General features: G+C 41.0%; 4 protein-coding genes, 1 non-coding gene and 1 pseudogene across 5 annotated transcripts; 2 read left to right on the top strand and 4 right to left on the bottom strand.

The window, feature by feature from the left end:
• The first annotated feature begins 133,277 nt into the window (after positions 1-133,277).
• TPK1 (thiamin pyrophosphokinase 1) lies at positions 133,278-474,755 on the top strand. The gene is made up of 9 exons (XM_044246793.1): positions 133,278-133,360; positions 133,762-133,820; positions 209,636-209,707; positions 270,977-271,046; positions 299,570-299,642; positions 320,919-321,014; positions 345,179-345,325; positions 385,834-385,945; positions 473,303-474,755. Exons 2-9 carry the CDS (start codon positions 133,778-133,780, stop codon positions 473,419-473,421), a joined length of 732 nt encoding a protein of 243 aa, XP_044102728.1. The 5' UTR covers positions 133,278-133,360; positions 133,762-133,777; the 3' UTR covers positions 473,422-474,755.
• LOC122905800 lies at positions 136,964-137,088 on the bottom strand. Its single transcript, XR_006384473.1, has one exon. It is a non-coding gene; the product is annotated as a U6atac minor spliceosomal RNA (small nuclear RNA).
• A 34,919-nt stretch (positions 474,756-509,674) lies between the features above and the next one.
• Positions 509,675-514,328, top strand: NOBOX (NOBOX oogenesis homeobox). The gene is made up of 8 exons (XM_044247039.1): positions 509,675-509,711; positions 510,545-511,090; positions 511,339-511,445; positions 511,785-511,897; positions 512,137-512,261; positions 512,478-512,709; positions 513,005-513,309; positions 514,015-514,328. Exons 1-8 carry the CDS (start codon positions 509,675-509,677, stop codon positions 514,326-514,328), a joined length of 1,779 nt encoding a protein of 592 aa, XP_044102974.1.
• Positions 514,329-527,067: 12,739 nt separating this feature from the next.
• ARHGEF5 (Rho guanine nucleotide exchange factor 5) lies at positions 527,068-550,590 on the bottom strand. The gene is made up of 15 exons (XM_044246792.1): positions 550,527-550,590; positions 540,531-543,672; positions 539,905-539,962; positions 539,417-539,481; positions 538,962-539,215; positions 535,889-536,049; positions 535,264-535,416; positions 534,886-535,015; positions 534,545-534,619; positions 533,990-534,079; positions 532,488-532,645; positions 531,725-531,886; positions 530,217-530,287; positions 528,512-528,616; positions 527,068-527,798 (listed from the first exon to the last, which is right to left on the bottom strand). Exons 2-15 carry the CDS (start codon positions 543,658-543,660, stop codon positions 527,641-527,643), a joined length of 4,770 nt encoding a protein of 1,589 aa, XP_044102727.1. The 5' UTR covers positions 543,661-543,672; positions 550,527-550,590; the 3' UTR covers positions 527,068-527,640.
• Positions 550,591-565,651: 15,061 nt separating this feature from the next.
• LOC122905472 lies at positions 565,652-567,105 on the bottom strand (annotated as a pseudogene).
• Positions 567,106-567,856: 751 nt separating this feature from the next.
• Positions 567,857-568,798, bottom strand: LOC122904166 (olfactory receptor 2A1/2A42). The gene has a single exon (XM_044244641.1). The coding sequence runs from the start codon at positions 568,796-568,798 to the stop codon at positions 567,857-567,859; it is 942 nt and encodes a 313-aa protein (XP_044100576.1).
• Positions 568,799-576,716: the final 7,918 nt, after the last annotated feature.

Below are 576,716 nucleotides of genomic sequence, written 5' to 3'. Positions count from 1 at the left end.
CCCATCCATATATTACACAAAAGCTAAACAAACTTCAGCTTCATAGCTTTAAACCCACCAGGTGTGGAAGGAAAAGCATACTCACTACCAGGCATAAAACCTCTCTATTTCAGTCTCCACTATCCCACACAAAATATCCATTTTTCAACAAAAATCATGAGGTATATAAAAAGGCAACAAGGAACAACGGATTGCCAAATGACAAAGCAATTAACACAACCATACTCAGGTATGGCACTGGTATTGGGACTACCTGACAGGGAATTAAAAATAACTCATGGGGGTGCCTGGGTGGCTCAGTGGGTTAAAGCTTCTGCCTTCAGCTCGGGTCATGATCCCGGGGTCCTGGGATCGAGCCCCGTGTCGGGCTCTCTGCTCAGCAGGGAGCCTGCTTCCTCCTCTCTCTCTGCCTGCCTCTCTGCCTACTTGTGATCTCCGTCTGTCAAATAAATGAATAAAATCTTGAAAATTAAAAAAAAAAAAAAACCTCTGTCACTGCCTCCAAAACATTCTTAAGAATTCAAGATCAAATGGCAAATGTCACCCAAGAGATGAAGGAAGGAAGGAGGGAAGGAAGGATGGATGGACAGGCGGGCAGAAAAAGGAAGAGGGATGAAGTGGGGAGAGAGAGAGAAAAAAAACAGTAATGGCAGAGAAAAATGACTTTGTAGACATGTTACAGCTGTGAATAGTCAGTAAACTTGAAGATAAATCAATAAAAAGTCCTTACCAGGACTTAGCTATCAAAACTCAACAGTAAGAAAGCAAACAATGCGATAAAAAATGTGCCAAAGAGTTGACTATTGCACCCAAGAAGATCTATAGATGGCAAATAAGTAGAAAAAGATGCTCAGTATCCTCAGTGTAAAACAAAACCACAATGAGATACCATCAAGCACTTTTTAGAATAGCAAAAAAAAATTTTTTTAGTTGTTAATACCCTGTACTTACAAAGATGAGGAGCATGGAATTCTCATACATTAGAAATATGAAATTCTATGGCTTCTTTAGAGAATACCTGGACATTTTCTTTTTTTTTTTCTTTTTTTTTTTAAGATTTTATTTATTTATTCAACAGAGAGAGATCACAAGTAGGCAGAGAAGCAGGCAGAGAGAGGAGGAAGCAATCTTCCCACCAAGGAGAGAGCCCAATGTGGGGCTCGATCCCAGGACCCTGGGATCATGACCTGAGCCAAAGGCAGAGGCTTTAACCCTCTGAGCCACCCAGGCGCCCAGAATACATGGACATTTTCTTAAAGCTAAGCATGTACTTACATTGTGACCCAGCAGTCCCAGTTCTAGTGTTTCCTAAGAAAACTGGAAACAATGTTCATGCGAATACCTTTACATAAATATTCATAGTTTTGGTTTCGGTTTTGGGTTTTTTGGCTTTTAAGGTTATTTTTTTAATATTTTATTTATTTATTTGACAGACAAGAGATCACAAGTAGGCAGAGAGGCAGGCAGAGAGAGAAAGTGGGAAAAGCAGACTCCCCGCTGAGCAAGAGCCCGATGCAGGACTTGATCCCAAGATCCTGGGATCATGACCTGAGCCGAAGGCAGAGGCTTTAACTCACTGAGCCGCCCAGGCGCCCTAGTTTTTTTGTTTATGTTTTGTTTTGTTTTTTTAGAGAGAGAGCCTGTGCTCATGCAAGGAGGGTTCAGGAAAAGGGTGGGGAGAGGGAGAGAGAGAATCCCAAGCAGGCTCCATGCCTGGCTTAGAGCCCAATGCATGGCTTGATCTCAAGACCTGAAATCATGACCTGAGCCAAAATCTGATTGAGCCACCCAGGTGCCCTTCATCATTCTTATTTTTAAACTCCAAAAACTGGGGGCGCCTGGGTGGCTCAGTCATTAAGTGTCTGCCTTCAGCTTAGGTCATGATCCCAGGGTCCTGGTATCGAGCCCTGCGTGGAGCTCCCTGCTCAGTGGGAAGCCTGCTTCTCTGTCTCCCACTCCCCCTGCTTGTGTTCCCTCTCTCACTGTCTCTCTGTCAAATAAATAAATAATTTTTTTTTAAATTCTTTAAAAATAAACTCCAAAACCTGCAGGTAACTCAGATATTCTTCAGATGGTAAATTGTATTTTATTTGTCCTCAAGCACCCACTTCCAGAGTTCAGTTATGAACAAGTCCAGGTTCAGACAAAATTATAACCCAAACCTGTGGTTTAAGGCTATTGTAGAGATTTTTGATCTGGCTTAATACCTCTTTTAAAATTTTATAAATTAATTAATAATCCACCTTATTCTTGAAATATTGTGATTACATACAAGCATAAAGAATTCTTTCTTTTTATATGGTCAAGTGTTGCCTGGAAGAAAAGTGGAGGAAGTAGATCAGAAGATTTAAAACTATGGCTTTTGGATTCAGCCACTCATTTAACAAATACGTATCAATGCTTATTATCTGCCAGAGATTTTTCTGTGAATGAGACACTCCCCTGCCTTCATGGAGTCTGTATTTTAGAAATGGGGACAGTTAACAATAAAAAATTTAAAAATGATGAAGCAAACAGGGATATTTCAAATTCTGATCGTTGTTGTAATTAGGCCAGGTGATGTGGCAGAGGAAGAGTAAATGAGAAGAATTTGTTTTGAGAGGTTCAGTGTTAAGGCTTTCTGAGGGTTGGCCGCAAAGTTGCAATGTGAAGGGGAAGAAGGAACCAACCCAGTTAAGACCTGGGGGGCAGATGTTGCAGGAGTTGGACACCAAGTGCAATAGCATGAAATGGGAGAGAGGGACGCGGGGCCGGACCCGTGAGAGCACTGAGTGGGGATGGAGCCGAGGCAGAAGAGGTGAGGCACAGCCACAGGGCGTGGAAACCCACTTCCGTTTGCAGAGCCTACCAGAAAGTTGTTTGCTTGTTGCGTTTTACTCTCTATATAGCGAAAGATACTCTTGATGACATACAGTCCTATGGATTTTGGCACAGGCATGACATCATGCACTGACCACACACTCACGAAGCAGACGCCTTCTCACGCCTCAGGTGGCTCCCATGGCCCATCTGTTGTCAACTGTGTCCTCTCTGTCCCTACCTGTGGTTTTGCCCTTTACGGGATACCGTGTAGCCGGAGGCATGCAACAGGTAGTCTTTTGGAATAGATTACTCTCTATCTGAAAAAAATATATTGTAAATCTCGTTGTGAAAAACATGAGAGCAGAAACTATTTTGTTTTGCCCGTCCTAATATTTCAGATGTTCAGCACAGACCCATACCACACCGGCCGCGCAGTCAGTGTTTGATGTATGCAGTAAATAATTAATCCACACAATTCCTCGATAGACGGACCCGGTGTACAAGTGCGAAGCGTGGTGTAAAGATGCTGTGGGTTCTGCTGTCGGCTCTGCAGCTAATTAGTGCTGTGACCTTCACCTTTCTGATCCTGTTTCCATGGAAGGAAGGAGCTCAGTTAGATGAGTCCTCGGGTCCTTTCCGAATCCCTTGGATTTTCCCCTAGGCTGTATTCAGAAATTCACTGTAAGACAGTTTTTAGAACTGGAAAGGTTTTTCCTGCAGAGTCAGTGTTTCCAAATGAAGGAAAATCTCTCAACTGTCCCAAGAAAACCTGGTCTATCCTGAATTTGATGTATTGCAAGAAACCAAAGTGTGTGTGTGTGTGTGTGTGGGTGTGGGTGTATGTGTGTGTGTGAGAGAGAGAGAGAGAGAGAAAGAGAAGCCAAGGAATATAACAATACAACACTGGAAATTGAATAAAACTGAAAAAGAATAAAATTGAACATAGCTTATCTAACCAAACATAGTTTATCTTGGAAGCAGCTCCTTGAGGCAAAGCAGTTTTAATTAGTGGAGAATGAGCTGGTAGATGGAAACTATTTTAGGAATTCTGAAAATGTTCTGAGCATTCTCAAGGCCTTTTATGTCCCAATGACACTGTTTTGCTTATTATTATTACATCTAATATTTCTAAATGTATGACTTTTCTTTTTCTTGTTATAATATATCTCTCTGTCATAATTTTTATGCTTAACAGTGGTGCTAAATTGTTCTTTGACCTCAACTGAAAAAAGAAGGGTGAAGGTGATTATAGATTGTCCCAAGGCTGGGAGGGGGCCAGGCAGAAGACAATTAACAACAGTAACATTTCGTATTGGTGGTGTAAGAAAGTAACTGTGAACAAGGAATTAACCAGGCTTGTGGCTATAAAAGAAATAGGCCGTGGGATTGGTGGGATTCCTGAAGACAAAGAGAAGGTAGGAAGGAGGGGCTGAGTCTAACCATCTCCACCCTGGGCCACATCAGTTGAAGACGCCATGTGTGTGTTCTGAGGCAACCCAGAAGGAAAGGTAGAGCTTCTTCAGGACAAGGGATTGGAAACAGTTTTCCGTTTCTTGTTCTTCAAGTCTTTCCACTGGTTCCTTATAGAATTGGCCTTCCTATCTTCTTGTGCTGTTCTTGTGGTCTACTTACTACCACAAGGAATCATAATGGTGCTATCTACTATATCTATATATCTATATCTATATATGAATGATCGTACATAGTCAACTTTCAGAGTCACATGGTATTCTTGTTAACATTTGAAAATTTTCCAAGTCTTGAGTCTTCTGCCTGTAATGTATTGTAACGTAAGTAGACAATGTCTACTTATAACATATCATTATAACTGTAGAGTTGTAAGGGCACTGTACATTTTGAGGAAAAAAACCTAAATGGGCTAAATGACAACCCTGTTGTTGACAAAGTAGCTTCTGATGATATGGAAAAAATAGCCATAAGGCAAGTATCACATACTTCACTTGGAAATTTCTTCTATATGGAAATAGAAACAGGTCTACGTATTCCAGTAAAAACCAGAAGACATCTAAATTTTATCAGCTCACTTCCCCTTTGTTGAATGGGTCTCATGTGATGTTTCTCAAAGTGTGGTCCCCAAATCTTCCTGCATCACAGTCGCCAGTGTGCTTGTTAAAAAGCAGATGCCTGAAATCTACCCTGAGTCTTTGGGGATGAGCCTGATATGCCGAATTTCAGCCAGTTTTCTATATTACATTTATGTTTGCTAAAATCTCAGCATCTCCAGTGAAATGCAGGATCCTGTTGTGTCAGAGCAGGCACCACGCCAGCGCTTGGCAGAGAGTTTACCAACCACAAAGTAAACTGCCCTTCCTCTCTCCCTGCAACCCCCTGCGGTGCTCCCAGACTCTTCTTGCCGATGACATAGATTAGATGCTTCCAAGCACTCAAAAGCCCAAAGGTTAATGAGGCATCTCATTCATATTTCATGATTGCTGTTTGCCCTTCTCTGCCTTTGGGACACACAATGGAAAAGTGCAATCAATAGAATAATATCAGGGGCACCAGACAATTAGAAGATACCAGAAATAATCCATAGACTCCTACTGTATTTAAAAGCAAATGCCCTGAATTAATAAATTATCAGCAGAGATCATTATTTTCTCAGAATTTCTCAATGTGTGAAAAAAAAACAACTAAGTATATCAAACTCTCAAAATAAATAGCACCTACAATTTCTTTGTTCAACATCCCATCCTCACATGGCTGTTTTCGTAATGTCTGCTCTATTCCTTGTCGTTGGGGCCATCGTTCTACAACTTTGTTCTTTGTGCTGACAGACTAAGTAGAGCTCTTTACTCTCAAGCTAATACCCTCACAGAGGGGACCATGATGGACAGGACAAGAGGAACTCACTATGTGTGGAAGACGAATTCCTCTAACATTCACTTTCTAAATTCTCTAAATCTCCACTACATTTTAAAGTTCATTTCTTGGGTAAGGTTTTTCTTAAAACCTTCTGGGAAAAGGCTACTTTATTAATTACTATTCATTGCATCCCTGCTTCTCTGGAGCCCTTTAGCTCTCCTATACAGTCCTTTGTTTCTTATTTAAAAGTTGATTTAGAATAATAATAAAAACCATTATTGAGTATTTAAAATATCCCAGAACTTTCGTATGCCTCATTTTTAAATCTTAAACAAGCATTTGCCCAGAAGATGGTTCTCACAACTCAAGTCCTCCAAAATGTTCTTTACAAAGAATAGAATTTGGGGATTAGGTAATTTAGGAACTGTTTCACACGGTGTCTTGACTTCCCAATTCCCCAAACACCTCCACATATTAAATCATCTGAGGAAATCTACAATGAAAACAAAACAATGCAAAAACTTTTTTCCCAGAGTTGCTCAAGTTGACTTGATCATGGAACTTTAAGGTTTAAGTGAAATCACTTTAGAAAATGCTGCCTTAAGCCAGATTTGAAAATAAGTTATATTATTATTAATATTATTGTTGCTATTACTCTTGCATTATGTTTAGAACACTAAGGCAGTGGAAAAATGATGACTTGCACAGAGCCATACCACCAATGGGCAGCAGAACCGAAATTGGGACTCAGAAATCCACTTTGTTCTCAGTATTTCCACTGTAGGCTTTCTTCTCCAAAACATTTCTGAAGTTCTGTACATTCAAAGAAACTCACATCTGCCCATGGATATTGTATGTTCAAGACAGAAATCCTCATTTATGAATTCTTCATAATTCTCCTGGGGGAAATAAATCATTGGATCTTGCTTATCTAATAATGAAGTATAAAGAATTAGCACACAACACTGGTTTGCCCTGTAACCATTGCTTAACATGAAATTTGAAGACAAAAGTTTTGAAGCAGTGATCCATCCCAGGGCAATTTTTAAAGAGTTGGAGACCCTGAGGCCAAATTGAGCAAGAAAGCATAGTTCAGAGCAGAGCATCAGGGAGAAACCTTCACAAGGGAAAGGAGGGTTGAAAAGAGGGAGGCAGAGAAAGAAGAAAAAGAAGAGGAAAAATAATTAAATTTGAGATGAGTGAGATGGCGAGAATAGGATCTGGAGTTCATGAGATCGAAGGACACGACACCTCCCTTCCAGGAAAATGTTCTGCATAGATGTCTGCATAGGGAAGTCAAAGTAGCATAAACAAAGTGTTCATTACAGCGTTGTTTATAAGAAGAAAATGGGAACAGCTTAGGTCCAAAAATAAGGAAGTGTTTAAATAAGTTACGATACAGAATATGGAGTAAGGTTTATATGAACAAATAGGAAACAACTACAAGGTATGTTTTGTTCTATTAAGACAAGGTCCCAGAATAGTATGCGTGGCACGATCCAATTTGTGAAGGGAGGTGGGAAGGCTGAGATGAAGGAGGTTGTGCAAGGCACCTTGCTTGCACACCTGTGTTGGTTACTGTTTGTGTTTAATAGCAACAGGCATGTAGTCCTGGATTACTTTTCTTATTTAAAAATAATTTTAAGAGATCGAGTGGAGATCTCTTAATGCAGACAGAATATTCTAGTGAACTAAACATCAACTGTATCCAGACAACCTGAACTAAACTGCAGTTCTGCATCCTGTGATCTGGGGAACTGAGCTTTTCTTAAACTTATCCAAGTCTTCACTTTACCAGCATAAAATAGGGATAATTAATACGTGTCTTTCAGGATTCCAAGACTTCTAAAACTTATATGATGTATATGGAGGTGCCCAGTATATGGTATTCAGCATTAATAATAGCAAATCACTTTGGAGAATTAACAATATATCACATATTTTGCTGTGTGTTGTATCTTTTTTTTCCTTTATCTGCTCCTGGGATGCAAGTCCCTTAATGACTTGGCTGCTCATAATATTAAATCTCGGTCTCTTCTGCCATATTTACTTACCACTACCTGGTAATATCTTAGGATATTGCAGATTGGGGAAATAAGGTAGAATTATGCAAATTTTGGGCTGGAATATATCTTCCAGTTTACCTAGTCTGATTTCCAATTTTACTACAAAGAGAACAATTGCTTATCATGCTACTAGTCCATTAAATTTGTCAGATTTATAGTGTGTATCCCAAGGTTCTTTGTCTTAATGCTAACTCGGGTCTGTCCTCCTAGGAGATCTTCCCACTTAATTCATACCATTGAGCTTCATTTCCTGGTAAAGAGATAAGTTTATTTTAATTTTTTTTAGAGGCAAGGGAAAGTTCTTTATTAGGAAATGTATCAAAATCCCAGCCCCCTAAATCAGGTCCGGAGAGGAAGCTACTCCAGCCCTGGCAGAAGGTACCCAGGGAGGGCACTGGACCAGACATCGTTCCTCAGAACCATAAATAGAATAAATATTCACAGAGGTCCCAGGAAAAGTCAGACCACTCTTCTCTCCATGAAGTGGAAGGGTGTTGGGGTCCAGCCCTGCCTTACCCCAAGGACTGCGGACTCCCAAGAGGCATCACGTAAAATCATGACATTAAGGATTCAGAGTCATAAGCCTTAGCAGGTGATCTGAGGAAGTGGGACCCCCAGGTCTGAAGGAGCCCAGCTGTGGTCTAGCAGTGAGGGGAGGCCCCTACAGCACTGGGCTGGTTCAGCTCCCCCCCATAAAGGGGTGATACATTTAGAACATGGAATGTTGGAAAGCATGCAAGTTGAGAACCATCACTGTGTAAACCTTGAGAAGGCTGAGATTGACTGTCGTAGAGAGGGAGAAAATAAGAACATGGGTTTGAGAGACACACTTCTCCTGTTCGGCCAGTCTTTAAATTCACTTGCATCATGTCACTTACACACAGTGTCGTGTTTACTTTGGTCCCTATGTGTGTCGGACAGCTGTGCTATTCAAGCAATACAAGTAAGGAGAGGCACACTGACAAGACATCCCCTCTTTGCCCTCCTTGTATCGAAGGTGATAGAGACCACTGGAATATGACAGGATACTTTTAGTAGTGATATTTCAGAGTCCCATTTTCAAATTTTGGGCATTTCATTACAGATAAAAATGACCCCTTGGGGGGAGGGGGGTTGGGAGAGGGTGGTGGGATTATGGATATTGGGGAGGGTGTGTGCTATGGTGAGTGCTGTGAAGTGTGTAAACCCGGCGATTCACAGACCTGTACCCCTGGGGATAAAAATACATTATATGTTTATTTAAAAATTTTTTTTAATTAATGAAAAAAAAATGACCCCTGAGGTAAATATTCCAACAAAGTAGGTCTTCCATGTTTCAGGGCCAGAGGAGAAACTCCTTGTGAAGCAAATACTTCTACTTGGGGCATCATGTACTATAGGAATAATAGCCTAAAAGAGATTTTTTTTTCCCCTATTTTGAAATATTTTCAGACACAGAACAGGAACAAAAAATGAACAAGCAAAATATTACAGATCTAAACGTTGTACCTCTGATCGCTACCCTGCTTTGGCATTATTCATTCCTTGAATGAAGCTTTGACTATAAAGTAAGTATCCTTAAACTATATGGTATTGTTTACAAGTATCCAAACTCCATGTAAATTATATCATTCTTTATCTGGCCTTACACAGCTTGCTTTATTTGCTTCAGCTTTTGTTTTTGAGATTTATACATACTGATACACGTAGTTCTGGTTTATTTAGGCTGCTTTTGGTATTATTCACAAGAATATATGATGACTTATTCTCATAATCATGAGTGTTTATGTTGTTTCTGGATGAATTGCAAACAGCATGGTAATAATGTTCTGGAATCAGTACGTCTCTACATCTGGCTATCTCTACATCTCCTTCAGCTCATGGACCTGAATTACATAATCGCTGGTCAGAGGGCATAGTTGCTAGATGCTGCCAAATTATTCTTCAAGCCCATTTGCCAATTTATACTCCTACTCACACCTACATAAAAGATTTTCTGAGGTTCGAAAATCCTCACCAATACATGGTAGGGTCCAACTTTCTAATTTTAAAGGAGCTAGTTTTCCCTTTCTTTAAGTTTGCATTATGGTAATGAAATGTAGTTTGTTTTTTATACTACTAGACTCTGCAGATAGCAGAAAAAAGAGATGAAAAGGGGAATTGGACATAATTGGGATAAAATAAAAAATAATAATGATAAAACTTTGAAAGACATCTAAATATAAAAAATGAGGAAATACTAAACATCCATTTCAAGAACTTTGTCATAAGTGGCATTATAAATTCCCTTTGCAAGTCAAAGGGATGCTCCAAGGTAAAATCTTTTAATGTGTATGTGTGCTTTGTGGATCATATACACTTCCAATGACAATTATAAGTCTCAATACGTAACATAAGACAGAGCAATTAAGTATGGTAAAAGTGATATATTCTTGTGTTCACTATTTAGAAAACATATTAGAACTTAATATTTTGATACATTTGGAGTTTTATTCTGAACATTTTTTTGTCTTCTAATTTTCAGTAGCTTTCTAGAGGGTTCTTAAATTTCTCATTTTGATCCTTTCTTTCTTGTTTACCAAGTTACAAAACTCTTCTAATGGTCTAGGATCTAAAGAAGGTCAAGAATCAGTATTCCTTTCACTGGACAATTAGAGGTCCATGACTGTGAACTCGCTGTTGAATGCCAGACTTCATTCAGGATGTTTTCACTTGGGCTTTTCACAGGCTGGTATTGATTTCCCTCGTCAGTGCAATATCTTTTCATGTCGTAGTGCCTTGAGCAGAGCAGAGATCCAAGAAGAATTTGAATTTTTATCTGCTGAATACTTATTTTCAAAACTTTTACATATATTGTCCTCTTCCCTTCATATCAGTTGAGCAGGGCTAAACCATTTTCCCTCAGAATCATATTTCATATTATACGTTTAGAATTTCAAATAGGTAAGGGATTGTGTCAACCATCACAATAACTTAGAGGGAGAGGAGTTGAATAAGCTAAGGAAAGCTCCCCTCCTGACTCCCAAGTGGTTTATAAGGCTTCAAACTCCTAAATAGTTTGCTATAGCCCGCGTTCCTGCAGGTTGATGGTGTTGATTTGTCGGCGCAAAGATGGGGGCAGTGCCATTAACCAAGCTTACAAAAGTAACATATAAAATAAGAACATCAATTTATTGATTTACAGTGCGAAAAATGACTACAGAGGGAACCCATCACTCAAATCCTTTGGTCCTTGTACTTTTCCCTGCAGCCATGCCACAAGAGAAGTCAAGTTGTCAGGGTCTATGGTGAACCTGGAAACCCTATCCTTAAATTAATATAGTAAGTGTAGAAATACAAAAACAAAACAGAACAAAAAGAAAAAAGATAAAGGTGCTCATGCTTGACCAGAACAAAAATGTCAGCGTTAAGAAGTCATCTTAAGAATCCTAATCATTTTCCCACAGACACAAGTTTCAAGATACTCTATCTATTGAAGAAATTAGAGTTAAAGTCCTTCCCATAAGTAAAACTCCAGATTCAGATAGTGTCACTAATGAATAGTACCAGACATTTAAAGAAGATGTAAGTCCAAGCCTACATATACTCTTCTCTTTTTTTAATTAAATTTTATTTTTTATTAACATAATGTATCATTTGTTTCAGGGGTACAGGTCTATGATTCATCAGTCTTACACAACTCACAGTGCTCACCACAACACATACCCTCCCCAATTTTCATCATCCAGCAACCCCATCCCTCCCACCCTACCCCCACTCCCGCAACCCTCAGTTTGCTGAGATTAAGAGTCTCTTATGGTTTGTCTCTCTCTCTGATTTCATCTGTTTCATTTTTTCCTCTCTTCCCCATGATCTCCTGCCTTGTTTCTCAAATTCCACATATCAGCAAGATCATATGATAAATGTCTTTCTTTGATTGACTTACTTTGCTTAGCATAATACCCTCTGGTTCCATCCATGACTTTGCAAATGGCAAGATTTCATTTTTGATGGCTGCATAATATTCGTGTGTGTGTGTGTGTGTGCGCGCGCGCACGCGTGCGTGCACACGTGTGTATCACATCTCTTTTATCCATTCATCTGTTGATGGACATCTAGGTTCTTTCCGTAGTTTGGCTATTGTGGACATTGCTGCTATAAACATTCGGGTGCACGTGCCCCTCTGGATCACTACGTTTGTATCTTTACAGTAAATACCCAGTAGTACAGGTGCTGGGTTGAAGGGTAGCTCTAATTTCAACTTTCTGAGAAACCTCTACACTGTTTTCCAGAGTAGCTGCACCAACAGTGTAGGAGAGTTCCCCTCTCTCCGCATCCTTGCCAACACCTGTCATTTCCTGACTTGTTAATTTTAGCCATTCTGATCAAAACTACGTATATTCTTCTTGAAAAGTGCAGATGAGGGAACATTTCCTGACTTATCTTATGAGATGAGCATTATCATGATACCAAAACTGCACATAAACATGACAAGAAAGGAAAACTGAAGACTATTATCCCTCATGGCATAGATGGAAAAATCAAATCAAGCAATATGTAAGAAGGGTAATATATCCTGACCCAGCACTTTTATTCCAGGAAGGCAAAGTTGGTTTATGTTCAAAGATCCATCAACGTATCAGCAGACACACAGTAAATGGAACATGGTATATCCATACAGTGGACTACTTGGCAGTAAGAAATAGAAATGAACTATATGCTACCATGTGGATGAAACTTAAAAATATTTTGCTTAGTGAAATTATCCAATTACAAAAACCATATATTATGAAATTCCATGTATATGAAAGACCCAGAATAGACAAAGACAGAAACACAGAAAAGTAATCAGTAGTTGCATGGGGCTGGGGAGAGGGAGAGAGGAAATTGGCACGGAATGGAGAGTGACTGCTATTAGGCATAGGATTTCTTTTTGGAGTGGTAAAAATTATCTAAAATTGGTAATGGCTGCAGAACTCTGTGAAAGTAAAAACCATTAAATTGAATTATATGATACATAAGTAAAGCTATTAAAAAAATAATCAGTGTAATTTACCATATTAGCAAACCAAAAAAAGAAGATCATACAGTCATCTCAATAGAGGCAGAAAAGCATTTTCCAAGATCTAAAATCTATTCCTTAAAAATCTTCAGCAAACGAGGAAATGAAAGGAATGTCCTCACTTGATAGAAAGTATCTAGGGCAAACTTAGGGTCAAACATCATGTGTTTTTTCCCCCTACTTGTATCAGAGATACACATCAGTGATAGGAAAGCTCATTCAGGAGACACAGGTTGTCTGCTTAGGATCTTGATCCCACTGGATGTAATTGCATAATGAATTTTGAAAAGATGAAAGTGGATTTCTACTTCAAAAATAGACTCTGATATAAACATTTGAGCAGTAACAAACATTTATAATCTGCAAGTAACATTCTCCTATCCAATAAATTAAGCAGTCTACATTGCCCAACTGAGTATATGTTTCCCACCACTGTGCATGATAAGACTAGTTTCAATATGAATGAAAATCTGTGCTGTGTAAAATTCACAGTTTGGGGGAAAGTCTGTATTGGCGTTGGAAAGGAAGGCGGTGCTCACAACGACCGCATGTTTGGCACTCGTCCTGTATGGAAGAAGAACTGAAGAATAAAATTTGGCATGGACTTAGAAATAAATGATTTTCACCAGACAATTCGCGAGTTGTTAGTGAACACCTTTTTGTAAATTGTTGTTCCTCTTTTTTGACTTCTATTTTCTATTATTTGTGACGCCAGGAAAGTTGTGCTTTTTCTGAGCAGTTGGGGATTTTTTGTTTGTTTGTTTCATTTTTTGTTTTTTTTTGTTGTTGTTGTTCTTTCTTCTTAATCTCACAGACACTATGAACTGTGTGTCATCCATTATATTCCCTTTTGGGTTGGTTACTTTTAGTATATATGCATAATCTTGCTTCCAGATTTTGTGTAGTTAATACACTCAACCTCGTTTTATTTAATTTTTTTCCCTCCAATTTTCACTCTGTTTCCTCAACAATTTATTTTTGATGTTGTTTTATCTTGTCAGGGCATGTTTTTTTTTTAATATTTTATTTATTTATGTGAGCGAGAGAGAGAGGGAGAGAGAGCACAAGTCAGGGGAGAGGCAGAGGAAGAGAGAGAAGCAGGCTCCCTGCTGAACAGAGAGTCTGACATGGGGCTCTATCCCAGGACCCTAAGATCATGACCTGAGCCAAAGGCAGATGCTTACCTGACTGAGCCACCCAGGCGCCCCAAAGCATATATTTTTCAGCTGATGACAGCTGACATCATCCTGTCACGTAAGTTCCATATGCTGTTATCACTGAACCCAACCCAGCCGGCTCTGGGAAACAATGTCTTCCACCCTTTCCAGATGTTGGAGAATGGGGAAAAAGATGTGGATATATATACAGAATCTTCCATTTCCTTAAGACAAGAATGCTTCCCAATTTCTGTTTCTGGCCAATTAATTCAGTGTATAGATCATCTTGCTTTCTTGTAGTGCTGACACTTTCTACACAGCCATACTGAATGTAGGGCAGCACTCTGATTTTTTTTTTATTGCTTCAAAATACCACTGACATAAGGCTATTATTGTGGTAGACAATTACTTCTCTAAAGAAAAGGGTGCTCCCTGTGGAGGCAGATTAGACCAGAGTAAATACTTCTCTATTTCATGCCATTTTGTAAATTGCTTTAATTCCTTATCAAAATAAAGCAAGCGTATGAACATGCAGTTAAAAATCTATCTCTGTTTCTGTTGCTAATGTACAAATCTGTACAAAAGTGTTTAAAGAAAAAAAGCCAGAAAGACTTTCTTCCTCAATTGCTTTTTCGGGGAAAAAGAAAGTAGGCATGAAAACAAAGATGTCATCATACTGGCATAAATTTAATAATCTGGGAATACAAAGTATTAGTGAGAAAATGGAGATATGTGATTCCAGACATCACTGTTGGAAGTGTAAATTGGCAGATACATTTCAGAAAACAATTAAAAGCTATCTTGTAAAGTCAAGCATTCACATACCCTGTGACTTGAAATTCTGTTCGTAAGGATAGAGACTGAGTTGAACTAACTGCCCAATATAGGAGCCATCAGCCACCATGGATATAACATTATGAATGTTGAATAAATAGAATAAAATGCCCAGTAGTAAGGAGAAGGCCTGGGGTCCAGATCGTGGTCTCCAGTACTATTTTCCAACAAAGGGAGCCAGTACTCCTTGAAAATGACTGATTCTAGAATCAGGGCAGGAAGTACACAAGATGAGCCTGGAACACACACTCTCTCTCTTTCCGGTGGGGGTGTGTCCAAGAGACACAGGAAGCAACTGAAAAAGCTCCTGATGGCCAAAGCTGGGATCACCTGAGCAATACACTAAATTCAATTTTTCCCAAAGTAGAGAAGAAGTATCTGTATGAGTTCATACTGTATATACTATTGAATACAAGAGTATGTGGAAGAAAAAAGACGAATCTCCCTTATAGAAGAATTCCAAAGGATTCCCACTCCTCGTGTGTGGGCTACACATAGCAACTCTATTCCAAAAAGTACAGCGTGGAAAGGTAGCACAGGGAAGGGGGGTAAAGGGTAAATGTTACAGAGGAGAAACCTGACAGATGCCACCTCAGCCCAGTGATCAAGGTCAGCCACAGCAGTGAGTGCTAAGGCGTGTTCACAGTATTCATAGTTTGTACCCTCGATAGGACATGATGAAAACGGCACTCTCCTTCTGTCATCTTCTTCCGCAAAACCCACGACTCCAGTTTCATTATGAGGAGAACACCAGAAAATCCCAGTAGGGGGACACTATACAAAATACGTGACCAGGACTCCTAAAATTGCCAAGGTCATCAGAAACCAGGAGAGTCCCTGAAACTGCCACAGTCACAGAGTGCTAAGGAAACACGATGACTGAATTTAATGTGGTTTCCTGGATGGTATCCTAGCACAGAAAAAGGACTTTAAAACTATCACAAACAAATTGTAATATAAGTGAATCTTAATAAGGCATGGACTTCAGTTAATTATAATGTATCAGGAAACAAACTGAGGGATGCTGGGGGGTCGGGGAGTAGAGATAGTTATGGACATTGGGGAGGGTGTGTGCTATGTGTAAGCCTGATGACTCACAGACCTGTACCCCAGGGCAAATAATACAGTATATGTTAATAAAAAATGTATCAATATTGGTTCAGTAATTGTTAGAAATGCACAGTACTGATGTAAGGTATTTAAAATAGGACACATGGGGTGAGGGACATATGGGAACTCTCTGTGCTACCTTTATAATGTTTCTGTAAATCTAAAACTGTTCTAAAAACTGCAGGGTTTTTTTAAGAAGAGATCTGATCAGAGAAACAAAATACCACTTATAATATATGAGGAAACTCTTAAAGGCATGTACTGTCCTCTTTTCCCACTAATCTTTACATCAAAATAAATTTATTTCAATACTCCATGGATTGATCTTTCTTGGAAATTAAAGGAAGAAAATCAATTTTATAAAAATTTTAAATTAAATAAAAAATTCAATTTCTCAGTCACATCAGCCATATGAAGCCAAGAACTTGAAAGCCCCTTGTGGGTATTGGCAGTGATACTGGATACTGTAGATGGAACAGTTCCCGTCATTGCAGAAAATCTGGCTAGATGTTGCTGCTCTGTAGAAACTCTACCTAATCTGTGCACTGATATACATAAGCATGTTGGCAGCATTTTTTATGGTATTTTTTTAAATTGTAAAAAACAAAACAAAACAAAATAATTCCCATCAACAGAAGAATGAATAAATAAATTATGACCGATTCATAATGTGGAATCCTACCCAACAGTGCAAATGAATGGATTGTAAATTTGTACATCAGCATGTGTGAATCTTTTAAATGTTGAGTGAAGGGCACCTGGGTGGCTCAGTGGGTCAATCCTCTGCCTTCAGCTCAGGTCATGGTCTCAGGGTCCTGGGATCGAGCCCCGCATCGGGCTCCCTACTTAGCGGGGAGCCTGCTTCTCTCTCTCTCTCTCTCTGCCTGCTTGTGATCTCTCTCTCTCTCTGTGTCTGTCTGTCAAATAAATAAATAAAATCTTTTTCAAAAAATTAAAATAAAATATCAAGTGAAAGAGGCAATTTTAAAAGTCACATATATTCTGAAATCATTTTTAAAATTCAGAAACAATAGCACGAAATAATGTGTTGCTTACAGATACTTGTGCATCTGGTAAAATTATAAGGAGAAGCAAGAAAATGATAATCACAAGATTCAGTCTGGTTTGGAGGACAAAGGAGACTTAATTGGGAGGAATATTTGGAATTTCAGTGGCACTGGTGAGAATGTTTTTGCCGAGGTCGGGTGGTGGTTCCAGATATGTCTGTTCTGTTACTATGCTTCACAGTCTTCATTTTTAGTTCATAAGATATCTTGACCATATCCTCTCTCTGTCAGAGCCTTATCTGATTTCTCCTTTTCTATGTAGCATTTACCCATTTTCTCTAATAGGGATTACTCATTCCCATTATCAAGTGTTGCTCTACTAGAACAGTTGAAATGAACACTTGCTGGCTATCATGGGTTTTACTGTTTGTCTCCTGACCCTGTAAATGGTTTTAATGCTTCCAGATTTGCATTACTACAGTTTAGTCTGGGTTTGTAGCCTAATTTAGCACTTCAAAACTCAAAATGAATATTAATCTATGCTTCTCAATTCAGGGGGCATTATCTTGCAAGTCAAATGAGGAAGGCCAATTCAGACAATCTATTGTTTAATCTTGTGTCATCCAAATATTGACTGTTCTCATAATGGAGCATCATTACCTAGAAGAATCAACAGCACTTGAAATGCACAAAATGTTTCTGAACTCACTTAGTAAGACTTTATTAATATTCCCTACAAAATGCTGTTGATGCTGTTTCATTCATATTTTAAAATCCTCTACTTGAATTACTTAACTAAATCTCTACCCACTATTTCCAGTGCTGTATTAATTACTAACTTCCTTCTATATCCTGCTAGGGTTTCAAAAAATAATAGTCAGGTGGGAAAGCCTATTTGGAATTATGTTCTTAGTTACTTCCCATGCTGGTTTTCTGAATTACTATTTTTCTCATACTCATATTTTAAAACAAATCATGTATTTAACCACAACAGATGGATATTCTGGTTATTTTTAATGATACGTAAATTTTTGAATGAGCTACCCCATTTTATTTTTGATTATAATGTTTAAAAGTGCCCTACTATTCAGAAATTAAATGTGAGGAGAAACCAAATCAGGTTAATAGAAAAATAAGCAGTCTTTTCTGGTTTAGCTAAGCATTTCTCACAAATGTAAATTAGAGAGAAAAGAAACTCCGTAGTCTAAAGATGTAACCAAAGCTTTCCACTGTGATCGTTGTTCCGTTGTCTATTTGTGTATGATCTAAGGTATATGCTGACTCTTCAGTAAAAATAGTAAATATCTATCTTTTAAAAAAAAAGTAAATATTTTGGTCCAGAAATTATAGTACAGTTGACCCTTGAACAAAGTGAGGGCTAAGGATCCCACCCCACCCCACCCCCAGAGGCAGTCAGAAGTCCACATATAACCTTTCACTCCCTAACAATTTAACTACTAAAAACCTACCATGCACTGGAAGTCTTACCAACAGCATAAACAGCTGGTTAACATATATTTTGTATTTCATACATATTATATACTATATTCTTACCGTCAAGCAAGCTAGAGAAAAGAAATGTGATTAAGAAAATCTTAAGGAAGAGGGGCTCAGTGGGTTAAAGCCTCTGCCTTGGGCTCAGGTCATGATCCCAGGGCCCTGGGATCGAGCCCCATATCGGGCTCTCTGCTCAGCAGGGAGCCTGCTTCCCCCTCTCTCTCTGCCTGCCTCTCTGCCTACCTGTGATCTCTGTCTGTCAAATAAATAAATAAAATCTTTAAAAAACAAAAATCTTAAGGGAGAGAAGTACATTTACAGTACTTACGGTATTCTTGGAAAAAAGAAAATCCACATAGACCCACACAGTTCAAGTCCCTGCTATTCCACGGTCCCCTGTAACCCATACCCACTTTTTTTTTTTTAAAGATTATTCCATTATTTGTTTATTTGAGAGAGAGTGAGAGAGAGCACACAGAAAGAACAAGAGCAGATTGCCTATTGAGCAGGGAGCCCAATGTGGGGCTCGATCCCAGGACCCTGGGATCCTGACCTGAGACAAAGGCAGATAAGATGCTTAACCGACTGAGCCACCCAGAAGCTCCTGTGCCCACATTCCAAACTGCTCATGTTAGGGACCGAAACCAGCTTCATTTCCACTTTGACAACGTTAAGAAAATAGAAAGGTGAATACTTACACTCTTGTAAATAAGTAGTAAAAGTTAACTAAATCTGTAATAAATCTCCCTCAAAGACAAGGCCAACAGAACTGGACAGGACATCTGTAAGACATCTCTGCCAAGCCCAGACCCACCTGAAAATAGACAGAAATATTCTTCTGTCATTGCCTTTGTCTAGGCCTAGAAGCAACGAGAAGATGGTTCCAAATCCTGCAAAGATCTGAGGTTGCCTAAGACCTACTTTGACCCGCTGGTAATTCATTCCATATATCAGGTTAGAAACTCCAAATTCCAACTAACACATAGGCAGAAAGTGGAGGGAATGGGCAGAGCTGCGATTTCTGCAGGTCGGGGTCAGGGGACGGTGGGCAGTCTAGAAGCAAGGGCCTTAGCAGCCGTGTTTATTGAGAACAGAACTTTCAGTCTTCCAATTTCTTTATATTTGTAAAGAGCCAAGTGTTTTGATAGACGTGTCCACATCAGTTGAAAGCAAATACGCTTCTAATAAAACGGACCACCTAGACAGCCTTGCGTGCCCCCAACCTCCAGCCCAGCCCCAGCCTGGCACCAACAGCATACACTGCTCCCAGGACCATTTGGCTCCCCTGATCCGCATGGTAACAGTGACTCTGATACTATATGACGCCAGCCCATGGGCCACAGCCGACTGGACCGTGGGTGGAAAGTAGCTGGGCCAGTAAACTTCTTCCCCAGGTAATGTGGACTTGGGAATACAACGTCAGATCAGTCAGGTTAGTTTCACCACAGGAGAGCTAATGACAGCTGTTTGGGACCATCCCAGCTTCCCCAGCAAACTGCGCGTCTGCAGAGAGGCTAGCCTGGAAGGGAAGAGGAGGAGGGAGGAAATATAGGAAGGAGGGAGAGGAAGAGGAGGGGAAGGGGAGGGAAAACAGGATGGGGAGGAGCTGGAGGAGGAACAGGAGAGTTGGCGGGAGAGGGAGGAGGAGGAAGGGGAGGAGGAGGAGGGGAGATGGAAAGCAAAGGCAAGAGCAGAGAGACGCAGAGTCCCAGGGGCATTTCTTCCCTGGCCTTCCAGTTCCTGTTGCTCATTGGATTCCAGCTGCCTCTCTGGATCTTCATAGTAAACTTTGTTTGCTTTAACGTAAGCGACCAAAGTGAATTTATGCTATTTAAATCGAATACAGTTCTAGGAGATGTGCGGAGCTTGTTATGCGGAGAGAATTTAATTATTCTTGACACCTCAACTTGCCCAGGTGCTGCAAATGTGCAAAGGAGCCTTAGCTACTCCTCAACGTACAAATATTCTCATTTCAAAACGGAGTGCGCTGCTCACAGCTGTGGGGGTGGGGAGGACTGTCCCCTCAGTGTTGTCTTCAAAGTCACCTTCAAATGCGGCTGTCACGCAGCTGCCATCCATTTCCACCTCTCACACCCGTACCCCACTGACCCCTTCACAAACCAAACTTGGGCTCGTTCCTCCTTCTGCCTCCAGTGACACCAGACCTGCCCTGTGCCCATGGGAGAGGGCCGGGAAAGGGCTGGGTGTTCCTGGGGCAAGTGTCTGGGAGAAATTTTTCAGCTTACTCCTGTCCTCTGGCCCTTTCCGGACTCTGTTCGGGGTGTTCCTTTCCCATCTTGTGATCTGCCCCCGCTGGGCCGGCCAGGCGTTTGGACTCTTCTGGTCCCATGGCGGCTCACAATGAACGTTCTAGATACAGAGCCGCTTGATGTCACGTGACCAAGTGTTTGGTCTCTGTCAAGGCCCAGTAACAGGCCAGGAACTCTCTCTCAAGCGACATAACTCTTCGCTGCGGTTGGCAGGGACTTGCTTCCAATTCCAGGGTCTGGGTTACTGTTTTCTCACTGGGCTTGCCCTGAAATTCACTTTGAGTCTTTCCCACCACTAACACCCGTAGTATCAGAGGGTCTGTCGGATCACGAGACCCAAATGCCAGGACACCTCAACCTTGCACTGCGCCCTTTCCTGTTACGGGGCCACTCAGTGCTGACAGCCGCCATGCCATGCGGTGTCCGAGGAGGAGCGACATTCCTGGGATTCTTACGTCTCCTACCAAGAGGAGACCCCATCTTCTGGGGGTCCTCAGTGAAGTACTAAATACATGTTCCAAGAAAGAACCACTAAGCAAATGGTGTTAGCTATTGAGTTCTACATTCTGGCCCCCTTTTCACACCCTTGGGCTGATAGGCAATATCTTGTTAAGTGGCAAAGAGATTCAGTGACATGATTTCAAGGAGGTCTGTGGCGGTCTTTCATTTCCCCACCTCACTCCATAGTGTGCAAATCATTTGTCACGGAGTGTGCTCTACACTTCATGATTATGTCTCTACTCAGGGCTTCCTTAAATGTGGATGATTCTGAACTCTGAATTTCTTTTTTTTTTTTTTTTAATTTATTTATTTGACAGAGAGAGATCACAAGTAGGCAGAGAGAGAGAGAGGGAAGCAGGCTCCCCGCTGAGCAGAGAGCCCGATGCGGGGCTCGATCCCAGGACCCTGAGATCATGACCTGAGCCGAAGGCAGTGGCTTAACCCACTGAGCCACCCAGGTGCCCCCTGAACTCTGAATTTCTGGACTCAGTCTTGTCCAGGGTAAACCCACTGCCCCCTCCACTTTCCCTCCTATTCTAGTACTTTCCCCCAACCTAGTCTTTCTTCTTGGGGCGGGAACATCACACAGAAGGCATATCGGAAATACCAGCAGAAATCACAAAAAGCCTTCAGCAATGTGAGACGACATTTGAGGCTAGCCTCGATGAATGAGTGCGTCAAATTTCTATAACCAGAGAACGGAGTAAAGTAGGCAGCGGCAAGAAAAACAGGAAAGCTCCAGAAGGATGATGAGATGTGGCTTGTTTGAGGGAGAGCCGTGATCCAGTGTAATGCGACGAGCTTATCATTGTCCGATTAGGTGGGTTATTTGTGTTGTATTTGTAAAACTATCCTAGAGCCATTTCAAGGAACACAAACTAAGAGCCATCGAAAAACTGAATATTGTGTTTTATATTTGGACTCATCGTCATGGGGTAAAAAAAAAAAAAAGACTGTTACTCTCCCAGATCTTCGATACAACAGGTCAGTTGATTTCTCACAGGACATGCAACCTTGTTTGCAGCATGTTACTGTTCATCCACATCAAATTCATTGAGGACTATGACCTTAGTCTTTCTGCCCCACATTTGTAGCTCCAACACTATAATTTTCTGGCTTTCACTTCTTTTTTATTTCCTTTTCTTCATATTCCATCTTTCCCTAGTGAATTACTTCCCATTTATCTTGATTAAACCTCACTCTATTGATTTCTATCCTTTTCTGTAACTTCTCAGAAACCTGCTGTATATTAACTCTGTTTTCTGTGATATTAGATAGCCCTCCTGGCTCTGGGTAACATTTAGGGGAGCTCTAAAATCCAACAACATAGAGTAACCTCCCTTTCAAATTTTGGATACTATAATTCTAGCAGGATGAGAAAACATGTGTGTGCATATTTTATGTGAGGATGGTATTGTTCCAATAATTAGCTCTTGCTTCACTGTATAAAGTTATAATATTTAGGAGTAATCTACTAAAAAGCCAAATTTTAATATATGCATTCCTTTGCAATGGGAGAAAATAAAGACAAAAGTTCACATTCTAATATCAAGCTGTATTTACTATTTGAGCATTATGATATGAATGTATAATTACTTTTGATTTTATTTTTCTGTGTGTCAAACATTCTACATTCATCCATTCACGTAATTTTCACGAGAGCACTAAGAATGCACACTTCAGTAATTTATTCAGTGTATGCGGCATGGTGGGATTTGAACCCACATATTTCCGACTCTTCCTACTGTGTAAAATGCTCCACTTTTAATTTATTCAGGCAACTGAATAATTATTTTTTGAGAGTCTCCTATTTTCCACTCACACTGCTGGATGCTGGAGATATAGTGATAAACAGACAAATTATCAGCTCTCATAGATCTGGTCTGTGATGAAGACAAGTGTCTCACTTAGTTTCATCCATACACTTTTCTTTACTGCACAGAAAAACCACCAGACACAAGCTCCTTCAACAGACCTCCATGGGCCTCAAAATGTATCGATACCTCCCCATCTTGACTTCTCTCCATTTCACTTCAGAGCGAGAAATGTCCATCCTCTTTTCTTAGACCCACTGTCAGTAGCCAAAGCCATGGTTTTGATCCCATGCCCTTCCGACATTTCTGCAAATTGTTTTCCCTTAGTTATCACAAGCCTCTATCTCATCTTCGATATCTCCCTCTCAACCGATTGTTCCCTTTGTCGGCATTCTCCACCCAAAAGATTAATATTTTTTTGTCTTGTATATTTCTCAAGCAACGGCTTTCGCGCTTGTCCTCAGCAATAGCTTTAACAGCTTTTAGACTTGTTTTGACACTTCCACGCATCCCATTATCTCTTCAAACCAATACGATGTGACTTTTGCCTCCCCCTCTTCCCACTTGAAAGCAAAGGGAGATAAATACAGAGTGCCCAGTCTCTCCCTCCACCATGTGCTCCTTCTGAGGAATGTACTTCGCTTGGCTTTGCAGGGTGTCCCTGGGAGATGTGGCCATAGTCACACATACTGATGGCATCCATCACCTGTCACTTGCCGTTCCCCTGCCAGCACATCTGTACTTCGCCCACCGAGGGCCTTGTCTCAGGTCTGCTCAGAGAACTCAAATTAAGAAAAGATTCCAATGGATTCTTGTCGATTCCAATTCTTTACTCTCTCCCCAAATCTTTCTTCCCACGCCCTCTGTTCCTCTTTTAAACCTCATGTCTGGCTCCTGTGCTGACTCGCCTTGCTGCTTCCACCACCTTCCCCCTCTCCACCATCCTTACGGCACGGAGTACAATTTTTTCTAAAATGTGTACCTGCTCACGTCACTCTTCTGCTTAAAATCTGCTGATGCCTTTCTTATTGCCCCCAGAATGAAGTTGATGCCGTTGATGTGGACTGTTGAGCCCTTCCTAAATTCACACCAGCCTACATTTTTGGTCTTATACCCTGCCATACTTCCCATGGTCCAGCCACATCAAATTAATTATACTTTCCCTAAACACACATCATTTATCTTCTTAACCCTTGTCTTTGCACACAGTTTCCTCTTCTTAGAGTGCCCTTCTGTCTTTCCCTCCTTCCCTTGCCCAGAAAGTCATTTGTTCTTCAAGACTCTATCCAGATGCATCTAGAAAACATTTCATAATTTCCCTACATGTGGCTCTACATCTAAAGGGATGGTGTCGCACTCTGCTCAGATCTCTGTCCTGCGACTTACGTTTTATTGAAATCTGTGTTCACACACCTGTCTGTTTCACTAGCTGGTGGAGTCTTCCAGGACTAGCCCAACGCTTACCGATCTTGTTCCTGAACACTGGCAATGATACCTGGCTGTAAGTATCTGGATAAATGAAGGAATGGTAGAAATTACAGTTAACTGACATGAAAGGAAAGAAGCAAGTGGGATGACTCTAGGTTTCTTGCTATCCCATTCCCTCCATCCTCCTCCTCCAACACCACCACCCCGTATAAACTGGAATTATAAAATTACTGAGGTATATTTAATTTTAAAGCAGTCTCAGGTACAGCACAAATTTTGAAACAAGGCCATTCCAACATCTCTCAGACTACCTCTCCAATGCATGAAAAGCTTTCATTAAAGACACAGACCTTTCATTTCAACACTAGGGGAAGAAATGCTGAAGTTCAAATGACTTGGGAGTTAACACATTTATGCAGATCAGTTTTATTGCTAAAGTAAATTGTATCAAATTTTAATATGAGGAGAGGACTAAAACCCAAGAAGACAATGGATCTCTGAAGCAATGGGGCTACTGGTGTCCTGAATCCATTCCTTTGTACTGAGACAAATGAAATTTATGCAAAGAAGTTTTATATTGTATATTTCCACACATTCTAAGTTTCAGATTCTTTCTTCTTCTACACCAGAATTTGTCGAATAATGTCCCATCGCCTTAGGACCCTGCTCTGCACTTCTCCATATGGCAAATATATGACCTCTTTTATAGTATTTCATTTAACTCAAATATTTACTGAGTGTTGTTTATATGCTGAGTATACAAGGATAATATATCTAACATTTCCCAGTATATTCAAGCCCACTTTTTCCAAACCCAAAGTGGGCATTTATTGCCTCCAGGGCAAGTTGTTATGGTCAAACCAGTTTAAGAGAGCCACCCCGAGCTTCCATAGAATATGAAAATGATTTGAAAGAATGTGTCATTTAACAGAGAGGATATTTCCCTTCCCTTAACCTTTACCCACCCTCCTTTCCTTTTTTTAAGGTGATTTTATTTATTTATTTGAGAGAGTGGGCAAGAGTGAGAGTGTGTGTGTTTGCACACACACAAGTGGGGGAGTGCAGAGGGAGAGGAAGAAGCTGACTCCCCACTGGGCAGGGAGATGGATGAGCAGGAGGACCAACCTGGATCCTGGGGACTCCAGGATCATGAGCTGACCCAAAGGCAGATGCTAACTGACTGAGCTGCCCATGCACCCACCCAGCCTCCTTGCCTTAGACCACAAAGCCTCTGTACTGAGGATGAAGAGGAGAAAGTGATAGAACACCCAAATAAGTTTAAATATTCAAGAGAAGAGGGCTTGAAAGAAAGAAGATCCAAAGTCTCCCCCTGTTCTCAACAACCCCAGGCACGTATATGCGTTCCTGTAGTGTTAAGGGTTGTTAGAGAAAAATAGCAGCATGGCCAGAAACAGACCCAGGGCTCCCCCCAACCTGACCTGGTATAGAGTAGGAAAAAAGAACACATTTTCCGAGTCCTAGAGAATATTAAGGAATTATCAGACAGTGAGCCACACCTGAGAACGTCCTGACCACTGCATGACATAGCCCCATGACAACCTATGCGGTGCAAGAAGATGGGTCAGAGCCAGCCGGAGCCGGTGGGAACCGGTTTTCACACTCATCAGTCTCCCGAGATTTGTGGGCAGCCTCAGGAAGGGGATGCCCCGAACTGAGGACATCTTCAGTTAACTGAGGTCAGAGTTCTACCCGACAGAAGAATGAAGGCAAAGATAAAATAAGTTTGATTCACGGCAAATGAAAGATACATTTCTTGTAAAACTGAGTTTGTGATCTAGTATTTATGCCGGTAACTTCTTCACTTACCTAAAGTCGTGGGTGACTCTAACAACACAGCAGATTATAGGGTCCCTTCCTGAAAAGGGGTCTGTGGAAAGAGAACAGCCGTTAGACCCAGCCAGGGTGAGTCCTGTGTGTCCCCCTCGTGCTGTGTGTTCACGGTTACTGTGGCCCAGAGATACTTCCGGTGTCTCTAAAATGAGGATGGGGTTTTAGAATTCAATGAGGGGTAGAAGTTAAAATCCTGGATATGGGTTACAAGCTCAGGAAATGTCTTTCCCTTTATTTCTACAAAAAGGTTTTTTTTCCTTAATTTAGAGACCATATTTATGTAAAAAAAAAAAAAAAAAAAAAAGAATCACACCTAGGTGTAATGATAGCTCCTCTAACTGCTCAAAGAGTATGACTAAATTTGTCACTAGGACTCTGGGAGAAGACGGTCCTGTTCTACTGATTGTGTGAGGACAGCTCGGCCCCTCCCACCCAATTTCAGAATGCTACCCATTTCACCCTTTTCCCAAATGTCTTAGATGTTTGAGTCAGAGTTTAAGCTGAATCACTCTGGTTGCAGCGGCCACTGGAGCTCATCTGGAAACTCAGGGTGTGGTTCTGATCACAGTATAATAGAGGGAAGCTTTTTATTTTTGCTCAGAGTGGTAAGATTTTGTGCAACCAAATTTGAATCGTAAAGTCCGTTTCAGGCCCACCCGTTTTAAGCACTGGTCTCTGCAGATGAAAGAAGTAAAATGAGATTTCTAATTTACAGCGAGCGTTATGATGCACAAGGTAGCCATAGCTTTTGGGGAAGGAAAGTGAGGATTTGACACAGCGATTTAGGATTTTTATAGTTAGTGTCATCTTCTTGTTAGTGGGTCCACTGGCAATCATAATATTAGGCCATAAAAGTTGGTGTTAACTTTACTTTGCTCTTCCCAAATTTTTACCTTATTTTTTTTTCTTGTTCAAACAATCACTGACAATGATAGCATAAGTGGTTTGTAGAGATCAGGCAACCCAGGGACAGCAGCGTGGCCGTTTCTAGGCAGAAGTCCGTGGACAGGTGGTTTTATTTTCTCCCCACAAAAATGTCTACTCTGCCTTTTCTTTCTTTTCCCCTTCATTTCTTGTTACAGTTTGTTTCCATTTTTCTTTTTTTAATCAAGGTACGACTTAGATCCAGGAAAGTGCCCAAATCTAAAGTAAATTTTTGTATCTGTATACAGGTGTGTAAATCGCATCCCAGTCAAGATACTGAACAATTCCCAATTTCTTTATAGCCCTCTTCAGTAACTGCAACCATCCAAAATCGCCACCATTCTGATATTTATTCCCGCAGATGAGTTTTGTTTGCTTAATTTTAAACCTAGCATAGATGGAATCATACAGTATACCATCTTTTGTGTGCAGGAACACAGCTGCTGTGAATGGTCTTGTACATGTCTTTTGGCAGACGTATGCACCCATTTGCGTGTGTTTATCCAGCAATTAAATCACTAGGTCACAGGCTATAAATACTTTATAGATATATCTACATCTGCCAGTTTTCTGAAATAATCATTTTATATACTCAGCAGCAGTGCATGAGTTCTACTTGTTCCAAATCCTCACCAAGACTTGGTAAAAATGTTTTCAGTGAATTTTAATTTGAATATATCTAAGGTCTGTGGGAATGTTCTTCGGTCCATATACCTGCCCCTTGTCCTCTATCTAGCCATTTCATATCCAGAGTTTCAGTTCATGGCTGAAACTCATCTCATCCAGTTTCTTATTGATCAGATTAAGAAAACTGGTCCCGGAAAATCTAACTAGCTAACCCAGCATCGCATAACTAGTAACAAATCTTGAAATAGATCTCAGACTGGACTTTAGCCCAAGCCTCTTTCCACGGGATGGCAATGCCCCCCCCATTGACACTCAGCCTCCCCTTTTAACTCTTCTCCATACCTGCTAAATCCCTCTTCAGAAAATCTTTTGAAAGACAAGGCACCCTTCAATCATGGGCCTCACTTGGAACCATATTGATGGCCTGTATCACAAAACTTCCTGTGCTTCTTTTTTTGAATAATAAATGGAAAGCATAATTTCAATTCTGTGTTGCAGACAAGGCAACATGCTGCAGATTAAAAAAAAAAGGGGGGGGGAGCCTGGAATGGGAATCAGCTGACCACCTGCTAGTTTTCACAGTCTTATTGAAGGAGAGAGGAGCCTCCTGATAATGGGAATGGGTCATTTTCATTCTGCCTCCAGGGCTATGTTGCCGCATTCGCAAAATCTCGTGGAAAAGTATAGTGGTTTCCTGGCAAGTATTTCTTCCTAGTCTCCACCTAATTCATATGTTATAACCATTTGCTAAAAAACAGGGAGGGGTGTCAACAATGTTATGTGAATAAATATGATATGATTTGAAATAGGCGAAGACTATTAAAAAAGGTTGAAATGTAACCAAAGATACAGTGACTGACATCTATTGTTTTCCTCAGTTTCTTTTGATATGAAATGAGGAGTCGGCTGAATTATTTTTAAGATTGCCTCCAGCTTGGTAGTTCTATGAATGGATTAACCATAAACATAATTTATATGATGGAGGGAAAACATAAAGCAAACCCAGAGTTTATTTATGAGGATCTAGTTTGAGAAACAGACTTAATTATGTAAACTGGAGACAACTGTCATCGGAGGAGCTGGCATTTCCATTAATTGGTCATTGACATGAACTTGTCTCATTATTATGTCATCATCCATCATTCTCCTTCTCCCGCCTCACCTGCCTTCCAACTGTACTTGATTAAACAAATTTATGTTTAGTATTTGACAAAGAAATACTTTCTTTTCTTATGGAGTTGCACTGTATCAAAGTGATATATTCCTTACTGGTTTATCTGAGAAATATGGGATCAATTATTATGCTATACAAGAACAAAAATCTGAAAGCAATAAATCTATCTCAAATGAACAATATAAAATTGTATTTATAGAATCCGAAATGAAATTAACATTAGTCATCTTTTCACACAATGATCTGAGGCATGCTTCTTTTTCTAAAATGGTCTGAAGCAATAGGGTAAAAACTCGGGAAGAACTTTTGAGATTTCTCATGCCTAAGAAAAAAAATTTAAAGACCTGTAAAAAAGCTAGATTAAAATTACCAGGGAGTGTTTTGATTTGTTTTGTCAGTTTGGGCACTCCAGTGATAAGACATTCAGTACCTTACTTAGGAATCACCTTTTCCCCTTGTCATACGAGGATTCATGTTTTCTTTAATTAGAAATTGATTAGAAGCCTAATAAAGCTTGATGAGTGGGTAGCAAAATCCTTTTGCAAAAGGCTGAACTCTATCTACTCACACAGTTTCTTTCCTTGTGGTCACTCCATGTCCCCAGTCCATGTCTGAAAGAGGCTGGAGAGAAATTCAAGGTATTGTTCTTTGTACAGTTTCTCACTAAATTTTTAATTACTAGGAGCCGTTCTAATGAGTAGATCAGAGTAACCGAAAAAGTGTAAATAATCTTTTTTTGTACAGAGTGAATAAATTTGAAGGTTGACTTGAGAAAGTTTCTAGAGATTTACAGAAATGGAGGCACACAGGCTTTGTTGAGAGAAATGCTTTAGTTTACACCAACAGGAGTCGTAGTTTGTGATTCACTAAAACCAAAATCTTCAACCCTCCCCTTAGGGACAAATACCTGCTTAAAAAGTCAGAAATGAAGATTGTGTGAATCAGTAAAACAGTATAAAAATCTCTCAGCAAAGGCTGTTGAGTAGAGTTCACAGTCTAACCGTTCCACATGGGGGTGTAAGTGATGGTACTGGGTCACCTTTTTCTCGTCGTCAGGCTTGGGATTTATCAGGGGTGATTTTGAGGGAGATCTAGAGAGAGAGCTAGAGGGAAAACTTCGGTGATAATGAGCAAACAAGAGATGTTACTTTTCTTTATCAGAGAAATCAAAACTTATGTGGAAAAAATATTTTTTTCCACAGAAAAAATATTTCTGTGGAAAAAAATTTTTCATTTTTCAAATGAAAAAGTTCGACTGTGAAGTAAAGCAAGCAAGAGCTCAGTAAAACACAGCGCAAATGAGATACAGAGCAGTGCCCCCCCGGAAGGGCCTGTTTGGGTTCAGTGAGGGACACACTCAGCGTTGGGTACCACCATATTAGTTCCGTGAGGAACAGACAGGGATTGGGGTCATGATCAGGTGTCAGAGCAAGTGAGCAGAGGTAACAGGCAGGAGTGGGGTCGCATACAAGCCTCAAGAAGCTGAGTAGAACAGAAACACTCAGGGGGGACCAGAGGGATTAAAGTCAAGGAAGTAAGAACAGCAAAATGTATTGGGGAAGACATCAGAATTTGATCTTTCCACAAATTTTTATTGTTCCATGGTTCAGTGCGGTAGCTGATTTATCTGAGGAAATGACAGGCATCCCCTTGCTGGTCATTCTTCCTTACTAGAAGGATCTGAGACCCAGAGGAGTGGTTATATTTTCACCTAAATAAACTTTTTCTAAGTCAATACTGAACTCTAGTCACCCTAGACAATCCAGAGCCTTATCCAAGAAGCCAGTTGAGGTAGAATTCTTTGAATCTCCTAAAAATTTTATTGTTCACTTCTTCCCCAAGATAAGAGTTCCAATCTAATAGCAATGTTCTTACCTGAGATCCTCATGTAAACCAGAAAAACATTCAGAGAGTCATACAGGCTCCATGCTCTGTGTGGGGTTGGCTTGAGATCCTCTCTTCCTCTCCCCCTCCTGCTCATGCTCTCTTTCTCTCTAAAATAAAAAAATAAATAAATCTTCAGAATCATAGAAGCTAGAGATAGCAAAACATGCAGCTCTAGGGAAAATAAAAATAACCAGTTGACTACTGTGTGTCAGCTTGAGGGTCCAGTGGAAATTTGAACCTTGATCCAGGAGGAGTCTCAGTGAAGCTAGCTAGAAAGAATGAAAACATTTCTTAAATGTCCTAGGAGGGTAAAGTAAAAGCCATGAGGCCGTGTACAGGCCAGGTTTGGGGGGCAGACCAGAAGGATTTGCTATAACTTTCAGTGATTGTATACTAGAAAGAATTTATACTTTTAAAAATCTGCAGTTTCTGTTTCAAAATATCCTTCCTAACCACATGAAGGGATTAGGGAAGAAAAGAACGAATTCATGTGAATTTTTAAAGCAGTAATCTTAACTGGATATTTTTAGGCTCAAGACTAAAGGAACTCTCCACGAGCACTGTGCCCTCGTCAGTAACCTTGTTTCTCACGGCGCATGGCTGGCAATCGTGAATATACTTAAGTATATTCTAATGTTGAACAAATAAGTGAATAGTTCATAGATAATGAAAGCCATGAAGAAGTGGCAAAGAGAGAAAGGAAAAGACTAGAATGGATTGTGCACTAGATCAGGGTTGGCGGCATTGGCATGAACTCATGGCCTTTAGATGACGTAGGAAGAGACAAGATCTTCTCGTGTGCATAGTTGGTATTGATTCATGATTGCCTAATGCTGTCTGCTGGGAACACCAGAAGCAAGAACACCCAGTAGAAATGAACACATCTTAGCACCACATCTTGGTTTAGATACACTGTTCTTCAGTAAAAGGAAACATTTAGAGAAGTGGTTAATTCCAGGTCTGGGGCAGAGAAAGCACCAGATGAGCCTGGAGAATCCTGATAGGCTGTAAACTAAGGATTGCTCCAAAAAGAATAGGAGTCATGATGAGACAACCCAGGAGCCCCCCAGAGGCTGCGAATAGCCCAAATTGGAACATTCTGGAATGGATGGTTGGATGGATGGATGGATGGGTGGATGGGTGGGTGGATGGATGGATGAGGTTATAGCACATAGAATAAAATAAGTATGAATTAGTAAATGTGGGAGAAGAAACAGCTCTTACAGCAGAATTTTTTTAAAGATTTATTTATTTATCTGACAGAAAGATAAAGAGCACAAGTAGGCAGAGAGGAAGGCAGAGGGAGAGGGAGAAGCAGCCTCCCCACCAGTTAGGGAGCCCGACTCAGGACCCGATCCCAGGACCCCGGGATCATGACGCGAGCAGAGGGCTGCCGCCCAACCGACTGAGCCACCCAGGTGTCCCCTACAGCAGAATTATTTTAAGTATATGTGGAAGAAATGAGGAAAGTAGACCATTACAACACCACAATAGTTGTGCAGGCAAGATCCAGCCATGGTTGCTAAAATTAGTGGGTGAAATTTTGAGAAGCTCTAATTTCTCAAACTATCTCCCCAAGATATTTATTAATTAAAAAAGCAAGCTAGTTACCTCAGAGCGGAGAACCCAGCAGACACCACCCTCACTTGGGATAATAAGGCAGAGTCATCATGCACTCCCCGAGAAAGTGTGCTGGGGAGGGGACACGGCTTCTGTCACTTTCTTGCCAAAATATGCATGACCTCAGGATACTCTGGAGAAAACAGGGGAGGAAGGCAAATTGAGGGACATCTATAAAACAACAGGCATCTTCAAAAATGTCCACCTATTGTCATATCTGAGTAACTGTCACAGAATTTGGGGGACTAAGGAAACATGACAAATGAATGCGGCTTGTGCATTGGATCTTAGAACAAAGAGAGGACTTTAGGGGAAAAGCTGGTGAGATCCAAATAAAATCTGTAGTTCGTTTCATAGTATCGTGCCAGGGTGAATTTCTTGGTGTTGATAATTATATGGCCGGTATGTTGTCTTAACTTTGGACGGAATTTGGTGAAAGGTAGACACTCTTTGTACTATTTTTGCCACTTTTATGTAAGTCTAAAATTATTTCAAAATGAAGGTTAAAAAATTATTTTACTTAATTATGTCTGCCGTCTTCTCCCTAAAATTGGATCAAATTGCATTGAAATGAATTAAACTCCAAGAATCTCAAAAGACAGGGGAGGGAATGATACGAGGAGAAAAAAGTAAGACGGCTGTCTGTCCTCAGGACGGAAGCCACTGGGAAGGACAAGGGGTGGTGTGAGGCAGTGTCAGGGATGGGGGCCCAGCTTCAGCCTGAAGCTAAAGAGCTTCTGATTCTGGGCTGTGGAGTGATGTCCCCCAGAAGAAAATTTACATCAGGGACTGAGGAGAGTCTGGAAAAGAACGTATTCAAAGGCAGGTTTCTCAAGCTTCAGTAACTTTGCGTATCATTTACGCAATACTTGTTAACTCTTATGCCTCCTGAATGATTGTTCAATCATTTTTATAACATTGATCTTGAAATGACTCACTTTTTAAACTTGCTGTCATCTCTTTGCTACTTAAAATCATCTTTGGGCCCGTGACTGATGCAGCTGGTTGAGCATCCGCCCTCTGGTTTCAGCTCGGGTCATGATGTCAGGGTTGTGAGATCAAGCCCCGTATCAGGCTCCACATTCAACCAGGTGTCTGCTTGAGATTCTCTCCCCCTCTCCCTCTGCCCCTCCTGCTTGTTCTTGCTCTCTCAAAATAAATAAATAAATTATTAAATCATCTGGCATGTCACCAGTGGCTCACAGAATGTGATAGAGGGGCAGCTGAACTTTCAAGGCTGTGTAGGAAGCCTGCAGGTAATGCAGAACCTAAGGGGACTCTTTTCCATATGACACATCACACACACACACTCACACACACACACACACACACACACACACACATCACTGTCTCTGCAGAAGGAAACCTGGAAGAGGAGCCAGGCATCCTTGTAGCTTTGGCATGGGAGCTGCTGGACTTTGGGACATTGAGGGATCCAGCAAACATAAGTTAGCTCTAGAACCTCTAGCACGTAGACTATCATGAGAGGGAGTGATGGGTTCCTGGTGTGGCAGAGACAGCAGGAGGGGGGTGTGGTGTTGGCACTTGGCCAGTGGAGGAAGGCAGAACAGAGGTGGGAGCCTCTATAAGAGGCTGTAAGGCCCTCTCAGGTGGTGGGGTGTCCTGAAAACCACACTGAACAGGCTGGCACAGGAATGAGGCAAATGACTGTGTCACAAAGTGGCAGAACGAACGTGCATCATGAGTAAATGTACAATACCTCCAAGAACTCAAAAGTAACTGGGGGCCGACGTGTGTGACTTCATGGGCTTGCAGGTACTGCACCAGAACTCAGGATGGAAAGCAGGGAGAACTAACCTCACAAGTAGAAGCTGTGATACACAGTTACGAGAGTGTAAATGGATAAAATCATTCTACGCACATCTTGGCAATACTGAGTGAGAAAGTGTGGGTACATCTTATGATCCCTTCTTATGAGAAAAATTCCTACGTGGTCTTAAAAGAGGAAATGTTCAGTACAGCTCGAGTTGTAATAACACTAATTTGAAAGCAATTGAGGCGTTCATTATCAGATTATTGGATACATATAGTAGGGGCATACCATGGAACACTAAGCAGCAGTCAGAAAAGGGAATTACATGTGTGTAACAGCAGAGTTAAAGACAGAGTTGAGAGAAAATACAAAACAAAAAAAAATCATGTAATAGCTAACACTTACATAACATATATTATGTGTCAGGTACTGTTCTAGGCCCTGTACACGTAGGAGCTCACTTGCTCCTTGCACAAAGCAATGAGGTAGGTACTGTCCTTGTCCCCGGACTCTTATGTGAGGAAATTCAGATACATAGAGATTAAATATTTAATTATTTGTGCAAGATCAAATAGTTAATAAGTAGTAAAATAATAATAATAATAATAGATATATTCAGACCCAGGCCACCTGCCTTGAAAATCCATGCTAACTATAGTCGTCATAGTGTACATTAACCACTACACGATACTGGTACTCTCTATCAATAAAAACAAGAAGCAACTTTGAGCTAAATGAACAGTTACAATTTAAAAAAACAGGTACATCCCCAAATTAGAGTACACATATACAAAGATACATACATTTCTACGAGCATGTAACAAGAAAGAGTAAAATGAATGCATCTCGTTAGACAGGTAAGGGTGAGTGAAGAATACGGTAGAAAGGGGAAAATAAACCAAATGAATGAAATAATGTAAAATAAACTACATAAAGTATGAGTAAGTCTTAGAACTGAGGAGACAGGCAGGGGGGTTCTAAGAAAAAGCAAGGAGGCCTTTGCTGGGAGTGTCTATTCAGCAGTGTCCAGTCTGAGAGAGAAACATGCAAAGCCTGAAGCTGATGGTCTACCACATGAATCAGGAGGCACTCAGTCAGCGAAGGAACATTACTCTAGGATAGAGACTCTTCTTGCGTTCGGATGTACTACATAATATTCATTAAATTACTGGTCCTTTTATTCACCCAAGAAGAATATTTGTAGAGTTGAGGTTTAATGGACATACAACAATATATTAGTTTTAGATGTACAACGTGATAGTTTCGTATATGTATTTGTTGCACATGGATTGCCATAATAAATTCAGTTACCGTCCATCACCATACATTGTTACAAACATGTTTTTTCTTGTGATGAGAACGTGGAGGGTCTGCTCTCTTAGCAACTTCCAGTTGGACACTAGACTACTGTTAACTTAGCCACCATCCCTTCCATTACATCCGCAGGACTTACTTGTCTTAAAACTAGAAGTTTGGATATTGTGACCACCTTCATTCACCCTTTGCCCACTCCACCTCCCCATCTTCCTCCTCTGGTAACCACCAGTCTGTTCTCTGTATCTCTGAGTTTGGGGGTTTCTGTTGTGTGTTTTTTTCTTTTTCTTTTTCTTTTTTGTAGTTCCACATGCAAGTGAGATCATAGAGTGTTTGTCTTTTTTTTTGTCTGACTTATTTCACTTGGCTTAATGCCCTCAAGTTCCATCCATGCTGTTGCAAATGGCAGGATTTTCTTCCTTTTTGTAGCTGAATAATATTCCCTTGTATATATATACCACATCTCCATTATCCATTGATCTGTTGATGGACACTTAGGTTGTTTCCATGTCTTGGCTCTTGTGAATACTGTTGCAATGAGCATGGGTGTATATAGCTTTTCAAGACTGTGATTTCACTTCCTTTGGAAAAATACCCAGAACTGCAACTGTTGTATCATAGGGCAGATCTATTTTTAATTTTTGAAGTAGTCTCTGTATAATTTTCCATAGTGCCTACACCAATTTACATTTCCACCAACTGTGCATAAGTGCTCCCTTTTATCCACAGCCTAACAACACTTATTATTTCTTGTCTTTTGATAAAAGTCATTCTAACAAATGTAAGATGATATCTAACTGTGGTTTGGATTTGTATTTCCCTGATGATGAGGGATGTTGAGCATCTTTTCATGTACCTTTCGACCATCTGTATGTCTTTTTTGGGAAAATGTCTGTGCAGTTACTCTGCTCATTTTTAACCAAATTGTTTGGTTTAGACTTTTTTTTCTTTTGAGTTATGTGCATTCTTTATGTATTTTGGTTATTAGTTCCTTCTCAGATACATGATTTGCAAATACTTTCTCCCATTTAGTATGTTGCCTTTCCATTTGATTGACAGTTTCACTTACTGTACAGAAGTTAGTTTGATATAGTCTCACTTGTTGATTTTTGCTTTTGTTTTTACTTTTGGTGTCAAATCCAAAAACTCCATGCCAAGACCCATGTCAGGGAGTTTTCCCCCTTTGTTTTCTTCTAGAGGTTCTATAGTTTCAGCCTTATATAAAGCAGGGTAGTTTGACCCCAAAATTTTATCACCATATGCTTCATATTCTATACCTTTGACCTATTAATTCTTTGTTCTTTCTATCAAGAATTAAATAGTAGGTATTAATCTTACATCTGATTCATAATGAATCTTTCCAGTGGCAATAATCACTATAGAATAAAACAGATGACTAAAGTTATGCACTTAATATTTAATAATGACTCCAAAGTGTTGGAAATATCAAACATTTCTTGCAAAAATAGATCTCAAAATTTGGCTCAAGAAAATTGGGTGCCTTTTGCCCACAGGAAATAGTAGACACAAAAGAAAATGGCAGTAGTGGAAATTTTAATCTCTAGTATTGGACTAATGGATGGATTTAATCTTTGTTGTAAAATTTATGCAGAAAATTGTTTTCAACATACTTTCATTAAAATAAAAATAGAACAGAAGAAAATTTTTAATGACTTTTACCCTTGCTGTATAAAAAGTGATTAAGTAATTTAATTATAGTTAGCTCCAGGAAATTCTGAAAATTCATCCATGATGGTAAAATATACATTTAACATATCTGTAGTAATAGGAAACCAACCCTTCTTAGGGTCACAACCAGGGAGAACATCAGGTTCTCACAAACTTCAGGGCAATACCAGACACCACGGTTATTTTGACACAGGGTAGGGCAGACAAGCCCATCCAATTATATGTAAAAGTGCTGGAAAATTTAATTAAAAGTTTTAGATTTCAGAGCAAATACTGTTGGCTAGGGAGCGGGAAATGTTTTCTGATCTGAGCCTTACATGATGAATAAGATTTTAATGGGTGTAGAGCATGGGTCAGAGGAATAGGAACCTTCTGAGACAGTTAATGAAATAAGAAAAATATAAGACACGATCAAAAGTCAAAGGGCAACCTGTTTGGCTTTATCATAGGTTTTATGTAGGGAAATATGTGGAGATGTAGTGGAAAAAGTAGGCGTATGCCAGACTTCAAGGAATCTTGAAAACCAATCTGCATAGTAAGGATGCTAATAGAAAAATCATTGAATAGCCTAAAATTTTTGTCTGTTTAATAAGCAAACATTGATTTTTTTTAAAAAAAGGAAACCCTCAAAATCTAAGATGCTTTAGAAAAAATATTAGAAATTATGCCCTAAAAGATAGGATCCAATGATGTAATTTTGTACTTTCACAAGTCCTAGGAAAATACCACACTAGCAAAAAGAGAATCCTCATAAGGGCCTTGTTTGGAGAATTGTCTCTCTCCCCCAGCAAATGGAATAAATTTACTACTCAGAATCTCTCCTACTTTTTGACTCAGCTCCAACCCAGCAGCAACTCTGCCTTCGGTGCAACCTTCCAAGGACTTGGGACTTCTGTCTCTCGCCGTCACATCCTGCTCAGGCTCTTCCTCTCTTCTGCCGAACCCAGACAGCTGGGGTTGTCGTGGGAAGAAGCCCGAAACCGAGGACAGTGTTCACTTCCCAGCTTGGCCACTCTAGAGCTTTGTAACACAGGTAACTGCCTTCCCCACACTGAGCCTCATTATCTTTCCCTGCAAGGTGAAGGACCTGACCTGGGATGACCTCGCAGTTTCCTCAAGGTCTGACTTTTCATGTCTCAAAGACGTTCCTTTAATAAGCTACCCCGGCGTTTCCAGAGCCACTTCCTGTGGTGTGACACGGAAAGTTCTTTTTTTTTTTTTTTTTTTTTTTTTAAGATTTTATTTATTTATTTGACAGAGAGAGATTACAAGTAGGCAGAGAGGCAGGCAGAGAGAGAGGAGGAAGCAGGCTCCCTGCTGAGCAGAGAACCTGATGCGGGACTCGATCCCAGGACCCTGAGATCATGACCTGAGCCGAAGGCAGCGGCTTAACCCACTGAGCCACCCAGGCGCCCCGACACGGAAAGTTCTTAAAAACGTGTTAAGAGATCAGCGATCAGGACAAAATTATAAGTATGTTAAGCCAAAGTAGCTCTTTCTATATGCAGTTTAAAATACAGACCTCAAGAATTTGCCTTGTTTCCATATCCCTTTAAGTAAAATACAGCTGAGCTACCTGGGCACAGCCTAGAGGTGCTGCAGCATCATTCTGCAGCACAGATTAGAAAGCAAATGAATAAATATCTAATTCCATTCTATTCTTTTCAGTCTACTTTTGATACTAATCATGGCAGAAATAAACATGGTGATCAATAATATAGAGATTAGGACCAGAAAACACATGTGTTTGACTATTATCACGACCACTTACTTTTTTTTTTTTTTTCCAATTTATTTATTTTCAGAAAAACAGTATTCATTATTTTTTCACCACACCCAGTGCTCCATGCAAGCTGTGCCCTCTATAATACCCACCACCTGGTATCCCAACCTCCCACCCCCCCGCCACTTCAAACCCCTCAGATTGTTTTTCAGAGTCCATAGTCTCTCATGGTTCATCTCCCCTTCCAATTTACCCAAAAGCACATACCCTCCCCAATGTCCATAACCCTACCCCCCTTCTCCCAGCCCCCCTCCTCCCAGCAACCCACAGTTTGTTTCGTGAGATTAAGAGTCACTTATGGTTTGTCTCCCTCCCTATCCCATCTTGTTTCATGGATTCTTCTCCTACCCACTTAAGCCCCCATGTTGCATCACCACTCCCTCATATCAGGGAGATCATATGATAGTTGTCTTTCTCCGCTTGACTTATTTCGCTAAGCATGATACGCTCTAGTTCCATCCATGTTGTCGCAAATGGCAAGATTTCGTTTCTTTTGATGGCTGCATAGTATTCCATTGTGTATATATACCACATCTTCTTGATCCATTCATCTGTTGATGGACATCTAGGTTCTTTCCATAGTTTGGCTATTGTGGACATTGCTGCTATAAACATTCGGGTGCACGTGCCCCTTTGGATCACTACGTTTGTATCTTTAGGGTAAATTCCCAGTAGTGCAATTGCTGGGTCATAGGGCAGTTCTATTTTCAACATTTTGAGGAACCTCCATGCTGTTTTCCAGAGTGGTTGCACCAGCTTGCATTCCCACCAACAGTGTAAGAGGGTTCCCCTTTCTCCACGACCACTTACTTTGTTACTCTGATCAAGTTAGTTAATTTCCCTAAGCCCCAGTTTCCACATTTATAAAGTGATGTTTTGTGAGGATTTAACAAGATAATGTAAATAAAGTCTTGACATATAATAAGAGCTCAGTAAACAGAATGGAATAACAATGTAAAACATGCAAAACAAAATAGCGACTCCCAGCAAGGAATGGCTTTTAACATAGCAGCTTCCCCTTAAAAAAGTGTCTGACCTGAAAAAAGTTACCTGCTGACATTTGCTGTTGTCTAATTAAGTGGTTCTCAATATTGACTTCATGGTAGAAACATTGGGAAGTTTTCAAAACTACCAATTCCCAAGTCCAGCGCCACACAGTAAATCAGAATATCTGGCTCACTTAGGTGAGGAGGAGATGGGCTGGAAAAATGGGCTACTCAGTTTGGAGCTCTCAGATGTCAAGATCTAGACATAATTTAAACTTAGAGACTCAAATCTAATTGGGTTGCATCCTCCCATAAATACCTGAAATTTATAGACCTGGACTAGTTTATAGGAGAACTCATGCTCTGTTTTATACAGTGAAAATCCCCTGCAGAAAGGCAGCGATTTTCCCCCAAACCTGGAATTCTTCTATATTCTGTATATTCTGGGAGAATTTCCTTTTCAAATATGCTAATGAATGTCTAAATACGGAGTTTGGAATCAGTTGTCTGTCATCTAGCTCAGACCTAAAAGCTGGAAGCAGACCTGAATGGTATATGATGGCAAGATTAATATCACAAATCATACTGGTCAGTTTTAGCATGCGTGCTGGTTGGTGTACTAGTATGTCATCTGGTAATAGGATGGAGTAACCTAGAGAGAAAAAAGCTTAAAGGTTTTTACTCTCAGTATAAAATGTTTTCATGTATTCTCAGTATAAAATGTTTCTTTTTTCCCCAATTCGATAAAGATATTTTGCACTTTGGAGTTTTGTTTTTTAAAAATACATATTGGGGGGCTGCCTGGCTGGCTCTGTGGTTAGAACATGCAGGTCTTGATCTCAGGGTTGTGAGTTCCAGCCCCATGTTAGGTGTTACGATTACTTAAAAATAAAAGAATCTTTAAAAAAATAAATAAATTTTTAGGAGCAGTAAGGGCCCCATAACTAAATTAGAAAAAATAAAGATAAAAATGTTAACACTTCACGTGACTGTTTCCATTTCAGTTTTGAAAGCATACTAGTATTTTGGTGATGAACTTTTGTAGGCCGCATGCTTTCAGGCATCAGGAGCCACTCCTGCTCTGATGGAGAGATAAGATGACTACACCATTTTTCCAGTGAAATTGCCACTGCGCAAAATATTGAACTTCTGTATATCATTATCTATATTTAGAAATGACACATGGTACTAAATAATATTATCACTTCTCTGCAAAACAGGTGATACTCTTTAGGAATTAACTTGCAGATTTGCCTTTGGGGTTCCTAGACTCTGCCTTCTCTAGCACATCTTGAAGTAAATTGGCATAGCTAAATATATCACTATCAATCAGCAAAATGTCATATCTTGATAAATTTTTCAAAATATAGTACCTTTGGAGATGAAGCAGTTTGCATCATAAATAAAGATATCTTTCACTAAAATAATAGCAAATGTAAGTAACATCCTGTGATTATCACAATGGAGATTAATTTAAAAGATTCCCTAAAAACAACAACAAAAAAACCGAGGACAGGGAGTAGAAACAGTACTAGTCAGAGCTAGCCCCTGATCTTCGTCTAATTAATAATGTGACTCTGGAGAGATTACTTAAATTATCTGGGCTTCCATTTTCTCCCTCTATCTCTCAAATCCTTTCAAGCTTCAATATTCTTTAATTCTTTAATTATATGTGCTGTCATGTTTATAATCAAGAGAACCGAAATCTCATTTCCGTGATATGCGAAGTGAGTGAGTTTCTCCTTGGTTATGTGCTGATCTTCAACGTGATAATTCTGGTCTGCTAGGAACTGCTGTGTCTCCATTAAAATGAATAAACTTACTTCCTAGCCTAAGTTACTGTTCTGTGATTTGGGACAGCTCTATTATTTAAGGAAAAGGTTAAGCTTCTGTAATAAGGAGGCCCCAGAATACAATGGCCTAAATAAGAGAGAAGTTTATTTCTCTTTCATATACCATTCCAGGGGACCTGAGGCGGTGGGGAGAAAGGCTCTTTTTCATGAGATCATTCTGGCATCCAATTTCTTTCCCTTATGGTACTCTAGTCCTCCAGGGTATTGTCCTCATCCTAATTTGGGAGTTGAAAATTTCCTTAGTAAAAAAAGGTCTGGTTTTCAAACCTCAGTTTTCAGTGAAGAGAAATACATGGAGAGGAAGTGATTGATCCAGCCAGAGCTGGATCAGTCAGATCTGGATGCCGTCAGATCCAGAAGACAGCCAGTCGGGGTTAGCATTAACCGCACACTTACCACCTTCAGCAACCTGTCTCTTCCATCACCTCCGGCACAAAGCAGCCACTACTTAAGTACAATGGAAACATCAGTGGCTTTAGAGTAAGCAAGCATTTCTTTCTTGAGCAAACAATATAATGCTGCATCCTAATAAAATGGAGATGATTCTTATTTCATGGAGAAGTGGTATGAATCACATAATGCAGGAGTGCCTGGGTGGCTCAGTGGGTTGAGCGCTCAGCTCTTGGTTTCGGCTCAGGTCATGATCGTGGCTTCCGGGATTTGAACCCCTCTTCCAGCTCTGTGTTCAGTAGGGAGTCCGCTGGAAGAGTTCCACCCTCTGCCCCTCCCCCCACTCAGGAGCTGGCAGTCTCTCTTAAATGAGCAAAATTTTTAAATTTTTTTTTTATGATTTTATTTATTTACTTGACAGAGATCACATGTAGGCAGAGAGGCAGGCAGAGAGAGAGGAAGGGAAGCAGGCTCCGCACTGAGCATAGAGCCCGATGTGGGGCTTGATCCCAGGACCCTGGGATCATGGCCTGAGCTGAAGGCAGAGGCTTTAACCCACTGAGCCAGCCCGGTGCCCCTCAAATTTTTTTTTTAAAAATGAGGTCACATAATGTAAATAAACTCACTTACCGTGGAACTAGACACATAGTAAATGCTACATAATGCCCCTCACCCTTCCTCACACAGTTATGGAAGAAAGTATTTTTCCATGCTCAACGACTGCATTGTAGTAGCAAGATATTCTACCTCAAACATCTCTTAAATGACCAGCCTTCTGAGCAATACAGTGTTTCACATTCACACAGTGCTCTGCAGTTATCAAACCACATGTGCATACCTTATCTCATTGGCTATCACCCCCAGAGGCAGGTAGTGCTGGAAAAATCTCTCTCCTTTCACAACCATGTGCAAACCACTGCATCACACTTTGCGTTTCCAAAACCTCCAATATACATTACACTGTTTGATGAGCACAACTTCATGAAGAAGGAAGAGTAGATGTCATTGTCATCATTGTATATGTAAGAAAACTGAGTTTGGGAGAAGTCATTAGTTCAATTTTTTTTTTTTTTTAAATCAGAGTAAGGAGCTAAATTTATATATGGTCAGTTCTCAAAAACTGTTTTTTAAATAAAAAAAGCAAAGGGATAAATCTGACTCCTGATTTCAAAACCTATTTTAATCTTGAAGTCTCAGAGAAAACTATATCCCCCAGTTCAGACATGATCCTGAATTTAAAAAAAAAAATTATGTACATACTCATATATATGTATGTATGTATGTATATATATGTGTGTATATATATATATGTATATGTATATATAGATAGATAGATAGATGGACCAGTATATTTTGCACCTCACTGTACCAGAAGGTACCTGAGACATTATCTGAAGTATTAGAGCCCCAGAAATCAAGGGTTATCCTCAGCATTTCTCTCTGAAAAGACAGAGATGGCCACGTCTGTAACAGTGGAGTCTGCCTGACTGTTGTTACTACTCTCCTCTCCTGCTACCCCAGAAGGCTGTCAGTCAACAGGATGGGCCCCAGGAGCTGGAGGTACTGATCCACCACAGTAGCGAGGTGGTGTCCCTGGGCCAGCAAGGGATGTCTCTCCCCCTAGTGCTGCAGACTCTGGAAACTCCACCTCCAGGAGCTCACTCCTTTGCAACCAGGAATGCTTTGAGCTGCAGGGATCTATTGTTATCAACTAGGGGTCTATTTAAAAGACAATATGAGGTGGTCACTCTTCTTGGTCCAGTGGCTCTGTGATAGCAGCTATGATACCTCCATGGTCTTCCTGGCCTTTGGCGGGTCCATCTCCTTGCATCTGCACTGCAGTCCTCACATGCCTTTCAAGACAACGTGAGGTTGGACACCTGCAAACATCTGCTTGACTGTATCTCCCTGGCCAGAATTCTATCATGTGGCCACTCTTACCTACAAGAAAGCTAACCACCTATGCTAGAATAGTAAATACTTTCCCTAATCTCAGGGGAATGATGTTTGGATGTTTGGGTCATGGGGAACTAGCTTTCTTCTGATTTCTTCCTACTATCTTTTTCTTTCCAAAGTAAACAGGAAAAAAAAATTACTAACTTCTGATCATTGTTTAAATTGGTGAATAAATATGTACAAATACAGAAGAAGTTCAAAAATATTTTGTACATACACACATTCAATGCCTAGAAGATAGTCTGGAAACATATATACCAAACTTCTGACAGTCATAACTTTGGGGAGAAACATTAACTCCACTTATTTTATTTAGTTTTTAAAAACATATCCAAGTGTCACTTGCAGGTATCTTTTTTTTTTTAAGACTTTTTATTTATTTGTTTGACAGAGAGAGATCACAAGTAGGCATAGAGGCAGGCAGAGAGAGCTAGAGGAGGAAGCAGGCTCCCTGCTGAGCAGAGTGCCCGATGCAGGACTCGATCCCAGGACCCTGAGATCATGACCTGAGCCGAAGGCAGTGGCTTAACCCACTGAGCCACCCAGGTGCTTTTGCAGGTATCTTTTAAAGAAGATACCCACCAAAGAATTCTTGGAAACCAAGTTCTTGTTTTAATTGTCACCCATCTTCTTTGTGAATATTTTCTCTCTATAGAAAAGATGCTTCCATAGAGGCCATCTATATGTTTAGACTCTATCCGAGTGATTTTAATGAGATTGATTTCCTTAAAAAATCTTTGTCCTCTGTACTCTTGAATATTTAAAACCATAATCTAAGTAGAACAAAACAAACTTAGTTATGCCATGAACTCCTTACATTAATTTCGTCTCCCTAGAAATAACATATAAGGCACTAATAAGATTTACTCTATGATGTTTAGTCAAACTAATAATATAACACATTTAAGTGCCACATGTACTACAGGAAAGAGAATAATTATGTGTAATGAATCTATAAATTACACAAAACCAGTGGGCTGCAGTTGAGCTTATTAGTGATAAAGAAATGGCATAATAAGCTCAACAATGGAATGATGTTCCATATGGGATTATTAAAGCAGCAATTTTTAAAAGAGTATAAATGGAAAACTAAAAGTACAATTAGTTGCAGAAAAATATTGATTGCACCCTGTAGTTTTATAAAGAAATGACAAAACAAAAACATGTAGTTCTGTGATTGGCTATTAAAATATGATGCAGATGACATTTATAAGCCAAATGTCATTATGCTTAAGAGAATATCACCAATGGGAACAATGTGTGCCTCATCAGTACCTATAAATCACATCAAATTCTTCCAGTTGGATGCCTTGCAGCTTGTTCCCTTTGAAGAATGAAAAAGAATTTGTTCAAAAGCAAAAAAAAAAAAAAAAAGTATATATACATTAAGAATTGGAATATTTGGGCAGTTTGATATAGCCTGCTTCTAGACCAATGTTGGCAAATAGGAGGCACACAATAGCTATTGTTGAATAGATTACTAGATTGAAATACACACTCAAAAATGTTATCTTAGGGAAATGGGATTCAAAGGCATGTTCATTTTTCTTTCTTTATTTTTTTCTACATCTCAGATTTTTAATGATTATACATTTCCTTGTCATCAGATAAAATAAATGATAAAGCAATCTTTAAAACAAAGCAACTTAATTAAGGCAAGAACCATTTGAAAACCTACTGGGTCAGGTTACAGGGTCAGGCAGTTAGGAATAAATCATACTTGGGGTTATCTGAGGGAGACACTAAAGAGGTGAGGACAACAGCAAAGAGAGACCTGGATATAGGTCTTACAGGTTCAGGTTTTATGCATGTTTTCACTTAGAAAGCCAATATCCAGGAACATGTTGTCCTTCTCTGAATATAAACCTGAATATCTCCTCACTATCCTGGGATTATGGTCATGAATGAGCCAGTAGCCTTAGGTCCTGGGGAAAAGGAAAAACAAAAAAAACAGTTAACATGAAAGACAGATTGAAATGCCAAGTTTGTGCTATATATGCCTATATGGTCTGAATTCGGGCTCTCCACAAAGAATACATCCTCCCAAAACAGTAATGTAAAATTGACTTAAAGGGGGAAAACTACATGAGTCAGTACCTTAGTGCAACTTCATGGCTGTCCTTACCTGTGAACCGCTAAAGAATGATACTTTCAGGTGATGAGTATGGATAAGGATTACAAAACATGTGAAGAAATACAAAGACTAATTAGGCAAGGCAAAAAAAAAAAAATACGAATGGGATAACTCATAAGAAGGTGCTCAAATAGAATAAAACAAACTGGAAAAGAAAAACTTTACAACAGGATTATTAAAGAGTGCAAACAGACGCCATGCAGAAGAGTACCTTTCAGCAGAAACAAACAGTTACAAAACAAGGAAAGGAGAAAATGTAAAAGAGCCAAGATAGGAATCCTGGGTTTGAAACATGAAGTCACTGAAATAAAAGTAAAATACGTAGTATACTAGTAATAGTAGAATAGATACAGTTGAAAAGAGAATTAGTACATTGGAAAGACAAAGTACATCTCCCTGAATATAGCACAAAGAAATAAACTTGAAAGGCTTAGAGAACAATGAGAATGAGAAACTCCAGCATCTGTGTAAGGGAAGTTCCAGAAAAAGAGGAGAGACCATGACTGAGAGAAGATATATAATACAACAATGGCTGGCAGTTTTCTGGAAATTAGTCAAGAGATAAGCCCTTGGTCCAAACAGAGCTAAGTAAAATTTTTAAATCTATACCCAGATACATGTAGGGAAAGTCAGATCATCAGAGATGGAATCAAAACTATTTAAAGCCACTGGAGACAAGAGAACAATTTTTCTATCAAAGAACTAAAATCAGACAAGTAGATAACCATATCAATGAAAACAGACACCAGACTGTAGGGGAGAAACATTTTCAAAGTACTAAAGTTAAGTGATTTTGAATCTGAAATTTTTAAGTAACCAAATTATTATTTTAAAGAAAGTATAAAAAAGACATTGCAGAAATGCAATGTAAGGTAATAGATGAAAGGTAATAGAAATTCACAGGCCACAGAACTACTAAATATGTTTCTGCCTTGTTCAGTTGGTGGCCAAGTGCTATATCAAATCTCTGTCATTTAAAAACTTCAGAGAGTAAAAAACAAAGGAAAGCTATCCAATGCATCTTATGAATCAATTATTAACATGATACTCCAAAGAAAACCATTACTGGAGAAGAAAACTATAACATATTTTATTTATATTTTCATAGTAAAATTTCTTTACAAAATACCAGTAAATTAAATCCAAAGGTACATAAAAAAGTATGTCATGATGAAGTAGAATTTTTCCCAGGAATACAAAGATGTTTTGACATTAAAAACTGTTAATGTTTCTAACATATTAGAGACGAAAGGATCTCTAAACAGGATCTCTGTCTCTTAAATAGTCATCTAAACAGAGAAAAATTATTTGAAGAAATCAGTAATCATTTATTGTTTTTAAAATGCTTAATAAAATATGAATGTAAGGAGAGTTATTTACATAATAAGATGAATCTGGCCAAAACCTAAAACAAATTTCACACTTACTGATGAAACTTTAGAAAATGTTATTACTGCTGGAAACAGGACAGTAAAGCCTCCTATTACTTAGTCAGTGTTCTTTGGGAAATAATAATCAATACGATAAAATGAGAAAAAAGGAAATAAGAGAATTATGGCAATTTAGGGATAGAAAGTGAAAATAAGTATGGGTCTTGCCCTGTCACTTTATGAAATTCTAACACTGGACAAACGCTGGAATAAAACAAGTGGTTCCAAGAATTGGACAACAGATGTGAATGGAGTAGTCCTTGAAAGAAAGAAATAACAAACTAAGCCCTATTTTCCAAACTGTGACAGAGCACATGAAACCAAACAGGAGCAATGGCTTGTTGGACTACGAAAACCAATTGGAAGTTGGGTTTTGAGGGAGCTGGAATTTGTGGGCAGGGGAACAGGAGAGCAGAAGTCCTGGACATCACTAGAAAGTTCCATTTTGTTCTTAACCCAGTCCCGTGCTGTGCATACACAGAGCAAATGTCCTTGAGGCCTGGCTGTAAAGAGCTACAGGAGATGAGAATGGGGCTCTGAGCTAAGCAGAGATTCTGTGAATAAGGCCTTTGTGGAAAAATTATATAACTTTACTAAAAGAAAGAAAACAATTATGAACGTATGAAGACATATACCATGTTTGCCAGGAGAACATACTAAATACATTTATTCTCTTCTACTTAATCCATAAATTCAATTTCATTTCAATAAAAATTTCTCCTAAACTTAAACATGGAAAAAATAAAGGTGTATACAAACCCAAACAACTTTTTTAGAAATGAAACCCAGAGGGGTTGTGAACCTTGGGGTAGAGAAGATAATAAAGACCACCCATCAAAAACATAAAGCAAAATTTTGATGAGTTTTTCTCTATCACAGTTCGAAATTTCTGTAAGGCTTAAGGAGCTATAACAGTAATAAAAATCAAGGAAATACCAGAAAAAGTACTATCCAGAATATGAAAAGATAGTAAAATGGTTAAAGTAGGAAACGTTAGAAAAAGACAATGGGTAGAAGAGGGAATCCTAATGGAAAGTAAATTCAAAAAGTTGCTCAACCTCAACGATAACCAAGGAACCACTGACCGGAACATAGATACCATTCTTCTTCCCTCAAGTCAAACGTAAATAAGTCTCCTTGCATAAAGTGCTAGTGAAGATATGAGGAAAAGAAGTTCTCATACACTGCAGGAGGGAGTGAAATCTAGTAGGGACCCTTCAGAGGATAAATAAGCAGACTGTAATAACATTGGCTACGCTCCTAACTTTGAACCGTGCCATTTCATTTCTGGACATATAACCTCTTCCCACAGAATCCTTGCCCCCATCCCCACCCCCAAAAAGCTTATATATTCGCACAAGGAAACACATTCAAAGATGTCTTTTGTGGTGTATTTTTAATAACAAAGGGGAGATTAATGTAATTGTAGGTAAACGTGAGGTTGAACAAATAGCAGTATCCTTGTGATAAAAGACTTTGTAGCAATTAAAAAGAGTAACTATATTTATATATATTAATATAGTTTGAGAGCAGCATCATGGCAGATTATAGAAGGCAAATACAGAATAAGATACATATATATGCATATATATACACACACAGACTTCTATACATAAAACACAATATGGAGTATATGTTTATGTATGTATTTTGCTTGTTTGTTTTTAAGGAATGGTAGAGCCAACAACATAGAATTTACTCCCAAGTTCAGAATTAAGAGTGGCTTAGTTAAATCCCTAATGTTTTACCTAAGAAAAAAAATACTAAAAGAAATTTGTGATAAAATATCAACATCTGTCACTTTCGGGGGGGAGTAATTGTGTATTATTCTTTTTTTTTTTAAGATTTTATTTATTTATTTGACAGACAGAGATCACAATTAAGCAGAGAGGCAGGCAGAGAGAGAGGAAGGGAAGTAGGCTCTCTGCTCAGCAGAGAGCACGATGCGGGTCTTGATCCCAGGACACTGGGATCATGACCTGAGCTGAAGGCAGAGGCTTTAACCCACTGAGCCACCCAGGTGCCCCAATGTATTATTCTTAATCCTCTATTTTTTTAAATATCCTGAAACTTAAAGAAACTCATCATTTGTTATACAAATGATGTCAGAAATTTGTGGTGGTGAAAACTAATTGAGAAAATCTAGGATCATGCAAATACTGTCACAGGTCTTTTGGGGGAATCTTATCTTGCTTGTCAGATAGGCTTTGAGATCTCTAGGTTTTCTTTTTTTATTGAAGAGATAAATTAGAATGGCTTAAGCTTCAAAAAGAAACTTTTTGTTAGTTTACCTTAAATAACTCCCATCTGAAATATTTGTTGGTTGCACATAAGCTTGGAAGAATTCTTTTGTTCCCTGTTCTCAGGCAGTGAAGCTTTCCCTAAGAACATTTTGAAGCAAAAACCAGACTCAAGGCCATGCTCTAACGGCACCATTAAATTGTTCAGTGCTTGGTCTGGTACTTACAGTAATACTTAAAGCATTCCCCCAAGACCCATCAGAATAGAGCTGAGATATTATGTTCATTCAAACAAATGTCTTGCAATTTACACCTAATGAAATTTTCTCTAACATTGTTTCCTCCACTCCTCCCTCGTTAATCAATTAAGAAGGAGTAGAATTAAAATACCAACTGTAGCATAATGCAAAAAACTTTTCCAGCATTCCATAACTGGGGAGTAAGCAATACATGTTGTTGTTGTTTTTTTTAAATGTGTACAATATATCAGAAGTGGACAGAGGACACTAATGTGAACTTGGGAGAAATAATACAGCTAATATTGTTCAGTAGCAGATCTTAGATTTGTTTTTCTCTTTGATTTTGAAATTATTGGATACTTTTATGGACTTTGCCAGTAAAATAATTCCAGTTTTATTGCTATCCATATCCTGTGGTTTTATTTCCTAATAAAAAGATGTGTAGTGTTAGTGTTGTCCTGAAATGTAATTGATTTCTGAGTGGTATAATTTGCTATCTGGGAAATGGTCTTGTGAATTTCTATAAAATAGTACATGGATGAATGAGATGCTGAGAAAGACTGCTGTGCCAAAGAGTAATAATGGAGATAAAAATTATTTTTCATTATTTCAGTATTGGGTAGCTTTGAGTTTAATTTACTGAGCTTTTTAAAGCTTTTATCAAAATTGCATATTTCAACAGAAACCTTCAAAAATCCGTTTTGATGTCGTGAAATTTTTTCATTCCTCAAATCATTATGCTCTCAGTAATTTTATTTATTTTTTTTTTAAGATTTTTTTTATTTTATTTATTTGAGAGAGAGAGACAGTGAGAGAGAGCATGAGCGAGGAGAAGGTCAGAGGGAGAAGCAGACTCCCCATGGAGCTGGGAGCCTGATGTGGGACTCGATCCCGGGACTCCAGGATCACGCCCTGAGCCGGAGGCAGTCGTTTAACCAACTGCGCCACCCAGGCGTCCCATTATGCTCTCAGTAATTTTAAACAGAGCCCACCTTTTTCTCCCACCAGAAATGCAGAGAGATTTACTTGGGATAAAATCAATGATCACAAGAAATTTCATGGGGCAGTCCTTAAATATGACAATTTCTGATTTGTTTAGGGTCTAGCCACAGGAACCTGTGAAACATCCCAAGGAATTTATAATATTTAGTGCAGGCCCATATGTAGGACACATGCTAAGCATTACGGGAGGCATGAACACACAAGGTCTAACTGGGAGGGAAGCTTGTATCAGCTCCTATTGTAGCCCAGTTCCCAAAGACAGAAGGAGTCCGCTCATCTCCCATACCTGCCCGCAGAGCCCAGCCCCAGCCATCAAACCATTCAACAGCCTAGCAAGGCCACTGTGCTCTGCTGGGGCGTCATTTCCTTAAGTCCCAGTTTGGGAGGAGCTCTAGAGAGAGAGCTGACTCTGTGTGCTTGCTTTCTCTCCACTGTCACACCTGCACTTCCGTGGTCAAATTGCAGAAAACAGTTGCTTTGAGTATCTTTTGCCGTGCTATAGTTGTTCATGCTCTTCATGCCCGCTTCCTGGTCAGGACTGGAAGTCTGTTCTCTCTTCATAGCCCTGTAACTCTTAGATCTTTTTTCCTTCTCCTCCCACACGAGGGCCCGAGCGACCCAAGGGCCGGACTTACATATTTGCCTATGATATAGACCGAGGGCCCAGTGAGATGTACATTGAAAGAAACTAAAGGGACCAAAAATTTACATAGGATGGATGGCTCAAAGGTTTTTCCAATCCTGTTTTCCTTATTTCCTCTGTACAAAGATGATTTGCGTTTGGATTTCTCTTGAGAATAAGAATAAAATGATCAGAGGTAACAGTCTCTGTGTGCAGATACACAATCCTCTGTCCACTATTCTGAAAACCACCAAAACTCAATTTTTTTCCCAATTTTGTGCCAAAACTCATTGGGTAGACAAACCAGACCAGAAGTGGCACAGGTAGTCAGCTACGTGTCCGTGTCCCAGCCACGTGCACTAGTAATGATTATTGATTTTTGTTATCTTATAAATTTTGGGTTAACTGAACAATGAAAATGCCAAGGGAGTTAGAATTTGGGTGACATTGAAAAGAAAAGGAAGCATCTGTCATTATCAGCAGCACCGAAAATGGAGTTAATGGGCAACTATAAAGCATCTTCCTGAAGAAAATAATGTGGCAGCTGCCACCATCGATAATTTAGAGGAAGGTGAAGACAAGATGCTGAAACTTTATGGTGACAGTGATGACAAGAACCACTGAAAACAGGGAGATTTTTTTAGAAGGGAGCAAGTACATAGCTGTGGGTTGATTAAAGAGTTCTGACTACAAAAAAAAAAAATTTTGTAAGCATAACATTGATCAGTTTGCCAGACAAGCCACCAACCATGAAACATAGAGATCATTTTCCAAAGTATGCTTATCAAATGTTCTGCCTAAGCAAATCATACATATTTTCCTTTCCGTTCTTCAAAACAATAGACTATTAGGAAAATGGGACCTCATCAAAATTCCCACACAATGCTGATGTTTCAGTCTTCAGCACTGTTGTTCTCCTGGAGAAAGGCCAAACAATGCCATTCTGGGACTTGACTTCTAGAATTAGGCTAGCCAGAACTCTCCACTAGCATTCCAAAATTTTATGTTTAATGCATGTAAGTTAGTGAAAATAATTTTTAAAAAAAGATACCGTGCAGGCCCATATCATATCAAATAATAATATGTGCATTTAGACATGTTTGTATTTACTATATCTTAAAAGTAATTATGTTGTTACTAGAAGTGAGTTTTAGGAGATACCTGGGTGGCTCAGTCAGTTAAGTGTCAGCCTTCAGCTCAGATTGTGATCCCAGTGTCCTGGGACTGAGTCCCACATCAGGCTCCCTGCTCAGTGGGGAGCCTGCTTCTCCCTCTGCCTGCTGTATGCTCTCTCTGACAAATAAATAAATAAAATCTTAAAAAAAAAAAAGAAAAGAAAGAAAAGTGGGCCTTGGGGGGTAGGGTTTGTAAGTCTATGAGTAATTCCCTTCTACTTTTCTAACTTTCTTATTGGGTCAGCCTGTTTCACAGACAACACAGGAGAAACATGGTACAGAGAGAAGAGAAAGGACAGAGGTAGGATTTTTTTGGTTAATTAGACTATAGTACTATGAAGCCAAATTGTAATGCTCTAACGTTCTTGTGAATTCCTTTCGGAAGAGATGTGGATAAGAACTGCGGAAATTCTGATTTATTCACCCATATGAAAACTGGTCTTTTTCATTCCCCATCTTTTTTATTTATACCATTAATTATGTCTAACATTATTGGAGTGAGATCATAGCAAGTAGGGCATTCTTAATCATTTTTCTGCACCGTATTGGATTTAAGGAAATTATCTGATTTTCACTTGTTTTTATATAATTTCATTTGTATAGATGTAGCCACCAAATGGATTTTTTTTCTGCTTTCTTGAATTTAAAGCCAATTTAATAAACCCTGTCTTGATCCAAATTGCCATTTGGAAACCTAGATACTATGGATTTATTATTTTGGTTTCCATAGTATAAACACAACTCTGGAAAATCTGCCTAATTCCATGGATGGTTTTCTAGGTAAATGAAACCTTTCCTTTTATACCTAACGAGTTAATGAAATGTATGTAAATAAATTTCCTCTTTCTCTAATACATGTTTTAAAAACCTAGAAAGTATATATTCAAACATAAACAAGATTCTTGTCAGTTGTGTAGATACAATTCCAAATGATAAAAAAAAAAAACACTGAATGCCTTCTCCACTGACTGAAAAAAATAGATTATAAAAGCTGTTAACAAAACATGAAATGATCTTATCCTAGACAATAATAAAAGACATCCAGAGCTCAGCAAACTTGAGATCTCATCACTTTTACCTTACTTACTACATTAGCAAAAGAAATTCTAATTTTAAATTTACCTTTATCGAAGGTGTGTAAAACTGATATACTCCTGTACTGTTACAAGTTATCTTGGAAAGCAGTAAATAGATATTGGATCATAAGAATGTTCATATATCAATTATTTAAAATAATGCCTGTGAAAAGAATAGTCTCATAAAACTTAGTTAGTATCCAACGTGAAATGACAATATCACATAATAAATGTTCACTATAATTGCAACTGTCAGTAAAAATCCAAAATCTTGCTCTGACACAGAGATTTAAGAGAAAGCTAGAGCCTTATTTAGCAAAAATAATCAAAATATTACCTGTGGATTTTCTCTTCGTTTTTTAAAAAAATGGCAAAAAGGAAATTATTTTCAGACTCTAGAGCCACATGTAACTATTGAGCCCTTAAAAAGTGACTAGTCCAAACAGAGACATGCTATAAACATAAGATATACTCTGGATTTGAAAAATTTAGTATAAAAAAGAATGCAAAATATATCACTAAGATAATTGTTATATTGATTGCATGTTTAGATTATAGTATTTAGCTACATTGGGTTAAATAGTATATTGTTAAGTTAAATTAACGTGGCCTGTTTTTACGTGACTAAGTCATTAAGCATGATCCTGAACTAAAGAAAGCCCCTAGGCAAAGAATTGCAGATTCCTGCGAAGGGTGTCTACAAAGAAACAGGGGCGGGTACAGTGGACCAGGACTCTACGGGCAGGGCACCTTCTGCTGTGAGAATGTTTGATTGGATCCATCAGTATTACTGAGACTGCTTCTGATTGCAAGCAGAAAATTCAATTCCAGCTATATTAAGTAATAAACAGAATGTATTATTCTATGGAACTCAGAAGTGCACAGGCAGTCCAGGTAACTTCTGATGCCATAATTCCCCAATTCAACAATGTCACAAAAATCCAGTGTCCTCCTGTATGCAAAGTCGGATTCATCCTAACAAGAGCCCCTTGTGGCAGTACGATGGTAGCCAAATGATCATGGAGAGCGCTGCTTAAATTGCCCACTTTAAGACCAGCCAGTGAAAGAGAATGTGTCCTTTTCTTTTTTTTCTTTCCCCCCCCCTTTTTTTTTTTGGTTGCTCTCCTGGAATGAAAAGGAAGTTTCTTTCCCAAAAGAGGCTAATAAATACCTCTCATTAGCCTTAATTGCAGCCCAGTTTCATCTCTAAACCAATCGCTGTTGCCAAGTGTTAAGACGAGCTGAATGACTTAAGGCAGTCAGGGATCACCAACTGTATTTGAGAGCTCCAGGCTAGGGGTCAGTCCTGCCCAAACTGTGCAGTTGGGAAATTCAGAGTTGTTTAGAAAAGGATAAAAAGTAAAATGGATGCTAGGGATGGATCCAACAAATAAGCACTCTGCAACCTCAGGCATAAACACAGAGGCAGGAATTCTGATGGGAGTTTTAATTAACATCTTAGCATGAGAAAAAAATACCCACGAGGGAAAATGAATATATAAACTTTGTTAGACTTTTTAGGAAACTTTGTACTATCTCCAGGTTCTTTGCTATCTTTGCTATCTATCTCGGTTTTGTTGTTGTTGTTTTTTTTTTTCCTCATAGTCTAAACAATATAACCCTTAAACTTAAGAGGCCTAAGTATTTCTTTTTTTTCTTCATGAACAAAGGAACTCGTGAGGGGATATTGAGCTAAAAAGCTAGGAGAATGACACAAACCAAAGGAAAGTATTAAGAGTTTGGAAGGACAAACATTAATCTCTCACTCCATACTTCTGCTTATCTGTCCATGTCTTAACTAGATTTATCCAAGGGAAGTAGGATTAAAATTCTCATTTGTGAGTGGTTATGACTTGGTCTGCCTGCATCACTACCAGCTGGGAAATTTGGTTTGTATATATTAAATGACTAGAGTTGCCCATATGCTTCCTTTATTCATAAATACTTCCTTTATTCATAATAAAAAGTAAGGTGGTAAGGTATTCCTACCCCTAATTCTATTTCTGTTATTTATCTTATGGATTTTCTTTCTTTCTTTTTTTTTAAAGATTTTATTTATTTATTTGACAGCGAGAGAAGTGAAAGCAGAATGTCTCTAAATTTATAGCATATTTTTCCCATGGCTAGGATTTTTACCCTGAACACTGAAAAATCTGGGAATGTTTTATTTCCGCACTCTTAAATATCCAACAGAAATCTGTGTGCATGTTTACCGAAGACACATTCGAGAATGTTCATTGCAGCATTATTCTCAAGAGCCCCAATTCAGAAACCACTCAAATATCTATCAACGGTAGAATGAATAATTTCCTATCACAGTTGATTTATACCATAGAATTCAACATAGCAATTAAAAATGAGGGACGCCTGGGTGGCTCAATGGGTTAAAGCCCCTGCCTTCGGCTCAGGTCATGATCTCGGGGTCCTGGGATCGAGCCCCACATCAGGCTCCCTGCTCAGCAGGGAACCTGCTTCCTCCTCTCTCTCTGCCTGCCTCTCTGTCTACTTGTGATCTCTCTCTTTCTGTCAAATAAATAAATAAAATCTTTAAAAAAAAAAAAAACTTTTAAAAATGAATGAAACTTGGGGTGCCTGGATGGCTCAGTCGGTTAAGCAACCAACTCTTGGTTTCAACTCAGGTCATGATCTCAGGGTCATGAGATCAAGTGCCGTGTCTGGCTCCACATTCAGGGAAGTGTCGGCTTGAGATTCTCTCCCACTCCCTCACATTCCCCTTCTGCTCCTCCCCTTGTTCGTGTGCTCTGTCTCTCTCAAATTAAAAAACATAAACAAAACAAACCTTAAAAAAAAAAAAGAACATTTGCTATATAGAGCAACACAGATGATTCTCATACAAATAGCTTTAAGCAAATGAAGATGACATAGAAGAATTCATGCTTTATGATTCCGTTGAAATAAAATTTGAAAATAAGCAAAACTGATCTATGATGTTAGAAGTCAGGATAATGCTTACCTCTGGCAAAAAAAAAAAAAAAAAATTGGGGACAGCATGTGGGAGGGAAGTAAAACAGGGACTTCTGAGTAATATTCTTTGTGTTGATTGAGCAGTGGTTATACAGGTGTGTTTATTTCATAAAACTCAGGATGTTCAGTTATGATTTGTACTTTTCTATACCTAAGTTACAGTCAAAATTTAAAAGGGGGGCATTTTTCATAACGGCTCAGCAGTTCTGACAGAATTTAAGGTCAGCAGACATTCTGTCCTCTGGAAATGCTAGAACAGAGGCAAGGAAGCAACATAACCCCAGCGTTCCCTTTCTCTGCGTCTCCTCCCTGCTTCTCACCATTCCTCTCTCGCTCTCTCTCCTTCCTCTCAAGTCCACTTGCCAGAGTAAGACAAATGAAGTAGTAAGAGTAGTTAATAGTGTGGTTAATATCATTTATTCCTATAGGGTTTTCTTCATGGAAAATGTACAGGGTTTGAAGTTCTCTTGTTGGTTTTATTCCCAGTAGGGATTAGAACAGAGCTGATATTTTTAGCCTCTGTCTACAGGCAGGGTAAGCACTTATTCTGATTGGTGTTGGCCATTCCAGATTCTTATTAAATAGCTTGAAAATGACCTCTGGCTTGTTTTTTTTTTTTCTTTTTTTTTTTTTTTTTAATAAAATGGGAAAGAAACCCTTCATGTCAAAGCAAATAGACACTAATTATAAATTTAAACTTTAAAATTTTCTGTAATGAAAAAACTTTGATCGCTGAAAGAATAAAATAAAGCAATCTGACAGTTTTCTACGCCAAAGGGACTACAGGTGATAGCTAGTAAATTGAGAGATATCTCTAATGTTCCAAAGCAATTTTCTAACGCCGGAATCATTCCTTCACACACCTGCGAAAGATTCAGAAGCCCGTGGGGAAGTAAACATTTATTTCAAAAATAAACTCTAAAGTTTGGAAATAAAAACAGACAAGCCGTTTTCGTCTATAAGAAAATGTGGCTCTATGCTACCAGAGGTACTGTAATCAGAATTTCAAAGAGCGGAAATAACAGGTGACAACTTACTCAGAGACACTCCAACCAAGTAAACTGCAGAACAGGTGTCATTTACATCCATTACACACAAGATGAGCAGAGAAAACTAGAATAAGGAGGCAGGGGGTCTCACTCCAGGTTGCCCCAGACTCTGAATTTTCTCCTCTGTAAAATGGGAACAAGCACACATGCTCTATCTTGAGAAACAAATGATCGAGGTGTAAATTCTCCTGAAGGAAGGAACTCACAACTTGTATTTGTAGTTATTATTAAAATCTTCTGAGGTCTCTTTCTCCTTTTCCTGTGCCTCCTCGTTTTCTTCCCCCTTTACATTTTTTTCTCCTTCTCTTTTCCTCTTTCCTCCTTATCTTTACGTTTTTCTTTCTTGGTTTTTTTTTTTTTTCTTTTTTAAGATTTTATTTTTTACAACACATTAAAAAGATTATCCACCATGATCAGGTGGGATTCATCCCTGGGCTACAAGGATGGTTCAACATTCGTAAATCAATCAATGTGATACAACAAATTAATAGGAGAAGAGAGAAGAACCACATGGTCCTCTCAATTGATGCAGAAAAAGCATTTGACAAAATCCAACATCCGTTCCTGATTAAAACGCTTCAAAGTATAGGGATAGAGGGAACATTCCTGAACCTCATCAAATCTATCTATGAAAGACCCACAGCAAATATCATCCTCAATGGGAAAAAGCTTGCAGCCTTCCCGTTGAGATCAGGAACAAGACAAGGATGCCCACTTTCACCACTCTTATTCAACATAGTATTAGAAGTCCTAGCAACAGCAATCAGAAAACAGAGAGAAATAAAATGTATCCAAATTGGTAATGAAGAAGTCAAACTCTCTCTCTTAGCAGATGACATGATTCTTTATATGGAAAACCCAAAAGACTCCACCCCCAAACTACTAGAACTCATACAGCAATTCAGCAGCGTGGCAGGATACAAAGTCAATGTGCAGAAATCAGTGGCTTTCTTATACACTAACAATGAAAATACAGAAAGGGAAATTAGAGAATCGATTCCATTTACTATAGCACCAAGAACCATAAGATACCTGGGAATAAACCTAACTAAAGAGGTAAAGGATCTATACTTGAGGAACTATAGAACACTCATGAAAGAAATTGAAGAAGACACAAAAAGATGGAAGACCATTCCATGCTCTTGGATCAGAAGAATAAACATTGTTAAAATGTCTATACTGCCTAGAGCAATCTATACTTTTAATGCCATTCCGATCAAAATTCCACTGGCATTCTTCAAAGAGCTGGAGCAAATAATCCTAAAATTTGTATGGAATCAGAAGAGACCCCGAATCGCTAAGGAAATGTTGAAAAGCAAAAATAAAGCTGGCGGCATCACCTTACCTGATTTCAAGCTTTATTACAAAGCTGTGATCACCAAGACAGCATGGTACTGGCATAAAAACAGACACATAGACCAGTGGAACAGAGTAGAGAGCCCTGATATGTACCCTCAACTCTATGGTCAATTAATCTTCGACAAAACAGGAAAAAATATACAGTGGAAAAAAGACAGTCTCTTCAATAAATGGTGCTGGGAAAACTGGACAGCTATATGTAGAAGAATGAAACTCGACCATTCTCTTACACCGTACACAAAGATCAACTCAAAATGGATAAAAGACCTCAACGTGAGACAGGAATCTATCAGAATCTTAGAGGAGAACATAGGCAGTAATCTCTTCGATATCAGCCACAGCAACTTCTTTCAAGATACGTCTCCAAAGGCAAAGGACACAAAAGCGAAAATAAACTTCTGGGACTTCATCAAAATCAAAAGCTTCTGCACAGCAAAGGAAACAGTCAAAAAAACAAAGAGGCAACCCACGGAATGGGAGAAGATATTTGCAAATGACAGTACAGACAAAAGGTTGATATCCAGGATCTATAATGAACTCCTCAAACTCAACCCACACGAAACAGACAAACACATCAAAAAATGGGCAGAAGATATGAACAGACACTTCTCCAATCAAGAAATACAAATGGCTATCAGACACATGAAAAAATGCTCATCATCATTAGCCCTCAGGGAGATTCAAATTAAAACCACATTGAGATATCACCTTACACCAGTTAGAATGGCCAAAATTAACCAAACAGGAAACAACATGTGTTGGAGAGGATGTGGAGAAAGGGGAACCCTCTTACACTGTTGGTGGGAATGCAAGTTGGTGCAGCCTCTTTGGAGAACAGTGTGGAGATTCCTCAAGAAATTAAAAATAGAGCTTCCCTACGACCCTGCAATTGCACTCCTGGGTATTTACCCCAAAGATACAGATGTCGTGAAAAGAAGGGCCATCTGTACCCCAATGTTTATAGCAGCAATGGCCACAGTCGCCAAACTATGGAAAGAACCAAGATGCCCTTCAACGGATGAATGGATAAGGAAGATGTGGTCCATATACACTATGGAGTATTATGCCTCCATCAGAAAGGACGAATATCCAACTTTTGTAGCAACATGGACGGGACTGGAAGAGATTATGCTGAGTGAAATCAGTCAAGCAGAGAGAGTCAATTATCATATGGTTTCACTCATTTGTGGAGCATAACCAATAGCATGGAGGACAAGGGGCGTTAGAGAGGAGTAGGGAATTTGGGTAAATTGGAAGGGGAGGTGAACCATGAGAGACTATGGACTCTGAAAAACAGTCTGAGGGGTTTGAAGTGGCGGGGGGGTGGGAGGTTGGGGTACCAGGTGGTGGGTATTATAGAGGGCACAGCTTGCATGGAGCACTGGGTGTGGTGAAAAAATAATACTGTTTTTCTGAAAATAAATAAATTGAGAGAAAAAAAAAAAAGAAATAGCTATACTCACCCCAACTTTCAGCAACCACCACTTTAATTAGGCAGCAGCCATCAACATCAAGGCAAGACCTTCTATCAACCAGAAGATTATGACTCGCTAAAAAGTTCAAATGCTGGTCATCATTTTTTTTTAGCAATAAAGTATTTTTAAAAAAAAAAAAAAAGATTTTATTTTTTAAATAATCTCTACACCCAGTGTGACACTCCAACTCACAACTCTGAGATCAAGGTCACACATTCCACCCACTGAGCCACGCAGGCACCGCTACCCTTTTCTTTCCTCTCTCCCTTCTCTGTCAGGGACACAACTATCCATAGCATGTTATTTTGATGAACCATATGGTATATATGTATTTGTATTTCCCTCTTAAAAATCAACTAAACTGTTATTTTTACTTGTTTGCAACCCCAAATTAATTTTTAGTTTCAACAGGTGATTGGTTTATAAAAGAAAAACAAAAAACTTTCTTTACCCTAATCTAAAAGAATCATCCTTGGGTTTATTGAAATTAAAAGATTTCGTTTGTCAGTGAACAATATTTCAGGGTCACAAGGAGCCAACCTATTAGTGATTTTCCTTTCGGGGACATTGAACCAAACACCACCTCATTTCCTTTGGCTGCCCTGTATCCGACCCTTGGGTGAGTATGTATCTAGCCTGCCTCCCTCCTCTGTCCACTTCCTGAATGTTAAATGAGATCCCAGGATCTCTGATCAATGTTAATCAATCAATAAACACTTTCTTAGCATTCATAGCTTGTGTTAGATCTTTGGGAAAGTAGAGTTAAAAGACATGGGTTTCTGACTTCAAATATCTTGCTACACATTTATCCTGGGAAACAGTATAAATGTAGTCGTTTAAATAAGAATAGATGCATTAGGTCTCATTCTCTCTTTCAATGAACATAGAACCCTCTGCTGGGTACTATCGGCCTGGTGAAGATACAAGAAAATTAGGAGAGGATCACAAAGTGGAGGCATGTGCCATCTAAAAGGAAAAAAAGGCAAACAAATAAATGTAATAAATGTAATAACTATCTACTAGCAGATCTGGAGGAAGGACTGACTCTACCTGAGGGAGTCAAGACTTCACCACAGAGAAAGCATCCAGCTGAGGAGAAGGAAGCTCATGTGGGGCAGGAGAGAAGAACAGGCAGATGGAGTGTGTCTTGTCATGTGTTGGCTTCTCTTCCTCTGTCCACTTCTCAAATGCTGGTGTCCTTCAGAGTTCTCTAGAAGGTCCTCATCACTTCCTCTTCTGAATACCCTGTTCGAGTGCTTTTGTGCCACTCATAACTTCGATGCCAGGACTCCAGAACCTGCCATCTTCAGCCTAGAAACCGCCTGTCTAGAAACCGTCTGTCTAGAAACCATCTGTCTAGAAACCATCTAGAAACCGTCTGTCTCTTCATTGTTCCACTCTTGTCCACTCTCAGTACTAGAGATGCTATGATATTTCTTAGATAGGAATTTACTCTTGACATTTTCTCTTTGAAACTTTTCAAGTGTTTCCATTGGTTTTAGAAATAAGTCCAACATTTTTTCCCCTAATGAGACGCTGAACTGGCCGTTGTTTACCCCGCCAGAGATCTTTCTTGTTCCCAGGCCTCCTCATACTATATCCTAGCAATACTGAGTCTCCTTTAATTCCTCAGATCAAACATCATTTGGGGGCTTCCCTGCTTGTGTGCTTTCTACCTTCAACACAGTCTTCTCCTGTACTTTGCCCAGGGTCAGGTCTTCTCATTCTCCAGAGGTTGGATTAACGGTTTCTGACCCCACAGTGCAGGCTGGCTCCCATCCCGTAGGGTCCCCTCCACGGCAAGACCTCAGGGGGTGAATATGTCAGTCCTGAATAATGTTCTACCACTTGGCATGTTGGTTCTCAACATGTGCAAGGAAATGCAGAGCTGGTGAAAATAAAGTCAGAGTGACAGAGAAAAAAGGAAGAAGAGAGCAGTTTAAGACCACGCCAGGTACCTGTAAACCACACGAAGGAAAGCTCTCCTAGACAGAGGGCACGTGGTATGAAGTCCAGGGAACAAGGGCATAGAAACTGCTGAGTTGGTTGAAGAGAAGGTTCACAAGTTTGTATCAAAGGGACTGGCCAAGGCACCACCCATGTCGCAGCTAAATCCAATTCTTATCTTTCAGACACTCCTTTGAAGAGTGGGATTTCAGTCTCCTAAGTTATTGCTGAAGATTCTTGACTGTTTGCCGCTCCCGAACAATCTTTTGTTCGGTTCCCTAGCTCCCACTGAACTCCTGGTGGGCTTGAACCACCACCCAGAGTCTACACAACAGTACGGGCTGCCGCAGCGTGCTTCCTGGTTTATAGTAAGACGTTTGTTCAAATAATGTTCCCATCCTAATGAGTTGATTATTTTTTAAGATATCACATATTTAGTTAAATAAATACTTAATGTATCTCACTGGACTTGTTCATGTAAATCTCTGAAGAGTCATTGGATCTTCTCTTCCATCTTGCTCTCTTTGGAAATCAGCTGACATGTGAGGACAGAGCAGGGCTTTAACAGCTATAAAAGGCTTACCTAATCATCACTTCTTCCATAGACAGCGTTACTCAAACAGGTGTCCTTCTGGAGAGTGGCATGGAGCGGTCCTAGAATTGTCTCTAAAACTAAATAGTTAAATTACTGAAATATGCTAACGTAAAATAAACAGGGTATTTCTTCCCTTTTTTTTTTTTTCTTTTCTAAGTTCTGCAGTGTTCGGGAGATCAATTTCATATGTTTCTGTCGATGGATTTGTGGTATGTCAATAACTGAGAAAATGATGAAAGCTCAATACTCAAAGCCAAATAGCTTTTCAGCCTGTAGCCAGGGAAAGCAAACAGCTTGGGACCCACTTACTAGAAAGGTCCCAGCCAGATGAGGGGGCATGTTATTATTCCATTTCATGAGGAGATGATCCTTCTGGGAATGGAGGACGTGTGGATCAACACAGGACACTGAGGGAAGAATCCAGTTCCAGGATCTAGGGAACAGGGAGGGCCTAAGCAGAGCTTCTTTGTGGGGATAACAGGCTTCAGGTAAGCCTCGGTCACTTAAAAAACATGAACTGAACCCATTTCCTTACTCTCAGTTTCTGTGTTCTGCCTTCTTAATGTAGGTTTTGTTTTTGATAGGCTGTGATCTTGAGATCCTGAAGTAGCTTCCACATCTCACTGAGCTACACACACAGTTCAAGTTGTAACTTTCAAGAAAGTTTGTGACATGGAGAGTTCAAACAAAAGTCCTGCCTTTGAATCTCATTGTACTTTTTTGGCCAACTTGAGACAAATGTCTTCACCAACCATTGTGACCAAGGGGATGGGATCTATTGATTGGCTTAGCCAGTTGGGTTTTAACTTAGGAATTGACAATCGGTTTCCTCTCATCTGACTCATTCGGCTGAAGATGTAGGATATTGTTAGGAAAGGAGCAAAGAAGGCTGCATTCTAGGAAAGCATTCAAAAAATATCCTGCTCATATCACTTCAGTGACATCACTTATTGTTTACATAGAATATGCCTGGCACTGTACTAGGTGCTGGGCTGGGGGAAGATTTGGAATGAGATGAAGGGAATGTGCAAATTATAAAGATGAGTATGACATAGTTACTGACTATGGGAACCCAACCCTCTGCTTGGGGAGATAAACACGGTAATGATTTTCTTGGCAAATCATGGCAGGAGTTGGCAAAAATGGGTTCTTCATACAGTCACACTGGAGACACCTGCAGGACAAACTGGCAATGGATCTGGGTCCCCTTCCTGCCTTCATGTCCATGGTTCCCACATCCTATGTACTAAGGTCCGTCCGTCTATGGTGGCATATTTTGACAACGCGGAAAACATCCAGATTATTGTGAGATTGTTGTAAATGGATGGGGAAGGAAGCAAAGATTTTCATTTTAAATTTTCAAAGACTTTATGAAACCACTGACTGCCTAGGATAACAGCACTCATTTATTTAAATCACCCTCTATGTTTTCTTTCATAGTTTACTTTAAATTTAATTTAAACAGTAATTATTCTTTCCCCAGCATTATGTCTTGCCTGTCTCCCCTCCTGCTGATGGTGTTTTTAAATAATGACAAAATGACATAAAAAATTCAATCAAAATGGCGATTCTTTCATCACTATTCAACTAGAATTATGTATTAACTGTGAAAAATGGCCTTTTTCTCAGCATGAGGAGCATTACTAGAATCTATCGCCAAGATTCACAGGGTTTCTCTTAAAATACCAAGTCTTGCTTGTGTTTTATAAAGTCACATTTTCTGTGCCTGGACCATAACCTAAGCATGTGGTTAGCCCACGCATTGCCCAAAATTTTGCAGCACTCTGTCAGGATTTGTTGTGACTCGTTATAAAATATCTGCTATAGGAAACCTGGTTGGTTAGAGGACTCAAGTTAGAGGAGACAGGAGCTTCTTTACTGCCCCCTGGCACCACTGTTCAGGACGGAACGAGCGACCACAGGAACAGGTAAAGCCCTTTTAGACAGGAAAATAGAGAAGAAATAAGCTTGTAAGGATAGGCATAAGCATCCTAAGAAATCCCTCTAAAGAAGAGAAGGAGGGGTGCCTGGATGGCGCAGTTGCTGTAAGTGGCCGACTCTTGATTTGGGCTCCGGTTGCGATCTCATAGTGTGGGATCAAGCCCCACGTCGGGCTACCAGCTCAGCAGAGAGTCTGCTTGGAACTCTCTCTCCCTCCTCCCTCCCACTCATTTTCCTCTCCCTCTCAAATAAATAATCTTTTAAAAAAGAAGAAGAAAGGGAGGAGGAGGAAGAGCGGGAAGGCTAGCTGAGGCATGCCAACCCAAAAACATAGGTGCTAACAGCCCTGTTAGAGAAGAAGTACAGAATGAGAGAACATAGGTTGGGGGGGGCGGTGTGAGAGAACTTGGGTGTGCACTGGAAGGGAAGGAAGGACTCATGGGTCCCCTGGAGCCCCAGGGGAGCACCCTCAGCAGGGAGTGGAACAAGGGTTTCTCCTTTGTGCGTCCCAATCTGGGTCCTAGCATGCATATGGTTTAGCTTGATGGATGCCAACCACCCCCTTCTACCCGCATCCAGCCCCACAAGCTAATCCCTACAAACTCAGTCTGGAAACTCTGGAATTCGTATATGGCCGTGTCCGTAGGAGGGTTGCTGCTATGGAAGAACAGCAAAGTTGTCAATGGAACACCCCGTCCCCTTTCGTCCTCTTAACTCTGAAATGCAGACAATTACATAACTCTGTCTCACTCCCCAGTTGTTTTGTTTGGGCTCAGAGTCAGTAATAATAGGGCCACTACATTTTCCTTCTCATCTGTAACCGAAAGTACTTGGCATCTCCTCCTAGCAGGGATGCCTGTCTTACATGGCTACCTTCACCTCTAGGTTCCAGGAAATGTCCAAATATCCCTGATGTTGTGCAGAGAAGTTCTGCTGAGGCTAAAGTCTATGTGTCTCGTGTGGAATTTTCTCCTGTTTTTGCCCTGAGAGTGAACTCCGTCTGTCATCCTTCCTTATTATCTCTAAGTTTTGGGTGAGTCCCCCATCCTCTAACCAGAGAATGTAAGTAGGCTTCTGTGTTTTGACAGACTGGCCAGGTTGGTAGATTATTTGGAGTTATGTATGTCAGTAACCAAAAACATTTTAATAATTTTTCTAGATATATACATATAAAATTTTAACAGAACTCTTTATTATTTTATCAGAAAGTATTATCAGGGAATCTCAAAAGAAGAGCCTTTCAGTATCCCCCACATAAACCATGGCTGCCCATCTTATGTACAGGGTCTCTTTTCCCACCAACCCTCCCAGAATCCTTCATATTTTCTCCTTAAGTGTCCGCATGTTAATTTTATACCTACGAGCCTATTTGATGTTTGATTATTGGTCTTTCTGCATTTGAAATCCACATGCCTCAGTGATGCACTGAATTTCTTAAATTGTAGCTTACTAGAGGAGACGGTATCTGCCTAATTCTACCTAATACAGCATCATATTTGGGTAAATGAATTTAGTAAGTGCTTTTCATAGTTTAAAAAAAAATGCAGGGACATTTGGGTGTCTCAGTCAGTTAAGTGTCGAGCTCTTGTTTACAGCTCAGGTCATCATCTCGGGGTCATTGTGAGATCAAGTCCCGTGTCGGGCTCCATCCTGGCCGTGGCTTAATATTCTCTCTCCCTCTCCCTCTGCCTCTTACCCCACTCATTCACTCACTGTCTCTAAAAAATAAATAAATAAAAAATATACATGCAATATTATGTTCACAGAATTTTTTCTTCCCAGTATCTATTAGGGCATCTACTATTCACCTGCCTTTACACTGAACTTTTCAAAACCTCTCTTAATAGTGTTCCCAGCATAGAGGGCAAGAAGCAGCAGTCCTTTAAAACGGTGGGAAAAAAAGAGCACACAGGGCCCCCTCGTCTCTGGATGTGTCCCTGGTCACAGAATGAGTTTCGTTTCTCCAGTATGCAATGCAGATCACATAGTTTTATAAGACACACATTTCCCCTGAGAATTTAAGATGACAGCTTTCCACTCAAGCCACCAACTTCCACATCTCTGTATGTCAAAAATGCATCTCTTCTTTTTTTAATCTCTTATTTTACAAATGAGGGAATCGAGATCTTTAGAGGTTAAATGGCTTGTTCATGGGGACACAGCTAATTAGCAGACTTGCGGACATCATTCATCAACCTTAAAATGTCCTTTCAGTACGTTACCAAGTATAACCTATTATGTTAAGAAAGCTCCTTTCCTACGAGCTAGGAGTTCCATCAATACTGCCCACCTTCCTTTGTAATTAACTTTTGTTTAATCTCTCTTAATAGAGTCCATAAAATAGAGGACAAACAGCAGTAGGTATTTTTAACCTGTTATAGTTTCTGTATGTTATTAGACCAACTTTAAAACAACATAAAATATTTAAGAAGCAGCCATAGAGGCACCTGGCTGGCTCAGTCCGTTAAGTACCTCCCTTCGGCTCAGGTCATGATCTCGGGGTCCTGGGATCAATCCCCACATTGGGCTCCCTGCCTGGCAGGGAGCCTGCTCCACCCTTTCCCTCTGTTCCTCCACTCTGCTCTCGATCTCTTTCAAATATATAAATAAAACCTTTAAAAAAAAAAAAGAAAAGAAAAAGCAGCCATAGTCTCCCCAACATCGTAATACCACAAGTAATTGATATAAGGCTCCTTCCCAAACTTTTTTTTCTTTTCCTTTCAAATGTATTTTAATTTTAATGGACTCTCTTGCAAACATTGAAGATCTTCTTGATCTGAAGAAATTACATTAAAATGAATGAACATTGGCATCTGTACTTTTTTTTAATTTATTTTTTTATTTTTTTAATTAACATATAATGTATTATTAACCCAGGGGTACAGGTCTGTGAATCGCCAGGTTTACACACTTCACAGCACTCACCATAGCACATGCCCTCCCCAATGTCAATAACCCAGCACTTTCTCCCTACCCCCCAAACTTTTTTTTAATCTAGCAATGTGTACTTTTTAGAATATGTAGAGTATTGGTTATATGTGAATTTATGTGTATTATTGTTCTCTTTTTGCTCTTAACATTGTCTTGTTCCTTTTTCTGTTCTGCTACAAAACAGTACAAACATTCCTACAAAATGACTGCCTGATCATGATGCAAGAGGATAATTTACATAACCTTTCCCCTGTTCTTGGACACATTGGGTATTTCTGGTTTGCTGCCATTGTGAGTAATGCAGGAGAGAACACACTTATGCAAGTAGAAGCACAGCACACAGGGACAAATATCCTCATGCCAAGTGAAAAATCTGGTTCAGATTTACCTTCTGTGAAGAACAACAGCCAAATATTGATCGTTGTTTTGACACAGAATATGTTTGCTTTGCCATGACAGGGCTGGGGATAGAATGAACTTCTCTTCGAAACAAATGTTTTTCTTGGATGGTGGACTTCTTTATTGAACTGTAAGCTCTGAATGGGTAAACAGTCTCCTTTTCTTCAATTTAGACAAGGATAGGCAGTTATAAATGATACTATTTTATACATACTATTGGCCAAGTCCTTAATCTATGTTATCTAGAACCTTCCCAGAAACTCTATAAGGCAGGTGCTGTTACTCTGTTTTATAAATTTACAAAAGAGGAACTTGAGGCTCAGAGAGCTTTAGCAACAGCAGGAGCCAGCTGCCAGGCAGTTGACTTCGAGCCCACATTCTTGACGTTGGACTATCTCGTGTCACGCCCCAGCTGAGCAAAGATGAGAGGGAACGATACCCAGTTGTTTTATTTGCACAGATTTGTTGAGATGTAATCCACATGCTATATGATTCACTCTGTTCAAGTGTGCAATTCAACTTTTTTATTAACATATAATGTATTATTTGTTTCAGGGGTACAGGTCCACAGTGCATCAGTCTTACAGATTCACAGATACGTCCAACCACACACCATCTATTTTAGAACATTTTCATCACCTCAAAGAGAAACCCCCTACCCTTCAGCTATCACCCTTTCTAATCCTCTGACACCCAACCCTAAGCAATAATTAATCCACTTTCTGTCCCTGTGGATTTCCCCATCTGAACTTGCCTATCTTTGTACTCACACAACACATAGACTTTTGTGTTTCTGGCTTCTCTCACTTTGCATAACATCTTCAAGTTTCAGTCACGTTGTAGTATATATCAGTACTTCTTTCCTTTTCGTGGTTGAGTAATATTCCATTGCATGGATCTGCCACATTTGGGTTGTATAGTAGTCCACTGATGGACATTTGGGTTATTTCTACCCTTTGGCTATTATTAATGATACCACAACAAACATTTATATACAAGTTTTATGAGGGCATATGTCTTTATTTTTCTTGGCTATATATCTTAGAATGGAATCACAAGGTCATATGGTGATTCTGATTAATTATTTTAGGAGGTACCAGACATTTCAAAGTGGCTGTACCAAAATGCTACATTTTTTTTGTACATTTCTACCAGCAGTGTATGAGGGTTTTAATTTCTCCACATCCTGACCAACACTTCTTAAAATCTGGCTTTTTGATTCTAACCATTCTAGTGGGTGTTTGGCCTCCTAGAGAGGCCAGAACTATATTCAGGTGGATGTAAAGACTTATGTCATTGTCTCTCAACTCTACCTTTGGGGATAAAGCAGATCTGACCAATCACAGAAAAAGCTCAAAGCCAAGGAAAAACTCAAAAGCAAGGCAACTCAAAACTGCATTTTGTGTTTGTCAGATACATAAGGCTTAAGAGTAAGGAATATTTACACAATTCACGTATCCACACATCATTATTTATCACTATGAACCTTATGAACTTATTTCAGTTGCAAAAGGGTAGTTATGCTTCTTTACCTCTATCCACCCTCACCTTCATGTCCTACCCCTTCATCCAAAGTCACCTGTGGATTTAAGAACATCAATTCTCTAATATCTCATGCTATGTACTTTTCAGGATTACTAGGCAATTTATTCAACATGAATACAGTTACGGATCATCTCCTATAGCCAAACCCTGACTATGGAAGGTGTTTGAGCTCCAGTTGTGAATATAAACTGGATAAAATCCTTGCCACCTTGGGACTTACCGTATAGTAAGGAAGAAGTTATCGATCAAAAAAATCACACAAATTACTATAAGTCCACACCTGTGCTAAGTGCCACAGGGACAGGTACTTAATTTGTGCAGGGGATGTGGGGAATCAGGTTGGCAGAGCTACTTTATGGCAGGGAATGTTTGTGACAGTGAGATGTTGAATTTATGGCAATGTGTTAATAGTGTCACTTGATTTCAATTTTTCTCAAACCACACTAATAAACAGCTTCTAGTGAGGCTTCTGGGAGCTCAGATTAAAGCAAAAGGTATTTTTTCCATACAGTAAATAAAAATAATATTACTAATATGAAAGCTCCTGTTCTTTTTATTTTTTTCTTAAGATTTTATTTATCTATTTGTCAGAGAGAGAGTGCACACAAGCAGGGGGAGCAGGAGAGGGAGAAACAAGGATCCTGACACGGGCCTTGATCCCAGGACCCTGGGATCATGACCTGAGCCAAAGGCAGATGCTTCAGTGACTGAGCCACGTAGGTACCCCAAAAACTCAAGTTATGATAGACATGTGTATTAGCCTCACTACTAAGATACCTTAAAAATTCAAATGTATTTCCATGGACCTGATCACACAAAATCTATTTTCTTTATGTTTATTTATTTTTATTTCTTTTCCTTTGTTTCAAATTCCACTTGTTCTTTCAGATGTTTGTTATTTCAGTATTTGTTTTACTATTAAATATTTATTTCACATACTGTCTCTTTTTTTTTGAGCGTTTGAAGTTTTATCTGCTGTTTTATCTACAAATGGATTGAAGTTTATTTTCAAAACAAGACAATTTCTCAGAGATTTCTAATTGGTATAAGGAGAAATGGCCTTGATCTTTTCTAAGTTTCTATCAAAGCTGAACTAGGGGTGCCTGGGTGGTTCAGTTGGTTAAGCATCTGCCTTTGGCTCAGGACATGATCTAAGGGTCCTGGAGTCAAGCCCCGCATTGGGCTCCTTGTTTGGTGAGGAATCTGCTTCTCCCTCTGCCCCTGCCTGCTTTAGCTCTCTCTCTGTGTCAAATAAATTAGTAAAATCTTCATATTTAAAAAAAAAAAAAAAAGCGCTGAACTAGACCTCTAATCTACATATCTATTATTCCCTGTTGTTTTAACACTGTTCTTTGGAGGACTGGGATTCCAAACAAGTGGACTTTTTCTGGATTTCCCCTGGCTTTCCTACATCTTAATGCCTGATGCTGTTCAGCTGAGGTAGGCTCTGAGGTCAGATCTGAGCCCGAGTCCAGATTCCCTTATCTACCACGGATGTGATCTTCAATGGCCTGTGGGACCTCCCTGAACCTCCGTGTGTTCATGAAAAAAAAAAAAAAAAAATGGAATACCTCTTCAGGGTTTTAAACATTTAACAATAGAATTTATATAAAATGTGTTGTACATTTGGCAAAAAAAAAAAAATACTATAGAAGAGTAACCTATTGAATAATTACATTGTTTTGTATTTTCCACTGCTGTAGATTCATCTGGAATAGAGGAGAGCTTCCTGCCTGCCTGCCAGGAGAGTTACCAAGTGTTTCGTTTCCACATGCTAATTGCTTTTGACCAAGGAGAAAGGTAAGCAAGCTCTTTGGGTTAGTAGGGTCTAAAACCTGGCTTCTTCAGAAATCAAACCTCAGGGGCGCCTGGGTGGCTCTGCCTCTGCCTAGTTAAGCCTCTGCCTTTGGCTCAGATCATGATCCCCGAGGTCCTGGGATAGAGCCCTGCATCGGGCTCTCTGCTCAGCGGGGAGTCTGCCTACCCCCACCCCCGCCTGACTCTCTGCCTGCTTGTGATCTCTGTCTCTCTGTCAAATAAATAAATAAAATCTTTTAAAAAAAAAAGAACTCAAACCCCAGCTGACTAGCAATATTGGTGAGGGAGAAATGGGTATGATGAATTGCAGTGTCGTATTTTATTTTATGGGAGGAAGGGATTCGAGAGGTAAAGTCAGCCAGTCCTCACTTGGGTCCCTGAAGTCTGAAGGAGGGCTGTAGCGACATAGTGGGTGGTGCCCGGAGCCTGCTGTGATGAATACTTTGGAGCCAGAAGGGTCCCCAGATGACGCTGGGGATGCCCCTAAGTGTGGGGGGGCTGCTCAGGGAGGCTGTGGCTGCCCCCACCCTCTGCTTCACTGTGTGGACAGAACCTGCTGACCTGCTGGGTGCAGAGTTGGCAGTGGTCCTCAGCAGCAGTCAGGGGGTGACGGAGGCGACCAACCCCTCCCTGCCCACAGTAGCTCTGAAAGCATCATAGCAGTGGTGGCAGCCAAGAGCTCCTCCCTACTGAGAAGTCAGAAAGACAACAGAGCTCTTTAAGTATCTGGGAATTCTTGAAAAATTCCCAGATACTTAAAAATTTTTTTTAAAATTTTTAAAAAATTCTTGAAAAATTCCCAGAGGACAAAAGATCACCACCAAAACTACTAAGGGACATCCCGCTAATTGTGTGTGTGTGTGTGTTTGCACTGGAGGACGGGATGGGAGCATTCTGGGCTTTTTGCAGCTAAAGCGGAAAAAGAAAAATGTGGCATTATTTACGCTCTGAGTGATGGGAGGCAGTTCCTAGGCACTGCATGTGTCTACAGAAGGACTAAGTATCAATCACTTGATAATGAGAAAAGCCCCTATGTTATTTTGGCAACAACATTGAAATAATAAATGCTTAGGGCTCCTGGGTGGCTCAGTCGTTAAGCATCTGCCTTCAGTTCAGGTCATGATCCCAGGATCCTGGGGTGGAGCCCCCCACATCAGGCTCCCTGCTCGGTGGGGAGCCTGCTTCTCCCTCTCTCACTCCCCCTGCTTGTGTTCCCTCTCTCGCTGTCTCTCTCTGACAAATAAATAAGGTCTTTAAAAAAAAAAAAAGAAGAAGAAGAGGAAGAAAGAAAAGGAATAACAAATACTGGGATGCCTGGGTGGCTCAGTTGGTTAAGCATCTGCCTTCAGCTCAAGTCATGATCCTGGGGTCCTGGGATCGGGTCCTACATCAGGCTCCCTGCTCAGCGGAGAGTCTGCTTCTTCCTCAGCCTGCCTCTCTCTCTCTGACAAATAAATAAACAAAATCTTTCAAAAAAAAAAAAGGGGGGGGGAGAAAGAAAGAAAGAGATGCCTATATGATATTTTATTATTTTGCCTTTGTGAGTCCTTTTCTCAGATAAAACCCCGTGCTTTTGAAAACAGGCATAAAACCATAGGAAGTCTGGCTCTCCTGGTCTGTCACCCCCCCCACCCCCCCAAACCCCCCACCCCCCGTCCTTGCCTTGCCCCTTTCTCTCTCTCTGTTTCTGTCTCTCCTTCACCTGTTCAGTTCCTCTTTCTCTTTCCTTTCTTTTCCTCCACATTCTAGCTGTTTCTTGATCTCTCCCCTCTCTCCATTTCCCGTTTTACCTTCCATCCCTTCCCAACCCCTTCCCCCTGACCCCTCCTTCCTCCCTGCCACTCACCTCTTCCTCCCTGCATTGTACTTGCCATTAATCCCACTCCTTCCCCCCACCTTGCATTGACTTCTTCAAAATAGAATTTTCTTTAAATAGAATCTGCGATGTAGATCTATATTCCCTCCTTTCATCCACGAGGGAAAACTCACTTCAAACCATCAAGAGCAGGAAGTTTCCAGGGTTAGCACTGGAGCGTCTTACATTCTGGACAATGATCCTGAAATCTGCCTCTGTCTGTGAAGGAAACTTGATATTTCAATAAAAAGTGCCTAACATTATCTACGTAAACTTTTTTAAATAGTTTATCTTTCGGGTAAAACAAAACAAAACAGACATGGTCACTGGTAACAGAAAGGGTTCTTTGGGGCTGATGAAAATAGGGACATATTCTGATAAAATATCTGGTAAGGTAAAAACCATAACACCTTAGTGTAATAAGATTCTGTTTTTAAATAGCTGAAGTAGAAAAAAGTATATGTAATATTCCGCCTACCTAAGTAATTATGACTTACAATATCTCTCACTGCTGTAGCTTCAAGGCCTGACCTTGTTTACCCTTGGAACTTCTGTTCTAGAGGCAGAAAGAGCCCTGTGTGGGCTGAGGAGAGACAGCAGGAGGCCTGACTCTTACAATGGTGTTGATTTGAATAGATGGACCAGGTGTTTCTTTTCGCTCTTTTAAGAACTGGTATTTTTTCCAAGAGGCTAATCAACCAAAACAGTAGAGTCCGTGTGCATGCCGGGGACTTTTTGCCTCAAGACCTTTTCAACAAATGCCTGACAGGACCTTAAAAACATTTCCTAATATTTTAAGTGAGTCCCCTGTGAACAGAAAGTTCCCAGTGAAGAGAGCCAATACAAACACGGGAGGGAAATGTGAAAGAGGAAGGCTTTCACATTCTTATTAATTACTGCCCATTTATAAAACGAGGAATTTTATCACGACAGCCTCATGATTAGGTAAAGAGGATGCAGTCTCCGAAATTGTAGAACTTTAAGGGCTTCTCGACATCCAGAATGTTGCCCATCCTTGCCTGCCTGATGTTTCACAATGAGAAAGTAATTCCTTTGGAGAAGTCTTCCTGTCTCCTATTAACTGAATATATTATGTCAGAATGGCTTAATCAGTAAAGAGGAACTGAAGATATTTTTCTAAGAGCAGATTCTGTATCAGTGCTGTCTAGTAAAAACACAGCATGAGTCATATATGTAGTTTTAACTTCTCTATGAACCGCGTTAAAGAAGTAAAATTAAACAGAAGCAAGTAAAATTAATTTTAATAATATATTTTATTGAACCCAGCACAGAGTATTGTCAGTTAAACACGAAAAAAAATAGTAATGCATTATTTCACATTGGGCCAAACAGGAAAGGACAAATCTTATATGATTCCACATACATGAAGTATCTAGAGCAGAGAAATTCATAGGCAAAGAAAGTAGAATAGTGGTTCCCGTGGGTTTAGGACTGAGGAATGGGGAGTTGTTTATTAGTTACAGAGTTTAGTTTGGGATTATGGGAAAATTCTAGAAATGGATGGTGATGGTGATTGCAAAAGATTGTGAGTTATTTAACGCCACTAATTATATACTTAAAAATGGTTAAAACAGTGGATGTTATTTTATGTGTATTTTACCACAATTAAAAAAAAGAAAATTTACTGCTATAACTCCCTGTTGATAATATTCAGCCTTTTAGAACGCCTGGGTGCCTCAGTCGGTTAAGTATCTGCCTTTAGCTCAGGTCACGATCCCAAGGTCCTGGGATCTTAGAACTTCTTGCTCAGCGGGGAGCCTGCTTCTCCTTCTGCCTGCCACTCCCCCTGCTTCTTCTCTCTCTCTCTCTGACAAATAAAATAAAATTTTTAATAATAATAATAATATTCAGCCTTTCAGCTCTGAAGTTATCGACTTTGGGAAGATGAGCTTCTCCATGTTGTTTGATGATCATAGTTTAGGAAGTGTTCAATTATATTATTAATGGCAAAATTACACCTTTTTTCCTATATGGTGGAGTATTGGGTGGATTATGCAACAGCGAGTGGGTTCAACTTTCGGTTGCAATCAGGGACTCTGGGGCCAACTGAGACTCAAACACGGTGCTGGAAACCTGGACTCCTGCTATGGAGTCAAGTGTGCTTGAAAGAAAAGCAGTTCAGTTCAGCGGAAGAGCTGTTATTTTAAAAATACAATACGTGAAATTCTGGCTCTTGATGAGACATAAAAAGTGCATTATAATTAGTAAATGGACAAAAAGAATTGCCGGGTTTTTCTTTCTTTCTTTCTTTTTTCTTCCATAATGACTCCCACCAGGGCTGTACTCAGCCTGTCAAGAGGTGTGGGCATTTTTCTAACTTAAAAGTCAATTAACTAGTACATAAGTACTGAGCTTTAGGATAACCTCATCTTGAAAATCAGAGCAAGGAGCAACCTTCCATTATGAGAGAGCAAGCTCCCAGGTTCCCTGTCACTGCGTGTGTCCTGCCCACGGGAGAGCTGTGATGCTGGAAAGCCTGTGCTCAGCTGTTAGAGAGGCCTGTGTTCAAGCCCCAGCACCGGCATTATTACCTGTAAACTATTAAGTTAGTTACACACTTTGAATGTCTTTCTCACCTGTCAGATGAGGAAATACTTACTCCTCAGAATTGCCCTGAGGATTCAAGGTAATTTACATGACGTGTCTGACGTCATTAAATGAACCCTATTATTATTCTCCTTTTGGAAGTTAGCTTAGGACTTACTCAACTTCTGGACCTACTTTTACTTGGAGGAGAGTAAAAACTTTATTTGTGCCTGTACTTTGTAGCATAATTACAACAGTAATTAAATAATTGTTTGTTTAATCCCTGGCTAAATGACTCTTTCCCCTGCAACACTTTTTCTCTATAACACTTTTTGTAAACTTCATGAAGTCAGGGGCCATCTGTTTCCTTCTCCAGTTTATTCTCCGATCCTTGGAAAATCATGCAAATGATAAAGAGACAGGGAGAGAAGAGAATCCTCTGGCTGGGTTTGTACCCGAGGACCGTAACTGTATGTCTGAGAGTAAGAGCTTCATGTTCTACCAGACCCAGTTAGACTGGGCTACTAAACACAGAAATGTGGGTTCCAGCCCCTTCTGAAATGATATCTTTGCCCCGCCACCTTCTTCACATGGTTTATAATCTACATATGACTTACCAAGGTGCGTAAGCTTGGTGCCTACCACAGGGCCCAACACATAAAAGGTATTCAACAGATACCTTTTTTTTTTTTTAAGATTTTATTTGACAGACAGAGATCACAAGTAGGCAGAGAGGCAGACAGAGAGACAGGAGGAAGCAGGCTCCCTGCTGAGCAGAGAGCCTGATGCGGGGCTCGATCCCAGGACCCTGGGACCATGACCTGAGCCAAAAGCAGAGGCTTTAACCCACTGAGCCACCCAGGTGCCCCAGATACCTTTGTTGTTTTTTTTTTTTTCATATTTTATTTCTTTATTTGACAGAGAGAGAGATCACAAGTAGGCAGAGCAGCACACAGAGAGAGGGGGGAGCAGGCTCCCGACTGAGCAGAGAGCCCGATGTGGGGCTCAATCCCAGGACCTGAGATCTTGACCTGAGCTGAAGGCAGAGGCTTTAACCCACTGAGCCACCCAGGCGCCCCTCAACAGATGCTTTTGATAAACCAGTATAAGTCAACCTTCTTCATGTACCAATGTGAAGGGTGCCCCTGACTTTGTAAACTGTAATTGGACTGTTCATAGAGTCTATTACATTTTAACCTAAACAGCCATGGGAACATCAATATCTTCGCATAGGTGCCAGCGTAGAAACAACACCGGGTCAGGTTTTGGAAAATGTGGCTTTTAAAGCACTTTAACTTTGGTTTGCCCATCTCCAAAATAAGAAAGTTGGAATAAATGAACTCTAGTTTCCTTCCAGATATGCCATTATTGATTTTTAAATATGAATACTTAAGGAGAAAATAGTAAAAGATAATAATTAAAACGGTGAGGAATTTTTAGTGATTTAAAGCAGTGTCATAGCTTCTGGTCACCACAGTGTTCTGAGCAATGTATTTATATCTACCAAGTCTTAATTAACTATTTAAATCAACGTTGAAGATACTGGTCCTAATCACTCTGGTGTCAAGTGAGAACTCGGGCAACTTGTCCGTATTGTTTCCCGTGGATGGGAGGCTCCTTGAACCTGAGCAAGGATTCCTTTGTCTACTGTGTTGACAGTTTAGGCACTGGAAAATAGAGCTTTTGGAGAGCAGGACCGTAAATCTATCCGCCCCACCATTCAACTTTTTATTGACTCATAAGAGCCAACTGTCCACATAGATATTTGGGTGCCTATGTCTCCATCCAGTATCATCTAACATAAACCAGGAGTACATGTCATTGCACCTCTAAGAAGTAAGCAGAAAGTTATCTTTCTTGCTTGCATCAGTCCTCTCTGGAGTGTTGTTTGGCTTTGTAGATCTTTCTTTCTACTCCCATTCTCATGGGCACTGATCCATGGAAAGAGATGTAACCAAGACCTAATAGCAGCCATCTATTCGATAAGGTATTGTCCATCACCAGCAGACCTTGCAAAGAGATGGGGGTCTCTTCCCTCAAGCTGACCTTCTGTCTTTCCTTTCTGTTGCATCAGAATCCCCAAGATTAGGTCATTAGTATGTATATGGATAATAGAGTGATAATCAAGATATTTAGCAACTGGCTCTGCAGAGCATGAATCTATAAGAAAGGATGAGAGTATTTATTGCTATGTAGGGTCCTAGAGGTTCCCTGATATGCCAGCAGTTAACCATTTACTTGCTTGAGGAGGTCAGTGTTCCTAGGGACGAGTCTGGCTGGATTGATAGGCAAAGGAACATTTAGAGGACCTCAGGGAAGTATAATAAGCAGGAAGAACTTAGATATTTTAACAATTAGTATAACCATTACATTGTATGCTGATGGAGTATCAGCCTTGAGTATATGTGATTGCTCTACTAAAGAGTTCAGACAATTTCAAGAGTGAATTACAATAGAAAGGAGAAGGTTAGAGCTCTAGGTAATTGGACTTCTCCTCACAGCTTCATACTAAAGGCAGGTACACTGTAAATCCTAATCTCCAGATTCCAAGTACCCACCTCCTCCCATCCTTGGGATTGCGTCACCTTTCCCAAGTAGCTCTTTAATCTTTCTTTTTGAATTTCCAAACATTTTCCCTTGGGGAAGCCTTTGCCTCTGACTACCAAACGAAACCTCTTCTTGTGAATCATTCTTCCCTTTGTCCAATGCCTTGCCCAAGAGTGAACTGAGCAGGCCGGGAGGGTAACGATGCCCGCCGGCTTTAAGCAACCAGGGTGAGAGAGGCCTCCGATACTACTGGAAAGCAAGGGTGGGATCCTCTAGTCTGAGCTTCTTTTTAATATTCTTACCAATGTGATCTATAGGTCTCCCACTTTTTAAATTTTATTACATACTCCTTAAAGTAAGAACATCTAGTTTTAAGTAGATCATCTTTTATCTATCTTTTATCTATCTTAACTCTCATTAACCATTTTCATACCATTTTCACACTGCATAATTGCTGAGAACCGAATTATGCCCCTCAAAGACTCATATGTTGAAGCCTAACCCTCAGTGAGACTATATTTGGAGTAAGGAAGTTATTCAGGTTACAAGAAATCATCTGGGTAGAGCTAGGGCCCAAAACTAATAGGAGACACCAGGAATCTCTCTCTCTCTTTGCCATGTGAGGTCACATCAAGAAGGTGGCCATCGGCAAACCAGAAAGAGAGCCCTCACCAGAAGCCACATTGGCCTGCACATTGATCTTGGACCTCCCATTTCCCTATGGCATTTTATTACGGCAATCTATCTTTTTTTTTTTTTAAAGATTTTATTTATTTATTTGACAGAGAAAGATCACAAGTAGGCAGAGAGGCAGTCAGAGAGAGAGAGAGAGGAGGAAGCAGGCTCCCTGCTGAGCAGAGAGCCTGATGTGGGACTCGATCCTAGGACTCTGAGATCATGACCTGAGCCGAAGGCAGCGGCTTAACCCACTGAGCCACCCAGGCACCCCGCTTATTACGGCAATCTAAATGGAATAAGACAATAGTCCAATCCCATAGTGAGAAAAAAAAATTTTTTTTCTCAATTTGCATGGGACTACCATAACCTTTGTACTAAATGTTCTCCTTTATTCTGCAAAGGCACTGCTTTGTTTTCTTTTGTTGGGAGATTTTTATCTCTGACCTAGTAGCCTATTTCACGTCTATGTTTAAAAAAATGCGAATGTTTGGGGCTCCTGGGTGGCTCAGAGGGTTGAGCCGCTGCCTTCGGCTCAGGTCATGATCTCACGGTCCTGGGATCGAGTCCCGCGTCGGGATATCTGCTCAGCAGAGAGCCTGCCTCCTTCTCTCTCTGCCTGCCTCTCCGTCTACTTGTGATTTCTCTCTGTCAAATAAATAAATAAAATCTTTTAAAAAAAATGCGAATGTTAGTTTTAATGGTTGTTTTCTAAGCTTCTGAAAAGAGCCTTGAAAAGGACCTTCTGACGAGGGGGATGGGGCTCCAGGAGGTGTTTCTCTGCTCATCCTATGGGCCGCACTCATATACTTCCCTCTAAATCTACCTAGCTACTTCCCGCTCCCAAAGAGCTCTCTCTTGAGTTGTCAGAACTCTAGGACACAAAGAACTTTGTTTCATTTCAAAGCTGTGAAAATTGAGTCTCAGAACAATTAAGAAATTTGCCCCCAAATCCCAACAGAATAGTATATGATGCATATACTAAACTAAGTGCTCTTTCTTTGGGTCTAACACTTTTTCCACTCTGCTATTCCCAACAAAAGAAAACACAGCAGTGCTTTGGTGGAATGAAGTAGAACATTAGCACAAAGTCTATGGCAGTCCCATGCGAATTGAGAAAAAAAATTTTTTTTTCTCACTCTGGGATTGGACTATTTGACATCCAGGAAATCAAAATAAGTCTCCGCTTGGAAGCTAAAGACTGAAAGTTCATTGTTGGGAGGCTAATAGTAAGGATAAGTTACCCTCCACCCATCCTCAGTGGAGCGCTAATGAAGCCAACAGGTAGGGAGAAGGAGGGAAATGGAAGCTGACTTGCTCTCAAGTCTCTGTTTTAGAGGTTCCTGAGATCCCTTGGGAAAGCTGCTTCTGCTCTTTCTGAAATTTGGTTTCTGCTCTTCCTTTATTTCTAAAAGCCAACATTCTGGGGGTTAAGTTTGTTTGTTTCTGGTATTTTTATTTTCATTTTTTGCTTTTTTTCCTTAAGCTAAGTCAAGTTGGGTTTGTGGCTTCCAATCAAAAGCCTCAACTGATACAAAGACCCACACATCATTTTAGTAGCCATAGTAGGTGAAGAGATTCAGGTCACCATAGTGCCATAAGGAAAAGTAAAAGGTACGAAAATAAATTTTAACATTTCTTAAGAAGACCTATTCCTCACTTGACTTTAAAACATTATTTCACAAAGAACAACTAAATTCTTTCTGGAAGGATACTTGGTGACTATTCCAAGGCAATATTTGAACACTGCCCTCGAGCTTTTGACATCAGAGGACACAAAGGCCCAGAGCCTTTAAATGTCAAGCCCAGTTCTGTCTCTGTCAGACTGTGTCACCAGAGTCCAGGTGAAATGTTGCCTTCCATGCAAATATGGTAGCGCTGTCCAGGAGCATACCTTATGACTACAGAGAGTAACACACTGTGCTAGTCACTGGGGAAATCACTGTGCACATAATTTATGATATCCGACAAAGCAGGTTGGACATCACTTTTATCTCTCATTGACAGGGTTTCCATTTTCTCTCCATCTTTCTGTCTCTGTCTCTCCATCTTTTATCTATCTGTCTAATATTTTTACCTTCTCCCTGAGTTTTTTCCCCCAGCCAGGTGGCTGTGCGTTCCACAAGGTCTATTTATTTACCTGTCTTTTGTATCCCCTGTAGTTCCAAGCACAATGCATCAAAACCGAGATTGCCTGCTGGATAGTCATCAGGCTGCTGGTGATACCTGGGGTGCTCCGTCTGAATTATTTTTCTGAAGGACCAACATTTTTGGAAATACCCATAATTAGAAGGCTTGAATGGGATAAGAAAGAATCTGGGGCACCTGGGTGGCTTAGTCGGTTAAGTCCAATTCTTAATGTCAACTCAGATCACGATCTCAGGGTCATGAGATCAAGCCCTGCATCGGGCTCACACTCAGCATGGTGTCTGCTTGAGATTCTCTCTCTCCTTCTCCCTCCGTTCCTCTCCCTGCTCATGTGCATGCTCTCTCTCTCTCAAATAAATACATAAATAAGATCTTTTTAAAAAGAGGGAAAAAATCAATGAAAAAAGAGAGTTGTAGTTGAGTCCTTCACACTTTCTGATCCCTCTTCCAAATTCCTTCCTGCCTCCCACCTTCTGCCCGTATTGGCCCTGGCCAGCTCACCTCACTCCCAGCTCACATCTCATTCCCTCAGGAAAGCCTTTTCCAGACCCCCGGAGTAGGCTTATGATTTCCCATAGTAAATGTCCATTGCACTCCATATTTCCACACTTATGGAGCTTATTACACTACCCATTATTTATTCATATTTGCATTTCCCTCAAAGATGAAGCGAGGAGCTCATCTTTCTTGTTCTGTGGTTTATTAGTGATACCGACCAGTACTTGGCACATAGAAGACACCTTAATAATTGCTGTCTTTATTGAAGGAATGGAAATACATTTTCATAGAAACCAAAACACAGAAAACGGGAAATTTATTCATTAATATGCCTATTCGGTAATTAACCAAACACTCAATAAATTTATAGAGCTGTCTGCTATATTTCCGACACCATGTTGTATGGAGATTGGAAGAAAAAAACCTACCGATCCCTGAGAAAGAAGCTCCCTCTAATGGGAGAGTCACTGCCACAAATGCTTCTAAGCAAACGTGATCATTTCTAGGTAAGCATATAGCCATGTGAAACTGTCGATGTTACCAAGTGATATAGAGAAGTCAAGAAGAACCAAGTATATGAAACATGTTACATATATGCTTGGCATTGAATTAGTAAATTTAAGATTTGTAATTTTCTTAATTGTTTGATATGTTTAAGCTTTGTCTTCTTTAAAAAGGTATATACTTAGGGCACCTAGGTGGCTCAATGGCTTAAGCCTCTGCCTTTGGCTCAGGTCAGGATCTCAGGGTCCTGGGATTGATCCCTATTGGGCTCTCTGCTCAGCAGGGAGCCTGCTTTTCCCCCTCTCTCTGCCTACTTATGATCTATCAAATAAATAAATAAAATCTTCAAAAAATAAATAAGTAAAAAGGTATATACTTAACTCTTGTGCTGTGGTGAGTCTGTATATAGTCCTTCAGATTTGTTTTAAAAGAGATTGTAGACCAAACTGCTATGTTCTATTTAAAATACTTATTCAAATCCTTCAAAATATTTTATATAACTTTTATTCCATCAGCAACTAGTCATGATATCCTATTTGCTCAATATTATACATATGAAATACAGCTCTAATTTTAGATAAAAAACAGTGATAGCCATGTAAAAATATTCCACCAGGAAGAAGATAATAAATATCTCATTATTCTCTTCTATTTATATGTGTATTCCACCCACTCTAGTGGATAATGAGGCGGCTGTTAAAAGTTCAGTAAAAGATAAAATACTAGTGATCCTGAACCCCAATTTAATTAGGCTTGGCCAGGATTTATTATGAGTGTAGAGAGACCGTCGAGCAAGTTTAAAGAAGTGAAGCCCAGTGGAGATTATCTATGCAGTGTGCCTATGTATTTATAACTCCACTGGGCTCTTTTAACTCCACAAATAACCTTATTTTTCTCTTGCCCAAATAACTTTCTCTTCTGGAAAAAATAAATTTCCTGAAACAATAGGAACACTTATTTTTAAGTGTAGGAACTGGCTTTATCGTTGGTCAAAAGAGGCCATAAATCAAGGCATCCTTGTTGTTTATTTGAAATCTATGACTCACAATGTGGTGGGTTGAGAAGCTTGTCCTATTGAAACAGTGGTGCTGCTATTGCCCTTAATCCTAGAAGTCACATGTTCTGGACTGCCAGGGCTCCCCTAACTTGTGAAATTGTCATTATTCCTTTTGGGGACAGCCGTACTGGCCCCTATCTCATGGTAAGATAAAGTGACTACATTAATTCTGGGAGTACAGCTGCTCACTCAGTCAAGACACAGGCTTCCCTAGACCGTGTACGGTCAAGTCCCTGGAACAGAGCGTCACTTCTGGGAGGAACAGCCCATCTCACGGTTATAAATGGCTGTGAGAAATCGTAGGACAGGTTTACCAACATTGTATTATAGATGCCAGTGTTTTCCATCGAGTGAATTGTTGGACTTCAACTGCCATCTGTTTTGCTGGGACATATTTCACACCCTTTCTCTGGAGACAATTAACATGATTCAGCATGCTACAGGAGTTCACCGGGCGGAGGGAAGAGTTCCAGGCAGTTGAGATGCAATTAATTAAATAGATACTCAGAGCTTTATAATTCTATTAGAATCCATTGTCATGTCAAAAGTGTCTTCCAATATTATGCTGAAAACCTGGAACATTCTGTCCTTGAATGTTCATTACAGTCGCTGAAAAGGGCTAAGGGAATTCATTTCTGTTTTGTTTTCTCAGTCTCTGTTTGAACTTCTAACTAACCTATTTTTTTTTTCATCCTCCTCTCTTGCCATAGCTGGGGTAGTGAGTATTTATACAGCTGTTCTCATCCCTGAGCTGCTGAATAAGGGCCTGATTATTTCAAACAACTTTTGTAATTAGCCTTCAAGAAGCAAATTGCTATGTTATGTACAGTATCTGTGATTAAGATAAACTGTTCTCTTTTATAACATTTCAATGTGGGCTTTAATTGGCGAGCCCCAGCAACTTGGTGAGCATTCTGTGAACTCACTCAATATATTGAAAAAACAGAAGAATATTTGAAATCAATAGAACAAGTACAGTACTTTTAGCTCAGTTTGGTTTTAAAAGGATCTATTAAATTTAAAAAAAAAATTTTTTTTTAATCCTAAAATGCCGTGTTGTACTTCTTCCCCGGGGGTAATTCTGTGACTCCGAAGTGGGAGTGATAACGTAGCAAGCTCAGTAATTCGGGCAGATAAATTCCCAGGCTCTGCCATGCTTTTATATATCTGTATTTAATATTCACTCCGCAAATACTTAGGCAAACACTTAGGATCCCTTAGAACTGTTGTCAGGTACCCCAAGGAATATTCCTGTCAGCTCCTGTTGGATGTAGCCACCAAAGATGATGCTATGGGAGACTTCTGAGGGACAGAGCTTGGAAAATGAGCTGCCTAACTGGAAACCCACTGCCCTGGCCGGGAGAGAGGCCACATACACTGGGGGCAGTGACTGGGCATGTTGTTTTCCCTTCTCTTATTTCGACAAGGAAATATTTTCCCCAGACAGGTATCCTTTTTCCTTTTGTACTCTGTTTTCTGGGTGTGTTCAGGTAGCTATAATTCTAGGTGCTACCTGATTAGAACACCTATCTGCACATAGCCATGAAGCCCATAGCATTGCCCAGAAATCCGGGAGCTCAAACTGAATGAGCCTTTGGTATCTGTCCATTTTAGGAGAGACAACATGCATTTCTTAGTGGACATACAGCAGATAGTTACCTTATGTTAATGGATCTGTCTGAAACTGATAATATAAGGGTGTGTGTTACGTATGCTGGGAATGAAAGGGTTCCACACCCAATTCCAGGGTGTGTGGGGCGGGATGGGGGTTTCCCATACCACCATGCGATTCTCAGCTACCAACTGGATGTCCTACGATTCAACTCCGTTCTGACAGTATCCACGCAGAGGTAACACCTGACTGCACAGGTGAAAGGCTCAGTCCTACAAGACTACCCCTCACCCCGCCTGACTTCAGACGCCAGTCACGGGATCCGGTTGTCTGCTGTGCTTCTGACTGACTGGCTATAGATTAGGTGTTTCAACACCCCTTTCTAGGGTTTCGTTAATTTGCCACTGTGGCTCACATAACTCAGAGAAACATTTTCCTTAGATTACCTGTTTATCGTAAAAGTATATAACTCAGAAACAGCCAGGCAGAGGTATGGGGAAGAGGCACAGAGCTTCCCTCTCGAGGCAGGACACTCTCCCAGCAGCTCTGTGTCCGCCAACCCAGAAGCTCTCCCAGCCCTGATTTGGGGGAGTTGTATGGAAGCTTCATTGCAAAGACATGACTGATTCAATCATTGGCCATTGGTGACTGAGTTGACTTCCAACCCCTCTCTCCTCCCCAGCCATCCATAGGTGCTTTCCAGAAGTCACTTATTGGCCTTACCTTTATGGCTCAGAAATGGGGGACAAGAGACCAAATAAAGAACAAAAGATGATCACATTGCTTTTATCACTCAGGGAATCACGAGGGTTTGGGGAGCTATGAGCCAGGAACTGTAGATGAAAACCAAATATATATGAGGAATATGTTTGGGACCAGATGACCCAACATATATTTCTTTCAAATCACAGTATTGCAGGAATCTAAGAGGTGAAATCTAGCAGGCATCCATTGTCTCCCCTTTCTTCATTCCTTCTTTATTCTAGTATAAATACCTCTTGGGACACCTGGGTGGCTCAGTCATTAAGCATCTGCCTTCGGCTCAGGTCATGATCCCAGGGGCTCCCTGCTCCACAGGAAGCCTCCTTCTCCCACTCCCACTCCCCCTGCTTGTGTTCCTTTTCTTGCTGTGCCTTTCTCTGTCAAATAAATAAAATCTTTAAAAAACAGAACAAAACAAAACAAAACCTCTCTTCCTTTCTCTCACTGCCTGTCCCCAATCCAAGGGTCTGGACAGTTACAAACCCCAGTAACATGCCACAGAAGTGATGCTCACCCAAAGGATTCTCCAGACCCTTGTCCAGAGATGGGTGCTGGACTCAAGCAGGTCCGGACCCCTCTGCAGGGGGTGATCTTCATTCAGGGAGGCATTGGTGGGCACTGGGTGCTGACGCTCTGGGAGCCCCGGGCAAGGCCTCTCACACAGGAGCTGAACATGGAAGAAGTAAGGCTGCTGGTAGACCTTCTGATGCCAGTGACAAAGTTGTCATAGTCCCTAAACAGGAAGCAGAACAAGAAAGTCATATTCAAGATGAAGCCATGTCTAGGCGAGGACCAGCTCCAAATGGTGGTATCCAGAGCTCAGCAGAGCAATGAACATGGACTAAGAACCCTGTTTGAGGATATCTAGAAGTTTCTGCAGCTCCCACACAACTCTAAGAGACTGTCCTCAAAAATAACTGACTTGGTTGGTCTTGAGTCTGTTGGTACACCCCAAATCAGGATTTTGGTAAAAGTGATTTTGGTTTATTGTACAAGTGATTTCACAAGTAAAGTAAAGAAGTGGGAAGTAAGACTGGAAAAAAGATGAAAAGTGCCAATAAAGATCAAGTTACTGCTATGGACAGGGGGCCCCAATCTTACCAGCACCTTCTGAGAGACCACGTCCAACACAACAGATAGCAAAGGATCTGGATGTTTATCTTCCAACTCCCTCTTTAATTGAGGGTCAGTCCTCAGCATTAACTTCCCCCGCACATTCAACTAGCCCACAAGCTTGTTCACGGGGCCAGAGGATGCTCTGACATAGAGAAGCATAGAAAGTTGAAACCGTCTATGAGTGCCTGCCCACATGGAGTTTATGTAGGACACCAGGGAAGTCAGCTGCAATTTGTCACTACTCTTGGGGAATAGAGTTCTGTTTATTTTATTTATTTGATTTACAAAAATAGAGATTCTAATCAAAACGACAAAATAAGCCAATTCATGGAGACCACTTCTTTTCACCCCAGCTCCACATATAAGAAAGTGCAAGTGCAAATATTTCATTTAAGAGTGGTTCATTAGCACTGAGCTTTCAAAACAATGTCTGAATGAAAAAAAGACGTTTCCAGGTAACACCTACAGAACCCTTGCAGTGATGATTTGAAGCAACATGGTCGATGGGAATAACCAAATATTTGATTTAGGGTTAGGGTTGTAAAACTTGAGTGAAGGCTACAGTTTTAAAAATGAATCCGACAGATCCTAGATGTGAAAAATATAGCCACTGAAAGAAAAATGAAGAAATATATCTTTTTTTATTTCAAGCATTGTAAAGCAATGTATACCTGTTACAAAGAGACAAAGATGACTTTAAATGCAATGCAGCACTAGAACCATATCTTTAAAATTCTGAGGGAAGAATTATGGAACAAGAATTTATTGTATATTTGGCTAGATTATGAATCCATATGGTGGCAGAATTAAAATAAAATTAGATATACAAGGACCTTAAAGATTATTGTCATATGTCCATTCTTCGAAAGATACCTGGAGGTGTACCCCAGCAGAATGAAGGAGAAAACAAAGACAGAGAGGACAAAACTTCCTAGTAATAGCCATTAAAGGAAGGTCGTGGGTCATAGGCATGTACAGGCCTGGGGAGCAACCAGTTTATGTTAGCACAGGAGGCAAAGAGCTCCAATATCAATAGAAAAGGGGAAAACAACATCTAACAGGTAGTATGACTGGAAAGAGAGGGCATTCCAGAGAAGATGGGGAATATGACAGAGACGTGAAAAAGTGTCCTGTGCTCAGGGAACTTACAATATTTCAGAAGTCAGAGGTGACAAGAGACGAGTCTGGAGAAGTGAGCAGAGCAGGATCACTCAGGGAAGTTATGACATTCCCAGGAGATATGCTGTTTCCCCAGGCCATTCCCCATCCTGCTCACCTGAGAATGCCAGTCAGATCCCCCACACACACCATACTCCTACCACTCTTTTCAATCTCTTTGGGTTTTTTCAGCAGGATTCTGTGTGTGTGTGTGTGTGTGTGTGTGTGTGTGTGTGTGTGAATGTGCACTTGTATTTGTTAATTTTAATACCAATACCGTTAACATACACTGTTATATTAGCTTCAGGTGTACAATATGGTGATTCAACAATTTTATATATTACTCATCACGCTGAGTGTTTTCTTAATCCCCTTCACCTATTTCTCCTGTCCTCCCAACCACCTCCCCTCTGGTAACCATCAATTTGTTCTCTATGGTTAAGAGTCTGTTTTTTTATTTGTCTCTTTTTTTCCTTTGTTTATTTTGTTACTTAAATTCCACGTATGAGTGAGATCACAGGGTATTTGTCTTTCTCTGACTAACTTATTTCACTTCGCATTATACCCTCCGTGTTGTTGCAAATGGCAAGATTCCATTCCTTTTTATGGCTGAGTAATATTCCACTGTCTATATGTATTCCACTTTGTCTTTATCTGTTCATCAGTTGATGGAGACTTGGGTTGTTTCCCTAATTTGATTCCACACCAACCCATATTCAGATGGCCAAAGCCAATAGAGGAAAAATTTGAAATAATCAGGTGTCCTCTTTCATGACATTTTTTGTGTCCTTTGCTTCAGTGACTGAATCTACCATCTAGAGTCTGGGATTTTTGCTTTAATCTCTCCCCTAATAAAATGAACTTCAATAGAAGCTTCCAAACTTAATCATTTATCACTTAAGAGTACTATAAATGAATGTGCTGTTATCATTGTAAGCCTTTCTGAAAATTGTGAAGTAAAAGTCTTTGCTTTCTCTTTAGTAAGCTGTTAACAATAAACTGACGTGATCCAGTCAAGGAAACTTTTCTGAACTTACACAATATTGTCATCATTTAAAAAACAGTTAAACCAGAAAGGAAACTTCCTAGGGTTTAGATATAATTGCATATTAAGTATAATTTACATATTTACATATATAATAAGCTTATATATAGTAAATATGATGTACATTTAATTACATATTAAAAATAATATGATAAAATCATACTTTTAAATTTAGCAAAATTTTTAAAATTTATAACCATATAATTAAGAGAAATAATTTTACAGTGAGAACATTTAAATATGTTCAAAATAATAGCAATATGATTATGCTGTACTTAACAAATTAAAATTAAATGCTATTTTTTTAATTGCATGTTTTGGTTTTCCCAGCACTTATCTTTGTAGTGCCCTAAGTTTACACAACGATAAAACACCTAATACCACTGCCTTTTCATCTACAGTAATTTCAGCATTTGTACTTTTCTTTAACCCAGAATTCACTACCTCATACCACATAGAAACTTTTCTTCAATCAGTCTATATAACATACTCTGATAGGAATAGAAGCAAATTCAGGACTTTTCAGTTTCAGGACTGATTCAGTGATGAGAGAGATATGCTGTTTGCTGGGGCATATCAGACCACATAATGGTAGAATAGTTCTAAAACTTTACCCTGCATCGAGCCTGTAATAGCTAAAAACGGTCACTAAAGTTGACAGATTTAGCCATGTTAAACTTTCTACTTCGTTGGAGTAATGACAAATGTCCACTTTAGAAGCCGGGGAAACATCAGATATCTTTGCAAAGCAAATACGTCTTTTCCAACACAATAAATACTAAACTCACAGCCCTTAAATGTAATGCTTCCACTAATATAAATGTAAAATGTTTATAAACATGCTCTGCACACTGTAAAGTGCTATTACACAGAAGTATTATAAATCTCATGAAGTGAAATAAAAATAAGTGTCAAATCTTAATCCCAAGGGAAAATGTCATCTCTTAACAGAAGCAATTACAGTTCAGTAACAATAAAATAATGTCAAGGTATTCCTAGATCCCCTAAACCTAGGGACTTAGATTGAATTTACAACCTAATCACTTGTGATTTCCTCTTGTGCCAAAATATGTTAATATAGGTAATATGTAGATAAGCACATATATTGCTTCCAGAGATGTGTTAGTTTTCTTAAGCTGATTTTTCCATAGGATTTTTATTTTCCCCATTAGTCTTATAGCTGTTGTTGATGACTCTATGTAGAGTGACCATATGATGTATTATCCAAACCAGGACACTTTTGAGAAGAAAGGAGGTCCTAAAAGACATAAACATATCCTGAGGATCCTGGACACGTGGTTACCCCAGTGTAGGGAGGAGCAGTATGGCTGCTAACTTACGTACTTCTGCAGCTGTCCATGTATTGAGGTTTGAATTTTTAAGCATGAACATTCTAAAACATGTTAATCATCCTCCATTTAGCTTTTTCAGATAGTTCACCTTTTTAAATTGTATGTTTGAAAAATCGGAGATTTATTTGGACCTATGTATACTACATTTTCCCAATTCTCTTTGGGATCAGTTTAGACAAATAAAATATAAAGGATTATGTATGTCACCAAAGAGTCATTCATTACTACAACTATTTAACCTCATTAATTCTATAGTTTATCAATAAGCACTGTTTATTACATTTAAATAATTGCCAAACCATAGTATATTGTAGGAGACAGAAAAAAAAAAAAAACATACAATCAAAACTCGGCTTGGTAATACAATCCTAGAACTATATACAAATAATTGGTAAAGGCCATGCCCAAGAAGAATGGATAAGGATTAAGCTGAGTCTCAAAAGAAAGTTCATTAATTGGATAATGACATTTCAATTTCCTGTGTAAAAGTGTGGAAGAATTCAGAAGTGTGGCATGTTAATGCAAGGAGATCTAAGATCACATCAGTATGACCTAATACGCTTTCAATGGAACCAAAGTTAAGTTGAAACTCAACCATGAAAGGTATTGGATAAGGCTGACGATAAGAATACATATGGAAGATGAAGTTCTAAAGACAATAAAAAAAGGTGAGAATTACATTTAGTTAAAATTGACCTAGAAAATCACTTATATTGCCCATAAAGTACAGTATTCATTTCTTAAAAATATAATCCTATGTGGTGTTCTTGTGCACAGTAAGACTTGAGAACCTACTAAATTTCCTATAGGAAGGACCAAGTGAAAGTGATATGCAGATTATCCGGTCATTCAAATCTTTCTACTTTTAAGATGACTATAAAATCTGAAGGATAGGGAACAATTCTCTGCTTGCTTGCCTCCAGGGGTTATCAAAATCTGTTTTAAGTTTAAGCCTCTATAACCATAATTCAAGCTAATTTGATTAGATGATGTGACTTCACTGTGTTGATTAGATTCATTTAATACAGACTGTACAGAATACATTCCGTATAGAATATGTTACAATAAACTGACTCTAAACCCAGAATCTATAATTTACCATGAGTTAAATTAGATTTGTCTATCAAAGAGACACAATTTATATAGCAAACTTTAAACAAATTTAAGTTTTCTAAGATTAATTTAACTTGTGAATAACTTTTAGATTAAATTATTCTCATTCAATTGCAAAATTTTAATTAAGATATTGGCATTGAAACCTCTACTTTATAAACACTCTGTTAGGAGTTAGTCACCAATGTGCTTGAAAACATGTATTTCTTTGTTTAGAAATTTTTCCATAATGTACTTTTTCACTAATTTAGCCTGACTCTGTCTTTCAAACTGCCCCTCCTACCCCTGTGATGTTAATTAAGTAGGTGCTATTTTAATGTTGTAGGCTTCTCCATTTCCAATTAAGAATGATATTAGGCAAATCAAATTAAAAGTAAAGCTGAGGCTGCAAAACTGAGTTAAGATGTATAAGACTGCTGATAAGGTAGGAACACAAATAAATAGATTACCACGTTGTGGCTTTTTAAAAAGGACTTACTTGAAATGATAGATCACTCATAACATGAGTATTGCAAAGAAGGGCTAACATCTACCAAAAGTCATTTTTAATTTTTAAAATTACCTAAAATATGTTTAAACTACTAACACAGAATGTAAAATGAACTGGAGGTAGCTACTTGCAAATGAGGAACATAGAGATAAGGTGTTAGAATAAATTATCTATTCTGTCTATATTATTTGGCTTTATCTTGATGCTTTTAAATTAATTGTACTGAGCTAATGGAACTATGAAATTAGCCTTATTAAAAAAAACTTGAGATCTAGAGTCAGTAAATATTTATTGAGTGTCTACCATTTAATGATGCAAGACAAGGCATTGGGAATGTCTTTATACATTCAAGATAATAATTTGAGAGATTTTTTAAAGAAACTTTCTAGTATATTCCATTGGAGGAATGCATTTTTTTATTTCATATTTCTGTTTATCCCACCTTGCTCTGCAAAAGGGTTTAAAGCTACCAGTATTTGAGGGGACTATAAGGGATGTATGAAAACAATACCATAAGTCAGTATATATCATATAAACTCCATAAGCATCATACAAACAAAAATACTATTGGATTCTGAAGAGAACAAACTACTTTGGTCTTTGATGATCGAAGAGAAATCTTTAATGATGTAGCACTATTTGAATCTGGCTTCAAAGGACAAATAAGATTTTTTTTTAATTTAAATTCAATTAGCCAACATATAGTACATCATTAGTTTCAGATGTAGTGTTCAATAATTTATCACTTGGTGTATAACACCCAGTGCTCATCACATTATATGCCCTCCTTAATGCCCAAATAATATTTCTAATAAAGGGGACTGCAAAAACAGACTATTTCCTATTCCAAAAATGTATTACTGCAAGGGAACAGGCAAGCCTGTGATGCGTTTGAGTAGAGTGAATTCACCTGTCTTTTGTTGACGATTGTTTCATTGGTTGGTTGGTTGAGAGAGGGGAGTAAAAGATGGGCCTTTCATTGGTTTTTCCAAACACTGAGTTCAAGTAAGGGAAATGTTGAGATGAGAAGGAGTTGTGTAGAGAAGATAGGCTTCAAAACCAAACAGACCAGAGATCAGTATCAGAGCAGGTTACTTACCTCTTGAGAACCTCTATTATTTTGTCTTCTAAAATGAGATTAATAATTGGTTACTACAAAGCTTAAATGCCATGTAGAACATCTGGCCCATAGCTCTGATGTGATTTTTACTATTGGAAGGCTTTGAATGCTAATAAAAATAATGTTGTTGAGGACTTACAATGTGCCAAACTCTGTTTTAAGCATTTGACAAGTATTAATTTACAAGAGAGTGGAAGTAGATTCCCCAAGGTCATAGCTAGAGCCAGGATTTGGATACCAAACCGGTACTAGGAGAGTTGTGATTGCCAAGGTTCTGGAGTCAGATGCCTACGTGTGAATCCTCCTGATTCCACCACTTTTTAGCTGAGTGACATTGTCAAGTAATGACATTTTCATGGTCTCAATTTCTTCATGTGGAAAATACACTTACTCCTTCATAAGGGTAAGTCTGTGTTACAGTAAAACTTTGTTTATCAAAACAAACAGTGGCTGGACTTGCCCTCCCCCCTCACCTCCTCCTCCCCTCATCATAGTTTACTGACCCCTGGTCTAGCCAACTACCATCTGGGTGATGTTCTGAAAATCATATAACTCACTTTTCTAACTTCACTTTCCCCTTCTGTTATTTCAACGTGAAAGCATTATTGTGAGGATAAAATTAAATGCAGTGCATAGAAATGCTTTGTAAATTCAAACTACTGTAGACTTTGGATTTTATAGTGTAAAGTCTATAAAATGTAAATTGCTGAAATGGAAGATGTCATCCGTTTCTATTGAAGAGCCATGGATCCCAGTGTTCCACTGTTTCAGAAACTCGGAATTCAACGATGTTTGAAGTGTTTCCTTCCTAAAATTTATGGGATCCATGACTAGTCTCAAAGTTTCCAATAATTTATTTTTGATCTTTGATATCAAGCCTGTTCTTCCTACCCTGGGTTCTTGTGGGATTTATTCTAGAATTAATAAAGTAAAGACAGTGACCATTGACATGGAGTTAGTGATACATGATGAAAAGAAATCAATTACAGGAAACATTTGCCCATCATAGTTAGCAATATCCTGATTTGATTTGGTTAATTCTTTCAACAAATATTGATTGGGTACCTATTATAAAGCTAAGCACATCAACGTCCTTGAGATACAAAGAGGAATAAAATGAAGCCCCTAGTCCATGTGAACTATACTGTTTGAGAATATGAAACTCTTCTACCTTGAATGGTTCATTGAACAAGCAATCTTTGAGCTGGACATGCAAAGATTTTGCTAAATAGAAGATGTGTGTGCAGTCATGAAAGAACATGTTGCAAGAGGGCCATGTTTCGGAAATGGCATTCATTTGCACACAATCTTTTTAACTTTTATCATCATGTCTATGTACCATGTTCTGTTATTCATGATTTCTATTTAAATCAACACATAGTTTTAAGTTTGAGTAAATTTATTTTCAAAGAAAACCTCAGTTTTGTTGAGCCAGTTACAGTTTTCTCAGATACAAAAATTAAAACAAATTTGTGATTATATAAATTAAAAATAGCAATAAGTTTTAAAATGTTGATTCTTATCCCATTAAACATTATTTCCTTGATCACCAGTGATGCGCATTTCACTTTGGGAAACATTTGTTACTTTGGGTAACAGCATTTGGAGGACTGGTGAATTCAACCAGGGATTTGAAATTACCTAATAAAGTCACAGAATGTTTAGTCTAGAAGGAATCTTAGAAGCCATGTAATCTAATTGCCTACATTTTACTGAGACCTAGGGAGAAAGTATTTTGCCCAAGATGGCAAAGATAAATCTTGAATTGAGAACTTACAACTTCTAATCTAATGTTCTTTCTGGTGCTCTGTGGCATTAGATTTAGCTTTCAATACTTAATGACTCTGATAAATAAATTTATAGATCTCCAATTTTAGCATGAGTCATCTAGAAACTTGCTTGGGGGGAAAAATGCATTCAAGATGCCCTATTCTTTGGTAATGACATTAATAATTTTAAAAAACACTAATGAGATTTCTAATTTCACTCAATACCACCGTTAGGCTAATGCCCAAAGATAAAAGAGTGAATAATGGCCTTTTCTAAATAAACATGCCAAACACAAGATGTGTTCATTTCTGCTGTCATGAAAACTCCAGCAAAATAACTGCAAAAGATTATAAAAAAAAAAAATGTAGCCCTCCCCCCAAAAAAGAAAAATGAAAGGAGGCAACAGTAAATAGCAGGTAGCAATGGGATTTTCTGACAAAGAAAATAAGGGACTAAGCAGATACTGAATTAGCAGAGTAGAGACATAGCTAATAGTGAAGTGCCAACAAGCCAGGACATGAAAAAACCAAAAGTGAAAATGGAGGGCTCCCAGCACACCTGCATTGAGGGTGTGGAAAATGGAAGCAGAAGGATCAGTTGAGGGTCTACATTAGGGGCAATTAGACCCTGCTATCTGCTTGCCAGTCCACATAGCCAGACAATTCCCCCTTCTTGGGTAATTAAATCAGCAAGTCCCTGGTCTTGGGGCACCAGGCATAGCTGACAGCCATGCTTAAATGGTGGGGTTAAATAAAAGTGAGCCTAGAGGTCAGGGGACACCCCCTTCCTCACTGCCCTTACTCCCAAGATAGCCTAAGCAGGCAATGAAGGGATTCCTTTCTGTGGAAAGTGACCAGGACCGAAGAAAGAACCTGCAAGTACTGACACACCAGTATCCTAACCAGATGCACAGTCTTCCCAGTCAGTTCACTTGGAGCGGACCAATCCCCCCGGGCAAAAGTGCCTCCTGCTCTCAGACTGGCTTTGCAATAATTCTATTTTATATATGCATGGGCAAACGATCACCAGACATATTAAGGGGAGCTTTAGCATAAAGAAGAGTGACAAAAATTAACATAAAAATCATTTGAAATTCAGAGATAAGGAACTAGAAAACCTAAGTAAAATTTTATTGAATGATTTCCAAGAGATAGAAGATAATTGCTTTCATTAAACAAAATCAGATTACCAGAAAAAAAAAAGAACATTTAAAAAATCAATCAAATTGGAAATGATAGAGTAGGAAAATATTTTTTAAATCAATGAAAGGTTGGAAGTTGAAAAGAGGAAATAACTCCCAAAAAGCAGGATCAAAAGACATATTAATAGGAAATAGGAATAGGAGAGAAAATATTTTAGAAAGTAGATTTCCCTAGTGAGACTTACATAGAATTGATCTATTTTAATTATAAAAGGGAAACTTCCCCAAGTAGCAACTTGGGTATTTCCCATTCACATCATATATGTTTACATTAGGCTTGCTCCAAATTGGATTATCAAATCTTTTTATTGAGAACAGAATGTTTTAAATGTTTAAAATAGTCAAGTGGCTGGGGCGCCTGGGTGGTTCAGTGGGTTGAGCCTCTGCCTTTGGCTTAGGTCATGATCTCAGGGTCCTGGGATCGAGCCCCGCATCGGGCTCTTTACTCGGCGGGGAGGCTGCTTCCTCCTCTCTCTCTCTCTGCCTGTCTGTCTGCCTAGTTGTGATCTCTGTCTGTCAAATAAATAAATAAAATATTTAATAAATAAATAAATAAAATAGTCAAGTGGCAACTTAACCATATGAGCATCGTCTCCGTGTGTGTGTGTGTGTGTGTGTGTGTATAATCTATCTCCACATCCTACTCCTGCTTTCTCCACTTCAACCCATTCGGTTCTCATTGCTGCTCATTGGGGACTCCCATTTCCAGCTATGTGCCGTGCTTCCATGAGCGGCCTTGGGGGAAAGGTGGGAGGGATGGAGGGGAGCACGGTATGGGGTTGAGGCTACAGAGGTGTGGGGTGGGGGGTCAGTAGGAGCCATCTGATCAAATGAGTAAAGCCATCTCTGGTGATATTATGTAGAAACTTCTGCAACAATCCCCCAATAACATGGCCACCAACAGAGGCCAGGGGTTTGATCACTATGAGGAAACCAGAGCTGGGCACTGGTAACAGCAGTAAAAACAGATTTTCTTCAGGAACTGTTGCGATAGGGGAGAAGGGACCTCAGTACAGAACGGGGCTCAGTTCCAAATACAGCATGGGCAAGTGGGAGTCTAGTGAAAAAACAAGTGTGGGGGTGGATTCTCACAAAAAATGGATTCCACAGGATAGAGATGGAAGCCCAAGGTCGGGCTTACGCAGAGGGGCCTGACTAAAGTTTGGTCAGGGAGCGGTTCTTTCTCACTACCTTAAAATGAAATTTGTGTTCACTCCCCCTGTAGCTTTCCCACACCATTTTAGAAACTGAGGTAAGCATGTGGCATTCCAGCCAGCTAAGACCAATACGTAGAAGCAAGAAGCTTCCACAGCCTATCCGGCCACCCACACTCTCTCTGGTGAGTCTTCCTGCATTGTCCGTCTATTCCCCAAAACTGAGATGTATGTGTGCGCTCGGAAGTGCCCTGGTATAGAGCCTAAGAGCTCAGACTTGGAGCCAGAGGGTGTGGGTTCCGATTTTGACTCTGCCACTTGCTAGCCATGTAATCTTGAAAAAATCACCTCATCTCCCTCCAGCTTGGCTTTGCTGTTTGTGAAACAGAGATACTCACTATACAAGACCTCACAGAGTTGTTAGATTCACGATTTTATATAAAGAGCTTGGAACAGTTCGTGGTACATAGTAATGGCTACCCTTGTTAGCCATTACTAGCACGTTTTCTTGATGTTTGGAGTTCTGGGGAATCTGGGATCTGCCAACCCTCACTCCCCCATGCTCTCCTCCTAAGGTTTCTCCATCCATCTGCTCCTTTGAACCCATACTTGCTCTCTCCCAACCACATAATTCTTTCCTATTTCTCTAGATTAAACCAGCGACATATTGTAAGATAATAAATAATCCAATATAATCTTACAAAAAGGGTGGGGCAAACCTGAATCTTCCCATCAATGAAGCAAGCCAGTTGTTCTGAACCTTGGAAAACCAGAAACACTATTTTTAATGGGTACTATATTTTGATGAATATTTTAAAAATACAATAATGTGATTTAGGGAAAAAATAAAATACAACTCAGAGGTTTTTAATGAAAACCAAACCCTTTGCTCCAACATGCTAATCCTCTAACTTCTTTCCCAAGAGACAAATATTTTTGACTCTTAATATCTTTCTTCTTGTCATTATCTTCACTCTATACAATATGCTTACATTAATATCTTATTTTTTCCATTATATGCTTTTGTGCTGTGAGTGAGGGCGTAGTTCATAGACACCAAGTCCATCTCCCTCTCCCCATCTGCCCTAGCACAGTGGTATCACTCTTTAGGCGAAATCAGTAAACCATGGTTATATTACTACAAATATGTATTATAGTTTCCTACAAAGCAAAGTAGTATACTATGATTCTTTTCCCATTTTTTTTTTAAGAGAGAGAGTGCACGCCTTTGTCTGATGGGTGGTGGGGGGTGCGGTTGGGGGGAGGCAGAGGGACAAGGAGGTAAACTTAAATAGACTCCCAACTGAGCACAGAGCCCTGGAGGGACTCTATCTCATGACCCTGAGACGGTGACCTGAGCCGAACTCAAGAGTAGGACACTTAACCCACAACCACCCAGCCGCCCCCTTTTTCCATTCTTATAAAATCATTTGTTCCCCTGGAATTTCAGATGGATTCTTTATCCATTCTTCCACTGTTTGTCCTTTCCATATTTGAAAGGGTTTCCAAGCTCCGGGTCACAGCATATATTCTTCCAAGAGCCGGAAACTCAGTATTTTCTATTTTAACTGTAGCATTGTCTTGCATTTTCATTTCCGTGGATTTCTGAATTGTTCCAGAAGGTAGAAGCCGCTACACTACGTTTTGTGGTTCATCTTTTTCAGTTCTGTCCAGGGGACGTCTTTGCTTCTTTAGGGCAGTCGGGCCACCATGATTTGACCACGTGGCGGAGGTTAGAGCTCAGGCTTAATGTGCTTAAGTCTACCACTTACCAAATATGTGATCTTGGGCCATGTAATCACCCTGGCCCTTCAGTTGCCACTGTGCATTAAGAAATGTATTAGCGAATTCTTCAAGAAATACGCATTTCCTTATTGAGCATGTAGCGTGTCCCTGGGCACTATTCTACGCTCTTTACATGCATTTTCTCATTTAATCCTCATACCAATTCATGAAGTACAGAGTAGCATAACCCTCATTTTACATCTAAGCAATCTGAGGCAAATGGAGTTTAAGGACTGTGCCTAAGGTCACCCAGCAGCAAGGAGGGGAGCCGGGAATCGCGCTCAGGAGGCTGAGATCCTGGCACAGACTCTTCCCCTTACAGCGTGCTTCCCGTTAGAACGAAGGTGCGTCTCCACAAACAGCTCCCCGTGAAAATAAACCCTACGGCTTCTCGTAAGCACTACATGTCCCAGGATTTATCTGTGAAGGATGGTCAACCTAATGGAACATTCTGTTAAAAAAAAAAAAACAAACTGATTGGCTGTAACTAGTCTCTAGACAGAGCCCGACAGCGGCAAGGCGGACCAGTGAATAGAGTGACTGAGCTCATGGTGGCTGAGAGCTTCCCAGAACCTTCTCACTGCCATTATTCCCGTCACACGGTAGGCAGAAAGTTCGAGTCACACCTCCAGAATCCCATGAACAGCAACCTCCTACCTGGGTCTCTCATTACCAAGAAGTAAGCCTATCCTCCTTAACCTACCTACTGCCTGGTTTATTGAAAAGATTGCATGAGGGGCGCTTGGGGGGCTCAGTGGGTTAAGCCTCTGCCTTCTGCTCAGGTCATGATCCCAGGGTCCTGGGATTGAGCCCCACATCGGGCTCTCTGCTTGGCAGGGAGCCTGCTTCCCCCTCTCTTTCTCTGCCTGGCTCTCTGCCTACTTGTGATCTGTCAAATAAATTTATTAATTAATTAAATCTTTTTTAAAAAAAGAAAAGAAAAGATTGCATGAGAGTGTGAGTCCCCAGATTACCAGCCGTCTGAGTCACCCATAAAGCATCTCCATGATGGACGGGGACAAGCAAATTTATAATAGAACACGCATCTGTATTTCTGGGCCTCCCATCTAGAGATTCAGAGTCCAGAGGTCCAGGGAAATGACACCTTAACATGATTTTTAAAAGCTCCTCAGATGACTGTGCCGATCAGCCGGGTGTGGAAGCACAGCTCGCGGCTCCTGGCTCCATCCTCGCAGGAGACGTCCGCTCTGCCCTGCTTTGCGGCTTCTCCCCTGCGGCTCCGCAGTCAGCTGTCCTTATCCCCGTGTCTTTCTTTGCCTCTTAGGATGCCTGTCCGACTGTTAACCTATATATTTTCTACTTAGATCATCACTAAGCTAATACCACAGGTTTGTTTCTCAGCAGGCATTACATTGACCTGTGGTATTTGCCTTTTAAATTGATTTTTTTTCATTAGCTCTTTTTCCTTCCATTGGTTTTCTAGATTAATTCCATGGAACTATCCCCAGTTCTCATTTTCTTTTTCTTTTTTTTTTTTTAAAGATTTTATTTATTTATTTGACAGATAGAGATCACAAGTAGGCAGAGAGGCAGGCAGAGAGAGAGGGGGGAAGCAGGCTCCCCACTGAGCACAGAGCCCGATGCAGGGCTCAATCCCAGGACCCTGAAATCATGACCTGAGCCAAGGGCAGAGGTTTAACCTACTGAGCCATGCAGGCCCCCCCCCCCGGTTCTCATTATCTACTGTTCACTTCACCCAGATCTTTACCTCAGCCCTTTGGCTCCCCATAAGTTGCCTTATCTCCTCACATGCCCAAGACCCTTGCAGAGGATGTGGCCACCAAATGGCCATAGACACATGTTTACGGGGTGGGAGTGCGGGGGAGAATGCAAGACCCAGTTAGCTGAACCCCTTGCTGCTTGCTTCCTGGCTCTACTCTCTCAGCGGGAAGCCAGCAAATTGCCAAGAGTGGCAGGAAAGTTTTGTGAGAGCAGGAGTGGGGAGAGGACCAGAGCACGGGTAGGAAGATGTCATTATCAGAAGATTGATACCTTGTACTTCAAGACCAGAGAAAGGACTGACAAAAATAGATGGAGAGAGAGAGAGAGCTATTGACCCAGGTTAAGAGTGGTTAAGGGGCTTGTGCTGGGCTCTCAGGAAATAGGACATCCATGACCTGGAAAGTGGAGTTATTTGCTCTGCTACAAGGGATGCAGAATTCAGTGTTTGAACTAAAATTCCTCATTTGGAATATAAGCCGGGTCCTGATAAAGCTAAGACGGATGGGTTGTGAGGAGTAGGGAGTGACCCAAAGAGAGGCCTTTCATGCTGGGTGGGCCAGTATTTTGTTCCCCTTCCCAGACCACCCCACCCCCACCCCGTGAGCGGCCACGGCAGGAGGCATTCTTTTTTTTTTTTTTTTTAAGATTATTTATTTATTTATTTGACAGAGAGAGAGATCACAAGTAGGCAGAGAGGCAGGCAGAGAGAGAGAGAGGAGAAAGCAGGCTCCCTGCTGAGCAGAGAGCCCGATGCGGGACTCGATCCCAGGACCCTGAGATCATGACCTGAGCCGAAGGCAGCGGCTTAACCCACTGAGCCACCCAGGCGCCCCGGCAGGAGGCCTTCTGATTTGACTTCAAATCCCATTGTTGACTCCATAATATAACTCTAATGCTTCATTTTCGGATGTTTATCAGTTTGTATGTGTTTCACATAAAGTGGAAACGCTCTGTGGACGTTTGCACTGCATTCCCAATTTCTGTAATTCTGTGTTGGCCAGGCTGTTAAGTTATCAAACACCTGACGCCTTCTTTTCACCTGGAGGGCATCTCTGCAGGACAGGAAACACTGGGACTGGCTGGGTGGGGAGGGGGCGGCAAGGATAGAGCAGGGCTGGGGCTAAGAGGCATTTTTCCTTTTTAAAAATGTCACAGAACAAAAACCAGAGCTCAACATAAATACCACAACATAAAAACATGCTGTGCCCCATCTTGAAGGCCCTTCTGCCCTGCCTGGCAAACTTTTATTTACCTTCCACTTATGCCTCAAAGCCACTCTGTAATAAGCTATTTTGTGGTCTCTGTGGGCATTTCTGGTTTTTTTTCTATGCTCCCACACCAGTTTGAACTGACTCTATAAAGTACCCTGTTCATCATGATGTATTTTGAATAATTGGCTTCATCTATCTCTCGATTACGTGTTGAGTTTCTCCTGGGAACTGTGTTTTATTCACCTTCCTAGTCCTTCAGGGGCAATGCAGTGGCAGACAGGGAGGGGAAGGCTTATAAATGAGCAGCGGTAAGCAACTGGAAATAAATATTTCCATAAAATATTTTAATGATGTAGAGACATGAGACCCTTCTCTGGGACAGGCTGAAAATCTAGCTCTGCGATTAAATAGACTGAAAATCCAGTGGCGAGATAAAGGGAGAGGAGATTTGTCACGACTCTCGAAATCTTGTCAGTGTGTTAAATTTCCACTGGATGGAGGGTCAGAGTTCTGGACTTGGAGTCAGACAGTGTGGAATTTAGTAGGTCTGAGGCCTTAGGCAAGTCACTACCTCTCAAAGCTTATCTCCTGGTCTGTAGACGGGGCAAGTTAAGGAAATGAAATAAGCACAATCCTTGGTACGCAATAAATATTGTTGTTATTGTTATTATAATCCAACCTCATTGGTACAAGAAAGGAAAATACTGTCCTAGAAACATAAAATTGTCCGTCACTAGCCATGCATTAGGAATGTCCGAAAATCTTGTTTAAAACTGAGAAGCAGGGGCGCCTGGGTGGCTCAGTGGGTTAATGATCCCAGGGTCTTGGGATCGAGCCCCGCATCGGGCTCCATGCTCAGCAGGGAGCCTGCTTCCTCCTCTCCCTCTGCCTGCTTCTCTGCCTACTTCTGATCTGTCTCTCAAATAAATAAATAAAATCTTTAAAAAAAAAAAACAACTGAGAAGCAGAGGGGCGTGGGGTGCTGAGTGGGTGAAGTGTCTGCCTTCGGCTCAGGTCATGATTCCCAGGGTGCTGGGATCGAGCCCCTCATCGGGCTTCCTGCTCAGAGGGGAGTCTGCTTGTCCCTGTCCTTCTGCCAGCCGCTCCCTTTGCTTATGTTCTCTCTCTCTCAGTCTCTCTCTGTGTCAAATAAGTAAATAAAATCTTAAAAAACAAAAAACAAAACTGAGAAGTCGAGACTACATACTAAACCAAGGCTATCTGTGTGTCTGTGGTCTGCAGGGATGTCTACATGCATGTGGGGTTTGGGTGGGGGGAAGTTACGGGTAAGCAGTGATTGCCAAGTTACGGTTCATCATGCACCTGTTAGAATAGAACAAAGGGCTTTCCTGAACCTTGTAGACTGAACTGTGTTCCCATAACATTCACAGATTGGAGCGCTAACCCCGCATGTGCTCTGTATCTCGGGATGGTGTCTTTAAGGAGAAAACTAAAGTTAAATGCAGTCCTATGTGTTGGGCTCTCTCATCCAAGAGGATTGAGATCCTTTTAAGAAGAAAAAGAGATACCCGGAAGTCAGGCACACAGACCAAAAAAAAAAAAAAAAAAAAGCCATGTGAGGTCACAGTGAGAAGACAGCTGTCTGCGGACCACAAAGGGAGACCTCACCAGAAGCTGCCCCTGCCGGCACCATGATCTGGGACCTGCGGAACAGTGAGAAAATAAATTTCTGCTATTTAAGCCACCCAGTCTGTGGTATGTTATAAGGGCAGCCTGAAGGAATTAATACACTGAGTACTAGTACTCTTCAGTTCCCCACACAGATTTCCCTCTTTCTGGAATCAGGAATTGGGAGACCATACAGTCTGGTCCTTCATTCTCAGTGGATGCCTCTGGCGCACGCACAACTTTTGCTTCTCCTCGGGGCCAGAGGGGAAGCTCTCAGATCATCAAAGGCCTTCTCAGTGCTCATCTGGCAGCAGATATTTATGGCAGTTTCTTTTTATCTGTTTAAAAAAAAAAAACTTTCTGAGGACACAGGAAGAGCAGATGTGAAGCCGTGGTTCCTATCCAAAGATGCCAACTCTGATGTCTGAACTTTTTCTAGAACAGACTCTTCCCAGAATCCTCCCAGAATTTCCCCAGCCTGACCCACAGGAGGTGGTCCTAAAGTGGGGCTGGACGCTTAACTGAAAATTGAATAGTGTGTCAACTCGTCTTATTCACACTAGTTGACTCTACATGATACATACATTGGCTTTAGTTTGTGGCACTTCTCGGACAGGAGGAACAATAAAGCTAAAAAAGAAAAACAACTAGAGGATACATTTGCATAAAGTCATCGAAAAATAAAACGATCAGGAGCCTGCCCTGAAGTCTTTAAATTTGCTAATGAAGTTTTCAGCATTACCTTCCTAATGCTGGCTTCAAAGACACAGATGTACTTTTTATTTTTATCTCTTTTGTAGCAGGTTCAGTTTTTACTTTCTCCCTTACCTTTAGAAGAAGCATCTGTTTGGGATTTCTCCTGTTCCCAAGGCTATAGCTGGAGCATGGAATTAGCTGCTGCGTGGAGGGGTTGCCATGTGCTTGTACCCCCCAGCCCCGCACCCCCCCACTCTGAGGCCATTAAGTCTGCTGCTGACTGCGCTGACGAAGCAGCCAGGAAGATCAGGCAGTCTCCAATTCTGCTTAAGTCAAGGAACAGAAAAATAAGAAGGAATAGGATCTGGCCCACCTGCCTATTTCCTTTTCTAAAAAACACAGAAAAATCACTTTCTTCCAAAAGCTTTGAGTTAGAAGACTGAGGGAAGACCAGTCAGGATGAATGTCTCCGTACTCTTCTAATGCTTCACCTTTCTGGAGATTTACCTTGATTAATTAGTTGTTTTCTTTATCTGTTTACTGAATAAAGAAACCCAAATAACAGCGTTGCTCATTGCATTGTCATGCATTGTGGAAAACTCGAGATGAGCTTTTTTTTTTTTTTGCATTAAAGTTCAACAGTGAAACAAACAAAAAAAGCACCTTCATAACAGGAGAGCTTCACTCTCTAGTTTCCATTTCCTGAACATTGGAGGAGAAGGAGGGAGGACGTGATGACACCTGCCGTTTCTCCTCTAACGGGCTTTTCCTAGGTTAATTTTGCCCATTTTTAGAAGACAGTCTGTGGGTTTGGTTTTGTTTTGTTTTTTCAGAATTCTGTTTTGAATACTTGCTTTCTACAGTTTCTGATGGCTCAGTCCATGCTCAGACCTTCTCCCCCCCCCTTTATTTTTTAAGATTCTATTTATTTATTTGACAGAGAGAGAGAATACAAGCAGGGGGATGGGAGAGGGAGATACAGGCTTCCCCGGAGCAGGGAGCCAGGACCCTGGGATCATGATCTGAGCTGAAGCCAGACGCTTAACCACTAAGCCACCCAGGCACCCCAGACCTTCTCTCATTTAAAAAAAACTGAGACTAGGGGTGGTACTTTGGGATTGTGCTCAGTACTTAATTCTTTAGAATATCACCAGTTTAGTAAAGCTTTTAAGAATCCAGAAGAAAAATGGTCAGTCAGACCTGTCTGACAAACCAGAAAAAGAAAAAAAAAATGATTCTAACTACAACACGTGGAATTATGTATCTGTTTGTAAATTTGATAAAGAATATTTTTAAAGGATTAGAGTTAATCTCTAAGCCTTAATTAGGGAAGAAAGAAGGACAGATAAACACTTTCACCAAGAAATTATAACCAAATACAAAAATAAGACGCTGAAGCAAAAATCATTTTGGCAAGCCAGAGTATGGCAATATGAAGAAAAAAATGAAAAGAGAATCAAATGGAAGAAAAAACAATTTAAAACTAAAAGCAAATACCTGGGATAGAGTCAGATTACCTATATATCCTATTGGCAGGTATTTGCACGTAAAGAAACTGGAAGAATAGAAATGGTGTTGAGAAACTCATGCACAAGTAACCTTAGAGATGATCTAATTTTTCATTCTCAATCTTCCTACTAAGGAATAATGGCCAATCCAATATTATGAAACAAGTAACAACGAGTAAACTAACTAAAATTAGCCAGCATTTTTCTCTCTGGAAATAAGTCCTGGGTGGAAAGCATAACTTGCTTCAGGGTTTTCTCCATTTCTAACGGAGAAGCAAAGGACATAGTAATGTTTGAAACTGGGGTCTATATTTAGGGGTTTATACTCTGTTTCCTTCCTTTTTTCTTTCATATTTTGATGTCGCAACCAAGATGTTGCAACTAGATACAGAAGAGTCAGGTAACTGCTGTGAGCTGAGTTAATCCTTAAGTGTTTGGTTATATATTAGGGAACTGACAATTTAGACCCCTCCTCTGGACAGATGGGAGAAAGACACAAACCAGAAAGACAGATTTTGCAAAAACCGTGGTGGCCATGACTCCTTCTTCCCATACAAGCATCTTCAAGCAGTTAAATACTTCTTGGCTTTGTTCTTTTATGCCATGAGTACGCTGTAAATTATTAGAATAATAAATAAATTCAGCAAGCTTACAGGATATAAGATCAATATGCAGAAATCAATTGTGTTACTATATAGTTGCAATGAACAATCCAAAAATTAAATTAAGAAAGCAATTCCATTTACAATAACATCAAAAAGAATAAAATGCTCGGTAATACATTTAACAAAAGAAGTGCTGAACTGGGCGCCTGGGTGGCTCAGTGGGTTAAGCCGCTGCCTTCGGCTCAGGTCATGATCTCAGGGTCCTGGGATCGAGGCCCGCATCGGGCTCTCTGCTCAGCAGGGAGCCTGCTTCCTCCTCTCTCTCTGCCTGCCTCTCTGCCTATTTGTGATCTCGCTCTGTCAAATAAATAAATAAAATCTTTAAAAAAAAAAAAAAAGAAGTGCTGAACTTATACTCAGAAAACTATAAAGCATGATTGAAATTAAGGAAGTTATAAATACATAAAAATATCAATACTCCCTAAACTGATCTACAGATTCAATGCAATCCCTGTCAGAATCCCAGCTGATTTTTTCATAGAAATTGACAAACTGATTCTATTATACCTGTGGAAATACAAAGGACACAGAAAAGCCAAAACAATCATCAAAAAGTAGAATAAAGTAGGAGAACTCAGACTTCCTAATTTCAAAACTTATAACAAAGCAACAGTAATCAGGACAGTATGGCGCGGACTCAAGGATAGACACACAGACCAAGGAAATAGAATTAAAAGTCCCGAAATAAAGTCATGTGTCTGTGGTCAGCTGATTTTCAACGAGTGCTTAGACCATTTAATGAAGAAATATTCAGTCTTTTCAACAAAATTATGTTGGTATGAGTGGTAATCACATGCAAAGGAAAAAAAGAAGAAATTGGATGCTTATCTCATACCATAAACAAACATTAACTCAAAATGGATCCAAGACCTAAATGGAGGTGCCTAAGGTATAAAACTCTTAAGAATAAAACAGAAGGTGGGGCGTCTGGGTGGCTTAGTCGTTAAGCGTCTGCCTTTGCTCAGGTCATGATCCCGGGGTTCTGGGATGCAGCCCTGCATCCAACCCCGTATTGCTCAGTGGGAAACCTGCTTCTCCCTCTCTCACTCCCCCTGCTTGTGTTCCCTCTCTTGCTGTGTCTCTCTCTGTCAAATAAATAAATAAAATCTTAAAAAAATAAATAAATAAAACAGAATGGTATATCTTCATGACCTCATATTTGGCATATAGATACTTTGGGGGTCTTCAAACTAAAAACTTTATGTTTTAAAGGATGGCATGAAGAGAGTGATAGCCCACAGAATGGGAGAAAACATTTGCATTTCATATACTATAGGGACTTGTATCCCTAATATGTAAAGAACTCACAACTCAACAAAAAGAGACAACAACCCAGTTTTCAAAATGGGCAAAGGACTTGAATAGACATTTCTCCAAGGAAGATATACAAATGACCAACAAACACATGAAAAGATGCTCAAAATCTTTGGTCATCAAGGAACCTCAAATCAAAACCACAATGAGATACTATATCATACCCACGAGCATGATTTAGAATCAAAAAGACAAACACTAACAGGTGATGGTAAATGTGTAGAGAAATCAAAACCTTTAAACACTTCCGGATGGGAATATAAAATGGTATAGCTGCTTTAGAAAACAATTTGACAGTTCCTCGAACAATTTAACATAGAATTACCATATGGCCCAAACCTTCTACTGCTAGGTATATATCCAAGAGAAATTAAAATACATCTCCATAAAAACTTGTGCATGAATTACTATAACAGCATTATTCATAAAGCCAAAAAGTGGGACTGACACAAATATCCATCAACTGACAAATAAACAAAACAAAATGTAGTATATGTGTACAACAGAGTATTATTTGGCCATAAAAGGGAAAAATGGATTGATACATGCTGCAACACCAATGAACCTTGAAAACATTATGAGAAGTAAAATAAGCCAGTTGTAGAAGTCTGCGTACTACATGATTCCATTCATACGGAGTTTCAGAAAAGGGGAATTTGTAAGACAGTTGTTTGCGGTTCAGTGGTTGCCTGGGGTAGGGGTTGTGGGAGAAAGAAAGGTGGTAATAAAAGGGGATATGGTTTCTTTTTGAGGTGATGCAATGTATTTTTTTTTATTTTATTTTTTTTCAGTAATCTCTACCCCCAGTGTGGGGTTTGAACCCACGACTCCAAGAGCAAGAGTTGCATGCACTACTGACCAAACCAGCCAGGCACCCTGTGGCAATGCAATGTTCTAAAATTGACCGTAGTGATAGTTGTACATATCTGTGACTGTATGGGAAACCACCAAAACTGTCCACCGTAAAGGGGTGATTTGTATGGTGTGTGAATTATATCTCAATAAAGTGGTTTCCAAAAAATTCTAAGTGCACCATATCAGTAATCTGAAAAGTAAATGAAATTATACCATAAAATGCCTGATACATTATGCATTTTCATTTAATTTTTCATTGCTCCAGTATTTCCAGAATTGCAGCACAATTATTTATTTAATATTAAATGCATCAATATCATCCTTGTGTCCCCAGAGCTTGCAGAGAAAAATTGTAACTCCTCAGTTTGGAATTCAGTGATCTTCACAATCAGCTTTGTACTACCATCAGAAAAAAATTAAATTTTTCAATATCAATTTAAAAAGTGATATGAGCACAATAATTAAAATGATACAAAAAGGGAGACAATGAAAAATGTAAATCTCCTACCTATTTCACATTCCTAGGTTCCTTCCTTACCAGCAACCAGTTGCCAATTTTCCTCTGTATCTTCCCAAGGATGTTTGCTATGACCTGAACCCAACCTGTTGGCATATTGCACTCACTCAGCACCTAAGATGGCCTATTTTTATTATTAATCATGAGTTCAGGGGTGCCTGGGTGGCTCTGTGGGTTAAGCCTCTGCCTTCGGCTCAGGTCATGATCTCAGGGCCCTAAGATCGAGCCCCACACCGGGCTCTCTGCTCAGCAGGAAGCCTGCTTCCCCTTCTCTCTCTGCCTGCCTCTCTGCCTGCTTGTGATCTCTCTCTGTCAAATAAATAAAAAAAATCTTTAAAAAAAAACATGAGTTCATGTGCATAAAAGTTAAGTTTCCGACTAAAAGTACAATTGCACACTCGACTTTTTTTTATTATTTCACTAATAGCACCAAAAATCCAGAACTTTCTACATTGTAGATATCCCAGTAAATATTTGTTGATGGCAAGATTAGAGGAAACTACTCAAAAAAAAAAAAAAAAAAAAATCTTGGCTCTCTGCTGACAATAGAGACCTTAACAAGGCAGAAGAGGTAGGACTGGGATAGAAGTATATGGAGGAAATATTTTCTGGAATGTTTTCATAAATGCAGAGGAGCAAAAACAGCATACTAACTTCCATTGAGAATCACCAAACTCAGTATTGCTCTTCTAATAATATTACATCCTAGCTGAGAGTAAACCATACTCCCCACATGGAAATTCATGGTCAAATAACTGTGCTCATAAAATGTTACAATTATACAAGCTTAAGCAGTACTTTTTTGTCTTGAGGTCAGTGGGATATTCTACTAGATTACAAGTTCATTTCTAACACAGGAAAGATTTTCATGTAGCTCAAAACCTAACAATGAAGATAACAATGAAACAATTGCTCTATTCATATCTCTATTAGTATTTGATTCTTGGTATTGAGAAAAATAATGTTTCTCTTTAAGTAACTTTTATAACGGTTTGTCTTCTTTTCACACCTTCTTATCACACTTTTTTCTTGATACATTCTTTGACTTTTCAGAGTTAGTCATCATTATATTTACTTTCTTTCTTATTTCTACACATTTCATGACATTGAATGACAATCTTAACTTTTGTGCTCTGTTTCCACTTTGCTTCACTAATTAGGAAGTAAGCAGATACTCCCCTGAAGATCAAAAACACAAAAGTGTGATGAGTTCATCTTGCATTATTAAGTAACAGTACTGTCTTGCGACTGAACCTGGTTCTCCAAGATCCCCCAGTCTTTAGCTTTCCAGGGTACTGTTGATGGCGGCACTGTGCTAATTTGCCTGGACAAAATGCTTGCAGTGAAACTAATAAACCTCCTTAATTAGTGAGTTGGGTGAATGAGCAGTCTGAGTTTATTAGGGTTTGAATGGTAAGATGTTAAAAACAAACAAGGGAACACCCAACAATATAGAAAGTAACAATTGAAATACCCAACTGATTTATTTAAATTTTTGCAGTTGTAGAACTTCACCTTGGTCCTGTATGTGTTTATTTGTTTGTACTGTGGTTAAAATAATGATATGGTTCAAGGTTTCATTTCTTCTTTCCGGAGGGCAGTGACTAATTCCACATTTCATTTCAAGATTTCTTTTCAGGGCGCCTGGGTGGCTCAGTGGGTTAGGCCGCTGCCTTCGGCTCAGGTCATGATCTCAGGATCCTGGGATCGAGTCCCGCATCGGGCTCTCTGCTCAGCAGGGAGCCTGCTTCCTCCTCTCTCTCTCTGCCTGCCTCTCTGCCTACTTGTGATCTGTCTCTGTCAAATAAATAAATAAAATCTTAAAAAAAAAAAAAAGATTTCTTTTCAGCCTTGGGCTTTAACTTAATCTAATATGGCAAATAGAACAAATTAAAACTTGCCAATCTATTTCCTTTTCAAAAGAGTGGAAACATCCCAAATTAATCCCAGATTTTTGTATACTTTTTAGAAAAGTTTAGTGGTTGACATCTGAGCTTAAACATAACTTATATAACCTCATCCATCTATGTAATGTGTTAAAGAAAACATATTCAATAATATGTTTATTCAAGAGACCTTCAGAATGCTAGTCAACAAGCAATAGAATGATACATATTTGAGTACCTTAATATTTTTAAAATTGTGCTCCTTACAGACAACAGCATAATCCATTGGTGAAACTCTTGACGGCAGACCCACAGATGACAAGCTATTTAGTGAACAATTTAGTGAGTGTCTCATTACCTTTTCCCCAACCACAGACATGTGAGTTCATTCTATTAACCTTAATAAGGTTGCTTTTGAAGCGCTTTCCTTCTAAGATTTAAATGGGAACTCTGTCATATGTCAGCCTACAATGGAATCTAAATAACCAGACCAATAAAGCAGATGCAATGTGCTAAAAAGACTTCATCTGCTACAGATGAGTTAGGATGCTCCCTTTTGCTTAAGTGAAGCTATTTATAGCCTGTCGGAAAATGAAAACTTAAGCAAGGAATAGGTTTCTATATCCTCGGAGCACTGAAGCTCCTTCATCCTTCCAGGTTAGTGAAGCACATCTCTCTCTAGGGCTGACCTATATAATCCTTGCCCAGAAAGTTATTCTAAACAGGAGAATTTGAAAACCCATGAAGTGTATACATTAAAATTTAAGTCACAAAGAGCTTTCATGTTTCTAACTGAGCCAAGACACTATTAAACAGTTGATTTTGTATGATCAGCACATCCAAAGGTTTGGTTCTTTCCAAACGGAATATCACCTGTTTTAAATGCATTTTACTGCTGAATGAAATGCTGTTCAGAAGAGTCATCATTTTTTGTTCGTTTTATAAAATAATGGGAAAATACTGAGTCTTAGAAGTTAAGTCATCTTAACATCTAACCCTTCTCTCCCATCTCTGACAACTAGCTTCTCAGCCTCTGCTGAAAAATGTTGAGTCACAGAGAACCAAATGCTTCTTTATGGGAGAGTCCAAGATTTAAAAAACTCTTCCTTCTGTTTAATCAAAAGCAGTTCTCAGTAAGTTCTGTTCATTCTACCTCTTGAAGAAACGTAAATCAGTCCAAATTCAAGAAGTAAATAAAACTGTAGGTAACAACAACAACAACAACAAAAAAGTGCATTTCAAACTTGGGTTTCTTGAATCCATAATTAAATAGCCCAATATATGTACCAGAACTTCCCAAGGCATATCAGGGAGCAAGGGAAGCCCTTATATGAAGAAAAAGATATTATTGGCATCAGAGAGATCAAAGGTATATTTGTGAATACTTTTCCTCTCACTTTTGTGGTCTTTCCTCTGTTTTTTTTTCATTTTTCCCTTTAAATTGAAACTACTTTCCACTGGGGATGATTTTCCTCTCTGATTAAAGCAAATACCATTTTTATTCCAAAGAGATGTTTGTTAGAATGAGTGAATATCTAATTGGTGAAATGGAGAGAGTAGAATATTTTGGGGCTTTGCAGCACTCCAAGAAACCATTTCCCTCTCCAAATGTTCCAGGTGAGCCACCAGGGGGTAAAATACACAGGGCTATGCCCACTGTTTATGAAAGCACAGCCACACGTTATTTGCAAATCGCTTTGCAAGAAATAGTGCCTTTCACACTAAACCCTGATGTGGAGTAGCCTCTACCTCTCTGGCAGGAATTTATGCTCAAGGTCACATAGTAACATGCCTTTCTCTTTCAAATGTCGGTATTAAAGTTGAATTACGCCTTTGTTTGCACTGTGCAGGATCAAACAAAATCTCAGCTTTCATAATAATGTACGCCCGAGGCACCTGAGACGTCCTCCTTCTGGGGATTGTAATAAATGAAGATTGCTTCTGGAACTTTGTTGCCAGAGGTAAAGGCTAAGTGTGAATTTGAACTGGATCCAGAGTCTGATGCTTAGTTGGACATTAAAACTGTCGAGGGTTCTTATAAAACATGCCTAGTGCTTGTTTCACTGGGCCAAGTGGCCTTCTAGTGTACTGACTTCCAAGTTTCATCTGAGACTCTACCTGAGCGCCAAGAAACGTGAAACTGTTGATGCAAGAGGACATAATGTTTGTAATAAAATATTGTGTTTGTCTCTTTTATACCTATGCTTTTTTTTTTTTTTAATTACAAGACATTTAAGGGTGTTGTTCACACAGTCAAGCTTTGGACACGCTTAACATTTAAACTCTGCTGGGAGTTTTAAACAACTTCACTCTGAACTTCCTATATCTGATAGATTTGTTATAACAATGTGTTAATTTAATGACTAACCAAATTACCTTTTTTAATCCTTTGGGTTTTTAAGAATTTATTTTTGGTGACCCTATCACAGTATTAATTGCTTCTTGTGTTCTAAATAGGAATTCTGGGTTCTTTTTTATGAAGGCATAACTTTCTTTTTCTACTGATACTCATAAACGTATGAGCAGTTGCTAACAAAGTTTTCGTTGCCAGAGAAGGTAAGAATGAAGAAGTGAGGTGGTCGTTTTGGTGACTCATGATATATGGGGAACTATATTCTGTGTGTACCCTAAGAAGTTCTTCTTAGACTTTCTTGGCCTCAGATTCCCCATTCATAAAATGGATATAAAAATGTCACATTTTATCAAATATGAGACACTGTTGATTGTGTTGTACACTGTGTCACTAAGGAAAACAAAATACTACTTAAACTATAGCACGACACTTTCTTCTCCCTTGGGATTGTTATTTTATACTTATTGAAAGGTCTTTTTTAAGCCTTTTTAGATATATTTAATCATATATCACACATTTGCTTCTATGATTTTCTGTGTGCACAATAATTCTCAATACACTTAAAAAAAAAAAGCGATATCCAATCTGTGAATTCACAGGCAGTGAAAACTGTTCTCCTGCCTACTACAGTTATAATCTACCATTAATTATAGATATTCTCATGGTCGAAGGTATAGCTTTGTGAAGAAAAATATATATATCTTAGACTATGTGGAGTATGGAATTACACTATGATCAGTAATCTGATATATAATTATTTTGTGGTTTGCCTTGGTACTTGGAGCTATCAAAGTCTTCCAGGTACTATGGACAGCACCACGCTCCAATAAACTTCCCTCTAATTAAGTACACAGATATGAGTGGCTTTTAACGGTTAACTCCCTGTGAGACTGACCCAGAAGGCACCCAAGTGTATAAGCCAGGCTATCCTACTTGCTGTCTTTCAACTTCTACCTCCTCCTGTGACAGCAAACCTTTAAAAAAATGATAGCTCCATTCTGTCAAGCTTTACAGACTTTAGGGCTTTATATAAATCCCATTGAACCTACATATTCTAACTTGATGGCCTCATCCTCGCTGAAGCCTGCCCTGAACTGTTTAGTCAGTAGAAGTATCTTTGGAATTGTTTGGCACATGCCTCCACGATTCACTTTCTGTGGCTCATAATTCAAGGTATACAGTACTGCAGACTTTATTTCTCTAAATCCAGTAACCTTCCTGGTTCACTCAACCAGATGAGGAAAACATTAGACCACGTAATATAAAAATAAATCCCCTAGGTGTGATCTGTGAAAAGATTAGAAATGTTTGTAGTTCATACTACAAACTCCCTTTGCCTATGTAATGAACACAAACTCAATCTGTTTAAATGCATCACTTTGGTGTTTTCAATAAAAGTATGAGTGAATTATTAAGGAAAAATAAAAGCTAGGGTCTGCTCTTGCCAGGAATAGTACTTTATTTCTGTTCATGAGAACAAAATTTAAAATGTATCCTTTTAAAAGCAACACGTTTAAAATTCTGTGGGTGTTACAAATTTTGAGACATTTAGTGACTTTATACTTACTATCTCTCCTCAGCTTGTAGCTTCTCAAATTGATTAAGCCTTCCTTTAAGTGACCTAGCCTCGCATTATTCCAAGGGGAGCCCTAACAAAGGGACTTTGGGTCCCGCCCCTGATTTTCATCCTGAGATGTGCTCCTCTACTGCCCTCTACTGTGCGTATCAGTAATTTCTGCAAGGCGGCCAGAATGTGTACTGTTACTAATGGAAAAGCAGAATATCAAGTAAAAGCTCTGCTTTGGAAAGAGAAAAACCACAGAGATAACCTTTTGAAAGTGGTAATTTTTCATTATAAGTTACCACAAAAATGTTCTACTTTAAGTCACCATTACTAGAATAATGCTCCAAAAATATGACAAATCATGCTAAAGAGAGTTGGCTATATTTGTAGCAGCAGGAGGGAATTATCTTAGAATCGCATGTTGGAACTTTTTCATTCACTCCATGGTAAGTAAATGAGTTAAAACATTAAGTGTAGTAAAGCTCATAAACTGACTTCTCCCAATTTCCTTTTTCTAAATGTCCCCGTTCTTTACTGAGGAAAGGTATTCATTTTTCCTCTTTTATCGAAACTGGAATGTAATATATGGTCGGCTATTTACTCTTGTTTATTATTTTAAGATCTTATTTATTGATTGATTTGTCAGAGAGAGAGCGAGAGAGCACAAGCAGTGGGGGAAGCAGGCTGCCTGCTGAGCAAGGAGCCCAACTGGGACTTGATCCCAGGACCCTGGCATCATGACCTGAGCCGAAGACAGATGCTTAACGACTGAGCCACCCAGGCGCCCCTACTCTTTTTTATACTTGGGTCAATTGCACTTTAACAAAAGTTGATTCATATTAAGGCTCTTGATATTTTGTTTTCTTCTTTCTGTTCTGCCTTCCTTTCTTCCTTCAACAAATATTTTTTGAGCAACTTGTATCTTGTTGAGAGCTGGAACAAGATTGGTTCCTGTCCCCATGGAACTTACAGTCTATGAGGAGAAAATAGACATGTAACAAGCAATTGCAAGAATAAGTATTTAATTATAATTTTCCAGAACAACATTACAGAGTAAGTAGTATAGGTAAAGGCCCTGAACTGGGAGGAACTCAAGAAACTGAAAAGAACCTGAAAGGTCAGCATGCTAAAGAAATGTGGTAGGTGAGGCTGGAGAATGAGGCAGGAGTAGAACATTCTGGGTCTTCCAGGACACGTTATAGATTTTGGCCTTTATCTCTATAGTAGTTGGAATCAGTCAGTGATTTTAGGCAGAGGAATGACATAATTTAGACTGTGTTTAAGAGAGATAACAATGTCATCTGGGTGGAAGCAAATTTTTTTTCGGGGGATATTACCCAAGTCCAGTGAAATAGGATGGAGGCCTGAAATTAAAAGGAGGCAGTGGATGAGTTAGAGAAAATTTTAGAAAACAAGAAGGGAAGGATTTGGTGTGTAGTTGGAGGAGAGTGTATAAAGGAAAAGTTGTGGAGTTGGACTAAAAGGGAAGAGTATTTCTGAAGTATAGGAGGCTTGTAAATTCATCACTAGGTGTGCTAAGTTTCCTCTATTATTCAAAAGAAAACTGCCCCTCCTTTATCTTCTCTGCTCACACAGCAGCACATATGCAAAAATCCCCACATTTTACAGTGATTTCAGGCACATTTTAGTTATACATCAGCTAAACTGATAAAGACAGATGCTTAATATATCCCCCCACCATATATATGCTGACATGTTAGATAATTTAAATATACAAGTGTGTGAATATGTATACATAAATGTATTTGTCTTGTGTATGTATATGTATATTGTGTATAGATATGTACACACACACACACATCTATGCATGATGATTCAGGTGCTGCTAATAAGGATTCAGACCCTGCTATGAACCTTACAGTCAGGGACCAGAACACTAAAGCACATTTGGGACTCATGTGATTGGCCTGCACCTTCCACTCCTGAACTCAGTCAGAAAAACCATCAGGTAGCTTCCTTGTATTTTATTCAGTGTAGTAAACAGAAAGGCAATTAAAAACCAGCCATGAATAAACTAGACTGAAATTTTTGCCACACAGCAGTGCAAAAAAAAAAGTGAACTGAAAATTTAAAGTAAAATCTAATTCAGAAAAGTTGAAATCCAAAGGATGTTTTCATAAGCAAACACAACTGCTATTTACATATAATCAAAACTTTTAAACCATAAAAGAAGCAAATAACAATGTGAAAGAGTCAGTAGAAGCAATAGGAAAATTAAGACAAAAATCACAGATGACTTAACAATCTGAAAAGGACTATAAAATAAGCTTAAAATAACTGAAAAGGTGAAAGAAAGAATGGATGTCATAACAGTATAAAATGGTATGAATAAAATATCAGATTTGAAAATTTTTTTAAAGATTCTGAAAATTTCAAAAAATTAAGGGAAAATATCTTCAGAATATTGTTAAGTAGCAAATAGACCATCCAAATAGAATTGTTAGACCACAAATAGAAAATAAAAGATTTATTTTCTAGAGACATCTAACCAAAAAAGATCTGACTCAGAAATAATGGAATTTCAAAGTGAGATGTCCAAAAGAATGGTTCTGTGGATAATGGCTTGAATGAGGAAAGATAATGAAATCAATCACCCATTCTATCCTGTGGATCAACAGCCAAAAAGTCTTCATCATAAGCACAGAACTTTTGAAGATATTTCTGGGATTTAAGGTTTAACTTTCAACTTTATGAAAAGAAGTTCCTCCCATATAGAAGAATGTGGCACAAAGATCTGCTTTTCTGCATAAGCAACCAGAAAACTGTATAAAATATATGAAACAGAGCAGAAATGTGATGCCTGAGAGAAGAGAAACAAACAAGATGAATCTATCATCATTTCAATTTTCTATCTGGAAGTAATTGCCACATTACAGACTAGATACAAAACAAACCAAAACAAATAAAACCAACTGCCTCACTGAGATGAAAAAACAGACATAAAATTTGGGGAGGCTGTTTGAAGTGGCGGGGGGGTGGGAGGTTGGGGTACCAGGTGGTGGGTATTATAGAGGGCACGGGTTGCATGGAGCACTGGGTGTGGTGAAAAAATAATGAATACTGTTTTTCTGAAAATAAATAAATTGGAAAAAAAAATTGGGGAAGGCTAAGGAGGCTGAGATTTTCTGGGCCAAGTATCAAGGAACCACGCAGAAAAGAGCTCCAAAGATTTGCATAGAGATCACTTCCAATCTTTGGCTGAATTCAGTTCTGGTCATGCATTAAGTAAGGACTCTACAAAGACCAGCCAAAAACAACATCTAGAAAACTATACACTAAAAAATTCCCAAACTTCACACAGGGTTGGAAGATATTGGAATTCCTATCAGCCAGAGAGGGACAAATCTGTTAAATACACAGGACATTCACTAGAGACTTCAGAAGAATCATGCCTAAGTACTGGGACTCAATAGTCCTAGAACAAAGGCTATAGAACTATAGACCCATTCTAACAAAGCCTGAAGACAAACATCAAGAGGATGAAGCAGATCCTCAAGTAACTTAACTGTCTGCCAAAATATAGTTCAAGATCTTTAAAGTAAAAACAAAACAAAACAGAATTCACTCAACTCCACAGAATCATAATGTCCAGCACCTAACCAAAAATTGCTAGATATTCAAAGAAGCAGAATTAGCTGATTCATACTAGGAAAAGAAAAGACTACAGAAAGATCCCCCATGGCAGAGATGGTAGAATTAGCAGATAAAGACTCTTAAAAACCTGTTCTAATTATGCTCAAGGCTTTATAGGAAAATGAAAGATGTTTTAGAAATAATAAAACAGAACTTCTGGCACTAAAAATACAATATCTGAAATGAAAAATTCACAGTGATGCCAGCATCATGGTGGCATAAGATGTCCCTCATATTTGTCTCCTTTCCTAAACAAAAATCCACCATCCATCCAGACAAAAGTGCCCCTGAGGGAGCTGTGGGATTCCGGCCCCATACATCATGGGATCCAGGAGGAATCTTGCCTACCCATGCAGGGTAACAGGCGGACAGACTGCAGTAGCGGGTGTGGACTCTGCAGCCGTTCATGAACCAGCTCTAGCCTCACTCAGCTATGATCTGGAAGCCCCTGGAAAACACTGTCTTAGATAATCACCCAATCTGAGAGCGCATTTGTGGAAGTACAGGTTTCCAGAGTTCACGGTCCAGCACACCATTAGAGCAAAAAACCACGAATTTGAACACATGAATTTAGATGGGTAAGAGGAATAGCTTGACTTTACCTACCTCATCCTTCCCGCAAGGCAGCACAGCTGAGGGCCCTCACCCAAAACCAAAGATTTTATAGGAAAAGAATATCATTAATAATTCCTCATGATCATAGATGCAAAATCTTTAACAAAATACAAGCAAGTCAAATCTAGTAATATATAAAAAGGATAATACATCATGACCAATTAATGGAGTTTAAAATGTTATACATTTTAATAACAAGCCATATGATTGTCATATTAACTGAATTAAGCGGGAAAACCATATAATTGTAATCTTAAATCATGTAATCATATAATCTCAAGTCATATAACCTTAACCTGTGAGGGGAAAATAGCCATTTCACAAAATTAGCTCATTTAGGGTGAAAATCTCAGCAAACTAAGGAATAGAAGGAAATTCCTCACCTGAAGAAAGCCCATTATAGAAAAACCTACACAGGGACGCCTGGGTGGCTCAGTTGGTTAAGCAGCTGCCTTCGGCTCAGGTCATGGTCCCGGGGTCCTGGGATCGAGTCCCACATCAGGCTCCTTGCTCAGCGGGGAGCCTGCTTCCCCCTCTGTCTGCCTGTGCTCTCTCTCTCCGATAAATAAATAAAATCTTTAAAAAAAAAAAAAAAGAAAAGAAAAACCTACACATAACCTTGCAATTAATAATAAAAGACTGAATGACCTATGCCTAAGATTTGAAACAAGGCAAGGATGTTTCTTCCTTTTGAAATTATATTGGAGATCCTATCCAGTACAATAAGGCCAAGAATAAAGATAAGTAAATACATAAAAGACATACTGATTAGAAAGGAAGAAACAAAACTATATTGCAAATAAAATAATCAGATTTTCACACAATTTCACACAATATGATCTGTAAATTCTAAGAAATCTACAAACATGGGGCGCCTAGGTGGCTCAGTGGGTGAAAGCTTCTGCCTTCGGCTCAGGTCATGATCCCAGAGTCCTGGGATCAAGCCCCACATTGGGCTCTCTGCTCAGCGGCAAGCCTGCTCTCCCCCGCCACCCGCCTGCTTCTCTGACTGTCAAATTTCATCTGTCAAATAAATAAAAATAAAATCTTTAAAAAAAGATCTACAAACAAGTTAAATAACTTAAAGTAAATTTAACAAGATCACAGGATACAAGACCAATGTAAAAAATAAATTAAATTCTATATACTAACAAACAATTGATGTATAATAGTTGATGTATAAATATCTCATAAGTGGCACAATCCTGAAGTATGTGTTTCCCAGCATTTAATATGGGCTGTAGCTCCAGCATCCCATAGATATACCTGGCTTGTGCACCCTTCTGCAGCACTTCTTTAATAACTCCACTCTTGACAAGTGCTTCCGTACCTCCAAATAAACAACAGTTGACCCCCAAACAGTGTGTGGGTTAGGGATGCCAACCTCCCGTATAGTTGAAAATCCAGATATAACTTCTGACTCCCTAAAATCTTAGCCTACTGTTGACTGGAAGCCTTACAGATAACATAAATGGTTGATTAACACATTTTTAATGTTTTATATATATTAAATACTATATTCTTACAATGAAGTAAGCTAGAAAAAAGAAAACATTAAGAAAATCCTAAGAAAGAGAAAATGCATGTGCAAGACCGTACTGATATTTATAAAAACAAAACCCACATATAAGTGACGTATGCAGTTCAAACTCATGTTGCCAAAGGGTCAGCTGTGCTTATACCCCAAATCCCCATTTTAGGTTCTGTTCCTGAGAAACTCAAACCAAACCATATGACAATATGGGATGGCCTGGAGTTAAGGACATCATGACCAAGCCCTTTGGTGCCTACTTCCTGAGAAGTACAGAAAAATGGATCTTCTGCTTACAGATAGGGCCAGATTTTAAGTAGGTGAAGTTAGGGACTATAGGCTTGGAGGGGGTTGGGGGTGTCTGTGAGGTGTGCTACCAGGCTATGCCCATAGGAGCTGTTTTGAATTGATTCATTTATCAATACAATCATGATTTCATTATCTATAAATTGTGATGGTATCACTTTCAGTTCATGGTGATGTCTGCAAGCAGTCAAAAGCACATGATAACCAGGGGCGCCTGGGTGGCTCAGTGGGTTAGGGCCTCTGCCTTTGGCTCAGGTCATGATTCCAGGGTCCTGGGATTGAGCCCCACATCAGGCTCTCTGCTCTGCAGGGAGCCTGCTTCCTCCTCTCTCTCTGCCTGCCTCTCTGCCTAGTTGTTACTTCTCTCTGTCAAATAAATAAAATATTTAATAAATTTTTTAAAAAAGCACATGATAATCAATGAAAAAGAGACAGCAATATCATCTTGACCATCTGTCTACTTTTTCCTTCTTCAGGCTCCAAAGTTGAGTGTTAACCCCAAAAAAGGGTGGGAAAGAGAAGGTTGTGGGAGAGCAGAATGCTTTTCTCCCACACTCAATATCGTTAACCCCACAAGTCTCCTTTGGGAGATGGGAGAGGAAGAAAGTCTTTAATCAAATATGAGATCTAAGTTTTACAGTGAATAGTCCAGAATTTTAATAACAGAGCCTATTTTAATAACTAGTTTTTAGACTTACAGTGAATTTTAGTATTAAAATAGACTTCAATACTTAATTAAAACATACAAAAATATAGTATCATACTATATGCTCTAATATAATTAAAATATACTAATTTGATATTTAATTAAAATATACTTAAGTTCATACTAAATACTAAATACTAGAAGTGACCAAAAATGATGAATTAGGGTGATGTCCTAAATAAGTCTCATATTTACCAGAAGATAGAGATGGGTAAGGTGTGGGGTCTGTGGTTTTTTAAACAGAACATACCTGGTGGTAGTCATTGAAAAATAAACACCATACATAGAAATACATATGAGTATATAACAAAATATAACATAAATGCTGCTTAAGTGAGCTGTGTCTGTTCCCTGGAACATGTATATATATTTAACCACCGAAAACATAGAGCATGAATTTGGGATGGTGTTTCTGAAGGATGGTTGTCAATCAATCCAAATCACCAGGATGTCAGGATTTCTGGGAATGTGGCCTCAAAAATCCTAGGTGGCTCAGTAGGTGAAAGCCTCTGCCTTCGGTTCAGGTCATGATCTGAGGGTCCTGGGATCAAGCCCTGCATTGGGCTCTCTGCTCAGCGGGGAGCCTGCTTCTCCCTCTCTCTCTCTGCCTGCCTCTCTGCCTACTTGTGATCTCTCTGTCTGTCGAATGAATAAATAAAATCTTTAAAAAATAAAATAAACAAGTTCATCAGGTGAATCTTAAGAACATTACAGTTTAAAAATTGTTCCACATATTATGCTGTATCATGACTTTTTTGGAGATATTTTCCTTCCACTCTATTCTTCTTGGTAAAGATTCTTTTGGCTCTTCTGTTCTCTTGTAATTCTGTATGTATTGTAAAATCAGTTTGTCATTTTCTAGAGTATATAGAGCTGCTTCATTTCATTTAATCTTTGCATTCCTTTAAATTAATTTATCAATCATTCCTCTCTTTTGGACATTTTAAACTTTTTGCCATTTTAAACCATGCAACAGTTAACACCTGTGTGCACAAATCATTAGAAAGTGTGCAAGTCTTATTTTCAGGCAGAGTCTTAGAAGTAGAAGAGCTGGGTCACAAGGAATGTGCATTTAAAATAATGATATAAATGATAAAGTTCACTATCATAAAGGGAATTATCCACTTAGAATACATAAATGTGTATGAAAATGCCCATTTCCCCAAGTCCTCTTAAACATTAGATGTTATTCATCTTTTCCGTTCTTTAATTTTATAAGGTTTATTGTTTTGGTTTCTATTTCTGCAATTATTAGAGAGCTGGGTATCTTTGATGTATTGACTGGCATTTTTCTTCCTCCCCTGAACTGCTTTTCTCTGGACTGCTTTATCTTTTTGATTGGCAGAGGCTCTTTTTATATTCTGGTTAGTAAGTTTTTGCTTGATATTCATGCCGCATAGATTTCTTCCCCATGTGCTGCTTTGTCTTTTTAGGTTGTTTTTCTCTTTATAAAAGTTTAAAATTTCTTAGTCAAATCTGAGTCGACTTCTGAGTTGAGTTACTAAAGAAGACCTTCTTCGTCTAAATATTACTTTTTAAAATCCTTACTCAAAAAGGATTTGACCTTTATATTTAGCTTTTAATACATTAGAAATTTATCTTTATGTGGTATGAAGTAGAATTTTATTTTTATTTATTTCCATGTATAGATAATTATATCAAGATACACTTTTTAAAGATATTTATTAACTATATCACTATATCTTGTGTGTAGTGTAAAATGTCACGTTTATCATAAACTAAATTCCCACACATGTAAGTGTGCTTCTGAACTCTGTTTTGTTCTATCAAAATACCTGTTTCTATGCTCATGCTACCTTTTTATTTTCTATTTTTAATTTTTTTTATTATTATTATTTTTTAAGTAGGCTCCACACCTAGCCTGGAGCCCAACGCGGGGCTTAAACTCATGACTCTGAGATCAAGACCTGAGCTGAGAGCAAGAGTTGGCAGCTTAACTAAGGCACCCATGATACCTTTTTAAAATTACTGTCATGACATATATTTTTCTTTTCCTACTAGGAAAATCTCATTTTATTGACCTTCTTTTTAAAAAAAAAAAAAGTTATTGGGGTGCCTGGGTGGCTGCGTTGGTTAAGCTTCCAACTCTTGATTTTGGCTCAAGTCAGGATCCCAGGGTAGAGAGATCAAGCCCTTCTATGGGCTCTGCACTAGGTGTGGAGCCTGCTTAAGATTCTTTCCTGTTCTGTATGCCTCACCCCCTTCCCTCTATGCACACTCTCTCTAAGGAAAAAAAAAAAAAAGGAGTTATTATTCTCCTGGTATACTTACAAATCAGTTTGTAAAATTCCTTAAAAATTATTCCACCTGCTCAGAAAATCCCAAATGCTCAGAAAAAGAGCATTAAATTTATTAGATTTGTTTGAAGATTTTTTTAAAGTGATAATGAATCTTCTCGATTAAAAACACGTATGTCTTACTATTTATAAAAATCTTTTATAGAAAAAAGGATGATTTTTTAACATTTAACATTTGGCAGGCCTCCCAAATTCTGTAATTTATTGATTGAAAAGCACATAGTCAAGACTATGGTAGATAAGCTAGTAAGGCTTTTAAATCCTGAAGAGTGGCAGGCTATATGACATCCCCAAATACACCACTGTGGCATAAGGAATATTTTGAATTTAAGTCACTTGAAAAACAGCACATTTAAGAAGAGCACTCTGACCTCTTTCTGAAAGCAGGAGCTCAAACTCCCATGTGAAAGCTCCCCTCTCTGTACCAGGAGAAGAGAAACATTCTTACCACCAGAGACCCAGAGTGGAGGCAGAGAGTATTCTGTACAAATAGACCTTGTTAAAATAGCTCATTTTCTGTTAGGCTCCCCATACATTTTGTATTTTACTTACTTTTCCACAATTGCCTTTATTTGTTAAACCCACTTTGAAGGCATTTGGGTTTTACTACTTCTTTGGGTCTTCATTTACTTATGAGGGCACCCATGTTACATAAAACCTATATTAAATAGATGTTATGGTTTTGCCAGTTAATCTGTTACATTAATTTAATTCTCAGGCCCAGGTGATGACCATAAGAGGAAACGGGTGAGGTTTTGACCCTGCCCACATTTACACATATATTCCCTACATTTATATTATTCCTTTTAAATTCATTTCCCTCCCCTTTCACTTGTCCTCTCCCATCTCAGTAAATAAAATTACTATATACCTCACTGTAAAAGCAAAAAATAGAGGAATCAAATTCTCGCATGCCCCATATTTGATGCATGACCAAGAAGAGCTGATTCTGACCCCAGAATATACCCCAAATCCTTTCACTTTTGTGCTTCTCCACCCCAGGCATCATTTCTTAGCTGATGCCTCTTGGTGGTTCAGACTAAAGTTGGATTGTGTATAACCAAAGCTTGGCCGGGTGGGGGGATTAGATAAGAATGGCTTAACCAAGATAGAAGCTTATTGTTCTTTCACAAATATAACAGTGTTTGAAACAAGATAAGAGTTTGTTCCCTTTGGTACTGAAAGCCAGGTTATTGGCTGCTGAAGCAAGAACGTTTTCTATTATGTAAGTGGCTTCTAACATAGAAGGTGTCAATGTCTGAGAGTTCGTGGAATGTCCAGGTATTTCTAAAGCCTCTCATTCATTAAGTATTATCCATTCTTAACACTGAAAAAAAATAAAATAAAATAAAATAAAATGAAAAAAGAAAGTATTATCCATAGGTTAAATAAATAATGTCTAGCTCATATTTATCCTATGGCATAATGGATATTTTTAGTGATATGCCAATATTTTTGTGGTTAATAAATAAATCCTGTACAAATATACATACATATATTATATTATATATATAATTATACACATATAAATATATATATAGTGTGTGTATGTATGTGTATATATATACACAATTATATAGGGCGGGGGGAGAGAGAGGCAGAGAAAAAGAGCTTACTCTCACCATATACTATGGCCCTGAGAATATAGCAGTGAACAGATTAGGCCAAATTCTGGCCTTGTCATGGAAAACAGGGTCAATAAATAAATGAACAAATGTTCTAAAGAAGAAAAACAGTGTCTAAGATAGTGACTGAGGGAGGTAATTTTTTGATGGAAAATTAAAGACTCTTTGAAGGGGTGACATTTGAGCTTGAAATGAGCCAATGATGTGAAGAACTTGGTGGGCCAGGGAGACGAACATTCCAGAAAGAAAATGGAACAGAAAGGACTTGTTCTGTTTAAAAAGCATGACAGAAGCAAGTTTGGCTGGATCTTCATATGTAAGGAGAAGAAATGCTATAAGATTGTGTATAGGCAAAGGCCAGATTATTCAGGGCCTTTTCAGTTTAGATTTTCTTCTTAAATCGGCTGATGAGTTTAAGCAAGCAGGGACACGATCTATTTTACGGTTTAGAAGAACTTTGGGTACTCTGCCGGCACTAGAGGAGAGAGGCAGGCAGATGAAAGAGGAAAAGAGACAGTGGTTGTTACGGAGTCTGGATACGACTGCAACCCGGGCTTGGCTAGCCTGCTCTTAACGTTGGATCTTTTTCCATTTAGCAATAGTACCCATTTCTGTGAGCTCTACTGCATCCCATCTAAAAGACTGCATTTTCCGGCCTCCATTAAACCCGATGGGCCACGTGATTAAGTGCTAGCCAATTAGGTTTGACTAAAGTATTGGGTGAGACTTAGGAGAAGCTTCTAAGGATGTTAGAGTTTCACCTGAGCCTGAGCTCCAGTGAGAGAGTGATGGCTAAGAAACTCCCCCACCTTCTTGTTTGCTGGACACCTCCTCCCCACCTTTTTGTGTTCCAGGAAAAGGGTTACTTCAATGAAATACCCTCCCCATATGACTTCGATAAGACTCCCGTAAGATTCTCAGATGATTCCCTTGTATTTAACTGATAGAGAGACCTCTTTATTTATCTATTTATTAAGAGATCCTCCAACTCTCTCTCTCTCTCTTTTTTTTTTTTTTTTTTGAGATAGAATTGATGTGTTCCAGGTATATCCAGCACCTCATTCTTTGTCTCATGAATGATTAGATGATATTTAAAATGTTTGCCTGAAAAGAGCTAAACACAGAGATGTTTCCTGTTCAGCTGACTGAGATTTCCCCCTGTGTGCAAAACGGTCTCAGCTCTAAATCATCCCACTTTCAATTTCTCTATGCCTCCCCATGAAATCTAAGGCAAAATTACACTGTGATGACATGTGGATCTTAGGATCTAGAGTGTTCTCCTTCTTGCAATAGCCTGAAAATGTTCTCCTTAATTGTCTGGTGCATTTTGTCTCTCAGGTCTCTTTATATGGCAGGTAATATCTTCCTTGCTCTTCTTCCTTCCTAATGCTTGAAATGTATAAGGTGAAGGCTGACTTCAGGCAGCCTTCTTGTGCCACAAGGTGGCATACATTTAAAATGAATCATATTATATCAGACTATGGAAAGGGCTATAAAAAGAAGCATAAAAGAATGTAATGAAATTATAAGCAAAATGAGATTAATTGTGAGGCGTTTGAGCAAATCTCAGGGAAGACTTTTCAGAGATGATACTTCATGTAGGTCCTAAAATCATAAGCTTTTTATTGATGGATGAGTGAAAATGACAAGCATGATAGAATCTGATCCACATTGCCCTCAACAGGTTGAATAAGTGAACTACTAAAATTTGGTCTTTGTTATGTTGGGGCCTCCATTTTAAGGTAATGAAATAAAATGTAAAAGACCTTAAACCAGTGACTGCAACAAAATAATTGGTCAATCAATGTAAATTTGCTTTATTATTTAAAAGTTTTGCAATCTGACAAATAAACTTGTCTCACTGTTGAAAATTGTAATAATAAAGGAAATTTCAACCTTAATGTTTGTGGGCCTTGCTCCTGGGCTGCCAGGGAAGCTATATTTTAAAATTTACTAAGGTCAAATGACCTTGAAGAACTCCAAAGCATGGGCATTATTTGTGCTTCAGGCATACATTGTACATCTGCTTTGTTCACGCCTAAAAGGAGCATTCTGAACACAGAGGTTAAGAAGAAGAAGGAAACTTCCCTGGTTCCCATGATGTCAAAGTCCTACAGCCCTGCATACACTAGAAACTTAAGGTCTACAACTTTCTGAAATGTCCTTTGTCTACTTTTTATGGTAAAAGTGTGTATGGCCCTATAGCAAATGTTCCTTTGCCAAAGCACTCTCTTGCTAAGATTGTGTATCCAGGGCTGCTGTCCTGACTTGGGCTCAAATAAAACTCCTTTCTTTTAGAAAATATGGAAGATTTGTTCATTTTCTGTCAACGGTTGTGTTTTTCACATGTTTATTTGCCATGTGAATATTTTCTATAATTTGCCTGTTTATATCCTTTGTCATTATTTCACTGTTTTGCTTGACTTACTGATGGATTTGTAGTTCTTCATGTCCTCTGGATAGAGCAACCACTTGTCTGTTATATGTGCAAATATTCTCACTCCATCTCTGGTTTGTTGTCTTCTTAGTTTCACTGGTGGCATCTTTAAGCAGGTAGACTTTTGAAATTTATTGTAGTTAAGTATTTCAGCTTTCTTTTAAACAATTTTGGGAGACACTTGGTCTAGATTACCCATAAAAACTTTGCAAAGCTTTGCAAAATCTATCAACAGTGAAGTCTTCAAGATATATATGGAATACCATGTTCATGGAGCAGGACAAACATTTGCTGTCAATCTGTATGTGCTAGCACCAGCCCAGGTGTTTATCTGTACCAAATCCTTTGATCCTTACCGACCCTTCCAAAGTAGGCAGCGTTGTTTCTGTCTTATACCTGAGGAAACTGAAGTTTCAATGTCCCATAGCTAGTAGGTGACATAGTTGAAATGGCCTGTGGGCCCCAACTATGATTGCAAACTCATAATATTAATTAGCAGTTTGGTTTAAAATTGTGTATGAGATAGGTGTACATTTGGCTTAAGAGAGGTAAATGTGAAAAACACCTGAAAGTTCTATTTGATCTGGTAGCTAAAAAAGTGAAGGAACATAGACAATGTTGTACTCTTCTATGGTTGGATTACACCTGGAACATTGTAAGATAAACAGATATTAGTTAAAGCAGTTAAAACAGATTTTATTTAGTAACTACCGATAGTAGGAGAAAAAACTGAGCTCCATTCTGATTTGCACAGAAGTGATGTGAGTGTTTTAAAGGGAGAATAAGGGAGGAAGAAGTGGAGGACCTAGTAGAGTCAGAGAAGTAAAAAATTTTGAAGGGTTGGTCAGTGTCTATGTGATTAGGACACACATTGTTTGCTAGCTAGAAGCTAGGATTCTGTCCCCTAACAGAGACGGGCAATCAGAGGCCCAATCCCTCCTGATGATTATATTCCAAAGCTCTCAGGTCCTGGAGAGAGAGGCAGGTGGGGACAGAGAGAGGAGAGAAAGAGGTACTTCTGAGTTGCTAGAGATAATATGTCACAATTTTAAGCCCTTTGAGAGGTAAGAGGTTATCATCAGATTTTGGCCAGAACAGACAGTAAATCTGGCAGCCGTAATGTTGGGAACAAAAGACGCCCTCAAATTAGAAAGTAATAACTGACAGACATGATGAGTTCCCTGATGCCACGGGAAGAAACACTAACATTTTTTTTTTTTTGATATTTTTAATTTTTTAAAAATTTTTTATAAACATATAATATATTTTTATCCCCAGGGGTACAGGTCTGTGAATCACCAGATTTACACACTTCACAGCACTCACCATAACACATACCCTCCCCAATGTCCATAACCCCACCCCCCTCTCCTGACCCCCTTCCCCCAGCAACCCTCAGTTTGTTTTGTGAGATTAAGAGTCACTTATGGTTTGTCTCCCTCCTGATCCCATCTTGTTTCATTGATTCTTCTCCTACCCCCTTAACCCCCCATGTTGCATCTCCATTTCCTCATATCAGGGAGATCATATGATAGTTGTCTTTCTCCAATTGACTTATTTCACTAAGCATGATACCCTCTAGTTCCATCCACGTTGTCGCAAATGGCCAAGACTTAATTTCTTTTGATGGCTGCATAGTATTCCATTGATACACTAACATTTTAAACAAGCCGAATGATCGTGAGGAACAAAAACAGTCACACAGCCTAAGGTGACAAACTTGCACAAAATTCAGCAAAATTTGCAAAAAGACTCCTGTAACCCTCTGTGTCATGCTTTCCAATGACTGCCACATCCTGAAACCACTGCCAAGCTATATTCTGCTCCTAAAACTAGTAGTTTGGGCCTTGAGTCTAACCAGATTCCATAAAGGCACAGAATTTGCGTGTTCTGCCTATTTAACCTAAGCCTAGTCCTCCCTCTTCAGAGCATAATCTTAGCTTGTAACTCAGGACTGCATTTCCGTATTTGCAAACGGCATGATAATACAATTTTTCCTTGTCTCTAACCAGATTTTTTGTTGACAAGCATTCTCAGGCAGGCATTTTATGGGGGTGGGAGGAGCAGCACTGGGGGCAATCTAGGGACAGGGCTTGTGCAACTGGAAGTCATATTAGAAGTTGCTCAGGGGTCTTACTTTGTCTTGCAGAGGTCTGCAGGAGTTGCTGTGTGCTGAGAAATGTGCAGTTCTCGCTGGTTCTTGGAACCACAATTTCTGAGCAACATTAAATACAGAGAATAGGAACCAGGATGGTAGAGTCTAAAAGTCACATCACATTAGAACCTTGAGAAAACTGAGCTTAGCCTAGAAAAGGTAAAGTCTGGGTGGCTGTCACACGCACACTATGGAGGTGCACACACGAGTTGTGTCTTTCCACGATGTCAGCTTTATTCCGTCATAAAGCAAGATTAACATAATTGTAAAGCAGCTTCAAGATTTCAAACTCAATGGCATTTTGCTGTGTGTTTAACTTGGCTTCTCACACGTCACACAAAGCAAAGTGTAAGACAAAGTCACCCGCCAAGCAAAATACAAGGGTAGGAAGTTAACAAACCAAAGTCAAAGTCAGTCTGGGAATGTGCAGTTGAGATAAAGCCTCAGCCCGGTCAGGGAGAGCTGTTGGCACGTGCTGCTTATTATGTTTAAGCCACGGAGAATGTTCAGAGATCAATAGGGCAGAGCCTTTGGTGGCAATTACCTTTTTGATGTGGTCAGCTGTGAAAAGATCCTTATCTAGAAAGTCTGGTCTTTTCTTGGTTAAAGGCGTTTAATTGGACTTTGTGCCTTTGCAGACCTCTTCTGGTTTTCCTGGTTATCAGTTCTGGGTATCATTAGCTTGTGTTGTTTTCAGTGATTTCTAGTCTTAGCTACAACACATTTGGCTGCATAAATCACGGCTTAACACGGTCACTGTTGGATATGAGTGACTCCATCTTGCTTTCCACTCAATACATTTAAGATGATTATGAGGACCAGGGATCCCTCCAACATGTGGTGGTGCTGGGAGTTGGGAACATTGACAGGTAGAGTAAGGGGATTTTTGCCTAAAGTAAGAATTTTTCCGGTGATTAAGATTGCTTAGTTTTGGAAAAGCTCCATGGCAAAAGGAGTGAGCACTCCATCCTAGGAGTGTTAAGGAACAAATGGAACTGCTAGTAGGTGGCTTAACATTTTTTCAAACTAAACATTTATTGACCTTCAGGCGCCTGGGTGGCTCAGCGGGTTAAGAGTCCAATTCTTGATTTCAGCTCAGGTCATGATCTCAGGGTCCTGGAACGAGCCCCGAGTCCTGCTCAAGCTTATCAGAGAGTTCTGTTTGGGGATTTCTCTCTCTCCCTCTGCCCTTCACCCTGCTCACAGGCTGTGCTCTCTCTCAAATAAATGAATCTTTAAAAACAAACAAACAGGGGCACCTGGGTGGCTCATGTGGGTTGGGCCTCTGCCTTCAGCTTGGGTCATGGCCTCAAGGTCTTGGATCTAGCCCTGCATCGGGCTCTCGGCTTGGCGGGGAGCCTGCTTACCCCCGCCCCCCCCCCCCCCGCCTACTTGTGATCTGTCAAATAAAATCTTTAAAAAGAAACAAACAAACAAACACACACAGAATTTTATTGACCTGAAAGATGAAACAGTAAGTTTTGTCAGCAAAATGCGTTTATTCCAGAATAGCAAAGAACCGCAGTTCAGGGCCTGCAAGCTACGGCGAAACCACAGGTAAGCCCCACAAAGGAGAGGACCGTTATTTCGGGGAGGAGGAGGAGGAGGACGCTGGGAGGGTCGCTTTGAACTGAAAGTTCCTGGCGAAGAGCAAGAGTTCCGGATGAGGAGGGATCTCCTTGGTCGAGCGCGCCGGGCTCGCTAGCGGACGCCACATCCAGCTTCTTCCACTTGGGGCCTGTGACTGTGGCGTCCTTCCTGTTAAGAGCATACTGTTTTTCTGAAAATAAATAAATTGAAAAAATAAATAATTTAAAAAAAAAAAGAGTCTCCTGTTGGGGTCTGTCACCGGCGCTCCTTCCTGTAATTGGCGATTCTTCCTGTAACTGGCGGCAATGGCACGGCCCGAGGGCCCCACTCGAACGAGGGGTCCCTTTGTGAGCTTCGACACCTTCCTCTGGTTAGGCCCGCCGGGAAGCGAGGAAGGACAGCCGCGGGGGCGCTCCGGATGCCCGCGGCACGCAGGGATCCGAGGGAAAGGGGACCGGGAGGACGGGCTCCGGAAAAAGGGAAGGTTGCCCGGCTCTGAGGCCAGGCTGAGGAAGGGTGACGGAGCGGCTTCTGCTTGGTGTTGAGCACAGCGCGGCCTCCTCACTGACGGCGCCCGCGGGAGCGCAGGGCTGGCGTGGAAGAAACCCGCGGAAGTCAGCTGGCGGACCGCCAGGCATCGGCGACGTCGGGGGCGCGCGGCCCGGCGGGAACGCGCGGCCCGCACCGGCCCACGGCTCCGGAAGGGGGCGGGGCCGCCTCGCGCGCCCGTTACTTAAGCCGGCGAGCGCCTGCCGCGCGCCGTCGAGGCTCCTCAGCTGAGCTCCGAGCGGTCGATCGCCCTCGCTCCCGCAGCCCCGGCTCCGCTCGCCGCGGGCTCCACCCGCCATTGTGTAAGTGCGGCCGCCGCTCAGCGCGCCGCCCGCCGTGTGGGCGCGCGGGCCGCGGGATGGGGCGGGCAGCGCGAGGAAGGGGGGTGGTGGGCAGCCGCGTCTCGCTCTGCAGTCCCCGGATGGTGGCGGTGCGCGGGGACAGGGAGGAGGGAGCGGCTCCCGGAGGCACGCGCGGCGTCTGCCCGCCCCGCCGGCCGGCCTCCCTCTTGGCTCCTCCCCGCGGAGCCGGGCGGCGGGGCCCCCAGCGCCGGGGCTCCCTGGAGCTCCGCCCGGAAGCCGCCGCGGGAGCGCGGGGTGGACGCGGCCGGCGTCCTGGGGGAGTTCGCGGACTGTGAAATTAGCTAGGAGGCATCCTAACGTGGCGTTTCCCTTGTTTTTTTTTTTTTTTTTTTTAAATGCAGAGGCCTATAGTCCGATATGGAGCATGCCTTTACCCCGTTGGAACCCCTTCTTCCCACCGGTACTGTACTCTTGCCACATTTCGCCGTCACCTGCCCCTGCCTCCGAGCCCTGAAAGGTTAAAAGGGCCGAACCCTAGACCCAGAAAGGTTTCCAGTCGGCCGCAGACTCCCGAGTTCTGAGCCGTTAGGCATACTCCTCAACCCCTCTCCTGCCTCAGTTTCCTGCTCTGAAGTCACAGGGATAGAGGGCAGCCCTTCCCACCGCGTTTTCCCGGATGCGCACCACCTGGAGAAGAGGGAGCGCCACGTGCGACGCGAGCCCTTAGGGCCCGAGAACGAGCAGCTCGAACTACTCCGCATCCAGCGGGGTTAAGATCAGGCGTTATTGCCCGTCTTGCATTTTAATCCATTGGTTTTTAATCCATTAAAAGCCCCAGAGTTTATTGAATACAAGATTTTTTAAAAAAGGTTTTTAATTTATTTATTTGATAGAGATCACAAGTAGGCAGAGAGAGAGAGAGAGGGAAGCAGGCTCCCTGCTGAGCTGAGAGCCCGATGTGGAATGTGGGACTGGATCCCAGGACCCTGAGACCCTGAGCCGAAGGCAGCGGCTTAACCCACTGAGCCACTCAGGTGTCCCTGAATACAAGATGTTTCAAAGCTCTAACACTCACTTGTGGATTTTTATCGTTTTACCAAATGATCGTCATTCACAGTTATAGATGGGAGGTACGAGTTAGGGTGATAGCATTGTCATGTGTTGTAATTGACTTTGGTGATAATTTCTTAATAAGAATTAAGTATATTTCTTTACCAGTAACCCAATAGTAGCCAGACTTGCATTTCTGTGAGTAAACATTTGATCCATGTGGCATGTTCATGTTCAGTTTTGTGAAAACCTAAGCACTTTACTGTGATAAAGGAAATTTTCAGCTTTTAATATCTGTGGGCCTTCCTCGTGGGCCCCCAGGAAGCTAGCTATACTTCAACATTTACTAAGGTCAGACTGACTGCAGAATCTCAGGGTTTAGACTTTCTTTGTGCCCAGAGCACATACTGTACATCTGCTTTGTTAAGCAAACAAAAAACAAACACTTACACCAAAGAGGGGCCTTCTGAACACAAAAGATAAGAAAAAGAAACTTCCCTGTTTCCCGTAAGATTAAAGTCCTACAGTCTATTCTGGAAATTTAAGATCAGGTCTGAAACTTTCTGAAATGTTCTTTGTCTTATTATTTGTAACTTTTTACATAAAAAAGGTGTATAACCCTACATCAAATATTCCTTTGCTGGAGCAGTTTCTTTGCAAAGATTGTGTATCCAGGGCAGCTGTCCAAGACTTGAGCTTGAATAAAAACTTTTTTTTTTTTTTCCCTTAGAAATTCTAAAAGATTTGTTCATTTTGTGGCAATATCTGACTGAAGATTTCTGGTGTTTTCTAGATTGAAGAGAATATATCCCAGAGATAGTGTGGTATAGTAAAGCTTAGATTGAGGAATCAATCTGTAGGTTTAAACCCTAGTTTTGCCACTAACAAATGTTCAGCTGAGTGAGTTTTCAAGATGTAATTGGCTTTATTTGATTCATGAAATCCGGCTGTATCCCAGCTAGCAAGTAGAGGGGAGCTCCAAAGGGCTACAGAAAGGGAGAGGTTTTTTTGTTTTTGTTTTTCTTTTTTTAGAGGTGGGAAAGGGAAATCAACAGAAAAAAAGGATTGTTTGGGATGAGGTCACCTTCCTTTGGGAAATGGACACAGGCCATGTAACAGATGACCTCATTGGTGCCAACCAGATAATTCCTAACTGAAGACTACATTTCGGGGTGAGGTTGAAACTGCAGTTAGTTTGGCCTACTGTAAGTGACTCCATTTTGAGCTTGTGGTTTTCTTTTTAGCACGAATTATCAAACCTTGTATTTCATGGTGTTTACTGATAAAATATGAATAATAGCATTGTTAGTATAAATTGGTTATAATACATAGAAAGCACTTAGCATTAGTAGTGATAAGCTGTTCAGCAGTAAGTCCAAGGGGAAAACAGAATGGCAGTTGGATCTCCGGGTCAGTGCTGAGATGGGAAAATATTTGGAGCAGTAGAGAAAAACGGGCAGTTCCTTGCTCTGTTTTTATCAAAGGTTTAGTGGAGGAGGTCCGGACGCATTAAGTCAGACATTGGTAAGCTCCTCTGTGGAGCAGGGCATGTAGAGTAACTGTAAGAACTATAATATCCTTTATGAAGCACAGATCCATGGAGTTAGAATCCAGTGCTCCCTCGGGATTCTCTGTGATTTAGCGGTTCTCAGTTTTTTCCTCCACTAACTATGAAAGTATGTAGGGATTTCTGCCTCCTCTCAGGTGTTGGCCTTGAAACAAAGGCCTGAGGCAAGTTTGCCCTAGACTGCAGATACCCAAGAGATACTTAAAAACAGAACCCTGTCTTAGGAGAGACCAGTGCAATGCCTGCCTTTTGCAGTGATTCAGCAAATATTTAAGCGTCACTTTACACTAGCAGTATTCCCTTCATGAGACAGATATTTAATACTGGGCTAGTAGAGAAGTAGCTTTTCAGTCAGTAATTTCTGTGAATCTGATTTGCAGATGTGATTTCCCTGTAATGCTTACTCAGATTTAATATAGTGGGCCGTCCAACAGTTAAGCTGGTTTTAACTAATTGCCAAGTGGACCAAAAGGCAAGGCTTATCTCTCTGGGATTGTTAGCTCAAAGATTTTTTTTTTTAATCTTTTTTCTGTGTGTGGAGGGAGGGTAACTAAAGTAAGTGCTTATTAAAAAAAACACTAATGTAGATGAGAGTTTTCTGTAATTCCTCTTTTAGGAATAACCATTAACAGTTGGCATATGTTCTAAATATTCATTTGGTGCATACACCTCAGCATATTATGACCCTTGTTTTAAAGAAAATGGATTCATATTATAAAATCTTTTGTAGTTCACTCTGTTGGGGCAGTGAGTGAAAAATTTTTTTAAGTTCATCGACTTACCAGAGATTATCATTCTAAAATTTTGTTGTTGTAAATTATTATGTGTGTATATATAAATAAGACCTATTTACCCTTTTTCTGCAGCTTTTTTCACTTACGTTGTTATGATCCGTATGTATAGGTATCCCAAGTTTTTTTAACCTTAATTCCCGTGTAGCTAACATAATTAGTTTCAGGTGTACAATATAGTGGTTCAAAAAACAAAGAAATTGATGGTTAGATGCCACAAACTAGGTGGTAGTGACTTTATATATGGTTGTTGTCAGGCCGGAGGGCCTCATCCATCCTTGTCAAGGGAAGTATCGACCTTCTCTGCTTTCATACAACACCCCAAGTTTTGTTTTTTGATAGGTGGTATGGACTTAAATGAACTAATCTTTCTTAATAGACATTTAGGTTATTTGTAGTTTTATTGTTTCTGTCTATAATGCATATCTTTGTCATCTTTTTTGTGTGTATGTGTATGTATCAGTAGCATAAATTCCTAGAAATGAACTGTTGAATGACAGGGTATGTTAGCATTTCTGTTATCAAGAGGCACTGACAGCTGGCTGTGTATTTTCTTTGGTAGTAGGTGCTACAGGGGTACAGAAGTGAAAGGTGTGATCCCTTTAGCCATGAGTTAATGGTCTGGTTAGAGAGTTGAGAACAAAATAATATGGATTCTAGTTCAATGTTGAATTACCTATTATAGGAAAGGGAAGGGAAGGACTCAGGAGAAGGAGATGAGGGCAGTTTGGAGTAGTCAGAAAATCACAGAATGTGTAGACCTCAGTTATGCCTCTGCAAAAGCACTGGACTTAAATGGAGAGCAGGCTCGGGGGAGTGGAAGAGCAACGGAGGTGATGTGCCCTGAGTGAAAGTTCCGCCTGCCTCTGACCGGGTGGGAGTTCACCTGGCGGTGAGCAAAGAGAAAGGAGGTCTGAGTAGGCTGGAGAGTGCAGATGGAGATTTTGGTTGAGGAGTGAAGGTAACATCAGATTGTGGAGAATAGAGAAATTGAATGCAGGATAGGAGATAAGAAATTCTTCTGAAAGTTTCTGTATCCCCCCCACCCCCGGCCTTGGAACGTTCTGTACAAAGCTGTCATCCGTGTCATGGGGTTGCTAATCATATATGGGTTAAAGTCCTTCTGTTGGACTTGAAGATACCCGGAGTTCTGATTCGTAACTAGTTTTCCAGAATACATTTTATCTTTCCCTGTGTGTGACCAAGCCACGTGAACTACCCCTATTTACTTATATGAACATTTGTTCTAGCTTTAATATTCTTGCCTTAGCTCATGCAAAATTCATCCCCTAGAATGTTCTTTTCTAAACCTTAGAATTTTTTTTTTTTTTTTTAAAGATTTTATTTATCCATTTGACAGAGATCACAAGTAGGCAGAGAGGCAGGCAGAGAGAGAGAGGAGGAAGCAGGCTCCCTGCCGAGCAGAGAGCCCGATGCGGGACTCGATCCCAGAACTCTGGGATCATGACCTGAGCCGAAGGCAGCGGCCCAACCCACTGAGCCACCCAGGCGCCCTTAGAATTAGTTTTAAGTTTTAGCCATTTGGTGATGTCTAGAGGTATTTCTGTGATGTTAATTTACATTTCCTTTATGGCAGGATACTTGTTTTTTGAGTGTTCATTGGCCTTTTGTAGATCATTTGTGAAATGTTTTACTCTTGCCATTTTTCTATGGGGGAGGGTTTTTTATTCTTTTATTTTTATTCTTTATTTTTATTCTTTTTTTTTTTTTTTTTAAAGATTTTATTTTTTATTTATTTGAGAGAGAGAGACAGTGAGAGAATGAGCGAGGAGAAGGTCAGAGAGCGAAGCAGACTCCCCATGGTGCTGGGAGCCTGATGTGGGACTCGATCCCGGGACTCCAGGATCACGCCCTGAGCCGAAGGCAGTCGTCCAACCAACTGCGCCACCCAGGTGTCCCACTTTTATTTTTATTCTTAAGTGATCTCCATACCTAATATGGGACTTGAACTCATGACCCTGAGAGTTGGTGCTCTACTGATTGAGCCAGCCAGGTGCTCTATCTTTCCTTTTTTTACAAATAAATTTGTAGGGGCGCCTGGCTGGTGGAGCATGTGACCCTTGATCTCGGGCTTGTAGCTTTAAACCCCACGCTGGATGTAGAGATTAGTTAAAATCTTTTAAAAAATCAATTTGTAGTTTTTAATTCTAAAACTGGAGGTATAACTGACATAACATTATATTAATTTCAGAGGTACAGCTTAATGATTTGATATATATATATATACACAGTATTGGAAAATGATTGCCAAGCAGGAGTTTCTTATATATTCTGGATGCATTTCCTAAGCTTTTTTTTCTCATCAGTGATATACAGAGAATGAGACTTTCCAAGGACAGTTGTTGGGAAGATTTAAGACTCGCATTTTAACACTGATAAATAGCAAGAATACATTTTTATTTTTCTCATTTCCTTTTTATCTTAAGATTTTTGTTTTAATTCATGGTGAACAATATTTAACTGGTATGGACATACAATTGCTATTTTAAACTCTCTAAATATAGGTGACTTTTCAAAATTGTTTTATAAATAGGGATTTTTTTGGACTTTGTTCTTGTCTGTGATCATTTCATTTTTTTTTGTCATGAAGCTTATATTCAGAACTCTGTATGTTTGAAAATAAAGTTGATTTATTTTAAACACCTGAGAGCTAAAATAAAAGTGAAGAGTCAAACCATCTTCAGAATCATTTCACATCTACTTATTTCACAAAGGTAAGACACAGCAGATGGAGAGGTTTTTCTTTTGGCTTAATAAAAATATTGATATTTTAAAATTTTCATATTTTTACAACGTAATACATATGCATCATAAAACTTTAGAAGGTAAACAAAAATGAAATAACAATGCCATATTCTAGTGTCTCTGAAATGACCACTGTTACTGCCATGTATATGGATAAGTGGTGTGTTTATATCCCTCCAGATATTTGTTGTGTATAATTACACAATGAAGTATTTTTAAACCTAAATGAGAACGTACTGTAAGTTGTTTCATTCAAATGAAACTCCACTTTTTCTACCTAAAATTTTGTAGTACCTGTATTTAAATTTTCCCATTGTTTCAAAAATAACTTTTCCTGTTGCTTGTTTCCCACCTGTTCGTTCTTCAGTTCTAGCTCAGTTCCTCACTTTTTAAATCCGCCTTAACATTGAATATTGACCTTCTAAATCACTTTTATATCACTCTTAAATGGATCTGATGGAATAGAGAATATAGCAGTTAGATATGAAACATTATTCACTTAAATGATATATAAAAAAAAAACTCTAGTTTTAAAATTTCCATTTTATTTTCCTCACCTAATTTGATTATCATAAATAAATTATATGCTAGGAAGCTCTTTATCACTTGGTATTTCTTTGCAAAAATATTATATACATTTAAATTTTAAAAAGATTCCTTGAACATAATGCTCTTGGGAGTTATTTCTTCTAAACTGAATTGCCATGGTTAAGATTCATTCTGAATTTAATTGCCATTTTAAGTATTGTTAGTATACCCTTGATCAAGTCACTGTAATTGTATTAAAAATTTTTGTTATAACTGACAGTATGTAACACTACACTAGGCATAGTTTTAATGCGTTAACAGGGTGAAGCCTAGACAAAATTTTGGAACTAGAGAACTAAGGTTTGACTTTCAGTCCTTTACAAATTATGTGACATTGGGTGTGTCACTTAATTTCTTAGAGTCTTAGTTTCTTTATGTAAACTAAGAATATATCCAAACATGAAGTCCTTGGGCAAATTTAAGATAACGATATAAGCCAGTTTCCGTAGTGTAGTGGTTATCACGTTCGTCTCACGATATAAGCCAGTTAAAGAAGTAAAGGTCTGGATGGAGCACCTGGGTGGCTCATTCGGATGGTCGTCTGCCTCCAGCCAGGTCATGATCCCAGGCTCATGGGATCCAGTCCCATGTGGGGCTCCTTGCCCCTCCCTCTGTCTGATGCTCCCCCTGCCTGTGCGTGCACGGGCACACTCTCTCTTTCTCTGTCTGACAGAAAAAAATCTCTTTTTTTCTTTTAAAAAAAAGAAAAGCTGTAAAGTTCTATGCAATGTAAAATACTTTCCAGTAGATGAACTTTATTATATTGAGGATTGCATTTTGGACTCTATGTTCTTTCTTTTCTTTTTAGGATGAAAGAGTGGGGGTGGGGGGCACAGAGGAAGCGAGTGTATCTTAAGCAGGCTCTATGCTCAGTGGTGAGCCCAGCTCAGGATTCCATCCCGTGACCCTGGAGATCAAGACCTGAGCTGAGATCGAGTCAGCCACTTAACTGACTGAGCGACCCAGGAGTCCCACTACCTTCATTTTTCTAATTTTTTTTTTTTTAAGATTTTATTTATTTATTTGACAGAGAGAGATCACAAGCAGGCAGAGAGGCAGGCAGAGAGAGGGGAGGAAGCAGGCTCCCTGCTGAGCAGAGAGCCAGATGCGGGGCTCGATCCCAGGACTCTGAGATCATGACCTGAGCGGAGGGCAGCGGCTTAACCCACTGAGCCACCCAGGTGCCCCCATTTTTCTAATTCTTAAAGGAGATCGCTACTTATTTTAGTAGATGTGTTCAGTTCTATTGGGCCAGTCTAGCAGAGCTATTTGTTTCTTGAATTCTATATTTTTTTTCCATGCTGCTTAAACTTAATTATTTGTAGATGCATGAAGTTATTAATAGTAAACATACTTTTTTGATACCTCATGGTTAAATGGTAATGAATCCAGGAATATCATGTTCAGTATAGTATTCATGCCATCTCTTATATTTCTGGAATTTAATTTCTATCGAAAGTGCTTGATTAAGTTGACAAGAGGCATGATAAAATCTACAGCTGACTCCAACTTATTACAGCGTTCTCTAACTTATTAGTGGATAACTTAGTAATTTCTGGGAAATCATACCTAGAATTCTGACTTTTTTGTACTGATAAATGTATCTTGGTCACTTATGTCAGTAATTCTCTGTATTGTGCAGCAATGGACACACCTCAAGGAATCTTGGTGATGACATTCACATGTACCAAACATAGCTATAAACTATGAACTCCCTTCCTTAATCTACTCAGCAAATCATAAAAGAGTAACTCAAGGGTGGATTTAAATCCTCTGCATTTGCATTTTGTTTTAAAATTAAAGATGAAACATGCCTCACTGTATAGTAAGAACACATTTTTTGGTTTCATCTCTCAACTACTTAAGCATTCTTTTTGGAAGTTTTGGGTTTGGTGTTCTCTCTAGGTTTGTACTGTGCAGTAGCCTGGCCGTTAGCTGCACATGGCTGTTGAGCACTTGGAATATGGCTAGTGTGAGTGAGGAACTGAATTTGTAACTTGTGTAAAGGCCAAGACTCCACTAAGAAACTGGAAAAGTTTTAAGTGTTTAGGGCAATGTATTAGTGTACTAGGGCTGCGACACAGTACCATAGACTGGGTGGCTTAAGTGATAGAAATTTATTTTCTCCTAATTCTCAAGCTGGAAGTCCAAGATCAAAGTGTTGGCAGCTTTGGTTTCTTCTGAAGCCTCTCTCCTTGACTTGCAGATAGATGCTTTCCTTCTCTCTGTGTCCTCATGGATTGCCGGTTCATCTGTTACTTGTGTTCTAATCTCTCTCTTTTTTTTTTTAACTTTATTTTTTCAGTGTTCCAAGATTGATTGTTTATGTATCACACCCAGTGCACCCTGCAATACGTGCCCTCCTTAATACCCACCACCAGGCTCACCAACTCCCCACCCTCTCCCCTCTAAAACCCTCAGTTTGTTTCTCAGAGTCCACAGTCTCATGGTTTGTCTCCCCACTCTGATTCCCCCCAACTCAGTTCTGTCTCCCAATGTCCTCCGTGTTATTCCTTATGCTCCATGAGTAAGTGAAATCATATGATAATTGACTTTCTCTGCTTGACTTAATTCACTCAGTGTAATCTCCTCCAGTCCCATCCATGCTGATACAAAAGTTGGGTATTCATCCTTTCTGATGGCTGAGTAATATTCCATTGTATATATGGAGCACATCTTTATGCACTCCTCTTTTGAAGGGCATTTTGGCTCTTTCCACAGTTTGGCGACTGTGGCCATTGCTGCTATGAACATTAGGGTACAGATGGCCCTTTTCACTACATCTGTATCATTGGGGTAAATACGCAGTAGTGCAATTGCAGGGTCAGGAAGTTCTATTTTTAATTTCTTAAGGAATCTCCACACTGTTTCCCAAAGTGACTGCACCAATTTGCATTCCCACCAACAGTGTAAGAGGATTCCCCTTTCTCCACATCTCCTCCAACACATGTTGTTTCCTGTCTTGTTAATTTTGGCAATTCTAACTGGTGTTAAGGTGGTATCTCAATGTGGTTTTGATTTGAATCTCCCTGATGGCCGATGATGGACATTTTTTCATTTGTCTGTTAGCCATTTGCATATCTTTTTTTGGAGAAGTGTTCATGTCTTCTGCCCATTTTTTCACATGATTATCTGTTTTTTGAGTGTTGAGTTAGAAGTTCTTTATAGATCTTGGATATCAACCCTTTGTCTGTAGTGTCATTTGTGAATATCTTCTCCCATTCCGTGGGTTGTCTCTTTGTTTTGTTGCCTGTTTCCTTTGCTGTGTAGAAGCTTTTGATCTTGATGAAGTCCCAAAAGTTCATATTCGCTTTTGTTTCCTTTGCCTTTGGAGACATGTCTTGAAAGAAGTTGCTGTGGCCCATGTGGAAGAGGTTACTACCTATGTTCTCCTCTAGGATTTTGATAAGATTCCGGCCTCATGTTGAGGTCTTTTATCCATTTCAAGTTTATCTTTGTGTATGGGGTAAGAGAATGGTCAAGCTTCATTTCAAACTTTACTACAAAGCTGTGATCACCAAGACAGAATGCTATTGGCACAAAAACAGACACATAGACCAGTGGAACAGAGTAGAGAGCCCAGGTATCACCCTCAACTCTATGGCCAAATAATCTTTGACAAAGCAGGAAAAAATATACAGTGGAAAAAAGACAGTCTCTAATCTCTTATTCTTATGAAGATACCAGTCCTATTGGATTAGGTCCACCTGTATGATTTATTTTACTTTATCCTTTTAAAAACCCTATCTCCAAATATAGTGACATTCTGAGATACAGGTATAGGACTTCGACAGGAATTTTGGGAGGACATAATGTAGCCCCATACAAATTAGGTATGTCAGTTTACTTTTTCAGCTGAAAATTTTTTTGGTTGTCTTGGTCCATAGTTCAGAATTGTTATGACTAGGGGCGCCTGGGTGGCTCAGTGGGTTAAAGCCTCTGCCTTCGGCTCAGGTCATGATCCCAGAGTTCTGGGATCGAGCCCCGCATCGGGCTTTCTGCTCAGCGGGGAGCCTGCTTCCTCCTCTCTCTCTCTGCTGCCTCTCTGCCTACTTGTGATCTCTGTCTGTCAAATAAATAAATAAAAAATCTTAAAAAAAATTGTTATGACTACTAAATAAGAGGTTATTAATGTCACTCAAACAGAATATGAATCAGAAAGTCAGTTTTGGTCTTACTTAGTTACTGCTTTGTGCTTCTATATAAAGTTTAATGGTTTTTGAGTATTTGTTATGTGCCATACTTCAGTAGATGCTGTAGAAAATAATTTACAGCCCTTACTGTGAAGAGTTCAGCCTGCAGCAGGTCATTCAATACAATAGAAATGTAATTTTATATGTAACAAACTTTCCCAGTAACCTTGTTAAAAAGATAAAACAAACAAACTTGATTTTATATATTTAACTTAATATCTAAAATGTTATTTCAGTGTGTAATCAGAATAAGCAATTACTAATGCAATAGTTGACTCTTTTTTTAAAAGATTTTTATTTGAGAGAGAGTATGAGTGAGCCTGAGCTAGGGGGAGGAGCAAAAGGGGAGGGGCAAGCAGACTCCCTGCTGAGCAGGGATTTTTTTTTTTCCAGAGCCACAGGGGCTCAATCTCAGAACCCTGGTGTCACAGACTGAGCTGAAGGCAGACACCTAACTGACTGAGCCACCCAGGAGCCCCAAGAGTTGACTTTTTTTTTTAACTAAATTTTCAAACACCAGTGTGTAGTTTATACTTGCAGCACATCTGAATTCATACGTTAAATTTTCTTCAGAAATACTTCATCTGTATTTAATGATAATTTGTGATACCTATATATTAAAAATTTGTCTTTTTATTCATATAAGCAAGGAGCAGCAGATAGACTCATAATTTTGGAATATACTTCATATACAGAGAATAAAATACTCCTTTCCAAAGGAAAAGCCTTTGGAAATGGATATTGGAGATAGAACTGAGACTAAAACCTGGGTTTTCTGACAACATATTTTTCCTAAAAATCAGCATGGCATTTTTGTATTTAAATTAAAACACTAGAGCTACTTTGAAACTTGGAAAACTTGCAGTTTCTTTCTTTTTTTTTTTTTTAAACTTTGTGAATGGCCAAGAAATCTCTGGCTAAAGCTACTGCTTAAGGATTGTGATATTTTTGTTATCTGGGGCTAGCTAAGATATCTGGGAGACAAAGTAGTGGATTTTCAAGTTTCAGGGGTTAATCCTCTTACTTTTCTCTCCTGCTCTATTAGAAATCCTTCCCAGGTAGTTGTCAGGTCTCTTAAATATTCAATGGGAAATTGACTTCTTTTGACTAGTCACACTTTCCTTAGTGTATAACCTATTTAATTGTTGGAATTCTGTTTATTCTTACATTTATTTCTAACTTGCTAGGACTTGCTGCTACTATCCTTCATTTCATGTGGTTGGTGTAGTTTTTTTCCTGTACTTTAGTTGATTTTCATATCTACTTTAGTTTTTGTTGTTCCTTAATTAGTGTCATTATAGTTGATGACAAAAATGTTTGGTTTATCCTCATTGTTAATGGGCAAATTATTTCTTTTGCCTTAAGTAATATCTCATTAACTTTATAAGCCAGCTTTTCCACATCATCTAGAGAATCAATTTCCTGTGTTTTACTGGTATTAAGTCTCTGTAGCATCCCCACCTCATCTTTCCATATTAGCATTTTAATAGCTACATGCTTCTAGAAGCTAAAGCTTCCAAAGTAAGTATGAAAATAATCTTAATTCTTTAAAAAAAAAATCTTGTAAATTGATATATTGTAGCATTATCAGAATTTATGGTATTCTTCTAGATCAACCCATTGAAAACCCCAAGTAATGTTATGAGGGTAGTTTTAATATTTACAGTGCTAAAATATTATGGCTTGATCACACACACACACACACACACACACAAAAAAAAATCTGGGTTTTGATATATTAACACCAGATGTCTTTTGGGGTTTTCTAGGAAAATGAGGTGTTTGTGCACTAACGTGCCATCAAATGAATTTTATTATCTTTTTTCCTTGGTTAAATCCATCAGAAAGAGTTACTTTTTGTAGGTAGCAAACAGATGCTCAAACAAATGGATTTAATTCTGAGTAGTCCTGTATTTTTATCATACTATTGTCTTTGAAGGTACTCATTTATCACAATGGAATAGTTTCTTTTGTTTTTATGACTTCCAGAGAATTTAAGCCTTTGATTTACTTTGAGGTCATGTGTAAGGTTGTGGGTTGTGGCCCAACGGCTGCTGTTTTGAGACAACTTTATTTTTTATTTTCAAAGTAGGAAAGCTGTGAAGATGTTCCTAATCTAGTGAAGATGTTGTTAGTAGTGAATCCCATGTGTAGGGGTCGGGGGCAACTTTAGGAAACCTAGTGTTTGCAGGGCCCTTGTGTTTTCTTTAGTGTCCCTCTGAGATAGCCATTTGGCTTCTTTGCTTGAACGCATTCAGGTAGCTCTATTGAAAGAGCATATAGCATTGTTGCACAACTGATAAAAATGTGTATTTAAAATAGGCTGAAATAGACTTTTCTTTTTATTTTCCTACAGTGATGGTATGGAAGACTTTTAGTTGATTTCTACGTAGCTGCCTTCAAATACTGAAAAACCTTAATCAGGCTTTCTTTTTTTTTTTTTTTTTTCTCCTCTCCTAGACTAAATACCATAGTCATTTGTGCAGTGATTATTTGAGTCCCTGTGCTGGGAGCTCTTCTAGGTGCTGAAAGACCTGCCAGCAACTTTTATTTTCATACTTTACAGATCCACTAGCCCAGTAGAGGTATCAGTAATCCATTCCTAGAAGATCAGGTGTTCTTGTCCAGAATGCTTATTGGGTGCCTATTTTCTTTTCTTTTCTTTTCTTTTTTTTTTTTTTTAAGACTTCTTTACAGTAGCTTTAGGTTTACAACAAAATTGAGAGGAGGCTTATATAGGTTTCCCATGTGCTCCCTGAACATGCACAGCCTCCCCATTATCCCCACCCACCAATCACAGGGGGACATTTGTTAACAACTGACAAAACTTGGGGTGCCTTGGTGGCTCAGTGGGTTAAGCCTCTGCCTTCGGCCCAGGTCAGGATCCAGGTCCTGGGATCGAGCCCCGCATTGGGCTTTCTTCTCAGCAGGGAGCCTGCTTCCCTTTCTATCTGCCTGCCTCTCTGCCTACTTGATCTATCTCTCTGTGTCAAATAAATAAATCTTGAAAAAAGGAAATTGGCAAAACCACGTTGATACTACATAATCACTCCCAAGTTCATAGTTTATATTACATATTCTGTGGATTTAGACAAATGTATAAAATCTATCCATCATATAGTATCATACAGAGAGAGTATTTTTACTGTCCTAAAAGTCCTCTGTGCTCTGCCTACTTACCTAAATCCTCCCACCTCCAGCAACCACTTGGCTTTTTATTTTCATCATGGTTGTGCCTTTTCCAGAATGTCATAACTTAAAATAATACAGTATATGGCTTTTTTGGATGGACTAACTTAACTCATGGATTTAAGGTTTCTCTGTATCTTCTCATGGCTTGATAGTGCATTCCTTTTTTAGACTGACTAATAGTCCATTGTCTGGAGTTACTGTGGTTCGTTTATGCTCTTACCTACTGAAGAACTCCTTGGTTGCTTCTGCAGTTTGGCATTTATGAAAAAACTGCTGTAAACATCTGTATGTAGGTTTTTGTGTAGACATATGTTTTTAACTTCTTTGGATAATGCATCGGAGCTGGATTGCTGGATCATATGTTAAGAGATGTTTAGTTTTGTACAAAACCACCCTACTCTTCCAAAGTGGCTGTACTGCTGAGCATTCCCACCAGCAATGTGAGATTTCTATTACTCCACATCCTCACCAGCATCTGATGGCATCAGTGTTCAAGATTTTGGCCATTATGATTGTGTTATTATTTGTGATAGTGTTATTTTAAGTTGCATTTTTCTGATGAATTGTGAAGTAGAACATCTTTTCATATGCTTATTTGCCTTCTGTATATCATCCTAGGTGAGGTGTTTTTTAAAAATGTATTTTATTTTATTTTAGATTTTTTATTTATTTGACAGCGAGATCACAAGTAGGCAGAGAGGCAGGCAGAGAGCAAGGGGGAAGCAGCCCAGGTGAGGTGTTAAAGTCACTGGCTCATTTTATAATTGGGTTTTCTTATTTTTGAGCTTTAAGTGCTTCTTGTGTATTTGAAAAACAACCCTTTATGAGATGTGTCTTTGGCAGATATTTTCTCCCAGTCTGTGCTTGTCTTCTCATTCTCATGACATTCTTTTGCAGATCAAAAAATATTTTAATGTTAATGAAGATCAGTGTATCAATTTCTTCCATGGATTGTACCTTTGTTTTTGTGTCTGAGAAGACCTCACCATACTTAAGGATGTGGAGGTTTACTCCTATGTTGCCTTGTAGGAGTCTTATTTTGCATTTTACTTCTATTTTGAGTTGATTTTGGTGGAGGATGTCAGGAAGATCTGCATCTAAATGACTTTTGCCTGCGAATATCCCCTTGTTCCAGCACCATTTGTTGAAGAGGCCATCTTTGATCCATTGTATTGCTTATGCTCCTGTGTCAGAAGATTGGTTGACTGTATTTGAGAGTCTGTTTCTGGGCTGTCTTATTATTTTCCACTGACTAATTTGTTTAATCTTTTGCCAATATCACATTGGGAAACCTTCAAGTTTCTTACCATGCTTGCTGTAAGTACTTTGTAGGTAGTATTAATCAAGTTGAGAAAGCTCCCCTCTGTTTCTAGTTTACTGAGAGTTTGTATGGTGAATGGGTGTTGGATTTTTTTCAAATGTTTTTTTCTGCACATAGTCCTATAAAACTATTTTTCTTTTTTACTTAGTTGATATAATGGATTACATTGCATTTTTTCAAATGTTGACTCAGCCCTGCATACCTGAAATCTAACTGTTATGTATAATTCTTTTTATACTTTTCTTGGATTCATTTAAATTGTATTTTGTTAAGGATTTTTTGCATCTGTTCATGAGCGAGATCGGTCTGTAGTTTTCTTAAGATGTTTTTGTCCAGTTTTGACATTGGGTCAATGCTGGCCTCATAGTGATTTAGGAAGCTTTCCCTCTGCTTTGATCCCCTGAAAGAGATTGTGTAGAATTGGCATCCTGTTCTTTTCCCATGTTTGGCAGAATTCACCAGTGAACCCATCTGGGTCTTGTGCCTTCTATTTTGGAAGGATGGACTTCATTTCGTTGATAGATGGAGGCCTATTCAGATTACCCATTTCTTTTCTTTTGTTTTTCTTTTTTCTTTTTTTAAGATTTTATTTATTTGAGAGACAGTGAGAGAGAGCATGAGAGGGTAGAAGGTCGGAGGGAGAAGCAGACTCCCCATGGAGCTGGGAGCCCCACATGGGACTCAATCCCAGGACTCTGGGATCATGACCCGAGCAGAAGGCAGTTACTTAACTAACTGAGCCGCCCAGAGGCCCTACCCATTTTTTTCATGCGAGTTTTGGCAGAATGTGTCTTTTCAAGGAATTGATCTATTTTATCTAGATTATCACATTTTGGGGGATCATGTTATTCATAGTATTCCTTTTATATACTTCAAAATTTTCCTTGGCTCTATAGTGATCCTTTATTTCTGTTTCCCATTATTTTAAATTGTAGATCTGCAGGATATTGAGACTTTTAAACCAGGAATGGCTTGAAAAATCATAAGAGGAGATAGGTGCTTTAGGATTCCTAAAAACAACAACAAAACAGGAAAATGGAGCTCTGTATACCTTTCTTTGCATCTAGTAATTTCTAAGAACTTGCTACTCGGATTGAAGTCCCCAGATCAGCATCCTTGGTTTTACCCGAGAGCTTGTAAGAAGTGCAGTCTCGGGTTCACTTTAGACTGACTGAAAAATAAGAACCCGTGTTTTAACAAAACCCCTACGTGAGTCTCATGCTCCAAGGCTTGAGAAGCCTGGCCTAAGAAACATCAGTTTGTTTTAAAATAATGTAAAAACAAAACAAAACAAAGCAAACCTCCCATCACAATTAAGGATGGTTCTCCTTATTCAAAATTTCCTTCAAGTAGTTGCATAACAGAATTTTTTTTTTTTTTAAGATTTATTGATTTATTTGACAGATCACAAGTAGGCAGAGAGGCAGGCTGAGCAGAGAGCCCGATGCGGGACTCGATCCCAGGACCCTGCGATCATGACCTGAGTGGAAGGCAGAGGCTTTAACCCACTGAGCCACCCAGGTGCCCCACAGAAGTTTTCTTTTGAGCTTTATCAGTTTCCTTAGATGCAAAATGTGTCCAGGACAGACACCGTGGCAAAGAATGGCTCACATGACCGAGACTATGGTGCCTGGCTGTGTGCTGGTGGTAGCGGAAGTGCGTGTGCCTTTATTGGCAGTCGTGTGCGTTTCAGAATACCGGCATGTGATCCTGATAGTCAGTAGCCTTGGGATGGTAACTTGAGGCTTTTCTCATATTTTTGTTTTGACGTTCAGTACTTATTGTTCAATACTTATTACCCCTCTCTATAGGGGAACCATACTCCTATACATATTTTGTGATTGTGTAACATTTTATTCAGTGAGCCAGCATTTGAGTGGCTACTGTACATGTGACATCGTGCTAAATTCACGCAACTGAATTCTGTGGCACAAGCCTTTGTAGAGGTTATAGCCTAAGAGGGCAGAGGGATAAACAAATCAGAAATTAGAGTGCACTGGAAGAGACGTCATAGGGGAAATCCTGGGTATTAAGTGGATTACATAGAAAGGACAGAGAGACTCAGTGAGGGCTTTTGGAAAACCTGTTTTAAGCTGGGAAATCTACATAAGTTATTTTACATGTTAAAATTTCTGTAGTTACTGCTGTGATAGGTTTATATCTTAGTCCACATCTGATTATATGTTGAATGAAAACTTCTGGGGGTGGAATTACGGAATCAAATATCTGAGCCTCAACAGTTTCTAGGATATGTTACTAGGTTGCTTTTCTGCAATGTTATGCCAAGTTGTCTGGCCACTAGCAGTGTATTCTGTCCCTTTTAGTCCCTTTGCTGGCAATGCAAACTCTCCCATTCTTGTTGGAGATACTCCTGGCTGTAGCTGCCCCAGCATCCTTCCTCCCACCTGTTGTGATTTTTGCTTTGCTCCTGTTAGAACCAACCATAATCTAAAACGGAGAGATGGCCCAGGACTTGTAAATGAGCAAAAGAGATTACTGGGTGACTTTTCAGAGAAATGCTGGGCTTCTAGTGGATCCTCTGTAACTATATTTGGGGTATAAGCCTTTTGCTCATTTTGTTTTGATTAGGTTATTGGGCAACTCTACAGGGGAAGAAGTTGAGAAATAGTTGTGCAAATAATTCTTAATCATGCCTTTCCCTCTCCCACTCCCCCCGCTTGTGTTCCCTCTCTTGCTGTGTTTGTCAAATAAATAAATAAAATCTTAAAAAAAAAAAAAAAAGTTATGTCCAGGCAACTTGGTAGTGGTTTGTGCGCTCTGGTGCCCATTTTGCAAAACTTTTTCATAGTAGATTCACAATTTTTGCATCCATTAGTAAATTCATTTTGGTAATCCTGTTTGCCTTTATTCAATTTTTTACTGATACCCTCATTAATGAATGAGTTGAGTAATAGCTTTTGCATTTGTTCGTTTTATATTTTCATGAAAGTCAGGGTTTTAAAGTTTTGAAAATTACACTTCAGCACCAGTTAAATTCTTATTTTGTTAATTTAAAAGGTGAATTAAGTAGATAAGAATTTTTTTAGAACTGTTTAGCTTTAAGTGGTCTATCACAGAATGTGAGTCATGAGTGAAAATGCATCTGGAAAGACCTAGCATAGAGACTTGAGGGAGAATGGGCAAAGTGGACAGGGAAACACAACGAGACAGTGCAGTTGTTAACTAGTGTTTCTTGGGGGGAAAAGCGTGTACAAGCAGAGAAGTAGCAGACCACATGGGATTACCCAGGCTCTTCTCCACGGAGAAGTGTCTTAGGCTGGGCACAGCCAGTTTGGGATGTGCCATGGAAATGGCTTCAGAAGAGGAATTTCACCTCATGATTTTCCACATATTTTCTGGAACCTCTCGGTTATTGTGTAATAAAACAGAACTTCAAGTTGTTAGCAGGGGAGCCTCTGTTGCTCGGCAGCTGGTTTCAGCCGGTTCTTTCATTGTTAACTCTGCCCCATTGAATTAGCTCCTTGCAAAGGTAGGAAATAAAGGGGAATGAACCTCCCAGGCCAACTGGATTTGTATTTGTGCATATTTGTTTTCTAAATGGATGTGGTACTTAGTAACTTTACAGGTACATAATTATACACATTTTATTTATTCAAGTGTAATTCACATATACTATATTTCAGGTGTACAATCTGATTCAGCAGTTCTGTACATTTCTCAGTGCTATCAAGATAGTCATATTCTTAATCCCCTTTATCTATTTCACCCATGTGATGAAGTTCTAGAACCTAGGGTGCCATATGATGAAATTCTAGAACCTAGGTGGGGTTCGGTGGACTGAGGTCGGGAGCCGATGACCAAGAAAGAATTCTTGAGACATCTTTGGTGCAAAATGGTGGTTTATTAAAGCACGGGGATAGGACCCGTGGGCAGGAAGAGCTTCTGCTCTGGGCTGTGAGGGATGGCAGGTTATGTACCTTGCGGTTGGGGGAAGGTGAGGGGAAGGGAGGTTTCACGGAGTTTTCATATGTTAAAGAGGGCCTACAAGGTGCCTGGAAGAGGCTTGCCCTTGTGGCTTGATCAATGTCGTCCTTAGGCCAGCCATTAACATCAAGATAGTTGGGAGATTCTTGGTGGGGTGTTATGATCCTCCGATCATTTACATTCCCTTCTACCTCAGCCTCTTCCAGTTTATGGTGGGCAGGGAGATATTAGGGCTTCAGGAACTGAGAGTTATTTGCCTCTGGAAATTTGTGCTATTGATAAGGTAACCTCCCTGTTTGTAGATCTCTAGGACATCTGTAGCGCAAGGGAGATTCCTGTCCTGCAGGATTGTCATCTCTCCAAGTTAACTATTTATCGTTTTATGGCAATCAGGGGTGCCTGAGGAATGCTACACACATTACGGAGGGGAGCGGATGGAGGGGGGGTGCGAGGTGCCAGTTTCTGCTCTGTCCTCAGCCAGCCTCCTGCTCCCTCATCACATGCACCCAGCCACCTTCCTTCTGATAACTAGAAGTTCCTATAGTTAAGTCTGTTTTTTTTTTTTTTTAAGATTTTATTTATTAATTTGACAGAGAGAAATCACAAGTAGATGGAGAGGCAGGCAGAGAGAGAGATAGGGAAGCAGGCTCCCTGCTGAGCAGAGAGCCCGACGCTGGACTCGATCCCAGGACCCTGAGATCATGACCTGAGCCGAAGGCGGCGGCTTAACCCACTGAGCCACCCAGGCGCCCTTAAGTCTGTTTTTTGTTTGTATCTGTTTTATTTCTTAAATTTCACATGTGAGTGAAATCATTCAGTATTTGCCTTTCTCCAACTGGCTTCACTTAGCATTATACCCTCTAGGTCCATCCACGCTGTTGCAAATGGCAAGATTTCGTTCTTTTTATAGCCAAGTAATATTCCTGTGTGTGTGTGTGTGTGTGTGTGTGTGTGTGTGTGAGAGAGAGAGAGAGAGAGACAGAGAGAGGTGCATGTCCCCTTGCTGGCATTTTCTGTGCTTTCAGTGTGAGGTTAGGTTATTTTTCTTGCTTTTTGAGGTAGGCCTGTGTTGCTTTAATTTTCCCTCTTGGAACAGCTTTTGCTTGTGATGGGGTTTTGGAGGATAGGTGAGCAGTAGAGTGGAGTCCAGAGCCCCAACAACCAGGGAAGATTCTTGAGACATCTTTGGTACAAAATGGTGGCTCATTAAAAGTATGGCACAGGACCCGTGGGCAGAAAGAGCTGCTGCCTGGAAGGTTGTGTGGGGTGGCTGATTATCTACTCTGGGGTTGGGGGAGGTAGGGAAGAAGGGAGGTTTCAGAAAGAGCTTTCCTATGCTAAAGAAGACTCACAGAATACCTGAGGCCTGGCCGTAAGCAGGCATTAACATTAAAATGGGTAGGAACTCCGCGGAGGAGAGTTACATTCTGCCCATTTCATGTGTCTATCAATGGGCTGCAAATTATTAGGATATTGAACTGGATCTGCATTTTCTTCTGGAAGCTAGGTTATTGATAGAAATGCTTTCTTCTTGCAGATTGTTAAGACATTTGTAAACTGAGAGAGGCTCCTGTCTTGCAGGATTGTGATCTCTGTAAGTTTAACTACTTGTTTCTCCTTTCCTTAGCTTTAGAGGGACCAGGAGTGCGTGAGGAAAGTCACATACATCCCATGCGGGGAGGGTTTGTGGGGTGTCAGCTTCTGCTTTGTCCTCAGCTCCTTCTGTTCCAGCATCAGCTGCATCCCTAAGACTTTGGACCATTGTGTTTTCCTTTTCATATGTCTCCTTGTATTTTTTTTTTTAACTTTCTCTCTGATTTCTTGGTTGGTCCATCATTTAGTAGCATGTTATTCAGCCTCCATGTATTTGTGCTGTTGCCAGATTTTTTTCTCGTGGTTAATTTCTAGTTTCATAGCACTGTGGTCAAGAAAGATGCGTGGAATGACTTTAATCTTCTTAAATTTGTTAAGACTTGCTTTGTGGCCAAATACGTGATCTGTTCTGGAGAACGTTCCATGCACACTTGAAAAGAATATGTATTTCCACTGGTGTGGGATGGAATGTTCTGCATATGTATTAGATCTGTCTGGTCCAATGTGTCATTCAGAGTCACTGTTTTCTTGTTGACTTTTCTGTTTGGATGATCTGTTGATATGAGGTGTTAAAGTCTCTTACTGTTGTTTTATTACTGTCAATTTCTCCCTTTATGTCTGTTAATAGTTGCTTTATGTATTTAGATGATCCCCTGTTGTGTGCATAAATACTTAAAATTGTTAAGTTCTCCTGTTAGATTTTTCCTTTTATCATTATATAGTGCCCTTCTTTGTCTCTTGTTAGTCTTTGTTTTATAGTCTATTTTGTCTGAAATCCATATTGCTACCCCAGCTTTTTTTCCCCTTTCATTTGCATGGTAAATGTTTCCCCTTCCCTTTCATTTTTATTTTTTTTTAAAGATTATTTATTTATTTATCTGACAGAGATCACAAGTAGGCAGAGATGCAGGCAGAGAGAGAGAGAGAGGGGGAAGCAGGCTCCCTGTTGAGCAGAGAGCCTGATGCTGGGCTCCATCCCAGGACCCTGGGATCCTGACCCAAGCAGAAGGCAGAGGCTTTAACCCACTGAGCCACCCAGGCGCCCCTTCCCTTCACTTTTAATCAGCAGATGTCTGAAGTGAGTCTCTTTTAGGCCATATATTGAAGGGTCTTTCTTTTTAATACATTGAATCACCCGGTGACTTTTGACCAGAGCATTTAGTTCATTTACATTCAGAGCACCTACTGATGGGATCTACTTATTGCCATTTTGTTACTGGTTTTCCTGTTTTTATTCTCTCTTCTCTTGCTCTCTTCGCTTTCGGTTTGATGGCTTTGGATACCTTTCTCTTTATTTTTAACTATTTATTATAGTTTTTGCTTTTGTGATTACCACTAGGCTCATATGTAAGATCTTACATAGCAGTCTGTATTAAGTTGATGATTGCTTCTATTTGAACCCATCTAAAATCACTAAATTTTAACCCCCACCACATTTTATGTATATGATGTCACATTTTACATCTGGTTACTCTGTAAATTCCTGACTAGTCCTTACAGGTGTAGTTAGTTGACTTTCCTGCTTTTGTGCTTTACCCTCCGTATTTCTTTTATAAATGATTAGTCTGTTACTTTTATTATGTTTGTATTACTTTTGAAATTTTTCCTTTCCATAGTTTTCTTTTTTCTTTCTTTAAAATTTCATTTATTTATTTGACAACGAGAGAGAGGGAGCTAGAGCAGGAATAGGAGCAGGCAGAGCGGGAGAGGGTAAGCAGGTTTCCTGCAGGGAGCCCATGTGGGGCTGGATCCCAGGACCCTGCTGAGCTACCCAGGCACCCCTTTCCATAAGTTTCTTAATCCTGACTATGGCCTTTTCTTTCTACTCAAAGAAGTCCCTTCAACTTTTTGTGAGGCTGGTTTAGTGGGGATGAAATGAACCCATTAACTCTTGTTTCTCTGGGAAACTCTTTATCTCCTGTTCTGAGTGATGGTCTTAGTGGATAGTGTCTTGCTTGCATGTTTTTTCCTTTCAGCATTTCAGTTACATCTTGCCACTCTCTTCTGGCCTGTGAGTTTTCTGCTAAAAAATCACAGACAGCCTTTCCCTTATATGTAATTGTTTTCTACTGCTGCTTTTAAAATTCTATCTTTGTCATTACTTTTTGCCATTTGAATTATTATGTGTCTTGATGTGGACCTTCTTGAGCTAATTTTGTTGGATGCTCTGTGTGTGTGCCTCTTGGATCTGTATTTGTGGTGTTGTTGGTTTTTTTTCCCCCAGATTCGGAAAGTCTTCAGCTGTTATTCCTTCAAGTAAGTTTTCTTCCCCTTTTCTCTCTTTTCCTTCTGAAATCGCTATACTGAGGATGTTGATGTGCTTGATGATGTTGGTGAGCTCCCGCAACCTGTTACCATGTTTTCTTTCTTTCTTTTTTTTTTTTTTCTTTTTAGCTTGGTTGCTTTCCATTACTCTTCAGCTCACTGATGCATTCTTCTGCTTTCTGTAATCCTCTATTGATTCTTTGTAGTTTATTTTTAATTTCAATTATTGTGTTCATCTCTGGGTTTTTGTTTTGTTTTGTTTTTGTATTTTCTATCTGTGTTGAAGGTCTGAGATCCTCTTTTTTTTTTTTTATTTATTTGAGAGAGAGAGACAGTGAGAGAGAGAATGAGCGAGGAGAAGGTCAGAGAGCGAAGCAGACTCCCCATGGAGCTGGGAGCCTGATGTGGGACTCGATCCCTGGACTCCAGGATCACACCCTGAGCCGGAGGCAGTCGTCCAACCAACTGCGCCACCCAGGCGTCCCTGAGATCCTCTTAATAAGTATCTTTATGACCATTACTTTGAATTTTTTTATCACACCTATTGCTTATGTCCATTTCATTTGTATTAGGAATGTCCGTTACATCGCCTGATCTTCAAGTACTGGTCTGATGAAGAAGAGATCCTGCGGTGCCCTGGAGCCCAATGTCCCTTGTTCCCCAGAGCTTGGTGCTTCCGCATTGTGTCCTCTGTGTGTTGCATGCGCCCTGCTACTGTGGCTGAGCCTCATTTGACTTCACTTAGCCACAGTGACCCACTTTGCCTGTAGTGGGCCAGGTTTGGTCCCCGTGCAGTTATGACCAGTCTGGGACCGTAGTGGGTGTGTTGGAGTCAGCGTCAGACCAGATGTCTGCCTTTAGTCTATTTACTGGGCTGTGATTGCCCTGAACTAGAGGGTTCTCTCCCTAGATTGTCTCCTGAGAGGCTTTTGTTAGTACGCAGAGGCTGGTAGTCAGCCCACATGCCTGTTGGGGCTGGAGACAGACTGATTGGCAGGGCACTCTCTGTATGCCAGTTACCAGATTCAGTTGCCAAGACTGGGAATTACCGGTGTGTGGGGGCATTTTTCCCTCTCCCCAGGACAAAAGTCATTCTGAAGTGGGGCTGGTTCTTGCTGGAGCTGTTTGAGGGAGGAAAGAGAGTGGGAGCCACTTTGAGATGGACTCCTGCTGAGTGCGGCCTGCTCGATGGGACAGATGAGTAGGCCAGCATGGGGCGGGGACGCACTTGGTAAGCAAGGGAGGTGGAGAGGGTGGTTTCCCGCAGGAGTCTCTCTACCTAGGCTGGGGGGCAGTGGTGTGAGAGAAATGGTGTCTACCTTTTTTGTTCTTGGAGAAGTCTCTTAAAGTCCCTGCCCCTCCAGCATAAATTCTGGGGTTAGTAGTAAGTCCACTATAGGTACTTTTCAAACTGCTACTTCTATGCTCTGTCTAGCTGGGATTGTTACACTGTCTCTTTAGAGGTGCGAATTTAGTTTCCCCTTGCCCTCCAGCTCTCCAGTAGCTGAGCCTGCTCATTTCTGAGTACCTAGAGTTCAGTCCCGCCAGTTACTAAAAACTCCGAAAGTTCAGCCCTGATGGTTTTCAAAGCCAAAAGTTATGGGGACTTGTCCTTCGTGCAGGTCCCCCATGTCTTGAGTACTTGCTGTGGGATCTGCTGCTCTCCCTTGAGCTTGTGGTGTTCCTCCCTTTTGTAGTGCATCTGGCCAGGAGTTTGGTTCCTGACCATGACTCTACCCCTACTCCTGGTTCGCCATGTTTCTTCCTCTCTACAGCTGAGTGGAAAGTCTGTTCTGCCAGTCTTCGAGTTCTTTTCTGGGTTGGATGCACAGATGTGGCTGTTGTGGCACAGGATAACCTTAGCATTCTCCTATTCTGCCGTTGTCCCAGAAATCCATGATTTTACACATTTTAGACTCTGTATGCTTGATCTCTGTGTGTTAGGTTTTACCTGTTGACTACAGAAGATGGCTTTTTGTTTCTTAAACTAGAGTGTTGTAATCAATTCTGAAAGTGTCCTTTCCCCCCAAATTTAAATTTTTTAAAAATTATAACTGAAATGTGGGATAGGATGAGATGCATGTGGGACTGAACTGTCCAAGGAATAGAGAGTAAAAGCTGGTGTATCCGTGATATGGATGAGTGGAAAGGCTGGGACCATTGATAGAGGGACATCAGGAATAGAACATGACTGGGGAAGAGTGAAATGATGATGGGAGTTTACAGGTGTCTAGTCCTTGAGGCTTTTAAGTAAATTTTATAATCAGACTAGCTTGGGGGTAGAATCCTGATGGAAACTGATTACTTTTCGTTCAGAACTATAAAATAGTTTACATTTTGAATTTCTGCTTTCCCTTAATTGATTCAGATTACTATTATCCAAGAACAATTAGTTTTTGAAAGTAATACTTTTCTTATTAATGACTCACCTGATTTAGTGTTGCCTGCTTCACTGGCTCTGTTAGGATTCGTCTTCAGTAATTCCTGCTGATGAAAAAGTCTCCTCTGTACGCATGCCAGCTCCTACGAACGTCATTCATAGAAACAGTTCAGCTGATAGGTGCATTGGACTCTGATACCCGATTCTGTGAAAGGATTATGCATATTCAAGTATTGTATACTTGAAATCGATTATAGATTCACCCTTTCTATTATCGTTAGATGAGTTACTGTTTCCACTCACCAGGTAAGAACAATACCTGAGGTAAAAATCTAACATTACACTTTTGCCCTTCAACTGCTTTGTGAAGTGTAAGTGGCCTATGTTTAGCCACTCTCCTTGTTACAAAATTGGATCATTTTTATGGAATCTAAGCTAGAACTGCTGACGCAGCTCTTAACCGACACAGAAGAACTACTCAGTTGAGGGGAGCACTTCAAAGGTGGTCGAGTTCAGGGGGCAGTTTTCTGCTCACTTGTACCACACTACTTGAGCTGTGTGTGAGCTGCATAAACTGTCCTCCTCTTTATCTGTTTGTGTTTGCATAATAGCTGTTTATGTTTGTATCGTCAGTGTAAAGATGACGGTGATTACACACATTTGCTGAGAGCTTACTGCATGCGAGGAACTGTTCCAGGAGTTTAATATGTATGACCTTGTTTGTTCTTAAAACCTTTCTTAAAAGGTTACTCTCATTTTAGAGTTGAGAATCTGAAGTACAAAGGTACCTTGGATATCTTGCCCGAGATCACACGTATTTAGTTACTGGCAGAATCATGGTTTAGACTTGAGGCTGCCTGTCTGCAGAGCTTGCTACATAGGCCCTATTTGAGGGTAATTCTGTATGTGTGCGTGTGGAATGTCTCATAGCGTTAATACCTGTCTTTTGGAGGCTTTTCTAGCCTCTCTCTTCTCTCTAGGACCACTTTAAATTTGCTCTCCTCCCTGTCTGTGAGACTACCACTGTTCTTAGTTGGAAAAATAGTATATCAGTTAGGAATGCATATTTGGGTATAAGTCATAGAAATGCTAATCCCATAGTACATTCGGTGATTAGGGGTTTATTTTTCTTGTATGTAGGTGGTTGAAGCTGGTGCAGCTGCTGAATCCTCTTGATAAGGACTCAGAGCTGTTCTCTGGGCTCTTCCATTCTTACCTGCTGACTGTTGACTTCATGCTTGTTAGTCTCATGGAGGCAAAATGATTTTTGGAACTCCAGGTGGTTTGTTTTTTTTTTTTTTTAAGATTTTTAATTTTTTATTTGACAGAAATCACAAGTAGGCAGAGAGGCAGGCAGAGACAGAGAGAGGGAGGAGCAGGCTCCCTGTCGAGCAGAGAGCCCGATGTGGGGCTCGATCCCAGGATCCTGGGATCATGACCTGAGCTGAAGGCAGAGGCTTTAACCCACTGACCCACCCAGGTCTCCTCTGGAACTCTAGGTATTAAAGATGCATTCCAAGTAGAAAGAAAAGGATGGAGGGATTTTAAAAGGGGACAGCCAGCCTTGTTCATCCTTTTATATTAAAAAAAAAGAAAGAAAAAGAAGCTTTCCCAAAAGATTCATGCAATTGACATTTTTGTTTGATGTCCTTTTGGCCAGAACTAGGTCACATGGCCAGTCCTAGAGACCAGCTACGTGGAATCAGGTTATCATGATTGGTTTAAACCGGTCACAGTGTGTCACCTGGAACCGCAGGGACATACGACCACCGCACAAGTTAAGGTTATGTTGATAGAAGAAAGGTTGGGTGGGGGGTGGCTATTGGGAAGACAGTTGACAAAGTTGACCATAGGATGACATCTAGGAACTCTGGTCCTGTACTCTTGTCCTGTCCTGGGATTTGGAATCGTTGTATTTTGCTTATAGTTAGGATCTAAGTGCTCTAGTCCTCATGAAAGTTTCTAGGGTATACTTGTCATCTTTTATCTCAAATGAGGGGGCTCAATAGCTGCTTTTCCTTCAGTCTTTTTTGGTAATACTCAAAGAGTCTAGTTTGGTTTTTGTTTTTGTTGTTTTTTTTTTAAAAACTGGGAATTTACCTTTGTCTTTGTTTCTGCCCATTCCAAAACATCTTAAATATGAGAGTCCTACTGAATTCCAGTCCAGGAATGAGACCTTGGTATTTGTTGACAGTTTTCTCTGATATCTTTTTGTTTCAAAGGGTTGTCTCATGCTAAAGTTGAGGAGGGGCAGGGGTCCTCACATAAAGGAAGTAGGTCAAGGATCCCAAGGCTGTATCACTTAATGAGCAGTACTATAACTGATGTGTACGCTGTCTGAGTTCTTGGAGGGCAGTGACGTAAATTACTCATCGTTGTGTCTCCTGCACTAAACGTTCTGCATGTATCGGAGAGGGGGGTAGGCTCCAAATCCCTGCTTTTCATGTACCATGGTTTTTTTTCCCATCCTTGATTAGTGGCAAAACCCAAACTAAGAAGAGCCTAATAATAAGGCCAGCCTCTGACTAAACTTGCTCTACTCCTCGTCTTGACCCTTGGCTAACAGCATCTGCTCATGAATTTGCTACTCTGGCCTTCAGTTTCCTCATGTTATCCACCAACTCTCACCCCCCTGCCCCACCAACACACACATTTGGGAATTTTCTTCTCGTGTAAGGCCAGCTGTGTTTTTAGAGAGCGATTTTATTTATTCTTTTTCATCCAGCATTTTGAGGTGTTTGTAGTAAGAGGCTTGGTATAAGTTTAGTCTGCCATGTTTCTAGGTCTTCCTTATCTTAAGGAGAGTATCTTACACACACTTAAGGCTTTTGTGGAGAACTCACTGTTTTATCTACCATTGTGTTTATTAACCATCAACTTAGTGTCTTAAGACAATAATGATTCATTTTTTTCCTGACAGTTCTGCAACCTGGGCTATATGAGGGTATTATTCTTTCACTTAAATTGCCACCTCTTGGACCAGAGTGTCTGAGATCACTTTTTCACTTACATGTATGTGCATGTAATGGAATGCATATAATGAAATGGCTGGAATAGGCCTGGCTGAGTGTCTGTTTCCACATAATTTCTCTAATGTGGGCCCTGGGCCTGCTTACCAAGAGCTCCAGGAAAGAACCTTCCAGGAGAGGAGGCACCTACATAGAAGCAGGCATCAACATCCTGCTTTTGTTGTGCTTGTTAATGTTCCTTTGGCTGAAGCAATCACTTGACTAGCTCAGACTATCAGGGTTGTGTTTCATTGTGGACTGTCAGTGTAACGGAGTGGGCTACTGGGTACCTATACATTATTTGTAATCTCATACAATAAATTTTGTAGTGGCTGCTTTTTATTTCATTTTGTTTTGTATGCAATTAATTTTGCTATTAAGTCTCCTCTTCCTTTTAAATTACAACCATATTTTGAGGTAACGGATTTACCCCACAAGTTGCAGACCTTGAGTTCCCATGTGCCTCTCACGCAGCTTCCAGTGATGCTACCATACTTTATTGACCACAAACCTAAAAACTATCATAGGCACAATATAATTCTATTTACCAAACTACAAACTTCACTTGGTGTTTACCAGTTTTTCTACTAATACCCATGTTCTGTTACAGAATCTAATCCTGGATCCCACATTGCATTTAGTGGTCATGTCTCCATCTTTCCAAGTGCTTCATAACCTGGATACTTTAGAAGAGCAATAGTTAGTTAGTTATTTTGTACAATATCCTTTGATTTGTGCTTGTCTGGTCTTTTCTCATAACTAGGTTTAGGCAATGCATTTTTTGGCAGACATGCCAAAAAAGATAGGCCCTTCCATCAGGGGCATATGATGTCAGTATATCATCATTACTGATGCTGTGCACCTTCTTCACACTTAATTAAAGCAACATTTCCCATGTTTTTCTACTAAAGTTGTAGCTTTCCCTTTTCAATTAATAAATATCTTCAGGTAAATACTTAGATGGAAATATTGTTGAGATTTGGGCTCACTATTTTTGTATGCATTGGTGAATTTTTGTCTGCAGCTGTTAACACTGTGGTGTTCCAATGGTAATTTTCTGTTTCTCTCTTCCTTTCTACATTTATTTATATCAGTATGAACTTGTCTGTTTTAGTTAATGCATTAGAATCCAACAGTATCATTTATTTTGTTAAATGTATTTGTTTAAATTGTTACAGCTTTGACCACAGAGAGCTCAGATTCATTCTCGAGTCCTTCTGATCTGTCTGCATCATTTTTGAGTATATTTAATTTCTGGCACCATAGGCTTATCTTGTATTTTCCTTGTCCCAGCCCTGGAATCAACCTCTTCAAGGAGCCCTGACTCCTCTTATTGGAGAATAGTATTTGGAAGCCAAGATCTTGGAACTGCCTGTGCTTATTGCTACAGTTCTATCAACTTCTTAAAGACCCTGTTTGTGGAAAGAGCCAGGGAAGTATGTACACTAACGCATACCTGCATACAGCTCTGTTCACTTCCATGTGTCTATTTGTGTGCACGCTAAAATATCACAAGTTAACGTGATACGTCAAATTAAGGGCTCATTCCCTGTGTTCCTTATTTGCAGTTTCTTTTTTTTTTTTTTTTTTTAAAGATTTTATTTATTTATTTGAGAGAGACAGTGAGAGAGAGCATGAGCGAGGAGAAGGTCAGAGAGCGAAGCAGACTCCCCATGGAGCTGGGAGCCTGATGTGGGACTCGATCCCGGGACTCCAGGATCACGCCCTGAGCCGAAGGCAGTCGTCCAACCAACTGCGCCACCCAGGCGTCCCTTATTTGCAGTTTCTATGACAGTGAGAAACCTGCTTCTCTTTATCCACAATATGTTTACATGTTTGTTTAACCCTAGTGTATGTATAATGTGCTTCAGAATTGCTAACCCATTACCCTGTGAGAAACATTGTCACTAACTGGAGCACAAAATTTATCCATCATTCTTATTGTCTTGAGCCTTACAGTATCTGGTCAAAATACTGTTTTCCAAAATGCTATTTGACTTTTAATGTGCTATTTAACAGATAGTTGTTAGTTTGTCAAATGTAGGAGAAAATGAAGAAAAATAGGAGAATAGGGAAAAGATGAAGAAATTAGGGCTGTTTTTTGAGGGAAGTGTGTGTGTGTGTGTTTCTGGTTTTTCTGATTTCTGATGCAGTTGGTAAGAGGTATTCTACATAGTTTTGATTCAACTTGATCAGTTTGTCAGAGGTGAAGTAATACAGCAATACAATATTTCAGTTTCTTTATTTGTATATTTTACTGATATATTAAAACTGTTAAACGTAAGTAAGAATTTTTAAAAAATTCCCCTTTGATATTTATGCAAAAATTTATATTATAGTATGTATAAAAATGACACATGATACATTTTCAGCCTGATCCCATTCACAAATTGTTTTAAAATAAGGTAACCTACTTTTTTCTTTTTTTTTTTTTTTATTGCAAAGATAGTTTTACTAGAATGCTGTAGTATGCTTGCAGAATGTCAGTAGTATAATGCATTAAGTGTCTTTGAGTGGTAAAATTTTTGTTGTTTTCTAGAAGAGGCAAATTTAGAAAAATTGGGAGCAATTGTCTCTTGGTTACATACAGATAGGCGAATTAAAAGAAAAAAAGGAATATTGGAGCCCAACAGATTTCTATCTTTAATGGGACATCTAATTTGAGTAGTATTGTAAATAGAAACATACTTGAACTGAAAAGTCTTGCAAGAAGAGCGATAATGATTATGTATTTGAGTTTTTAAGACAATAGTAGTTAACTTAAAGAAAAATGTCTCTGCACACTGTATATCATTCTAGGCAACTTAAACAGCTCCAATAGGTAGCATCTGGGTAATGCCATATAAATAGCCAGTTTATTGGAAAAAAAAAATCCAGAGTATATTACATTTTATGTTAAATAAATACTCTATTAGAGAAAACAAATGCTGTCCAAGTATAATAAAATTGTAAGTATATTCATTACTATATGTTGGTACTATGCCTACCAGAAACAATCAAGTTTTAATGTATATCTTGGGAGGATTGCCAGGTAACAAAATTCAGTGGGTCCTATAAGGAATAATTGGTGCTTGGAGTTAATCAGTTACCTCTCTTAATTAAGAGTTCAGTTAAAATGTAGAGTACAAAGAGGAAGTTCAGAAAAGCTTTAAAAATTATTTCATTGTTTTTAATGACATGACTTAAAATTAGAAGTACAACTGCCACCTGTATAAGTTACAGCAAGAAATATTATTAAAACAAAAATATGATTGATTATAGCTTCCTGGCTTTTTCCCTTTTCCTTCTTAGCTTCATTTTTTTTTTCCTTTCTTTCCCCTTTCAAGCCTCTTTCCAATCTGTTCTTGAATTTTAAAAAGCTTGAGAAATAATAGGGAAGTAAAGGAGAACTCAAAACAGATTGTTGAAGTGGACAGAAAGGGCATGTATCATGTATGTATATAATTTATTATATATGTATTTTGAGAATTTGTTGTATGTATAAGATAAGCATAACAAACCTGTATATATAAATACATATAGCACATACATATAAAATGTAGGTATATAACAAGGTCTAAAAATCAGTAGTAATATAAATTGTCCTTTTATCTAAACAACCATCTGCTCTGTTTTAGTCCTGCCTCATCAGTCTTTTATGAATAGACAGGATTTCTATGTAGAATTCTGCCAATAAATTATGTATCCCAATATGTTCCCTCTGTTTTTGATAAAACTAGACAGTATTTGGAAACACAGAAACCCCATCCAAAACTAATTACTGTAAAGTTATCAAATAGGATTGCATGGTAATTGGTTGTTAGCTGCTTTGTTCTGCCATGGAATAGCATAAGGGCAAGCAAGGGCTGTGGGCTGGGAGCGTTTTGTAAGTTACTGGATATACTTGCTGTGAATTTTATTTAGTTAGTTAGTTTTACTTACTGTGAATTTGGGTTTAATACATAGCTAAGGATATTTGGCTTGGTTTTTTTTTTTTTTTTTTTTTAAAGATTTTTTTAATTTTTGTCAGAGAGAGAGGGAGAGAGAGCAAGCACAGGCAGACAGAATGGCAGGCAGAGACAGAGGAAGAAGCAGGCTCCCCACCGAGCAAGGAGCCCGATGTGGGACTCGATCCCAGGACGCCGGGATCATGACCTGAGCCGAAGGCAGCTGCCCAACCAACTGAGCCACCCAGGCGTCCCGTGGCTTGGTTTTATAAAAACAAATTAACGGTGAAGGGTTGATCTACTGGCGTGTCGGATTTTACTCTATGAAAGAACATTGTTTTCCTGATTAGCTTTAAGTAACAATAACTTTAAATTTTTTTAGACAACTAAATTTACTTTATAGTTTTAAACTCAGAATGCATTTTTTCCTGGAAAAGTTGTAATGTTGGTCAAGGTCTCAGACTAGTCTTTAAAAGCCCACTTAATGCATTAATGTAGCAAGATTGTCATAATTATAGTAGTGAGATGTTTCTGGCTTCTGAAATTCAGGCAGGAAATGTGAGATGGGGACTCTGGACAGGGCTGTGGTGGGAGGTTTGAAGGGTTCCCTGCTGCGGTGGCATTCAACACTGGAAGTGGTGGCTTTTCCATATCTGAGCCCTAAATCCTGTTGATGAGTACTTACTGCCTGGGTCGAATGTTCCAACTTATTTTTCTTCACTAGGCCTCATTTTATGTATTAAAGCTTCACTTGCCAAATAACTCATAGGCTACGTTACAATTTAGTTTTCTTTCACATAGTTTCTGCGCATGAGCAATTGTAACTTTCAATTGTGAAAACTAATTATAATATGAAAAATGTTCTTGTAGCTTGGAATATATTGACAGCTTTTTCTTTGAAAATTACTTTAATTTCTTTTATCTTTGTTCAGTATCTTAACTTAAGCTTTTTAAAATAAGAACTAATTTTCAGGAGAACTGTTCTTTCCGTTAACGTCAGAATCCCACATAGTGATAGCAGCCTAAATTTCCACTGAAAGTTGAAAAGTAATTCTCTTTTTTTAATGGCAGCACTGTCAAACTAGTGGTAGAATGATGGAAATAATTTTTGTGGGCTGTAGCTATTACTGTCCTACACATGTAATTTCAGGTGTATTCAGTCTTTATGCAAGCTTGAAACCTAGGCAGCTGATCTGGTAGTTTGCACATGCCAAGGTTTTAAAGTTTATTGTGTTTCTATTGAAAGTTCCCATGTCAGGTTTCTAAGGGATGACAGAATAAGCTGAGTTACTCTGCAGTTAAAGGTTTTGTGATTTTTCTCTCGTAGGTTTCTCCTCTCCATAAGAACAGCAGAGTGGAATTTCTTCCAAAGATTTAACCTTTCTTCAGACTTTTCAGAAAATCCCTTTCTTCAGACTTTCCTCTAAGACTCTTTCAGTAATTCTGTGGGTAGGCCTTGAGAGTACAAGATTTCTTTGCTATAGAGAGAAATGACAATCTTGGGATGTGAATGCTATTCAGGAAAGTTTAGTTTAATGGTGATCATATAGCTACAGTTCTAGCTTATTCGGACTGTAATTTTTGGCCAGGTTCTGGATGACCAGCCTTGAAATGGCAGGTTCAGTTGGGCATTACTGTTGTCTAGATTTTGCCCTGTACATCTTTATCCTTCTAGGATGGATACTTCTGTGTTTACTCTTTTCTTTTACTTTCCTGAATGTTCTAGAGGTGTTCAAGTATTTTCTCCATGGCCTCTTGGGAGAAAGTATATAGTCATACTGGATGGGGAGTTGGATCAGATGTGCTCACTTTGAACCTAGGAGCCTGTGGCCCTGGTCTGCCTTTGCAGGGCACGTTGCTTTGTCTCTGGTCAAAGGAGGCAGTTGGGGATTCTGAAGAGTTTGGCTTGGGTGATGAAGAAATTAGATCTGTTTCCTTTGAAAGGGCAATGAGAATGAGAAGTATATGACAAAGTATGTGGTGGAGGGTGGCTGTTACCTAAAGGGATTCATCCCTGATGGGCTGAATTGATCCTAGGTCACGCAGGGCTACTGCTCTGACTAAATAGGAAGAAGTAGCTAATGTGTTGAAAAACGTATTTTTTGGTGAAGAAGTCGTGGTTTTTTCATTTGATATAATTACACACGTTCTATTTATTACTGGCATTTATTACTGAGCCTTTGAATAGAACTCCTAGAGAACAGTAACAATGTAAAAAGTGACATCTTTGAAATAGAGGACTGGAAAACCACCCTTAGGCTCTGAAATTGTACAGAGATCAGTCATTAAAGGAAAAGACTTAATAGAAGTTGCATATAGGGCTGGAATTTTTCAGTAATTCGAGAATTCAAAAATTTTTTTGAAAATTCTTTATAATGTGAAACTTTATGATAATACAGCTTGGGGGAGAAGTAAGTATGTTTCCACCGCTCCTCCAGGGTAGGTAGAGAGGAGTGAGTATAATTTGCTATGAAAATATTTGTATTTGGACCTCCAGTGATGTTCATATGTATTTGTGTGGAATCCATTTTGTTTAGTTACATACTTAGCTAAGGAGCACAGAAATGAGTCTCAGATTGCAGAAGGATACATTATTTTAGTAGTCTGTCAATAACCACAAAAGTGAAGATCAGCTAGCCATTTTTCTTTTATACTCAGAATCTTCATTACTATAAAACTTCCCTTTAGAAACATCTTTCATAAATTTAATTAGTTGTTTACTAACATGGACTTGATCTCCTTGTTGAGGAGAAAGAATCTCTATAGTTATGTAGTCCTTGAATTTCATGATGAGTTGGGATTACTGATATTTAGTGTGTATGTAAAAAATCAAAAAAATCCAAAAACATACATGTTTTTTCAGAAAATCTCTTATGTTAGTTAAAATAGAATAATTTTATTCTTAAAAAATGGCCTTTAAAGTCTTTTTTTCCACCGATTTTCATTAGAATTGAGAATTTATGTTCCATCAAATTATGTTAAATTTGCATCATGATTAGTAGAGGTTGGAAATTAAAAAAAGTAAATTGATTTTTCTTTTTCTTTTCTTTTTTTTCCAATCAAAAAGACTGGTACAACTACATGGTTTTCTTCCCCTTTAGAAATATATTATGAGCTACAAATATGTGGAAAATGAAGAATATGTTAAAACTTGTAATGAAGGGAGAAGAGCATTTTTTCTTCAGCTCCACATTGTTTAGTAATTTTAGAGTAAATGTTGCGGAATTAATACTCTAGCCAGTCCTGTTTGAAGAGGGAGGCATATTTGTGGATGTGTCTAAAAGCTAACTGCAAGTAAGTATTTGGATATTTTTTGAAAGATAAAAGGTGATGAAGCTAATGTTATGTAGTTCCAGTAGCTTAGTACTGGCAGCAGGAAATGGGCTGTTTGTGAAAATAGCATGAAATTTAATTCACAGCATCTGTCTAATTTATCAGCAAGAACAAATTGCTCAGGTTTTAAAGTGTATCTATTACTCTAGGAGTCCATTATTGACCTGTTCAACCTAATGTTTGCTTAAAACTAGAGAAAGTTTGCTAGTCTTCTTAAAATAAGCCAGATGAACCTCTTACATTTTAAATATTAATTAAATTTTGAATTTATATCTACTAACCATAAAAAAATAAATGAAAACTTGATTGAGGTATAATAACCAGAACCAGGAAAGTGTTGAGCCTGGTCAGTTTTCACATACTGGATGCACCCCTGTCCTCAGCCCCCAAAACCTCTTGCTCTGTCCATAGCAAGGACTGTGGGAGACCTCCATAGGTCTCTAGATTGAGCAGTGTGGAGTCATTGCTGGCTGTAATGTGAGCATTTTCATTGGGTGGAAGTGAAAACCTGATAGTGTCGTTGGTTTAAAGAGAATGGGATATCAAGGGATTGGGGAAAAAATTACAGTTGTCAAAATTTTGAAGGATTTTGCATTAATGTCAACCAGAGAAATGGAGAGGTAGCTTTAGGGTGTGTGTGTGTGTGTGTGTGTGTGTGTGTGTGAGAGAGAGAGAGAGAGAGAGAGAGAAAGCATGGAGAATTAAGAGCATTATGTGAGCTAATAGGAATGGTTATGTAGGAGAAAAGAGGGAAAAAGCACAGAAATGAATGAATCGCGTGATGAACTCTATCTAGTCCCAGAGGGAATGGATCCTGGGCGTGGGAGGAGTTGGGTGGAGGAGCTTGAACAGTGACTTCTGTAGGAAGGAGAGCAGTGATGATGTAAGTGGACAGATCTATTTGTGTGACTTTGTGGAGGTTTTCCGACTCCCTTCTATCACTGCAGAATGGCTAAAGGTTATAAGGTAAGAGAGAGAAGGGGGCCAGAGGGGAGAGGAGTGAAGTAACTAGTCTAGATGATCATGGGGACATGTGGACCTTGTGTGGACCTGTGTCCAGTCATTCAGTTTGGGCCGTCTCCCTGTCCCTGAGAAGCACATCATGACTGAATTATTCACTTGACTTGAGATGGAGTTACTTGATGACTAATGGGAATAACCAATTTCCATGTATAATTCAAAGGTATTTAAAATGCCCCCAAGCTCTGTAGTTCTGCGTTGTAAAACCGAGCATTCAGTCCAAGAATGTGCAGGATTTAATATAGGGCAGTGCTTAGGAGTGGGAAACTCCGGGGCCAGGCTCCCCACTGTTAGTTCTGGGATTCTGGCCATCTGAACTACCCTGTGTAGTTTTCTCATCTTAACAACTGGGAAGGGAGAGAGTACTTACCTGCAGCGCTTGGAACAGTTAGGGCTCAGGTAATGCCAGTTATAAATAACGATTACTCACACCTTTCTGCTTCCACATTGTAGCTGAAGGAGCTCTTTAAAAATTTTCTTTGTGGAAGCAGATAGCATCTTTTGGGTCAGATTTCTTTCTCTTGGTTGCTCCAGCTTATCTGCAATATGTATAAATACAAAACTCAAATTCAAGTTAACTTTTTCCCATTTAATAAGGTGGGTCCAGATCCAATCTGCTCTACTAGTAACTGGCACCATTTTCCTGCCTGAGTTGACTGGTGCGCTCTGGTGAAGGTCTCTTCCTCGTGGTGTGGGAGAGGTTCTGGTGATACAAATACTTCCGGGATGTTTCTTGGTGGGTCTGCAATAAAATTAGCTAAACACCAAGAACTGGTTGAATAAAGGAGAACCAAAGCATGAATATGTTTCTTTATATTGTAATTAAAACACCTTATGAACTGTTACTGGATTTTGGGATACGGTGGGGAAAGTCTCTTTCTCAATATTTATCTTATAGTGGAAACCTAAACTGATGATTTTCTTTTTCTTTTTTTTTTTCTTTTTAAAGATTTTATTTATTTATTTGACAGAGAGAAATCACAAGTAGGCAGAGAGGCAGGCAGAGAGAGAGAGAGGGAAGCAGGCTCCCTGCTGAGCAGAGAGCCCGATGCGGGACTCGATCCCAGGACCCTGAGATCATGACCTGAGCCGAAGGCAGCGGCTTAACCCACTGAGCCACCCAGGCGCCCCTAAACTGATGATTTTCTATATTTTAAAAAACCTCAAAGAATTTATTGATAATCAGAGTATATAGAACATTTTTGTGTTTCACCAGAGGGGTAAACTGCACTGTGCACAAAATGTGCTGTTTTACTGAGACTAGAAGTGCTTGTTAAAAGGAAATGTTTTTGTGAAGTTATTCATTGTAATTGAGTCTCAGTGAGCCATGGGCCATGATGGACATGGGAGCTCATGGAAATATTTTATGAAAGCAGGAAATCACTGGATATTGGACCTGGTTCTTACCTCTTTTGTTAAGAAGTGCTGATCATCTGCTGAGTGCAAAGCTCTGTCTCGGGTGCTGGAGGGGAGACAAAGCTTTCTGGCCCTGAGGGATGGGGTGGAGATGCTATAAATTTTTAGGATTTATGCGAGCCAGATTTAGTCGGTTCTCCCCGTTTTCCAGCCATGCAGCCAGAGTATGCAGATGCAGCTTCATACTCTGTGGTGATCATTAACTGATGCCGTGGTTTGCCAGCAGACAGGTAGGATTGCAGGAGGCTCACGTCTGCCTGTAACTTGTTAAAGGATCACTGTGCTTAGCCGTTTTAACCAACTGATTACACAGAAATTACCACATAGTTACATTTTCAAGTTACAGAACATTTAATCAATTTAGGAGTTTTTACGTTGTGGGTGGGGAGGAGACATGACCAATTCAGAAACTTCCATTTACCACCAAGCAGGCTTCAATATTTGGTCTTTTCTTAAGCCGGTATTTTTATACATGCCATATTGGTTGTGTAGAATTTTTTGGATGCTCTTTTCCTAAAATAATATTTGGTCATCCTTTTTAGAATTTCCTTTATATGGATTATAATTCCATTTTATAAAAAAGACTTTCATTTATTTATTTGAAAGAGAGAGCATGAGAGGGGGAGAGGTCAGAGGGAGAAGCAGACTCCCCGGTGAGCAGGGATCCCAATGTGGGACTCAATCCAGGGACTCCAGGATCATGATCTGAGCCGAAAGCAGTTGCTTAACCAACTGAGCCACCCAGGCGCCCTATAATTCCATTTTTGATAATATAAAATTTCAAGTATTGAATTTTATTTTGCACTTATTTGTAAATGAATTTTATTATGGCTGTAAGAAAATGGGTGAGTGCATGACTCAAGATAATGTATACTTACAAAGTGAATATAATCTGTAAAATTACCCTTAAAATGATATCCAGAATATTATATCATTTAGTATGACAGGGTGTCAAAATAAGGATTTTTTGGATAACATTTAATACCTAATGGAAATGAATAATAATAAAGGCAATAAAAATAAAATACTGATTATCTGATTCAGTGATCACTAGGAATATTGAGTTAATTTTTATTTCAGTGTAAGGTTTTTTTTTTTTTTTTAAGCTAGATTTTTTTTTTTAAAGATCTTATTTATTTATGTGACAGAGATAACAAGTAGGCAGAGAGGCAGGCAGAGACAGAGAGAGGGGGAAGCAGACTGCCTGCTGAGCAGAGAGCCCAGTGCAGGGCTTGATCCCAGGACCCAGAGATCATGACTTGACGATCCTATTATGACCTGAGCTGAAGCCAGAAGCTTTAACCCACTGAGCCACCCAGACGCCCCTCAGTGTAAGGTTTTGATGTTTTGTGTTTGTGTGTCAAATATATTGTCTTGTAAGAGAACTATTTTTTAAAATGAGAATTAATTTACTTTTCGTTTGTATATTTTGAGGTAAAGGATATGCTGCTATGAAACTTTTAGCTGATATACTTTGACCTCTGTTGGAGGCCAGTGATGACTATTTTATTTTTTAAACGTTTTATTTATTTCTCAGCACAAGCAGGTGGAGGGACAGAGGCAGAGGAAGAAGGCTCCCCACTAAGGAGGGAGCCCCGTATGGGGGTTCTTTCCCAGAACCCTGTGATCATAACCTGAGCCAAAGACATATGCCCAACCAACTGAGCCACCCAGGCATCCCCTCGTGATGAGTATTTTAGCAAGCTGACCTAAAAATGGCATTGTAGGAAATTCTACTACTTCCCATTCTGTCAATCAGTAGTGTTTGAGTTACCTACTGTTGATCCCAAACCATGTTAGGTATCTTAAGAATTATGGATCTGTCATTAGTATTGGGCATATATATCCCTAGTAATCTGTTTTGGAGGAGTGGTACCAAGTTGACAAAATATATCTGAAATTAGTAACTTTAACAAAGTAGTTGAGATGAGGTCTGTTAATATAACTGCATTAGTTACTTTTTGGTTAATACTTTCCTACTATAGTATTTTTTTTCTATTTTCATACTTTTAGATTTATGGGCCCTTACATTTTAGCTCTTATAAATAGCATACAGCTGGTTTTTGGTTTTATATACAGTCTATCTTTAAACAGGAAGCTAGAAATATTACTTTGTTTCTTAACTATAATTACTGATAATTTGTACTTATTCCTCCAATTTTTTTTTTTTTTAGAATGAAAGTTTTGTGTGAATGTGTTTTTTTAAACTTTGAAATAAGTATAGATTACAGGAAGTTGCAAAGAAAATCTTTATATATGGAGGTCCTGTGTATACCTCATCCAGTTTACCCTATAATGGTAGCATCTTATGTAAATATAACAGATGTAAAAAACAATATCAAGATTAGGAAATAGACATTAGTACTTTCCACAAAGCTTATGCACACTTCACCAGTCTTTTTTTTTTTTTTTAAAGATTTTATTTATTTGACAGAGACAAGGAGAGAGGGAACACAAGCAGGGGCAGTGGGAGAGAGAGAAGCAGGCTTCCCGATGATCAGGGAGTCCAGTGCGGGCCTCAGTCCCAGGACCCTGGCTGGGATCATCACCCAATCCTAAAGCAGACACTTAATGACTGAGCCACCCAGGTGCCCTGCATTTCACCAGTCTTACATGTATTTGTGTGTACATGTATGTGTAGATGAGCATGTGCTTAAGTCTACAGAGTTTTCTCTCGTGTATGTTTCTGTAACTGCCACCAAATTCAAGATACAGGACTATTCCATCTCCACAGGCTCTCTTGTGCCACCCCCTTTAGCCTCACCTTCTTCTCTCTCTCCCCCTTTTCTAGCCCTAACTCCTGGCATCCACGTGTGTGTTCTCTGTTGCTCCAATTTTATTTTAAGAATTTTAAGTGGAGGGGCGCCTGGGTAGCTCAGTGGGTTAAGCCGCTGCCTTCGGCTCAGGTCCTGATCTCAGGGTCCTGGGATCGAGTCCCGCATCGGGCTCTCTGCTCAGCAGGAGCTTGCTTCCCTCTCTCTCTCTCTCTCTCTCTCTCTGCCTGCCTCTCCATCTACTTGTGATCTCTCTCTGTCAAATAAATAAATAAAAATCTTAAAAAAAAAAAAAAGAATTTTAAGTGGAACATACCATATGTAACTTTCTGAAATTTCCTTTTTTTCACTCAGTATAATTTCCTTGATTTGTTTGAGTTTTGAGTGTATCAAGAGTTAATTCCCTTTTCCTGCAGAACAGTACTATGGTAGAAATGAAACTTTTTTAGCCATTTATTCCACTGGGTTGTTTTCAGTTTTTGGCTATTTCAAATAAAACTGCTATGAACACTCATTTCCTGGTTTTTATGTGAACAGCTCTCATTTCTTTGGGATAACAATTGCACAGGAGTGCAGTTGCTGGATTTTGTTAGTTGCAGGTGTAGTTTAAGAAACTGAAAACTGATTATTTGTTCTCACTAGCAGCGTATGAATGATCTGCTTTCTCTGCAGCTTCCCAAACATTTGGTTTGTCACTCTTTGTATTCCAGGTATTCTGGTAGGTGTGTAATGATAATCATTGTGGTGTTAATTTGCATTTGCCTAGTAGCTAGTTGTGAACATTTATTTATGTTCTTATTTCCTGTCTGTGTATTTTTTTTTTAAGATTTTATTTATTTATTTGACAGATCACAAGTAGGCAGAGAGGCAGGCAGAGAGAGAGAGGAGGAAGCAGGCTCCCCACTGAGCAGAGATCCCGATGTGGGGCTCAATCCCAGATGGGGTAGCTTATGACAATAAAACTTTATTTCTCACAATTCTAGAGGCTGAGAAGTCCAAGATGAAGGTGCCAGCATGGTCACCTTCTGGTGAGGGCTCCCTTTGCAGTTTATGGCAGGCACTTTCTCTTTGTGTCCTCACTTGGTGGAAGGGCTGAAGATCTCTGTGGGATCTCTTCTGTAAGGTGCTAATCTTATTTATGAGGGCTCTAACCTCATGATCTAATCACCGCTCAAAGGTCCCACCTACTACTAATGCCATCACCTTTGCGGAAGGCTATCTCAGGGGAAATGGTAGCTGCTGGTACTGTATTGATATAGAATTTCTGGCTTTAAAAAGGTTAACCAAAATAGCAACCAAGAGTAGTCAATTTTAAAGAATAACTGGGTGATGAACATTAAGGAAGGCATGTGATGTAATGAACACTGGCTGTTATATAAGACTCCTGAATCATGGAACTCTACCTTGAAACTGATAATACACTATATGTTAATTGAATTTAAATTTAAAATAATAAACAGGATTGGATAGTTCAGGTATTCTTAGATCCTAGAATTTGCTTTGGAGGTAGTTACATGTTAACTTTATATTGTAAGTTAGAAATGTTAAGATAAGCACAAAAAGAACATACATGGGGTATGTAACTTTTATTGACAAAGCCTAACATTGGGTCAGTTGGCAAGGGAGAAATAACCATGCTCAGCTCCCCTGTCACAGAGCAGGCAAGAAAAGTAGATTTGGAGGTAGGGATGTGGGGAGGAGGTAAAAAATTAACTGATACAAACTACCAGATTACAAGAAATTTAAACAATAGAAGAGCATTCTTTGTGATACCATTAGGTAAAATCAGCAAAATCCAGAATATGGGATGAACAACCTAGTTTCTTCAGCAAATAAATTGCAAGGAAAACAAAAAGAGATGGAAGGGAAACCTGGATTAAAACAGACTTTTGTGTGAACCTTATTTAAATTGTCAATCGAATGAACCAAATATAAAAGATTTTTTTTTTTTTTTTGGATGCAAGAGGAAATTTGAATACAGTGTAATTGATCCTAAGCAATCATTTTGCGGCTATGACAATGGTATTGTGGATATGTCTTGCAGGGGGAGAAAAACTCCTTTTAGAGATGCCCACTGAAATATTTACAGATGAAATGATACTATGTCTAGGGTTTACTTCAGTATTGTTTTTGTTGCCGTTGTGTTGAAAAAGCTGAGAGAATGTGAACACCATTTTTTCTTACACTATAAAAGTTATTACTCTCCAGTAGCCCCCTACCTTAGCTGTGTACAGAAGTCATCAATCATGAATGAAGACCTGTCTTTAAAATAATGTAATTTTGAATCTTGTTCCTGGGTTTTGTTTATAATGAACTGTTAGAAATTTATGATGAAGAAAACTGTCATTTACTGAGTCCTGTTCCATGGTTACATTCATATGCACGTATTTTGACTTGGTAGTTTATGATGTGAACAAAAGTGTCTTGTGCTTTATAGGATAGTTAATATTGTCTTAGGGAAGGAAAGAAAGTCAATGATCATTTTCAGCAGTTTGGTTGATGTAGACATATGTTTTCTACCCATAAGCCCACATATGTATTCTTCTGACATGTTTACTGTTTCTATAAACTATGGTATTCTTAAACATTTCAAAAGTGTGACTTCCATAGTATTTATCCTCTGCCGATAGATTATTTACAGCATAAACTAGAGATATAGATTCTGAGAAAAATTCATATTAAAACAACTACAAGTTCCCAAGGGTCCATATTTTAGATACCAATCAGTGTTTTTATTAATTCCTGAAAATTTTTGAAATAACGTTTCTTTTATAGTCCGTTTTCCAGTATTCCTCAGACCTGTATGATTTCAGTCTTGATCATTTCATAGATAAAAGTAAAGAATTGGAAATCTATGAAGTTCAAATGGCATGATATAGGTAATGAAATTCAGCGCTTTCCAGTATTGGTGATATTTTTGGTGAGGGAAGGGCTGAGCAGAGGCGGATATGCATTTTTTGTTAAATTTAGTAACATTTAACTTTTCAGGGACTTCATACATGGGTATATACAGCTAATTCTTGTGCCTTAAACTAGGATAATTAACTTTTTTGATGCTGTAAATAGCAAGAACTGTGAATTACCTCAGATTTTACCCCACTTGAAGCTAACAAGTCAGCTAGCCCCAGTTTTGTGGACACTAGTAAAAGACATGACACTTTATTATTCACAGCAGTAACAGTAGTCAGATGATTAGTGATTTTTATATCAGTTTCCTGGATCTCGTTTCCCACAAGATGATGTGAAGAGGGTCAGAGGACACCTGTTTGGGCTGTGGATTGCATCACAGACCGGAACTGAGAAATTAGGAATCTCAAGTTTTTTATAATGAGAAGTAAATGCCCTGGAAAGAGGTACTACCTTTATTTTCTGGAGAGCAGGTATGCCTGCACTTTGTCCCAGAGGTGATACCATCTCTCTTCCAAACTATCCTTGAAATGATCGTCTAGTCTGGAATAAAAACAGTTGAGACATCTCCCTTGTAAGACAGGTAGAAACATGAGAGGCCTGTGGAGATGTGCTCTCAACAGTATCTGCTTCCTGTACTGTCTTGGCTTCTGGTGAACTTTCACATGAATTACCCCACTCTGTCAAACAATCTTATTAATCAGATCAACACTCAGATCGTATCCGTTCAGTTTTTCTCCTACATAATTTAACCAAGAGCGCTGTCAATAATACTTCAAGCAGTCAGAGGAGGCCAACCTGAGCTCAACCCACTGGTAGTACCCCAAGAGTCAGTAAAAATTCAGTTGATGAAGGCCATATTGCCCAGAGCTGTAAGAGTAGCCTCGAGTTTGTCCTGTAGAGCAGAGACACCTTGTCCACTTGGCTTCTGCACATTTGGTGCTAAGCTTGAACAGCTGCAGCAGTCTGGTGGACGCTGGGTCTCTGCTTAGCCAAGAGCCGCATGAGCCGGTGACTTAACTTCAAGTAGAAGGTTGGGAATAGTTTCCCCCAGAGGGAGAGCTGCCGCCTTTTCATGGAAATCTAAGATGCCAAGTGGGAACCAGTCTAATTCATTCTTGAGTATATCATTTCTGTGTGTCATAGGACACTTATGGGCCCTTCCCAACTTGATAGTAATTGAGTTCAAGTTGAGCCATCCTCAAGAGTCACAGGGCTTCTGTGGGTCACTTAGTTTCAGTGAGAGCCCAGCAGTATGCTCATCGCTGTTTTGTTGTTGTTGTTTTTTGTTTGTTTTTTTTAAGGATGCAGTTGGTAAATGTGGCATAGAGATGAGGAATCGAAAACCCCAGGGCAGGTCTCTAGTTGGAGGTTACTCCCTGCCTTGCTTAATGGTCCAGTTGGTAAAATCATTAGTCACAGAGACGTGTCAGACAGAGGTCGTGGGCTATGGAGCCCCAAGGGTTGAGAGCACATCACAGATTGTCAGATGATTTCCTGTAGAGCCTCTTTGTTCAGGCCACTGTCGATGGCTGCTGATTCGTAGATTAGCAGACGCAAAGTACCAAGTAGAATGCTCAAGTGCGGCGCGTAGTGCACAGAATCTGGTAAGTTTGGGGCCCCCTTTTGGTGTTGGTAGGGGGAAATGAAGAGCCAGTGGATTTCCTTGACTGCCAGAGGGATTAAACATGGATCGGTCCACTTAATCCCAAGAGATGTAACTAGGGAAAGCTCTTGTATCTCGTGAGAGTTTTTAGCCACCCTTGCAGGCAGAGATGTGATAACACCACAGTCAGGACTGTTGGGAATGAGGTTTCACTAATAACCAACAAGATCTCCTTTATAATAGAAACTTTGGATGTCAGAGGACACTAAATCCCAACCCACCTACTGGTACCAAGAGTGAGAAGTTTAGATTTCCCTAGAGGTATATTTAGAGGCCTTGTAACTGACTACAGATTGCTCTTGGGCTTTAGGTGACTGTGGGGAAGAAATCATTGGTAATGCCCAAGACAGTGACCAAGGGGCATCAGTTACAGTCACAGTACTGGAATAGTCTAGAGCAACAGCTGAGTTTACTCAGTGATTATTCCACTCTGAGCTTCCAGCTCCTGTTAGCCTTTGCATTGGCCACGTGTGGCTGTTAATTGTGTTAATATATTATTTCCCTTACTGCTCCTGCTTCCTGTAAGTCCTTAACTATGAATATGATTTTGCTTTCCCTCCTGGAACTCTAGTTTTAAAGATTTTATTTATTTTGAGAGAGAGAGAGAAAACACACATGAGAGAGCGTGGGGGTGGGTGTTGGGAGAGGCAGAGAGAGAATTTCAAGCAGTCTCCATTCTGAGCATGGAGCCAACATGGGGCTCATTCCCATGACCCTGAGATTGTGGATCTAGCTGAAATCAAGAGTCGGGCTCTTAACCAATTGAGCCACCAGGCGCCTCATCCTGGGACACTATTTTGTTTCAGCTGGTCCACTACAAGGAATAGGGAGCAGGAGCAATTTGCATGTTCAGTAGTTACTTACATGAGGTTTTTCCTCATCTGGCTAAATCTCTAGCACTTAAGGATAGGGAGGTACAAGTATTTCACATGTAATTCTAAGTACATATTCAGATCTGGAAGCAACGACTACAGTATGTAGGAGAGCCCCCTATAAGGTCCCCTGCTGTGCTCCAGAGGGAGACATTCTATTTTCCCAAGTGTCTTGACTATACAAATACCCTTAAAAAGATTGTCCAAAACAAAGGCAATCAGTGCTACACTTGAAGGTGGACAAAGGTGTAAGCAACTTGTGGAGAATTTTCTCCTAACAGTAAATACTACCTTGACAGGGTGTTGCCTTCTACTGTGCTTATAGTTTAGCATTCTATTTGTTTTATTGGAATGCAATCACATCTTTTCTGTCTTTTCAAATTTTCCAAAGTTTTGATTCAGCGATGTTGTTTAAATTTTTATACTTCAGTATTTTTACCTCAAAGTGATGTGAGAAAGGATCGGCCTGTTTTGTGTACTTGCTCTGATTGATACATACTCAGATTTCCTTCTCTTTCACTTTCAGGAACCCCTGGCTTCAGATTTTCCTTTTTTAATCAATGTGTCTTCTAGATTTTTCCCACTCCTTTTAATGTTTCTTATTGTAATATTAGTTATTCGGTAAAGTTTTCTGTTGATAATTATTCTGTTCTTAAACATGACTGAACATTACATGGCAGTCACCTTCTGTACCCTGAGGCCGTAGCAATGAACAAAAGAGGTAAGATTCCCAGCTTTGGTAGACTTTGTGTTAAGTGTTCTTTATTATAGTCCTCACACCAGCTTAATGGGAATGGCATTATCTCCCCCTCACCCCTTTTTGAGCTCTGACATCTCATGGTGGCTTGACCTCTTCACCTGTGACCCCGCAACCCGCTCCCCCCCCACATTCTTGCATATGTGCTCACCTGCCATGTTCAGGCTTTACCTGAATTGTTCATGATGAGAAGAGGAAGAAGTAGTAAATACATATATATTTTAAAGCATAAGTTTCTTCCCAAATTTGTATGCATATTTCATGTATTAGCATTTTTTTTTTTTTTTAGGGGACATAATCCACAGTGTTCTTGAGAAATCAGTGACTCAGTGACCTTATTTGGAGCACACAATCAAGTAAAAACTGAATAAAAGTTACAGCTAGGTAGCTTTTCTTAGAGTAAGAGAGATGTTTTTCTTCCTTCTACTAATTGAACCGACACATTTGGTAGGCATTCATATTTTATTTAAGGCAAAGTGTGACCATCTTCCTGGAATCTTACAGAAGGAATTCTGCAGTGTGCTAGTGATTCTGGGCCAGGCCAGGAATGTTGCACAAGGGGGATCTCCACTCAGACACCACATGTTGCCTATAAACAATGAATGGTTGTACATATGTGCCCTTGAGATAGTCATCTAAATGTTACTAGTGCATGCCGTTCTTTGGTTATAGGAATATTAGAGAAAACCTACTAGCCACATTTAATATTCAAAATGGAGTTCTGAGAAATTAGTAAAATTGTTCACTCTAGAGAGGGATAACTGGTTGGGAGTAGACTAGAAAGACTTCTTTCTCACTCTGTAGTAGATCAGAACTTTTGACATGGATTCCAAATGCATTAATTATTCAGTTAAAAAATCAGAAAAATATTCCTACAATTTTGATCAATTGCAAATCGAGTTTTGTTTCTCTAAACTGTTCTTAATGATCTTTTCTCATATGTTCCTACAAAGGAAAGGAAAACACACATACGGTTATACAGTGGGAGCTTGCTGTAAGATTCAGTGTAAAAGTGCCAAGAAATTTACTATATTTCAAACCTTGCATTGTTCTTAGAAAAATCTCGAGTGTTTATATTTACAGAATATTTAAATATCTTGCTATTTAAAATTTGTTATTCCAGGTTTTTACAAGTTTGCCCCATGAAACATAGCAAATGATAAATATTTAGCAAAAGAAAACAATTTTTTATACTAGCCAGTGGAAGAAACTAGCACTAGACCCTCTAGTTTACAATATTTCATGGATTCACATTATGAATTTGTCTTCAGAGAACAAAACTAAATCTTATTTGTTCTAGTATCTTCACCAAAAATAACAAATAGTATAGATATTCATTATTAAATGCCAACTACTTACATGAATTTTGAACAAAAGGATGAATGAAATATAAAAGTGAACCAAGTCTCACAGTCGACTGAAAAATTTGGAACAGAGTAACTTACATAATTGCGTAAATACTTGCTTTCAAAGAAGGTATTAGAGACACGTTACCAGATGCTAAGAAAAAAATTACATCTTCATTTTTACCTAAGGAATTAAATTTCATTTTTTTGGTAATATTTTCCTCAAGAGGAAAACCTTGAGTTGTGTTTTCTCTTTATTATATTTATTATTAATGGATTTCCTTATACACTCTTTTCTCTTGTAAGTATTCTCTGTAATATTTCCTTTTATTTTTGGAGGTTTCCTTGACATATCTTTTATATCTATAGGAAAGTCTTTTTTTTTTTTTTTTCAGTGACTATTCTATTCACTGCTTGGGTTGATTTTCATTATAATTATAATTATAATTTCTGTTTGGCCCTCCGCACTCCTCCCTCCTGCAAGACTTTCCTTCCTTCCTTCCATTGTTACACTCATCCTCATAATATCCTCAGATCTCTGAAGATCATCCTTAAGGAAGTTCTTTGATCCCTGCAATCACCTCAAGGTGGTAGTTCTCTAATTCCCTGCTCTTCTTTAATATTCTTATTTATCCTTAGGTATCTCTGAACTTTTTCATTTAGCAATGAAAGATCTTGATTGGTTTAGACAGGTGTGGGTTTCCTTTATGGTTGTATGGACTTATATATCCATACGGGTTCTTCCCTGAAGGAAATTGTCAGAAATTCAGGCCTTGTGATTAGAAATTAATACCTTTTAAGGGGACACATGAGTTTTTATTGCTAACAGTGGGGTTTTAGGGCCCAGGACGTGATTCAAATACATGGGATTTTCCCATTTTTATCTAATTGTTTCAGACAATATAGTTTTAAATTTGAAATCAGTTTTATAATTCCATGCAGATACAATTTTTAATTCCAACCAGTTTGAGAAATGGATACAGATTACTTAATTCTTCAGATTAATACTTTTGATGAAAATTTTCAGAATAACCTTGGCCCTGAATGTACAAATGCTAATCCTAGGTTCATTCTTATACTTTTACTTTACTTTATTTCTCAGTTAACCTTATGTTAATCATATGTCTTCTGCTAAATTCTGGTATATTTGAGAGCAGATACAATGTTTCTATCTGTAGTAACTATGTCAAGCTCATAAAAATGCCAACTACAAGAAAATATGGTTATATAAATAGAGATGAGGAAATTGAGGCCCAGAAACTGACTTTTTAAAAAAGCTACAGGTACATACTGAGTTTTCTGTTGCGTGCTGCAGGAAGAATTATCTTCCAGACCTTATGGAGCCCTTGTCCAAGTAATGATGGTGAAATGGAACTCAAGTCCAATATTACTTCTTGGTCTACTTCACCCTGCTCTACCAAGAATTAATGAGAATGTGTAGGAGGGTTATAACAGGTAAATCCATTATATTTTTTGGGATCAGAGTATATTTGTGCTCAGGAGACTTTCCTATTTGGTAGCAAAGATTAGATCTATGACTGGGGTGCCTGGGTGGGTGCAGTCAGTTAAATGTCCTGACTCTTGGTTTTGGCTCAGGTCATGAGGTCAAGCCCATGTCGGGCTCCAAGCTCACTGTGGAGTCTGCTTGAGACTTTCTCCCCTTTCCTCTACCCCTTCTCCTGTCCCTTTCCCCTGCCCACCAATAAATAAATCTTGAAAAGATTAGGTCTATGATTTCTTTTATGTTGCTTCCTGGGTCCTAATACAGATGTTTATCAGTTCCTGTTTTCCTCCTTTCCCTGGCCTGCCCCACTGTGCTGCAAAATAATATATTTAACCTGGGGATAGGCCTGCACATAGCTTTTCTTTTTGTTCCATTTAGTCTGTTTGCCATTTAGCCTAATCAGTCTATCTGACTTCCCTCCCATATATACTGCCCCAGATTTTTTCTGCACTTGAACTTTCTTTACATATAGTTTTATCAAAGTCTTTTGTAGGTGTTCCCCGTTTTTTTCAGGGTAAAAAAAAATCTGACCACAAACTTACGTGCTTGTCTTCTGCTTGATTTTTGGTTTTCTATTTTTTGTTTTTCACTCTATAAAAAGTTGTATAGAAAAGTGAGGAAGTCTTGCCATGTATAACCCTACCACTGTTTTAGGATTTTTTACTTCTTCTTTTTTTTTAAAGACTTTATTTATTTATTTGATAGAGAGAGAGCACAAGTAGGCAGAGAGGCAGGCAGAGAAAGAGGAAGGGAAGCAAGCTCCCTCCCGAGCAGGGAGAGAGCCTGACGCGGAGCTCGATCCCAGGACCCTGGGACCATGACCTGAGCCGAAGGCAGAGGCTTCACCACCCAGCCACCCAGGTGCCCCTAGTATTTTTTACTTCTCACATTTTATTTTTTAAAGATTTTATTATTTGACAGAGTAAGAGAGCACAAGCAGGGGGAGCAGCAGAGAGAAAGGGAGAAGGAGACCCCTGCCCCCAAGAGCAGGGAGCCTGATGCGGGGCTCAATTCCTGAATCCTGGGATCATGTCCCGAGCCACAGGCAGACACTTAACCAACTGAGCCACCCAGGTGCCTCTAGGATATTTTATTTTTACTTTCTTCCTCATGTCTAATAGGTGTTGAAGAAAAATACTCTAACTCTTAAAGGAAAAAATTATTTAGTGACCTTCATTAAAGCACAATAAATCTTTATTCAAGGGAGGGGCCATGGCTGTTGGTGCAGGGACCACTTTAATGGGGTCTTAGTGTGGGAGACTGATGCAGCTCTGAATACAGCAGGAGTGGGTGGGAATTTGTAGCTAAGGAGCAGGATGGGGATCAGTGGATGGAGAATTTCTGAGAGGAAATATCCAGGGTAGGAAGGTTCTGGCTTGAATGGTCTAACAGGATCCTTGCTGAAGGCAGGCCAAAATGATCACCCAGGGGGTGCTGGGTGATAATGGACATGATCTGGTCTGGAAGGTGATCAGATATTGAGGGTTTGGTGGGGGGCCTGGGGGGGGCAGTTCTGTTTAAGCTGACTCAGTAGGATTCTTGCTAAAATTGGGCAGTGTGGAAAGAACATGGAAGTCCAGAAGTCTGGGCAAGTCAGAAAAAGAATTGAGTTAGTCTGAGTAGAGTTTGGGCAGTGAGAGAATCTCTGTCATAGGCAGTGTACCATTTGCGTCTGAGACTCTTCTTATTTTCTTGTTTGACGACTTAGAGTTCTTATAAACTCACCTTCAGTTTAATCGGATACCATTTATATAGAATTTGCATTTGAAGAACACCAAGTTCGACTTAAAGCTTTATATTAGCTGTATTTTGTTCACTGCTGGTTTTAGATCCAATGCGTATTAAGAATAATTTGGCCATATGTGTAATACAGTATATAATATAGAATATAAATGAACTATAATATGAAAAATTAACACTAACCATGACAATTCTAGTTACCTACAATGAGTATCTGCTTCAGTACTCCTTGAAAGTAAAAATTATTTTTGTTTTTCTTGCAAACCTTTCAGCGTCTATAGGAGCCTTCATGTACTGAGTCCTATCTTCGTGTGATACAATCCTTAACCTCCCATGCAGTCTTTCCAGTATTTTTTTTTTTTAACTTTAAATATGCAGTCTCTCATGAAATGTTAACAAACCCAAGGGTTTGGAAATGATCCATTTTTCCAGATTATCTGTTCTTTTGTTTTAAGGCAATGTTTTAGGACCTTTCTGTTGAAAGTTTTACCTTAGATGTTATTTCACATTATTTTATTTATTTATTTATTTATTTATTTAGAGGCAGGGGAGGGGTGAGGGGTGGGGAAAATCCCAAGCAGGCTCGTGCTGAGGGGCTCAGTCTCATGGCCTTGACTGAGATCATGACCTGAGCTGAAATCATGACCAGAGCGAAAACTGAGTCGGATGCTTAACAGACTGAGCCACCCAGTGGTGGCCCTAGATTATTATTATTTTTTTAAAATATTTTATTTGTTTATTTGACAGAGAGCTAGAGAGAGAGCACAAGTAAGCAGAGTGGCAGGGAAAGGGAGAGAGAGAGAGAGAAGCAGGCTCACTGCTGAGCAGAGAGAGAGCCTGATGTGGGGCTCGATCCCAAGACCCTGGAATCATGACCCAAGTGAAGGCAGCCGCTCAACCAACTGAGCCCCCTGGGCGCCCCCCTAGATTATTTTATTTATTTATTTATTTGACAGATAGAGATTACAAGTAGGCAGAGAGGCAGGCAGAGAGAGAGGAGGAAGCAGGCTCCCTGCTGAGCAGAGAGCCCGATGTGGGGCTCGATCCCAGGACCCTGGGACCATGACCTGAGCTGAAGGCAGAGGCTTTAACCCACTGAGCCACCCAGGCGCCCCTTTTTTTAAAGAGGTTCTCTGTTGGGGAGCCTGGGTGGCTCATTCGTTAAGCGGTTGCCTTCTGCTCAGGTCATGATCCCAGGGTCCTGGGATCCTGCTTGGGCTCCCTGCTCGGAAGGAAGCCTGCTTCTCCCTCTCCCACTCCCCCTGCTTGTATTCTCTCACTGTGTCTCTCTCTCTCCATCAATTAAATAAATTTAAAAAAATGAAAAGTTCTCTGCATATACAGAATTTCAAAGGAAAGCACTAATTGTTCTGTGTATTTTTCGTTGATACTTACTGAACTGCTACTTTTTGTTTCATTTTGTGTTAAGGCCTTTCGAGGAAGCATAAGATTCTTTTGTTAAGAAACTTTCACACTTGCAAGGTCTCTAGCTGTTTTCTGCTTTTCCATGGATTCTAAAGAGGTATATTTTTTCTGTCACATTTTTAACCTTCCTGAAATTGGAATGGTACCTTTCATTCAGTGTCCGCGAAGTGACAGTCATGACCTAGTTGTATGAAAAATCATTCTTGGAAACATTCTGGTAAGCTCTGGCTTAGATTTGACAAACAGATATTACTTACAATCAATACATTCATTATACACAATTTGGGAAACAAAAAAAATCTTTTTTTTTTTTTTTTTTTAAAGATTTTTATTTATTTATTTGTCAGAGAGAGAGGGAGAGAGAGCGAGCACAGGCAGACAGAGAGGCAGGCAGAGGCAGAGGGAGAAGCAGGCTCCCTGCCGAGCAAGGAGCCCGATGTGGGACTCGATCCCAGGACGCTGAGATCATGACCTGAGCCGAAGGCAGCTGCTTAACCAACTGAGCCACCCAGGCGTCCCAAAAAAATCTTTTTTTTAAATAAGTAATTTCTGTGCGCAGTGTGGGGCTCAAAGACATGACCCCGAGATCAAGCATTGCATTCTCTCCCAAATGAGCCAGCCACATACTCCTGGGAAACATTTGTAAAAGACTGATAGAAGGAAGAATAGTAGTATAAAAAAGAAACTTTACTTACATTAGTATTCAGGAAAATTCCAGATATTCAAACAACAGGACTTTTTTTTTTTTTTTTAAAGATTTTATTTATTTATTTATTTGACAGACAGATCACAAGTAGGCGGAGAGGCAGGCAGTGAGAGAGAGGGGGAAGCAGGCTCCCGGCTGAGCAGAGAGCCCGATGCGGAGCTTGATCCCAGGACCCTGGGATCATGATCTGAGCGCACAGGCTTTAACCCACTGAGACACCCAGGCACCTCAAAACAACAGGACTTTTAAATGCTGAAGTCTCCACCAAAATTGTCCTTTATCCTTGGGATTCCCTTAATTTTTCTCATCTGTTATGGCTTCTTCGAAAGTTCTTAAACAGCCTCTTACTCTGTTGGAAACTCAGTGGTTGTTGATGGGTTACTGAGTATCTCCCACTTAGCCTTTCCTGAGGTTTTTTGTTTGTTTGTTTGTTTTGTTTTTCTAAATCACACTTCGGGTCTCAGACCGCTTGGGATTTGTATGAAGTCTTGTCCTAAGTAGGAAATCAATATAGGTATGGAAGGGGCAGCTTAGAGGGTAACCACTGAGGCTTCCGTGTGAAGGGCAGGCCTTATTTTGCCACTTGGCAAGTTACTTTCTTTTTCAACTCTTAATTTTTCCTTTGACAAAATAGGAAAAGTAATAGAATTTAGAGGGATTAAGTGGTGCATATGCAATACTTTGATTTCCAACTTCCATTTTTATTCTGTATTCAGTGAATACGTATGAAATCTCTCCTCTGGGCCAGGCACCATGGATCTGGCATGGAATAGAAAGAGATTCACCTCCTCCTAGGGCTTCTTCCTTGTTGGGGAGAATCTCTAGTACTTGATACATAGTAAGCATTCAGTAAGTCTTACCTTCTTGTATAACAGTCTGTGTAACAGTATAACTTGCTGTATAATAAAATAATAGCACCTTATTATTCTTTTGAGGCTGACAATACTCCGGGAAATGAGAGCTCTAATTATCTCCTCACACAGCCCTGCCTTATGGCTCTTGCCATATCCGTGCTCAAAGAGAGGAACTGCCAAGCCTTCCAGATGACAGTTTGCTGTGCTGGCACCTATTATTCACATGCTGATGGGATAAATTCTTGGGCTTTTATATGCTTGGGAGCAGATTTAACCTGTCTTCTTTAGATTTCACTCATAATCTTATTCATTCTTTTTAGCTTTTTGAGCACTCTGGAATTTCAGAAGCTCTACCTGCTGAATCATAATGGTGAGGAACATGAGTTGATTAGCACAAATAATGTTAAGAGCTATTTCATTTTAATTTTAGTGTGTCAAATCTAAAGAAGACATTCATTGGCTTACAGCTATCTGGAACACCTTGACATTGCTCTAAGCAGTAAGGCCAAGAATAGCCGTATCAGAATGGAGATTTTCAAAACTACTCATTTTTTGAGTCTTCAGAATCTTCAGCTGAAATGAATGGTAAGGGGAAGGTGGTGATCATTATTTAAAATGGCCTAAAATATATTTTACTATGTGCCTAGTACCTCTGTCTCTGGGTTTTTCAATGGCCATTACCTTTGTTAAAATATAAACTAAGGCCCGTTAAAATATTTCAAAAGTGTATTGAAGCAAATATCTCCTTGAATCAGGCAGCCACAAAGTGAGGTAGTTAGCAGTGTTTAGCTGCCAAGGGTTAGGGGCAAAGCTTTTAGAGGGCAGCCATGGAAGCACGGCAAGGAAATTATTTGAATCACCACAGCTTAAGTGGTTGCCTCATATGGGAAAGCTTGGTTAGGTGTTTATGATTAGTTGTTAAATTTCATTTTCTCAGGTGTCAGTGCCTTTATAGTTGAGTCTGGCTTAGGCTTTCATTTCCTTGTGTAGACTACCAAGTCATCATTAGAGCTTTCCCAGTCTAATGACCTTCTTAAACTGTTTTTTCCTGTTAATAGTAAATTGTGTGTGTGTGTGTGTGTGTGTGTTTGACCCTTTTTGCATATGGTATTTTTTTTGCAAGGAGTGCTGTACCTCTTCCACTGGGGCACTATTGCTAACCTTCATGAGTGCTGGAACAAGTTTTGTGACTGACACCCCCACCTCAGGACAGAAAGGGGTTATGATTCCCCTTAAATGTGGGATCTCTTTGTACTTGGCAAGTTGGTTTGTTTTATTTAATCTCTTGTTCTTTTGACTGTTTATTTTGAGGCTTAATTTCTTCATTCACTGCAAAACACTAATGTCCTTCTTAGTATCATTGGTCCCTATGGCATCACAGGGAAATAATAACTTTTAAATATAAAGATTAGTTTAGTTAGAAAAGCAGAGAATATTATGATCATTGCTGGTTAATACCTACTATGTTTTATTCTGACATCTTGATTCCACAAACTTTAATTTGGCTTATTTAGAAGCCTTATTACATTCACAAATATTCATGGTATTGATATAAAGAAATAGCAAAACCTGCTTAAATCCTGGTTTTGATTGCATTGATGATGTCTTTGAGATAAATTGTTTTATTGATAACTAAAGAAGGAAAAAAATGCCAGTTACACTCTGACACAGTGCTAAGATATTGCTGATTCTACAGTCATTTTGTTGCCTCCTAAAATGCGTTTTAGAGATGTTAAAATGTGCAAAAATGTTTATTTTGAAATCAGTGAAATATGGTAATGCCATCTATATCTTCTAAGGAAAGATTTAAGACCTTCGTCAAGGGACAGAGTGAGAGATTGGTTTCCATTTGCTCTCCTTGCCTTCATTTGCCTTTCGGTAGATGTGCAAGTGAGCAGTGAGATCCACAAATGCCACAGAGCTGGGAGATGGGGGTGTCAGCCCGAAAATGAGAAACAGCAGTGAGAGGCAAATGGGGGTTTATTTGGGCTTGGAGAATTGCAGTTTGGGGAGCACAGAATCAGGGTGTTCCTGCTCTAGAGTGAGAGCAGGGGGTTTTTATGAGGAGAAGGAAGGGGGAGCAATTATATGAAATAAGAGAACAGAAGTTTTCTGTGGGTTGTGTAACCAGCTAAGCTGCTTGGGGTTATGTGTTGAGTGACTGCTGATTTTTATCTTCAGAAAGTCCCTGTCAATATTGTGATCATGTGTCTGTTTTGCTGACTTCTCAAACAGTTGTCATTTTGCCCAGTCCACAGGTTTCGGCCCAGTGTAAATAAAGGCGGGCAAGGTCGTTTCTCTCCAGGGGCCACTCCGGCTCCCTTTGAGAATGGCTCCAGTCATGTCAGTTTTTCAGGGGACTAGATGAAGAACCTGAGAACCCACCAGATTATATCATCTGCTTTTGTGATGCTAAACATAATCTACAGATAAAATAAGAGTATTATAAGTGGATAATTGATCAATCATATTTCTCATTAAAGTTATGGATAAGTGTTTTGTCACGTTTGACCAACTTTTTATAATAGGACGTTTTATTGGAAATAACACAAGCCACCCTGTATAGCGATTTGGAATGACCAAGAACCTTGGATGCATATTGAGGTATTAGTTGACTTTAGAACCTCACTTGAGGGGTGCCTGGGTGGCTCTGTCAGCTAAGCGTCTAACTCGTGATTTTGGCTCAGGGTTGTAAAATCGAGCTCGGCGTTGGGCTCCATGTTCAGCACAGAATCTGCTTGAGAGTCTCTCCCTCTGCACTTCCATTAAACTGCTTTATTTATTTATTTTTTTTAAGATTTTGTTTATTTGAGAGAGTGAGCTGGTGCACACAAGCCGGGGGAGGGGGAGGGAGAAGAGACTCCCTGCTGAGCAGGACCTTCAGATCATGACCTCAGCCAGAGGCAGGAGCTTAACCATTTAATCACTTTTAATGAAAAAAAAAAAAAAATTAAGTGTGTAAATAATGAGGTCAGGAGCCTGTGTTTCAAACCCCAAATTCTACTCCTCCTCCTCTTATTTAGCTCTAGCCAAATTCACTTTGCCGACATTTCCCTGAGCATTCAGGGCTGTGGCCTGAGAGCCTCTGCACGGGGCGTTCCTTTTCCCACAGGGAGCCTTGGGCCCCATCGCTTGCTTGCTGCTTTCATTTCCCCTCCTCAGAGTCTAGATCTTCTGTAGTGAGCTGCCCTTTCCTTTTCTACTTGGTGGACTTGCCTCCTTAGTATTCAGTATTGTCTAACATTCTATGTATTTTACTTATTTGGTATATTTATTTCTTATTTCTGTCTTCTGTCTTCTTGTGAGGAGCGTGAAGTCCCTGAGGCAGGATTTTCACTGCTGTATCCCTTATCCCGAGAACAGCTATAGGCAGTAGAAAGTGTTTAGGCATAACTGGGGAGTAAGTAAAGCTACAGTGGCACTTGTGGTTCTTTTTCTTATATAGGAGAGGTTGAATTAAATCATCGATTAGATAAAACAGTGAAAGATTCCAGATATACTACAAAAATTAGTCACTGGAATTAGGTGTTACAACTGAATGCAGTCAGTAGAGCTTTTTCTGGCAAGTAAAACGAAACAAAAACCAGTTTGATTATGGTTGTTCCCTCCCCCACTTTGGTACAAAATTACTCTCTGCTTACTGAAACATTTCATTCTGTGTCTCTCTGTTATGATAGAAGAATTATTAAACTCATGAGGTGTTAAAATTCCTTTCAGGTTAAATGTAGGACATTAAATTTCTTTTCTACTAGAATTTTAAAATTAAAATGATTATTAAATTTTATTTACCGTCAAGAAATAGGGAATTTTATTTTTTTCTTTTTTAAAGGTTTTATTCATGCTGAGACTGAGATAAAATAGTACAAACCAGTTGACGACTGCAATTCGTTGAATTTATATAAAGCTGACTCGACATACTTTGTCTTTTAAGGTTACCAGAAATCTAGGGATTCAAAGTATCATTCTTTTTCAAGAGCAGTGATTGCAAGAGAGGGTCTCCAGTTGCTTACCAAGTACTCAGGAAATTTGCAAGACACTTGTTAGATTGTCAATGGCCACGGCCATTTGCAGCATGGAAACTGGCAAGTGCTCGAAATCAGGGCTTCCTCTTTCTTTAGCTGTTTGGGCTAGTAGTTCATGATGTAAGTTTGCTAATACTTACCAACTTCTAAAGTCACTGGTATTCTCTTAGATTGCGATGGGCTTTTTTTAAAGGCCTAGAAAGGAAAAGTTATAACTGGTTTCTTGGACATGGGCCCGGGATATTAAAACCATTCTTTTTATGTTCTGGCAGGGGAAAGGGGGAAAGGTTCATTTCCTCCTTTTGGCCCACATCATTTCCAGATATGTGTGTGGGTGGGGCAGTTGTGGTGGGTGTGGTTTACATGGAAGCTTCTTGGCATTGGCAGCGGAAGTATGACTGTTACTGATTATTAACTGGCCTGTAAATCTTTGGAGATTTGAGTGCCAATGTCTTATTTTATAGTGAATGCCCAAGAAAGAAAAAGAATTCAGTTTATAGCTGATTTAGAACTGGAACACAAGACTCATTAAGTGAAGGACACCTATATTGAGCCTCTTAATGGTATTTCTTTACATTAAAAGACAATTCTGAGATTTGTATTTCTGTTCGTATAGGTTATGATGTTACTAGAAGCAATTTTATAAGACCTAGAAAATCTTATTCTTAGAGAGTAATGGAAAATTAGAACGCTCTAAAATTGAGTAAGTGTGTGAACATGTATGCATGTGTTGAGTTCTAGGGGTGACTCTTTAGGGATACAGGAAACAACATGATGATTGTTCTTTTAAGTTCATATTACAAAACAGTTAATTTCAAGATTTCTTTGTGCCAGGATCTATGCTCAATTTTGAAAATAAAAGGGATAAGTAAATTTTTTTTGATATGCCTGAAGTGTATAACCTGTTATTGTATAACTATTAATAGTGAAAAGAATTAAATAGTATGGTTTAAAGATGAGAATAATTACTGGGGGAAAAGAGAGTGAGAGGTAGGGAAAAGGAGTAAAATATTTGCTCTAGGTTTTAAAAAGTAAGTTAGGTCTTTATTAGAGCAGACAACTATGTTTGAGTATTGATTTTATTTTTTTCAGACCCCATACAACACTCTTCATTTGTGTTTTTTCACTGAAACTCTCATTATTACAGCCTACACATTGTGGACTGAGACATGTTAAATTTCTCAAATATCTCAAAGTCACACATATAATAAATGACAAACCTGGGATTTGAAGTAGGTCTGTGGGATCCCAGAGTCAATGTTCGTAATTACTGCGTTACTCTGAAGAGCGTGTAAGGCCAAAGGAAATCCATGAACAAAGGCGTGAGATCTGTGGAGTTGCCTGGTGTGTCCACAGAACAGGGAACCAGTCTAGACCAGGTCAGTAGACTAGAACCCAGGAGGAGCTGAGATGCAGCTGCTGACAAAACAGGATATGCTCTTCAGTCACTCATGTATTTGGTCAGTGTTCCTGAACACCTCTGTGTGCCAGGCATTTTACTTGGTGTAGGAGATCTGGAAATGAGCACAGAGCCTTCCTTGCCTTCAAAACCTGAGCCTAGTAATGATAGTAGTATTTTTGGTTGATTTCTTTCTTTCTTTCCCTCCTTCCTTCCTTCCTTTCTCATTTATTTATTTTTTTGAGAGAGAAAAAGAGAGTCCTAAGCAAACTCCACACTGAGCACAGAGCCTGACATGGGCCCCATCTCATGACCCTGAGATCCCACTTGAGCCAAAACCAAGAGTTGGACTGTTGGACACTTACTCAACTGTGCCACCCAGACACCCCTCAGTTATTATTTCTTGCTTTGCACACTTGCCTAGAAAATTTTTCTTCACTTGATCTTCAGATAAATTTCTTCAGTTTTATAATTTCATAGCTATATTTAAGTATATATATCATATATAGATGTATATACCATATATAGTCAGATACCATTGTACCATATATATGGATTATACATATATATATTATATATATAAATATAATAAATATAATATGTACATATAAATTATATAAAAACATATAATATATAAAATATATGATATATATTTTATATTTATATAAATATTTTATATTTATACATAAGTATTTATAATATTTATGTATAAATATATTTATATATTAATTATATATATAATTATATATGTGTAACCCATATATATACGGTATAATGGTGTATATATATATAAAAGTATGTATAATTATATATATAACCCATATATATGGTATAATGGTATATATATAGTTATTATATATATAATTATGTATGTATAACCCATATATATAATATAGTTATATAACTATATATGTAGTTATATATATAATTATATATGTATAACCCATATATATTATATATTACATATATTATATATTGTATATAATTATATATGTATAACCCATATATATATGTATAAGTGTACACACACACACACACACACATACACACTGTGTTTATGGTATACACTCTTCTAGAATTTATTCTATGGTATGAGGTAGGACCTTTATACCATCTGTATCTTCAGTTTTCATCTAAGTTGGTCGCCTCTTTGTTTTCCCTGTTGAACCATTGGGTTGCTCTAATTTAAGTGCTGCAGCTCTTGACTTAAAAAGTGCATTGTGCATGCTGTTAAAATTCTTTGTAAAGTTTGGTGAACAAATACTAAATGAGTTTGTGAGTAAATGAACCAAAATGCAAAGATTGCTTTTCCTAACCCCCATGATGACTGGTGTTACTCCCCCCACCCAGCTGCCTTTGTCAACTTCTTTTCTCACAGAAGAGAACCATCATGGTGAGGTCCGTCCCAGCCTGTTTTCAGTGTTTAATCTGATTTATTCTGCTATTTATGCTCACAAATCCCCCCTCCCAACCTCCTTTTCGAAGGCTTTTAAATGGAGTGCAGAGTTGATTTCAGCATTTATATGATATAAAGACAAATACAGGAAAAGTTAATCATTTCTCTCTCCCCCTTTGGTTCTCATTCTCCTAGGATAATTGGTTTTTACCTCATTACACGTTTTTCTGTTTTCATTTCTGGCAAATGTCAACCTCAAAAATAAAATAATGAGTTTATCAGGGAGTGGCAGAGAAGTCGCAATTAGGGACAAGTAAACTGTGGTGAACTGTGGGCAAGTCTGAAGAGGGAAAGGCAAGGTCAGCTTTTACTAGGCTTAAGGAAGAAATTGGGTCGAGTTATTGTGAATGGAATTTCATTGGAGAAGAACAAGAGCTCGAAGTTGTGGTTTCTCGCTGGCTGCAGGGAGTGGTTAGTGCCTTGTTGCGGGGCAGGAAGGGATCTTCCCTTCCCTTTCTTAAAGGCGGGAAATAAAATTCCTGTGAGAAAAGTGCCCTCCCTTCTACAATAACTTTAAACCTGTCTTTCTGCTGGAATTGCAGGTTGAGTGAGTGAGAGAGAGAGAGAGACAGGGAGAGGGAGGGAGAGGGGAAGGCGAGCACACGTCCATGAGAGCGCCCCCTGCAGGGCTCCTCTCTCCAATTTCAGTGAGGTTTCCTTTACTGCTGTCTAACTTTTGAACAGTTCTTTGTGAGAACAGTAGGAAAACACTAACAGAATTAGGACTTGGGTACGTTCTTTTTTTTTTTTTTTCTAAAGATTTTATTTACTTATTTGAGAGAGAGAGAGGTCACAGGTAGGCAGAGAGGCAGGCAGAGAGAGAGGCAGAAACAGGCTCCCCACTGAGCAGAGAGCCTGATGTGGGCCTGGATCCCAGACCCTGAGATCATGACCTGAGCCGAAGGCAGAGGCTTAACCCACTGAGCCACCCAGGCGCCCTTGGGTACATTCTTAAATGTAACACTGATATATAAAAATCTTACCCTAAGCTTTGAAGAACAAATATTTCCTGAGTTTTTGAAAACATATTTCAGTGCTGAGGGGGTAAACACCCTATGTTCTGTTTTATAAAGTAGAGTGAGTTGCATCTTTATTTGTTGTCCTCAGAATCTGGTTGTTAACTCATCTTCCCCAGCTTCTTACCAAGCACTTAAATACTCTCAGTTTAGTAGTATAAATTACTTGGTAATTTTGGGAGGAAAGATTGCTAGATAGTGGTCCACAAATAATCTACTTTTCATTTTTACTCTAAAATTCAAATAATGTACTATTTTAGTAATTCTTCATTATATTCCAGTGTGGTGGTCAAGGATTGTTGGCCAACATCTTTGGGAAAGGGGGGGATATTGCCTGGCAAGTTCTTTTTGTTCCATTGGTTAAAATTTTATTTCACTTTTTTTTTTTTTTTTAAATCTTGTAAGCACAGGGTGCTAGAATCATAAAATACAAAAGATTAACAGATAAAATTAATGCTCCCTTCTATTTTTGTTTTGTAACACCTTTCCTCTTTGATAGATACACTTGGCGTTTGCCAGAATGTATGTTTTTTTTTTTCTTTAAAGATTTTACTTACTTATTTGACAAAGAGAGACACAGCGAGAGAGGGAACACAAGCAGGGGGAGTGGGAGTGGGAGAAGCAGGCTTCCTGCTGATCAGGGAACCTGATGCGGGGCTGGATCCCAGGACTTTGGGATCCTGACCTGACCTGAAGCCAGATGCTTAATGACTGAGCCACCCAGGTGCCCCCAAAATGTATGTATTTTCTTGATAAAACGCTCACACAAATAGTTGTAGCCCATATTCATTCATTCATTCATTCATAGCACCTTGCTTTTTCTGCTTTTATGTTGGAGATTGTTTGGTACTAAAGGATACAGAGCTGTCCCACTGTGTGGGAGATAGCATAAACCTGTGCTAATGCACTGTTTCTATTCTTTTTTTTTTTATTAGAAACAAAAGTAAACCTTTGGATAGCCTTGTTTATAGACTGTTTTGTGTATAGATTGTTTCTACGAAAAGACAAAGCCGGAAGTTGAGAAACCTGCGATGTTTACCCGAACCTTGCATAAGGGCCACTGAAATTGTTAGTTGTTAACATGATAATGTTTATCCTTGTCCTAGTGCAGGTCATTTGTTGTCAGAGCTCTGCCTACTGGTAGAAGTTCTCTTGAATTCTTTAAAAGCCCACAGTGTGTATGAGCTGAAAGTGTTTATTTACCTTGAGTTTAGTAAGATTTCTTCCAGTGTGGTTTTGCCTCCTGATATGGACTGTGTGTGTTTGTGTAATCAGAATTACTTCATGGTATATGGTTCTCTGAAATTAAAATCTATTTCTTCCATTTATTTTTTTAATAAAGAGTGAACAAAAAGACTTATTCAAAAGTGCTTTGGTGGCTCGATTATGTGTTATGTAATCACTGTCAATTTGAGAAGGACATTGATTACGTGTCTAGTAAACTCTGAAACTTCAAATAAATGTCATTTGTTCTCTCTGCAGATAGAGGCCTCAGAGAATATCAGACTGTGGTTTGAATACATACGAATTTAGCTTAATTTGGATTTATTTTGATTATAAATATCGGTATTCTTTTGAGTCAGAAATCCTGTGAAAGGAATATTCACAGTTCTCTATATTGTCATTATTTATTATATTGCTACATATAAAGCCCCCTCTCCCCCAAACAGTTCTCTGGTACCTAATCAGGCCCAAATAGAAAATCTAGAAAAGATATTAAGAAAGGGAGTATTTATTGGCATGTTGAACCTTGTTGGCCTTCATTGATGGCCAGTTAAAGGGATTCTGTGCTTTTTGAGGTAATTAGAAATAGTTGAGTTTGCAGGAGTACCTAGGGATAAAAGGTAGGCCTTCTGTTTTAGAAACATGTGCCAAACTTAAATGGATTCTGCCTTCAGAAAACGTTATGAGTTGACTTTTCAGGTGTGAGTACTGTCCTGGACTAGCTGTCAATGTGTCAAAACCAATGTGAGGGACTATAATTTTTTAGTATTTCATGATGAACCCTTAAGGTTATGACACTACATCTACAGTGTGCTAGGCAGTGATTGATTTATTGATTGACGGGAAACACAGTTTATTGTGGCCCAGGTCAGCAGGGCAAAGGACAGTTGATGGAGTAGCTTTGAATTTTGTCAGCAACTTGAAAGCCAGCAATATTCCAACATGAAGAACTCTTCTTCCTTCATTTGGGTTACAGTGAGAATGTTTTTTGGGAACAAGTATATGACTACCCTTTTCAAGAGTGAAAAAAAATATTTCTTGGTATGGCCTCTTCTCTTATGTCTAGAAACTTCAAGATTTTTAGACTTATTTTCCCCTTCCTGTTCCCCCTACTTACACAGTAGAAGCTTACCAGGTATAAAATGCTTTTCTGGCATAGTGGATTCCAGGGAGAATTTATCAGGAGCATTTTGTTTTTAGGGACATAGTTTACAAAATGAGGATCATCAAACTTGGACAGAACCATTTTGGTTGCATTGTGGGAAGCAATGCTCTTCACAGAAACTGATTTAAACATTTCAGATCTAAATATACTTTTAACCTGAAGGTTGAAAGATAATAACTAGATATAGAACAAGGTTTATAGGGTTCTTGGTGTAATACGTGGATTTTTAATTCCCTAAATAGGTTTTAAATATAAACCTCCACTTAGGGGCGCCTGGGTGGCTCAGTGGGTTAAAGCCTCTGCCTTCGGCTCAGGTCATGATCCCAGGGTCCTGGGATCGAGCCCCACATCGGGCTCTCTGCTGGGCAAGGAGCCTGCTTCCCTTCCTCTCCCTGCCTCTCTCCGCCTACTTGTGATCTCTCTCTCTATCAAATAAATAAATAAAATCCTTTAAAAAAAAAATAAATAAACCTCCACTTAACTTGAAGAGCCTTAATCTAATCACATGAAAAAATATTTCCAATTTCTTTAGTTGCATTTCTGCAGAGCATTTCCAGTTGTTTCAGATTTTTCTTAATTTATAATTATCAAGATACCATTTATTCTTGGTATTGGAGTGCTGGCCAGAGCAATTAGGCAAGAAAAATATATAAAAGGCATCCAAATTGGGAAGGCCACTGTAAAACTGTCACAATTTCCAAATGACATGTTATGTATATAAAAGCCTAAACACTCCATCAAAAACTGTTAGAATTAATAAATTCAATAAATTTGTAAGATACAAAATCAATACACAAAAATCTGTTTTCCCCCTAATAACTATCAGAGATATTAAAATAGTTCCATTTACAATTGTATCAAGAGGAATAAAATGCCCAGGAATAAATTTAACCAAGGAGGTAAAAGACATGTGCACTGAAAACTATAGCACTGTGATGAAAGAAAGTGGAGAAGACACAAATGAATGGAAAGATACTCCATGTTTATGGGTTAGAAGAATTAATATTGTTAAAATTCCTGTACTACCCAGGAGAACGTACAAATTTAATGCAATCATCCCTATCAAAATTCCAGTGGCATTTTTCACAGAAATAGAAAGAACAAACCAAAACTTATATGGAACCAGAACCAGGGAAGACCCTGAATAGTGAAAGTCATCTTAAGAAAGAAAAAGCTCAAGAGATCACATTCCCTGATTTCAAATTATATTAGAAAGCTTTAGTAATCAAAACGATATGGTATTAGCATAAAATCAGACACAAGGGTCAATGGGAAGAATAAGGAACCCAGAAATAAACCTATTCTTATGTAGTCAATTAATTCATGACAAGCCGTAAATATAAAATGGGAGACGGACAGTCTCTTCAATAAATAGTGTTGGGAAAATTGTACAGCCATCTGCAGAAGAATAAAAAGGGGCCACTATCTTACACCACATACAAAAAATAAACTCAGAACGGATTAGATTAAATGTAAGACATGAAACCATAAAACTCCTGAAGAAAACCTAGGCAGTAAGCTCCTTGACATTGGTCTTGGTGATGATTTTTTTTTTTTTTTAATATGATACCAAAGCATTAGTTGGGACATCAGTCTGTTAGAATTAATAGCATCACCAAAATGAAAAGACAACCCACTGAGTGGGAGAGAACAACTGCAAGTCATATGGAGAAAAGGAAGCCCTCGTGTACTCTTGGTGGCAGTATACATTGGTGCAGCCACTATTGAAAGTTGTATGGAGTTTCCTCACAAAATTAAGAATAGAACTGCCATCTGACCCAGTAATTCCATTTCTGGGTATTTATTCAAAAACAAAAATACTAATTCAGAAAAACATAAACACCTCCACGTTTGTTCCAACATTATTTATAATACCCAAGAAGTAACTTAGTGTTTATTGATGGATGAATGGATAAAGAGTTATTGTATGTATATATACAATGGGATGGCTGTATTTAGCTGTTGAATTTTAGAATGGAAAGTCACTGATGAGTGAGACAATAGTTATTTCCAGGAGGTGGTGGGATGAAAACCTTATTGAAGTGAGTTTTGCTGAAGACTGAAACAAAGAGATGGGGTAGAAGGGAAGGTAGATGGCAGAAAGACCATCTAACTTAACTCTTCAACCAGGGCCCTTTGCTTATGGAAGGGGGCACAATTTATTATTATGCTAGTGCAACTGGGGTATATTGACTGGTCACTCTTGGTGAGTAGAGCAAGGGATTTCTCAGGAAGTATCTGTTTATGCCTACTCTTTACTTTCTTGGAAGCAGCTTCTTATACATGACTTACTGGTGTTTAGTCTATTGCTAATTCGATGAATTTAATAGACTGGTATGAAATATTTGCTCAGAGCTTTTATTAATAGTTCTGCTTTTTCCACAAGCAATTTATTTCCTCAACAAATTGGCTTGACAGTTTTGATTTCCCTGTGGACACTTGAAAAAAAAATCTTGCTCTTAAATATAGAAGTTTGTACAATGTGAAAATGAAATTCAGTACCTAGAGTCTTTATTGTTTAAATATATATATAAAAATTAACTATTTGATAGAGACACAGCGAGAGAGAGAATGCAAGCAGAGGGAGTGGGAGAGGGAAAAGCCGGCTTCATGCGAAGCAGGGAGCCCGATGCGGGACTCGATCCCAGGATCCTGGGATCATGACCTGAGCTGAAGGCAGACACCCAACAACAGAGCCACCCAGGCACCCCTAGAGTTTCTATTGTTTAACTGAAATACTTTTAGGGATGGGATTTGTAGTAGTGGTCCTTAGTCCTGTGAAACATAGCTGTTACATATAATGACTGGCATGTGTTTTGTCTAATAATCAATTTTATCTGATTCCAGTAAATTTTTAAAAACCGAGATTGATCATTAAACAGTTGCGAACTTGCTAATGCATTTTGCTAATTTTATCCATTGCACATTGTGTTTTATTTCAGTGTATTTTTATTTAGGGTTCTGGTCTTCAATTCTTTTGATCTCATACCATAGTGGTTAAAGAAGAAACCAATTTGTATTTGAATAAGTTGCAAATAATTGTTGTGATATAAACAATATCTGAAATAAAAAATTTCAGAAAACAGCAATTAAAGGTATGATAAATATGAAATAAAATGTTTTAAAATAATGATGCTATTGGGGCACCTGGGAGGCTGCCATTTTAGTGTCCAACTCTTGATCTCAGCTCAGGTCTTGATCTCAGTGTCATGAGTTAAATCCCATATTTTTCTAGCATGGAGCCTACTTAAAATTGTGCGATTAATGATGGCTTTCTACTACCATTAGTTAATTTTTCAAGGCACCATACAAATGGTTCTCAACTTTGATTATTTGTTAGACTCTGTTACGGTGATTCTGAAAAAAATCATGTTGTACAGGCCCAACTGCCAGCATGTTGAATCAGAATTTCTAGGGAAGGAGATTAGCTTTTTTTTAAAAAAATCTGTGATGCTGGTACAAATCAGCTTGGTAACTACTTCTCTGTATACTTAAAGGTAGATTAATTCATTTATGATAATTGATGTAAATCCAAAGTTTATATCTTACCATCATCCTCTTCTTTCTCTCCTTCCTTTTCCTGTCATTCTTTCCCTGTTTCCCCTTTTCCCTCCCTCCCTCCCTTCCCCGACCAGGGCCTCCCTAAACTGGTAAGATTGTATTTGAAGCTTAAGAGCTAGTTTTAGGAAGTAGGAATGATTAGTTCTGTCATTTTCATATACAATTATGCCTTTGTGAAATTCATATTATCTTCAGTATGTGTTGAAGAATATTTTTAAGCTACTCAGCGATTTGTGAAGATGAGTTCATGTAAAAATGTGTCATTTTACTTTATTGGGCACAGGTAAAGTGCATCATTCATAATATATTGAGAGAGAAGTAAGTGCACTGCTTAGGCCTTTGTGTGGAGCTAACACTTTTTCTTTAGGAAATTTAATTTATAGTAGATAATTCATGATTCTTTCCTGCAGGGACAGGTAAGGCGCTGGTGTGCTCTTCTACATGTTAAAATCATTAAGTCTTAGTTTCTTTTTCAATGAAAACAAAACAAAAACAAAACTTTTACCCCGAGCTGTAAGAGTGCATTTTTTAAATCATTGATTTAGAGATGTGCATAAGCTCTACCTCTGTATGTATATTAACAGAACCAAAGTTAGAAATAGACAGCAATACAATAAAAACTGGGGAATTTAGTACCCTACTTATATCAGTGAATAGATCATCCAGCAGAAAATCAGTAAGGAAACACTGGCTTTGAAGGACATGTTAGCTGTAGTTAACATATATGTGTAGCATGTTTTATGCAAAAACAACAGAATACACATTTTCCTCAAATATATATGGAACATTTTCCAAGATAATTCGTGTATTAGGTCATAAAACCAGCCTTAATAAATTTAAAATGCCTGAAATTAATACCTGAAATTGCTTTTCTGACCACAGTGGTATCAAATGAGAAATTAATTACATGAAGAAAACTGAAAAATTCACAAATGTATAGAGATTTACATGCTGCTGAACAACCAGTGAGGCAAAGAAATCAAAAGAGAAACACCTTGAGACATTTGAAAATGGAAATGTAACATACCAAAATCTATGCGGGAAAAGGAGTTCACAGAGGGAAGTTCATAATGATGAATGCATACCTCAAGAAACAAAGTCTCAAACAACCTAATTACACCTAAAAAAACTAGAAAAAGAAGAAAAAATGAAACCCAAGGTTAGCAGAATGATCTCAGGGTCCCGTATAGGGCTCTCTGCTCAGCAGGGAGCCTGCTTCCTCCTCTCTGCCTGCCTCTCTGCCTGCTTGTGATCTCTCTCTGTCAAATAAATAAATTAATTAATTAATTAAAAAAAAAAAAGAAGGAAGGAATTAAAGCCTAGAACAGAAATAAATGAAATAGAGACTACAAAGACAACAGAAAAGATGAATGAAAGAGCTCATTCTTTGAAAAGACAAACACAATTGATAAGCCTTTAGATAGACTCACCAAGGGAAAAAAGGATTCAAATAAAATCAGAAATGAAAGAGAAGATGCTACAGCTGGTAGCACAGAAACACACAGGATATACAAAGGATAAGAGACTTATATATTCCAACAAATTGAACAACCTAAAAGAATAGGTAAATTCCTAGAAACATAAAACCTACCAAGATTGGGTAATGATGAAATACAAAAAATGTGAACCAATCAATTACTAGTAAGAAGACTGACTTAGTAATTAAAAACCTCCCAGCAAACAAAAGTCCAGGACCAGAATGGCTTCACAGGTTAAGTTCTACCAAAACAATCAAAGAACGTTAATATCAATCCTTCTAAAAATCTTAGTGAAAATAGAAGAGGAGGGAATTCTTCAAAGTCATTTTACAAGGCCAGCATTACCCTAATACCAAAAACACAAGGATGCCACAAGAAAGGAATATTACAGACTGAATATCCCTAATAAACAAACATAGATATAAAAATCCTCAATAAAATATTAGTACATTGAATTCAACCATATATTAAAGGATCATACACGTGATCAAGTGGGATTTATTCCAGAAATACAAGGGTGGTTCATCCATAGGTTGGTCAATATGACACACCATATTAACAAAATGAAGGCTAAAAATCCCAAGAACATCTCAAAAAGATGAAGAAAAATGATTTGACAAAATGTAACATCCATTTATATAAAAACTCAAAGTGGGTATGAAGGAAACATACTTCAACGTATTAAAGGCAGTATGTGACAAGTAACACCACCCTCAACTGTGAAAAGCTAAAACCTTTTCCTCTAAGGTCAGGAACGAGATAAGGGTGCCCATTATTGACACTTGACATTCAATATAATACTAAAAGTTCTAGACACAGCAGTTAAGCTTCTTGAAAAAGAAACAAAGGCCTCCAAGTTGGAAAGGAAGAAGTAAAATTGTCAAAATTTGCAAATGACATGATATTATATATAGAAAACCATAAAGACTCCACCAAAAAACTGTTAGGACTAATAAATGAATTTAGTAAAGTTGCAGGATAAAAAATCAGTACACAAAAATTGTTTCATTTAAATACACTAATAATGAACTATCAGAAATTCAGAGAATAATCTCATTCACAATTTCATTAAAAAGAATATAAGTACCTAGGAATACATTTAACCAAGAAAGTAAAAGATCTATATATTCAGAACTATAAGACCTTGATGAAAGAAATTAAAAAAGACAAATAAATGAAAAGATATTCCATGCTTATGGACTAGAAGAGTTAATATTGTTAAAATGTCCATACCATTCAAAGGAATATACAGATTTAATTCAATCCCTATCAAAATTCCAAAGGGGGAAGGTGTTTTTCACAGAAATAGAACAGACAATCCTAAATTTTGCAGAAGCACAAAAGACCCCACATAGCCAAAGCAATCTTGTTAAAGAACAAAGACTGGATGCAGCACAATCTCTGATTTCAAAATATATTATAGAGCTATGGTAATGAAAACAGTATTGTATTGGCATAAAAACAGACACATAAGTCAACAGAACACACTCGGGAACTCAAAAATAAATCCATACATACCTGGTCATTAATTGATGACAAAGGAGCCATGAATATACAGATGGGGAGAAGGCAGTCTGTTTAATAAATGGTGTTGGGAAAATTGGACATCCATAAACAATAAAACTTGATGACTTATCATACACCATACACAAAAAATAAAGTCAAAATAGATTAGAGACTTGAACATAAGCCCTGAAACCATGAAACTCCTAGAAGAAAACTTGGGCAGTAAACTCCTTGACATAGGTCTTGGTGGTGATTTTTGAATCTGATACCAGAAGCATGAGTTGGGAGATCAGTCTGGAAAGTTTCAGTGCAGCAAAGGATTACATCACCAAAATGAAAAGACAACCTACTGAATGGGAGAAAGCAATTGCAAATCATGTGTTTGATAAGAGACCAATCAAAATATACAAAGAATTTGTACAATTCAGTAGCTTAAAAAAATAAAACCCAATGAAGAAATGGGCAGAAGACCTTTTTCTATTTTTTTTTTCTTTTAGAGTTTATTTGTAAAGTAACCTCTATACCCAACAGGGAGCTAAAACTTAGACTCCTGAGACAAGAGTCACGTATTCTACCAACTGAGCCAAACAGGTGCCCCTGAATAGACCTTTTCAAAAGAAGACACATGCATGGCCAACGGGTACATGAAAAGATGTTGAATGTCAATAATCAGGGAAATGCAAATCAAAACTGTACTATACGTTTTCATACCGCATCATTCTTTTCAAAAATGTCTTCACAAGATAACACCTTAGCGAAAGTACTGGTTTAGAGGAGCAGTAATGTGGAGAATAAAATCTCTACCTTTCATCTTACTGCTCTTTGAGACACAAAAATGCTGAGTTTACATATCAAAGAATCTGTGACAGAAGGTAGTTTCATTCATTCATGTACAGATCATATTGTTGAATACCTTTTTTTAGCGGTACAGACCTTGTCAAATGTTAAAGGACATTTGGTTTATCCAGATTACTATCTTCTTGCCGTTAACATCCTCTTGAGTCCTTATTATGTGTCAGGTTGTGACTTTTTTTTTTCTTTTTTTTTTAGGTTGTGACTTTTTAAAAAAAAAGATTTATTAGAGAGGCAAGTTGGGGGCAGAGGGGGAGGAGGACTGAATCTCAAGCAGACGCCCTTCTTCCCAGCAAGGAATCCTACAGGGGGTGGAGGGGGGAGGGTTGAATATCACCATCCTGAGATCATGACCTGAGCCAAAATCAAGAATGGGACCCTTAACTGACTGAGCCACCCAAGCACCCCCCAGGCTATGAATTTCTTAACGGTGATGTTCCATCCACGTTGAATGAATGAATGGGCAAAAGTTTTCCTTCCTACATTTTGATGCATGCCTGTTCCTCTTTAAAATTCTCTTCTAATTCCTATCTTGATTGTCTCAGCACAGCCTGATCATTGCAGTAATTAAAATTTAGTTTCCCTCTCTAGGATAGGGAAACCCCAAATAATAGTGACGTAAAATGGAAGTTTAGTTTTCTTCACATGAAAGAAGTCTGTAAGCAGGCAATGAAGTGTACGTGGGATGGAGGGTTTGCTTCCTGGTGTCCTGGGGTACCCTGGCTCCTTCCTGCCGTTGCTCTTGTTTTGATGGTCCCGGGAGGCTGCTTAAATTTTATTGAGCAACTCCTCAATCCTTGATCCAGGCGACAGGAAGGAACAAGATAAGGAGAGGATGGAGCCCCTTCCATTTTAAGGAGACTCCCTAAAAGTAACTTTTAAAGGTCTGATCTATGTCTCCTTGGCCAGACTTAATCTTAAAACTACATTTTGCTACAAAGGAGTCTGGGGGATATAGTTTTTCACCTGGAGAATAATGTGCCTAGTAAAACAAAAAACAGAAAGCAAAACAAAGTAAAAACCAAAAATGAAGCAAAATAACCCCCCATCCTCCCCCCATGATTCTGTTGTTAAAGAAGAGAAGGTATCCTGTGGCAGTTACTGGCCTCTGCCACTGTCACTCATTCACAGTGATGCTGTCTGAAGGCGCATCCTGGATTCCCTTTATCTCTCAAGTGCTTTTGCCAATTCTCAAGCCTCCTGCCATCACTGTCTTGTTTATGCCTACTCCTGCTTGCCCTTTCCAGAAGTGGTGGGAAAGTCCTGAATCAGAGATGGACCTGATGTCCTCTAATTGCTAGTGAACTCCAAATGAATCTGTAGTTTTAAAATTATGGACTGTCACCGTCTGTAATCCACTTCTTACAGCGATCGTCTTAAAATGGTTCACATTGTACTCTAATTTCGTACTCTCACTTTGGTTTTGATTTTACAAATAAATCAACCATACTCCGCCTCTGCCTCGGTTCTCCGTGTCTCTCCATGTCTTCATGTACCTCGATCTTAGGTGCTGGTTTTCATCCCCGGGACGTAAGTCTGAGGAGGGCTGCAAGCTCAGTGGTGCCCGAACAGGAGTGTTTCATGCTCTATAAATGCCTGCTAAACGAATGAATGAATCCCAGCCTCTCTCCCTCTTCTCTTCAGAGTAGAAGATTGTTTCTATATTTAAAGAATCTTCTCTTGACTTTGCTGCCATTTCCTCTTCATTTCTCATAGCTGACTTTTTATTTTTTAAGAAGAGGCACCTCTCCTCCTGGTTTACTAACGCCTTATTCTCTTCCCTGAGTTGAGGCTCCCTCTGTGACTTTTCAGATTTTGCTTTGAGATTTCCCCCTTCTCATTGGCCTTTTCTGGTTGTTTAGTCTCTGTGACATCTCTAAGAGCACGCTGTGTTATTGATGGCGCATTCTGGGAAATACGCTCTTTGTTCTTTTACCTTTCTGGCTTTTCCTTCTGCAATTCCTTTGTTGATGTGCTTCAGCTCTGTAGTGGTGACTGGTGAGCCGAACAGTACGATGTTGCTTTCCTCCTTTGTTCTTTTGTCCCTGCACTTTGCAGTATCTCAGGTGCTAGGCTGCTCTTTGACCTTAGCAATTAATTCTGAATGCATGGTTACGAAATAGACACAAATTGCTTTTAGTTTTCGTTTCTGCATCCCCTTTAAATACTTCCTGGGAGCCTCAAACTCCTCTATTTAAGCAGTACGTCTGCTTAAAGATCCAGATCTGGGATGCTGGTCCTTGCCTTGGGTTCCTGTCAGTAGGGCATTGCTTCTGAAACTGCGTGGTGGTTACCCTAATGGTAATGGATAGCAGTTTCCTCTGTGGTGTTTTCCTTGTCTGGAATGCCCCTTCCTTTATTCTTTCCAACTTCTCCTTCTTCTTCTTCTTCTTTTTTTTTAAATTTTCCTGTTAAGATCAAGTTCAGGGATTGCATTTCACAAAGATTTCTAGGGTGACACCAGACCTTATTGACTTTCTGGGCTTTGAATTCCCACCATACTCATCTGTGTATTACCTGGTCCTTTTCAAATGCTTGTGTCATATTGTATTGTAGAATAAATCCTCTTTATTATAAATGTTTTACCTCGCAGATACTCTGTAATCTTATTCTTCTTTGTACTCTAAGTGACTGCTTTATAATCCGCCCTTCAAGAATGCGTGCTGTGGGTGATGGCATCCCCTTTCATTTCCTTATCTTGTTCCATTTCAACACTGAGATTGCTTAAAAAATTAATTTTTCTTATCACTAAACAAATGTTTCTCTTCCATAAATGAAATGGAATGCTTGGACTGAGCTGAATGACAGGTTTTCAACAGCCTGATTGCATTTTACATTGCACTATTTTTAGTACATTATAAAGGGCTTGGAATGACTGTTGGGAGAAGTAACTTTTCTGTCTTTTGAGTGTCTCCGTCTCTTGAGTATCATCTAAAAACTTGCAGTAAAAGAGTCATGAAAAGAGCTAGTGGGATTCTGTGCATACACAAAGTTTTGTATGGGGTAAAGGGGAGAGAGAGACCGGGTAGGAGAGAGAAAATGAATAAATGAGTGTGAAAACACGTGCCCTCCCGGCCCCACTACTTGGTTAATAATGTCAGGATGATGCTGGACTAGCAGGATAGGAGACTGGCTGTGTTGAAGGGATGGATGTCCCATAACGGTGGGAATTCATTTTAAGACCATTTTTGCTCCTCATCCCCTGCAAAAAGAAGCTTACCCAATTGTTTTAATGATAATTTTTTTTAATTACAAACCACTTTCTTATTTTTTTAAAGATTTTTATTTATTCATTTGACAGCGAGAGGGGATCACAAGCGGGGCAGTGGGAGAGGGAGAAGCAGGCTTCCCATTGATCAGAGAGCCCCACGCGGTGCTCCATCCCAGGACCCTGGGATCATGACCTGAGCCGAAAGCAGATGCTTAACGACTGAGTCACCCAGGCGCCCCGATAAATTGTTTTTATAATCAATTCTGCAGCAGTATGATAATGTTGGATAGATATACTGGATAAAGTTGATCTGGTTAAACTATTGTGTCTTTTAAAATTAAAATATGAGAAATTAGCTGTGGTTGAAATTTAGCTCTGTGGAGATTGAAGATCTGGATTAGTAGAGTGTGATTCCAGACTCAAATGAGGGGAACAGAGGACTCTGTTCACCTACTTATTTAACTTCTTCTATTTCCATAGGGAAGTTGAAATACTGCCTTGTGGTTCTGAATCAGCCTCTGGACAAATGTGTTCGTCGTCTTTGGAGCAAAGGTAATCTTAATTAGCATTTATATCTCTACTTTCTTAATCTGTTTAGGATTAATATGACTATTACATATTCCAGAATCTAAGTACAATACCAAAAAGTGGAACTTATAACTAAGTGATATAATTACTAAGAATGGATCTGTTCTGTTACTAGTGTCTATGGGGAGTTTCCCCAGGATGCACCTCCAAGGACAGAATGACAATGTAGCATCACCACCTATATTTCATATATTATGTGGATGTTAATCCTGAATGCTCACCAAATGTTTGTTAAGTGTAAATAGTTTTGGCACCAGCAAGGGTAAAAAGCATCCTCAAGCCTAGCTCATCCCAGCATTCAGCAATAAGATATCTGCTGGGTGACCCCATTTGCAGGGAAAAAAAAAGAAAGAAAAGAAAAAAGACTAATAGTATATTAGGATCTCAAGGGATGCTGAAGAATATAAACGTGCAGGAGTTTTGCAGAATTAATACTTCTGTGAGTTTTCCTATAAGAAACAGACTTTATTAACTATTTTTTACATTATTCTTTGATTTTTTTACAGCATTAGCTCTAGGTGAGAAAATAGTATTAAATATCATTTACTGTTTTGAACCTCTGCTTTTCCATGAAATCTTGAGCTTTTTTCAAAGGCATTCTTCTGCTAAGGTTAGCAATGTAAATTTTGAGCCAAACTAGATCGGCAGAAGAATATGATTTTTGATGTATCGATGTATATTCTAGATGAATCTCCTATTGCAGAATTCTTTTGTATCTTCAGCATTAAGGCTGTGTGTCCTAGAATCCACACCTGTCATGCCAATAAGCTCACATATGTGGACAGGGGTAGTTGGGATAAGAGAGGGAATAGATCATTATGAATGATTTTGTATATGAATTTTTCTTGTCTTATGTGATTACCATGAAAACGCTTTATTCTAAATTTAGCTATCTTTATGTTAGCCAGCTGAAAATGTCACATTATTATTGCACTAAAGGTTGGAAGGCTATTTAACCAGTAACTTCACTTTCCTAGAACCTCTCACTTGCTTATAATTAGGTGGTTATTCAGGTGCCATCAGAAAGGTCTTTATGTTGTCATGTCAGTGCCTAGTGCTGTGTCTGGCACATAATTGCTTAGTAATTACAACCAGTGAAAGAATGAATTTAATTTGGTTCATATTGCTAATAAATACCAAAGTAAACTGATTAAGCACATTCTTTTGATCTGAACTTACTGGTTTTCTTACATTTTGAGGAAAGCTTGAGCAGTTGTATTTTATTACACTTCCTTAAAATAGACAAAATAGTCATTAATAGGAACTGCTGGAAACCTTGGGTAGGGAAAACTACATCTACGAAGTCTCATTTTGGAAGGTGGAGGATCCTGTTTTGTTCGTGTGTGAAACGGTCTAGATTTTTGAGCTGACTGACGCTTCTGATGACATTAGTTTCCTGCAGTGAATTGGATTAGAAAAAGTTACATGCCTGACATACACCAACTATTTAGTTGATTTGCATGAAAAATGAACGCTGGGTCAGTCTGTATACATGGAGAGAACTAAAGATACCTAATGTGACATGGACTACAGTGGTTAGATAATGCTCATTTCCAAAATAACTTTTCTTTAGATTATTGAAATATACTTTCCTATATATGTCTAGGATGATTCTTGCCTCTCTGGAGCAATTAACCATTACAAAAAGTGGATCTGTTCATAAGTACTGAGGAAAGGTAGAATAGGGTTTTTGTGATTCTCACAACAGAAGCCATGATTTTTTTGTTTGTAGTGTCCTGTTTTGTGTTCCTCTTCTTCCAAATAAAACTTAAAATATTAAAAAAAAAAAAAAAAAGGTACTGGGTGCATGAGTGGCTCACTCGGTTGAGTACCCAAATGTGGGCTTTGACTTGGGCCATGATCTCAGGGTTGTGTGGGGCTCCTCACTCAGCGGGAGTCTGCTTGAGATTCTCTCTCTTTCTCCCTCTGGCCCTCCCCTCGTATGTATGCATGCACACTGTCCCTCTAAAATAGATCTTTTAAAGCAACTGGGTACTAAGGAGGACGCTTGTTATGATAAGCCCTGGGTGTTGTATGAATCACTGAATTCTACTCCTGAAACCAATATGGTACTGTATGTTAATTAGCTAGAATTTAAATAAAAAATTGAAAAGAGAAAACAAAAACAAATACCAAACAAATAAAAGTAAAAAAGAAAAACTGGGAGACTTGGAGCTTGAGCTGCTGATGTTAACAGAAGAGAGAGGCCTAGAAAAAATAATAGGGCAGCCTTGAGGGCCTGGGACGGAAGGCAGGGTGGCATTGTGGGATTTCAGCACTTAAGGGCTGGGAGCAGGCTTGCCCGCTACTCTGTCTTGTATGCGTGACTTTTCCTGTAACTTTCTGTAGCAAGTCTGAAGATTTGTGAAGAACAGAAATCAAGGGGTGGAATCCAGACTATTGTATCAAAACAAAGACAAAATTTAGAGGCTGCTGCACAGTGTCTGTCTTTTATATAAAATCAATAATTTAACTTTCATCTATGCTAAGTAGGGATTTCCTGAGATTCCTTTAAGGGGAAAGACTGTTTTGTAGGTTTATTTATTTTGCCCTGCAACATTTTTATGACCTGTAATTTATTTTAAATGACTGAAGAAGGGATTCAAGGGAGATTAAATGTAGAGATGTTTTTAAAATGTATTTTCTCTTTAATACTTCATGAAGTTTCAGTGTTTTTCTTGGTTATTGTTCTTGGTCATTTTAATCCCTACCTGTCCCAGCAGTTTGTATACTTGATTTAATCTGGAGCTGTAAGTACAGAGATGGGTGGATAGATGAAAAGGCAGATAGAACTGTAAGTAGTATCTGACTTTTCTGTAACTATCAGAGGTTATTGGCATTTGTGAATGGATATTGCCCTCAGATTTCTTAACTTTTTCTTTTTCTTTTTTTCTTTTTTTTTGAGTCAAACTTTCTCTTCCAATAAGTGTGTTTCTCATCCTGAGATACCTGATAAGTGAAGAAAAATAGGGAAGTCTGTGTTTGAAGGATTCTTTTTATTTCTTTTGTAGATCAGTTATTCTCCACTTGCGGGCACCATACTTGTCAGGATCTCCAAAGGTAGTAAGAGAGATCTGAGTTACATGAAAAAGAAATCTGATGGGGTACCTAGGTGGCTCAGTGGGTTAAGCCGCTGCCTTCGGCTCAGGTCATGATCTCGTGGTCCTGGGATCGAGTCCCGCTTTGGGCTCTCTGCTCAGCAGGGAGCCTGCTTCCTCCTCTCTCTCTGCCTGCTTCTGCCTACTTGTGATCTCTGTCTGTCAAATAAATAAATAAAATCTTTAAAAAAAAAAAAAAAAGAAATCGGATATTCACTTACCTGGGATGAGGTTTTAGATGGACCATATATCAGATTCCTAGGAGTTTGCCTTATTAAAGTGTATCTTCATTTTTAATGTGAGTTCACAGCTTTTCTCTCTCTTTTCCATTTGAGCCATAGAACATGGTGAATTAGATTATGAGTAATCAGATTACAGTGATGCCAGGTACTTACGTACACAGTGACACTCTTCCTCTAAGAGGAGTTAGTTTTTTTCACTTGCCCGTCCTTCCTTCCTTCCTTCCTTCCTTTCCTTTCCTTTCCTTTCCTTTCCTTTCCTTCCTTCCTTCCTTCCTTCCTTCCTTTCTTTCTTTCTCAGTTCTCAGCTAACAAACCTTCAGATCATGCGAGGGTATAGGCACTATACTTGGGTTCATTGCTGATGAGGCTTTAAGTTATAAAATCGGGCGGGTCTTTGAGGTTAAAAGGACACCCATAGAGCATACCTGAATCAAAATAGAAACAAGGCCTTTGGTTTTATAACATCAGTGTTTTCCCTTCTGTTTCATTTGTAACTGATGCTTGCTGAGGCCATTCTAGGTCAGCCATTGGGTCCAAAGCTGGGGATCTAATGGCTGGTTCTTAGTTGTGGCTGCAGTTGAGATAAGGGAGCACAGACACAGGTGCTTCCTCAAGAAGGCAGGTCAGAGGCTCTTGGAGCCCAAGTCCTTAGAATGAACTTGCTCATCCTTGTTTCTTAAGTCGCTGAAATTATCATATATTTGATTGACTTTGACTATAATTTGGTCATGTCTGTATGCCTTTTGGTTTCTTTCTTTTTTTTTTTTTAAAGATCTTATTTATTTATTTGACAGAGAGAAATCACAAGTAGATGGAGAGGCAGGCAGAGAGAGAGAGAGAGGGAAGCAGGCTCCCCACTGAGCAGAGAGCCCGATGCGGGACTCGATCCCAGGACCCTGAGATCATGACCTGAGCCGAAGGCAGCGGCTTAACCCACTGAGCCACCCAGGCGCCCTGGTTTCTTTTTCAAATAAAAACACCTTCCATAAATCAGTTTTTAATAGAACCCTAACTTGCTCTACTAATTAACTGATCTTATGCTAGTAAGTAGTATTGCCATCAGTCTTAAGTTTTAAATGATGTAGGAATCTGCTGTGAGGCACCTTGCTTTGGTAGTAGTTTTGTTGTATCTTTCCTTTATAGATTGTGTACTCTAGGACTCAATAAGCTTCTTTATACCTATTTATTTGAGGTTAAGCTCAGCCAAAAGAGCAAATTTATATAAGATACCTTTTCTTTTTTTTTTTTTTTTCTAGCCTCATTTTTCTATTCGGTGGGACCTCTACTTCATTTCTGGTATCCAGTGTGATTATTCTCCTTAAAATAAGAGAAATTGAATACATGCCATTTTTAGGTAGATTGGTTGAATTGATTGGTTTGCTTTAATATAACTTGGTATCCATCACTGTTTTAATCTTATTAAATCTATTTGTATACTTTATCCCTGCTAGAGGGATTTCCAGGGAAACATATTTTCTGCTAATTACCTTACAATTTTGAAATCACCTTAATTCTATTCTGACAGCTGATTCTGGAAGGGCTTCTGGTCCATCTTTTTAAAAAAAGAGTGGTTCTACATACACTACTTTTTTTTCTCTGTCTCTCAGGCCTCCTCTGTCACAGCTATTTTTTCTTATGTGTTTAATGATTGATATGATAAAAAATGACATTTGTTATTTTCTTTCTTTCTGCATAACGTAGATTTTTATTGATTCATTTTGCAAACTTTCTCTCATCCTTGGAAGTCCAGCACCAGTGCTGTCTCTTGCGAAGGAAGTCTCCCCTAGCTAGCCTCCGTGGGGAGATCATCTTAGTATCTGTATTGATTTTCTGCTACTTATAAATGTCACCTTATTCATCCTTGAGGATAAGCTCCTTGAAAATTGATACAAAATGCTTTGCTTGTGGTGTTTCCTCTTATCTCCTGTGAGGCCAGCCTGAGGGTAGTGATTGTAGGTTATGTTGGCAGTTGCTGGAGACCAGTGTTGGTCTTTGGTGCTTTCTAGATCCTGGAAACACTCTTGCCCTGAGGTGAGCCCATTAGCAGGTGCATGCATGTGGGGTCTCTCATTTGCTCTTCTGATTCATCTTCGGTCCTCAGCCTTGGTTGGGTCCCTTTTCTACTTCTGTTAAACTCAAAGACTATCGTTCATTTTTTTTCCCCTCTGCTCTCTGACTCCCAGATGCTTATTTGGTATTTCCTCGTATAATGACTTAGAACTTATATTTTCATTAATCGCTCGTTCTTTCCACATAGCTTATGTGCAAATGTATTCCTTTTTTTGCCTTTATGATTTTATGCTTTTGATGGTTGAAGTGCTAACAAATGTATCATTGTACTATATTGTCTTTGTTCATTAAGTTATTACGGTAGGATACATCTTCTATTATATACAAGGATAGAAAATTAGGCAGTTCAGCAGTACTCCTATCTTTTGACATTAGTGTCTAAATAGATTCATCATATAGTCTTATTATAATACTCATAAAGCTTCCTTAAAATAATTTTGTTGTGAGAACTGTATATTAACTTTATTGTTGTGAATTATAAATAATTGTTTTTCTCTAGATTTCCATCCTTAATTATAGAACTACGTGTTCATTGTACAAATTTAAAGCATCAAATTTGTAATGAAAAAATCAGTCCTTATAACTGCTTACTATTCTCTTTATTGTTTCTTGCTTTTATTTTTTCCTTTTAAACTATTTCCTATGAAGTGGTTTTCATAAGTATTTTTAAATATCAGGTTAATAGATGAAATGTTACTAATAAATAGGAAGATGCCCCTGAAATGATGGGTGCCAGGCCGTGTGACTCTGTATGCTTCATGGCAGGTAAAATAGGCATTTTAAGTGTCTGTTGAATTTCTTTATTGTTTATGCCATTTAGTTCTGTGTCCTAATAGGTCAGTTTTTTTCTTTTTTCAGAGATTTATCTACTTGAGAGAGTGAGAAAGAGAGTGTGCACGCACAGAGGGGAGGGGCGGGTCGGAGTAGAGAGAGTCTTTAAGCAGACTCTGTGCTCATCGTGGAGCCCCATGCTGGCCTCTGTCCCATGACCCTGAAATCACAAACTGACCCAAAAGCAAGAGGTGGTCGCTTAACTGACTAAGCCAGTCAGGTGCCCCTAGTATGTCAGTTTGTAATGTGACCAGAAGATGGCTTCCAGATGAGCATGGCTGATTATGGTCTATGCCCCATAAACCATAAGCAATTATGGAGCTGTTGACGTGTGCTCCATGTTTAATCTAATACACACACGCACACACACCTTCTTTGCCTGATGTTGGGCCTCACTAGAGTGATCCTGCTGTGGTAGTGAGAGGAGCATGAGCAGCTTATTGATGGTCATCCTTGCCCAGGAGGCTGAGAGGCAGCCTTCGTGGTGAGGTATCCTTAGTGAAACAAAGTAAAAAGAAAAAAGTCCCAACGGATTCTAGTTCTACACTAGAACTAGGTGGACTTCCACTTAAAGCCTAGAAGACATCCCCTCTGGATCGCTCTCCAGGGCTGAATGCAACGTCTTGAATTTCTTTTCTTTGTGTTCTGTAGATCAAAATACTCAGGAGTTAGATGGCCTTCCCTGAAATGCAGACCTTGTCATGTTCAACAGCTCTTCCTAGCAATTTGTAATGAGAAATGAAGGTTTCTCTGTGGTGATTTTTCTCTGTTTCAGTTCAGTATATAGCTAATCCACTTAGTGTGAAAAACTTCTTGAAGAATAGGCTGGAGAAGCAACCAGAAATACATGGGGAAGTTCACATTTTCTCCCACATTGTATTGTCCATTGTGCCCTGCAGACTCAGGAAGTATTTATTTTTACCTGAGTCCTGTTTTAACCCCTGTATACTGTTAGGTGTTGGGTAAGTACTAGTGTTTCTGTGTGTATTAAGCCTTTGTCCCACTTTGTTTAGTGGCTTCTCTCTTGTAATATAGGGTGTTTCAAAGTCAGCTATATCTGGAAGTTTATTTAATCGACTGTAGATGAGTTAAACATTTCCACAGTTAGTGTTTGTGTACAACGATAGCTTAAAAAATAACTAGAACTTATCTGTCGTATTAGTCTTTGGGGGAAAGCTGAGCCTCTCTGAGCTTTTAGTTTTACAAGAGTAAAACTTGCTTGGAGTCTTTGGAAAGAAGCTGCCACTGGGAGGCAGAGAAGGAAGAGGGTGTAAGCAATGGGCTCTTTACCTCCTCACTAGGAGACAGATGTTTGAGAGAAAATCTGGTCCACATTCTTGGTATGTGTAGTCAACCTGAGTGGAGTGCCAGAGGAGAAAACCTTAGGGAAAAACACTTATTTAAGCTACTAGAAGAGGAACAGTATTGGGAGGAAGTACTCTACTTCTGAACATGTTTAGTAGAACTGAACAGTGTGAGTTGTTTGATTCATCTAATGGCAGAATCTCGATGGAAATGAAACCTTGATACCTTCTCGTGAGGCTTCTTTGCAATCTAATTAGTTACCATGAATTTAGCTTTTAGGAATAAGCTGGTTACAACTACCTGGATAGGTAGAATAGCATGTACATTTTTGTCATTTGAGTATATTGAGGCCAAGACCTAACAAATCCGTTATCTGGGAAAATGGTAGGCTTTAGGGTACTCTTATTTTATTTTATTTTTATTTATTTATTTTTTTTAAAGATTTTATTTATTTATTTGACAGAGAGAGATCACAAGTAGGCAGAGAGGCAGGCAGAGAGAGAGGAGGAAGCAGGCTCCCTGCTGAGCAGAGAGCCCGATGCGGGACTCGATCCCAGGACACTGAGATCATGACCTGAGCCGAAGGCAGCGGCTTAACCCACTGAGCCACCCAGGCGCCCAGGGTAACTCTTATTTTAGTTAGGATGATTTGAGATGCATCTGTTCTAGTAATAAGTAGCTTTGTCATTAGACTTAAGAATCCTGTAATAGTTAAGCTTATCACAGTTTATTGAAGCACCAAATTGGCACCATTTGTGTCGTTTTCTGTGCTTAGTGTTTCGCAGAACTTATGCTTTGAGCACATTTAAGTGAACATTGAGCCAAAGATCCAGTGAGCAATTTGCATACTTTGTTCTGGTCCATTAAGTAAAACAGTTATGTACAAGCTGTGGTCCCTGTAAATAAGGCTGGCAGAAAAGATCTGTCCCAGTCATACAGAAACATTTGGGAGACTACAATAAGATTTATATTTATATAAATATATATTTATATAAGATCTATATTTAATATAGAAGACATTATTTAATATGAAGACATTTAATATAGAAGACATGTATCAGTGGCACAAAACAAAATAAGTTTTGTTTGATACAAGACCAGACTTCTATTTTACCATTCCCATCCCCAAGATGATGGTCCATTTCTTTTAAATGAGATCTTTTATCATCCTGAGTCTTATAATATAAATATTATCAGATACTTAAGACTTCTGTGTTATGTTCATTCCCAGGATTCCCTCTTATATCTTTATTTTATTTTAGGAACTATAATATCATAGAGAGTATAGGGAATTTATACCACAATTTCAGTACCTAATATTTGAAATACATTTGGGGTGCCCTGGACGGCTTAGTTAAATGTCTGACGTGACGATTTTGGCCAGGCTCTGTGCTCAGCAGGGAGTCTGCTTGAGATTATCTCCCTCTGTCCCTCCCCATACTTGTGATCTCTCTCTCTCTAAAATAAATAAATCTTTAAGAAAATATTTGAAATACATTTATAAATCTTGTGCTGTACTTCCTAATTCCATGGTACTTTACATAAACTGCTGCACTTTTTATACTAAGGAAAGGTCATTTTCTTTTTTTTTAAAGATTTTATTTATTTATTTGACTGACAAAGATCACAAGTAGGCAGAGAGAGAGGAGGAAGCAGGCTCCCTGCTGAGCAGAGAGCCCGACACGGGGCTCGATCCCAGGACCCTGGGACCATGACCTGAGCCGAAAGCAGAGGCTTTAACCCACTGAGCCCCAGGAAAGGTCATTTTTCACATCAACTTTCACAGCATAACATTTTCTAATATGTTTACTGAAAGGCAAAAAATACCCGTCCATTACTTTGTTCTTTAATCTATATATATATATTTTTAAAAGATTTTATTTATTTATTTGAGAGAGATTTATTGAGAGAGATCACAAGCAGTCAGAGAGGCAGGCAGAGAGAGAGGAGGAAGCAGGCTCCCTGCTGAGCAGAGAGCCCGATGTGGGGCTCGATCCCAGGACTCCAAGTTCATGACCCGAGCCGAAGGCAGCGGCTTAACCCGCTGAGCCACCCAGGCGCCCCTAATCCATATTTTTTTGAGCATGGTCTGTGTCAAGCAATGTACAGGGACTGGGATACCAATGAGGAAGACACAGGCCCTTTTCTTGAAGTGTGTAGAATCTAGTGTCTGATGTACCCATTCCCAACATATTTTCCAAATAGTTGCTGTAAGGGTTAGGGACCGATTGTTAGGGACTCATTTGTTTTCTCTAGAATCATATGTTGAAGCCCCAGTGTGATAATATTTGGAGATAGTGTCATTAAAGGGGTAATTAAGATTAAATGAGGTCTTAGGTGCGTCCTAGTGCTGTAGGATTGGTGTGCTTACAAGAAGAAGAAGAGATCCGAGGGCTGGTGCTCTGGGGAAAGGCCATGTGAGGACAGAGTGAGAAAAGGTGCCCATCTAAAAGCTGTGGGAGAGGCCTCAGGAAACCAGCTCTGTTCACACCTTGACTTTAGACCTCTAGTCTCCAGAACTGTGAGAAAATAAATTTCTTTTACGTTATCCAATCTATGGTATTTTGCTCTGGAAGCCCAGCGATTTAATGCAGTTGTATACAAGGCTTCTTGGCAAGTGGAGGATTATTCAACTCTCTGTTCTCTATAAAATAGCATTGATCTCAAAGGTTCTTTTTATTTGTAAGCCTGGTGCCAGGTGTTCTTATAGGCAGTCTTATCTTACTGTCCTATCTTATAGCTTCAATCCATTACCAGTACACATTGACATTCAAGGCTGACTAGCCTCAGACAGATAGTGGTTCTCCTTGTTTACAGAAGACATTTCAGTAACTTCAGAAAAACAATTGAAATACCATGTATATTAGATATTAACTTGATAGAAATAGATTTGGGAAATAAATTTTGTACACCTTAAACACAGGAAAGAGTATGGATCAAAGAGAATAAAACACAAATTTAAATAACTCAATTATCAATAATTATTTTGGGCATTAATTTATTACCCTGTATATATGTATTTGCTTTTCTTATAAAACATCAATTAGAAAGTTTCTTTGCATTACTTCGGCACCATTATAGACCTCAGTCTGGATATTTTGTAGGTCATTTAATCTCAAGGCCAACCTTTGATGGATTTTTTTCCCTCCTCCTTCATAGGCTGTAGTTCTTATATGATGTGGCCTGTTTGCAGGTGTGGCGGCCAGGCTTTTGCAATAGATTTGCTCACTGAGGAGTAAATAAGGAATTACAAATCTTACCATGGGACTCATGGTGATACTCTTACTTACTAGGTAAGATCATCTAGTGATGGAAGGATGTTTTAGGTGAGGGCGACAGTAGGGTTTTTTGTTTTGTTTTATTTTTTAAGATTGTATTTATTTATTTGACAAAGACATAGCAAGAGAGGGAACACAAGCAGGGGGAGTGGGAGAGGGAGAAGCAGACCTCCCGCTGAGTGGGGAGCCTGATGCGGGGCTCAATCCCAGGACCCTGGGACCATGACCTGAGCCAAAGGCAGATGCCTAATGACTGAGCCACCCAGGACCTGATGGGGACAGTCGTTTTTAAGCAAAGAAATATGTTTGTAAAGAAAGGTTGTTCCCATGCGTGCTTTATTTTGTTTGTTTTTACAGTTTTGTGTTTCTGACTTCTTTTTAAGATTTTATTTTTAAGTAATCTCTACAACCAGTACGGGGCCCAAACTCTTAACTCCAAGATCAAGAGTTTCGTATTCCACCAATTCAGCCAGCCAGACATACAGTTCTATGATAAAAATGTTTAAGATATGTTATTTCCTTTTTAATATGTACATTAGAAAATTACTTCACCTTTTTCCACCCTCAATTCCTGCCATGTTAATAATATATATGTAACACTTGGGTGGTTTTTATGAAGTGAGTTGACTCACTGCTGTAGCCATACTGTAAAAATGATTCAGCAGACCATCCAGGCATAGTCAGTGAAATGGGTTAGTGAGATCAGCTGATACATTTGCCAACTTATAGTGCAACTGATAGTGAAAATGGGAAAAATACTGGTGGTGGTTATTTCCTCCCAGTAAGTAACAAATGAATGACTGTAAGAATTGAGCAACGTAGGGGTGCCTGGGTGGCTCAGTGGGTTAAAGCCTCTGTCTTCGGCTCAGGTCATGATCCCAGGGTCCTGGGATCGAGCCCCACATCAGGCTCTTGGCTCGGCGGGGAGCCTGCTTCCTCCTCTCTCTCTGCCTTGCCTCTCTGCCTACTTGTGATCTCTATCAAATAAATAAATAAAATCTTTTTAAAAAATCTTATTAAGAATTGAGCAATGTAAAGTATTTCATTTTAAATTCCTTCACCCTGCTGTTGAAATTTTTTCTGTATGTAAGTGGTCAATGTGTAAAATGTATTTCAAGGTAGTGGATGTTAATGGAAAAATAATAGAATCATCCAGAATATTTGTTTTTGCGTCTATGATTCTGCCACTAAATAAAAGTGTCAAAAAATGCACTTACTCCCCCTTAGGACACAGGAGTATTTTGCTTGCTCAGTAATGTGATTTTGTCTTTAGGATGTTCTTGGAAGTACAAAACAGAAACAATAGAGGATAAGTATGGTACACTGAGTTTTTTAACTGTCAGCAGCTTTTGCTATGTTAAGAAATAGATTGGTAACATTGTGTTTCAGATGTACTTAACATTACTATCTTGGACCATCCAAGAGACAGATATTTATTGAATATATAACTTATCACTGGTTATAAACCCAGTCTTTTTGCTTAATGATTACTTTATACATCTTGTTTGTAATTTGGTAATTTTGGTCCTTTTCTTGGGGTTCCACTGGCACTCATGATTCACAGGATTGTGCATTCTTCCTGTTCAGTAGCATATAGAATATTGTAGAAATAATAAAAGGGGCAGTATCTTTCTACTGGCTGGAAATAGGCTGGATTTGTTACATTGGAGGGAGGAAAAAAATATAGACTAAAATTTGTGTGGATATGAATGTACATAGAGAATTTAAGGATGTTGAGAAATAAAAATGTGACTTTAACAACTATATATTTATTTAACTCAATAGAGTTGTTTTCACTTATCCATATGGTTTATCCACGGCCATATGTTTAAATTCACCAGATTCTCCTTTGCTTTGATTTTGTAGATAGGACTATTAGTTTTGTTTTTCCTTACCTTTTAGTTTTACTAATATCAATGATTACTAAATCAAAGATGTCCTTTAGAAAATACGCTTTTAATCATGACAATCAAGAGGCCTCTGAGTACTATGTCCCAAAACTCTCACTGAACGAATAAAATATCACCTCTCATTGTTGGAAATGGTGTAGGAATATTGTCGGTTGTCATGATGTTACACATGGACTATTGTTGTGAGTTTTTAAGGGACCTTTTTTAGCAGAGGCCTTCATAATAACTTGTATACCATGTGTGCCCTTTTATATCTTGTCTTAGATAACGAAGCAAAAATATAGTATGTGAAGTTACAAGTTAGTCTAAAACCAGCATTTTTTCCCAACCGTAACAGAATTGTAAGCATCTTTAGTAAATTCCTAATATTTTCTTGCAGAGGGGGTGAATTGTTATGTTCTCAGAGTGTAACAAATCAAGATATATCTGCTTTTTAGTTTTTAAAGAAACCACACTCGTGGGGGTTCCCCTGTGGCTCAGTTTGTTAAGCCTCTGCCTTCAGCTCTCGTCATGATCTCAGGGTCCTGGGATCCAGCCCAGCATCTGGCTCCCTGCTCAGTGGGGAGTTTGCTTCTTCCTCCTCTGCCTCTTCCCTCGCTTGTGCGCTCTCTCTCTCTCTCTCTCTTAAAATAAATAAAATCTTAAGCAAACAAACATAGCACTCCTTTCTCCACGGGAGAAAAACAGAAAACATGTGCAAGCTTTTTTTTTTTTTTGATAAATAGAATGTGCTCCTTTCATACTTAACAGTGTTAAAGACATTACATATGTTCAGTTAAATGTCATATAAAATGGTTTGGAGGTTCTACTTGTAGAAAATGGCTTTTCTATCATGTCTGTGACATCTGTTAATTCTCCATAAGCACACAGCTATGAACTTTTTTAGCTAAGTATAATCCTGAAGCCTTCTATAGTAAGCTGAGGCATTACCATTCATTCAGTTTAACAAAACTCTGAGGCTGTGGTATGAATGTGTATATTTTATTCTTTATTAGCCTCAACTGACATAAACGTTTCTGGAAGGAAGATTGAGCCTTATAACACCTGTATTCCTTGTCAAAAACAAAAACAAAAATCAGCCTTAGTTATAGCAAATTTTGATGAACTGTGAATCTCAGCAAACTAGAAATTTTTTCTGCTAACCTATGAGAAGTTGTGAATCCTAAATGTCAAACTCCTAATCAGTATGAAAACAGCTTGGTAAAGATTCTGTCCATTCTTCTATTTCTTTTCTCTCTCCACTAATGAGACTCCATATCTTGAATGTTGTTGGTCTTGGTACTTGGAGATCCTTTGCCATTAAAGTGAGTTTCAGTTATATTTACTATATGGTTCTTACTATGTCAGGAACAGTCATTAATTATTTTATATGAACATTTTGTTTACATGAACATTTTTAATACTTGTTAAACACTGGAGCAATCTGAAATATTTATGTATTACTTAATATTTCTGTATCAGTGTGGTATAGATAACAATTTCATTAGCATTTCAACTTTAGAATTAATATAAAATCTACTAGTGCCTAGTGAGCCTTTTGGGTTTCTCCTAAACAGTTTTGTATTGCCATACAGTTGTTGATGGTGTCTGTTTTTCTTTTTAAATTTTGAACAGTGAACAACTGTAATTTCACCTGTTTTATATTGTTTTGAATCAAAAGTAAAAGACAGTGTATTCCTTGTGATACATGGATAGTGTCACTTTAGTAAATTTAAGTAGTATCTTTAAGGTAAAAAATGACTAGTTGATTACATCTGTTCTTTTAGTTTAATGAATGATACCAGATAGTTCTTGTAACCTAAGGCAAACCAATAAATATGTCAGCACAATAAGTGAAAAAATATTACAGAACTAAATAAAAGAAGTTAATTACAACTATGGAATAAAAAATGTTAAAATTAAATGAACTTAAAAATGTATATAAGAGAACGTTTATTGGTGAACTTTTTGCTATTACTTATATTCTTTTTCTTTCTTTGATGTGTCAAGACAGCCTTAACCTGTGTCTGATTGATGTTTGGTTCCTCAGACTTGGAGGTTATTATATTTGCTTGATTAATTGGTTGCTGTCAACATCTTTATTTCATTTGACCTTTCCAAACTGCATTTTCAGCTTTTGTATCTTAAGTAAAAATGAGGAAACACTGCTCCAAAACAATCTAAACCTCGTTTACTACTTGTTTTCATTTTCTATAACATCAGTAAAAAGATGCAATTTTTAAAATTAATTAATGAAATGGGTTGTTTTTCTAATTGGCTTCTTTAAATATGCATGATTCTTTCCCATTTTTATTTACTGTTTGTTATTTGGAATGATTGAGATCTTTGGCGCCTTTGATATAATAGATGATGATGGTGCTTTTAGTTTTTTAAGTAGGTATTGGAAAATTTCTTCAATAAATAAAAACTATCATGTCTATATTACTGAAGGAAATTAAAGAGGTGGAAGACCTATTTTTACCCAGGATTATTTAGTAAACAGGTCTGTAGATAACTAATACTATAAAGGGAGAAATGCAAATTAAAAAAATTCCTGTGTTTGGATGAGTTGGAGAACATTTTCCAATTTCAAAAATTCCTTTATTTCTTTTTACTTCATTTTCTCAGGGAAATGGCATTTTTTCTGAACAGATTCTACAAGGATGAGTGAACAAATGTTCCTTTGAGCTTTTGGATATAAGCATTATATAGAAGCAAATAAATTTTCCCAAAATTTAAATTCATTAGCACAGCATGGACAGTGACCATAAGAAAGAATCAAGGTTTTAAGTGCGTAAGTTAATGTCAGAAATAGAGGCTGTAATTATTTTTCCCTTCAGTCTTTCTCTGCTTCCAACTCCTTTGCCTCCTCCAGCCGACATATAAAGCAGTGCTTTTTAAATGTGTCCTCTCGTCCCCAGTTTTGCTTTACAACTGTGCTTGGGGAACGGCAATAGATAATTTTAATTAAACGGTATGGACATTTTTCCAGGGGAAAGTGCATGTAATAGGATTGTTTTTAGTTGTTAACTTTCACTGTTGGATTCGATTTGTTTTCAACTAGCTCAGCTGATGCTAGCTCTTACTATTTTTGGCCTGAAATATGCTTTCCACTGGAAATTTCTGTATTTGTCTCTTAGTACATTTGGAACCACCTCATCTTTGTCTTAAAATCAGAACTTCCATGGTTTTCACTAAGTAAGGCTCACTCTTAGAAGCCTTCCTTAACCACCGCCCTTCTTTTTTTCAACCTTGGAGATGTATGTCAAGTGATGCCGACTTTCTTACTACAGTGTTGCCTTATGCTCTGCCATTGCTCTTTCTTGCCCCAGCGAATCTCCAGTAGGTACTAGACCTGCCTGCTTAGCTGCGGTGCGTCCGGGGATTGTCTGCCCACCTGTGGTGATTTTCAGTTTGTCTCTCTGCTGTATACCGTCTTTAGATTCATTTATTCTGTTTGCTGAAGCTTTGCAGGTGTCGCCATTGCCCACAGGATCAAGTTCCTATTACTTAGGTTCGTAGGCTTTGTATTTAACCTCTCTTTACTATCCTCACCCTTACATGTGCTGTCTTCATAAGGAGACTTTTAACTTTTTGAGGGGAAGGTCTTTGACTTTTACCTCTTAAAAATGTTCATGTAGCACTTTTCATGTCGTGGACCATTAGAGATGATAGGATCTCTGTTATTTGTCCGTCTGTCTGCTTTTCCTCCTGACTGCCTGTCGGCTTGTCAGCCTGCCGCTGCTTCTCTATGCCAATTTGATTATTGGTATCTCAGGGCCTACATTACCCATTTGAGGAAAATGAGTCTGATGTCTCCTATCTATTTTATCTGACATTGTCCTGCACTTTTTTTTTTTTTTTTGTAGGCATGTAAACTCAGTTTCTACTCTTTTTCTAGATTTCCAAGATCTAGCACCCAGTTTTGCTTTTTGTTTTTTTTTCCACATAACATGATGTTGCCTTTCGGAGTCCTTGGTAACATGAGAGGCCTATATATTGTATGCCAAGGAAAATTATCTTTGTAGAATATATAGTATTTTAAAGAATTTAGAAAGTAGAAAGCAGATGAGTTCTTCATTATGTATATTGTATTTCTGATTACCTTATGTACAGTAAAAGTGCTAAGTTAATATTGCAGGTGATGGCAAAGTTGACATAGAGTCATTGCTTTTTACATTTAAACAACTAATCCAAATATGATTTGGACAGCTCAGATAGGTTACTTGTGCCACCTGGAAGCAAGTCTGGCTTCTGTAGGCACAGTGCAGTTAGTTCAGAAGATACTGTTAGTTCATTAAACTGTTAAAAATAGAGTTACCATTTGACCCAGCAGTTCCACTCTAGGGTATATCCCCAAGACCACTGAAAACACATGTCCACGCAAAACCTGTCTATGACTATTCATAGCACAGTTATTCAGACTAGCCAAAAGATGGAAACAGTCCTAATGGTCATTAACAAATGAATGCGAAAAAAGTGCTATGTCCATACCCTGGAAAAATGTGGAGCCATAAAAAGGAATAAAATACTGATGTCTACTCCAGCGTGGATGAACCTTGAAAGCAGTACGCTAAACGAAAGAATCTGACACGGAAGACCACATATTACATAATTTCATAATGTCCAGATAAATCTACAGAAACTGAATATATATTAGTGGATTGTTAGGGCTAAGGTATGGGAATTTAGGGGAGAATTACTTAAAAGGAATGGCGTTTCTTTTTAGAGGGATGAAAATACTCTAAAATTGATGGCAATGATGGTTACACAACTCTCTGTATATTCTAAAACCATTAAATTCTTTATCAGTATTACCTTGATGGTAGGGGAGTTAAATCTCAACGGTTACAAAAAATAATAGATATTAAGGTGTAAGTTAGTATCTTCTAATCTTTACTCTAATAACTTCTAATATTTGTCTTGATTAGGATCTTCCCTGTTCTTATGAGCTTTAATTATACCAAAATTTGTCTCACACTTCATCCTTACTTCTGGATATATTCATGTGGTTTGGGCTGGTGATTCTGAAATTTAACACACATCAGAGTTACTTGGCGGATCCCAACTCTAGCATTTCAGATTCTTTGCATTGGAGGTTGGCCTCAAGAATTTGCCTGGGAGTTTTTAACAGTTTGTGACAATTTTTAGGTGTTATAACATGTTTTCTCTTTCTTTTTTTTCCCCAGCACTATTACTAGCTTCTGAGCTAACAGCCTTGGTGGGACTAAGGTTTTAGCTCTGCATGATCTCTCTCACTCTCCTGTACTCCGACAGCATCTCTCTCTCTCTCTCTCTGCTCAGAATCTTTTTTTTTTAACCCATGAGAACATAGCTTTTTAGTGTTCCATCCGGTTTCCTTTTGTGAGCCCAACTCCCCTTGTCTGCCTAATAGGCTTCATGTTTGAAAGTTTCATATTTACTATCCAGCTTTTTAATCTTAATTTTCTTTAACATTTGTAGCACCATTTTCTTTGTACATCTGCCTTAGAAAGTTTAGAAACTTTATGCTGCACAAAATGTTTTGAATAGGAAAAAATAAAACTGTGATAAAGTGACACACTTTAGAGGCTAGACACAAATGTAATTTATCATTTTTTAGTGTACTTTCCTGTTTTTTTTTTAATTAACGTATAATGTATTATTAGCCCCAGAGGTACAGGTCTGTGAATCGTCAGGCTTACACACTTCACAGCAGTCACCATAGCACATATCTTCCCCAATGTCCATAAATCAACCACCCTCCTTCTGGCAACCCTCAGTTTGTTTAGTGAGATTAAGAGTCTCTAATGGGGGACGCCTGGGTGGCGCAGTTGGTTGGACGACTGCCTTCGGCTCAGGGCGTGATCCTGGAGTCCCGGGATCGAGTCCCACATCAGGCTCCCAGCTCCATGGGGAGTCTGCTTCGCTCTCTGACCTTCTCCTCGCTCATGCTCTCTCTCACACTCTCTCTCTCAAATAAATAAATAAAATCTTTAAAAAAAAAAAAAAAAAGAGTCTCTAATGGTTTGTCTCCCTCCTGATCCCATCTTGTTTCATTTTTTCCTTCTACCCCTGAACTTCATACTTTGCCTCTCAAATTCCTCATATCAGGGAGATTATAATTGTTTTTCTCTGATTGATTTACTTCGCTCAGCATAATACCCTCCAGTTCCATCCTCATCATTGCAAATGGCAAGATTTCATTTCTTTTGATGGCTGCATAGTATTCCATTGTATGTTTGTGTATATATATACCACTTCTTCTTTATCCATTCATCTGTTGATGGACATCTAAGTTCTTTCCATAGTTTGGCTATTGTGGACATTGCTGCTATAAACATTGGGGTGCACGTGCCCCTTCATATGACTACATTTGTATCTTTAGAGTAAATACCCAGTTGTGCGATTGCTGGGTAATGGGGTAGCTCTATTTTCAATTTTTTGAGAAACCTCCATGCTATTTTCCAGAATGGCTGCACCAGCTTGCATTCCCACCAACAGCGTAGGAGGGTTCCCCTTTCTCCGCATCCTCGCCAGCATCTGTCATTTCCTGACTTGTTAATATTAGCCATTCTGACTGGTGTAAGGCGGTATCTCATTGTGGTTTTGATTTGTATTTCCCTGATGCCGAGTGATGTGGAGCACTTTTTCATGTGTCTGTTGGTCATCTGGATGTCTTCTTTGCAGAAATGTCTGTTCATGTCCTCTGCCCATTTCTTGATTAGATTATTCGTTTCTTGGATGCTGAGTTTGATAAGTTCTTTATAGATTTTGGATACTAGCCCTTTATCTGATATGTCGTTTGCAAATATCTTCTCCCATTCTGTCAGTTGTCTTTTGGCTTTGTTCACTGTTTCCTTTGCTGTGCAGAAGCTTTTGATCTTGATGGAATAGTTCACCAAAATTCACTTTTGCCTTTGCTTCCCTTGCCTTTGGCTATGTTTCTAGGAAGAGGTTGCTGCAGCTGAGTTTGAAGAGGTTGCTGCCTGTGTTCTCCTCTAAGAGTTTGATGGATTCCTATCTCACTTTGAGGTCTTTCATCCATTTCGAGTCTATTTGTGTGTGTGGTGTAAGGAAATGGTCTGGTTTCATTTTTCTGCATGTGGCTGTCCCAATTTTCCCAACCCCATTTGCTGAAGAGACTGTCCTTTTTCCATTGCACATTCTTTCCTGCTTTGTCAAAGATTAGTTGACCATAGAGTTGAGGGTCTATTTCTGGGCTCTCTATTCTTTTCCATTGATCTATGTGTCTGTTTTTGTGCCAGTACCATACTGTCTTGGTGATGACAGCTTTGAAATAGAGCTTGAAGTCTGGAATTGTGATGCCACCAACTTTGGCTTTCTTTTTGAACATTCTTCTGGCTATTCGAGGTCTTTTCTGGTTCCATATAAATTTTAGGATTTTGTGTTCCATTTCTTTGAAAAAAAATGGAAGGTATTTTGATAAGGAATGCATTAAATGTGTAGATTGCTTTAGGTAGCATAGACATTTTCACAACATTTTTTTCTTCTAATCCATGAGCATGGAACATTTTTCCATTTCTTTGTGTCTTCCTCAGTTTCTTTCATGAGTACTTTATAGTTTTCTGAATACAGATTTTGTGCCTCTTTGGTAAGGTTTATTCCTAGGTATCTTATGGTTTTGCATGCAATTGTAAATGGGATCGACTCCTTAATTTCTCTTTCTTCTGTCTTGTTGTTGGTCTCTGTGCATTGATTTTATATCCTGACACTTTATTGAATTCCTGTACAAGTTCTACCAGATTTGGAGTGAGGTCTGTTGGGTTTTCCACATAAAGTATCCTATCATCTGCAAAGAGTGACAGTTTGACTTCTTTGCTGATTTGGATGCCTTTAATTTCTTTTTGTTGTCTGATTGTTAAGGCTGGGACTTCTAGTACGATGTTGAGTTGCAGTGATGATAATGAACATCCCTGCCGTGTTCCTGACCTTAGCGGAAAAGTTCTCAGTTTCTCTCCGTTGCGAATGATATTTGCTGTGGGTTTTTCATATATGGCTTTGATGATATTTAGGTATGTACCCACTGTCCTTACGTTTTGAATAGTTTGATCAAGAAAGGATGCTGTACTTTGTCACATACTTTTTCAGCATCTATTGAGAGTCTCATATGGTTCTTGTTCTTCCTTTTATTAATGTATTTGGATCACATTGATTGATTTGCAGATGTTGCAAATTGATTTGCAGATTGCATCCCTGGCATAAATCCCACTTGGTCATGGTGTGAATAATCCTTTTAATGTACTGTTGGATCCTATTGGCTAGTATTTTGGTGAGAATTTTCGCATCTGTGTTCATCAAGGATATTGGTCTGTAATTCTCCTTTTTGGTTGGGTCTTTGTCTGGTATTGGGATCAAGGTAATGCTGGCCTCATAAAATGAGCTTGGAAGTTTTTCTTCCATTTCTATTTTTTGGAACAGTTTCAGGAAAATAGGTATTAATTCTTCTTTAAATGTTTGGTAGAATTCCACTAGGAAGTCGTCTGGACCTGGGTTCTTGTTTGTTGGGAGACTTTTGATGACTGCTTCAATCTTCTAACTGGTTATGGGTCTGTTCAGGTTTTCTATTTCTTTGTGGTTCAGTTTTGGTAGTTTAAAACGTCTCTAGGAATGCATCCATTTCTTCCAGATTGTCTCATTTGCGGGCGTATAGTTGCTCATAATATGTTCTTATAACTGTTTGTATTTCTTTGGTGTTGGTTGTGATCTCTCCTCTTTCATTCAAGATTTTATTAATTTGTGTCCTTTCTCTTTTCTTTTTGATAAGTCTGGCCAGGGGTTTAGTAATCTTATTAATTCTTTCAAAGAACCAGCTCCTAGTTTCGTTGATTTGTTCTCCTGTTTTTTTAGTTTCTATTTTGTTGATTTCTGCTCTGATCTTTATGATTTCTCTTCTTCTGCGGAATTTAAGCTTTCTTTGCTGTTATGTCTCCAGCTCCCTTAGGTGTAGGCTTAGGTTGTGTATTTGAGACTTTTCTTGTTTCTTGAGAAAGGCTTATGTAGCTATATATTTTCCTCTCAGGACCGCTTTTGCTGTGTCCCACAGATTCTGAACAATTTTGTTTTCATTATCATTTGTGTCTGTAAATTTTTTCAATTCTTCTCTCATTTCCTTGTTGACCCATTCATTCTTTAGTAGGATGCTCTTTAGCCTCTATGTATTTGGGTTATTTCCAACTTTCCTCTTGTGATTGAGTTCTAACTTTAGAGTATTGTGGTCTAGAAATAGATCCCTATCTTTTGGTACTGGTTGAGACCTGATTTGTGACCCAGTATGTGGTCTATTCTAGAGAATGTTCCATGTGCACTAGCGAAGAATGTGTATTCTGTTGCTTTGGGATGGAATGTTCTGAATATATCTGTGATATCCATCTGGTCCAGTGTGTTACCTAAGGCCTTTATTACCTTGATCTTTTGCTTGGATGATCTGTCCATTTCAGTGAGGGGGGGGTGTTAAAGTCCCCTACTATTATTGTATTATTGTTAATGTGTTTCTTTGATTTTGTTATTAATTGGTTTATATAGTTGGCTGCTCCCATGTTAGGGGCATAGATATTTAAAATTGTTAGATCTTCTTGTTGGACAGACCCTTTGAGTATGATATAGTTCCCTTCCTCATCTCTTATTATAGTCTTTGGCTTAAAATCTAATCGATCTGAAATAAGGATTGTCATCCCAGCTTTCTTTTGATGTACATTAGCATGGTAAATTGTTTGCCACCCCATCACTTTAAATCTGGAGGTGTCTTTGGGTCTAAAATGAGTTTCTTGTAGAGAGCATGTTGATGGGTTTTATTTTTTTAACCATTCTGATACCCTGTGTCTTTTGATTGGGGCATTCAGCCCATTTAAATTCAGGGTACCTATTGAAAGATACGAATTTAGTGCCATTGTATTGCCTGTAAGGTGACTATTACTATATATTGTGTCTGTTCCTTTCTGGTCTACTACTTTTAGGCTCTCTCTTTGCTTAGAGGACCCCTTTCAATATTTCCTGTAGGGTTTGTCTGGTGTTTACAAATTCTTTTAGTTTTTGTTTGTCCTGGAAGCTTTTCATCTCTCCTTCTATTTTCAGTGATAGCCTAGCTGGATATAGTATTCTTGGCTGCATGTTTTCTCATTTAATGCTCTGACTATATCATGCCAGTTCTTTCTGGCCTTCCATGTCTCTTTGGAGAAGTCTGCTGCCAATCTGTTTTTTTTTTTTTTTTTTTTTCCCCCAATCTGGTATTTTTACCATTGTATGTTACAAACTCCTTGTCCTGGGATGCTTTCAGGATAGTCTCATTGTCACTATGACTTGTAAGTTTACTATTAGCTGACAGGATATGGACCTATTTTTATTGACTTGAGGGGGTTCTCTGGGCCTCCTGGATTTTGATGCTTGTTCCCTTTGCCGTATTAGGGAAATTTTCTACAATAATTCGCTCCAATATGCCTTCTGCCCCCCTCTCTTTCTTCTTCTGGAATCCCAATTATTCTAATATTGTTTCGTCTTATGGTATCACTTGTCTCTCAAATTCTCTCCTTTTGGTCCAGTAGTTGTTTGTCTCTCTTTTGCTTAGTTTCTTTTTTTTTTTTTTAAAGATTTTATTTATTTATTTGACAGAGATTACAAGTAGGCAGAGAGGCAGAGAGAGAGGAGGAAGCAGGCTCCCTGCTGAGCAGAGAGCCCGATGCGGGACTCGATCCCAGGACCCTGAGATCATGACCTGAGCCGAAGGCAGCGGCTTAACCCACTGAGCCACCCAGGCGCCCCGCTCAGTTTCTTTATTCTCCATAATTTGGTCTTCTGTATCACTAATTCCCTCTTCTGCCTCATTTATCCTAGCAGTAAGAGCCTCCATTTTTTATTGCACCTCATTAATAACATTTTTTAATTTCAGCTTGGTTTAGATTTTAGTTCCTTTATTTCTGCAGAAAGGGCTTTTGTTTCTCCAGACAGGTTTCTGTAATACCTTCCAGGCCATTTTTGAGCCCAGCTAGCACCTTAAGAATTGTCATTCTGAGCTCTAGGTCTGACATATTACCAATGTGCATATTGATTAGGTCCCTAGCCTTTGGTACTGCCTCTTGTTCTTTTTTTTTTTTTGTGGTGAGTTTTTCTCCTTGTCATTTTATCCCGATAAGAATATATGAACAAGAGAATAAAATACTTAAAGGTTGGCAAAGAATGTATGCTAACCAAATCAGAAGAGACCCCAAATCAGGAGGAGTAGAAGGAGGTAAAAAGTTAAAAAAAATTTTTTTTCAAAATTAAAGAAATATATATTAAAAAATATATATATAATATATATCTCCACCAGTCTCATTCATACACACACACACACACATCTGTATATAGAACAGAGCACCCACTTGATTTTGGTCTCTTAGAAGAAACTACCTCCCAAAATTTTAAAGAACGAAAAACTTATGTATATATAAAAATAAGGGTAAACACGATGAAGGGATGGAATATGACTGTAAAGATGAATATTTAAAAAAATCTAAAATAGGAATTGATAATTTGGTTGGAAAGAGAAAGGAAAAGAAAGTGGAGAGAATTTGCTCAGGCTGGAGACTAGAACAAGGCCTGTGCTAGATTTATGGCATATTTTAATCTATTAGAATAGATTGTATTTCAAAAAATTTTTTTAAGAAAAAAACCTATATGTATACCAAAAACAAAGTTAGATACAATGAAGGATAAAATATGACTATAATAAGGAAGGTTTAAAAAGATTTTTTTTAGAACGGTATTATTATGATAAACTAGTTAAAAAACTTTAGAAAAGGAAAGAGGAAAATTAAGAAAAATCAGAATAAGAAGAAAATAAAATTAAAAAAAATTAAGTAACTTTGCACAACTAAAGAGTCATGGGGAGAAAGCCATCAATTCCATGTTTTGCTTTGTCCTCTCGAATTGTGCTGTTCTCCTAGATCAGTGAGCTTGGTCTCGGCTGGACGTCCTCTCTGGTCTTCTGAGGGAGGGGCCTTTTGTAGTGATTCTCAAATGTCTCGCTGGAGGTGGAATTATGCCGCCCTTGCCAGGGGCCAGGCTAAGTCATCTGTTCCGGTTCGCTCTTGGAGCTTTTGTTGCCTGCACACTTTTCGTAGAGCTCTGCAGGTTGGGAATGAAATGGGAGGCTCCTAATCAATCCCGGCCCGGAGCAGCCGAGAGCTTGTCACCCCACTCCTCAGTGCACCCTCGGAAAAAAGTGCTCAATCACTCCCATCCCCCGGTCTCTGGCTGCACTCGGGCTCACCCGGCCTGTGACTGTGTTTCTGTCTCTGGCCTAGAGCCCCGTTTGGAGTTTCCAAACCCAGCAGATTCCTGCTGCTCTGCTCTTCTGGCGGATGACGGTGGGTCTCCCCGGATCTGCCCCTTGTGGGGTCCCTCCTCAAAGAGCAGTGGCCCCGACTGTGCTGTGGATCACAGTTTAAGGTAACCCCGAACTGAGCGCTCAATCCTTGGCTCCGACTCTGTAGTCGGCTTCCCTGCTCTGATACCTATGAGCTCTGGTACACTCAGACATCCCCGATCCTTCTGTGACGTCTGAGACCACACTGTTCCCATGAGGGATCTACCCCCGCTTAGCCTCTGGAGCAATGTCCCTCAGTGAAGCAGACTTCTAAAATTTCAGATTTTGTGCTTTGTTGCTCCACTGCTTTCCAGGAGCCGGCCCCTCCCCCCACGGTCTCTCTTCCCGTCACCTGGGATTCAGTCTTCCACATGTCCTACCTTTCGGAAGGTGGTCGATTTTTTGTTTCTAGTATTGCTGCTCTTCTCTTCGGTCTCCTGTTGTGTTTGTAGGTGTTCAGAATGGTTTGATAACTGTCTGGCTGGATTCCTGCCACCTGATGTCATCTCAGCCTGCTACTCCTCTGCCATCTTGGCTCCTCCCGTACTTTAGTATTCTTAGTATTTGTTTTCATTTCCACATTAAAGACTTTCATTTGTTTTAATTAGAACATTCTCATTTGAAATGTTTTCAGTAAGTAAGCTTTATGTGGAAAAGTGTGACAAGGCATGCATTATTAGCAAATTCTTAATGAAGGAAACTGCTTTCAGAGGAAATTTATCTTCCTGATTTAAAACAAGCAAACCAAACATTTTCTGGAAAGGAAATATTCTTAGGGTCTGTCATCATGAAGTCCTTAAGCCTCTTGTCCAGTGTTGAGAATTAGTAATGGTTCAAAATGCTTATTAAACTAATAAATGAGTGAGCCATCAACTGGGAATCTGGCAGATTGCTGGGATTACAGAGAAGATGAGACCCTTGCCTTGAAGGGATTTAAAGTCTGGTAGTGTGTGTTGTAAATCAATCAGGGAGGATTTACTTAGCATCTGAGATTTATCAGTGCTGTGTAAGATGCTTGAAGGGGGTATGAGAGGCATAGAAGGAAGGCTCTGCCCTGGAGAGTTTTTAACCTGTTTGGAGATGAGACCTGGCACAAGAACTAACCGCCTCATCTATGTCGTACATTGTGTGGTGGTGACTATGCAAGCTCTTGAAATTCAAAAAGGGACGTTGGGGATTGAGCTGGAGATGTGTGTGGATGCACGCACATCAGGAGTTCATTGAAAAACAGCTGCAGGCAAAAATGTCATCTCTGATAATAAATTGCAAGGAGATCAAAAGTGATGTTTCAAAAAGGGGAAAAAAACCCAGCTAGGTTGTAGAATTCTTTATTGTGCTGGTGTGGAAGGAGCAGCTGTTAGCTATCGGGCCGAGGAATCCTCCTGAATGCTGGCCAGTGTAATGCCCCTTCTTGCCTACTGTTGTTACAGGCCATTTTACATTGGGCTTTGACTGGCACCACACAGTTCAGGGCACTGTCTGGAAGAGCAGAAAAATTTAGAGCCAAAAAAATGGGCAAGTTACTTAGAATGTTTTACAGTGGACTAAGTAATGTAGAATTTTATTTTATGAGTAGATGTAGGAATATAATGAAAAATATAGTAATATAGAAATATTAGAAGCAACCTAATACCTTGGGCTTATCTGCCACATTGGGTGTTAGAAAAAATCTGAAGTCATTAAGACTTTGGAAAACTCTATTTCTTTCTTTTTTTTTTTATGTTTAATTTTTTTATTTTTTTATAAACATATATTTTTATCCCCAGGGGTACAGGTCTGTGAATCGCCAGGTTTACACACTTCACAGCACTCACCAAAGCACATACCCTCCCCAATGTCCATAACCCCATCCCCCTTCGCCCAACCTCCCTCCCCCCAGCAACTCTCAGTTTGTTTTGTGAGATTAAGAGTCACTTATGGTTTGTCTCCCTCCCAATCCCATCTTGTTTCATTTATTCTTCTCCTACCCACTTAAGCCCCCATGTTGCATCACCACTTCCTCATATCAGGGAGATCATATGATAGTTGTCTTTCTCCGCTTGACTTTTTTCGCTAAGCATGATACGCTCTAGTTCCATCCATGTTGTCGCAAATGGCAAGATTTCATTTCTTTTGATGGCTGCATAGTATTCCATTGTGTATATATACCACATCTTCTTTATCCATTCATCTGTTGATGGACATCTAGGTTCTTTGAAAACTCTATTTCTAATAGCCGTTCTGAGCCAAAATACTGGATTGTCTCTCTTTAATATAATGGTAACAGTAACCTATACTTGTACAGGGAATGCTGTGTGCCACAGGTGGGCATTAGATGTTTAAAATGCTTTGAATTTAGTTTAAAAATTACTTTTTCCTTATAGATGTTTTATGATTGTGTATTGAATTGTTTAATTTGTGTTGATTTATTATTGCACTAAAATTGGTCTTGCATTTGGTCTTCGGACTTCAAATTTATGAGAACATTTCACTTGATTTAGGCAAATTTTTAAGTTGAGGCCGTATGTTTGCCAAAGTGAATTAGTCAATAATTTATAAATTTGATGGGTATGTATATAATATATATTTGCCTTTTTTAGACCTTACTCCATAAATGATTTAATAAGGAAATTTACACTTAACCTACTTTCCAACACTGCTGATTAATTATGTATAAAATATTTCTTACCCATAAAGACTGTAATTATATTGAACTTTTATATCACATGTGGTAATATTTCCAAATGTATAAAAGACAAAAATGTAAAGAATAAAAATCTTTGAAGACAATCAGTTAGGATATATGTGACTATAGAGGGAAAGTCCATCTTAACTAGGGATTGGAAACTCAGATTCAAAAGATAGGCATTTTGATTATGTCAAAAACCTTGTAAATTTATATAGTTGGACATATCATAAATAGTGTTAAAAGAAAAACAGATTTTGAATAATAAGTATAAAGAGATGATAGAAGGTTTTATCTATAATATAAATAGAACTCTTATGTAGATAAGTAAAGATAAATAAAAGCCAATTTGTCAAAAAAATATTTGCCAAACTAAAAATAAGCATTTTAGAAGAGGATAAATTCCAGTAAACCCCAAATATATGAAGAAGTACTCAAATTCACTGTAGCTGAGGAATGTATGTTAACATAGCGAGATGCCATATTCTATTCAGTAGAGTGGCAAAAAATGAGACTAATAGCTATTCCTATTGGAAGCAGAGGAAATGGCCTAATCTGATATTATTAGCAGAGCAGGGAATGATTAGGTTTTCTTTGGAAAGTAACCTGGTAATCCTTTAACATAAAAAGTACATCTCTCTTTAATTCTGCTGTTCCAACTATGACTCTCTCCCATAGAAACTTGAGCTATGTATATGTGAAATATATATGCGAAAAATATGCGTGTATGTACACATATATAGACATTTAATGCAGCACCTCATAGAGGCAGAAAACTACAACACAAAGTAAATGCCTATCCATAGGTGAATAGTATCATATATTATGGCATATCTGTGTCATAGAATATTATCCCACTTTGGGGAAAAAAAAAGAATTAGCTATGTTAGTTGCCATGGAATTTCAGTGAGGTATAATTGAGAGGGGTAAGGCAAGATGCAAAAATTTCCAATTACATAATTCTATTTTTGTAAAAGAAACGTCTGTATATACCTAATTTAGTGTGTATGTGTGAAAATTTACATCTGTTGATAAACATGGAGAAACATAGCCTTAGTATATTTCTTGGACTGGCATTAAAGGAAGGGTATAAGGTAATATTTATGAGCAAAGACAAAAGGAGAGACAGAACAAAAAATGAAAAATTGTAAAAATAGCATAAATAAAAGCATTATGATACGAAGAAATTAAAGTGTGTGAGTTTTGAGACATTTATATAAATTGCATAAATGTATTTAAAAATGCAGTTTGAAAATGTCGAGAACAATCTGAAAGAGGGAGGGTACTGATCCATGTGCCAAGAGAACTGATCGTACACATCTCTTTGGGTGGAAGTTACTGGCAGAACTATAATGCTGCTGTGAAAATTACCATTTGACAACTACAAAAAGCTTACCTTTAGTCTTAAAAAAAACATTTTTTTTTGAGATTGATATGCCCTTTGATATTATAACTCTACATCTTCAATTTATTGAATAGGAAAAAATAACATTCAAAAATGATTAATATACATTACTGCGTTACTTCAGTAAAGAAATAGTGATACCAAGTGTGATACAGATAGGTTCTGGATATAATGACACACTGTATGAGGTGAGGTATGAAATTTGAGGGAGGTTACAGAAGGCTTCTTGTAGGAAGCAGAGGGGGTTGTGCTCTAGACAAAAAGGCAGCAGAGAAGAAAGTGAGGAGTGTGGATTTCTGGTTTAAGTGCAATGGAGCAAACCAATCAGCTTATAAGCAATAGTTTGTAAATGGAAATTGCTCCATTTTATTGACTCTAAGACTCCATTGATTGTAAGACATGTTATTGTATATTCCACGCTGGAAGACCTGCTTATTGAACTACTTGTTATATACACAAACATATATATCTCATGGTTTCTCTGAGTCCAGAATTCAGGAGCTGTAGAAGCAGGTTGCTCTGGCTTAGGATCTCTTATGAGGGTTACCCTCAAGATATTGGCCAGGAGGACAGTCCTCTAAAAGCTTGACTGGGGGACACCTGGGTGGCTCAGTTATTAAGTGTCTGCCTTTGGCTCAGGTCATGATCCCGGGGTCCTCGGATCGAGCCCCACATCAGGCTCCCTGCTCAGCGGGGAGCATGCGTCTTCCTCTGCCTGCTGCTCTCCCTGCTTGTACATTCTCTCTATTTGACAAATAAATAAAATCTTTAAAAAATAAATAAGTCTTGACTTGGGCTGGAAAACCCACTTTGAGGATGGCTTCCTCACATAGCTGACAGGAGAGTCCCACATGCCCCATGGAGATGCTTGAGTGTCTTTACAACATGGAGGTTACCTTCTCACAGAATAATCAGTCCATGAACATGAGTGAGGTAGATGCTGTACTATCTTTTATTACCAAGTTTCAGAAATCATTTACCATTACTTCTGTATTATTCATTAGAAGTGAGCCACTAGATCCAGGCTACTTTCAATAGGAGAGAAATTAGACTTATGCCTAGGAGTCTAATGGGGGTGGGGAGGGCCGGTAGATCCCAAGATGCCGAGATCATGACCTGAGCCAAAGTCAGAAACGTAACTCACTGAGTCACTCAGGTGCCCTCTGATCATTGAAGATTTGTAAACCATAATTTCTTTTCTTTTTTTTAAGATTTTATTTATTTATTTGACAGAAAGATCACAAGTAGGCAGAGAGGCAGGCAGAGAGAGAGGAGGAAGTAGGCTCCCCGCTGAGCAGAGAGCCCTATGTGGGTCTCCATTCCAGGACCCTGAGATCATGACTTGAGCCAAAGGCAGAGGCTTAACCCACTGAGCCACCCAGGCACCCCAACCATAATTTCTTTATTTTTGTTTAATGTGCCATATTTACAGTAAAACATAAATATCACATCTCAACCATAAAGGCAGTTGTGCTTTTTGTCTTATGAATTTAATTGTAACCAATCCTATTTTTCTCATTAGCTTTTGGATTCTATAACTGAAGATTCTTATACTCTTGTGATTTTCAAGAATGTTACCTTTGTAGTTGATGAAGAAACAATTGTTTTATCAATAATAGAACTTTCAGATACATATTGTAGATCCAGTTTTTGATGTGGTAAGCTAGTAAGAAGGGACGGTAAATGTAAAACTCTTAGACATCTTAAATAATTAAGATTTTTTAAGGATAGCTTACTGGTTGGTCCTCTTATTTATGGTTTTTTTTTTTTTTTTTTTTTTTTTTTTTTTACCAACGTGTTTAACTGAGAGGAAGACTCATTTTGAAATAAGGAAAATTTACAGTTTTAGCAACCCAGAAGTCTGAAGTATGGAGCACCCCAGTTTACACATGGGACATTTGTTATACCAGACTTCAAGCTAACACAGAAGATTGCTCAGGAGAATAAATAGTCCATTAGATGTGAATTTTAATAGTAATATTTATGTACTGTTCAAACAGAATTTACCTGAACATTAAAAACTAGACCCTACTAAAAAAAACCTGACTTTTACTTTTTGTTGTCTTTGATTTTTTTCATCAGCATTTTGTAATTTTTACCATGCAGAGCCTTTCCTATTTTTCTAAGGAAATGAGTGATCCATGATAACATGCTGATTTTGAAATATACTTAGAGCATATTATATACAGAAACAATAATTGAAGCTTAATTTTTCTGTTGGCTGTTTTTTAGATGAAACTGGCTCTGATTATTTGCTTAGTTTTAAAAAAGTCAGCTTCATCAGACTTGCCTCTAAAATTTCTCAGTATATTCCCTTCTAAATAGACAAACATAATCACATAATGATTTGGACAGCTAGTTAATGACATTTAAAATGAACTTACACATTTTGATTTGCTTATTCAATCTTCTGTTTAAAAGCATATATTAGGTAAATTCAGGAGTCAGAACACACAGATTCATATCTGAGGTCTTGCCATGGATTTGTTACTTTCTCGGTAACCTCTGGTTTGCTAATAACTTTGTTATTGTCTGATAAGACCTGCCTTTATTGGTTCATGTTGACTTTGCTGCCTTCGCACAGTATTCACTACCACTCTTTATTGGTTGCAGAGTTACAACCACCATAAATAAATAAAGCATGAGGAGAAGGAAGAGACAGAATAGTCGATTTATTTTCATGCTTTTTTTGGTTACTGCCTAAATCACAATTATCAGAGGAAAGTGAAGTTTAATGGTCATCCTTAACAAGTTTAGGAAAAAATGTGCAGTTTTTCTCTTTCCATGTTGTGTTTTATGGAGATTCCACATTTGGTTCAGAATCATGATGATCTAATAATGGCACTTTATTATCCAAGCTTGATGAATAGGATTGGGAAGGTTGTTTATTTTATCCTTCCATTTCACTATAACGCTTTGACAAGAGTGAGAAGCACTGACTGATGTTATACAGAGACTGTGTTTAATGTTTTTTAATGAAGTGCTTGAGTTAAAATAGAAATATCTCTGGCCTAATTCAGGCCCTTACCAGGCCTAATTCAGGCAGGTAAGGCTTATTCTGTGTGGTGTGTTTCTTGTTTGGAGCTCTGTCAAGCTTCATTTCAAATGTATGTGCGGAGGATTATAATACAAATACGTAGGATTACAAATGTATATAGTGAATAATCTTTCACAGCTTTTAGATTTTGTTTTACCTGCCAAATCCTTTTATTCAAGTGAAATCCTATATGAGAAATCTTCTGAGAGTTCCCAGGCCAGGAACAGATGGAAGTGGAACCCTCTGGCTGAGGTGGCCCCGGCAGCTCTGGCTAGCCGGCTGCCCGCTGCTGCCTCCATGTCTCTGCACTGGTCTGTTAAGCTATAAAATAAAGGGGATTTTTGCTCATCTCTTCTTTGTGTTTCTTAGGCTTTTTTCTTCTCATGGTAGGTAAGTCATTAACTACCTTCAATTCTAAGGAATTTAAAGTGATTGAATGATGCATTTTAACTCCTTTGGATCGAATAGATCCAAAGTTGCTTTATTTTTTTTTTCATGAGCTAATATAACTATAGTCAACATGACTATTTGGAGAGGAAGCTGGATTTTTAGAGAATTGAATGTTTTAATATATATAGCCTTAGAGATAGAATCGATCCAAAGTAAATAGAATTCCATTATGCTTTTCATCCTTTTGGTATTTGTTAACCAGTTTCTTTGTGTTGGCTGTGTAAGAGAATAGTGAAAAAGCAAAAAGATGCTTAAAATGAATTGTTTTGTAAATTTAACATATTTTGTATTTTTAGTTATGTGAGGTTTGAACCAGTATTCTTTTGTTTTTTTTTTTTCAAGATTCTATTTATTTATTTGGCAGACAGAAATCACAAGTAGGCAGAGAGGCAGGCAGAGAGAGAGGGGGAGGCAGGCTCCCTGCCAAGCAGAGACCCCAATGCAGGGCTCGATCCCAGGACCCTGGGATCATGACCTGAGCCGAAGGCAGAGGCTTTAACCCACTGAGCCACCCAGGTGCCCCTGAAGCAGTATTTTTTGATAAAAACATTTAAATGATTTTTTTAAAGATTTATTTATTTACTTATTTGACAGACAGTGAGAGAGGGCACCCTAGGATCATGACCTGAGCCAAAGGCAGACGCTTAACAACTAAGCCATCCAGGCACCCCTTAAATGATTTTTTTAAAGGATTGAAATAAGGTTGTGATATTTGCCCTTTAAGAGCTGGAATACGGACACATTGTTTGTCACTTGGAATGACCTGATAATGTGGCTGGTCCTTTAGCCAAAACAAGATTTATTGTTGCAGGTGAGGTTGCTTTAAGACTAAAGGACTGTCCATGGGTATTTTGGAAAACTGGCTTCTGGATCTGTCCATTATTCTTCTGACGGAGCCTGTCATGGGATTCTTGAAACATGTTAACAGTGAATGTTCTTTATGTATGATTTTTAATCATTTGAACAAAGTTTTATGCTAGGATCATAAAACTTCATTATTTTCCTTTTAAGTATTATAAGAAGATTTAGTCATTATTACTGTAATGTAAGTGGGATTTCCAGACTCAGCTTTGGTGTGTAGCTTGGTATAAAATTAGAGTTTAGGGCTGAAAGAAATTTATGGTTATTTATTACTTATTTATTTTTAAATTTAATTTAATTTTTTTTCAATGTTCCAAAATTCATTGTTTATGCACCATACCCAGTGCTCCATGCAATCCGTGCCCTCTATAATACCCACCACCTGGTACCCCAGCCTCCCACCCCCCCACCACTTCAAACCCCTCAGATTGTTTTTCAGAGTCCATAGTCTCTCGTGGTTCACCTCCCCTTCCAATTTACCGCAACTCCCTTCTCCTCTCTAACACCCCTTGTCCTCTGTGCTATTTGTTATGCTCCACAAATAAGTGAAACCATATGATAATTGACTCTCTCTGCTTGACTTATTTCACTCAGCATAATCTCTTCCAGTCCCGTCCATGTTGATACAAAAGTTGGGTATTCATCCTTTCCGATGGAGGCATAATACTCCATAGTATATATAGACCACATTTTCCTTATCCGTTCATCCCTTGAAGGGCATCTTGGCTCTTTGCATAGTTTGGCGACTGCAGCCATTGCTGCTGTGAACATGCTGCTTTTACTACATCTGTATCTTTGGGGTAAATACCCAGTAGTGCAATTGCAGGGTCATAGGGAAGCTCTATTTTTAATTTTTAAGGAATCTCCACACTGTTTTCCAAAGTGGCTGCACCAACTTGCATTCCCATCAACAGTGTAAGAGGGTTCCCCTTTCTCCACATCCCCTCCAACGCTTGTTGTTTACTGTCTTGTTAATTTTGGCCATTCTAACTGGTGTAAGGTGGTATCTCAATGTGGTTTTGATTTGAATCTCCCTGATGGCTAATGATGATGAACATTTTTTCATGTGTCTGTTAGCCATTTGTATGTTTTCTTTGGAGAAGTGTCTGTTTATGTCTTCTGCCCATTTTTTCATGTCACTATCTGTTTTTTTGAGTATTGAGTTTGAGGAGTTCTTTATAGATCCTGGATATCAGCCCTTTTGTCTGTAGTGTCATTTGCGAATATCTTCTCCCATTCTGTGAGTTGCCTCTTTGTTTTGTTGACTGTTTCCTTTGCCGTGCAGAAGCTTTTAATCTTGATGAAGACCCAAAAGTTCATTTTCACTTTTGTTTCCTTTGCCTTTGGAGACATATCTTGAAAGGAATTGCTGTGGCCAATGTCAAAGAGGTTACTACCTATGTTCTCCTCTAGGATTTTGATAGATTCCTGCCTCACGTTGAGGTCTTTTATCCATTTCGAGTTTATTTGTGTGTGGTATAAAAAATAATCCATTTCAAGTTTATTTGTGTGTGGTATAAAAAATAAAATTTTTTAAAAAGGAGCTCAATGATAATGAGAGGGTTTTTTTGTTTGTTTGTTTTGTTTTGTTTTTAAAGATTTTATTTATTTATTTGACAGAGAGGAAACACAAGCAGGGGAAGCTGGAGAGGGAGAAGCTGGGTTCCAATTGAGCAGGGAGCCCTATGCGGGGCTTGATCCCAGGACCCTGGGATCATGACCTGAGCCGAATGCAGATGTTTAACAACTGAGCCATCCGGGTACCCCAAGAGTTTTTTAATTAAATTTTTTAAACATTGAGAGAATGGTATAATATCCCCACTGCAAATTCCCTTCCTCTCTCTACCTGTCTCTCGGCCTACTTGTGCTCGCTCTCTCTCTCTCTCTCTCTCTCTGTGTCAAATAAATAAATAAATAAATAAATCTTTAAAAAAAAAAAAAAAATAGAACTACCGTATGACCCAAGAATTCTACATCTGGGTGTTTATCAGAAGAAAATGAAAACACTTATTCAAAAAGATGTGTACCCCCAGCATTATTTACAATAGCTTAGGTATGAGAACAATCTCAGTGTCTATCGGTGGATGAGTGGTAAAAGAAATTGTGGTATATATACATGCGAGACTGTTTTTCAGCCAAGAAAAAGGGAAATCTTGCCACTTAAGATAATATGACATACCTCAGGAACATATGCTAAGTGAGAGATGTCAGTAAAAGACAAATAGTGTATGAGGTCACTTACAAGTGGAATCCAAATAAGTCATGAGGTATCATGGATATGTTCACACATCATACATTTCATACATACATCATACAGAAAACTAAATGATACAGAGAATAGCTTAGGGGTTGTGAGGGAAGGAGAAATGAGTAAACTTTTTTTTCCCCTTTATTTAAGGTTTTTTTTTTTTTTGTTTTTTTTTTTTAATAGATTGGAGGGAAAAAAAATGAAAGAAAAGGGTACCAAAGGAAAATGATATATAATAATAATATCTGTAATTGTATCATCCAAAAATATCCTGTTAACACCTGGGAGTATTTCTTTCTAATTTTGTGTGAGACTGTATTTACTATAATAAGACATAGTCTTTGAAAATTAATTCTTTGCTTACTGGTGTATCATAATTAAGCAATCCTGTTGCTTTTTTTCTGCAGAATGAAGGAAATATGTATTATACTCTAAAAGAAGCACCTTTTTAGCAGAAGCACTGCTGCCTATTTTCTGCTTGCATGTTTTTCCCCTTTGCACTGATATGCCTCCCCATAATTTTTCATCATGTGCTAAATTAATTCATAAGAGCCCTTTTTTTTTTTTTTAATAAGTTTATTAGTAGCCTTTGGCTCAAAATGTGGCTTTAAGATACTGAAAGTCGATGGTCCTAATCTCTTCAAGGACAAAAATTGGCATTCTATTAAATACTGAATCTCACAGATCTTTTCAGTATGAACAAACAATGCTAATGATTTAGTCTGTAGGCAATTCTTTAATGAGTTTGCATTAAAACTTAACAGTGAACTTAAAAAAATTGAAATTCAGAATTACTCCTCTAACAAATAATGTAGTTGGATGTGTGCTACACACCAACCATTCTGGGGACTGAAATGGCAAATAAGACATGATTTCTTTTGTCATGAGAGGACTGTCATTTATTGGGAGGGGATACGAGGAAGCCAGATCATAAGCGAGTAAATAAGAAAATGAAAATAGGCAGTGGCCGTTAAATTGAATTAAAGCAAAAAGTGAGGTGGTCAGGGAGTGGTTTTTTGAAAAGGTTTTAAGTTACAATCTAAACTTCGGAAGAAACTAGCCACCTAAAGCCCAGGTAGCAACACATTTCTGGCTGAGGAAACATCAGTGGCCCTGAGCCATGGGGTTGGTGTGTTTGAGAAATGGAAAGAAGGTATTTGTGGCTGGAGGGGAATAAGTGACGAGGGTATATGCAATTTCTCATTCAAGTGAGAGAAAAAATACTCTTTGAAAGTTAGATGCATACAGAAACAAAAATAAGATTTTAAAGAATTTTCCTAATAATTATAAGTATACATATCCTTTTTCTTGGACAGAAAAGTTAAATATGAGCTGTTAGACTTTTCAGAAACCATTTTTAACTTTACGCTTTTACCGTTTTTATTCGTTAAGGCTGAGAAGTATTGTGCGTCCAAAACTCCAAACTCCGTTATTTACCACAGAAAAAGAACTTGGAGGAACCCTAATGTGCATTTTTCTATATGAAGGCAGTAGCAATTCAAATGTTTGAGGATGGTGGTGGTAGGAGTGATCGCAGTGGCCATGAGAGCTAACATTTTTACAGTGCTTACAAAGTATGAGAAATCTTCCTGAGATGATTTCATAGGTTGATTCATTGAATTCTTACCCTGGGAAGTAGCTGTTCTTATGATCCCCATTTAATGGATGTGGAAATTGAGACACAAAGAGATTTAATGAGGGTGCCTGGGTGGCTCAGTGGGTTAGGCCGCTGCTTTCGGCTCAGGTCATGATCTCAGGGTCCTGGGATCGAGTCCCGCGTCGGGCTCTCTGCTCAGCGGGGAGCCTGCTTCCTCCTCTCTCTCTTTGCCTGCCTCTCTGCCTACTTGTGATCTCTCTCTGTCAAATAAATAAATAAAATCTTTAAAAAAAAAAAGAGATTTAATGATGAGGAAGTAAGACTTGTTCAAGGTCACAAACAAGTTAGCTGAGCTAGAATTGAACTGCAAATTTATATGTATCTGCTTAAAATAAAGCAAAACCTTCTAACAACTCTGGTGATTCATTTCTTTTTGTCATTGAAAAGCTAATGACTCTAAAGCACAGTGTGATCTAGTCCTTAATTTTTTCTTTATGGAAAATATTCTCCTTCAAACACTTAGTATATAAAATCTTTTTCAGGTACTTAACAAAACTTTCTAAGGAAGAAAGTGAGACTGGATTTTTGTTTAGTTACGTTTTTCTTTTTAATATAATAAAACATTTTTCAGGACTTAGAATCCTTGGATCCTATAATGTTTAAATTTTTAGGAGGGTATACATGCTTGGGATCCAGAAATTGAACATCCTGAAAGGTTAAACATGTTCTGCTTCCCAAAATCATTCTAGGGAAGCAAATGCATTGAGGGTCTCTTGCATTTTAAATTATCTCAAGGTCTTAGTTAGCCACTTTTACTTTATTAAGAAAAATTTGCTGAATCTGAATTTCAGTTCATGTACTCAATTATGAGTTCATGTACTCAATTATGTCCCACGTTTTATTAGGATGCAATGACAGAAGATAGAATACATCAATTAATATTTAGAGCTCTAGTGATCCAAGGTAGAAACTTTCCTAAGTGCATTGACATGAGGTGCTGTGCAGTGTGTGTAGTATTTAAGGATAATGCCAGTGCTTACTGTTTATTTATCTTGTTCTTATTAATCAGTTTTTTTTAAAAGCTAGAAGTGAATAGCTTTGTCTGTTTATTAATTCTTTACTTCAACTACCGCGCAGAGGTGTATGGAAGGGCAGTGTAGAATGAGGTAGAGTTTTTTGGTTTGTTACCTATTTTTTGCAGTTATGTTTTAATAATGGCTATGGTGTGTTAGATGTGCACTTTAGTCAGCATTATTTACAAATTACATTGTCAGATTCTATAATCATTACCTTTAGAAGGGACCTCTGAGTGATTAGATTCATGTGAACAGATAAAAGTGGTCAGCTTTTTGTTAAGTAATTTAGCAAATTAATGACTCCCCATGTACGCTTCCTCCGTCTTCAACAATTATAATTCGTGGCCATTTTTGGTTCATATGTACTCTTCTCCACTGGATTATTGTGATGCAAATAGCAGATATCTTGTCATTGTCATTCACAAATAAGGAAACTGTTTATAAAATGTATCCCTAAGTGTTTTATGTAGTTGAACTTAATATTAGTATAATATACCTAAGCTGCTTCTATGGAAAAGTGCTGGAGGGCCTCATTGGGCATGCATGATTTAAGGCAGATGCCCGGGAAAGATGTGAAAACAGATGGAATTTTTATGTTCTCGATGCTGTGATCAAACACGCTGCCAGTCTTTCCTTGTGCTTCCCGAGATAGAAACATTGAATCATCTTTGATGATTCCTTGTTTTCCTTCTCCCCTTTCTGATATGTTTTCAAACCCTATTGTTTTTCTTCATTCTTTAACTGTCTCTTTAATTCACCTTTAACTCCATATACCCACTGCTGCCATCTTCCTTCACTCATTATTATAAGTCCCTTAAGCTATTTTCTCTGATTGCATTTTCTTTTCTGTTGCCATTCATCTCTTGGACTGGTCTTCCTAGCTTTTAGCATATCCTTATTCCACCCCATTTAAATTCCTTTTTCTGATATTCAGTCTCTCCCATAAGCTGACCTTGTCATAACCTCAATTTTTTTTTATTTACCCACATAAACCTCTTAGGCTGCCCTCCTGGATACCCTTCCTGTGTGCTGGGCATGCTCGCTCCTGCCTCTCTGCTTTGATGTACACTCGGCTCGGTTTGTAAATCTGGCCTCTGTCCTCTTTGATCGATTGCCTGCCTTTGACTAAAAGTCCAAAAGTTTCTTCCTCTTCTGTCGAGTCCTCCTTGATGACTTTAGTTAGGCCTGTACTGATCTTTCCCTTTCAGAATTTACATGAGTGTGACCACTCAGTGCCATGAAAATGAACTCTTTCTTTTTCTCGTATTATTTCAAATTCTTAGGGATTTATGTTTCTAAAGTGGGTAGTTAACTTCTGGGGCGCAGGGAGTTTTCCCAACAGTATTGGCCATGTGGTATGTATGCCACATGCATCTGTTGATTAAAACTCTTGAATGTGATACATACGTGGGCTATTTTGACTAACCATGTAGTTTTGTTATAATACACATTCCCTTGTCTTTTTTTTTTTTTTTTAAGATTTTAGTTATTTATTTATTTGACAGAGAGCGATCACAAGCAGGCAGAGAGGCAGGCAGAGAGAGAGGAAGAAGCAGGCTCCCTGCTGAGCAGAGGGCCCGATGCGGGCCTCGATCCCAGGACCCTGAGATCATGACCTGAACCGAAGGCAGCGGCTTAACCCACTGAGCCACCCAGGCGCCCCCCTTGTCTTTTTTTGAGGATGATTTCCTTTCTTCCTGTTGCATTTGCTTTGAATCATTGTGCCAGCCAGTGTGTCTTTAGCTTCTGATAAAGATGAGCCAAGAGGGGTCAGTGGTTTGCATCACGACGATGCCTCGTCTGCGGAGGAGCAGGCCTGTGTGCGTGCTGGGAGTGGTTCATGGGTCTCCTCTGTATCCAGGTCAGTACCGAGTTCTTCTTTAGGAAGCAGGTAAAGAGAAGGCCCTGAAGTTAATTAAACCACTTTAAAAAGACTTTTAAAAATACTAGTCTCATTAAATGAGCGAAAAGCTTTAGGTTTCTTCCGCAGGAAAATGTGTCTATTTATAAGAAGGGGAAGGAGAGGAAATGAAAAGTAAGGACAGCTATACGGAGGGCCAGGTAGGAGAAAAGCAAATGTGAAGTGAGACTCTAAAAGAAACGCAAGAAGAGGACAGTGAGTAGTAAGAGCACTTTCGAGTCTGGAGAGGAAGCCCGAGAGGATAGTTGCTGGATTATGAAAAAGGAAAGGAAAAAATGAGCTGAAAGTTTAAAAAGAAAAACTGGAGGGGGAGACCTGAAGTTGGAAGGGGAAAGAATGTAATCCTCACGGTCAGGGCCGTCAGGGACTGCTGTGTTAGACATATGCTACTACTTCTGTTTGTTTATTTTTTTAGAGATTTATTTATTTTAGAGAGAGAGAGAAAGAGAGTCTGCGCATGCGCACGAGCATGCAGGAGGAGAGGTAGAGAGTCTGAAGCAGACCCTGCACTAATTGCGGGGCCTGGCACGGGGCTCTCTGCAGGGCTTGATCTCCCCAAAACTGAGACCAGGAACTGGGCCGAAACCAAGAGTCGGATGCTTACCCCACTGTGCTGTCCAGGTGCCTCACTACTACTTTTATTTAAAGGAGGAAGATAGTAGGAGGAAAAACATAAAAACTTTTAAGAGGTTGTTACAAGAAGTAATCCTTAAAAATTAAAAAAGGTTATATTATTAAAGATTTAAGTTGTTGGTAGTGGTGGTGATTTTGTTAGTTGGTTCTGCATTGTTTGCTCGTTGTGCTGTCCCATTTGTGAGTTAACCTGTGCCGCCGCAATCAAACAGCTCAACTGGATCTCACAGCCGTCTCCACTGACATCTCAGAGGATCAAAAATAAGCTTTTAGATGTATAATCTCTTCATCTTTTGAACTGTGTTGTTTCCAATATAGTAGCTACTAGCCATATGTGGCCATTTAAATTTAAATTAACTACAGTTAAATAAATTCAAAAATTCAGTTTCTTGGTATCACCAGCCACATTTCTAGTGCTCAGTGGCCACATGTTATCAGCGGTAGCTGAGGTCGAACCTTTCCATCATCACATAGAGTTGTGTCAGACAAATCCAGACTCAGCGCCTTAAAAAAAAGAGAAACTTACGAGTTTTAAGATATGATCTTAAATAAATATTTTGCTTTCATGATTAGAACAAAATTTTCATGTGTTAAATCTATAATTTGCAGTTACAATAGGGAAAATAGAAAATACAATAGAAAAATTACTTAAAAACTGACGCATCCTGGTTGAATATAGTTTGTTCACTGAGGGTATGTAATTGTTCTTTTTCTCCTCATTTCAAGATGTCTTTTCTGGATAGCTTTCTTCAGTTATTTCGTCATCAAAGGGAATCTGAATACACCTCTATATTGTCAGGCCTCCTTGGTTTCCAAATTATAACCATTCTAGGCACAGGAGAAACAAAATCTGTGTTTTATTTTGTAATGAATTAAAAAGATTTTTATGCAAAAAAAAAAAAAGCCTTTTTGTCTAGTGTAAATTCTACCCATGGCCTTCGGGGTGGGGGATGCCCTAAGAGTCCTCATTTCTATCTTGCTCCCCAGGTGGGTCCCAGGTGAGTTTGCTGAGCACCATGCTGACCGTGAACTTACTAAAGATTAACTTTGGCAGGTTTGTGATCGCTGACAGATACTAAATTTGCTTTACCTGAATAGACTTTGCCCTTACCTGCCAGTACAGTATATTTACAGTGTCTGAGTAGCCTGAATTCTGACATGATGTTGTAAAATAGATGGAGGAAATATTATGGAATAAGTAATGAAACTATTTTTCTGTCTGTGCATTATCCTGTATTAGTTAAGTCACGGGAAATATTCTTGATTGATGAAGTTACTCAGTCATCAGTAGTAAATTACTTAGTATATACTTGTGGAATAAGTGTATGTAAGTTCTCTTAAATAATTGAGAGTTTTCTCAAGATTGAAGCTGCGTACAGTCAAGTAACTTAGGTTTGCTTATGTTTGTGAAGCAAATATTAACTTTGGAGGAGTCAGTGACTACAGTTTCATGTTTTTATAAAGTCACATCCAGTTTGTTTTAGTCTTTTGATTAAAACACTTGAGTGATGTTATTAAAATCTAGTTTTAAAAACCATGTAAAATAGCCTCATAGTGGGAAATAAAGCATTGTGTCACTGTTTAATTGGTACGGTTTTATTTTTTTTTTCTTTCCTGGTGATATGTAGAACAGTGGTGTTTCTGTTATTGATGTCTTAGGTCCAGTTGAATTAAGATATATTTGAGCTTTGTGACTTCGGGTGACTATGTGAAGAATGTGTAACTTCTAGGGGAAGGAAGGACACGGGGCATGGTGTGGGACAGCATGGCGGTGGAGTCCCCCTTCTGTTGTGTCTTAGCCATGTTACCTAGAGCCAAATTAGGTTTTTGAACATTCAACCTTAGCTGCTGAATAGGATAGCAGGTATAATTTAGTGGTTCTTAACCAGAAATTAACACTATCCTCATCTATTCAATACCATATATTTTAAATAGTTCCTTTTTATGTTCATGATGAGGTTAGTATAGATCCCTCCCCTCCTTTTTTTCCCAGGTAAGCACTTCATTTTGCTCGAAGTGGGCACCCATCCTCCCACTCTATTCCTCCCTTTTGACATAGAGACTAAAAAATTTCCAAAATGCTCTTAGGTTTCTGGTTTTTTTTTTTTTTTTTTTTTTCTATTTGACAGTAGATTCCTGTTTTTATTACACTGTGATAGAGTGTTATTTGTCCTGTTTTTCCTATTTGGAATTTGTGTGACCTTTTTTATGTGGCCTAGATATATAGTTTTGGTAAATTTTGTATGGACAATGGAAAAGATCTATACTGAGATTACAGTGTTTGATATACTTCACTTAATTATACCTTACTGGTTATTTTTTCATGTCATATTTTTATCTTCTTGGCTTGAGGAAAGGCAGTAAGAAAATACTGGTATTGATACATGATCCTTGCTTTATTTTTGGTTTCACTTATAAAGTATGCCTTTGCCCATTTTCAATCTTTTGGAGTTACTTTATTTTAGATACATTATTTACAGCACACCATGGGTAATTAATGAGAAATGGGGAGGGAACCAAGTCCAGATAAGTGACATCAGAAAAGGTTTTAAAGACCTGATGCTTGAGTTAATTCTTCATAGAAAAGAGAGACGTTGGTGTATGAGGAGGCAGGCAATCCGGGAAGGAGACAGGCTGGCAGAGAGGCAGAGAAACCAGGAGGTTGGGAGTGGGAAGGAGACAGGGAGGGAGGGAGGAAGAGGAGGAGGGCCGGGGGAGGATGCCCAGGGAATCTGACGGGGAGCTTGAGACACAGGGAAACGGAGGGACAGGGAGTGTGTGTGTGTGTGTGTGTGTGTGTGTGTGTAGGTGTGTGTAGTAAGAAACTCAGTGGGAATGAGATTGCGTTGATTTAAAATGTTTCAAGATGGGTATTTGTTTCCTTTAGAGTCTGACTGGAAACACTTTCGGTTCCTAAGGACTTTATTGGGGTCATTTCGGTTCCTCAAGTATATTGAATGTTTGAGGCTAGTGAGATTTCTTTCCCCTGAATGAAGAATACTGTTAGTTGGACTTTTATCTATAAGTACCAGCAATTTTAATTAGACTTGACTCACTATCATTATGTATTGGTTTTTCTTGGCATGCGTGTGCCCTCGCAATCCATGGGCTTAAGTCTCCCTCTGGTCCTGGAAAATTGGTCTTTGATTTGTTCTGTTTTCTTCTTGGGAAAGTAGTTATACATGTGCAATTTTTTAAAAAAAAATCTCCCATTTCTCATTTTCTTTTAGTCTTTCCTAATTTGTTAATTTCATTTAATTTTCACTCATTTCTCAGTTTTATCTAATGTGTGTCTTAGTGATGCTCACTCTGCCTCCAAGAACGTATTGTTTAGGTTTAATTTCCTTGATGAACTCTACACTCATAATTCATCTTGTTCTGTGACTTTGCCATATCTCTCAAGAGATTTTCTAACTCTTCTGGGAATGTTTTTGCTTTTTCTTTGAGTCGACGTGATATTTCTGGTCATGATTTTCATTGCTTGGTGGCAGTATTTTTCTGGTGGCTTCCCCTCCTTTCTTTTCCTGCTTGCTTCTTCCTATCCCATTTCTTTCCCTCCTCCCCCGTCTCTCCTGTAACTTCTCGGCCCAGTTCTATTTTTATTGATCTTTAAATAAATTGATCTGAAGCTGGTTTGTGTGGGGACTGGGAGGGCAGGGGTAGCAGGAATCCCTCCTCAGGCACCGTGAAGGGCTTCATGACACTGTTTGACCTTGACTCACTGCTTCAACGCTGGGGGCAGACAGAAGGCTGCTCACAATTCAATTTTTTCTTTCTCCACCTTATCTCAGTGACAGTATTTCCTACATTGATTTCTGTATCGGAACCTTCAGCCAAAGACCTCTTCTCAGTATCTTCCCAACCCTTGCTTGAGTTCACTGCCTCTGGTGGCACTTTGTCACATCCTGTGATGGGGCAACAGATTTTGCCTAATTTTATCGAAGATGGAATCTTCATTTCTTTTTCATTCTGTTATTTTGGGATGGATAGAGAACAGAGACTTGTCTACTCTGCTGTCTTGGAACACTCATCTTTCTTTCTTTCCTTCATTTTTTTTTTTTTAATATTTATTTATTTGAGAGAGAGAGCACAAACAGGGTAAATGATAGAGGGAGGGGGAGAAGCAGGCTCCCCACTGAGCTGGGAGCCCAGTGTAAGGCTTATCCCCGGACACTTGAAATCATGACCTGAGCCAAAGGCAGATGCTTAACCGACCAAGCCGCTCCCAGGCCACTTGAAGCACTCATCTTTAAAAATTCTTTTTTCCCTTTAAGTCTTCCAGTAAATTTGTTTCAGCTAACAGAAGCCCTCTTTAGAGTAGTAATTAAGATTTGGCTTCATGGCTCTTCCCATTCCCCTTTTCATTGCTTGGTGATTTTTCTTCTGGCTAATTATTTTTCCTGAGCACTGGATTTTACTGTCTGGGTGGGTTTCTCAGACGGGTTAACTGTGAACAAGAGCGGCATCACTGTACTGTGAGGCTTGTTTGTCTTGACGGCACATGCTGGTGTTGCATTTATTAGCTATATTGTATAGATCAATATTTACATCTCAGTTCATGTCTCTGGGCTATATTTTACTTATTTGTGCAAAGGACGTTGTATGTCCTATCAATTATTAAAGCAAGTTGAATACATCTTATCAAAAGAATGGGAGTAACTTCTACTTGTGGGCGACCTGATCCTGGGGCACTGGTTTCCTACCTGTGAATTCTACATAATGTTTGCTTTTTATGTTCCAGGCAACAAAGATACAGAGGGGTAAAATAATTCTCGGTTCTATACTTTGGTGGGGAAAGGAGATAGTTATTTTAATTTCTGTCAGATACCAAGTTATTTTCAAACATTGCAGCTAAAAAGAAAAAGTAAAAATCAGAGAGAAAACAAGAAAACCCTGCCAGTCCCTGAAAACAGCAGATCGGCTGCCGTGCAGTACTTGTAACTGTTTCAGATTTACAAACCCAACAATGAAACACATTTTGCATAATGAAATATTTATTTCTATCCATCATGTTTGCAAGCTGCTCTCCATTCATCATGTTTGCAAACAGCAACAGCAATGTTTCTTTAACATGAGCCAAACATGAGCCAAATGCAATTTCCAGCTGTTGAAATTAATTCTTTTTAAAGTCCTGTTAAAAACCTCTCATCCAAGCAACAAGTCTCAGTATTTTTATTTTTGCTTTTTCTACATTTCCATTGATATGTGTTTTTGTTTTTCACTCATTAATGATAGTGTTTGCAGGGGCGCCTGGGTGGCTCAGTGGGTTAAAGCCTCTGCCTTTGGCCCAGGTCATGGTCTCAGGGTCCAGGGATTGAGCCCCTCATTGGGCTTTCTGCTCAGTGGGGAGCCTGCTTCCCCTTTTCTCTCTCTCTGCCTGCCTCTCTTCCTGTGATCTCTTTCTCTCTATCAAATAAATAAAATCTTTAAAATAAATAAATGAAAAAATGAATGAATGAATAAAATAAAGTGTATTCAGTAATGTTTGGTGTTTGAGATAGAACTAGAATAAATAAAAGGCTTTCTTTGCCTTGTGTAACTTACTGTGTTGTTCATGGAGTTGGATCAAAATTCTAATTTTGCATCCCTTTTGCCTCATAATTAAAACAATAATAAAATGATAAAGGCACCTGTAAGGCCCTAAAACAGAGAAGAGCTAGTGATAATATTATATATATTTTTTTATTGCTGTAATATGAAGATCTACTGTTCTCGTGTAGTTTGGAGTCAAGACTTGTGCGAAAGCCCTGAGGTTGTAAAATACTCTTGAGCTTCTTCCTTTGTGATATAATAGGTTCATATTTGGGGGGGGTGATGGGTTTTGTCCTGAGTAATGTGTTCCCTTGTCATTTTACTTACACAAATGCTTACCCTTCAGATGTTTGTGATTCTGATAGTACAGAAGTATGAAATTGGTACTGTGAGGTAAGTAATTGGTTAGAAATTATTTTCTGTAAAAAGTTTTGTTTCGGTTGTCTGAAGTTTCCTCCTTCAGAAGAAGAAATAATACAAGAATATGATTATTGTTTTTTTTTTTTTTAAAGATTTTATTTATTTATTTGACAGAGAGAAATCACAAGTAGGCAGAGAGGCAGGCAGAGAGAGAGGGGGGGAAGCAGGCTCCCTGCTGAGCAGAGAGCCCGATGCGGGACTCGATCCCAGGACTCTGAGATCATGACCTGAGCCGAAGGCAGCGGCTTAGCCCACTGAGCCACCCAGGAGCTCCAAGAATATGATTATTGTTATTTTAAATGAAAAAATGCTGGGTTTTGCTCAGGGTTACAAGGGGTAACGTGACTAAACCTTGTTTCTGCCAGTATAGCTAGTTTTTGTTCTCTCTTGACTCCGGGCTTCTGCCTGGAATGATTTCTTTCCCTTCCTCTTTTCCCATCTAGCTAACTCATATTTTTCAAATGAGAAGACATTACTTTTTAGTATTTGTGCTCTCAGTTCCTGTGGTTTGTCTTTTGTGCCTAAATAGCTGAATGGGCTTTGTCCTTTCTACACACTCCCGTCGAGATTTGAACTTGGTCCACCTCACTGTGTTACTATACTTGTCTCTCATTCCTTCTTGTCTTTCAAGTTTTTATTTATTTATTTAAGTAGTCTCTTCAGCCCACATGGGGCTCGAACTCCAAACCCTAAGGTCAAGAGCCGGATGGTCTCCTGACTGAGCCAGCCAGGCTCCCCTCTCCTAGCCTCTTGACCAGTACTGGTCCATATAGTATGAGCCACAAGTAAAAATTTAAATTTTCTTGTAGTCATGTTAAAGTAAGAAGAAACGGGAGAAATTAATTATAATACTGTCGTATTTAGCACAATATATTCAGAATATCTTTTCAACATAGAACCAGTATAACATTATTGACATGTTCTGTAATCTTTTTGTACTAGGTCTTCAAAATCTAGTGTTGATTTTACACTTGGAGCAGCATATCTCAGTTGAGACCAGCTGCATTTCAGATGCTCAAGCACGCAATGGCCAGTAGCTACTATATTGTATAGGTCTAGATTGTTCTCCTCCAGAGGTGGACCTGTGTCTGGTTATTGCTGGCTGGACTCCTGGAGTTGATGCTCATTCGGTACCTGCCTACAAACGAACGAGAGAAGACTAGAATCTGTCCGGAGGGTTATGTAGATTGATGTCGATCCCTGGTAATATCGGTACCTCCTGTCAGGAGAATTGAGGCACACACAGCTAGAAGGACCCTGTATCCAGACATAAAGTAGGCCATTGGGCAGGCTTCATAGCGATAAGTTGCTGAGGATTTCTTGCGGAGGACAACTCGGCAGGGGAATTCAGAAAGTGGCCACTCTGCTTTCAGTCTGCTTTCCAGCTGATAGACCCTGATCCAGAGTGCTTGATGATCAGCACCTTTCACTTTTGCTGGTAGATGAGGCTGCTTCTACCACAGAAGTCATAATAAAAATCTTGACCAAGTCCTATGTACATTTATTTAATACAAATAGAGGCTAATGCATCTGCTTCAGTTCGCTACTTAAAAAATAAAATTTTACTTGGTGTAAATTGATAAAGTTAATGTGGACAACAATTCAGTATTGTGTAATAAAATGAATAACGTGCATAGTCTATGACCCAATAATTATCCATTTATGTACATACAATTGAGAAAATGTTTCATATGTGTACAAGGAGGCATCTAAATGATAACTGTAACATTTTTTTAAATAGTTAAAACATGTAAACCACCTAAGTATCTATAAATAGATCAGATAAATATTTTTGACACATTGGTGAACTGTATATTCATAAACTCTGAATATAAAAACAAGTTTTGGAACATAATTTTTTAAAAAATTAAAAATAACACACATCACGTATGCAACACGTCACAGTGTGGCTCATTGATGCAAATGCGTACTTTGAGAGAGTTTTTAAAAGACTGTAAAGGGTAAGCCTTTATATACAGAATAATGGTAAGGGGTGTGGGAGTAGGTTCAGGCATTAGAGAGGTAACTTATAATAGAAACTCCCATAGTTGTTTAGGTGACACAAAGTGCTGAATGAAAACAATTGGCAGTTCTAGGTGGAGGTCACAGAAGTATTCTCTTATTCTTTGCTGTATTTTAAATTGTTCTCGATTTATAAGATACATTCTACACTTTCAGAAGATTCTTTCAGGTCTGTACTATATTTTTTTGAAAGTAATAATTTAGGATTAACAATGGTAGGAATATTTTTCTTGGTACACTTCATATGAATTATTTCAATCCTTTGCTGTAAAAGGGTGCACAGATGGAGAAGTGTACAAAAGTGCATTTTATAACTGAACTCTGTTCTATCCCTCAGGCTAGAATTTTAATCCAAATCCCTACAGGAAAATACGTAATAAACTCAGTGTCCCACAAGACCTTTCGTACCCTCTTGAGTTAAGACAGAAAGTACTTTTTAAGATCGAGAATAGCCTGAGCCATTCAAAGACGTTTTGGCTGTGGCATATTTCCATTCAGTGCAGCAAGCAGTGCCTGCGGTGTGAGCTACGGTGTCAGGGTGTCAGGCTTGAGGGTGGCCCGAAGGTCATGGCCCGAAGGTCATGGCCCGAAGGTCATGAGGAGTACATAAGCGGAAGTAAGAAGGAGATGGCTCCTTAGACTTGGCAGGATACTGAAGGGGTTAGGGAATGTTTTGTCAGGAATCTGCGACTCCTTTTGCACTGCCCTCTGTATCCAGTTTATCAGCCCACAGTCACTTCCACCTCCCAATATATCTTAAGGCACATTTGTTTCTCCCCGCCTTGCCTGCTGCCCTCTTGGTAGAAGCCACCATCTTTCTTCCTAACTAATTCGGGGACTTCCACTTCTGTCTGCATCTAATCTGTTCCCTACGCAGAACTGTCTTTAGTATGTAAGTTGGATGACAACAGTTTCAAACTGAAAGCCCTTAATGACTTCCCTTTATACTTAAACAGGTCATGGTATAGAATAGAGTTTAATGTGGTCTTTGGCTCTCAACTTTATCTCTTAACACCTTTTCCCTTATCTGACTAAGGGCCAAAGCAACTGGCCTTTGTTTAATTACTTTAAAAATAAGCCTTCTCATATCTTGATAAATTATGCTTTAAAGAAGATAAATTTTATCTCTTAACCACGCTCTGAGATAGCTTACAAACTAGGAAGTGGGGCAGTTAATAAAGCACTTATGCACCCCCTGAAACACTGCACCCTTGAATTTTACTTCGTCCCACATGGTGTGATTCTGGGTCTAAAGAGTTTTCAGGTCGTCACCTCTTGCTTTTAACCTGAACGCACAGATTCCTGTTCTTTCCGTCTTTTTCCTTTTTTTTTTTTTTTTTTAAGATTATATTTATTTATTTGACAGAGAGAGAGAGCACAAGCAGAGGGAACAGCAGGCAGAGGGAGAGGGAGAAGCAAGGTCCTGCTGAGCAGGGAGCCCAATGCGGGGCTTGATTCCAGGACTCTGGGATCATGGCCTGAGCCGAAGGCTGACACTTATTTGACTGAGCCACCCACACGCCCTATTTCCACCTTTTTCTAGAAGCACTATCCCTAATTCTTCTTCTTTCTACTCATCGCCTTCAAATAGCTCCCCCACCGCTACTTTGTTTTTTTAATCCCCTAAGCAGGAAGGAGAATTAGGTTATAATTGTGCTCCGTTAGAAAACAAGCATAGTCAAGCTGTAAGATTATAATGTGAAATTCTTACATTATTCGGTAGTAATAATATGTAATTATTTCTCAGTTTCTAATTATTTTTGTAGTAAGGCCCAATTACTGAAGTTAACCTATTATTACCCCTTACAGTTAATGATGAGTTTAAGAGAATGGATTTGTTTGCTAGAAACTCTCAATAAATTGTGTTAAAATATTTTATAAAGATATCAGAGGTACTAGCGAAAGTATAGACATTATCTGTAGGGTTTTTTTTTCTTTATCTACAAAATAAGATAAATGTTATCAGTTTCTTGTGTAACAAACATCTGATTTTGACACGTTTCACTTTTGATATGTGCAACAGTGAATCGCTCATTTGAATTATGTCTTACATGAGAGTTCTGAGGCCTATTAACACAGATTCACAAGAAAAATGGATAGGGGAAGGAATTCTGGTACCAAAGGAAGAGGCCAGGGATGCAGATAGGTTCCAAACCTCTCACCCTTCTAGTATATTACCTACTTGCATCAGCAAAGGGATTTTTATTTAAAGGTTTTTATTTTTGCTGAGTGGATCAGGCCCCATCATTGTCTTTTCCTTCTATTTCAACCCTTCAAGTAGTTCTGATTTTACTAATTTTGCTCATTCATACAGTTTTGCCACCTCTCCTTACTTTATTATCCCCACCTTATCAATCTCTGTATATTTTGAAGTGAATTGAGCTAATAGAAGTTATCGCTTTTCATGCTCACTATCTAGGGTGATAACTGTGCAGGGGTGGTTCTTATCTGGTGTGGGACTTGATGGGAGCTACCCACCAGTTCCCAGAAGACCGTCAGAAGGACTTGGCTTTACCTTTTGTAACGGTGGCAATAATTTAGTAACAGGGACTAATGAATATGAGGTACAAATAGAGTGTGGGACCATGCTAGAGGATTACCCAGAGTACCCGAGATATCCAGTCATGTAGAGATTATATGAGAAGCCTGACTGAAGGTTCAAAAAGTCTACATCTTACCCTCTAAGGATGGTAGATTTGTGTCTGAAATAGAAGTGAAGGCAATTTAGTTAGGACATGAGTTGCTTTGCTGATTCACCTGACTTTGGTAGCTAGGTAGAATGTGTTTTCTAGGCAATAGTCTTGCTTTTAATTTGGAGGTTTACAAAAGAGCAATTAACAATCTGCCTTAGAGCTGGATATTGTGGGATTATGGGCAGGTACTGAGCTGTATGTAAGTTGTCTGCAGATGACTTTGGTCATCACAACTTGGGGCTGCTACTGGCAATTAGTGGGTCGAGGCCAAGGGTGCTGGCAAACATTCTGCAATGCACTGAATGACTCCTCACAACAAAAGCCCTAAATGTGAGTAGTGTCCAATAACCCTGTGTTATCAACACCAGCAAGAGTTGATTGTATGTTTCTTAGAAAGTGTAGATGGAGCGTGCACATTTGCCACCTTATCCTTAAAGAATGGCTGGTCTTCAGTAAACATGTAACGTTTGAGGATGTACTCAGCCATGTTTTTAACAACTCGTGTATGGACAAACATGCATATGCTAGCTTCTCATATATAAGATCGTTTTTTTCTGTGCTGCTTAGCTATTTGCAGTTTTTACCCATTATGAGCTTTACTTGTCTTTTTTTTTTTTTTTTTTAAAGATTTTATTTTATTTATTTGAGAGAGAGAGAGACAGTGAGAGAGAGAATGAGCGAGGAGAAGGTCAGAGAGCGAAGCAGACTCCCCATGGAGCTGGGAGCCTGATGTGGGACTCGATCCCGGGACTCCAGGATCACGCCCTGAGCCGGAGGCAGTCGTCCAACCAACTGCGCCACCCAAGCGTCCCTGTCTTTTTTTTTTTTAAGATTTTATTTATTTATTTGACAGAGAGAGGTCACAAGTAGGTAGAGCGGCAGGCAGAGAGAGAGAGGAGGAAGCAGGCTCCCTGCTGAGCAGAGACCTCGATGCGGGGCTCGATCCCAGGACCCTGGGATCATGACCCGAGCCGAAGGCAGAGGCTTTAACCCACTGAGCCACCCAGGCGCCCCAGCTTTACTTGTCTTTAAAAAAAATGTTCACTGCGCTACTTTAGGATAAACAGTTGATGTTTGGCTGTTTTTAAGACTTTTTAGTAATGAGGTATTTGGTATCACTCGGTGTTAAAAAGCTACCTGATTTTAGACTTTATAAATTGCATCAAGGATAACTAAATGTCATGCTTTATCTCCAAGGTGCTTAACTCGACGGGGGGTGGGGAGAAGGCGGAAGAGAGAAAGGATAATAGAATTTACACAGCAACATTTACCTATAGATAATAAAAATCTTCATTATATGGCATGAACCAGATCATTAAGACTAGCACAGCACTGTGCATATAGATGCTCAGTATAAATACCACTTGCTTTTTATTTGAAATAAGGAAAATTCTGTCCTACTGACTTAACTAAAATTTAAAGAGTATGCCATTTATTCTTTTCAGGCTATTGCAAATAATGTGAGCCTTTTAATAATTGTACAAAAACCTTTCATCTAAAACTGAGTTATCTAAACAGCAAATAATTACACATTTCCATACTCCTATGAGCAAAGTAAATTGTTACTGTTTCTCTCAGTATAAATTCATGAACTCCTCTGAATGAAAGTGTTTCCACATGAAATAATGTCTTGATAGGAAAAGCATGCTTATCCATCTCTGTTAACCATGACCGTAATCCAAGCTTTGCTGGTCATGGTCTATTATTAGTAGATACTATCTACAGAAATATGCAGCTCCTCTTAAGGACTTGGTCTGTCATAGATTCGGGACATAGTAAGGTAGGGTTCTGCCAACTGAAGGAAGATTCAGTGTCTTTGAAGTAAAAATTAACGTTTGTATGTTAGGGCTCTTCCTATTTCAAATGAGAGAAAACCCAACCCCAATTGGTCTGAGCCCCAAATGGGAATTTTTAGCTTATATAATTGTAAAGGCTAATGCCTCGCCCTTGCTATTGTTATGGGCCCCAAACAGTGCCCATGGCCTGCTTGCTTTACATTTACTGTATTGACTTCATTTTCTGTGTTGATATAGACCATAGACCCAAGCTTCTCAGTCTCAGGTCTGAGTCTTTCTGGTTGCAGGACAGTAGAAAAGGGATCATGGTGTCATTATTTTTGACTGGATAGCAGGAGATTGTAATGGCATAGATTGGGCCATATGCCAAATCTGGATTTGGGTGTAGATTTAATGTCACTTATGGCTGAGAGTGCAAAAATAAATCTTCTCCAACCCTGTCCTCTTTTGCAAAAGTACCACTGTAGTAATATCTTACAGTTATAATTATATAAATATAAAAATCAATGCCTTTATTATTTTATATATAGATAACTGTATCTTATATGTTTTTTTTTCTTTCATCACTAGTCAATATGTTTAACATTCCCACTTATGGAAGATCTCCAAGGAAGATCCTTTAACTTCTGTTTTAAATAGCAGAAATATCCTAAACAGACATTCTGGTTTTTTATGAAGTGTTTTAAAAAAACCGAAGTGGACACCCAGATGTGCTTAAAGATAATAATTCATTAAGGAAAGCCTTTCATGAATTCTTAAATAACATCTGTTTCTTATTGGGCTTCATTATATGGTTGAGTTTTTAACACAGGCAGAAAATAACTGTTGGTAAATTAAACGTTTTTAAGCAAGAGATATTTCTGGAAGAATTCATTGATTTAGAGCTTCTTGTTTGATTTAAGTATGAAGTGTGAATTACTGCTAAGTATTATCTCTAATGATGAAAATTGGTTAAAAACACTTATCTTTGATGCAGAATGGATTGAAGATTTAAATGTAAAGTCCAAAACTATAAAACTTTCAGAAGAAAACATAGGCGAAAAACTTCATGACATTGGTTTTGGCAGTGATTTCATGGATATGACAGTAAAAGCACAGGCAACAAAAGCTAAATTAGATCATCGGGATTATGTCAAACCACAAAGCTTTTGTGCAACAGAGTGAAAATGCAACCTACAGAATGGGAGAAAATATTTCTGAGCCATATATCTAGTACCAAAAAATTACAACAGGACCATATATGTACAGAGAACAAATTGGTGGTTGCTGGAGGGAGCAGAAGTGGGATGGGAGAAATGGGTGAAAGGGGGTACCCCATCCCCAAATAAAAAAAATTAAAAAGAAGAAAATCTTGCAAGATGTGAAAACATGGATTAACTTGGAGGACATTAAGCTAAGTGAAAGAATCCAGACACAGAAGGAAAAATACTGCATGGAACCCCTTGTATGAGGGTAGTTATAACCGTCAAACCTGGAAGCAGAGAATAGAATGGTGGTTGCCATGAGCTAAGGGAAGCAGCAATGAGGAGTTGATACTCAGTTCTAGAGATCTCTTACACAACATTGCACCTGTAGTTAACAATACTGCATTGTTAAGTTTTTAAGAGGGTAGATGTCATGTTCACTGGTCTTACCATAATAAAAACACCATCATTCTCTGTAATGCCTGATAGTTAACCCTAACCTTCTACTGGCATCTGTGTAGTTGGGTGTGGACTCATATGCTTATCAGTAATTTCCTTATTAGGAAATAAGGAATCCTTTCCTTATTAATGTGTGTATTTTAGTGAACTGTTTCTGAGTCTTAACCAGAAGGAACTACCTTTACCCCCCATGACTGGACTACCTCATATAGATGCCAGAGCGGCCTTAAGGATAGAAATTGGGGATTCTGTGGTCTTCTATGTCTGGCAGGGAAAGAATCCTGACTCAAACCAGTAATTGACAGATTAGATTGATTTTGGGTACACAAAGACTAATTGAAACTTTGGGGTACTAGAGATAAGGATCTGTGTGGAAAATAAACAGAAGTTGGGTGACTGGAGTTATTTAGTGCTCTACAGATACCGTAAGACTTCTTCTAAATAACATTCTGCATCTTATTTTTGCTTTAGATTAATGATAGGCATCTTCAATTCAATCCTGGCAAAGTCTGACAAAATATTTGATTCCTTTTAATAATGGGGTTGGATCTGGAATTATTCTTATTATTTTATGTGTATTTCCCCTTTTTAGTTATTACCATTGGTTTTAAAATTATAATTTACAATATTCAAATTCCTTGTACAAATATTTTTAACAGCACAGCGTGTAATGTAAGGAATGGGAAAAAAAAATGTCTTCTCCATGACCCCATGCTCATTCCTCACAGTAGTCACTGTTGAAGAGCTGGGTGTGTAGAATACAAAGATGGTCTTGGGTTTGGATGAACAAACTCACAAGACATAATAGGCTTTATTCAGCACTAAATTTACTTAGCTTTAAGGAGGAGTATAAAACGGATAATAAAACTTGTTTGATACAAAAATAGTGATGGCCTCATCATTTCCCAGGAGGAACTTTCAAATTTTCGGTCACTCCCTGTTTGGGACGCAAATGGCCATGGAATCTGTCAATTCTTGAGGCTTATCCTATGCTAGTTTTATGAATTTCCTTAGGAGTATATGTTGGGGGCGGGGTGTCCGTTCTGCAGCACAAGTGCATCTTATCAATGCTGATTACTAATTACTTGCAACACATTCTTGATAAAGTAACTTTTGTCTGATTCTTAGTTTTCTTGGATTTGGTATAATCCTTTATGTTCTATGAGTGCTATTGCAAGAAATACTTGAGCAAGGGTTATTTAAAAGTTACTTTAAGGGTCATATAACAATACACCTCATAAGAGATAACATACAAATACATGTAAGTGGGCGCCTGGGTGACTCATCAGTTAAATGTCTGCCTTTGACTCATGTCATGATCCCAGGGTTCTGGGATTGAGTCCCGCATTGGGGAGCCTGCTTCTCCCCCTGCCTCTCTCTTTTCTCTCTCTCTCATGAATAATTAAATAAAATCAAAAAAATAAAAACAAATACATGTAAGAGTTACCCTTTTTTTTTATGGTTCTCTACTATAGTTGTGATATATTGGACCAGTATTCAACTGGTGACCAGTTAAGTTTTCTAGTAGTTTTTCATGATTACACATATTATCACAATGAATATCCTTGTACATTGAGCCCTTGTGAATTTGGACAAGTGTTTATGTAGGCTACATAGAATTTCTGCATCAGAGGGATGCACATTTAAATTTTTATTAATCTGCCAAACTGTCCCTCAAAATTGTCATTAACAGGGGCTCCTGGGTGGCTCAGTGGGTCAAGCCTCTGGCTTCAGCTCAGGTCATGGTTTCAGGGTCCTGGGATCGAGCCCCGCATCGGGCTCTCTGCTCTGTGGAGAGCCTGCTTTCCCCTCCCCCTCTGCCTGCCTCTCTGCCTACTTGTGATCTCTCTGTCAAATAAATAAAATCTTTGAAAAAATATTGTCATCAACAGCATGTGAGAGGATGTTTCCCTATGCTACTTCCTTCTAGTTTTGTCTATGCTGTCTCCCTCGAGTCCCTGAAAAATTCTGTGAATTTGGCAAAATACATACAATAATTTTTATTTTACATTAGAATCAGCAGGCTTTGGATTAGCTCAAAGTCTTAGAACTAATAAGTGGTCTAGATTAGAATTGAAATCTTTGATATCTGGTTTTCTTGCAGTTTACCTGAAAAATGCTTCTTTTGATTAATTTTACTTTTCCTTCATTTTAATACTTGGAATTAATATAATAGTCTGCTGTTGAGAAAGTCAAATTATTTCTGTCCAACTTTATTCAACAAAAATTAATGAAATAGGCAGTTAACCTTCAATTTTGAATGGAGCCCTTCATTATCTGTCAGTAACATTAACTTACATTATGCCAGTTTAAAAGAAAACTGTTTCAGATGCATTTAATATACTTACTGGTAGTACCAACATATAAAGTTAATGATTTTAATGTATTTTACTCTTTAGTTGTACATCAGCTTGATGCATAGGAAATAACTGCTCAATCTTTGAAGTTATGATATTTGACAAATATGCAAAACTTATGCTGTATATACGCCAATGAAAATCTTACATTACAAGATAACTCATGAATTAACCTATATTAAAGTTTGAAACAATTTAAGTGATGGAGTGAACAGATTTTTGAGGCTGATTCATTCTGACTTATCAAAAATATTTTATGTCAGAGTACCATCTACTTCTGGTTCTTTAAGTTTGTTACTTTCATTAATAGTCATGCTTGCAACTCATTTTTCCAAGTGCTGTCAGTGAATTCATGCCAGCATTATTTATGCTTGAAATACTTTATTTTTCAAATGTGATTTTTAACTTTTATTTACATATTTTATTTATATAAATTTAAATTATATATAAGTTATATATAAAGTATAAATTATATATATTTATTATAAATTTTATTTACATATGTGGAAAGTATTTCAAACTAGCTGAAACATTTTTATCACTAACATTTAAAAATGGTAGAATACATCTTTTGTTTTTAAGTCAAACTTTATTGAAAACAAAATGCTTTCAGGGACATTTGGTAACTTGTTTTCCTTTCAATGGGATTGTACCCCTACTCTTAACTGAAAGGTAGTGAGAAAAAAGTCTATAGATTTACTCATGGCTATTTTTGCTTCCTTTGCCATTTGAAACAAGAATAGATGGGGACAAGTTTGCTTCCTATGATCTAAATATTTCTCTTTCCATAAACTGCTCTAAAAGTATCAATTTAAATTTAGGCACAGGAAGTAACAGACATTAGACAAAGTTTTAGTATTGTAAAAGTAACAATAATCTTACTGGAGCTGGATTTATCGATAAGCAGATGTTTACTCAAAATTCATCTCTCCCTTCTTTGTCTTCCAGTCGAAATTTGTTGCCCTTATTATTAGCACTCGTCAGAGTCCGCAGTGCGTCCTGTGTGTGTGTGTGTGTGTGTGTGTGTACTTGCGTTGGTCTCTCTTCTGCTCACTTGTGACCCTGGCGTCCTAGATCTGTTTGTTACTCATTTTGCTGTGGCGTTTAGGGCCTGGAACATAACAGGTATAAATGTTGAATTCAACTGATCTTTGTAGAATAAGACCACACTGTGAAGCTGACAACTCATTCTATTTGATAATCCTTAGCCAATAAAACCTATTTCTTAGGTTTTCATATTACTTGGGTGAACCAATTTTTATATAAAAAGATTTAATATACTTGTTAATTTTGTTTACAGATAATTGTTTTATATACTCGGAGGGTGATTACTGGTAGTTCCCCATATGCTTCTATTTATCAGTCTTTTCAGTTTCTCTATTCACTTGTTTTATGCCATATTTTATATGTTAGACCTATTTTAGATTTTGATGCTTTTGAACTTTAGGTTTTGATATTTAGGAAATGTGCAGAATATTCTGTGATCTTCTGCATGTTATGCTTGTGGCTTAATTTGAATTTGGCTGCCATTCCTCCTAAGGAAATGTATATATTAGGTAATTGGTAAAATGAGCCGACCCTCTTAAATATCCTTGTAAAAACTCTTATTTTTTTTATGCACTGTTTTAGTAGCTTAGGCTTTCCTTGTCCAGGAACACAAGATCCCCTCCCCCCCCAGGTTTTATTTATTTATTTGACACAGACAGAGATCACAAATAGGCAGAGAAGCAGGCAGAGAGAGGGGGGAATCGGACTCCCTGCTGAGCAGAGAGCCCAATGTGGGGCTCGATCCCAGGACTTGAGGATCATGACCTGAGCCAAAGGCAGTCACTTAACCAACTGAGCCACCCAGGCGCCCAACATAAGCTTTTTAATCACTTCATAATGACTCTAACAAAAATGGAGGAAGAGGACCAATGTTGATTGACTGCTTACTGTGTTCTGGTGTTCTGATAAACAATATATACAATTATTAAATCATTAATTGCTTAGTAATGCTAAGCTATAAGAGAGAGAGAGAGAGAGAGAGGGATAGTGAGAGAGAGCATGAGAGGGGAGAAGGTCAGAGGGGGAAGCAGGCTCCCCGCTGGGCTGGGAGCAGGATGTGGAACTCCATCCCAGGTTTCTGGGATCATGACCTGGGCCAAAGGCAGTTGCTTCACCAACTGAGCCACCCAGGCGCCCTGTTTTATTTCTGATAAAACATGGAACAGAGAAAATAGTCTCGCATATTATAGATTAGTAGAAAACACATTAGGGCTTTTATTTCTGCCAAAGGGCTAATTAGATCTCTTCGACTATATCCCACTGCTTTTAAACACTTAGACATTTGGAGGTAAATAGTATAAACACTTATAAATGTATCAATTTGCAGAAAGGGTAAAGGGATCTCATAAATGCCATGAATCAAAGAAGTAGCTCAAAAGAGTAGTGTGTTTCTTTCAAAGCTGCTGGTCCCAAGGCCCTCGCTGATCTTTGTGCCTCTAGTGACTTTGGTTTTAACAGCTGCGTGGGGACCGGAGATGGGTTTCCATTGTTTGGGGTGAGGAATCAGAATCTCAAACATAACTGCATTCACTGTCCTTACCCAGGATAAAAAATAAAGTTTGATCTGAAATCTTTAGGTAAAGGATATTTTAAAAAGTGAAGAAAAGAGGGAACTGATGCTAAGATACTGAGCATTTCTAGGAAAATTGGAAATTAGAGAAGTAACAGCAACAACAAAATAGCCTATGGAGTTTGAGAATTTCAAGGAACACTTCATTGGCAACATCATATCTTACAGTGAAGGCAAGACCTAAAAGCCCCAGTTGGAGAGACAGTCAGTCTTACTCAAATATCTTATTATTTACCAAATTTTAATTTTGTGCCATCTCCCAAAATTTTTTACGTTTTCTAAATTTTCACTTAATATTTTAAAATAAACTTACAATGTTATGTTTATGGTTTTATTTTATTTCTTTAAAGATTCTTTTTACTTATTTGATACAGATCACAAGTAGGCAGAGAGGCCAGCAGAGACAGAGAGGAGGAAGCAGGCTCCCTGCCGAGCAGAGAGCCGGATGTGGGACTCGATCCCAGGACCCTGAGATCATGACCTGAGCCGAAGGCAGAGGCTTAATCCACTGAGCCACCCAGGCGCCCCTATGATTTTATTTTTAAAAGAATCTTCTTTTTTTTTAAAGATTTTATTTATTTATTTGACAGACAGAGATCACAAGTAGGCAGAGAGGCAGGCAGAGAGAGAGAAGGGGAAGCAGGTTCCGCGCCGAGCAGAGAGCCCGATATGGGGCTCAATCCCAGGACCCTGAGACCATGACCCGAACCGAAGGCAGAGGCTTCAACCTCCTGAGCCACCCAGAATCTTTTTATGTCAAAACAAAATATGGAAACCTATACCTGCCATAAATAGAAAACATCTGTACAAATTAATCAAGTAAGGCCATAAAGGGTTATCTATGTCCTGTTTTCTCATACTGAGCATGAGACCTATCTTCTCATAAAGAAGGATAAACAAGCTTCAAGAGAGATTGAAGACACCCGGTGCTCTCTTCCCCTTTTATTTAATAAGAGGAATTGAAAAGGCTACGAAAAGGAAATACACTCGTGTCTTAGGTGATTCTGTCTGTCTTGAGTGCTGTGTAGGATCACTTGCAGTGCAGCTGTCATTGGCTAAACGTGAAAAGATGCAAAGGGGAAAGTGTGAGTTTGTGTGTGTGTGTCTGATCATTTTTTAATCGTTTGTTTATTATTTACGAAGTACTGCTCTAAGCTGCTTATATTGAAATGTTCTTTTTTTTTTTTTTTTTTTCTATTTAAAGCCCTTTTGAGAGCCTGTGCTGATGGAGGTGCCAACCGTTTATATGATACCATGGAAGGAGAGAGGGAAAGGTATGCTTTCAGCCTGTGTCCAAAATACCACTAACCTGGTCTTCAGGTTGTTTTATTCTCTCCTTGATGAATGATCAGTATTCATGTTCTTTAAAATTAACAGAAAACCACACCAGTGAGAGAACTGCTCAACCATGTTGTATTATTTCTTAGTTTTGAGTGTATCTCTTCGAAGAACTAGGCCAGTAATACTCTACTTAAAAACTTCTCATTCTAGTCAATCAGAGAAAGACAATTATCATATAGTTCCACTCATATATAGAACATAAAAAATAGTGCAGAGGATCATAGGGAAAGGGAGGGAAAACTGAATGGGAAGAAATCAGAGAGGGAGACAAACCATGAGCGACTTTTGACTCTAAGAAACAAACTGTGGGTTGATGGAGGGTGGTGGGGGGGTAACTGGGTGATGGGCATTAAAGGGGGCATGTGATGTGATGAGCACTGGGTGTTATACACAACTGATGAATTACTGAACTGTACATCTGAAACTAATGATGTACTGTATGTTGGCTAATTGAATTTGAATAAAAAAACTATGGTAAAGAAAAAAAAACCCTCACTCTACTACTTCAAAAGTCTCATTAAGTAGCTTTATCAAATATCGGTATCTGTGAGGACTTTGAACATTAAAATAAAACTCTGTTTAAATGAAAAACTGACCTCATATAAACAAATGATACATGCTGTGGCAGAAGTGAGATTTTTGTAGTAGAGTAAAGCTAAGTATAATTTAACTTAGTAACTTCTGTGTTATGCACATAACCTATATTTTAGGAGATAAATACCTTAATCTTAATGATTTGGTATCTGTTCTGTCTGGCTTTCCTGACCTTTGCATGGTGAGCTATTTTTAGATAAGAGAATACATTTGATGAAAGCAAATTTAAATCCAGCTCATTGCCAACATGTTTATAGTTCAACCTCTTGGCAAACATAAGAATTTATAGTCTAGATATAAGTAGACTGGCTGTGAAATTTAGTTCCACTTCTATCATATGTGTTATTAAATGTACTGAAATGTTTATAGTTTGAGAAATCACCTCCTTGCTGCAAAAAATAAAATAAAAATATTATGATTCAACATACCGCAGGTGTGAATTAAATATATGTAGTTTGAAATGATGTAAAATACATCTTTATGGCATCAGAATTTTTAACTTGGACTTCTAATATTGGAGCTGCTGTTTGAAAGCAGCCCGTTGCTTATAGGAGGAGAACATGCTTCCTTTAAGATTGGGAATCCTAATGTCTAGGGACTGGATGAATTATCAAAGAATATGGCAATAGTGACAGTCTAGGAAACAATTTAAATTCTTAACATTTTGTAATTCTTCATTTTTTAACTTTATGGATTCCTCTGACCGTATTCTCTAAGACCTGACATGGACAACGTGTGAAAAATACTCTAAACAGTCCCTGGGCCGGTTCATTCAGGGAAGAGCATGATGCCCAGGAGGCCAAGATTATGAATTGGGTATCACGTTTCGTGCCTGTAGCTGGCTTGCTGGCAAGGAATCTAGTATTCAGTGCTATTTCTTTAACGGTAGGTGCAGCTTGTGAACATAATTACATGAACCAGAGCTGTGAAAAGATATTAACACAGTGCTTCCAGCTCTGCCGTGACCATAAGAACCATCCAAAATGCTTGTGAAAAAAATACAGATTTATATACTGATTGTTCTTACTGGATTGGGCAGACACTAATGAGAAAGAGAACACACAACATTTTTATTCACATTAGAAAGCAAAACAGATTACAAGGTTTGTGGAGTACCTTTTTTTTTTTTTTAGATTTTTTATTTATTATTTATTTGACAGTGAGAGATCACAAGCAGGCAGAGAGGCAGAGAAAGAGGGGGAAGCAGGCTCCCTGCCGAGCAAAGAGCCAGATGCGGGACTCAATCCCAGGATCCTGGGATCACGACCTGAGCCAAAGGCAGAGGCCTTAACCCACCCAGGTGCCCCTATTTTTGTCCAGATTTCAAAATAACATTTCTAATATTCTTAACACATTTACACGCAATCTTACGGAAGTCTTCCAAAAGATTTACATGATTTATTGAAGAATCATTTGACTGTAGATGAAGATGTTCAATAAGAAAATGTACTTTCCGTTGCTTTTCTCATTCTAATATGTTTGCAGTGATTCATACTTTGATAGTTAGGAACATGGTATCCTGGTAGATTGTCTAATAGGTAGATGAGTAAACTAACTGCCTCACATGGGAATTAAATCCTTGGAGTAAATCTCATTAAATACAAACCCTAACCAGTTTCACTAATTGGATATAGGTGACTAAACATGATTCCTATTAGTTGCATTTTTTTTTTAAAGATTGTTTATTTATTTATTTATTTGACAGACAGAGATCACAAGTAGGTAGAGAGGCAGGCAGAGAGAGAGGGAGGGAAGCAGGCTCCCTGCTAAGCAAGGAGCCCAGTGTGAGGCTCGATCCCAGGACCCTGGGATCGTGACCTGAGCTGAAGGCAGAGGCTTTAACCCACTGAGCCACCCAGGTGCCCCCTATTAGTTGCATTTTTTAAAAAAGATTGTATTTATTTATTTGACAGAGGCAAAGTGGGAGAAGGAACACAAGCAGGGGGAGCGGGAGCGGGAGAGGGAGAAGCAGGCATCCTGCAGAGCAGGGAGCCCAATATTGGGCTCTATATCAGGGTGCTGAAATCATGACCTGACCGAAGGCAAATGCTTAATAACTCAGCCACCCATTGTGCCCCTTATTAGTAGTGTTTTTAACAGAGAAGCCACACTATGAAAAAGGAAAAAAAAAAAACCCACAAGTTTTGAAAAGCCAAGTATGATTTGTGGACCATTGTTCGGCTTGTTCATGTTTGCCTTTTTATTTAATTTCCATGTCTACAATGTAATACCTTATAATTTTGTAATAAAAGATGAATGTGTAGAGAATCCTCTCCCACTGAAGGTATTTGGAATGGAAGGAAGGAAGACTGATGTAGACAGGAAGAGAGGAGCAAGAGGAGGAAGAGGGCTTTATGGAGGGATAGAGCTGAGGCAGACACCAGCAGTGACTTTACATCTGACCCTGTACCATGTACTCTATACCATCTTCATAAACATCTACTCTGGAAGTGGCCTCTATTTATCAGGCCACTGTTTCTTGTTTTGTTTTGTATTTTAAAATAAAGAAGTCCTAAGTGTTTTTTAGTGCTGTCAAAATGATACATGTTGATTTGAACATATGTTAGTTGAAAGAAACAAAAAAAGAAAAAAATTATCTGTTATTTCTTCCTAAGAAGCAAAGAGTTACACTGAGTCCACCCATTGGTTCTGCCCTTTGGAACTATAGAACATGGGACTAATTTTTCTTGTTCAGGTCAGTGTAGGTTCCCTGATGCCTACAAAATAGTGTGGGAATATTAAATACTCAACAAATACTTGTTAATAAATGAGTATTTTATTACAGTTACTCTGTGCTCTCTTCCTATAAGGTTTTGAGTGACTTTGATTGATTCTCACACTTTGGTTAAACAGATGACCTTTGCTCTGAAGATTGACAGGTTCTGATTTGGGGGCATGCGCAGTCTGAATGTCAGACTGAGGCAGGTTGAAGACCCAGTTGGGGAAAGATAGGATGGGCTCTGCCAATGACAGTTGGGTCTCCACTTTGGTTAGAAATTTGAGATTAAAGAGGAAGAGGTTTTAGGAAGACTTCATACTTTTTACTCCCATATTCTTTTTTTTTCCTTCTTCTTCTATTCTTTTTTTTTCAGTTGCGATAAAAAATCTGAACTTCATCTGTTTGGTCACCCAGTTTCTCCAACCTCCAACATTATTTTTAAATCATCCCCACTGATTTCTGATTCCAGCCTAATATGTAGATTACCATATGTATAGATATATATATTATATATATATAATTCCTGTAGATTACTATATATACTTATACTTATTATATATATTTATACATATATATATATTTCCTGAAATACAGTTGACACACAATATTAGTTTCAGGTGTGCAGCATAGTGATTCCACAACTCTATTGCCATACACCTAATTTACTGTTTTCTTAAGCCCAGGTATCTTTTTTTTTTTTTCAAGAAATGTGGGGTACTGTGGTGGGGTATTAGATGTATCAGTACTCCTAATTCTGCGGCTTCGACCTGATACTGACAAAATTGCATATCTATATTTTGGTACTAGTCTGTGATTAAAAACTCCTATGGTAACCTCATAATATCTGCTTCCTGCCTTCTTGAAAGTAGGTAAACCCCACCATTGGTGTGAACCAGGATGGTAAAGCACAGCCTTGTAGTCAGAATAATCACAGGATGCAGAGGGGGAGAAAAAAATATAAGTGAAGCACATAAGATTTTCTAGGAGATTTTATGAAGCAGATTTTCTTTCTTGCCCATCATCGATGGGCTTTGCAGGATCTTTGTTTTTCTTCTTCTTCTTTTAAAGATTTTCTTTATTTGAGAGAGAGAGAAAGAGCACAAGTTGGGGTGAGGGCAGAGAGGGAGGGAGACTCCCTACTGAGCAGGGAACCCAGCCTCAGTGCGGGGCTTGATCCCAGGACCCTGAGATCATGACCTGAGCCAAAGGCAGATGTTTAATGGACTGGGCCACCCAGGTGCCCCCTTTTGTTTTTCTGACAGTTTTGTTTTCAGTTTAGTAGATCAGCAAAGAGTAAAATGTCCACATCAAAGAATATTGAAAGATTATTATTTGTGGGTACCAGGTCTACAGTAAGGATTATGGGAGAGTTAAGCACCCGGACCACCCTCCTCTCATACCTAGTGATTCCTCTTTCTGCATCTTTCACAAATATTCTAAGAGAACAGTTTCTGCTCTGGTTAGTTTCTAACCAGGGGTAGAAAAGTTGTCAGCTATGGCAGTAATTACCAACCTTTTCCACCATAGGGAATATTAAAAACAAACATGTAGAAAAGTGCACAAATTATAATGATCTAGCTCAATGAATTTTCACAAAGGGGAACACATGAATAAATGGTATAGAGATCAAGAAAGAGAAGATTACCAGCATTGCAGAAGCCCTCCTCGTGCTCCCTCCCATCACCATCTCCCCCACAGCACGCTGCTGTCAGACCCAGTACATGTTAGATTAATTCTGCCTACCTCTGGTATTTATAAAATGGAATCACAATATATTGAATTTTGACTAAATGGACTTTTGGGGGGGCTATAGAATTGATAGCTCTGTGAACCTGCAGAATGGATTGAGAAACATTGCCATAGGTCCTTATAGGGTCATGCTAATTATGGCAGGAGGTGGAAGAAGTGATGGAATCAAGTAGAAGAGATAGGAGATGTATAGAAACCAGCAAGAATTACAACATCCATGCCACATGAAAGTGAAATGACAGCATGGGAAAAAAAGATAAATTAAAAAAAAAAATACCTTTAAAGATAACGTAGACATTTGTAAACCTTACCCTATTAGAAAGTTGAGGTAAACTGATCAAAGAAAAAAAAGAGCTTTGGAATGACACAGTATCTCCCAAGAATAATCCAGTGGCAGAAATAAGAATGTGGCATTTAACTTATCATTCATTCATTTTTATTCATTCAAAAGCTTATTGAATACCTTCTGTGGTTAGACATTTTGATAGTTACTGCGAATATATAAATAATTGATTCCTGCCCACAAAAAAAGACCTTAGAGTAATAGAAGTAAAGGAGAAATTAGCATGCAGTAGGATAAATTGCACATAATGAGAAAATTCTCATCCAATGTGATAGGTTCTGTGACAGAGGGAGGCACAGAGGATGGGCAGTTAATCCCGAATTGGGGTGTTAGAAACAGTTCTGAGGATCCTGCTGAAGTATAAAAGGTTAGGGTCACAGAGTGGGGTGTGGGAGGGGCGTGTACATGTGCACACGCATGTGCTGACTAGCAGGGAGGAGGGAAGGGAAGGTTCTGCTTGTCTCCTGGATAAAATCTAAATTCATTTCCTAACAGGGTTTGTCTTTTACTTATCATTTCAGCCAAGTTGTTTCCTCTTTCTTCCCGTTCCTTCTCTCCTCACTGCCAGGGCTTCAGAAGCAACTTCAGATAGTTTATTTTATTTTATTATTATGTATAAATCAAAATGCCTTATAGCTAGAAGGATCCTGCCCATTTTGTGTGAAATCACATGTAGAACTCGTCCTACTTACTTCTAGAATGTCTTATATTTATGCTGTGTCCTCATTACTATCTCAGTGAGTCTTTTATCAGAAATGAAGATTCTTGCCTTTGAATTCATTGGTATTTTGAATGTAACATGAATATTAGTGCTACTTGTGAGTGTTTATTCGTGATTTTAAAGGATGCAGAGACTTTGAAACTCATCTGAGAAATAACTGTGAGTTTGGTATCATTAGTGTTTGGGGACTTGAAATGGGGAGGGGTGTGGTGTTCTGGTTAGTTTTCTCAGAATAGTTGAATACAGATCTGAACGGGAAAGTCCCACATATGATCATATAAACATTAAATTAGCTCAGATGTTTAAGAGCTGCTTGCTGTTGAATTTAAAAGATTAGCATCTGAGAGGAGGACATAGGCAGTGACCTCTTCGATATTGGCCGCAGCAACTTCTTCCAAGACCCATCTCCAAAGACAAGGGAAACAAAAGCAAAAATGAATTTTTGGGACTTCATCAAGATCAAAAGCTTCTGCCCAGCAAACGAAACTGTCAACAAAACAAAGAGGCAACCCACGGAATGGGACAGGATATTTGTAAATGACACTACAGGGGCGCTGGGTGACTCAGTGGGTTAAAGCCTCTGCCTTCGGCTCAGGTCATGATCCCAAAGTCCTGGGATGGAGCCCTACATCGGGCTGTCTGCTCAGTGGGGAGCCTCCTCTCTCTCTGCCTGCCTCTCTGCCTCCTTGTGATCTCTGTCTGTCATATAAATAAATAAAAAATCTTAAAAAAACAAAAAGAAAAATGTAAATGACACTACAGATAAAGGGCTGATGATATCCAAAATCTGTAAAGAAATTCTCAAACTCAACACCCCAAAACCAAATCATCAAGTGAAAAAAATGGGCAGAAGACATGAACAATTAGGCATCAGGGAGATTCAAATTAAAACCACACTGAGATACCACCTTACACCAGTTAGAATGGCCAAAATTGACAAGGTAAGAAACAACAAATGTTGGAGAGGTTGTGGAGAAAAGGAAACCCTCTTACACTGTTGGTGGGTTGCAAGGTGGTACAGCCCCTTTGAAAAACAGTATGGAGGTTCCTCAAAAAGTAAAAATTGAAAAAATTAAAAATAGAGCTACCCTATGACCCAGCAATTGCAGTACTGGATATTTACCCTAAAGATGCAGATGTAGTGAAAAGAGGGGCCATGTGCACCCCAGTGTTCATAGCAGCAATGTCCACAATAGCCAAACTGTAGAAAGAGCTGAGATGCCCTCAACAGACGAATGGGTAAAGAAGATGTGGTCCCTACAGTAATATGGAATATTACTCAGCCATCGGAAAGGATAAATACCCAACTTTTGCATTAACATGGACGGAACTAGAGGAGATTATGCTAAGTGAAATATGTCAAGCAGAGAAAGTCAATTTTCATATGGTTCCACCTATTTATGGAACATAAGGAGTAGCATGGAGGACATTAGAGAGAAGGAAGGGGAAAATGAAGGGGGGAAATCAGAGGGAAAGATGAACTATGAGTGGTTATGGACTCTGGGAAAAAAAACAGAGTTTTAAGGGGAGGAGATGGGGGATGGGTTAGCCCAATGATGGGCATTAAGGAGGGCACATGTTGCATGGCGCACTGGATGTTATACACAAATAATGAATCATGGGTCAGTACATCAACAACTAGTGATGGGGGAAAAAAAAACAATGATGTACTGTATGGTGACTAACATAATTAAAAAAAAAAAAAAAGATTAGCATCCAGTAAAAATTCCTTGAAATCACACAGATGACCATTCATGTAAACAAGGGTTAATGAGGTGAGATGAAGGGGAACTTGATGTCAGGGACATCAGGGTGGCTCAGCTCAGGCATGATCTCAGCGTCCTGGGATGGAGTCTCACATCTGGCTCCTTGCTCAGTGGGGAGCCTGCTTCTCCTTCTGCCTCCTCTGCCTGTCGCTCCCCCTGCTTGTGCTCTCTCTCTCTCTGACAGATAAATAAAATCTTTTTTAAAAAAAAAAGAGAGAGAGAAGAAAAAGTAAGGATTCATTTTCAATTTCTTATTCCAGTCAGACCATTTATTTTTTCCCAGTTTGGATTTCAGACTTTTTAACTTTATACATTCTTGCAGCTTTCTTATGAGCAGATCAATACTGCTTTTCAGAGTGATCCAGTGGGAATCAGCCTGACCGTTGTGGCTCTAAAACTCACTGTGCCCTAGCTCAGCCAACTTCAGACTGTGATTTAAATAATCGAATAATGTGGGATTCTAGCTGTTACAGATAGCAGGAATTCCAAGTTGGGAACTATGTAGTGAGAAGGCATGCACAAATTTTTCCGTTAGGTCAGGATTCAAAATCGGATTCTGCAACTTCATTACTATGAGACTTTGGCAAGTAATTTCACTTTCTCGGGCTGTGATTTTTCCACCTGTGGCATTTCAGGGAAAGATCAGGATCTTCTGGAGCATTCACAGGAATCATGAAGATTTTTATGAAGAAGAAATGTATTACTTGGGCTGGTTACACAAGAGTAGGATAAGCCAAGTGGGTAGAGGGTGGCCTTTCAAAGCTACGATATGATGAAGTATAGGATAGTTGAATATGTGTATGAGCTAGTTTCGGACAATAGCTATAAATACTCACTCATAGTTAATACTTTGCACGTGGTGATTGTACTACTTCCCAGCAAAATTATAAGTGTTGGAATGAGGGAATATAACATTTAGCTTCTCTGGTTCTTTTTTTGGTTTTGATCATCTTTGTTCAGGTATAATTTTATATGATAAAATTTATCCATTTAAGCATTCAATTTGGTAGGTTTTGTAGGATACAGGCATATCCACCAGTTGTCAAGAATAGAGCATATCCGTCATCCTGAAAGTTCCTTCCTATCCTTTGGCATCAGTCCCCAACTCCTATACCTGGGCTTCTGAAACCTTCTAGAATGTTCTATAAATGGAGCCATTCAGCCTGTTGTCTTATGTATGTGACTTTTTTCATTTACCAAATGCTCCTGAAGATTGATCCCTGTGATTGTGTGTGTAAGTAGTTTGTCCTTTTTCAGTGTTGAGTGGTGTTCTGTTATGTGGGTACACCACAGTCTTGTTTGTTCATTAAATGTGGTTGATAGACCTGATTCTTAAGAATCATCCTTTTAGTTGGAATCTGTTACCACTTTTTTAAAGTGATTCTTTGGGAGGAGTGTTAGTTCTTTTAGTCAGAGCCAAACATAATTTTCAAAGTTGTCACTTATACCTTCGAAGTGAGATAAATAGTAGAAGAAATTCATATATAATGCTTATATTTTACTGTATCTTAGTGAAAATCTTGCAAAAGCTTGCTAAGTACTGTTAGCTTTCTATGGAATAAAACAATATATATAATATTGTATATATTGTATATAATTATGTAATAAATTGGTGTCAAGGATCTGAGCAGATATTGTGATCTTAATACCCTCTGATATATATGACAATTGATTTCAGTCAACCTATGACTTATTTTCTCAGTGATTGGGATTTATTTTAACTAATGTTCATGCGTTTTGTGGCATAGTTAAAAAAAATATGCTTTCAGTATGCTTGAACATATATAGAAAGGAAATAAGTGTGTACTTGAGGAAATCCAAAGATCATTGGTTTACCTTGATTTCTTCTAAGCCTAGCCTTAAGAATTTTAGTCACTTGCTTCAGTAAGTTTCTGTTAAAAAGTATTCATGCAATCAAATTACGAGGCTCTGTAAGCATGTCAACATTATTGGGTCTTTGAATCAAAATGATGGAAGGTAAAAATGATTAGCACATTTAAAAGGAAATTTGTAAGAGGAGTCTTATTATTAAAGAACTCTACACAATCAACTGTGAGGGCATATTTTTCTTGAATTGTTGATTGAATTAGTTTTGTAATATATTTTAGTCTGTTGGTTATCAAATGCTATAAATCAGAGATCTCAAAGTTACCCATGCATAGCTCTGAATCATTTTGGGGAGTCGGGGGCAAATAGTGTATGCAGAGATGCTATGTTTATCAGATCATGCATGAAGTCAGAATAAATTTTCAGAAGGAAATCATTTTAAGCAGCTGCAGGAACTCAGTTTACAACTAAATTTAATCAAAGGCATTGTTCTTTATGGCTATTCTATTTCATAAAGTATGTTCCTGACAAAACCCTTTTCCTTTCCTGCACTATGGATGGAGTCTTCAGAAATAAATTCCCCTCAGATGATTTTTCAGAGAAACCTGGATCATCTGTCAAAAGTTTTGAGTAACACATGGCTCTTTTAATTTTGCTTTATGAAAAGAAATAAACTTGCATAGTTTTAGCAGTTAATACAATTTAAGAGCTCATGTTTCCCAAGTTTTTTGGCTAATTTTCAATATATTATTAGATGGCTGAGTTAGTAATAATTGAGAATAGTCACATAATATTGTGCATACGTACGTTGTTTATTTGAAAGTTGTAGAATGGTCCCTTGTCTGTTCATACTCAGTTAAGTGTGTGTCACATACACCCATTCTTGCACATATACACAAGGTACTTCTGTGGAGTTTTCTCATTATTAAAATTTTGGTTTTGTATTATCAGACCAATAGTAATCAGAACAACTCCCAACAACAAGACAGTATGCGTTATTTGTTGGCACATCATTATAAGACATGAAACTTGAGTCAATGGGGGATTGTACCTGAGCCAGCCATGGCCTTCCTATTAATAGAGGTCAGAAAAATGACAGCTGGAATTCAGTTAAAGCAAGGACTAGCTAATAAGTTTTGTGAGACTATATCCAAGTGGCACTTAAAACAAGATAAGCTCTGGACTTTCGCTTACAGTTCTGGGTTAGAGATCTGAGAGGTGTTTGAGACTATATTCCTTGAAGACTTCAATTTTGCCTCTAGCCCGGGAATTCAAGAATATGCTGAAGAGTCTCAGAAAGGCTACTTAAAATACAACGGGAAACATTTTACCACTCTGAGAAAAAAATCGTTATGTGTAAATATACGTATGCGCACATATTTGAATGTGTACGTGTATATATTTTGTCTAATATGCTTGTGTCTGGATATTATATGATCTAGGCAATAGAAGAGAGCTTCTTCTCAGAAAGTCAGAGGAAGGGAACTTAAATGATGAGCAAGGAGACACTAGTCTATAAATGTCCAGGTTGATAGGAACTATAATAATAATAGTAAGTCATGAATATTTGAAATGTTGACTTGCTCTCCAAATTGTAGGATTTAGAAACTGTTCTTAGCACTTCTCTTGAATGACATCAGCTGTGCTTTTTGCTCGGACTGTGAGAAGAAGGTGTTTATCCCACAGGATTTAGATCTGTGAGCTCTGATTTTGGCTTTGGATGTCTGGTTATGTGCATTTGTGCTGGATACCATGCACAGGTGCCTGACGCCTGGGGTGTGCTACGTAAGGCAGGAGGGGCCATGGGAGTGGTTGTTTAAGCATTAGTGCTCTTTAGCAACGATTATTTAAAATATTGGTGTCCTCTAAATATTGGTTTCTACTTGGTCAATTATTTTAAAAATCATTGGCATGCCCATTGAAATGCCAAGGAGTGAGTTTTAACATCACACAGAGATACTTTTTTACAGAACACCGTATCTGATTAACTTATAAAAACCTATTCTAAAAAAATAAACAACCCTCTTTTAAAATTCATTTAGAACATCCCTCTTCCTTCTGCTTTCTTCCAAGTATTAAAATCCCTTCAAAACTCTGCTCATGAGTTGTGTTTCCCCAGAAGTCTTTGCTGGTAACTACCAGTTTCTGTAGACCTAAGTCAGGCTTAAGTTAAAATTTTCTAAGCAATCCTTGACTATCGTCCCACATTATATTGAAATTATCTATCAGGTTTCTACTTAATTAAACAAAATTCCTTGTTCTTGTTTTACTTACCTTGGGAAATAACTCTAGTCCATGGGCCCAGATTTGACAAAAATTGAAAATATTTTTAATTGAGCAGTATTACTCCTTTTAGAATGTTTTCCCTGAAAATAATAATAATTTCCTCACAGGCCAATAGATGACAAATCCTGAATGAACTAGGTAAGGGTATTTGGTGGCTAAATCTCTTGCTTTAACAGGTTATGTCAGTGTCCTTCTGGAATGTTTTCCTACTCAGTGTTTCCCTTAACATTTATCCCAACACGTTGGAATCACCTCTTTGCATGTTCCTGCCAGCCTGTCACCTGGTGACATTGCACTGTCTCTAGCTTTTTCACGCTCATCCCCAGTAAGTAGGTCACTATATGCTTAATAGTTAGAATGATTAGATATGCTTTTCCATAAAAATTTAATGTATTCTACTTTCGTAGTTTAACTATGAAAGCATATTTTTGACCCAGTAAAGTAATTCTTAGTTACTTTTATTTAAGAGCAGAATCAGAGAACATCAAAGGCTCTCCTGTTAACATTGTTAGGTATTTCTTATTTTATTTATTTATTTATTTTGTATCAGTGGGGCTTTCTGGTTGTAAAGAAAAGCAAACTTCCGACCAATGTAAACAACAGCAACAAAATCAACGAAAAATATTATAATTAACAGTTCATAATTGGGAAGACTGGAAAGTTGGGCCTGGGAAGAAATATGCCAGCTCTATGTACAGTACATTTGTGTTCTAAGAACAAGTTAGGGCTTGCACTCCACCCTCTGTGAGCTGGCCACTGGGTGCTGCTGATGAATTCCCAGTGGCTTGTCTTTTCTTGTGTAAGAGTATAGGACTGACCAAGCCAGGGTGGTTAAGGGAAAATCTGCCTTTGCCCTTATTTGTAGGGGTGGCGTGAGTAAATACGTGACTCCTGTTTGTTTCTGGCTTGATCTGTGCCTGGGTAGGGACAGCCAAATGCAAATACAGTTACAAACAAAATCTTCGCAAATGCCCACCCAAAACACCTTCTCTCTGGCTGCCAGTGCTTCCACCTTGTCCTTGGATTGGCTAACCGTCTTCAGTCTTCATACTTCCCCTGCCATAGGCACCTCTCTAATTTAAAATGTACTGTGCTCTAAAATGCTCCTAGCTGTGAGATTTTTTTCCCCTCATTCTCTTAATGATGGTGAAAAGGAAGTTATGTTTACTAAACTATCATATGTGTAAATGATAAAAATATGTATTCTAGGAAATTTAATAACATTCCTCACAAATTTTTGGAAAAGGGTATAGTGGGGCACCTGGATGGCTCAGCTGGTTAAGCGTCTGACTTCTGGTTTCAGCTCAGGTCATGATCTCAGGGTCATGAGATGAAGCCCCATGTGGGGCTCTACGCTGAGCATGGCGTTTGCTTGGGACTCTACCTCTCGCTCTGCTCCTGGCCCCACTCCCACCCCACTTGCAGGTACCAGCACTCTCAAAAAAAATAAAGGAAGTAAGAGTGTACACTTCTTAGTTTTAGAAAAGCTTGCTTTTAATCATATTCTGTTTTTCTCCGAGTTGATGTTACCTATATTTTCCCAAGTATACTCCTTAAAATCCCACTCTTAAGGTTCATGATTCTTCTGCGAGGCTTGTGATATTTTTTAGATCTCTTTTGCTTTTAAAGTATCTTCCTCTCAGTGAACTGTCACCAAGACAAATTTACAACACACAACATGGTTCTCTTAACTTGGTCTGAATCTTTGTTACAATTAGAGTATTTTTTTTTCTAATTTGTCCTATGTAAAAAGGTCTCATTGTTTAAAAGCATAGCTTTGCTTTAAGAATGCAGTAATACAAATTACTACAAAATTCCCTTGATTTTTCTTTTTAAGAGGAAATTTGCCCAGATTTAGTTCTTACTAAAAAAATTAGAAGTTTGTAGATGGGAAAAAAATGTTTTGTGACCTGAAGTGTAGTACTTAGAGGCAGCTGAAGCTAGAAGCTTAGAATGCAGTTTTCTTTCTACTGCTCTCATCATGTTTTTTACTTAATGCAAAATTCACTTATTTATCACTAGCGGCCTCTAGTGTGTATTCCATTTTTTCTTGCTAGGCTGTACATTAGTGGGTTATTAGTAACTAGAGAGCAGTTCCACGTGTTAGGAGCAAGAAAAACAACTCTAGTGTCTGTCATCTTACCATTATATCAGTCAGTGAAAAGAACATTTTCACATAGGAGTGGGATCTTATGATTCTTATGAGGAATAGGGCTTTCATGGTGAATTTCCTCCATGTGGCAGCTTTTCACCAAAATGTCCTTCTGATGTGGTGGGGAGAAATGGTTGATGAGGTCATGAATAGCACTGATGCGTTCTGATGCTTTAATATGATGGGGTTGATTTAGGATATAGGTGGCAAAAGTTAACAAAACCAACGATTTTAGCCAAATCATATATAGCAAGTCGGAACCAAACTGTATTCGTTTGTTCAATTTTAAAGCTGTGAACAGGTAATTTTAATGAAATCATAATTATAAATAATAGCAATAGAAAAAATCAATTCATTTAAAGGAACCAAATCTGTACTATTTAGTATTTACCTTTTGATTTTTGATTTAACTTTATATGTTCCTCCTTTTTCTTCTCTATTCTCTCTCTCTTTTTTTTTTTTCTGAGACAGAGTGTGTGCATTTGAGTGGGGGAGAGACAGAGGGAGAGAGAATCTTAAGGCCCAATCTCTTGACACCCCTGCCTATATCATGACATAGGCTGAAATCAAGTCAGCTGCTTAACTGACTGAGCTATCCAGGCACCCCTATATTTTCCTTTCTCTTAAAGGTGCATGGTTCCCTACCCTTATGCACCTTTCTACATGAGTAATAACAAGTTCAACATAATGAACTTAGGGAATACAGATAAGTACAAAGAAAAAATAAAAATAACTTGAAATCACTTAGGCTCTCAGTATTGATATTTTTACACATATTTTTCAATTTCATATTTTTGTAAGCATATTTCACATGTAATAAAATAGGGATTTTGTGCTTATTTTACACCACACCTGTTTTTTTAACATTGTATTATGAACACATCATGTGTTAAATAAAAATTATGTTACATTCTTTCAGTCTTCATATATCAGAGATGTATGTTCATAATTTTTTATAACATTGATAAGTAAAACTTAGATAAGTTTTATAAGTAAAACTTAGAGTTCTTTACATTTAAAGTAGATTCTTGGAAATTAAGATATGAAGTCAAAAGTTATGCAAAAGTTAAGTCAAAAGTTAAGAATATTTTCTCCCACTTTTCAGGCTGTTTCATTACTTTCTTGATAGTATCTTTCGAATCACAAAAATTTTGAATTCTGATGAAGTCTGGTTTAACTCTTTTGTAGCTCATGATTCTGGTGTTGTATGTAAGATTCTTTGCCAAATCTGAAATCATGAGATATTACCTCTATGTTTTCTTCAAAAGTTTTATGGTTTTAGCTCTTACATTTAGATCTTTCAACCATTTTCATTTTTGTGTGCATCGTGTGAAGTAAGGGTTTAACTTGATTCTTCTGTGTATAGCTATCCAGTTACCCCAGCCATGTGTTGATGGATGTTTGGTTGAGAGCACAGTTCTTGCCCCAGTGAATGATGTTGGTACCCTTGTCAAAAATCAGTTGACCATAGATATATGAGTTTCTTTGGTACATTGTGATTTCTGTTCCATTGATCTGTATGTCTAGTCTGGTGCCATTACCACACCATCTTGATTATTACCATGCATTTTAGTAAGTTCTGAAGTTGAGAAGTAAGAGTCCCCCTACCTTGTTCTTCTTTATTTTTTTGCCTATTCTGAATTTCTTACAATTAATTCCATATGAATTTTAAAATCAGTTTGTCACGGCGCCCGTGGGGCTCAGTGGGTTAAGCATCTCCCTTTTTCACTCCAGTCATGATCCCAGGGTCCTGGGATCAAGTCCCATATCATGCTCCCTGCTCAGTGGGGAGTCTGCTTTTTCCTCTACTGTCCCTCCCCCTTCTCATTCTCTCACTCTCTCTCTCGAATAAATAAATAAAATATTAAAATAAAATCATGGGGCACCAGGGTGGCTCAATTGTTAAGTGTCTACCTTTGGCTCAGGTCATGATCCCAGGGTCCTAGGATTGAGTCCCACATCGGGTTTTCTGCTCCAAGGGAAGCTTGCGTCTCCTTCTCCCACTCCCCTGCTTGTGTTCCTTCTCTTGCTGTGTCTCTCTCTGTCAAATAAAATCTTTTTTAAAAAATTTAAAATCAGTTTGTCAATTTCTACAAAAAGTCAACAAATTCTGATACGAACTGTATTGAATTTGCTGATGAATTAAATCTGTTGATGGGCACTATTGCCTTACAGTGTCACGTTTCAAAAAAAGTGCAGAAAAAGTTTAATACTTCTTTTGGACAATTGCTAGAAAGAAACAAAATAATGAAACTAAGAAGAACTAGGCAATCTGAGTAGACCTCATGGCAATGGGGGGATTGAATTACTATTTGGAAGAAACAAACTACTTCAAAGGAAAGCCCAGGTCCAGATGGCTGCATCATTGATTTCTACAAAACATTCAAAGAATAATTAATGCCAGTTCTTCAAAGTCTTGGGAAAAATAGAAGAGGGAATGCTTCCCAGCTAATTTTCTAAGGCTCAGTGTTCCCCTGATACCAGAACTAGACCAATGATAGACCTTATATATGTATCTTTTAATATGGATGCAGAAATCCTCAACAAAAAAACTAGGAAACTTGAATCCAACAATGTGTAGAAAGGATTATTCACCATGACCAAGTGTGATTTGTCTGAGGAATGAAAAAGTGGCTCAATTTCTGAAAGTCAATTAATGTAATACATCATTTCAGCAGAATAAAAAACAAAAATCATGATTTTCTCAAGAGACACAAAACATATTTGACAAAATCCAGCACGTTTCATGATAAAATACTCAACAAATTAGGAGTAGAAGGGAATTTCTTCAAACTAACAAAGGACATCTACAAAAAACCCAGAATTAACATCATATTTAACAGTGAAAGACTAAGATTAAGAACATGGAAAGGATAATCTGCTTTTGTACTTCTGTGCAACATTGTTCTGTAGTTTCTGGAATGGCAGTTAGACTAGAAAAAGAAAGACATCTAAATAACAAAAGAGGTAAAGCTATCTCTATTTGCAGATAATGTGATCTTATTTAAACAGAAAATCCCAAGTATACTACTAAAAAATGATTAAAACTAATAAACACTTTCAAGGTTGCAGGAAACAAGATCAATGTATAACCAACTGTATATTTATATACTTGGAACGAACAATTTAAAAATGAAATTATGAAAACAATGACATTCATAATAGCATCAAAAGAATAAAATAGGAGCATATTCTGTTCTTTGGATTACTTATTTTATCAATTTCTTATTTATTTATTTGACAGAGATCACAAGTAGGCAGAGAGGCAGGCAGAGAGAGAGGAGGAAGCAGGCTCCCTGCTGAGCAGAGAGCCCGATGCGGGACTCGATCCCAGGACCCTGAGATCATGACCTGAGCTGAAGGCAGCGGCTTAACCCACTGAGCCACCCAGGCGCCCCTATTTTATCAATTTCTAAGAGAGGATTTTTGAAAATTGTAATGGATTTTCTTCCATTTTGAGTATCCTGGGGCTCTTTTCTTGTATATATATTGGCTAATTGTTTTGATTAAATTATCATTTTATATTATGAAATTGCCCCTTCTTTATCTTTACCAGTATTCCTTGTTCTGATGTCTACCTTGTCTTATAATAATATAACCACTCTGCTTTCTTATGAGTATTTCCATAGTATATTTCTTGCTATGCTTTTAGCTTAAATACATCTGTATCTGTAGTTTTTAATAGACAGCACATCTTTTTCATTTAACGTTAGATCTAGGTCTTTCAGTCGGAGCATTTGGCCCATGTACATTTAATGTATTTATCAGTATGATTACATTTAAATCTAATATTTTGCTACTTCTCCCATTCTTTTTTTTCTTTTTCTTTTCCTTTTTTTTTTAAAAAAAAGATCTTTCAATCATTTTGTACTCATGCAAAATGTGGGGCTTGGGCTCATGACCCTGAGATCAGGACCTGAGCAGAGATCAGGAGTCAGACACCCAACTGACTAAGCCACAAAGTTGTTCCCCCTTTCCTTCTTTTGTACCTTTTTTAAAAAATGGTTTTATTTTATGTTCACCATTGGATTATTAGCTATACCTTTGTATGGTATATTTAATACTTTGTGTGGCTAATCTGCTATTAATTCTCCAGTGTATTTTTCATTTCTGATAATGTATTTTTTATTTCTAATAGTTATTATATTACTTCCATTTCTCACTTCTTTGTTCATGTTTGCTTTTAACTTCTTGAGTGTATGGAACATGTTTGTAATAGTTGTTTTAATGACCTTGTCTGTTAGTATCAGCCTCTTTGTCTTTTCTGTGTCTGGTTATGGTTTTCTTCTTTACTTGCCTGATAGTTTTTGAATGGATACTATACATTTTTAATTTGAAGTTTGTTTCCAGATTTGTTATATTCCTTTAATAGTTTGATTTTTGTTCTGAGACATGGTTGAATAACTTAGGGGTGAGCTTAAAACTTTGAAACTACTCTTGAAACTTTATGTAAAACTTTCTTGTAGTAGGTCCAGTGCAGCTTTTGTTCTGGGACTAATTTAGTCTTACTTCTAATGTAAAACTCTATTTAGTGACCTGTTTATTACTGTCTCTGTACTCTTGATGACAGGAACGTGGATTCTACCGAGCCGTATTTTATTTTTAGGAATGGTTGTGACCATTGCTTTCTGGTGGTCCTACCCCAACCCTGGACTTCTCATTTGTGTGTAGAAGAGTCATGTGTCCAACACTCAAGGAACTCTTTCTGGAGCTTTCTAGACCTCTCTTTCTCTCTGTAGTTTTATTTTCTCAGGTACTCTATACTATATTTCCTAGCTTTTCATCTTCCCTTAAAATTGGTGCCCTCATTTGAGGAGACAACAAGCTCTCTGAGTTTTCCCTCACTAGAAAACTGGCTAGAAACGGGCTCCAGGAAGAAAGCTGAGGCAGTAATAGGGCTCATCTCATTTGTTTCACCAAGCAACGTCCTGAGCTGCCTATTTTCTGCTCTCTGGATACCATTGTTTCACATATTTTGCCTGGTTTTCTAACTGGTTAAAGTGGTTATGGGCCAATTCCCATAGCATAGATAGAAAGAGCAGTCCATGTATTTTAATTTCTTACCCACAGAATTTGCATTGCTGTTATTGAGTTAGAACACTCAGTCACAATTAAATACTGCCTTGTTTACTCACTGCCTAGAATAAAATATGCTTTTGGCAAGCTCATATGATTTTGTAACTGTGCCTCTCCTTACCACTTCTCTTTTCATTAAAAGAAATCGCAAACTGTAAAAGTATAAGTAGAGCTTACCGAGGGATGGATAGCTTACAGTGTGGGGTAACTTGGCACTGCACTCACACTGTTCTTTGATTACCATGCACCCCTGGTTGGACATACAAGTAGGGCAATATTTCAGATAAGGGCCAAGATTTTGGAAGAAGTGGAATTGCATCTTGTGAGGGAAGTATAGCAAGAACATTTCTTTATACCAGGCAAGATTATCTTCAGTTCAGAAAGGAGGAGGAGGAAGAAAAGGAGGGGAGAACATTTTGAATCTGTGTGAAATCTGTGTATGTTACTTCGTATCTCTCAGACTTGGCTTTCTACCATAAAGTTAGGATGATAAAAACCTTTTGGAATGGTTGTGAAAATTAAATAAAATTTTACTAATTAATAAAAGTAAAATGCGTGAACGAAATACAGACTGGCATATAGGAAGTATTCAAAAAATATTTCCTAGAACTCTTCATCTAGATTAAGAGACCTCAGATCTTTATCTTTTTGTTCCTTTTTTTTCTTTTTTCTCTAATTCAATTTTTTTATAGAAAGATTTTACTTATTTATCTGACAGACAGAGATCACAAGTAGGCAGAGAGGCAGGCAGAGAGAGAGGAGGAAGCAGGCTCCCTGTTGAGTAGAGAGCTCGATATGGGGCTCGATCCCAGGACCCTGAGATCACGACCCAAGCTGAAGGCAGAGGCCCAACCCACAGAACCATCCAGGCACCCCTAATTCTATTGTTTTTTTGCAAAGTTTTATGTTTTCCCTCTTATCATTTCTCTTTTCTCACTGTGTCCTTAATTTTTATTTTAACCGTGTGATGTGGAGATTTTGTTTGTATTTCCTTTATTATTTTTTTGGTTAGTTTTTTTTCCTCTGGGTATTTTAGTTAATCTCTTTTAGTTTGTCTTTTATTTATTAAAATCTTAAAAAAAAAAAAAATCCCATCCTCCAAGATAATCAGCATCAACAGCTTCATCCATTCACTACCATTATTTCCTTTGTGATTATACAAGAATGTTTGAATATGTTTACAGGCATTTTTGTTTGTTTTTATTTTATTGTTTTAAAACACTGTTAATACCAAAACTTACGGGATGCATCAAAAGCTAAATTAAAAGAGAAGTTAATAGTAGTAAACATCTATATTTAAAAAAAGATCTCGGGGCACCTGGGTGGCTCAGTGGGTTAAGCCTCTGCCTTCAGCTCAGGTCATGATCTCAGGGTCCTGGGATCAAGCCCCACATTGGGCTCTCTGCTTAGCAGGGAGCTTGCTCCCCCCGCCCCCCGGCCTGCCTCTCTGCCTACTTGTGATCTCTCTGTCAAATAAATAAATAAAATCTTAAAAAAAAAAAAAACCTCAAACAACCTAACATTACACTTCAGAGAACTAGAAAAAGAACAAACTTAACCCAAAGTTAATAGAAGGAAGGAAATAAAGATTAGTGCAGAGAGAGAAAAAACAGAGTAAAAGATATGAAAATAAGAGTTGTTTTTTTTGAAGATAAACCAAATTGAAAATCCTTACCCAGACTAACCAGGAATAAAAGAAAGAAGAGTCAAATAAAATCATAAACGAAGGAGACATTATAACCAGTGCCACAGAAATAGAAAAGATCATGAGGGACTATTATGAACAATTGTGTGCCAACAAATTGGACAACCCAAAGGGAATAAATAAATTCCTAGAAACATATAATAAAGCATACCAAGATTGAGTCAGGGAGAAACCAGAAAGCCTTGGGATGCCTGGGTGGCTCAGTGGGTTAAGCATGTCTTCGACTCAGGTCATGATCCCAGAGTTTCCTGGGATTAAACCACATATCTGGCTTTTTGTTCAGCAGGAGCCACCTTCTCCCTCTTCCCACCACTCCCCCTGATTGTACTCTCTTTCTCTGTCAAATAAACAAAATCGTTAAAAAAAAAAAAGGAAGAAAGAAAGCCTGAACAGATCAATAACAAATAAGATTGAATCAATAATAAAAAAACAATCTAACAGGAAAAGGCCAGAACAGAAGGCATCACAGATGAATTTTTTTAAGTTTTTAAGGAAAAATTAATCCAATCCATCTCAATATCTCCCAGAAAATAGAATGAATACTTCCATTGTTTTTTAAAATCAAGCCAGCATTACTCTGATATAAAGCCAGAGATCTGAAAACTATGAAACAGTATCCCTAATGAAAACGTATGCAAAAATCCTCAACAAAATAGCAAAGCTAATTCAAGAGCACATTAAAAGAATCCGACACCATGACCAAATGGCATTTATCCTAGCTATGCGAGGATGAGTCAACATTATCATCTCATGATACACCATAGTAGCAGAATGAAGGATAAAAATCACATTATCATCTCAATAGATGCATAGAAAGCATTTGACAAAATTCAACACCCTTTTGTGATTAAAAACTTAAATTACCTCAACACGATAAAGTCCATATATGGAAAGTCAACAGCTGACATCATTCTCAGTGGTGAAAAACTGAAAAGTTTTCCTCTAATATCTGGAAAAAGACAAGGATTCTCACTCTCATCACTAGTATTCAACATACTACTAGATACCCTAGCCAGAGCAATTATGCAAGAAAAAGAAATTAAAGGCTTCTAAGTCATAAAGGAAGTAGTAAAATTAGCTCTGTTTGCAGATGGCGTGATCTTATATCTCTAAAACCCTAATGATTACACACATAATAAAAACAAAAAAAATCTGTTGGAACAAATGAATTCAGCAAAATTACAGTATACAAAATCAATACCCCAAAATCAGCTGCATTTCTACACAAAAACAACAAAGTCTCTGAAAAGGAAACTAGGAAAATCATTCTACTTACAAAATCATCAAAAAAGAATAAAATACTCAGGAATGAACTTAACCTAGGAAGTGAAAGATTAGTACACTGAAAGCTGTGAAATGCTGATGACCTTATATTAACTGTTCTGATAAAAATTGATCAGTACATTTTGGAGGTGATGGGTGTGTTTATGATGTACATTGTGGTCGTAGTTTTATGGGTGTGTCTGTCCTTAGCTCTAAATTTATTAGGTTGTATACAGTAATTAGGTGCAGCTTGTATGTAAAACTTTTTTTTTTTTTAATCTCAAACAAGAAAGAGCATATGCACTTTTCTAGAATTTGGGGGTTTTTTTTCACTTAACATGGAATAGACACTGACTGTGGGGCAGTTGTCAAGTCTGTGATGAAGTCAACTCATCTTAAAGCTGCCTATTTCCCTGTTAGTGGACATTATATTTAACCTTCCCTGTATTATTAAATATTTAGCTTTTTCTTCTTATTGTTATTGTACAGATATTCTGTGTACTATCCTTTGTAGCATAGATTCTCAAGTGGGATTGCTGTAAGCTGTATTCCATTCATGATCCCAGTGGTCCATGAGTGTGCTTGTTTTTCTTCAGGCTAGCAATACTTGCCCCTAATTTTTGACATGTTCTTGTGTCAGTCAGTAGCCTACTATTGCTCTAATATTTATTTCCTTGACAAGTAATTACTTACCTACCATATTTTCTTGTACTCGGTGCCTTTTATATTTCTTGTGTGACTTTTCCTTGTGTGGTGTGAATAGCCTTTGACAATTTTTTCTGTTGGATTTGTTTCCTTTACCACTTTGGAGTACTATTTGTATATTAGGGATAGCAATCTTTATGCATTATATATTCTGCATATATAAAAGTATTATATTTTGACTTTATACTTTTTTTATAAGCACATTGTTACATTTTTATACAGCGCGATAGGATTTGTCATTGTGTGTTTTTTCTCAGAACGTCCCTTTTATCCAAAATTATACAAATATTTAAATAACTTTTGACACCTTTATTACATTTAGAAATGTATTTATGAAGACAGTTGAACTAATTATTTCTATAGACACAGTCATTTTTCATTATTATATTTTGGATTAATACCCTCTTTTTTGCCCACCTCCCCTAATTTAAGTTGTACAGTTTTGCAGAGAATGTTAGTTCAAATTTTTGATTAATCCCTCCTTTCTTTAGACAGAGTACCATTTTTTGCCTTATATGTGTAGCCCTACTCTCTTTCAGCAGTGTTCTCAGACATTCTCCTCCTAACCTATTCCTTTAATCAAATCCCATCTTGACTCTATAGCAAGCAGCGCAAATTGTCCTCTTCTGCTTCGCCAATACGTTTCTAAAATAAACAGTTGACCAAATTAACACTGATTACTAAAATCTGCAAGGGAGTCGTGTGGTTGTATAGAGAACTTTCTCCATGACAAAGTCTGGCTCCATTTCATAAATGTGCATACGTGGAAGGCTGTAGACTTAGCTGTCCAAGAGCAAAGATAGGCTCCCTGGGTTTGAATTTTGGCTCTAGCTCTTATTAGCCTTGTAACCTCAGGCACGTTACTTAGCTTCTCTAGTAATAACTTTTATTTTAGCTGAAGAGCTTAAAATCGTGCTTACTGTGTGCCAGGCATTTTCTAAGTGCTTTACATGGATTAACTCTTAATCTTAAAAACCACTCTAAATTATCTTCATTTTACATGTGAAGAAGTGAGGCTCAGAAAAGTTCAATGTTTGGGGCAAGCTAGGAAGTAGTGGTGAGGCGAAATAGGAAGTTTGTAATAAGTGCTTCTTTCCCACTCTTGTCTTCCTCTGCCTTCCTTCTCCTGGCCTTTGTCTTTCCCTTTTACCATTTTCCCTTCTTGTCCTCTCTATTCCCTCCCCTCCCCTTCAGTATTCTTCCCTTCCCCCCCTTTTCCTACCACCTTTCCCCATTCTGCCCCCTCCTCTTCTCATTTCCTCCCCATTCCCACCCACTGCCTTCTCCTCTACCTTGTTACTTTATTGTATTATTACCAGCATTTGTGTGCTCGGTGCTCACACATCATGTTTAGGCATATTTTCTAAATATATCAGCCTCCCTCTTGATTATTATATGCGATGGATCTTTAGCTCACTGATTATCTTGGCTCTTGTTGAACTTTTATTTTGTCATTAGTGAGTGGCAAGTATGGTAAGAGTTAAATGTAAAAATCAAGGGAATCCATACCATTTATTGAGCGTTTGGAACACCTTTTAGTACCAGCCAGTCAGTGCCATTAGATCGAGGATAGCAAGATGAGGTGTACTGGTCTGATCGATGCCAGCAGTGTACAGAAGTATGGGCAGTGGAGACAGAATTCCTTATACATTTCGTCACTTGCTATAAGCGGTCAGTCTCCAAAGAGTTGTGAAACAATCTTCCTGCATAAACTCTTTATAATGTAACATTGTACATCTATATCTATGAAGTGTCATCCCCAGTAAGTACCTCTTCAGAATGCCGGAGTACCATGGCAGCCGATGCCTCCAAAATGTGAGATGGGCTTTTAATTGCTGTGTCCAAAAACACATTTCAGGAAGTTTCCAAAACTACTTTATTGTATGACAGAAAGTTATAATTATTGTAGTCATCTCGGCCTGTGTATCAGGTGTATATTTGGGTTGAACCTACTTAGCAGTAAGTATCCCTGTTCATTTTCTTTCCTTGTCTATTTTTAAAGCATGTATGTTCTATAGGAGAAGACTATATTTAAAAAGTTACTAGAAGTTATCTTTTATCAATATGTTTGTTTTCCTATTAATATTTTATATGAAAATATAAGTAAATTTATATGATTACTTTTCCTTCATGATTCACAGTATGCGATAAAAAGAGATCTAATTCTGTTTAAAATTATATATCCTAAGGGGGCAGACACTAGTTGCCTGTGTGTATCAGTTTTTATTTTTCATTTTTATTTATTGTCAAAATCAATATGATATTTGGAAGCTGGCAAATTGATTCTAGATATCTGAGGGGCTAAAATTTGTGGAGCAATATTAAGTCAGTTTTATGAGGAAGTTGGGTGATTCATCCTGCATAGAACCAGAGTCCTAAGTTTGAATGGCTGCTTTACATGGTGAAGTAGATTGGATACTAGCTGTCCATACAAAATTCACTTGACTTCGTGGATCTCCGTTTCTTACAAAGGATAATGAGGATATTGGAGGAATTCCTTTTACCCTGTCCAGCAATGCCTCGTGCTCGCTGGCTGCTCCAGAGAATCCCATGGCCTGGATGGGTTGTCAACAAGTACTTATTACTCATAGTTGAGGAAGCTGGGAAGTCCAAGATGAAGATTCAGTGTGTGATAAGATCCACTCCCTCTGGTTCATAGATGCCTGTCTTCTCACTGTGTCTTGATGTGGTGGAAGGGATAAGAGAGCGGGGTGGGGGTGGGGGGTTCTTTTTCATGGGCACTAATCCCAGTCACAAGAGCGCCACCCTTCTGACCTAGTCAACTCCTAAAGACCTCACCACCTAACAACATCATATTAGGGGTTAAGATTTCAACATACACATTTTAGGGGTACACAAACATTCAGACCCTAGCAAGCAATAATAATATTCTGAGATCTGTAGGAGTTTTGTTCTATGGGTGTTTGAATGTTGTTTGATGGAGGTTTTTTTTGTTTGTTTGTATATTTTATTCTTTTTTTTATTTTATTTTTCTTTTCTTTTTTTTTCTTAAAGATTTTATTTATTTGACAGACAGAGATCACAAGCAGGCAGAGAGACAGGCAGAGAGAGGAGGAAGCAGGCTCCCCGAGGAGCAGAGAGCCCGATGCGGGGCTTGATCCCAGGACTCCAGGATCATGACCCGAGCCGAAGGCAGAGGCCTTAACCCACTGAGCCACCCAGGCGCCCCTCTTTTTATTTTTTTTTAATTAATATGTAACATATTATTTGCCCTAGGGGTACAGGTCTGTGAATCATCATGCTTACACATTTCACAGCACTCACCATAGCACACACCTTCCCCAATGTCCATAACCCAGCCACCCTCTCCCTACCCCCCAATTCCAGCAATCCTCAGTTTGTTTTGTGAGATTAAGAGTCTCTTATGGTTTGTCTTCCTCCTGTTCCCATCTTGTTTTGATGGAGGCATTTTAATGAAACTTAAAAAAATTCATGAATTTTTGCAACAGGAAAAACAGGAAAGAGCTAATAGTCTATTTTTAGTCCTCATGTGGATAGAGTAAAAAGTATTTACCTTGATAGATATAAAATGAAATTAGAAGTAATTGATATGTGGCCAGGGATGTTTTGAGGAGAAAAGTTTACAGGAAGATATTGAAACCAGGCAAGTGATTTAAAAATGTAGGTACTTCCCAATTCTGCTTTATTCTGAGATAAACTATGGTCTTTTGTACATGGTTGATATTCAGTGAATGTTACAGTCTTATTAATTACCAGACATTTCAATAGGTTACCATCATTGATTAAACCAACCATGAAATCTGAGCAAGTCAAGCGGTACAGATCATTATAGTAGAACTTCTTACCATTTGTCCTAGGGATATAGAGCCCAAAGAAGAGTTGGTCTGACATAGATTAGTTAGATTAGGTTAGACCTAAGAAGTAATACTTCCAGTTAAGGTCAAAATTTGAAAAAAAAAAAAAAAACATGAAAGAACAGATTTAGTTTTGGGTTTTTCATGTTCGTCTTTATTAATTTTATGCTGAGTGAACATATAAGGAGTTCTGAGTCTAGTTTTGTAATACCTCAGTCCCCATTGCTCTTGTTCTTACCCTTTGGTCCTGCAGTTGACAGCCAGGTCCATTGTCCTGTGCTTGTAGCTGCACCGTTCATATGTGAAAGAAGAGGAAATGTGATTTTTCCCCCTCAATGTATTAAGTGGGTTGTGGCAGCTTCTACCCTCTTGCAAGAGTCGCTGGAAATTCTATGACCCTGAATCCTAACCCTAACCCACTGGTATATCAGTAGAATCTCTCTAGGAGCCAAGGGCTTCTCTGTCTTGACTTTTCTGACTTAGAGAGGCACCCAAGTTCTGGGGCTTCAACTCTTGACATGTGATACTCGGCGAACTAAAGCTCTAGTCTCCTTTTAGCTAGGGATCTAGTCTATTACGTAGCAACATGGCCCTCTTGAGAAGACATATTTGAAGTTTTATTATTCTTTTGAATCAGAATAGGTAATAGGTAAAGAAACACCTACAGAGCAAATTCTCATGGGATGGGAAAAGTAAAATATTTCTGGAGGATGAAGGCACACATTCCCTTCTTTACATAATATATTTTTCAGAGGCTCTGGAGACTAAGGCTTTTTGTAGGAGCACTGAGAAATCCAGGAAATTTTCATTTTTCCACACTTAGTTTTAAGTTGGAAGAAATCCTACCAGGACATGCAAATGTTTTATGTAAAAATAGTAAAGGATGGCTTATATACATAGAGTAAGATAGGCTTTCTGGAAGAGTTCTAAAAAAATATAAATGTAGGGAAGAGAAATGAGACAATTATGATGTAATTAGAAGCATTCGTTTTGGGGAGTTCTCTCCCTCTCCCTAGTGATTTGTATAGTATTTCAAACCTGTCTAGAAGCCTCCTGTTTCTAGAAGTGTGCCAACAGTGCATCTAGAAAATGCCTTTGAACTGACTCCTGCTCTGCAGAGAATGAGTAATCCTCCTCCTCATGTGTTCTGTTCAAATTTGTTCAAATTTGTTCAAGCTGAGCTTGTGTGAGGCACAATAATGTAAAGGTTTGTATATATGTAGAAAGTAATATGGAAAGGTTTTAGGGTTTTTGAGCTCGGAGTTTATTGTATTTATTTATTTTTTTTTAAAGATTTTATTTATTTGAGAGAGAATGAGACAGAGAGAGAGAGAGAGAGAATGAGCGAGGGGGTGGGGGGAAGAGAGAGGGAGAAGCAGACTCCTTGCTGAGCAGGGAGCCTGATGTGGGGCTTGATCCCAGGAGCCCAAGATCATGACCTGAACTGAAGGCAGACACTTAACTGACTGAGCCAGCCAGGTGCCTCTGAACTGGGAGTGTTTTAAATCAATAATCTTTTTTTTTTTTTTTTTTTGAAGCAGGATGAACATTGACTGACAGTGGGACTAGTTTCATGTATTAGTTGGGTATGTGGAGTTACTCTTAACTGTACTGTATGGAAACCAAGAGTGTAAGACATCCTCTTGGCACAGTTTTAAAGGTTAACAAACAAGTAGTCTTAATTAGTTGACTTACTTGGAATTCTTTGTTTCAGATTTTTGCCTGAATTCATCAGCGGAGACTTCGATTCTATTAGGCCTGAAGTTAAAGAATATTATGCTATCAAGGTAAACTGTAAACACTTTATATTTAAGATCTCACATATGATTGTCTTTCTTATGTTCTTTCTGGCTTTCTTGGTGTATGTGTAGGGATTTAGAAACTCTTTGGTTATCAAAAAAAATTTTATATCAATTGTAATACACATTGAAATAGGATTTAGAAAATGACAAGTATAGAAACACAGGCTTAGTAATTCTTTCACCATCAGATATTCATTAATACTTAGTCCTTCATGCATATGTATTTTAAATGAGTTTATATAGACTTATTTAATAATATACTATTACTGCCTACAACCTCATTAGTTAATATATATTTTTCAAAAGCCATTTTTAATTTCATTTAATGTTTACACTGTATTTAATTTAACCAGTTCCCAGTTGACTTCTTTTTAAGTGTTGTCTATTTTTTGCATTGTAAACTAATAAACAGACTTGTAAATGAATGTTTATCAAAATGCATAATCATGTGTCCCCAAAATTTGAGAACCAGTTTTTTTCTTTAATTTTAGTTTTCTTAAAACTGTCATTACCCTGTTCTGAATAAAACTATTCATTACAACTTGAAATTAATAATGACATACCACTTATTAGGGTGTTCATTTTATCACTATTGTGCAAACCTCCCAGAGATCCTTACTGCTACAAAGAATGCACATATGATCCAATTAAGAATGATAGAAGACACATAGGAGTGTATTACAGTAATTAATAATTTAAGCTTTTACTGGTTTTAGAGCACAATGCAGAGTTTTTTAGATAAAAATTATAGCTCAGCAATTCAGCCACAACACCGTCATCTGTATTCTTCTGAACTGGTATTAGCAAATCGCACACTTGTAAAAGAAACTGCAGTTACTGAGATAAAAATTTTAATTCTTTATAAGGCATGGGGATGAGTGAGATAAATCAGAAAGAAGAAAGGGAGTGAAACTTTCATAGGAAGGAAAGAAAAGAGAGGAGGAGGAGGAAAGGAAGGAAAAAAAGGAAAACGTGATTCTAAATGGTGACACAGAGATACCAAGTGTCTAATGCATAGGCTGTTATGATTTAGCAATTCTGGGGCTGGCAGTGAGTGCAGATCTGGGCATGTTCCCTCTGCCCACCAGCTGATCAGATTCGCCATCAGCAAATGAAGACTGTTCCCAAGTCAGTGTTTGATATTCATGCTCAATTACTTTAACATTGGCATCTTTCCGTTCATTCCCCACAGCCTCACTTCTCATTAACTTCGTACCTCAACGTCTTTGGGTTGGAAAGACCTCAGCCTTGCTTACAATGCAGAGTTTTATAAATTCAAAGATATTAATCCTATTTTCAGAAGCAGAAGAAACAGCAGGAGAGGCAGGAGCAAGCAGACTTAGAAACAAGTTGACGATCTGGCCAGATTTCTTTTCTCCCCTTCTCTTACATGCCGCCGGCTTGCTAGAGCTACCAGTGTCCGTCTGATCATTCCTATCCATGGTGGGAAATAACAGAAAATGAGGCGAGGCCAGCTCCTTAATTTCTGAAATCAATGAAATGAGGTCAAGGATAAAGGAAAATTTGGGGTTAACTAAAATTTGATGAATTTCTCTTATGACTTCTGCTTCAATTTCTTTAACCTCAAAGCTAATTTTTATGTATTAAGGTATAGTTTTCAAAGTAAGATTAGCTCATCTAATAAATCCTACATTGCGTAGTTATAAATTGATATAGTGCAATCCAGTTTTTTTCAAGTATCAGTGGGAACTCACAGCTTTGAACTTTTCTGATCTGTTCCCAGAGGGCACCAATGATGTATTTTATATAGCTAATGTGCCCTGTACAATACATGGTGAGTGTTTAGCTACAGTTTTAATAATGATGCTAATGACAACAAGTTAATGCTGCATCTCACACAATTCATATAAACCATTATCTCCAATTTAGGCAGTCTTCAAGCTGCTCTTTTACAAATAGAAAGAAGGTTATCTCTGCTTTCAAATACTTTTTTTTCCCTTCTACCTGCTCTGGGTTTTCAGTGAAGCTGAAGCTGGGACTGTAGTGAAGAAAGTAAAATAAAGAAGGAATTTAAAATGCTAAGTTTCTTAAAATTATAAAGTGGATTTTGCTGCCAACATTTATTCACACAATTTTTTTCCCCAGTAGTCTTTGACTTAAAGGAAAAACCCAAACTTGCATGATCGTATAAAACTTTATTTCTTTTTAAATTAAATTTAATTTTTTTATTTTTAAGATTTTACTTATTGAGAGACAGAGAGAATGCATGAACATGAGCATTGGGGGGGCAGAGGGAGCGAGAAAGGAACAAGGACATTCCTCATGGGGCTCGATCCCAGGACCCCGAGATCATGACCTCAGCTAAGTCAGATGCTTAACCCACTGAGCCACCCAGCACTCCTGACTATACAAAACTTTAAATTGGTTTGCCTGCCTAATTTCTGAGAACACTAAAATATAGAGTATTAGAGTATTTGATTCACTGGCTTTTAAACAGAATATTTTATATCCCAGATCTTGCCATTTGCATTAGTTATCTGTTGTTGTGGAATAAATTATACTAAATTTTAGCAGTTTGAAATGGCAAACAGTTTTTATCTCACACGCTTTCTCCAGGTAAGGAATATGAAGTCAGTTAACTAGGTGCTTCTGGCTCGAGGTTTCTCCTGAGGTTATAGTGTAGCTGTGTTTTTCGGTCCTATCAGGGCTGCACTGCAGCTACAGAATTCTCTTCTAAGATGGATCATGTCATTGCTGGTTGGTCTCTGTGGCTGTTATTTCTCAGTGGTTAGTGACTGGAAGCATCAGTTCTATGCCATTGGGCTGCTCGCAACATGGCAGCTTGCTGTCCAGAGAGGGAGGGGAGAAGGGAGTGAGAAGGACATGCATGCAAGACAGCCAGCCCAAGACAGAAGTAGCTGTCTTTCTCGTGACCTTATTTCAGCAGTGATACGCCGTCTTAGGATGTCTTCTGGCAGATGCTGCTAGTCACACAGACCAGCCCTGGTACAGTGTGGGATCAGACTGCACAAGGTTGTCAATACCAGATGGCAGGAATCCTTGGTAGCCATCTTGGAGGCTGGCTACCACGCCATCTGACTGACTTTGTTCTGAGTATTAGGCAGTGAGAAAGATGTTTTAAGGATGTCATAATAGATTCCTGGTCTTTAGTGATATGTAAGAAGGAAGAAGAGAACATTAGCTATTAGTGTTCTTTCTTTGATTCTTTATATGCATAACCTGCTTTTTTGTTGTTTTGAAGATTTTGTTTATTTATTTGACAGAGATCACAAGTAGGCAGAGAGAGAGAGAAGGGGAAGCAGGCTCCCCGCTGAGCAGAGAGCCCCATATGGGGCTCAATCCCAGGACCCTGAGATCATGGCCTGAGCCGAAGGCAGAGGCCCAACCCACTGAGCCACCCAGGCGCCCCATACGCATAACCTGCTTTAAGCAACCCAACCACTAATCTTTTTGTTCATAGGTCTTAATTATTTATTCCTTTGGGTTTTAGACATGTAGGGGAGAGTTAAGTCCACCACTTAATTCCATAGGTCCATAGAAATGCATATGCTATGCCTTTCTTAATTTACTCCATTAAGCTTTCCTTTTCAGATTGAGCTGAAAGATATTTGCGTTTCTCCTTTTGCCTCTGTGTCTCAGTTCTTCCCTGTGTGGTTCATGATACTAGCTCTGAATGAAGAATGTCTCTTATAGATTTTCCCCTGATATTTTTATTTGTTCATGTATTACTCTCCGAGTCACTATTCCTTGATTCAAGTCAAGGATCAGATATTTCAGCCTTCTTAATTACCCAGTCTAAATTACCCACATTTATTTTAGTTTTCTGAGAACTTTTTTTTTTTTTAAATTTTATTTATTTATTCGACAGAGATCACAAGTAGGCAGAGAGGTGGGCAGAAAGAGAGAAAGAGAGGAGGAAGCGGGCTCCCTGCTAAGCAGAGAGCCCGATAGAGGGCTCAATCCCGGGACCATGGATCTTGACCTGAGCTGAAGGCAGAGGCTTTAACCTACTGAGCCACCCAGGGTCCCTACCTGAGAACTTTTTTTTTTTTTTTTTTTTAAAGATTTTATTTATTTATTTGACAGAGATCACAAGTAGGCAGAGAGGCAGTGAGAGAGAGAGGAGGAAACAGGCTCCCTGCTGAGCAGAGAGCCCAACGCGGGGCTCGATCCCAGGACCCTGGACCATGACCTGAGCCGAAGGCAGAGGCTTTAACCCACTGAGCCACCCAGGCGCCCCCTACCTGAGAACTTTTGAAGAAACTGTTATATCGTGGAGCTCCTGATATGCTTTGATGACATGTGGTCTATGGATTCTTGACTAGATAGAGGAGGAGGGGGTTTCAAACATGTTTCCTTTATATTTAGGAGATTAAGGACCTCGTAGCTGTATTTTAAGTGCCTTAAAGAGCCATAAAATAACAAGGTTTTTCCAAATAGGTGTGTAGGATAGATGAAAATATTTGATAAATGTAATGAAATATATTTGATAAATATAAATATAATCGTGTAAATACAATAATTTAAATACAATACAAAATTAAACAATGTTATGTAGCCCAGTTTTCTGATGAAAAAGCTAAGGTCCATAAAGTTTAAATGACTCAAAAGAAAATGGTAGATCTGGTCAGAGACAGCTCTTGGGTCAATATCCATGACTTCTATTAAGAAGAATTTTGAAAGAATAGAAAGATTTAATCTTTCTATTAAGAAGAACTGAGACTCGGGCGCCTGGGTGGCTCAGTGGGTTAAGCCACTGCCTTCGGCTCGGGTCATGATCTCAGGGTCCTGGGATCGAGTCCCGCATTGGGCTCTCTGCTCGGCAGGGAGCCTGCTTCCCTCTCTCTCTCTCTCTCTCTCTGCCTGCCTCTCTTCCTGCTTGTGATCTCTCTCTGTCAAATAAACAAATAAAATCTTTTAAAAAAAAAAAAAAAAAGAAGAACTGAGACTCAGCTGCCACTGCTGCGTGTCAAGAGGGTCTGTCCGACCTGTTGGGCAAGTCGCTTGCACAAGGTACTTAGCATCTCTGGGAATGAATGCCAATGTCACACCAATAGGTCAGTAGTCAGTGTGTTAACCGGACATTGTGCCTTCACATTTCCATCATGCCATTCCCTTCCACCCTCAGTGCTGGGGTGGCAGTAGTTGGGCCAGACTAAGAATGCCCAAACTAATAAGTTATTAAATTAGACAAATGCTGTTTATAGGACACAGGATTGAACCAAGACAGAACATTGAAGAACCAAGGTGATTTGGTAATAGAAAATTAGCAAGGGTGTAGGTAGCCTATGGATGTCTTCCTTTGTGCTACAGATGAGTATTTGGCATTCCAGAAAGTGTTACTATAAACAGAAGGCCTTGTGCTAGACCGTCAGGTGAAAATGACTCTTGTTTTAAGTCAGGAAAAGGACTTTAGATTTAAGTTCTGATTTTTATCTTCTTTGTTAAACCTTCTAAGTCGTGGAATAACACAATATGGTGTCACAACAGTGGTCAAAAAATACTACAACATGGTGTGGGCCAAAGACCCTGGTAGAACTGAAGTTAAAAAAGCAAGACTTGACTGAAAACATACGTGACCCCTGGTATAAATGATGAATAAGACTAGCAGAAAGGCTGGGTTGATGCCAAACCACGAATTTTCTATTAAAGCCATAACAGAGAAGCATTCAAGGCTATACCAGGTAATTCTAGCACTATAAGTTCAGGAATAGAAATAGAGATCCAGGCACATTACTCTCCTTGTCTTTCATTATATCTTTTTCAGAATTGGAAAGATAAATTTTTTTAAGCAAATAGATGAATTATTGAAGAATATCTTATACTAAATCAATGTTTTTAATGAGGTTTTCTCATCCTCTAACACTGGTTTGACTGTACCCAAATTTTTGAAGACTACTCTTGAAAGACGAGGGTAGTATGTCTAAATGTTTTTAACCTGTGCTCCTTTTCATAACTATAAGATATTAGGAATATTTTATGCAATAAAAAGTTGCTCATCATTTTACATCTCATCTTAATGACTGTTACTTCTATAAATGTTTCTGTTACATCTTTGGAGACTGAGGTTTTGGGTTCAGATTTTACTTTCACCTGTCAGAAAAATGGGAAATTGACTTCTGGTTGACATTTGAATAGAACGTCTGATTTTTCATAAATGGACTATAAGTGTTAAGCAAGAAATGCTTGTGTATTAATCCAAATTTAAAGATGAGGACACTGATTTTCAAACAGTGGGGGTGGCAGGTAGAGCTAGGTATCATACTCAGGCAGAGACGTCAGATACCACTGAGTCTTGGCATTGTAGTTTGTGGATTTTTATAAATAGTAAAGTCATGATTTCCTGGGCTAACTGTATGAATTATTTTTTTTTTTTTAAATGTTTTTTTTTTCTTTTTTTTTTTTTTTTAAAGATTTTATTTATTTATTTGAGAGAGAGAGACAGTGAGAGAGCATGAGCGAGGAGAAGGTCAGAGGGAGAAGCAGACTCCCCATGGAGCTGGGAGCCTGATGTGGGACTCGATCCCGGGACTCCAGGATCACGCCCTGAGCCGAAGGCAGTCGTCCAACCAACTGAGCCACCCAGGCGTCCCTGTATGAATTATTTTTTGAGTTGCTAGCTTGCACGTATGGAAGTCTTACTAAGGCATGTGAAATTAAATCAGCCCTGGCTTTCTCATACACTTGTAATAATGATCATGTAATGTCAGACATGTAGAAGTACTCTAAAAGTTCTTAGGTGGAGTATTTGGTTTTACTGTCTAAAATTGTTTACATAAGAGCTTTTTTTTTTTTAAAAAAATACTTTTCTCAGTAATGCTGCTTTTAAAAAGATTTCAATCCATTTATTTCCGTAAGTGTACAATTTATGGACCTAGATTTAATAAATCAGAATAAAAATTACTGAAAATATCCTTTTGAGTTTGATAATGCCTCAGGTTCAATTCTATTTAAATTTCATAAAATCTCCAGAGATATTTTTAATCTCCAGTTAAAAACATCTCTATTAATCTATGGAAGGTCATGAATCTTATTATTTCCTCCTCCTAGCTGTATCTCTTTTCTACTTCTGCTTGGCCACATGCCAACAACTTTTAGATGTGGTCCAATTAATTTAGAGAAAATGGCAAACTGGGCTGTTAGAAATTGTAAAATGTTAGCCAGTTTGGCTATTATACCATACAGAGGAAACTATGTGGCTGTATAAAGCTCAACTCCATTGACTGGTATATTTCTTTAAAAAATAAAACACCCCCCCCCCCAGTGTAGTAAATTCTTAGGCTTGCGCATTAAGACTAATTAACATATGTTGAGATATAAACCTCTGTTAAGGGAATTATAGACAGGCAGTTTCCATTGATAACTGAGTGACAGGTTCTTCACTTTATATTGTTCAGCTGGTTTGCTCATCCTTATTAGCATCTCCCCAGGAGAATGATGAGACAAGCAGGGGACATTAAGTGGAAGGATCTCTCCAATATACCTTAATTCTTATGCTTACCTCAATCATAGTCCTTTCAAATTGACTTTATTTTAAATGGTCTACATTTTTCAAAGCCTGTTTTGTTTGAGTTTGTTTAACATATTTTAGGCATTAAAAAAGGGGAAGTCTATGCGCTTTACATTTTTAAGAACTCCTGAGTGCCTCAGCTGGACTGGCCAACTCTCCTAATCCTACTCTGTGTTCTCTAGGGCCTCTGTGACTCTGTCTCTTTCACTCCTTTGTGTGGCTCATGGGACGCCCCTGCTCATCAATGTTCCCTTGCTTGGCTCCCCACCTATATCTGTTGGGACTCCTTCCTTTGTACTTTTCTTGCTGAGTTTGATATAATTTTTTAATAATTTTATTCTTTGGTGTCTGTTAATCCATGATCCTCGGCAGCCTGAGGTGTATGGTCATTCATCCTGGTATCCGTAGTAGGAAGTGGCTTCTCATCTCAGTAGGAAGTAGCTTCTCATCACAGAAGCAGGTATGTAATCCTGCTACTGTAATCAGCAAACCACTGGTGCCACACCATAACTGATACAAAAAAAGCTTTCTGTGACCAAATGGATTTGTGGAATTTGACATTCTGTATGCCCCTTTTGGAAATTCATCATGGAAAATACCATTTTAAGGAAGGCTGCCCAAAATGTAATTTTGTTTGCCTTCGTATTTCTCAGTGAGTTTGACTACCTACAACGCCTGATGATGCACTTTGGTTTCTAGATAAGCCAAAATGTATTTGGATGGTTCTAATCCTGTTTCATTGTTTCAGGTTCCTTCTACCTTTAAAAAAGTTGATAGGAAAAAATAATCACTACAACCTTAAAAATAACAGTATTAGACAACAATGATATTAAAGTGCTTCCAACATGCCAAATATTCTGTATGTACTTTTAATTATAAATTCATGTATTGTTATGCCGGAGTTTTCGCGTCCGAGAGACCACCAAGAGCCAAGCACCGATGCAATCACATGAGGGTTTATTTGACGAGCTTGAGCTTGGGCCCAAGTATACCCGACACAGCGGAGTAGGGACTTAGACCCTGAACCAGATTATAGTCAGAGTTTTTAAAGGCAGAGTAGGGGTGGACTCGACAATGGGTGAGGACAAAGGGGATTATGGATGATGTAAGTCTCTAGGATTTAAGGTCTCCAGGACCTTGAGGGGCTAGCTATTATTGGGAGAAAGGTTATTTATTACCAGTAGTAAAAATCTTCTCGTGATACCCTTTAGATGTATATCAGTGGGCCATATGCTTGGGAATGATTCTCGACACTATCTTGGCGATTTAAAGTTTCCTAAAGTAGACTTACAGGATCCTGGTTGGACCTGTTGGAGCAGGGGGTCGGTCAGGCTAGGATTGTCCTTAGCAAAACCTCAAGGTGAGGGCAGTTGAGTCCCCAGGGGAGAGCCACTCTTTCTGTTTCACGGGCTTGTCAGTAGGTAAGGAATTTTAATGATTTTCTTCTGCCTCTGTTTCCCACATCAGCTAAACTTGAGGTGGGATGCCTTAATTTTCTCGGCCTCCACAGTATCTTTGCAGCAAACTCCATTAGGTCAAAACTATTCTGCACACTTTATAGAGATCATGGAAAGCACAAAGAGATTGTACAACTTGCCCAAGCTTACACAGCTAGGAAGTGGTTAAGTGGGATCTAAACAAGCACTCTGGCCCAGAAATCCACATTTTTTTCTCACTACTATGCAATAATCCTCTAGTGGAAAGGAGGGAATTTTCTCAAAGCAAAGTGAGGATCAGGATCAGGTACTCGGAAGTTCTGTGACCTCCTTTTCTCTGTGTGGTATTTAATTTCCCTTTTCTGCTTCTACTTAGTTTTAAGTAATTGGGCAGCAGTACTCACCTAGGTTACCTTCGATGCTGGCTGCCTGCCCACCCCTCTCCTCACTTTCCAGTTTTGGGGAGACTTGGCGGGGAGCCCTGGCGGCGGCTCCTTTTTTCCTTAGCATATTTAGAATGGCTGTAAAGGAACAACATCCACACCAGGAGCACATCGCAGGGTCCGGATGTGTCCAGGAACATTATAAAACAGAAGTGTATTCAAACGTCCTAAATGAGAAAGAATCTCTTAAGCTCTCTGCTTCCAGGGTTTCCATGACCATCCCCAAGTCCATGCTTCACTAGGAGGACGGACTTGGCATATAGTCATACTCTTGGCTGTGATTTTTTTCTTTAATTAAAGTATCGTTGACAGAAATACATTGGTTCCTGGTGTACAACATAGTGATTTGACAATTCCATCACCATGCAGTGCTCACTGAAAGTGTAGTTACCATCTATCAGCGTACAAAGTTACTCATATTATTGACCATATCCTCTGTGCTGTACTTTTCATTTCCATGATTTATTTCTTTTATAACTGGATAAGTTTGTACCGCTAATCCCTTTCACCTATTTTGCTCATCCCCCCCACCTCATCTCCTCTGGCAACTACCAGCTTGTTCTCTGTATGTATGACTTTCTCTGTGTTTTTTGTTCATTTGCTTTATAGATTCTGTATGTAAGTAAAATCACACGATTATTTGCCTTTGTCTTGTTTATTTCACTTAGCACAATACCTTTTATGTCCATCCATATTGTCATGAATGGTAAGATTTTTATGGCTGAGTAACATTCTGTTGTGTATGTATACCACATCTTCTTTATTCATTCCTATATCCATGAACACTTAGGTTGCTTCCACACCTCAGCTATTGTGAATAATGCTGCAGTTAACATAGAGGTGCACATATCTTTTCAAATTAGTATTTTTGTTTTCTTTGGGTAAATATCTAGAAGTGGAATTACTGGATTACGTGGTAGTTGTTTTTAATTCTTTGAGGAACTTCTATTCTGTTTTCCACAGAGACTGTACCAATTGACATTCCCACCAATAGTGCTGGGAGGGTTCCCTTTTCTGTACATCCTCACCAATGCTTGTTTTTTCTCGTCTTTTTGATACTAATCATGCCTGTGATTTATTATACCACAAGGATACAAAGTAGAATCAGTGAAGGGGAAAGGCACATGGGGACAAAGTCTGGAGAAAACCAATCATTAGTTCCAAGAGTTCTTTCCAAGTGGAGTCACACGGATGTGCTTAATCAAATTGTGACAATAAGTGTGAGGTATTTTCACCAGGGAAACTCAGTCCCCAAAATATTACTGGGGGCATCCATATGTAGGGCACCCACACCCTGTGCATTGTATGTATCAAAATTCCAGACTCCCAGGAAGAAAGCAAGCAGTTGCTCAGCATAAACCACATTGAATAAACAGTTTAGGCACAATAGGCCACTATTAGCTTTTAAGGGAAAAAAAATTTTTTTTTCTTTTTAGTATAAGAGAACTATTTACCATTCAAGTTTTTAGTTGTGAGCCAAGGGCCAACCTTGTAGGCAAAGCTTTTTTAGGGTAACAGTCTGAAGCCTGCTGTATTAACACTTTTGGGCACTGTCTTCCAAAAGAACTCTGGCTCTGCTTTTAGGAAAAAAGCCATCATTTAAGACCCCATGTAGTTCTAAAAAGACTTTTGACTTCCATTAATGGAAGTGGTGACTTTCTTGTTTGGAAAGCTATAGTTTTCATTCAATGCCATGTTGAAAGGAAAGGTTATCTTATAACACCCAGGGCAGTGAAGATTGCACTAGATGAGAATGTCTCTTTATGTCTGGGATTGAATGGAGAATTGCAACAAGGTTAAATTGCGTTTATTCTTTTCTTTTATGCGTGATCTAGAAAACCAGAAGGAGAACACTAAATTATATCAGGCAACCTGTTACTTGGGGTTTTTAAGAGTTTAATCATGTGACATTCTTGCTGAAGAAATCATTACTTGTAGGCTGTCATTTGATGATAAAAAAAAAAAAATCTTTTTAGTTTAAAAGTAAACTGTTTTTAGAAGTTTGGTGAATAAAATGGAAGGAGCAATCTACCATAGTATGCTTTATACAATAAAGAGGAAAATGGGAAATGGTTATTTTGTGATTACATTTCTACAGAGTAAAAGACTATTTTCACACCTATATCAGAAACATAGATCATTAGATTCCAGTTGGTTTTGTTTAACTAAACTTAACTACCTTGGGCTAATTTTGGATCTTTATCTTTGATTATCTGGAGTATATGTCATTTTGCCTTATACATGCTATACTCTTAATCTGACAGGCAGTTTCTTGTTAGAATTCTGGCCAGTCCAATTTATTTATTTATTTGTTTGTTTTAAAAGATTATTTATTAGACAGAGATCACAAGTAGGCAGAGAGACAGGAAGAGAGAGAGAGGGAGAAGCAGGCTCCCCGCTGAGCAGAGAGCCCAATGTGCGGCTCGATCCCAGGACCCTGAGATCATGACCTGAGCCAAAGGCAGATGCTCAACCCACTGAGCCACCCAAGCGCCCTGCCACTTCAGTTTAATGAATGATTATGGAAACTCATTATTAATATTTTAACAGATTCAAATTTTAGAAGACTGTTGAATCTGTCTCCCCAAAATATTTTTAAGTGTTTATCATGCTTATGTACAATAAGAAAGGCAACTTTACCATTAAATAGAGAAAAATAAAGTGTGTGAGAGCCATAATTTTAATACTCAGTAAAACTCCTTATCATTGAACCGTGGGAGACTATGGACTCCAGAAACAGACTGAGGATTTCAAAGGGCAGGGGAGTAGGGGGATGGGTTAGCCAGGTGATGGGTATTAAGGAGGGCACCTATTGCATGGAGCACTGGGTGTTACATGCAAGCAATGAATCTTGGAACACTGTATCAAAAACTAATGATGTACTGTATGGTGACTAACATAACGTAATAAAAAGAAAATAGAAAAAATATGATGGGATAGTAAATTGTTTTGTTTTCCGAGCCAACTTGAAAGGTAATCTTTGATAACTTTTTGCCTCCTCTCTTACACCCTCTCTTACAATAGGTTGATTGACACCTATTTCCACTTCCAGAAATGTCCATTTCTTTCAAACTGTTCTTCACCGCTCAGTCCTCAATCTGATAAACCACTTCCATTTCATGTCTGCTTCACACTCCAGAATTATCTTGCCTTTTTCTTCCTTGGTTTCCAGTGAAGTCCTCTTACTCTTAGTGAAAGTGATTTCTTTGCTTATTAAGAAGCAAGAATAGCAATTAAATTAATTCACAGTAAGGAATTCATGATGAATTATCTTCCCTACTGTTATATTTTAAGAAACTCTTTACCCTCCTCTATTACGAGTGGGAATATGGAATTTTTCATCCTTCCTAGAAAGCACCGTCAACATATATCAAAGATCATAAACAATTTTCTTATTATTTTCCTGGTATTTTCTCTAATTCTAAGAAATTAGAATTTTCCTGGTATTTTCTCTAATTCTAAGAAAAATAAGCCAAAAGAAACACTTATAGACTGAGCTATTGAGCATAATGGTAAGTTAAATAGCAGAATTTTCATGAATATAGTGATAAATATTGTGATAACATTGTAAGTTAGGAAAGCAGAAAAAAGGAGAGCAAGAGAGCTAAGCATTTAGTGCCCATTTGCCACACTGAGGTTTTTATACCTTGGACTACTACGGAAACAGCATGGGGTCAGGTAGGAGTCATGTCTTTGAAGAGCTAAAGGATTTTCAGGTACTTAAAACTGGAGAAAACCAACTAAATCAAGGTTCAGAACAAATTATAAAGGCATTTTTCTGCTTCAATCTGCCAAAATACCCAAAGTTTAATTAAGCAGGGTTGAGTACAAAGTATGATTAGTTAACAGTATGGGCTTCAGATCACATAGAATGGCCTCAGCAGTTGTGTGATCTTGGGCAAGTTATTTAATCTCTCCAAACTTGAGTCTGTGTATCTTAAATGTGATCATGACACTTACCTTATAAGGGTATTGTGGGGATGCAAGAACGTAACTCTTGTAAAGTGACTAACATCTCCTGTAACAAATGGTGTACTCAAATAGTAGTTATAGGTGTTATTAATTTAATGAGGAAGATAGTTAATTATCAGCAGATTACAACATTAAGATTCTAATTTTAACATAGTTTTAAAATTCTCTGATTTTCCAAAGAATTAGGTTACATTTTGTTAGGAAAAATCTTAGGTTATTGAAAAGCATCTTCGATTTTATAGCTACATACATACTGCTTTTAATTATGCGAGGTGAGAGACTGTATGCAAGCCATCCAAATAAATATTCAGAATCGGTGTGCATTTCCTAGGAGGAAATAACACTTATGAATTCTTAACCTTATAAACTCAGGCCATAAAGTTACAGTAGAAGTCTCAGAGCCCCATAAAATCTCTTCAGGGTAATTTGCACAAGTCCTTTCTTGTCCTGGGTAGATGGATGGGCACCAAATGACTTCGCCTACAATGGGTAAGCTAATAGCGGGTTTGGGAATGCTTTCACCAGACTTAACTCCTTGCCTCTTGTTTTAATGAGACCCAGTCTCTCTGTGGATATAGAGTATGAAATAACAACTGATATGGTACTATAATTTTTTTCAAAAGGATCTGTTTTCTTTCCCATTAAAGAGTTTTAGAGGAGTCAGCATAATATAACCTGATAGGTTTTGTGTGCGCTAAATGTAAAAACTCATTAACTTATATTAGTTAAGTTATTGGCAGATGGTAGATTAAGTCATCGACAACGACAGTCTAAAGACTTCTGCATTGGTTTTTGGCTGGTAGGTTGACACTCATTGCCTTGTAATAATTTCTTTGAGTTGTCACTAAATTCAAAAATAGTTCAGTTAGCAGCACACAAAGTTCTTGGGAGAATATTAACAATATGTTGCTTACTCTAGTAATCGTTGATGTAAGGTGGTCTGACTGTAGCCTCTGATGTTTCTGGAGAATCTTCGGGGGTGCCGAGATGAGCATCTGCAGAGTTCCTCGCTGGGCCGGGAGCCTCATGTGCACTAGCTCGTGGAACCTCCATCTCAGTGTTAGTTGGCAGATTAGTTCCGTTACAGACGAGGAAAACGAGGTGCAGAGAGGTTCCTTTACAGGGCTGAATTGAGGCGCCGGGGTGGCTCAGTGGGTTAAATCCTCTGCCTTTGGCTCAGGTCATGGTCTCAGGGTCCTGGGATTGAGCCCCACATCGGGCTCTCTGCTCAGTGGGGAGCCTGCTTCCTCCTCTCTCTCCCTGCCTGCCTCTCTGCCTACTTGTGATCTCTGTCTGTCAAATGAATAAATAAAATCTTTTTTTTTTTTTAAAAAAAGGGCTGAATCATTTCCCTTCTCTTGAATTTCTCACCTATGTATAGGGTTTAGCTGTAATCACAAAAACTTACTGTGGGCCTGGGTCAGGGATTGGTTAGTAAACTTCAGCCCATGGGCCAGATCTGCCCCGTTGTGCTTTTCTATAACTGGCAAGCTAAGAAGTGTTTGGTGGAAAAAAATCTAAAGAAGAAGAATGTTTTATGGCATGTGACAATCTCTGACCTCCAAATTTCAGTTTTATTGGAACGCATATTCCTAGTTATTTCTGTATTACCTATAGATGCTTTTATGACACAAAGGAAGCGGGAATAGTTGGGACACAGGCCCTATGGCCTGCACCTCCTGAAAGAGCTCCTGTCTGCTCCTTTGCAGAAAACTCTGCTCATCCTCTTCTAAGTGATGATTGATCTCAGGCCTTTATAAGAGACCTGATTCATTACTAAATCTTTCCTACTTGCCATTTACTGTGTTGGGTTCTGGTACCGGGGATGCAGTAGTGAACAGAGGGCACAGTGCACACCTTCATGAGGCTTATGGCTTAAAGCTCATAGCTTGGTTAATAATTTAATAGTAGTTAAGTAGATATAACAAGTTACATAATAAAATTATTTGGTCATTTGAATAAAATATTTTAATACTCAAAGTAGGCTATTAATAGTTTATAAAATAATGAAATTGGATAACGTAATAATACATTTAATTGGTTAATCAGCATTTAGCATAACCCTTGCTGTTTAAACATTTTTTCTTTTTTAAAAATGTAAGTATGCCACACTGAACTAAACCTATCTTTTTTTTTTTTTTTTTTTAAATAAGTCAGTGAAGAATCAGGGTAAGGGTAGGGGAACATGGAGGGGAATTTCAGACATGCTCCATGCCTAGTGTGGAGCCCAATGTGGGGCTAAATCTTAATGACCTTGAGATCATGACCCTTATTTCGTGACTGTAATCAAGAGTCAGACACGTAACCCTGAGCCACTTAGGCATCCCTAAACCTGTTTTAGATGATTTGTGATTTTACTGTGATTAGGATCATGCATTACACATATTACACACATTTTTGTGTTGCTATAACCATAGATGCTAGCAGTACTAGAAATTGAAGTGAGCTATTGTCATTCTAGGGCATATTCTGAAAACTCTTTTTTGCTAAATTTTTATTAGTTCCTTGATGTCAGTTTGATTTCTTGTCATTGGTCTTAAGAAATGAATTACAACGCATTCAAAGATATTCTGAATTATTTATGTAGTACTTCATAGTGCTTCGTTTGTTAGCCTCTATGTACATTGGTGGTTCTTGTTCTCTCATTGGATGTTAACTTTGATAACATTGTTAGATTTTAATTTGTTTAATTGCATATGAAGCACTAGTATTCGTTGCCACTTTAAGAATCTGTATTAGTCACGCCCTAAAACAAAAGTGTAACATGATTTTCTTATGGCAGCAGTAGCATACCTTTGAAAAAATAATGACAATGCTGCTTTTCTGTGTTAGACTCATTGTCTAAGGCTTATCCCTGTGTATATTTTAGAAAAGCATACCATTAGTGCCATGAGGAGAGAGATGCTTTTAATCTATCCGTCATTCTTCTATCCATCAAACTTCTGTTGAGTGCTTGACATGCCTTGGTATCGTCCTAGCAACTGTGATGCCGATGTTAGTTTCCCAATACTCAAGGAACATTGAGTCTTCTCTTCTTGACTGGAGATCATGCATTCCCAAACTAGCAGACAAGGATTTTCATAGATGGCCATTTTTGCCAGTGTATATGTCTATCTGATTTGTTCCACTTTGGTTCATTTGCTGTCTGAGCACACTCCTTGTGTGTTGTAAAGTTCTACTTCTGTTAACTTTAGTAAGTTTGCTTCTTTTTTGTCTTCAGTCTCCTCCAATCTGCTAATTTATCATGTTGGCCATAGGATTAATTTACCTTATTTGTAACTTTCTGCATCTTTCTGCACCTTTTTTTTTTTTTTAAAGATTTTATTTATTTATTTGACAGAGAGAGATCACAAGTAGGCAGAGAGGCAGGCAGAGAGAGAGAGAGAGGAGGAAGCAGGCTCCCTGCTGAGCAGAGAGCCTGATGCGGGACTCGATCCCAGGACCCTGAGATCATGACCTAAGCCAAAGGCAGCGGCTTAACCCACTGAGCCACCCAGGCGCCCCTTTCTGCACCTTTTATATCTGTTTTTAAATTTTGATTTCCTGGACCTTAGGGCACCTGTTATTTTAATATGAATTCATGGTATTTCCTTGATATTATAAACGATTTCATTTTCTTAATGCATATTTTCTATTATAATATGATTCTCAACAGTGCAGTATTTTGATGTTCATTATACCTCTATGGAGGAGAAGCTAATCGCTCATTTTCCGAGTGTCTCATTGCACTGTATTGCAGTTGGCTTTCCTGTAGAGTGTAGTTCAGCCCCGAAACCAAAATGGGATTTCACATGCCCACACTGTCCCCACTACCCATCAAAAAGAAAGGAGCAACTTAGGGATGAATAGAAGACTGACTCCCTTTCAGGCACTTACTGGATAGTGGTGAAGCATGGCTGTGAGTTTCTTATTACGGAAAGGAAGAGAAGGAGCCTCCCCTTAACTGGCTATCTTTCCCGCACTCAGACACACACATATTTCTATTTGACATGTTCACTAATTAGGATATTCATGTTTTTATTTATACCACCGGGCCATTGGTGTTTGGTAGATTCCTACTTCCTTTGTACACAGTACAGTTTAATAAAGGAATAAACATCTAGTAAGCTCCTAAAAAGTAGTCGACTGGGCCTCTGAGAATTGATTTATAATTAACTTTTCATATGCCTTTTCCTGGTTTTGATTCATAGAATGAGAAAGACCTGATGAGGAAATCTGTGGTCAGTTCGACACACTGGAACAGAATTTTTAAACTAGTTTGAACTTAGTTTTCCTTTTATGTTTGGTTATGGTTTGGAGGACATAGGGTAGTCATTGTGGTTCCTCATCTTCAGAAGGTTAGAACAAAATTAGAATAGCCTTGACATTTACACAGATTACAATTTGTGACATCAATCCAGATATTTTCCTTTTGAATTCTAGTATAAAACAAAATTATTAAAAATGCAATATTAAATAATAATCCAGCTTGAAAAAGTGGTGTGTCCATAAAGGGAACTTATTATTAGAATTGAGCCATTTAAATTTCTATTTATATAAGGACAAAAACTTCATAAGGCAAGTGCATAGAATGAGATCGGAGCCACCTGCTGGCTCATAAAAGAATAATTTGTATCCTAAAAAATACATTCCAAGCAACTAAGGAAAATCGAAGATAGTAGTAGTTGAAACAAAAGTTTCCACTTGAACATTGATATGTTAAATGTGTTTTAGGGAGTTTTGTAGTTTATACTTTGGAAGGTTTCTGTGTATTCTTAAATATACATACATCTGTTAGAAAGCTAATATTAAAAACCATTTGTTATTATTAGAGTGATATACTCTAAATTTCCTAGCTTTTATATCTGCTAAATCTTGGATCAGTGTGAGTTTTTGTTTTGTTTTTTAAACATCTAATCCACAGTAATTCTTCACAGAATTCTTCACAGTACCCATGGCTTCTGACTCTAACAAATGGAGTCTTACTCTATATCATAAATAATTCTAAATAGATATTAATATATAATAGATGAGCGTCACTTGCTACTTTAGAGCATTGCTGCATTTTTCCTTGTCTGCAGGATGTTGATAGATTCTTTTTGGCTTTACATTTCCCCTCTTAGATCTTTTTTTTTTTTTTTTTTTAATTCTATTTATTTATTTGACAGAGAGAGAGAGAGAGAGAGATCACAAGCAGGCAGAGAGGCAGGCAGAGAGAGAGGAGGAAGCAGGCTCCCCGCTGAACAGAGAGCCGGACGTGGGGCTCGATCCCAGGACCCCGGGATCATGACCCGAGCCAAAGGCGGAAGCTCAACCCACTGAGCCACCCAGGCGCCCCCCCCCTCTTTTAGATCTTAATGTTACCATAAGACCCAGAAAACAGTAAAGACCTCTTCAGTTGGCCAAAGGCCTGGTATTGCACTTTGGCTAATGCTTTGTTTTGCCAGTCTCCTTTCTAGCTGTTGTAAGCAAGCTGCCCGGTGAGGGCTGTTGGGGCTGTTTGCACTTCCAGTGAATTCCTTCTCTGTCTGTGATGAGATTAGAATCATGTGGACTCATGACAATTCCAAGAAGCTCTGGATGGCTGATAAACACCTCAGAGTTTCTAGAAGTTCTTGGTTTAGATACAGTCTGCATTTTTCAGTTCTGGTAATCTGTTCCCATGTCCTGACTTACACTCTTATGGGTGTCTGTCTTAAATTGATGAGGTAAAGCCTTGCTCATATGTTTTGGAAGAGCTCATAGCATGACTTGATACCATTCTCACGGTACCAACTCTGGAGATGTTATCCGACCTTTTTGCATCAGGTTATCTAGGTATTTATTTCCACATCATTAAGAGTAAAGAATTCCTAGATCCTTAGATCCTAGATCTAAATCATAAAGATTTCTAGATGTGACAATGTTGCACCTACCTGTCCATGTCTTAGCAAATCAATTTAAATTTCTCAGTTTGATTTCCTTAATCTACAAAATATTATAGTGGGACTAGATTATTTCTTAGGTTCTCATTCACTATAATTTTTCTTGTGGATCTGTGTTGATTCTGTGAAGATAACTGAACATAATGGTCTGTTAATCATCTGTTGTATTATCGCTATTTCTATTTGACTTTCTCATTTTGTTTCCTTTTGCTGGAGTGATTATTTATATTGTCAGCCTAAAAAGACAAAAGTGATTTCCCATTGTTAAAAATGCAGTAATTAGTAGTAAGATACCATGCTCTCCTACGCCTTTGCCAACATACATTTTTACTCCTCAATAATATCAGTTAAACATTTATTGTTATTACTTACCAGATAGCAGACTGGTGTCATGCGCTAGAAATAGTAATGCATGAAACGTAATTCCTGTCCTCAGCAAACTTTCAGTATAATGGTTTGTTTGTTTGTTTGTTTTTGGTTTGGTGACAGTTTAATCTCCTCAGCCCTGATAATTTCCCTGCAGGTTCTGGCATATGCTTATGTCTTTCTTCTAAGAGTATGTTAACCTGAGACGAATCAACTTCTTTATGCCCTTGCTTGGTGACCAGAGTAAATTTCAGTGCACTCTGAGGGTCAGAAAAGTACACGTCAATGATTTTGTAAAAATGACCTATATCTTTTAGGGCATAGTATATTTCTGAATGATGAGAAATTAATCTTTTCATTGATCATCACCTTGTAGGACAGTAGTCATAAATGAATGAAGCCCAGGTTGAGCTTGACACGTTTACAGAGACCTTGAAGTTAAAGAAGAACTGCTAAATCTACTGAGAACAGTTCTTGGAATAATTTAGGAGACAGTATGGGTGTTTTGTATCCTTGAAAACTCTTTGAATGGCAACTTTATATACTGGATTATATTTAACTTCCCCTTACTCAGCTGTTTATGAGAGACCACGAATTGTTACATTTGGGAATTAAGAAGTCTCAAGTCCCGCCTTCTGGTTTTACATGCCTTTGCCTTTGCAAGACAGTGGAGGATAAGGTGTCATTTCAGAAATACTGTTTCTCTAGCTGTCGAAGTCCAGGAATGCCAACAAGCTGGCACTCTTGTGGCTGCATAGTCATAAATAGAATCCTGGTTTTTCACTCGCTGTAAGGTATCTGGTGTAGAAGAGGCAAAGACCATATAAATTCACTTCATTATGTCCAAAAGATAATCCAAGAGACATATTTATGCAGGTGTAGCTCTTCATGCTTCTTTTTATTTTGGGTAAGAAAGGTGCTGTAAAGGAATTTCATATAAGAGCTGAGTTGATTTTACTTAAAATGTAGTTTTATCATTAGTTCCACAAGTTTTTCCACTCATGTAAGTAAACTTAGGAGGGCTGCTTAAATTCACATTTATTTTTTAGAAATAGTTTCATTTTGGGGCGCCTGGATGTCTTAGTGGGTTAAAGCCTCTGCCTTTGGCTCAGGTCCTGGGATCTCAAGGTCCTGGGATCGAGCCCTGCTTTGGGCTCTCTGCTCAGCAAGGAGCCTGCCCCCCTCCGCCCCGCCCCACCTGCCTCTCTGCCTACCTGTGATCTCTGTCTGTCAAATAAATAAATAAAATCTTAAAAAAAAAAAAAAAGGAAAAAAAGTTTCACTTTAACTTCAGGTGATTTTACTGTGAATATATTTTATAATACTTGTACCAGAGTCCTTATGTTTATCTCTAATGTCATCACAGCAGCGATTCTTAAAGAGACCATTAATGTAGTATAAATCTGCACTTTTGTTGAATAAGATGATTGTCATAATCAGACCATTATTGTTATATTCTAACACCATTTCTGAGATGTCTTCTTATGTGAAATAAAAAAGATAATGGTACTAATGATCGGGGTATAATGTAGGCATAATAGACTATATCTATTGATACCTTGTCTTTAGTTTTATAGTGTTTGATCTTGTTCATCATAAGGTTGACATCATTATATATTCTTACCTTTTCTCTTAATTTAAACACATAGGGATGTGAGATTATTTCAACACCTGACCAAGACCACACTGACTTCACCAAGTGTCTTGAACTTCTCCAAAAAAAGATAGAAGAAAAACACCTACAGGTAAGATACGTACCTTTTTAGTGGTTAAGAGTCAAAGACCCTGTTTAAAGTTTTTACTCCTCTGAAGTGGTAACTCTTGTGCCAGTGTTTTGGCTGTCATATTTTTCCTGTATATTGGATAAATCTGTTCTTAGCTGCAACAGTGTTAATGTGTGCACTTAAATCAGAGGTCAAAGATTCAAATACCTTATAATGGTGAAGTCACAAAATGGGTAAAGTGGACCTTATGTAAAGTTACTGAAACTGGCAGCTCATTCTTGGCCTGATGTGAGTAGCAACTTTTCATCTCTCTTTCATCATTTCCATGAAGACCTGTATGTGTTTTCTTTTTATATGTGTGTTTAAATATTATGAGGGCAAAACAAGCAAATGTGGCCTATCTTTGTCCATGAGTCATCATCACAAACTCTTACATAAGCAAAATATGATCAACTTGAACTCAGAGAAGAGTCTGCTACGTTTCTGTCTTTGAAGACAAGCCTTGTTTATTATCTTAATTGACAAGTAGCACATTGTACAAACAGAACAAAAGTAATTGAGTGAACATTTCCCATCTCTGTTGTAGCTTGAACAATACCAAATGTATTATGCTATTTCCAGCAATAAATTGCTGTAATTAAATATTTGTTTAACAAAAACAGAACACAGCCCATTGAGAGTTATCTGCTTCATCCAGACATAGCTGATTTTGAGTTTTTTAGAAAAGAAATGATAAATTCTTCACAACTGGTGTTTCAGTTTTCCTAGGACCAGCACTGAAATTATTGAAAGCTGGGAATGCAATTATATATGTCAAATTGGTAGTATCTGTTCTGTAATACAATATTTGGTCATTAAGTCTGAAAATAAATAATCATATCTCAAACTTAACACTGAAATTCAGAGAAAGCCTCAAACTGAGGGAAGAGGGCAATCAGGCATTAGATGTATATATCATCTGGGAAACCAATCTGGTAAGATCTTGGATAATCCAATAGGGAAGATAGAATCAAGACCCTTTAGAACAATCTTGCTCTGAGCAGAAAGGACCAGACCCTCCTCATCCCGTTGTGGTTAGTCATGGGTGGGAAGCTCTCAGGGAAGGTTGTGGCCTTGGTGGCTCACTGTGCTGCATCCTGGAGTTGCCACGGGGCCATGACCGTCAGCTGCCCCCCTCACAGCCCTAGCAAGTTCTTTCTGGGGGAAAAGCAGCAGTGCAGTTCCACAGCTGCCTCGGGCTTCTGGCATGATTTAGGCTCAACACATTCTCCAGCTTCATCTTGCACTACTTTTTCTCTTTGTTCGGAAAAGATAACCTAGTCCCTCTCGTTCTCTGCCTTGAGGTGTCATCCCCTCTACGTAGATTTTTTTTGCCCATCATTTGATTATTTTTCAAAATTTTTCCTTCTCTTTGCCTGTCCCACAACGGCAAAATAGGTGAGGTTGTTAAGGGGGCCTTCTCTTCTCCATCCCTCCAGGTTAGTTTCTGCCTCTTTATGTGTCTGTAGCCCCTTTGTTCTCCAAGGCACTCTGAACACTTCCAGTACTTGTGGTGGTTATTTCTAATTGTTTACTGGAAGCCTTTCTTCCCTGCCTGACCATATAGCCCGCAAAGCTAGGACAGATCTGTCTTGTTCACGTCTGAACAGCAGCACCTTGTGTGTAAGAGCTGCCTTGTGACTGCCGAGTGTGTGTTGTGCACTATGGGAATGCACAGGAGAGTCGAACACAGCACCGCTAGGAGAAAGGCTTCTTAGAGAAGGCTGAGACGTCATAAACGGGTTGCATGGCAGAGGGAAGAAGAGCGTTCTGGGATAGATACTCGGTACTCAGGAGATGGACAGCTCTTCAGTGAACAAATGGCAGGGAGTTTGAAGAGTTTTAAGATGGACAGCAGGGTGATTAGTTCGGTGTTCTAAGAAGTGTCTTTTGGATAAACGGATGGCTCCACGTCTCACAATGAAAACCGCGTGGTCTCATTAATATAACCTGCAGGTTACAGTAACTCTGATGAAATAGAGTATCTGTGAGCTTCCACTCAACTCTGCAGTTAACCTGGAGGTACAGAGGAGGTACAGTGTTTCATTTGATTTAATGTCACAGCAAGAGAAAAGCGAAATTAGAAAAATTAACAAGGAAAATAATAAAAGATGCTCCTACCCCAAGTAAGATCATCATGAGATGAGGGCTGTTCACAATTTCTACTTAAAATGCACTCAACTGTATAGGAAAATATTTTATACTTCTACACCTAATGCCCTATTAAATTATCATATGTTTCTGTTTTTCTGCTTACTCTTATAAATTATAAACAGGAATTTGTCAAGAAAGTATCTATATTTCTTAGTAAGATTTTACCTTTCTCTAACATATACTTTGAAATGTTAATTATGAGATAAGGTAATAATTTAATATGTTAAGAACCTGTACTATGTAACATCTTAGAACTTTACAGAATTTGAATTAGTCTGTCCTTGTCCTAAAGGAGCTTACTATCCAGAACATTTTCTAAAATTTCCCTGAATCACTACATTTATTTATTTACTTACCTATTTTAAACCTGTTTACCCTCAACTTTTATTCTTTTGCAAAAGGGTTCACCCATACATGTGACTTTTTAATGCTTTGCTTTCATGTTACCACATTATTTATCTGTAACTGAGTCATGAATAATACATTATCAGGATGCCATCTGATATGACTGGATCTTCAAAGGGCACATATATTTTCTGATGTCGTGATGCATACTTGAGATCTAAACCTTTGAATTCGGTGGTAAACATTATGAGCTATTGCTCCAGCTTTCTAAAAATGTAAGATGTATGTTGTTTAGGAAGAAGCAGAAACAAATGTAGACTATAAGGCCCTGAGAATAATAGGCCTTATAAAATACAATTTGGAATATTTCCTACTGTTATATGATGATAGAATTCATTATTTCAATCCCTGAGATTTTTTAAAAAATTTTATTTATTTATTTTTTTACTGGCTGCTTGGAGTTTATTTTCCACTTGGTGCAAGGCACACCGTTCCAGGGTGTGAGGAAGGTTTGCTGGTGTCTTGGATGGTAAAGACTGGGATTCTCTCAACTTCCGTTTTGGTGTTTTGCTATTTTGATATGAGAGAACCCAACTGTTCTGCTTCGGGCAGCCTGCCTAGTCTACAGGCAAGGGAGGGGAGGGGCTCTCATGTGACCAGTGCCTCCCGAATCCTGGCCGTGGCCACTCAGGATGGCTGGTTGCCCGTCTTGGCTTTGCCAGACCTGCCACCAGGCTGCTTCCTCACGGCTTCTAGAACCAAGTCACAGGTGATCTTGCCACTGGAGCCTGAGGAGACTCTGAGGGGGCTCCGACACTGTAGCCCTGAATGGGAGAGTGGGCTTCCCGAAGAAGTTTGCCCACCAGTGACTAGATCAGCCTTGGGGAGACCCCGGTGGTGAGGGATGGCTTCGCCAGCATACTCGGCCCGTTTGCAGGAGCCGTTACTGGCAGTGGAGCCCAGGCGGCACTGGTGGTAGTCGTGGGTGGCCATGGGCGCACCACTGGAGGGGACGGCTGCCGTGCTCGTGGAGACCTGTGCACGTAGGGGTTGGGGTATTGCTCTGGTCACCCTCTGCCCCCCAGGAAGGGCATTCCCCAGTAGTCTCTGAGGTTTTAAACGCAGATTGAACGTTAGACAAAATTTGGGCAGAAAAGTTATCACTAATTGCACACTGTTGGTTGTACAGATTTAAATGCATACTAGTTTTGTTTGCTGAAACTTTAATGCATTTTATCCCCCTTGTACCATATTATGTTCTTAATCAGTTTTTCAATCACATAAGGTAGGCTGCTGAAACAGTACTATATGAATAAGAGCAAATGCCTAAATTTTATACACACAAATATCAATAATTACAATTAAATACTATATAAAGACTATGGGATTATTACATATTAAGTTTTTAAAAATTATTTCAATAGCCTGAGCAGATACTGGATTGGATAGTGACTTGTATGTATTAGAATAGTTTCTATGCATTATGTCTGAATTGGAGTTCTTGACTATTGAGATTAGGTGAGGAATATTAGATAGTCTTTCTACTTAATTCCTACATGGTATGTCTCAGATACATTATGTTTAGACATCGGCAAATGCTATGAGTTTTAGAATATTTATTTATGTCCACAAATTATCAATTTTACTGTTTTGTAATGGACTAATGGCTTTGTTGTATGTCCATACTAAATATCTGTTGCTTCTCACTTGCAGAGGACAATTAAGACTGTATCTGATTGGAATAATAACTCATATCACTGTAATAAGCTCTGACTCACAGGGTTGTGGGAGGAACCGTGATAGTGCTCTGAGAAATGTCTTCCAAGGGTCTCTGGTGTCCTCAGTACCGTCTTCTCTGATGGACCCGTGTGTTCGGCAAGCTTCCAGTCTCCTCTAAAGTAGAATTTACTACATCTGTTGTGTGTGTCAGTGTGTATTCTGGAAAGGGATGACAGCTAACTTCACAGGAGAGAGACTTGGCAGATACACCTTAATCAGGTAATCAAACAATGTCAGCGAAAATTCCTGATGATAACACATGCCCCTCTTGATCACATCAAGGGTGCTAAGGGCACTTGCGAAGTTCTTCCCTAAAACCCATAATCCCAGTTTCATCTTTGAAAAGAAATCAGAGAAAGTCAAATTGAATATTCTCCCGAATACCTGACCAGTGTTTTCAGGGTCACGACAGATAAGAAAAGATGAAAAAACTGTCACAGACCAGAGGAGATGAAAGAGACATGAATCTAAATGCTGAGGTTGTTCTGATTTGTCCATGAACTGGAACAGGGCATTAGCGGAAAACTGGCAAAACGGGAACAAAGCCTAGAGTTTAGTTACTAATAGTATTCGTGAAGGTTAGTTGGAAGGTAGGTTGTCAGGGACAAGGCGTCCCAGTGCTGAGGGGAATCCACCCTTAAAAGGATTTTACACCATCCTGGAAGGAGTCCTCGGTGGCAAAAGCCTGATTGGATGACAGGCACAGGGAGGATTAATCAGATTAGAAAAGCCTGATAACAAGCCCATAAAACCTCCTAGATTTAGAAACTCCTGTGGCAACCCTCTTGGGTCCCCTCCCTCTTTGGGAGCTTTGTACCGTTGCTTCCTTGTCTTTCCGTAAACCTTGCTCTGCTACCCACCACTCCGCCTGGTCTCCCTCCTCATTCTTTGAAGTGGCGTGACCAAGAACCACAGGAGGGAGAGAAATCCTCTGACAGTATGTTGGTGTCAGTCTTGGGTAGAATAGGTGGTTACAGAAAATGGCAGTACTGGCCGAGCCTGGGTGAAGGGTATAATCCCTGTACTATCTTGGTGACTTTTCACTAAGCCTGGAATTTTTCCAAAATAAGAGGTTTACTTGAAGAAGAAAAAAAAAGATGCTCCCTGTTTCCAGTATACTCTGATAATCAGGTGGTGTGATCTTGTGATAAGACTCAGTCCTACAGAACAAAAATGCAAGTACTTCACTTAGGCACCTAAAAATCCAAATACCTTTCTATGAACTCCTTGACCTTTAAAGTGTTCCTCAGAAAGTCTCAACTTGTGAGTCTCTGTTGCATATTTTGGCAGCTGTTTCATGTGAAAACTATGTCTGCTTGAAAATCTTAGCTGGAACTTGATGATCTTTAAACTGTGATAACAGCCCAGGTCCTCAAACTGCCCAGTTTCCCAGGACATCAAAGAAGGGTAGGATTTAATCAAAGATAACTGGCATTCGATAGAATTTTCTCAGGGTTGGTTCCAGAAGGAGGAACCCTGCTCATGCCTGGACTGCCTGTTTTCCTTGGTCTCCATTACCGCCTTTGTTTTCACCTGACTCTTCCTGGAGGGATCTTCTCTCCCACTTCTGTGCTGGTAACCTCCTCATTTATACAGTCATCCAGAACTCCAAGCTTATTTGTGACTTGACTGGAAAGCCAGAAGAACTTCATTTCAGTATCTAAAAGAAAATTCTTCATCCTTCTCACAGAGTCCTATTTTCTTTTTTTAGAAAAAAATTTTTTAAAGATTTTATTTATTTATTTGACAGGCAGAGATTACAAGTAGGCAGAGAGGCAGGCGGGGAGGGGGGAGCAGGCTCTCTGCTGAGCAGAGAGCCCGATGCGGGCCTCGATCCCAGGACCATGAGATCATGACCTGAGCTGAAGACAGAGGCTTTAACCCACTGGCCCCCAGGCGCCCCAGAATGCTATTTTCTCTTTACTTTCTGTCCCACGCACTGGCACTACCATCACCCACCTGGCAGAAACCTCAGAGTAACCTTCTGCTTTTCTACACCATCCCTTACCAGTTGGGCACAGCTCCTTTAATTATGTAGGTATCCCTTGTGCCACTTTCTCTTTCCAGTCTTACCGAAACTAGGTTATTTCTCACTTGGATTATTTTGTTACCTTCTGTTTGACGTCATTCACTCTGTTCTCTTACTAAAACTCCTATCTTATGTATTAACTGCGTATCTGCCTAAAATCTTTATTGCCTCCTACTTATTTATTCAATAAATATTTGTTCAATAAATAAATGTATTTTTTGTAACATTAATGCAAAATCCAGAGGGCATCATGGCAAACCTTAACTCATTTCTTCTTTGAAGGGATTTTTTCTTTAAAAAGATTTTATTTATTTATTTGATAGACACAACTAGAGAGGGAACAGAAGTAGGGGGAGTGGGAGAGAGAGAGAAGCAGACTTTCCGTGGAGCAGGGACCCCGATGTGGGGCTTGATCCCAGGACCCTGGGATCATGACCTGAGCTGAAGGCAGCCGCCTCACTGACTGAGCCACTCAGGCGCCCCTCCTGACTGAGCCACCCAGGCGCCCTGCAGGGATCTTTTTTTTTTTTTTTTAAAGATTTCATTTATTTATTTGACAAAGAGAAATCACAAGTAGATGGAGAGGCAGGCAGAGAGAGAGAGGGAAGCAGGCTCCCTGCTGAGCAGAGAGCCCGATGCGGGGCTCCATCCCAGGACCCTGAGATCATGACCTGAGCCGAAGGCAGCGGCTTAACCCACTGAGCCACCCAGGCGCCCCCGGGATCTTCTTATTAGCATTCTTGATATCCTATTAATTTTCCTGCAGCATGTGTTTAGATGGTTTATCATTCCAGTTGTGCCTACCAATTGTGATAGTAAATATGTTTATTATTAAAAGAGTTGTTTCCAGTGCATTGTGGTTTTTTTGTTCAAGTTTTTCTTTAAATTCTAGTTAGTTAACATATAATATTAGTTTCAGGTATAAAATTTAATGATTCATCACTTAAATATAACACCCAGTGCCCATCATACCAAATCCCCTCCTTAATGCCCATCATCTATTTAACGCCCCTCCCACCAAGGCCACCTCCCCTCCATCAATCCTCAGTTTGTTTCCTATAGTTAAGAAGAGTTTTTAATGGTCCATTAAAAATGGACCATTTTTAATGGTCCTCTCTCTTTTTTTTTTAACTTCCTTCCCCTATATTCATCTATTTTGTTTCTTAAATTCTACATATGAGTGAAATCATATGGTATTTGTCTTTCTCAGACTGACTTATTTCACTTACACTTTAGCTCCACCCATGTTGCAAATTGCAAAATTTTATTCTTTGATGGCTGAGTAAAATTCCATTGTATTACACACACACACACACACACACACACACACACATCTTTTTCCATTCATCAGCTAATAGACATTTGGGCTTTCTCCGTAGTTCGGCTATTGTTGATAATGTTGCTGTAGACATTAGGAACATTGGGGTGCATTTGCCCCTTTGAATCTGTTTTGTATCCTTTGGGTAAATACCTAATAGCACAATTGCTGGATCATAGGGTAATTCTATTTTTAACTTTTTGAGGAACCTCCATACTGTATTTCCAAAGGGTGGGAAATACCAGCTTGCATTCCCACCAACAGTGTAAGAGGGTTCCCCTTTCTCCACATCCTCGCCAACATCTGTTGTTTCCTGACTTATTAATTTTAGCCATTCTGACAGGCATAAGGTGGTATCTCATTGTAGTTTTGATTTATATTTCCCTTACGACGAGTGATATTGAGCATCTTTTCATGTGTCTGTTAGCCATTTGTATGTCTTCTTAGGAAAAATGTGTATTCATGTCTTTTGCCCATTTCTTAACTGGATTACTGGTTTTTTGGGTGTTGAGTTTAAGTTCTTCATAGATACTAACCCTTTATCATATATGTCATTTGCAAATATCTTCTTCCATTCTGTAGGTTGCCTTTTAGTTTTGTTGATCATTTTCTTCACTGTGTTGAAGCTTTTTATCTAGATGAAGTCCCAATAGTTCATTTTTGCTTTTGTTTTACTTATGTCCCACCGTATGTCTAGTAAGAAGTCGGTATGGCTGAGGTCAAAAGAGGTTGCTGCCTGTGTTCTCTAGGATTTTGATGGCTTCCTGTGTCACATTTAGGTCTTTCATCTGTTTTGAATTTATTTTTGTGTATGGTGTAAGAGAGTGGTCTTTCTGCAAAATCAGAATAAGAATCTAATTATACCAGCAGGTTATGAGGCAAAGCACTTCATTGCCTTCCATAAAATCCTTAATAAAAATATAACAGCTATAGTATTAATAGTCATATATTGTTGTATATTTTAAGTCTTGTCATCTGTAACATATTTTATATAATGTATTCATATATTTATATCATACATTTTGTTAATTATAGAAGATATATAGTTTATATGTAATTATGTTAATTATATTTATTTTATAAGATTAAATTTTATGTATTTCACAAAATACAATATAAATATATTTACTTTTTTGATTTTATAATACATTTCATAGAGCATTATGGTTTTAGAATTAGACAGTGTTTTTATTTATTTTTTTTTTAAAAGTGTGATATTTTGACTTTTTTTTCAGATTTTATTTATTTATTTGACAGAGAGAGAGATCACAAGTAGGCAGAGAGGCAGGCAGAGGGAGAGCTGGAGGTAGGCTCCCCGCCAAGCAGAGAGCTGAACATGGGGCTCGATCCCAGGACCCTGAGATTATGACCTGAGCTATAGGCAGAGGCTTAACGCAGTGAGCCACACAGGTTCCCCTAGACAGTGTTTATTTAAAATGAGTTAAAGTTTATATCCCAGGTTCATGGACACCCCATACCATTGTTTTGGACATATTCTGATTTCACTTGAAATGAATGGAGGACTCCTTACATAGTGAAATGTTTCTCAGGGGATGCCTTCAACTTTACTTACTCCCAGGGAACTGGTGAGAATGGTATTTGTGTTCTTAGTAATGAAATGCAATCCAGTAGGGAGGTGAGTTGCACAACCTAGCTAACTGTTGTTTGCACCTTGCCTTTGGCGCAGCAAGAAAATGGGACATGCTCTGACTTCCCTAATCCTGTGATAGCCACTGTGGGCCTTACACTCACGGAGGGGTGTATTTAGAGTCTAGAGTTGCAAGAGCAGACTTCCTCCCTTCAGACATACTGTCAGAGCTACTGAGGATCTTCTTCCAATTGCTTTCACAAACGTTTGCACAGTGACGTTTGAGACAGTCGTTATATTGGTTAGGTGACTGAGCTCATGGCCCCGAGGACACAGATGCACATATAGCCACAGAATAACTCAGACTACAGTAAATGTTGTAGCATGCCTCTGCAGGAAAGAGTCGACTTTTTTTAGTAAATTGTTTATATAGAACGCTTCTCTGTTTTACCTTTACCTTTTCATTGGAGAAAATGGGATAATATAATTGTTTTTCAAAGGAAATCGCAGCTCAAGTCCATGAGGCCTTCCATGACCTCTCTTTCTGAATAAGGCCCCTCACCCTGCCTCCTCTCCCATTGCTCGACTCAGCAGGCCTCATCCCCTTGTCTGCGGGGCCTTCTCCATCACAGCTGTCACCATCTGACGTTTAGAAAGTTTGTTCCTGTTACATCTCCACTCACAGAAACATAAATACCATGTGGACAGGTAATTGTACATGTTCCTTCTCTGCAACATTCCCAGGACCTACGACACCTGGTACACGGTGGGCACTCACAGATACTTACGGGATGAGTAAACGTGCATGGATATGGAAGAATCCTCTTTAAGCAAATCCTTGTTATCACATGTTGGTAAATTATATTAAGCAATCTACTTTAATGAGGCTTATTCTACTGCTCCAGCTCTTGTTCCATTATAATTGAAAATTTGGGGGATTTGGCCGTACATGGAGCTATTATTCAGTCATTTATACTTTGTTTTTCTCTTCATTTTAAAAAAATTATTTATTTATTTATTTGATAGACAGAGATCACAAGTAGGCAGAGAGGCAGGTGGAGGGTTGGGGGAGCAGGCTCCCTGCTGAGCAGAGAGCCTGATTCGGGGCTTACCTTTAGGACCCGGAGATCATGACCTGAGCTGAAAGCAGAGGCTTTAACCCACTGACCCACCCAGGCACCCTTTTCTCTTCATTTTAAGGGTAGGGGAGGACATATGTTTGGTGAGTAATTAAAAATGGTATATGTAATGCCTTCTTTACATTTTGTTAATTGGTATCTTCTAAATCTTGCTGCTTTTTCTAAGTTACTTGCAAAAGTTGAGAGCTAAAAAATGAAAACACGTAGAGCTTGTCTCATAAGCCAGTAACATTGTGAGCTTGACAAGAATAAATCTTGCCAACTTCTTTGAAATAATACTGAAAGCAGGGCCATTCACTTCCAGCATCTGCTGGATAGCTGAGGTCTTGTAGGACTTAGCGGCCAGCTTTCTCTACCTCTGGCCTTTGCCTCTCCACCTCAAAGCAATGTTGTAAACTTAAATTAATAATTTTTATGAATTTTTAGAAAGTAACACATGTGTGCATGTAGACATATTAAGCTATATTTGACTATGTCTTCACAAAACACCTCTTCTTTTTAAGTATGTAACGAGCATTGTTTTCTTGTCAAGTGTCAGAGTAACTACTTACATATTCAGGTTCTGGAACAAATGCTGTGCAAGTGAAGTTATCAGACGAGGAAGGAAGGAAAGTATTCTGGACATTGAGTGAACCAGCAGGCTGTTTCCTACATCATTTTGGAAAAGGCTTCAAAAGAGAAATTCACATCTCTGTTTTTCCTTCTTCTTAGAGACCAGCAATCTTTTTTATAGTGCTGTGTAACAAGAGAAAATAGATACACCCAGTGCTTTGAAGTGACTCGGGAGCTGTTGCTACAGATATAAAAAGCTTACTGCCTCAGCGGCTGTGGCATCCTAATCCATCCCTGCCAGAGGAGCAGTGAGCTTTTATAGGCCCCGGGACAAGGGTTAAGTTTATCTGCTTACCAGGAATCTCCGTTGGATGACTCACTTGCCAGATAAAATCTCTTATTAATGCAGAGAATTGCAGATATGCTTGGTATTATGCTTCTCTGCAGAAGACATGCTGACCTTCCACGGAAATGACTGTTTTATTTTGAATTACTGCATTGCGAAAATGTAGAAACTGCAGACAGGAGAAGGAAACTCTTGAGGACTTCCGTAAGAAAAACACACATATAATGGAATATCCTGAAATTGCATGGTGGATTGAAAAATTTCTCCTTATTCTGCAAATCCCTTAGTGAGACATACGTGGTCATACCTACATCTATGACTGTGATTGTCCACAATCGTAAAAATAGTAAATAAAATAGTAAAATAGTAAATAGTAAAATAATTTAAAAAAACTATTTGTCTTTTTTTTTTAAGATATTATTTATTTATTTGATAGTGAGAGAGATAGATCACAAGTAGACAGAGCAGCAGGCAGAGGGAAAGGGAGAAGCAAGCTCCCCAAGGAGCAGGAAGCCCGATGCGGGGCTCGATCCCAGGATGCTGGGATCATGACCTGAGCCGAAGGCAGCTGCTTAACTGACTGAGCCACCCAGGTGCCCCCCAAATAACTATATTTATAAGAAATGATTTGCATATTGTTTAAGTCATGACTGAAGAACTAAAAAGATGTTACTCCTTATCACGGGGATGTACATACCAGATTAGTATATTTTCAGGGGTAGTTAATTAAGTGACTAGGAGAAGAGAAATGTATACATAGCAGTACATTCTTGTTTGTGGTAGGTGATGAGCACAAGTATCCCAGATGTCCCATTTAAATCAGAGGAGAAGATGGAATTTGTGTAGTATTCTCTTCCCATTCTCTCCTCTCTTAGTAGCCAGAGGTGGGAAATGTCATTCTATTTTCCCTGACCGTCCGCTCTCCCAGAGCAGTTCTGCTTAGCATTCTGTGGTCCATGTGCTGGTTCCATGATGGCACGTGGCATACTAAAATCCAGATGCCCAGGGTAGAAGTCAGGTGATTCTAGCTCCTTTCCTCTTCAACATGTATGTGAATTTATGTAATTTCCAGTACGAACAACTAGATCAATATTTTTGGAACACATTAGGAAATAGTATCTGAATTCAGAGTACACTGATTACATTTTAATTCTGTCTCCTCATCCATTTCTACTGGATATTTTAGATGCTTATAAAAGAGACCCTAAGTAGTCTGATTTTTTAAAGCAATCACATAAATAAAGTATTCCAGAAAGAGGAAATTATTATTGAACAAATGTTTTATCCCAAATTACACTTAGTTTACTGTGATGCTCTTGAATATGAAATACATTTTACAAAATAATAAATAATAGCATCGCATATAAAACATTAAGGTGACCTGGAGGATGATGAGGTGATCAGCTATTTTGTGCACATGTATTAGGTAAAGCGCACTTACTCACATTGCAAAAAATAAGCTTTAAGTAATTAATGTCACTGCAGTAACAGTTTTAACATTCTCATTTGGCATTATAAAATGGTCGAATGCATATCTAGAAACCAGAGTGTTAATGACCAAGTGCAGAATTTGCAATCAAAATGTTCTCCATTCTCCCAGAAGGTGGAAAGGGGATAATTAACATAAACTATTTATATAGCTCCAGATTGCAAAAACCTAAGGATTGCACGACAGCAAGTCTGATAGCCGCCTGTTGTAAACTGGTCAATAAAAAACGAAGAGAGTTTTACACCACCAAACTTTGGGACAATAATGCACTCAAAGTACTGCAGATACCTAACTCCAATCCATCTATACATGGAAACCAAGGGTTTCATTTATCACTTTGGACAAGAATATTCAGCGAAGACTTATGGTTGAAGCAAAGCAAGAAATATTGTTGTGTAAAAACGAATCCCAGTGATGCAAGAGAGGGTAATTGCTATTAAGAAATGATCTGCCAGGGGTGCCTGGGTGGCTCAGTGGGTTAAAGCCGTTGACTTCGGCTCAGGTCATGATCCCGGGGTCCTGGGATGGGGCCCCGCATCAGGCTCTCTGCTCAGCAGGGCGCCTGCTTCCTCCTCTCTCTCTGCCTGCCTCTCTGCCTACTTGTGATCTCTGTCTGTCAAATAAATAAATAAAATCTTTAAAAAAAAAAGAAAGAAAGAAAGAAAGAAATGATCTGCCAGTGCAGAAATACTCATCATCCGGGAACAAAGCAGTTTGTACTGAAGTCAGTCTGTTCGCAGAAAAGTTTAGACAATTATCTCTCTTCTCACCTCGCTCAGTAGGTGAAGACGACTAAAGAAAGTAGGTGCAGGTTCATGTCCCAGTTTCCACAGAATGAGAAGAATGACTGCTTAGTGCTTTTTCAAATACTCAGCTTCCAGAGGGAAACATGTGTGTTAGAGAGTTCTTTGAGAAGTATCTGGTCTGTGTTGAACAGGAGGTTCAAGAATGCAGAATGGAATTTTTTCATTCTCTACTGAGCAATCATTTAGCTTCTGTGGACAAAGCTTATATAATGCAAATTGTAATAGCCTTTCAAACTCTACTTCCAAATAGCTGATTGTTTCTGAATATGATATAAATGTTCTTTTGATTTTTAATTTTACACTAAATACCAGCTGTGTTGAAGATGCCATGTAAGGTAGTCTGGCTGTTCCAAAGCACAAGTAGAAGATTTTTCCATTTCTCAGGACCCCAGTAATTCAAAAGGAGTACCTTTGTTGAATACATTTCCCTAGAAATATCTTCGTATCCTGATAATGTGAGAGGGTTAGAGACTGTAGTTACCTCCAGTAGATTTATAATATCCGTGTACTTATTTATACAAACTGTGACTTTATGTAATTTTACTTCCTCATAAATATATTCCTGACTCCTCAAAGAGTTTAATTTTCAGCAGAGCTAATAGAATAAAATCATGTAAAAAAAAAATCCATTAGTGTGTTTATTTATTCTATGCATCTCTCCTTAGCATTCACTTCCTGATACAGAGAAATGTGAACACATGAAAATTAGCTCTTGCTATCCCTTGGTGTATTTACTTGGGAAGGAAAAATAAGCCATTTCCACATTTTTGTGTATATCACAGTATGGAAAAGATGTCTCATCCCCAGGGATCTCATTGATAAGGCTTGAACCTATATAGTCCAGTTAATCAAGGATATATTAGTACTCAGGACAGATCTGTGAGGAAAGATAGAACTGCTAGTAAAGTCAGACTTGAAATGTTTTAACTAAAATAATTCAAAGCTTTGTTCAAGGCCAACCAAAAAAGCATCGCATTATTATGGGAATGAACTCTCACTCATTGTCCTTTACTTGCTCTTGACCAGGGGACCTGACATTAAAGTGCTTTAGGCATTCTTGATGGCAAGTCTGAGAGTCAACAAAGAAAAATTCAAACAGTGTATTAGGAGGAACCCTGAGGATGAAAACTTTGTGGCAGTGTCATTGTTAGTTTGTGGTTCACATATGGAGAATCCTTCATCTCTAGACAAGGAACTTGAATTTTGATCTACATGTGATGGTAATCCACTAAAGAATATTGAATGGAAAGCCATAAGATAATTTTGAGAAACAGCGTAATGGTTGTATGCAAGCTGAATTAAAGGACAGAAATTACAATGACATGAATAAAAGAGCCGATTACAGGATGCTTTGAAGAATAATTCTTTAGTCATTTTCCCTATCAAGAGTTTGAGAAATAGGAACCATAGAGAGAATAGGAACCATAAAATAGACAAAGTCTTCACTTGACGATGATTTAGTCTTGTTTGCCAAAGAGTTACAGGGTAAAAACTGTAACTGTTTAGCTCACCATTCAGCTGACAAAAGTCCTTTATGTGGATCCAGGTATTCTGCTAAGTATTGTGTATTGAAAAATGCATGAGTATTAAAAAAATGCATACTGAATGAGACAGTTTCTGACTCTAAGAATGTGTGGTCTCTGGGGTAGATGCTTTGTTAAGCAGATTATACTGATATGTTGTCAGTAATGCTGTAGTTGAAGTCTGATGGGACCCATGAGAAGCCCTTTGGGAGCGAACCTTCTCCAGGGTCCACTCTCCTAGGGCAAGCCAGATTAAGAGTTTACCCGGAGTGAGAGGAGGGTTTCATTCTGATTATTTAGAGGGAAAGGTAGAACTCATTGGTTTGGGATGTCAAAGGGTAGACAATACTGAAAGTACATGTGAGCTAGCAGAGGATGCACCAGTAGGGAGGGGACACCCCCCTCCCCCCACACACACACAACCTACTGGGATAGGTCAGTTTTCCTGGCTGCCTCCTTTGCTGACTTGGCGCTGGTGTGTCAAGGACCTCTGCCCCCAAGAGATCCTTCCAGTCTGCACAAGGAGGTTGGGGTCCCCTCTGCTGAGCTCTCCAGAGAGGCACAGGGCATAGTAAGTTCCCCATAATCAGCGAGAGAGTGGGCTGTCTGGGCTTTTATGATAGAACTTTTACCAGGGATTATGGTTGATAGCAGTCAGGAGTCTTAGTACAGATCCTTATCAGGGCCTCTGTAGTTTTTCTGTGAAATGCAGACAAGCTTGGCTACATAGATCACTTTCCAATAATATAAACAGGTCCCTTCCTCCTCTTTTTTTTTTTTTTTTAAACTTTTCTCTAACATGTTCAAAAACAAGTTTTATATAAACACATTAATGACATTTCTTAATAATGTATATACACTTTGACAAAGTTGGAAAAAATACTCCATTCAAACAAATTTCACTTTTTTTAGAAAGTGGAAGTAGGCATCCTTTGAAAATGCTTAAACTAACCACACTCTTAACCTTAATTTTCTTAGATTTCTCATCTGTGAATGAAAGACTCATTATCTTGCCATTGCAAGAGGCATTTTTTTCTTTCTCACCCAAAGAAGCTTACATTAAACTGTGACTCAGCCTGGTTGAAATTTAAATGGGATCCCTCTAGTCTTATTTTCACAAGCTGCCATTCAGCCAGGTGTATTCTGTGTTTGTGAGTACAGTTCTCTTCTGATACCATGAAATCTGTGGTCTTTAATTTCCCTGGTGGCTCATTGTACTTTATATTAATCACTGGAATTCCTTTATAGGCTTATTAAAACATTTTGACATTGCTGATTTTTTAGCCAGTTTATTGTTTTTGCTCTATCTTGATCCAGCTTTTTCGTTCCTGGCCTGTGGTGGCTTTTCCCTCTTTAAGTAAGAGCATCAAACAATTGAACCAAAGAATCTCATGCTATTCAAGCCTTACTACAATACAGTACAGATCTTTGAGTTAAGGGAAGCATAAGAATAACATCTAAATTTTTGAGCCCCTAGTGTTTACTTTTGTTAAGTTGAGTAGGCTGATGTTAGTTAAAATTCTCAAATAGTAGGGTAAACATATGTCTTGGTTTAAATAGCATAGTCTTGGTTTATGCTTGTATTCTTGGTATAATTATATATAATGTCCCCTTTTTACTTTCAGAAGTGTCTCAGTTTGTATGGTAAATTGTATGGTCACCCTATTTATCAGGGAGAGCTATAAAGAAATTGTCCATTTATGCAACTCTGGAATTCAATTTATGGAAAGTAAATGTAATTAAAATATGCTGACAGCCACTGTCTCTGCTGTAGACTTCATGCATGCTGTATCTAAGTCTTTTTGAGGACAAATGGAGAAAAGCACATCCTTTGTTTACTGAAAGGTTTTTACTGCTATAATAGAAAAATGAAATTGCTTCTCCTTTTAGTGTTATATATCCCTCAACCAGTCTTGTCATGATTCTATTAAGGCAAATTATGCAAAGTTCAGGTTTTCATTTATTTTTCTAAACAAAATAGACACGGTTTTTATTTAACCTGTTACAGTGGAAACCAGAGAGCCTCATGTGGACTGTTGGAAGTGAAAGGAATCTTTAAAAATATGTTAATGAATCTGGTCTGTACTTTACCTTTATGGATGAGCTGCCTAAGTCACAGTGAGGTTAGTAACTTGTATGTGGTTCCCCGGCTTTTGAAAGACTGTATCATACTATTGTTCAGCATTTCAGGGTTCCTTTTGCCACATAGGATTGCCTATGAAAGGCAACCCTATTCTCACAACGCTCTCCCTTGCTTACAAATAAAGTCCATGAAAATACCCTGACTTGAGTGGAGGAAATAAACAGAAACCAGTTAGAAGTTGATACTTTACATTTTATATATTACAGAATATGGCCTAATAGGCATGTGTTGGTCACTTGTGTGTATATGTACACAAATAGAATATAATAGAATATTTAAAATATTGCATTATATTTTCTTGTATTATATTTAAATATTAAATATTTAAGTGAATATTCATAATATATTTATAATATATTCTATAGTAATTAAATATTAAATATTGTATTAGCCATGGAGCTAATAAGATTATAATAACACTTCTTTAGAGTATAAATACTGAGTCCTTGGTACATCACAACCAGTAGAAAACTGGTTAGCCTCTGAGACTGGCTTCCATTCTTTAGAGAATAGTAGGCGTATTCAAAAATAAATGACTTGCCCTAGACCATGTATGCCCTCCCTGTTGGTACCCTCTGAAATTCATGGTTCATCCTCACTAATATCTCCTGTATATGTACGTTCAGTGTCTTTATGTCTAACTCCAGGCATAAACTGGGCTTTTCCCTGAGGATGGCAATTCTTTGCAGCCATAGTGGTGCTGTTGTTTTGTTTTGTTTCTCCCACTACTTTTTCTAGAATGGGCTTTGGAAGTTAGAGGTACGTGTCTTCACTGCTTTTTGCCGTTTTTAGATTTGTGCTGTCCAAAACTAGCCATTTGTCACTTGAGTTCTTAAAATGTAGCTGATTCAAATTGAGAAGTGCTATTAGTGTAAAGAACATTGATGATTTTGGAGACCAAGTGTGAAAAAAATGTTAAATATGTCTTTATTTTTACCTGCTTTATTGAAATAAGACTGATATATAACTTTGTATGAATTTAAGGCATTCAACATGATGATTTGATACACAAATATATTGCAAAATGATTACCATAGAGCTAGCAAACACCTCCGTCACCTCACATAGTTACCTTTTGTTTTGTTTTGATATTTTGGGATGGTGAGAACATTTAAGATTTACTGTCTTAACAGCTTTCAAGTGTTGAATACAGTATTAGTAACTTCGGTCACCATGCTGTACAGTAGATCCCAGGACTCATCTGATAACTGGGGGTTTGTACCTGTGACCAGCGTTTTTCTTTTCCCCACCACCAGCCTCTGGCAAGCATCATTCTGCTCTGTTTCTGAAAGTTTGGCTTTCTTTAGATTACACATCTGAAAGAGATTATACGGTATTTGTCTTTCTTTGTCTGACTTACTTCATTTAGCATAATGCTTTCATGGTCCATCTGTGTAGTGCTTACTGTAGGTTTTCCTTTTTTCTTATGGCTGATAACACTCCGTTTTGTGTGTGTGTGTGTGTGTGTGTGTGTGTGTGTGTGTGATCTTCATTCATCTGTTGAGAGATACTTAGTTGTTTTTGATCTTGGCTGTTGTGAATAATGTTGCACTGAACTTGGAACTGCAGATACCCCCTTCAAGATCCTGATTTCATTCTGATCTTGATTTTTGAATATAGAACTAGTTTACATTTCTCTGATGATTAGTGATGTTTGGCATCTTTCCATATACCTGTTGGCCGTTTGTGCATCTTTACAGAGTGCCTAGTAAGCTCCTCTGCCCTTTTTTAAATCAGGTTGATGGGTTTTTGCTTTTGAATTATATGAGTTCCTTATACATTTTGGATATTAATTTCTCAGATAGATGATTTGCAAATATTTTCTTCTATAAGAAAAACTGCCTTTTCCTCTTGTTGATTGTTTATTTTGCTGTGTAGTTTGACGCAGTCCAGTCCTACTTTTTAGTATTTGCTTTTGTTCCCTGTGCTTTTAGTGTTATTTCTTAAAAAGGGTTGATAAGACCAATGTCAAGGGTCTTTTCCCCTATGTTTTCTTCTAGGGGTTTTATATATAGTTCCTTTGTTTGGTTGGTTTTTTTTTTTAAGGTTTTTTTTTTTTTGGACACACAGAGATCACAATTAGGCAGAGAGGCAGGCAGAGAGAGAGGAAGGGAGGCAGGCTCCCCGCTGAGCAGAGCCCGATGCAGGACTCGATCCCAGGACCCTGGGATCATGACCTGTGGGGAAGGCAGAGGCTTCAACCCACTGAGCCACCCAGGCGCCCCTATTCAAAAAAATACTTACTGGACCTGTGTTATGTGCCACTTCAGGTGTGATATAATGGTGGCTTCTACCCCCTGTTGATTTTGGTGGCTTGAGCCATGGTTGTCATGAGGTTGTGGTTTTGAGAAGTGGAGAAATTCTGGAACATACTGATTTTGGAAATACATGGATCATGTCTTCCTCTGCTCAGAATGGCTCCCCACTTAATGCCAATGAAAGAGACTTTACAGTGGCTTAACAAGTCTCTACGAATCTAATACTTACATTTTACTCTGATATCTTCTACTAATTTCTCATTTAATTTTAGCAGATTGATTCCTGATACTTTTTGAAAATGCCTGGGGCTCTGACAGTGCTTCAGGGCCTTAACATAATCTGCTGTCTGAAGAACCCTGCCCCTGTACCATAACGTGGCCACGGCCCTCATCTCTTCTGTGCAGCCTAGTCTGCTCTAGCTCCTGAAAGTGGAAGCACATTCCCTCTCCTCTCCTGCTCTGTTATTCTCCCAGTTTTAGCACTTAACAGCGTTTCCCCTCCCAACTAATAGGCTTATTTGTATGTCTATCAGTTGTGTCTTATCCTCCATTTGTCGGTGCCATGAAGGCAGAGGTTTTTGTCTTCTTTACTGATATATCATTGTTTAGAATAGCACCTAACACAAGGTAAATGATCAATCAATATTACCAAAAGTAACATAGGAAATAAGTTACTCTTTTCAAAAGCCACAGACTATTTGAACCTTTGCTAAGTAGGGAAGTGTTCTTTTGTAGGAATGAGATGGTGTTAACTCAGCCTAACAGATAGCTTCTTGCCTCTCTGGTTATTTATTCAAATTTTCCTGAGTTTTTATATACTTAAGGGAAGTTCAGGAAATATTGTTGTCTGCTCTGTTGCGAACTGTGGGGCTAGCCTCTGGGATACATGGGCCTCTTCTGGAAGGAGAGATACTAAAGTATATCAAAAGTTTTAACTAAGTGTGCCTGGGTGTATTGTAAAGAATAATTATGTTACTTAAATTGGGAATTTTGTCTGATGCAGACACAGACATCTGAAATTTAAGGCCTTGATATACTGAGAGGTCTTAGAAAGGCAGGCCTGGTGTGCCAGGCTGAGGGCTGCATGGGGGGAACACCCAGCCAGCAGACTCAAACAGGGGGGGAGCTGGAAGCTAGAGCGAGGCCCCATGGGAAGTGCTTTACTGGGGGTCGGGGTGCGTAGACAACCAGAGGCTTGCGAGGACTTCCGTTGGTTTGTTTGAACGTCACTAGGTCATAGTCGGGAGGGCAAGAAGCGGAAACTTGTGGCAGGGACCAGACTTAGCACCTGTGAACCTGTTTTCCTGGGCCAGGTGCTCACAGCCTGTCTGAAGATGTTGAAGCCTCGGGAAATACAAAGTTTTAAAAATACAAAAAACACGGGGCGATATTAGAAATGAACGCACAAGGCTTTGGATCCACACGGAAGAGTCACCCTGGCAGTCTACAAATGGTCTGTTTCAGATTGAACGCTGTCCCAATGGCATTGTGGTCCTAAACACATAAATCTAGCCTTGTAAAGCCTACGTAAATGTGCAGGGGTGGTGTCTGTCTCTTGTCTCTCTCTCTGAATATCCAGATGTCCTACTTAGAGCTAGCGCCAGAGAGCAGCGAAACCTCCCAAGCTGACCCTCCCCGCTGCCCTGCCTGCAGCCCCATTGATCCTCTGATGTTTTTAATCAGTCTTTTTTTTTTTTTTTAAGATATTTATTTATTTGATAGAGAGAGATCACAAGTAGGCAGAGAGGCAGGCAGAGAGAGAGGGAAGCAGGCCCCCTGCCAAGCAGAGAGCCCGATGCGGGGCTCGATCCCAGGACCCCGAGACCATGACCCGAGCCGAAGGCAGCGGCCCAAACCACTGAGCCACCCAGGCGCAGTCTTGCTAAATACTTCCTGTAGGGAGAATGAGTCGTGATGAGAAGTAATCTTGCGGCTTCTCTATTCTGAAAAATTCAATCACTGATCTACAGATACTGCTTATGCATCCTGATACCCCAGTGCAGAAGAGGGGGATTAAATTTCATTCTTAAAGGTTATGGGATCCCTCAAGGCTTAGAGTATAGTAATGAAAAATTGAGAACCTAAAAAAGGGATTCCAGAATCTGCATAGTGAATAAACTCTCACTAGACCTTGCTTCTGATGTGAATTTAGGATTATGTGCATAAGAATATGCCATTTGCTTTTTACTAGAGCCTTAGCAATTTTGCTATATTTCATACATAACTTCTTTGAGTTTTTTTTTTTTTTTTTCTTCAGTTTAAAGCAAATTCTCTTCAGTTTTTCTGAGGTGGTATATAATTTCTGGGCCTATTCCCCACTGGTCTGGAGTGGCCTTACTAATAAGTCCTCTTTGTTAAGATTAGAAGCCATTTCCCCCAAACAGAAGCAGTCTCCTCAGCAGGCCTAAGCCTAATTGCTTACAAATTACCCTCTTGCTCTGAAGATTAACAGATGTCCCTGTCTCTGTTTATGTATTCAGAGTAATACGTGCTTCCTAGGTTGCGTGCTGTTCTTGGACGCTGAGTCTAATGTTTTGAGTTCTTGAAAGATCTCCAAAACCAGTATTGTGTATGGGTCTTAAGATACTCTAGCTTTGACATGAAGTATCTTATCCAAAGTAAAAAATTCCATTCTCCTTACATTCTGAAAGAGTCAGAAAACTCATTTCCGATGTCTTGGTTCTTCTGTATAATTTGCCTTTTGTGTTTTTATGGAAACCCATTCTGATTTACGTATTCCCACAATATAGCAATTAAGCTATTTCTTCCTTAAGTGATGTGTCATTTCTTGCAGTGTCTTCACTTACTCTTTCATGAAACCCTTGACTGACTTTGATATGTTAGGCACGATTAACAATGGGACCAGAAACACACAGCCTTTGGCTTCATGGACTTCATACCACTCACTCTTCTTCTAGGAACTGTACAGGTCATTTGGGTGCTTGGTTAACATTATTCTTTTAAAACCTTGGCATCTTTATGGACAAAATCTTATTTAAGCTTTTTTTCATGAACTATTTTAAAAACCTAACAACCACATACTCCCTACTTTTAAGCAATTCCTTTTTTATTCCAGATGGAATGATTATTATTACAGTCCATTTTTATTATTTTTAAGGTTTTCTTGTGCTACTTTAAATGCTTCAGTCCTTCCTCTTCCAAAATGACTATATCCACTTTGCTCTGTTGATACAATATGAGACTAGGATGAGTATAGAAGAACGTGCATAGGATCATGGGAGGAGGCAGTGCCTTGTGTTTTCTTCTCAAGCCCACTGTGGGCTGCTTTATTCAGGAGAAGGGTCCTCCGTTCTCTTTTACTTCCCCACAACCCATCTTTACCCTTTGTCTTATATAGAAGGAAAGCAGCAAAGTAATATTATATATTAAAATCCTGGAAATACATTTTCAGCAACAGGGGAACATTTAAATAAATTATACTTTAGTTATAGGAAATGCTATCTTGAAAGTGTTAAGTGGTGAAAAAATAACATATACAACTATAGGTAATAATAACAAAAATGTTAAAAGCATATAACTGTAATAATACCAAAAATAATACGGTGATAGAATAAGAGCTACTGTTTTTATTATTTTTTAAATTTTTATTTAAATTCAATTTAGTTAACATATACTTTACTGTTAGTTTCAGGGGCAGAATTTAATGACTGATCAGTTGCATGTAACACCTAGTAGTCCCCACATCCTCTGCCCTCCTTAATGCTCATCTCCCAGTTGCCCCATCCCCGCACCCATCTCCCCTCTAGCAGTCCTCATCTGTTTTAAAAAAGGGAAAATAACATAAAGCTGTGTTGGCATAAAAATATCTGGAACCTTCAGTTTGTCCTCTATTGTTTAGAGTCTCTTATGGTCTGCTCCCCTCTCTGTTTTTATCTTAATTTATTTTTCCTTCACTTCCCCTGTGTTCATCTGTTTTGTTTCTTAAATTCCACATATGGCTGAAATCATATGGTTTCTTTCTCTGACTTACTTTGCTTAGCCTAATCCCCTCTAGTTCCGTCCACATCATTGCAAATGGCAAAAGAGTAATAGCTAATAATTTTTAAAGAATCACTATGTCACGAACATGTTCTAAATGCTTTGTACTGAACTCCTTTGAGTACCTCATTTAAATCCCACAACAAACTTATCCGTTGGCAAATATTATCCAATTTTTGCACAGGAACATAAAAATGAAGCCCCGAAAGTTTAGGCAATATTGCTAGGCTCAATAAAAAGATGGTGTAGGTTCTCAAGATACTTGAATTCTAGTGGGGTGATGAACCTTTGTATTTATAAGACGAGCCCATGGGTATGCTATGGGGTGGATGGGAGAGGCACCAGCTGCGAAGTCAGGGAAGATTCCAAATGGAAGGAACACATAAACAGACTTGTAAAGGAAACGTTGACTAGTTTTCCAGGTCAACAGGCGGATGGGAAAAACAAAACTTATACTTGAAAGAGATGGTCTCAAATTGTGACTGCTTCTCACCAATTATGCAACTTTAAACAAGTAACTTCATTCCTTCATCTGAACAAAAGAAATGATATCTACCATTTCTCTGTGGCTTATCACAGAAAATACAGTATTGGAAGCTCTTTTTCATTGTTAGATGCTGTTTAATTATTGACAATACTTGAAATGTGTGACTTTCAGTTTTGCTTTGCCTTGCTTAGGTAGATGTAATCGTGACCTTGGGAGGTCTTGGTGGGCGTTTTGACCAGATTATGGCATCTGTGAGCACCCTCTTCCAAGCTACTTGCATCACTCCTGTGCCAATTATAATAATCCAAGAGGAATCTCTCATCTACCTGCTTCAACCAGTAAGTGAAGAGTAAATATAATGTCAGCACTTTGCTTCCACAGAACTTTTAACATTCAAGTAGACTTGGAGAAAACACGAGCCTACTGTGTGTCTTTGAAGTTGACACATGAGTGAAGTTGATCATGTTGGCCTACTTGTGTTTACCCTGTTCTACTGCCTTAGAGCATGGAACAGCAAAAATGTACAGGAGAAGCCTCAAAGTTTTCGTTTTATTATGCCCAGAAAAAAAAAAATCTTGTAACTTTTAATTAAATTGACTACGAATTAAATTTAACACTTTTGCATTTTGAGCAGCTGAATGTGAATGCCACTTGAGAAAAATCTCAACAGAGGAAACACAAAGCTTGGCAAATATTTCAAATGGAATTCTCATATATTTTCAGTGTTGTCGTTATAATTGGAAACTGGATTTGATTTTGTTCAGCACTAAAAAGAAAATCTTTAGCTTTTACTCTTCATAGGTTGCCTGCTTATTAATTTCACTGCCTCAGAATAAATTTCTAATGATCATGTCATTCACTTCCCATGATGAATATCAAGGAGATTTTCTATCAACATAGTGCTTAGAACAGAATTCTTATTAAGTAAGTTTTATAAGGTTGATCAGTGAGTTCATTTAGAAAAATAATCATCTGGTAATATTTTTAGAAGATAGTGGACAGTTGTTCTTCTTTTTTGCCTCTCATTGTAATGTACTACTTCCAGCATTGCTTCTACCCCATCTGCTCCCTACCATCTGTAGCATGTCATTACCTAAAAATTGTTGTTCAGTTAATACAGTGGATATAATGCATGCTCCCTGTTGTTCAGTCAGCTTTGCATTTTTTTTTTTTCCTCGCTCTTTGCATTGCCTAGCTTTCTGGAACACTTCCTATGAGATGTGAAAAGAGAGCTGAAGAATTCAGTTTTCAAACTCCATACTGTCCATTTATTTAGTCAACAAACAGAGAGCGCCTGCTATTCATTGCACTGCTAGGCAGTTGAGGGCTAAGAAAACTAGGAACATGATTTTTGCTCTCTAACACTGTCCGGTGAAGAAGTCATGTGTAAAAACATAAACATAAAGCACCGTTAAAAAATTGGTACATAAACGAGATGAAAGATTATATGATTTGGTCCTAAGTGTAGTAAGGAAAGCCCACTCAGGCATTCACATTTTATTCACTCAGTTAATTCAACAGATATTTATCCTGCTATATGCCAGGCACTTACTTACCCAGGGATGTGGCAGCCAATTAAAGAGACAAAATGCCTGGTTTTCATTCTCTTGAGGCTACATTGGAACAGGATCTTCTAGAATGAGTGGATGTTTGCTGTGGGAGATGGTGAGGAAGCCATACAAGGCAGAAGGAGCCACGAAAGAAAGAGAGAGGCACAGGCATGTTGTAGGATCTGCAGTATGGAAAACACTAGAAGATGCAACTAGAAAACTACTTAGCTCATGAAGAGTCTTGAGTTTGTACAGTAGAGTGTGGACGTTTTTGCTGTAGGGAATGAGAAGTCATTAAAATATTTCACTTAGTCGTATGTCACGAGCAGATATGCTTCTTAGATTTCTCATTATGTATTTGTTAAATACCTATTAATCGTCTAACAATTTCTGAAGCGTGAAACTTTCTGCCATGATAAATCGAGCTTCATTATATTGAATTGATGGTATGATTGCTAAAGTAGTCACCTGTAACTTGGCTGTAGGTAGATATTCTAGTGAACAGATAACCAGTTAGTTGAAGCTGCAGTACAATAATTCTTAAAAAGTAAAAAATGGAAAAAAAAAAAAAAAGTAAAAAATGGAAAATTAACTGATAGAAAAAGCCACATCTGAAAAATGACTTTTGCCCTTAAGAATTGGTCATTGCAGTTGGTGTTCTGTACCATCGCGGTAACGCGGACCATGGTGGACTTCCTAAGATGCATTCAGCTTGGGGTTCCGGGGATTTCCTCCAACGACAGGTTGCTGTCTGTCGTCTGTTGAAAACCCAGCCATTAGTTTTTCAAAGACTGTCTTGGCACTATTCTTCTGCCTTCCTTGGCAACTCCAATTAATTGTAGTTAAGATCCTGCAGTTGTAGCATGTGTATCTGCAAACTTCTCTTTCATGTCGTCTGTGCCTTAACCTCCCTGGGCTGCATCTGAAGGTCATCACCTGTGCTCCATGCCACTCTTCTGCTTCAGCTGCGTCTATTTGCTGCTGAAAGCATCTGCAGAGCTTTAAATTCCTGCCATGATTCCGCTTTCTTATATGCTAGTCCTGTACTCACTTTTTTAAGACCCTTTTAAAAAAAATTTTATTTATTTATTTATTTGACAGACAGAGATCACAAGTAGGCAGAGAGGCAGGCAGAGAGAGAGAGAGAGAGAGAGGAGGAAGCAGGCTCCCCGCTGAGCAGAGAGCCCGATGCGGGACTCGATCCCAGGACCCTGCGATCATGACCTGAGCCGAAGGCAGCGGCTTAAACCCACTGAGCCACCCAGGCACCCCTCAAGACCTTTCTTTAAAACATAATTGTCATACTTTATGGTCTAGAATAATTCTAAAACCTGTGGTTTTTAAAAATCCACTGTCTTTTGTATTCACTTTCACTTACATATTTTGTAACCTCGATTCCTTCTGTGTGTGATGATTTTTGGCCACGACCTTATATTCCTGGGAGCTTCACTTGTGGGAATTATTTGAAGTGTGAGTTAAAATTGAGTCCAAGGAGAATTTAGAGCAGACTCCCAGCCCAGTTATTTGTAGGCATTAACAACTTAGGACATCTGTGGAGACTCTGACAGCTACAGAGTGCCAGGGCTTGGTCGGCAGTTTTCCTAGTGGTCCGACGGGAGTGTTATTTGTATTCCTCTCCCACTGGAAGTCTCTGCTTTATATGGTGCAGTCTCCTTTTGCACTCCAACCCTGGGCAGGCCTTTGGCCTTGTCTCCTGATTACCTTCCCTACTTCGATGCCTTGGAAACCAAAGATCAAGTTCATCTGCTTTGGTAAACACCAAATATTTCAAAGATGAAAGTTAGATTTGGTTTTCTTTTTCAGTCCAACCTTAGTTTTTGGCTTCTGAGTACCCTTAAAAAAACAAAAAAACAGATGTTTGATGCCTTTTAAAAGATTTCTTTAATTATTTTCTAGCACTTTTTATTAAGCTGGTCAGGGTACTAATTTGTCATACTGCTTCTGTAAGTATGGTGTTACCCTGCCTACGTTACAGAAGTAATTAACCCGCAATCTCAGAGGGTTACCTGAGATTATCTGTGGAATATCTGAGTGGATATCAGAGTAGAATATCTGGTCTGGTTTGGGCGGCATTCTCCATTTTGTATCTAAGCCAACGGAAAGAAATTGTGGCATCTGTGAAAAAGATAGCTAGAAAGTGGCACTGCATGTTTTTAAAGGCCAGGCCAGCTCTGTCCTCTGTCACCTTTGGTGGAGGACACAGTGACACTCCCCAGGTCACTGCAAGGCAGTCTAGGTAAATAAGGCCGTGGCCCAGGAAGAGGAACTACTGTGTGAACACAGAACAGTGTCTCTCTCAAACTGCCAGAAACTGAAGTTTGGGAAGAAAGTCTGGAATCATGACCTACATAGGTTCTAGGAGAATACTTTTTTCCTTATTTATAAAATATATTAAACTTTAATTAATTGTGAAAACAGAATCCTTAGTTCTCCCAACGAAGTTTTGTATCATAGTCTACATTCTCCAAAACAATGCCTCCTAGAGTCTTTGTGTGATATTGTGCTTTTGTCTCATTGAAATAACTTGGGGGACACCTGGGTGGCTCAGTGGGTTAAAGCCTCTGCCTTCGGCTTAGGTCATGATCTCAGGGTCCTGGGATTGAGCCCCACATCGGGCTCTCTGCTCAGCGGGGAGCTTGCTTCCCCCACCCCCCGCCACCCCCCGCCGGCCTCTCTGCTTACTTGTGATCTCTGTCTGTCAAATAAATAAACAAAATCTTAAAAGAAAAGAAAAGAAATAACTGGGAAATTACCTAAGAAAATAATTATTAAATAGTGTGGGACAAAAACGTCCTACATAGTCATACCCTCTGTCATGTAGAGGAGTGACAGTATTTAGCATAGACTTCCACCTGTGGGACTAACGGTGCCGGCTTTGCTCCTCTTTGGCACTAGTTCTAGAGAAATCTCAGATTGTGCTCTTCCTCTCTCTCTCCCTCTCTCCCCACCTCCCCCCACCCCCGCAACTCTCTTTCTCTCTCTAAAATAAGTAAAATCTTAAGGAAGAAAAAAAATCTCCCGAGAGATACATACAAGGTCCCAGCTTTTCAACTGCTTTTAGTAAGAGAACACTAAGACAATTATTGGTATAAATGCAAAAGTCAAAATGAGTATGTTTGAGGATTTAGGATATGAACCAATCTTATATAGTTGCCATATTTTTAAGCAGTTTTAATTATATACTTATGAACTGTGATTAACACTAAAAATTAATTGAAAGCTATACTAAAATTAGTGCATTAGAACCATTTTGCATTCTAGAAGTGGGACTCAGATCATTGAACTGAACTGACTTTGCCATGTGTGTTTTCATAGAACTATGTGTGATGTTATCCATGTGCTAGAGCATACATCTGTGTTAGGCAGTGTGTATGTTTTGGGGATATATTCAAAAAGGGTGTCTACAGTTACCGTTCATAATTAATAGGACTGATCACAATCACAATCACAATGGACAGAAGAAGCCTCATAACTTTAAATTGAAACCATTTTCAAATATTGTGGAACCAGGGCCCAAGAAAACCAATCTGGTGTGCTTCAGTGCCGAATAAAGAATGGTTTGAAACTTTAGAAATGTATTTTTTAATTGAAAGTCAATAAATAGCTGTTCTCAGAAAGGAAGATAATTTTGGAACTTTTACAAGAAGCATCTCATTTTAACTTCATAACAGTTCTGTGAGGAAAGCAGGACAGATATGTCAGTCACACAGCAAAGTGTTTTGACTCTATACTTTCCACTACACTACTTTCCTCTTTCTTGGGGTTAGTGGCCTAACATGCAAATATCAAACTCTTTTTTTTTTTAAATTAACATATAAAGTATTATTTGTCCCATGGGTACAGGTCTGTGAGTCATCAGGCTTACACAATTCACAGCACTCACCATAGAACGTATCCCCCCCCAATGTCCATCACTCCACCACCCTATCCGTCCCACCAACCCCCAGCAGCCCTCAGTTTGTTTCATGAGATTAAGAGTCTCTTATGGTTTGTCTCCCTCCCTGGTCCCATCTTGTTTCATTTTTTCCCCTCCCTACCTGCTATGGTCCCTTATCCTGTCTCTCAAATTCCTCATATCAGAGAGATCATATGATAATTGTCTTTCTCTGATTGACTTATTTCGCTCAGCATAACCCTCTAGTTCCATCCACGTCATTGCAAATGGCAAGATTTCGGGTTCTTTTTGATGGCCACATAGTATTCCATCGTGTGTGTGTGTGTAATACCACATGATCTTTATCCATTCATCTGTTGATGGGCATCTAGGCTCTTTCTGTAGTTTGGCTATTGTGGGCATTGCTGCTATAATCATTCGGGTACACATGCCCCTTCGCATCACTACATTTGTATCTTTAGAGTAAATACCCAGTAGTGTGATTGCTGGGTCATAGGATAGCTCTATTTTCAACTTTTTGAGGAACTTGCATACTGTTTTCCAGAGTGGCTGCACCAGCTTGCATTCCCACCAACATTGTAGGAGGATTCCCTTTTCTTCACATCCTCGCCAACATCTGTCATTTCCTGACTTACTAATTTTAGCCTCTCTGACTGGTGTGAGGTATTATCTCACTGTGGTTTTGATTTGTATTTCCCTGATGCCGAGTGATGGAGAACGTTTTTTTTAAGTGTCTGTTGGCCATCTCGATGTCATCTTTGCAGAAATGTCTGTTCATGTCTTCTGCTTATTTCTTGATTGGATTATTTGTTCTTGGGTGTTGAATTTAGTAAGTTCTTTATAGATTTTGGATAGCAAATATCAAACTCTTAAAACAAGTTATAGTTCATAGGCTGGTATTTATCCATGAACAGTGTTTTACTGAGTGGGCAGTTGGTATGTGTTTAGAGTTGTATGTGTGTGTGTGTGCATGTAATTATTCTCCACAATATTTTAAAATAAGATGAATTTGGGGTACACTGTAAGGGTACATCCCACCTCATTGTTCACCTAAATTAAAAATGACTCTGAATTTCCTTCAAGTATAAAAAAATCTACGTACCTCAAGAATTTTTATCATTTAAGAAAATTGAATGAGATTACCTTTGAGCTTTGCTAAAATACTTCAAAAGTGGTGAAAATCAGTGTAAATGTTAATTATTTTGAATATTATTTTTGAGAACAGTGTTTTCTGGAATTGATTCTGAAATTGAAGATAATAGCAGGAGGATGAGACATGTTATGGGACCTGTTGGTAGGACTGATAAAAATGTCTTGGTGCTGTGCTTTGCTAAGAGATGTTGCCTGTGTCTATTAAGTGGCAATGATAGCCTTAGACCATGCGACTAAAATGTGCTTTTTTGGATTTTTTTTAAAGAGCCACCTAAACCCTCCAATTATCTTAGCATTTCTGTAATAATCTACATGTGAGTCTCTCTTGAGACTGTTATGTAAATAAGTAAGCGTCCTTTGTTCAGGAGAGTTCTGTCGATCAGGCTGATCTGGTCACTGCCGGCTGACCTGTGCGTCCAAAAGCCACTCCCTTAGTGTTCCAGAGGTCGTTCCAAACCTTAGTCTTTCATCTGCATTCTCTCTTCAGTCCCCTCTCTGTGACTTATTTTGGTTATTACAAATTGAATTTTAAAACAAGGGAGAGATAGTGTAGTTCCAGGTCTATATACATATGGAAAAATGTTTGGAATTTTTTAGCCGGTTTATTTTGAATATATAATGTCCTTTACATTGTGTTTTGGCATATTTCACTTACTGTGGGTCAAACTGCCATTATGAGTGAAAGTAGGTAGCATTTACTTTAAAAATGGCAGATTGAACGGTCCTTCAAATAGAAAATTAAAAATAGAATGCATAATAGCTCCTCCCTTAAAAGCAAGCATTTCTCTTTTACTTTCCAAAATGTCTTCTTAATAAGACTTTATAACCTTTTATGAGCAGGAGGTTTTATGAAACCAGTGAGAGACATTTTCGACATGAAACACTACTGATATCAATTACTAGTTAGGCTATATTCCTTATGAAGACATTTAGGTGCTCCCAGCCATGTTTATCATGCTAGCCATGCAGAGTGTGGATGGTTCCAGATTTCTCATACGTACTTTCTCATTTTCTGGTCCTGTGCTTCTCAGGAGTGCAGAAACATTAGCTTCTGTACACTGAGCATAAATTATCTTTTATCTGCAAGTTTTATGGCAGTTGGTAATACAAGTTAATAGGATTTATGACCAAGAAATGAGATGTCCAAGAGTTAATAAGGCATGCCTTTTACATTATCCTAAACCTTGTTCAGTGATTCCTAGTCAGGATTCCGGTATCTGATGCAGGGGAATGGTGTTACAGAGCTGACTTCCATCCCTTTTTATCTCACCTGAGCAAACTTCTAAATATGTTGTAAATATTTCTTCCTCGTGATCTTAGTCATGTTTACTGCTACTTGTTTTTTCACTCACTAGGACAATTTCTTGCTGTTTAAATTTCTCACATTTTATAAATCAGACATTGGCCGTGCTGGTAATGAATATGATGGAAACATGTTCAGAGTCTGACAGAAGCTGGATGTCTCTGATGTGAATCTGTCACGCATGGTGGTTTCTGTTGTGAACTGAGGGTGTGGGTCTGACTAGCCACATGTACACACCCAGGACCACCTCCTCAGCGACGGCACCAGGGAAGTGATTCTCAGAATATCACCTATATCGTAGGGGCGCCTGGGGGGCTCAGTCTAGTGTCCAGCTCTGGATCTTAGCTCAGGGGTTGATCTCAGGGTCGTGAGTTCAAGCCCCACCACGGGTTCCAGGTTGGGTGTGGATCCTGCTTAAAAAAAGAAAACAAAACTATATAGTAGCATAGAGCCATTAAGTATTAGTGTAAATGGTATAAAACCTTAAAGATCATTTTATGGATAAAGAATTCCAGGGACTTGAAGGTCAAGTGTTTTGCCCAAGTCATACACAGTGTTCCTTTGAAAGAAAATGGGTGCTAACCATGAGGTAGGTCTCAGGCAACAGTGGTCTGAAAAGGACCACCAGGCATCTCCTCTCCAAGGATGGGCTGTTGCATTGAGCGACTTTCCTCGTCCATAACCCCAAGTGCTAATACCCATCCCTTCCTCTGCCATTCACCCACCTAAACTTGCTTTTCTGGGAGAGTCCTTCCACTCAGTGTCTGACCTTAGCCGTCTGCCTTCACACTGTGTCGTCTGCATCACTCACTCTATTTCTTTGGCTTATCCGCTCTGCTTTTCCAGGGCAGCAGCTTCTGCAGGTGGAATGCGTACAGACACGCATCTTCCCGAAGCATCCTCCTCTTTTCACTTCAAACCTTGCCCAGCTTTCTAGGGAAAATGTTTCTGTGCCCATTCTCTCCTTCTCTTCTTCTGTGTGCTCTTCCCCTTCCTCCCCTACAGGGCATTTTAAAATTATAAACCAAAACCTGTCTTGTGTAGAACATTGTGTTAGTCTTATTATACTGTTATGAAAACATGACATTTTAATGAGCACTAAGACAACAAAATCCTAGAGCTATACAATTCTCATTTTTCTAAGTGCTCTAATATCCTCTTTAGAGTGCCATAGAAATATTTCCTTTATGGTTTTATCCATGTTTAATTAAACTAATTTTATGTAACTAAGAAGTTAAGGCATACATTCACAAAGAGTTTATTTTATAGGTATTGCATTCTGTTTTGTTGATTTAAAGCATAGACTATTTCATCAACAAACATTCTTCAAACACCTGTTATGTTATGGTAGGCACTGAGAATGTGGAAATAAAGCAAACAGCTTCTATTCTACTGCTCATAATTCAGTGGAAACGCCAGAAGAATAAACCACAAAATTCAGAAATTTTTTTATAAGAGTACAGGGAGTGCTGGGCGTCAGGGTGGCTCAGTTGGTTAAGCTTCTGGCTTTTGATCTCAGCTCAGGTCTTGATCTTAGGGTCGAAAGTTCAAGCCCCGTGCTAGGCTCCGTGCGGGGCTTGGAGCTTCCTTAAACACACACACACACACACACACACACACTCATCAAAACAGAACATTGAGTGCTGTGAGGATGGCATGGGAGAAGCATCTAATCCAGACTGGGAACGGGATTGATGGTGATCATGGAGATAGTTTCTCTGGGGGATAACATCTTTTGGGGAGTTAGGTAAAGAGAAATGAATAAAGACATTTCATGTGCAAGGAGTGTGGTGTGCAAGGAAACCTGGAAGAACTCGGCACAATTGCTAGATCCTTGGGAGCCATAGGAGATGCAGCTCGAGGTGAGAAAGCTAGAGAGACTTGTTTGCATTCTCAGGTAGATGGTCTTTGTATTGATGTCATAGTACTAGAGTACCAGTTAGAGGGGTTAGTGTCGTAGCAATATGGAGGAAAAATTGGTTAGGGAAGAGATGGAGGCCATTCAGCTCTTAGAAATCCGAAAAAGAAATGATGAATAAGTCAGCTTCACTTTGCTGTTGGAGTTCCTTGGGATGTGTGCTCAGAAGTCTTCTTTGGAGGAACACAGAGGGGAGTCAATATAATGACTAGGATTCTGGATGAGGCAGTTGATTGCCATCTTTCTTTAAAATAGAGAATGTGAGAAGACCACGCGAAGATAGGAAGTTGGTCAGCGGACTCTGGGACACACAGAAACTGATCTGTCTTTGAAACTATGTAGAAGTGCTTAAATATAGATACATAGATATCTATAGAACAATCTCTGCTTTTAGGCAATTCTTCTGTTTGTGTGTGTGTGTGTATGTATATGATTCTACTCAACTTATATACACACACGTACATATAGTTTGACCCTTTGATATACCTTGAGAATCCTCAACATATACATGATAATTAAAAACTTGGGAGTGGAGTCTTACATACTGGAAGAAGGTATGGAGTGAAAAGATCAATGGCAGAACCCTAGAGAATAGAACACCATAATGGAAAAGAAACAGGAAAATTACAGGAGTGGTAGCAGTGAGTCGAGGTGGATTCGAGTTTCGGGAGGTAAGGGAGTGATCCGCTAAGGTGTTGAGAATACAAAAGACTAAGTTTGGCAGCTGAGAAGAAACTTGATCAGGTACAGTTTTCATGGCAAAGTATGGATAGAAACCTGATTACTTGGAGTTGATGACTCGATAGGAAGGGAGGTAGAAATCCACTGCTCTTGCTAACCCTTTCTCACTGATCACTCACAGCAGTTGAATTTGGGGGACTTACCTAGAAGTAACGATGACTTACAAAATTATTTTGGTTCATCCATTTTCCAAGCTAAACAAAACCAGAACATGCATATCGGGGGTTATACATTTCTTTCCTGGCGTGAGCAGAAGTGCAGCTGCCATGCTGTGCTTTTGTAAGGTGGCTTGCACAGAGATGGGCGCTGATTGTATCGCGCAATGCTGGTGAAGTACTTTTTGACCTATTTCAACTCTGTCTTCTCTTCCTGGCCCCCTTCTCTTCCAGCTCCCCAGTCCTGGTGGGCCCTTCCCCTCCTCCTCTGCATGGGCACCTTGGTCTGGGCCTAAATGTGAAGCTTTGAGTTTGACCTTTAAATCTCTCTCTTTCTGGTCTGAAATTTTCTCAGTGTTACATAACCCAAGAAATTGGTCCATCAGTAGTTTTCCAGACTGACCACAATCCCTGCTTTCCTGTGCCACAAATAATTTTTAAGTCACTCTCTTAAAGCCCTACTCAAATTTTCTGACTTCTATACAGAATTTCCAAGTAAGCCTTTCTGATCTTCCCTTATCTGGATCATTTTCATCAATTTTTAAAATCTTTTTTCTATGGACCCAAAACAGTCTATCCATAAGAAAATTTACCAAATTAAAAGTTTTTTTCATTTTCTAAACCTTAAAAAATTACAATTATGAATTTATGATCAAAGATGAAATAATGATCACACTTAGTTCGCTGGATGCTAGCCAAATCCAAATAAATAGGGAAGTTTTAGATGGTTTAAATATATTATTCCCATTAACAAATCATGATTGCCGCCTCTTATAAAATACAGGGTGGCTGGGCATCCCAGGCTGTGACTTAGTCCACTTATTTCTCTACTGCCCTGTGCTTTCTTCCTAGTTCATTGAAAGCTCATTTGAGGGAGTGATGGCTGCTTTCTGTGGCCGCGGGTATATTTCTGCCCTTGAGGACGATGGTGTCGGGCCCGGGAGGTTGTGAGGCAGCCTGGCTACAATGAGGTCTCAGAGGGAAAGGCAGGCAGCAGCAGTCTGACTGCCACCACTCACCCGTACAGCTTACAAGTTCTCCACTTAGGAGGGTTTACAGAAAGATGGCCATCAGCAAAAACCTATGGTGATCCCTCAGTGATTCCAAAGGAACAGGGGAAGAAGTATCAAATTCAGTCCCCGTGGAAGCTGTTTAAAAACTTATTTGAACATTGGCCTTTCGTTTTCAACCATGAGTGACAGAGAATCAGTTTTGGAGACTGGATTTGATCCATAAATGTGCTGTATGCAGGTAGAACAATAGAAAAGTGAGCATCAGCGTTTGTGTGAGCTCTGTCATTGTAATTCATCGTAATTCAATTGTAGGTAACGTAATGGAATACTGGATGCTGGGTGTCAGAGTTTCCTCTAGCTCCCCTTCCACAGTCCTCTGTGGCAAGGACACAAGCAGACTATGTCATGTAGACTTAGTTCAATTGAGCGTTGCTTCAGCATCTCCCTTTGATTGAAAACAAAAGGTTGCCAATGCGGTATCAATGAACTGTGAAGTGATCTGAGTGTTACCAGCAGGGAAATGAAATGAGCCTCTGGGAAGAAGATTGGCACAAGTGAAGGTTTCTGTATAAAGGACTTCATACGGCTCTAGCTGGGTGGTATTACTTCTTATCCAATTAAGAATCTTTCCCCCTGAACTTGGGAGCATTTTGATCTTGTTTGTTTCCAAAGTGATCAAACTGAAAGTGAAGAAAAAGTGGAAAGCATCAAAATAAAGCTCAGCTAGATGGGCTGGGATTTGAAGGTACTTATTTAAACTGTGTATTTACCCTGCTGGATATTATGAAGCTCTTCCAAGGAACAGTGTAAGGTACCTTGCCCTCCTAGACGCGTGTGTGTGCGCGCGTGCGCGCACGCACACACACACACAGATTCTGCATGTAGCAGATATGCATGGATACACACACGCCAGGAATCTCAGCACTTTTAAGCCAATCTTACTGGAAGGAGGGAAAGTAAGTGTTCTATCTCTGGTCAGCTGGGGAGGATTTCTTTTTCTTTTTCCTTTTTATTTTTTGAAAACCACTGTCCTATGTAGTTGTCTTTTAAAGGGTCCACTTAATCTTTCATATCTTTGTCATGAACAGAATTCTATTTGACTTACTTGCATACGGACTAGTTTAATAGTGGAATTTATAAAAATGGATCAGAGTTAGGAACCAAGTTAGCAAAGCAGAGTATAACCTAGGACGAGCTACAGACTGGCAAAGAGGATTAAACTTACTTCTTACTTCGACAGAGAATAGCATTAAAAGTGTCCCAATCCCGTATTGTCTTCTGAAGCAGACTGAGACAGTGCTTATGTGATTTCAAGTAGACAAGATAGTCTCGGGTGTCGAAGACATACAGTTACCTCTGAGCTGCATACCTCTGAAATCTCTTAAGAGCCATGTATGAGTTATAAAATAGCCTCCGTACCTGAAAGGTTGGAAAATTAGATTTTAATAAAAACTGTAGAGTTAGACAGCTTTTAACATGTGTAAATCCCATCATCATCATTTCACTTGACTCTCCGGCAGTCCTCGTGTTCATTGTTTCTGTTTCTCAAATGAGGAAACCCTGCATAGAGCAATGTTGTAAGAGTATGGTACTTCATGGATACTCCAGGAATTTTCTGAATCCTACTCTTGTGGCATTTGCTTTCTAGCCTTCTGGTAAAATTCATGCCTACTCTCTGAATTTCAGTGGATCCATATGGAGGGCTCCCAAAAAAAATGAGGGGAAGGTAGCCAGTTGGAAGCATTACCTACACATGGAGAGTAGCTCACTCATAAGTAGGCATTGAAATCATCTGCATAACTTTATTTTCTTCTTTAGTCAACTTTTTTATTATGGAAAGGGCCATATTTACAGAGAATTTGTAAGACTAGTATGATGAACAACATATTCCAACCATTTGTAATTTTTTAAACATTTTATTATGTGCCTTCTATCTATGTATAGACTTTTTTTTTCTTGGTAACCATTTGGAAGTAAGCTGCAGATATCACATCATATTATCCTAAATACTTCAACAAGGAGCAGGATATTTAGAAACCAAGATCCAGGTAACAAATGTGCTTATTGCTCCTGTGGTGCTTTCAGACTTTTTCAGTAGACAGAACTAAGAAACAACAAAAAGGTATGTGTGTGTATGTGTATAAATCATGGGTTCACACTGATATGTTGAATTCAGTTTTAATATATAGTTTTTAAACTTTTATTTTGTGTTTTTATTTCTTTAACTCCCCCCGCCGCCCCAAAATCCTGGCTTGAAATGCTATACTTGTATTATACTACAGTATATAGTGGCTTGTTTCAGATTTATAATACCCACCTTAGTACTAACAGTAAAGCTACTGAGTGAAATTTAAGATTTTTTTGTAGGTCTGTATTTAAATTATATCCCAGCCAGACTATTGCATTTAAAATTTCTCACTTTAAATATTAAAATTTGTTCTTTCTGTGGTTATGCTGCCTATTTAATATACTGTTAGGCTCATTTGCAGTTGATTTGAAGGTATAATACCTTATTTTTTTTAGTTATTTAAAATATTTTACAGTAATTACATAGCCTAAAGGCAAAGCTTGATAAAAGATATCCTCAGGAGAGGTCTTGCTTTTATTCCTATCTCCCTCACCACCACCATCCTCCTTCAGAATCTTTCAGTTTCTTGCAAAAAATAGAAGCAAAACCACAACAATATGTGCACATTTTCCCATTTCCCCCTTTTTATATGAAATTTAGCACACTCTACCTCCTTTTTTTCACATATTTTGGAAACCACTCTATTCAGCAATAGGGATCATCCTCATTCCTTTATTATGACTATTGAGAGGACATATATAAATGCGCCATCATTTGTCCATGTGTGGCTTTTTGAAAGAACATACTGGAAATTCAGATTTGGCCACTCTTTGAGTTGTAGCTGTGTATATTTTGAGAATATTCCTCAGGTGGTTCCATGTACATTCCCATTTGAGACCTGTTTTGCTGTCTTGAGAGCAATGTGGTGGAGACAATATGACCCAATTTTAAAGTTGAGCAAACTGGGTCTTAAAAAGATGAATTGACTTTAGGGGTTATTCCACTTCTGAATGGTAAAGCCACATTCCAAATCCATGTCAGACTGACACTTTAGCTTTCTCCACTCTATGATTCTGTTTCCACTTATATGATTTGTGCACTTGGTGTGATGCCATTCAGTGTAGAAGAAACAATTTAAAAAGGTAAACTCATCGGAGCACCTGATTTTGATGTTGCCTCATGAGGGTCATGATCTCAGCGTCATGAGATCGAACTTCACACTGGGTGTGGAGCCTGCTTGAAATTCTCTGTGTCCCTCTGTACCCACCTCCCTCCCCAGCTGTGCTCTCTCTCTCTCTCTCTCAAAAAAACTAAACTCACTAAACATAGCCTCTAAATACCACATAATTCTTTATAACAGAGAATTAGACTTCGCTGCCATCCTTTGTAGAGTGTATGTGTTTTTAAATAGAAATGAATGGACACAATCAGTTTTCTTATCAAAGAAGAAGAGTCTTCTATTATAGTTGAGGTAGTAATGATAATGAATCAGAGTCTTTTCTTTTTGGAAAAAGTCATGTTGATAGAGGAGCCTCAAAATTGATAAATTACATACACGTTGGCCTTTCCAATTGTCTGATGATGGGAAGCCAATTTCACTCCTAACCAGAAACCCTCAAGGTAAAAGGCACAGAGTATGGAACATTGGTCTTACTTTATCAGGGAAGGTTAATGTACAAAAATGCTGCTCAGGGGAGAGTGGAGAAGGATTTATTTTCTCCTGGGTGAGGCTAAGCTATTAAGAAGTGGGCACTCTTTGAAATTTTGATAATAGTAATTGAAAAGCTATGATTAGAGCTTAATATTTTTTTCTGAGCATATTTCACACTATAAAATATTTCCCAGAGCAGAGTAAGCCTTGTGAAAAATAGAAGGACTTGGACAAGTTTTTTCCTATATTCATTCAACCAACATATTATTAAAGGCTTACTTGTATCAGGTATTTACAAATTGCTAGACCGAAGAGGAGTAAATTCCTCTGAAAGAGCTAATAGCATCATCACTAAATAGATCATGATTTCACAATAAAATAAAATAAGTTCCATAATACAAATATATACGGAATATCATGGAAGCCTAGAGAAGCAACATATAATGTGCCATAGGCAGGTCATACTACAGGTATGCTGTAAGAGACGAGATGTGCCCAGGCATTCGGCCTGCATATGCACTGCTCTGTGCACACGCACTGCACTCCTCATTGCTACAGTACTCTGTCCGGGAGAAAAAAACAGCTGGGGCTGTTTTCAGTGATAGACACCTAGACTGATAGTCCATAGCTACAACTCTGTATGCAGACCTTGCATTCTGGTCACTGAACTTACCTTTTAGATGCAAAGATTCCTGCCCTTATAAGCACCAATTCATTGCAGGCCCATTCATAACATGATTTTAAATAGTGTTAAATATGGCTACAAGTTATTAGCACTAACACTTTAATACTGCATACCATCCAGTAGGCCGCCGTAAAGAATTTCATTTCTAAAACCAAATAGTGCATAATTCTTTAAATTCGTCTTATCTTTAACACACACTTCATTTAAAACAATTTTATGAACCAAATTCTAACTTACTACTTAGCATAAAAATGTTGATGTGCAACACTAAAAAAAATTAATGCTACAAATCTTGTCCTCTCTTCCTTTTATCTGCAATGCTTTTTATATGAAAAATTGCATTTATGTCTAAAATAGAAGTTTATTATAACAAGGCTCTTCTGGAAAGGAATTATACTCAAAGAAAGGGAACATTCAGAATCATTACAAAGGGAACAAGAAGGAGACTGCATATCATAGTTAATTATAGAATAGATATTTAATGAGCAAATGTATGAAGAAGCCACATGGTGTCTATTGTCTTCTGCTTTGTTAGGTCTGAACATTTTAAATCACTCAAGGCCCATGAAGGTGTTGTCTAGGCCTTCTGGCTCTGTGTGGAAGGCTCGAGTCCTGACTGGCATTTACTGACTCTGGCTCCTTGAGACTGAGTCTCCGTCTTCCCACGTGCAACTGGAATGAGGGTGTATGTGCTTTTCATGAAAATTAGGATGTTTAAGGCCATGCATATGAAAGCTTGTTTTGTTTGGTTTGGTTGGTTTCTTAAGGCTTTAAGTAGAAAGGGCTGAATGAATTAATCATAAATTATGGGCACAGTGTCATCATTGGTCATTTTGTTTCACTATTTGATTAGGATCTGTTGATTCAAATCTTCTCCCCGTCCAGGATTTCCTTTTCATCACATCTTTTTGTTTGTATGTCCTTGCAAATTATGTATGGCTTTCATGGCCACTAAGAAATATTTTTGTGTGTATCTCTAAAAGGGATTCCTAAAAACCGTAAGTGCAGTACCATTTCACACCCAAAAGAAAGTTAAAAATAATTAATGTGATGAAATAAAGTGTTTACCTCCATTTCCTCCTTTGTTTTAAGACGTTTTTATGGTGGGTTGTATGATCAGGGACCCAAACAAGACCTGTCTGTTGCAGTAGGTTGGTTTTTCATTGTGGTTTTTTTTTGTTTTTGTTTTTGTTTTAAATTTTTTTATTCATTTTTTATTTTACTTTTTTAAGATTTTATTTATTTATTTGAGAGAGAGCATGAGAGGGGAGAAGGTCAGAGGGAGAAGCAGACTCCCTGTGGAGCTAGAAGCCTGATCCTGGGACTCCTGGATCATGATCTGAGCTGAAGGCAGTCACTTAACCAACTGAGCCCCCCAGGCGCCCTTTGTTGTTCTTTTAAACAAGTCCCCCTACCTGACTGTGCCTGCACTTCTCTTTTTCTTCTCCTTCCTCATTTTATTTCCTTCACTTCTCAACATTATCCTTGAAGAAACTGTCATTTGTTCTATGGAATTTTCAGTCTAGTTTTGTTGCATGGCATGGTATCATTACTTCTTATTTTCCTTTGAATTTTTGTAATTTTTAGTTAATTCTAGAGCTGTGATCAGACCATTAAGAAATTGGGGGGGGGGCGGACTTCTGACGTGGGTGATCCTATATCACAACATCTAATTGCTCTTTATTGTGATGTTGTAGCTATTGATGGTCACCGTGTGTCTCTGACCTGATCGGCAGTTGCTCAACGCTAGTAGTAAGCTGTTCTGCCACTGTTACTTCACGGATTGCCGAGATACCTCTCAAAAGAGAAGCTTCCCTCAGACCAGCTACTGGGCTATCCTGTGGAATAGTCTGTAAAGGAAGGCAGGCTATACACTTAATTCTTTTTCCCTTAATTTACTATTTTTCAAAATAATGAATTGTATCCCTAACGTTTTTTAAAATTACTTTACGCAGTGCAGCAAAGAAGGAGCAAAAGTTCACAAACCCTCTACACAGTGTCATAAGACACATTGCAAGGAAAAAGGGACTTAGAAGGATCAGCAGTATCCTAAGGTCTTGGTGGATACATTCTTGGGGGGGAGGTGGACCACTAATTCCTGGTGGGGGGGTCTCATTCTTAGAGGGGGCATGCCTATTCGTATCCCTCAAGCAGGGGAAGCCCAGCTGATGGGCCATGGGTGGTCTCCTACCACGTGGGGGGGCCTGCAGGTGGTGTTGCTCAGCCTACCGGAGTTGGTGGCTTCCCCCATCCTGGTGGCTTTGCTGCTCCAGTGTCCCTTCCCTGCAGAGTCCTTCATTTCCTGCTGGGATGGCCCCGCAGCCCCTAGCACAGGGCCTCCTAACCCCGTGGGAGCATGGGGAATTGGAACGGCAGCTGGCACTCCTCTGCCGGCTGCCCTGCCAAGCCCAGGCCTCCTGCAGCTGCAGCAAGCGGTGCCCGGGGGTGCTGGTATCTTCGGGGGTTGGTCCTTCCCCAGTCATGGAAACCAGGTTTTCCCCAGGTAGCAGCGCCAGACCCAAATCCCACTTTTCTTCACATTCTGGCTGCTACAGTCTTTGGCTTGGTCTTCCTGAATTCATCACAAAGGATTAAATTCATGTTCTTATTAAAAGCCTTAAAGGTGCCACCGAAGATGTGGTCATCTTGCAGGACACCTCTCCTTCTGTGGTCGCTGCCCTCTCCCACAGTCATGGTTGCTGTTCAAATCCAGTGTCTGCAGTATGGTTTCACGATCCTCGAGAGCCAAAGGAAGGCTCTAGATAAGGGTTCGATGCATGTTCTGTGAACAATCCAGGCTTGGGACAGAGGCTTCCAGCAGTAGACGGGGCTCAGTGTCTCACTTGGAAATGGGCTAGCGGGACGTTCCAGTCCGGCTCTCACCCCCTCTTGGTGTCTCCGCTAAGAACACCTGTCTGGTTCCGGCTGGAAATCCGCCACAGGTACTTCCTGCTGCTGGGATCGCCTTGGGTGCAGCCGACGCTGTTGGTGGCTCAGCGGGAGTGTCCTTCTACGTGTGACGAGGACTGCCACCTTGAGTGTGTGCTGGCAGTAGTCTGCCACGGGGGTGTCCATTGCGCTGCTGGCCACAACTCAGGACAGACCGTCCGGCATCTCCGGCAGTCACCCCAGTCTGCCAGTTCCATACCATTCTTCAGCGCCCATCGGCTACTTTTTGTTGAGGATTTAAGCATATTTGGATTTAAGCAAATTTTATAGGTATAATGAGTCCTTTCTCGTTATTTTCCTAACTGCTACACAAAGTGTCCTATCTTTGGCCGGGGTCGGGGAGGAGCATATTCAGTTTGGCTCCTGAATGAATCCCTTTGGCACAAACCCACTCGTCTTTGATAACTTTCTTCCTTTCTCTCTTATGGTATGTTCCCAGCTCATCTTGGCCATTTCCCAGCTGAGTTTTGGAATTTCTCCAAAAGGCGATTTTACTAAGAAATAAGAATTAGAGACCATAATCTGGGCATTAAAGGGAATGCTTGTAGCTACTAAGTTGATTCACTTGAGAAAGCTAGGATTGTGAGGTTTTTTGGTTGTTGTGGTGGTGGTGGTTTTTTTTTTTTGTTTTTTTTTGTTGTTTTTTTTTTTTTAACAGTTAACATGAGTTTGTATTTCTACTTCCCTCTCACACTCGGTACTACAGGGACATACATTTTTGATGAACAGAGTTTTAAAATCTGGATGTTTTAAAAAGAGTTTTAAAAAGTGGATGAAGTTCACTTTATCTATTCTTCATGTTATAGGCTCTGCTTTTGGAGTTTTATCTAAGAAATCTTATCTAGCCTAAGATTGTAAGAGTTGCCTTTTATGTTTTCTCTTAAGAAGTTTTATAGTTTTAGGTTTTACATTAGAACTGTGATCCGCTTTATTTTCTGTATACATGTAAGGTAGGACGGCATTCCTTCATTTGCACATGGATGTCCAGTTGTTCCGGCACCATTTGTCATCTGTCCCCACTGTATTGCCTTTGCAGCTTTGTCAAAAATCAGTTATCAGGGGCACCTGGGCGGTTCAGTAGGTTAAGCCTCTACCTTTGGCTCAGGTCATGATCTCAGGGTCCTGGGATTGAGCCCCACATCCGGCTCTCTGCTCGGGGAGCCTGCTTCCCCCTCTCTCTGCCTGCCTCTCTGCCTACTTGTGATCTCTCTCAAATAAATACATAAAATCTTTTTTTAAAAAATCAGTTATCAGTGTACATGTGGATCTGTTTCTAGCCCCGCTGACATACTACACTGACTACTGTTCGTAAGTCAGGGCTTCAGTGATGGAATGCAGTGCAATGAATAGTTTTTTTCATGTGTCTTTTTGTGTTTTTGCCAGTGTATCTTTTGGATAGATCCCTAGAATTGTGGTCCGTGGCTCAGAGCATCTGGACAAAGCCTGTTTGAAGTGCTCCACCAGAAGGGTTGTACGAGGTAGTGATAAGAGGACCCACGACCTCTCATCCTATCTATCTAATACGTGGGGTGTAATATTCCAGAAGAGTCTGAATTTGTATTTCTCTTGCTATCAATAGGATTGAGCATATTTTTATATTTTTAAAAGCTGTTCATTCTTTTTCTCTGGACTATCATCTTTCTATGATGTTGTTGGCCTAATTTGCTTCTATTATTGTTGGAACTTCTTTTCATGTTAGTAGTATGACCCCTTGGTCTATAATGTAAATTGCATATACTTTTTTCTTATTTCTGATTTTATTTGGGGATTTGTGTGTGTGCATTTTAAGTAAATGATTTTTTTTCACATTTTCCTTATTACCATTGTATAATTATATATTTTATATACTTGTATATAATTTGTATGTAATTAAATATTTAGTTTCTCCTTTCACAATCTGCATTTCCCCCCAAGACTCCCTGAGCCTCCTAAATGGTTCTTTAAATTTGCTGACAGGAAGGTTCATTCTTTGTGATCTTGGTAAAGTTCTGTAGGTTTTCACAGATTTCACCATTACAGTATTATGCGTTATACGTTCACCATCCCAACAGTCCCCTGGGCTTCCCCTTGTCACTGACCCCCTCCTTCCCCCACACCCTTGGGAACTGCTCATTTTTTACTATTGATATAGTTTGTGGCTTTTCCCAAATGTCACATAATTGGAACTGTACGGTGTGTAGTTTTCCAGAGACTGGTTTGTTTTGCTTAGCATTGTGCATTTCCTCCTTGTCTCTTCTGATTATCTTTTTACTCAGCATATTTTCAAGATCTGTCTGTGTTGCCATATATATATCTGTTCTTTTGAAATTATTCACAGCTCTGTATGTTGGACATCTAGTATATTTGCCCTCCCACTCTGCATACTGGACACTAAATCGCTTCCAAACCTTGCATCCCTCCAACCCCGCCCTGCTTCTCCGCCCAAATAATGGTGGATTGAGCCCTCTCACGTATGTACCCTTATGGACCCGTGCGAGCTTTTCTTCAATGCGTCTGCAGTTAGAAAAAGAATTGCTACATCATCGGACATAGGTTTACTTTATTTAACTAGTTCGACATTGCCCTCTAGAATGCTGCCTTTACCCAGCCAGTAGTATGTGAGGGTTTTTTATTTTTCTTGTGTTTAAAGATTATTGCTATATCCTCACCAACACTTCACATTATCCAAATCTCTGGATATAAAGTGTATAGGAATCAAGTGTATCTTGCTGTGTTCACTTGTATTTCTGTAATGACTAACGTAATGAGTCTGAGCAACTCATCACGTGCTTGTTACTGTTTTTTTTTTTAAATGTAAGAAGTGTTTGTGTATTTTTGCTTTGAGAGGTTTTGGGGGGTTTTGTTTTTACTTATTTTGATTCTAGTGTAATTAGCATACAGTGTTGTATTAGTTTCAGTTGTAAAGTACAGTGAGTCATCAGGCGGTGCCCATCAGGACAAGCATATTCCTTAATCCTGCTTGTTAGCGTTAACTCATTTTTTCTGTTGGGGATACTGTCAGCTTTTTATTGCTGTGTTTCTTATATATTTTTAAGATGAATCCTCTGTCAGTTTTGAACATTACACAGTGTCTCTTCTCATTACATCATTTGTCTATTAGCTTTGTCGAACAGAGTAAGCAGTTTGGTCTTGGGCTTGGTGGACGGTGGTACCATTTACCGACAGGCTGAAAATATGGAGGGGCAGACCGCGGGTAGAATCCAAGTCTCACTGGACTGTGTTAAGTCAGAGATGCCCACTGAGCCTTCAAATACGAATCTTGAGCAGGCAGTTAAATATCTGACTCTGAAGTGAACGTTAGATTTTGTGAAGTCTCAATATTTTATATTGTTCTCATTATTCCTTGAAGATTTTCTTTGCTTATTTTAATTTATTTTTTAAAATCTGGAGCTCTTTAAAGTTTTGGAGAAAAAAATTTTTTTTTTAAAGATTTTATTTATTTATTTGACAGAGAGAAATCACAAGTAGATGGAGAGGCAGGCAGAGAGAGAGAGAGAAGCAGGCTCCCTGCTGAGCAGAGAGCCCGATGTGGGACTCTATCCCAGCACCCTGAGATCACGACCTGAGCCGAAGGCAGCGGCTTAACCCACTGAGCCACCCAGGCACCCAAGGAGAAAATTTTTATTTAAGAAATTGTATTTGAAAGTACTTTTATTTGTATCATAGTAGTAATTTTTTGCACTATATATGTCATTTTGACCATAATTTCACTTTTTTTCTAATTCCAAATACTTAATCTATGTAGCATTGCGGTATAGTTCTAACCCTACTTGCCCTATGGCCCCTTGACTCTCCTGTCTGGTTTCAAGGGCTCTCTAGATGTATTTCATAGAACATTTACTATTCACTGTATAAATGATTTTTCCTCCATTTCACACTGAAATTTTAAGAAATAACTCAAGGTGACTCTCATCTTTAAATTGAACATGAAAAATAGTTTTGAAGCAAATCTGTAATATGTTCATGGGATTTAGTTATCTAGTATTGAGCATTCTAGTTTTAGGACCATCTTCCATGAGAAAACACATAGCCGTGGGTATGCAGATGTGTGTCTTTTTAAACATGGAAACAGTTTTTACCTCAGGATTATTATTTTTAAAAGCAAAGCCTTAATTATTAAATTCTTTTTTGAATAAAAACAAGACACTTTACAGTTCTTGCCAGGAATTTATCTTTGGCAACTTCTGAGCTTGCAAATGACAGAAAAAAATATTTGAGTCAAACAATAATGCTAATGTACTTTTTCTTTTCTCTTGAAGGCTAACTCACAATGGTTATTCTAGATTCCTCCAGATTATGATTTTTTTACAAGATTTATTTTTTTACTTTCATAAAATAAGTTATTTATATTATACACAATTGTATATCTATTATATATCTTTTTATGAACCATAACAATTCATTATCACACATACATATATTTTAAGTAAAACTAATCCTTTTGGTTGTTGCAAATAATACGAAGAACCTAATTAGGATATGCAGTTATTAACATAAATCCATGGTTTTATACCTTAAGATACATTCACAGTTTACTTTTTATTATTTAGGAAGAAACTACATTATCTTAGCTATTGAAGTGTGTAGAGATGACATTTCTTTCAACAGGGGATGTGTGACCATCCTTGAGGAACCAAAACAGGGAAAATCTTTCTTTTAGGTACCCCCCCCCCAAAAAAAAAGCATATATTGCTGAGCTGAGCACTCATAAAAATGACTGGTGGTACTTTCAGGCATCATTCATCAGACTTACATTTTAGAGGGGAAAAAAAATCTCATTATCCACTCCATATTCATTTAAGTTTTAAGTGCTTAGAAGACTTGTCATAACCTAGACTTAAGGTCTGAAATGGTAAATCTTGACACGTCTCCACTCCAGCAGCCCCTCCAGGCACCGCTAGAGCTCTGAGCGCCCCCACCTACGGGAACTTTCCATTCTGTTCTGCCCTGGTTCTTGCACACTCTTTCCCATCACTCCACGCTTTGTAATGTTATTAGCTTCTGCATCTTCCTTTATTTCAAAACTAGATGCATCTAAAAGTTTCCCATTCGGTAAGAAATGCCAAAAGAATATATTGGGCATGTTGCACTTGCATTAACACACTTACTCACAACGGGCAGTTGAAGAGTACTTATATTATATTCAGCTGGGCCTAGAGAACCTGATCTCGGTGGGGCTGTAAAACATGATCTTGGCCTTAATTTTGTGCTCTTTGTGCAGGGCCCAGCGCTCTTTGTCTCTGCCATAGCATGCCGGTTTCTCATGGAGCAGAATTACTCTGACTTTTTTAATTGATTCCGTCTTAGTATATAAGTCTGGGCTGAGAGAGAAAGGACTGGAAATATTATGTATTCATTAGTATCTGAGAAGTGGCAGGTTAAAATGAGCTACTTAGGTTTAAAAGCATATGTGTCATATATATCGTTCTTTTACTTGCAAAAGTATGTTATTTATGTTAACATTTAGATGCTAACTTTCCTCATTTTAGGACGGGGTATCTATCTTTCCTTTCTGAATGCCTTTTTTCCTAAGTTATTTAAAGAATAGAATGAGGTCATTTATTAATACTTAAAGCTACTAAGGCATCAATCTTCAGCTCTCAGAAGGAGGACATAAATAGAAACAATTTTAATGGGGGCGGGGAACTGCCTGGTTTTAAAAACTGTCTTTTTATGCTATTTAATGTTACATTCTCTTTTAAGGAAAAGACAGAAGATTGGTTAGACAGTTCCTACAGGATGGGGTCTTAATTTCTCTCTACTAGAAACACGTGGCAGCCTAGCTCCTGTCACTTCAGTGATCGGTATTCCTAAAAATTGAAGAATTCACTTTTTAAGTGAGGAATGTTTTCAAAAATTCATTAGGGATTTAAAATAACCACAAAATTACATTTCCCCGGTAACTTCTTATGCCAGCTGTGGTGTCCATCTTGGAGTCAGAAGATGAGGTTGCAGATTTTGACTGCTTCTCAGATACGATGTTCAAACCAGCAGCCCTGTGAATTGTGGGATTATTGGAGGTTTTATGATGTAAAATAAAGCTGGGCAATTAGGGCATTTTTAAGACAAATAATGATTTGGTCATATTGGTTTTCCTCTCGTGTAATGGCCGCAATGCCCACTACTTCGTCTGTTTTCACAAGCAGCCTGGAGGTCCTGAGAAAGTGATGTCACACTGCCATGTAGACTGGCCTTAGAATGGAGACTGAGGCTGGAAAGGGGCGGTGTAGACACAGGTGAAACTATATTAACATGTTTCTTATAAAAGCACCACATGGAAATTGTAATATGTCTTCTGTCTCTTGTTTTCTCTGTTGGCTTATCATAACAAAATTAAATAATAATTAAGGATGAGCAACAGAGCCCCTGTCCTGATACAGACACACTGTTCACACATTAAACCTACGTCATCCCTTTCTGTTTGTTTGCCATGACAAAGTAATGACCCTGAGGTAGCTGAGATTTACTGGCAACTGTGCTAGGTGCTTCATGGATACTATTGACTTAACCCCTGCAGCACCTTTGTGATATTAGATAGTATCTCCTCAATTTTGCAGATGAGGGAATTGAGATATAAAGAGATGAATTCAGTTGTCCAAAGTCACATAGCCAATAAGTGGCGGAAAAGCATCTGATCCAGATAGTCAGACCTGAGTCTGTGCCAATCCCCACTGTGGTATAACTGCTTCTCTTGACATTGTCGTTGCCGACACGATGATAGATATAAGCTAAAACACAGTGGCTGACAGCGAATGCCAGCATACCCATAAAAACAGTCATCTGGATGGCTATTAATAGAACTGTATTAACTTTTATTAAGATAAACAACTAAATGAGAAAGCATCATTGAATTATTGTCATAGTTAAGTAAAGATCATTCATTAATTGCAAACCTTGCAGATTAAAGATCCTGAGTTTTCAGCTATTTTTCACATGGGATTGTTTTCAGCCCTTTACAAGGTACATCAGTATATCTCAGAGAAAATGCCCAGATACTGTGGCTCAGATGTTAAATGCCAAATGGTAGAAACTAATGTTTACTAATTATGAGAATAAAGGCTTCCCATGACCTATTTCTTAATGTTCCCTGCAAAAAAGAATTACTGACAGAAAAAAAAAAATTAAATATTTTGTCCTGACTTAAAAAAAACCAAAAAACCTCTCTTTAATGTTACTTGTTTATTATATGTAGCTGGTTGCATATACTTATCTATTTCACTTGCCATTGTGTCCTTGGCTTGTGTCTTAGTGTGCCCAAACCCCACATAGCTTGCACATTTTGAGTTTTTAACAACAAAGTCATGAGAGCATTAATCATGATAAAAAGTCACTAAGTCTGCGACAGTATTTCATTTGGATTTGGAGAATGAAAGAGAGGATATTAAAATGCCTGTGATATTCAAGAGCAGGACCTGTATTTTTTGTAATCCCAGAGACTGTTTTCTTACAGATGACTTTAGGAATTAAAACCTAAAAACATCCTTTGTGAGCTGGTTTTTCTAAGCGCCGGCACTCAACAATGAAAATGCTGTGCCTTTCTTGTCCAGGTCTAGAGGAAAAAAGTGCTATCAGTTATTTAGAATCTGATTTATGCCTTAAGAGAGTGGCTGCCACTCTCTGTGATTTCATGGAAGCCGGGTATCAAGGAGCAATTTTCGAAGAATTGAAAGCTGGTGCAGGGTTATGAATAAACTCGGAGAAGCTTTGACCTTCCCTGTCAAATGATAAGGCCATAAATATGTTGGTAATTCTGCTTTGTTGTGAGTACCTGTTCTTTTCCATCATTGTGGAGTTTCTAGGATACCATAAACTGGTACCAGCAAAACTAAGACAAAATTTTTTATTGTATAAAAAATTAGAAGAATAGAAAATGTAAAGTAGAGAATACAGGAAGCAGCCTCTTGCATGTTGCTTCTGAAGTATGTCTGGCATTAGAGGATCAAGTTTTGGAAACTTTATAGTATCCAGAGCAAATTTTAAAAATAACTATTTGGCGGAGGAGCGCCTGGGCGGCTAGGTCAGTTAGGCGACTGCCTGCGTCTCAGATGGTGATCCCAGGGTCTTGGGAGCAAATCCCCACATTGAACTCCCTGCTCAGCAGGGAGTCTGCTTCTCCCTTTTCCTCTCTTCTCCCCACCCCCAGCTCATGCTGTACTCTCTGTCTCTCACCGAAATAAATAAAATAACTATTTGGTCACATTTTATCATTTATTTGGATGATATTAAATAAATAACTTTGGGACAGGGAGTGTAAGATAATTAATGTCCATTATTTTAATGCTTTTTTTTCTTATTACGCCAAATTCATTATGAAATTGGGCTCATTTTTGCTTTGATGTGGTCTTTTTAAATAATCACATATAGTACGGTGATTTTGAATGTATGTAATAATGTTTTTAAACAAAAAATGTTGTTTTTCTGCTTGTATTATCTTAATTTCATTAAGATGAAATTTAATGATTGTTGAGGAATCTTTTGTGCCTCCAACTTCACTCTTCCCCTTCCCCGAGTTGGTAGCTTAAGAAAGAATAAAGATGAGGGAGAATCAATCCCAATAACCCACAGAGAAGGGGGCAAAGAAGAGCTGGTAGTTGTCTTTTGGAAACCACTTACCATACTTCCACTTTTGTTTCCATGCACTCTTGTAAACAAAGTGTGTGTGTGTGTGTGTGTGTGTGTGTGTGTGTGTGTGTGTATTTGCCTATTCTGTTTTATGGACATCAAAAGAAGTAGAGAGGGCACACGAAGAGAAGGGGAAAAGCAATGAAGATCTAAATAAAGCAATGCAGGCACAGGCACCCAGAAAGGGACAGCGAAGTTTGAGGGTGCCTTAGTCATCCATTGCCGTGTAACAAATTGCCACAAACCTTGGTAGCTGAAAACAATAGTAAACATTTATTATATCTCAAACTTTCTTTGAAGGTTTAGAATTTGGGCTTTTCTGGGTGCTTTAAGCTTGGGGTCTCATGAAGTTCAGTTGCCTTGGGCATCACAGCTCTAGGATTCCAAGGCAAATCATTCATATATACATGGCAAGTTGGTGCTAGCTGGTTGGGGAGGGGGATAGCTTCATCCCTCTCTATATGGGCCTCTACAGGGCTGTATGAATGTCCTCATGACTTGGTGACTGACTTCCCCCAGAGCAAGTGATCTATAAAAGCCAGCAAGGGGACAGCTGTCAGACTTGTTAGGACCTAGCCTAGAAGTCACACACCAACACTTCTTCAGTACCCAGTTGATATACAAGCTTGTCCTGTTCGCTGTGGGGAATCACTACACAAAGATATAAATACCAGGATGCAAGGTTCATTGGGTGCCATTTCGGAGACTGACTACCACCGAGAAATATGAAAAAGAGATACATGAATGTGCAGACTTGTATGAATGGGAGAGGGTGAAAGATTAGGTGGTTCGGTTATGAGGATGATTGTTGTGCAACACAATTTGTGAGGCGAACGTGATGACCACTACACTACGGAAACAGCACATGTGATTTGTGACAAATGTGAAGACTGCCGTATTCCTTACACTGAAGGTGTTCCTTACCGCAGACCCTCTGCATTGCACCCAGTATGCCTCCCTGTGCCTTCAGGATAATCATCTTGACAGCACAGAATATAAAGCGAAGCTTCATTAAAGCATGATATTTGTCTAGAAATCTTACCATATCAAAAAACTATCCACTTTTCCCTGCAAAAATCAGTACTTTCAACTTTCTTACACTGAAGACTCTTGCCTCATCTAAGAGGTACCAAAATACTGTAACAGTTAAGATGATGGTCTGTCTTACTTGAAAGGTATATTTATGACAACATTTTACCAACACACAATATATAATGGGGTACTTTTCAGGTTACTTTTAGCAGACAAAATTATCCTAACATTGTTGACACGAAAAATGAGAGGCAAGTAAATTGACTGCCTAAAATTGAAAGTAATGCGTTGTTTGGTTGCCCATTTTAATCCTTTTAATAATAGTGAATGTTTATAGAGCATTCACTCTGTGGCAGGCACTATTCTAAGTACCTCACATATCAAGTCATTTAGTCCTCAACAATCCTTTTGTTCTGGTTTTATAGATTAAAAAAATGAAATACAAACATGGTGAAAAGGGATTTAGATCCATGAAGTCTTTCTTCAGCACCTGTGCCCTGAACCACAGTGCTGTGCATATAACAGGCTCCCTTCGGCTAGCTCAGAACCTAGATTCATTAATAATGACAACATTTCTCTCAGATCCACTCCGTGGACAGAACCTAAAGCCTAGCTATACTTCTCAGGGCTAGAAGAGGGAAATGGAAAGCTTCCAGAAAGCTAGTAGGAGTGTTTGTCTCGACGGTCAATGTGGAGGTAGGTAGGTCTGAGTTGACTTTGTCAGAGGATCACTGTAGGTGCTGATTTGAGAATAAGCTCTATTGGGACAAGGGGAGATCTTGTTATGGGGAGTCGGATAGAGTGGTAGTAAAAGAAATTATGAGTAGTGATAGGAATCTGGGTATATTGAGAAAGAGAGCCAATAGGATTTCCTTATGGGTGTAAGAAAAGAGGAAAAACTTTTTGCCAAAGCAGTTGGAAAGATGGAGTCCATATCAACTCAGATAAAGATAGGGTAGGTTTGAGGTCAAAGATCACGGTGTATCACGGGACAGCTGGATGATCAGAGGCAGAGTTAGAGAAGTCTCAGCTAGAGATAAAAATTGGGGATTTGCCAAGATCTAGATGGCTCAGCTCACAAAGGGCATAGCTAGATCTTTTGGACAAGAGGATCTAGCTGAGACAGAGATGGAGCCCTAGGATCTGGAGAGAAGAGGAAGACACAGCAAAAGAAATTGGGGGTGAAGAGGGAGAACCAAGAGTGTGGTGGTCTGCAGGCGAAGGAAAGATGGTATGTCAGGGAGGAGAGAGGAGTAACTCATTGTGAATTCTACTGGAAGGTGAGGACTAGTAACTGGCCATAGGGTTTAACAATTTGGAGGTCATTGATTATCTTGATGAAAGCAAATATGGAGGTATAAGGAAAAGTTTAACTGGAATGAATGCAAGAGAATTGGAAGCGAGGAATTGGAAATGGTGAATTAGTAAACAGTAAATCTACGAGTTTTAATATAAAGAAGAACAAACACAGGGCAGTGAGGGTGGTAGCTGTCACATAAATTAGAGGTTCAGAGTAGTTATCATGGAAACGGATGAGCTCAGTGCCCCCTTTCCGGTAAATATTTATTGTATTCCTACTATATGTCTAACAACGTACAAAATTTTAAAGATATAAAAATGAATTAAGACATGGCTTCTCTCCTTGAGGTGTTTACGTTCCAGTGAGAGAGTTAGATGTAAAATAAGTGTGCTATGGAGTCTCAAGTGTGTGCAGGTATCCAGGTTGCGAGTTCAGGGAGGGCCCCTGGAGAGGAATGATGGAGAAGGTGATGTCTGAGCTGCGTCTTGGGACTTGTACCATCTGAGTAATAATCCAGCTGCTTCCAATTACTATTTTAGGATCTAGGGGAGAAACAAAATTGTCCTATTTGTTCCTGACTAAAAGTAACCAAGTCTTAAAAATTACTTTAGTGTGTTAATTTCCTTAATCTTAGTCCAGTCATTGGTTTGCTTGCATTGTTCTTTGTGAACTTCCGGAAAACTCAGTAGCATGTTTTGAAAACACCAGTGTATGCCCCAAACATCTTATCAGCATCCTCCCTATATTTAGCCACTAACAAAGGACAAGTAAATGAACAAGGATGTGTAAATAGAATGGGGAATGTCGAAGGTAAGTGGATGAAGTCTAGGAAGATAGATGTTCATTCGCTTATTAATTCCTTCATTTATTGTTCATGTGTTTGTTCTTTATGATAAACTTTGGACAAGGTCATACAAAAGCTTAACTTGGACAGTGAATATAGGGAAAAAGTAAAAATGAGAAGAGGAGCAAAGGAATGACATATTCTGGCAGGCTTTTGAAGTTAGAAGCCCAGAAAAACATGATAATATAGTAAAAAAGTAGATTTTAAAATGATGCCATACTGAGGTGTAGACCCCACTTTTCCCAGTTACAAGTTGGATGATCTTGAGCAAGCTAATGACTGTACGTAGTCTGTGACCTCCGAGTAGTAACTCTACCACTCAAGCTTGTTGTGGGAACTATGGGCACCACAGTGGAATGTTAGGACATCGCCAATATTCAAAAATTGCACGTCACTTCTCTTTTTCTTTAGCTGGAGCTTTCTCGTTATTTCTTCTAGTTTATAAAGTTTGGTAGTCATGCTGGAGTTTGAGATAAACAACTGCAGAGCATTCTTTCTCTCCCCTCTTCTTCGGGAGTACCAACAACATGCTGTGAGCATTGTGATCATGAGTGGCGGGGGGGACAAAAACTAGACACCCAACTCTGCAATGGAAACACTGCCCGGAATCTGTTCCGACAGGATAATGAACAGAATCCTTCCAGAAATCCTGTCCTTCCCTTCTGCTCCCCTTCCAGTCTTACTGACCTGCAGCTTCTGGGAGAAGAGAGAGAAGAGTATGGGGTGGGGTTTGTTGAGCCTGACGAAAGGGAGAGGTCGGCTAGAGGAGAATGTTGGTGTCTGAGTGATTGTGGGGAGCTCTGTTTCGACTCTGCATACAGCTGTTTTATAGAGGGAAGGTTGGGGCGGTGGGTGATACAAGGAGGAAGGCTGGAATGTATATTGCAATGCTGCTATTCTCATCAACCCTTGACCAATTATGAGAGAATTTAAAAACGAAGCCCAGTGGATTTAGAGGCCGAACTGAATTGTATTTAAATTATTTGCTTGCACAGGAAAAAAAAAAAGTGTCTTAGGGACACCTGGGTGGCTCAGTGAGTAAAGAGTCTAACTTCGGTTCAGGTCATGATCTCAGGTGTCCTGGGACCAAGAGCCCTCCTTCCCCCATCAGACTCCCTGATCAATGGGGAGTTTGCTTGGCCCTCCTCTTCCTCTGCCCCTCCTCCCATTCATATGCACGTATACTCACTGTCATGTTCTCTCTCTCTCAAATAAATAAAATCTTAAAAAAAAATAAGAAAGAGACTCTCATGTTACCTTAGTAGTAGGCTCAATTCAGATTGAGCATTTTGAAAACAAAGAATTGCATTTTGATGACTAGATAAGAGACCTCAGAAGTTCTTAGAACTTTCCTGAAATTGATGGTCAAAGTTCATGTTATACCCCTATAAAGAAGGAAAAGATGTGGTGTACACACACACACACACACACACACACACACAATGAAATATTATGCAGCCATCAAAAATTGAAATCTTCATATTTGCAGTGACATGGATGGAACCTAGAGGGTATTATGCTAAGTGGAAGAAGTCAATCAGAGAAAGACAATTATATGATCTTGCTGATATGTGGAATTTGAGAAACAAGGCAGAGGATCATGGAGGGAGAAAGGAAAAAATGAAATGGGACAAAAACAGAGAGGGAGACAAACCATAAGAGACTCTTCATCTCAGGAAACAAACTGAGGGTTGCTGGAGTGGAGGGGCGTGGGAGGGATGGGGTGCTGGGGTGATGGACATTGGGGAGGGTCTGTGCTATGGTGAGTGCTGTGAATTGTGTAAGACTGATGAGTCACAGACCTGTACCCCTGAAACAAATAATACATTGTATGTTAATTAAAAGGACAATTTCAAAATAGGGGAACTTTTTTTTTTTAAGTTTACTAAAAACTAGAGCTTTTATAAAGCAAATGAAAATATGATTCTTCTCATGAAGACAAATTAATGCTCTATGAAGGTTTAATATAAAATGCTTAAAGAAAAAAATTTCATTTTCTCTCTTCCCTCTAATACTTTAGATTAGTCTTAGGAGTAATCACATTTATTTTCCTTCAAAAATTACTGGGTCAAAGTTCCTAGGATTTTATAAAATAAAAAGCAGAGAAGAGTGGAGGGAAAACTTCTGTTCCATTTAAATTTGGACGACCGTGCTCGCTTCGGCAGCACATATACTAAATTTGGACGACCTGATGGAAAAAGAGTGAGTAAATCAATTTGTAACATGAATGTTGGAAGTCCTGTTCTTGGCACCTTACATGTGGTATCTCACTTAGCCCTCAAAACAACCGAGTGAGGTAGTATTGTAAATCCCATGTTACACACATAAAGTGTGTACTCTATATACACCTTGAAGTGTATTTTGCGTACTGTTGGAAAGTGCTTATAATTATTGGTAGTGCGTGCCTCTGTCCTGGTGTCCAGTTAGGCAAACGCTATCTACACAAAGCAGTCTACATGTGTGTACTGAGTTCTTTGAGTTCAACTAAACAATCCTTCATGTACTCAAATTTTGATAAAGATTTTACTAAGCATATTGACAATTTTTATCAATACATTTTGCTCTAAGCCATTGATCAATCAGATATTTATTAGTCACTTAATATGTTTCTTCCATTGTGCTGTAAATCCAACAGAAATAAAAGGCAGCAGTCTTTGCCTTCAAATCCATTCTATTCTTTTAAAGGATACAACATGCACCTGTGTGAGACATGCAGTATGGTCACAAAATGCTGGTATAAAGATGGTAGCCATTAGAAGCAAGTCATCTATGTTAACTAAAAGACACAAGGAATTTTCATGAAAGAGTGGAGCTTGCCCTTTGCTCAGAAGTTTGTCCAGGTTAACAAACTTGCTGGAGAAACGGCATAGGAATAGACAGAACATGGGCAATCCTGATTATTCTCATCTGAAACTACTTGAAAATTCTGCAGTCACTCTAACTCAAAATACATGTTTTGGCATAACCTATCCTGTTAGAAATGTTTGCTTCTGGGCTAAGTATTATCTTTAGAAGTCATCATTTGAAATGTCTGTAGCTTTGGGTGGAGCCAAGAGTAGGTTTCTGACACTCGAGCATGAGGGCACTCACCAGATGTCTCCCCTGACTGCTATAAAGGCGGGGGAGAGGAGGGGAGGGTTAAGACAGAATGGAAGCAATGTAAAAAAGCATCAATACGAGTGACAGAAAATACTGGATGACTATTAGTTCCATCAGTTTTATTTTGAAATAGCTAGTGTTGGGCATTAATGAGGAAATTATCCTATCATAATATTCTACTATCTCTAGCAATAGTAGGTATTTCATAAATATTTTTGACTTTTGAATTAACAAACTAGCTTAACTAGCATGCAGGAGGCATTCTTTTGAAAACCAGTATTGTCATTCATCTTTTAATCAGAGAGTAAGTCTACCTCATGTCAAAACATACAGTTTCAGCCTGAGGTTATCCAATAATTTCCAAAAGAAAAATCAGGCGGAGATTCTTAATTTCAAAACACATTACTGAAATGTTCTGGCTGTGGAAATGTTAAACCAAAGTATTATAATTTGGGATGGAGCGTATAATTCCGAATTAGTATTTTCCTTCATGGGTTTCTTGAAATGCGGATTCCATGGGTAATTATGAGGTGTTATTTGAGGGCAGGAGGGGGATCTGTAGTCACGTAAGTTTAGGGGAGCTCTCACGCAGGTAAGCAGCATTTCTTCGCTACAGAACTACCTGGAACATCTAATCATGCTGGAGCGCATTGTGACTTCAGGAAGAGAATCTTTCCGATCTTACCAGATCCTGGGAGTCTCGCTCTTTGGAATGCTCTTTGGAAAATGTGCTTCTGCTGTGGTCGGAAACTCTAAATCTATCTACAGGGAAGCTATTAGTGAATTTTCAAAAGGAAATATCTTAAATAAAATATGTAAATATATTTATATGTAACATTAATTCTTTACAGACTACTTTGAGGAAAACCAGCACACTTGTGTTTTGAATTCTGCACTTGTGAAGCAGAATAAAAGGAGAGATACAAGCCTTCTAGCTCTGAGATGTTAGAGCTACAGATTCACTGTGGCAGCAGGCGTTGGTGGTATAGTGGTGAGCATAGCTGCCTTCCAGATTCACTGTGGAGGCCGTTGCTCTCGCGAGTACTCTCGGGCCCATGAACAGTCTTAGCACGAAAATGCACCATCGCAGAGGCTGTGTTTGCGTGAGGGGGCAGCCTCTTTTCCTGGCAAGTACAATGCAGAGACCTCCATCCACGCCTTTCCCTTTCCCTGTCCCTTCCTGCAGGCTGTTTAATTTCCTGCAGTGTTTGTTGATAAATTTTTAAGTACCTGGACAAACTAACAAAAAATGAGCTACCAGAGGTTATCCTGTTTCATCGGTGTGCAGTGGTGTTTCATTCATACTGGGTCCATGTGCCGGAAATCTTAGCTGCAGGTAGCCACGGGGTGTGAGTGCGGCATTAGCAGCCGTCCACTTTATAACTGGTATGGGCACCTGCTTCCTGAATCTTCTGCACTAAATAGAAAGTACGTTTATCTTCTTCCTGGATTCAACTGCTTTTGCTTGGTCTTGTTAAACTGCGACATATTTTGTGAGATCCACACAAAGATCTCTTGCCATGAAACTTGGCATAGTTAATTGTATTTAACGATTTAGAGAAGTAAACAATTGTGATGGCTTGTTGATATTTTTGCAAAAGCAAAATCTAGGGTGAACTTCATCTGATCTCTCAGTGGCATCCTAGTCATTTGCAAAGAGGAAGCATAATACAAAGTGACGGTGGCTTCTTACCCTTTCTTTAGGTATCTGTGTATGTTTTGCTCTCAGTTGCCGCTGCAGTCTAGCAAAAGTGATCTTATGATGCTGACTGCCTTTAACATGCTCATAATTATGATTTCCAGCACGGGTGCCAAGCAGTAACTCTGCTACCTTTCACTAAATTACAATTTCATACCTTATTGAGGTTGTTAATATGTTAAAAATAACCACAATTGGAAAAGCAAACTGTCTGATTGATTTTTGCCCCATCTTTACTATATAGAACTGCCTTTGACTTCAAAGCGTTATCTTAGCTCAGAACAGGGGACAAAGCAGGAACTTGTGCAATGATTCATGAGAGTAGATGGAAGTCAATGATTAGTTCATGTGCCTCTAGACTCCAGTAATGGCATAAATCTTTAGGGAAGTTCTTTAATGTCAGGCTGTATGCCTGCCTGTGTCAAATCACATATAGGCTAGCATATATTATGAATTGAGAAATCTGAGGAATGAACAAAAATTCCTTTTGTTGTTCATTTTTTAAAAGACGTCACACCGACTGAAGATACAGGAGAAGAGCATAATATTGTTCACCTTTAACCATACAAAGCTAAATCTGCATATTTATAAACACTAAGACTGTTCACATATGGCTAAACATCTTATTGGAACAAAAGAAAAAATATTAATTGACTGCAGGCTGAAACCTATCTGTGACTTCTCAAGTTCACAAGCTAGTTTATTCCCAGGTTAAAAATTTTAAGGTGTGTTGAATGTTAACATAATGAGGAAGGCAATGAATATATAGCAAGCCTCGAAAAGAAAGCTTACCACCGTGTCATTTAAATCAGTGGATTTTATAACAGCATCCTCTCCCTGGGATAATAAAACTTAACATGTATATGTGCTGTTTCCCTTGCATTATATGATGCAAGTTGAAGAATCTTCTCTTAGGGACTTAATGTCTACCAGTTGAGAAATCATTCCTCACTTCCTTCACCATTCTTTTTTTTTTTTTTCCTTCTTAATTTTAAATTCCAGTGTAGTTAACTTAGTGTTATATTAGTTTCAGGTGTACAATATACTGATTCAACACTTCCATACATCACCCGGTGCTCGTTATGAAGAGTGCACTCCCTTATCCTCATCGCCTGTGTCACCCCCAACCCCTCCCCACCCCCACCCAGCTCCCTCACCATTCTCTACAGAAGTTAGCTAGAACACCAAACAAACTAACGTGTTTAGCTAACCACGACCAAACTGTCACATAGACCACAAACAGGGAGGAAGGCCTTCAATCAAAGATAGGGATTAACTATAACACACTAAAAATAAGACAAGGACAAGGACACACAAATCCCTCTTTGATAAGGAATGAAGTCCCAGTCTCTAATAGTGGGCCCCATTGTCAAAGATGCTTTACCCGGGAGAGAGGTAGAGCCCTCTGGACTGGGTGATCGTTCCTGCTCTTCTGGTCCTGCCTCCCACCCAGTGCTCAGAAGGCTGCGGGTTACCTGCAGCCCCTCTCGTATGCTCTGCTTTCTGATGCGGACCCCGGCAGGACAGACCTTATGGGGCCAGGATCCACCAACAGGAAAAGCCAACACCACTTTCTATTCCTTTGCTACTTAAACCAAAGCACTCCTAAGGACATCAGAATTTCCACAAGACTCCCTTTCAAGTGAAGGAGGCTTTCAGAGTTTGTTAAAGTGTGTTATGTTTGCATCCGTGGACGATAATTTGTGTTATATTTAGCATCTATACCTTCAGAGTTATTTCTGTAAGGGAGAGTGGTAGGGAGAAGCAATGCTCAAACTCGTCTGACAAAGCTAGCCAATGTAAATCAACTGAGGGAAAAATTCTGTACGAAGAAATTAAGGCAGCTCATGGTTTAAACAAACAAAGCCCTGTTTTTTAGTGGGGGGGTGGGGAAGCCACCTAAGTTGTCACGGTGCTGAGAAGCGGCTGCATTTTCTCTCGGTGCAGTACCGGGCTCCTGGCCGCCAGAGGTGGCACGCCTACTGTCCCAGCGCTGCCAGTCCCATTAAGGGATGAGAGACGGAGGGTCACGGAGAGACTTTTTTTCTTTTTAATTAGTACACTATTCTTAGAATGGTTTTAGGTTTATAGAAAATTGAGCCAATTAGACAGAGTTTCCATATATCTCCTCTCCAACTCACAATTTCCCCTATTATCTTACATTAGTGGGGGACTTGTGCGCAAGTGATGAACCAGTATTGTATATTATTATTTGTAAAAGCCCATAATTTACTTTAGGGCTCACTGCTTGTGTTATAGATTCTTTGGGTCTTGACAAATACGTAAGGTCACGTGTTCGTCATGTCCCACAGAACAGCTTCGCTGCCCTAACAACCTCCTGCGCCCCACCGACCCACCCTGTCCGCCTGACCCCATCAGTGAGTGTCCTGCCACCGAGTCACGGCTTTGCACGCGTGCACCCTCCGCGGAGTTGATTTCTCTTCCCTCACGGGCAGCAGGGAACCCCCGGCCTACATCCCGGCCCCGACTCCTCTGCACCTGATCGGGTCTCCGATCAGCATCTTCCCCTTCCATGCAGTGATGACATTGTTTGCGTGGACAGCTGCGTGAGTCACCTCTTGGACGCTGGCATGGAAGTTTGTGAGGGAGGCCAGAGACATTTCAAGTCTCCTTTCTCGGTCCCCTTTTTGGTCTTAGGCAAGCTACCCATATTACCAGCTACTCAGGACAGGAGCAATTTATAAATCCCTCCCCTTTAAAAGTCTACCCCTTGAGGCACTATTTCTTGTTTCTTTTAGGATGTAACATGATGAGAAGGTGAGGGCCCCTGCACTTTCTTCCACCCCCCGAACCTGTGCCTTCTGACAGTGACTGCTTTTACTCCGAATATGTAAAATGTTTCCATAGCTGTAATAATAGTCTCTGTGCTTTGCTCTGAATTGATCTAAAACAACAGGGATCATTATTCAGGAAGAAGATTAGTTTTCATTTCACTCCTAAGTTTTTTCCGTTGCCATGTCCCACTTATTCCTCTTACTTGAATTATTCTTCAGAATTATTAAAATATTTCCCTATTTTTTTCTTCAGAGGAGTCTAGGAATTTCTGTCTTGTATCACTTTGTATCTAAACAACATATTGTTCTTTTTATAAGATTTCAGTGTTGAGTCAGTTATGCTGGTTTGTTCGTGGCATATTATTATCTCTGGTCCAGGCAAGAATCCTCATTGGTTGATCCATTTGCCTTTAATTTAATCCATTTCCCTTTAATTCCTCTACCACATTCCCATTCTCCTTATTCTTCCCATAGGCAAACGTGTTTGTGTGTGTGTGTGTGTGTGTGTGTACATATACATATATATGTATACACACACACACACATATATATATATTTAAATTTTTAACATCTTTTTAAATTTTGTTGTTAGAAAAAGTGTATTGATGTGCTTGTATTTATTTCAACTTACGTAGATGGGTTCTGTAATTTTTTTTAAAGAATTTATTTATTAGAGAACAAGTGATAGGGATGGACAGAGGGAGAGAGAGCACATGTGCCCACAAGAGGGCATGGGGGAGGGGCAGAGGGAAAGAGAGAGAGAGAGAGAGAGAGCAAGCCCACGCGAGCAGACTCCCTGCTGAGCTGGAACCTTGATGCAGGACTCCATCCCAGGACCTGATCCCAGGACCAAGAGGTCATGACCTGAGCTGAGGGCAGATGCTTAACTGACTGAGCCACCCAGGCACCCCAATGGGTTCTGTAATTTATCCCAATTCTGTTTCGTGTGGCATTGTTTTCACAGGGCATTGTGTTTTCAGTACACCCACTTTTCTCCAAGTGTGTCTAATCCGTCGCTTGGTGTTTGTCTACCTGTGTTGCCCATCTTTTCTTCCAGTCATGGGCATCAAGTTCAGATATATTTTATGTTTTCTTTAAATGGTCTTTGTGTTTGAATATATTTAAGTACTCTTAATTGAATTTATGCCTTCTGATTGAGTGTTCAAATAGAAATGTTATGTAAAGATAGTAGAGATCTATATGAACTTGCGTTACATTTCAAGAACTGATAAGTAATTTAGAGAGCTGTTTTCCTAATAAAAGCAACCCATTGACTAAAGACAAAGCCTACTCATACGCTGAGGTCTTCTGTGGAGCAGAGTAGGTTCCCAGAGCCCGTAACAGAGTACAAAAGGCATACTTGGAATAAAATCCTGTAAAAGGTGGCATAAGTACCTTACTCTGGTAATTTGTCATATATTAAGCTTTCAAATAATATTTTATTAAAATAAAGAACATCTTTATTCCCTCAGAGTTACATGGATTATGGAAAATATCTTTTCTGTGTCATTATTGAATAGATGTGTGCCTTGGCATTTTCCCCATAAGGACTTGAGGTATCTTTCTATAAAGACCATATATTCTGAGGATAATGAATAGAATAGAAAAGTAATAGAATAGAAAAGCACTTTGCAGAAGAAGAGGAAATTTCCAAGTATTTTATTTAAAAGCAAATGTTGTAGCCTTGATTAAACATTACATTTAACATTAACCTGCTTATAAACTGAAAACTTGATAACATAGTAAATTATATCAGTTTTCATAATCCAGAGGGGGGAAGCGTACTCATTCCTCAAGGTAGATACTGTTTCCCAGTAGAGGTTCTCACTGAGAACTGAGCATCCTCTAGAGTAGCCATGGACGTAGGAAGCAGATTAACCATTAGCAGGACTGACATTGAATTCTGAAAGCTAGAAGTCCACTTATAAGATAAAGTAGAGATTTCACTTAGGGAGAAATGTTTTATTTACAGTTAAGCAAGTATTTGATTAAAACCCTAGCACGTGGAATCGGTTTAATCTTTAGAATGAGCAAGTATAGCTAGGAGTCCTGGTTTTGCCCCCTTGTTATCTGTGTGGTCCTGGACACATGTAATCTCGGCGAACTGCAATTTTCTCATGTGTGAAAGTAACAACTAACAGTAAACTACCTTGTAAAATTGTGGCTAGGATTAAGTCAGGTGGAAGTTCCTGGGATTACTCAGGACGTACTACTTAAATTTGTTATTAGGATTAAGTGTGATAACCCCGTGAAGTTCTGGGATGGCACCTGGTGCAGAGGCCCGGATCTTCAGTGACACTGATGTCCTGTCCTTTCTCTTCCCTCTGCTGATTGTCATTCCTGCTCTACTTCAGGGAAAGCACAAAATGCATGTAGATACCGGAATGGAAGGTGACTGGTGCGGCCTTATTCCTGTTGGACAGTCTTGCAATCATGTTACGACAACAGGCCTAAAGTGGAACCTCAGTAAGTAAAACCCTTGCACAAAGGGAGGTTTTCTTTCTTTAAAAAAAAAAAAAAAAGTGTGTATGTGTGTGTATATATATATATTTATATATATCTGCTGTTAGGTCAAAGGTAGTCTGTGTTTGACCTTTCTGTGAATTGCCAGGCTATCTTCCAAAGGAGCTGCACCATTTTGTATTCCTACCAGCGATGTGTGAGGCCTCCAGTTTCTCCCACAGCCTCACCAGCTGTTACCGTCTTTTTGTTATGACACATCTTAGTGGATATGCGGTGGTATCTTGTGGTTTTATTTGCTCCCCCGACCAATGACTTATGATGTCAGACATCCTTTCATGTGCTTATGGGTATTAGTATATTTTCTTTGGAGTGATGTCTTCCGATCTTTTGCTCATATTTTAATTGTATTATTTCCCTTTTTAGTTTGAGTTGTAAGATTTCCTTATATATCCCAGATTTAAGTCCTTTATCAGATACATGACTGGCAAATTAACTAAATTCATTAATTTAATTTTGATGAAGTCTAATTTTTTTTTCTCACATGGATTATACTTCTGGTGTTGAATCTAAGAATTCTTTGTCTAACCTTCTTCAAGATTTTGTGTTCTTGAAACCTTCTTTACATTTCTAGAGAAGCAGCTATTCTAACTAAAGTAGCAAGTTCTTTTCATAGTCAAACTTCTGAGATTTAGATTAGCTGCTTTTACTGTTCTAAAATGTTTCTCTGTGCTTACTAACTGTAATAGGTCCTAGTTATACTAAAACTGTCTGATTTGAAAGGAGCAAAAATTGAGGTGGCTATTTTCATGAAATAAATGCTGATTCCACAATACACCATCAGGCTTGTGAAATAGGTCAGCTCTAGTCTCTTTAAGAATAATAATAATTTAGTCAAAGAGCTTTGGTTGAATGTCAAAGGGATTGTCTCCTGATTGACTACTTTCCTCTACTGTTATAAAAACCAAATTGCGGAACCACGTCATTCTTTTGTAACATGTAAAACTCTTAGGTTCCCACAAGGAAATAAATATTTCAAGAAGTAAGTAATTTGAAGATAAAAAGATATTTTAAAAGGCTTTTCTATGAACCAGTCCTGAAACAATTAGGAAAAACTAGAGATATGTTGAGGCAGATGTCTGGAGAGCTCATCAGAATTTGAAAGGACGGTGAGACAGATCAGCTCTAGTGCACAGAAATATGTGACAGGCTTTGAAGCTGTTTAGCTGAAGCTGACATGAGCTCCTGTTGGAAACTTTTTTTGAAAACATTTCCAACCTAAAACAATTGTACTCTTTGGAGTTCCATTTGTTTCTGGGACCCAGTCTCGACACTGGTGACGTCCTTTTGGATGTGCCAGGGACCTCACTTCTCAGGGCTGGCACCAAGACCAGAGGGGCACTGAGCAGGGAGGAGGGCTGCCAGTCCAGGCGTGGCCCTGCTTCCTTCCCCTGACGACGAGGGGGAAGACTTGGAGTATTACCCAGGCCGGGCTCGTTAGAACATCCTCTGATCCTCTGTGTCCCACGTAATACGCACGTCCTAATTCTAATTGTATAATAAAGTTGACCCTGGGAAGGGGCCCTTGGGCATGATGTGGTGTTTAATCTTACTGTCGGTGATGACTGTTTCATTCCTACAGAAATGCTACGTACTATTATTAATATATTTACGGATTGCTTTGACTTTTGAAAAAAGTATTTTCCCCTACAATTTTATGTAAAATATGTAACTAGCAACTTAATAGAGTAGGCAAAGCCAGAGAATTGAGACACGGCATTTCATCAGTTTTCTGTGGTGAGAGCGCTACCTGAGGGGGGTCTCGTGATAGGTAATACTGTGTCACTAAAAAGTAGTAGTAACAGCTGGGAAATGAAACAGTGTCAACTTGAAAAGCAGTGTCTATAGATTTCTTCCACTGAGAGGGCAGGGTCCCCGCTTCACTCGCTGTCATTGTGAAAGCAGAGCCCCGAGGTCAATGTCAGCTTGTCAGTCACACCCATGAAGTGACAGGTTGGCCCGGGAAGGAGAAAGGAGGTGCAGTAACTCAGGCAGGTGCTGATCACTTCTTAGGTCAAGGAGAATATGCAAGTGCTCCTAGGGAAACCTATCAAAATCTCCCTTAGGGGGACGCCTGGGTGGCTCAGTTGGTTGGACGACTGCCTTCGGCTGAGGTCATGATCCCAGGACCTGGATCGAGTCCCGCATCGGGCTCCCAGCTCCATAGGGAGTCTGCTTCTCTCTCTGACCTTCTCCTCGCTCATGCTCTCTCTCACTGTCTCTCTCTCAAATAAATAAATAAATAATCTTTTAAAAAAAAAAAATCTCCCTTAGGGACAGGAGGGCGATCTGGCTGCCATGTCTGTCACCCCACTGATCGCCAGTGTTGATTCGGCTGATGTGGCTGACTAGTCAAGTGCCCCCTTCCACCCTCACTGCGACTCCTAGTGCATCCCTCCCGAAGCTGCGTGCTGGGCCATAGTGGATGACCTTCCCCGACAGAGGACCATTTTTCAGTCAGGACATAGGAGCTGCGCTTCCCACTAGGACCTCCAGACGCTGAAGGTCCCTTTGCAGGAAAATGAGTGTCTCCCAGTGAGGTGCTGCACGTGGCTTTCTTTAAAAAACAAGAAACAAAAAGCAAAAACCCAAATCTCCCTCGAGGGTCTGGAGTGGATGCTGGCTCTCCCCCAGTCTTTACCCCCTCCAAAACGTAATGCCTCAAGTTCAAAAACGAGCCTGATTTACCTGTTTCAATTTGCAGTATCTCTCATCACGTTCTGTCTTTAAAATAACTGTGAAAAGGTACCTCTGTACCCGTCACGCAGAAGTGAAACTCGACAGCTGGTGTTAAAGCTACTGATTCGACCATGGTTTAGTTCCCAGCAGCACACTGTGAACGCTCTGTGTCGTGGGTCTGGTACTGGCGCTTCTCTAGGCTCTGTTCCCTTGGGAGGAAAACAGCTGCATCATGGGGAGAAGCGTCTTCACCTTTACTGGGTCTGCCACATTGCTCTGACAGCGGGTACGCCATTGTCCACTCCCCCGGGAGAATACAAGAGCTCCCAGGCTCTGTGTCCTCTCGCAGTTCTTGGTATTGTCAGGTTTCATCAGATTTTTGCTGATCTGATACATGTCAGTGATATTTCATCACTCTCTCCGGTTGGACTGAGAGAAAGGCATCTTTTTGTAGTTACTAGCCGCGCAGCATTGGTTTCTTTTTCTGTGCATCACTTTCTTTTGCCCATTTAGCCATTGGATTATTTGTTTTTTTCTTATTATTAGAGGTTCTTCAGGCCCTGATTATCTACTTCCTGGCCATACTTTGCCTTTTCCAGTTGTTTATGGCATTTTTGTATGCACTGAGGTTAGTAAGTTAACGGAAGTCAAATGTATCCATCTTTTTCTTGGGGATTTGTTGTTTTTGTCTTAAGTCATCTTTCTATTCTCCAGTCATAGAGACGTTCTCACAATATAGTTCTAGTCTTATTTTTAGGTCTTTTCTTGCACCTGAAATTGATTTTTGTGTATGATACGGGCTACAGATCTGATTTTTTTCATTACTGATGATGAGTTGCCTCGCGCCATTTATCTTACTTTCTCCAGCCGAAAGTTTTCATGTGCAGCGGGAGAACTTGAATTTCTGTGTCTTCTCTTGGCTTACACACTTCTTTCTATGCTCATCCCACACTGCCCGGAGTAGCTTTATAATAAATCCTGAAATACGGCTAACGGAGTCTCTCCGCTTTCTTCTGCCAGAGTTTTATGGTTATTCTTGGCTTTTTGATCTTCACAAATGTTGTGAACTTGACAAGTGTCATGCACACAGTTCTATTGTGAGTTTTACTGGAATTATTTTTCATTTATAGATAAACTGGGAGAATACAACAATTGAGGAAGTAAATTCCTGTATGTGATTGAGTTTTCCCTAAACATAATATCTGTCTCCATTTACTTAGAACTTTTTAACTGCTTTCAATAATGTAAAACTTTGGTCCAAAAGATCCTATACATCTTATATAAGATTTATTTCTAGGAACCCTATATTTTGTGTTGATGCTGTAAATTATACCTTTTAAAAACTTCAATTAGAAAAAAAAAACTTCAATTCTCTGAGCTCCTTGGTGGTATATAGACAGACATCAAATTGGTTTAAGTATATTACATCAATATATTGCTGAATGCTCTCACTGTTTTGGGGGGCGGGGGCAGAGGAAGAGGGAGAGAGAATCTTAAGCAGGCTCCACACCCAGTGTGGAGCCCCATGTGGGGCTCAATCTCACGCCCCTGAGATTGTGACCTGAGCTGAAACCAAGAGCCAGACCCTTAACTGGCTAACCCACCCAGGTATCCCTCTTTTATTGTTCCTAAAAAATGTGAGTGTAGATTCACTTGGGTTTTCTCAAAAAGTCATATATTTGGTGGTAATTAAGTTTTCTTTCTTCTTCAGTCATAACAAATAGGAATGTGTTTGGTTATGACTAACTGAAACAGGAGCTTCAAAAAAAGCTTTAATTTCTCTTTAAATCAAAAAAAGGGGGAGGCACCTGGGTGGCTCAGTGGGTTAAAGCCTCTGCCTTCCACTCAGGTCATGATCCCAGGGTCCTGGGATTGAGCCCCGCATCGGGCTCTCTGCTCAGCGGGGAGCCTGCTTCCTCCTCTCTCTCTGCCTGCCTCTCTGCCTCCTTGTGATCTCCATCTGTCAAATAAATAAAATCTTTTTAAAAAATGAAAAAAAGCTTTAATTTCTTTTTCCCTCATGTAACAAAGTACAGAGGTGAGTAGTTACAGGGCGTGGCTTCTGTGGGCCTCTGAGCCTTTGCCTCAAACTCTTAAGATGTTCCAACTCCGGCCAGTCAGGTCCCCCCATTCAGCGTCGGGAGAAAGGAGGGGTAAGAGAAGACAGGGTAGCACACATAACAGGAACGGAAGCTTTAGGGATTCCACCATTTCCAGAAATCCTTTCTGCACCCAGTCTTTTGCCTCAGGGGCCAGAACTACCAAGCAGCCATCCTTGATGCAAAAGAGGCTAGGTGTGCGCAGTGTGTGTCTGAAGATGGGGTGGTCCAAGTGAAACCAAGGTTCTGTCGGAGAAGATAAGAATGAGTAGGACTCAGCACTTCTATCAGGAAATGTCTTTTTTTTGTCTACCATCTTGATGAGCAGCTTAGCTACACATAGATAATAAAATCTTATTTTCATTCTCTTTTTGGCCATACTTTTGGGGGTTTCTGTTGTTGCTGTTGAGGAAACTGCAATTAAGCAAATTATCTCTTATGCATTGATAATCATTTTTAACTCTGTCCTTTAGACCTCATTTTTCTTTGATATCCTAAAGTTTTACTACCATATGCATAAGTGTAACCTTTCTTTTATTCTAATTGGTTTTCCTTCACCCTGATAAGTGATATAGTTAATTGCTTCTGCAGATTTTTCAGATATCCCCACTTTTCAGATGAGGACACATGGTAGTTTTAGTAATTTGCCTAAATTCACATCATTAGGGATTGTTGCACTCAAAATTGGAATTCAAGTCTGTAGTGCTATTTTTCCTTATTTCCAATTAGTAAATGAAAGACTTTCCATCAAAGGTAAGTTGATGTTAAAAAGAAATCACTAAAATGAATTTGGGATAAAGAGGGAAAAAACAAGAGGAAGGCACATGTATGGGGAAACCTAGAAATGAAAAGCTTAGAAAGAAGAATTTAAATTCTCTGGGACAGAGCTCTTAACTTCTTTACACTTTGGCCTAAGAAAATATCACATGGAATCGCTTTCCGTTTGCCCAGCCCTCTTATTTATAACACTCAAATTGAGTGTGAAATTATGCATTCATTGTTCCTTCTTTTATGTCCTTTCAAAGTATAGAAATAAATGACAGAATGAAATAATTTCATAGCACTAACTTGAAAAAGACTCAAATCTAACCCACGTGAAATATTTTTGAAGGGAAGAAATTAAGAGCAAACCATTTGAAAAGATTTTTCATCTCAATGGAAAATAATTTGTAGTAAGTGTGTACAGGTACCAAGATTTTCTGCAAGAGTTCTCTGTGAGGATTTTTAAGTGCCAGGCCATAAGGGGACAGCTTGTGGATCTCCAAAACTACACTGGGTAATAATGCAGCTTCAGTGAGAAGCACCCTGAATCCTCCTTGCATTATGTCAAAGTGATTCTGATCCGTTAGTGTTGTGAGTCTGCCGTGCGGGGGAGAGCAGTTTGGGATTCCTTGGCATGTCGGTGTCATGGTTCAACAGTAGCTCTGCCCACTTAGGTTATAACCTTTTTGTGAACTAATGCCACTGATGTGTGAGATGTTTTGTATTTTTAGGTGTCTACATTACTATTTTTAATTACTGCTTTTCTAGTCCAGTGCTGGAAAAATAGCACTCTGAATCTGTGACATCAGTATTTCCTGTGTGATTCAAGGACAGTATCTGTTGTATCCTTTTCTTTTTAAAGATTTATTTTAGAGAGAGACTGAGTGTGCAGTGGGGGAGGGGCAGAAGGAGAGAGAGCCTTAAAGCAGACTCTGTGCTGAGCGCTGCCATCCATCGTGGGGCTCAATCTCAGGATCCTGAGATCCTGACCTGAGCCAACAAGAATTGAGTGCTTAGCCCACTGCGCCCCCAGGCACCAGGTGTCTTTTGTATCTTAATTCTTTGATAACTTGTGACCCACTTTGAATTGAAGATATTAAAATTTTCACATAAATCACATGCATTAGAGATCAAAGGTGATAATCAGGATGGCTTTTTTTTTTTTTTTTGCCTCTGTCACCCACCCAAGGAAGCTGCTAGTGAACGTTTCCCACCCCAGACCATTTTCTTGAGTTTACAAATAGGTGAAATGCCTATTGCATCACATTTGAGATGTCAACGATTATAGGATGCATTTTTATTTTATGTTCACTGAGGGAAAAAATACTAATTATAATTGCAGAGATGAGGGGGAAATGTACATGTTAGAGCTGATAAAATATGGTAGAGCAAATAGCACAGAGCTTAATTATCAATAGACATAATTTGTTTATATACTTTGTTTAATTTATTAACTTCTAAGAAGTCAGCTAGGATTCTGATAAGGACTGTGTTGATTCAGTGGATCGGTTTGAGAAGTAAATCCATTTACACCAATGTTAAGTCTTCCAACCCATGAACCTGGGGTACTTTCATTTAGATCTTTAATTTCTTTCAACAAAGTCTTGCTATTTTCATGTAAGTTTTTTACCTTTTTTTTTTTTTTTTTGTTAAACTGGTTTCAAAGTATTGTATTGTTTTAATCCTATCATGGATGGAATTCTCTTCTTAATTTCATTTTTCATTTTCTTTGCAAGTATGTAGAAATAAAATTGAATTTTGTATAAATTGATCTTATATCCTGCAGTCTTGCTGCATTCATTTATTAGTACTAATGGTGTTTTAGAGGATTTCTTGGGATTTTTTTAATATTCAAGATCATGGACTCTTGCAAATGGATGTGGATACTTTTGTTTCTTTTTCTTGCTAAATTATCCTGACTAGAACCTCCAATACAATATTAAATATTTAAATAATACTGAAAGCAGCAAGTGTGGACATCCTTGTCCTGTTACTGATTTTGGATGGAAAGCATCCAGCCTTTCACTATATGATGCTAACTTTTGGTCTTTCTTTCTTTTTTTTTTTTTAAGATTTTATTTATTTATTTGACAGATCACAAGACAGATCACAAGTAGGCAGAGAGGCAGGCAGAGAGAGAGGAAGGGAAGCAGGCTCCCCGCGGAGCAGACAGCCCGATGCGGGGCTCGATCCCAGGACCCTGAGACCATGACCTGAGCTGAAGGCAGAGGCTTTAACCTACTGAGCCACCCAGGCGCCCCTAACTTTTGGTCTTTCATAGATGTCTCTTATCACACTGAGGAAATTCCATTCCAGTCATAGTTTGTTGAGTGTTTTTTATCATAAAATAGCATGGATTTTGCTTTTTTAAATTTTATCTATTGAGATGAATGTGTGATTTTTGTGGTTTTTTAAAAATTCTATTGATATAGTATATTACATTAATTGAATCACAGATGTTAAACCAAACTTGCTTCCTTGGGACAAAACTCACCTGGTCCTGATGTACAGTTTTTTATATATTGATGGTTTTTGTTTTCTATTTTGTTGAAGGCTTTTGTATGCATATCCTATAATAAATTGTTTTGTAGGGTTTTATTTTGTTTTGCTTTGCTTTGACTGGTTTTAGTGTCAGGATAATAGTGCTACCTACCCTTGAAGTCTAGGTATTCAAGAGAGAAACTCCAGGGAAGTCAGCCAAGGCAACCAAAGCAAGACACAAGGGAAGTAGGTCTAGCAGGCAGGATGCAGATTTGGGAAGGACAAAGCACAGTGGTAACTCTGGTTGCAGGAGATACCTGGCATATGTTCTGACCCAAAGACAGGTGGTGCCTTGCACCTCGGCCCCCTTTTGTCTGCTCACTGCCGCAAAGAGAGAAGAGGGGAAGGGGAGGAGAGCAACAGGGCCATTTTGTTTCTAATTAAAAAACAGCTGGGGCTGGCTGGCCCTTCTGAGGAGTATAGATCACTGAACGTTGAAGCAAACACGACTTTATGGGGAAAAAGTTGCATTTATACAAAAATTATATACAGTATCCTGTAAGTGTTCTTTTAAAAATCATGTATCTCAACACATGGGCAGGAGAAATTTTCCCCCTTTTGTATTTAGTCCGTCATCAATGACTTAGAGTCTCCGTGGCTTTTTATGATTAATTTAGAAAAGTCATTAATGTTTTCATAGCTCATTTTTATTTATAAATGGGAAATGCTAGCTATAAATTCCAGGATTGATCTTTCTTCATTAATAATTTTCCACTAAGAATCTTTTCAAACCTCAGAAATAAAAAATTCTCTTACAAATTTATGTAAATTCAAGTGTGTGATGCATGGGTGAAAGATTTGTTTTCCACAATAGTCATACCTATAATATTACGTTTATATTATTTACATAATTTAGGATCGTAATTGCAAATAAGTATTTTCACAGAGGTTTTTCAAGGAGGCCTTACATTTCTATTCATAGAGTACTAAATATTTCCAAGTATTTGGTAAAACTTTAAAATGTAATAGTGCGTACCAGTTTCATTACTTTAGGCTGCACTGAGTGATTTCTTATGCTTTGGACTACATTATGGGAATAGCAGAATATTACTTTCTTTATTAACAGAATGTATTAGGAAAAGAAATCTTGTTGATACTACATCTTGATTTTTTTTTAATGCATTCTATATAATATGCCAGCAAATGACAATTTCTGCGATGTGTGGGCTGGACTTTGTGAATGTTATCTCCTTTACTTAGATTCTAGAATAATTATAATATCATAATGTCAGGATGATAGTATTCACAATAATGTCATTGGTTGTTGAGACCTATGATTTTCAAGTGAAATAACTTATATCTAAAAAAGACTTCCTAGGGATGCTTGGGTGGCTCAGTTGGTTAAGCGGCTGCCTTCAGCTCAGGTCATGATCCCAGAGTCCTGGGATCGAGTCCCACATCGGGCTCCTTGCTCTGCGGGGAGCCTGCTTCTCCCTCTGACTCTGCCTGCCACTCTGTCTGCCTGTGCTCGCTCTCTCTCCCTCTGACAAATAAATAAATAAAATCTAAAAAAAAAAATAAAATAAAATAAAAAAAATAAAAATAAAAATGACTTCCTATATTCTGGTTTCTCTTCAGATTGCATAAAAATGACTTCCTAAAATAAATAAATAAAAGTGACTGCACAAACTACACAGCTTTCTGCAACCAGACCTGACCTAAAACTCAGGTGTCTCAACTCCTGGCACAGAACTTTCGCCTCCTGATCTCCTTCATTACTAGCACTGCAGGAAATTTTGGTGTTTGGTAACAGATATAGATATATTGAAAGATAGATAAGCCTAAAGTATGTGATGTTTCATAGATTAAAAAGTGACCATATTGGTTAAATTTTTCATGATGCAAGTTTCCAGATGTATCAGTTTCAAATTGCTGCTATAACAAATTACCACAAACTACCAGCCTAAGCAGTGCATCCACTGTCTTATAGTTCTGGAGGCCAGAGTCCTATATGGGTCTTAAAAAACAAAAATCAAGGTTCTGACAGAGCTGCTCTCCTCCTGGAAGCTCCAGGGGAGAATCCTCTCCTCACCATTTCCAGCTTCCAGAGGCTGCCCTCATTTCTTGACAGTGATTCCTTCCACTGTCTTCAAGGCTAGCAGTGTAGCATCGTCAAATCTCTCTCTCGCCTCTACTTCCATTGTTCTATCTCTTCGTCCAACACTGACTCTATAGCTGCCTGCATTTAAGGAATTTGTGACGATACTAAGACCACCTGAATGGCCCAGGATAAACCCATCTCAGAATTTTGATTAAATCACATCTTGCAAAACTCCTACTATATAAGTGATTTATTCACAGGCTCCATGGATTCCAGTGTAGACATGTAGCGGGGGTGGGGATGGGGGGGAGTGGATGTGGAATGTTGGTCAGCCTCCCCTATCAGGTTTGTACTCAGTGAATTAAGTAATTTTCTGAAATAATATTACTGAATACAGTTATTATGTCATTGAATCTTTATAGTTATCCCGAAAACTAACATGTGAAGACTTATTTATATTGCCATCAAGAAACTGAATTTCAGTATTGCCATTTATCTGGCCTCAGATAACTTGTGATAAAGAGTCAAGATAAAATAAAAACAAAACAAATTATGTGAGCACAATTTATTTGGTGTCCACAAAGGAGAGGAACGAGGGTAACAATTTACATCTGTTTGGTTTCTGTTCCCCAAGGACTGTCATCAGGTTTAGCCAAGTATATACTCTGATCCGTGAGAGCCACGCAGGAAGTCAGGCTTGCACAGGCCAGAGCCAGGAGCTCCATTCGGCTGGAGGGTTATAAGCAGTCTCTTATTAGACATATTCCTTTTTTAAAATCCTTTTTATATTTCTTACTTTGTTTAGCCTTTGAAGCTCTACTTACATGAGATACTGATAGTTTCTACCAAAATCAGGCAAAAGGGACACCTGCGTGGCTCAGGTTTTTGAGTGTCTGACTCTTGATTTTGGTTCAGGTTGTGAACTCTGAGGCGTGAGATAAAGCCCCATGTTGGGCTTTGTGCTTAGCTTGCAGAGTCTGCTTGAGATTCTCTCCTTCCTCCCTTAAAATAAATAAGTAAATCTTTAAAAATAAAAGCAACAATCTGATGTGTGGTTAAAATGGTGAAAGCACAAAAGGCAGAAAATTTGACTCTTCCTTATCTTGCTTTTAGAGCCACATTTTACTAGTCTCAGGACTCTAAAGGTCATTAAAGGTTAAGTAACTATTAATGAACTCACTGAGCACACATAAACACCATCAAATTACTAGTTTATTTATGCACTATCTTTGTTATTTCTGTCCCTTACACACACACACACACCCCTGTGCCATGCTTGTAACATGAGATATTACAAGTTTGGATTTTCTAAACATGTACCTAGATTTGGCCAGTCAAGGGTTATAGACCACAAAACTGCCACTTTTGATAAGTTCAGAATATTAGTGCTGAGGAATCATTGCACAAAATGACAGTCATGGGAAACTCTAGGATCCGGCTTTAATGAAGGAGGCAAAGTTAGTGGTGGTGTTGGTAAGCAGTAGGTATTATTAGTACAAAGAGGGGCAAGATTATTTTTAGACTATGTCATTGAGAAGGATTTTCAAATACTCTATTTGTAAGCAAATACTATATTTTCAGACATTTAAAGCTAGTAACATATGGCCTACTACAAACTTGTGTTAAATATATATTTCATTAACTCAGCTCCAGTTCTATTTTCTGTGTTGTAGGATTTGAACCAGACATGAATGATTTTTCTTCTCTTAAGGCCTTGCCCTTTTGTGATTCTGCTGAGAGCACAAGGAACCAACAATAATTTACTATATGCCATAATCATCCTGTTTTGTTTTTAGAAAACTCCCTACAACCTGACAACACACATTTATTATGGTTGATTCTGGGCATTTAAATATGAAAACAATTAACGTACATTTGTAGGGAATATGACAAATGGGAACTTGCGAGCAGACCAATTTTTCACTGACCTGCGTTCAAGAACACTATTATAAGTCAGGTTTGCCTCCCCAGTTTTTAAAGGAGTAGATTTCCTAGTATTTATGTGGGCAGGTTGACGGATGGGAATGACTTCAGTGTAAGCTCAAGAGTCCCCTTCTATTTCCCCTCCTCCAGGTTGCACTTTTGTGCTGATTCAGATGTGTGCTCTGTGCATTCAACCATCCAGCTAATATACCGAGACAAGAAAGCAATATCTTTTGGTCATTACGTGAATTGTAGAGAAAGAATCAAGGGGTGCAGGTGAATAAACTTTTACTGTGGGAATAGCTCACAGGGTGTAATTTTCTACTGAGTCCAAATAATCCTACTCTGCGTTGTGAATGGCACCTTCATGTTTCCCATCTCTCTTTTCTCCACACTCACTGTCGTTCAGATTCAGCATCAACCCTCTTATTAATGCAGAGTATTATTGTCCCCATTTTATAGATGAGGAGACTGAGTCACAGGACGTTAAATGAATTGTCCAAGTTCATATTTCCTGAGTCCTCTGTGCGCATAGGACGGATGCATCACTGATGATTTACATAACTATTTTTAAAAGCTTTAAAAGGATTTCAGAATCCTTTCTCCAAATGAAAGTGGAATTTTCCTTGAAATTGGGCAACATCAGAGACAAAGGAGATAGACATTAACACCTTAGCAATTACAGTCATGTTGCAAGCCCCACCTAAGGCACTCCTTTCCACTCTGTAAGACCCAAGTCACACGGTAGAACCCACAGAGCTTTGCAGAGTGAGTAATTCAGGTGTAATTTATGCTCACTGTGATATGATTTCTGGGGTGATTATAACCCAAATGTCAGTCACCATGGTTCTCAAGATACTTGTAATAAAGATTCAAGGGGGAAAAAAATTTATTTAGCATTCACAAAGGAGGATGAATGTTTAAAACAGAATTTTTGAGTGTCTACAGATTCAAGGATGAAGAAGAAAGAACCGTGATAAAAGGGCAGGATGGTGTAGTTGCAGGAGGTTTAGGCTCCATGCCGTTTTCTCTGCAGCGAGCTGCCACTCTGTCCTCTAGATTGCTTGGAGGCCAAATTGTGAAAAAGTGGAAAGTATTTGGAGAATACTAGGCTTAAATTAGAAGAAGAGAGATCAAACCGGGGGAACTGTCCAGTATGCAGACTAAAATAGAAGCCTCCACACAAAAGGGCTTTTCTATATAACTGTGTATCCCAAATAAAGTTTGTGAAGAAATATTTACTTTTTTTTTGGCTGTAATTCAAGGGAAACTCAAGGTACAAATTACAGAAACAGGAGGTAAATTCTCAAACTTAATTACACATCAGGGAACTACCCTGTAGTCTTCTTTCCTCTTCCAGAGAGGAAAGTAGGATTGAACTACCAAGAGAGGGTAGAAATCCTCTGGCTCTGAGATTTAAAACCAGCCAAAAAAAGCTTTAAACCTCTCGACAAAGCAAGTCTCTGGAGATTATTATAGAACATACAACTTACCTTATTTCTATATAGTTTGTACCTTGAGTTTCCCTGAAAGTGCAGCAGAAACATTTATGTACCTGTTTACTTCAGTTAATCATGTGGAGGGTTCAGATTCTGACTCTAAAATGAGGGGCTTCCATGGTATTGGGACACCACGTGGACTCCTCACCGGAGGCTTCATATATGTCAAGACTTTCTTCAGTTCAAACACGGGCTGCCGAAGCCACAGAGAAATGGGAGGGGTCCCGATTAAAAATGCCAACAACTTAGATTTTCAGGGAGACCTCCATCTCCTCGGTTCCCTATGTGCTGGCAATTAGAAGAAGCAGTAATCGGAGAAACAGGAGATGTTTGCTTGAAAGTTGTGTCAGGCAGGGCTGATGTTGCGCTGTGTAGGCCCATCTCGCAGAGATTTCCTGGCACGTGATGCACTGTGTGACAGGGCTTTGAACTTCACAGAGGAGTACATCCTGTGGCATCACTAGAGTTCATAGTCTCCGGCTGAAGGTTCTCACTCTTCAGAAGTTTACAGTGAAGCCACAAATGGGAAGTAATTACTGTTCCTCATCTACACTGAGACAGAGTTGGACCTCTGGCTCCAGTCAATAAATTGTTCTCTGATAAAGTTCCGGTAGCAGTATTGCTATTGCTGTCGCTCAGAAGCCCTGGTGCCCTCGCCACACTCTGGCTCCCTTCTCAGAAGCTTAATTGCAAGGATCACTTTGGGCAAATTTCATTGGCCTTTTTGACTTCCCTGCTTTCTAGACCCATTTAATTGCAAATTAACAACAACCTGTTTCTCTCGACTATCTGTCCCCAAATCTGGTTTTCCTTCTCTGTGTGTTATGTATGTATGTGGTAAAGAATGTGCTTAGAAAAAAAAAATTACCCAAGCAAGAACACTTTCTGATTTTTTTTTTTTTTTTGGCCAGCTACACTGATAGCCAACTTCTATTTTTAGCCATTAAAAAAATTATTTGTACTGTATTAGTGGCAGTTTAAGTGTGACATGTAATTAAGAAAAATACAGATTTACACCTGTGGTGTTTTCAGTTGACCTGTATCCGCCAAAGGCTGATACGGGATAGACAAGGATAAAGAAGTTTTGTTTCTTACAGCCTTGCCTGGGACACACTAATTACTAATTACTTTGTGAATTACTTAAATAACTTTCACCCCTTATAGAAGGTGGGGATAGTTACTCACAGGGGGAAATCTGGTTTGTACTTGTAGGACAAAGTGAGTAACAGCAGTGATGCTGGCCTCGTTCTCATCCTGGTTCTGCTGCGATTCTGATATAAATATGACCCCTGCCCTCATCTGCCCCAAGTTTTCAGTTCTCTTTTGTTTGAAATGAGCGACTTTGAACGAAATCATCTCAGTCTCTTTCATCCGTAGCGTTCGTCGTCTTTACTCTCACTCGCAGAATTGTACTCTTGCTCTTTCCTCCTGAATCCGTGTGACAAGCATTTGAGGTCCAGTGCACATGCCTTCTCCCCAAGACTTGAGCCCGTCCGCCGGTGTTCTCAGTGTGTGTTCTCCCTTGAACATCTTCCCCCACCTCCCACTGATCTTACTCATCTCCAAGCGCCACTTCAAATCATGACCTTCGTGAAGATTTCCTACTGAATGTGATTTCTCTTTCCTTTGAATTCCAGAAGTGAGCTGTGCAGCCCTTCCGTGTGTTTACCTGTGAGTGCACATTTCTTACTCCCTCTACTAGAATGCATTTGCCTCAAGGATTTGGTGCCGGTTACCTGCAATGCCTCTTAGTAGGCTAGAATAGTGCCTTACATGTTTTATGTCATTAGCAACCTTGTTTAAATTAACATGTGCATTTTCTCCACATGAATTTTTAACAGAGTCAACTGCACTATAGTGAAAAATGTTGAAGCAAGAGTTCTTTATCGTAAACCTTTGAAACAATTAGGATAGTAAAGGAGATGCTGAGTTTCAATGGTGAAAATAGCCATAAGGTCTGCCAGAAGTTGGTAAGGCTTAAAGTGATGCCATTCAGAATGTGATTATAACCAGAGACCATTACTGAGTGTAAGCCAGTGTGTGTTGGATTGGAACCTACCTGGGGATGGTCCAGGGAGGCCTGAATTTAGAAATCTCATGTTACTGGGGATTTTAAAGGAACTCACTGTTCCCCTAGATGACTTCTCTTGCCCATTTCTTTACTGCTATGAGCATGAGGCAAGGTCTAAAACATTTCATTTTGTTTGGTTCCTCCACCTCCATTTTTTAAAGAATTATTTATTTATTTTAGAGAGAGCACATGGGAATCTCAAGCAGACTCCCCCCACCGAGCGCAGAGCCTGATGGAGGTGTGAGCTCACAAGCCTGAGATCTGACCAGAGCTGAAATCAGCTAAACCAACTGAAGTGCCCCTGGTTCCCTTTCCAGATGTTGAAAATCATATAAAACTATACTTTGAGAACAAGTATTGTTATAAAAACAAAGGCAGATGAAAATGGTTCTCTCATTGTGTGTCTATTCATAAAACTTACAAGATTTGCTTTGCAAAAAGAGGGAAACAAGGAACTCCTAACTCTGCTTTACTATGTCCTATAGGTGCTCTTATGGCGTCACGTAAATGTAAAAAGTGCATTCATGTTTGTTCCAGCTATTTTGTATCTATTTTATCCACTTAACTAGATTGTATATGTCTTTCGTTTATGGGCCCCTTGGGTTTTGTTCCTGTCCTATTTAGTAAAATCCTTAACACTTGGGTGTTTAAATGACCTGATTAATAACAGGAGTCCTTATCAAAGTTGCTCTGTCTTTCTCATATTCAGACCTTCCACATTTCTCTAGTATTGTCAACTGCAAGTAATGAAGTGGCTACTTAGTGTCGGAAACAAGCTGATTTACAGCTTGGTAAGAAATAGTGGATTCTGGTAAAAAAGGCAAAGAAGGAACAGTGAGCAAGGACGGAAGAGGAAAGGACTGTGTAGGTTATCTGAAAAAGACACCATCGGTTAAAGAGGGAATAATGAATAGGATTGTATGCAAAAGAGAGAAATTGCTGGATTTCACTGAAGGAATAATCTGGACATCTTGAAAATGCAGAATAGTAGCAGCCTAGTAGGGATGGAAGCCAGATTTCTGTTTCTTAAAGTGATTAGAAAGGAGTTTTGAGTGCACACTGAGGGCACAACGGCCAGAGATGTGCCAGAGATTAACCTTCGTAAAAGACGTTCATCAGTGATTCCAGAAAAGCTATAGGTATGGAGTTTTGTTACTAAGGCAGCCTTTATGTCCAAGATGTAAAAGAAGTCTGTCTGTGTTGAAAATCAGAGGGGGAAAAAAAAAAAAAAGGAAAAAGAAAAAAAAGAAAATCAGAGGGAGCCGAGAAACTGCAGAGATCCAGGGAGAAATTGCCATTGGGAGAAATGGCAGAGAGGGGGGAACGGAGTGCAGGTGCCATCCCTGGGGAGGCTGGAAGGTGGACTTCAGAGTGGGGGTTGGGGGACTTTTAGGAGAAGTGCGTTTAGCTCCAACTTCAAAACCAGAATCAGAGATCCAAATGGGGAGTGTGGTATTCGGTATTAAGGCGAAGACACTGCCGGGTGAAGGCACTAATCATATGTGGTGTGAATCTACCAGCATTGGCATCAGCATCAGCAGGTAAGGCACTGGGTGTAAGATTGATTTAGAAAGTTTAAAATACCTATCCAGGAGAGGGTGTTAAAATAAATAACTTCTGGGGGCGCCTGGATGGCTCTGGGTTAAAGCCTCTACCTTCAGCTCCGGTCATGATCCCAGGGTCTTGGGACCAAGCCCCGCATTGGGCTCCCTGCTTAGCAGAGAGCTTAGCTTTTGTAAGTACTATTGTAAGTACTAAGTACTCATGTAAGTACTAATGATTTTGATCCCAAAAAATTCACTAAAGCAGGTTAAAGTCACTCCTTTTTTCTCAAGATTTTATTTATTTATTTGACATGGAGAGAGAGAGTACAAGCAGGAAGAGCGGCGGGCAGAGAGAGAGGGAGCAGGGAGCCCCACGCTGGTCTCCATCCCGGGACCCTGGGATCATGACCGGAGATGACAGCGGATCCCCAACCACCGAGCCACCTGGGCGCCCCTAGAGGTCACTTGTAAAATAGTGTCTCGCTGGCAGTTTTGGTGTGCTTTCCTAGCCTGAGAGGACAGCTCTGGATTAGGTTTAGGGTTTGGGGTCCTGGATGTACTTAACACCAGCTCTTGGCGCCTCGTACCCTGCACAGCGCTGTTACTGATTTACCATTAATGCTCGCGGCAATCACAAATTATTTAGATTGTCACAGGTGAAATTTTGCAGTTAGCTTGTTTTCTGTTTAATTTTACCAATGAACATATTTTTTTAATGAAGAAGGTATACTTGGACCTAAATGATCTGGGGGTGGGTTGGGGTAACACTGCCCTGTCAGTATAGCCAAAGAAACTGAAGACAAGTTTATTACCTAGAAGTCAACTGATTTATTTTGCCAGCTTCATTTCTCATTAAGAAAATGCCCCTCTCTGCTTGGTCTGCTTCTGAGTCCCCTTCTATCTGTCAGCTCAGTGATCTGATCACAACTGATAGCTTTAAATAGGTCTAAATCCATTGCTTCTCAAGCGTTTATCTCCACCCAGACTTTTATAATGACTTGTCCTCACATTTAGAGTAAACACCTTGCTCCTGTCTGTGCTGCTTGTCCTGCTCTAGGATCTGACCTTCATCAGGCTGCCCTTGTAGTTCCTGTCTTGGGTTCTTTGGACTTGCTTTCCCATATTTCCCATGTTCCCGTATTCCTTGTATCTTCCGTGGCCCTCACACATAGCGTAATTCAGGTCTCAGCTTGGGTGTTGTTTCTTTATGGAGACTCTTACCTAATAAGCAGATCTAAACTAGCATCCCTGCCCTCCCCTACCAAGCACTCCAGCGCTCGCCCTGTTCAGTTTTCCTCAGTGTAACCATCCCTGTTTGAGACCATCTCATCAAATTATTGCTGTCTGTCTCTTCCCCTCACAAAAGTTAAGCTTCATGAGAGCACGGACTGTTGCCTGGCTAATTCTCTACAGTGTCTTGAACACTTAGCATGGTTCCTGCACAGAGTAAGCAATGAGCAAGTATTTGCAGAATATGAACTTTCAGTTGGATTGGGTCAGATGGCAGATGCTAAAATTAAATCAGGAAAGAAGGATTAGCCTAAGGCTTGGCATTGTGAACCTCCTGTTCTAACTGTAGTAAGAATGAAAGACTCAGCTGGGGTTATTTCTTTCAGGAGGAATCAGGAACAGCAGAATGGAAGGTTGACATGGAACTGGCTACAGTGGTTTGGCTGGAGGCCTATGTCCGACCAAAGACATTGTTTGAAAAAAGGTGGGGAGGGAGAGAGGAAGAAAGGGAAGGAAGAAAAGAGAGAGTGAGGGAGGGAAGAAAAGGAAGAAAGAAAAGTAAGGAAGGAGGGAAGAAGAGAAGGGAAGGAAGAAGGAAGAAAGGAAAGGAAAGGAAAGGAAGGAAGGGAGGGAGCAACAGTAGGCCCAAAATGTAGTCATGGCCCCCCGCAACAGCAAACCAAGACTTTACTGCACTTTTAGCCTCTCCCAGAAATGTGACCTTTAACCAGTCGATCTGGAATTTCCTGATTAGCTCTAGTAATCAGGTCTGCAGGATAGATCCCCACCCTTCCCCCAAAGGGAGGTAGCCTTGCTTGAAACAATCCTCTCTTTGTCCCCAACTTCTCTCCCCATCCCCTCACGCCTTGGCTGTAAAAGTCTTCATTTGAACAGTCTCCTTTCTGCTTGCTGGGTGGGATGCTTCGTGATTCAGGAATCCTTGAATAAAGCCAATTAGATCTTTAAGCTTACACAATTGAATTTTGTGGGTTTTGTTTGTTTGTTTGTTTTATACCACATAGAGGATGTGGAAGATCCGATACCTAGGAGGAAATCGAAGATTAATACCTGGGGTGAATCTAAAATGATACTTTTTGCCTATGGGGATCTTTTCTGTTTAAAGTCCAACTAAACAAGATATGCTTTGAGAACTCCCTCAAAACAGAAGTTTAAGAAACACTGTTCATGGGCACCTGGGTGGCTCAGTGGTTAAAGCTTCTGCCTTCGGCTCAGGTCATGATCGAGCCTCACATCCGGCTCTCTGCTCGGCAGGGAGCCTGCCTCCTTCTCCTCCTCTCTCTCTCTCTCTCTCTCTGCCTGCCTCTCTGCCTACTTGTGATCTGTCAAATAAATAAAAATCTTTAAAAAAAAAAAAAAAAGAAACACTGTTCATCACTGTGATTCGGTTCTGCTGTGTCCCAGAATCCAGGAATTTTCCATGTCTGCAGATTCCACCACTAGATGGTGGGCTTTCAGTCCACAGTGAAAACCAGTCTTTGGTTCCTTATTGTCAGTCATCCCTGGTTTGAGGCCAGTGCCCTAGAATGGGCCGTTGATTGATGCTCTACCTCCTCAGCTTCCATTTTCTGCATCCCACCTGCTTTTCTGGGCTTCTGCAAAGCAGCACTTGCCTTTTGAAGATTTATACCCCAATCAGATGTGCTCTTTCATTTCCCTGAATCTTCAGAGAGCTTTGCATGTCTGTTTAAGCCACTCCTAGCCTTGGATTTTAAGAACCTGTATAACTGCTTTTACCCCTTTCCGAACTAGATCATAAATTCCTTAAAGGCAGAACTTGGGTCCTAATCATTCTTGAACTCTCTAAAACACTATCTACAAGACTTGGACATCTGTGAACCAATGTAAAGCTTAGAAGGAAGAGGCGGTGGGTTTAAATATCAGTTCTGTTACTTGGTAGGCACATGACCCTGTGGTTCACTTCTCTAAGCCTACATTTTCTAATCTCCCGAACTTCAGTACTCATAGAGAAGATGATGTCCTAGAAGTGTTGAAAGGGTTAGATGAGATCGTGTACATAGAATGCTGGGCACAGAGTGTCATAAGCAGTGGATATTATTCTGGTGACCATTTTTATGGGTATCCAAAATACCAGTCTCAAGAGGACCCAAGAGTGGCCCACCTTAAGTGACTATTTGTAATCCTGATACCGATGACATTCTAAAATATTGACTGTCGCCAAGCCAATAATATATAATAGCAAAAATTCAGCTGAGAATACAGGCCTAGATCCTTAATTAAGAAAAAAGTGAACAGTGGAAAATCACTTCTGAGTCTTATAAATAGGAAATTGGATTTCCTAATGGGTAATTTAAAATACTTTGGGAGCATAAATACACCTGGAGCACTCAAGCTATAAGTTGGTGACTCAGAGAACAAGGGCACAGAATCCTGAAATAAGCAACAGCAAATGGCCACTTAAGCTCTTAAAGAGCAAATTGCAGAAAATAAATTAATTCACTTAAATATGCATGAATCTCCTGAGTGGTGGAATATGCTGAAATGGTGCTGAATAATTTCCTTTGTTGTGTGTGTTCTAAAGTATTAATAATGCCCTGTGCTTTGTGCCCTATACCTTTGATTAGAACAAATCCCAGAATCTTTTGCCTTTTTAAATTGTTTTTAAAGCAATTTAGATGATAAAATGGGAAATTCCAGTCAAAGTGCACATTGGTCTCATTGATTTGGAAAAATGGACAGCAGGTTTAGCAAAGGATAGATGCGGCCCAGAGGGAATGGGAAGTGATTCAGATGACATTGTTAGAAGAGAGCTTTGGGGAGGCTGACATAACTTTGCAGAAACTTCTCAAAAGTTTGAAACTTGTCAACCTTTCCCCCAAAACATGTGTCAAAATTTTAGCAGCCTCTGATACTGTGTGGCACAGCAGTTTAGGTTCCAAGAATCTATGCCGTTTTAGGCTCCAGTATATTTAAAATATTTATCAGAATTATTACTCTGTTATTTCCAACACTCTTCAGATCCTTTAATTTTCATCATGGGACCCACAGCCATGAAAATGCTGGTCCTTCATGTCCTTGCATACTTAAAAACAAATTCTACAGTCATATAATTGAATAAGTAAAGGAAAGGGGCCAGGAAGAGGAGGCAGAACATCAAAAGCAGAAGTGAACTATCCACTAAAGGACTATAATATTCAAAGCCATGTTCTATCTGACATTTTTAAGGGGAGGGCTTTAAGGAAATTACTGTTTGCCCAGCACACGCCAATTATTAGGGCAGCTTTCTTTTATGGCACCATTTCATTTTTGATGCCAAGGCAGTGGGGGAAGTTTGGCAGCAGAGTGAGGGCTGGAGCCGAGGAGACCCGAGCGATGGGGTGGTTAAAGCTTAGAGAAGGATTTGGCAGCCCTGTCTGAGAACAAAAATAATCAAAAGAATTGCCAAGAACCATAAAACCAGGGGAGTAGGGATGTGAAATACATCAACTTGATTTTCTGAACATGGACAAATATTAAATCTATTCTAAGCCTATTATGATATCCATGTATTTTGTGAGTTTCTGTATTACAGGAATTTCTCTTTTGCCCTGGGGCTATGAAAAGGATCAGGTCAGGTGAAGTTTTTGTTATAGTTTATTTTTTTAAGTTTGGAAAAACATACTTTTCCACACGGTTTAAATAATTTGTAACTTATGTATAAGTTTGAGTATATATATATATCCCTATTGTTGAATATTTCCTTTGATGCCAGAGGCTTATCATTTATATGCTAATTTGTTCTCTTGGGAAGCTGTGATTTGTCATAATTACAAATAATATTTGAAGAGAAATCTTTTGTAGCAACTATAAAATGAAACGGCACCTTCCAAGAAGATGGTGTAGCATCTACAAGAGCATGTCACGACAAGTCAGAAGTACTGATGTAGCTCAAGTGCGCAGTAGAGGTGGGGGTGGTGAGCCACGCTGCCGGGAATGTAGGTGGGGTCAGATCCCAAAGGGGGTGTGAACTCTAAGAGAAAGTCTGGATTTCTCTGTAGGCAATGGGGAGAGATTTTAAACAGAGAAGGGAAATAAATGATCACCTTTGTGTTTAGCAAAGGTGACTCTGGAATCATGTATGAACTGGATTAGAGCAAGATACAATAATTTTTTTCTTTTTAAAAATCAGCCCAAATATGACATTAGAACGTTATGTCAATTATTTGACTAGGTACTCAGAAGAGGCATTTTTTTTACTTATTCTAAGTAGTAAGGTCTGTTGAGTGACATTTTCTAAAAATGATGGCTGCCTTTAATGTACTGCTGACCTTTAAAATTCCGACATTTAGGGGCTCCTGGGTGGCTCAGTAAGTTGAGCCTCTAGCTCTTGATTTTGACTCAGGTGGTGATCTCACCGGTCCCTGAAATCGGAGATTAGACTCCATGCTCAGCCGGGAGTGTGCTTGGAGATTCTCTCCCTCTGCCCCTTCTCGACCTCCCTACCCCATCTCCCACCGCAACTTGTGTGCTCTCTGTCCCTCTCAAAATCAATCAATAAATCTTTGAAAAGATTACAAAACTCCAAGTTCAACTTTCATGTCTGCTTATGAAAGAGGGTATTCTCTTCTTCAGGCATAATCTGTGGGATGAGCTGGTTCTTTCCAACAAAAACAAGACTGGAAGTATCTCTTACCCTGGTAAAATGTCCCAAATCTCTGTTTCTGTGATTTTATTTTGTCCTTTTGTTCTGTTCCAAACAAATGACCTACCAGTTTTTTGCTTAAAATAAGGTGATGCAATTTAGAGGACCAGATGTACTATAAATGAAGTCTGCAGATGTTAGAAAATCTTCACAATTCCATACCTAGAACTACACACCCACTCTGCTGCATTTCATACTACCTTCTACTACTTATAGGACTATACTTGTAGGTAGAATTCAAACATTACCTGCAGAGATGTACTTATGGAGGAACCAACCGCTCATTGACAATTCAGTAAGAGTATATGTCCTATAATAAATTAAAAGCAGACATTTTTAAGAATTTTCAGTATGAAATACTGTTCTATCACCATTATTTTTCTAGTGATTAACTTGCTTTTCTAATAGCTGTGTGAGATGTTTTTCTAATCAGTGCACATGAGCCGTCATCAAAACTAGAATTCCTAATTCTGAGCCAAAACAGTTGGAGACCAACCAAATCAGGACCTTTAATAAAGTTTATGGGGAAAAAACCAATCAATCTTTGATTCCCTTCCCAGTTCTGTGTACATTATTGAACAATTTTGTCAAAGTTTTTCTACTAAAAAAACCTTTAAGAAATTTGAATAGTATACCTATTTAGCATGTAGTATTATTTAATCAAAATTTGATTTGTGAGGGTGAATCAACTAATGTATTCATAATTTTAATCGTGTTAACAGCTCTGAAATTGACTGATAATTACTTTAGAATTAGAGGTTCTAATTTGTACATTGGTAATGTGTTTCCAATCACCAGCCAGTGTAGTAACAATAATACATTGTATTTCTGTCTTCATTGAGATTGTGATAGACAGCTGAGATAGGATATTTCCACCAGAACTAGATGTCAAACTTTTTTCCTGAATATTAAAAACTTCAGAAGTTTCCAAAGATGCAAGGCCCTGTGTTGCTTGCCTGTGCTAGTCAAGCCTCTCATGTTCTCTGTGGTTTTAATTCAGTGGAAGTCTGTGACCAGGGGCAGCCTCCTGACAGTCATTGTCACTGTCACTTCCCTACATACAGCACCAAGCAAACATGCTCTGTACACCACTGAGAGCCAAAAGTTTGGCCACATAGCTTTGTCCATGTCCAAGTTGATAGAAATCAGAGAGGCCTCAGAGAAGAAAACTCCATGGCCTGTGAATATTTCTAACAAGGTGTTTTCAATCTAAAAGGACCGAGTATGTTAATGCAGGGATTATCAACGTTTTCTTAAATTGCAAAACCCTTTGCTCAACCAAAATTGTTGTCAATAAACAACTGTTTTGTTTAAAATGGAATACTACTGTTACCACAAGTAGTGACTTATCACTGATTTTTTTTTTAAGTTACTGAAATGAGTCCTAACATTGTACATATATTTCTTACTTTGGTTATGGCCCCTGCTTGATATTTTCCGTAGGAAGTAATAGCTAATAAACCCAAGTGAATACTGAGTGCTTCCTGAAGTGTCAGAAGCTGTTTTGAGGCCTGTCTGTGAATTCTCCTGTAGTCCAACAATGTGAACTACAGTTTCACAGGTAGGGTGCCTGAGGTGTAGAGAGAAACTTCGTTGCCTGGGGTCCCGAAGCCTGAAAGCAGTAGAACTGGAACCGTTCTCTGGCCACCTGATTCTCCCATCCAAGTACTAACCAGGCCCGACCCTTGGCCATCTGATTCTAAAACCCGTGTACCCACCACTCCTGTGCCACCGCCTACCGAGAGTAAAAATAAACCTTCACCGGATCTCTGAATTCACAGGGCTGCTATAGAAAGATTTTTGCCAGATAAACTTGAATAGAGTTTTTCTGAGAATTAGTTGCCTTAAAACTTTTGGATAACTTGGTCCATAGGCCAAGGGTTTTGTCTTAGTACCTTCTTTTTTACCTCTTGAACTATTGATGAGGAAAAGGAGGGTATGAATGGCAGCTGCACTCTGGAATCACCTGGGAGGTGATGAAATGCCGAAGCCTGTCCTCTTCTGCACGTGGAGGGTCTCCACGTTGGCTTATCTCAGGTGTTACCTAGATGTTGTGGTTTTGTGGGGCTTTTTTTGTTTTGTTTTGTGGGTTTTTTTTTTCTTCTTGCTTTTTTTAGCTTTCCCAACTGTTTCCTGTACAGTCAAGGTTAAGAAGGGCTGCATTTAGAACTAAGCCACCTTTCTGCTGTGGTTGAGCCTCTGCCCGCACAGGGCACCCATGAGAAGAGTGTCACTGACAGAGTGGGCTGGGCTGCTGAAATCATTCCAGGTTAAGTTTTCCCATAATAGGACTAGTTGGTAATAGTGAGCCTTCTTTTTTTTTCCCCCCCATTTTAAATTTTGTCAGTTAACATACAGTACAATACTGGTTTCGGGAGTAGAATTCAGGGATGCGTCACTTACATACAGTACCCAATGCTCATCACAAGGGCTTTCCTTAATACCGATCACCCATGCAGCCCATCCCCTACCCCCCTCCCTCTATCAACCCTCAGTTTGTTCTCTGTCATTAAGAGTCACTTATGGCACGTTTCCCTTTCTCCTTTTTTAATTTTCCTCCTTCCCATACGTTCATCTCCTTTCTTTTTTAAATTCCACATATGAGTGAGATCATATGGTATTTGTCTTTCTTGGACTTCGCATAATACCCTGTAGTTCCATGAATGCTGTTGCAAATGGCAAGATTTCATTCTTTTTTATGGCTCAGTAATATTCCTGGGTGTGTGTGTGTGTGTGTGTGTGTACGTACACGCACGCGCTGTGTGCCACATTTTCTTCATCCATTCATCAGTCGATGGACATTTGGGTTCTCTCCAAGTTTGGATATTGTTGATAATACTGAGTCTTTAAATGATCTTCTTTAATTCCACAGAACCCAGTATTTCCTAAAAACTCCCGAATGAGTTCTTGAAAAACAGTCTCAGTGGTTCCTGTTCATTGTACATATGTGTTATGACCCCCTGGCATTAGACCCTTGTGATATGAAAGGCAATAAAATCTGAAGTTTGGAAAACACTATCTTGGATAATAGAACACAGGACTGAAAATGGGAACATTCTGCAGGAAGGGAACATCTTGTTTAGTTAGCAGCAATGGTTAAAAAACCCATTCTTCATATGGGCTCCGACGATCTCTTTAATAAGCTGTAGTGCCGCTTTCAGCTCGAGGGCATGTCCTATGACTACGACAGAGCCAGCTGTCTAGGGAGGAGCTGCTGGCCCGAGCGTGCGTGCCGACCCGTCCGTAACACACACATCATGTACACATGTGTAGAGCTGGGAGGGAAGGAAGGGAGGAAAAGGAAAGGTTGACTTACATGGCTGTCACTATATTTTTTGCCAACGGGTGGGCAAATAGATTAGCTCTCTTTTCTGTGACTGCATGTGCCCGCAATTACGCTTCCATGTAGAGTGATTAAACATACTCATTTGTTTTCTTGGAAATAACTGAAAGTAGATTATATGCCATCAAGCGATTTTTACTTCAGAAAACAAGTACTTGTTTAGTGGTATAACACCCCTCACCCCCCCGCAAAATACATACTTCCCACCTACTACCACTTTTGGTGTATTGTGTTTTTTTTTTTAATCATGACTATTTAGTTCCAGTAAGTTCACGTATACTGTCATATCGAGGATGTTCCTTTTATAAATTACAGATTAAAATGTATATTGTGGTTTACTCCTTTTTTCCCTTTCCATATTCCGATTATAATGATAGTTATTTTCTAGATAACTTTATATTTTCCTGTAGATAAGTTTTCTTTTTTTCTGAGGATTTTGTTAGAACACGGATTAACAGATCCTTGGAAGCATGCAGACAAATACTTGCCTAGGAAAGACACAAATGGAGGAGGAAAAAAAAAATAACCAGTGTGCTCAAAATCAGAGTTTATTCCCTCCAGTTGCTGGCAGTGTTCCTTTTCACTGGAGAGCAGCAGAAGAGCAGAATTCTCTCCTGGACAACTACCCCGTTCGGAACTGCTGCCTGTGAACGCACAGAACAATTAGTACTGAATCAGGGACTCACTAGAGTTGTACTTAACTTTTTCTTTTCACTTAAAATATGTCACGTGCAATATTAGAGTAAATGAAAATTTAAATCATGTCCAGTGATACACTGACCTTCCAGTAAATTTGGAGAATTCCTTCCATTTTCCAGCTGTTCACTAAAACCTGACATAGAGGGAGAAAGAGGAGCGTTCTGCTTTGGCAGTTTATTTGTTGGTTTTCTGATCCCGCCTGTTGCCCAGCCAGGATTTTGAGAGCCCTGGGTTCCTTGTTGGATTCCTTTCAATCCCTCAACCTCTAGATAATTGAAAAATAAAATCATTGTGGTCCACTTGAAGAATTGTGAGTCGGGATTGCTATATTACATCCTTTCTCTCTCTTCTGTCCAGACTGTCATTGTGCTTTCTCATCATTCTAGCACCCTCGCTGCTTCTGGATCTGAAACATCTGTCTCTGTATTATTCCTCGCTCTTTATTTCTGTCACTAAAGTTCAATTGGCCATATGGACGGGGAGGATGAGAGACTGCTTGAAGCAATAAGCTTCACAGAAGGGGAAAAAAAGAGAGAGCGCCTCATCTCTCCGCTGTCAGCTCCTTAAGGGAGTAACGGGCTCAGACAAAGACCCAGAGAGATTGTCAGCCTCGGTGGCATAGGTGAGCTAGTTTTTGCCAGAAGAGTCTGGCGAGGCGTCTCCTTTAGTGTGGAGCACAAATAGCCAAGAGGGTGGGGACTGCAGGGCAGCCGTGACTTTTCAGCAGTCTCATGGAAGAAAGCATTTCCTTCCCCGGGAAACTTTATCTTGATGCTCCAGTGGCCATGAAGATTAACTGCCAGACTGGCCCATCCCTCCTGTGTGTTTCAGGATTTACTTGTCAAGAAATGGCCAGGCTGATGCAACATGCTTATTGAAGGTCCGATCAGCTATGACTTGTGTTCTAGGCTGGTGCTGGAGCCAGGACGAACTAGTGTAATTCAAGTGTACGGGGAAAGAGAGTGGTCCGATCCCACCGGGGCACAGTTTGAACTCCTTCGCCCCTGCTTCTACAGTTACATTACATTGGCCATTAGTGACCCCTGCAAAAAGGTTAATCAGTCAGTCAGTCCCTGTGAAATAAAATTAAAATGTGGGATTCAGAACCAGAAGCCTTGACCTTTCTCCTTCCTAAACGCTCTAGCGGATTTACAGCAGTCCTTGCTCCAAACCAAGACGACAGACGCCTTCTTCACGTTATGTTCTGACTTGCTGTACGGCGCCTCTGCCTTCAACCCTTTGTCCTTTACCTTCAGCAGACACTAAATCTCCCTCCCTGCAGAAAATTACTTAACTTCCTGGGCTGGGAAGTAAAAATCAAGTGCCATAAAAAAGTATTCTTTTGGTTGAGTCGGACCCAGAATCCACAGGAATGATTTATTATGAATCAGTTTCTCAGTGACTCATTTGTCCACTTCGAGAACAGACACTCTACCATACCTGGGAACAGGCTACAGTAGATATAGCAGGATAAACAGAATCATTTCAGCAGCTCAGCCTTTGTGGGACCTCATACTTAATAAGGACGTTTTAATTAAATTACAAATTAGAGTTGTGTCCTGCCATCGTAAAGTGATTTCTGCTCTCGGAGCAAAGGTGGTTTTCATAGTCGCCAATCCGATGGCTGGCTGTGTGAGGCAGTGCTAACCAGACCTGTGAGCAAAGCCTCATTGTTGGACCTGCAGTGCCATCTACAGAGCAGACTGAAAATGTGGATTCAGTAAGAAACACAGCCACGCGGGAATTAAGCTGTGTATGTGTTCAGAGTTTACAGGAAGACTTTGTTACCACGAGAGGAAAGGTTATATGTTTGCAGAATGCTGTTATCCTACTTCTGTCTCTGTCAGACTCCTCAGGGAATGGAGTGTTGGGTTTCATTTTGTTTTTTATTTAATTAACTGGAGAGCCCACTTGTTTCAAAAGTCCACTTGATAATCTCTAAGATGTAGTATTTTAACTTTGTGGTTACTTTGAATAGATTGTGTGGAACTTAATATTGTTTCATGATTTATTTATTTATTTATCACATCTACTGTTTATATCGATCTTTCCCTGCTAGAACATACTCATTACGATATTTTTTTAATCTATTTGCTGATTTTTCCTAAGAACCAAGAACAATGCATGCACAAAAGCCTATACTCAGACATTTGTAGAAGAATGAGTCAGTATCACTGGATATTGCCAGTAAGAGGACCAGATGTGGAAAGTCAGTTACACTTTTTGAGTCTTACATTCTTGCATTTAAAATAAGAAGCCAGGGGCGCCTGGGTGGCTCGGTGGGTTAAGCCGCTGCCTTCGGCTCAGGTCATGATCTCAGAGTCCTGGGATCGAGTCCCGCATCGGGCTCTCTGCTCGGCAGGGAGCCTGCTTCCCTCTCTCTCTCTCTCTGCCTGCCTCTCTGCCTACTTGTGATTTCTCTCTGTCAAATAAATAAATTAAAAAAAAAATAAAAATAAAAAAATAAAATAAAATAAGAAGCCAGTACCTGTTCTTCCCATCATTCTGCTCTGACAAGTAAGCAAAATAATGAATGGAAAAGCACAGTAAACTGTAAGGCACTATATAATTCAGACATTTCCCCCAAGTATTGTTTTTTGTAGAGTTCCAGAAATGTAGACCATATAAGACCTCTCTTCTCCCCCATAATTTTCTGAGCCTCAGACTATATAGGTTGGGGCTTGGTAACTGTGGCTTTGTAAAAAAAATTCAGATGATCCTAAAGCACACTAAAATTTCAGAATTTCTGGCATGAAAAAGAGATAGAAACTACATTGACTCCAAAATGAAAGTTGCTCCTTTAATATTAGCCCTCCCTAAATTATTTCTGGATAGGAAATTGTTTCCGATAAAATGGATTTCTTTGTCATAAGGAAACTACAGAAAAATTGAATTGATCTGTTATTATCTAGCTTATGGCATAGTGTACTGCCTTTTATAAAAATTTAGAATGGAAGGATCTAGACATACGTAAAAAAGATTCCCCTAATATATCAAAAGTATTGAGTGTTAGAGAATTTTACATGTATTTCATAAAATGTAGAATATAAATGTTATATTAATTTAAAAAGAAAACAAAAGACACATCTAAGCTTTTATAAAACTGATTTTTAATTTTATTTAGGAAATGCCACTTATTTTTATGCTAAAATGCTGTACACTATATGTTTTTAGCACATTACAGAGTCGTTAACTTCTTAGCATTAAGGTTATTTCTCTGCCATCTTCTTTTCTTAAGCATTTTTTGAGGAATAAATGCGAAAGGTCACATCTTCAAGGTCACCAGATTTGTAGACTAACCAAGCAAGAATAAAAATTTTTTTTTTTCAATAGGTTTATAGATGCTTCTATAGCATGTATCTCTTGGACCAATTAAACATGTTTGTACTCATTTTATATTTGGTTTTGTTTTGAGGACACCGTCTGTATGCAGAGTCTTTATCTACCCGATAGCACTTGTCGTAGAGTATGAGTGAGTGAATTAGATATTTCCTCTAAAACAAAGCCCGAGTACTTTGGATAGTGGCTAAAAGTGGAATTTGCAACCGGGTAGTCTGGCTCTATCACTAGATTTCTTCCTTTAACTCATCTTCTAATTTATATACAATCATGTCTTTATCATTTATTCATATATATTCATCTATATAGTCTATTTGCGGGGGGGGTGTCCATATATCAAGCAGCGTCATGCTGGTGCTGTCAAGGATAAATCAAATCCAAGAATTCAAGGGCTCCCGTGACACATTTGGGGAAGGGCCCACAATATAATGAACAGGTAAAATACAAGTAAGATATACAGTCAAGGTAAGTAGGCACTGTGATCCATAACATGAAGGAAATGAGAAATTAAAAGTAGAGTCATTGAGGAAGGTCACATTCGATAAGGGTTCCACGGAAGGTGCTTTTGAAGAGGTGAGATAGAAAGAATGAGAAAGAAGCTGGTGTGCAGGGAGCTGGGGGAAGAGAATTTTGGATAGAGGGGAAGCAGATGAATAGTGGGAAGGGAGAGGGCTTGGTGTGTTGGAAGACCAGAAGAATGGTCTGGGACTGGGGAGAGGGGCTGAATGGACATGGCCATGCGATCAGGAGGGAAGCACCAGTGAAGGCTTGTCAGCTCTGAGGTGTGTGCGTTCTGTTCTGAGAGCAGTAGGAACCCATCGAAAGGGTTTAACCAGGGAGTGACACTGACGGATGATTTATATTTGAAAAAGATTACTCACAGAGATTACAATTATGCCTCCCAAATATTTCTTGACTCTTCTTCTCATATTCAGTTCTAATGCTCTTGTCTGAACGGAGTTCATCTCTTATCCCATCTACTAATTGTCTCCCAGCCTGCAGTTCTGTCCCTTCAAATATGTCCCTACAAAACCGCCAGAGCTAACTATCCTGTCACTCTTCTGAAATGTCTGATGGATCTCCTGTACATGCATGTGAGGTGACGTCCAGGCTCATCAGGATCCTTTATGGCATGGTCCCCATCGTCTTAATCAAGTTGTGCCTTGAACTTTTGTTTTAGCAACAGCAAGCTGCCAGCGGTTCCCCTGAACCTCCCATCCTGTTCCCACCTCTCTATCTTCCTGTACTTCCTTCCATCTGTCCTCTCCATTTGGACCAATTCCTCATTTAAAAAATTTTTTAAAAAGTCTTCCTGTACTCCTCACCCATACCACTACAATCCACAACTCCCTGTGCCATTGTTTCTCTTTAATGGCCTTATCTACCTGTGAGTTTCCCTGAAGATTTTCAGAGAAAAAGGTACCTGGTAGCCAAGGAACTTTCAATAAATGTTGGGGAGAGCTTTGGGGTAAAGACAGCCATGCTGATGAGTGCGGTAACGTTGGTCGCGTGCCCGGCCAGCCTTGGAGCACAGTCTGTACAGACAGTTGGTGCCAACCAGGTCATCATTCACTCTCCTGCTCTTCCTTTCCCACGTTCCCCCCGTCCGTCTGGCAGACTCCCGTTCCTTCTTCTCTTGTGCACATACTGTGCACACGGCACTCTGCTGGTAGGCCTTGCAGACAGGTGGGAGAATCCTGGGTCTGTCTCCAGAGGACTGGGGCTCTCGTGGAGGAGCTGGAGCAGATTCCAAAAAGAATAAGCGTCTATACAAATGTGTAGGTTGAAGTGATAAATGAGATTATGGTAGGAAGAGCTAGAAAGTCTCACCTCATTTACTTCTTGGAAAAGAAAGCTGGAGAAAAACTTTGCATTACTAAGCCTTCATTACTTTTCCAAAATATCCTGCAGCGTGCTTACTAATGTATTAGGAAATTCTCATGAATAAGTCACTCTAATGTCATATCTCAAAATATGTGAACAAAGGGTATTTTTTTGAGTTTTTCTGCATACCTTACTTTGTATGTTACCTCTAGGGAATGTGTGTATGTGTAATATACACATTTAAATATTTAAATAGTATATATTTATATAATATGTATTTAAATATACTTATAGGCTTGACATACTATAGATCTTATTACTCTTAGATAATCTTGCTTAACTTCTGATAAATGGATTAACCCATTTTTATTACTTAAAATATATTTAAATGGAGTCTAGTGTGAAAGCATCTTAAACTTTGAAAACGTTTTTAAGAAAATGGTTTTTAACATATACAACAGTAAAATCCATTTGCGTTGGATCTTATGCATACACATCAGAGCTCTATCCTAATTGGCTATACTATTCTGTTTCATTCTTTTTTTCTCATGAACCTAAGAATATCCAATTTCTAAGCATTCAAGACATAAGAGATTGTCCTTCCCTCCCAGATTAAGTAATTTTTAAAAATTCAAGTTCTGAGAAACTTCAGTTTAATGTCATTCATTTCTGTCGGCCCAAACAGCGCAGTGCTGATGTGCAGCTGATGTCAGGAACACGTAGTCACTCGGAAGAGACGCCATCTTGTATGTGTATGAAGAATACAGGATATAGGAAATTATTATGTGTTCCAGAAAATACGCAATAAGGAGTACGTGTAGGAAAAATCACTGTCATGCTCTGGAAGGGCCTCACAATTCAGGTTTGAGTTGAGCTGGGCCTTAAAATTAGGTAAGAGGAATAGGTTAAAAAGGGGGGCGGGGACAGAAAGGGAGGTAAGAAAGGAGAATACAAACTTTCGTGGCAGGAGGAAGAATATAAAAATACATGTGGAAGCAGGAATGAGCATGGTGGCAACTGAGAAACCCACCTTTTCTCCTCCTACTTAAAATACCCTGAAACCTAATTATCCTATTATTCAGGCTAAAGATAGGCCTGTCATAGAGCCCAACAAAGGCACCTCTTAGGCCGCCTCATATAGAAGAGAACTGAGGAGTACAGAGGTGTCAGCCTTATAGGTAGGAATAGAATTGAGTGAGTGTGGGAGTGTGGGGAAGGGGAGGCAATATTGACCTGAAAATAGCATTTTTCATCCCTGACCAAGATTTCAAGTTCGTTGAGCCCGTTTTCAACCAGGATGCAAACAGCAACTAATCCTTTCAGCAGAAGAACAAGAGAAATTCAGTTAAATCCATTTGGGATCGTCTGACAGTTAATACATTTTGTTCCCCCACCTCCACACATACCTCATCCCTCAGTCTAGTGGGTTTAGTTAAAATTGTAAAATTGTAAAGACTCAGTGTAATGTGATTCCCCACCAAGTTTTGATAGCTGCATTAACACCATCTAGGAGCGAGTCCAAAAGTAGGTGAGCTAGGATTTTATCCTTGAGTAACATCTCTTTGCTATCACCTCAGTGTTGTATTCTTTAAATATTTCTTTTCAAACTAAAAGAACCTGTGTTTTATAGGACAGAGTTTTGAGAATTTAAGGTCCTTAAACTATTCTATGTACAGTACAAAGTATGGAACCACATTAATGATGTAGCAAGACGTGAACAGAAATCCATTTGGTGTATGTCTGACCAGTGAGGTATGATCCTGAGTCGTCCCCACCACCACCCCTCCCGACACACACACACACACACACACACACACACACACACACACGAGTGTGACAGGAGAGGCATGGAGACATTTCTAAAACAGACGAAAAAGAAATGTCTTCAGTAACCATCTTTAGTGCTCTTACTATTATTTATGATGCTCCCAAAAGATGTCCTGGATGAAATGAATATGTAGAAACCTCAAGGCTGATTGTAATCATGAAAACAACCTGACGTAGAAACCACGCAGATCCAGCTTTGGCGTGGAGGGCAGGAAAAGGGTAAGGGAACCTGACGGGAGAGCTGTGTGCAGTGGTGGGGAGGAATTCTGGGGAGCTGAATGGACATATATGCAGCTTTGCATCTTTATGTGGTTCTGGAAATAAAGAGAGAATATGTTTAAACCCACAATTCCAGTTATTAGCTGCCTACAGGATGTTTCTTCACTGGTCTGAAGAAATGTGGCATGTGATCAGCTGCGTCTTCCTGCTGTAGTACAGTAATTTCCCATCCTCCTCAAACATGTGGTGTGGGGGAGAGCATGTACTGTTCATGTCAATGAAACATGACCTGAGCGGACGTATGTATCTGGTAGTGTTAATGGCCCTGAATGTTTCCGTGTTAACCGACTCTGAACTGCTCACGGGTGGTAGTCGCTGCAGGCTCTGATTAGATAAATGGATGCAAACGGTAATTGTAACTGATGAATGATTGATGGTGGTTTTATGTGTGTTTCATTCTGCACCCTTGGAAGCAGCCTCTGGCCTCCCAGAGATATCGCCTATGGCCAGAGGATGATGATCAGTCTAAAATGCAGCTCTGATTTGTTTTTTTGGCGGGGGGGGGGGTTCGGGGGCAGGGAAGCAGGGACGTGCAGGGCAAAGGCTATGGAATGTCCTGGGAAGAGTAGGGGACACTTCCCTCTGTCTGTCTCCAGTGTCATGACTCCATGTGCCAGATCACTGTAAATTCGAGGAAGAGGGCCAGAGAAGGAGTCCAGGTGTCAGCATGGGAACTTAGGAAATCTGGCGAGTAGTGCACTGATAATTTCTTAGTTAAAAGTACCCAGCTCTGGAAAGCTAGGCAGGCTGGCTTCTTGGTTTAAGAATCATTGGCCTACGTTAAATAATAATAAATACCTATTTATTGATTGATTTTATTGATTTTAGTATTGATTTAGTATTGGTTTTAGTATTGATTTTAGTATTTTATTGATTTTAGTATTATAGTATTTTAATATTGATTTAGTATTTATTGATATTTATTGATTTTTGGTACAGCATCTCCTAAATTTTAGAACAAATTTAATAGATCATCTGATGCTGGTTGGATAAAATGGTAATTCTTGGCATCTCTCCAAAGGGGTGGGTGTGTGTGTGTGTGCGCGCATGCGTGTATGTTGTGGTGGGGATGGACATATTTTGGTCGTATTTACTGAGTATATACAAAAGGAAAAACATAAGCAACATATGTATCAGGGTAGAAAACACAGAAGCACGAGTAGGAATTAAATAAGGCTACTGGCGTGCAAATAGTACATCAGAAGTTTCATAAACATATTCAAGATTTTCTTCCTTTTTCCTTTCTAAATCCAAACAACGAATCCTATCTATTTGGCCCATCTTTCTGAACTGTTGTCCAACCCCGAGATGCTAGCTGAAGTGAGGTTGTCGAGAACACAAACATGAACTGATGAAAAATTAGAATGTAGATTGCCAAGAAACCAATTTATGAAATGAGGCTTACTCTGAGGACCTACTGCATATTCAGCACTGTTTTCCCTGCCAGTTCCCGGTATCTGGGAGCCCATCATCCTGGGCAGACGGAAGAAAATCGGGGTTGTTGGGACCAGAGCAGAAACAGGCCTGGAGCCCAAGGATTAGGCTCTAGTCACATATGCATGGTGAGTTTATATGACCTTGAAGAACCCTTTATTTCCAGATTTTCTGATGTGACAGTCTTATTATTTTTTTCTTTAATCTGTCAACTTTGTTCCACCAAGAGTTTGGCAGAACTTTCAATAAGTCACCTAAAATAAAATGACAAAACAGAGAGAGAAGTCAAAACCCCAGTGAAAAATCAGACCCAGAGATATAAGACAAAAAGCAAATAATTTTTACAACGCAGGAGTGTTGCCAAGTTCAAGAAATCTAACATATGGAATGCACTTTACACTTATAAGGTATTAACTGCGTAGTATTTCAGATACAGACTCAGGGACGAAAACAGAACCAAGTAGACGAAGTATTTAAGTCTTTTCTTTTGTTGTCAGTTGTGGGTTTTTTTGAAGTATTGACAAGTACCTCTTTATTAAAATAGGACTTGAATGTGAGTAATAATACAGATCGTCACTAATAGACAAGTAGGGAAGTAGACTCCATGTGCTCAAACCAAGGGTCACCAAAAAAGGGCAGAACAGCAATAAAACTGTAAGGAATGAAACTCTCCTTGTCTCCTAAACACTATACTTCTTTTCAGTGGGCAGAAGCAGTTTGGAAAGAATCATAGGGAAATATGTAGTTTCTATTTCTATCTAGAAGTTGGTAGATTGTTGTCTATTCCTCTGACCCCTATAGGGCCTGCAGGGTTTCTGGGACTTTGGCTTCCGCTGTGGGTCAAATGGGGGGAACTGCTCGCTCCTCTGCCTCCTTAGAGGACTTCCTCTTTATCTCTCATTTTCCGTAGTTTGATGAAAATGATATGCCTGTGTGTAGTGCTTTGCATTCTCCCTGCTTATCCTGCTCTGCTTCCTGGGTCTGGGTTTCTCAGTGTCTGCCATTAATTTGGGGAAATTCCTAGTGGTTATTGTTTTTTTAAGTATTTCTTCTGTTCCTTTCACTCCTCCTCCTCCCGGGACTCCCGTGACCTTTGCTCCGCCTTTCCTCCTTGTCCCACAGTTCTTAGATAATCCTCTCCGTTTGTCACTGTTCTCTTTGCTCTACGGTATTGGCGGAGTCTGTGAACAGATCCACAAGCTCAGAGCGACGAGCTCGGCCATGTCCAGTCCGGCAGTCAGGCTGTCAAAGGTATTCATCATTGCTGCCACTGTGTTTCAATTTCCAGCACTTCTTTTTGGCTCCTTCTCAGAATTTTCATTTCTCTGTTTACACTGCCCATCTGTTCTCGCATGCTTTTGTCTTAGTCATTAGAATTCTTAGGATATTAATCAAAGTTGTTCCAAATTCCCGCACCCCTATCATAACTGAGTCTGGTTCTCATTCCCTGCTCCATTTCTTCAGACTGTTCTTTTGCCTTTTGATGTACCTTGTAATTTTTTTCTTGATAGCTGGCCATGATGTGCTGGGCAGAAGGAGTTGCCCTACACAGGCCTGTCAGGTGGTGGGGAGGTGTGGTCGGTGAACGGTCTACAGTCCTGTGACTAGGTCGGGTGGTCTGTAGGGAGCCTGTGCCTCTGGGCTGTGGACTCTCCCACGCCTCTCAGACGTTCCCTTCTTTCCTCCCCTTGGTGGGAGAGGATGGCCGAGGCGGGCCGCAGCTGGGCATCCCCCTTCTCTCTGGGGCAACTGGGCTCTGATAAAATCCCAGCAGGCTAGGCCCTAGTTCCTGCTGAGGGCAGGCCTTGTTGAAGAGGAGAAACCGACCCTCTGCTGTATTTCCAAATGGTTCCTTTTCCCTTCCCCCAGCCAGAAGCACACCGTTCTTTGCTCTGATACTTATCATGGGAATCCTGTCAAAATCCGCAAGGTAACACAAAAATGTGGGGACTCCCCGTGCCTGGGTCGCCCTGGAGTTTTTATCCCTCAGGCCTGTCCACACTGAGCCTCCAGCAATTCATCTATTATAGATCAGGTCTTTTTCCTTTTTTTTTTTTTTTTTTTTAAGATTTTGTTTATTTATTTGGGGGAGGAGAGGGAGAGAGAGAGCATGAGTGGGGGAGAGAATGGGGGAGGCAGAGGGAGAAACAGACTCCCTGCTGAGCAGGGAGCCCGATGCAGGGCTCTATCCCAGGACCCTGGAATCATGACCTGAGCTGAAGGCAGACACTAACCGACTGAGCCACCCAGGCGCCCCTATAATTAAGATTTTCTTATCCTGCACTGCTTCCCATGGAGGTTTTGGTTTCAGGGGTTTCCAGTCTGGTTAAGATTTGATTCTCTGTATTCACCTGCTGGTCTCAATTTGGGGGCAGCAGCTTGCCCTGTGACCTCACTTTCTCTTAAGGATCTAAGAAGAGTTGTTGCTTTTCCAGTTCATCTGTTTACCTGTTGGGACAGAGTTGAATTGGAGGGTTTTAAGCAAAGGGATAACCTATCTGACTTACATTTTACAAGAAATACGTCAGTGGCTATATAGTCATCGAGGGCCAATGTGTCAGGCCTCTGCTGAATCTCAACTTGTTGAGTAATTGAAAAAATCATGGTATTTGTACAAACGATAGCTCACTCTTCTGAGATGTGAGCGATAATGGGGGTTTCTAAGCCATCTGTGGCTATGAGGCTCGTCAGGACATCTTGTGTGAGATTTAAGGGAACCTCGGGAAGACTGAACACAGCTATCTCCAGGAGGATATGTGGGGGTGGGGAAGCATTAATGAGACTGCAGAAAAATCCTGGGTTTTATTCTAAATTCCCCCTTTTGGTTAAGATGAAAATCACTCAACAGTTGAGTTAGGTAGCAAACTTCTTAATTCATTTTTAAATGTCACTGATGATGAAAAGAAATCTTAAGGTTGATTTAGAGTATAAAATGAATTCCTCACTCTGACTTAGTACAGGAGCTAGTGCCTTCCCTTCACACAGTCGTTCTGGACACCGGCTCCTTCCACCCCCCACTCTGCATTCCTGGGCGGGGCTCTCACGTTCCTGGTTCCCCGGGCAGCTAGAGCTTTATCCCATTAGTGTGCCAGGCGGCAGGGTAGAAGTAAAGGAGCCAGAGCATCAGCTGCCTTTTTAAGGACATTTCCCACAAGCTGCTATAAAACCTCTGCATGTACCTTCTTGCAAGGGAGTCTGAGAAATGTGACCTCTATTCTCAAGAGCTGTGAATCCAGATAAAAAGCAGTGATTCTGTTATTCTGGATGAAGATACAAACGTTTATCAGGGGACACTAAACAGTTTCTTCCCAGACTTTAAATGATACGGGGAATAGATGTTCGTGTGTTACTGACCTCAAAAACCCCAGGGCCTAAGGACCTGAGCCAAGACAAAAAGTGTGGAAGACCGTTGAGTAGTTGCTAAACTGAACTTACAAATTGGTTCAGCATACTTTCCTACAGGTCACAACTTTCATTATGTCACTTGAGCCATTTATTTCTAAATCCATCCCCTGTTTTAAACTCTCTGTTGGAATTCACACAGATTACATCAGTCACCCCAGACAACTGTTTCTGTGACCTTGTGACCATCCAGATCCACTGATTCTGTTCCATGAGAGATCCTGTCGCTGAACTGCTGAGAGGAAGTTAGTTGGCACTATGCATTCAGAACCAAACGAAAACAAGAGAAGGAAAGAAAAGGATTCATACAGAGTTACTGTGTACATAGGAGGAAAGTAGACAAGTCGTGATTCTCCAAACCATAAGAGCCAGATAAAGCCCTACTGACCTGAATTAGAGTCACAGCTTTCAGTATGTTTTTTAAAAGTAAAGGAAAGACGGCTAGGAGGAAACTGAGCCGTCTGACATACCAGCCTAATCACCTGGCTGTTTTAAGTCACCCATTCATCACGCAGAAACATCAGTCTCTGCCAGGTGTCTACTCACACTTTTGCCCGCTTATTTGCCTTTTGGCTCTTTTCCCCCCTCTCCCTTTTAATTAAAATATGAAGAAAAGACTAAGGGAGGTTTCTCTTGCTGCTTGAATCAAAACGTCAGATCTGGCAGAATGTGGAACTGACAAATGAGATGGAAACTCGGTCAGCAGTTTCCGCACAGGGACGGGGGTTCGCGTGCACCGAACCTGCCGCGCTGTCTCCTCCACGGCGCGTAACGGGACAGCTACTCTAAGAGCTTAGAGACTGAACTTGGGAAGAATAATAAACCCAAAATATATGAATCAATTGGAAATCAAGTGCTATTTTGTTTCAACACTTAGTAAGAAAAAATGTCCGGCTACCTGGATTTGACTTTGTTTAGTCTCCGTCAGATACGTGTGGTATTACGCTGGTTGGAGCAAAATTCCCAACCTAATTAGGTTCTAGAAATAAGGGGCATTTTCTATCTTCTTCTCTACTTGTTGCTAGTAAAAGCACTTAAAATGTGCCGTGAAGGGGCGCCTGGGTGGCTCAGTGGGTTAAAGCCTCTGCTTTCAGCTCGGGTCATGGTCTCGGGGTCCTGGGATTGAGCCCCACATCGGGCTGTCTGCTCAGCGGGGAGCCTGCTTCCCTCTCTCTCTCTCTCTCTCTGCCTGCCTCTCTGCCTTCTTGTGATCTGTCAAATAAATAAATAAATAAATATTTTTTAAAAATGTGGCGTGAAGAATCCATTTATGTATTTCTTTTTTTTTTTTTCCATCTACCTGCTATATTTGTCAGACTCCCTGCTCAGTAGGGCATCTGCTTGATATTCTCTCTCTCTGCCCCTCCCCACACTGGTGCTTTTTCTCAAGTAAATCTTTAAAATAAATAAAGTAAAAGAAAAAAACCATAAATCTGTTTTTAACTCAGGAAGCTACAAATAGAATAATGCAGTGTAGCTAAGGAAGTCAAATAAAAGAAAAACAGTCAAAGGAGAAATTAAAAGGACAAAATCGTTAAGTAATCACAAACCTGGTTCTTAAAAATAGAGAGTGAGAAACAACTAGAAAGTGAACTCTCAGACAGGGCCCCTGGGTGGCTCAGTCAGTTGAACGTCACTTTTGATTTCAGCTCAGGTCATGATCTCGGGCTGTGAGATCAAGCCCCGCATGGGGGGAGGGGAGAGGTCTCCTGCAGATTCTCTTTCTCTCCCTCTGCCCCTCCCGTCCCCCATCTGATCTGTCTAAAATAAATAAATAAGTCTAAGGAAAAAAAAAAAGTGGGCTATCAGAACGCATAAAGGAGAAAGCTCAGAAAAGTACAATTAGAAATGAAAAAAGGACAGCCACAGCAGAGATTAAATGAAAAAAGTGTAGGTGTCTACCAGATACATTTGAAGCTCTATTCATTCCAGCAAGAATATGGCACTATGGGATATGCTCCCAGAGTCATTTGCTGAGAGCATCATCAGGGAGGAAATGGAGATCTACACCTGCTGAGATTCCAGAATATCCCCAAAAGACTTATAAACCCCTGATTAGATTTTAAAATATTTCCCTTCCCATCCTTGAAATGGCTACTCTTTCATGATGACGATGAAGCTGTTCACTGAGAAACCGTTTTTCATTTGGAAGATAAATTTTAAAAACAATATAAAATTACACATGCTGTGATTGGACTGTGCTAAACAAAAAATCACATATATGCATAAAGATTGAAAGTGAGAAAATATATTTAATTAGAGTAATGAGATTATGGGTAATCTTTCTTATTTTCCAGCCTTTTCAAAATACTATTTCTGTAACAGAGATACAGGACAATATAAGGTGTCTCCTGTACATGGGACCAAATTTTGAACAGCTGTACAGACTTTCTCTTAGTAAAGTGACAAAGTACATTCTCCCCGTCATTGTCAAATTGTGGATGGTGTCAAAGTATTCCTTCACAAGCCAGCCCAAATCAACCATTTCTTTAGTTGAATGCATACTCTCGGGTTGTTAGTCTTTAAAATACCAACTAGTAAGGCCTTCCTCAGCCTCACAGGAAGACAGTCCGTATCAGAAATCTGCAGTACACGGGCGCCTGGGTGGCTCAGTCGCTAAGCGTCCGCCTTCGGCTCAGGTCATGATCCCAGGGTCCTGGGATCGAGCCCCACATCAGGCTCCCAGCTTGGCAGGAAGCCTGCTTCTCCCTCTCCCTCTCCCACTCCCACTGCTTGTGTTCCCTCTCTTACTGTGTTTCTCCCTGTCAAATAAATAAATAAATAAAATCTTTTTTTAAAAAAAAAAAGAAATCTTTAGTACAAACTCGGTTTATATATTTTGTGGGAAATAGAGCACATTTCTTAGTAGATTAGAAGACTCTTACTAGTGGAATATTCTAGCATCCTGTATTGACTTCAGTTGGAGTAGAATGGACTGAAAGACCCGGGCACTCCACTAGAGATGACAGATACTGGGAATGAATCTGATCTTGGACTTTCAAGGGGATTAGTGGGGTGACTGTCAGATACTTCAGTCTCGGGCAGAGAGAAAGGAGGCAAACATTCTACCATATATCAAAGAATGTCTTAGTCTTTGTATAAATAAAATGATTTATTTTGGAGCTGGCAACTAAATTTCTCATTTTAAAATGTCTTGGGAATTTGTTGAGGTTGGCAGTGGTACTACTCATCAGAAGATGCCATGGAAAATCCTCATTTGCTGCCTGTACTGTGTTTCTGTGAGTGCAAGTTATCTATTTTGTGAGAGAAAAGGAGGAAATGTTGCCCTAAGTTTTGGTTATATTTAGTGTGTCATTATAACTTCTAGTCTTATTAATACTTAGATGATTTTGGACACAGTACTCAGAATATTTTTGCACATCATTAAAAATTATATATCATGTCAAGAATTGGATGAATTGATGACAACCTGGATGAAATATGACCTACTTTGCATATATATAAATATTTCAAATACTGTTTCAGGTAGAAAAGTATAGAATTTTTTTTTGTTTCTTTACAGTTACTTGTACTTAGGGCAGTCAGGAACTTAAGGCAGTACTGTATTAATTCAGACCATTGGTAATGACCACAAAATTTCCCCCTCTAGAATAAAAGATTATAGCACACCACTTAAAGAACCACAGCTACTTTATTACCTTCTTCCATCTTTAAAATCTTCAGGAATTCTCTTCGGGTTCCCATGCTGCTTGTGCTGCTTCCCACCATCCATGTCTTTGCTTATGAGCTCCCACAGAATAAGTAAAATTTAAAATCAACATTAAAAAAATTTCTTCTTTGCAAAAACGATGTTGTCAAAGTAATGAAACACAGAAAATGTAGTCCCTATCACAATCTGCCATAGGTAACTGCTTCCAAAACTTCGGTATTTATTTTCCTAGAACTTTATGCCTTTGTGTGTGGGTGTTTGGGCATGTATTTATGATACACTGTGAAAGGTCATTTGTGTCTTGAAGCTTTTAAGATTTTCCTTTGGGCACTGTCTTTCCTCATTTTGGATTATAATGTGTTTCAGTGTGGGTCTCTTTGATTTTTTTCCTACTTAGAATCCTTTGAACTTCTTGGGTGTCTGTATGTATATTTTTAACCAAAAAATGTTCAAAACAAATATACTGAATTGCTTTTATTCCTGCAAATACTCAAATATACTGCCTTATTTTAAAAATACAGAGCCAACAAATCTGTTTAATGCACACATAGCATCATGTTGTTCAGAGTTACCATGACATACTAAACCAACTGTAGTTTCATAGACATATGTGGAGTATGTCTAGATTTTTTTTTTTATTACACTGTTGTAGCCAAAACCCTTGTATACGTATTTATGTGAGTAGTCAGGAGGACTCAATGTCCAGAAGTAAGAGGGCTGGATCATGAAATATATATACATATGTATGTATGTATGTGTGTGTGTTCACGTACTTGCCAAAATGAATTTTCTTTGCCAGTCTAGTGAAGAAAATTGTCACTTTAATTGGGAAGTTATTACTTAACTATTAGGGAAATAGAGCATCTTTTCTTACAGGCTTTGTGTATTTTTTTAGTGGCCTACTCATTCTCCGTTGGATTGTTCATCTTCTCAGTGGCATGTGAGGACTTTTTCTCTTAGGCTTATTTAATTTATATGTATTGTAAATCAATTTATAGTTTGTCTTCTGACATGGTACACATATGCGCTCATTTATTTCACCCCAAAAAACTCTGAATATTTAAAAATTTTTTTGAAATGCAGAAATGTAGAAAAATAATATAATTCTCCTTCACATTGCTATCATCCAGAATTCACAGTTGTTTTTGTTTCCAGTTCTGTTTTTTAACCTTAAGAAATAAAACATTTAAAACATTACAAGAAAAGCTAGTCTTCCAGACCACCACACCTGACCTCTTTTATCTTCCTCAGTGATAAAATGCTCTACGTCCTTCTAAAATTTTTTATGTATTTTTGAATGCCTGCATATGCTTCTATACACAATCTAATATGTTGCTTTCTCTATTTAAAATGTCTTCTGTAAAAGCAAGTTTTATGTAATATTCAAATCTCTATTACTGAACAGCATGTTTTTGCAATTTAGTCATTTAGATATGTATAAATTAGCTAAAGATGCTTCAGTTTTATGCAGTCAGATTAGTAGTCTTGTATGTCTTATCTGTAATAGACTTTCCTCCTGTCAAAAGTGTAAAACTGTCCATGTATTTTCTTCTCTTTTTTTCCCGTGTGTGTGTGTGTGTGTGTGTGTATCATTTGAAATTCATTTGAGGGTAAGAAGTAATGCAGGGGACTGATGCCTTCTTCTCCAGATTGCTGGCTGGTCTGCTCACCCATCAGTTCACCACGTGCTTACCATGTGCAGACACTCCCTTTATCAGACATACAATATCCAAGTATATACCATGAATCCGTGTGGCTTTTATATGCATTTTTCCTGTCCCTATACTGTTTCTGATAAGTATAATTTACTTTTCCACATACTTTCCTTGGTATTCTTCTATGCTTTCAGTGAGCTTTAGAATTGTTTTATTTTGTTCCTAAAAGAAATTCTTACTTTTATTGCAATTTCACTGAGTTTATAAGATTAGGGAAAATTTTTATACTTTTAATTTGTTCTGGGGTTACATATTTACTTCCTTACACCTTTTTCATGCCCCTTTGGTAACTTTTTAGAGCTTCCTTCATATGAGTTCAGTACATTTCTTTTCAAGCCTATGTATACAACTTGTTTTTTTGCAGTTGACTATAAAATCTTACCTTTCATTTTTTTTTTGTATTTTCTTTCTTGTCAATATTTGTGTATTATATAATTGTGTCAAACACTCCCATTGTTTTCAGTAATTCTTAGTTGATTATCATAGGTTGTATGGGTTTGTTCTCTGTATATTTTCTTTGGCTAAGTTAATTTATATCAGCGGTTCTCATTTGGGGCAGTTTTGCTTCCCATGAAACCAATAACAATGTCTTAAGACCTTTTGGGTTCTTACTACTAGGGATCCTACTGATATCTATTGGGTAAGATTGGAGACGCTAAACACCTGCAGTGCACAAGACAACCTCCCCTGGTGAGATTATTATCCAACCCAAACTGTCTGTAAACACCATAGTTGAAAAAACCACAGTTCAGATCTTTTGCCTATTTTTTTTTATTAGACTGTTGGTCTTGATATTAGTGAGATAAAAGAGTTCTATATGTAAAGTTCCGTGAAAGAACTATTTCTCTTGGGCCTACTGAACTTACATGTATTGTAAATTTATTTGTAGTTTGTCTTCTGACATGGTACACATATGTGCCCATTTAATTTACTCCCAAAATCAGCGTGGTAAAGTGGCCTGTTGGGGGTGCCATATTCCGATTCCTTTCCGTTATTTCCCTTCAACTATTCAGTTGTTATATTCTAGATAAGAGTCCTGTTTTTGGATATCTGTTTTGCAAATACTGTTCATAGTCTGTGTCTACCTTTTCATTTCCCTAACAGTCTCTTTTGAAGAAAAATTTTTAATTTGAATGAAATCAAATTTATTGATATTTTAAAAATTTTATAACTTGTGGTTTTTTGTCTTATTTAAGAAATCTTTGTTTAACCCAAGGTCATTAAAATGTTTTCTTGTTGTATCATTGTCTAAAAGTTTCATAGCTTTTGGTCTTATATTTGAGACCATAGTCCATCTTGAGTTAACTTTTGTAAATGATGAGTTAAGGCTTGAGGTTCATATTTTTGCAAATGGTTACTATATGTTTCCAACGCCCATTTGTTGGGTTTTTTTCCCAACTGAATAGCCTTGAAATCTTTGTTGAAATCAATTGTTACATGTATGACCCTTTTTCTGGACTCTCCATTTTGTTCCATTGATCTCTGTGACTAACTATATCTCAGTACTACAGTGTCTTAGTTATTCTAGCTTTATAATTAAAATAATAATTATTATAATCATAATTATAGTAATAATTAGAATCAGGTAGTATAAATACTCTGTGATCTTTTTAATAATACTGAATCTTCTGGCCAAAGAACACAGTGTATTCCTCCTGAGGACTTAATTTCTCTCAAGAATGATTTGTTTTTTTAATTTAATTTTATTTTTTCAATGTTCCAAGATTCATTATTTATGCACCACACCCAGTGCTCCATGCAGTATGTGCTGTCCTTACTACCCACCACCAGGCTCACCCAACCCCCCACTCCCCCCCAAAACCCTCAGTTTGTTTCTCAGAGTCCACAGTCTCTCATGGTTCATCTCCCCCTCCGATTTCCCCCAACTCACTTCTCTTCTCCTTCTCCCAGTGTCTTCGTGTTATTCCTTATGCTCCACAAATAAGCAAAACCATAATTGACTCTCTCTGCTTGACTTATTTCACTCAGCATAATCTCTTCCAGTCTCATCTATGTTGATATAAAAGTTGAGTATTCATCCTTTCTGATGGAGGCATAATATTACATTGTATATATGGATGTTATCTTCTTTATCCATTTGTCTGTTGAAGGGCATCTTGGCTCCTTCCACAGTTTGGCGACTATGGCCATTGCAGCTATGAACGCTGGCGTACAGATGGCCCTTCCTTTTCTACATTGGTATCTTTGGGGCAAATACCCAGTAGTGCAATTGCAGGGTCATACGGTAGCTCTATTTTTAATCTTTAAGGAATCTCCACACTGTTTTTCAAAGTGCCTACACCAACTTGCATTCCCACCAACAGTGTAAGAGGGTTCCCCCTTCTCCACATCCCCTCCAACACTTGTTGTTTACTGCCTTGTTAATTTTGGCCATTCTAACTGGTGTAAGGTGGTATCTCAATGTGGTTTTGATTTGAATCTCCCTGATGGCTAGTGATGATGAATATTTTTTTATGTGTCTGTTAGCCATCTGCATGTCTTCATTGGAGAAGTGTCTGTTCATGTCTTCTGCCCATTTTTTGACGTGATTATCTGTTTTTAGGGTGTTGAGTTTGAGGAGTTCTTTATAGATCTTGGATATCAGTCCTTTGTCTATAGTGTCATTTGTGAATATCTTTTCCCATTCTGTGGGTTGCCTCTTTGTTTTGTTGACTGTTTTCTTTGCTGTGCAGAAGCTTTTGATCTTGATGAAGTCCCAAAAGTTCATTTTCGCTTTTCCTTCCTTTGCCTTTGGAGACATGTTTTGAAAGAAGTTGCTATGGCCAATATCGAAGAAGTTACTGCGTATGTTCTCCTCTAGGATTTTGATAGATTTCTGCCTCATGTTGAAGTCTTTTATCTATTTTGAGTTTATCTTTGTCTCAGCAATGTTTTATGATTTTTAGTTGACATCTCCTGTTAATCTTTTATCAAATTTATCACTAATTATTTTATATCTCGTGAAGTTATCTTAACTAGAATTTTTGAGGTTTTGATATTAGTACTATATTAGCTCACATTAAAAAAAAAGATTTTTTTTCTCTTTTTTTTTTTTGTTTAAAGAGTTAGAGGAATTAACAAATGGAGACTTTGCGCAAAATCTTTCCTCCTTCTCAGTCATTTGAGAGTCCATTTGAGATTCTTGGTAGGAGGCTGGGAGGGAGACTTTTCCTCTACCCTCTTAGGTGCTATGGTGGGAGCCTAAAACTCAAACTGACAGAAAACAGATGAACAGGAGAAAAGCATACACATTTTAGTCAATGTTATTATTTTTATATGTATGTGGAAGCCTTCATATATAAGAAATGAAGACCCAAAGAAATACATAGGCAAAAAGTTTACATACCATTTTAACAAAGAGCAATAAATTGTGGAGACTTGTCAAGACAAAGGAAAAAGGCGTTTGGGTTAGGGGCAGTAAATTTGGCAGGGTGACTGGGAGATACATGGGGGAAACGAATGGAAATAAAGGGTTATTTCACTAGGTCTGAATGTTCTCTTCATGGTGCACCTGACTCATGGGAAATGTACGCCCTGCTTTTGGGTACAAAGGGGGGCACTTAGAAGGCCTTTTTTGCCTCCGCTATTTCTTAAATGCCTTCTGTTCAAAATAATCAGTGTGCCAAAATGGCCTGTTTTGGGTGGCATGTTCTGATTCCCTTCAAAATGCAGCGCTTCTCATTCTTTCTACATGCAATTTTCCTGTAAAATGCCAGTATAGTAAATGTGATCACAATTATTCTCTCTACAGTTCACCTGATAAACACTAACTTCCACCCTTGTTTATATATTTATATTGAGCCATTATTGAATTTAATTAAATTTCTTGTGAGTTGAACCTTATTTCACTATCTACATTTCATGGATCTTGAGGTTTTCTTGACAGCACATGGCATGAGGCCTTCTGCCCCTTATGCACAGAGCACTAAACCCAGTCAGTGATGCTTGAGTGTCGAGACAGGTTTCCACAAAAACCTAAAACATTATTATTTCTCTGAGGAAGAGAAACTAATATTTTAGGATAAACATTGCTTACAGTGTTCTTGGCTAGTTTATAGATGATCTGACAATTCACCAATGATTAATTACCGATTGACTATTTCTCTGAGATACGTGTCTGACAGTCATTTCCTTTGGAGAAATGTTAGAAGGATGTAGTGAGATAACATCAAAATGAAAAATCACAGCAAGGCTGAGAACATTCTTTTTCAACAGACTGAATATAAAGGTGCCTGGGGTTTATTTTTTTAACGCTTTAAACTTGGACCATATGTAATGAAACATAAAAGTTGTACATGTTAGTCACTTCATATTGGTGTGGTATGTACCCTAAAATGGACTCCTGTAATTCAAGTTTTGGTGTGTTTTTCTACTGGAATGAATGTTGCTGCTAAGGGTAAGACACTAGAATTCTTTAAAGAATAATGAAAGGGAAAGAAAAAACTTGGACCCAGAGAAAACATCTTGACAAAGAAAACCTATACATTTTCTTTTTAACATTGAGATAATAGAGCATTTTAAAGGAAGAGCCAGAAAATGAACATGGCAGTTTAGCTGCTTTGACAAACATTGGAAAAGCTGCATTCCTTGGCAGCTTCTCCTGCTGGACGTGGTCGTCCACCAGAGGATACGTGCTGAGTGGTAATTGGGATACAGGCAGATGTAGGTCCGGATCTGGAGGTGGGGGTCCAGAAGGATCAGAAACCACATATGCACCCAGCTTGCAAAGTTTTACCGGAAGTCAGAGAGATTGAAGACAAAATTTAAGTAGGAAAAAACCAATCGAAAGTTATCATGGATTGTCTTCGTAAGAGCAGTCATAAGAGCAGTCAGCATAAGACTTACTGCCGCAGCCATCTGTCTCCTTCCCTACCAGTTGCACTGGACTCCCTTGCCTGGAGCAAACAGAGGCAGCACTTGAGAGAGAGTCCTCAGGTGGACTAACATACCTGGGGAAAACTTTGGTTTCTAGTGTAAAAATGCTGGGCAAAGTAATAATCGTATCAAAAGACCAGAAGGATTGTACAGAAGCTGGTTTCCCCTGAGCAGGAGAAAGTCAGGAGGCCTGAGAAATTGAAACTGCTGATATTAATAAGGAACAGGAAAAAGAGGTAGTATTTCATATCTGAAAATAATTTGTTGATTCATCAGAACTCTGAAAAGTCCTTAGATAACAAAGTATATCTCAGAGATGGTGCCTTATCACAGCCAGAAGGTTTGACATAACTTTTATCCTTCACTTTTTATGTTGTTATATATTACAGTTTAAAGCACGCCTTAACTAATGGTTTGTAAAGTAAAATGATTAAAAAATTATGCTGGTGATATAGTAATGTTCAAAAAAGTACGAACTCTTACAGTGCTGCATTAAAGAAGAACTGCTGGCAGCCTTGTGGCTGCCGCCCACAGTAAAAGCAGGGCCTGTGGAAAACCAACCAGTCCCTCCCAAGGCCATGGTGACGAGTGCCCCGTCAGCGCAGGAGGAATTGTGAACAGACACACAACAGTGGACGCCACCTTTTGTGCCTTACTAGTACCATTCTAGAGGATTATCAATATCTGCAAGGTTTTGGGGGCTCATTGGAGCACATTTTCAGATAATAGATTTTTTAAAAGTTACTTTTGGATTTCATTCCTACATCACTAAACAACTATTCTGAGCTAGTCTTCTCACAAGCAGTTTATTTTTCTTCAAGGGCATTTACAGTATCCTTTTATTTTCGTTGGCATTTTTCTGGCCGTTTCACGTACTTTATAAACTCTTATTTTCACATATTCTCGTCCACTTAGCAATCTGCCTAGTATCATCTACCAAGTTGTAGTTGTCCGTATCTGTAGAATCATGGGCCTGGTTTCCAGATTATTTGTGAATAAACACACACTGACCCTGACAATCAACTATTTGCACTTTTTGTAGCGAGAACTGATCATTTATCTCTTCTTATGGTGACCCAAGCTAATTTCCTGTTCAAGACCAGAATCTTTATCCCAACTCCACCCCGACCCCCTACTCCCATCTTCTTCTTAGGTGAACCAGAACATTCTGGCCCATGAAAAATAACAACAAAAGTACTTCCTTGTAGACCCTCAACAAAGGTCTTTAGAAGATCATCACAGACACACACACACATATATATACACACGGGCTCACTCACATGTGGGTTAAACTGCTTCTCTCCTTATATTTCCTCTTTCAAGCCCTCCAAGAACTCAAGAATTTTAGTCAGGTATTTCTGTTTTGAGTCTGATTTATGAACTCTTCCTCGTCGGACCAGGTGCCGGCCAGATTCCACAATTCATAATCTGTCAACAGGAGTAATGGCCCATTTCCAAAGGTGAAGCGTAACATTTCTTTCTGCATGCATCAGATAAACAGATTGTGTGGCTGCTTAGTGATCTATCTGAAGTGGGCTGAAGAGCACATTAACCTTCCAGCACACCCCCATTTTCACTGGGGTGCTTCTGTGCTCTTCGTTTTTCTTCATAAAAGCCAGACCTGATAAATAACACAATATCCAATCACTAGTGAGCAGACTGGCCCAAAATCTAGAAGGGGAGTGCGCTGTGGTACCCAGTACATTTCAGAGCATCTCAGCCTTCAGACCTTTGCATAAGATGCCATTTGATGGGTATAAAGTTTTAGTTACACAAAATGAGTAACTTCTAGAGATCTGCTGTACAACAGCATGCCTATAGTTAATGCTACTGTATTGTGCACCTAAAAATTTGTTAAGAGGACAGATCTCATGTTAAGTGTTCTTGGCACAGTAAAAAGGAAGGGAAAAAAAGAAAGTCATTGAAATTAGGAGGAGAATTTGTTTTTTCTTTGGTTTGGTTCCTCAATAGCATGAGCTACTTCTGTACCACTTGATGGTGAGGAATCCCGTGGCTCTCACTGACAGCTTTTTCTTTTCTTGGTTTTGAACACTAGACTATAGATGGGCCTTTGCGTTCTAGGATTTAGGAGGCTGCCTTCTCAAGAACATCTGGAATAGATAAGCTTTAAGTGCTGGGTCCCCTTTCGTTTCACTGCCATGGATTCTTTGTGTATACTTGTGGGTTATTTTTGCTGGGATAGAAAATGTGTTTTTCAAGGTTGGGACAGTACTGTAGGAGGCGTTCAGTCCACTTGGCCTGGTGTAAGCCAGCTACGCAGGAGCACAGATACGGAGCTGATCTTGAACGGAGGCATATAGGAGGGGCATTCCAAAATGATCAGGCACCATATGCTAAGATAAATCACTTTCCAGGCAGTCTAGGGACTCTTGATGCTATCATGTTGATCTAAACTTACCCTGATTAACTACTACATCTCTGTGTGCTTTCTTCTGTACTGACTACATTGGAGTGAATGTCGTTTCAGAATTTTAAGAAGGAAAGAAGTGAATTAATAGAGGGAGACAGGGCATAGAATTCATTCCAGGAACAGGGTAGCCAGAGAAAGTGGGATGAGATAGTCTGATCTCTAAAAGAGATATCAGTGAGTGGAGATTTTATTTTTGTTTTTGTTTTTATTAATAATGAAACTTGTATTTCAAGAAGGAAGGAGAAGATATGGGCAGGGAAAGGGAATAATGACATGTGAAAAGTGGGGGTTAGGTTGTAACAATGACCTACCTCAGTACTCCTTACACTTTAATGTGTCTTGTTAAAATGCAGATTTTGATTCTGTAGGTCTGAGGGAGGTCAGGGATTTGACTTTTCTAACAAGGACCCAGGCAATGCTAATGCTATGTTCTTGACACTCAGGATCTAGCTCTGGGAGACCGTGTCAACACCTACAAAACTAGTCATGATCCTTCGGGCCCCTCTCTATAACAGTACAAAGAAGACAAGTAAGTGCTAAATAAATAGCAAGATACTTTCCAGTAAATGCAATTAAAGTCTCTCAAACTTTAGGGCTGCCATTATATCCCCAGTGGTAAGGAGATTAACTCTGTACTAGACAGGAAAGCGGTGTTGTCATTCAGTTCATGTGAATAACGCACTTACAAATTAAAAAACTATTCTTAAGTAATTTAGAAAACATAAATTAAAAGAGAAAATGAGTCAAAACCATCAAGGGTTACTGTTGTAGTTTCAATTAAAAAGATTTATTTCTGACATTTTTATATATACACGCTCACAACTACGCTGATACGTAGTAAAAAGAAATAAGGTCTTGTTCATTATCTGCACAGTTTTTTGTATCCCTTTTTAAAAAAAGGCTTTCTAGCTTAGCATCTTGATTTTTGTTTTTTGTTTTGTTTTAATCTTTGTGTTTCTGTGGGAAAGGGAAGAAGGCTTGTGGCTTTGTATTCTATTGAGCCTATAGCCCTCTGTATTCTGCACGTTTGACTTGTCTTTGGTTAAGAGGCAGAAAGTAGCTCTTATGTTTTAAAGATAACTTGAGAATGATGAGGAAGTTAAATGTTTCTTTATAAAATAGAAACATGAATATTCTTAGATTAAAAGAAACATTAAAAGATGAAAAATATATTAATAGGTTTTTCAACACAGATCCTTGAACCTACTAGCACAGTGTAATAAAAAATTACATGCTTATCACAACCTGTAGTGTTTGATCTTTTTTATTTTTTCACAGAGAAGCAGAGGGCCTTCCTTAATCTCTACATTACTTTTTACTACAGACAAAACTAAAATAAGTTATTATAATATTTTTATCATTATAGATCAGGGATAAAAATATTACCAGTAGAATTAGCTGTACATGGAGAGTCCTTATGTTTCTTTATAACATTCTTTTTTTTTTTTTTTAAATAAGATTTTACCTGAGCGCACGCACACAGCAGGGGGAGGGAGAGGGACAAGCAGACTCCTTGCTGAGCACAGAGCCTGGTGCCGCAGGGCTCGATCTTAGAACCCTAAGATCATGACCTGAGCCAGAACCGAGAGTCGAAACTTCACCCGACTGAGCCACCCAGGTGTCCCTCTTTACAACATTCTTTAAATCTATAATTATTTAAAAATAAAAGTTTTTTTTAAGCAAAGGTAAAATAGAATTAAAATATGCAACAACTGTAACATACACACATACAAGCTGAGATGGGTAGATGAAATTAGAGCATCCTGAGATTCTTACATTCCCCAGGATGAGGAGAAAGTATTGAAGAATATAAGACTTCATCAGCATAAGCAGGTTGAAACTTCTAAACTAATCACTAAAAGTAATCACTAAAAGATCTAAAGTAATCACTACTGTACAAGCAGTGTCTAACTTTCAATCCAGTAGATACTCAGGCAAACACTTCGTGCGTTTCTTCAGGGTATCTGCCAGAGAGTAAGGGGCTGCGGGAGGGTACTGGAGGGTGCCGCTGCCGAAAGGAAACCTCTTGGAGACGAGGAGACAACAGACCTAAGAAGGGAAACTCGAGTAGAGCTATGACTTGCAGCCGAAATGGAGAAAGTCCTCTAGAAAGTCAGATCAGTTGAAGGAATTAAAAACACTGAGGAAATTTTCTCATTCCAATTGTAATTGAGTTCATGATAAGAGCAAGGACAGCACTGTGGGGTTAAGTTCAAGGGAAAACCGAGATTTATTAAAAATATAATGTCCGTTCAACTCAGTAAGGTGACAAGGTAAAGGTTACTGTCTTGATATTTAGTTCCAAGGTGTAAATTCACGTTAGGAAGAGGAGTTCTAATATTTTTCTTTTTTAAATTGATATACAATTTATGTAGTATAAAACACACCACTTTAACATATATAACTCCGTGTTTTTAGTCTATTCACTGTGCTATGCAGAACATTTTCATCAGCCAAAAAGAAACCCTCTATCAGTAGTCAGTCCCGATACTTCATTCTCCCCATCCCTCAATCACTGGTCTGCCCGCTGTTTCTATGGATTTGCTACTCTGGACATTTCGCACAAATGGGATAAGACAACATACGACCTTTTGTGTCTGGTTTCTTTCATTTAGCATAATTTTTAAAAAAAAATATTTGAGAGAGAGCATGAGCAGGGGAAGGGGCAGAGGGAAAGGGAGAAAACCTCAAATAGATTCCCTGCCAAGCACGGAGGTCATGACCTGAGCTGAAACCAAGAGACAGATGCTCAACCGACTGAGCCACCCAGGGGCCCCTTAGCAAAAAGTTTTTAAGGTTTAATCATATGGTAGCATGTAACAGTACTGCATTTGTTTTTATGGCTGAATAATATACCATTGTATGGACATACCACATTTTGTTTATCCAGTTATCAGTTCATGGACATTTGAGTTATTTTCACTTTTTGTCTATTACGAATCATATTGCTATCAACATCCAGGTACAAGTGATGTTTTCACTCCTCTTGGGTGTACACCTAGTAGAGGCATTGTAAGATCATACACTAGTTCTATAACTTTTTGAGAAACTGCCCAACTGCTTTCTTCAGTGGCTACACCATTTTACATTCCTACCTACAGGGTGGGAAGTTTCAATTTTCTCCACATCCTCACCATTTTCCTTTTTTTAAAAAAGAGCCATCATAGTGGGTGTCAGTATCTCCTTGTGGTCTTGATTTGCATTTCCCTGATGATTAATGATGAGCATCTTTTCGTGTGTTTACTGGCCAGTTGTAGGTCTTCTCTGGAGAAATACCTATTCACATTCTTTGCCCTCTTAAAAATTGTGTTATCTTTTTACTATTGAGTTCTGAGTATTCTTCATATATTCTGATTAATAGGCCCTTATCAGATACATGATTTGGAAACACTTTCTGTGGGCTGCCTCTTCATGTTCTTGATAGTGTCCTTTGATGAACAAACACTTTTAATTTTGATGAAGTCCCAAATTATTTTTCCTCTGGTTGCTTATGCTTTTCTATTCTTTTATTAAGCTGTTTTTACTGAAATAAGATGGTGTTTCACATTTAAAATTCCTGTTGTCTCTCAGTTATCCATGATTTAGATAGTAACCTGCCTCACTAATGAGGTGATATACTAATTTTCTAGTAGATTGCCACAAACTTAGTGACTTAAAACAACACAGATTTATCATTGTATCGTTTTATAGTTCAGAAGTCCAAAATGGGCTTTACTGAGCTCAAGTCATTGTATCCGCTGACCCATGTTTCTTGCTGGAGAGTCTAGGGAAGAATCTGTGTCTGACCTTTCGCTTCTAGTGGCCCCCTACATTTCTTGGCTTTTGGCTCTCTTCTTCTGTCTTTGGAGCCAGCGATGTCTGACCATGTCTTCCTCACACTGTATCACTCTGACCTCCTCTACGTCTCTTGTCCACTTTTAAGGGACGCTTGTGATTACACTGGGCTCACCTGGATGATCCCGAGAAATCTATTTTAAGGGCAGTTGATTAGAAAATTTAGTTCCGTCTGCCACCTTCGTTCCCCATTGGGCACGTAACATGCATACTTACAGGTTCTGGGAATCAGGAGACGGACATCTTGGGGCAGCTGTCATTGTGTGTATCAGCCCCTTACTGCTGACCTTGCTCTACTGAAGCTAGACACGGCGGTACATCTGTCGACAGCTAAGGAAATGGCAAGTGCTCAGAAATTAGTGATAAATGACTTTGGTCTTATTTCTAAACCTCTTCAGCTGTAGCCCAGGTTATAAGGGCAGAAAGCTTAGGAAATAATGCAGTTTGTTGATTCTTAATAAGCCTGTTTTATAATTCCTAAACCAGGAGTTTCTGTTCGTGTAATCCTAGAGGAAAGCAGCTTCAAAATTTGGCATTATGGATAGCAATCTTAAAACTGGCTTTCTAGAATTGGATTATGTGGGCAGGAGTTTCCTTCATGGGCAGCCTGGTACAGCGGAGCATGGGCTTTGGAGTCATGTGGATCTAGGGCCAGGTTTCACCTCACCTACTTTATTAGAAAACTCCACCGGAACTCCACTATAACCAAAAAATACCACCTGGGTTTTTCTGAGTATGTATGAAACTGCATTTGTGTGGCAGTATATCTCAAATATCTCTAAAAGGGAGATTGAGGGGCGCCTGGGTGGCTCAGTGAGTTAAGTCCTCTGCCTTCAGCTCCGGTCATGATCTCAGGGTCCTGGGATCGAGCCCCACATCAGGCTCTCTGCTCGGCGGGGAGCCTGCTTCCTCCTCTCTCTCTGCCTGCCTCTCCCTGCTTGTGATCTCTGTCTGTCAAGTGAGTAAATAAAATCTTTTAATAAATTAATAAATAAATAAAAGGTAGATTGATAATTTTTTTCAAAATGAGAAAAATTAGTGCTTAAATTGTCTAAAGTAGCTTAAATACACTTAGCAATACTATTTAGCAAATGATAATGCCTCTAGGAACACATGGTAAAGGTACGCATTTTAGAGTAACTTTGCTGGTATAATGCTAGCGGTAAAGGGGCCCTCCCCAGCCGATGCTGCTGGGAGCCACCGCTACGAGGCTGACCATGCACTCCATGAGGTCTCTCCGTTGATTAGAAAGGAAGGGAAATGGCCGACAGGCTGACTTATTTCCTGCCAAGCTTCCTCTCCCGGCCTAAGTCATCTCTTGTCACATGTAGACCGAGGGGGAAAGATCAATCTAACGATGGACGGAGCAGTAAGTCGCTGCTCCCGCTGATGTCCATGACATCGGAATTACTCTATTTCTGGATGCGTCGAGCTGTCTTTCATCCGGGGATATTTGGATGGCAAAAACTTAAGATTACCATGAAAGAGGGCAGCGGGCAATTTGGGAAGTGCCCTGTCTCCCGGTGACAGAAGCTTTGCAGCCAGGCGCAGTGATTGATGTGGACAAATTGCAGCTGTCAGAGTGTCCAGAGCACCTCACAGGATACGTTTCTGACTCTGCATTTCTCACTCATGCATTCTGATATATAAACTTCTATTTAGAAAAAAAGCACAGCAATTTTCTGCAGATACTCCCTAAAATTGTCAAGACCTAAGAATGATAACAGATTATTACTGTTTCCTTTTTCCCTCGAAGTTGGTGAGGATTCTAAGATTGAAAGAAATGTTAGAGAAAGAGTCCATTATTTATTTGAAAGACTTTATGTTTCCAAGAAAAGAAAACAAGGTGCCAGCGAAGTGGGAAAAACAAACTATTCTCAAACAGGAAACTATGCACGTACTGACGAGAAGCATGAAAGGCAGTGGGAACCCCGGTCAGATAAACCAACAACCACAGAGTGCTGAGAAAAGCTATAAATAGAAAGGGCACAAAAATCACACAGGCTAAGTTCTATATGTGACAGTGTCATGCCTAGTGTAACAAGGGGGAAAACTGATAAGAGAAAATCTGTATTCAAATAAGAGCTTGCAAACTTCGATTATAAAAATGTTTTGCCACTGTATCCATTAGCGGTTAGCACTAAGATGCTGTGTTTTGTGCTGCCTCAGAACTTGGGGCTTTCGAGCCACAACCACTGAGTGTTCGTGCAGCTGCAGCTCAGTGCAGTCTGGCTCATCAGAGACTGGAGTGGTTTCTGGGTGCCTGGGTGGCTCATTTAGTTGAGCATCTGTCTTCAGTTCAGGTCATGATCCCAAGGTGTGGGATCAAGCCCAGCACTGGGCTCCCTGCTCAGCCAGAGTCTGCTTCTCCCTCTCCCGCTGCCATTCTACCTGCTCGTGCACACTCTTGCTCCCTTTCTGGCAAATAAGTAAATAAAATCTTTAAAAAAAAAAAAAAAAGGGCAGACTGGTTTCATAGCAGCTGATCTGTCTCTGCTCTGCCTCTTAAAATAGATCATGGAACATCTGGATGGCTGTCCTCCTCATTATCTGTCTCCGGACTTCGTGCTAGAATGTTCTTAGCATAGTAGCAGACATGCAAAATAGCAAGTAGAAGTGTGCAAAGCCTCTTAAGACTGAGTGCTGAGTCACACAGCCAAGCCCATGTCAAGGACAGAGGTGTATTATGCTGATGATGAAAATTTCTGCAAGATGGTACCAAACTTTGTAGTCAAGAAAGCCTCTGTGGTAGACAGCAAGACAATAGAGATAAAATTTATAATGTCTTTAAGTGAATTAAAAAAAAAATCTTTAGTTTTTTTTACTTAACCCATACATAGATAGTCTTAACCTCTAAAACAGATAAAGCTTCTGGCTTTCATGTCTCCTTTTCCTACCTGCTCTACTCAAGAAATGATCAAGCTGGGGGCACCTGGGAGGCTCAGTGGGTTAAAGCCTCTGCCTTCAGCTCAGGTCGTGATTCCAGGGTCCTGGGATCGAGCCCCGCATCGGGCTCTCTGCTCAGCAGGGAGCCTGCTTCCTCTCTCTCACTCTCTCTTTCTCTCTCTCTCTCTCTCTCTCTCTGCCTGCCTCTCTGCCTACTTGTGATCTCTCTCTGTCAAATAAATAATAAAATCTTTAAAAGAAAAAAAAAAGAAATGATCAAGCTGTAGAAACCTCTTCACTATTTGTATTTTTTCTTTTTTAATTTATCAACTTTCATTTATAGCTGTAGGTACTTGAAAACGTTTGTTGCAGAAAACATTTATTGGGGGAAATGAATGAATGCAGCTATCTCAGCCTCAAGAATGGAGATCCGTGCTTGGCCAATCACGAGCTGGCAGATTGAGCCATTAACACTAGCTAGACATTCTCAAGGCGTCAATCAACATAAATAGTTTGTGCTTTCAGAAAAATAATTTAAAGCCGGGGTTTTTTGCTAACAAAGAATGCATAGTTATCATCTTAGGGGAGCAATAGCGTGTTGGAAGTTGAATGCAAAAGTATTTTTATTCTAGTTCCTACTTTGGTATGCTCTATCATGATTTGTCAGATAGTCCTAAAACACTGCTTTCAGCCCGTCAGTCCTTATAAAAAATTATACAGTGGTTCCCTGTTGCTAAATAGTCTGGAATTAAAATCTTTTTTCATCAGGCTCTTTCTAGGCCCATAAATGTGTCTCTCAAAAGACAGCATCACTTGGCTGAACCATAAATATTTACTGGTGAAATGTGTATGTGTGTTGTGGAAATCTACTTAAATGGGGGAAAGCTTACAGACCATCTTGTCTCTCTGTGTTTGAGCATCCAAGAATACACAGAAAGCACAGAAAGCCCCGAGTGGTGCGCTGTAAACAGTAATTGCTTTACGATGAGTAGTAGATTTTAGGAAAAGACTGGAATAGCCAGAGGCAGGAAAAATATTGTGGGCAATAAATAAGGTATAACCAGATACATAAACTTGAGTGGCACCCAGTCTCACGTCTTAAACTTTGGTGCTAATTCTCAAATTCAAAAGCAGATTCAGAACGTGTCACCCATAATTACAAAGGGTTATATTCTCATCAAGAATAAGTCATGAAGGCTGGGTAGGAGAAAGGACTTTGTCACTTCTAATATTTATGATTATAACACTTGAAGGTGGTGTGATTAATGATTCTTTAAATTAAATGTCACTAATTTGGACTGTGTGATTATTCATCAGCCTTTTTATTATCCAAAGAGAAAGAATTTGCATAGCAGGTAAACAATGGGTCATTTAAACTATCTGGACAAACAAATCATTTTCAAGAATTTGGGGGTTCACTGACTTTCTTAAATTATTTCATTTATAATTATTCAAATTCATCCATCATACCTTTCCGCAACTCCACCTACCACAAATTGGAATTAGGTTATTTTGGTTTGTTTTTAAATATTAAACTAAATATCTCTGACTAAATATTTCAGATCCTCAAAACTTCATAATTAATATTTGCATGAGTCTCGGGGCTGCGATGAATTGTGGCCAATGCGTGCAGCCTGAATTCTCTAGTCTGAGGCCTTGGACTCCTCCTTCTGAGCTGATTTCAGGTTGTCCGGATCATCTAAACCAGTTTGGTCACCCGGCCGCACTGTCATGTCTGTTTAACGAAAACATGCCTGATAGTGGTTTGGTTCACCTTGTGTTGGATTCACCTCCCCTTCTCCTGCTAAGCTTTTCTGGCTGCAGGTCTTAAAAATGGGAAATGAGATGAAATGTGGCGTGGAAAGTGATGTAGGATCGGTTTCTTTGTTGTGGGTTTGCATTATTTTGTGATTGATTTTAGTGCCCTTCTAGACAAGCCAACAACTTAAATAGGGTTTTGGAGGCTGAGGTGGTAGTTGCCAACGTCCGGTTCTCTTTCATGACCAATGGTAGAAATATCTTTTTTTTTTAAGATTTTATTTATTTGACAGACAGAGAGATCACAAGTAGACAGACAGGCAGGTAGAGAGAGAAAGAGGAGGAAGCAGGCTCCCCGCTGAGCAGAGAGCCCCACATCGGGATCATGACTTGAGCCGAAGGCAGAGGCTTTAATCCACTGAGCCACCCAGGCGCCCCAGAAATATCATTTCTTATCAGTACCAGTTCCTAAGTCCCCAGGGAATAGGCTTTGCCTAACAGTCTTTGACCCAGAAAAATCCCTGTAACTATGGAAGATAAACAGCCAACTCCCTTCGAAGCTGTCCAGAAATAAAGACCTTAGGATGTTTCCCACAGCCCTGTGGCAAGGGTCCCACCTACAGAGGTGGCCTTTGTCTTTCGTCTGTTTATTGCCGTGATGACTCTTGTGACTGAGTGAGAGAGTGGCGGAATGGGGTGCAGCACTGACACTCCGAGGCGACAGTCCCCCATCAGGGGCACTGGGGTAAAATCAGATAAATCACCAACCACAGGCACTGAAAGGAAGGTTAGCGTTTTGAGAGAGTGTTTTTTCCTCCCCACCGACAAGTACAAAAGTATTCTTCCAGAATTGTATCTTGCCTAAACTTTAACTCACAGTTTTAACATTTTTTTTAAAGTTTGAGCCAAGTATCTTTTCTTACAGAAAGTGTGTCAGGTGTATCAAATTAGGACGCGGTAAGAGCAGTTTCCTTTCGTTCGACTAGTGTTTGCAAGAGGGGGTCGAGAACCTGCTGTTTGTTGTCCTTACTGTCAAACTACATACAAGACTAATAAAATATCATCTCTGTGGTTAAGGTGTCTATGGTTTAGGGGGAGGGAAAAGACAGAAATATTTTATTTTTAAAATAGACAATACAAAGTAGCATACATAAAGAGGAAATATGTGTCAACATACTCTGTATCTTAGTTTGGGATACTGTGACAAAATACTGTAGATAAGTGGTCTGTGAACAATGATTTCTCATCGTTCTGGAGACCTGGCCAGATCAAGGTGCCGGCAGATTTGGTGTCTGGCGAGAACCATTTCCTGGTTCACAGAAGGTGGGCTTCTTGCCCTGACATCATACGGTGGAAGGGCTGAGGGAGGTCTCTAGGGTCTCTCTTTTAAGGGCACTAATTCCATTCACAGGGACTCTACTCTTATGACCTAATCACTTCCCAAAAGCCCAACCTCCTAAAACATCACCTTGGGGATTAGGATCCTGACATAAATTTTGAGGGAGACACAAACTGTCAGTTTATAACACTCCATGTCAAATAACCTTGGGAGGTGGGCAGCAGGGATTTTTCCCCTGTCCTACAAAAGCAGAATACAGACAAAAACATAAAATAAGAATATCCCAATTCCCCCATAATCATCTAACACACAGTCAACATTTTGGGAATTTACTTCAATCTCTTTTCTATGCTATACATATATGTATACACATATACATACATGTATATATACACATATACATACATGTATATATACATTATACATATATATGTATATACATATATGTATATATTATGTACACACTCATATGTATAGTGTATACTATACATACACATACGCATATATTTAATGTATTATTTGCCCCAGGGGTACAGGTCTGTGAATCATCAGGCTTACAAACTTCACAGCACTCACCATAGCACATACCCTCCCCAATGTCCATAACCCAGCCACCCTCTGCCTACCTCCCACCCTCCAGCAACCCTTAGTTTGTTTCATGAGATTAAGAGTCTCTTATGGTTTGTCTCCCTCCCCAGTCCCATCTTGTTTCATTTTTTTCCTTCCCTACCACCCAAACCCCATACCCTGCCTCTCAAATTCCTCATATCAGAGAGATCATATGATAATTGTCTTTCTCGGGTTGACTTATTTCACTCAGCATAATACCCTCTAGTTCTATCCATGTCATTGCACATGGCAAGATTTCATGGTTTTTTTGATGGCCGTATAGTATTCCACTGTATGCCAGGTTGTAGGGTAGCTCTGTTTTCAACTTTTTGAGGAACCTCCATGCTGTTTTCCAGAGTGACTACACCAGCTTGCATCCCCACCAACAGTGTAGGAGGGTTCCCCTTCTCCATATGTTAGATTTTTTTTTAATTAGAAAATTCCTGTATTTAAAGCTCTTGTAGTCGAAGACTATGTTAAATTTTTAGCTTTTCTTGCACTCTGTTGTGTTCTTAAGCAGCATATTTATTTAATAAGCATTTGTTATGCATCTCCTCTTTGCAAACATATTAGGAGCTGAGGACTGAGGCATGTGTTTGCACCTCAGGGAGGTCAGACTCCAGGAGACCCTGCTGTGAACCACACTGATTTCAGAGTCTCCTCAGCCCCTCGCACTTCACCAGTTAAGCTTTTCCTGTCCAGTATGTTTGTTTTCTAACTCAAATATGTGGCTTTACATTTTCCAGCTAAACATATTCCTGTTGCTTTTGTTTGTTTTTTATAAGATAGCTTTAGCAAGACATAATTCATGCACCATAAAATTCACCCTTTTAAAGTATATAATCTTCCCACTGCTTCTGGCTTATCACTTGAACTTTCCAGGATCACTGTGGACCCTGGTTCTTTACATTTAGCTCCCCACATATTTTGTCCTCTACTGATCAGATTAATCTCGCTGGCTGTCTTCCACGGCATCGATACGTGGTTGAACAGGATAGCACCAAGGACAGATTCCTGTATCTTTCAAGGCCTTCCCAGAGAGCCGGTCATTAGTTCTCCTGGGGAAAGATCTTCAACATATCTGAACTAACCTGTCTGTAATCCTTAAGCTCATACGTCACCATATTATTCTTGACAATATTCAAAAATGAAACTATAGTCTCTGAGAAGCAGACCTTCACTCAGAAGTCATTGTTGGACATTCTTTTCAAAGACCCGGGTCCAGCAGTGGGTTCCGGTGGTGTCCCATCTCTGGCGCTTGGGGCGGCGACGGAAGCTCGGATCAGCCCAGGAGCTTCTGCAGGCAGAAGCCAACGCCTTGCTTTCCTTTGCTCCCCACATAGCTGTGAGGGCCTCTTGCGTTACTGAACTTACTAGCACGTTTTGGTTTTATGATCTTCCCTGATTGTTAGCATTTCTGTTTTCTCATCTTTAAAACTCATTTCTGCTTTCTCATCTTTAAAGACACCCTTTGTCAGTAATATTAAGTGTATGATGATGAGAGAGAGAATCCTGCTGTTAGGGAGGTTGTTAGGACCTAATCTGTAAAGGGCGCTCCCAGCCAGCTTGCCCGGGGATTGCAGACTCGCCTCAGGACCGCAGCGTGGCACCCAGAAAGGCCTCACATCCATCCACGTTCCCTGTTCTGGGCAGCTTATCTGGGTGACTGTGTCCCTTCCCCTTTCTATTTGAGTTTAAGCTCCTTTTATCTAATTTATAGGCTTCTTGCCAAATTTTTGCCTATATTGCATTTCGAGCCAGAAATTCATTCTTTGTTTAAAGTCGGCACCTAGAGAACTGCTTGCTTCCTATGGTTTTTTTTTTTTTTTCCTTTGTATAACTTTCTTTTCTTAAGGGCAACATCATTAAAGTAACGGAGTGTCTTTAACAGCATGTATCAGGTCTTATCTCCTTGCTCGTGCACTAAGGAAAAACAGTTGGTAAGCAGTTGGTAAGCAGTTCTTTTTAGGACTTCTTGGCAAACTGGCAACTGTTTTTTGGGGCTTTTCTGTAAGCATTTAACAATATTTAGACAGAATGACAGATACGAGTGTTTTCTTTAGTTGGGACTTTTGAGGAGTTCAGACAATTACATGAGCACTGTTCCAGTGTGGTGTCAATACAGTATCTTCGTCTAATTTTCTCCCTTGGCTCAGTTCCTGAAATGTGTAGGGAGTTCCTTTCCTTATCATTTGTGTTAATGACCTATTGTTCCTCCAGCTGTCTGTACCCTCTCTCTCCACCATAAATTGATTCCAGTGGGAGGGAAGGCAAGATAGTAAATCAGTAAATCTATGCTCTTATGTCCTCTTTTGTTCTGTTCGACTCTGTAATTACACTTCATTTTCCTAGAGTAGCAGATTTTCAAAGTTAAAGCTCACGAATTTCAATATTTACACATGTACATAATAGGAAAAAGACTTAGCCACTTTCCCCCTTCATTCACGCCTACCAACTAATATTTGCCGTAATGAGATAAAGGTAAATACTTCACTCAGAAAGATGACTATGACTACCAAATCACACCATCTTATCATTTTGCCTTTTTACAAGTGACTGCATATTTAGGAAAATGGAAAAACAAAGTTTTTCTTACTCTTTTCTAAAATTGGTGTGACTAGGTAAAGGTCTCTGGAGGTTCCAGGTCATAAACAATCCCCCCGCTTGCCTTAAAACCCCAGCAAGCCTTAGTTCCCAGCAAATATAATTATTATAGTGTCATTGTACTGACTTCTCTGGGTACATTAGTCAAAATTTATTGCGTTTATTCCATGTGTAAGGCATGGGTTTAAGTGGCAGAAAAGTAATACCCATCGTAGGTTGAGTTTTTGTTCGTGTGCCAGGAAATGTACAGAAAATCTGGGTTTTTCATGGTATTTTCCTATCTTCTGCCATTATTAATTACGTCAGAGGAAGAAAGCAAGGATGGACCATGGGGAGGAAGAAGGGCTCCATCAGATGTGTGTTCTGCATAGAGAGATTTAACTTCTGTGAGCCCTCATTTCCAGAGGAGTAATAATACCTAACGTTATCTGGTTATTATGAGGATTATAAGAGTTAATTCAGGTAATGCTAAAGCCAAATCGTAGTTCCAAATGCAGAGCTATTTTCAGAGTTGAAAAATCAAGAAAGAGGAGTTACACATCTGCCGCAATACCAGGTACTGAGAATACACTTTTGTATTAAGGAAAAACAAAGTTGCTGGTGATCCTAGCACAGTTGCAGTGGGTAAATCGAGGTGGAACTTACATTGCAGCCATGATAGAACAGGTGGAAATTGAAGGGTAGTGAAATCCTGTGTCTGGGCTCTAAAGTGGGGGAAGAGAGACAGAATGACAGTGGAGGAGCTTGGAGTTAGGAGAGCGGGTGACCGAGCTGAAGACGGTAGAGCCCTCAAGAAACAGAGTGGGGAGTAATCTGTAGGTCAAAGCTGTGGGAAGTTAGGGGACAACAGGACCCACAGCATTGGAGAAAGGTCTCCTTTAATGTTGTGACAGATGAAGGGAGGAATTGCACGGATGGAACTCTAGATATTTGGAGAGAATGTTGACAAGATGCTGAGGCAGCTGCCTGGGCTTCTGCTTTTCCTGAGGGTGCGGTGGAGTCGTGTGCTCGGTAGATCAGTGGGTAGTAAGTGGAGCGGAGGGTTTAGCAAGTATATAGATGTATAAGAGGTCGGAGATAAGTGTAAGTTTTTGCCAAGAACTTAACAACTGACCATGAAAACACAGAAAGGATCTAGTTGAAGCTGAGAGCCTTCCCTGTGCCCTTTTTAATTCCCACTTTGGAAATAAATGAGTATCAACCGAATGAGAACAAGCAACGACTATTCAGAATCACTTGTTAGGTAACTCATTTTGGCAAAGACCCAAAGGCAGGCGAGGAATAGGAAAGCTTTATACAGGAGAAACCTGAAAACTTTCAGATGTGCCCTGTCCAGGGCCTGCGTGGAGAAGCTGAGGGCAGGCGGTCTATGAGAGGGGCATCCTGCGTGGTTGGTTAGAGGAACATGTTTGGCTTTCTTTGGCTGGGCTGAAAGTTGGAAGCTGGGACAAAAATTAGGGAAGCCATCAGTTATTAATCAAGTCCTGGCTGTTTGGGGCTAATTATTAGACAGTTATTATCTGACTTCCTGGACTGTTAATGGAAATGACGGGCCGGCTTCCTGGCCTGGTTTCAGCCCCTGGTGGGTCCAAGTTCTATTTTACATATGCTCTAACCATTGTCTCTCTTTGTATTCCGTTTCTTACCACTTCATTATTATGAAAATTAGAATGATCTTCAGTTTAGAATCTGTTCTTCCCTTAGTTAAAAGAACATGGAACCTGAGAGTTAGACCTAAGAAATAGTCAATAATGGAATGGAGGTCAAGGAATTTGTAGGACTACACTTCAGGAAGGAAAATGGAAGTGCACCTGTACTGTAAAAGAAAGTTTTTTTTAACTGCATCACATCATTTTGAACCTTGCAGAAGGTAAACCCCAAGCTGCGGACGTGGAGCAGCAGGCTGGGTCTCCGACCAGTGGCTGGGGACTGAGAAGTCACCTATCATAAACTTCGTATTTTACACTTTAACCCTGAGGCCCAGACAGGACAAGGGACTTGTGGGGGCTCTCACAGCTACCCGAGGCTGGACTGCAAGCCAGTGTTCTTTCATTTTCATTGATCCGAGAACTAGCCATAATGTCAAGCACACTGCACAATTCCTTTTCAAATCTAGAATCACAAAGTTCAAATAATGCAGGACATTGACCCAGACATTCCATTAGTTACTCCCTGGAACTATCTACAGCCATAACAAACCCATGATGAATACCTGTATTCATACTGGATGTTTTGGCTTAAGAGAACTTAAGGAGAATTTAAACTTCTAAATGTACAACTATATGGCGTGATAAACGTTATGATGAATGGTATGTCGGAATGTGCCTACTTTTAGGATTACTGTTTCTCTTCCAGAAATTTCTTTGTTCCTATAAGATATTTGAGGGGCAGTTTCCCTGATCCTGATAAGAGAAACAAGGGTGTATTAACATTGATTGATTATATAGTAAACCTTTACCTTGCCTGTCTTTACATAATGAATCTCTCTTCTCCTTACTGCCTGACAGGAATATTTAATGGTATGTTTCCGCCAGTAATAAAACCACTGAGCCATAGAGAGAGTGCTTTGTACATCCAGTGAGGGAAACACCTTGCTACCAGTGAGGAAGAGTCAGAAATTCCACATTAATGTGCTAAAATGAAAGGCTTAACAATACAACTGGTTTATGAGAAACCGTAATATTTCTCAGAGTTCCATCCGTGGATTTGTGGTACTTTTTGGATCCAAGATAATCTGAAGTTGCTAATAAACTCAAAGCAAGGGTTTTGCCATTGAGGTCCGTGTTCTCCCCCCCACCCCACCCCCGTGCTCCTGGACACACCTGTGTAAGGTGGCCTAGAAGCAGTATTAAATAAATTCTGGAAAACCTGGGGCTTGTATGCTTCAGTTAGTAATAATCATTTATGAAAGCGCTGAGTTCTGGGAAAGGGATCTCTTTTGAAGTCAGTAAGAGACCCATTATTTGAAAGTTCAGGGAGATTTGATACCAAAGGAGTTTGGTTGGTTTTGTGTCTTGGCTTTCTGGATGAAATTATCTGACACCTAGACCCATAGCCTGAGTGGACGTTTGTAGAACAGACACCCAGTTTTGAATCAGGTTTTTTTTTTTTTTTCTTTTTTCTTTTCATGGTACCAAAATCATTCTTAGTCTTTATGTTGGTAGTTTTATTTAGATATTCATTTATTCATTCAATAAATATTCATAGTAAGTCCACAGTGCACTTGGCATTATGCTAAGTATACAGGTATAGCAGACAGTGAAACAAACCTGTTTTCTCCTGGGCTTACATGATTCTGAACAGTGAGCAAACTGTAGAATTGTTATTTTTAATATTAATACTTTTGTCTAATTGTATAAACAATTTAGGTGGGTACCTTTAGGGATGTCTTGTTTTTATTGGAGTTTCTCAAACCGGCAGACTCTATTCTATGAACTGAGAATAACTCAAAGCGTAATTTTAAAATGGGCTTTCTCCTTTCATTTTAATAAAATTCTTTGCTAATAACACAAAGGCTGTAAATTTGCAGATACAGTGACCCGTACGCCCAGCTAGCAGCCCTGCCAGTCTGTGTTACAGTGTCAGAGTCTCGAACTGTGGAGCAGAGCAGGTCCATGACCACACAAATAATGGACTGCTGAGGCACCTTTCAGCATGCTCACTGAATGCCTGTCTTTTTTAAACTCAAGACTCTTTTTAATAAACATAAAAAGATCACCCTTAATGTCTGGTTTAAGTAATTTTATACTTAAAAGGAGATTAATGCAATTGCAGTTTTAAGAATTTTTTTCAGACTATATACATTCAACTTCCCTCTCTATCCCTCAGAGTTACTCTCACATAATAAAGCATGTGAATATCTGTTGTAGATTATACTACTTAGGGCTTTTAAAAAAATTTTTGTTAAGTGTTCTTAAAAAATTCAAGGGTGGGGTACACAGGGTCAGAGACGTTGAGCATCTTAAAATTTAGTGAGCCCAACAGAAATTTGGCTAAAACCTTTACCAAAAAAGAGACCTTTATTGAAGATGCAGTTTTTTTCTCCTTCCCATTTTAATTACCACTCTCTCTCTAACGGTAAATGTCATAAATTAGCATATACTGGAGGATCTTAGACCCGAAAATACTCTGCTGGCTTTGAATTTCCTAACTGGCTTTGTACCTGTTTCTGAGACTGTGTAAACCCCCTTGTACTCTGGGGTCTGACTCCATCCAAACAGGAAGTAGATCCTTTGATCTTCGCATCAGAGGGACCAGTACCACACGTCACATGCCAGAGGATGTCTTCTGCCATTCTCCATAAGCAGCATGTTTGGAGGTTGAACTACACGCAGTCAATTGCACTGTTGAAAATTTAATGTCTCTGCCTGCAGAGCTACCCGTGTATTAATTTAGTGGTGCATTAAACCTCTGTGTTTGAGGGTCATGAACTTACATCTCCAATCCTGGTAGATATCTAATATGCTTCAGGATAATTAATACAGGAGTGTTTCATTTTTTTAAAAAAAGGATGCTTTTTACTTAGATTTTATATTTTTTATGACCTTTAAAATCACATAAGACACATTAACTAATCCTAAAACACAGCACTATTCTTGGATTGCGTATTTTAAGAGCCATGGAGGATTAACTACTGTTTTAAAAAGCAGTTTACATTTGGAACAAGTTTTTCTAAACTCTCTTCCTTTTTGATTCAAAAATTTTAAGTATTAGGGCCATTGGAGAAAAAGACCTACTAAAATGGCAAATGTAGTTCTGAAGCACATTTAAATCATGAATCACTCTCTTGTTAAAATGTTTTTACAAGGCAAGTATTGAACTATACCCTTAGTTGGAAGCCTGTTGGACCATTTTCTCTTTCCTCCTTGTTCAGACTATTACTACTACTTACCAGTGGCTAACACTGACAAGAAAAACACTCCTATAGTGTTTTAGAAATGGAATCGATGCATTTTTTAAATAAGAGAATACAGTACAAAGTGTTTCAGGTAAGCACATTGTGTCCCATGTTCTGTAGCTACTCGGAGAAGATGGATGAGAAACCTCTCTGTCAGTTCTGTGGCTGGTCTGAAGTCCAGGACGTCAGTCTATCTACGAGAATCCCTTCTGTTTCATAACTAACCATTAGAAAAACATAGGTGGCATCGGCACATTTTCAAGCAATTTAAATATTCGGCGTGCAACTCAAATCATTTAACTTTGCTTAGCCTGTCTAAAAAGAGTTCTCGAAGGTCTTCCAAGGTATTAAGTTCACTGGTTTAACTTTGTGATAGCAGAAGGCAGAAGACTTGTGTCCTTCAGTTGATAAAATATCTTAAACTGGTTTCCCAGTCTTGAAGTAAAGGGCTGGACAGTCAGCCAGCAGTTCTTAGCCCACAGTCTCTGAAGCTGTGAAGACCCCAGCAAGTTCCCTCCGGCCACTTTGGTTTCAGAGCAAGCTGAAGCCAAGTGGCCAGAACTCTGAGCCTCCCACCTGAGCGGCTCCACTGCTCTGTGTCACACCACTGACGACATAAGTCAGGTCCCTTTCGGATTAAAGAGTCTATGACAGAACAAGTTACATCTGTCATGTGCCTGACTGAGAGAAAAAGACATCATGTAATGTATCAGATAGACTCTGCCAGGCACAGCGCCACAGTTGGTGTAGCAGATGCTAAATAAAAGTTACCAATTTGAGGCCTGGATAATATGTAACTTTGCATGCAAAGAGTTAATGCAAAGAAAGTTCAGCAAGAAGAGTTCAGGTTGTCATCAGGAAAGGATCCATGGTATGAATACTGAAAAATGGATGATTATAACCAGAGCAGGGTGAAATTTATTAATTATGAATTAAAGTAGCTGGTTTTAAAGAATGGCTAATATTTTCTGGCTCATTAGAATATTCATATAGTAAGATGCCAGCTATTCCTAATATGAAATATTATCATTGTATATCAGGAAGGGGAAATTAAAAATGAAAATAGGTCATGAAGAAATATAGTAGGAACAGGCATATATGTTTATGGGTTTATGGACAAAGTCTGAGATGCTGTTTTATTACCATTGATGTCACAAATCATATCTGTTAATACTGAAACATTTGATTTAAATCAAATGCTATTTTCCCTAAAAGACAGTGGTCAGACTCTCGCTAAATGAAATTCTGTTCTAAAAATAGCCCCATAATTTAATGAACTCTGCTTGATAGTAAATATCCATCTACTCTTCCTGTTCTATAAATATTTTTCAGCAAGGCAGTGAAAAGCCACTGTGGCCACAGGATTTCATTTTTAGGAGCCCCCGTTTCAGGGGGAGAGACGTCAGACAGCTCCTCCGTTGTGAAGGGAGCTGAAGGCAAGCAGACAGCATGGGAGCATGTGTGGAGGCCGCAGAGTTCCCGGGTCCGTTCTGTCCCTCGGATCGAGGGTGGAACAGGCAGGTGCTCGAGCCAAAGCACAGAGCAGGGCACAGCAGAGGGACACAGGCAGCAGGGAGCCCTCTGGAGAGAAGGGGACGTTTCATCAGCAAGGCAGCACCCCCAGAGGAACACGTGGTCTGGCTGCATTTACCAAGATGAAGCCAGAATCTGAGGCATTTCCATGAGCTTTTGTAAACTCTGGGACTCCTGAGTCCTCAGCCTATCTGACTAGCTCTTCCCAGGTAGGAACAGATAGAATCAACTTCTAACCATACTTAAACTTCACTCCTGAAACTTATCAATACATTCGGTGGTTTTTCTAAATTTGCGTCAGTGGTGGAAATTTTTTTTTTTTTTCATATACTGGTGTGTCTTTGTGTGGAGGTATGTGTAAACATGTGATAAGACAGTTTAAAAAAAAAAAACTCTAAATACCCTTATATCCTGGTTAATATACCTTATGTTCAGAATTTGGAAATATTTCCTCAGAGTGATTCTGCACTTTGGTCCAAGGTGGTGTCCCTTCCTATATGGTTTTTCTATGGTTCCTCTTTCTGGCATGAAAGTCCATGTCATTCTCTTCTTGTTTTTATTTCATTTATTTTTTGAAATGTACACAAACATTTTTTCAGTTGTGATCAATGTCTATAATGTGACATGTCAATTTTTCTTTTACTTATTTAAATTAAGCCATTTTCTATAATCCTGGACTGTCTTCATCTTTAATCACTACATCATATTCACCAAACTTGTATAACCTGTATTAGCTTGGCAATGAAAAATGGTAAGAAATTTATTTTTAACTACGTCGGAAAGCGTTTTTGTCTGAGCTGGCCTTCAAGAGCAGCAGCTGTCAGCTGTGAAGTGGACTTCCCAGGCCTTCATCCGTCAGAGCTGTATGTCCACGGCCACGTGGGGCTTGGCCTTTCTGATGTCACAAACCAGTATGTGCCTTTGCCCTGGGTGATTTCCACGTTTCCACCCCTGCCGTCCATGCTCGAGGCGACGGCTGTGGTCCGGGTCCTACCCAGCTGAGGTTAACAGGGACCTTCACCGACAGACATCCGTCCCGTTGCAGATGACAGTCACCTGATGCCTGTGCTAGGAGCCAGCTGGTTTATAGGCTGCTTTAATCTGATCTCACTTAAATGAATAAATGTTCTTCAAAGCAGTTCCGGGGGGTGGGGTGCCACCAGTTTTTCCAGCCCCGCACGTGCAATGTGTCGCGTCTCCTCTTGCAGGGGTAAGGGAGAGGGGCGCGGCTGCTAACGGCCTCCAGGACCCCCTGTTCCTCCCAGGAGAGCTGCTGTGCCTTTTCTGGAGGATAATTTTTGTCGGTTTTTTTCTTTTTAATTTGTCTGTTTGGGGTTACCTGATTTGACTTGGTAAATTCTAAAGAGCACAGATTACGTCTCCTTAGCTTATTCTGTGCGGATGTCGTCCCCTGTGGCTTTGAGACGGGTATGAAGTGATTTCACACCACCTCCTCCACATAGTCTACCCCCCTCCACTTTTCTCTGCTGTCTCCGTTCGCGTGAGGTACTTACGGTCATCTCTGTTGCCATCTGAAGGACAGAAACGAATGCCACTTTAAAGCTTCCTCAGTGCAGATGAAAGGGTGAAAACAATGCAAACTTTCATGGAGAAGTCAGAGACCGTCCCAGGCATTACCCCATCCACGTCCACAAGCAGCCCTATCAGAGATAACGAAAGAGAAGGCTGAGTGGGATTCTGCAAATGGATGTCAAGGTCACCTGAAGAACTTTGAGCCAAAGTCAGAATATTGCGGTGGGCAGTTCAGCTCTGTTTTGGGGATGACACTGGGGCCAGCAGCACGTAAGGACTTGCCCAGGGTTCTCCCACCTGCTAGCTGTGCAGTGGCATGGAACCCCTGTCAGGGACGGTCACCTTTTTCACAGGCAGTCACAATCCTCACACTTGCATGTGTGTTCAGGAGACAGGCCAGTGGCACGGGAGGCAAGACAGGGCCCCAGGAGTTGAGGGAAGTCGAGCAAAATAAATCAGCTCAGAGCAGCTGCTGGACAGACTAACATTCCCTTCTTTGCACACATTTAAATCTGATACGGAATTTCCATACTGAAAATCCTGGGTCATTTCTACACACATCATTCATTTCACCATTAGTAATTAAACAGGCCACATTTTATGGATTTGGACTGTCCTTTTTGTCGGAAAGCAGTTCTGATGCGCTCTTTAACTGCAGGCCCTGTGAGTAGAACACGCTAATGATAAAACACATTAGGGAATTCTTTTTAAAGATTTTACTTATTTATCCGACAGACAGATCACAAGTAGGCAGAGAAGCAGGCAGAGAGAGGAAGGGAAGCAGGCTCCCTGCTGAGCAGAGAGCCCGATGCGGGGCTCGATCCCAGGACCCTGAGATCGTGACCTGAGCCGAAGGCAGCGGCTTAACCCACTGGGCCACCCAGGCGCCCTAGGGAATTCTTTTTAACAAAGAAAAATAACAACGTGTTTTAGAAAAGCCTGAACATTTGAAAGTGCTTGGGAAACCTTTTCTAAGTGGCATAATGAGCCTTGGGTCCTCTGAGCTGCGGCATTTTTTCGTAGTCTATTTGTTTTGGGGACAGCACGCTGAGTGGAGACACGGGCTATGTGGAGACGAAAGAGGGATGGGACATCAGAAGCCACCTAATACCTTCAGCCTCACCCAAGGGCAAGCTGCGACTTCTGAGGGAGACGAAACAACCCCTTTCAGAACAGCCTTTCCTCAGACGCTGGAGGTCAAGAAAGGACTGGTTGTTGGGAGGGCAGGGGACCAGCCCCACCTTGGGAGAAGGCTTCATCCCTTCGGGGTTTGGAGAGAGGACTTTTACCAGAAAACACAGCGCAGGGCTTGCTATCGCAAGGAAGATGTCTGCTAGTATCATTTTTCCAGGCACCAGGCATAATTCGGGTTAATTTTCAGGTTCTCCTGGGTCAGTAAGTGTAAGTAAATGCTGTCCTGTGTGAGCTTCAGCAAGGTGACAAGGACGAACTCTGTCCCACGTACCGGTCTGTATGCCTAGCATCCCTGCATTGTGCCTTCCGAGCAGCCACTAATGCACATACCACAAGACACACGGCTGCTTCCTAAATTCAGTGCTCGTTCTCTTCAGTTCGGGTTTATTTTAATGCACTTCAAATCAAGGAGCATTTCTTGATTTGATTCTTCTAACGGCATTAAAACGAACAAGGAGAAGGCACTTTCCTTCACGGGTTTAGTCTTTTTTCCTAACTTTCCCCCAAACTTTAACACTGAATTTTAATATTAAAAAAAAAAAAAGAAAAAGAACACCTCAAACGTACCAAAAAATTGAAGAGAACAGTAAAATCTGTATACCTTCCATCCAGATTTAGAACTGCTAACATTCCCCTGCATTCGCACGTCTCTCTCTGTGTGTGTACCGTTAACTCGGCCTGCAGTGGGTAGAGAACCAAAGGCAGCGATCTAGGCTAGAATTTGACTTCAGACTGAAAGGATGCGGCAAGCACAGAAAAGATGGGCTACGTTCCACAAGGAGGGGAAACTTCAAAATTTGTGGTGGGAGGGACGCCTGGGTGGCGCAGTTGGTTGGACGACTGCCTCCGGCTCAGGGCGTGATCCTGGAGTCCCAGGATCGAGTCCCACATCAGGCTCCCAGCTCCATGGGGAGTCTGCTTCGCTCTCTGACCTTCTCCTCGCTCATTCTCTCTCTCACTGTCTCTCTCTCTCAAATAAATAAAATAAAATCTTTAAAAAAAAAAATTTGTGGTGGGAGTAGGAAGTTCCTGATCTATTAAGGGAGCAACAGGTAGCATGGGCTGGCTGGCCAATGGCTTATTTGGGAGAAAGTAGCCATTTGAGGGAAGGCCTTAATGCCAGGCCAAGATGCTTGGGGTGGGAGGCCGGGAAGGGACGAGCAATCAGGTCTCACTGGTGGTGCTCTCGGGCGGGAATGGTCGGCCCAGCTAGGGAATCTGAGGAGTGAGGACGACAGGTGATAAACTCGGAGTAAGGAGTTCAGTGAGAAAACCGTGTGGCACACGTCCACGCAGGAGTTACTTACTAAGTCCCTTGCAGAACACAGGATGCATTCTATTGGTAATTTTGTCTAGGTTTGTTTAGATTTTACATTTTTTGTTTTCTTGTCTCGTTTTATTATCTTTCCAGCCTTTAACTTAAAGGGCAGAGGACTCAGTCTTTCTTTCTGCTGAACATATGCCAAGTGTCCAAATGTCTGTTGATCCATTCCTGCCATAAGTTGAAATAATTTGAAATGACTTGATGTGCTCACTTGAATTTACTAGTCCCTTTATAACCGGAGACTCTGAATACATATCTGCAGATGAATCAGTCCGGTGACAAATGTTCCCTGAGAAAACAGATACCTGATTCATAAGTATGGTTTCTGCTTCAGTAACCTAGAGCTGCACTGTCCAAGCAATACGGTAGCGACTAGCCCCATGAGGCTGTTAAACACTTAGGACTGACTTGTTCGAATTGATGTATGCTATAAATACACAGCAGGTTCAAAGACTTAGTATAAAAAGGGGATGTAAAATATCTAAGTAATAATTTCTTATATGGATAACATGTTAAAATGGCAATATTTTAGATATTATATGTTTTGTATACATTATTATGTATATATGATTTTACGAATATAAAGTGGCCTAGTCCTACCACTTTCCTTCAACGGAGTTATCAGAAGCCTTAGCCAAGGCGATTAGACAGGAGCAAGAAATAAAAGGCATCTGAAATGGTGAAGAAGTAGTAAAACTGTCCCTCTTTGCAGATGACATGACACTATATAAAGAAAATCCTAAAAACTATTAAAAGAAAAAGTGTTGCAGCTAATAAAAGAATTCAGTAAAGTCGCAGGATACAAAATTAACATAGAAAAATCTGTTGGATTTCTATACACTAACAGCAAACCATCAGAGAATTTTTTTTAAACCCCATTTGCAATTGCATCAAAAAGAATACATGTAAAAAATTTAATGGAGATAAAAGACCTATACACTAAAAATGATAATATTTTTGATGAAAGAAATTGAAAAAGACACAAATGGAAATATATGCCATGCTCATGGATTGGAAGAATTAACAATGTCCATATACCCAAAGCAATCTATATAGATCAGTGCAATTCCTACCAAAATTCCAATGGCATCTTTCACAAAAAATGGAACAATCCTAAAATCTGTATGAAACCACAGAAAACTCCGAACAGCCAAGGCAATCTTGATAAAGAACAACACACCTGGAGGCATCATGTTTTCTGATTTCAACCTGTATCACAAAGCTCCACTAATTAAACACCGTGTTGTTGGCATAAAAACAGGCCAGTGGAACCAGACAGAGAGACCAGAAATGAACCTGTGCGTATATGGTCAATTAGATTATGAAAAAGGAGCCAAGAATATACAAAGGGAAGACAGGTGATCGATCCTCAGTATATACATATATTGACTCATGACGTAGTGTATCTGAAACTAATGTTATTTGTCAGTTATATCTCAACAAAAATAACCCGTGTGTGTATATATAAATATTTTACCTGTTTTTACTTTTTTAATGTGGCTTCTGGAAAATTAAAAGTTAGATATTTGGATCACATAATTCTGTTCAACAGGGCTGATAGAGATAATTGGATGTCTTTCTATACAGATGCTCTCCAGCTTGTATTTTTTTCTTTTAAGATCCCAGTAAATATACATGGAAGGCAGGTTTTTCCAGCTCTACACTGGGACTAGTTTGAGTTTCTGCCTTAAAAGAAATGTGAAAAAAAAAAATACTGAGATTTAATTTTTGATAATTTTTAAGAACCCTAAGTATAAATGCCATTTTATAGGAAACAACTTTAAAATACTAATTCGGGAAGGATATTATTATTAGGAAAGGGTAAATTAAAATCCAAAGTTTGCCTAACATGCCTGTCCATAAATATCTCTTTTAAATCTGTAGTTCAAATAATTAAAATAGTAAAGACCGATGCTAATGAACTGATTTCAGAGGCAGTATCGTTCGCTTTTTCTGCTGGTGAAATCTGTTGTATTTTCTTAACATAGCATTTCTCCAAATCGGCTAAGCATCCCCAGAGAGTAAATGATGAAGGCAGAGCGTACAGCGGTGCCATCACGTCTGAGATACATGTACTGGACATTATCACTGACTAACTCGACTCCCAGAACTTGACGTAATGTGCCAGAATGGTGGGGAGCCTCGAGCTCCATCGTGGGGCGTTCATCACACTTTGTCCGCGCGGGGGCATATATGGCAGTCACTTAAGGCTGAGCGTGGCTCCCGCCCTTTCATGGCATCGCCCACCTACTCCAGTCCGCCGGGCTGCCGACAGCTCCCTACCTCGGGGAAAACCAGAGCAGCCTCAGTTCAAAGAACTGCCTTCACCTCCCTTGGTGACATGTGTCTAACCACTGTCATCATCATCACAGCCTGTGGACTTAACCTCTGAACTTCGTTTTCCTCATCTGTCACCTGAAAACCTGCTGTCCCTCGAGCACGTGGTGCTTGCACGCGCTCAGGTGGTGTCCGGGGTGAGAGCGCCTCGATCCCAAGTGTCGCCCCTTGGCACGGCGTCTCCCAGGCGAAGCTCCTTCTCCCTTCTCGGACCCACTCATTTTCTTTAAGAAATGTCGGCATTCTCTTTTTTATAATTCACTTACTCATTCCTGCAAGAGAACCACTGTCGGCAGCCGGGACAGGCTCGCGGCTGGGTGGCAGCCGGGACAGGCTCGCGGCCTGGGTGGCTGCGTGCGACACCGCCCACGCCCCAGGGCTCAGCGGCCGCTGGCAGGTGCCCACCCTGGCCCCAGCCTCCCCGCCCCGCCCCACGCTTCCGTCCGCTCTGCTGGGCTTGACTGTATACACGCCCGTTTCTAGCTCTAGTGTCCCCCAAAGAGGAGAACACAGTAAATACCTCTGAAAACAAATGCTTTACCAGCCCGGCAGTTCATCTCATAAACCCGCTCAGTTGGCTACAGACTAATCACTTGAAGTACGGCATTTGCTGGTTGTTCAAATCATGGCAACCTCTCTCTTTCGTTTTAAAAGATTACTAATGTGGGAAAAGGACACCTTGACCTACTTCACTGACAGAAACAAGCAAAGAAGTTGAAAATTTCTTTAATACTTATCACGTGTTGGGTTTTGGGGCAGGTAATTCCCACGGCTTCTCTGTGAAGAAGATATTCTTATCCACATGTTATAGATGAGAAAACTGAGATCACAGAGCAAGTCAATGGTAGAGCCAATGTCTGAACCTAGGCCTGACTTACTAACCTCACACGACGGGGTTTATACTTTTTTTGACAGGGAGATGCCTCCTCCGTCAAAGGATCTGAGCAGAACAGTCACCCAGGAGCAGAGGGAACAAATCCTTCCCACTCCCGCTTCCCAGTGCTTTAAAGCATCCGAAGCCTCCCCCGCCCCCCGTGCTCTTTGGCACCGTCTGTCAGCTCGAAGGAGCCACAGCCCCGCTGAGTCGGTTTGCAGGGGGAGGGCAGGCAAGACACCAGGACAAAGGACCCTACTTAGCCTCCTGTGACATAAGAAGGGTTGAATAATTTAAGTTCCACCACTTTGCCAGCTTCTACTGTACAGTCCTCAGTCTTTCCAGCTTTACACAAAAGCTGGTAGGATGTCATCCAAAGCAACAGAGTATTAAGTGCCTAACTCTCCTCCTTACCTTTAGAAAAGAAAACAGTTTGAGATAATGGATGAAAATTCTAAAATCTATGTTAATGCTATTCTTATTTTTAAGTACTTCTATGTCTCTAAAACCTAAAAACCCAAAAGTGAGGCTGTGCTCTGTCTTCTCTCACATACCAAGTATCCCATTTCACTGGAACAGGAGCGTAACCAGCCCTCCTTGGCCAGTGCTGTTGTTGTTATACCACAGTTGCCCTTCAAACAGCTGATGAGACACATTCAGACAAAGCAAGCAATTTCAGGTTATGTTTATCACATGTGAGATGGTTTCCTGTCATCTTACACAAAGCTGTAACTTTTATTCTTGTCTCTAGTTAAAACAGGACTTGAGCTGAACGACTAGTTATCTTAGAATGATGGTTAATTCTACTCTCTGCAAACAAAGGGGCTGGGGACGACATCTCTGTTGCCTAAATGCTGAATTGAACCTAAGTGTTATACGAGCCAAGGTCTTGGACAAGTTCTCTGGGGTAGATTTTGAGAGAGCGATGGCATCGAGGTGGCAACATAGGTCAGTCCCAACTTCGGTTCACAAGAACCCAACAGCCACCCACAGATGAGACACCAATGTAAAAATCCGAGAACACGGGGGTGAGCCTCAAGCACAGAGACCAAGACGGGCTGCACCCGAAGGGCAAGAAGAGTGGCCATGCCAACCACGCCACTCCTTGCCCGGGCCAGCACAGCCCTGCTCCAAGAAGACCCCTAGTTTCTCCAGCAGGGAAGTGGGTCCCTTCTCAGGAGACCCAAACTCAGGTCTTACCTCAAGAGGGAATCGTTTGTGCAGCCTGAGCATTGGGGATGAGATTGTGATGGCAAAGGGGAACCATTTATAGCAGCCCCTTTGGATCCTGGAAGACCAAGTCTCCCCTCCTACCAGCATTCCAGTAGAAACCTCAGCCAATGGTTCTGCTTATCTGCAGAGTCAAGATTGTGGCCCAGTCTGACCAGGAACTTGGTGGGGCACCGATCCGCCTGATACGGGACCACAGAGCATGAGCCGTACCAGCCTTGGAACCAGTGCAGGCGCTCTGCTTGGGCAGGACAGCTGATTCATAGGGCTTCCTGCGGCTGAGTGTAGCTCCCAGTGCAAGAAGCCTGGCCTGAGCCGCTGCAAAACTATTTAGCCCCGCAGCACTCCAGCTGCCTAGAAGCAGAAACAGAAAGGTAACCCCATGGCCAGGGAGCTTGGTACAGAGTTCTGCCTGATTGGATCTCCAAACAAGAGACTTACAGGTTCTGAGACCTATTCTATGGCCCCAACCAACTAGGGAAACTGATCTATAGTCCTACCTTTCTCCCTACTGAACAGGACATCCAGCCATATCTTCCAGAAATGTGCACAGCCCATCCTGTAATCCCAGTTAAGCAGCACTTGCGGGGAGAGCCTAGCCAGCGGCCCTTCCCACCTGCAGAGCCAAGACTATGGCCCGTTTGGCCTGCAGAAAAGAGCCTTGCCAGCCTCGAGGCAACTACAGCAAACCCCCTAAGCAGGAAAACTAATCTGTAGCCCTGACCACTGCTGAACACAGCCTTCTGCCCACCCACCCAGGGCACCTAACCGAAGCACAGGGGAAGCCCAGTCGTCCGTCCTGCAGCCCTGCTTCCAGTGGCACGTGAGCCAAGCACACAGCCAGTGGCTCTCACCATCTGCAGAGCAGAGCTGGCAACCCCATCTGGCCAGAGATGGTGCACAGCCCTGCCTGATTTGAGTCCCCAAACAACAAGCCATTATGGCATTAGCCCCTGTTCTGCTGCCCTGCCCAACCAGGGAAGCTGATTTCATAACCATGCCTGTTCCTGAGACCAGCAGGTAGTAGTCTAACTGTCTAGGAAGCCTGACCAACAGAGCCACATAGCTGTGGCGCCCAACCTCCAGTCGCCCAGGCAGGGAACACAGCCGGCACGCAGAACATTCTTCAGGATCCTATGTTAGGCCACAAAACAAGTCTTAGCAAATTCAAGAAAAATGAAATACCAGTTTTCCTCTCTGTCCACAGTGGTATGAAACTAAAGGTCACTAGCAGGAGGAAAACTGGAAAATTCACGAACACATGGAATTTAAATATTTCCTGAACAACCAGTGGGTCGAAGAGGAATTTAAGAAGTATCCTGAAACCCAATATACCAAACCTTACAGGATACAACAAAAGCAGTTCTAGAGTGAAGTTCATAGCTATCATGCAAACATTAAGAAAATAGAAAGATTTGGGGACTCCTAGGTGGCTCAGATGCTTAAGCATCTGCCTTTGGCTTAGGTCATGATCTCCAGGTCCTGGGATCCAGCCCCGCATCAGGCTCCCAACTCAGCGGAGAGTCTGCTTCTCCCTCTTCCTGTGCTCTCTCTCTCTCTCAAATGAATATATCTTTTTTAAAATTTTTAAAAAATTATAAAAAGGAAAATAGATTTCAAATAACCAGCTTTACACCTTTGGGTCTTGAAAAGGAAGAACAAACTAAGCTCAAAGTTTGCAGAGGAAGAAAAGATTGGAATGGAAACAAAGATTAGAAAATGAAATACAGAAAAGGAGAACATTTTTTTAAAAAAAAACTAAGTTGTTTCTATGAAAAGATAAAATTGACATCTTTATGTAGACTAACGAACGTGAGAGGACTCAAATCAACAAAATTTATAAACAAAAAAGATTCCAACTAAACCACCAAAATACAAAAGATTATATGAAAACTACACCAACAAACTAGACAACTGCAAAGAAATGGAAAAATTCATAGAAACATACACCCTACCAAGACTGAGTTAGGAAAAAAATAGAAAATCTGGACCAATGAATGAGCTTGAATCAGTAATGAAATATCTCCCAATGAATGAAAGCCCAGGACCAGGTAGCTTCACTGGTGCATTTTACCAAACATTTAAAGAATTAGGGCCAATCCTTTTCAAACTTGAGGTGATAGAAACACTTCCAGTTCCTTTTATGAGGCCAACATTATCCTGATACAAAAGCCAGATAAGGATACTACAAGAAGACTACTGGCCAATAACCCTGACACATACAGATGCAAAAATTTTCAACAAAATTACTAGCAAATTGAACTCAACAGCACATTAGAAGGATTATTCACCATAATCAATGGTATTTATCTCTGGGATCCGAGGATGGTTCAACATACACAAGTCAATAAACATGACACATCACACTAATAGAAAAATAATGATCATTTTGACAGGTGCATTTGACAAAATTTTTTTGACAAAAATTTTTTGACAGAAAAAGCATTTGACAAAATTCAACATCCATTCATGATAAAGTCAACATCCATTCATGATAACAAATGTATAGAAAGAACATGCCTCCATATAGTAAAGGCTATATATGGCAAACCCACACCTAACATCATACTTAGTGGTGAAAGTTTGAAAACCTTTCCTGTAAGGTCAGGAAGAAGACAAGGGTACCAGCTCTTACCACTCCTATTCAACACAGTACTGGAAATCATAGCCAGAGTAGTTAGGCAAAATAAAAGGCATCACAATTAGAAAAGAAGAAATAAAACTATTTGCAGATGATATGATTTTATATACAGAAAATCCTAACTGTACCAAAACAAACAGATCAACAATTCAGCAAAGGTACAGGTTACAAAAATAACATATAAAAATCAATGGTGTTTCTATATACTAACAATGAGTTATCTGAAAAAGATGGAAATGATCCCACTTATAATAGCATCAAAAACAATAAAATACTTAGTAAATTTACTCAAAGAGGTCAAAGATCTCTACACTGAAAACTATAAGACATTAACGAAAGAAATCAAGTAAGACACAAATGGAAAGATATTCCACGTTCATGGATTGGAAGAATATTGTTAAAATGTCCATACTTTCCAAAACCATCTATATATACATTTACTACAATCCCTATCAATATTCCAATGGCATATTTTACAAAAGTTAAAAAAAAAAATCCTAAAATTTGTATGGAACCACAGAAGACCCTGAATAGCTAAATAGTCTTGAGGAAAAAACAAAGTTGGAGGCATCTCAATTCCTGACTTCAAACTGTATAATAATGCTGTAGTAATCACAACAGTATGTTATCGGCATAAAAAAATATACACATGAACCAATGGAACACAATCCCGAGTTCAGAATTAACCCCCACCTATACAATCAACTAATACTTGCTAAGGGAGGGCGCTTGGGTGGCTCAGTTGGTTGAGCAACTGCCTTCGGCTCAGGTCATGATCCCGGACTTCCAGGATCGAGTCCTGCATCAGGCTCCCAGCTTCCTGGGGAGTCTGCTTGCTTCTCCCTCTGACCCTCTCCTCTCTCATGCTCTCTCTCACTCATTCTCTCTCAGATAAATAAAATCTTAAAAAAAAAAAAAAAAAACTTGCTAAGGGATCCAAGAACACTCAATTGAGAAAAGACTATCTCTTCAATAAGCAATACTGAGAAAATGGCGTTTTCACATGTGAGAGAATGAAACTAGACTCCTATCTTGAACCACTCACAAAAATTAACTCAAATAGGGGCACCTGGGTGGCTCAGTGGGTTAAAGCCTCTGCCTTCGGCTCGGGTCATGATCCCAGGGTCCTGGGATCGAGCCCCGCATCAGGCTCTCTGCTCAGAAGGGAGCCTGCTTCCTCCTCTCTCTCTGCCTGCCTCTCTGCCTACTTGTGATCTCTGTCAAATAAATAAATAAAATCTTTAAAAAAAAATTAACTCAAAATAGAATAAAGACTTAAACATGAAACCTGAAGACATGAAAATCCTAGAAAATAACCTAGGGGAAAAGTTGTCTTGACACAGGTCTTGGCAGTGATGTTTTGATAAGACAGCTAAAGCACAAGCAACAAATTAAAAAATAAATAAGTGCGACTCTGTCAAACAAAAACGTCCACACAACAAAAGAAGCAATCAACAAAATGAAAAGACAACCTATATGTGAAAAGGAGAAAAAAATATTTGCAAGCTTTATATCTGATAAGGAGTTAATATTGAAAATATATAAAGAACTCCTAAAATTCATGAGCAAAAAGAGAAGAAAAGCAAATAATCCAGTTGAAAAATGGCCAAAGTACCTGAACAGACGTTTTTCCGAAGAAGATATTCAAATGACCAACGGGTGCCTGAAAAGGCACTCAGCATCGCTCGTCGCTAGAGAAACGCAACTCAAAACCACAACGAGCTGTCGCCTTACACCTCGTAGAATGGCTGTCCTCAAAAAGACAAAAATAACACAGGCTGGCACGGTCTTAGAGAAAAGAGAACCTGGGTATGCTGCTGATGGGAATGTAAGCTGGTATAGCCACTTTGGAAAAGACTATGGAGATTCCCCAAAAAATTACAACTCGAACTACCCTACGATCCCGCAGTTCCACTTCTGGGACCACCTGAGGAAGACGAGGACACATGTTGCCGAGATGTGGCGCAGCGTGTTCTCCAGCAGCGCTATTCACAAGAGCCAAGAAAGGGAAACAACCTCGTGTCCATCAGCAGAAGAAAGGATAAAGAAGTGTGTACACACACACACACACACACACACACACTGGAATATGATTCTGCCATAAATCCTGCCATTTGCAGCAACACGATTAGACTTTGAGGGCAGTATGCTACCTGCAGTGAGTCAGAGAAAGACAAATACTGTGTGATCTCACTGATACGTGGAATCTCAAGGTACCAGCCTCACAGAAAACCTGCTCCTTTGTAGCCAGGGGCACGGTGGTGGGGGGAAGTAAGGGAAGGGGGGACACAGACTTCTGGTTCTAAGAGCCGGGAGTACTGGGCATATAATGTACACGATCAATGTAGCCAGCAATGCCGTATGGAATGTTTGAAGGTTGGCAAGAGTAGATTCTAAAAGTTCTCATCACAAGGGGAAAAAGTTGCAATACATGTTAACTAAATTTATGTGATAATCGTTTGCTAGTACATAGATATGTCAAGCCATTAAGCCGTGTGCATCAATATATCGCATTAGAACTGGAAGAAAATAATTTGTTCTCCCATCTGTGAGAAGTTGTCCCTCTGCCAGTCTTGTCATTTTACTTTACGATTGACCCTCCAACATTTGGGGTAGAGAGAATTCAGTCATAATTCCGACTATTTTCCTAAAAAAAAAAAAAAAAAAATTTTTTTCTTATATGAGGACTTTACTGTTTGCTTGAAAAGCATGATTCTTTGACTGAAAGGAGTAAACTCCAAGATAACCGCAGTGAGACAGTAAGTTAAAATTCATGATTTTGTATTTTAGCTTATTCATCTTAGTTTTCTATCATTTTGTTGTAATCTCCATAAAGTTGGGAGATTCGCAAATGTATTTAATTGTAACCCTCCTTTAATTCTGGTTGTACTGCTACACACTGAATGCGTCCCCTCAAAATGTGGCAGCCATAAGCCCCAGGGGGGTGGTGTCTGGAGGCTGGGTCTTGGGGCAGTGACTAGAGTTGAATCAGGTGTGAGGAGGGACTCTCATGAGAGGAAAACTGTGTTTATTCTTTCCCCACTAAGTATTGTCAGGGAAACGCAGAGAGAGAGACACTTAGATATATATCTGTCTCCTAAGGGTCTAGTCCCAATAATCCAAAATTGATAGTCTACCTACGGAAAAGCAGAAAAGAATTTATATGCAACTACAAACTAAAGAAATAATTTCGTGCTCTTGTCCTTTGAGCCTATGTAAAGCCAGGATTGAAATCAGTTTGCAGAATCTTAATATGCGTGTGTCAAACCCAGGTGGTTGTGCGTACGTGTCCTGTTCTCCACTGGGAAGGTGGCAGGCCCACTGGAGCATCCAGAATGGTCTTTGTGAATAGACGGTTTGCAGCGCTCACACTGTTGCCGGGAGAGCCACGGCCTCTTTCTCCCACAGATCCCAGACAGACTTTGTCCTGAATCCACGACCGCCACCTAACCCACTATCCACATAATCGTGTCTAGTTTTGTGAATCTTTGTGCCTATTTGTATAATTTGGAAACTGCATCTCAAAGAAGTTCCAAATTATTGAAGAGCCAAGAGCTTCTGATGCTGAATTATATATCAGGGTAATATGCGCCTGAGGTGCACTCCGTATTCTTGTATGGTTTTACCTTATAACTTGATGTTTGCATTAGTAAAGGCGCTGACAACTCTGACAAGTAAGTACTTTGAGTTTTAATAAGTAAACTGTGTTAACTGGTAATTACTAATTACCATTGTCCTGTAATGCTATTTCTGAATTTTTAAATTGCTTTTTCAAGATTTCCTCCGGAAGATAACAAGCTCCCCCTAGTGGGAAGTTATAATGAGTTATTCCCCCAGTAAAAATAATGAGTTATTCCCCCAGTAAGTGTAACTTCAGAGTTAGACTTGGTAATGGAAAAGGGCTCCTTTTTTTTTTGTCTTTGAATTTTAACCACGAGAATAATATTGGTTATCATGGAATGTGTACAGGACAGTCCCGAGTTTGCCATCATGTTGAGGGACTGCTCCTACGTAATAAAAAAAGAAAGTGAAGTTACCTCAGCATAATGCCTCAATGCCTCGCATTCGCTCCAGCTAACCTGTTAGACTGTCGGCATACGTGGAATTAGAATTTACTTACCAATTACATATATATCACTTAACGCCTAACCTTTTACTTTGATATTTGATAATTAAGTAGTTAGAAGATTATCTCTCATTCTTGGCCTCATTTTTACAGCTGGGCTTATGGCTTCCTCAAGATTTCACAGTTGGAAGTTGGCTTCGACCTTTGAGTTCCTATTAATTTTACAGAAAGCAAGCCTTGCTCATTTTGGCTTTTCTTAATTTATGAGAAAAATATAACCAAAATCCCATGCTTTTGTGGAAGTAATTAGCTTTCCGCCCCATATCATTCAGACTTGAAGCTAAAACTGCATCTTCGTGGAATTTAATAACTTATGTAAAATGTTAATTCTCAATCATCAAGAAAAGTTATTACTGCACCAGGCAGGGAAGTAAGTAGCACATTACAAAATGGGTTTTGATTTTACAATTGGTAATGAAACAAAAATTTAAAAATTTAATGAAATTTTGTCCGAGAATGGCATATATCCCAGAATAGTTAACAGCCAAGAACTAACTCCCAGAAGAGCAGTTATGGCAAATTATGGAAACTTTCAGTTTTGAAATTCTATAAGCTATGTTTCACGTATTCCACATCTTATATAGCTATGTCAAAGCACAGGTTTCCCTGCTTTTTGGTAACCGTTGACAAAGTTCTTCCATGCTGGAGAAAGGTTGTCTCTCACTAATCAACATTTTGTTTTATCGTTTTCTTATAGCGAACAACATGCTTGGCTTTGGAACACTGGTCAGTACTTCCAATACCTATGATGGGTCTGGTGTCGTGACCGTAGAGACGGACCACCCGCTCCTCTGGACCATGGCCATCAAAACCTAACCCAGCAAGTGGTATCTACGGCCGGGCCTCGGATTTACTCATTTGCTGCTGACTTACTGCTCCACAAGAGTTCACCTTGGTTTACAGAAATTTAAGCCTCTCCATGGGATGCCCCCTAGTTTTAAAGATGTTAATGTTTCAGGAACCCCAGGTACCATAAATGACAGATCTCAATTCTACAGTGAGGGAGAAAAATTATTTGTGAAGAAAGTACATAAGCTCCATTACATTCACTTGGAAAACCAAAGTGGGTCATTCCACTACAAAATTCAGCACCGATTATTAGCATTCCATTTCTCCTAGGCAATTGTTTTTAATTTTGAAGCGGAGACTGTTCTCTGTTGAGCGTCTCTGGTGTCCAACACATCAGCTGCTTCCTGCCCATCCTTAAATCCTTACGCCTAAGGCTCTGTCTAGTGTTGCTGAGCGCTGGAGTCCTCTGTGTAACATGGGGAAAAGTTCCTTTGGGACTGGGCTGTTAGGTCGGCACCATTTCACCCTGGCCTTATTACTGTCTTTGGTATTAACTTTTAAAATAAATCAAGAGTCACTGACCTAATTGTTAAAATTTGAAAACAGGCAGTTACGACAGCTGTAGGTGCCGAGAGAAACGGCATGAAGGGTGCGTGACAGTTCATAGAGGGGCCCCCGACACTTGACCCCCTCAGCTCTGAGGTGAGAGCGGTAGGCTCCAGTGGAGCGACAGGTGCAAACTGCCCTCCTCCGAGTCACAGCCGAGGCCGGGGATGCTGTGCAGAGGAAAGTCCTGCATGAAAACGGAATGGTTTCTGACATACCGAGACTGAAAAAGCAGAGGTCCACAAACCCCAAGTTAATGCAGAGGGCCGGGAAAGGAGCGGGACACCAAGTAGAAGAATCTGGGTCTGAAGGCCCGAGCTCCTGTCCCCGTGCGGCCGCTCACCCTGGGAGGGGAGGGGGGGTGGCGCCGAGCTTCCCTCCCCCGCCCGCAGCCTCTCGCGCTGCACCTGCCAGTGACCGGGCCACCCGGGGCCACCGAGATGCGCCCTCGCTTCGTGTTTAATGAGCCCCTCGTCTCCCTTCTTACCCTCTTCCGTCTGTTTCCCAGCCCAACGGCGCCGCAGAGCCGCGGCGCGAGAAGCCACCCGTGAGGTTTTGCAAACACGCATCCCCGTCTGCTCTCGGGACCCGCAGCTCTGTCCCCGTTTCTCCCCCCACCCCCCACCCACGCCGCAACGAAGCAGGAGGCGGACCCTCTGCGCGTCACGACCGGGTCCCACAAGAGGGCAGTTGTAACGACGCCGCGAGCGCAGGAGACCGGCACCCGATGTCAAATAAAAGTAGTTCCCAACCCGTGTGCGTGTCTGTGGTCCGTTCTTAAGAAAACAGCCCATTTTCTCAACTGTATTTCATGGTCACCCATCTCTCATAACCAAAAGGAAAACAACAGCCCGAAGGGTGGCTACCGGCGACAGCAGCAGACGCCCCGATCGGGAGCCCCCGTGGTCCTCCGGCTCCGACCGCAGGGAGGGCGCGCGCTCCCACGGGTGGTGCCTGTGCCCGCCCCGGACTCGCTGGCCCGCGCGGGGAGAGGGCGTGGACAGAGCACCCTTGGGACACAGGCGGGTCGCTTTCCAAGATATCTAAAAGCTGGAGAAGAAAGGAAGGAACTGCCATAGTAGAGAAAATGAAGAAAGCCAGTGGGGCAGGAGCCTCGGGGAAGCAGGAAAAAGCGGCGGGACCGCGGCCCAGATGAGCCGCCCAGGCCCTGCGCCCCGCGCCCCGCGGCGTGGAAGGCCCCACTGCAGACCCCGCACGTTCTCCACCAACGCCCGGCCCAGAGCTGCTGTCCCCGCACGGCCCACCTTCCCGTTCACCGCAGGCACAAGGGCAAAGAAGCCAGGGCCAAGGTCACTCAAGGTCCTTGAACGAAGAACCTCCAGGGGAAAAACTTAGTACCGAGGACCTCCGAGCAACAGCTGCACCAGAAGCAGCTGGGAAGGAGCGGAGCACGGTGGGTGACGCGCGGCACGCGACATTCGCTAGTACTTTCCGTGTCACCTGGAAGTCATCACCAGAACATACTCCCAGCACATGAAAGAAATGACTACTGTTTTAAAAATTTAGCACAAAATAATGCGTGTCCCATTTCTCCTGAAAATCTTACCCCCGTTACTAAGTGGATACTTAGCAAAAAGAATAGAGTCTCTGAAACGCAGTAAGCGCGAGGGGGCAAGCCCGGCGACAGCCCGCACTCCCTGACTCGGTATCACCCCGGAGCCACAGGCTCTGTTCCAGCGAAGGGCGGCTACTGAACAATTGGGTGTCTGACCCCATTCCATTCCTGAAAGCTACCGAAGCGCTATTTTCCTTTTTGTGCTTTCTCGCCACATCATCTAAACACGTGTTAGTTTTTTCTATAGCAGGAGTCTGTAGGTGAGATCTCAGGGCCCCAGGCAGCCCCCTTCCCACGCTCCTGCTCAGTGTGGATCAGTGTGGATCAGTGTGGATCCTGGCCTCCAGCTCATGGCCGTGAGGGACACGGGAGCTGGGCCTGCTGGCCAGGTGACCTGTGTGTTCCTTGGCCCCTTCGACTTCAATCTGTTTTGTCTTTACGTGGGCCAGACGTATGGCTTTTATAAATCTAGTGATGGTGACCCCAAAATAACATCTGGTCACCTACGTCGCTGGCCACTGAAAGCTCTGCTCACTTTTCTCCACAGGCGGCTGGGAGATGACAACGGCCACAGCTCCCAGAACGCTGGTGGGAGTCACAAGGGGCTCTGAGATAGAAGCTGTGTGTGGTCCAAGGAATTCGAAGGGGGCCGCTCTCCCGGATGGAAGATGGCCAGGACATTACGGCTCTGTTCCTGAATTTTTACTAAGCAGGCAGAGCGAGGTTCCCTTGGGATGGGAACTGGTGCCATCCCGGTAGTCACAGGGGACTCAGATCGAGGGGGAGGTGGCCAGGGCCGCACGCACATTCAGGAAGCTAAGTGCTCACCACTTGTGTTTGCTTCCATAGGTGCGGAATGCGTTTTTTGTTTTTTTTTGGTTTTTTTAAGATTTTATTTATTTATTTGACAGACAGGTCACAAGTAGGCAGAGAGAGAGGAGGAAGCAGGCTCCCTGCTGAGCAGAGAGCCCGATGTGGGGCTGGATCCCTGGACCCTGGAATCATGACCCGAGCCGAAGGCAGAGGCGTTAACCCACCGAGCCACCCAGGCACCCAGAATGCGTTTTAAAGAGACCTTGCTTACTACCCCTGCTCAAATTCACACCTTCCAGAGTTTTATTTGAACAGTCAAAGCAGCACATGGATTGGAAGTTATTGAGACAGAAGATATAGGCCAAATCAGTAAGCAGTAGGAAACTCTTCTATTCCCTAGGGTGCCACGGTTATAAAAAGGGTGTGGTCTGAATGCTGACTTTCCAACTATACTGATCACAACCCACTAGAAATACATTCCGTCATATGACCCAGACACACACAGACGTGTGCCTGGGTGGCCCAGTGGGTTAAGCCTCTGCCTTCAGCTCAGGTCATGGTCTCAGGGTCTTGGGATGGAGACCTGTATCGGGCTCTCTGCTCGGCGGGCAGCCTGCTTCTACCCTGCCCCACCCCCCGCCACCACCGCCTGCCTCTCTGCCTACTTGTGATGTCTCTGTCAAATAAATAAATAAAATCTTAAAAAAAAAAAAAGAAAAGGGTGTGTACACACACGATATGCTTTAGTAATTTTACTCTAAACTGAAATGGAAAACATCCAGAAATCTATTCTATATAGAAAAACACACACACAGGGGTAGAGTGGAATGCATAAAGGACCTTCTAAAAACTGTGTATGTAAATACAAGATTGTGCACCGAGCCTACTCTTCCTAAGACAACAGGAGTCTAAGTCACCCCTTTACCTTCCCCCCTGTAACGACAGGCGTCATTCTTACCTGTGTGCTAAGAGGAACTACCTACCAATGACAACAGCCCGAATGTGCTACTATTGAGGAATGAGAACATCAATTTAACTTCATTAGAAGTGGGGAGGAGAGCTAGATTACTTAAGTTGTGTCTAAAACATTGTTCTCAGAATAAAATAAATGATCCTTCCACCTGGAAAGAAATGAAAATCAAAGCCACAAGGTCAAGCCATTCCCAGGGAATCAGTGTATCGGGAACGGAAAATCCCTCGCACTTAAAGGACACGTCCCTTCCTTGCCCAAGGCAGATTTCACTTATCAATCATAGTTTTCTTTTTTGATGAGCCCCCTTCTGAGCCTCATCTTAGAACAGTTCTCCGTGGGCTTGGCGCCCCTGGAGGCTCAGAGCCAACGTGTGATCTTCCCACTACACAGTACGGTGATGCTCGCGACCCCAGAAAGAGTATGGCAACGCCATTTCCTTCACACGTTCTGAAGGCCCTGTTCCCTGTGTACTTAATTCTACCCCTGAAAGCAAGGACTTTGCATGCAGCAAAATAAAAAGAAAGATTAATGCCATCCCTGCCAGTGACTTGAAAAACCACAAACAAGACCCTGAAATCACTCAGAGTTAAGAAAGAAGAAATTTCTCATAATAGACCTAAGGATCCCTGAGAACCAAGAAATCTTAAGCCGCACAATACTGTTCAGTCCAAAGGTGGGGAAAGGTTTTTAACTAACAGTAAAAGGCATTGATAAAAGATTACAAACCATACCTTAAATATTGCTTTTAAAAATACCTTCAAATCCCAAAAACTAGTGAATATTCCATGGCGGGGTAGATTTTGAACAACAAACATGGGAAATTAGGGATATAAAATTCTGCAGAACTGAACAGAGCCCATCTGAGAGGCATAATTAAGTTTGTGCTTAGCTGCTTACCACAGTGAGTCCCCTGCTTGACTACAGACGCCCTGGGAGCACGGACTTCGTGATTCACTCGATCTGCTCCGTCCTTGGTCTCCGTGTCGGGTCTGGTCTGCAGCAGGTGTTCAGGAAATCAGTGTGTGACAAGCCTCCCACCTGTACAAGGCCCCAGGAACAGTGCGTGGCTTCCCAAATCCCTGGGAACTGCTATTCTTTTCCTTCCTATCCTGAATTATCTAAGATTTAAGTAGATCTACTCAAGTTTCACTGAAATAGGTTCCTCAATCTGAAAGATAAAATCCCCAATTCTATAGATTGGACAGACCGGGCCATATACACCTGCCCACCACATATCTGAAAAAGGAAACAATGTTCAAAGCATCAAGGTCTGGTGTAAAGACCTCATCCAGAGCAAAGCCCAGCTAGTAACAAACTCAGAAGGCCAGGGAATTTTAAATTGCTTGAAATAGGGAAGGAAAAATGAAAGCCATGAGGCAAGAAAGGACAGAAGTTTGGGAAATCGGTATGGACTAAAAGAATCAAGGTCAAAATACATGAAAAAAGCATGTGTGATTGACCTAAATTGCCGGGGGGGGGGGGCGGGAGGAGGAAAGAATATGAGATTAACAAGTTTTTCAGTTAGAAATCTTGTGGCTAGGGGCACCTGGGTGGCTCAGTGGGTTAAACCTCTGCCTTCGGCTCAGGTCATGATCTCAGAGTCCTGGGATCGAGTCCCGCATCGGGCTCTCTGCTCAGCGGGGAGCCTGCTTCCTCCTCTCCCTCTGCTTGCCTCTCTGTCTGCTTGTGATCTCTGTCAGATAAATAAATAAAATCTTTAAAAAAAAAAAAAAAGAAAGAAAAGAAATCTTGTGGCTGGACCTATTTTCAGCTTTGGAGGTTCAAGGAACAACCCTGGCTGTACGAAGTTGAAGTAGACTGCAGACAAGAATATATGTTATACTGAAATACTTGAAGACCATGACATTCAATTCTGATATTCTCTTTGTGTTTACATCTATTTGTTCACAAAGTACACCTTCAGCAGGCACAAGAAATTAGCCACAGGAGTCTAAAACCATTTTGAAAAAATGGTGTGTTATCTCCACCTGAATCACCCATACTAAACCTCATTATTTGTCATTCTGACTTAGTGTTCTCTATTAATAGGTAACACTGTTAACTAACTTTTTAAAGAGTATAAATGCCATAAAAGGATTTTTATTTAAAAATTACCTTATCCAAAATACCTGTCTTCCTACCTTATATATGTAGTTACTCAGCAAATATTCGCAGAACGCACGGCCAGGCTAGGTTACAGTAAGACACTCTACTCACACAGAAATTCCTATACCTCATCCCACCAGTTCCTGCTGGGTAACCCCAATGGTTTTACTATCGTCTGTTATAAAATTAGAAAAATAATCATCTCAAAAATAGCAAGGCTTTCAATACTATGGCTTTGGGACCAAATATATGAAGGGTATAGAGTAAGGGATTTTTTTTTTTTTTTTAAAGATTTTTTTTTTTATTTATTTATTCGAGAGAGAGAGACAGTGAGAGAGAGCATGAGCGAGGAGAAGGTCAGAGAGCGAAGCAGACTCCCCATGGAGCTGGGAGCCCGATGTGGGACTCGATCCCAGGACTCCAGGATCACGCCCTGAGCCGAAGGCAGTCGTCCAACCAACTGCGCCACCCAGGCGTCCCTTAAGGGATTTTTTTTAAATAATAGAGAGGTTTTCCTTTTTTTTCGTACCCCAGGAAATATTAAGTATCTGCCAATTCTCTCTCTACTGTGTCAACTTCATTAATTCAAGAAATATTTTCCACTCTACTTTTCATTCCCTATTCATGAAAAAAAGTTTCCTAGGCCCCAATGGTCTACACACTCTGCTCTTTTACTTGGAGGCCTTAAAATGCAGGGAGCCTGCATGAGTGATGAGAGGAGGAGAAACGGGGCGGAAAGTTGTTGGGAAGCTTTTCGTTGGTGAATTTATTGTGCATATTTTAAAGTTGACCTTTTAATCCAAGTTTTTATTCAATTCCATTGCAAGGACTTGAGCAACACGGTCAGTTTGAAAATTTGTATGCCTGCGGTGCTGGACAATGATTTTACGAGGAAAAAGTCACAGATTAAATCATGAAGAAGCCAATATATTCTTTTTAATGCTAAATGGGAGTGGGATAGAGATTTTTTAAGGGAGAAAGTTTTCCAACAAAAAAAATCTTGCTCTCAATTGTAAGTGGACACACAACTCATTTTTGTAATTTCTTCTCTAAATGAGATTTGTTAGTAATTGTGTGTCCACATGAATACATAAAGGGCATTAATCACCCTGATGCCACCACAAACAAATAGCTTGCCACAAGCTGCTCTAAGGTTAACCTTTCTCCTGGGTAGGTGTGTGATTTATAAGAACTGAAGCTCCACAGCACAAAAATCAGGTAATAGTAGAGTCAGAGGGGATGAGATGAATGGGTTGACTACAAATTCGGAGTAACAAAAGCCCCAAGTTACTATAGTTTCCATTTATTCCTATTCTGGCTGTCTTGAAACATTCCATATACCAGACCTTTTGGAGACTTTATGGGAGGCACGTTTCATCTTAACATAAAAAAGAATCTGACAGTTTTGCCATCAGACAACCACAGAATGCACTCCCCCTCCCTCTCGCCAGGTCGAGCACCCCCGGGTTCCGTCCAAGGCTTAACAAACACTCGTGGGGTCCCAGCCTCTAAGCTCCAAGACTCCATGTTGAGTCACCTCTCCAGGAGAGCTGGCACCGAGTGGGGTCAGGGACAGGAGACCTCAGTCGCCTCGATTGCGCAGCTTATGACAACCATCAGAAGCAATGTCCGTATTGTTTACAAGTGCATTCCTAGGGCCTCACTGAAAATTTACTGCTACCATCTGCCAGGCAGCGTCCTAGGCTGCAGATTTCTGGCTGGCCAAGCATCTGACCTCTCTAAGGACACAGAGGAAAGGACAGAGATGAAAACGAGTCCGCCTGTTTCGGTGCGGGCCAAAGTCCCAGGCAGGAGACCGCGCGAACCCTGCACTGCTTCATTATGATAACGGGGTAAATTCCAGTAAAGGAGAAAATCCAGTTCAGTGGGACTTTCCAAACTGACATGCCGCCGTCCTTTAACACAGATCTGAGTGTGTCCTGCAAGGCCGACCCTGGGGTCCCACTACAGTGATGGGAGAGCGCAAGAGAGCGGGGAAATGGGGGACACACACGCGGAAAGGCGTGAGGGAACGCGGACGAGCCTGCAGGCCCGAGAAGACTTGAACTTCAGGTGAAGCTGGTCGGGAAAGAAGAGAGACGGAAGTCGGCTTCCCTTCCTAACCCACTCGGAACGCTAAGGAAGACCAGGTTCCAGCACGGACGCGACCCGCCGACACGCGGGACGGGATGGCTGGCCCTGCAGCAGCCCGTCGCCCGGGCGGGTGGAAGAGCAGGAGGGACACCGCGCCGAGGAACATTTGTGATCACTATTCTAGAAATACCAGACAACACCGCAAGAGAAGAAATTTAAATTTTTACCGTGGTTAGCTTTGACTAAGGAAATTGTAGGTAACTTTTTCTTCCATCGACTTCTTTTTCCTATATTTTTAAAGAAAACAAGCATGTTCAATAACATTTTATTTTTTGAATTACTGTACTGTTTAAAATAGAGGTCATAAAAAATACATTGTCACATTTTAATAAAAAAAAAAAATACTTCCTAACAGTACAAAGACATTCGCACAAGCAGACAGGCCCAAAGGGACCCGCGGAGGCAGGCACAGTCAGATTCTCCACGGCACTGATGACCAGGAGCAGACAGACAGACCCAGGACACCGGACGGCCCCCAGCATGGAGACCCCGACTATCTGATTCATTCTGTAGTTTCTCAGACAGTACTCAGACACTGAGGGAGAGCATTTATTCCATTCTTCTAAAATACACACTTTTTTTCTCTTTTTTCAATGAAATTTTAACTTCTCCTTCAATCAGGTATTCATTCAACAAACAATACAGAGCGCCTCCTCCTTGAATTCCATTTCAGTCGTTACAGTCACGCCCATCCCAGTGCCCTCAACCCTCCCTTGTGCTCACTTGCAAAGCCCAAACCCTGAGGAAGTCCAAATTCCTGCCTCCTCTGCACCGGAAAATAGCTAGAGAAAAACACACAGCCATGATGGCTGGCCTTGTTTTAAGTTAAATATGTACAAACATACGTATATGCTGTTTTTTAGTGGGTCCTCCATGGTGTCCAGCAATTAGACAACATGTCCTTAATCTAGTCACCCGACATCACCAATTTTTCCTCTGCCCTGGACCACCCCTCTGGCATCAGCAAACAAAACCATCTTAAATTCTTCTACGGACTCCACTCCCTCTCTCTGCTGCCACTTCGTTTCTTTAAGTTTTCCTTCGTGGTTAAACTCCTCCCAAGTTGTCTAAATAAAGGCACTTTTCCCTACTCCCCTTCTCCCACTTCTCTCTTAAACCCACTTTGGGGTGACGCCCTGCCCCCCACTCACACCACCAAACCACTGTCTTTACAGGCAACACGGCATCAGACGCAGAAAGCCGGTGACCAAGCCTCAGTCCTGGTTGGACTACGTAGCAGGAATATTTAACACAAAGACCATGTTCCCTTCCCTTCCGGACACCACCCTCTCCTTATTTTGCTTCTAACTCACTGGTCGCTCGGTCTCTTCACCTTCTAGAAGCTTCTCCCTAGCCCCAACGCACTGCTCCTAGGTCAGTCTTTCCTCTTCCCCCCCCCTTTTTTTTTTCTTTAGAGAGAGAGTGCTGGGGGGCAGTGGAGGGAGGGCGGCGGAGGGGCAGAGGGAGAGAAAGAATCCCAAGCAGGGTCCGTGCCCAGTGTGGAGCCGGACCTGGGGCTCAGTCTCATGATCCTGAGATCATGACCTGAGCTGAAACCAAGAATTGGATTATTCTTCTTCTCCTTCTCCTTTTTTTATTCATTCCAAATTTATTCATTTGAGAGAGAGAGCACAAGCCGGGGGAGAGACAGAGGGAGAGACTGAAGCAGATTCCCCACTGATCCGCTCATCCCGACATGGGGCTTGATCCCAGGACCTGGAGATCATGGTCTGAGCCACCCAGGAGTCCCCAAGAGTTGGATTCTTTTTTTTTTTTTTTTCAAGATTTTATTTATTTGGCAGAGAGAGAGGAGGAAGTAGGCTCCCAGCGGGGCAGAGAGCCAATGCAGCACTCGATCCCAGGACCCCGAGATCATGACCTGAGCCAGAGGCAGAGGCTTAACCCACTGAGCCACCCAGGCGCCCCAAGAGCTGGATTCTTAACCAACTGAGCCACCCAGGCACTCCTCCCTCTCTTCTTTTACACTGTGTCTGCTCACCCTCTTCGTGATTTCACCTGGTACTTAGGGCCTCAAACGTCTGTGTTGGAGTCACCTGTCCCACTGTCTACTTGGCATCTCCACTGTGATATTCGAGACTCCTCACACCCAGCACACCCCCCACTAACCCTGCGGTGCCCCCCAAAGCCCGATCCAACGAGGACCTTCCCCACCGCAGCTGATGGCAACCCCGTCCTTCTAGGCATTCAAGCCCAAATCCCTGAGTTACTCTGGTCTCCTCTTTCTCCCACAACTGGTAGCCCTACTTTCAAAATGTATTTCAAATCTGCCCACTTCTCACCACCTCTGCCATCATGGTCTCGGCCCGAGCCCTGCTCTCGCTCATCTAAATCACTGCAGACCCCCCCACCCAGGGGCCACTACTTCTGCGTCCTCCTCCCCCGACTATTCTCAGCCCAGGAGTCACATCCAGTCATTCCATTTCTCCACACAAAGCTCTGCAGAGGTTTAGGGGGAAAGCCCAAGTCCTTAAAAGGGGCCCAAATGCCCCAGATGATCTTCCCCCAACCCCAACCCCAACCATAACCTCTTTCTCATTCTGTACTGTCCACCTGCTCACTCCGTTCAAGCCTCACGGGCCTCCCCACTATTCCTCAGACACCCCCAGGCCCACGGCTGCTGGAGGGCTTTGCTCTGCCCGGAATGTTCCTCTGCAGATGCCCACTTGGCCAGCACCTGGCCCCACTTTCAAATCCTTTCTCAGATCTCACCTTCTCAACCAGACCCACGGGAAGCAGCCATTTAATAAAGAAATGCGCCCACTACCCCACCCCACCCCACCCCATCCCTGGCACTTAGAATCCCTGCTACTTGGCTTTAATTATTTTCTCCAAAGAATTTGTCACCTCCTAGCCTACCTATCATCTATTTATTTACTATTTTATCTCTCTTCTTCCTGCTGGAAATGTTTTATTCACTGATGCAACCCAAGGCCCTAGAACAACACCTGACGCATCCTGGGTTCCTGCATTCAGCAAGCGCCGATGGAGAATTTCCCACGGGCCAGCATGGGAGACAAACACGGAATGAGACCAACATGGTGCGTGTCTCCTTAGAGCTGACAGTCTCATTCTTACCGAGACTTCCTGGAGATAACTAATTTTTAGGATACGCTAAGGGAAGTGGAAAAGCACCAGAATTACACCAGCCCCCCTCCCCGCACATTAATTGCTCTAACTGAACCACCAGATGCTGCTGATGAAAACAGACGTGATAACCGTGGTAACCGTGTGCCTGGGTGGCAGGCTTCCCGGCCAGCTCAGACTTAGGAGACAGTCAGCCAGGCCCAGAGGTTCCTCAATCCAGTACGTAAGGATGGGTTCACCCTAATGCTGCTGGATGTGCTGATGAGCAAAATGAACCACACAAGACAATATGTCACTCTAGTCTTTCGATCCCTACTCCCCTAAATAACAAGACGTGCCCGAGAAAAGATCCCCATTTAAAAAATTATCCGCCATGGTAATCAAGTCTTATGCTTTATTCAATAATTAGCTGGGCTGAAACCCTTCTCTGCCCATTTTTCTGTCGTTCTGGCAGCAAATTGATAACCTCAGGCAATTTTTAATTAGCACTTTTTAAAAATGGTTTGCTAAATTAGTCAACTATGAAATAACCTCACCCAAATGATTAGGTTCAAGCTGCATTTCAAATCCATCACCTGCTTTTACCGTAGGAACATGCCGTCACTCCAGGATCGTTAATTACGGTGTTGATCCGTCTGGTTTAACACACGCAGAACCCAGTGGGAAGCAGAGGCCAGCTGGCGCCTCTCCGCGCTGCTCTTCCGAGGGGCCCGCCAGCCGTTTGCTGTTGACATTTCTATTACCAGAAATAGCTCCGACGCCATCCGGAACCCGCGGAGATACTATGTCGAGATAAGCCTCCCTGGGTCCCGAGACATCACCTGGGTACCGGCCTGGGGAATGGACTTGGTGGCGGCTGTGCTTAGCTGGGCTGTCGGCACGGCCAGAGGGGGCCCCGCTTCCCCCCCATACCCTGCCCCTCACGCCCCGCTCCCCCGCACCCCCTACACCCAAGCAGAATTCTGGAAGCATCTCTTGTTAGCAAGTGTGTTGAGTTAATTCTGAAAATAAGGCTCGGACTCAGGAAGTTTTAACTCCAAGGCGCAGGTAAGCGAACGGCGCAGCCAGAGGCTTACATCCCTCGGGCAAAGTTCCCGGCAGAGGCGACCCGGGCTCCCGGGGCCCCCCAGCGCTCGCCGGCTGCCCGCCCCACCCCTCCCCGCTCGTCGCCGCTCCTGGGTTCTGTCTCCCTCCCGCCGCGCCTGCACACCGAAGCCAGAGGGCCCTGCTTCGGATGTGCGGCTCCTGTGTTCGCCAAGCGGCGTCAGGGGAAGGTTCCAGATGGTCCTAGCAGGCCGCGTGTCACCGCCCTCGGTCTCGCCCTCCCGCCGCTCACCACACGGCGGCCAGTTCTGCGAGCCCCGCGCCCTCCCACGGCCTCCCCGCCAGCTCGGCCCTTCGCCGACAAGCCGCCCCGTGCCCCCGCTCCCGATTTTCACTAGGGTTTCCAGGCAGCCACTGGGGCCGTCCCCTGATGGCTGCCTCAGCCTCTCTGGGGGCAGGGCCGTGTTGGTGCCCGCGCCCGACCTGAGACCCCGGAACCCTGGGGCAGAACAAGACAGACGGCGGTGCAGGGGAGGGGACAGTGGCGGGCGGGCTCACGGCCGCGCAGCCTGGGGAAGGGGCCGGGGGAAATCTGGGCAGGGGTCTCAGTAGGATCCCACATGTCACCATACTAATCATTCTACAAAACCCAAGTGTCTTCCTTGTATCCTGAAGAGTTCCGGAACTCAAAGGCAACGAGACCATTTCCTGGGGCATGTGTGGTCCTTTTTTAAGACATCAGAAAGGAAGGCCGCGACTTGGGCAAAGTCTCTCAGGTGCTAGCGCAGCTACAGCTTTCTTGCCCGCTTTTCCGCTCTGCTCTTTATCGCTTACAGGGCTGTCATCCCCTAAAGGGAAATGAGGGCTCTTTCCTGCTGCGGGTTGCTCCACCAGCTCTGCCCCAGGAGCGGGTGGGTTCCAGGAGACTTCACCCCCGGCCGGAACGGACAGGGCTCTCCTCCAGCTCCCGCCTGCAGCGAGAAGCCCCGCCATCCAGGCCTCCGAGCTGTTGCCTGAGCTGGGTGTGAACCTGCACCATCTCACGGCTGGGGAGAACCCCAGAAGGCCCGAGCTCGGGCGCTAGAGGCTGGTTTGCTCATGAGTAATCCCACTGGCGACAGACAGGACCCCATAGACATGCCCTCAACTCCACAGACACACCACAAACACAGTCAGGCCCATGAAAGCCTTTAATTCCCCGAAGGCCACCAACCTATCTCAGAACATTTTCGCAGACAGCCCAACAGATAGTTAGCTAATGACATATGCATCTTGCTTACTTGTTCAATATTCAGATGCACATACTGGAGAATTTCCTCCAGCAGGTGGCAGCCAAGCCTTGCTAAAATGTAGACTACATATATAATACCCATAAATCCATATATACATAGATGTACTCTATGTACACATATGTGTGTGTGTGTATATATATATATATATGGATATACTGTATTTGGATACAGTATAGAGAGTCCCATTTTTAACTTGGCCACATTGAGAAAACACTTAAATCCATATTTTCAGCTCAAGATGCCCACCGTACCCTGTGAAGGACGGAGACCATGGGGTACTGGCACGGATGTCATCCTCAGAATACCAGGGGTTAAAAGCTGCTCTGATGTAGCTATTGGCAGTTCAACCTGCATTGGGTTCATGTCCCCAAGAATCTTCATTTAGCCACTGAAGTAGGAAAGTCAGATAGTGGAGCGCTGAGGTAGTCTTAAATACAAGGCTTTCTGTGAAGTTCCAGCTCAATAAACTCCACGTTGTGTGTCAGCTTCCGTCACCCAGAGTGCCGGCCACTGCTCTCCAGGGGGTCCTGACTGTAAGAAGAACATGTCTCTTGGGGAAAGCACAGACTCACACACAGTAAGAGGAATAAAGAATTTGTCCTTTTCCTCAAAAAGAAATCCAGACTATAAGACTCTCTTTTATCCTTCCCCAAGGTCCTTGAGCAAACTACGGAAATACGAACAGGAAGAGGTCAATACATTTAATCCTTCCAAAGAGCCATGATGTATGATCAGTAGAAAATCATCCCTGGGTTCAAAGGAAGGAAGATAACAGCCTGTGGCCATGTATCATCTCTTCGGATGCTGCCAATTGTTCTTAGCTGGAAAGAGAATACGTGAATTTGACCAGTGGTTCTTTCCTTCTCCTTTTACCTCTTTTAACCAAAACTGGCCTGCCTGGCCCCATGTCCCTGAGTCTTCTCCTGCGATAGTGTGGTATGCATAGGACTGAGTGTGATTTGGGGGGGATGGGGCATGAGGTTCAGTATTCCCCCCTTTATGGAGAGTGAAAACAGGTGTTTCCCAGAGACGGGTGACCCAAACATACGGGAAACAGGACCACACAGGAACTGAGTGGGGTGAAGAATTTCCTCTCTAACGTGAGGAAACGTTTAAAATAGGAAATGGTGAAGAAGTGAGAAGCACGCCTCGGCCACTTTTTCCACACCCATGCACACGGTCATCCACTGCACTCTTTCCCGGTCTGTCCAAGTAGGATCTCCTATCCTTCCCAACACAGTACTTGAAGCAGCCCCTCCTAATCAGGCAGACTTAACACAAAAGTTGAAAACTATTTCTCAAATCCCAACTAGAGAAATTGCCTAGGAACAAGACTCTTGGTTCCAGAACTCTCCAATATGGTAGCCACATGTGTCTATCAAGCACCTGCAATGGAGCTAGTATGGCTGAAGAACTAAGTTTTTCACTGTATTTGATTTTAGTAATTAAAATTAAGGTGACATAGCCATATATGGCTGGTGGCTACTGGACCGGACGGAACAGCTCTTGAACACTTCCGTCCACACAGAAAGTTCCACTGGATGGCACCGGTCCCATCCATGGCAATATCAAAAAGCTTTAAGTATTCACAGAATTCACACCAAAACTCTGTTTCCTCATCCTAACGCGGCCTTACAGCAATCTTGCAACTACTTTATAGGTTGTTTTCTCGATCTGTAATAGGAGACGATAATACCTGAATCCAGTTAAAACTGATTCGGGGCCTTTACCTGCCCTCACGCGGAGAAAGTCTAACTCAGTTCTGTCGGGGGCACAAGAGTCCTTAGTACCAGGTGCTGCGGGCGTGGACTGTCCTCGCCCGCACCAGCCGCCCACAGATGGGCGGGGCGCCCCAGCACGCCCCGCCCCGGCCCAGAGACCCCCCCCCCCCGACGGACCAGCAGGCCACAGCTCTCAGTGTATCTCCTACCCCCACCTTCAGCGCCCACACACCACCACCCGACACGGCTTTGTTAACCAACTGGAAGGAATGTGTCAGGAAGGCATGGCTCCTCACCATTCACAAACACACACGTGCGTGCACACACACACACACGGGTGAAGGAACTCCCTTTCTCATTACAAGTCAGCTACCCCCCAGTTTGGGCCGGTTTGGCCTGTTCAGAGCCCTTAACCCTTCCCCTCCTGTTACCACATTTCAGTAATTCGAGGAGAACTAGTCCTTCTAACTCTGCTCTAGAGGCAAGACAGACCCTGACCCTGGTCCTGAAATCAAATGCCCACCTGCTGTGTAGAGGCAGTGCTGGTGGGGATGAGGACTATGGAGTTGTCCGCAAAGAAGAGCGAGTTCCCATTCTTGCGGATGTGTTTACAGCAGTGAGACTCAAATACAGATAAATAACCTTCATAAATTATTCTTCCAGATTTGTCAGGTATCGTTGCTTTCTAAATAGCAAGGGTACTTAACACAACCACGCAGGCTCTGGCAAGGTCAAGGTCCGGACAGCACATGTGGCCAACACAACTGCCCTGATCAATGACAAGTAAACAGCTTCAAGGTCAAACTGCATCTGGACGAGCCTGGGTTTGACCCCAAGGAGATGGTATTTTCCGAAAGATATTCAATATGAACAATAAAAATCATACGGCAGGAGGGCCTGGGTGGCTCAGTGGGTTAAGCCGCTGCCTTCGGCTCAGGTCATGATCTCAGGGTTCTGGGATCGAGCCCCGCATTGGGCTCTCTGCTCAGCAGGGAGCCTGCTTCCTCCTCTCTCTCTCTCTGCCTGCCTCTCTGCCTGCTTGTGATCTCTGTCTTTCAAATAAATAAAATCTTAAAAAAATTTTAAAAATGATATGGCATCTGGAGGTTCCTTCCAAATTCAGGTGGGACATTTTATCACTGACAAGGCAAGGCTGCAAGGAAGAAAGTTTTAAAGTGATTTCTCCGTTTAGGGTGCTCTGCCCATCGTGCAGGACAGCCTGTCCTCCTCCCCGGGAAGCAGAGGACTGGAACCCCAGCTCTGCCCCCGCGTCGGCGCCAAGCGGCTCCACGGTGCTCCAGACCGACTTGCCTTCTGGGAACACCAAGGCTGTGGCCGCTTCTACGAGGAACTGTGGCCAAGCTCTGCCCTACACGGATGCCTTTGCCCGGTGCGCCCGCAGGTGCATGGAGGTCTGGGCGGAGCGGAGATCACGGATTCATCTCCGTGTCCTCTTCTCCTTCTCCAGTCTCGGCCCTGCCTTGGTTCTTCTCTCTCTTCTGGAACTCACTCCTCTGGCTAACTGCACACATCACTTCACGTGCTCTTTTTATTTTGGAGGGAGCCACGTCCCTGAGCCCCCGCCCCCAAAGCTTTCTGCTTAAATTGACGCGTTCGTTTTTGCCGGTTGCCCCCCAGAACCCTGCTGATGTTGGCAAGGACTGCGACGTGCCCTCGGGGCTCTGCGGAGCGTCTGACACAGAGCCAGCTCCGATCCGTGAGAAGAATGAATACGTACGAACTTTAGACCTGGCGGGAACTGAACCAATGCTCACGTGTGAGCATCCAAGACTCCTGGGAGCAGATTTCTTCTTTTTTTTTCCCCCCTTACTACACTGGAAGGATGGGATGCCCACATGTCCGCTCACGTTCTGAGCCCTGGTCCTCCCCGTTCTCAAGAAAAGGTAAACGAAGTCTGGGTTGCTAATAATTCATCCAAGAACAGGGTTGAGGGGAAAAAGTAGAGTGCACTAGAGAAGCAGACAAAGGAAGGAGCTTTGTGTGAGCCAGAAAGAGCTGTCCTGTGCGGGGTAGGGAATGGACCATGTCAGGAGAGAAGCAGCCTGACCTCAGGGAGGAGGACGGTGCGCTACTGCAGGGCTAGAGATTCCTTCCTCCCCTAGGAAGAGCCCCCGGGCCTACAGGGAATGTGTAGACAAGGACAGTAAATGTCTCGGTGACGATACATGCGAACAGACGACAGAAAACCAGGTAGTCTCGACAGTATAAAGCCCAGAACCTTGAGAAGCCCTTAGTACGACGCTGAATTTCTTGGCAGCTTAGAGAGATAGATGTTTAGCAACAGAATCAGAATGACTTAGAGAACTTAAAGGTGATACTTCTCCCGTATGGGAGGGTGTGAACTTCAGACTTGTACGCGCCACAGTTGTTAAGTACATAGGTCGCCCCCTGGTGGACGCTCCACACGCATTCAGCCTTCGTGCTGACCCGCTGGCCACGCTGCCAGGACGTCCCCTCGATGAAATCAGGAAATGCTTCTCTGCCGGGAGCCAAGCAGCGGGGATGCCGCGTACTTCTAACGGGCTGCATCAGACTACGCTACTCCTTGGTCAAGGTCAGGAGCAGAGCCCAAGGATGCTTCTCTTTTTGGTGTTTGGCATGCTTGTAAGTCGAAGGCCAAATTTATGATGTAGAATTGTCCCAGAACAAAGGGTACTTTTTCGCCTCTCTGCCGCTAATGATTTACTACTACGACCATCTTCTAACTCAGAGGTCAAAGAATCAAGGAAATTCAGATCTCCCTCTTCAACTTTTAAATTAAAATCTATAAAGAAAATTTCAAGGTGAGAAAAGACATAAAGCCATATCAATATATAAAGTACAAGAGAAAGGAAAATTGTATAATACTCTTAATGCAAAAAAAACCAACCAAACAAACAAACAAAAAAAACCTGTCAGTGTGGAAGGAAGCAGCCTCCTCATTCTAACCCTTACTTACTGGAGACTGTTCGTTCCAGGGGAGTAAACAATGGCAGAACCCTTTGAATGATTTTACAGAGATAGCTCCATGGCATAAAACAAACTTACAAACACACTAGTAAGTCAGGAAAGAAAGATGCCCAAACATCTTGTGTATGTGAGATCATACGGGCTTGATCTTAATCTGCCTGAATGAAGGAGTGAATATTCACGGCAGGTCAAGGTCAGCACGCACTCGGCAGGAGGTCATTCCTACGACTACTGTGGCTTGTGGTGCGACGCGTGCAGGTGTGCCTTAGTGACGGCCGGTTGGGCTGCAGACCAGAAGCCCCAGCAGAGTTGCCGTAGATGAGGATCAGGACCAGGAGGGTTTGCATCAGATACCTGTGGTTTACCGGCAGCATTCACGCCAATCAGCCAGGACCTGTGCCCTTCCAGGCATCTAAGGCCCTGTCACTGGGAGCAGTCATGCAAAACCCAACTTCTGGAAGTACAGCCAAGTCTCAAGGGAGTGGAGAGCAGAAGGCAGTTTCCCTCTGTCCCCCTGAGGCTATCACCAAGCAGAAGCAGAGAGAGGGCTTTGAGAAGTTCTGTGATAGCGATGGAGGGACAGTTAGATAATAAAGCCAGCAACAGGGAAAGACGGCTCCAAGACATTCTTTGCAATAGTGAAGGCACATTGCTTTGCGGAAAAGAACAGGAAAATTTGACAGATATGACTGAGAAAAGTTGGTAAGAGTTTGTAATAGATGAGAACCCCGCTTCTCAAACAGAACAGCCATGACCAGTATCAGAATTAGATGTGCCGTCTGCTGAAACTTGAAGATTCCGGGGCCCTGCTCCAGAGGCCGAATATCAGAACTGGGAGGTGGCGTGAATCCAGGGAATGTGCATTTCAACTCATTTCCCAAGTGATCCTTGAAGCGAGAGAGAGTATGAGAAGGGGAAGGAAGATGATGTGCCCGGCCTATGTCAGCTTGGAGTGCCTTGGAGCACCCAAGAGGGAGGCTCTGAATGCACCTGGGAAGAGAGGACGCCGCAGGGGCGACAGGTCAGAACCAGAGGTACGGATCCGGCGTGAATCAGAGTCTCCCGATAAAATACGGGCAGGTCATGATATCTGAAAAGGGCCTTTATATACGTATATAATCTGGCCACCTTTCTATTTCAGAAGAACCCTTACTCATCCATGGATTTTTGGAGGAAGCAGGGCCCCATTCCTCAACACGGGAGCCTAGAAGCTCCAAGACCAGGTCCATCCGATGATTCTGCTCAGGATTCTGAGTCTTAAAGGAGGAACTCAGAGAGGCAGAAGGAATTAAATGATTCACAGCAATGACCTCCGTAGAGTCAAGGCACCCATGGAGATGCCAAACCCAGATTCTTCAAGTGGTGGGAACTTGACTCCTACTAAGCCATTTTCCAAGAATGACTTTTCAGCTCCCCCCTCCCCAAATCTATGAGCTGCTCAAATATTTTTCAATAAATTCATTTTTTACCTACATTTTTAAGATCTGACGAACACTAGAGGACACGAATATACCCCTGATAAACTCCTCCAGCAGTTGGAGAGAAAGAAACAGAGACAGGAGATAGAGAATGCATCCCAGAAAGCAAACGTCCAAGAACTGCTTGAGACAAGGATTCGGGAGACATAACACCAGCCATTTCCTTTCCTCTCTCTCAGACTGCTTAGACCCTATTTCTGTTTTCTGAATCGTCACAGTGTAATTGTGTCCCCCCGAGCCGAGTTTGGGGCCACCAGCGTAAGAACCATCCCTTACTCGCTGTCCACGGCAGCCACTCTGGAAACACGTGAGGGAGGCGGGAAGGAGGAAAGGAAAGACTGAACCTTGGAGAAGGTAAGACACATGGAATCGTAGTTCCCGTGGACGCCCTGAGACACAAACTGAACCCCCCCCCCTCCGAGTTGTCCTTCCTCGACCCTGGGGACGCGGGCAAGGCAGCACCTGGGCTCCAACCAGCACCTCTCCCCAGCAGGGCGATCTCCCTGCCTGCTCCTTTCAAAGACGCTCCCCCCTTGCCTTTCTCCTCTCCCACCAGACACTTTACTGTCCCTTACACTTCCAAGAAAGGCAGGAAAGTTCTCTGATTCCAAGCAGCTTTCTTTGCCTCTCTGCCCTGCGCACACTCCTGATTCTGGGGAATGTGAAGGGCTTAATCTTGTGTCTGATATATGAGAGAGGAAAAACTACAATGAACAAAATACAGATTAATAGCTCAAAAAGTGATCTCAAACATCTCTTTTCTGCCTATTTCCAGGAGAATCTGAGCGCCACTAAGAATCCTGGGTCAACTCCGTCTGTGTCAGTTTGCAACCTGGGTACCGGGCTTCGCACAGAGAATGCGCTGAAGACGCGCAACAATTACCTGCGCTCAAGTGGAAGAGAAGAAACCGACGGAGACAAGGGGTTAACCATGGGTGGGCAGACGTTCCTAGAGAAGCTGGGAGAATCAGAAGGATTCTGCAGCAGGAGAGATTACATTTAGAAACGCGAGACCCTCTCGGACAGCAGGGGAAAGGCCAGAAGGTGGAAGGAAAGCCGCCTCTTTCTGGCGAAAAGACTGAACGCGCAAAACTTCACAGTCGCAAAATGCGTTCGTTACCGCCCGCCTGTTCTGTTCCACCGTGTGGGCTCGTTACGGGGCCAGCAGGTCACTTGTCTTCCTGCTTCTGAGACCTCCAGCCCAGAGGAGCCAGGCCATAACCCAACGGGGTGACGACCGTACAGCTCTTGGTGGTCCGAGAATTGGTGCCAGAGGCAAAGATCGGACGAGACTCTTAGATGGTCCGAAATTGGGAAGAAAAGGGCACCTGGGTGGCTCAGTGGGTTAAGCAGCTGCCTTTGGCTCAGGTCATGATCCCAGGGTCCTGGGATCGAGTCCCGCATCAGGCTCCCTGCTCAGTGAGGAGTCTGCTTCTCCCTTTCCCTCTACTGTTCCCTCTGCTGCTCCCCCTGCTTGTGCTCTCTTGCTTTCCCTGTCAAATAAATTAAAATATTTTTTAAAAATTGGGAAGAAGGAAGCAGATAGATAGATATCTAATGACAGGAGATACAGCAGTGCTCCCTAAATAGTCCATTTTCTCCCCGACTTCCCACTTTCCTACCTGGTTCAGGGTAACAATATAAGGGCAAAAAGGATCGGGGGAGGATTCCTAACTGAGAGAGCTGAAAGTCCTCACCTCCGCCGGCAGGTCTGAGGAACAGGATGTGCTCTCCAGATTATGGGGCAAAGAGAGGGTAGCTTGCGTCCCTGAGCATTTGGAACACAATGACCCACTGACAAGTGCTGGACATTTGAAGACCACTCAGCCGTCCTGTTTCTAAGCCCTGGGATTTCAGGATCTCTTTTTTTAAATCACTACTCTGTCGCAAAACCAATCCTATAACTTGTCCTACCCACTCTGCAATCTCTTCCCTACCCCCATGACCCCAATAAGGTTCACACTGTTCACATCTTCCATGGATGGACCTTTCCATAGAAACACTAATCGTTAGTCTCCAACCTGCCTAAAGAAGTTGCAAAACAACAGGGCAGTCATTCTAAGTCACGATCTACGGTCCTCTTTTGTCACTGCTCTGGAAGAAGCCTTCCAGGGCCATGAGGAAGAAATTTACATTTGGCAAGAGAATGTAGGAGAAAATTCACAGTGCTCCTTGGGTTTTAGGGACAGTGATCCAGAAGACTCAACTTTGCAAAGGCATAATATTGTGTTTGATTAAACAAGGTACCCAGTTCTCCACCTCGTTCAATAAGAATTTGAGTAGTTTACAGTTTATAATCCCACTAATCCCTTGGTCTCCTAGAATCCCCACACCTTGACCATTTTGTCCATGACCAGAAAGAATACTCAGCCATTCAGCCTTGCTCAGTGAGTATCAAGTGTTCCAAAGTGTTCTGGGTCTGTCACACAAGATCTTTACAGTTAGTTAAAGGTAGGATTACGTTTTAGACCATACAGAGCCCTATCTTTGAGACGGGGGATTAAGAGGAGACGCACTCACTGGTTCTGGGCATCTGGTTCTCTGATGTCCCCAAATCTAAAACTCCTTTAGACTTGCATTTGACTATTTGCTTTTCCCCAAAGCAGCTCACTTTTCCAACGCTAAACATTTAGGATCTTATTCTAGTCCAAGTTTTATTTCGTTTGTATTATTTATCATGCAGTACAGAAGAGTGCTGTGCTGACGTATAATCTGTTTGTGAATGGAGACGATGAATAAAGGTTACCTTTGGGCCTGCAAATATTATTTTAAGTATTGAGAGGAAAAGGGAGAAATGAAAAGGGAAATGTATGGAAAAGGGGGACAAGCAAGGGAGGGGTGTGCTTGGGAGGCTGGGAGCCCAGGAGGGTACGGAAGACAGCCGGGGCATTCATATACATGGGGTTGCAGGGGTGGGGGTTCGCAGGGAGGGAAGCTGGTGATCCGCTGTCCGTCCCATGAGCAGCGGGAAGGCCACCATGCAAGGTGGTTTACATACCCCGTTTCACTGGATCTTCCCAGTAAGTGACAGGAGACAGATATTGTTATCTATGTTTTTCACACACACATAAAACCTGAGACTTGGATGAATCTATAAAGCAAATACGTGGCTAAACTGCAAAGCCAAACCAAGCCTACTCCACTCCAAAGCCAAGTTCTTTCCTTCGGCGTCTGATAAATTTTACCTGTTGAGAGTCCCAGATTCGTAACATCTTTTGCTTTCCCTTACCAATAGAGAGCCCATGCTGCACTCTCCTTCGAGCTAGACCAGGTGTGTCCCCCCAAAATTCTGTGGGATACACCACATTACCCCACTTACAGTCACACGTGCTAAAGATAAATAAAATTTGTTGAGTTTCCTAAAACTGTTTTCAACCAGGAGAAGTTGTTAAACGAGTAAAAACGTTCAGCAATCCATCATCCTAAGCTAATTAAAAACACAACTCTGAGTAATCTGGTATGTCAGACTTTTATGGGGACCCAACTATAGACTCTTTTCTGACCAATGAACTTGCATCACTTATAGATTATAGACTCATTCTGTTCCATTGGGAGAAGAAGTTTTCAGTCATTCCTTATCACAACCATCTTGACATCTCCATTCCACTGGGTACGTCCCTCTAACCCCCACTTTCACATGCCCACTCCTATTAACTGTTCGGTGAGGTTTTTCTGGTGTCATATCTTCCCTTGCCCAGCAAGCAAGATAATAAACTCCTGTTTTGTTTTTCTTTATAGCCTCAAAGGCTTTGGTCTATTTGGTGACACAGCTGATCACCGTTCTCCATCCTGATTCTGGAAGCAGGCATCCAGAAGGTTTGGCCTTTCCTAAACTGTCAGCTTTCAAGAATAGTCAAGGGGGCGCCTGGGTGGCTCAGTGGGTTAAAGCCTCTGCTTTCGGCTCAGGTCATGGTCTCAGGGTCCTGGGATCGAGTCCCGCATCAGGCTCTCTGCTCGGCAGGGAGCCTGCTTCCTCCTCTCTCTCTCTGCCTGCCTCTGCCTACTTGTGATCTCTGTCTGTCAAGTAAATAAATGGAATCTTTAAAAAAAAAAAAAAAAGAATAGTCAAGAACATTGAATCTCCAGTATACATTATCTTGATTACAAAGTCCAAGGCAATTCAGGGGATATCTTAGTCATAAGTCTCTAAGATACTGGCCTTCCGTCAGGCCAAGAAGTACCCTGATTCTAATGATGTCTCAGAGTTGAAGCTGATGATTTGAAAATGATTATTATATTAACTCCAGGGAACTCCAAAGAAAACCTATTCCTGCACTTACTTCTCACAAAAATCACTCACAGAACTCCACCACCTGTAAAAGAGAGAGAAAGAAAAAAACAATATTGGCTATGAATTCTTTTAATATCCTAGAGGGGAACCAGCACCTGCTCAGCATCCTCACTGATAAGCACAATATGGAACACCTGCTAGCCAGTGGCAGCTATTCTAGTCCAAGTTTTACTTAGTTTGTCTTATTTATCATTCCCAAGTTTCTCAAATAAGCAGGCCAATAACTACCTTCGGAAAGCAATATCATACATTGTGACAGGACGTTCATTTGCCGGGTATACATTTGCCAAGAACCCACTATGAGTAAGGTGCTGAGCCAGGCTGAGAAACGAAAATGTGACTAAGATGCAGAGGTTATTACCCTCCAGGAGATTAAAAGTCTTCAGTCAGGTGTAAAAGCCCAAGTAAGAATCTCATTAAAAGTGTCTTAAGTGCACAAGAGTCATATTCTGAGTGGTACAGGAACACAGTAGTTATGAACACGGATTTGTGGAAACTTTAACAGAATAACTGACAATTGGTTCTGTCTTAAAGGACAAGCAGAATTCGCTCAGATGGGGGATACCTTGGAACAAAGTCTTTCTGGGCGGAGACGGCGTGGGCAGCACACTGAGGATGAAGAGATCTGGGGATGATGAAGACTTGGCAAATTTTTAAATTAAGCAGGTGAAGCTGGGAATGGAAGTTGTCATGAAGTCAGCTTAGAAAGAATGGACCCTGCTAAACTAGGAGTCTGAACGTCCTAGTGAAGGCAGTGGAGAGCTAACTGAAATTTAGAAAGTAGTTTCTATGTGCTTCCACTTCCAGTCAACATGGAAGAAGAGACACAAGATCTACCCTATCATCAAGACCACTAAAAACTATACAAAACACATGCAACAATGATTTTGAGACACTGGACAATAGTTGATACAGGATAGTCACTCCTGAGGGAAAAAAAGAAAGAAATGAGCTGAACCGTACGATTACCCCAGCACACCGTCTGGACGAAAAAAATCTCCCAGTTTGTGGATACTACAAATGCACGAAGCCAAGAAGCTATAAGAACCCTAAGTAAAAGAGACATTAAAAAAAAAAACCCTCTTGGGGTGCCTGAGTGGCTCACTGGGTTAAAGCCTCTGCCTTTGGCTCAGGACATGATCCCAGTGTCCTGGGATGGAGCCCTGTGCCAGGCTTCCCACTCAGGGGGGAGTCTGCTTCTCTCTCTCCCTCTCATGTTCTCTCTCTCTCTCTAATAAATAAATAAAATAAAAATAACCAAAAATAAAAACAAAAACAAAAACCAAGACCTATCTATATGCTGCTTACAAGAGGCTCATTTCAGACCTAAAGACGCATGAAGATTGAAAGTGAGGGGATATAGAAACATTTGTCACACAAATGGGCGTCAAAAGACAGCCAGGGTAGCAATAATTATATCGGACAAAGTAGACTCTAAAACAAATTCTATAACATGAGACAGAGAATGACACTACCTAATCATAAAGAGGTCAGTGCAAAAAGAAGATACAATTGTAAATATTTACGCACCGACATGGGAACACTCCATACATAAAACAGTTAATAACAAACATAAAAGAATTAATTGATAGTCGTGCACTAAGAGTAGGGACTTGAACATCTCACTTACATCACTGGATGGATCATCCAAATGGAAAATCAAAAAGCAAATAGTGGCTTTGTATGACACACTGGACCGGATGGACTTAACTGATACATCCAGAACATTCCATCCTAAAAAAGCAGAATGCACATTCTTTTCAGGTGCACAGAAACCATCTCAGAAGAGATCACATACTAGGCCACAAAACAAGTCTCAGCGAATTCAAGAAGATTGAAGTCCTACCATGCATCTTTTCTGAAAACAATACTATGAAACTGTAAGTTAACCACAAAAAAAGAAAAATCTGGAAAGAGCAGAAACACATAGAGGGGAAATAACACACTGCTGAATGAATGGTCAAGCAGGAAATCGAGGAGAAATCAAAAACTACATGGAAACAAATGAAAATGAGAACACGATGATCCAAAATCTTTAGGATGAAGCAAAAGCAGTTCGAAGAGGGAAGTTTGTAACAATAGAGGCCTGTCTCAGGAAGCAAGAAAAATCTCAAATAAAGGACCTAATCTTACACCTAAAGGAGCTAGAAAAAGAATAACTAAACAAAACCCCAAACCAGCAGAAGGAAGGAAAAATGTAAAGATTAGAGCATAAATACATGATGGAGAAACTCAAAAAGCAACAGAAGAACAACAACAACAGAAGCAACAGAACAGATTGATAAAACCAGAAGCTGGTGATAAAAAGATCAACAACACTGATACAACTTGAGCCAGACTCATAAAGAAAAAAAAAAAAAGATCCAAATAACAAACAAAATCATAAATGGAAGAAGACAAGTAACAAACACCACCACAGAAAGACAAACAGCTGCATGAGAATATTATGAAAAACTCTATGCCAACAAACTGGGCAATCTCGAAGAAATGGATAAATTCCTAGAAACATATAGTCTACTGAAACTGAAGCAAGAAGAAATAGAAAATTTGAACAGACCAATTACCAGCAACGAGATTGAATCAGTAATCAAAAAACTTCCAACAAACAAAAGTCCAGGACCAGACGGCTTCATAGGCAAAGTCTGCCAAATATTCAAAGAAGAGCTAATACCTATTCTTCTCAAGCTATTCCAAAAAATAGAAGAGGAAGGAAAATGTCCAAATCCATTCTATGAGGCCAGTATCATGCTGATACCAAAGCCAGACAGAGACACTACTGGCCTGTATCTCTGATGAACATAGACACAAAAATCCTCAACAAAACCATAACAAACAGAATCCAACAATACATTAAAAGAAGTCATTCTCCACAATCAAGCAGGATTTATTCCCAAGATGCAAGAGTGATTCAATACTCACAAATCAATCAACATGATAGCACATCAATAAGAGAAAGGGCAACAACCATACGATCATTTCAATATAGGCTGGAAAAAAACACTTGATAAAGTACACATTCATTCATGATAAAACCCCTCAACAAAGTGGGTTTAGAGGGAACACACCTCAACATAATCAAGGTCTTATATGCAAAACCCGCAGCTAACATCATACTCAATGGGGAAACACTGAGAGCCTCTCCCCTAACGTCAGCAAGAAGACAAGGCCGTCGTCCACTCTTATTCAACACTTTTGTTCAATATAGTACTGGAAATCCTAAACACAGCAATCAGGGAAGAAATAAAAAGCATCCAAATTGGTAAGGAAAAAATAAAGCTTTCACTATTTGCAGGTGACATGATACTATCTACTGAAAACCCTAAGGACTCCAACAAAAAAACAAAACAAAACAACAACAAGAACAAAACACCACTAGAACTGATGAATGAATTTGGTGAAGTCACAGGGTACAAAACCAAGGCACAGAAGTCTGTTATATTCATATACACCAATTATGAAGCACCAGAAAATGGAATTAAGAAAACAATTTACAACTGTAAATTGTTTATAACTGTACCAAATCATTTACAATTGTACCAAAAATAGTAAAATATCCAGGAATAAACTTAGCCAAAAAGGTGGAAGATGTGTACTCTGAAAACTGTAAAACATTAATGAAAGAAGCTGAAGATGACACAAAGAAATGGAAAGACACTCCATGCTCAAAGACTGGGGGAACAAATATTGTTAAAATGCATGTATTACTCAAAGCAATCCACACATTTAATGCAATCCCTATCAAAATGCCAGTAGCGTTTTTCACAGTAAAATTTGTCAAAGACAAATACCGTATGATTTCATACCGTATGATTTGTAAGTGAAATTTAAGAAACAAAGGAGCAAAGAGAAAAGAGAAAGAGAGACAGACAGACTACAGGGAACACACTAAGGCTTACACCCCCTCCCTCTGGGGAACAGGAAGGGGGGTTAAGGGGCACACCTGTGGTGAGTGCTGGGTGTTGTATGAAGTGCTAAGTCATTCTGTCGAAAACCTGAAACTCATACAACACTGTCCGTTAACTATACTGGAGTTAAAATCAGAATCATAGTTGGGGGCGCTTGGATGGCTCATTGGGTTAAGCCTCTGCTTTGGGCTCAGGTCATGATCCCAGGGTCCTGGGCTCTCTGCTCAGCAGGGAGCCTGCCTCCTCCTCTCTCTCTGCCTGCCTCTCTGCCTACTTGGGATCTCTGTCAAATTCATAAAATCTTAAAAAAAAAAAAAAAACCGAAAATCATAGTCAAATGTAGAAAGAGTTGTAATGGTAACGAAGAGAACATATTAGGAGGCAGGTGTTGAGTAGTGTGGCCGAGGGGCCCTCAGTGGGGGAGCACATTCAAGCCAAGATCCGAGGAGGAAGGAGCCACATCGAGAAGGAAGACCGCAGTTTCCAAGTGCAGGAGCCGCCCAGGTAAGACCCTGGAACAGGACTGAGTAAGTTCCAGGTGCTGGAAGGACCAGCCTGAGATGCAGGTGGGTCTGCCGGAGCCAGGCCTGCAGGGCTCCCGTGAGACATCTGCTGCTCCTCTCAGGCCCGTGGACAGTCCTTCCAACGTACGGACAGGAGATGACACGGGGCTTACTGTGCATTTGCAGAATGCCTGGCGGAATGGATGCTGACCCAGCAGGAGTGGACACGGGACCAGGCTAGGGAGCGGTCACTTAGGGACAAGTGGGGGCCGATCAGGACCTGGACCGCGGTGGTGAGGATCTAGAGATGACTCGTGGAGGCCAGTCTGACAGTTTGTACATCGGCTGGGAGGGAGGCCGGGAAGTCAGGGCGATTCCAACAGGGCGGGTGGTACGAAAATAAAGAGGACTGGGGGGGGGGTGGGTCACAAGTCTGGGGTGGAATAGGGAGTGTGGTTTGAGAAGTCTGAGGGGCATCCGTGCGGCCCTCTGGCTCATGAGCCCAAACCCACAGAGAAGCCAACAAATCGGGCCTTGGAGCGGCATCTCTAAGAGGTCAGATCAGAAATTAGATCCCCGGACTCGAGATGTATGGAACAAGGTCTAGCCCACCTCTGTTTCTAAATACGGCCCTTCCCATCTCTATTGGGCCTGCTCCCTCTCCCTGGGCCTGCTCTGGCAGCTTGCCTAAACTCCAGGCGACCCGATGCACACACTCCCTTGCACCAAGTTAAGAGCCCACACGGCACCCCGCTGGGAAGGTAGAGATGGTCAGGAGCCTTCTGCAAACCCAGACTGGTCTAGCAGCCCGTCTGGTTCTATTGTGCCCTTATCTTTCCAACAAACTGGATGACAGGTTTCGCAGGCCTAATTATTTCTCGGGTAATCAATCTCATCTCTTATCATTTCACTTCTCTACCTCACTCTATGCTGGTCTAGTATTTCTCCATTTCCCCTTCCCTGTGAAGGAAGCCTCTCCCAGCTTCTAACCCACACAAGTGATCTTGCCCTTGTTTGATAGGAAGCACGAGGAGGCATTTAAAGCAAGGGCGGGTCACCTGCAATCCCAATGCCTTTGAATTTCACCTTCATGTTAGCAGACCTAAAAATTTGGAGCCCTCAAAAGGCCAAGGAGCCTGCTGACGATGACATGAGCTCACTTTTCACACCACTGACCAGATCTACAGGGAACCTAGATCACAGGGGACAGGAAGGCTTCAAAGCCCAGAAGGGCATGAGTCCGTGTCCCGAAAGGACCAGTAGAACTTGAAGGACCACCACACTCTGGCCAGAAGACCACGCTCTCTTCCTACACACTAAAGTCTCCTGGAAGAGCACTTTTTCCTGAGAGTCACTGACCCAGACCTGAACACCAGAAAAATCTGTCAAGCCACCAGCAGAGGTGGAGAGTACCAAAGGAGGAAAAGGGTACCAGAGGAGGAAAACACCGTGTTCAGGGACTCTTACTCTCATAAAAGCTGCCTTGCTGGCCTGTCAGGTTCATGACCTCAGAATCCCTGATTCCTCCTTGATGATCAACACCTTAACCCAACACTTGCCACCCTGGCTGCCTATTTCTGCACAATGAACAACTTAGCGACTCCTCATGGGCTTGGGACCACACGAACTATGGACCAGAGAGATCAGTCTCTACCTGGAAGAGATTAGAAAAGAAGAAGAAGAAGAATTCTGTAAGAGGAAAAATTAGAAGCTTTATTTCGAATTTGCTTTTTAGTTTTGAAAAATATAAGGCTTTAAGTTTTTTGTTTTTTTTTTTTCCCCAACAGAGGCAGGATGAATTGCAGTATCATGTAATAAATGCTGAAGCCTGAAACATTATGGAACTGTATGACTGAGGGAAGAAAAAGTTTCAAAATTCTATATGGAGAATTAGAATCCTGGAGAACATATGTAAAACACAGTAATGGCAAACATGCTATGAGGAACTATACAAACGGTTAATAACTGATGTTGTTGTTTGACAGGAAATTGTTTTTCCTTTTCTAATCCTTCAGTTTATATCAATATTTTCCTAATAAATTTGCATTTCTATTATTAATGAAGACATTGCTGTTGTTTTACTTTTTAAATTTTTTAAAAATTCATTTTAAGTAGAGGTACTTGGGTGGCTCAGTCAGAGTGTGGAGCCTACTTAAAAAATACATAAGACAAGATTTATTTTAAGTAGGTTCCATGCCCAGTGGGGGCTTGGATTCATGACCCTGAGATGAAGAGTCCTAGGCTCTAGGGGGCCCTATTGTTTTACTTTTTTAAAACAAGTTAGACATCAATTCCTCCACTTTCCTCTCCACAGCCCTGTTAAAGAAACAGATATAATTTAAATCTAAATGTTTTAAAATTGCTGTCAACGACCGGTTAGTAGTGCTACTATACACAAATGTTATTTCTGTGAACTTAGTCCAGAAGAACTGAATTTGTGATCAGAACTCTGGGATTAACAATAAAAATATTTTTTGGAGGTAACTGTATATTCACATTCAGTCGCAAGAAATGATAGAGGTTTCAAGCACACATCACCCACTGCCCCCCAGTGGCAACCTTGTACGTGGCTATAATACACGATCACGCCAGGAGACAGACAACGGTGCTAGACACAGACCTTTCTCAAATGTCCCCAGTTTTATACGCACTCGTCTGTGCGTGTATATGGCTATACCCAGTTCTAGGAAACTGTATGTCAGCTGTAGACTCATGGGACCGTAGATTCATGGGACTGTCACGGGCCAAGCTTCAGAGCATTCCCATCACTGTGGCTCCTTGAAGAGCCAGGGCACGGCTCGCCGTCCCTCTCCTGCTTCCTAACTCCTGCCAGCGCTGAGTCACTTCTGATCAGTGGACAATTATGGATCCCCCACGTGCAAATCCCCGTGCCGAGCACTGAAGGGTCGTGGCAGAAATACACATTGTGCCAAGCACGGAGGGACTGTGACAGAAATAGAAATAAAATAAGGTGTGGAGTCGAGTGGTGAGGAGGGCAGGTAGGAACCAGACAAACTGGGTTCAAATGTTGGGCGTGTCGCTTACTGGCGGTGTGACCTTGGCAAAGTACCCAAGCTCTACCCCACAGTTTCTTCCATAAAACGTGGCTAATAATAATCCCTCCTAGGGTTATGAGGAGGACTCAGTGAGTTGGTATTTGTAAAGCGAGTAGAAAGTGCCCGGCACGGAGAGATGTATGTTAACACTCAAAACCTGCCACCCCAGCGGAGGACACAGGGAACTCCCACCAGGTCAGCCCGAGTGGCTGCGGGGTGTCGGGCGCAAGCCCAGCGCCGTGGGCGGGCGGGGGAGGGAGCTGCTCAGTTCGACCGTGGAAAGCCGAGGTAGGGTTCACAGAAAAGAGAATATTTGGGTTGGGCTTGGAAGGATGAGTAAGACTTTGACAGAAGCAAAAGGGAAGGGACGGCGTTTTGTGCCCATAAAATGACAGCTGTGGCCCCGAGGGAGGAGAAGGCAAAGCCATTCTGAGAGAGGACGAGGTCTGAACGGGGGAGCCTAGGAGGAGACTAGAGGGGTGGGCAGGGGAAGGGGCTTCCGACAGGTCCGCGGGAACCCTGGGGCCAGGTCTGGGGCGTCCTGAATGCCACGGCCACCACGGCCGTCATTACCACCAGCACGGAGCAGACGTGGCTCCCGCTCTCCAGAGCGCCGGAGGACAGCCAGAGCAGAGGGGAAAGCACGTCCTAAACCACAAAACCCAGCAGTGGGGCTTATCATTGCAACAATCGCAGCAGCAGCGATTGTCTGAAGCATGGGCCACTCTTCTTGACGGAAGCGCGAAATCTTGAGTGCTTGGGACGTGGGGATGAGGGGTTACTTTAGGCTAACTCACGCCGGAACCTGTGTTCTCCCTGCCAGGGCAGAAGCGCCCCCTCCCCCCAGCCAGGTGCTCTCAATGCCCCAGATCTGCAAACCTCCAACAATCCTCCGCTGGGATTTCCAAAGGAAGCCACGGGGCACCATCAGCTTGGCCGTCACAGGACCACAGTGTTTATCTGCTCATCTGGCCCTTTGTCCTCTTCAGGCTCAGGTGTCCTTGAACCTGAGACTGGCCCAGCTGCCCTCCCCTGTCTTGGACAGGTGCCTCTTCTCCCCTGGTTGTTGTGGGGTCCTCACACCGCCCTGTGTGCTTCGACCTGCTCTCTCCCTGCCCAAGGCCTGTTGGGATTTCTCTCTTGCCCAACTGTGTTCTTGCCTCGCGGGTCCCAGCCCTTCCAGTGACCTGTTGCCGCCTCTGCCTGGGTGTGGCAGGTAGGACGAGAGCAAATTACCCTGCTTCTGCTTTGACGTTTTTCTCAACCAGCCACCTTCTGGTTTGTTTTTTTCACCGTAAAAAAAGAAGGACAAAGAATGCTTATTCTACCTGCCTAACCTCATGGTCTGGACGGTGCCACGCAGACGGAGAACACGCCTGACGACGCTGCTTCGTAGAACCGAAGGGTTTCTTTTTGTCTGTTATTCTCCTATCCATGAGCAGAAAAAGATGTTGGAATAAGGGATTCTTCTTTTTTTTTTAATTAAAAGATTTTATTTATTTGACAAAGATCACAAGTAGGCAGAGAGAGGGGGAAGTAGGCTCCCCGCTGAGCAGAGAGCCCGATGTGGGACTCGATCCCAGGACCCTGAGATCATGACCTGAGTGGAAGGCAGAGGCTTCACCCACTGAGCCACCCAGGTGCCCCACAATAAGGGATTCTTGGTTAAGAGGGTGGTAGTAGTGGTTTAATTTAACTCTGAAAACGAAGAACCCCTCCAAAATAAAAATAAACCTTCCCTCTAAGAAAGGTTGAGCAGATGAACTGGTCTGAACATCACCAAGATGAAATCTAACCAAACCAGATTCAGAAATGATTATTTCCAAGTTATCCTAAAACAACACGTTCTTGCCCTCCCTGTAAGGAGCCGTCTTCCTCCCCTGCCTCCTGCCCTGGCAGCTGATCTGTGAGGGAGGACTTTTAACAGCCTGGATCATCAGCACAAGCCCTTTCCAAGGAAACACCTCAAGATGTTCTTCTAAGCCTTAAGAGGCCAAATTCACTCACAGCAATGAAATCAAATTTTCATATAAATAGAAAAACCGTATGTCATTTAGAGAAAAAAAAAAAGAAAAAGCCACACAATGGCAAGCCAAGAAAAACAACAAAGAAAACTTAGATTTTTCTAATGCCATAGTCCAAGCCTAACAAATTCAACTATTTATGTGTTTAGAAAAATGCCAACGTTTTCAATTTCCTAAAATGCAGAGCAAACGCTTTTATACGGTTAGACCTTGAATCTTGTTTAAGGGTGGAATTCACTCTGTGATTTGAGTCTTGGCTTTTCTGACCTTCTCCCAGGCAGAGGGCAACCGGACAGTGAGAGGAAATACAACATAAATGATAGAGAAGAATGACTTATTCTTAATTTAATGCAGTATTATCTATTAATAAATTAAGTGTGCTGGCTTCTCAGGGCTGCAGCCAGCTTAGTAAAGGTCAAAAGGTCATCCCCCCCCATCCCCAGGATGGTTTTAATTGACTTTGTTTTTGAAAGGCCTAGGAGTGTCTCCTACTCGAACATGAATAAAAATCACCTGAGGGGCTTGTTACGATGATTATTCTTGAGTCCTTCTCTAGACCCACCAATTTAAATTTCTGGGAATGGGGCCTGGGAGCCACATTTTGCACAAATTCCCTAGGAAAGTTTGATCTAGGGGAAAGTTAGGAAAACTCTTTGAGAAACACTAAATCGAAAAGAATAAAACTGGAGTCCTTTGGGCTGGGGAAGCAGGCAAGCTGAGGCAGAGGGAAAGGAGCCAGGATTTGGAAGGCTCCTGCCCCTTTAGGGAGCTCCGTCTTTATCTCCTGGGCAGGCAGGGACCACTGCAGGGTTTTAAGCAGGGTTGGGTCAAGATCAGTTTTGCATTTAACTTGCCTCATTCTTTAACCTTCAGCTCACAGCTCCTGGGCCGTCCTCCCCTCTCCTGCTCCCTCAGTTTTAGGCCCGGTGATGTTCCTGCTCCTCTGGGCTCCTATGAGCCGGTGCAGACTCCTAACTCACCACTGACCACCCTGTATTGACTCAGTCCCTTCACCTGCAGAATTGCTCTAGTCCCCTCTATACCAGTAAGCTTCTGCAGGCAAGGAATCGACTCGTGCACAGGGCCTGGCATACAGCAGGTGTCCTATAAATGTTTCATCAAGCCGATTATCGTGTTCTGTTTACAACCATATCGCCATCTGAGGGTCCTGGTAGAGAACCACCTCACCCCCCATGCCCTGCTCACAAGGCCCCCAATGTTTCATTTCTAGCTGAGAAACTGGGCCCTATTTTATTTTTATTTTTTTTAATTTTACTTAACTATTTGACAGAGAGAAATCACAAGTAGGCAGGGGTGGGTGGGAGCAGGCTCCCCGCTGAGCAGAGAGCCAAACGCAGGGCTCCATCCCAACGCAGGGCTCGATCCCAGAAGCCTGAGATCATGACCTGAGCCGAAGGCAGAGGCTTAACTCACTGAGCCACCCAGGCGCCCTGAAACTGGGCCCTATTTCTAAACCTCTCATTTATCAGGGGATATTAGTCTTAGAGGGGTTGACTGAAACATCAGATTCCTAAAGTTCTACCTTATTGTCACGAAGTTTACTGGTTCGTATTTTTATGTTCCAAAAAGAACTAAAACCCCGGCAGCTCTCCCAGGTCCTCAGAGGAGAGGAGGCCCAGGAAGACTGACGAGCCCTGATTGCAGCAGGCAAGCGCGTGCTGACCAGACTCTTTTAAGTCTTAAAAGCAAAACACCTGGATTCTGTTCCCGACACCCCACCCACCCCGCCCCCCCCATGCCCAGGGTCCAGCACCTGTTTCAATCTCTGGCTGAGCTTTCCACTCCGGGTCACGGGTCAGACACAAACCTAAGCAGTCCGCCATGAGAATTTTTAAATTCTGTAAAACTTTGTTTCCAGGCAAGAACGTGCTATGAACCAGGAATTACAGATCTCAGCCCAGTGAGAGCTCCCTCAGGAGGCCTCCTGGCAATCTCAGAGAATTAAAATGGGACATCAAGTGTGTGGGGGGTGGGGGGGCGACGGCCAGGAACCCTGGGCCCACGATGGCTCCTGGCGGGGTCCCCGCGGTCTGGAGGCCGGTGCGCCCCACTCCTTCCCGCGCGTCCCGCCGGCGCGCTCTGGCCTCGCGCGGCTCACCTGGCTGCCCGGCTCCTGCAACCTCCTCCTCGTCCCCAGGCCGGCTCTGCGCTCTCAGAACCCTCGGTCCGGAGGCGTCTTGGGGGCGCGTTCATCTTGAGGCCCGGGGAAGCCTTCGCCAGCGCAGCGTGTGGGGCTCCCGTGATGAGTGGCCCCAGCGTGGCCTTCCCTCGGCCAGCACGGAGAGGCCGGTCCCCGGGGCGCCGCGGAGCCCGCGGCTGCGGCCAGCCCTCGGAGGCCAGGCGGCCCCGCCGGCGGAGCTGCGGCCGAGGGGAGGGGAGGGGAGAGGAAGGGAGGGGCGGCGGGCCGCACACCTGGGCCGCCCTCGGGGCCGGCGGGGGCGGGGCGGCCCCCAGGCCCGCGCGGCCCTGCAGCTGCCCCACGCGCCTCCCGCCCCGGGTGGGCCTCGCCCTGGCGGCGCGGTGAGGGGCGCGGGCTCGGGCTCCCCAGGGCCCGGGAGGCCCCTGCACACCTGCCCGCCGGCGAGGCTTCATTAGGCCGCGCCAGGGCAGCCCGGCGGGTCTCGGCGGCGCGAGTCCGGGCCATGGAACCCACCCAGGAGGCCTGCCCGGAGCCGCGGGGTGAGCGTGGGGCGGCCTCTGGCCACGCGGCCCGAGTCGGCTGGCTTCGGGGTTGGGGTGGGCTGAGGGGCTGCGGGGGCCGGGGGGTGCGAGGGAGGCCCACCAGCGCGCGCCCTCCGTCCTGGCGGCTCCCATCCCTCCGCACGCCGGGCCCGGAGCCCTCGGACCCGTCTGGTCTGCGTTCCGGCCCCTGCGCCCTTTCCTCTCAAGGCCGAGCGCTCTGACGCGTCGCATGCATTGAGCACGTACTATGTGCCGGTTTCTCTAAGCTCCAAGCTCGCCTCAAATGCTGGAAACCCAATGTGTCCCCCACTCTCCTTCCTTATACCACCAGCCAGCCTGTCCTTGTCCCTTCTCTTAAGCAGTGAAGCCCCTACCTGCGGCAGAGTAAGGTGCAGTCTTAGGAGCAGCAGCCTCGGGATCTCTCGTCCAGGACACTCCCAGCCTCACCATTTGTCCCTTAGAAATGCCTGAACAGATTCCTGTCCCTTGACTCACATTCCTGGGGGAGGTCTTGGGGGAAGAACCCAGGCAGCTCCCAGAAAGTAAGTGCCCCCAGATTAGGACCGCTCTCCCCTGGTCTGTGTATGCGAGCTCAGGCCCCCTCGTGGGTGCCTATGTTTGTTCACATCTTTCAAAGCGGAGGATTAGCTCATTGGATGATCTTTGCAACAGCCGAGTGAGAACGGTAAGCCTAGCATCACGGCCCTCCTTGGCGAGTGGACGCCCGAAAGCTGGAGGCCGAACAGGACAGAGCAGGAAGCAGCACATCCTCGAAGTCCAGGCTCTTCCTTCTCCCTGCTGCTAAGCTCTGTGGGTGCTGTTCCCCACAGGCCAGGACGGTGGAGGCGAGCCCCCCGCTGCTGCGCCAGAGGAGGAGCTGCTGCCGAGGGCAGCCCCCCACAGCCGGAATGCCCCAAGTGAGGAACTGCCCCGGTCCCGCCCGGCCGCTGGGGAGAAGCTGCCATCAGAGGCCTCTGGAGAACCAGCTGGGGCAGATTCGGGGAGGGTGAGCCGGCCGTCTGGCTCCGGGACTCTCCCCAAAGACACACTTATGGACTCACTGAGACCTGGGCCTCCCGGGGAAGGCGGTTCCTTCCCAGTGAGAGAGGCAAAGCCAGGGAAGAGGTCCTACTCTCCAGCCTCCAGCAAGCAGGAAACGCTCAGCGTTGGGGGGCTGGCCTCCGCCTCATCTCCCAGTGTCATTAACTCCACCCGTGCCACACACAACCTAGTGCCTTGCGGGTCAGGCCCGGGGCCCTGCCATCTGACCAACCTCCTCAGCACATTGGCTCAGAACAGCCAAAACACAGATCAGAAGAGGACCCCAGAAGTGACCTGCCAAGTTCGGAAAAAGACTCGGACCCTATACCGCTCAGGTAAGTCTGGAACGTGAGAGGCCGTCAGTGGGTTGCTTCATCAGAAAGTGAAATTGGGACCAGGCTAGAAGGAGCCAGAAAGTAAACATCTCACAGTTCCCTGCCACAAAGCCCAGGAGAGAGAGAAGGCGCCAGCCTAATGGGGAACTTTGTTGCAAGGCCCTGGGAAGATCCTTGGGTTGGGGACCGTGGTCTCGTCAGGAAGTCATCGGTCTTTCTCATCTGCTGCACGTTTCTTTTTCTTCCAGACCAGCTGGAAGAGCTAGAAAGAATCTTCCAAGAAGACCACTACCCAGATGGCGATAAGCGCCGGGAGATTGCCCAGACGGTGGGGGTCACCCCCCAACGCATCATGGTAATGGGGGTTGGCCAGCGGGTCTCCAGGTGGAGGAGAAACGACCAGCTGGAACTCTTGGGGAGCACAGCAAGTGCCCAGCAGCTCCCTTTAGGGGCTGAGGTTAGATCTTCGATCTGGCTGTGTTTCTGCCCATTTCCATGTTGTTACCGCCTCAGATTAGAAGAGGAAAATACTTCAGAGCTATCTAGGTGAACCTTTTCCTAAAACCGCTCGCAGAGAAAGTCGGTGAGTTTAGAGTGACTTCCTAAAGTCAGGCAGCTCATCATGCAACACTCAGAGCCTGAGTCTCGGTCTCTTCCAAGTTTCTGGAACTCCACAAGGGTCTCTGCCCTACAGGTGTGGTTCCAGAATCGCCGGGCGAAGTGGCGAAAAGTGGAGAAGCTGAACGGAAAGGAGAACAAGGGCAGTCCTGTGGGCCCTCCCCTTACCCCTGCCGGCAGTCAGTGCAGGTAGAATTTCTCCTCTTCCTGGATCGCTTCCTCATAGGTAGGAAGTGGGCTCTGAGCTGGGCTCCTGGGGTCTAGAGGGAGAGAGTGTTGGAGAGTTGGCCATGCAGCTGGAGTTCTTGGCCGATATTTAGAGACACTTTGGATGGAGGGGGTCGGGGAGGTGCCAGTGTCTTGCAGGAAGGCAGTGTTTGGGACTCTGGTGTCCCTTTCCCTGCACTGAAGCCCTGGTCTAACTCTAGGGACACTAGGGCTACGGTCTTCACTCTGCCTGCCTCTAGCACTGCAGCCGAGCTGCCACCTGCTGTGCCCCTGGCCCCAGAGCCTGGTATCTTCTCTCAGGAACCCCCTCTGGATACTCTCACAGGTAAGCTGACCACCTTCTGAGGGTTATATGGGGGGGAAGTGGCAGCTGGAAAAACAGAGTTCTTTCTAGATAGATGGGGAAGTGGGCCAGTGCTCTAGAGAGCACAGTGGGGCCTAGTCAGGGGGACCTAGGCATGGCACTTTTAACCATCCATAATTCCAAATCTGCGTCCCCACTTTCTTACCCTGGCAACCCCTCTTTGGCTTTGGTTCCTAGAGCCGCCCATGCTGCTGACCTCTGACCAGACTCTGGCCCCAGCCCAACAGAGTGAGAACACGCAAAGGGCAGCCGTGACCCCCCCACTCTTCAGCCCCCCACCTGTCCGAAGAGTCAACCTTCCCTTTCCCCTGGGCCCCGTCCCTACCCCCCAAATGATGCCTTTGCTTCTGGATACTCCTGGCAGTGACAACAGCCACAAAGATGGCCCCTGCGGGTCCTGGGGGACAAGGTATGGAGACGGATGGGGTGGTCCCTGAGTTATCTTGGGCAGGTACAGAAGGAGAAAAGATATCTCGGTGGGGATGGTTAGCTGAGAGGAGGAGTCCTAATTGTGATGAGATTAAAAGCATACGGTGGAAAGATCTAGACTCTCACAGCAAGGAGGTATGAGAAGCCGGGAACTGGAGAAAGCAGAGGAAGTGGCAAGTCTGGGGTCATGGACATGCGGACGGACTCAACTACTGTGTGGCCACAGTGAGGAAGCTACCCCTGAGCCTCTCAAAATACTCCTTTGTCCCCCCCAGTGTCACGCCACCATCCCTCTGTTCGTACTTGGAGGAGCTGGAGCCCCAGGAGTACCAGCAGAGCCCCCCGCCAGGACCGCCCCTGTTCCCCCAGGCCCCGCAGCCCCAGCTTTACCAGCAGCCTCAACCCCAGTACTCCTACCTGCACCCCTTCCCCTTCCCCACGCCCCCCTCCCTGATCCCTCCGTTGCCGGATGACCCCCTCTTCTCGTCGCCTTATGGCCCCAGTGCGGGTCCCTCTCAGGGCTACTTCCTGGGCCCCCCGCCAGGGCCGATGGCGCTGCAGCCCCCTGCGGGGAACGTGGGTGAGTCCGGGCTGGAAGAGAAGGGCCCCTCGTGACTGCGGGAGGTGAGAAGGGACAGGGAGCCTCGCCGGCCGAGGGCGGGCGGAGGCAGGGCGAGGCCGCGAGCGAATCCCCTCTCCGCGCCCCTGCTTGGCTTTCCGGAGCTTTCCGGGCGTCTGGGGGGCTGCACGGCGAGCCGCGGCGCTCGGAAACCTCAAGCCTGAGGCCCCGCGCGGCCGTTCCCAGCTCTGCCCAGTCTCCGTTTCTGGCCTGAAACGGGAATCGTGTTCCTCTGCCGGGGAGGGACTTGCTAGGGTGAGAAACAGGAGGTGGGGGGGAACACGACGTGGGGGAAGGTACAGAGTCCAGGGCAGCGGATGAGCATCCGGCCGGGCCCCCCGGACCTCTGGAATCCGGACGCCCCAATCGTAGTAAGACCCGGTTCCCGCAGAAGGGGGGGAGCGCGGAGCGCAGTCCCTTCCCGGCCTCCCGCACGCTGGGGCGGGGGGCGCCCGCTGGCCCCCAGGCCACTCTGTGTCCACGTTACCGAACCGCAGAAGCTGGAGCCCGTCCGTGGAGGCTCGGGTGTCAGCACCTCGTCTACACGGGCGCGGGGCTCCTCCGGGGCGTTCCGGGGGTGGGGGCAGGGGCCTCTGTCCCCGAGGACGTTGAAGGGCCGTGGGCGCCCGTCACCCTGTCTGACCTTTCTGCCCTCCGACCCCGCAGGCACAGTCCCTTGGAGCGACCCTTGCTTGCCAGAACTGCCTTTCCCTGGGCCCTTCTGCCCGCAGGCCGTGGGGCCCCCGCCGGGAGGCGACGGCTTCGTCCCGGAGCTGCGCCCCGCGCCCTGCGCTCCGCCCGGGAGACCACCTCCGGGTGGCGGCGCGCGGCTCGACGCGGCCGGACCCCGACCCGGACCCCGACCCGGACCGGCGCCCTTCCTCGGCAAGACCCGAGAGGAGCCGCCTGCCACCCCCGGGGAGGAGCCCCTAGCGCGGCGGGAGGACCGGGAGGAAGACAAGGACCGCTGCGGGCCCTAGTCGCGGGGCCGCGGAGTGGAAGGGGGAGTGGGAGCCGGCGGTGCCGGGAAGGACCGCGGACTCCGGACGGGCGGGGGTCCGACATCCCCCCTCTCCGCGCCCACCTCGCCGGCCCCGCCCTCCCCTCCACACCCCTGTGCGGCAGCCTCGAGCCAGAGCAGGGTGCGCGGGACTTCCAGCGCCCAGGGCCAGTCCGGTGACGTTCCTTTCCTCGGCAGACCAATGAGCCGGTGTCTGTTGCGGGCATTAAACTAGTTTACTCTTGGGTTCCCGTCCGTGATTGTGTGTCTCCCCGCTCACTGATTAAAAGCTGCGTTTCTTTCACCGCCTTCCCCTCAGCGGACCGGTCGGTTGCTGGACGCCATCCGAGCTGTCCAGGCCGGGTCTCCTTGTCTCCTTTGGGCATGATCCCGTGCAACCTGCCCTCTCTCCTGGGCCCGTCTCTCCTGCTGGAGGAGAAACTGGGCGTCTTGGGCCTTGTTTGTTTTCAGTCCCGGCATTAAGTCATGCTTTAGTCCCAAACTCGGGACTGAACCTGAGCGAATCTGAGCCCGGACTTCTCTCCGGAATTTGGGCTTTATAGGAATAGGATTACAGGAGACAGTCAAGGATATTCTAGGTCAAGTCTCTAGCATTGCGAACCATAACTTATTTTTCCAAAGCTCTTTTCTGGGGAGAGACCTAGGAATGAGGGGTGGGAGCATCAAGGAGAGAATGTTCCTACCTGTGTGTGTAGCACCGCACCTAATGGCCCGGCAGTGCCCAAATCACTAGGATCTGAGGGCTTTCGATTCTGGCCACATCGCTGCATTTGGTGAGGGTGTATGCGTGTACCCTTCTGGACCTCCAAACGCTATGGTTATTGGAAAATACACTCCCCCCCCCCCCAAAACGTGTATTAAGTAGTTAACTTATATTTGTCATAAGAGTTCTAGAGTCATGACTCCTAAGAACTAAAAATTTCGGCAAAATATTTGGAAATGAGAAGAAGGTTCTTGGTTGCACAAGAACACGTATGTGTGTGTCTCTGTAGGGTTCCCTGGACCGGTGGTATGGAGTAGCTCAGCTCTGCTATTCTAGCCGACATCTCTTCCTGCCGCTCAAGGGTTGGAGCAGCCCAGCTTCAACACCCTTAATTTAGGGATTAGAATGTGTACGTTGAAATCTGAAAGGACTTAGGTTATGATTCATATCTGGGTCCTTTAAAGTATATGTTTCACAAATCTTTTGTTTTTGCGCGCTGTCCCACGAGGCCCACGGCGTGAGCAGCCTAAGAGCAGACCTAAGGGGGAACGATGGTAAGGCTCTCCCTGTTCGATCCCGTGCTACTGACCCACTCTTTCCAGCAGCCACCATAACGCTTTCAGAGCCCGGTGAGCCCCGTGGGGAGGCTGGGTATTTTCCCTGCCAGCTCTTTATTGGTTCAGGCTCTTGCCCCTCAGAATCGTAGCAACTGAGTACGGAGCAAATGCAATAGTGTAGCTGTCTAAAGCCAAGAACTGGAGGGAAAGGGACTTCAAGGTCTATGCCTGGGCCGCCTGGGTGGCTCAGTTGGTTAAGCGACTGCCTTCAGCTCAGGTCATTCCAGGACCCTAGGATTGAGCCCTGGGTCAGGCTCTTCTCCTTCTCCCTCTGCCCATCCCCTCCACTAGTGCCCCCTCACCTCTCTCAAATAAATAAAATCTTAGAAAAAAATGCTATGCCTATATGCAACACAGCTAAAAAGTGTTACACATTCTAATGGCAGACTAAAAAGAAATGAGGTAATAACTAAGAACTAATGGTAGACCAAACAGAAAATGGTGAAAAGTTATTAGAAGCATAGGATCCTAGAGGTAGAAGAAAACTGACAAGCTGACAAGTCCAACCTCCCGACAAACCCCAGCGTCCCCTCTATGCCCCCACAGAGGGAGGACCGCTGAGTCTTGATTTTCCAGTCAAAGGCCACAAACGTGGCTAAGTTGCCTAGGCAAGGGGCCACGGAAGTTTTGAAAGCTTTAATTATCCTTGAGTTCTTTCTTCTGCTAGGGAGAAACCCCTATTTTTTTTTTAAGATTTTATTTATTTATTTGACAGAGATCACAAGTAGGCAGAGAGGCAGGCAGAGAGCGAGGGAAGCAGGCTCCCTGCTGAGCAGAGAGCCCGATGCGGTGCTCGATCGCAGGACCCAAGACCATGACCTGAGCCGAAGGCAGAGGCTTTAACCCACTGAGCCACCCAGGTGCCCCAGGAGAAATCACTATTGTTTAATTGATCTGAGTGTTGCTTTCCATGTGCTACAAAAAATAGATCCAGTGTTACAAAATCTGAGGTCTGTGGGTCATTCCTCTAAGTCTTGCCCTCCCGTGGCTTGCTCCCGAGGCCCCTTACCGTTCTGCACATCTCCCTCCAAATGGAGAGGAGTTTATGGTTGTTCCTTTTAGGACAGTGCCAGAAAGGGACCTGCCTTTAGTACAGTCTGGCCCATTGCACTGCACAGTGGGACTGTCCCCTCCATCAGAAAGGACACTCTCTTCTATGTTGTCTGGAGAGGAATTGGTTTTTTTTTCCCCCAGTCACTTCATATTCTTGGTCCCATACAAACTTGACTGTCAGTTATGACCCCTAGTCCCTTTTCATAGAAACTGTCTTAAAATCACTCTCTCTTACTTTGTATTTAGAGAACTGATATTTTTTCATCTAAATAGACAAAAATATACATTGTTTAGTCTCGTGTGGTTGACTGTAGCCCATTTCTGAGTTTGTCGGGGTGGCTTGGAGTCCTGCTTTAGCACGACCATGGTCTGGTCTCTGCAAACTGGATCAGTACGCTTTCTACATTTTATGATCATCATTAGTAAGCAAGTAGTTACAGAGCATTTTGACATCCTTCCTTGAAAATACTCCCTTAATGAGCACTTTTTTGGGGCTGAAAGTTAAACTGGCTAAAAATCTTCAACTATACTATCATCCAAGGGCCAACCTTTGTAATCTCCAAGATTTTTAAAATACATTTTGGGGAAAAAAATTTGCTGTATGGCTCACTCAAAACATATTCTTTTTATCGCACTCTAATGATTTAATATTCTCGTAAACGTAACAACATAGTAAATGAGATGAGTTTGGCAAGGCTTGTCTTAGGAGACACCGATTCTCTTCCACGATTACTTTTTATCTAACATCTTTCAATCAACTCTTCTAGAAATTTATGACAATTACACATTAAATTTATTCTTCCTTGGCTTCTACAAATCATGCCTTTAAAAAGTAGGATAAGTGCCTCCATGAAATCTTTGAGATCCTCTCCTGTTCTACTCTGGAAAAACAAAACAAAACAAAAACTAGAGTTATTTAAATCAGCCAGAAGATCGTGTTCGGGTTTTAAGATCATCTTATGGTTTTGGTCCAAGCTTTTAAATTTTAGAGTATCATCCTTTCTGGAGAAGAGCGGCTAAAATAAGAGCTAAGTGCTTCTGCTTTCTCTGGATATTACATGTTGACATGGCAACATCTGCCTCAAGGCAGTCTTGTCTTCCTGCTCCCAGCTTGGTTTTAGTATCGTCATGGCCCGTATGGTTGTTAGGAGCATATTATTATTATGCTAATAAACTTTAGCATGTTTTGCAGCACAGAACTGCTTCTGGGCTTCACACTTAAGAGAGAGGATCCTTGGAATTCCAGAATATACTGCCTTTTCACGTTTCCATCTTTTCAGTCCTTTTAAAATCTGACCTTGTAGCCGCTCCGTTACCTTTTGCAGGACTTCTTTAGTTCATTATCATTGTGATCACATCTGTCGACATAGATTTTTGATAGTTCCACACCCATCTGAGCCGTCCGCATCTGTGCCTCTTGACAGCGCCAGCTTTGGTTCGGGGTTTTGCTGGTGTGCCAGAGGAAGTGTGCACGCTGGAGAGCCACGGTCAGGCCACTCCTCTCCTTAGATCGTGGGGGGCCAGCTGCATCTCCGTGTTCCTCCCACCTCGCCTCCCGCCACGGCATGCTCATCCTCTTGACCTCATCACCCGCACCACCGCAGCCTCAAGACTTTGCACTGGGCCAGAGCAGAATCCTTTCTTGCAGACCCAAGGAAAAAGCCGATCCCTCCGAAGTAAGCCGTCACTATCACCAAGCTTCCACTAGGTGGCAATCTACCACCAGTTTCATTGCGGCCTTAAACTCTTCCGGGGGTTTACAGGAAGAAAGCGAGTGCTAACTTTTTCTCCCAAATACCCTACGGCCGCTAATATCAGATATTCATGTCATTTGGGTTGCAGCTTGGTTTGCCAGATAAAATATTAGATGTGGACAAGCAACAGATGATCGTTTAGTGTCCCTACGCTTCCTGCAATATTTGGGTGTTTTCTGTTTTTATTTGCTAAATCTGGCAGGAGCAGCACTTTGCTAGGGACATCTATGTCCATGAGAACTTCACAACTGAACGTCTGTCCAGAAGGCCTCCAGCTCTCGACTCCGCTCTCCTGCTCCGCAGGCTCCGTTGGGTCTCAAGCTCATTGTAGAAACCCGGTTCATTCAGGGCCCCGGGCCCGCCTTTACACCTCTCCATACAGGCTCCACACGTTCTAAAAACACTCGAAAATCTCTTGGAGTCCCATTCTATGTTCTGTTCCTGTTAGCTAAATTCTTTCTATTGTCTGTGTATTTCTGAGACAGTCCATTAGCATTTTTGACTGCATATTTTAACATCATTTGCATAAGAATGCGTAAACATCGGCTGCTGGAGACAGTCTGGCTTTTGGTGATTTTGCACCAAGTCTTAAATGCTCTTGATTAATCAAGAATAAGTCTGATTTCCTGGAAATGAAACACTTCACCCACCTCAAAGGGGTGTTCTTTTAGTCCAGAGGGATGGTCTGGGAGATTTGGGATTCTTACACTTGTGTTTAGTTTATACCGCTCTTTCAAAAATACCCACTTATTTGAGTTTTGTAACAAAGTCCTGAGAAATAAAGGCAGAGGCATCCATTCTGTCCTTCAGTGGGGTTTTATAAGCACCTACAGTACTGGTGGACATGAGGATAAATGAAGCGTGTTCCTGGCTTTCAGAAACAGCCACTCCCACTGGGGAGGACAGGACGATGCTGGAGGACAGCACAGCGCTGTGCCGGTGCCCATGAGGACAAAGAGCCACGTAAGTCCACAAGAAGGAGCGGCCGTGCCTCGGGGGGCTGAGAAAGCTTCGGAGTCCTGAAGGAAGAGTGGAATGTGGGTAAGCAGAGAAGGCAGGAAAGCGGATGTCCGGCTTCTAGAAGGTGCAGTGAGGGTAGGGCCCCTGAGCCGGGGAGTCAGAGAGGCTGGTGCGCCTGCGGGAGCGGCCAACAGAGGGGCCGCGGTGGGGGTGGCCGCTGGGGAGGAAGAGTGGGAAAAGCCGCGAGTAAATGCGAAGACCTTCGAACTGTATTTTCTGGTCCGTTAGAGGCATCCACGGTTGTATCTCCTCGGCAGGACTCGCTCAGATTTGTGTTTTAGAAAGACAAATGGAGGATGGGATCGGAGAGCTCAGAAGGAGACGCGGGGAAACCAGACCAGACGACGGAACTGGTCCAAGCGACAGACAAGAGCTGAACTGAGAGCAGGTGGTCTGAAGGTCGGAGGGGTTGGCTTTACTGAGAGATACCGAAGGTCGAAGGTCGGAGAGACACTTAAGAGCCAGAATCAGTGTGATAGGATAGACGATTCTCTGAATCAAAGTAAAAAGGAAGAGGACAAAGACCTTTTAACTAAGAAACGTTTTCAAGTGAGAGAGGAAACACAGGCAGGAGCAGCGTTGGGGACAGGGGGACTGTTGTGTTTGGGGACCACGACGTTGAAGTGCCCGTGCTTATCTGGGTGGATGAGTCTGAGGAGAAAAATACGGACCTCGGGTCTGTGACAGAGACAAGAACTCCAGGGCCTGTGGCAACTCCAGGGCCTTCTCAGCACAGAAGATGCTAGCTGAGGTCAAGACACCACACGAAACTGCACAGCGCGAAGCATGGAGAAAAGTGGTCTTAGGGTGGCCTCACGGAAACACTAGGGAAGGGAAGGAGAACGGGGCGGAAGAAAAGGTGGCATGGAGGTACGTAAGAAATGGCCCAAGAGTAGGGGTGGGAAGATGGGGAAGAGGTGTTGAATGGGCAAAGATCAAAGGCCCAGTTGGGTTTGTCGGGCTAGAAAGGAGGTTGGACAAATGACTGAGCACAACATATGAAATTATCCCAACTCACAGAGGAGGGCACTGAGGTTTAAATGATTTTCTAGTCATACCTTAACCAAATCTAGAGAGAACTCTCAGGCATTTATTTTCCACTTCACTAAATGCAGATAAAAGAACCTTGCTTCCACAATACCACTATATCATTTTATAAAAAGGCAAGAGCCTTCATAGATAAAAGGCTATCAATGGTAGATAACTCACGTGTTTGTACACTTTACACGATCACACGAGGAACTGAAAAAGCTTACTTACTTTGCCCAGAAATTGGTCCTCAGACAAAATACTAATGATGATGGTAACCATTTATTGAGCACTTACTGTGTACCTAGCTCTCCAATAGGGAATTTCACTTCACAACGATTCTGGAAGATATTACTCATTCGACAGGTGAAGATCCAAGGATTAGAGAGGTTTAAATATTTGTCCAAAGTTGTGAAAGAAATACATTTTGGACAGCATGTAAACCTATGCCAGGGGGCGCCAGCTTCAAGAAGCCATGTTTTTGCTCATTTTAGAGGGAGACAGTAAAGGAAGTCAGAGGTAGGGAGAGCACCGTCCCACAATGGGTGTCCCCTGGATTAGATTTAGAATCAGATCCTTCCATAGATCCTAGCTCTGCATTCAAATGACACAAAGACTCGGGAGTGTTTAGTTTTACTTGAAAGAGAGCCGTGCTGGGAGAGGAGGGAAGGGAGACAACAGTGAAAGCGAATAGGGAGCCCGATCTTCCCAAGCTGGAAGGGCTCTGGAATGGGTGGACAGAGCAGGCGGAGGGTGAAGTGAAGGGGGTTTGAGGGGCAGTGAGAGGGGGTGCCGTGGGAGCTGGATGCCAGGTTGGACCCGGCTCTGACAAGCATAATTATGCGGTAGATACCACCATATGGAAGACTGTTATAGCCCGTTCCTCCAGAAAGATCACGGTCAAAAGTTTGGGAGCACACAGCCCAACGGGAACATCATTCCCGCGTCAGGAACTGGGCGTTGAGAGTAGAAGAGGGGTAGTGGAACGGGAGGGAAGCAGTGTGAGAGAGGCTATGACTCAATTAACGGAATTTGACTGTGTGGGCAGGGAGGAGGGAACGGCAAGGTGACCCCCGGTTTTAGCGCCCAGGCATCACAGATACAGAAGGGCAAAGGAGCTGGTTTCCCCCTCTACACTGTAGCCTTTGTGCCTTCATTTGTAGCTTTCACATTTTATTTGTCTCTCAGTCTCATTACTCTGGTCAAGTTGCCTCAAGTACATTCCTCTGCCACAGTTTTATGATCTGAGAATGGAATTCCCACCCACAGAAATCCCATGGTCCCTTCTGGTGCATTTTCGCCCGATTGTAGTTTATGCCATCCCTTTCATTAATTTCTGTCCGGTGCATCCTTCTCTCCAGCGTGGCACCCTTGTCCCAATCCATATTCTCATAGCCTGCCAGGGTGCAATCCGTTTTCAGCGACCCACTTAGCACTAATGAATCCAAGCATTCTGATTTGTCCACCTGTGTATTTCACCTTCTTGCTCATTCTTCTCCTTTTTTTTTTTTTTTTTAAAGATTTTATTTATTTGACAGAGAGAGATCACAAGTAGGCAGAGAAACAAGCAGAGAGAGAGAGAGAGGAGGAAGCAGGCTCCCTGCCTAGCAGAGAGCCCGATGTGGGGCTCCATCCCAGGACCCTGAGATCATGACCTGAGCCGAAGGCAGCGGCTTAACCCACTGAGCCACCCAGGCACCCCTCATTATTCATTTTGATTTGACTTTTCTGTCAGGTCCTTTAACTCCTAATTATTTGAACTGGTGAAATCGGGCACTTTCAAACCCAGTGAATAAAAAATGTCCCCGATTTAAAGGACCAATTTTTTAAAAAAATTTAGATATTCATCTTTCTTGATTTTCAACTGGAGAATTCCATCTTCCCCCCGCCTCCGTGTTAATGCCAGTTTTATTTTATTTCAAGGAGAAAGCCCAGTCTCTCTACATAAAACCATTTTCCAGTAAAGACCCTCTTGCGTCCTCTCCTATCCTAAGCAGTCACCTCTTTGCGCACGCGCGCGCGCACACACACACACACACACACACAGGCATGTCCACACCTGAGACCCTCCAGTTCTTCAAGGCCTCGCTGTGCTAGGATGATAAAGTTATGAAAACTGTACCCTATCTCTGTTCCAGTCTGTTGCCAGGCCAGGCTCAGTTCTATCACCAAATCTGGCTACCAACAATTCCACAAGTCTGACTACCACCTCCTCCCCCGTCCCCCAAATAATCTGCCCCCACATATTCTGTTTACTCAATCCTTGCATTTTTTATGGCAAGACCCCTTCAACCTTTTGTAACGAGTACAAGCTCAACAGATACTTGCTTAAATCCTAGAGGCGAACACTGGGCTGTGCTAGCCCGTGCTCGGGAACTAACCGGCTGTGTGATAGCAGCAAACCGTCTCCCCCCTGCAGGCTCCCCTGTGACAAGTAAGGGCCTTAGATGCAAAGATCTTTTGGGTTCTTTTGGCTCCAACAGCCGATGATTCTCATCCTCAGCACAAATCGGCTCAATAAGAAAACCTTTTAGAAGATGCTGGAGGAGTCCCAGCCAAGGGGCCCTCCTTTCTCTGCCTTCTGCATTTTCGTTTTTCTCCCTCAATCGTCTACTTCTCCGATGGCAAAGTCTCTTGCTGAATTTGTGGACTCTACCGCAGTAACTCATGGTCTGTGGCCCACGGCCACCCTTTCCGGAGGAGGATGAACTTTTTCCCAGGGGGTTCGGGAGCCCCCCGGTCCGCGAGCAGGTTTAGAACCTCCATCTTGCACAGTGCAATAAAGTGACTGTCTCCCACTCTCCTGAATTTCCATCTGCATGGTTCAGAGATAATTGCCCTCTGAGAGGCCTGGGTCAGCTGCCAGGAAAATATTTATCTGCCCATTGGTGCTCCTGGGGAGCTCTGTGGGCCAGACTCGGGCCCCTCCCTGCAGCAGGCTCTGCCCTCAGGCCCATTACTCATCCTCCAAGCAGCAGGGATCAGTAGTCACTCCCTTGGAGCTCCTTTACCAGCTTGGAAAAAGTTTACAGCACACACCGACCAGCCCAGCCCCTTTCCTCTGCACATTCCCTGTTCACAGGCCACCCAGAAAGAATAAACACCCTCATGCACTCACCTGCATTCCCCAGTCTTCTCCGTGCCTGGAGCCTCCTTTCTGCAAATCTCCCCGGGGAATTAAGCAGAAGGAAGGGCTGCTTTGCTTCACCCTCTTCTGGGGAAGAGACTAGAGAAATGCCCGCTCCGTAACTGCCAGGACGGCTGGAGGAAGTGGGTCAGAAACTTTCAAGTACAGAGAACGTTCTCAGCGCATTTGAATCATGACCGAGTTTGGCCTCGGTTCCTCTGTAGCTCATTTGCCTGTAACCTTTGGCCTCTCTGCACACCTGATTTCAGAGCTAGAAGATTACGTTAAAACAACAGCCTTGGAGTTGCCGTAATCACGCAGCTCCTGAGTCATGTTAGAGCAAGTGCAGCGCTAGGGTCACTGAACCTGTTAGTGATAGAAACAAACCACCACCACCACGAGACATTAATACCGAGGTTTGGAAAACCATGTGCAAACATGAACAAGTCCTAACGGCGCGCCTTAGGGCGGGTGGGTGAGACACAGTGGTGTCTGGAAAGGGCGACTCCACCGAAATACCGGATTCCTAATTGAACTTCATTAACCAGAAGAGGCTCTGATGAGGGGCGTATCACGTAACACTTAAGCACACAGTCTGCTATGGGGAGAGCCACACGGGAGACAAAAGGAAATCGGGCTCATTTCAAGGGGATAAACATAAGTGTGAAAGAAGGGGAGCCAGTGAGTATAATTTTCTTTAGATTTTTCAAAGACTTTTAAACAACTTCAGCCCAAAGACTAAAAAGAAAAAAAAAATTAAAATTAAAAAATAAAATCAGTCATCATGGGACCAAAATCTATTTTGCTTTGACTCATGGATATAGAAGTTAAGAGACAGAAAGAAAATAAAATTAGGGGAAATAAATACATCTCAAACTGTGAACCTTCCAAATATTAGCATGTAGGCTGATGTTACTGTCATCATTATAAATGACCACGACAGAGCAAACAGTACACAATAAACATCTTCAGATCATAGTTAAGTGGCAGTGAAAAGTCGATGGTGAAAATAAACTTTAAAGAAGGGCTAAGGTGTGTAACTGGCAAAAGTGACAGATGGAAATCCAGTGTAGTCAAGGGCACGAAGAAAATAGAAATCTGCATGACACTAAGCTCCAAGCATGTTCTAATCCAGAAAAGGGCCATAAAGAATTCCTGTTGGTGTCTCCTGAAGACACTACCCTCGTGCATGGTTTTGCTTAAAACTAAGCAAACCAAACCAAAACAAAAAAATAAACAAATAAAAAAACTACCCTAGAGGCGCCTGGGTGGGTCAGCGGCTTGAGCATCTGCCTTCAGCTCAGGTCATGATCCCAGAGTCTCAGAATTAAGCCCCAAGTCCATCAGGCTCCCTGTTCAGCGGGGGGCCTGCTTCTCCCTCTCCCCTTGCTGCTCCTCCTGCTTGTGCTGCCTGTCAGATACATAAACAAACCCTTAAGAGAAAAAAAAAAAAAAAAAAAAACCCAAAACCAAAACACTGTATATTTATCCATGCCTCAAATGGAATTCTGTCCGAAAGTATTGGTAAACAGTTGTTTTCACAAACTCTTTTAAGAAATTGCTATTTCTAAGACAAGGATGCCAATCAGAATTAAAGAATAAGTTGAGTTAGGGATGCCTGGGTGGCTCAGTTGGCTAAGCAGCTGCCTTCGGCTCAGGTCATGATCCCAGCGTCCTGGGATCGAGTCCCATATCGGGCTCCTTACTCAGCAGGCAGCCTGCTTCTCCCTCTGCCTCTGCCTGCCTCTCTGTCTGTGCTCACTCTCTCACCCTTTCTCTCTCTGACAAATAAATAAATAAAATCTTAAAAAAAAAAAAAAAGAATAAGTTGAGTTAAATTCTGAAAATCCAAAGATAGAAGAAAGAAGTAGACCCGTACTTAGTTCTCCAAAACCCAAAGTACAGGAACTTTAGTAATTCAACTGAGTCGAGATGACTCATGTCTAAGTTTTTGTTTGTTTCACTTTTGTTTTTAAAACCAAGGATCTAAAGACAGGGAGCAACCAACTGACTTTTAATCTCCCAGATTGGGGTAACCCAATTAAATGAATACATATTAAATATCTAAAGACAGTTTTAGTGTTACAGATGTCAGCTTCAAAGGCGCTCAGAAAGCCTTAGCAACTTCACACAAAGCAGCAGTCATTCAACCCAAAAAAAAATGATTTGCCTGTGTATCATTCAGAAGTTGACATTTTACCTCTTTGGGAAAGTAAGGGAGAATTTGCCTATAAAATATAAGGTTGGATACAGCTGTCTGTTTGAGCCATATGGCCAGTATTCAGATACCGGTATGAACAAATAATTTGGATTATATTAATTGTTATTGCTATTAATACAATATGTACATATTATTCTATCAGTTATTAATAATAAAAAGCTGGCTTTATGAAAATAGTGAAAACTTCAACTGAACTTCTCTAAAACCATCCCTATTTTAGATTTTTTGGTAGGTCAACCTGTTTAGGATAAATGAATATTAGTCCCATCCTAGTTACATAGTGATAACTTTCCTAAGAATTAAGCAAGCTAATTTACATTTTAGGATGGATTAAAAAACAGAACGTGTTATCAAATGTGATACTATCGTGTGGTATCATCATTAATTGGGTACAGGACAAAGTTTGTTGTATTATTTTTACCTCTGCACAAAGCTGCAATGCAATTCTACTTCTGAGCTGCCTAAAAATGAGACAGAGCAGTAAATGTCCAGGAAAGGACTATAATGATCCAGCTTAAAAGATGACTATACTATGGCTGTATGAGGTCTCTACGTGAGAAATAACATAGAGTGACCTTCTTCAACTGAGAAAGACAATCCAATAGGATATAATAAGATTCTCATCTTATTTGGCAAAGTTGGATAAGACTTTGTGGTTACTTGGTCCAACCCTGTCTTCTGCATTTAAGGAAACTGAGACATGGAGGGACAGGCTGAGTCATGGCAGTGCAGTAACTGGAGTTGGCCCCCTGACTTGGGTTCTAGGACTCTTCCATTATACACGCTGCTTTTCACAAAGAAGAGGAAACAGCTGGGAAGATACCTTCACCGTAATTCAAGCCAAAATATAGAACCGTGAATGTCTGAGTAGGTTTTCCAAATCCACTCCAACTAACCTATGCCTTAACTTATGGGTTCAATAAAACAGGAGGTTTGAATGGGATTTTCATCACTCATCAGTTCCTTCTAAGTCCTTATACAACATTTGAGGCCAAAACAAATACAAAACAAAAGCCGCCCAAACTCTTGGAAGTCATAAAGCAAGAGTCGGCATCTGCTGTGACCTAGGCACCATCTTGGTCTTTCATGGCACCTAAATCAAGTGGCCTGGAATCCTCACGGGATGCGATGTTCTGTACCTTGTTCAGGGTTCAGGAGTCTGAGAAGAAAACACTCAGAGAAGTGCCAAGTTTATTAGAGTGAGAGAGTACTACCCTCACGTTGCCACCAACAGACACAGATCCCAGAGATGCATGCTCTGACCTCACACCGATAATTATGGAAAATCTCTTGAGTTGGAAGATACCTTAGAGGTGACAAGGATGACCTCTCATCTGATGTGCGAATCCCCCTTAAACATCTCCATCCAGTGGACTGAGGTCAGATTCTGTTTAACTTGTAGCCACGATGGAAACTTTCGTCAGTCCTGAATCTGCACTCTGGAAACAGAGAATGTTTAAGTACTATATGGTAGTAGAGGTAAAGTTCCTTGGCTTAGGCCCCATTTGTCCCTTTTCTGATGAGAAAAGGTTCTCGGAGTCCAGTGCAAAGTCCCTCAAAATCCCTCCACCAAGCACAAAGCACAGAAAGGAGGTTTGGGACTAGCAACTGGTAGCTGCATTGTGTCCTTGAGTTTTCAGAAGGTCTGCTTCTTGGTCCCCAGAAGGCCTCTGTTGCAGGGTTCTAGGGCCAGCCCCTTCCAGGAACATCTTGTCCTTACATTCAGGGAATTCCTCCCAGAAAACAGCTAGGTCCGCTGTTCTACCAGCTGCAGTTTGGCAGTCTTGACTCGGTGGGCTTCCTTCAGGTTCCGTGCACGGACATCTGGGTTGGAAATGAACTCCACTTGCTGCACAGGGAACCAGCCTCGCTCCCCGTCTGAGAGTCGCATGCCCTCCAGCCAGCCTAGGGGCACAGGGTAGGTGGGAAGAAGAATTACCCAGGACAGAATAACCATAAAAACCTGCCCCTGATCTCCTGCACTAAAGCTTTTCTGAATGGTAGAGCTGAAAGCACTGGAAAGCCCCGGGGCATGGGAAATCCAGCCTCCCTGTGTGTTAACACTGGCTGTTCTAGGTCTGACAAGGTCTACGGCTGCCTACTCTTGGGCCTCCTCCACTCTTGTGGGTTGAACTGTGTTCCCACAAAATATATATGGATGTTTCAACCGCAAGTGTCTCAGAATGTGGCCTGATTTGGGAATAGGGTTGTTGCAGGTGTAATTAGTAAAGTTAAGGTGAGGTCACACTTGAGTAAAGTGGGCCTTAATCCCATATCACTGGCATCCTTAATCCCATATCACTGGCATCCTTATAAAAAGAGGGGAATTTGGGAAGAAAGGGAAGAAAGAGGTCGTGACTGGAGTTAGGCTACCACAAGCCAAGAACACCTGGAGCCACCAGAAGGTCGAAGAGACATCTCCTCTTCCGAAGGGATGTCAGAGAGAGCATGGCCCTGGCAACAATCTGATTTTGGATTTCTGGCTTCTAGAACCATGAGAGAATATATTCTATTGTTTTAAGGCCCCCCACCTGTGGTACTTTGTTATGTAGGAAACAAATATGTCCCCTGGAGTATCCCGCCTGCGACGCCCAGCTTAGTCACAGATTCTCTCTTACCGTCGCTGCTCTGCTGAGTCACCATTACCACGTCGGCCTTCTCTAGCGCCAACTCGTCATTCTCTCGGGGTTTGTAGGCTCGAAGGCACTGTACTTGGGGGGAGTCTTTGGAAGAGAAGAGTGTGAAGAGAACTTAGGGAAGGCAAGTGACCGGAGCCCTGAGGGGGATTACAAGGGTTTGGGAGGACTCAGGAGACGGAGTGTTCAGGCTTTAGAAAGTCACAGACAAATGAGGCCACTGCAAAAATCTTCATCCTCTACCAGCAAACAAAATAGTCAAAAAGGAAATGGAAACACTGAAACAGAAATGAATCCAAAATTCTCTCTCTCCAAGGAAGATGAATTGAGAAATACGCTTGTGACGACCTTCAGTGACTCATGATCATGAATACTCAAATTCCGCGGAAGACCCATCTTCCTTCTGTACCTTTCCCTGACTCTGGTCTTCAATGGATTCTGAATTCCTTTAAAAATAATTGTCCAGGCCAAACCCATTTACCACTTATCCAGCTGCTTTGTGTATGTGTTCCGTTTCCCCCCAATAGATTGCAAAATCTGATTCTGTGACTCCATCTTCATTTCCTTCCCAGTACCAGCCACGGGACTGAAGAGAGGCAACCATGGGCTCCAGGTATGCCCTCCAGGTATGCCCTTAATCCCCTCTAGCTTCTGTTTCCTCCCTTGTAAGTGACGGGGGGTTGACCAAGATGATTCCTCAGGAAATTCTGGATTTTCTCTTTCTCAATATTTTTGTGAACCAGAGGAAATTTCCAGTTTTCAAGCTCAAGATAACAAGCCTCAGAGGACTCCTGGCCCAAAGCATTCCAGCTTCCGTGGGTTTATCACTCTTTCTACATTAACACACTTCGCTGGTTCCCTCAGAAAACAAACAGAATGCTACATTATTATCTGTACTTCTTTTTCTAAAGCTTATCTCCTTCTGCCATTTATAAGACAACAGCGAAGGAGGAAGCATCATCTCGCCTTCCTTCCAACTGGGGAGCTGAAGGCCCACAGACTGGTCATGGAACGAACAAGTTAGTAAGACTCGCTTTATAGCCTGGTTCTCCTACTTCCTTTTCCGAGGTTCCTTGTATTTGCTTGTTCTTTTTTGAGTTACCCGTGCTCCTTTGAGTTCAGTTCCTCTCTGGATAGCAATTAGGAAATTCTTACTGGAAGATAACTGTGGGGCTTAGATGAGAGCCAGAAATCCAGGCTTCACATGAAGGCAAGACACATTCATAGTATGTGTGTGTGTCTATGGCTACCTGGGGGTCCCTGGAAGCCTGGGCTGAGGGCAGTGGTCTCAGGTCATTCTATACAGGAGAGGGCGTGGTTGAGACAAATCTAGGTTGCTTTCTCCCACAGCTCCCACTCCAGCCCTACTTTCTCCCCGTATTTCCCCAAGACCTTTAAGCAGGTGAAATGTAAGCAGGATAGACATAAGGGGACAAATGTTGAAAAAAGAGCAAATTATTGCCCAAGAGAGGAAGTATATTGAGGAGGAGGCAGTACCACTGTGCTGAGTAGTTTTAAGTGGATCATCTCAGGGGCTTAAGCTCCAGTGGCCAGACTTCCACTCTAAACCTCTGGACAGAAGCAGTAAGTGGGAGTCTCAGAGTTAGCATCCGGCCTCCTGAGCTCCTGCATCCGAATGTGACTTCCAGCCCTGCCTTTTTCTTCTCCTTTTTATCCCTTCACTCACCATAACACTCCAGAAGGTCCAACTCCTCTCTGGGCATGGCCAAGGCTGAGATCCATCGAAGCTTTTCACTTCTGAGGAAACAAAGCAGGGTCAATGCCTCAACGGCAGCTCTGGGGTATAGGGTGAAAGCCAGACGGGGAAGGGAAATGACTGTGGGAAAGAACTGTCTGGTTCAAAACACCTAGTTCAATGACATCTAGGACAAAAGCCAATGGGACTTTGCTTGCCTGGGAACACGAGATCTTGAATTGTATGTTACTGTGTTTATCACCCTTCGCTTTTCTCCTTCTCTTTCTAAGTTTATCCTCTTAATGTCAACTGTCGATTTAGGCACATGAGATTTTCCATTTTGTGCTGAGCAAAATGCTCATCTCAGTTTAGAGTCCCTCTATCCCTCTGCATAATTCTCCATACTCTACCGCCCACCTCCCTTCCATCAAACATCTCAGAGATAAAAATCATTTTGTAATCATAATTAGGTCAGGGAACTCTATCTGTTATTTTTTTCATCACGCAATATAACCCAAACTGATTTTGTAATTATCTGAAGGATTTTGTATTATGTGAGGCTCTGCTTCCAAAAACACTGGAGTCATTGAGAGCTGACGCTGTTTCTATTCCAGGAAGATGCTGCCCAAAACGCTAAATAAAGAACACGAGTCTGTATCTGATTGCTTGATTTCGGTGACATTTTGTATACAAACCCTTAATGTCAGCCCCTATGTTCCATAAGTGAAGACAGGTATGGTTGAACCTACCCTAAGGGGTCTTCCGAGAGACAAAACTGAAAAGTGTCCACAACACAATGATCCTTGGACCATGTGGTGTCATGTCAAACTTTTAAAGAAGAGGCTTCTTGTATCTCTTACAACAGCAACAGTAGTTATAGTGCTGTAGTTGTTCATTATTTTAGGTACTGTATACTAGGGTTTATAGGTATTATTCTTTAATACTCTCCAAAATGTATGTATCTGTGTGTGAATATATTTGTTATTATTATTAAAAAGATGAGCATATCAAAGTTCTCAACACTACAGATTTCCGTTCAACAGAGGAGTGGGCTGGAAGGTGGACGGAAAGCTAGCTAGAGACACCCCAGTGCTTGTCTTGTTCACATGTATGTCCACCAGCCTTTGGGACTGAAGAGATTCTGGCTTATACACGTGACCAATCACTCAGGGACATCAGTAATTCAGTCCTTTAGTCACTCCATACCAGCCCACCTCCTTTCTGTTGCCTTGCAGACTTTGTCTCTCTTGACTGAAGAGCATAAAGCAGATATTAAACTTTGGTAGTAACCTTGCACCCTTTCCTACCCTATCTCTTGCAAGTTGTCTCTTAGCTCTAAGCGTTTGGATCTGGGGTGCCCTATGGATGCCCTCCAGTCCAGAATAGGATAAACAGTGCTGTGGCTGTTTTCTGGGCACATTTTCCGCCCCGGCCCCACCTCCTGCCCAGGATGTCCTCCCGCCCTCCCTCCCCAGCCCCTCTGTCCGGCCCCATCTCACTGGGTCTCCGTGCTGAAGAGGAACTCGGCCTGGGTGCCCTGCGCGTTGTGCAGCAGGAAGAGTCGGAAGAGGTTTTTGTGAGGTCCGTGGAGCTTCATCTCACACTTTTCCCCGCGGATGGAGGAGAAGGGAGCATGGTCGAACACCAGGAACCGGCTACCCCTGCAAAACACAAGGCTCGTCAACCCAGTTCGGTAACTGTTAAACTTCACCTACCCTCCCGTCTCTGGAGTCAAAATCCCTATCCTTTGCAGTTTGCAAATGCTCCCAAACACCAGGGGATGGTGCTACCTCGCTCCCCAGATGGCAGCTCCAGAGTCCCCCGGGGATTTGTCACCGATCTGGCAAAGCACGGGTCTACTGCAATGACTACTTCACCACTTTGAAGAGTTGGGGAGACAGAACCAACATACATTTCCCAAGGCCCTTGGAACCAAAGAGTTCGGATCTGGAACTGGCTAAGAACGTCTACGCTAAGGCTGAGTCTAGCCCAAATAAATTTGATTTGAGAATGTGGTAAGCTAGTTCGCTCCATTTTGCTCTGCGTCCGGAACACAGTACAAGCCCTGCCATGTGATCCCGGGACAGAATCCGGTGGGATCTCCTTTCTTTCTCTTCTCTAGGCCATGACCTGCACTCCACGGGCCGAGCCACTGAGGAGGGCTCCTCTAGGAACACGAGCCTTCTCTGTCCCTGCGAGTCCTGCCCTCCTGCTTCATCCCATTCCCCGCTTGTGCTCTGGCCTCCCGTTCCGGCCACTGACTCTCGGGGCCGAGACAGCAACAGACAGTCGTTGAAGAGATGCAGGTGGACCGGACGTGTGTTCAGCTTCCTTCGCAGCCCTGGGGAGAGGCTGAACTCCAGGGCGGTGAGCTCTCCACTCTTCACCAGCCAGCGTGACTGTGAAATGAGCGGGAATATCTGCGGCGCAGGGAAGACACAAAGGCAGTGTCACGGACAGGGCAAGCGTGGGCCCTCCTCAGTCCTGCCCTCCCCACGTGCCTCTTGCTCCTGAGTCCCACCACGGTCACCTTTCCCGGGTCCTCCTTCCCGTTCATAACCCAACCGCTGCTTCCCTCAGCGCCCTCTGCCTACCACTGTCTACTGCCTGCGGCGCCCGCGTCCACGGCACAGGCAAGCGGCAGGTGCCTGTGGTCCAACCCGAGACAGTGACTACACGAGAGTCAGCCCAGGAAGCCTGAACTGAGGGGGGGCTGGGAGACCCCCATCAGGGCATGTGAGGGTGTAAGGCAGGGAACAGGAGCTGAGTGTCTTAGAAGTCAAAAGACTTGGTCGGGGCGCCTGGGTGGCTCAGTGGGTTAAGCCGCTGCCTTCGGCTCAGGTCATGATCTCGGGGTTCTGGGATCGAGTCCCGCATCGGGCTCTCTGCTCAGCTGGAAGCCTGCTTCTCTCTCTCTCTCTGCCTGCCTCTCTGCCTACTTGTGATCTCTGTCTGTCAAATAAATTAAAAAAAAAAAACAAAAAACTTTAAAGACTTGGTCGGTTCTGACATCTATTCTTTCTCTGATTCAGACCGGACACTGGAGGGGAGCAGGTGCAGGCGTGTGTGGGATGGAGACTAAGGAGAACTGGGTGGGGTCTGCTGGGCACCGAAGCTGGTGCAGACAAGGGTCCTGGACGACAAGAACATGCGCATCAGGGATCTTCCCCACTCTTCGAGGGAAGCAAGGACAGTTCCCTGCTCTGAGGAGGAATCTGAGTGTGGAATGTTTATTTATATATGTATTTTGATGGGAGCTTTTGGCCCTGTATTTGGAATTAATTTCATATTGACTAAGCGAAGACTTGGTAAAATACTCAATGGTTTAAGCACTAAACGTACCCTCACAAAGGTTTACCCTGGTCAGTTCTCCCTCACCTGCCCACTTCCTGAACGCACCTTCTTCCCTCAAGTACCCCCCCCCACCGGTGACCACTGTCCTTTATTTCCCTTGTATCCTCCCAGAGTTTCTCTATTAGACACAAGCAAACACAGACCCAGATCTGTACCCTCCTACTCGGTCACCAAAGATAATACGCCATAATACACGCAGTCCTGTGTTTATCCTTTTTCACTTAATACTTAATATTCTGGAGACTGAAGCAGACACTTGGGTGTCCCCGAGCCAGGACAGAAGAGAAGGCAGGAGTGAGGGCAGACACCGGTCACTGTGAGAACGACGGTTCGGCGTCAGAGGGTGCCCTGCAGGGGATGCTGAAGTGAACCTTTGGCAGGAGAGGTTGGGGTGCGAGGGACCCACTCACTTTGCATTCGAACTCAATCTTCTGGCTCAGGTAGATGAGCTCCTCTGTCCGTCGCATCCTCTGGACGTTGTTATTGCAGTCCCGGATCAGCTGAGGGTCGAGCAGGGTGAGGAGAGAGAGAAGAGCGCTGTGTTAGAGGCTGTGACCTTGGAGTCCCCTCCAAGAAATCTGGAGGTTGGTTGTGACTGCCTCTGTTTTTTTCCAGCAGGCTGGGAGGGCATGACAGCAGCAGCAGACTGAAGTTCTAGGCCTCTGGTCTACCTTGTATGACCTGAGGGGACATTCCTGGGTGGAGTGAATGTAAGATTTAATCTGGGGATGGGGGTAGAGAGAGCACAGTCCCTTGGTGTGGAGTGTCCTCAGCGTGGGAAGGACAGGGGGAGGGGGCCAGGGAGAGGGTGTTTGGAGGTTCCTGAGGGAACTTCCAGAGGGTTCCTGAGGTGGCTGAGCAATCCCACTGGCATGGTCCTGTGCTCTCTGGAGTCATGGGACTGTGCAGAAGAAGAAATCTCTGAGAAGGCCAGTCAAGGGGTCTGAGTGGGGGTGGCTGCTTACCTCCTCCAGGGCATGATGTGCCTTGGTGGCCTCTGCTTCCTCGGAAGAGCCCGGCTGTGTTCTCTTCAGAATGTTCTATAGAACAAACAGTAGGCAGGAGCCAGAGGGAAAGAAGGGAGGGGAGAACAGGAAGAGGAAATTGAGGGTTGGCTAACGAAGTCTGGGAACAAAGTTTTTGCCGCAAGTTCACCCCGAGGAAGTGTGCCCCGTGGGGAGAGGGCACACATCGTCCACAGGGTGTGGGAGAGGGGGCAGAAGAATGGCCAGGGCCGTGCCTTGGGGCTCCCTGAGATTATCCCTTTCGGGTGGAGGGGAGAGGCCCGGAGGGGGACCCGTTGTACCTGGAGCAGCAGTTTGAGACGCGTGATCCGCTGGAAGGGCAGGATCAGGAAGGACTTGAGGGAAAGGCGTTGGCAGACGGGGTCGCTCTCCAGCTTCTCCAGGACCTCTCGGAAACTGCTGTTGCTGGTCCTGTGTGGGCAGCAAGCCTCGAGTGAGGAGGGACACGGAGAGGACTGGAGGCGCGGCGGCGGCCCGGGGAGCGGACACGCAGGGCTCTGTCTGCGGCGGGGGCGTCGAAAAGATGGGTCGGGGCTGGGATCCCGGAGCAGGCACCAGAACACGTGCCTTGGGGACACGACTCAGGGTTGGGGCTGGGGGGTTTTGCGGCAAGGTCACCGCAGAGCCCACAGGGGGACCGGACGGGGAGGCGGTCTTACAGCAGGCCTTGGAAGGTACGTTCCTGGTAGGTCTGGTTGGTGACGTAAGGCAGGTAGACCCGGCGGAAGCTGGGAGCGTGGTTCAGGACGACATCACACACTTGGAAGGTGAAGATGTTGCGCTCGAAGTTCTCCTCCAGGTCTGAAAGGAACCTGCGCCGCATCGACACAAGTCGCCTGAGGCTCGGGGGCCTCCCGTGAGCCGTGGGCTGAGCCCTGCTACTCCTTGAGTGGGCGACTCCTTCCTTCTACTTGTCGGTGACTTCCACTGACTGTTCTTAGCTCCGTGCCCCCGCTGTCCGGGGCAATCCCTAGTTTGCCCCCATATAACCCTCTGATCCTTACAGTCCATTTCCTAGTCTTTTTTTTTTTATTTTTCTGGCTTTCTGATCTTTACTTGTTTCCCACAGCCCATCTCTGTGCAGTGCCTGCGCACAGGACACCCCGTCCGCAACCTCGGAAGCACTGTCCGTGTGTCTGTGCATCGATGAATGGATCTGTCCGCCCCCACCCCCTCTCCTCGTCCTTGCTCTCCCCACCCCCAAGGCACTGGCCATCAGGGCTGCCGAGAGAGGAGAACCACCACCAGCAGCAGCGAAGGTTTACAGCTCAAGAGGACTCTCACGTGGTGCTGACGTCGCGCACGTCCTGGAGCCGAGAGAAGAGCCACTGGTATTCCTGGTTGGAAAGGGTGGCCCGCAGCGGGGCGGACAGCTGGAAATGATCCACCGCCACGTGCAGGCTGCGTAGGTACGAGGCTTCTGACACGATCAGCTCAAATTTGGCCTGGGAAGTTGTAGAGGAGATTAATTTAAAATAAGTATCGAGGGCGCCCGGGTGGCTCAGTGGGCTAAAGCCTCTGCCGTCCTGGGATCGAGCCCCGCCTCGGGCTCTCTGCTCGGCAGGGAGCCTGCTTCCTCCTCTCTCTGCCTGCTTGTGATCTCTGCCTGTCAAATAAATAAGTAAAACCTTTCAATAAATAAATAAATAAAACAAAATAGGTATTGAGTCCCCGGTGTACGTGAGCCACTGCATAACGTTCTGGGGGCAGAGGAGGGAACACGGCTCCTCCTCCCACAGCTCACGGCCACATCAGAGCCCAGCGCGGTATCGGGAGGATAAGGACAGAGCACTGGAGCCCGAGGGAAGAATGAGTGCAAGCCCCTACAGGTGCAAGAGAAAAGGATCCTTTCCAGAAGCTCAAATAAATGGAGCGCTTTTGGAACCAAGTATTTACGCAGCAGCGGTGGCAGAGACGAAGCTGGGGAGGCGGACGGAGGTCTGGAGGGCTGCGCAAACAAAGCAAGTGGCTTGGACTTGAGGCAATGGGAAGATTAAAAGAGGCTTCGTGTAGGGAAATAACTTGGTCAGATCTGGTTTTCCTAAAGGGTATTTCTGAGCACTTTGTGGAGAGGAGTAGAGGGGGTCAAGGGAGCCGCGTTAGGAAACTGCCACAGTCATTACAGGTGACGGATGGGGGTCTGAATGGCCACGGGGGTGGGGAGAGGCAGGCCAGCTTCCTAATTACTGAGGACGCAGATCTGGAAGAACTTGGTTCTTTGCTGGAAATGGGGCCTGAACGAGCCGCCCGAGTCACAATTTAATGTCTTGGTTTTGGAGTTTGGTAACGGAGGAAATGGCGGACTCACTCACTGAGCCGAGGAACTTTGAAAGAGGGACAGATTTAGGGGGTGAAGGTCATTTGGGGCCCGAGGAGAAACGGGAGGAAGCAGGAGATGTGAGAACAGGCTGCGCTGCTGTGGCTTCCCGGAGGTGGTCCAGCACTTGTGAACTTAGGCGGAGGTTCCAGCAGGCGGCGCCACGGCTCCCGGGCCCGCCCTCCTCCGCGGGGGCTGCTCAGGTTCTCCACCCAAGCACGCGGCTTCAAGGCAGAGGCAGGGACAGAAAAGACGGAGACGACACACACACACCTGGCTGATGACCGTCACATACAACACTGAACGGGGACACAAGCTACGTTTGAATACTGGCTCCAACATTCACTCACTGTGGCTCAGCTAACCTCACCGAACCTCAGGTTTTTTGTTTTGTGTAGGTACAGTGACCCCCATGTCACAAAGATGTGGCGACAGTCAAAGAAACGGAGCTGGTGCAAGCACCCTGTGCTTGTGCACCACGATGCGGTTTCATGGAAGGACTCTGTGCACACAAGAGGCCTCTCTTCTCAGGACAGCGGACCAGGCTGCCGGGAGGCCTGGGGGACTTTCCCGGTGTGCTGGAGCTGCGGACGGACAGCGAGGGTTCATACTGTGTCCTGCCATTTGGTCCATAAGCACTGGGCAGGTCGCTGATTTTCTACGTAACCCTCATGTACTTGAAAGCTGAGGTCATTAAAAGGCCCCCAAGTCTGAGCTTCCAAAAAATCTAAACATTTATAGTGGCCTCTGTTTGCTTTGTTCATCCGTAAGTCCTCCTGGCCAACATCTGACTCCTTCCCACCTCTGAAAGGGGGAGAACACGGCACTAAGATGCACCAAACTAGTACAGCACGCTAAAAGCTAGGTATGGATACTTCACCTAAACCACACAGCAATCCTGAAACTGAGGTTTAGACCAGGAAACTGAGGTTTGGTGGTTCTATACCTTGCCTGAAGGTACACGGCCTGCAAGTGCTGAAGCCAGGATTCAAACCCAGGGGGCCTGACTTCAAACTACAGTACAGCAGAGAACATTCTCGGAGTGGCTGCTACGCACTACGTACTCACCCTTTTTTGTGACCCAGTTTCACAGATGAGAAAGCAGAAGGTTAGAAAGATCAAGCGACGTGGCCAAAGTTAAACAGCCAGCAAACAGCAAAGTGGGCCTCACGACCGGGTCATTTATTCCAGAGCCCAGTATGTACGCATGATTCCATGATGCCTGTCCATGGTGCCGTGTCGTCTTCCTGGCAAGAGGGTTCTGACCCACGTCAGGTGGATTATTAAGAGAAGCCCTCGAGGGGCGCCTGGGTGGCTCAGTGGGTTAAGCCGCTGCCTTTGGCTCAGGTCATGATCTCGGGGTCCTGGGATCGAGCCCCGCATCGGGCTCTCTGCTCAGCGGGGAGCCTGCTTCCCTTCCTCTCTCTCTGCCTGCCTCTCTGCCTACTTGTGATCTCTGTCTGTCAAATAAATAAAAAAATAAAGTCTTTAAAAAAAAAAAAAGAGGGAAGCCCTCCAGGTGAAACCTAGTAATGATAGCCATGTAACATCCTGTAACAGCCGACAAGCAGCCTCTACTACAGTCTTGCCACTGGGTGTACGGACCAAGCCGAGGCTGACGGTCATCCCAGAGCTGCACGGGCCACAGCGAAAAGCCACTCACATACACGCCTTGGTGGAAGAGAAAAGCTCCGGCGCCGTGTGGAACCCGGCTGAGGAGGGAGATCTGAGTCCAGCCTGAAGCGGCCGTGAAGGGATCATTTCCGCATTCCTCCCAACAGACTCAAGGCCATGGTCACTTTGTGTGAGCCCCAGTCAGCAACTGAAGGAGGAAGCGCCTGTGCACGTGGGGAGGAGGGCCAGTGCTGACACCCCGAAAGCAGTCCCGATGCCCCCCAGGGAAGGCAAGCGACCGCTGTGGCGGGCACAGAGCGTGGGGTGGGGACAGCCTGCTCCTGCTGGTGGCGGTGGCAGCGAGGAGGAAATCAGGAGACTCTGCTCTCCCTCGACAGCGCCCCCCCACCCCCGCCCCCTGGGTACCTCCTGCAGCTTTTGGTCTTCGTGGGTCATGGAGAGCAGCACGGTGCTGTTGCGGACCACGGGGATCTCCTGCCAGAGGGAGCCGCTGGAGGCCATGGACAGGCGCTGCAGGTAAGACTCTGAGGAGACCAGGGTCCTCCGGGGCTGCCGGGGGGAGGCCGGCCCGGTCGCCTCTCCCAGGCTGTCCAACCGCTGCTGGCTTTGAATCTCCTTGTTCAGAACCACATCGCTGTACTCCTGGTACAGCAGCTGGGCTACAGGGGCACAGAAGCACGGCAGAGGGGGCGAATCAGGGAGGCAGGGAGGTTGAGGCGCGAAGACAGAAGCCACCGAGCTGCTTCTGACTGTCCTAGAGATCCTTTCCCCCTGTCGAGATCACAGCCCTGCTGAGGACAGCCAGGAGCTCGTCTGGGGCAGAACACCACGTGGGTCTACTTCTGTTTCAAGGGACTCACAGGAGTTGATGAGCTTCGAGCGGCGTCTCGAAAAGCCTCCCATGACCTCCTTTGGTTTCTTCTCCCTGTGGAGGCAAGGACGGCTCTGGGTGCTTGCTGGACACCGAGGCAGAGAAGCCCTAGGTGACCGGAGATGAGACAGTCTCCCGACCCCTGACATGGGCTGGGATGTGAGGGCCACCTCCCCTCGGGAGGCAAGCTGCGGCCTGACCCACTCTGAGGTAGTTCAGAGCAATCTGGGACGTCATGTTGCCCTTTGACCGGGGGGTTTAGTTCATGGGTCAAGAACCTAGGAGGATGGGAGGGTCAGAGCCCGCCGACAGCCAGGCAGAGAAAGGATGCCCTTACCCTGGAGTCCTGGTGTACGTCTCTTACCCTCCCCACCCTGCGAAGACACAGTGTCCCCAAATGCTTGTCAGCTAACGGAAATCTCAGGATCCTAAGAAAAGACAGTCCAGGCGTGTCTGTCAGGAGAGAAGGTGACTCACCGAAAAACAATGGTGTCTGAAGGGCCAAGCGCTTTTTCTACGGCCGGACCTCTTGTATCTGGAAATGGAGATGGGGAAGTCACTGAGATTTTAGAGGGACATTCAGAGAGCCCAAGAAGGTAAGACCTAGAGCAGGAGATGCAGGCACGTGAGGGAACAGAAGGATTAACTGGGAGTCTGTGCCGGGGAGCGGTGCCGAAGTAGAACGCACTCGAGGACGCTATTTTACCAGGGGCGTCCCCATCCCCGGTATGAGATGTGACGTGGGCAAGAAGAGGATGTCCTCTCTACGACAAGGAGGACATCCAGCCGGTGTTGGTAGCTGGAGAGTGTGTGCGTCATGGAGGGGAGGGGGGGACATCCACAACCACCTTGGGAAAAGCAGACACACAGTAAAAGGACACCGCGGCTGGGTGAGAGAGACAGAGGGGAAGGAGAAGGGAGAGCATTGCAGGGAGCTCAGAGGGGTCTTCAAGGGCTTCCCTCTGTGTTGACATTGGGTATGTGCATGAGTGAAGTCACCAGAGGGAACGGTAGAGGCCCGGGGGGATGGAAGGTGGGTGCGGTGCTGAGAAGGGAAAGCTTGGTCGGACAGGAGCTGACCATGCTCCGCGCGTGTCGCTTACCTGAACAGCCCTCGGGCAAGATAGAAGGTCGGCGCAGGCCTTGGCGGTTCCAGCCCTTGTGCCTGCTGGATCCCTCACCAGGGTCTACAACCTGCCCGCTGCTGCTCGCCGGTAGTCTCCCTGGGTCCCGCCTATGGGGCCAGCTGGACGCCTTCTCCAGATGGGGATGGTTGAGTTTTGCCGACTGCCTTGCCCGGCCTACATCCAACCTCCTCAGGCCATTGGCTCCTTCCTGAGGGGCTGTTCTTCTCAAAGATCCTCTGCCAGGGGCCCCAGACTCTTCTGAGGGTCCTGGTTCAGAAGTGGGTTCCGGGAGCTCCAGACTCCAGGGTGTGGTTGGGGAAGAGGGACTTAGAAGGGTTGCCGCGTTGCTGAAAGCCATGCCAGGGGACCCTTCACTTTTGCTCCTGCTGGTGGGGGCCAAAGAGTCTGTCGATCGGCCCATGGCTGGGGGCCAGGAGGTACGTCCAACAGAATGGGGAGTGGCGACTGTCCGCTCCGGACAGATGGGCCTTGGCTGGCCCTGACCCCCTGCATTCATGAGTTCTGCCTGAGTGCTCCTACTCCTCCCCCTGGACTTCGGGGGTAATGGGGGTGGTTCAGTGGGAGGATCCACAATAGGGACAGGGGGTAGAGGCCTGTAGGTCCTTGAACTACTAGAGGACGAAACAGAACGGTGGGTCTGCGACCAATCTGGGGTTGGGGGCAATGGCTTGTTGTATCTCAGCCTGTGGGAGGGGGAGGTCTGAGTAGGGTGGGGAGTGTCCGGGGTAGAGGGCAGAGGTCGGTGCTGCCTTGCCACAAGGGAGTCAGGAACGGGCGGAAGTGGGCCTTTGGGGGGACCATGTAGCCCCGAACCTGGGGCCAAAGGAAGAGGATGGCCACACTGCTTCGGCATGGGCACTCCTGCGTGGAGATGGCTGTCTCTCTCTACCATGGAGGGGTGGACACGCCTCTTCTCTGGGGGAGGAGGGGGCAGAGGTTCGTGGATCCTCGCATCTACAGAGACAAGGGGTGGGGAAGAGCCATAGGCAATAGACTCCGGGGCAGAGGCTGAAGTGTGTCGGGAGCCACATGGCTGGGTGCTGCAGGGACTCCCGGATCTTTCTGGATCTGAGGTGAATTCTTGAGAGTCCTGCCCCAGAGCAGATAATGAACTAGGGGATTCTGGAATGATCCTGCAGTCCCTGCCACTTTTCCTGTCCCTTCTTGGGATCACAGAGCCATAGATGGCAGGTTTGGGGGCCCCCTGGGGCAACTCTGAATGGGAGAAGGAAAGTGATGGTCCCAGCAGGTCCGGAGTTGGCTCTGTCCTATGAGAGCCTGGGAAGGAGTTGCTCCTTAGGTGCTGGAAAGCCCCTGTGGAGTGGCCTAGGGGGCTCGGAGGGTTGGCCTGGCTGGAGCTGGTGGATATTTCCACGGTGGCCTCTGCAGTCAGGAAGCCACGGAAGGGAGCTGGGGGAGTCTCAGAAGCCCCAGAGTGAGATGCGTTGTTGGTCCAAAGAGATGCTCTGGAGGTTTCTGAAGAATGTGCAGCAAGAGAGGACTCCCTCCTGGAAGAGGCGGCGGGGGGGCTGGCAGATGATGATGTGGCTGTGCTCGGGGAGACGTGGGCAGGACTGCAAGGAGCTGAACCGGGTGTCCTCGGAGGAGCTGCCGATGTACCGGCAGAGACCGGCTCAGTGCCCTGGGTGAACACTGCCCCCTTCCCCAGCTCGGATCCCTCCTGCTGGCTGTCCAGAGCTATTTCTTGATCAGGTGACTCCCCCGCCCGGAAAGAGCCTGGTAAAGAAACGGGCTGGGAGGACCATCGTCCTGACTCCCATGTAGGCGCCGGAGCTACAGGCAGTGGTTCCTCAGCCCGAGGCTCCCTCTGAGTCCCAGGAACACTGGCCATGGGATGACAGGTGTCTAGAAACAAGTCACAGGGAGAAGAGACCTCAGAGGCTCCCAGAGCCTGTGCGGAGGGGCCATCACGTGGCTCCCCCTCTTCTGTACTCCGCAGCGGGTCCTCATCCCAGTTCCCCGGCTCCTCCTCCTGCCGCTGCGCGAACATCACTTTCCGCTGGAGACCTTGACCTTCTTGCCTTCCAGTGACTTTCCCTGATCTCCCCACCAAGCTTTGCCTCTCCTCGTTCCGAGCATCCACGCTGCTCTCCTGTGGCCCCCCGAACTCCCTCTTCCCCTCCTCCCCCTGCGGCGGATCTCCGAGACCCTGAGTCTTCATCTCCTGCTCACGACAGTGTAGACCTTCCAAGTCCCCACAAAGCCCCGTTCTTTCTCCTTGTCTTGCAGGCATCGGATCTCCTCGTCTCTGCTCCTGTTTTCGCCTTTGTTCTCCCTCGGTACCGTCACCCTGCTCCCCCTTCTGTTCCTGCTCCCCTGAACGCCCACCCTCCCCGACCGCTGCTTCCTCCTGGAAGCCCGCGTCTGCTGGTCCCTGCTCCCCCAGCCCCTCGGCCCCCAGAAGGCACACGGGTCCCCCGCTCCCTGGACCTTCTCGTGCCGCCGTGAACTGCGGCTCTTCCCCGTGCCTGACAGAGTCTCCTGGCGGGTGGGTCTCTTCAGGGCACCGTTCACAGGAAGGACCAAATCTGGGCTGAGCAGAGGCGTCTGGAAAAGCTTCCTCCTCTTCTGCTTGTCCAGTTTCCCCAGTCGAGGACGTGAGTTCCGGTCGAAATTCCATCTCCACGCCAGCACCCAGCTCACCGGATGCTGGGGCCACGTCTAGATGTTCGCCTCGAACAAGGCAGGCCCCGAGCTCTGAGGGCGCCGGCGTCCTCGCCCCCCCATCGGTCGGGCTGTGAGGCACCAGGTCCTGGCGCTCTGGGGTGTCCCCCATCTCGCCCACGGAGTCTTGCTGGGTGGTCTCTGCGCCTGCAGGGGCTTCCGTGGGGAAAGGCGTCACACTCTTGGTTGCACAGCTCTTCACATCCCTTAAGGCTCCCCGCTGGGTCTGTGAGAGCCCTCGTCCCTCTGCCCACGCGGAGGATGGCTCCCAGCCTTCCTGAGCTTCGGGCCCCAAGGCAGCGGTCTGACGGCTTCTCCTGAGAGCTTCCGGGGTAACACTGAGCTCCGCTAAGGCAGGGATGGGGGTCGAGACCCCACGTTGGGGCTCCTCAGCCTCCATCAGGGCGGAGCCCTAGAGGGGAACAGAACACAGTTTGTATCACCCTTTCCTGTCCGCTCGTACCTGTCAAAGGGACACACCACAGAGAACAAGAGTGGCACGTTCCCTTGCATCCGTTTCCAGTCATTCTTTGTCAACAGGGTCAGCGACAGCTTCTATGAAATCTATCGCTGATTTATTCACCTAATACATATTTACCAGGTGACCTCCTCAAGGGCAGGGCATTCGGCGGTAAATAAGACAGACCAAGACTGTGTCCTCGTGGAGCCTGCTGTCTTGTGGAGGAGACAGAGAACAAGTGATTAAATGAGAGCGTCAGACCGTTGTCGAAGAGCAGGGAGCTCTCCCGGTGGTCATTACTCTCGAGATCGGATGATGTCATACTGTCTCTCCCTGTCTCCTCTTGGACACCAAGCGTGACTCAGGCCTGGATAACTGCCAGACACCGTGAGCGACACACCCTGCACCCAACAGCCCAGAGAAGCAAGAAGCGGGGTGGTCTTCCTCAGGCTGCCGAGGGCATTAAAATCGGCCTGGCCAGTGTCCGAGGCATGAAAGGGTCGTGTGATCTCCCTAGGCACAGTCTGGACCTGACTCATCTTATTTTCCATGGGATCCAGCAGCGCCTCGTAACTAATGAGCAATCCCCTCTTCCGTTACAGAAGCAGCTGCCGTAGGTGCGCGGGGTGCCGCAGTCGGTAAGGGTAACGGGTCATGATCCCAGGGTCCTCGCATGGACCCCCGATCCTTGTTGGGCTTCCTGCTCAGCAGGGAGTCTGCTTCTCCCTCTCACTCTGCCCCTCCCCCCACAAACAAACAAAATCTTAAAAGTAAAAAATAATGTTTACAGGGGCGCCTGGGTGGCTCAGTGGGTTAAGCCGCTGCCTTCGGCTCAGGTCATGATCTCAGGGTCCTGGGATCGAGCCCTACATCGGGCTCTCTGCTCAGCAGGGAGCCTGCTTCCCTTCCTCTCTCTGCCTGCCTCTCTGCTTACCTGTGATCTCTCTCTGTCAAATGAATAAATAAAATCTTTAAAAAAAATAATGTTTGCAGAAGCAGCTGTCGTAAAGTAGAAAGATAACTAGACTAACCAGACTAGAACTGCAGTAGACACAGAAGTTACCCCCTCAGCCAGGTCCACGACACGGAGCTACCCTCACGAGCTTATTCCCCCCTGCTTCCGACAACCTTGTGAACTCTTCCCATCACTGCTTAAAAGTCTGAGCTTCCCACCTGCCTTCTCACTTCCAGCAGAAAACATCATCTCCCACCTTGCAAAGAATTTAGAAACCCATGGAGAGGAACTACTTCAGTTCCTGGCGATTCGGAGCACCCTGAGTTTCACTCTTTCTCTCTTCCTGCCTTGACGGTCCCTCCCTCCCCTTACGTCCCCGGGTTCTTTAGCTGGTCTTCTCGGTCACCTCCCGCGATGGATTTTCTCTTCTTCTCGCACCATCCCCCTCTCTGCCAGAACCATCCCACACCGGCAGCACAGCCCTGGCTTTCTCCCCTCAACGGTGGAAGGAGCTGAGGCCCTCACCTCTGCCCGCCTCGCCTGCCTCCACTCCTGCTTCTCCAGGCCGCACGCTGCCCACCTCCCCCGCCGTCGCCCATGCGGACGCCAGAGGACACTTAGTGTGGTGGCTCTTGTCGGAGTCTGACACCACTGCCTTTAGAGATTCTCCTCCTTTCTACCCGTGAGACCACACGCTCCTGGTTTAGCTCCAGAAGCTTCTCCAGGCCTCCGACCAGGGGACGGCACTCCTCTCGGTAGACTCCCCAGTGCTCACGCGCATCACTTCTCCTCCGCAACACTGTACAATTACAACTACATGTGTATTTCGATTCATCGTCTGTCCCCAACAACGGTGGTGAGCGTCACAGATCAACGTCCATCGCGCTCGACTGTCCACACCCAGCACCACACCTGGCCCATACTCAGAGCTCACAACATGCTTTTCATTTCTTTCTTTTTTTTTTTTTTTAAGGTTTTCTTTCTTCATCTGTCAGATAGAGAGAGAGAGAGAGAGAGAGCACAAGCCGGGGAAGCGACAGGCAGAGGAGGCAGAAGGAGAAGCAGGCTTTCTGCTGAGCAAGGAGCCTGATGTGGGACTCGATCCCAGGACCCTGGGATCATGACCTGAGCTGACTGAGCCACCCAGGCGTCCCTCAATACGTACTTTTCCATGATGGAACTAAAGCCTTGCTTCCCTCCTGGCTCACCTTCCCCAGATGGAACCTGCTGTCAAGTCCTGCTGAACGAACCTCCTACGCATCCCTCGGTCTGTCCCCTTCTCTCCATCCGCACTGCTAGTCCCTGGGGTGCGCTCTCCTGCCCTCTCACCCAGGCCACTGCAGCGGGGGCCCAGCCTGGCCACCGGCCTCCACGCAGCGCCTCTTGCCCTAAAACCACGCGACTCTCTACCCGGCATGGGAGGGATGCTTCCATGCCTCACTTCTAGTTTAAATGCTCAGTAGCCTCTGACGATGACTGGGATGAAACCCAAATATTCAGTCAGGGTTACACGCCCTCCACGCCCGACCTCTGCCTTCCCCGGCAGGGGCCTCCGCAGCGGTCAGCACCCCCGCCCCCCGTGCCTGCGCCCTGGGCCTCCATGTGTGCTGCCCCTCAGCCTGGAATCCTTTTCTGGCCCAGCGCACCCTCGGCTTCTCTCACACTCACTGCACTTGTAATTACACATTTAATGTCTGTTTTCCAGGCTGGGGCGTGAGTTTCATGAGAGCACAAAGGCTGCCATGTTAACTGCTCAGTCTCCTTGCCGGCAGCTGGCTTTGTCCTCCCCAAAGATTTGTCGCATGAATGCAGAAGGAAAGAAGAGTTCAAAGCCTGCTGCTCAGTGTTTACTCCTGCCTTGTATGCATCTTGTGAATTCTGCTCACTGTCGTTTTAGACAATTGTAGACATTGTTTAATTTAGGCAAACACCCATTTTCTTACCTTTAGCAGGGGTTTAAATTGCTCTTTTGCAAGGATTTCTAATGAAGACTAGGTAACATTAAAAAGTACACTGTTAACTTCCAGAGTCACAGAAGCGTTAGGGATTGTAATTACTGCTGAGGAGAGAGAAAGTAGAAAAGAGAAATACAGGATTTACGAGCAAGAAGGTCCTTCAGAGACACACAAGAAGCTCTGCCTCCCTTACAGATGGGGAAACCGGAGGTCCCATAAGCTCTTGCTCAAACTTCTTGAGCAAATGGTACAGGTGAGCTCCAACCGAAGCCTGCTGGTGGTCGTCTACTATAGGACAGCAGGAGCCCGGCTGCGAGAAGCCGGCAGGTCACTGGCCTAGAGAAGATCTCGGGGGGCCTGTGGAACCCAAGCTGCCCCCCTGACCCACATATTTCTCTTGTCCTCTCTGGGCTTAACATGGAAGCCCACACGCAAAATGCCCGCCGTCCTTGCTACACAAGCATCCACCCTCACACAAGCACGCTTGCATGAGCACCCGAGCACACACACACACACGCACGCACACGCACACGCACACACAGTAGGTCAGCCTTGCTGCTCCCATGCAACAGAGCCTGACATAACCACACAGACAGGTCCCTAGCCACCCTGCAGAGGCAGCGTGCGACAAGTTCCTGGCCACCCCACAGACAGAGATACCATCTATTTGGGGCAAAGAGCCACATCTAACGTAAGCACACTTGTGTGGAAGGACTTGTGTGTCCTTTTCCAGTTACCTGACACAGTGCGTGATTGACTCCCTATTTCTAGACCCAAGTGCGAAACACTATAATCATGAGATGATACTGTGATGTGACCCTGTTCTCTCAACCGCACATTAAATACTACAGTTGCTCACCATAAACACTTTCTGAAACTTGGCGCCTACCTAAGGAGGCTGCGTGACTTCACCTGAAGTCTCGCCTCACCCACATGTGTATTGTGCTGGCCCGGCCCCCACGTACACGCTCAAGTCCTCGAATCGAGTGGCCCCTAAACACGTGAACGTCTGCTGCTCTCTTCAGACCGTGTCTCCACGCGCCCTGGTGGACGTGGGTATCCTCGGTTCCGTTCCGGTTACGCCACGCACATCTGTCCCCTACAAGCCCACGGACACTATTTCTACCACTGCCTTTACCCATCTGGAAATAGTGGAGGTCACCAGATCAGCCACCATTTACCACAAAGGAAGAACATACCCTATGGCCCCTGTACCTGATCCTGTCCTGATCTGATCGCAATCAGGCATGACAAAGCTACAAGGTGAGAAAGCTCAAGGAAAACTCCAAACAGGGTTCCATGTGCAGAAAGGCACCAGGAGAGCGCCTTTCTCACTGCCCACGTGCCGGTTACCCTCCTCATCTCCTTCTCCACCAGGGGTGACTACTCGCTATTTATCTGAGCACAGGCAAACACCGGGCATGGCATCGTGGTGACCCGGCCTTCCTCCGGACCAGAAACATTTTGCATCTGCTGACCCTGTCCACATGCCACGACTTTCCAGCCCCAAGTCACTCTATGAACACAGTATGTGACAGACCTCAGCATCTCCTTGGGAGCCCCTAACACACGAGCTCTTGGCCATTTCTAATCACCAGACAGACAACTGTATTTCCAAGATATCCTCCTCCCCGTCACACTGCTTGTTCTTCGAACCTGCGTGGCGCCCACGTGTGTTTTTGGGGAGTGTGCTTCCTGGATTTTCTAGCAGCACCAGGTTCAAATATTCTGACTGACACCAAAAATCACTATGATACTCTAGAACTTACAGTGCGACTGAATTTACACTCTTGTTTATACTGCTGCTCACGTTTGGAAAATATCTCCCAAATCAAAATGTTCTCTTTCTGAGTTAGAGCACAAGACCACCATATGGATGTATGCCTTTATTCACTGTTTGACATTATATTACAAAGATAGGAAATGAGAGCAGCTTTCTGGACCAATAACTGCTAACACCTGCGTTCTACCTGCTTGAGGAAAGCTCCACCAAACCAGTGAAAACTGTAATAAAAATCTCTTATCTGTTCCCTAAAGTCTGAAAATACCACATTATCCACTGTCTTGTAGACCCCATCGGCTGACCCAGAACACCAACGCCGACAGATGCCCCACATATCCGTGGCCCTGGTGTCATCCCCAGAGATAATGTGAGGATGAGCGACCCACCTCTCTGTGTCCTTAACAGAGACCCTGAGGTGACCTTGTTCGGGTCCACCTTGCAGACGCTATAAATGACCAGCTCCTGTGCGCTCCACAGACAGAGTGACTCATCCCTGTCTACGCCAGATGCAGTAAGTCACCTGTTAGAGTTTACACTACTGACACTTGAGCGACTTCGCTCCTGTTCAACCCATGTTCGGTGTGTGACCCCATTCTTGTCCACACCGCAGTGACTGACCACTGCAGACACCAGGAATGACATGTTCCTGTCTATCCACCAGACGCCACGCTTAATGTGGTTCTAGTCAACCTCAGACAGACTGCGTTATGGGGAGCCATACACACTGGGGACCCCTCACATTGGACGACTCCTGACTATATTTAGAATTACTGTATTCTTTTTTTTTTTTTTTAAACTTAAATTCAATTAGCCAACATACAGGAGTACATCATTAGTTTTTGTAAGGGACTCCCCTTCGTATCTCCCGACTTCTCTCTCTTCCCCACTAGGATACTAACAGGCAATCCTGTCAAACAGTCTCTCTTAGAATTGATACCCCCATCCTTTCTCCTCCCCAGTCCCCAAGAACCCCCCCAACAGACATGGCTTCGGCTTCTGTCAACCCAAATTTGTTAACAAATGATCCCCACTTTGCTAGGGCCTAGGCCAGGAGCTTCTTCACGCTCTGGTGTAGATAAAACAGGAAGCCTGAGAAAGAGGCCCCATCTGGAGCTGTCTAGTTGGGAGCTGGGGTTTCTGGAGTTGGCCAAGGATGCCAGACCAGGGAATACAAGTTGGGGAGCAAAGGAGGCTAGAAAGTGGAAAAGAAAGTTCTCTCCCTGGTCTGTCTGACACACCCTTACCCCTCAACCTGACGAGTACTGGCCAGAGTTCACTTCTAGGTAGACAGGAGACCAAATTGGTCTTGGGAATCCGAGATCCAGGAAGGAGATGGGGCCTGAGATCTGAAAATCCACTGGCACCAGGACTAGCCTTCCAGGGACAGTCGTGCAGGAAGGCCACCGTAAACGATGCTCAGAACCAGCGCTGTTCTAGCATCGCCTCCCCAACTCCCGGCTCCAAAAGTCCCCTTCCCACCTCCCCAACGTCAGAATGCAAAGGCACCATAATCAAGAAGCTTTGGAAGTTCTTTGAATATATGGGGAAATAGGGCGGGGGCAGGGCAAGAGTCACTTTTACGGGCTCAGGCACCTTGGGAGCAGGGAGAGGCGTGTACTTAGGCATACACCGAAGGCAAATCCATAGGAAGGTAAATGAAGGAAGAAGGCCCAGGCCTGGGTAAGAAAAAGGGGACAATAAAACACGTCTAGATAGGCAATAGGGCCACAAAGGGAGTCTCAGTTAATTCTCACCACGGGGGTTAGGTTTCCCCAGCGCCGGGGACTTAGGAGAGCCCGGACCATTGGCCCAGGGACCTTCTGGGGGCAGGGTGCCCAGTTCCGAGGCGGGGACCAGGCCGGAAGCAAGTTTTTCAGGCAAGAGCCTTTCCTCCAGCCTCCCTCCTCTTCGGACCAGGGTACTCGGCCACACACCCCAACTCTGCCTGCCTGCCCTGCCCCCCATTTCCGGAGCCCGTGGCCCGCGACCCCGGCCGGGGCTGGCCGCAGGGCGAAGGCCCGGATTCCCGTCCTTCCCGGCCCTCCCTTACCTCCGCCGGGGCGCTCCAGCCGCCGGCCCCGAGCCACGGGCCGCGGGGGAGGAGGGCACCCACCTGGGCAGTGTCACATGCTGTCTCGGCCCGAGAGTCCCCTCCGGGTCCCCGGCGCCGGCCGGCCGTCCCCAGCGCAGGCCCGGCCGCCCCAGCCGCCCCACCCGCGGCCCGCCCCTCCCCGCCCGGCCGGGAGGGAGGGATCTGACTCTCCTCGGAAGTTTCAGGTGTGGAAACCGGGGACACACCTTCCTGGGGGAGGGGCAGGGCCCGGCGGCGCGCGAGCCCCATTGGTGCGGAGGCGGCTCCCGCGTCAGCGCTGGGAAGTGGCGGGCGCGCCGGGAGCAGAGCCCGGGGCGCGGGGCGCGGGGCGGCGGCGCGGCGGGGAGAGCGGCGCGGGGCGCGCGGGGCAGGGCGCTCCGGGGCGGGCGGCGGGACGGCGGGGCGCGGGGCCCGGGGAGGGGCCGAGGGGACCCCTCGTGAGTCGCGCGTGGCTCCGCGGGCGGCCCGGGTGTTTCTTCTCCGGGGATTGCTTCGGGTCGCCGCCGAAGCCTGCGCCTGGGCCCCGCCGAGCTGCCCGCGGCGGGCGATCGTCCTTCGGCCGCTCGGGGTCCCGGGATGTCCGAGGTTGTGCGTTCCTGCGCTTTGCCTTCGGGCCCCCGGGTTCGTTCCTCTCCCTCGCTGCCCACCTGTCTCCATCCCTTAGGGCCTAGGAACGCGCACCTCGAAACCAGCGTGGCCGTGTCTTTGCCCCGCGGACTGTCTGCTTTTGCATTTTTAGAAGTTCATTTCAGGTCGATGATGCGTCTCAGGGTGTGCGTTCCTTCTCTGCCCTTCCGGGACGCGTGTCTGTATGCAGACGTCTAGGTCTCAGGCCTGAGTGTTTCTCATGCTTGCATTCTTTTCTTTTTTCTTTTCTGATTCTTCTAGGGAAGCCTTAGGTTCTGCTGGACTCCGGCGCTCTGTGCCTCTCCATAGACTCCAGAGAAAGCCACGATGCTCTGTGGCCCAACCCCACACAGTGAGAACCCCTCACCTCGGGGGCCAGAGATTCTCCATCTGCTCATTCTAGTCGGATCACGCCCCCTGCCCCGTTCCTTACTCCAGGGATTTCCAAGTAGAGTCTTAACAGGCTCTCGGGCTGTTTTGTTCTCGGGAATGCCACGATCTATCAGCCCAAATAGCTAGTGCGTTAGACTATTTCCAGATTACTGTGCCCATTGACTGCTCCAGTGATCCTAGTGTGCCCACTAGGATTTTGAAGACTTTAGGATAGATTATCATTAAGGTAGAAGGGTGTCTTCTCCGGGAAAGTCCTGAAGCATCTCTGTGTTCAGAGAATGAGCTGCTTTGGTCATTATTACTCTGAGGGGTTAAGCCCTAAACAGTTCAGCAACCTGCCACTGCCTCTAAGCTGTTGCGTTAAGGTGTGGGAAGCAGTGAGGAAAGCAGTATCAGGAGTTCAGGTTTGCACCCGCAGGCCTTGCAAGTGTCCTAAGCTCAGTGAGAGGGTAAGAATGGGGAGTGCGGTAAATCAAAGAGTTTAAGGTAAAAAACTCTTTCTTTCGGGGCACCTGGGTGGCTCAGTGGTACAGGCCTCTGCCTTCAATTCAGGTCATGATCTTGGAGTCCTGGGATCAGCCCCGTGTTGGGCTCTCTGCTCAACAGGGAGCTTGCTTGCCCCTCTCTCTGCCTGCCTACTTGTGATCTCCCTCTGTCCAATAAATAAATAAAATCTTTAAAAACAAAAAATTAAAAAAGCCTCTCTCTGTCTAGGCTAGGAGAGAAAACTCAGTCCAGGGCACAAGGGGGCCCTTGATTTCTAGCAGAAAGTAAAGTAAATAAACTCCTAATCCTTGGGCAGAGCTTGCAGATCCCTGCTCTTCCACACTGCCTATCAGAAGTGGTCAATGCCCTGGGAGGAGCTGGAGGGGCCTCAGAAACCCACCTGGCTATTCTTCTCGCTCCCCTCTGTCTTGACTTGGTCCCCCTGCCCCAGTGACAGCTCAGTGTGACTTACTTTCCGCTGAATGTCAGGTCTTACAAAACAAACTCCTCTTGTTCTGCCAGCTCCAACCTATCAGCATTTTTTCTTTTAGTCACCACCCTTGATTCCATGACCTCTGGGCTGTCATCCAGAGGGTTAGGCATAGCTGCCCCTGACTTTTCAGCCAGTGGTGAGATGTAAGAAAGTTAAAATGTATCCCTTAGGGGGCTGACTTCTCCCCAGGGAGCATCTCTGTCTGCAGGGGGACACATTTGGGAACCGATCCATGTCTAGCTTCCTTGTCCCCTCACTTGGCAAAGAACAGTTCTCATTTTATTCTTTTCTCTTTTTTTCTATTTCTTGAGGCATGCTTGTGGTGCCCTGATCAGGCCTTTCATCCTATCCAACGATTTTGAAATTTCCTTTGGGCTTATATTTCTTCTGTAAAGTCCTAGAGAGGAGAGAGAATGATCCAACGGAAAGAGGATTGGATTTAGATGCGGGCAGGGGCGGATCTGAATCCTACCTTCACCGCCCACTTAACGCAAAAATGTGGCATCTTAACTTCCTGTGCTCCATCTCCCTCCCGTCCTAAATGCAGATCATTCTGTTTAACAACACCCGCCTCACTGGGCTGTTGTGGTGCTTCAGTAAGGTATCAGACAGGTCACCTCACGACAAGGGTAGGAGGTGATCCACAGGGATTAGTTTCCTTTCCTAGCAGCATTGAATGAATAAACGTACAATAACAAGGCGATAAGGGTTGGGAAAGGTGAGCAGATTCAACATAAAGTAATTTTTAAAGGAGAGCTGTATTAGCTGGGGGGAGAAAAAGTATAGGTTGGAGACATGTCTTTGAGATCCAGCCTTGGAAGGGGAAGAAGGACAGAGAAGGGCTCCCGCATAGTTTCCGGTATCAGGGCTAAAGGAACGGTAAGGACCTTTTTAAAAGCAGGAACTCACTGAGTTCTGCCCGGGGCTCTCACTACTCTGACCAGACATCCTCTCCTGTTCTTGGTTACTTGGTTTCTCACTCGGTTAACTCGGACTCTCCGCTGATCCTGCGCTAGTCCTTTGAATACTTCTCCGGCTTTTTAATGACTCTGCTTTTTGCCTGATCCCATGACCCACCTTTGAACCTTTTTGAAGTGACTTTGAACTCAATTCTTTTCTTAAGTTGGCTTAAGAGACCACGGTCTCTCCATCCTTCTCCTTTAAATCCCCCCTGACCCGGGTGCTGTGGTTCTTAGCTGTTCTGTCCCCATTCTGATGAACGTATTTTCCCTTTTCCATCGTGGTCTCCCTTTATTTCTTTTCTCCGTCTTTGCTCATTGGCCCGAGTCTCAATTTAATGGTGTTCAGGGGTTAGCTATGAATTACCGTATTCATTTTTTAAAATTCATTTACTCAGTATGCATTTTTTGGAAACCAGATACACAAAGACCAAGTCTGTGCTCCAAGGAGTTCTCAGTCTAATCAAGGAGAGAAACAAGTAGCAAATAATGCTAGCAGAGTGTGGTAAGTGTTGAGATACACACTGAGTGCAATGGTAGGCATAAAAGAGAGAACACCGCTTGGGGACTAAAAGAAATCTTAATGGATAAGGTGCTGTTTGAGTTGACTTGTCCTAAAAAAGTACTCTGTACCTGGTGGAGAGGGGAATAGAGGAAAGGCAAACCAAGAGCGGAAATGGGATATGTAAAAATAGAAGCCTGAGAACATTCTGTGCAGGGAAGGGCGAATACTGTGGGCTTAACAAGAGGTATGGGGAAGGAGTGGCAGAGAAGAAAAAGAAGAGAATGTTAACTGTGTAAGGTGGCGGATATGTTTCATAGCTTGATTTTGCTGATCATTGCAAAATGGATATACCTATGACAACATCAAGTTGTGCACCTTTAATATGGACAATGTTTATTTGTCCATCATACCCCAGTAAAACTGAATGAAATCCTTTAGAAGAACCCCATCTCTGAAGGTATGAAGACTGAACTCAGTAGCATGCTTGGCTTACAAGCCCCTTCATCATCCAGTCGCTGGGGGCTCCTACTTTTTGAAGTTTCTCCTGAAGGTGTATTCTTACCTCGGGTACAGGTATCAGAAGACAATACCTATGCCTCTGCATCTTATTCAGTCGAATCTCTAAGATGTCTGGCAAATCCTGTCTGAGAAAGACCAGGTATTCCCCGGGAATGGTCACAGCTGTGGTAGAGTCCCGGCCATCGTGGAGAGATAGCAGGGTCCTATCCTGCATGGCAGTAAGCAATCCCCAGAAGTGCCTTCATTCAAATTGTCTTGTTTTTTTGTGTGCTGTTGTTTGTTTTTAAGGGCAATGAAGACGAGAAGCCAGATTTGGGAACTGTGATGTGAGCAGTGGTCCTTTACCCCAGAGGCTTCCATCACAATCACCTGGCAAGCTTTATGAATTTGCCCTTGCTCAAAATATAGGAGTGTCAGTTCTGGAGGTGTGGGGTCAAGCAGAACTATTGAAAAATAGCCCGTTGCTGATTTGGATGCCTAATGATAGTGGAGACCCTCTGATATGTAGCAGTGGTTTTAAAACATCTTTTATCCTACCTTCTATTTTTAAAAAAAAATTGAACAAGCATCCCTAATATTCAACTGTTTTATTTATTTGTAATCTTTATAGACATGTATTTATTTATTTTTTTTATTTAAGATTTTATTTATTTGAGAGAGAGGGTGTGAGAGAGAGAGAGCATGAGCAGGGGGAAGGGGTAGAGGGAGAGGGAGAAGCTGACCCCTCACTGAGCAGGGAGCCTGATGCGGGACTTGATCCCAGGAGCCTGGGATCATGACCCGAGCTGAAGGCAGAGGCTTAACTAAATGAGCCACCCAGGCATCCCTAGACATGTGTTTCTTTATTAGAGTCAGCCCAAGGTATCCTCTTGTCCCTCTGCCCCTAGGCTCCCACTTACCTGCCCTTTCCTCCCTGAGGGAGTACAGAGGTTGTGGGAACAAAAGAAGAGAGCCATGTATCACTGTGTCGTGTTTTGTCTTTTTGTCTGTGAGGCACAGAGACAGAATGGAAGACATAAAAATGGAGAGGAGAATAAAAACAGAGAGATGCCGTTCATGTGAGCCGAAACATTCTACTTAGGATACAAATATTTTTGCCTCCATGGCTCCCTCAAGGCAGAGATGCTGAAGGCAGTAAAGTCATAGAGGCAGAACATTAAAAAGAAAAACAGAGTTAGGACAACAGTTTAATCTTATCCCTTTAGAGATGACCAAAGAGCATCGGAGAGGCTAGGACTTAGGAGAACACACTCCTAGCTCCTAGGTGGGGGCCCCTGGGGCTAGCCCCCTCCCCATTACTCAGGCCGCCGACCAAGGTTATTGAACACTTTAGGTCTGTGTTCACAATCTCATCACTATGCATCCGTTCAAGGTAGAATGCTTGTCCTTGTACAGGAAATATGCAAAGGGGATTATGACACGGACTCTGTCTCAAAAGAACTTGGGGAATTTACATGGAAATGGTAAAATAATATTCCAAATGCCAGGGAAATTCAAAGGAAACTATGATCAAATGGGGCCAGAGTGACAGGCCGAGTTCTGAAGAGCCGAGTCTCCAGCCGCCCCTGGGTGCACGGTGTGGGTGGGTGTGGGAGATGCATTTCCATGACTGGGGACCTGCATGCCACTCCTTAATAGCCAGGTTCCCTTCCTGACACACAGACACGCCTGACAGCGGGAAGAGGAGCGCTTTGGGCAAGGAGGGGCTGAAGGTGAGCACGAAGCCTTGAGACACCAGCTCTGGCATGTGTGGAGGTGGTGGACGGCATTCCTACCTGAACAGCCTTCATTCACCCTTGGATCCAAGTTAACCCCACCAGAATCTTTTTGCACAACGTGCTTCTCCGACAGATTGACCAGAGCACATAGAGATCTGGTTCCCCTCAGGAGTGGGTCTTGGATTTCTAGCTCCTGAAGAAGTGTTGCGTCCTCTCTGGCAGAAGCTGTAGCGCCATCTTGTGGAAAGAAATGCTTCAAATCTTACGCCTTTCCGTTGTGGAACCTTCTCGTCCTCTTTTAAAAAATCAATCTGGCAACTCATTCTTGGCCCCAGATCCTTCTTGGAATACACAGTTTCTGAGTAACAAAAGGCATCTCCTATATTCTCGGTCTTTGAAGGCTCCCTTAGCAGCTCTCCATCAGTGACAGCTTGCATTTCTTTCTTTCTTTCTTTTTTTTTAAAATATATTATTTATTTATTTGACAGACAGAGATCACAAGTAGGCAGAGAAGCAGGCTGAGAGACAGGAAGGGAAGCAGGCTCCCTGCCAAGCAGAGAGCCCGATGTGGGGCTCCATCCCAGGACCCTGGGATCATGACCTGAGCCAAAGGCAGAGACTTAACCCACTGAGCCACCCAGGCGCCCCAGTAACAGCTTTCTTATTTTCAGAAGAATTACATATACTTAGGATCCAATATTCTCCCTGGCTCAGACTTGTTTCTTTTAGGCTGTGTCCTGGGGTTTGGCTTTTAACCATGTCCCAAAGGATCTTGTGTTCTTTGAGTTCAGCAAAGCAACTCTAGGTCCCCAATGAGAGTAAAGGAAAATACAAGAAGAAACACTGCTCCCGTGGCCCTTTTCTGTCTCCTCCAGGAGTTAGGAAGAGGAGGTCCCTTCATCTTTAAGAGCTAATGCACTCTAAAGGGGAGCTCAGAGAAGAATTCATAGCTGTCACGAACTTACAGAAGAATCATTTCCTAGAAATTTAATCGGGTTCATCCTCAGGAGTAGGTTTCCTTTTGGATAATAAGTTCATTGGCTCACTGAATAACTAATGAGACTTCTAAATGCGAGTGCTCTACCCTCCAGTGGCAGGAAACAATGCCCAGTCTCCTCAAATCTTCCCTTGCCCCAGGCTGGTCTGCCTCCAAAGTGGAACTTCCCCAGGGTTTGGGACTTCCAACAGGCTGTCCTTGACCAGCATCAGGCTTCACTGGAGTTTAAGGGGGATTTTGCAGAATTTAAAAACTCTGTCCTAACGTTTTCAAAAATCTTATTTCAAAAAAGTCACACGTTGACATGTTCCAAAATTTAAAAGGACATAAGTTTTCCTTTCACCCGTGTCTCCCTCCTCTATCCATGCCCCCTCTGGTCACTCCAGTCTTGCAGGTGGTTTGCGAGATGCTTGCAAAAACATGCTGCGCTTACAGGAAACACATTACATCCATGGTAGCCCACAATGTATTCTGAAACCTGCGGGGGTTTTTTGTTTGTTGTTTGTTTTTCTTTTGTTTGTTTGTTTTGGGGGTTAAATATATATGGATTGTTCTGTCATATCTGGTTTATTTTTCAGCTGTGCCACATTCTGAATGGAGGTAGTAGCATAGTTGATCTAGCCAGTCTCCTATGGAGGTAGCCCCATCAGGTTGGCAGAACAAGCAATGCTGCTGTGAGTGACCTCGGCATCTGTCACTTTGCACATGTGCCGGTCCACCTGTAGGATATATTCCTGGAAGCTGACTTGCTGGATCCGATGGTATGTGCATCTGTAATCATGGGGGGCATTAGCAAATCATTCCCGTGGAGGTCACTCAGACCAGATGAAGGCAATGAATGACAAGCCGTGCCCACACTACCTGTTTTTAAGACGTTTTGATCTTTGCCAACCCGATAGATGAAATACAGTATTTCAGATAGTTACCACGATAGTTTTCATAATTTCCTCATTATGAATCGGATTATATGAACTCAACTTTTTCACATGGCTCAGTCACCTAATCAATTCTCTGTCTCCAAAGCCATGTTGGTAAAACACTGATTTCTTAAAAATTTCATTCCTTGACTAGGTAAAAATGGCCCAAATGTCTAGTAGCTTTCAAAATATTCTTTGATGTTCTCTCCCGCCTGCTTGTCCCCAGTGCTGGATTTGCCATGTGTGAGAGAAAATTAAGCTTCGGAGCCCTACCACGGGCCATTTCTGAGGCTGTCCACTAATTTTGTAGTCATAAATTAACATTCTTTTTCTTAAAGAAACTGCGTCAAATTTTATAAGCTTTAACATGGATATGTGTCTGCTTGTCACCATCATCTTTGTTTCTAGCCTGCTAGTTTTCTAGAGTAGTCCTCCAGAATTGTTTTATGCACATATAACCACATATAAATATAGGGTGTTTATCCCTCTTCCAATGACCTTGACTTTACTCAATGCATCTTGAGGATTTGCCCAGGATATGAAGACCTCCCATCTAAGATATGAGGAGCATCCCTAATACTTCTTGTTTGTTAAAAATTGCATGGTATGCCACTGCAGGGAGGTACTAGTCTTTACTTAATCAGCCTCCCTACTGGTGGAACTTAGTGTTTGTTTGTTTTGTTTTGTTTTTATCATTTTCTAAATCTCCTGGCTGTTTCCAGAGACTTCAATGGCAGCTGAAAAATTTGGTGTGGCCACAGTTTTCAGAAGAAGTAACAATTACAATAGGTGAAATTGCAGTTGGGAGTCCCAGCCTCTCTCCCTCCCCACGCTCTCCGGGTATTTAGGACTCTTGTAACCAGACAGATCCCCAAGCACCACCGGGGATTCACAGTCAAGCCGGTATAAGTACATCTGCATCTGAAGTTTATCTATGATTGTGAAACCCAAGATTGTCTTGATAAAGAAATTCTGAGTATCTAAAGACAGTAGAGAGAGGTGATCGTAAGCCCAGGCTGCTGCTAAAATTATACGGAATAGGCGTTGGCTTCGCAAAAGGGCAAATAGCCCGTGAGGTCGTCACTCTGTCAGCAGAGCTGCCGCAGCCCCCAGAAAGAAACCCGCCGCACCCACGCTAACCATCTGTGCTGCTGGACCGCACGGAGAAGGATCCAACCGCCCAGGCATGGAGTGCTGGATGTCTTCTGCACGCCAGAAGATTCGATCCCTTAGAACTCTCACTTGTGACCAACTTCAGTCATTACTTCCTCCTGCTCCTCCAGTTCGGTGCATATACCACGGGGATATCATTTTGGACAACTAGAAATTCAGCTTTTCCATTCCCCCTGCCCTCTTAAAGTATCAGCTGTCCAGTTTCCCAACACAGCCTACTTTCTGGGTAGAAAAGATCATAAAACTGTCTAATTTGGGTGCCTCAAATTTAACCCTTTTGCCCAATTATATCTTTTGTTCAGACACTGTCCTTTGGCTCTTCTCTGGTATCTTCCTTAGAACTGAACTGTCCTCGATCTCTTTTACAAGGGGTTGGGTAACAAAGTACAGAGAGAAAGTAGGGAAGGGGAAAATAAAGGTAAGAGAAGATAATTGATGAATCTCTATACTATAGGACTAAGAGCGATGTTTAGAACTTCTCAGTTTAAAAAGTACTGGCAAGTATATTACCTTTTCTGAGGCTCACAGTGTCCCCTTGGAACAGACAGGATGGGCCGGATCTTATCGCCATGCCTAGACGGGGAAGCAAAACAAGGATACAGCTGAGTGCGGCATATCCCAACCTGGGTTTCCAGGGTTACCCACTATATTGCAGCGTGATGGCTCAGGTTTGATACTGGCCCAGTCCCTCAGGAAGTGACCTGGGGAGCAGTACTGAAGAGGGGTCTTGGGGATTTGTCTGGAAGCTTTGAGTTGTATTTCACATAAAATTGAAGATTAAAAAAAATCCATTGTATATATCAGTGGGGGTGTTGCTTCTGAAGATCTGTGGAGGAGGCTCACATGTCTTGATTTCTTCTCTCAGTACTCTCTAGAGTTTTGCTGTTGTCCTGAAGAACCACAGAGCTAGAAACGTGGACTCTGGGTACTTGTGGCAGAGACTGGTAGATGTTTATCGAACCGGTTTCCTCTTATTCCTGGGTACCTGTAGAGACCATATCTCCCAGAATGCCTTGCATTTTTGTGTGACTATATTGATGTGAGAACCAAAGGCAGAAGGAAAGGGAGATAAAATTACATGCGCTTATAACCTGCAGCCCATTGACAAATACTCGAGATAGGCGGATAATAGCATTCCTCCAGGATCCTGAGTCTTCTTTGACACAGGAAAGTCCTTTTGGAACCTCCTTTATCTTTACTTCTCCCAAAGCCAAGGTATATTATCAGTTGTTCCTCACAATATTGGAGCAGAAGGCCGTGGCGGCGGCAGCCCTTTCTTCCCATGGGGCCTGCCCCCGTGCTTTAACATAGCCAACTTTTTGCACCAAAGACGTTTCGAGAATTCTTTCTTGGCTGTGGACTCTGGCCCTCACCAAACACACCAACATTCCAAAAACTACATCCAATATGACCAAGTTTGAGACAATGGGATGCGGGCAGAAATGCCCAGTCCACTTTTAGGTCAGGCCCCCTGAAAGCCACCATGCTTTTTCTCCTTCCAACATCCAGGACAAGTTTGGGAGCCACATGGAAAGGAGGAGGGCTTCCTTCCACAAGGTGTAAGGACCTGGTTCGCTTTTCTTTTTCTTTTTTAAAAAATTGCAACACTAACACTTGATTACTTTAAAATTTTCTAATAATGTATTATTTTCCATAGTACGCTTTCCATTTTGAGAGTCAACCCCTTTAACCTTTTAATGGTTATCATTCTGAACATTTTCCTGTGCCTTAATATGTCTGTACACACGCATGCACACACACAAATAACTTTTTTCCTAGATGAATGAGAAAATACTACATCACTATGACTTCTTTTATTCACTTATTTTTAAGAGAACCTTCCCTGGACATTAGAGAGAGAAAACTTCTTTTAATAGTTGCATAATACTTCATGGTATAGATTTATAATGCTTTATTCAATGGACCCACCATTGAAGAATATTAGCTTATTTGCAACATTTTGCCACTGTAAGTAATTCTTTGATTTAAAATAAATATACATGTATATATTTTGCACACATATATGAATATTTCTGCAGGATATGTTCCTAGAATTGGAGTTGTTGCATAAAAAGGGTACAAACTTCGGGGTGCTTGGGTGGCTCAGTTGGTTAAGCGACTGCCTTCGGCTCAGGTCATGATCCTGGAATCCCAGGATCAAGTCCTGCATCGGGCTCCCTGCTTGGCAGGGAGTCTGCTTCTCCCTCTGATCCTCTGCCTTCTCATGCTCTTTCTCTCTCTCTCTCAGATAAATAAAATCTTAAAAAAATTTTAAAAAAGGGTACAAACTTCAATTTTTGAAGCTATCTTCCCAAATTAGCTCCAAATCAATTTACACTGCTACCCAGACTATTACCCACACACTCAGCCATGCTAGAAAATATCAGTCTTTTTATTTTTGTCCCATTTGATGGACAGGAAATGGTATCTCATGCTTTAAAATTTGTTTCTGTAATTACTAGAGAGCCTGTACATCTCGCATCGTAATCATGAGTGGTTTTTACTGTTCTACGGTGCGTGGCTCATTTGTCTCCACTTATATTTACTTAATTTTTGCCCAGTTAAAAAACTGATGCGCCTATTACTATTTTGTTCATTCTATATGTATTGAAAACTCTGTCGGCTCTATTTTTATCTTTTTTTTTTTTTTTAAAGATTTTATTTATTTATTTGACAGAGAGAAATCACAAGTAGACGGAGAGGCAGGCAGAGAGAGAGAGGGAAGCAGGGTCCCTGCTGAGCAGAGAGCCCGATGCGGGACTCGATCCCAGGACCCTGAGATCATGACCTGAGCCGAAGGCAGCGGCTTAACCCACTGAGCCACCCAGGTGCCTCTATTTTTATCTTTTTAAAAAAATGTGTTTTCAGAACATTGAGGCTGATTTTCATTGAATGTCACTTAATGATAGACAGAAAAAGAGTGTAGCATCCAGGCTACAGAGAGGCAGTGTGCTTGCTGGTTATGGGTGTGGTCTTTGGAGTCCGGCGGACCTGGATTAGAGCCCAGGCTGTCACATACTTGTAATCACAGCAAAGTTGTTACTGTCTGTTTTGCCCCTTCCTTCCTTCCTCCCTCTCTCTTTCTTTCTTTCTTTACTCCCTTCCTTTCTTTCTTCCCTTCCCTTCTTCCCTTTTTCATGAGTGCAATAAAAGTATTAAACTCATTAAATGCACGGAATTATCATGGAATTCAGACAAGATAATAATGCATATATCTCAGCACAATGCTTGGTGCTTGGTAAGTGGTCAGTACGTACTGGATATGAAATTTATTCTTATTATTTACAATGTGGGCAACAGAGATACCAAAGTAGATATAAAGTTTGATTTCTGGTCCCAGAACCTTTCCCAGTGAAAGTTATATTTAATAGGACCTTAGAAGGCTAATAAAACTGACTTTTCTAAGAGTAGTCATTTCCTGTTTCAGCCAGCCTCAAACAATTTCAATAAAACACTAAAATAGTCAGCTCGCTCGTTGACTCAGCAGTTACTGTTGAGTTCCTACTATGTTGAAGGCCCAGGATATTCAATTATCTTTTGAGTCCACTTCATTTTCTCTGCACGGAACTTAATTTACATTCCTTTGAAAAAGTGAAAATCCACATTTCGATGAAATGTGAAAAAATCAACAGAGAGAGAACAAGAAAGTAAGAAGAATCTTAGAAAGTGTCTAAATCAAATTTCATTTTATCGGTGAAGAAACTGAAGGCCAGAGGAGCTAGGCAGCTTTTCTAAGGTCACACAGTGAGTGAGTGGGGAAGTTTTGGGGTGGGAACCCAGAGAGCCCAACTCCGAGCCGGCACTCTTGTCTAAATCCAAGGGTGTTCAAGGATCCACCTCTTCTTTGGTCCAAACAGGATTTCAAAAATTAAAATAGAAAAAAACAGAAACACAGTTAAAAAAAAAAGTATATCAAGATGAGCCAACAAAGTTTGTCAAGAAAGCAAGGAGAGTAAGATACTTCCTCGCTAGTTGGAGAAACACAGTCACGCTTTCATCCCGTGGGACTACATTCCAACCCTCCTTTCATTTTTGTCTGCCCTCAACAACCCATATTTAACGATGCTGCTTTACATTCACAGCAAACAGTAAACAACCATCCTGTAGGTTGGTGGTTGGCAATCCCGGTCCACATGCCAAAGATGCTGCAGGTGCTAATTTCGGGAGGCAAGGGAAGCAGCTACCACACACGGATTCCCATCCCTGTCATTTCCAGTAGTTACCGCCCATAATTGTCTCCACCCTCTTGCCAGTTTTCAAGGGCAACACCCTAACATGGCTTCCCGTCTGGCACCGGCAGCCTCCTAGCCTTCCAGAATCACAGGCTCAGCAATCTGGCACACTCCTTTGAGAAGTCAATGACCACTGCTTCCTAGGACAGAAATGAATAAACATTCCCAGGATTTTTTATAGTTAGTGCTAAATTTCCACCCCAGTTTTTTCCCTTCTTCTCTGATTTTAGAGCCATAATATATTCTTATTTATTAATATCCATTGCATAAGAATAGAGTAGAGGCAAGAATTGGATAAATCTAATGGACAATAAGATGCTCCAATTTAAAGAAATGAAGGGTAACACATGCCCAGGCCAATAAATTATGGGTGGAAATTTAAATATAATGAATATTTATTTGTTAGTTCAGTCGAGGTTGACCAAGTACATACTATGAACAGTCCTTATGTCAGTTATTTGGGTTAGAAATAGCAGTAGACCGTGGCAAAAGAGCATTTCAGAGTTAATTTGAAGCCAGACTGCCTAGTCTTGAATTACGTTTCCACCAGTGGATAATTCTTCGGTAGATAATTCATTTCTCTAAACTTTACTTCCTCATTATTGTCTAATGACAGCAATAGTGTCCACTCTACAGATTCAATGCAAAGATGATATTAAAGCATTTCATGTCGTATAGTAAGTGTTCAATAATTTTCAGCTACAATTATATTTATACTATACTATAATCTGCTGTTTGAGGAATGTAAAAAAGGTTAGAAATCAGAAGATAGTTCAACACTGAGAATTTGGAAATGAGGCAAATGGATAAAGGGTCCTTTACTTACCAAAAGTTTAGTGAATATGTTAAGATATCGGGGATGAAGAGATGACCAGATTTTTGTCCTTCTCCTTGTAGAGAGATGATAAGTAATTGTACCGTCAATCCCAGGTTAAAGATGGTACATTTTGGAAATAAACAGAATCTGAAAACAAAGAACAAGGAACAGAAAACAAACCCTGAAATCTGAATTCCTTTGCTTTGAGAAAGGTCCCCCATGCTTTCTTAGTGGAGAGGCTATGAACAGGTTCAAAGAGAGAGAGGTTCCCCCTGGAGCCTTTGCCAACTGACTCACAGACAGGTCACTGAGTCTGGTCTGCAGCCTGGACTCTGGGGAAGGCTATTCCCTCCAAGGCTGAAGGGGGGATGCAGAAGGCATGCAGGCAAAAGTCTGGGCAAAAAGTCTGCAGGCAAAAGCCAAGGGATGCTCCCTTGGCTAAAGAACAGCTTTGATACTAGACTCAAAGTTTGCAAGCCTCACAATATTAAAGTAATTTCTGACCTAATGGTAACTATAATAATAGCAATATCTTATGTTTGCACAGCACTTTAAGTCTTCAAAACATGTCCATTTGCACCCCTCTTGTTTGAGGCCTTTAGCAGTCCTGTGGGGCCACCTAAGCAGCTCTCATTCAGCATGCCTGGTGGATGGGGAACAGACACTCAGGCAATCTTAGGGGATTTTCCTGGAAAGAGCACAGCTAGCAAATGGTAGAGGTGGGTCTAGAACTCAGGTCTCTAGCCTCGGATCTTGCATGTTTAAGGGGCCAGATGCCTAGGCCAACCTTGGGAGAGCACTGCACAGAGTTAGGAAGCCACACCAGTGGCTCCTGGGGCATGCTTTCTGCGTCCCACACTTTTCTGTGCCGAACCTTGTACCAGGAGAGCTTTTTTCCTTTTGAGACCTGTCTGTAACATCACAGCTCTGTTCTGCTGTGGTCCTGCATCCCACCAAACCTTGCCATACAGCACTCGGCACTGGTCATGTAACATCGGATTAAAGACCGTGTTAGGCAATATCCAAAGTACAAAGTATATCCAGTTTAGGTAAATTACAATATCACTATCCAAGGCTCTTCCATTTGATGAAGCATCCGTCTAAAACTGCATTGTTAACTTCTTTCTACCACTGTTTTGTTTTCCGGTCCACACTCCCAGAGGGCCCTGTTTCCATCCCTGGCCCCTTTAACTAACTCACCCTTATTTGCACTCCAGTATAAAGTCAAGTTGTGGGTGTGTGTGTGTTTTAACCTTAAGTCCCGTGACACTTGTTTATTATAAAGGTGACCCCTGATCCTCATGCTGGGTTTATTGGCAGGATTTCTGGTTGTGAGCATGGGCGGCAGGGCCGCCAAACTTTTCGGATTCCGTGCTGGGGATCCGCTTCCAGCAGAGTCAGGTCGTGCTGGATGAGAATGTCTTGGATCGCCTTCTTGGAAGCCTCATACCCGGGACCACGCCACCAGGGTTTCGGAGGCTGACCAGCAGATTGTGCCAATCTGGACCACGTGACCTCCCGCTCTCGGACTCAGATGTCCCGCCTGGCAAATAGCTCCTGGCGCAGAGCAGGTTCCTGTAGCTTGTCCTGCAGTGGGTGCCTTGATCCCCTCCAGGCGCTGCCCATTCGCGTGGATGTGGCCGCTGCCACGTCTACAGTGTGACTGGCTGTGGCTGCCTCCTTGAGTCCGAAGACCTGTCCGGACGGCTGGAACCCTCCTACTGCAGACAAGAGCTGCTCCCCTGTGGCACTGCCCCCAGGAAGAGGGCTTTAGATGCGTTCTTTCCCAAACACAAGTACCTTTTCTATCTGGAGCCCAATGCCTCTCTCTGGCTGGAGGCTGAAAGTTTCCTACTCTCTCCCTCCATTTCCGTTGCCTGCTTCTGAAATATCAGTTTCTTTGACTTTAATTTAGTGGTTGTGCCTACGGGTTTAGCAGTCAGATCACCCAAGTTTGATCCTGGACTAGACACCAACCAGTTGCAAGGCTTTGGTTAAAGTTACTCAATCTCCTTGTTCCTCTGTTTTAACCCCCAAAAGAGTGGCTAATACTTCCTATCTTACAGGGTTGTTATGAGGATTCAAAAAGATAATACACGTAAGGTACTTAGAATGTCACCGCTGTAAGGACTCTGAAGTGTGTGCTTGCACTCACCCACGCAGATGAGCGTGAACATGTGTGTGCTGTGTGTGAAACTAGAGATGCCTTGCTTCTGCTTCTTGCCACCAGCCGAGTTCTAAACCAAACCCCTCACCTCAATGACAACAGCCTCCATTCCTTCCCTTCTGTGCGCAGAAGGTCCTAACGTTCTCTGTGACCGAGACCGTAGGACTCACCAACCGAAACAAGACTTCCACAAATAATCTCTGGCTCTCCCAGCCTCATTGTGGCATGTATTAGACTGAGAAGAAACTCACATTCGCTTAGGGTATCCTAGGTTGGGAGAGGCTAGACTTATTCTTAATCTGATAATATTGATAATGGTGTACCACATTGCAGAGAAGGGTTGGGAGTCAGATCACTGGGGCAAGGGTCTAGCATTTGCCATTTGCTTAGTGTTTGCATCTGTAAAATGGGATGGTAATGAGAAATAGATTTTTAAAATAAAAATGAAGTGATCTCTGTAAATTAGCTATATATGCGCACTGGATGGCATGGAGTAAGTACATAATAATAATAATGTTAACTACTATTATTATTGCTTAAACTTTTTTTTCCTATTTGGCTGTCTCTGCTTGGGGCTTTCCACCCCTACCTGGTCATCCTGAGTTGGGTGGTAATGCTTGCCAACTCCTTCTAGTGAAGAATGCTTGTCTGTCCAGAGAGAATCACAGATACTTTTCTCAACCAGGCGAGAAGAGTTTAGAAACCAGTGGCCATCAAAAGCCCAGGGCAGGCTGGAAAGCAGATTTCATTGGGTAATTCCCTGGGACACCAGCTGCTGAATGTGTGCAGACTTCCTTTCTGATCACGGAAATTTATAAGACAAATTATAAGGTTTAATCAATAAAATCAGTGCCCCCCCTAAGTCCATGTAGGCATTTGGGTACATTTATTATTTATAGGAGGAAGTATAATTAAGGGGAAACATCCTAATATGGGGTTAAAGAAAAAAAAGGAAAAAGGTATCAACAGGTCTTAAGTCTCTGTGGCTACGGTTTTTAAAAGTGGTCACTGATGTGGCTATGTCCAGGAAAGCCTGCCTTCTCTGGTTAATGAGCACACATGATGGGGCCACAGGTAGAGTGTCTATTTTAACCTTTTAGGACCCACAGCAGTAGATGAAATCAATTTATTCCGCTAGGAGTTCTCAACTGACCATGCAGTTAGATGAAAGGATGTATTTAATAGAATTACATATAATGAGTTCAATAAAACCTAAATACTTTCTGGAAAAAGGGAGTGCTTTACAGAGTCCCTTGGATTTTTCAGCCTCATATATGAAGAGTGAGAAGCTTAGGTGATACACAGTACCCAAGGCTCCAGGGAACTACTGAGGCTACAGATTCCAATGTCACTCCAGTGGGGAATGACCTTCCTTGCACATTGCTCTTCTCAGGGCACCCTTGACCTCTGTGTTCCTCAGGCTGTAGATCAGCGGGTTCAGCATAGGGTTGAAAAAGCTGTAAAACAGGAAAAGGATCTTCTGCTGCTCCTCAGGGTGGCGGGATTTGGGGGCCATGTACATGACAATGGCGCTGCCAAAGAAGAGCCCCACCACACAGAGGTGGGAGGAACAGGTGGAGAAGGCCTTTCTGCGGCCCTCCCCGGACTGGATCCTCACGATGGCCAACAGGATGCGTGAGTAGGACACCAGCACCAAGCAGAGGGGCCCGACTAAGATAAACATACAGGCAACAAAGATGACCACTTTGTTGAGCTGCGTGTCAGCACAGGCCAGCTTGAGGACAGACAGGATTTCACAGAAGAAGTGGTTGACTTCATGAGGCCCACAGAAGGGCAGCCTCAGGATGAGAACCACATGGACCAGGGCGAGCAGGGAGCCGCAGGCCCAGGAGGTCGTCACTAGGGTGAAGCAGCCCCTCCAACTCATGATGGCAGAATACCGGAGGGGGTGGCAGATGGCCACATACCGATCATAGGACATCACCACCAGGAGAAGACATTCAGTATGAGCGAAAGTCAAGAAAAGAAAAGTCTGTGTCAAGCAGCCAGCAAAGGAGATGGGCTTGTCTGGCTTCAGGAGGTTCACCAGCATCTGGGGCACGGTGTTGCAGGAATAGGCTATGTCGACGATGGCCAGGTGGGAGAGGAAGAAGTACATGGGGGTGTGCAGTCTGGAGTCCAGCGAGATGAGCCCCAGGATGAGCCCATTCCCCAGCAGGGTGAAGACAAAGAAGAGAGAGAAGAACCCAAAGAGCACCATCTGGATTCTTGAGCCAAGACAAAATCCTAGTAGAATGAACTCTGTCACCGCTGTCTGATTTTCCCCCATTTCACTATGAAAAAGGTAAAATGGGAAGCTGGGGAAAGAATTGTCCAAAACAACTAGACATTATATTATACATTTTGTCATTTTTAGAAGATAAACTTTTAAAATTAACAATCTAGTGACACATTAAGTTAATTAATCACTTAATCTGACAACCAGTTTTAAGAAAGGGGATTATGTCTCCAAGGACAGATTGACAGTCTTTGGAGGATTGGCTCCAAGGACTGTCAATCCTCCAGGATTGACCTAGAGCCAGCAACACTGTAATGGGATGGAAGAATGTCAAACCAAAGAGGAAATAAAGTAACCTCAAATACGGATTATCTTGAAGCTTCACATGACAGAATTATGAAGGGCATTGCTGGAGTGTAGAGGTCATCCGTCATGGAAGGACTCTAGATATGAGAATTAGTGTAGCTAGGATAGAGATGTGAAAATCCAGCATCTCGTTAGAAATATCAGCCATGCTGCTTTCAGCATCAGAAACCCACCTTTGCACTCTAGAGGAGCTTATGTGATGAAAGCAGGAGAATCTTCGGGGACCGTTTAAGTTGCTAAGAAGGAATCAGTGGGTGTGTACATACGGGGTCTATTGACTATATTTTACAGTGGGTGACGATACCAACCGACAATTGGCCATTTAGCAGTCTACTGATTGATTCCTAGTTACTGATTTACCAAAAAATGGTTCCAAAAACAAGCTATAAACTTTGTAGGAATTGTTTTTTTGGCAAGCTGCCCAGTGTTCATGTATCATGAATCTTGACTTTGTGTGCAGGCGTGTAAACTAGTAGGAGGTTAGGCATTCACGCCTGGTTTGAAGGCTGTCGTGTGAATGGATCTGTGTAAAGACATTTTAGGATGCAGTTCCTATGCCCTATTTGTGTTTCATCTCATCTCTCCTTCTATTAAAAGATTAAATCCCGTGCTAACATAACCAAGACACGCCATACCTGCAAGGACGTTGTACGGCTTAGCATCTGCATCATGTGCCCTTGTGAAATTCAAAACCGTAAGAAACAGGCTCCTGGGTGGCTCTGTGACTAAGCGTCTGTCTTCAACTCAGGGTCCTGGGATCAAGCCCCATGTCGGGCTCCCTGCTCAGGAGGGAGCTCCTTTCTCTCCTCTCTCTCTTTGCTTACTGCTCACCCTGCTTGTGCGTTCTCTCTCACTCGCTGTCAAATAAATAAATAAAATCTTTAAAAAAATCCCCAAATTACAAGAAGCAACCACTTATTAAAAAATGAAGTCTGCTGGGTGCCTGGGTGGCTCAGTTGGTTGAGCGACTGCCTTCAGCTCAGGTCATGGTCCCAGGGTCCTGGGATCGAGTCCCGCACCGGGCTCCCAGCTCTATGGGGAGTCTGCTTCCCCCTCCGACCTCCCCTCTCACGCTCCCCTCTCTCACTCTGTCTCTCTCTGTCAAAATAAATTAAAAAAAACTTTAAAAAAAAATGAAGTCTGCCTTACTTCAATAATAAAAGAATTGCTAAATAATTTATAGATAGCTTATTTAAAAATTGTTGGCAAAGAGATAATTTAGTGAATTTATCATTTCTGGATTGCTATAGCAACACCCTGAGGGTCAGGTGTTTGAGGTTTCTGTGAATTGGTGATAGGCCAAATAGTGATCGGCTTGTCCTTAAGTCCTTAGTAACAGCTTCCTCAATACACCACGTAGAAATCAGCATCTTTCTAGTGTGCACATTTGTGCCTTTAGTAGGCAAAAATAACCTGAGGCTGAGCTGTTGGACTTGTGCCTTCTTGCCTCTGAAGAAAAGTCTCTCCGGGATTCACGTAAGGAAAGATGTTGTTGTTTTAAGACCCTGGTCCAGCTGTCATTAATTCCAGTGGAGATGTTAATGAGAGGCTCCCTGAGGAACTTGAGAATAAGAGAAATAACACTTCTTCTTGAAAAATAAAACTTGCAAAATCCACTCATCGTGGTTGAGAAGAACTGGAGGAGGAAACATGACAACCCACGTGAACATGTAGGTGGGGAGTGTGAGTCTATCCCAAACTTCACTCAAAGTGCTTTGCTACCATCTCAAGGAACTAGAGTGGGGGAGGGTCTGTCTGTAAGTAGGGGACCCAAATGTCACCAATTGTGTAGGGTGCATGTCAACGAAAAGGCTGAGGTATAGAGAAGGGGTCATCCATGAGGGCTGGAGTTGGCCAGCACCTCTTCAGTACCGTCCAGAGGGTGAGAGAGCCGTCCTCCTGGTGGGTCTGTATCCTCAGTCCAGGTGGCCCGAGTGAGCAGCAGTCAGTAACCCCAGCTCTCAGATCTCCAGTGAATGCCCTCCGCTCGGAGTCCCTGCTCCCCAATTAACCGTGAGGTATTAATTTGCCTTCTCGTGCAGATATTTTGACAAAGAGGGAATGTGCTACTAAGCAGAGTTCTTGCCAATATCTTTATAATAAATAATTCCATTCAGGTTTATGCATGGTTCTTCTTTTTTTCCCGTTTAGTCTGCATAGTGTGATACAGATGGAAATGTATATACCTAACCAAATTTCCAAAGCTGGATTTATAGGTGAGGACCAGGCCCAGGACAGAGATCACCTCATTAAAATACAATCCCCAAAAAGTTTATCTGAGCGGCTAATTGGGACCTGAAGAACATCGCTATGAGATCCTTCTCTAGAATCAACAAATGACTTTTTTAGAATAACCATTATCAATAAATGATACCATCAAGTCACAAATGGATTAAGGAAAGGGTACATCAAGTCATTCATGGATACAATGAACTCCTAACACATGACCAGGGCTTTATTTTTTTTTTTTAGAATTATATAAAAAATTACTGTGCCAGGACAGCCCTTTGAACTGATTTAGAAAACATACAAAGCATATGAAAATACTTAGTTGTGAAAATGCACCTGAACCCACATCTTAGAAAAAGCACAATCTCTCTATTCAGTTCTTCCTTAATTCATTTTGCCATTCCAAATGGTTAGTTACATAAAGAAAAAAAAAATTACTTGCAAAGTCTGAATCTCTTTGAAACTTAAAGAGACGGACAAGACACAGGAGGGCCTGATGAATAAATACATTAAAGTTAAGAACAGCTGCCATGGGGCGCCTGGGTGGCTCCAGTCCGTTAGGCACCTGCCTCTGACTCTTGATTTTGGCTTTAGGTCATGAGCTTAGGGTCATGAGATGGAGTCTTGGCTCCGGCTCCCTGCTCAGCAGGGAGTCTGCTGGAAATTCTTTCTCTGCCCCTCCCCCCGCTCATGCTCATGTGCTCTCTCTCTCTCTTGAAAATAAATAAATCTTAAAAAAAAAAAAGGAACAGTAGCCATATGGGCTGAAAGTCTGGTTTCTTTCACAGAAGTGGGTCATACTACAAACTTTGAACAGGAATAAATGTATTCATTTTTGTAATTCTGGCACAAAATATTTATTGAGGGAACAAATGAATGAATGAACATACAAAATAAGTGAATGCCTAAATATTGAATTTTTGGACTATCCTTGCACTGGGTCTGGAATTTCTGCCTTGTTTAAATCTTGCTTGTCCAATAAAGGACATTTTTCCCAAGGGAATAAAAGAACACTAAACTAGAATCTCCAAAATATTTAAGCATCAGACAGTTGAAAGACACTTCTGTTTTCTTTTTTCCCCCACATTTTATTTCATTCTGCAGGATACTGAAAGCCTCTTACCTGAATCAATGGATTAACTTCGCTAAAGGACTAGCAGAAGTCAGAGGAGGAACTGAACAAGAAATTAAATACATCTCAGTTCTAAATGCAACATTCAGACATTGTTTTGTGCTATAAATGGTGTATCGTATATGTATATACCGATTAGCAATTTAAAAATTGGCAAAATGTTTGATGACTAATAAACTATCCAGTGTCGTCGTGGTTTCAAAGTAAATTTCTAAGATTGAAATCATATCTTTACACAGGAACAAACCTGCCAGTACTCGATGGGGCCTAGGTTTCAAAAGTAAAATTTAAGATCTGAAGAGCTGACAAACCCTCTTCTAATGCTGTAGGCATGAGTCACACGGCATTCCTGAAATAAAAACTATTTTTTAAATCCTTAGTTCAACCGAAGTATTGGACGGCTTACTTCTAAGTAATAGAAAAAATAATTGTTGCTATTCATGTACTCAGTAGAACCCTTCTCTCTCTCTTTTGATTCAAAATATTTTACAATTTCTGAGATTTTCCTCCCTGTCCCATGTGTTCTTTAGAAGAATGTTGTTTAATCTCCAAGTATTTGGGGGATTTTCCAACTCACTCTCTGCTTCTGATTTCCACTTCAACTCTGTTGTAGTCCGAAAGCACACATTGTGTGACTTCTGTTCCTTTTAATTTGTTCAGGTGTGTTTTATATCCCAGAATGTGATCTACCAGGGTGAATGGATGTCCTGTGTGAGCTTGAGAAGAACGTGTATTTTCTCCTTATTGTCGGATGAAGTAGTCTGTAGATGTTCATTGTATCCATTTGATTGATGGTGGTGTTGAGTTCAGCTAATCCTTATTGATTTTCTGTCTGCTGGGTCTATTTCTGATGAAGGGGTATTGAAGTCTCCAACTCTAATAGTGGCTCATCTACTTCTCCTTTCAATTCTACTGGTTTTGGCTCATGTATTTTGATGCTCTGTTGTTAGAGCATACATATTAAGGGTTATGTCTTCTAGGAGAATTCATCATCTTTATTCCTGGTAACTTCCTTGCTCTGAATCTTCTCTCTTTTTTTTTCAATAAAGATTTTATTTATTTATTTGACAGAGAGATTGAGAGAGAGCACAAGTAGGCAGAGAGGCAGGCAGAGAGAGAGGGAGAAGTAGGGTCTCCGCTGAGCAGGGAGCCCACTGTGAGGCTCCATGCCAGGACCCTGAGATCATGACCTGAGCAGAAGGCAGCCGCTTAACTGACTGAGGCACTCAGGCACCCCTCCTCCTTCCTGATGGTTATGTCTATCTGTCTCTGTTCCTCTGCCTCACTCTATCATTGCCTCTATTCTGATCTCCTTCTCTCCTGGTCCCCTTTATGACATTCTCTTTCTGATTCAAATTTTCCTTATCTCTCGTCTACATTTCCCATTCTCAAAATCTTTCTTATTTCCTCCTCCACAGTATTTCTAGAGACGTATCAATAGTTCCGTATCTGAGTGGTTTCTAGAAGATTTTGATTACATAGAAAGTCTACATTCAGGTTAATTGGCTTTATCCAAGTTAATTGTTTTACAAGACATAGGTACATTTTTAAATATATATATGTATATACATATATATTTATAACCTTGGTAAATACTATCTTATTCACAGTAGCAATAGTATCCATCAATACATTTATCTGGGATATGGAAATATTATCTCTTGATACTATAATGGCCAATAAGGCCTTTCTACTTGTACTTCAGAATTAATGTAACAAGAACTTGCATTTAAAATATACTCTTAGATTGAAGAAATCTTTTTAATCTAGTCAATAATAAAAAGATCATATATTAGATCAAGCATTATGCCCAGAACACTGTAGGTATGCATTAAATATTTATTGACTAACTGGATACCAATTTGATTAAATGCAAGAAAACAAAATGTTAATGAGCTCTCCACATTCTGCCATAAGCCAGATTCTCAAGCAAAAAAGAGAAAAAAAAAGGATCCAAAAAACCCCCACAAAAATCCCCACATATTGAAAGGCACCATATAATAGCAGTCAAAGAGCATGGGGTCACACAAACATTTGCTACTTTTATAACCCTGAATATATTTCTTAACCCTATTTTATCACTTTTTTGAAAGATGTGATAGTATTTTATAAGGTTATTGTGAAGATTGAGATAATACATATTAATGAAAATAATATGTTAATTCAATTAATTGAGATAATACATTGAACATATTCTTGATGCACGGTGAATGCTCAATAACTTGGATCAATTACCATCAGTCTTTAACAGTTTCTTGACTAGCCTGTGACTATAGGGATCTGAGAAGCCTCGCTTCTTCCTGGTGCCAGTAGTCCCTGGGATCACTCCCCTTATTGGACATTACCCTTTTTTTAAAAGATTTTGTTTATTTATTTATTTGTTAGAGAGAGAGAGCAAGTGCACAAGCAGGCACAGCTGCAGGCAGAGGCGGAGAGAGAAGCAGGCTCCCTGCCCAGCAAGGAGCCCGATGCGGGACTCCATCCCAGGACCCTGGGATCATGACCTGAGCCAAAGGCAGTGGCTTAAAAGATTGAGCCACCCAGGCGCCCCTAGACATTATCCTTTTCATGTCAGTTTTGTGAAGTCTGCATAACAATGTAAGCCTACAATGTGAGTTTGTGGGGACGCCTGGGTGGCTCAGTTGGTTGGACGACTGCCTTCGGCTCAGGGCGTGATCCTCGAGTCCCTGGATCGAGTCCCGCATCGGGCTCCCAGCTCCATGGGGAGTCTGCTTCGCTCTCTGACCTTCTCCTCGCTCGTGCTCTCTCTCACTGTCTCTCTCTCTCTCAAATAAATAAATAAAATCTTTAAAAAAAAAAAAAATGTGAGTTTGTGGCTAATATGTTATGGAAGGACTAGTAAAGCAGATTTTGCCTCTTGACCTTCCGATGTCCTTTTTGGGAAAGAGCACAATCAGTTGAAGAGATATCAAGGATCAAAAAGGACACAAAACTGTGATAAACTATTTAAAACTGAATAGATTATCATCTACAAAACAACTCCTTTCCTTTCCTGTACTCATCTAACCACGTCACCACACACACACACACACACACACACTCACTCACTCACATATATTCCAGGTTTGGGAAAGTCTAACATTTAAGTTGAGTACTTTCTGTGCGCCTGACATTGTTCTCCAAGTTACAGGTGAAGGTAGAGCTGTGTATGGGCAGCATAGATTATGTATTGCGGTTTTATTGACATAAACCCCAGAACTAAACTAATTTCAGTATTTCTCAAATGTAAAACCACTTGTAATTTATCTCAGCGTAAAGTTCTTTGGCTTAGGAAAATTATTTTCCATACTTAACCTAAATCCATCACACAAAAATTTCTTATTCTTTACCTAGCATCACCGTCCATAGGTTATTGCTTTCATGCAGCTACTTTCCATTGTATAAAATGATACGAACCAAATTCTACACATATTTACATTATTTGTGAGCAATTTGTTCAACTAACTTAGCACTGATTTTTTTCCTCAAACTAGCCTCGTAGCAGGATAATAATCAGCCCACATTTAGACAGGACTGAATTTCCTTACCTGTTTTTAAAAAGAATAGTAGGTAACAGAGTGATAGTCCACAAAAAGGTAGCTCCTACCCCATCTAACAGACATAATGATAAATACAGTGTTACCCGGTTCGCTCCCACATTTGGACTCAAGGACCTCAGACAGGAAAAGCACCTAAAGGTTGGGCAGGATCCTGCTTTCTGGGAGCTTCTGTGGGAACGGCAGAACCCTCACTTCTCTGCCTGATCAAAAATGTGGCAGAATCCTCAGAAAAGGAGCTTTTATTCTCTGATGGCCTCAACCTAGTCGGTAGCTCCTGAGGGCTCCCTGGAGGGGTGAGCCGTGAGACGCGTGCAAGCCCACCTGCACTGGGAAGGGGGGACAAAGCCGTTCTCCATCTCTGCTCCCATCCCCAGCAGGACCCCTGATTAGACCACACAGCCAGCCACAGAGCACACCTCTGAGACTTCACAGTCCCTGAGTACTTGGCGTTACTGGAGTTCATGAACCCCAGCCCTGTCCCAATTCCCAAAAGGGCAGGTGGTTCAGGTGAACCTGTAAGGCCACAGAACCAGTGTGATGGTGAAGCAGCTCCAGGCCTTCCCCTCGGTCCTTCCCCTTCTCCCCACTGCCATCTGGGCCCCTTGGGGAGCAGCAGAAGCCAGAAGAAAGGACCCTGAAACATCAGCTGGTTGCAAGCAATAAGTCAAGGTGCGGAGATGCT

The sequence above is a fragment of the Neovison vison genome, chromosome 4 (assembly GCF_020171115.1).
Source record: "Neovison vison isolate M4711 chromosome 4, ASM_NN_V1, whole genome shotgun sequence".
Taxonomy (NCBI): domain Eukaryota; kingdom Metazoa; phylum Chordata; class Mammalia; order Carnivora; family Mustelidae; genus Neogale; species Neogale vison.
This window is presented reverse-complemented; position numbering and strand designations above follow the sequence as displayed.

What these genes read in the sequence shown, in the direction of transcription:
- TPK1 (XM_044246793.1), top strand. Translation starts at nt 133,778, where the DNA reads ATGGAGCATGCCTTTACCCCGTTGGAACCCCTTCTTCCCACCG. An exon ending in GGAACCCCTTCTTCCCACCG is followed by an intron (nt 133,821 to 209,635) that starts GTACTGTACTCT and finishes CTATTTCCATAG; the next exon opens with GGAAGTTGAAATACTGCCTT. An exon ending in TCATCTACCTGCTTCAACCA is followed by an intron (nt 345,326 to 385,833) that starts GTAAGTGAAGAG and finishes GCTCTACTTCAG; the next exon opens with GGAAAGCACAAAATGCATGT.
- NOBOX (XM_044247039.1), top strand. Translation starts at nt 509,675, where the DNA reads ATGGAACCCACCCAGGAGGCCTGCCCGGAGCCGCGGG. An exon ending in CCTGCCGGCAGTCAGTGCAG is followed by an intron (nt 511,898 to 512,136) that starts GTAGAATTTCTC and finishes GTCTAACTCTAG; the next exon opens with GGACACTAGGGCTACGGTCT. An exon ending in TGCGGGTCCTGGGGGACAAG is followed by an intron (nt 512,710 to 513,004) that starts GTATGGAGACGG and finishes TGTCCCCCCCAG; the next exon opens with TGTCACGCCACCATCCCTCT.
- ARHGEF5 (XM_044246792.1), bottom strand. Translation starts at nt 543,660, where the DNA reads ATGGAGGCTGAGGAGCCCCAACGTGGGGTCTCGACCCCCATCCCTGCC. An exon ending in TTGCTGTCTCGGCCCCGAGA is followed by an intron (nt 531,887 to 532,487) that starts GTCAGTGGCCGG and finishes TGTGTTTTGCAG; the next exon opens with GGGTAGCCGGTTCCTGGTGT. An exon ending in GGACCTTCTGGAGTGTTATG is followed by an intron (nt 528,617 to 530,216) that starts GTGAGTGAAGGG and finishes TCTCTTCCAAAG; the next exon opens with ACTCCCCCCAAGTACAGTGC.
- LOC122904166 (XM_044244641.1), bottom strand. Translation starts at nt 568,798, where the DNA reads ATGGGGGAAAATCAGACAGCGGTGACAGAGTTCATTCTACTAGGATTT.